We start from the raw sequence: 555,620 nt of genomic DNA on the forward strand, positions 1-555,620 counted from the left end.
CCAAGCATCCTCAGAGCGAGTGGGGGCAGGCATCGACGATCTGATGCATTTTTCTGGTTTGGAGTTCAGATGTCCCTGGTGATCCTTTTGAGTGGTCCATAGAGCGACAGGCACGAAAACTGTCGTCACAGTTTCTCTGAAGTTTATGTCAAGCTTCAGCTTTCAGGAAAATGGGCAATGACTCCGAGACGAGAGAATGGGAGTAGGTTGGAGAGACATTGCCAGAGATTCGAGGAAACCAAAAGAATTCAGGATGCAGCCCGGTTTTATAGGCAAACAACAAACACTCAAAGATGATCAGCCAGAACCAGAATCTAACATCCCCGGTGTTATTGAAACATAATCTTTTACTAATATTTTGCTAATACGTTTGTAAAATAAGTCCAGTTTTAACACACTTGGTTTAATTATCTACATAAGCACAGCAAGAATAGTGATTGACTCTAGGGGGTTGTTTTTTTTTTTTTTTTTTTCCTTTTAATCTGCTCTGCTGAACTTTTTATAAAGAATTTCAGATTGAGCCTTTAACAACGTTAAGGCCAAGAGCCGAGCCAAATATTTGCCGTCCAATTCACCTGTAACACTGGTAGATTTAGGTGAATTCCTCTCTCTGTGAGGTCCTCCAAAATTTCCTGAGGTTCCTGTATCCACGAGGAAGTGACATCCTTTACGCACCTGGTAAGGCTGTTGACAACTCTGGAAGCAAGGTACGAGGCTAACACTTCCAAGGGGCTCCATTGGCCCCAAGTGGACCTTTGTTCCTTAAAACTGTCTGGCCATATCTGAGTCTGTGCACATCTCTCTCAAATAGGACATTCCGGTCAAAGCCTCATGCTTGTCATGGAAGAAAGAACGCTCGTTGAGAGTTTCCGACTTCGGGAAGGTTCAGGCAGGGAGAAAAGATAAATGTTTCCATTTCTTTACAAAAGAATATTTTGTCAAATTTCTGGAAGTCCTGGCTATCTTAGGAGAAAAGGTTTCCTTAAATCTGGAAGTGCAAATGAATAGGGGAAAAGGTCAACATCAGGCAGGGCGAGATCAGGGACCCCCCTGGGCGGCAGGCTGCAGGGTTTGGGGGAAGAAAAAAAAGGATAAACATATTCCGGACCCGCCTGGGCTAGATGCCATGAGTGGAGTCTCACAAACTTTCTGATGAGGTCCCAGTAAAAAGTCAGGGGCAGAAATCCTCAGTGGCTACCCCGTCGGGACCTCCCGCGCTCTTGAGAGCTTCACCCTTTCTCTCAAACTCCGTCGCTGTCGTGCTGGAGATTCATTCTTCCACTCCGTGAGACAAGGACCGGCGTCTCGCCCACCCTCCCGTGACACAAACATTAGAGAACCAGCAATGTTTCAAACAAGAATCGTAAGAAACTCTAGTCCTCTACCTCCATGCAGTCAGTCCCGTGTTGTTCATTCTTGTTCTGAGTGGAGCTTTTCTATTAGTTCTAGAAATGCTTAGTTTAGTTTTCTGACCTTAAGGATATCGGACGCCTGTATGTGTTAAAAGTTGTGTTCGTGAATTTCCTTGAAGCTGCAACATAGTTTGCAAGAGCGTCAGGACAATAACTGTAAATGGCAGAAGACTCAAAAAATGGCCCTGGTTATGTGGTAGGGTCCCCTCCCTAAGGAAAGGGGAAAATTAAAAACAAAACAAAACCAACCTCAAGGTAACCTGGCTATACGTGAACGTGACAACATCCCTCATGACCTTGCAACGTCATGACCACTTAATCAGACTACGTGTTTCTGTGTTATCCTATATGGGAGACAAGGAAGCAGAAAATATACTTTAAAAACTACCCCACGTGGCATCCGGGGCTGAGGTCTCTGGGTACGAACCCAACCGAGCAGGGCCGGCAAGAATAAAGTTGCTTCCTGGAAAGAAAAGCCTCGGTGTCACAACTCCCCGTGCGAGAATCCTGCTACAGTTAAAAATCTGATGAGAGTTTATTCTGATGCAGTTGACAAGGAAATTTGGTTATTTTTGTGACACACAACACTTTCATAATTAGAACTTTAAGTGGTGACATCATGCCAGGACATATTAAAATTTTAGGAATTTTGGGGTGCCTGGTTGGCTCAGTCGGATGAGCATCCGACTTCGGCTCAGGTCACGATCTCGCGGTCCGTGAGTTCGAGCCCCGCATCGGGCTCTGTGCTGACGGCTCAGAGCCTGGAGCCTGTTTCAGATTCTGTGTTTCCCTCTCTCTCTTCCCCTCCCCTACTCGTGCTTTGTCTCTCTCTGTCTCAAAAACAAAGAAACATTAAAAAAAATTTTTTTTTATTTTTAGGAATTTTATCTAATTTCTGAAACAGTCATGACTTTTGCCCATGTAATGTAACCAAAAAGGTTTACCAGTGTTTGTTTGACATTGCTTCCCATGTGCCTCACAAATCCAATGAACAACCCTAATTAGTTAAAAAGACTTTATTTAGAACTTGAATTTGGGGGAAATTTGTTACAAATATCAAAAGGTTTGAAAGCACGGGCCTAAGTAGGATTACAGACTACTATAAAACTTAATATTTAAATATTTATTTAACCAAGGCAGCAACGAGAGATTTGAAAGGCAAATAACAAGGGTATATAGTTGTGGGCAAAACTTAGCTCCTTTAATATTGATAAGATTCAGTTTTATTAAGTAATCAAGGGCTCAGTAGAAACAAATACAGAAACCTTGTTTTTCTGGGAAGGTTAAAAAAAAAGCTTTAGAGTTTCTCATCAAGGGCAGACCAACAATCCAAAAAAATCCTGTATTTTTAACAGAGAGAGAAAAAGCAAAATTTAATTTTAGACCAGTGTATTTTTAAAGCTAATTTTTTCCAGTCTTAGTGTGAGTGGGGGAGGGGCAGAGGGAGAGGGAGAGGGGGAGAATCCCAAGCAGGCTCCTCACTGTCAGCTCAGAGCTGGACATCAGGCTCCATCCCCTGAACCATGAGATCATGACCTGAGCCGAAGTCAGACGCTCAACCGACTGAGCCACCCAGGCGCCCCTGGACCCAAGTACCTTTAGTTCCCCTACAGTAAGAAGCTAAAAGCAGAAAAACAGACATTCAGTAATTGATGTTTCGGTCTTTTATCTTATCTGGAAAAGACTTAGATATCCAGTGAATTCCATCCAATTTATCATTTTTTAAAAAACTTTTTTTTAACGTTTATTTATTATCGAGAGACAGAGAGAGACAGAGCATGAGCAGGGGAGGGGCAGAGAGAGGGGGAGACACAGAATCCGAAACAGGCTCCAGGCTCTGAGCTGTCAGCACAGAGCCTGACGCGGGGCTCGAACCCACAAACCGCAAGATCGATCATGACCTTAGCTGAAGTCGGTCACTCAACCGACTGAGCCCCCCGGGCACCCCAATCCAATTTACCATTTACCCTGGCAAAACTGTAAAGTTTTAGATAGATTTTGGAAGCTATTTAGAAGTTTATAGATAGGGGCCCCTGGCTGGCTCAGTAGATGGAACATGTGACTCTTGATCTCAGGGCTATGAGTTTGAGCCCCAAGTTGGGGGTAGAGATTACTTAAAACCAAAATCTCTTTTAAAAAATGTTTAGCTATAAACTCTTTTTTAAAACTTTGTTTATGGGGCGTCGGGGTGGCTCATTTGGTTAAGCGTCCTTGACTCTTGATTTCGGCTCAGGTTATGATCTCACGGTCTTGAGACCAAGCCCCTTGATGGGCTCTGTGCTGAGTGTGGAGCCTACTTGGGATTCTCTCTCTGCCCCTCCCCTGCTTGTGTTCTCTCTCTCTCTCTCTCTGCCCCTCCCCTGCTTGTGTTCTCTCTCTCTCTCTCTCTCTCTCTGCCCCTCCCCTGCTTGTGTTCTCTCTCTCTCTCTCTCTGCCCCTCCCCTGCTTATGTTCTCTCTCTCTCTCTCTCTCTGCCCCTCCCCTGCTTGTGTTCTCTCTCTCTCTCTCTGCCCCTCCCTTGCTTATGTTCTCTCTCTCTCTGCCCCTCCCCTGCTTGTGTTCTCTCTCTCTCTCTCTCTCTGCCCCTCCCCTGCTTGTGTTCTCTCTCTCTCTGTCTCTCTGCCCCTCCCCTGCTTGTGTTCTCTCTCTCTCTGTCTCTCTCTCTGCCCCTCCCCTGCTTGTGTTCTCTCTGTCTCTCTCTCTGCCCCTCCCCTGCTTGTGTTCTCTCTCTCTCTCTCTCTCTCTGCCCCTCCCCTGCTTGTGTTCTCTCTCTCTCTCTCTCTCTCTGCCCCTCCCTTGCTTATGTTCTCTCTCTCTCTCTCTCTCTGCCCCTCCCCTGCTTGTGTTCTCTCTCTCTCTCTGCCCCTCCCTTGCTTATGTTCTCTCTCTCTCTCTGCCCCTCCCCTGCTTGTGTTCTCTCTCTCTCTCTCTCTCTGCCCCTCCCCTGCTTGTGTTCTCTCTCTCTCTCTCTCTCTCTCTGCCCCTCCCCTGCTTGTGTTCTCTCTCTCTCTCTGCCCCTCCCCTGCTTGTGTTCTCTCTCTCTCTCTCTCTCTCTCTCTGCCCCTCCCCTGCTTGTGTTCTCTCTCTCTCTCTACCCCTCCCTTGCTTATGTTCTCTCTCTCTCTCTCTGCCCCTCCCCTGCTTGTGTTCTCTCTCTCTCTCTCTGCCCCTCCCCTGCTTGTGTTCTCTCTCTCTCTCTCTCTCTGCCCCTCCCCTGCTTGTGTTCTCTCTCTCTCTCTCTCTCTGCCCCTCCCCTGCTTGTGTTCTCTCTCTCTCTCTGCCCCTCCCTTGCTTATGTTCTCTCTCTCTCTCTCTCTCTCTCTCTCTGCCCCTCCCCTGCTTGTGTTCTCTCTCTCTCTCTCTCTCTCTCTCTCTGCCCCTCTCCTGCTTGTGTTCTCTCTCTCTCTGTCTCTCTCTCTGCCCCTCCCCTGCTTGTGTTCTCTCTCTCTCTCTTTCTCTCTGCCCCTCCCCTGCTTGTGTTCTCTCTCTCTCTGCCCCTCCCCTGCTTGTGTTCTCTCTCTCTCTCTGCCCCTCCCTTGCTTATGTTCTCTCTCTCTCTCTCTGCCCCTCCCCTGCTTTTGTTCTCTCTCTCTCTCTCTCTCTGCCCCTCCCCTGCTTGTGTTCTCTCTCTCTCTCTGCCCCTCCCCTGCTTGGGTTCTCTCTCTCTCTCTCTCTCTCTCTCTGCCCCTCTTCTGCTTGTGTTCTCTCTCTCTCTCTCTCTCTCTCTCTGCCCCTCCCCTGCTTGGGTTCTCTCTCTCTCTGTCTCTCTCTCTGCCCCTCTTCTGCTTGTGTTCTCTCTCTCTCTGTCTCTCTCTCTGCTCCTCCCCTGCTTGTGTTCTCTCTCTCTCTGTCTCTCTCTCTGCCCCTCTTCTGCTTGTGTTCTCTCTCTCTCTGTCTCTCTCTCTGCTCCTCCCCTGCTTGTGTTCTCTCTCTCTCTGTCTCTCTCTCTGCCCCTCTTCTGCTTGTGTTCTCTCTCTCTCTCTCTCTCTCTCTCTCTCTGCCCCTCCCCTGCTTGTGTTCTCTCTCTCTCTGTCTCTCTCTCTGCCCCTCTTCTGCTTGTGTTCTCTCTCTCTCTGTCTCTCTCTCTGCCCCTCCCCTGCTTGTGTTCTCTCTCTCTCTCTCTCTCTCTCTCTCTCTGCCCCTCCCCTGCTTGTGTTCTCTCTCTCTCTCTCTCTCTCTCTCTCTGCCCCTCCCCTGCTTGTGTTCTCTCTCTCTCTCTCTCTCTCTGCCCCTCCCCTGCTTGTGTTCTCTCTCTCTCTCTCCCTCTCTCTCTGCCCCTCCCTTGCTTATGTTCTCTCTCTCTCTCTCTGCCCCTCCCCTGCTTGTGTTCTCTCTCTCTCTCTCAAAATAAATAAGTAAACATTAAAAAAACCTTAATGTACTCGTTCTTAACAATTACCCGGGAGAACTTCCCGAGACAGACAAAACTCAACCATCCTTTTAAGTGCTTTTTGCTGGTAAGTTGTAACAGAATCAACATGAATTTAATAAATTCGGGCCGAATGAAGGCTGATTATCTGAATTATATTTGATGCCGATACCTCCAAAAACATGTCTGTTTTAATTATACCAACAACCTTGAATTAGCTCGGATACCTCATATGTTGCACCTGCGTCCACTCAAAAGTCCATCCGTGTACTCCTGTCAGGTTCCCCGGGGCCCCTTGTGGGCCAATCTGAGGTTGGAGCTTTAAGTCCAGGGGAGCCCTAGGCCCCCTAAAGCTGATCTGGGAGGTGCTTCAGTTTGAGCCTCATAAGGAGGTGGCCCAGCAGCGTGGGGTGCTTTTTCCTCCCAGAGAGTGAGGGGTCCCGCTGGGTCGGCTAGCCACCAGCAGCTGGCTCCCACTGTGACAGCCACCAGCTCAGGAAACGCACAGGTGGGCCTCCTCCTCGTCTCGGGGAGTCCCCGGGAGGCTGGAGAGTCAGAAACACAGCTCCTGGCCGTTCGCCGCAATCTGTTACTGGACAGAGAATCGGTTTTGCACTCGGGTTCGGCGGCTCATTGCTCAAAAATCGATACTCAGGAGACCCATCATGGGGGGAAAGGGAGGGTTGTGTTATTCAGGGAGCCGGCAACCCGGGAAGGTGGTAGACTGATGTCTCGAAGACCATCTTCCCTGTCCAGGCCAAGCCAGAGGTTTTTAAAGGGGAAGGCAGGGGAAGAGGGAGGGGGGCTGTGGGCAGGAAAAGCAGGTGTCCGGGCCGTGACTTGTACTCCGACACGCCCCTGAGCAGAACTGCTGGCGTCCGCGACAGCTGTTTTTGGTCAGCCTCATGCCTGGGAAAGTTCTGTCCTTCTCTCCTCGAGCCTGGTGGTCTGCAAGTTTCAGGGAAACTGAGTTCTGCCACAGACCAAGGGACTTAGGTCAGCAAGCGAGCAGCGCAGAAGCTTGAAGAAGCAAGTTGTCCCTTAAGGCCGGTCGGATCGCTGTTTCAGGAGCTTTTTCTGCTCAAGTTTTCTGTAAACCCGAAACCACTGCAAGAAATTCAGCCTATTAGTCCAAAGGAAAAATGTATATAGCGTGATGCCTTAAAAAAAAAAAAAAAAGAGTTGGGGGAGGCATCCAGGTCAGTCAGTTAAGCCTCCGACTTCTGGCTCAGGTCATGATCTCACAGTTCATGAGTGTGAGCCCTATTTCTGGCTCTGTGCTGACAGCTCAGAACCTGGAGCCTGCCTCACATTCTGTGTCTCCCTCTCTCTCTGCCCCTCCCCCATTCGTTCTCTCTCCCTCTCTCTCTCTCTAATATCTCTCTCTCTCCGCCTCAAAAATAAATAAACATTAAAAAAAAAGACAGAACTGTAACTGTGTGTGTGTGTGTGTGTGTGTGTGTGTGTACCTAGAAAAATCTCTGAAAAGATCTATGCCAAAGCCTTTATAGTGGACATTTTTGAGTTTTAGGGTCCCGGATGGTCTGTATGCTTCCTGATTTCTCTGACTTCTTTTCCATTTTATAATGTGCATATACTGCCGTGAAGCTCACAAGAGACTGTAAAACAACTTTGTCAGCAGCCAAAAAAGACGAAGCAGGAAACCACACATCAGTTTTTTAATTATGATTTATCCCAGGCGAGGTACTAATGTGGGTTGAAGTGCAGGAGTTTAAGAGCACAGTCTGAAGAAAGGTCTGACGTCCCTTAAAGGACCCGAGGGGAGGTTTCCCGGTGGGAGGCGGGTTCGCTAGGCTAAGCCCCTCCCTTCCCAGGAAACGAAACTAACTGGCTCAGACAGCGGGCGGGACGGAGGTTAGCAGCTTCCAGAAGCCAGCTCCACCGCCACAGGCTCTGCTGTGCCTGCCCTGAGTATCATGTCGGGGTGGAACCTCAAAGATATCCCTGCCTGGAATCTGGACAAGTTCATCGAAGACTATCTCTTACCAGACACACGTTTCCGCAGGCAGGTCAGACAAGCCGTCCACATCATCTCCACTTTCCTGAAGGAGAGGTGTTTCCAGGATGCGCCACACCCCGTGCGGGTGTCCAAAGTGGTCAAGGTGAGCCCAAGCCTGCTGGACTGGGGAAGGGGTGGCTGAGTGGGCAAGAGTTCCCACAGAGACAGAGACAGAGCAAAAGGTTCGGGTCTTCAGGGCAGGTGGTTTCTGACTTAGCCATAGCGAGCACATATGACCATAGCCTGTCAGAATAGGTTCTGGGGTGAGACCCTCCATCTATGATTTTTTTTTAATGTTTATTTTTAAAAGAGCACAGCGCGGGAGGGGCAGAGAAGGGGAGGGGACAGAGGATCTGAGGCAGGCTCTGCGCTGACGGCAGCTAACCCGATGCGGGGCTGGAACCCATGAAGCCGTGAGATCGTGACCTAAGCCGAAGCCGAGAGTCAGGTGCTCAACTGCCTGAGCCACCCAGGCTCCCCCCCCTCCACCCAGGCTCCCCCCCTCCACCTGTAGCTTTTAAACAAATGCCCTGACTGAAGCTTAGGAACCCTCATCCTCGGCCGCATCCGTTTCAGAGATAGGGAAACTGAGGCCCAGCTCTAGTAAACAATTTGCTAATTAGTGGCCAGGCCGGGGACTCACCATTTCTGCTTTGTGTTTGTTTGTTTTTTCCTGACAAAATGACTTCCAGAGCCCCTCTCCAGCCAACAACAGCTAAATGTTCCGATGACTTTGTGTGGCTGAAAAGTTGTTGGTATTGCCCCCTGTAAAGTCTATACTGTGCAAAAACAGAGCTGGACACCGCTCAGGGGTCCATAAAGGGGGTCCAGGCACCAGCTGTCTCCACAGATGCTCAGCTTTTCAATGTCCGTGATAAACTAGCATTCTTTTTTTTTAAATTTCTTTAAGTTTATTCTTTTTTTTTAAAGTCTTTTTTTTTTAACGTTTATTTATTTTTGAGGCAGAGAGAGGCAGAGCATGAACGGGGGAAAGTCAGAGAGAGAGAGGGAGACACAGAATCAGAAACAGGCTCTAGGCTCTGAGCTGTCAGCACAGAGCCCGATGCGGGGCTCGAACTCACGGACCGCGAGATCATGACCTGAACGGAAGTCGGACGCTTCACCGACTGAGCCACCCAGGGCGCCCCTAAGTTTATTTATTCTTGAGAGATAAGGAGAGACAGAGCATGAGCAGGGGAGGAGCAGAGAGAGAGGAGGAGACACAGAATCAGAAGCAGGCTCCAGGCTCTGAGCGGTCAGCACAGAACCCAACGCGGGGCTCGAACTCACAAACCGTGAGATGATGATCTGAGCCGAAGCCGGACGCTCAACTGACTGAGCCACCCAATTTACATTCCCACCAACAGTGTGGGAGGGTTCCCTTTTTTCCCCCATCCACAATGGGGACTCACCATTTCTACAGTATCATGAGCTGGTTAAGAGTATGAGTTTTGAGGGGCACCCGGGTGGCTCAGTCGGCTGAGCATCTGACGCTCGATTTCGGCTCAGATCATGATCTCGGGCCCCGCATCGGGCTCTGCACTGACACCACGGAGCCTGCTTGGGATTCTCTCTCTCTCTCTCTCTCTCTCTCTCTCTCTCTGCCTCTCCCCAGCTTGCACACGTGTGCACACAGGTGCGTGCAGATAGCACCTACTGGCTTTGAGCAAGTCATTTCACCTCTCTGTGCCTCAGTTTCCTCATCCATCATGCCCAGTGCCCTATCGGGCCATATACAGATTAAGTAAAATAATGCATGTAGACCACCCAGCGAGGGCTGGTCTGCAGTCTATAATCAGATAGTAAAGGACAGGATGTAAAGAACACAGACTGGAGAACGAGACAGCCGGGGTTTGAATTGTATCTGTGCCACCTACAAGCTGTGCCCCCCGGGCCGCTGTGTCACCTCTCTGAGCACCTGTTTCCCCATCTGTAAAGTGGGAGCTGGTAACAAGAGCGTGTAGGTCAGCCATAAGGCTGAGGGCATTATGGGAGTTAAGACCGGCGATGCCCTCAGATGAGTGGCTAATGCTCTAGAATGTTAGTGGCCGCTCTCATCATTTTCGATCGGGAGGCCCTCCCTTCTCGGTAAATGTCCGTTCTCGTTCTCCTCATCTGTCGTAGGGTGGCTCTTCGGGCAAGGGCACGACCCTCAGAGGCCGATCCGACGCCGACCTCGTGGTCTTCCTGAGTAACCTCACAAGTTTTCAGGAGCAGCTTGACCGCCGGGGAACATTCATCCGGGAAATTAAGAGGCAGCTGGAAGCCTGTCAAGAAGAGGAAACGTTTGCAGTACAGTTTGAAGTTCAGAGTCTGCATTGGGAGAGGCCCCGGGCTCTGAGCTTCGTGCTCAGGTCCCCCCAGCTCCAGGAGGGGGTGGAGTTTGATGTCCTGCCTGCCTTTGACGTCCTGGGTGAGCGCTCACAGACGCACGGGCTTTCCCCTCTGTCCCCCCACAGGGCGGCTTTCTTTTTTCATATCTCTGAGCAGAACTTTCCCACAGCCGGAGAGTCTTACCGAGACGGGGCATCCCTTCGAAGGGGGTGGGTCAAGATCTTAGAACGGATCAGGTCACGACCGGCCACAGGAGCGACATTAAGTAGCAAATTGGCACAACTTGGGGGCAAGACGTCCCTTACGGAACACCTCCGGGGCTGGCCGGCTCTACTTGTGGCAAAGCGTGTAAATTGTAGCTTTCTGAAAGGGAGGCAGCGTAGATCCAGCCTGCGGTCCGTGTGTGAATTTCATCTATTGCCCCAAACGTGAGGAAATCTTGCCAGACTTGTGCTGAGGGCTGGAGTCTATATCGACGCCCCACAGCCGCATTTGGACAGGAAGCAGAACCTCTCAGGGGCTCAGTTTCCGCATTCGGAAAGCTGGCAAAAACGTTGCCACCTGTGTCATACTCTTAAGTATTGAACGAGCATCCACGTTCAGCTGTCACACGGGGCCTAGCGCATAGTAGGTGTTCAAGAGTGTGAGCTCCCCAACCGTAGGCCGAGGCACCCCAGGACGCCACCGTGAAAACACTCACGGGGAGCACAGGGAGTAGGTTAGATTTTAAGTTTTTGAGGGAAACACAATGCCGTCTGTGGGACACCGCATGAACCCCCACTGTTCAGTTGTAGACTGAACCCCGTGCATGGAACTCCTCTTGGGCGGAGGGGACCCTTGAGAAAAATACCGAAACTCTAAAGGCACCGGGAAATGAGAAAGTTTGGGAAGCTCTCCTTGTTGCCATGTCCGGTGTTGGGCGCTGGCATGTGATGGTTACAAAAGAGATAAGAGGGGGAGAGAGAAGGGGAGGAAGGACATGCCCGGCAGAGGGAACAGCACAAGCAAAGGACTGGAGATGAGAAAGGGGGAGGATGTGTTGGGGGAACGGCTGGACACTGAAGAGAGTGTGAAAGGAGGGAGTAGGGAGGGTGTGGAGGGCAGGGAAGGAGGGGGGAGGATGGGGGGCAGGAAGGGAGTAGGGAGGGTGTGGAGGGCAGGGAAGGAGGGGGGAGGATGGGGGGCAGGAAGGGAGTAGGGAGGGTGTGGAGGGCAGGGAAGGAGGGGGGAGGATGGGGGACAGGAAGGGAGTGGGGAGGGCATGGAGGGCAGAGAAGGAGGGGGAAGGCAAGGAGGGAGTAGGGAGGGTGTGGAGGGCAGGGAAGGAGGGGGGAGGATGGGGGGCAGGAAGGGAGTAGGGAGGGTGTGGAGGGCAGGGAAGGAGGGGGGAGGATGGGGGGCAGGAAGGGAGTGGGGAGGGCATGGAGGGCAAGGAAGGAGGGGGAGGGCAGGGAGGGAGTAGGGAGGATGTGGAGGGCAGGGAAGGAGGGGGGAGGATGGGGGGCAGGAAGGGAGTGGGGAGGGCATGGAGGGCAGGGAAGGAGGGGGAGGGCAGGGAGGGAGTAGGGAGGGTGTGGAGGGCAGGGAAGGAGGGGGGAGGATGGGGGGCAGGGAGGGAGTGGGGAGGGTAGAGGGGGCAGGGGGGGAGCGGAGAGGGCAGGGAAGGAGTGAGCGGGAACTGAGCCAGGAGAGCTGATCCTGCAGAAACCTGCCTCCTTGGTCAAGGGTTTCTTCTGAACACAACAGAACAGCTGTGGGAGGGTTTCAAGTAGGGGAGTAACCTGGTCAGATTTGTGTTTTAGAAACCTAGTCCAACGGTAGCCTGGAGAGTAGATGGGAAGAGAGGTACGACCGGAGTTTGGGAGACATTCAGTCAACAAGGATAAACACAGATTATCCCCTGAGTGCCTACTGTGTACCAGGCACTGCTCCCTGGCCATGAATGAGCCAGACAAGGAACCTCTATCCTGGAGCCTGACATTAAGTATAGAAGCAAGATACATGGAATGATACCTGCGGAGCGATACGATGGGGAGCGACCGGGAGGTGGCAGGGGGAGGGCTTTTTCAGACAGTGTGATGAGGGAAGGTTTCTGGGGAGGTGACCTCGGAGCTGAGGGATGAGAAGGAGCCAACCATGGGAAGATCCAGGAAGAAGAAACAGCAAGTGCAAAGGTCCCGAGACAGGAGTGAGCTTGGCGTGTTTGAGGAAGAGAAAAAAGGCCCCAGGTATGAGCGGCAGGGGAGCAAGGTAGGAGGTGAGATCCCCGCAAATCTCCTAGGCCACGGTGCAGATACTGGGTTTTATTCTAGATGTGGGAAGCAAGAAGCGGTGTGAGCTGGTTTTGAAAGTCCTCTCTGGGTCGAGAGTGGGCTGTGGAGGGACCAGTGAGGAGGCTCCCCTCCGGGTGAGGTGGGTTGGCAGAAGAGATGGGAGAAGGGAAGGCTGGGGACGGGCTTCAGGCCCCCTGGCTCGGCCCGTCGCCCTTTCTGCTGCACCCCACGGCCAGTGAGCCCCAGAGTGGCCGGACGAACCTCAGAGATGCTAACATCGTAGAGTTATGTATGGATTTGTCCCTAACAGGGCAGTGGACCAATGCCCACAGACCCGACCCCAGAGTCTACATCAAGCTAATCCAGGAGTGCCGGGACCTGGACCGAGAGGGAGAGTTCTCCACCTGCTTCACAGAGCTGCAGCGAGACTTCCTGAGGCAGCGTCCGACCAAGGTGAAGAGCCTCATCCGCCTGGTGAAGCACTGGTACCAACTGGTAAGTTCCTTCTGCCTGGGGAGCTGAGGAGGAGGAGGAGGGAGAGAAGGAAGGGGGGCATGGAATAGAGGGAGGGGTGGAGGAGAGAGAGGTGTGGGGAGGGGAGAAGGAGGAGGACCAGGAGAGGAGGGGGGGGTGGGGAGGGAGGGGAGAAGGAGGAGGACCAGGAGAGGGAGGGGGGTGGGGAGGGAGGGGAGAGTGGGAAGGGAGGGCGGGGAGGAGGGAGAGAAGGAAGGGGGGCATGGAATAGAGGGAGGGGTGGAGGAGAGAGAGGTGTGGGGAGGGGAGAAGGAGGAGGACCAGGAGAGGGAGGGGAGAAGAGAGAGGAGATGAGGGAGAGAGGGGAGGGAGGAGAGGAGGGGGGAAGGGGAGGTGTCTCAGATCAGGAATCTGGAGCTCTCTCTCGTCCAGTGAGAGAGCAGACACAGAAACGAAGACGAGAGAGGCTAATGTCTGGGGAGAGACCAGGGCCCCGAGCAGGGATTTCGTGTCCGCGTTTGTTGAGCTCTCAAGATCGTACACACGTGGTGAATGTGCAGAAAACAGATAGTAAAGCATGAACTCGTGTGTGTAAGAATCAAGAGTCTGGGGGGGCGAGGGGCGTTTGACGTTGTGGTCAGAGCACAATAGTGTGTCGGCGGCAGATGGAGAGTAGCTCCCTGTAGCAAGTCACTCGTGATCCTGCGACAATATCTCGCTAACTAACCTCGGGCCCTTTCACCCTGTGGCGCGGGGCTTTCTGCCCTCAGCTTCGTTAGGTAAGTGTAAGGAATCCTTGAACCTATTTCCCACAGGGAGGGAGGGATGGGGCGAGGGAGAGGAGGGGCTGCGTGGGGAAGGAGAGAAGGAGGAGGACGGGGTTGGATAGGAAGGGGAGAGACAGGTGCCAGGGGCCCCAGGGTGTCACACTCCTCCCAGTCTTTCCCATCCCAACACGTGACAACCCCATTCTGCCAGTTACTCTGGCCTAAACCATACATCTTCCTTGACCTCTTCACATGCACACCTCCATCCAACCTGTCAACAAGCGGTGTTGGTCCTATTTTTGAAATATACCCACAATTCATTTATTGTCACCACTTCTAACGCTGTCGCCTGGGTCCCAGGCACCTCGCGAGGCTCCCGGGATCTGCCCTTGACCTCACTGAACCCCCATGTCTGCCCTTCAGGCCATGCCGCCTCCCTTGTCGTTCCTCCAACAGCAAGACTCTGCTCCAGCCTTTGGACCTTTGCAGTTGCTTACGTGTTTGTTTAGTGTCTGTCTCTCCCGCTAAAAATGTACACGAAGGAAGGGGTTTGTGTGTTTTATTTACTGCTGCGTCTCCGGAACCTAGAACAGTGTGCCTGGCACATAATAGGTGCTCAGTAAGTAATTGTTGAATAAATTAATGAATGCTATCACCACACACACACACACACAGAGACACTTCTGTCTGCTCCCTGGCTGTCTGACCTTGAGCCATCAACTTAACCTCTCTGTGCTTCTTATTTTCTCATTTGCGAAGGGCGACGTGGCCTAACATGACACGGTGCCTGGCACAGCCGATCCTCATGGATGTGGTTCCTTTGAGCCACTACAGGAGCGCACATAATAAAAGTTAGCATGTAGTGTGTGTTCATCTTGTCCAGGCTCATCATATTTAATCTTTTGTGGATGTGATACGCATTTCCATTTCCTTTAAGACATCCTATATCTCACTTAATCTTCATGGTCATTCTGTGAGCTGAGCGAGGGGAGGTGTCATTATCAAGCCTGTATTACTGGAGGAGTAAGAGTCAGATCGCTCTTTCAGCTAATAAGGAGCAGACGAAGCCTTGAACTTGGGTCTTCCGACTGAAGACTTTGCCTGATATGTAATATACATCTTATAATAGACGTGTATATTTTTGGATGAGTAATTGGGTGAAAGAAAGCAATTAAGGAGAACCTTCCTACTTGAAAGATTATCTTCAAGGCAAAGCAAGAAATCACGTATTTGCTAGACACCTGAAGTTTGCTGATCTAGGAAATTTGATCATGGAGCCTGAGCATTTTAGAACTTACAAAAGTGGGGCGCCTGGGTGGCTCAGTCAGTTAAGCGTCCGACTTCGGCTCAGGTCACGATCTCGCGGTCCGTGAGTTCGAGCCCCGCGTCGGGCTCTGTGCTGACCGCTCAGAGCCTGGAGCCTGTTTCAGATTCTGTGTCTCCCTCTCTCTCTGACCCTCCCCCGTTCATGCTCTGTCTCTGTCTCAAAAATAAATAAACGTTAAAAAAAAAAAAAGAACTTACAAAAGTGGTTCTTGACAAGTGTAACACTGGCCCCAAGGACATTGGAAATTCATGAGGATGCTTTTTGGTAACCATGGTGATCGGGGGCAAGGGTGCTACTGACAATTAGTGGGAAGAAGCCAGGGATACTGTTTTACGATGAACAAGATGGTCCTGCAAAAAATTGTCTCTTCCTCCCTCCCTGTCCTTCTTCCCCTTCCCCTCTCTCCCTCTCTCCCTCCCTCCCTCCCTTATTCTCCTCCCTCCTTCCTCTCCCTCTCTACCCTTCTTCCCCTTCCCCTCTCCCTCCCTCTCCTTTCCTGGAAAGCAATGCAGGAACCTGACCGTCCTTTAACCCCACTTACTACCACCATCACCGTCCCCAACTCACATGCTACTTGTGTTGTATATTTCAAGTCTCTATATTTTCAAGGGCCTCAAAGCATTACTATTATTTTACAACATCAGTGCTCATTTTATCTACCCACGTATTTACTACGCTCTTTACTGTCAGCTCTTTCCTACGTCTCTAACTGTCCCCCGGGGATCACGTTCCGTCTTCCTGAAGTATGTCCCCTTGAGGATTTTTTTGGTGACTGTCTTGTGATAATGAACTCTTAGTTTTTGTTTGCTTGAAAATGTCTTGATTTTACCTTCGTTGCCGATGGGTATTTTTGCCATATATTTGGCGGTCATTTCAGTACATGGAATACGTCACTCCTCTGTCTTCTGGTGTCACTAGTGACGAGTCAGTTGTCAGCCTAACCGTGGCTCCTTATACTCTCCAACTCACTAATTTTCCCCTAACTGTCTCTAATTTGCTGTTGAGTTATTAATTACAGTTATTGTCATTTTTTATACTATGATTTCTATTTTATTTATTTTCAAGTATGCCATGCTACTTGTTACGGCTTCTAATTTTCTCTATTTCAAGCTCTTCATTTCTTTAAACACAATATTCCTAGTTATTTCAAAGTCTATATCTGATCCTTCAATATTTACAGTTCTGTGGACTGGGACACCTGGGTGGCTCAGTCGGTTAAGCGTCCAACTCTCATTTTCGGCTTGGGTCGCGATCTCACAGTTTTGTGAGTTCGAGCCTCACGTCGGGCTCTGCGCTGGCAGTGCAGATCCTGCTTGGGATTCTCTCTCCCTCTCTCCCTCTCTCTCTGCCCCTCCCCTGCTCACACTGTCTCTGTCTCTCTCAAAATAAATAAACTTTAAAAAAAATTTTTTTTAAACTACTTTCCCTAAAAAAAAAAAAAAAAAGTTCTGTGAACTTATTACTATTTTCCTCTTCCTTCTGGTTATTACTCTTGGTGTCTCGTTTCCTTGTGTACATGGTTATTTACGTGCAGGTCATGATACTTATAAATTCTTTGTGAAATCATTTGACGCTCTGGGTTAGCGATCTTACTCCAAAGGGACTTTTGTTTGGCTCTTAGGAACACTTCAAGTTCTTCCTCTCAGTTAATTGTCACGGTATCCTTTTGGGGTTGGTGGTGTTATTACCCCTCACCTGGCAGGTAAGAATAACGAGGCTCCAAGAGTCTAAGTTGTCTTCTCGGAATTGGACACTGGTGGATGCAGGACTCGAACCCACCTCATGCATAATCCAGAGCTCAAGCTCTTAACCAGGAGTCAGTAAAATTTTTCCGAAATGCCTTAGGTAGTGACCATTTCAGACTCTGGGGGCTATGTACGTGGTCTCTGCCACAACCAGCCAGCTCTGTCTTTGTAGCGCGAGAGCAGCCACAGGCTACACACAGATGAATGGGCGTGGCTTTGGCTTCAAGGAAATGTTATTGACAAAAGCAGATGGCAGGCCGGATTTGGCCCTTGGGAGATGTGCTTTGTGCCACGACGGGACAAGTGCATGTTTCTGATGGTCTTTCCCCCCTCCTCAGTGCAAGGAGAAGCTTGGGAAGCCACTCCCACCCCAGTACGCCCTGGAGCTCCTGACCATCTACGCCTGGGAGCGCGGGAACAAGCAGACAGATTTCAGCACCGCTCGGGGGTTCCAGACCGTCTTGGTATTAGTCCTGAACTACCGGGAGCTTTGCATCTACTGGACAAATTATTACGACTTTGAAAACCCTACCATTAAACAGTACCTGAAGAGACAGCTTAATAAATCCAGGTACCCTACACCTCCACGTGGGTCGGCTCCCCACAGAAAGGAACCCCTGGTGCCCTGTGGCACCTTGGAACTGGGGGGAGGGGGAGGGCTCCGTGCTCACGGCTCATCTTCTCTGGCCAGTCATCGTGCTGAGCATTTTCCTACTGCCCATCTGATTGAACCTACAGCCTCCCGCCCTGTGAGGCAGGCAGTATGTAGCCACTTTACAGGTGGACAAACTGAGGTTCTGAGAAGTAAGGAGCTTGCCTAAACCTTAACAAAAACACGAGTAAAATACCAACAGCTACAGCAACAATGCTCGTTGCTCCGAGGGATTAAGAGCTTGCGGCAAGACGAACGCATTCTGATATAGTAAGCAAAAAATTACGGTCCTTACAGCTAACGTGTACCGACCTCTTGCTACGTTCCGAGTCCTGTGCGGAACATTTCCCACGTTCTGTCTCCACCCTCACATCATGTCCTATGAGACAGGTGTCCTCTGCTCTCCCCATTTCACAGATGAGCAAATCGGCTTAAAGAGGTCAACTGACCTGCCCAAGAGCGAACGACTAATAAAGGGCAGAAGGGAGATTCAAACCCAGGCCTGTCAGACCCAAGGGCCAGGCTTTTTCTCCCCTTGCCCACCACCCGCCACGGGGGCAGGGCAGTCAGGACACGCCCCCGGGGGAACAGCGCCCCCCGGCTCCCGCCCTGAGTCCCAGCCTGGGCCAGGAGGCTCTCATCCCCCGGACACAGCCCTAACTCCTCACCTGTCCCTCTCTAACTGTTCCTCTCCAGGCCTGTGATTCTGGACCCGGCCGACCCTACAGGAAACGTGGCCGGTAAAGACCGGTACAGCTGGCAGCGGCTGGCAGAAGAGGCCAGAGTCTGGCTGGGTTACCCATGCTTTACCAACAGGGATGGGTCTCCGGTGGTCTCGTGGAACGTGCAGGTGATTTGCGGCTTCCCCTCTGCTGTCCTTCCCCCCCCCCCTCCCCCACCTCCTCCGCACCGTGTGTCGCATGCTGCTGGAGAACGTTCTCTCCAAAGAAGTGACCTCTTGCTACCAGGGTCCCCTAGTCATAGAGTTTCAGGATACGCCCCATTTTCTCCGTCATCTTAGCCCCGTTTCGCCGGGCTCCTGGGATTTGCATATCCCTTGTCCAGAGTTCATTCTTTAGCTACCACTACCCAGGCCGGAGGCAACTCTTCCAACAGCCCCCGTGGGCTCCTTCCTCTGCGAATAATAATAAACAATAACAGCCACCGCTTAGTGAATATTTGCTCTGGGCTCAGGTTCTGTCCCAAACGGATGGCTACATTATTTCATGAAAACAACACCCTTTGAGGCGTGTTTCCTACTCCCATCTTACCTGTGAGAAGAGGGGCTCAGAGAGTCACCTGCTCAAGGACATGTAGCGCGGGAGCTCCCGCGGTGGAGCGGAGATCCAAAGTCCGTGGCTTCCGGTGCCAGCGCTCAGCCCGCCGTGCACTGCAGCGTCCCCACGCGTATCGTCCCACACACGGGAGACTGCGCACTGCTGAGGGACGTGGGCGTGCCACACAGCCGGGAAGAGGCAGAAGGGCCTGAACTTGGATCTCTGCCCCACCCCCCACACCAGGGCCGTAGTCTTTTGCACAGCAGGTGACGGTGATGACGTTGTAGGTGGGTTCCCCGGGGAAGGAATGTTTTCGGGGAAGGAGTGTTTTCGGGGAGAACCATCGGAGCCAACAACTGTGGAAAGGAGGGGGAGGAAGCAGGTGTGGGCGCAGGGAGAAGTCCAGCTGGGGGTGTGCCCGTATGTGAGTCTCGGCCAGCCCCTCCGAGGGGGAGTCCTGGGGCTCCGTGGCCTTCAGAGTTGCCCTGCCGCAGTCTGGGGTGGTCAGCCCTTTAGACACCCCCCCCCCCCCCCCCGTGGACCAGTCACTGAATGTGGGCAACTCAGGAATGGGCATCGCCTTGGACATGGGGCTTTCTGCAGCCGAGGCGGCCCTGAAGGCCAGGGGTCTGTCTGCTGCCCGCCTCCCCAGCAGCTGGGACTTGTTTGTCCGTCCTCCAGGGGGATCCGGGTGGCCTGTGACACTGTAAATGCTCACTGAGACCCAGTGCCAAGGGGGAAGGATCAGCTCTGCAATGTGATCATGTGCTTTACCCTTTTAGCCTGAAGAAAACTATCCAAACGATTGGTTTACCTGTGAACACAGGACATATCAGCACCATGATTATGGATGGCGTCCTGCACCCTCTGTGAACCTCAGCACGAGCCTGGCAGCATCCGTTCCCCAGAAGGAAGATGACTGGACGTGTGCCATCCTCTGAATGCCAGCCCATCTTCGGAGGAAGGGCTCCAGAATCATCCAGATCAGCCCCCTCATTTTGGAGGTAGGGGGGGGTCCCTTGATCCAGATAGCAGAAGACCGCCCCCAAAGCAGCGGTGAATGGGTGTCAGACTTCAGACCCGAATCCAGGTTTCCTGGCCCCCACTGTTCCCCCACTCGGTGGTCTTTCAACCCATCATAGATGACGTTCCCTGCAGCCCCACCCTACCCCAGCCTGATCTCTGACAATGTTCTCTGAGAGACAACCAGAGAGCCTTAACTGTATTCTGTCTTCCTAGTAGGAGAGTTCTAGTCCAATTTCTCGTCAGTAACAATAAAAAGAAGAGCAAATACCGTGTGTTGGATGTTTAGTCACTGCAAATCACACCATCGAGAAGTGTATCTGCGTATTACATGTGTGTATACATGAACCGATTCAACTGGAAACGTGTATTGGGTGCCTGCTGTGTGCCAAGCATTGTTCTGCATGCTGGGAACACGGCAATGAACAGAGCAGACGAAAAATCCTTGCCTCATAGACCAACATTTGCATGGAACCTGGTAATAATTAGATCACTTTGGGTCCTTCTAATTTTCAATTACAAATAATCCTAGGACCAGCAGTTTTGATTCACCCTCTGTCTACACTTCTGATCATCTAGGAAAGTTTTTAGAACTGCCCTGTCCGATGCGGTAGCTTCCAGACACATGTGGCTGTTATGCCCTTGAACCGCAGCTGGTCCAAATCGAGGTGTGCTGCGAGTGAGTGTGTAATTCACATACCTGGTCTCAGAGACTTCGCACACACACACGAACAGAAGAACGTCACATGCCTGACAACTGATAATTTTTAAAATTTGTTTAAATGTTTATTTATTTTGAGAGAGAGAGAGAGAGCATGAGTGAGGGAGGGCAGAGAGAGAGGGAGACACAGAATACGAAGCAGGCTCCAGGCTCCAAGCTGTCAGCACAGAGCCCAATGTGGGGCTTGAACCCACAAACGTCATTTCTTTTTCATGACATTATTTGGTTATTGTCTTTAACATTAGCGAAGTAAAGAAATCATTAGAACGAATGGAAGGAAGGAAGGAAGGGAAGAAAGGAGGGAGGGGAGGGGGAAGGAAGAAAGAAAGAAAAACACTCCGTGGTCCCTTCCGCCAACCTGTGAACACTTGGGACCTGTCTCTTCAGCCTTGTCTCTGACTCTCCCTGTCTCCCTGTGTATGTGGTGTTTTTATAAAAATGGGATTCTACTCCCTACCTGGTTTTGTTACCTGCTTTGTCACATGTATCATAATTATCACTATGCTGAGTAGGAAATTTGGGCTATCACATACAATGGCTGCATTGCACTATACCATAATTAAGTGGATAATCCACTTGTGTCACCTTTTTTTTTTGGAGAGAAAACAGTAAAACCATCTTTATTCACAGACTGTGTGATTGCTTATGTAGAGAGCTGGTGGAATCTTCAGAAAGCTACTAAAATTAACACATGAACTTCGCAAGGTTGCAAGATACAAGCCAATATACAAAATTATTTGATTGGGTTTTTACATACTGGCAAAAAGATCGGAAATTGGACATATGTAAATTAGGGATAAAGTTGACAAAAGTGTGCATGATCTATACCCTGAAAAGTACACAAGATTTCCACAATAAATTGAAGAAGACCTAAATAAATGGAGAGATATACCGTATGATGGAATGCAAGACTTAATATGGTTCAGATGTCAATTCTTTCCAAACTGATCTATAGATTCAAAGCAACTCTTATCAGAATCCTAGGAGGCTTTTTTTTTTTTTTTTTGCTGATTCTTTTTAAAAAAAAATGTTTCTTTTATTTATTTATTTTTTAATTTTGTTTTTTAAAATTTACATCCAAATTAGTTAGCATGTAGTGCAACAATGACTTCAGGAGTAGATTCCTTACTGCCCCTTCCCCATTTAGCCCATCCCCCCTCCCACAGCCCCTCCAGTAACCCTCAGTTTGTTCTCTATATTTAAGAGTCTCTTCTGTTTTGTCCCCCTCCCTGTTTTTATATTTTTGTTTCCCTTCCCTTATGTGCATCTGTTTTGTCTCTTTAAGTCCTCATATGAGTGAAGTCATAGGATTTTTGTCTTTCTCTGACTAATTTCACTTAGTATGCTACCCTCCAGTTCCATCCACGTAGTTGCAAATGGCAGGATTTCATTCTTTTTGATTGCCAAGTAATACTCCATTGTGTGTGTGTGTGTGTGTGTGTGTGTGTGTGTGTGTGTGTCTGTCTGTCCCATCTTTATCCATTCATCCATCGATGGACATTTGGGCTCTTTCCATCCTGTGGCTCTTGTCGATAGTGCTGCTATAAACATGGGGGTGCACGTGTCCCTTCGAAACAGCCCATCTGTATCCTGTGGATAAATGCCTAGTCGTTCAGTTGCTGGGTCGTAGGGGAGTTCTACCTTTAGCTTTTTTGAGGAGCCTCCATACTGTTTTCCAGAGTGGCTGCACCAGCTTGCATTCCCAACTTGTGTCATCTTCTGAAAGTGTTTCATGACTATAAACAATGTTACAGTCATCAGTAGATTAATTGAAAAGCCACATCAATCGTACAGTAGTACTATTTTTTATTCATTTTAATGTTTATTTCTGAGAGAGAGCGAGCATGAGCAGGGGAGGGGCAGAGACAGAGGGAGACAGAGGATCTGAAGCAGGCTCTGCACTGCCAGCACGGAGCCCCGACGCAGGGCTCGAACCCACGAACTGTGAGATCATGACCTGAGCTGGAGTCAGACACTTCACCGACTGAGCCGCCCAGGCGCCCCTGTTTTTTATTTTTCGAGGAACTCCCATACTTTCCTGTAATGGCTGTGCCATCTTGACTTCCTACCAACAGTGCACAAAGGTTCTGTGTTCTCCACCTCCTCACCAACACTCGCGTCTCTCGTTTGCTCGGGAACAGCCATTCTAATTGGTGTGAAGTCATAGCTCTACGGTGTTGATTTACAATTCCCTGATGATTAGCGATGGTGAGCATCTTTTCATACACCTGTTGGCCATTTGTGGTCTTCTTCGGAAAAAAGTCTTCTCGAGTCCTTGGCCCATTTTTAAATTGGGCTATTAGTGTCTTTGCTACTGAGTGGTAGGAGCACCTTATGATTTTGCAGAGGAAGCCCTTATCAGAGTCACGGTTTGCTAATATTTTCTCCTTTTCCATAGGTTGCATTATTCCTCCGTTGACGGTTTCATTTGCTGCACAGAAGCTTTTCAGTTTGATGTCGTCCCTCTTGTCCAGTTTTGTTTGTCTTGCCTGTACTTCACATACAGTCAACTGACCTTCAGCAATTTGCCAAGAATACACAATGGGGAAAGGCTAAGCCTTCAACAAATGGCAATGGGAAAATGGGACACCCACACGCAAAAGAATGACCTAGACCCTTATCTTACACTATACACGAAAAGCCACTCAAAATGGATTAAAGACTAAATCTTCTATTACAGGAGGGGCACCTGGATGCCTCAGTCGGGTAAGCGTCTGACTTTGGCTCAGGTCATGATCTCACGGTCCGTGAGTTCGAGCCCCGCGTCGGGCTCTGTGCTGACGGCTCAGAGCCTGGAGCCTGCTTCGGATTCTGCGTCTCCCTCTCTCTCTGCCCCTCCCCTGCTCACGCTCTGACTCCGTCTCTCTCAAAAATAAACATTTGTTAAAAAATCTTATATTAGGGGGGAAACCCACAAAAGCCTTCTCCTGACCTTTTCTATGTTAATTTATACTCGAGGTGTGAAGTCCCACCCAAATATGGGGAGGCATTTGATTGGAATTACATAAATTAGTTTAGGAAGAAAGACGCTGTTGTTCTATTGAGAATCCCCATCCATGAACTTGGAGTGTCTCCTTATTAATTTTAATCGTCCTTTTTATTTTAATCGTCTTTGATGATGCTGTAACCATTGTAATATGCCACTGCGTGGGTCTTTCACATCCTCTGTCATATTATTCCTACATATTTGTTTCTATTTTACTGTCCTCAGTACGTTCTCTTTAATTGCACTTTGTAGCATTTGGTTCCTGGAAGACCTAAATGTTGCAGAGAGTGTATTTGATTATAACATTTCAAGCGATCTTTATACTCTTCTGAATTCTCTGACTTTATCAATTCTTTTTGCAATAAACTGATTGATGCTGGATTGATGCTCAGAATTGATGCTGAGGTCCACCCCTCTATGCTCCCAGCCCCTCCCACCTCACCCCTGGCTCAAAAGAAGGTGATTTGGTTGGGGGCGGCGGGGGGACAGGGCACCTGAGTGGCTCAGTTGGTTGAGCGTCTGACTTCAGCTCAGATCATGATCGCAACAGTTCATGAGTTCGAGCCCCATGTCAGACTCTGTGCTGACAGCTAGGAGCCCGGAGCCTGCTTCGGATTCCCTCTCTTCTCTCTCTCTCTCTCAAAAATAAACAGTAAAAAAAAAAATTTTTAATTTAAAAAATTTGAAAAAAGGAAGGTGAATTTTAACCTCATGCCACCTTTGAAGCCCCGAGTGAGCGCTCCCAAACACCCCCACCCCCCCCACACGAAGCCCTCCCTGCACACCCCTGTGTCTGTGACACATCGGGGCCCCTCCCCGGAGCTCCTCAGAGCCCTTCCTGCCCTGCAGAAGCACTTTCTCCCTCCCGTGTTTCAGGCCAACACGGCCTACTTCCTCCAGCCCCCATGTGTCTCGGGCGTCCCACAAGACCCCAGTTCCCCCGCGGGGCCTCTACTTAGCATCCGGCAGCATGATCCAATGTGTTCACCTCTTCCCTGTGATTTCCAGAGTCTAGGGCGACAGTTGACAGCTTGTGTACGAGATGGGTCCCCCGTCTTCATCCAGTCTTGACCCTTCCCTTTCTCCCTCCTCAACATACCTCAGCTGTCCTGGTCCCTTGACGGTGATCTTTCTTGATTTCCCACCTGTTGAGTTGCAGGACACTTTTAACATATCTTTGCTGTCACTTTGGTGGGATCGCAAATGTGCGTTCAGCATACTATCTCAAATGGAGGATTTCTTTCTTTTTTAAATGAATATTTATTTATTGAGAGAGAGAGAGAGAGAGAGCGCGCGCGCACAGGGAAGGGGCAGAGGGAGAGGGACACACAGAATCCGAAGCAGGCTCCAGGCTCTGAGCCGTCAGCACAGAGCCCAGCAGGGGGCTCGAACCCACGAACCATGAGATCGTGACCTGAGCTGAAGTCGGACACTCAACCGACTGAGCCACTCAGGCGCCCTGACAAATGGAGGATTTCTCAAGTGACCTGTGAGTCAGGGAGACGACTGATTAATAGGAGAGCTTGAAAGCATGACCGGATGGCTGAGGGCACCCGGCTTGAATCCCCTCCACAATATCAAACCTACAAAATGGGCATCTTCCTGCAACTGAATACCTCCCAGGGATGTGGCGCTCGCTACCCGAAGTAGAAAACCAGGTGTCCACCCCAGTAGCCTGCCCTCTCTTCCTCTGGTTCGCTATGAGCTCTGCAGTTCACCCTCCGACCCCATCTATTTCCTAGAGGTTAAGGCAGACTTCAGAAAGTCCTTGTTCACATTCATTGCTACCCCAGACAGAGTGACTGCTGGATCCCTGAGCGTATGGGACAGAGGACTAAAGAATTTTTGAGTGGGATAGGGAGGGGGGGTTGGACGGTGGCATGGGCGGAGCCTGGGAAAGAGCTCACCTTCTGGTCCTCTGGATAGAGGAGCCACAGCGAACCCGCCAGAAAGGTCGAGGACAGATGTGAAGATAGAAACCCCCGGTAGCTTCAGGTCTCCACTCTGCTGCTTACTCTCCGCCTAGTTTTGCGCGGTCCCAAAGGGATCTAACTCTGGGAGCTTTATAACACCTTGCTATGCAACGTTGCGTGAGATGCCATGGTATACTGAACTTCCTTGCCCGTTTCTCCTTTTTAAAAGAATTCTTCTTCCAGGCAGGACTTCAGAGTATGTCTGAAGTTTTAAAAATTGGGATTCTAAACATTTTGGAATTGCATTAAACGTGTAAATTATTTGTATACTCCTGTAAGAACAGGCGTTCCTGTAAGAACACAGCGCAGTACTGACAGCGTGTGCTGGGTTCGAATCCAGTCTGACAATTTTCCAGCTACGTATATGTGACCGTGGCCGAGGTGCCTAGATTCTCTGTACCTTAACTCCGTCCATCAAACGGGTGTGGTAATAATAGCGCCTGGCTGTCGGGAGGATGGAACGCGATGGGTGGACGTGTAAAGCAGCGAGGGACAAGCGTTGTGCAAAGGGTCCTCCATTACTAGCGGTGTTCAGAACGCCCCCTTCAGGCAGAGAGCTAGCGGGGTGCTCTCTCGGTGAACCTCCTCCAGGCCACCAGGCGTGACCGTGTCCTCGCGTGTAAATCCTGCACGTTTCTTCAATGCTTCCAGGGTACGCGACGGTGCTCTGTGGACCCCCTGCTGCCGAGGCTTTTTGTTCGGGTGTGTTCAGTGCATCGGAGCTGGGGGGGGGGGGGGGGGGTGCAGGGAAGGCGGACCCAGTGCTGGGAGCCGGGAGGCCGACAAACGAAACTCGGCTGGGAAGGGAACCCGGAAACGGGTGCGAGAGCCCAGAGCTGCTGGAGAGAAACGAAACCGAAACCGAAAGCGGGAGAGGGGCGGAACGCTTGCGAGGCTGGGGAGCAGGGACGCGGGGCGCGGCGGCGGCGGGGAGGCTGGGGCGGCAGCCCCACCCCCTGCCCTCCCGCCCCGCGCAGAGCCCAGGTCGGGGCGCCGCGGGCAGCGGGGAGCGCGCGCGGACGGCGCGGGAAGGCAGCCGGCCGTGGACATGGACGTGTACCGCACCCCCGCCGCCGCGCTGGACAACCTGGTGGCCCGCAGACTGCAGCCGTCCGCCGAATTCGTGGCGGCTGCGCGGCGCGCCCTGGGCGCCCTGGGGGCCTTCCTGCGGGAGCGCGGGGGCCGCGCCGCTGCCCAGCCTTGGAGGGTGCTGAAAACCGCCAAGGTAGGCGCCGCGCAGGGGGCAGGGGCAGGGGCAGGGGCAGGGGCAGGGGGGAGAGCTCACCTGTAAACGGGAACAACCCATTGCCGCGGGCCATGTGACCCCGGACGGTTTGTATCAGCTCTTTCCATTCGTTTCTTTGACACTTTGGAGGCACGCTTGCGGTGCGCCAGCGCTGATCTAAGCGCCCTGAAAATACACTGCACGCCACAGCCCGGCCAAGTGGGTACTATTAACCCCACCCGGCGCATGGGAAACTGAGGCACGGAGCGACGAAATGATGTGTCCAAAGCTTGTAAGAGGCCCGGCAAGATTCAAGGCCAGGTCGTCTGATTCTTGCATCTGTGCTCTTACAGGCTGCCTCCATTCAGTCATTCATTCGTTCACTCGCTCACTCACTCAGTCGTTTACCCAGTCCAAACGGACTCCAGTCCTCACACTATGCCTGACCCTAAAGATGCAGAAACCCTAGTATTTCTCCAATAGCCACGGAGCCTAATTTACTGCAAAACCGCCCAGTAACAATGAACATTGTCTCATTAAATGAGTCATCCCGCTGAATCCTCACATTCAACGAGGTAGGGATTATTACCCCTGTTTTACGACTGGGGAAACTGGGACTGGGGGTGGGTGAGCCACTGCCCCAGGCCACGTTTTGTCACTTAAATGCCTTCCTGCTGCTGTGACCTCAGGATGCCCACAGGCTCAGGCAGGGGACAGGCATCAGCTTCTGTGTCCTCAGCACAAACTCAGGGGCTCTAGGGCTGAGGAACTTGGCTGGGGTAGAGGGGACTTGGAGCTTCTCAGGGACGGGATGGAGACACAGGGCAAGGGACGGCCCCAGAGCAGCTGGTGGTTTCCTGGGGCTGAGTCTTAGCTTGGGAGGTGGGAAAGAAGGAGAGGCTTGCAGCCTGGGAAACGTGGAGGCAGATTTCTGCCTTTGAGGTGGAAAGGACGAATTTCTTTGGAACAATAGTTTAAGAGTCTCTAAAGCTCTGGCAATCCTCAGCTTTCTTGGAAAGCCTGGGACAGTTCTTGTGGTTGACTTTAGCTTATGGCTTCGGATCATTCAAAGCTTTGAAGAGGCAGTGATAAGGTGGGTATAGGGCCATGAGCTACCTTTCCAGTCTTCCGATGCTGCTCCCTGCGGAAAAGACTCCTTGGAGAACGGCCAATTCCAGGGCTGGAATAATGTGCAAGATGAGCCTGGGGCTTCTAGTTGGACCAGAACGCAAAGAAGGGGTGGCTGACCTCTGTAGTCCTGTCAGAAGGACCGCCCTCTCCCGTCTCCACCCCTGCCCAGGGCCAACAGGAAGGGGCTCTCCTGCCCCAGCTGTGACCACCAAAAACGTCTCCCGGTGGCGTGGCCAAAGGCTGAAATTTCTTTACAAATCCCAGAAGGAGATGGGGCGCCTGGGTGGCTCTGGTTAAATGTCTCAGGTCATGATCTCACAGTTTGTGGGTTCAAGTCCCACATCGGGCTCCGTGCTGACGGCTCAGAGCCTGGAGCCTGCTTTGGATCCTGTGTCTTCCTCTCTCTCTCTGCCCCTCCCCTGCTCATGCTCTTTCTCTCTCTCTCTCAAAAATAAGTAAACATCAAAAATTTTCTAAAATAAAAACATACATGGAGCACATGTGGCAACAGACTTCCTTAAAAACCCCGCTCTTCTTTTGTGTAGGTTTAGAAACATGCACAATAAAATAAGTATTTTTAAGGGAATTCATCGATGGGGAGGGGTGCAGGAAGAATGGAGGCTTGGAGCCCAGTCTTCTGAGCTGACCTCCCAGGTTCCAGTACGGTGCCTTCTCTGAGTCAGGTGTCGGTGAGCAACCTCTCTGGACTTTCGTTTCCTCATCTCCTCGTTTGTAAAGTGGGAGCGGTAACAGTACCTTCCTCTCAGGCTTGTTAGGGAGCTTCCATGAGATGATCAACTGCAAAACAGGCAGGAAATGCTCGGTTTACAATATTCCTCCGTGCTCTGCCCTGTTCCCCCTTTGTTGGCACCCCCCCCCCCATGTGAGGAGCTGGCAGTAAAAAAAAAAAAAAAAAAAAACCTGGGATGCCATTGGGATAATTCGCCATCCCAGCTTGGTGGGGGAGATGCCCTCTGGAAGACTAATCTGGTTCTTGGCTTTTCCAGGCCGTGTTAACTCACTTCACAGCCCCGAGGCTCATGTAACCGCATGTAACCACATCACAGGGACTGCCTGGAAGTGAGATTACAGGTGTCAGACATTTGACAGAGCTCCAGGCACAGGGTAGAGACTCTCACCATGGGAGTTTCCTTCGCAGGTCCTTCGCTGACGGCTTTGCAGAAACACCCGTCAGAAAGGTCCCGGACATTCAGCAAGTCATATCATGGTTTTGAACTGATCCCAGGCAAAAGCCGAGAACATGTGTTCTGCAAAGCAGAATTTGTTTCACCAGCATTTTTAATTAAAGCTTTTGTTCAATGTGTGTTTATGTTTGAGAGGGAAAGAGAGGGGCGGAGGGGCAGAGAGAGAGGGAGACGGGGGATCCGAAGCAGGTTCTGTGCTGACAGCGGAGAGCCTGATGCGGGGCTTGAACCCACAAACCGTGAGATCATGACCTGAGCTGAAGGCGGACACTTAACCTACTGAACCACCTAGGCGCCCCTAAAAAAACTTTTTTTTTTTAAATTATAAATTAACAAAACCTTTTTGAAGTTAGTGGCCAACACTTATTGATATATGGATTTACAAATAAAACATGCCTTTCTTGAAAACTCAGGCCTGGCTTTCCTCGGCCTGCATTTCTGCATGGCTTCAAATGCCAGGGGCTGTGTGGCCACCGTCTCCCCCCACAGCCCGCGTGGTTCGCTCAGGTTGCCTACCAGCCCACTCGGTCACCAGAATCGAAGAGTGCAGAATTCTGAATTGTTTTTTGCTTCACAGGGAGGCTCCTCTGGCCGGGGCACAGCTCTGAGGGGTGGCTGTGATTCCGAACTTGTCCTCTTCCTCAACTGCTTCAAGAGCTACGAGGACCAGGGCGTTCGCTGTGCAGAGATCCTCAACGAGATGCGGGTCCTGCTAGAATCCTGGTGGCAGAAACCCATCGCCGGTCTGAGCTTTGAGTTTCCCGAGCAGGACGCGGCCAGGGTCCTACGGTTCCGACTGGCATCCACGGACCTCGAAAACTGGATGGATGTCAGCCTGGTGCCCGCCTTCGACGCTCTGGGTGAGGGGTGCCTGACCCATTCCAGGGTCGGGGGCAAGATCCTTAGGAGTAGGACCGGACTTCCAGTCCTAACCCTGCCACCAGCCTGCTGTGTGGCCTGAGCATCCCTCTCTGGGCTCTCGTTTCCTGACTACACGCATTGAGTGTGGGCCAAGAAAGCCCGGTTCCTCCTGGATCACCCGGGGAGACGTTCCTTCAGCTACTGCCGAGAACAGTGCTGCTCGGCCCTTCCAGAAATACCCCAGGGGGAAGGCACAGCCGCCTGGCCTCAGGGGGCTTGGGGACAAGGCCAGCATTCTGCAAAATCTTGTATTTCATCTGAAAAGCATTAATATGATTTTTGCGCTCCCCTTGATAGTATATCCATGCTTGATTTATGATATAGTATATATAATGTGCCCCTGTGCCCACATCTGTAAAATGAGGTTAAATATAATGGGACCGTAGCAATCCATCTTGCAGAGTGTTTGGAAAGACCGTGTGCGTGAATACCTGTGATGAACTTGACACATGATGGGGCTGTATGAGTGCTTGCTGTCCTTCTTTCTATTATTATTATTATTATTATTATTATTATTACTATTTCCCATTATCAGTGTTCTTCTTATTAACCATGATGTCCTGGGAGACAGCTCTCTTGAACTTATCCAGGTTACAACGTCCTGACGGACAGCCACACTCTCCCACGCTCGGTACACGTATATTAATCATAACGGCTACTGCTTACTCAATGCTCGACTCCAACAAGCACTTGACCTGTTTCATCTCATTAATTCCTCAGAACAAACCTATGAGGTCTGTACTGTCTTGTCTTCCCTTTTCCTAAGAGGGGCACTGAGGCACAGAGATGGACGGTAACTCACCCAAAGCCGCACAGCAAGTAAGCGATGTCGGGGGAACCTGGGAAATTATGGAGCGCGTTTCCTTTTCCCAGGCCAGGCCCACAGGAAGCGGTGGCGGGAAAGGCCCACGCCGCAAAGGCAGCCAGCTTTAACTTCCAGTCCTGTGTCTGTCACTTGCCAGCTCTGTGACCGGGGGCAGAGCCCTGAATTTCTCTGTGCCTCAGTGTCCACAGCTGTAAGATGAAGTGAAGGCAAGTTGCCCGATGGGGTTTCGGTGGGGAGACGCGGCACTCGGTGTGAAACGTTAGTGTCGCAAGCACTAAAAAAATATTAACAATCATTGCCAAGGGCTCAGAATCCTTTGCCTTACAGTTTCCCCAGCACCGTGCCTTTCCCCTCTGGCACCAATTAAAGGTGTGTGCAGTGGCATTTTTGTACTGCCTGAGGGAACCTCAGGGAGGGAAGAACTACCAGGTTCTAGGTACTCCTGATTCAGCTGGAAGCATCCTTCCTATGTAGCCGGCTTGGAATGCAGCCGGACCCTGGGGGCTGCCTGGCCATTTGGAAGGAAGGGGCTCTTCCTTCGGGTCTAGAGCTTTCCTCCCTGCCCCCTGAGAAGCTCCAGGCTCTCTTCCTCATCCTCCAGCCCCCATGCTCATGGATACCCGCCTCCACCAAACTACCCTCCTCCCCCCGACCCCGGCTCTCCATCCTGTGCCTCGGAACCCTTCCTGACGCACAGCGCTTCACTCCCACAGGACAGCTCAGTTCCGATGTCAAACCCAAGCCCCAGATCTACTCCAGCCTCCTCGACAGCGGCTGCCAGGGGGGCGAGCACGCGGCCTGCTTCGCGGAGCTGCGGAGGAACTTCGTGAACGTTCGCCCGGCCAAGCTGAAGAACCTGATCCTGCTGGTGAAGCACTGGTTCCGCCAGGTAAGGTGGCTTCGGAGGGTCCTCCCCCCAGGCATAGGACTGTTGGAATTTGTGATTTCGCGATGGCGAGAATATTTTCTTATGTTTCGTGGCCACTCGTGTTTGTCTTTAGGGAGATATGCCTGTTCATATCATTGGTTTATTATTTTCTTCTGGGCTAGCTGTTTTCTCCTTGTTGGCTTGTTGGAGCTCTTTACATATTCTGGGTGCTAATTCTTACTGAGTTAACATAATGCAATCTGTTCTCCCAGGACGAGGCTGGGACTTCCGTTTTGTTCTTAGGTCTTTTGTCACGGAAAATGTCGGGATTTTAATGTAATCAGGTGTGTTCATCTTTTTCGTGTGTGATTTGTACTTGGTGCGTCTTGTGTAAGTAGGCTTTGCCTATCCTGACTTTTTTTTTTTTTAAATTTTTTTTAATGTTTATTTATTTTTGAGAGAGACAGAGACAGAGCGTGAGCGGGGGAGGGGCAGAGAGAGAGGGAGACCCAGAATCCGAAGCAGGCTCCGGGCTCCGAGCTGTCAGCCCTGAGCCCCTGACGCGGGGCTCGAACTCACGAACTGCGAGATCGTGACCTGGGCTGAAGTCGGGCGCTTCACCGACTGAGCCACCCAGACGCCCCTATCCTGACTTTCTAAAATTCTTCTCCCATATTTCCTTCCTGGAGGTTCTAAAGTTTTCTTTTCATGTGGGTTCAGGGCTTTGAACTCTCTGGAATATTTTATCTATGGTATGAAGTAACGCGGAGTTTGTACGCTTCCCGCCTCAGCCTCAGGAATGACCCCCACCCCCGAAACATTCATGTCTGTCGACAGACTGTTGTGTATTGAAGAAGGGGTGCCCAGCCTGTGCCTGGAGATGAGGGAACAGGCCCCCTCCCCCCCAAGATCTTTGGGCACACGGCTTGGTCTTTCTGGTGGACCACTCATCATAAAGCAAGTCTGGGGGGAGGAGATCCTGGATTCCGGATCTCGTTCAGCCAACGACTCGCTGTGTGGCCCTGGAAAGTTCTGCCATTCGCTCATTTGGAGGATGAGCAGCAGCCTCGGACTGCCCACCCGCCGGCCTCTCTCTGACTGCTCCCCAATCCCAGAGGCTCGCATCGCATACGCCCGAGGCTTGGCCGAAGCCCCAGGAGCGAGGGCAGCTGAGACGCGGCAGGTTGTTCCTGGAACACGGCATCTCGTCTCAGCCTTCGCCTGCGTCCCGGTGGGCGGGCTCTGCACCCCCCAGACTGAGAGCTCCGGCGAAGTTCTCCAGGGAGCGCTCTCTTTCCCCTCCCCTTCCCCTCTTACAGGTGTGCCAGGGGGAGGTGAGGAGGGAGGAGCTGCCTCCAGCCTATGCCCTGGAGCTGCTGACCATCTTCGCCTGGGAGCAGGGCTGTGGGAAGGAGACCTTCAGCCTGGCCCAAGGCCTCCGCACCGTCCTGGGCCTGATCGGTCAGTATCAGCACCTGTGTGTTTTCTGGACCCTCAACTACGGCTTCGAGGACCCTGCGGTCAGGTGGTTCTTGCGGTACCAGCTCAAGAGACCCAGGTACCTCCCATCACCCCCCTGTCCCCACTCTCCTGGGCTTGGGCCGCAGGAGATAATTAACAATGATCAATGATCCAACAGGTCTCCTCTCCTGGAGGCCTGCGTGGGGGCCAAAGCCACACGCTGTGCGCTTACTAATTCAGTGGATTCAGCCCCAGAGGGAAATGACAGTCACTAGGGGGCGTTTTTAAAAAGATTTTTCTAGGGGCACCTGGGTGGCTCAGTCCGTTAAGCGACACCTTCGGCTCAGGTCATGATCTCTCCGTTTGTGAGCTGGAAACCCATGTCGCGGGCTCTGTGCGGACAGCTCGGAGCCTGGAGCCTGCTTGGGATTCTGTGTCTCCCCCTCTCTCTCTGCCCCTCCCCCTGCTAGCGCTCCCCCCCCCACCCCTCCGCCCTCTCTCTCTCTCTCAAAAATAAGTAAACCTTTAAAAAAAAAAAGATTTTTGCGTGAACATATTTTACACGTGAACATTTTATGCGACACGTAGCATACAGGTACCAAGGGCACATTTTGATGCCGTTCTATAAAGTGAACCCATCTGTGAAAAGACTGCCAACCGTGGGGCGTTCTTACTGTTGCTTACTGCGTTCTGTTGCCGAGCAGAGTACTTGCATTGTGTGAATTTATCACAATATGCTTTCCGTCCTGTTCCTCATGGATGGTTTGGTGGTTTCCACTCCGGGGCTGTTACCATGAGGCTGTTCTAAACAGCCTTGCACGCGCATTTCGGTGTGCCCGCACTGTTAGACACATGGGAATGAAACTGCTTGGTCGCGGGGGTAACTCTGAGTCCCCGGGGGTGGATGCTCCTGTCTGATGATTCTAATGTGCGGAGTGGAGGCTCATGACTCTGACGTAATCTCCACGGCAGCCCCCCCACAAGGTAACTGAGGCTCAGAGAAGGTAAGTCATCCGCCCTAGGTCACACAGCTGGAAAGGAGAAGAGCTGGAATTGGAGCCAGGCCTGCTTGACCTCGGAGCCCCTGATCCTGACCATCTCGCTAACCAGAACCTTCTTGTCCCTCTGGATTTGCAGGCCCGTGATCCTGGACCCGGCTGACCCCACGTGGGACGTGGGGAACGGAGCAGCGTGGCACTGGGATCTCCTGGCCCGAGAGGCAGAGTCTTGCTATGAGCACCCGTGTTTTCTGCAGGCGGCGGGGGGCGCTGTGCAGCCCTGGGAGGGGCCTGTGAGTGAGGGGCTCCCAGGATCCTTGTTACGCACGCAATTCGTGTACTCGGTGTTTCCTGAGCATCTGCTGTGTGCTGGGGCCCTGGGGTGTGGGACAGGCTTGAAAAGTGGGGGCTGCAGGCATGTAACACAAGCTGATCACCAAGCTGAGCCTGCTTGGAGGAACCTTTCCGGTGACGCTGTTATCGTCTGCTTACTGCGCTGTGTCCGCCCAGCACCAGGGACCTTTTTGTAATTTATCCCGTCTGGAAGGGCGCCTCTATCTAATCTGCACGAAGGTGCCTTAGGGACTAGCGGTGACCCTCTCGCTTTCTCTCTCTGAGTCTCAGTCACCCTGACCGTACAATGGGAGGGGGCTGGCGAGAGAAGGGAGGGAGAAGCCTCTTTGCTTGTAAGACAGCTCCTTCAACAAACTTCCAGGGCCTTCCACGTCCTGGGTGCTCAGGTTTGGATCACCCCATCCAGCGAGACTCTGCCCAGAGGACCCCGCAGGAGAGTAGCAGTCTCGATGCCGTGGACCCAAGTGCAGGGAGCAGGCAGCCTTCACGCCCAGCTCCCGGCCCCTCAGGGACAGCCAGCACCATCCCCTGTACTCTGGGGACGGCCTTGGATCTGTCTCGCATCAGCACCAAGGACCTGGACCGCTTCATCCAGGACCACCTGAAACCGAACCCCCAGTTCCAGAAGCAGGTCAGCAAGGCCATCGATGTCATCTTGCGTTGCCTCTGCGAGAAGCGTTTCTACAGGGCGTCCACAGTGAGCAAGGTAAGTCGGTGGGTGGGGACACCGATGGGACCCTCCTGGGGCACCACAGCGAGGAGGGGGAGGAGCCACAGCGCGGCTGAGGGCGGGCAGGGCAAGTGGGCATCCGTGGAGGGGTAGTTTGCTGGCCGGAGGTATGTATCTAAGTACCAGCTTTTTGGGGGGATCTTTTTTAATGAAAGTTTTTTAAACCACTAACAGAGCACGTCTCCTCTCTGCTCAAAACCCTCCCCGGGTTCACAGAGCACAGTGGCTTCGAGGCCCATAGAATCTGGCCCTGGTCTTTCTCGGAACTTCACTTACTCCACACTGGCCGCCTGGCTGCTTCTTGAACTCACCGGCCAGAGTCTGCACTGGCTGGTTTCTCTTTCTGGAATCCCTCACCACCCCACCCCCCCGCCCCATCCACTTGGCTTCCCCCACTCTCCTTTAAGTCTAGGGTCCCAGCCCTCTAGAGTCTCACGGAGGCCTGATTGCTCAGTTCACAACTGCAACCTCCCTTCCACAGCCCCACCCCGTCCCCTTACTGCTTTATTTGCCTGCACACAGCCCTTAGTGCTTCTGGGAGCTGTTGTTTGCTGACTGTCCCTCCCTCCTCTCCCCCTGCTAGAATGTAAGTTCCAGGAGAACAGGTAACTTTTATGTACTCCCATACCTTGCCACATGTGAGTGCCCAATAAGCGGATGGATGGATGGAAGTAGGCCAGCAGAGCACATCCACAGGCCCCATTTGGCCCCGGGACCTCAACGTGCCATGTGTGGTCCAGATGGGCAGTCAATGGGTGCTGCGGATGTTCGGCTAAAATCATTAATCCCTGCCCCCTTCACCGCACCCCCCGTTTTCTGTTGCTACATGTTGGTCTGACTTTGCGCAGGCCCCGAGGGTCAGAAGGCAGGTGCAGGCGGACATAATCTGACTCTGCCAGGCTTCTAAGAGTCAGAGGTCACGGGGCTTGTGCAGCCCGCCTCTGTCACGGTGTCCCCAGACCCGACACCAGCGACAGGGTAGTGTTGGGACTGCAGTGGGGGTACAGCGGGTGGGGTCATAGTCTGACTCCTGAGCTCAGGGACAGTCACGGGTCTCAGATGGCCCATCCTCTGCAGGGGGGCTCATTTGGCCGGGGCACAGACCTGAGGGGCTACGGTGATGCCGAACTCGTCATCTTCCTCAACTGCTTCGAGGACTACGGGGACCAAAGGGCCCGCCGCCTGGAGATCCTTGATGAGATGCGGGCACAGTTGGAATCCTGGTGGCAAGACCCAGTCCCCGGCCTGAGCTTCCGTTTTCCTGAGCAGACCGTGCCCGAGGCTTTACAGTTCCAGCTGGTGTCCCGGGCCCCAGGAAGCTGGATGGACGTGAGCCTGCTGCCCGTCTTTGATGCCGCGGGTGAGGGCTGCCTCCAGCCTATGCCTTGGAGACCAATTCCCTCGCCCGCTATGCTACACAGCTTGCCTGGGGTCGAGATCACCCACCTTGCGGAGTTACTGGGTGGATGAGCGAAAATTACTGAAAAGCACCCAGCACGTATTTGGTGCTTAAAAAAAAAAAAAAAAAAAAAAAAAGTTCTGATTGCTATTCCGTGTCGTAGACCGTGTATTATGGGTTGCAGTGCTGTGCTATGTAATTAACGTTAAAATATTAATAAAGGCTGGGGAGTGGCTGGGCGGGGACATGCTGCTGTCTGCGTCAGAGCTAGGCACTCAGAGTACTTCACATTTCGCAGGGCAGCTCTGTGCGGGCGCCAGACCTGAGCCCCAGATCTACTCCAGCCTCCTCGACAGCGGCTGCCAGGGGGGCGAGCACGTGGCCTGCTTCGCAGAGCTGAGGAGGAGCTTCGTGAACACTCGCCCACCCAAGCTGAAGAACCTGATCCTGCTCGTGAAGCACTGGTATTACCAGGTGAGGCCTCCATACCCGCCTCCCTCCTCCCAGGAAGTAGCTGCTGTCATGGCAACTGCCTCAGCCAATCAGCGCCACCCCCAGGCAGCCCTCTCCCTTCCTTCACTTCTTATTGGCCATCCCAAGTAGAAGGTCCACCTCCTCCATCCTCCATTTCCGGTACAGACCGGAAGTCCCTGGCTGAAAGAAAGTCTCTTTGTCCGTCAAGCTCCGAATGCCCGTGTCTTGTAGTTGGGGTTCACCATCCACCTCTAGCTCATCTGTTTCCCTCCACTCCCCACGCTGCTAATGGATTCCCTGTTCTTGCCCACCCCCAAGCCCTAGCTTATGCTGTGCCACCATCACTGTCTTGTGTGCAAGGCGTACTAAATAAACCCCGAGCTTCCTCCAGAGCTCCTTCACCAAAAACACTCATCTGAATGCACTCGCATTCGTGTACTCATTCAGCAAACATACTGAGCACCCGCTGCCACTAACGTCACGATCGTGCCAGATGTTGGGATAGCAAGCTGAATATATCGCAGCCCCCATTCCTGTACAACTGTCCCGTACACCCTTGATGGAGAGACTCTGGGCAAAGACCCAAGTCTGAGATTCTTAGCCTCGCTGTGTGACCTTGGACAAGTCACTACCCACGCCCGTTCCCAGACCTCTGTGTGTCCACCTGTGAAATAAGAAGGGTTTCATTTTGTCCTGCAAAATGAAAAGGGCTTTATTTTTTTATATTCCCCTGCCTCTCCGAGTGCCTAGGGCCATGCTTGGCACACCTTGGGTGCTCAACTCCACTCATTCTTTGCCTGGCCTTGGGTGACCTAGGTCGCAGCTCGGAACAGAGGACAGCAGCCAGCCTGTGCCTCCCTGCCCCCAGTCTATGCCCTGGAGCTCCTGACCATCTTCGCCTGGGAGCAGGGCTGCGGGAACGAGTCTTTCAACACGGCCGAAGGCCTCAAGACGGTCCTAGGGCTCGTCCAGCAGCACCAGCAGCTTTGTGTCTACTGGACGGTCAACTACAGCTTTGAGGACCCAGCTATCAGAACATACCTTCTTGGCCAGCTTCAGAAACCCAGGTGCGGACCCACGATGCACTGCATCATCCTTTCTCCTCCCCCCACGGTCACCCTGGAGTCACTGCACCCAGGAGGGATCCAGGCTGGGATCTGGGTGCCTCAACCCCACTCCTCGCTCTGGACTCTTTGCTGAAGAAGCACGGACACAGGGAGCCCCCAAAGAAGCCAGAGCCAGGTTCATTAACACAATAAAATATCATTTCTGAAATGAAGGGCTCACCCAATCCCTGACTGAGGCAGCCAGGTGGGAACCCTACTGTGCCTGGGACAGACTGGTCCAGCCCTAAGGTGCTGACACTCTTCTCCTTCTCCCCAGCCCCCACACCCTTTCCCGGTCCCTCCCAGCCCCCTGCTCTTCACTGATTCTCACCTTCCCCACCCGCCTGCCCATCCACTCTGCCCCCCAGGCCCCTGCTCCTGGATCCTGCTGACCCCACCTGGAATGTGGGCCAGGGCAGCTGGGAGCTGTTGGCCCAGGAAGCAGCAGCTCTGGAGACACAGGCCTGCTTTAGGAATAGACAGGGGACGTCTGTGCAGCCCTGGGATGTGATGGTAAGAGGGGAGCCCCTGGGGCGGCGGATGCCGTTGGTGCCCCCTTCCAGACCCCCTTTCCCTGCCGGTGCGCGCATTCCCCAGCTGCCAGGAGTGTGTGTTTCTGCCGGCTTACAGCTGAGACACCTGCTGTTCTGTCCCAGCCAGCGCTTCAGTGACACGGGGGACAAAAAGCCCACCCTCGTTTTTAAGGCGAGACCGGCTCAGTGATGCAAGTCCGAGTCCAGAGTTCCCCGTGGGATCGAGAGAAAGCTTTCTCGAGCTGGAGCCTTGCTTAGCTCCTTCTCCTGCTTCCCCCACTCCCCTTTTCCTGCAAGCACTGCCCCCCGTTAATCCACGCACGAGAACCCCCATCGCAGGCTCTGCTTCTAGGGGACCCCCGCTTAGGGCGATAGCCAGCCCCCGAAGGGATATGAGTTTATTGCCCTTGCTTTTGTCAGCCGGATCTCATAACCAGGGCTTAAAACTCACGACAATCCAGTGAGGCACGGGCCTTGTTATTGCCCCCATTTAAAGATGGCGAAACCAAGAATGCGTGTTGGCGGTGGAACCAGAACGTGAACTCGGGTCCTTCTGATGCTCCCACACAGACCTGCCAACCAGCTGAGAAAGAAAAGGGCTGTGGGAGGTAGCGGGAGTCTCATCCTCATAGACTGGCAAGAGGCAGGGCCTGCGTGCTCCTAGGGAATCCTGGCTCGAGCCGGCGTACCTGGGTTCTTTCTGTAGCCTGCTCTCCTTTACCAAACACCAGCTGGGGACCTTGACAAGTTCATCAGTGAATTTCTCCAGCCCAGCCGCCAGTTCTTGGCTCAGGTGAACAAGGCCGTCAATGCCATCTGCTCATTCCTGAGGGAAAACTGCTTCCGGAATTCTCCCATCAAAGTGCTCAAGGTGGTCAAGGTAAGTCCCCAGAGGGCCCTGGGCAAGGAGGGCCCTGCAGGCTGGGGATCTCTCCCAGGCCAGGGCCAGGCCTGACCCACCTCTGTGGTCCTTACAACAATCAGCACAAGGCCAAACACAGAAGGGAAACCAGAACGCAGTTGTTGTAGGTGGGTGGCGGCAGGAGGGCTCAGAGGTGTCCAACAAATCTCTTCTGGTCGCTTGTGACAGCCAACTCAAAAGGAGGAACGAAAGGAGTATATTGGCTGATGTAAATGGAAAGCCCTGGAGTAGATCTACCATCAGGTACAGCTAGATCCAGGAGCCCATGCGGGGTCATCAGGACTCAGCTTTTCATCCCAGCTCTTGGCTCTGCTGTCTTCTGTTTCGGACAAGCCCTTTCCATGTGATGGTTCTTAGCATCTCTAAGCTTCCAGAAAGGGGGATTCTTTTTTCTCAAAATTCAAATAAGTCTTGGAATTGAGCCTTATTGTCCTGACTCGGGTTATATACCCCTCCCCAAACTCATCACTGGGGCTAGGGAGACACCATGCTCTGACTGGCCAAGCCTGGTTCATCTTATTGAGTCAGTCCCACGTGGACCCGAATTGTGGGGGAGGAGCGATTCCCCCAAAGAAAACCAGGGTGCTGGTCATCGAAGTAGAAGGGATGCTGGGGGTGTATAAAAAGTCACATTATCCACTGCACCAGATACAACCTCGGTCCACAACTGAAGTCACGAGTGAGACCCAGGTTAGCCCTGGAAGATTATCAGCATAGAATCAGCCAATGAAAAGTCCCAGGCCTGATGATTTGCTGTGTGGCCCCAGGCAAATACCTTCCCCTCTCTGATCCTTACCTTCTTTGTCCATAACACTTAAAGATGATAACCTGGCTCACTGGTTGTCAACCGTGGCTTCACTTAGAATCACGAGGTGACTTTTATTTATTTTTTTTTTTTCAACGTTTTTTTTTTTTTAATTTTTGGGACAGAGAGAGACAGAGCATGAACGGGGGAGGGGCAGAGAAAGAGGGAGACACAGAATCGGAAACAGGCTTCAGGCTCCGAGCCATCAGCCCAGAGCCTGACGCGGGGCTCGAACTCACGGACCGTGAGATCGTGACCTGGCTGAAGTCGGACGCTCAACCGACTGCGCCACCCAGGCGCCCCACGAGGTGACTTTTAAAAATTAGACTGATCCCCTGTCCGCCTCCCAGGCCAATTAAATCACAGTCACAGGGGCATAGGAGCCATACGTACATCAGTCAGTTTTTAAAGCTCTCCTGGTACAAGCAGGCTTGAGAACCACAGGTCAAAAAAATAAATAAATCTCTCAAATCCCTCCCAGCCCCCAAACTTGATGGAATGAGAACGTTTGCATTTGTTGAAGGGTTTAAACTTAACATCTCGCACATTTCTTTTTCTTGCAACCATACTACGTCTTAACCGCATATTAAAGAGGTAAGACAGAGAGGTTAGGTGACTTGCCCAAGGTCACACAGCAAGTTCCTGACCCACAGGCTCCAGCAGGAGGACGTCATGCAGTCCTGCAAGGGTCAAGCCGCCTCCGTGTCCTCCCCAGGGTGGCTCTTTAGCCAAAGGCACAGCTCTGCGAGGCCGCTCAGATGCTGATATAGTGGTGTTCCTCAGCTGCTTCAGCCAGTTCACGGAACAAGGGAACAAGCGGGCTGAGATCATCTCAGAGATCCGAGCCCAGCTGGAGGCATGTCAGCAGGAGATGCAGTTCGAGGTGAAGTTCGAGATCCCCAAGTGGGAGAATCCCCGCGTTTTGAGCTTCTCTCTGATGTCCCAGACGATGCTGGATCAGAGCGTGGACTTTGACGTGCTGCCAGCCTTTAACGCCTTAGGTGAGGTACCCAAGCATACTCCCGAGAAGGGGGAAAGCAGAGGCAGGGCTGCCAGGGACAGCAGTCGAGGTTGTGCACTGCACAACCAGACCACACATGTTCACAGGGCAGGCATTGTACACATGGGTGTTTCTCGCCACTTTCCTGCAAGGTGTCTGGAGAAAAGGACACGTTTTTCTAATTCACACAACAGTTCTATCCGATCTAACAGTGGCCCTGGGCTGGGCCCCAGTCTCAGCATGACAGATGACCTTGAGCAAGGGAATTCCCTGCCTTGAGCCGCAGTGTCTTCCCCTGACACTGTATTCGAGTGTCTCCGTGCACTCCCAGCTTCGAGGATCTGTGTGCTACCTTCTCCACCTTCCACGGACCCAGAGGACCCGTTCGTTCAACACATGCACCGAGTACGTGTCCAGCATTCTCCGTGGCACCAAGGGTACATCCCTGCACAAAACAAACACAAATCCTCTCTATCTATTCAGTTCTGAGCTTGCACTGGAAAGTTCGCAGAGCGAGGACGTCCCATGTATTGGAATGTACTTGGCTCCTGAGGTTTGGGAAACAAGCCACAAGGGAGGGACTCATCCAGAAATGTGTCTGAATCTACACAGTTCCTCAGTTCGGAAAGCAGGAACGCTTGAATGTCAAGGAATGCCTTTAAGGGCGGTGAAGCCAGAGAGTGATACGGTCCTGTTCCTTACAGGAGGCTCTAAGACTGAGGCTCTGCCTTTGTTAGAGAGGGCTGAACAAGTGTCCAGGAGCCGCTAAACATGTGTCAGCTCCCAGCTGAGACTTCTTGCTGACAGCCAACCGGAGGGGCTGAAAGGGGGCAGGAAGGGCCGCGAGATTCTCACCGGGGATTTAAGGCTGGGTCACGCCACGTCCGTGTTCCGTCTAAGATCCCCTGTGCCCCCTCCCCGCCGCCGCCGTGGGTCCAGACCACCGGCGGTGAGGGAGGTGCCCGAGTAGGAGATCCTGGAAGGCCCGTCTCCGTTGGCCCCAGGGGGGTTCTGGGAAACGAGCCGACGGTGGCCTCCTCCCTGTCTCCAGGCCAGCTGAGCTCCGGCAGGAGGCCCACGTCTCAAGTCTACGTCGACCTCATCCACAGCTACAACAACGCGGGCGAGTACTCCACCTGTTTCACGGAGCTGCAGAGGGACTTCATCGTCTCTCGCCCCACCAAGCTGAAGAGTCTGATCCGACTGGTCAAGCACTGGTACCGGCAGGTTCGGCCCGAGGACGCCCCCCGCCCGGGCCCCTGAGCGCTGTCCTGGGAGGAGGCGGGGCGCGACCCTGGGTTGGCCGAGTGGCCGGAGAGAGATTTCGTAGCTGTGGGACCTTGGTTTGCTTATCGGTGACCTGGGGCTGGTGTCGCCACATCGCAGCATTTGAGGGCATGGTGCATGGCCGGGCATCTGACACATGAAAGTGCCCAGTAAAGGTTTGGGGTGGTCTTGCCAGCTCTGGAAGCGTCCCTCCTGTGCCTCTTCGTTGCCAGTGTGAACCCACACTTTCCCTTTATTCCCCAGTGCAACAAGATGCCCAAGGGGAAAGGCTCCCTGCCCCCCCAGCACGGGCTAGAGCTCCTGACGGTGCATGCCTGGGAGCAGGGCGGCCGGGACCCCCAGTTCAACATGGCGCAAGGCTTCCGCACCGTCCTGGAGCTGGTCAGCCGGTACCGTGAGCTCTGTGTCTACTGGACCGTCAACTACGACAACCGGGACAAGACCGTCAGGGACTTCCTGAGCCAGCAGCTTCAGAAGCCCAGGTTCTGGCCCACCCTCAGCGTTGCAGTGTCTCAGATCCGGGGTCCCTCGCCCTTCCCACTTCTGCAGGGCACAGAGCAGGGACAGCAAACTCCTCTTCCTGGAACGGAGCTCCTTTCTAACAGGGACAGCCTTAGCACCTGAGGGACAGGCACTCCGTTTCCTGGTCCCCTGGTTGCCAGGTGAAATGTAAGACTGCAAGTCAAGTTTGAATTTCAGAAAAAAGAATGAGTGGCTTTTTAGTATGTGTGTGCCCCCACGCGGTCCTTGGGACATACTGACGGTTTTCCAGAGCTCAAATTTCACTGGGCATCCTCTGTTTATATTTGTTAAATGCGCCAACCCTACCTGGGAACCCACCGGGTAACAGGAGCAGGTCTGCTTCTTTGGGATTTTGCCTCCCTCTGAAATGGTGCAAAGATAACAGAGACTCTTGCGCAAACTCACGATGCATCTCCAGTCAGTGGGTGATGGCAACTTAGAACAATGTGTTGAAAAAGACTCTGACGTGGTGACATCTACCACAGATGTAGGAAGGGAGAGTGGTAGAACGAGTCCCGAGATTACTTAACAATGCCCGCTACATGCTGAAGGGGTAAGAGTGGCCCAAACGAACGTGGTGATTGATTAGTAATGTCTGCCCGGGGCACAGAAGGGAGAAGTGGCCTGTGCAGAGTGTTGGGTGATGGAGACTAGTCCAACCAGTCCCACAGAAGGGCACCCAGATGTTGCCAGGGATCGGACTGACCCTGATGGGAATTGCAGGCCCATCATCCTGGATCCAGCTGACCCGACGGGCAACCTGGGCCACAACGCCCGCTGGGACCTGCTGGCCGAGGAAGCCGTGGCCTGCATGTCTGCCCTGTGCTGTGTGGGCAGGGACGGCACCCCCATCCAGCCATGGCCAGCGAAGGTAAGAGAGCTGTATGGCGCAGCAGGGCGCACCCTTCCCTGGGGACAGTGTGTTCGGGGGAGGGGCCTGACTCCTGCCAAAGGGGCCCCCGTGCCTCCACGTCCCGGCTGTCCCTTGGTCTCTGCTTCTCCAGGAAGGTTAGGACAAACCAACTTCTCCTGTCACCTTCCGCCAGGCTGCCGTGTGAAGGCCGGAATTTGTACCAGATGGAGGGATGGACACCAGCTGTTGGCGTGGAGAGACTTCGGGTCACCTACCAGATGTGCGTGTGCGTGTGTGTGTGTGTGTGCTTGTGAGAGACAGAGAGACCTCGATTCAGTGAATCCACTCCTCCTCTGTCCAGCCTCCTGACTCCTATCCCTGCCTTCCCACTCTCTGCCCTCCTCCTGCTCTGCGTACCCAGCCCAGCTGAGTTTTATCAAATACCCCCTTGCGTCAGACGGGCACTGGCCACCACAAGGCTCCCCTGCTCCCCTGCCCCCTGAGGTCGCACACCAGACTCGGTGGGCTGGCAGCGGCCTGTCGCCGCCATGACTCCACTCTCAGACAGCCACTGTCGCGTACCACACTGCATCCCGCCCCTGCCGAGAATGTCCTCCTCCTTCCTGCCTTCTCTGCCCGTCCGCACCGGTTCACATCTTCCGCTGAAGCCCATCCCTGTCTGCCCAGTGGCCTCTCCTCCTTCCCCAGCCCAGAGACTTTCGCAGAGATGGCAGTCTTCGTGCCATTTGTCAACCACAGGCCATTGGCAGTGGCCGCCTGGAGTCCTGGGTTCTGGAGGATTCTAAAGAATGGATGCATATCTGGGAAGAGTGATGTAATCAACTAGTGATGTCTGCCATGGATGCGGTAGGGGAACGTGGTGGCACGAGTGCTGTGATTGATTAGCAATGTCTGGCCCCAAGGCAGGAATATGGGCTCACAGGCTAACGGTGTTATTGAGCAGCTCTCTGAGCTCGGCCACCGGCAGGAAGAGCCTTCCCAGATGGGCCGGTCTTGTCTGCCACAGACAGAAGGTGTGGGGACGTGTGTACCATGCAGTCCCTCTCATGGGACCCCCTGACTGAATGCCTTTTCGCTGGAGCCTTGTTTTCTACCTCCTTTGCACATCTTGAGACCACGGCCTGTTTGCCTTCTTGAATTTTTTTCTGGGCTCCTGTCTTCTCTCCTGATGTGCTGGAACGTCGCCGGTGGGATTCTCCATCCCCAGAGCGAGCCAGTGCCCAAACAACAGTGCTCAGCCTGCTTCCCTCCGCCCTCCAGGGCAAATCCACTGTGTGATTTGCAGGCGGGGCTCCTGCCCTCCAGGCCAACAGCTGTGTCCCTCTTAGTCAAGGCTCAGCACAGAAAATAGGAAGTAGTCCAGGAATCGTTAGCAGGAAGGGATTCCATCCAAAGTCCCTGGACAGTCGGGAGGAGCGGAAGGCAAGGACCGTGGTGGGACTGGTGGTCTCAAGGTTAGACCCCCGTGGCCGAATCAGAGGTCAGGAAGCTGCCCCTGCCTGTCACCAGGCCACTGCCTCACACCCACCTAGCTGGGGCCGGACCCGGGATGTGGGCTCCAGCAGTCACAGGGGTCGCTCGGGACTTGCCAGCCACCAGCTCTGCAGGAAGATGCCTTCTGTCTCCCTCCTGGAGCACAGTCGAAATTACGGCCAGAAGTCTGGCGACAGGGCCATCGGAAGTGAATGGTTCACCTCCCACTCCGTGCAGCGCAGGGAAGGAGGGATGCCCAGCGCTGACAGCCGGCGTCCGGGACGGCATCCCCAGCAGATGCGCTGTGAACTGCGAATGTCTGTTGGGCGGGTGAGGGGGTGGTGAGGTCCTCCCAGAGGGAGGACCAGGAGGAGACAGAGGGGAAGGAGCCACCATGCATCCCCTCCCTGCCCCCCCACCCCCACCCCGAGTGTCTCAGATGGCCTGGCTCTCCATGGCCCACTGCTGGGTACTGCCGGTCGGGCGCTGAGTCCGTTCGGGCTGCTGTAACGAAGCACCACAGACCGGTGGCTCATCAACAACGGCAATGTATTTCCGGCAGCTCTGGAGGCTGGAAGTCAGCACCGTCGGGTTCTGGGAAGAGCCCCTTCCAGGCTGCAAACCTCTTGTGTCCTCACATGGCAGAGAGCCGGCCAGCTCTCCAGACTCTTCTAACAAGGGCACTGATCCCATTCGTGAGGGCTCCCCCTCGAGACCTCACCACCTCCCACAGACCCCCACCTTCTCATACCATCCCATCGGGATTGGGGTTTCGACATAGGAACCGGGGGGACATACACCCTGGCGGGGATGCAGACCGGAGGTGGGGAAGAGCCTTCCCCTGTCCGTGCCATTCTTAGAAAGTGCCAGAGAGGAGGCCCTCTGCTCCCCCTGGGGCCACAGCGGCCGAGGCTCGGGGGCAGAGCCCCCGGATTCCGGGGCCGCGTGGGTGCCTCCCATCCCTGTGCCACTCGCTCTGGCAGCTGGGACTGCTACTGAGGGCACGTGGTGTTAATAAAGCCTTCTTAAACTCACTTCACTGACTGTGAAGCTGGGGCTGGGGTTCGCAGGACCCCAAGGTACACCTTTTGCGTTGGTGAGGCTCCAGGAGCTCAGAGCTGACACCGGTGGGCAGCAGAGACCCGTCCCACCACGTGTCCAGCAGCAGGTGGGGACCTGGCCTGGGCGTTGCAAGCTGGTGGTTCTTGGCCCAGGTGGGACCAGCAGCAGGGTCTCAATTCGATAACTCCCATCGTCATGACGCGGACTCTATGCACCCCACACCCCCCAAAATGGCTCTTGAATTAGGGTAATTGTGAGATGGTGAGAAATGGGGTAGCTCCAGTAGGTTGGAGGTGAGAAGGACCTGTCAGCTGGTCCGGGCTGACCTGAGTGGGGGGGGGGGGGGGGCACGGATTTATTCTATTCTGGCTCCTGCGCCCTTGACAATGGCCACTCTGGTATTGGCATCACAGCCCACTGTCCCGTTTGAGGGCTTCCTGATCTAGCCACACCCTTAATAGGTGGCGATTTTAAGTTGATTTCTTACATGCAGTGACCCTAAGGATGTAAGGGTTAAATTGTGGTGTAGGGCTAACCTATAGCTTGAGAAACAACAGCTTTGTTTTGACCTGAAGGTTAAGAGATAGCAGCCTTGCTTTACTCTCGTAAATTAGGCCTCACCAATTAAGGAAACAAAAGTTCAAAGAAAAGAGCATCGGAGGCAGGGTCAAGGAGATCAACTGGACTTAACGGTAGAAAGTCTAGAATAATCACCCCATCCGGGAACTGTTTCCACCTCATCTGGGAACTATTTCCTTGTTCTGTTCCCAGGTGATGATAAAATGATGTGGTCGGCTATAAAAACTCTGTACCCCGGCTGTTCAAGGCCGCACTCTGATCAAAAGTGTTGGTCCCGATCGGTCGGCCTTGCCTCTCGTTGCAATAAACCTTGTGGTGACTGTCACTGGTGCCCGTCGCATTCTGTTTCAGGAGTCGTGTGGATGCAACAAGGATAACCACAAAAATGTCCACGTGCACTTTTCTCTGGAAGAGACGAATTGATACTAAAGTTCTATGGACACACATGTGTGCAAGGAAAGCTTGGAAAATGCAGAAAAAAAGAGCTCGGAGGAGGGATTAGCCCCAACCAACATTAGAACTTACTAGGGTCAGTTAAGCATCTGACTTCAGCTCAGGTCATGACCTCACAGGTTCCTGAGTTCCAGCCCTGCATGGGGCACTCGGCTGTGGCTGTCGCAATGAGCCCGCTTCTGATCCTCTGTGCCCCTCTCTCTCTGCCCCTCCCCCACTGGCATGCTTTCAGAAATAAACATGAAAAAAAAACAAACAAACTTACTAGGAAACCACAGCCTAAGGGGACGAAAATAACAAAAAGCTAAATGTGATCAGTCAGCAATTAAAAGCTAAACCAAGAGCCAGAGGGCCTCCTGGGTAACACACAAAGGGGTTCCATCTCCTGGAGGCAGAGGAAAATGAGGACCCAGTCAAGAAATGGGCCCCATCCAATGCAGGAGTCCAAAGAAAGTGGGGGGGGGGGAAGGCTATATTTTCAATTTAACTTAACTTTTTTAAGTTAAAAATATGAGATATAATTCACATGCCATGAATTATAACTTTTAAAGTGTATAATTCAGGGGCGTCTGGGTGGCTCAGTTGGTTAAGTGTCCAACTTTGGCTCAGGTCAGGATCTCACGGTTCATGGGTTCGAGCCCCGCATCGGGCTCTGTGCTGACAGCTCGGAGCCTGGAGCCTGCTTTGGATTCTGTGTCTCCCTCTCTCTCTGCCCCTCCCCCGCTCATGCTCTGTCTTTCAAAATAAATAAACGTTAAAAAAAAATTTAAAAATCTGAATATAAGAATCTATTCATTATATGTGCTATAAGAAATGATAGCATTATATCAATGTGAAAATTCTAAATCACGTTATTGCTTTGTGTTTATGTAACAAGACATCCGTGTTCTTAGAGGATACATATTGGAGTATTTAAGAGGAAAGGGGTCTGGATGATTAGGTCATGTCAACGTAGGATCATCAGTTCCAACAAATGCTACAGTCTTGGAGGCAGGGGTGGGGGAGGGGAATGTTGCTAATGGAGGAGGCTGTGCATGGGAGGGCAGGGGGTATCTGGGAAATCTCTGGGCTTTCTGCTTAATTCTGCTTTAAAATATAAAGTCTATTTAAAAAAAAAAAAAAGGAGTAAAGGAGACTAATGTCTTCAACATGACCTCAAATGGCAATACCGTACTAATTATACGATGGGATGCCCATGCAGAGAATAAAGAACCAATGTGGTAAAATACTCTGGGGGAAGGGTATGGGGATTCCTTTGTCCTCATCTCGCACATTTTCTCCGAGTTATTGCAAATGCAATGAGTTCCTTTGTCCTCATCTCGCACATTTTCTCCGAGTTATTGCAAATGCAAAGTGTTCCGAGTTATTGCAAAATGCAATGTTTTAAAAACAATCCTAAAGCAGGGACTTTGGAATCAGGTCATTCGGAGGTAGAACCGATCCAGACAAACTACGAGCTGTGTGAACCTTCGCACTGAGCCCTCGTGTTCTCATCTAGAGAAGGAGCCTTCTGACCCCAGGCCAGCCTACCTCTAGATGTGGTAGGAACAGTCATAAGGACGAGGAAAGACCCTTATTGGGCAGGTGTAGTAGTTAAGATTCTCCAGAGAAACAGAACCCATAGGATAGATAGATCCAAGTAGGGAATTGGCTCATGCTATTTGTGGAGGCTAGCAGGTCCAAAGTCTGTAGGGTAAGCTGAGAGGCTGGAGACCCGGAAAAAAAAGCTGATGTTGGAGCTTGAGTCTGAAGGCCTTCTGCTGGTGGTATTCTTTCTTCCTAAGGAAAGGTCGGCCTTTTTTCCTATTAAGACCTTCAACTGATTGGATGAGGCCCACCCGTGCTAGGAAGAGTATTCTGCTTTACTGAGAGTCTACTAATTGAAATGTTAATCTCATCTTAAAAAAAAAAAAAAAAAAAGCCTTCACAGAAAGATCTAGAATAACGTTTGACCGAGTATCTGTGTACCATGGCCCAGCCAGGTTGACCTACGAAGCTAATCATCACAGCAGAGAAGGGCCCCATTCTTTCCCCATCTCAGGGACTTTTTTTTTTTTTTTGCCTTCTGTATGATTTATTATTGCTAGACAGAGGCAGCCAGTGGGAGCCCTCTGGGGTTTTCATTTTGCACAGCTCTGGATGGAGTTGTGCGTCTGTCTTCCCCCTGGCCTCTGCACTCCTGGGCCGGTGTCCCATCCTTGCTCGGCCGGGGACGTACCTGCTGAGGACCTACAGGTATCCACATGCATATGCCTGCTGAACACTCTGGAATGTGCCCAGTGCTAGAACTAAAACCTGACTCTGGCTCAGCCCTTGCCTTGCTGTGTGTCCCTGAGCAAATAAATCCCCTCTCTGGGTCTCTTTCTCCTTGCTGCCCTCGTTGACTCTGACTTCCCAGGCCATGGAGACAAAGGTGTTAAAAAGGAAAACCCAAGCCCCAGGTGGAGTCACTTGCCCCCCCCTCCCCCCCCCCCCCGTGACAGCAAACCAAGACTGAATTAAACTTTTAACCTTTGCTACGAATGTGACCTTTGAAAAGTCAGTCTGAAATTTCCCGATCAGCACTAGTGACATCATCTGCAGGATAAACACCCTGCCAGCCCGGTCTCTTTGCCCGAAGCAGATGTCCTGGCCTGAGACAGTCCTTTCGTTTCCTGCTCAAGCTTCTTGCCCCGCCCTCCTTCCTAGAAAAACCTTCCATTGAGCACAACCCCGGGAGCTCTTTCTACTTGCTAGGTGGGATACTGCCCAATGTGTGAATCACTTCATAAAGCCAATTCGCTCTTCAAATTTACAAGCATTGAATTTTGTTTTTTAACAAGGGGAAAAGGAAAAGAGCCTCCAAGGATGACCTCTATCACCTGTAAAGTAGTATTTCCTTAACAGCTTCTCAAACAGCATTTGCCAAGTGGCCACCCATTCTAACACGAACCCTACCGGAGAGGTACCGTTGTCATCGCCATTTCACAGATGGGGAAACTGAGGCACAAATCGGGCAGATGACGTAGCACGTATCAGTCTGCCTGTTTGACCACAGGGTTGCCTCCCGAGGAGCCCGCCGGCCGACGTCCACGCCGTGGGGGTGGGCAGAAATCTGGATTGAGGAAGTCAGCTGGAAACTCACCCTGTGAGTTTCGGTTTCTAGACTCTCTTCCGGTGTTTTGCCGTTTCCTGGCTCTAGGCAAGGGAGTGGCGCATTCTCCTCTCTGCTGATCTGAGATCTACGGTTAGCAGCCGAAGGGGAGCGATGGGCATCTGGGGGTCGCATCTGTACTTCGTGGAGCCGGAGAAGCTGGAGGAGTTGATTCAGAACTCCCTGAGGCCCTATGGAGAATGTCAGAAACAGATCGATGACACGGTGAACGCCATCTGTGCCTTCTTAGAGGACACCAGGCAGATCCCCGAAGTGATACGTGTGGCTAAAGTGAGTGGAAGGCTGGGGTCAGGGCTTCTGGGAGCCAGGAGGTGCCGTGGCCACCGGAAGGAAGAGAGACATGGGGCTGAGCACCTTCTGGGTGACAGGCCTTGGGTGAGGCGGGCTTCGCCTTGTCCTCTGCGCCCTCGAGTGGGGGTGATGGATAAGGTGTGGCACCTAGGGGCACAGCTTTACGGTCCAGCTCTGCCTTTACTCCTGCGCGCCCCGCAGCAGGTTGCTTAACCTCTCTGTTTCAGTCTCTGAATCTGTAAAATGGGAGAGGAATAATACGCACCTCAAACTGTAATGAGGCTTAAGTATATAATGTTCTTAGTACAGGGTCTGGTACATAGTTGGTGGTCAATAAACGAGCTGTGATTACCCACTGTTATCGTTTCTATCCTCCCCATGTTACAGAGGAGTAAACAGAGGCCGGTTGAGTTCGGTAAAGCTACCCGAAGGTGGCTCTGTGGTTTCTCAAGGGCAACAGGGGGCGTCTCTCAGAGGGTAGAAATGTTTGGTGCTATGGGCGTAAATCCCAGGGCTGAGGCTGGAGATTCCGGGCCTCTGGGGAGGAAAAGGTGCTGGGAAGGTGCTGGGACCCTAGGGTGGGAGGGAGTTAGAGATCCCCCAGCAAGCCCCTCACGCTCACTAGCCCTGGAGCCCCGCTTCTCTTCAGTCACAGTGATTTCTGGCCTCTGCCTTACGCATGCCCAACAGCCCCAGCAGGAAAGATACCTGGACACTCGGTGTCCTTTCGCCCTGGCCCAGATGAGGAAACTGAGGCACAAGGAAGTTATTTACTAGCTGGAGGCAAAGCTGGACTTTAAGCCCAGATAGTGTTGGGAGCATGAACCTTTTTTTTTTTTAAACTCAGTCTGTTTTTCAACTTTCTTTTAATGTTTAGTTTTGAGAGAGAGACTCTGAGACTTTGAGAGAGAGACAGAGTATGAGAGGGGGAGGGGCAGAGAGAGAGAGAGAGTGAGGGAGACACAGAATCTGAAGCAGGCCCCAGGCTCTGAGCGGTCAGCACAGAGCCCGACGCGGGGCTCAAACCCACAAGCCATGAGATCATGACCTGAGCCGAAGTTGGACGCTTAACCGACTGAGCCACCCAGGCGCCCCGGGAGCATGCCCCCTGAACTGCTGTGCATCCTGCCTCTCGGTGTTGTTAACTTTTTTTCTAATTAACATAAAATGTAAGAAAACCAAAGTGCACAGAGCTGAGTGCCCAGTCCGGTGGATTGCCACAAACAACATAACCTGTGTAACCTACACCTACCCCCCGACCCTCCTCTGTATCAGGTTGCCTGATATAAATGAAATCACGCATGGTGGGGCTTTAGCGTGTGGCTTCTTTGACCCATCCTGTTTAGAAAACTGATGTTGTATGTAGGCATGTGTTTATCATTTCGTTGCTGAACAGTATTCCAAGGTGCAAATACATCACATTGGTTCGTTCTATCGTCAATGGCCGTTTGAATGGCCTCCAGTCAGAGGCTCGTGTGAAAAGTGCCGCTGTGAGCATCCTATTCAGGTCTTCGGGTGGTCAGATGGTGGCCAGCCACTCAATTTTAGGACTATGGTGACATTTGTGGCTTTTGCCTGATTTGAGAAGTGTCATCGCCTACGGGGGCGCCCTGCGACGCCAAAGGGTCCAGATTCTCACGTCTGCTTCTCCATCACTGGCAGGGTGGTTCCTATGGCAGGAAAACGGTGTTGAGGGGCAACTCCGATGGTACGATTGTCATCTTTGTGAGTGACCTTGAGCGGTTTCAGGATCAGAAAAAAAGCCAAGATGAAATCCTCAGCAAGATCTGGCAGGGGCTGAAAACCTGTCAGCTCACAACGAAGCTGGAGGCCAGAATGGAGATCCAGAAGCTCCATGGTAGGCTCATCTTCCAGCTGTCCACACAATGGCAGAGCATCACTTTTAAGGTGCTCCCTGCTTACAACGCTCTGGGTGAGTGCTCCTGGGTATGGAGGGCACTGGTCGGGAGGGGTGTGCTGAGAAAGCGAAGCCAAAGAAAGGGGTGGCAGACAGCCATGTGGGTCCTCCAGGCTGGGGATGAGATAGATACCACTGGTATGCTCCAAAGCGGGGGACCACATACCTTCAAGAGAGGAGGTCCCTCCTGCCCTAGGCTTCCTCTCTTCTCTAGAACGTCCCCCCCCCCCCGCCCCCACCTCCTAATTGAGTTTGGAGAGAATGTCCTGGACTCTAGAATCTAGAGCAGAGTTTCTCAAACCGTGACAAGCGCACAAATCAGCAGGGAACCTTGTGAAAAATGCAGGTTCTGATTCGAGAGATTGGGGCAGGACCCAGGACTCTGGATTTCTAACCAGGGCCATGCTGCTGGTCTGCACAACCATGCTTGGGGATTTGGGTGGAGTAAATGTTGGTTAGAGGAGAGGACGGGGCAAACATCTGGGAAAAGTTCAGCTGGGGCAGCATTTGGAGTCTGCTTTCTGACCAGGTCAACATCGAGGCAAAGGCAACTGGTTGGATGAATGGATGGTTGGTTGGTTGGATGGATGGATGGATGGATGGATGGATGGGTGAATAGAGGTACAGGCATATGGATGGATGGATGGATGGATGGATGGATGAACAGATGGACGTACGGATGGATGGATGATAGATTGGATGGATGGATGGATGGATGGATGGGTGAATGGATGGATGAATGGGTGAATAGATGTACAGGCATATGGACAGATGGACAGACAGATGGATGGATAATAGATGGGATGGATGGATGGATGGATGAATGGATGGATAGATGTACAGGCAGATGGACAGATGGACAGATGGATGGATAATAGATGGGATGGATGGATGGATGGATGGATGGATGGATAGATGTACAGGCAGATGGACAGATGGACAGATGGATGGATAATAGATGGGATGGATGGATGGATGGATGGATGGATGGATGGATAGATGTACAGGCAGATGGACAGATGGACAGACAGATGGATAATAGATGGGATGGATGAATGGATGGATAGATGTACAGGCAGATGGACGGATGGATGGACAGATGGACAAATGGATGGATGATAGATTGGATGGATGAATGGAAGGAAAGAAGGGAAAGAAGGAAGGAAAGAAAAAGCTCAGCATGGTTTCCACTTAGTCTCAAGCACAGGTACGTATAATCACAAACTTAAATGCCACAGCTGAAATTAAACCCTCCTTAAGCAAATAGGAAAACCGAAGGAAAGGAATGTCCCAGGGACACACAGCCAGTTACTGACAGAACTAGAATAAATGCCCAGATCTTCTAAACCCCAAGCCAGGATGCTTTTAGGATGGACACACACACACACACACACACACACACTTCGGTGACTCATATTCACAGAAAGGCAACCAAGTTAGAGAAAAATATTTGGAAGGTAGGCAGCTCTCAGTTCCTATCCAGGTCCCACCCCTTACCCATTTTTGCCAACTATAAGATCAGACTAGAAATGGCTAGTTTACGGGGCCTTTATAGGATGGCAAGAGTTGAGAGGACGTGCCTACCTCAAACAAGGGCTGCAGTCGTGAAGAGACCCAGTGTAACTCAGAATTCTTAGGAAATCCTCTGCTCTCCTCTTGTTCAGAGCATGGTGGCTGGGGACTGGGCCAGAGCGCCCTCTGCTGGGTTCACCCCAACCTGCAAGGATGGTGTGAAAACGAGAAATACGCTCTTCCTTGTATGTGGTGTCCAGAGGCTGCCACCAGATGGCGCTAGACTTACATCTTGCAAACCGAGATCCTTTTGGGAAAGGAAACCATGATTGCTTTCTGAGAAAAGTAACTTAGGGGTGAATTCTTAAATTCCTTTCTTTGCTAAATAGTTGCCCAACTAACGTGGCCTGTTCTGCACACCAGCTCCAGGCCAACTTCCACTGCTGTCCGGCTCCACGGCTGTCTCCCCAGGGTTTCGAACCCAAAGGCGGACTCTTCCTCTTACGTGCCTTCCTAGTGTTTGCGTTTCCTCACCTGTTAAGTTAGTGGTTAATCGCGCCAACCACGTGGACTTTTGTGGCCCTGGCATATTTCCCGCTACCTGAAAGGGCTTAAACTGTGTCTGGCCTAGAGTAGGCGCTCAGCGAGTGTCAGCTACATTATTGCCATCATCGAGGAGCGTAGAACGCTCTCTCCCTTGACCCCCTCGGGTGCCAAGAGCCCCGAACCACGTGTGGCTAAAAGTAGGAAGTCAGTAACTATCTGTCAGAGCGAATGAAAGGAACAAGCTGGCTACTGGCTCCCCTTGTTTACATGTTTGTACAAAGTGCTTGTAAACAGTAGGGCTCGATGTAGCAAGAGTGGAGACCCTGAGGAAATCCTGGCACCTACTGACATTCCCCTCCCACTGCATTTCCTTCCTCACCCCACACCAGTGGTTCTCAAACTTCAGTGGGTGTCAGAATCGCCTGAAACTTAGTTAAAAACAAAAAAACCCAGAGTCTGGAGCTGTCTCTACTGCAGACCTCCCGCAGAGCTAATTGGGGATCGAGAGACCCATATTCATTGACTCAGGAGGCTCCTGGGCCCTATTCCAGAGAAGCTGTGCGGCAGAATTCCGGCTGATTTGAGAGCCACCCTCTGGCATCATGGGATCTGCTTCTGAGGGGAGTGTGCCTGCCTGTTGGCCTCTGACCCCGGCCTCCAGTACCCTGCCTTCACCTCGCCTGCCTCCTCAGAGTCCCCGCACGCTTGGCTCTCTGAAACAGAACATTCCCTGGCCGGGCTCAACAGCAGAATATATTGTCTGCGATACAGGAAGCCTCTTTTCTTCCAGGTGAATGCCAGCGGCTCCAAGAGCACTTGTTAAAGAAGCCGTCGTTCCCTGCTAGTTTGGAATTCTCCCTTCCTCACTTATAACCGTGCTTTCGATCCCTCTGTTTCTGCTGACCTTGTCTTGGGCCAGCGGTTTTCACGACGGTGAATGCTAGACCACGTTTTGTTACCTAGCGAGGCAAGCCGCCCCTCGCCTTTTGGGGGGAACACACCAGTTCCCTTACAGATGAGGTGACGGACGTGTGCTGTCGATTCACGACAGACCCCGCGGTTGGCTCCCTGAACACCGGAAGGTCTGTGCTTCTCTGTCGCTCCAGGCTTAAGTGAGAAGCCCAGCCCCCAGATCTACCGAGAGCTCAAAAGAGCCCTGGATATGACAAAAGCCCTCCCCGGCGAATTCTCCTTCTGCTTCACAGAACTCCAGCAGAACTTTTTTCACAACCGTCCCAGAAAACTGACAGATTTGATCCTCTTGGTAAAGTACTGGTACCAACAGGTAACTTTCCAATTACATCATCTACTGCCGGCATCCGTTTCCTTTCAAGCGAGAGCACTCCCGTCCAGCGAAGTAGGACCCCCAGGTATACAGCCCACTGCGTCTTTATGTCCCCGTAAGCAGCATCCAGATCGACATAGGACGCGTTCCCTGCGTCCCAGCAGACGCTTGAAGCCCTCTCCCAGTGAATGCCCCCCCCCCCCACGGCCACCGTCCTGACGTCCGTCCCCACAAATCAGTTGGGCTCTTTTTTGAGCTTGCTATCAACGGAATGGCACCACGGGCGCTCTGTGTCTGCCACTTTGGGGTCGACGTGATGCCCGAGAGGTTCGTCTCCGTGGTTGCCTATACTCGCGCTCGCTCGCCGTCTCGTGGGATTCTGTTCTCTTGGTCCACAGCGCTTGTATCCGCCCAGCTAGTGGGCGTTTGGGCCGCGTCCACATCGGGGCTATTACGAATCAGGTTGCCACAGATGGTCCCTTGCACGTCTTTTCATGAGTTTCAGCACTCATTTCTCTTGAATAAACACACAGGGTATAAGCTATATGTATGGATACGTATGTGTAGATAGATACACGTACACACGACGTATTTGTAGATGTACGTGTGTATATAATAAACACATACATAGGCTATATTATATATTATTACATAGTATATAAAACACATAGCATTACATAAGTATATCATATGCAATACGTAACGTTATATAATATTAAATACGTATGTAATAACATATACATTTCACTTTAGTAAGCATGGCCAACGTGAGTTTTCCCAAATGGCTGTACCTAATGACACCCCCATCGGCAACGTATGACAGCTTCAGGTGTCCCTTATCCTTGCCAGGACGTGACACTGTCCCTCCACCACATTTTAGGCATGGCGTCATGTTCGTCACTGGGGGGGATGGCGACTTCCCATAGATGTTCGACTCCTTGATTTCAGGCCCCCAGCATGGGGGGCCTGGATCCCCAGATGAGCCACTGCCCCCTCTCTTCTCCCACAGTGCCAGGCGAAGCTGAAAGAGTCACCCCCGCTGCCCATGTATGCTTTGGAGTTGCTGACAGTCTACGCCTGGGAACAGGGGTGCGGAGCAGAAAACTTTGACATCGTGGAAGGCCTCAGAACCGTCCTGGGGCTAATCAAACAGCAGGAGCAGCTGTGTGTCTACTGGATCGTCAACTACAACTTTGAGAATGACACGGTCCGGAACATTCTGCTGAGCCAGCTCCGGTCATCAAGGTACCAAGCGTGCCTCCACCCTCTCTCTCTGCCTGTTGGCCTGCACGTCAGGCTGTGCCCTTTAGAGTGAGGGCTCAGCCCCATTCTTCCCGGCCAAAGATGCACCAGAAGAATGCCGGCGGCTGTGGGTAGGGAGGCAAAGCGGGGTCTGTCCGAAAGGGGGAGCCTGACCAACGTTTTTTCGCATTCCAAACCATCGTCCTATTTTGTCTTGTCCCCAAAACAAATGCTCAAGAGGGGGTTCCCGTATAGAAGGAAGGGACTAACCCCTTTATTATGTTATTTTTTAAAGTTTATTTGTTTATTGAGAGACAGTGTGTGTGTGTGGGCATGAGCAGGGGAGGGGCAGAGAGAGGGAGAGAGAGAATCCCAAGCAGGCTCCCTCGCTGTCGGCACAGAGCCCAACACGGGGCTCGATCTCACGAACCGTGAGATCGATCGTGACCTGAGCTGAAGTTGAGAGTCGGACGCTTAACGGACTTAGCCACCCGGGCGCCCCCGTTTTACTATGTTATTCGTAGAACATCTCTGCCAAGCAGAGACGGCAGGAGCTGAGGGTCGAAACTCTCAGACGAAGCACGTCAGGAGACGAGAGGAAACTTGACTACTTGAGTCCAGGTTCCCGGACGCCCCGTCCAGGACTCGTTCCCCAACACGGGTTTCTTCTTCTGCGTGCAGCCCAACTGATTTTTTTTTTTCATCTAACGGAATTTCTAGGCCGGTCATCTTGGACCCAGCCGACCCGACCAACAACGTGGGCAAAGATAAGGCGTGCTGGCAAATGCTGCAACAGGAAGCTCACATCTGGTTGTCGTGTCTCAGCCCGAACGAGCCACCTGGGCCGTCGTGGAATGTTCTGGTGAGGGGGCTTCGCAAAGGCAGCTCGCGTCGCGCCGCAGGGCGGGCGGCCCGACACCCAGACTGGAGTCGGACCCCAAGAGCACCACATGTGGATGTCCTCGTGCTGCTGTGACAAAGGGGCTTACAGCGGCAGAAATTCATTCTCTCACAGATCTGGAGGCTAGAAGTCCAAGGTCAAGGTGGGGGCAGGGCTGTGCTCCCTCCGAAGGGCTCCAGAGGAGGGTCCTTCCTTGCCTCTTCCAGCTCCTGGTGGCTGCTGGTGCTCCTGGGCCTGTGGCCCTATGCCTCCCGTCCCCGCCTTCATTTTCACACGGCCTCCTCTGCTGTGTCTTCACAGCCTGTCTCTGCGTCTCCCTCCTTGTCTTCTTCTTTTTCCTTTGATGTGTATTCACTTTTGAAAGAGAGAGAGACAGAGCGTGAGCCAGGGAGGGGCAGAGAGAGACACAGACACAGAATCCAAAGCAGGCTCCAGGCTCCGAGCGGTCAGCACAGAGCCCGACGCGGGGCTCGAACTCACGAACCGTGAGATCGTGACCCGAGCCGAAGTCAGATGCTTAACCAACGGAGCCCCCCTGGGCCCCCCTGCAGGTTAGAGATCTCAATCGATGGCTGCAGGTGAGAGAGCAGGTGCTTAGGTCGTTTAGGACGTAACGGAGCGGAGCCCCAGGCAGATATACGGCAGCCGCCCCGGCAGAAACTGGAGAGCTGGTCAAGCGGCCGACTGTGGGGCAGACACACTGGCTTCCCCTCCCATCCCCCAAAGGGAAGCACATCTACCAACACGGGATGCCCCTGCGCTCTCAGAGCTCGTCGGAGAAGGACAGTCCAACGAGAACGTTGTCAGTCTAGGCCACGGAATCCACTCAGTTTTCTGGGGGTCACGGGGTGCCCATGAGGCCGGCTAGAGGCCAACCAAATTCCACATTTCACAGACGCGGGACTGATTTACACCCAAAGTCCGGTAGGCGTGAACCTACCACTGCGTTTGGCACAGGAAGTTGAGAGCCACCTGAGCAAGGAACTGGGATATAAGTGAGATTCCCAAATTCCAGGGCCCCTGGACAGGAAGGACCCGGCGGACGGGGAGCTCCCTGCCTGGATCCAGAAGGGATGTCGTACGCCCAGTCCTTGTCCCGACGTTCACTGGACTCTGGTCTTTGCTCTCCGACCTCGATTTTCCCGGCTTCCTAAAACAGCTTTTAAAAAACTATCCCCCCCCCCCCCAGCTTTTATTCTGAAAACTTTCAAACATATAGAAAGTTGCAGAAATGGTTCAGGGAACCCCTGTGTCTATGTAGACGCCCAAATGTTTAACTTTTTACCCCTTTAGCTACATCCCAGTGATCCCCATCATCGGTGTTGTATTTGTTGTTTCCACTGAGCCCTCTGAGTTTGCTGCCAGAGAAGGACGTGCTCTTAGCTCACCGCACGCAGCTCCCCGGGGGCTGGGGTCTGGCTGCCACCCCAAACTCTCCAGAACGTTCTTGGGGTGTGTGGATGCAAGCACTGAGCGTTCTTCCCCATTCCCAGCCAGCACCACTGTATGCGACACCGGGCCACCTTCTGGATAAGTTCATCAAGGACTTTCTCCAGCCCAACAGAAATTTCCTGGACCAGATTGCGACAGCTGTTGACATCATCTGTAGATTCCTTCAAAAAAATTGCTTTCCACATTCAGCTACAAGAGTTCAGAAAACTGTCAAGGTGAGTACTGGCCTCTTTCCCACGGGGTCTGACCGGCAGGGAGCGAAGCGGTTCCGGAGCCGGGCGGGCCCGCCCTGCCAGCGGCTGGAGGGCAAGGGACGCGGGAGGCAAGCCGTGGAGGTGGGCACCTAGGACGCTGGCTGTCAGTAGGGGGCGCCCGTGCGCTGCATACGTCATTGACAGCACTCCGTTGGGCGTCCTGGGCCGCCCCTGCTCTTGGGTACCTGCCCGTCTCCTGCCCCTGCCTCCCCATCACCTTCTCCGTGGGTCTCCTCTTCTGTCACGTTCTCACCTTCCCAGCGCAGGGGCTACAATTCAAACCCTGGCAGGTCCCAAGCTCCGTGTACGCTGAACGGAAGAGTAACCTCTTTCTTGCCTTGACCACCCGAGTCTGATTCATCCTGTCAACTGAGCTAGAGATTCAGCAGACTGGGTCATTCTTGTCCATGGCTCGAAGGCCACGGGCTAACACGCTTCCCTCCGTCTGTGCGTCAGCGACCAGATAACCAGCCGAGCCACCCAGGCGCCCCCTCCGTCCCACCCGAAGGGAGCGGGGAAGCGCCCATATGCTGCCAGACAGACCTGGGTGCTTGCTGCCCCGAGACAGGTCCAATATCCCATAAGCCAAACGTGGAGTCAGTCAGATGTCTCACAGAGGCTCATCGGGGTGAAAACAGGCTGAGTTCATGGGCAACGTTAGAATTGTCAAGGCCTGTTCTTCCCTTCCTTCCCGAGATCCCCATTAACACAATGGCAGAAAATAAGAAAAGGTACGATGGCACATTGAAGGAGAAGAAGATAGGAGGGCGCCTGGGTGGCTCGGTCGGTTAAGCGTCTGACTTCAGCTCAGGTCACGATCTCGCGGTCTGTGAGTTCGAGCCCCGCGTCGGGCTCTGGGCTGATGGCTCGGAGCCTGGGCCCTGCTTCAGATTCTGTGTCTACCCCTCTCTCTGCCCCTCCCCTGCATGCACTCTGTCTCTCAAAAATAAACTTTAAAAAAGAAGAAGAGAGAACCACGGGCACACAGGAAGGTGCTTTCCTTCTTCCTGAAGCTGGTTGCGAGCTGGAAAGTGTTGTCTGCCGGGTGACAGGGAAGGAAGGTGTCACCTGGAGAAGGTGAGGAGGGGGCTGTGACCCGGGAGAGGCCGGCCAAGGCCAACACCTGCAGACCAGTTGCGTGAATGAAGCAGGCTCGAGCATCTGATACAGGAAACCGAACACCCTCCCCTCACCCCTAACCCGCTGCCGAGCATTTACTAATCGTGGGTAAAACAAACGTTTTTCCTGCAAATGTCGGGTGAACTTTCTGGGGACAACCAGGGCAGCAAGTGTGGAGGTTGGTGCCCTGAGCAGACCCCACCACACGTGCACTGGGATGGTTGTCCGTGAGGCAGCTGGCTTCTCTCCAACTCGCCCTCAAAGATGCCGATAAGCTAAAGAGCTGTGCCTACAGGCTGAGCCCTTCCAAATAGGCTGAGCCGGCATATTGCCTAGGCTGCCTCGTGCAGGGGTGGCCAAACCAGGGCCAGGGAGCTAAAAAATGAACTGACAGTTTTACAGAGTTGTTAGAGTAGAAAGGGAAGGAGGAAGAGGAGGAGGGGGAGGGAGGGAGGGAGGGAGGGAAGGAGAAGGAGTGAGGAGGAGGGAGGAGGAGGAAGGGAGAGGAGGGAGGGGAGGAGGAAGAGGAGGAGGAGGGAGGAGGAGGAAGGGAGAGGAGGGAGGGGGGAAGGAGGAGGAAGAAAAAGAGGAGGAAGGAGGGAGGAAGAGGAGGAGGGAGGGGAGGAGGAAGAAGAGGACGAGGGAGGAGGAGGAAGTGAGAGGAGGGAGGGGGGAAGGAGGAGGAAGAAAGAGAGGAGGGAGGAGGAGGAGAAAGGAGGGAGGACGAGGAGGAGGAAGAGGAGGAGGAGGAAGGGAGAGGAGGGAGGAGGGAAGGAGGAGGAAGAAAAAGAGGAGGAAGGAGGAGGAGGAAGGAGGGAGGAAGAGGAGGAGGGAGGGGAGGAGGAAGAGGAGGAGGAGGGAGGAGGAAGTGGAGAAGCTTGTGTGGCAGGGACATACATACCCCACACTTAACTATCTGACCCCGTACAGAAAGTTTGCAGACCCTTGTACCTAAATCATGAATATTCATCCCGGGATCCCCAGATCCCCAGAGGAAACACGAATGAGGGAACAAACGAGAACTTTTAGCGTACTGATTGCATCCAGTTTGATTTCTCTCAGGTCACAGGAATCCAGACAAAGCTAAATACCCTTTAGGAGGCATCTCTAGAAAGTTGACTTGAGCAGCAGGTAATTTGCAACTAGCCCATCTGTTGTTTGTGTGCAAATAAGTATATCGAAGGGCATGAGAAAACCTTTGGAGCCAAACTATCCCAGGAAAAGGTGAACATCCTGCTTTGAACTCAGCCCTGACTGGACCCTAACCTGGAACCTTGGCAACCTCACTGGCACCGGCCCACGGGGGCAAGGGGCTCAGGGTCTAGAAAATGCTCTAACTCAGCTTGCCTTTCTTCACTAGGGAGGGTCGGCCGGCAAAGGCACGGCTCTGAAGACGGGCTCCGATGCCGACCTCGTGGTGTTCCCAGACTCGCTTAAAAGCTACACCTCCCAAAAAAGTGAGAGGTGCAGTATCATCAAGGAAATCCATAAACAGCTAGAAGCCTGTCAGCAGGAGAAAAAGCTCGAAGTGAAGTTTGAGATTTCAAAATGGAAGGCTCCCAGGGTGCTGAGCTTCTCTCTAAAATCCAGAGTGCTCAACGAAAGGGTTGACTTTGATGTGCTGCCTGCATTTAATGCGCTAGGTGAGACCCCCCAGATCTCAGCTTCTGGAGGAGGACGATGGGGTCTGGGGTGATGGGGCCAGGCGGGTGGAGGGAAAGCCAGGTGACTTAGTGATGATGACTCACGGGTCTAGTGCCCCCAGCAGGTAGCAGGAGTCATAGCAACAACACCTTACCCCTGTGGACATCGTTTTTTTTTTTTTTCTTTTCTTTTTAAAAAAAATTTTTAATGTTTATTTTGAGAGAGAAAGAGAGAGAGCGCAGGCTCCAGGCTCTGAGCTGTCAGCACAGAGCCCGACGCGGGGCCCGAACCCACAAACTGTGAGATTGTGACCTGAGCCGAAGTTGGACGCTTAACTGACTGAGCCACTCAAGCACCCCCCTCCCCACCATGGACATTTTCATTCTCCTTGGTCACTTAAGTATCCCGAGGATGTCCAGCACCCGCATCTTATATGGGTCCTGCGGTATGACTCATAATACCTATCAAAGAATGGGGTACAGAGGCGTTCTGTACACATTTATAGATAAAACGCTTCAGGTATTAGTGAAGGAAATTAACAAACAGACTGTGGGAAGAATTCTGAAGCAAAGGCAAGAAATCTGAGTGCCATCAATCTTAGGAAAAAAATCTACTTTGGAAATCCAATTCATGAATGACAGATACATCACTTTGTATTAACAGAAACCAAGGTGAGGCGCCTGGGTGGCTCAGTCGGTTGAACGTCCAACTTCGGCTCAGGTCACGATCTCACAGTTCGCGAGTTTGAGCTCCACATCGGGCTCGCTGTTGTCAGCATAGAGCCTGCTTTGGATCCTCTGTCCCCCTCTCTCTGCCCCTCTCCAGCTTGCGTATGCTCTCTCTCTCAAAAATAAATAAATCTCAAAAAAAAATTTTTAAGAAAAAAAAAGAAAGGCTATTTCAGACATTCTTCAAATCAGAATCAAGAAGACTCTGGTACCTTCCCTCCGAATGGTTCTTATCGTCTCTAGAGAGGAAATAACAATATAGATTAGGGTTTGGCTAAATTTTTTTTTTTTGTTTTAGTGAAAGCAAGGTGGCAAGTATTTTCAGCTTTGAGGACCATACAGTATCTGTCACAATTACTCAACTCTGCCACTGTACCCTGAGAGCAGTCAGGGACAAGACGTTAACAAAGTGCATGGCAGCATTCCAATAAAACTTTATTTTCAAAAACAAGAAGTGGGCCAGATTTGGCCTACAGGCCATAGCTAGCAAACTGCCCATCGGCTCAGTCTGGAAGATCTTTCTGGGGTGATGAGAATGTTATATACCTACTGAGAGCTTGAAATGTGGCCAGTAGGACTGAGGAACTAAATTTTTAGTTTTGTTTCCCCTTAATTAATTTGGATGCACATAACCACATTGGACAGTGCAATTCTAGATAATACTTTAGTAATAGCAGCTGCATTCATATAGACTGTATAATTTTTAAAAATATCTCATTACTCTGGAGATGCTCCCAGTATCTTAGACATCAGTCATTCAAATATACTAATAGAGTTCCAAGTCATTTCCCAGGATTAATTATATTGGTGAAAAATGTTTGAAAATGGTTACTTTTTAAAACTTAAATTCAAGTTAGTTAACATACAGTATAGTCTTGGCTTCGGGAATAGAACCCACTGATTCATCTCTTACAAAGGACACCCGGTGCTCATCCCAAAACGTGTCCTCCTTAATGCCCGTCACCCATTTAACCCACTCCCCCACTCTACCCCCCTCCAGCAACCCTCAGTTTGTTCTCTGTATTTAAGAGTCTCTTATGGTTTGCCTCCCTCTCTGTCTTTATCTTATTTTTCCTTCCCTTGCCCTATGTTCTTCTGTTAAGTTTCTCACATTCCACATAGGAGTGAAATCATAGGATATCTGTCTTTCTTTGACGTATTTCACTCAGCATAATACCCTCCAGTTCCATCCATGTTGTGGCAAATGGCAAGATTTCGTTCTTGTTCATGGCCGAGTAGAATATATATATCCTGTCTTCTTTATCCATTCATCAGTCGATGGGTATTTGGGGTCTTTTCATACTTTGGCTATTGTCGATAGGACTGCGATAAATATGGGGGTGCACGCGTCCCTTCGAAACAGCACACCTGTATCCCTTGGATAAATTACTACTCGTGCAATTGCTGGGTCGTAGGGGAGTTCTATTTTTAACTTTTTGAGGAACCTCCCCACTGTTTTCCAGAGCGGCTGCACCCGTTTGCACTCCCACCCGCAACGCATAAGCGTTCCCCCTTTCTCCGCATCCTCGCCAACATCGGTCGTTTCCTGAGTTAATTTTAGCCATCGGACAGGTGTGAGGTGGTATCTCATTGTGGTTTTGATTTGTGTTTCCCTGATGACGAGTGATGTTGTGCATCCACATGGGAAGGCACAATCTCAATATCTCCCCCGTGCTAGGTCAGCTGAACTCCGGCTCTATACCCAGCCCCAAGGTCTACGCGGAGCTCATTGACCTGTATAAATCCTCAGACGCCGAGGGGGGAGAATTTTCCACCTGTTTCACGGAGCTGCAGTGCAACTTCGTGGCCTTCCGACCCACCAAGCTGAAGGATTTAATTCGTCTGGTGAAGCATTGGTACAAACAGGTACGACTGCTCGTATTCCAGCGATCCGGTTATCGTTTTCATCATGCTCTGTGACCTTCACATCAGTACGTAACCAGTGCTCTGTGGGCCCACGCTCTCCCACGCTGGGGGGCTGAGCCACTTTCGGGAATCTGTCCACTGATCCTGACTGTCTCTGTGCGTCCCGTCACCAACCCCCATTAAGTGGGGCGAGGTAGGGAGCACCCCCTCCCATCAACACTGCCGCGGGTGGTTTATGTTACCTTTGCTTTGACACCCAGAGAGCTCCGCAGGACCCCAGGTTACTCTGTGTACAAAGGGCGGATGAAGTTGGGATTTGCGTGCCTACAGGTCAGCGGCACGGCTGACCTTCTGCTCCGCGCCCATAAGAGGCACAGCTGCCATCCTTGGAAGACAGGCGGGACCAGGGGCTGCATTTTCTCTAACCGTTAGCCTGCCTTCGCTTCCGTCACCTGTCTCGCACACAAGGGAGTGTCTGAGATTTTCCATGACAGCAGACCTCCGGCACAGTGCCGGCTCTTTCCTGAGACGCCTCCTGCCTGCGTCCAGCTCCCTGAAGCCTGAGGCGGACACTGGGCCCCGTGGTTTCCATCCCAGAAGCTCAGAGAAATGGCCACACCCCCAGCCCCGGGGTGCTCAGAGGGCTTGAAGCTGCGCTGTGACCTTGAGCAAGTCCCTTCCCCTCCCTCACCTGCTTGTCTTCATCAGAAACGTCCATCTGTGCCTGCTTGGTGGGGTGGCCAGAGGGTTAGGGATGACCCGTAGAATGTCCGGCCCCACAGCCAGCACACGGCAGGGGTTTTCTCAACGGTAGCTGTATTACAACTCCAGGGAGTTCTAGATGGTCGGAGCACAAGGCGGAAACCTGCATGTGCTGCTGAGGGAGCCCCTGCAAAGCTACCCTGCTCAGACCTCCCCCAGACCATCCCGTGGGCCCTGCGGCTCCTGACCCAGTTGCCCTGCTGGGGCCCCAGCGGTCATCAGCGTGCGGTCTCCGGCAGGCTGGCTGAGCTCACTGCACCTCCCTGCTCTCGCCAGTATCGTCTGACGTCCCCCTCTTCCCTCAGTGTGAAAGGAAACTGAAGCAAAAGGGGTCTCTGCCCCCGAAGTACGCCTTGGAGCTGCTCACCATCTACGCCTGGGAGCACGGGAGCGGGGCAGAGAATTTCGACACCGCCGAGGGATTCCGGACGGTCCTGGAATTGGTCACAAAATACCAGCAGCTCTGTGTCTTCTGGACGGTCAATTACAACTTTGAGGATGAGACCGTGAGGAACTTCCTACTGACCCAGATCCAGAGAACCAGGTGCTCCAAACCCTGCCCCTTCCTTTTTTTTTTTTTAAATCTTTATTTTTGAGAGAAAGAGAGAGAGAGAGAGACAAAGCATGAGCAGGGGAGGGGAAGAGAGAGAGGGAGGCACAGAATCTGAAGCAGGCTCCGGGCTCTGTGCTGTCAGCACAGAACCTGACGCGGGGCTCGAACTCACAAACCGTGAGATCATGACCTGAGCCGAAGTCGGTCGCTCAACTAAGCCACCCAGGCGCCCCCTGCCCCTTCCTTTTCTTAACCTGACTCCCTCCAATGCTATTTCAGCGACCCGGATTCTCCTCCCTGGGGTCATGATTCGTGATTCCCCATGTTTGAAGCAGAAGAGGGAGTTTGGTGGGGGTTGGAAAGGCGCCGACCAACAGAACTTGCCATAGTCTCTGGGGAGAAACTCCTCGGGGCTTGGGGATGGGAGAAAATGTCATCCAGGAGGAGCAGAGAAGGAAGGACCAAGGTACCAGGAGCCTGGGATGCGTCCATCTTTCCAGGTCGAAGGGAAAGTATGGATTCGTTAGCAGATCTTAGAGGTGTGGAAGTAGAAAAGCGTCCCTGAGAAATAATGCTGTCATTCCTTCATGGCCGATTCATCCTACCAGAGGGAGTTTTATTACATCAGATTCTACCTACCCTTTCAGATCTGTACCCCACAAGACCGCTATCCTTCAAGAATAGCGGGGAACCTTAGTGTATCCATTCAGTGCCCCCAGCAGAGCACAAAAACAGAGGACGCAAAAAGAAAGAAAAGAAAAAAAAGCTTTGAGAAGGAATAGAGGGGAAGAAGGAGAGAGCAAGATACCATGGGCTGCCTCCTGTGGGTGTGGCCCACATGACATTATAATTGATTCAATTCCGCGTCATTTTTCAACTGCCCTAACGTGAAGGAAATGTGTATATTATGCCATCCTGTGTATACTGTGTATACTAAGCGACACCTTTCAAAACACTTCCGACAAATGTAGTTGAATTCTAGAAAATTACTTTGAGCTATTTCAGAATATTTGAGTTACTGGCGTCTAAAACATAGGACACATTATTTTACAGCTAAGAGTAGAATGGGGCCCCCGTTCTGAGGCCACTGGTTTAAAAACATTTTTTAAATATTTATTTAGTTTTGGGAGAGAGAGAGAGAGAGAAAGAGGGCAAGCAGGAGAGGGGCAGTGAGAGAGGGAGACACAGAATCCCAAGCAGGCTCCAGGCTCTGAGCTGTCAATACAGAGCCTTGAACAGAGTGGGGCTTGAACTCATGAACCGTGAGATAACGTCCTGAGCCAAAGTCAGACGCTTGGGCCACTGAGCCACCCAGGCGCCCCTGAGGCCACTGGTTTTAAAAAGTATGCGTGTAATGCTCCTGCGTCTTCTTCAGGCCCGTGATCTTGGACCCGGCTGACCCCACTGGTGATGTAGGTGGAGGGGACCGATGGTGTTGGCATCTTCTGGCAAAAGAAGCTACTGAATGGCTGTCCTCTTTCTGCTTCAAAGATGGGACTGGATATCCTGTACGATCGTGGAAAGTGCCAGTAAGAATAATCTAAAGGGAGTGTCATCCAGAGATTACCCTGTGACAAGCTTAAATCAAAGAGCTTCTCCTGCCATAGCAACTTGGAATTCATTCGGCCACAAGTAACAGAGAGCCCAACACAGGAGCTGACACAGTTTGGCTTTTTCCTTCCCGTTACAAGAAATCCTAAGGCAGGGCATCCAGGGCTCATGCAGCAGCCCCACGGTGCTTTCCTACGAGCGGGTCTCCTCCCTACGGCACTGTTGGCATTTAAGGGTCCAATGGTTCTTGGCACTGGGACTTGTCCTGGGCTGTGTAAGGTGCTGAGCAGAATTCCTGATCTCTACCCACTAGAGGCCAGTAGCCTCACCCGCCATTGCGACCACCAAAAATGTCTCCAGACATTGCCAAATGTCCCCTGGGGCATCACCAGCTCTTTCAGGCTCCACCCTCTTTGTTTGTCGAGTTTAATTCTGTTAGTGCCGCACCGGCAGGTGGCAGGTCCCATCCCAACAGGAAGAACAGCCAAAGGGAAGATAATAACCACTCAGGGTATCTTATTAGAAGCCTCATCCAGTAAATCCTCTCACATCTCATGGCTGTATATTGTAGGACAGTGAGCTACATGCCAGATCTCTACCCACTCGACGCCACAATTAAAAATGTCTCTGGACATTTGCCTCATGCCGTGCGGGGAGCAAAATGCCCACCCCCCGGGTGAGAACCCAGCTTTAGAAGCTAACTCTGGAGTTTGCTTCAGTGATCAAGATCCCCACTACGGCCAGTCCGCAAAAATTGTCCCTGGGCATACTGACCTTCTCAGATACACTTCCTTCTTTTTTTTCTGACTCTTTTAACCAACGCTTGTAACGGCTTAGCCTATGTGTTATTCTCGCACGTGTATTTCTTTCTTTCTAGACAGTGCAGACTCCAGGAAGTTGTGGATATTCTCACTCAGAAGTCCTAGGATCCTGGAATGCTAATGCTAGAAGAAACTTCTAGAGGTCATCTGGCAGCTGCTTTTCAAAGAACCAGTTCGCTGCGTAGAATCGCAATCCTTGGCAATCTCCACCACTCCGTCTCTCGCTTCTTCGGCTCCTCTTGAAATCAAGACCACTCAGTCCTTCATAGCGTCACCCTGCTGAACTCTTGCTCTGTAAGTGACCCGCCTTAACAAAAATACCTGCTCTCATCCAGCTTCGTGGGCGCCATATTTCTCTCAGCCATTGTGTTTCATGGGCGCCATATTTCTGTCAACCGTTGTATGTTTTCCAAGTCGCTCCTTCCTTTTCTTTCAGGCCTTAGCACAGGGATCTCTCCGTGTTCCCAAAAGGAAGCCCTTCACCGGCCGCTCGGTTCCTATAATTCCATGACCGTGCTCTCACGCTCCTCCCCATTGCCCGCCTCTTGTCTGTTTCCCTCCACCCCTGCTGCACCTGCTGAATTGAAGGTCTCCCCAGCCAGTAGTGAGCCAATGTCTTCTCTGGCCCTTTAAATCCTCCAAAGGCTTGGATTATAACTGTTGCGTTACATATATAATACATATATATAATATAATAATGCGTTACATGTATAATATAATACATGTTGTCTTTTCCTTCTGAGCCTACATTTCCCCCCATCCATGAGTGCCTTCTTGCCAAATCTAAAGGCTTTATGCTCTGGCTTTAGCTTCAGAGATACTTGAATGTCTAAGCGTTTTAACCTCATCCATCCACTTAAAGTTTTATTACTACCACATATACTAACTGTCATATAATAAGGAATGTATCTAGTCTTTGTCCCCAGATCCTGGCACAGAGCTTCAGAACCCCTTGGAATTATCTGATAGGAGAGTCTTTTCCATTCATAAGGAGCCCCTTCCAACCATCCCTGAGTTTATGCTAACTAGGTTTGGGCCCTTAGGTAACAGCTTCATGGGGAGGACTGGCCATGCCCCAGAAATGCCAGGCATGTGATTAGAGGGTTGCAACCCCCAGCCGCGTCCCCCCCCCCCAACCTCCCAAGAGGAGAGGGGGCTGGAGATTGAGTTCAAGCACACGGCGAACGATTTAATTAATCGTGGCTCTGTAATGAAACTTCCAGTCCAGACTCTGGACAACAAGGCTTGGAAAGCTTCCTGGTTGGTGAACATATCAGGGTGTGGTGAAGACGGTGCATCCTGACTCCGTGGGGAAGGGAGTTTCTGCACTGGGGACCCTTCCAGCCCTCACTTCCTGTGGCTGTCCGTCTGTATCCTTTATAATAAGATGGTGATTTAAGTCTGGCGTTCCCCCTGAGTCCTGTGAGTCATTCTAGCAGGTTATTGAACCTACAGGGGGTCATGGGAAAGCCCTGAGTTTGTGGCCAAGTCCGACAGGAGCGCGAGTAGTCTGAGGCCGCCTCTTGCAGCTGGCATCTGAGGAGGGGGCGGTCTTGCCGGGAGCTGGCCCTCTACCCCATGGGGTCTGCACCAGCTCCAGGTAACGTCAGAGTTGGACCGACCCGCAGGACGGTCATGCCAGTGAGCCGGTGTCGGGATATACCACCGTTCTTGTCCCAGGACAAGGGCAAAGGAGCGAGCGATGACCGAGGTTGAAGAAAGAACGACCGCTGAGTTCCCATCTACGCAGTCTACAGCTAGTTACCAGACCCTTCTAGACGCCCGACCTTGCACTGGAGACATAGACAGGAGACCATAAGACCCTGCTGCATTCCTCACAGAGCTTATGACGTAGCTAGAGGTACATCACGTAAATCCCTCAAATAAAGATGAAGAACTATTGACAACCTCGGGCTAAGCGGTCGGCATGGAGCGGATTGAGGTCTGTAACCATAAGGCAAGCGACTCGCAGAGTCCCAAAGGAAGGAACCACCCTGGTCCTTTTCTGCCAATGTCTTCTCAGCATTCAGCAGACATTTAAGTTCATTAAGAGCAAAGAGAGCATTCATTCGTCACCATCAAGAAATCGACGGCCATGGGTCAGCACTGGGAGGAACGAGGGCACCAAGTCTTTTTTCAGAAATTGGCAACTAACGGGGACGCCTGGGTGGCTCAGTAGGTGAAGCGCCCGACTTCGGCCCAGGTCACGATCTCACGGTTCGTGAGTTCGAGCCCTGTGTCAGGGGCTCTGGGCTGACGGCTCGGAGCCTGGAACCTGCTTCAGATTCTGTGTCTCCCTCTCTCTCTGCCCCTCCCCCGCTCGTGCTCGGTCTCTCTGTCTCTCTCTCTCTTAAAAAATAAACATTAAAAATTAAAAAAAAACAAGTGAAAGGGAAATGAGCCAAGAACATAGCAAGAATCCAGTGCAAGGTCAAGATCCCAGGCCCGTCATCCGCTCTCAGTTTCCCGGGCAACGAGGCCCCCCACTTACCCCAAAGGAAGTAAGCGATGTTGACAAGCAGGGCAAATGGCCAAAGGCCCAGGAAGCGTTTGGGAAGAGTGTGAAAGGCAGACCACAAGTCAGGCCACCAATGGGGAGAATTTGCGGATGAAAAGGACTGTCTGGGGCCTTGTCTGCCGGAGGGTTTCAGCTGCTCTGAACCGAGGCTTCTCCGGCTAAGCTTGGTCGGGTCGGAGTAGGTAAAACTTATCACTCTCGTTCTGTTTCTTGATATCAGTGCCCGCGGTGAATCTCATACAAGGAGAAGATGAAGAAAACTTACTCTCTGTCTTTGCTGGGGCTGCCCTGGGGGAGCTGGCCTAGATCCACCCAGAGTGGGGTGTAGACCCGTGAGAGCTAGCCTGGGTCCGCCCAGAGTGGGGTGTAGACCGGGAGAGAAGCCCTGGGAGCAGAATAGGAGGACTCCAGTAACCCAACCCGGCACGCGTGCCTCGGAGGGAGTTCCTCAGAGATGTGCTGGATCCGAGGCCTCTCTCTTCCCTTTCCCTTCGCTGTGGGACCGGGATGGGGCTTCCAGGGGAGAACCTCTCGTGTTCTGAGGGACAAGGTCCCAGCTGCCAGAGCAGGGAGTCATGGCCAGGAGGAGGGGGAAGGGCTCAGTTGTTGTGAGAGCGTATGCGGGCTGGGGGGGGGCAGGGTCAGGCAAGGGGACCCTTCCCCAAGGCCTGGCCACGGCGATGGCCAGAATAATGGGAGAGCCAGCGGGGGCCACTGTGAGCTCTGACAGAGGGAAGAGCAGACCCCACCCAAACCACGGGAGGCCTGGGAAAGCCAGCATGCGTGTGGCAGGCAGAACACGAGCCCCCCCAAGATGTCCGCACCCTCCTTCCTGGAGCCTGTGAATACATAACCTGGCCTGCCAAAAGGGCCCCCGCAGATGTGCCTGAGTAAAGGGTCTTGAGAGGAGGAGAGGTTTCTGGGTGCTCCGGTGGGCCCAGTCTCATCACGGGAGCCCCTACAAGCAGAGCCTTGAGGCGCCCGTAGTGTCTGACTCTTGATTTCCGTTCAGGTCATGATCTCACGGTTCGCGGGTTCCAGCCTCGGGTCAGGCTTGCACTGAGAGCACGGAGCCTGCTTGGGAGTCTCTCTCTCCCTGCCCTTCCCCTGCCCAATCTCTCTCTCTCCAAATCAAAAGATAAAAGGCAGAGCACCTTTCCCACCCAAGTTGGAGCGATTCGGCTAAAGCAGCAGCAGCAGGACAGGAGTGACTGTGGCCGGTTTGGAGCTGCAGAATCCTGAGTCAGCGAAGGCGGATGGCCTCTAGATGCCGCCAGTGAGCCCCGCTGACAGCCGGCAAGGAAACGGGGACCTCAGTCCTGCAAGCAGGCAACCTGAGGGCGTCTGGAAGCGGGTTCTCCGGCAGGTAGGGACACGGCCTTAGGAGACCCAGTGCAGAGACCAGCCAGGCCTGCTGGCCTTCTGACCTACAGACGGTGAGATAATGAACTCGCATGGCTTTAAGCCACTGAATCTGCGGGAATTTGTTTTGGTCGAAGCCATCTCAGGTGGCGGACAGGTAAGCAGCCGGGGACCGGGCGCCCTGGGGGCTGTACCTGCCCAGCCTGCAGCCCCGGAAGGCAGGTCACGTGGGAGAGGCACCCCTCTGGTTTCCTCCTCCGCCCTCCACACCAGATGTGGGGGAGCTCCCGCACCAGGGCGGGGAGGGAGAGCGGCTTGCTCTGTGCGCCTCATTTCTTCGTGCTCCCTCCGCTCCCCCTGCGAAAGGAAAATACTGGTTTTCTTACAGTTGTCTGTGTGATCTCACTTGGAGCGTGTCAACCCACTTGCACGGGGCGGTTTCACACTCCCGGTCAATATCGCAGGCCTGCAGGGTGTGGGACTCGGGGCGGGGGCGGGGGGCGCCATCCGCCCTGAGCGGCGTCCGGGGTCCCGCTCACACCCTCACCCCTCCTTCTCCTTCCTCTCGCGCCTTTTCTTTCGCGGCTCCCGCACCCTTTGCTCTTTGCTGCCATCGTGTGGTGATCGGGAGAATTAACCTCGCGCGGGCGGGAAGCAGGAAAGTCCCAGAAACCGGTTAGGTGTGCTTTACGTAAAGTCAGTGAAAGTGCCTGGGGAGGGAGGTTCGTTTTGAACCGCGATCCAGGCAATAAGGCCTCTTTAAACAATCTGTTATTTCCACATCCCGTTCGTTAACTACTCACTAGGAGCAGAGAAGGGAAAGGCGACCAATGGCTCCGAAACAGGCCTGGGGACACTGGACGGACGCTACTGAATGAATCCGCTGAGGTATTTCTGCAATCATTCTGTGCAGTACATTCGAGCGAGAAACTCGCCTTTCCCATTGACCTCGAGTGTGACCAACAGGGATGCAAGTCTTTGAGGCTGGTCGGCTTTCCCACTTTTAAGAATTCCCTATTAAAAGGTTAATGCAGGAGATCCTAAAACACTGCTGGAACTGTATTCATGGATTGGGAGGCTGAATGCTGTTCAGATGACAGGGGCGCCTGGGTGGTGCCATCAGTTAAGCGTCCGACTCTTGATTTTGGCTCAGGTCAGGATCTCACAGTTTACCAGTTTGAGCCCGGTGAAGGGGGGCTCTGTGTTGATAGCGTGGAGCCTGCATGGGATTCTCTCCCTCTCTCTCTGCCCCTCCCCCATTCATGCACCCTCTCTCTCTCTCTCTCTCCCTCTGTCCCTCCCTTGCTCACACTCTCTCTCTCTCAAAAAATAGACAGGGGAGCCTGGGTGGCTCAGTCGGTTAAGCATCCTACTTTGGCTCAGGTCATGATCTCACAGTCTGTGGGTTCGAGCCCCCCATCGGGCTCTCTGCTGTCGGCACAGAGCCTGCTTTGGATCCTTTGTCCCCACCTCTCTCTGCTCCTCCCCTGTTTGTGCTCTCTTGCCGTCTCTCTCAAAAATAAATAAATAAACTTAAAAAAAAAAAAAAAAGACAGGCCACCTTTTAAAATATATATACATTGTTCAGATGACAATACTACCCGAGGCAGTATACAGATTCAAAGCACTCGCTATCAAAATCCTCATGGTACGTTTTACGGAAATGGGAAAAACTCATCCTAAGCTTCACACGGCATTTCAAGGGACCCAGAATAGCCCAAAGAATCTTTAAAAATAAGAACAAAGTTGGAGGATTCGTATTTCCCGATTTCAAAACTTGACACAAAGCTACGGTAATCAGAACAGTGTGGTATTTGCCTAAGAATAGACATTCAGACCAATAGAATAGAATTGAGAGCCCAGAAATAAGCCCTCAGGTCCCTGGTCCAGTGGTTTCAAGAAGGGTGCCAAGGTCATTCTGTCCCTTCAGCACAGGGTGCTGAGCAAACCAGATGTATGCACCACGAGGAAGCTGGGCCCTTATCTTATACCATCGACGAAAATTAACAGAACTGGTCCAAGACCCAGATTTTAGGAGCTAAAACTATAAAGCTGTCAGATGAAAGCATGCACGATCTCGTATTTTGCAATGGTTTTCTTTAAATGTGACACCCAAACAGAGGCAACCGAAGAAAAAATAGATACGTCGGACTTCAGTACGTTTAAAAATTTTCGTGCATCAAAGGACGCTATCAGAGAGTGGAAGGGCTGCCCACAGAACGGAAGCAAACATTCGCAAATCCTATCAGTGAGGGTTGCATACCCACAATATATAAAGAACTTCAACAACTCAACAACAAAATACAAAAACCCAATTGCACTTTTTCAATTTATTTTTATTAAAAGTTTTCGTTTATTTTTGAGAGAGAGAGAGACAAAGCACGGGTGGGGGAGGGGCAGAGGGAGACAGAGACGCAGCATCCGAAGCGGGCTCCAGGCTCTGAGCTGTCAGCGCAGAGTCAGACGTGGGGCTTGAACCTACGTACTGTGAGATCATGACCCGAGCCAAAGTTGGACGTTCAACCGACGGAGCCACCGAGGCGCCCCCCCAAAAAACAATTTTAAGACAAACAAAAACAAACAAAACAAAAAAAAAACCCAAGGAAACAAACAAAAACAAAACACACGCGTAGGGGAGGATGTGGAGAACCGGAAACCATGCACCGGCTGGCAGGATTGTAACGTGGCCCGGCCGCTGGGGAAACCGTTTGACACGTTCTCCAAAAAGCGACACACAGAATCACCCCATGACCCAGCGATTCCGCCCCTCGGCATACACCCCAAAGGATCGGCAACGGGCATCCAGACAGATGCTTCACGCACAGAAATATCCCCAGCAGCGTGGTTCCCGGCAGCCCAAAGGTGGAAACGAGCCACGTGTCCACCAACAGACAAACGGATGAGCGCACCGTGGGCTCGCCAAGCAGAGGAATCGTCGTCAGCCAGAAGAGGAAGGAAGCGCGGGGCCGTGCGACGTCGGCAGGCGGACCTCGAAAACAGTCCGCCAGGTGGGAGAAGCCAGAATAGGCCAGAAGGCCGACCGTGGCGCGGTTTCACTTACGCGCAATACCTACAAAAGGCAAGTTCGGAGACAGGGAGTAGATACGGGGTTGGCAGGAGCTGGGGGGAAGCCACAGATGAGGGTTATAACTTGAGGGGGCCAGAGCGTACGTCCGGGACGACGAGAACGTTTTGGAAATCAAGGCGATGGTTGCAGAGGATGGTGTGAGCCCCGACGAGTAGCTGTGCACTTGAAAGCGGCCGAAATGTCTGTTTTCCCCGCACTGAGAACATAATAAATAGATGCAAACACAACTGGGAAAAAGACCGTTTCGACGGAGCCCCTTGAAACAAGAACCCAAACTCTCATACTGATTGGGGAGGAGAGGACAGGCCTGATTGTGAGGCTCTCTTGAAAAACAAGAATGAAGACGAGCTTACGTGACATTTAACGCGCCCCACGTTGTGTCCCAGTTCACCGCTAACTCTTAAAGAGAGGCAGGATCAAGTGTTCTTTCCTCCACGTTCCCAATAAAATTCTCTCCCACTTAGAGACAGGTAAGCCTGGGGGCGCCCGGGTGGCTCAGTCGGTTGAGCGTCCGACTTCGGCTCAGGTCATGATCTCGCGGTCCGTGAGTTCGAGCCCCGTGTCGGGCTCTGGGCTGACAGCTCAGAGCCTGGAGCCTGCTTCGGATTCTGTGTCTCTCTCTCTCTCTCTGCCCCTCTCCCACTTGCCACCCCCCTGCCCCCGTCTCTCAAAAATGAATAAACATTTTAAAAAATGATAAAAAAAAAAAAATAGAGAGAGAGAGAGAGAGAGACATGTAAGCCTGAACACACGGTTACATCCTAGTGTTAGGCCTGGGGGCATATTTGAATACAGACTAATTCCTTAAGACTCCAGTCACTGGCGAATGCTCTTCCATCTAGAAGCTTCTGCTCCGAAAAGATCGTAAATACACGGAGAGCGGAAGAAGCCGTGGACTCAAAGGAACGGTCACCTTAGCTCTGCTCGTGGTGAGCGGTCACCTTAGCCTCACCTTAGCCTCATGATCTGCAGAGGCCGGCGCAAAATAAAAATGCAAGACCCCTTGCCCAAAACACGTGAAGAGTTTCAAGACTAGGACATCAGAGCATTGAACCACGTACAGTTCCGAGCGAGGGGCCCCCGCGGCCGGCCCCGTCTGTAGCTGGGAACTAGCAGGTGGCCAACAGCTGCTGAGAATCTCGGGTTGCGGCCAGAAGTACAGAAGAGAGAAGAAGACGCAGGTGGGTGGCCCCCAGGTGCCAGCGGGGGCGGCCTAGCCAAGGCAGGCCAAATGGACCAAACGCACCGCACCGCACCCCCGTCCCCAGTCTGCATTCGGCCGAGGCCACGCGGGGCTCAGCTCTGTGCATCCTGTCTGCTAAGGAAGCTGCCCAACGTTCCTGTGTTCTGTGTGCCTGGCACGGAGCTCTTCCTTGGCCATTTCATTGGACTCTTGCCTACTTTCCCTCCGTCCGACAGAGGGGGAAACCGAGGCTCAGAACCGCTCTCTTGCCGGAGGCCCCCGCCCAGGTCGTGGCCAGGAGGCATTCTCAGGCTCACACCCAGGGCCCCACAGGTGGGGACTCTCTACTCCCGGAGCCCTGCTGTCCTCCCCTTGCCTTTGCGGGGCTCCTGAAGGCAACAGAAGGCTCCATGTCCTTCTCCCCGCTCCCTGCTCACATCCTCCAGGCGTCCTGCAGTAAACAGCCGAGACAGGCCCAGTGCCCAAGCAGAAACGCCATGGGCAAACCCCGCTATCTCAAAGCTGCTCCGAGTGGAAATGTCCCTGCTGATGGGCCAGACTCGCTTCACCGCTCAGCTTGATTTAGGAGCCTGGAGAAGGAGGCTCTGTTGCTGCAGTATGAAGCCTGAGCAAAGAGGGCAGGAGGGGAAGGGACCCTGCTGCTGGCTCTGTCTGGCCCCCGGGGAAAAGGACATTCTCAACCACCGGCCACCATGTACCGAGCACCGCTCCCCTCGGGCCAAGAAATGAGGTAAGCGCCTTGTCACCCTAAGGCCTCAGCACTGCCTTCTGGGCTGGATACCGCCGTTCCCATTTTACAAACAAGGAAACTGAGGCCCGGGGCGCCTGGGTAGCTCAGTCGGCTGAGCGTCCGGCTTCGGCTCAGGTCATGATCTCACGGTTTGGGAGTTCGAGCCCCGCGTCGGGCTCTGTGCTGACAGCTCGGAGCCTGGAGCCTGTTTCGGATTCTGTGTCTCTCTCTCTGCTCCCCTGCTCATGCTCTGTCTCTGTCTCTCAAAATAAATAAATAAACATTTAAAAAATTAAAAAAAAATAAAATAAAACAAGGAAACTGAGGCCCGGGGAAGTCACTTCCCTGGCCCAAGGGCCTGCAGCCAGTAGGTGGGCTGGTGGGATGTTACCCCGGGGCCAGTCTGCCTCCAGATGTTAAGCTTTTAACCCCTTGATCACAGGAACTCCTGAAAACCCCGCTTTGGGGGGCTAGCGAACCACTGTGGATCTCCGCTCGCACAGAGCAAAGGTTCCAACGGCCACGGGTGATCAAAAGCCAAAGATTCTCCTCGAGTGGTAACAAACTCACTTCCCAGCTGAGCTTTGAACCCAGGCTGCAGCCCCCACTCGACCTGGGCCGGGTGGCCGCCTCCACAGCTACAATGACCCAGGTCCCGGGGAAAGACGCCCACCCACAGGGGTCACCAATGCCACCCAAGAGCCCGGCAGATTCCCTCAGCTGCAGCTCCCAGGGCCCCCCGCCGATTCACCCCACCATCGGGCGTTGTTGGCTAAAGTGAAGATTCTAGCCTCATGACTCTCATGATTTGAACGTAGTGATGAGTAAACGCGATATTTTTTTGACGTGGCTCCGACAGGCGAAATGTGCTATAAACCATCTGCGATCTCCCCTGATGCCACAGTCTTAACCCGCTATACTTACGTCTGTGCTATGTCGCCCGTAGCGGACAGAAACGCCACACTGCAGTTAGCGGTAAATGAGAGTAAAGATGTGTTTTCCGATCCAAGTTCAAGGGGTCAGTGGACCCGGTCGCCAGGGTCTCCAGGTCGACCAAACCTCAACGAATCGCCCCACTTCTGCCCCATCCTTCTTTCTCCAGACGAAACCTCGATTCCATATCCCAGCCTGAAAGTTGAAGAAACCTGGGCGCCCTACAAGGTTTCTCCCTGGCCACGCCCGGGATCATCACAGACGCGTCTCTGTCCGAGGCTGAGGTTGCTAGTCCCCCCCTCCCTGAAGCCTCCTGTCCCCTCGGGCTGCATCAGGTGCCTCCTCTGTCCCTCCCCAGGCTCCACCCCCCCCTCCCCCCCGCCACGTGTCGCTTCCAAGATGAGAGCCGGTCACGATGGAGGAAAGCTGTCCGGTGTCTCTCTTCCCCGCACCGCGCCCAGCACGGAGGACGCGTGCTGTCCACGGAGGGAGGAGGGGTGCGCGCCCTCAGAAGCCTTCAGGTGAGCGAGAGGCAAGCCGTGAGTGTGTTCAGCCCCCGTGATTCCAGGTTTGTCTGTTGTGGCAGCTGGGGTTGAATACCCTGACACTTGCCCACCCCAGAGGCAGACGGGGAGTGACAGGAGGTCATGCTTTCGTGACTGAATGAGTAAGTGCCCGCGTGCATAAAGCTGGCCAACGCCTACGGCAGTTACTGTGAACCAGACATTGTCCCGAGAACCCTGCATTCATTCAGCCACCTGGTCCTCACGCGCCCCACCGATGGGACAGGTGTTTTCACTTTACGGGTGAGAAGACAGAGGCACAGAGAGGTGCAGTAACTTGCCCCGGGTCACACAGCGAGGAAGGGTGGAAGCCAGGACTTCAACGCAGACCCCAGACTGTGAGACCCGCGGGCCCATCCCTCCCCTAAAGATGGCAAGTGCGGGATCCACGGACACGCTGCCGCTGGCGTGAGCAAGGCCACTTGGGATCCGTCAGTGACAGAAACTGCGGTGGCCCTGCTGGGAAGGAAAAGGGGGCAGCGTGGGGGCTCAGAGGTCTCCGCCACTCCTCACCGGGTGACGGTGATAGGCTGAATAGTGGGGCCAAGTTGTCCGCATCCTGATCCCCACGATCTATGAATTTGCAACCTTACACAGTGGAAGGGACCCTGTGATGCGGTCAGGGCTCTTGAGAAGGGGCGGCGGGGGGGACACCTAAAGGAGAGTGTCCTGTAAATGAGAATCGGATTTTTCACCCCATTTCGGTGTATCCTCGACCTCTCTCTCTCTGGCTGGTAGCTTTGGGGTCAAAACCCCCTTCTCCTCTCCCCTTCCACCCCCACTTCCGTGCTGGGAAAGTCTCCCGATCTGTCTTCCATGGTCTCCCCCTGCAGACTCAGCTTCTAGATGAATAGCAGGTGGCCGGCCAGGTGCCAGCGGGTTGGCCAGAGCCCAGGCGGGGCGGCCGTGGGTCAGAATCAGATTGTCACGCCAGAGAGGACGACAGCCGGTGGCGGCCACTTCCTTGTCTGCAGCTGGGCCGCCCCGCCTCCCCGACCAGGTGGAGACCTCCAGATATCCTGGTAACCACCAAGGGCACTGGGCAAGCCAGGAAAACTAATCCCGCTGAGGAGACCCAAGCCAGCCCTCTCCATGCTTGTCTTCCTCTGTGGGACCCTTGCCTCTACCAAGTTCAGCCATCATCCGTTGTTCGCCCCCCAAGTACGTGATGAAGTTCACAGCATTAAGTACCCGCCAACACTGTTGGTTGCCCACCCGGCAGTCACTTCCCCCTTCTTCCTTGCTCCCCAAACCATCCACCCAGTCCCAGGGGATGCGTCTTGATTGGTCTAAGCCAGTGCCCTCTTGCCAGTGACTGGTCTGGAGGTGGGCATGTGACCCAGGCTTGGCCAATTAAACAGCAAGGGAAGTCTGCTGAGGGACTCTGGGAAGACTGTCTTCCTCTTATTAAGAGAGAGACGGGCCGGGAAAAGAGTTTTTTAATCCTCTTTCTCCCCTCCTGCTCTGGACACTGTTGTCTGAGGTTGTGATTTCTGGAGCTACGATGCCCAGATGTTTGGATCCCCCAGTCTAGACGTGGCTGTGAAGGCGTTTTTAGATGTGATTAGCATTGACATAAGTAGACTGACTAAGCAGATTGCCCTCCATAATGAGGGTGGGCCTGATCCAATCAGCTGAAGGTGTGGGGGGAGAGAGGGGGGGAAGGCAAATATGGTAAAAATGTTAACATTTGAAGAATCTGGGTGAAGGGTATACAAGAATTTATTACATCGTTCACAATTTCTCTGTATGCCCCAAATGAATTTAAAATAAAAAGTTAAACCCCCCCGAAAAGGGGGGGGGGGTGGGGTGGGGTAGACAGACAGGTTCAAATCTGGTTTATCTCATGTAATGCCTGGGCTTTCCTTGGGAACCCAGGACCAGAGTGCCAGCTCCTGGAAGCCCAGAAGCCACCTCGGGTCAATTACAGTCCCTCTCGTACTCAACATCGGAGCCTCCCTCGTGTTTCCTTCGGGAAAATCTGGATTTTCATAGGTGAGACTCGCGAAGCTCTGGGCGCTCATGTCACCGCAAGAGGGGCCACTAGATTCAAACCCCGGCTGGACCAGTTAGTGGCCATGTGGCCCTGAGGCAGCCCTTGAGTTTTCTGCGCCTCAGTTTCCTTAGCTGGAAGACGAGGCTAATGATAGCACCTCTCTCGTAGGAACGTCTGTGAGGAGCAGAGGGCGGTGCCCACACAGGGGTGATGCTCTGTGACCTCCAGCTGTCCTCGTGACCCTGCGCTGTAGAGTCACACGGACCCAAGTTCGAACCGTCAACGTGCCTAGCATTTGCTGGCTGATAGCACTCAGTCACTTGTCCCTTCCAACCGCGGTGTCCTCATCCGTAAATGTGGACAAGCGCTAACACTTTCACCAGCAGGGTCCGGTGAGGATTGGATCGTGACAAGAATGACATAGGCACTTAGCCCGGTGCTGGGCACACAGTAGGCCCTCACTGAAGGGTCGGGAGAAACAATTCCCTGGAATACCCACCAGGATGGCTACTATCAAAAAAAAAAACAAAACCCCTGGGACGCCTGGGTGGCTCAGTCGGTTAAGTGTCCGATTCTTGATTTTGGCTCAGGTCATGATCTCGCGGTTTGTGGGTTCCAGCCCCACATCGGGCTCGGTGCTGACCGCAGGGAGCCTGCTTGGGATTCTCTCTCTCTCTCCCTCTCTCTCTCTGCCCCTCCCCTGTTCTCTCTCTCCATAAATAAATAAGCATTTTTACAAAGTTATTTTTTTAAAAAGGAAAAAACCGAAAGACAGAAAATAGCAAGCATTGTTGGTGAGAGTGTCGAGAAATGGGAACCTTTGTGCTCTGTTGGTGGGGATGTGAAATGGGTGTAGCTGCAGCTCCCCGAAAAATTAAAGACAGAACCCCCATATCGTATCGGTCAGCCCAGGCCGCCAGAAGAAAATACCACAGGCTGGGTGGTTTAAACGACAGACGTTGATCTCGCCATCCTGGAGGCTGGAAGTCTGAGACTGGGGTGCCGGCGTGGCTGGGTTCTGGCGAGGGGTCTCCCCCTGGCTTGTAGATGGCCCCCTTCTCGCGGGGTACGCTCGTGTTCTTTCCTCCACTTGAAGGCAGGGGAGGAAACAGAACCCTGTTTCTTCCTCTGTTTTGGAATGTTCCTATTTATTTTTGAGAAAGAGAGAGAGAGACAGAGGGCGAGCAGGGGAGGGGCAGAGAGAGAGGGAGACACAGAATCCAAAGCAGGCTTCAGGCTCCCAGCTGTCAGCACAGAGCCCGACGCAGGGCTCGAACCCGTGAACTGTGAGATCAGGACCTGAGCCGGTCTTGACGACTAACCGACTGAGCCCCCCCAGGCGCCCCTGTTCCTTCCTCTTTTTATATAAACGTCCACCAGTCCTGTCTGATGAGGATCCCACCCCCATGGCCCCATTTAACCTTGAGTACCCCCTTTTTAGGTATGCCACGTCTCAAATACGTTCTCCTGGGGGGTGAGAGATTCAACACATGACCTGGGAGGGGGGTGAGCACAGTTCAGTCGTAGCACAAATGATCCAACAAGTTCACTTGTGGGTGTATATTGGAAAGAACTGAAAGCAGGTCTCAGGGATAGTGGCTCACCTGCCCTCGGGGCAGCTTTATTCACAACGGCCCAGAGGTAGAAGCTGCCCCAGGATCCCTCCACGGCCCAACCGATACATCAAAGGCGACGTATACACACGATGGAATCTTCTTCCGCCCTGAGAGGGAAGGAAGCTTGACATAGGCTACGATGGGGATGAACCTTGAGGACATCATGCCAAGTGATAAAAAGCCAGTCTTGAAAGGACAAATAGCCTAGAACAGTCACAATCGTGGAGACAGGAAGTACAGTGGGGGTTGCCAGGGCCCGAACCGACTTCGGTTCAGGTCATGATCTCGGGGTTCGTGGGTTCGAGCCCCACGCCCGGCTCTGTGCTGACAGCTGGGAGCCTGGAGCCTGCTTCGGATTCTGTATCTTCCTCTCTCTCTCTCTCTCTGCCCCTCTCCCGCTCATGCTTGCTCTCTCTCTCTCTCTCCCTCAGAAATAAACATTTAAAAAATTTAGAAATGATTGATTATAAATGTTATGGTGTGCATTTTTACCGCAATAATAATACATTAAAAACAGGTAAAATGAATTCCCTGGGAGTCCTTCCAGCAGGAGAGCAACGGCCCAAAACGGGCCACCAGGGGGCGCTGTGTAGCCATTCCCCTTCTCTCCTCCACAGAAGGAGCTGGCAGTTTCTAGAGGGGTAAAAAAAAAAAAAAAAAAAAAAAAAACCAAGAACACCAGAGTCTTGGAGAAAGTTAGAGCTCTTTCTTCCCTGCTCCCTTCCCCGATGGACCAGCCCCAGATCTGCACCGCCCTCCCACCACAAACTGCTCACCCTTGACTCTGACCTCGTTCTTCCTCTGGGTCCCTTCCTTCTGTGCTGGGGACACAGTGACTGGTGGATGGAGTGTGCCCGCCCTGCCTCCAGACTGCCCAGGGGCTGGAGAAGAGGGAAAGGTGGCCAGGAGTCACCTGCCCCAGGTTATCCAAAGACGAGAGGACACCACAACGGAAATGGGTCGAGACCCCGTATCCCAGACCAACGGCCTCAAGGTCAACCAGACCTGGGCTTTCTCTGGCTCAGCTGCTCACTGTGTATGTGGTACCACCCGAGGGAGACTGGAGTGTTTCACGACATCCAAGAAGACCTCATAACCCACTGTCCTCAGCTTTTAATGATCCTTTTTAACAATGCAACAAACACCCATGAACTCACCACCCAAAACAAAAACTAGAATCTCGATGGTGACCCACATCTGACCACACGTCCCCCATCCCAGCGTCCTATCCCGCCACCCAAATCCTCACCCTGAATCCCATATTTATTCTTCCCGCGTTTCCTTTTCATAATGTAGTATTGCAAATACGCGTGGAGAACTTGAGTTGCTTTTAACTTTGTGAAAAGGAAACCACGTTTATGTGATGGGACATTTTTCACCGGCTGTTCTGTTTCAGAGATCCGTTCATATCGTGATGTGGGGCGATGGTCCCTTCGTTTTGACTGCCGTGTGATAGTTCAATGTGAGAATTTATTCGTCTGCTCTCCCATACACGGGCGCTTGGAGGTTTCTCCGTTTGGGCCACCGTGAACAGAGGCCTTAGAAATATTCTGCCGTGTGTCTCCTGTTGAAGACGGGCAAGAATTTCCCCGGGGTGCATACTTTGCGGGAGGAGGCTGGGTCATAATTATGATTTGCACACGCTCAACTCTGAAAGATAAAAGCAGACTGCTTTCACACTCACTCACATCCCCACCAGCGGTGTTAAGAGGGGTTTCTCTTTCCCCATAGTAGTTACACTTCATGATATACTATGTATTTTACTTGCGTGTTTGTTCCCTAGCTCTCTCCACCTGCAACCCCATGTCAGCAGGGATTTTTGTCTCTTTTTTCACTATTCTTTCCCCAGTGCCTAGAACGGTGTCTGGCACATAGGAGGTGCTCAATAAATATTTTCTGATTGAACAAATGGATGGCCCAAAACCAGATCTGAGGACTAATATTAGATATTATTGGAATATTATTATTATTATTATTATTAATTTCCTGGAGATAGGCTGATTCATCTCTCTGCTTCAATCCCTTGAGTCCAGGGAAAAGACCATTGGCCAAAACTACTGATGCCTGGGCCACCAGGCCACCTAAGTCAGAGCTTCTGAGGGTGGGGCTTCCCCTCCCATAATTCCCCATGCTGGGGCTTACAAGGCCCTACATCATGGCCCTGCCACTTCCTCTTGCCTCCCGCTCACCCTTGTTGGTCTAAAATAACATCACAACCCACCCACACTAAGCTCTTTCTCACCTCTGGGCCTTTGCACAACCGTGTCCCCTCTGCTCCCCCTCCCACCCCACTTAACCACATTAAGACTCTGAATCCTTCAGGGAGTAGCTGAAAATGTCACCTCCTTTGAGAAGCCCTCCCTGGCTCCTGAGACCTGGTAGAACCCCTGTGAGAGACCCTCATGATATCCTGAACTTGTCCTTCGTGGCTCTTGCAAAATTTTGTGATCACACTTTGTATGATTCTCTGCTTCATGTCTCAGTCTTGCCCTAGACTCCGAGATGCAAGAGAGCAGGAACCAATTCTGTTTTGGTTATTCCTGTGTCTTAGCACATAGCCCAGTGTCTGCCCCATACAGGGGCGAATATTTTTGGACAGATGGATGGACAGATAGATGAGTGGATAGATGGATAGAGTTACAGGGGATAGGAGGAAGGAAGGAAGGAAGGAAGGAAAGAAGGAAGGAAGGAAAGAAAGAAGGGAGGAAAGAAGGGAGGGAGGGAGGGAGGGAGGGAGGAAGGGAGTAAGGAAGAAAAGATGGGAGGAAAGAAGGAAGGGAGGAAGGAAGGAAGGGAGGAAAGAAAGATGGGAGGAAGGAAGGAAGGAAGGGAGGGAGGGAGGAAAGATTGGAGGAAAGAAAGAAAGAAAGAAAGGAGGGAGGGAGGGAGGAAGGAAGAGAGGAAGGTAGGAAAGAAAGATGGGAGGAAGGAAGAAAAGATGGGAGGGAGGAAGGAAGGAAGGACGGAACGAAGGAAAGGAAGGGAGGAAGGAAAGAAAGAAAGGAAGGGAAGGAGGAAGGAAGGGAAGGAGGAAGGAAGGGAGGGAGGAAAGAAAGATGGGAGGAAGGAAGGGAGGGAGGGAGGGAGGGAGGAAAGATTGGAGGAAAGAAAAAGAAAGAAAGAAAGAAAGAAAGAAAGAAAGAAAGGAGGAAGGAAGGGAAGGAGGAAGGAAAGAAAGAAAGAAAGAAAGAAAGAAAGAAAGAAAGAAAGAAAAAAAAGAAAGAGGGAGGGAGGAAGGAAGGAAGAGAAGAAGGAAGGAAGGGAGGAGGGGAGGAAAGAAAGATGGGAGGAAGGAAGGAAGACTTGCAGGGACGAATGTACAAATGATGGATGAATAGGATGCATGGAGGGATAGATAAGTAGATAGATGATAGATAGATAGAGTGATGGGTGAATGGACGAACAGATGACGGGAAGAACAAAAACTGAGTTCAGCTCCAGCTGCCACCCTCCCGTGCCACCATAATGGCGTACAAGAACGTCCTGGATGGTGCTCTCAAGAGTGCCAACAAGGCGAAGAAGAAAGGCAAAGCACAAGTTCCTGCCTGCCATGCTCCAGAGTCATCGTCTGGTTCCCAACCGTGAGGGTGAAGCACGGTTGTGTCGGAGAACTTGAAATCCTAGTTGTCACAGAAGGAGGAAATCGTGGTGAACCTCGTGCGCAGGTTAAACTAAGTGCGATTGGCCTGAAACTTGATGTACAACTCGGAGATCTAGAAAAGTGGCAGAATAACGTCCTCCAACTCATCAGTTTGATCCCATTGTGCTGACAACCTCGGCTAGGATCGTGGCCGTGAGCATGCGAGACAAAAACACACAGAAGAGAAAACGCTGGAATGCTTTTTCGAGGGATATAATACATACATACAAATTTTTTTTTTTTTTTTTCTGAAAGAGCTTGTGATTAATTGCTTTTGTCCTATTGGCTTCTCCACTGGTGTCTGAGGCACCTCCCCAGTGGATGGTGGCTCCTGGAAGGCCAAATTCCTTTCCCCTCCTTGAAATCCCTTTCTCCCAGGGTTCCCTGGGAGCAGGGCTTTTGCACCTTCGGGTTTTCCACAGCCCAGTGGAGAGGGGCCTGTAGGGCGGTGCCGCACCGGATCCTTAGCCGGATGCCATTCATTAGTCACTCAACAAACACAGAGGCAGCGCGGTGCTGTGGGAGTTGCAAAAGGATTTGGGGTTCAAACCCCAGCTCTGCCACTTCTTCCCTGTGGGAACCTGGGCAGATCACTTAACCTCTTTGAGCTTCAGGGTTTTTTTTTTTCCCCATCTGTAACAGGAGGACAATATTCCCTACCTTGTGGGGCAATTATGAAGACTAGCATTATGTAAGTGCCGGACACATAATAGGCACTCAATAAATGCTAACCATTATGTAATGGGCACCAGCCACACCACACACGACGAATCAGACACGGCCCCTGATCTCATGGATGGCTCCCTGACAGCACTGAAGTGGCTGACTGCGATAGAGACTGGTCACATCAAGGCAGGGGCAAAGGAACACAGAGGAAGACAGGATGAGTTCAGGAGAGGCTTCCCGGAGGACGTGGCATCCAATCAGATCTTAAAGAGCATTGTACAGTCCCAGAGTCATGCGACTGACTTGCTGCTAAATTTCCATATGACCTTGAATTAGCTGCTTCCCCACCCTGGGGTCCCCAGATCCCCTTCTGTAACAGAAAGGTTGTTGAGCACTGGCTCGGAATCTTTTGGGTCACAGTCTCTTTTGAGAAAACTCGCTGAAAGCCAGAGCCCTGCTTCCCAGAAAAAGGCACAGACACATCGGTCGGTCTGTGACGGGGGAGGGGGGCCCTCATGGACCCCCATAAAGCCACCCTAGACTAAATCCCAGAGCCCAGTCATCCTCCTGGATCATCAGCACCTCACAGAGAGCTTTTTCCCTTTAGTCTATGGCAGGCCCAAGCAGACAGTCACTGACTCGATCTGGGAAAGTCCATAGACACTGGGCTGCAGGACAGAGCAGGGGCCTGGGGAGGGGAGGTCACTCCAGCTGGCTGGGGAAGCGGCCTTTGATTCTGGGAAAGCGCCCCTGAGCAGCCGGCCCCTGACCTCACCTAGTTTATCGCCATCAGCCCTGGGGAGGAAGAGGAGTGTGGGCCGCTCTGGGCAGGCTCCCAAACAGGCCGCTGACACCCCCCCCCCCCCCCCACGGTCTGCCGCCCCCGGCTGGAGTTCCCGGACACATCCATTATCTTCCCTAATCTAAACACCCGCAGGCCACAGGGGTGGTCCACCCCCTTCGCCGCTAATGCGTGTCCTTAGCTGCATCCAGCCTGCCAGAGGAAGGAGAGCTGGCCTTCCTTTCCAGCCGGCCAACCTTCACCCAGCATTTATGAAGCACCTATTGTTTGCAGACATCTGTGAAGGAGATGGTGGAGGGCCCCATCTTACCTCCCTCCAAGGTCTCTGCCTCCCGGCCTGGGGCCCCTAAACCCCCCTTGGGGGCAAGATGCTGTTGCTATCCCACTCACCAGGAGCAGGTGGGTGTTTTGGGGAAGTGAGCTCTGAACCAGCTAATGGGTGCGGAAAGAAGAGTCAGTTCCGGGTTGGTGTCTGGGCACTGCTTGAACCCGCTGTGTGATCCTGGCCGTGTTCCTTGTCCTCTCTGGCCCTCAGTCTTCCCACATCTACACTTCCCATTCCACAAAGATTCCATTCGGCTCTGAAATGGGCCTTGTTAGCCCTCCCCGCTCCCCTCCCCCAGAATAATGGAAGGAGAAGAGAAAGCTATGCCCTAGAATGTGCAAAGATCTTCCTTCAGGCAGACCGCATTCATTAATTCAAGCATTTATTGAGCACCTACTGGGTGCCAGGCCCTGGACTGGGCAGTTGGAATGTGAAGGCGACTAGGATTCAAGCAGGCGACCCACAGACACCTCCCTCTCCCAGCCTGGCTTCGCGCATGGGGTCAGGAGACCCCCTGGGGTCCCAAAGTGAGGGGGGGCTAGCCAAGGATTTGGGGCCCCCCCCCCCCCGGGTTGCGCTTGTCAGCGCCCTCGGCGCTTCGGCCCGGCCTGTCTCCTCCCCTTCCTCCTTCTCCGCCCCCTCCCCGCCCCTCCCCGGAGCTCCGCCGCGGCCACCTCCCACCCGCGGGATCCCGGCGTCCAGAGCCGGCGCGTGCGTCCGTCGGTCGGCCGGGTAGTCTGTCCGCGCGGAAAGCCCAGCGCCCCGGCGTGCGGCGGCCGCGGGGCCTGGGAGGGAAAGGGCGCGGAGGCGGGACCGCGGCTCCCTCCCACTCCGGGGGGAGCCCAGGAGGCGGCGGTGCTGAAGCGCCAGCGGAGAAGGAGGCAGCACAGCGGAGAGGCGGTGAGAGCGCGGGGCGCTTATGGACCCCACCCCCGGCTCCTGCGGGGGGCCGGCCGCGCGCTCGGGGGAGGGCTGGGCTGGGGAAGGGGGGCGCTGGTACCCCCAGGGCGGGAAGCCGCGACCATCCGGCTCCCGGGCTTCGCCTGCGAGGCGACGCGACCCCCGAGGGGCCCTGGGCCGCGCCTGCATCCCCGCGCATCCCCGCGCGCCCTGCATCCCGGCCCCGGCGCGGGCCCCGGGGGAGGGGCGCGCTCGGGGAGCTGAGGAGGGGGCGCCGCAGGCGTGGAGCCTCGGAAAATCGCGCCCGCGGCCCGTGCCCTCCCTTCGGGCCGACCCCGAGGGAACGCGGGCGGTGACCCCTCGAGCCCCCCTTGCCAGCCCCCCCATCGGTTCCCCATTGTTCTCAGCCGATCGCTCTCCCGGGAAGGGGGAGGGGGTGCTGCGCTCTCCTCTTAAAGGGCCCTCTCCCCTTCTTGTCTCCCGGCAGGTCGCGAGCACGAGTGGGGTGGGGCGTGCCCACGGGCCCCCGCCCCCCTCGTCCCCCCCGCCCAGCTCCGGAGCCGCAGCCGGGCCGGCGGGCCAGGGGTCCGCGGCGCACCCTCTCCGGTGCGTTCTTCAGCCAGCCAGGCCTACCAGGACGCCGTGTGAAGCAGGAACAGGGGGGACAGGGACGCCCCCTTCAGCAGGAGCCGTCGGAGGGGCGGACCCGAGACCAGGCGAGCAGCCCCGCAGGAGCCAGGCTCAGGGTCTGGGACGCAGTCGGGAGCGCAGAGGGCCGGCTGGGCGCCGCAGAGCCAGCAGGCTGGCCCGGGCCTCCTGGGTGACAGGCCCTGCGTGGCTGGCTGGGAAGAAGTGACTGGAGACCTGCAGGAAAGAGACTGGACCTAGAGGAGGGGCGGCTGCCTCGCTGTCTTTGCTGAGCCCCGGGGACCAAGGAATTTAGAGCAGCGTTTCCCCATCCTGAAAAAGACGATTGCTGTCCAGAGCAGCACCCTTTATCTGAGACAGCGCTGGGGGCGGGGGTCCTTGGGGCCTGGAACCCCACCCCACGCTCCTTTAACTGGGGCCTCTGGGCCTCACAGAGGACCCCGGGTTCGCAAGGAGGCCTTCGGGGTCCTGGCCCCTGCGGCTGCAGCAGTGGCCATGTCAAGGCCAGGCCAGGGTGTGATGATGCCCGTGAACGGGCTGGGCTTCCCACCGCAGAATGTGGCCCGGGTGGTGGTGTGGGAGTGGCTAAATGAGCACAGCCGCTGGCGGCCTTACACGGCCACCGTGTGCCACCACATCGAGAACGTGCTCAAGGAGGACGCCCGTGGTTCTGTGGTCCTGGGGCAGGTGGACACCCAGCTGGTGCCCTACATCATCGACCTGCAGTCCATGCACCAGTTTCGCCAGGACACAGGTGAGCAACCCCACCCCACCCCGCCCCACCCACCGGGCCGGCCAGGCCGAGACCGACAGTGTCACCATCACTGTTGCGAAACACCGCCTTTCGTGGTGGTGGGATGCTAAAATCCCCGCGGCATCCCCGAGGAGGGAGCCTGGGAGACTGCTCTGCTGACCCAGCCTTGCTCACCTGCCCCCAAAAAGGGATAGCCTCGCCTAGTCCAGCTCAAGACTTGGGTTCCAGTCCAGCCTCTTCTATGCGTGGTAGGGCCTTGGCTGAGCTCCAGCTCCTCTCTTAGCCTTGGTTTCCTCGCCTGTAAAATTGGTGGGTCAGTGTCTCCCACAGCTGTGTGAGGATCGAGTAAAATCGCGCTCACTGAGCCCAGAACCTAGAAAACCTTAGCACTCCGGGAAAGGGCTTTCCATGCGCTTCCTCATTGGATTCTCTCCCAACAATCACAGATCCTACTACGATTGAATTATTATTATTATTATTATTATTAGTCCCATTTTACAGATGAAGAAACTGAGTCTCACAGAAACCAAGTGATTTAAAAATTTAGAGCGGGGATTTAAGCCCAGGCAATTGAGTTCCAGAGCCAACACTCTTGGCTGGTTTCCTGTACTGGCTGCAGGTGTTGGTGGTGTTGGGATGGGTGTGAGGGCGGTTGGTAATGATGGAGGGAGGGGGTGAGGTGGGCGTGATGGAGACAGCGTCGGTGGCGATGTCAATGATAGTATTGACTGTGGACTTGGTGGTTGTCTTGGGGGGGGGTAGCGTGATGGGGCAATAATGATGGAGAGAATGAGGTTGGTGGCCGTCTTGGTGGTCGTGTGATAGGTAATGATAGTGACAAAAATGGTGAGGTCCACGCTCAGCATTCATGTTCTGGAAGCACGCCATCCCTGTGGAGGTCTCTGGGAGTCGTCGCTCGCTGGTCTCCGACAAGCTTGGTGGGCAGTGGGGGGTGGTGAGTGCCTGCCTCAAGGAAGCTGCCAGAGACTCCTTGGCACCTTTGACCCCAGGGACCGGCTGAGGGAGGTTTGGGGGAGTTCCTGCGAATCCCTGCGCGACAGAACCCCACGTAACAGCCGTGGAGATAGTAGGACACTTCCCTGCCCTCCAGAGCTGTTCAAGACGGTAGCCGCTAACTACATGCGGCTATTTAAATGTATGCTAATTAAAATTAAACTTTAAAATTCAGTTCCTCAGTCCCACCAGCCGCATTTCAAGTGCTCCGTGGCCACGTGTGTCTCAGAACTACCATATTGGACAGACAGCATAGGTCCAGAGCACCGTCATTGTCACAGAAAGTTCTAGTGGGTAGCTACGCACTAGAACATCGCTTGGTGCTAACCGAGTGTGGGGACGCAGATGAATTCATAATACGTGGTTTCGGCACATCTGTGATTCCACAGTTCCAAGCATTGAGTGTGGTCACTGGTGGTGCCAGGCATTCATTCATGCTGTCGTACAATCACTTATTGATCTCGCTGGGCGTCAGACCCTGTGCTAAGCACTAGAAAAACGCATGGCGCAAGACAGACCGGGTCCCGGGCAGAGGTTCACTGGAGGACCCACACTGGAGGTCCCAGGGAGCGAGCAGTCACGTAACGCACAGATGAGCGGTTGCAGGTCTGAGAGCATGAGATGAACCCCGTGTACGGGGGGTGACAGAAGATTAACCTCAGGAAGTGATGTTTGAACGGAAATATGAAGAATGAGTGAGTGGGGCAGTGTTCCAGGCAGAGGGAGCCGTGCGTGCAAAGGCCCTGTGGCAGGAAGGAGCTGAGTACATTCAAGTCCGCTGTGTTAAGAGTGCAGTAAGTGAGGGAGAAGTGGTGCAAGCCGAGGTTGGAGCAGAGCCTGGACGGCCGTGAAAAGGGCTTTGAATTTTCTCCTGACGGTAGAGAAAATCACCATTAACCCTCACGCCCATTCTTCCAGAGAGGCGCCGAGCCCCAGATGGAGAAGTGAGAAATGCTAGGCGTTCCCTGCCCTATTCATCTGGTTTATCCTCTAACCTTCTCTGCTGGAGGGCAGGGGTCTGACATCAGGAGGAAGTGGGTTTTCTCCTTGGCTTGGTGTTTGGCTTTCTGCAGGTTCAGAGCCAGCTCCGGGTGTGGAAATTTTCCAGGGCCTGGCTGGGGGTGGAGACGGGCACTTGGAGGCAGGGATAACCCCACCCAAGGCTGCCACTTTGGCCCCCTGGTCCTTGGCCCGCTGTTTCGGGCCCCTTTCCTTTCCTAATCCCAGCACCCCCACTTGGGCCCCTAGCTCCCCAAACTCCCTCCATTCCCCCTTTCAGCAGGCCCCTTAGTCTCAGTGGCAGCCCGTTTATGGTTCAGCTTTGCTGAATCCCCCAGAAGTGCAGCTTCAGCTACTTCCCTACGCCTCCTCCCCAGGGCTGTTCACCCACACCTACCCCCTGTTTGCCGGAAAAGGGAAAAAACCACTCGTCCCTCAGCAGGCTCCTGGGAGCCTGCCAAGACCCCCCAGTAAGGGAGGAAGGCCTGGAAACCTGTGGGGTGGAGGGGGGCACCTTGGTTGTGGAAAGCTGCTGGAGGGAGGGGCAAAATGCCTCCCCAGCAGACACATTATTCTGTGTTCCCCACTTCTCCCAGAAGTAAAACAAGTCAAGAAAGGACATCTTGTCCTCACTGTTGATGGCCCAGGAAAGAGCCCCAAGCAGGTGTCCTCAGCTCTCTAGGCCTCAGTTTCCATCTTGGAAAAGATTATGATTCTCCCTCGCATGCACTTTCTCTCTCTCTCTCTCTCTCTCTCTCTCTCTCTCTTTTCCCCACCCCACTCCCACCATCACACACGCACAAAACAGTATAAAGCTATAAAACCAAAAGCTCACGTACATGTACTGAAATGAACACAGCTTCTATCTAGATTTTCTAATTGTAAAATTCTTGATAAGCTCCCTGAAGCCGAACTTTAATTTTGGGGGGAGGGAAGGGGCAGTGTGCCTCAGCTTTGCCAGTGCCCTAACACTGGAGCCGATGGGCTTTCTGACAAGGTCAGACAGTAAATATCTTAGCCTTTGCGGGCCATACTGTCTCTGTTGTAGGCGCCACCCTCTCCCTTGGCGAGAGAAAAGCAGTCACAGACAGTCAGCAAATGAACAACTGTGGCCGCGTTCTAATGAAACTCGTTATGGACCCTAACGCTGGAATTTGTATAATGTTCACAAGTCATGAAATATTCTTTCGTTCCCCCCCCCCCCCCCAACTATTGAAAAGTGTAAAAACCACTCTTAGCTCGCGGGCTGTGCAAACGCAGGCCATGGGCGGATTTGGCCCACGGGCTACCGTTCACCAACCCCACCGACCCCTGCCCTGTTGTGCTCTCAACCTGCCCATGGGGTAACACAGCCCTGCCACACCCGTCAGAGCCTCTACTGAAGTACACGCCTCGCGGTGTGGGCCAAGGTGCGTACGCGTGTGCACACCCACCCACACGGCACCAACCCGCTTGTATACCACCGACGCCCAAACGCCCTGTCTCTGTGCCTGTCGCGCAGCCGGCGGAAGGAAGCCCAGGTGTGAGGCTTGGACCACAGGAGAGAGGCCAGGCCCGGTCCCGTGGGGGCTGCTGTTTGTTCAGCCGGTGCCCCCTCACCTCTTTCCTGCCGGGCTGTTTTCATCACTCCCCGCGGGAGGTGAGGTTCCCTTTGAAGCCCTGCAGGTCCAAGCCCACGTGTGGGGGGGGATGCTGTGACCCTGGGCCACGTGATGTTCGAGCAGTCACCGTGGCGTCCCAGGCACAAGGCTGGAAGGGAGAGCCAGAGTCAGGCAAAGCACAAGGCGGGCGCCCTCTTCATAGGTGTGTGCTCTGCAGTATGTTGACCTTCTTGCTGTATCACGTGCTGTGTCCCCCAGCTTTCCTCATCTTCCTCTGTGTTGAGCTGCCCCCTGCCACAGGCAAACCAGGCGTTCACAAATGTGAAGCCAAGGTCAGTGGGCTCGCCCGGGGGGTTGCAGCATCCGGTGGCAGAGCTGGACCCGGGAGCCATCCGGGGTCGGCTCCCGCCGGCAGCCGGGAGATAATTCGGGAACCGCTTGCTGCCCCCCTGGCAAGGCCACAGCTTCCCTGAAGGTTCGTTGGCCCCCATCCTGCTGTCGGGGTGACAGCTCACCCAGACCCCAGAGTTTCCACCCAGTCCCCACAGCTGGACAGAGATATGACTTAGCCACTTCCCAGATAACTTCCAGATTCCTCCCTGGACCTCCATGGCTGGGGATAGAGGGACAGGCCAGCTTTCTGGCTGATTGGTACCAAGCCCACATCATTCCTTCTCTGGGTAGCTTGGGCTCCACTCAGCCCTGCTCACTGCCCTCATGTGGATGTCCTATCTGAGGACAGGCTTAGGCTGTGGGAAACCAGTGGGTCCGCCCAGAGAGGGAAGCAGCCATCACCAGGGCAAGCACCGCCAGAAATCAGACTCTTAGGCAGGCTATTGTCAATGGAGAGACTGAGGCCCAGAGAAGGCGGGCCGGAGGTCACACAGCCAGCCAGCCCCAGCATGGAACCCAGGCCTCTCGGACGGGTCTCAGGGATGGAGAACAAGGTGACCTTCAGTGCCGGGATGACAGAGTCCCCTCCCCCTTCTCCCTCCAGAGCTCTGCTGGGACTTGTTGTCTGGGAACGGCCTATGTAACCCCAGAGGCCTCCAGCACCAGCTCCCTAGTCACAGGACCCCTGGGGACCCTCTCCCAGCCAATATGGGGGGGGGGGGGGGCTCCTATGGCTGGGCCTGACAGCAGAGGCCAGAAGGATGATGTATGTTTGGGCGGGGGGGGGGGGGAGGGGTCCATCCCATGGCAGCAGCAGGTCCAACTAATCTGTTCATGGGTGTCTGTCATTACCACCTGTCACACTGCCCACATTCACACCGCTACGGACCCACCCCCTGGCCCCTGGCTGCTTTTCTGGCTTCAGGAGCTGCTGATTCTTTTTTTTTTCTTTTTATTTCTTTATTTCGAGAGAGAGCATGCACACACGTGCACGTGAGTGAGCAGGAGAGGGGCAGAGAGAGAGAAAGAGAGAGAAACAGGACCCTTGCCAGAGTGGTTTCAGAGCTTTGCGAAGGCAGAGGCAGACACATAGCATGGGAATAGCGGTCGAACCCTCTGACTCGGATATATAGAGTTGAACTGCAGGCTGGCCCCTTGCTAGCTTGGTGACCCTGGGCAAACCTCTTAACCTCTGGGAGCCTCAGTTCCCTCCTCTGTAAGGGGGGGGAGTAACAATAGTGCCTACCTGAGAGGGCTGGCGTGAGGATTAAATGGGATAATATAGGTAAGAGCAGGAAGAATATTACTTTGGACGCAGTTATCACTCAAGTAGGACAGAGGGTTACATGCTTCATAGGAGAGGTGCCGGTTGCCTTGGGCCAGTGACGCGGGCAGCGTGTGCCTGGGGGCTCTGAGAGCGAGGACTTCCTCGAGGAGGAGTCCTGCAAGAGTCTGTATTGTTTGAGGAGCACTTCCAGGTGGAGGAAGCTGCATCAGGAAGGTCCCGGAGGAAGCCTCAGGCCTGGGGGGAGGAGGGAGGCTGTGCTGGAAGAGGGGAGGGGTAAAGGAGGCCTCTTGGGTCCCACTGGGCATCGCCAGGCTGCCAGCTGCTGCCCTTTAGCGGGCGGGCCCCAGGGGACCCAGAGCCATGCTGAAGGACCAGCCTCGTTAATCATGGGCCCTTGGAGGCCAGAGCTGAAGCATGCTGGGGCTGGGGCGGGGAGGGTGGCTGATGCAAGCATATCCTTACAGTCCATCGGGCTCCCTCCACCCAGCCAGGGGGCGTCACCCCATTTTACACACAGCAAAGCTGAGGCTCAGAGGGTGGGGAGCCTCCTGCCAGAGCTCGGAAGAGACGGAGGGACATTCAGATCCAGGCCTGCGGCACCCACCCCATGCGAGGCCGGGCGGCCCTAGCACCTTGGACAGCGCCAGCAGCGCCTTGCCCAGGCCTGTGGGGGGTTGTCCCCGGGATCCTGAGTCGGATCCCGCTCACGGCCAGCCCCCTTCTCTCTCTTCTCCTGTCCCCTGCGCCTCCTTCACCCCTCTCCATCCTTCCCTGCTTTCTCCCAACCCCCCAGCCTCCTCTTTCCAAGGGAGCTGTGGAGTCTAACCCAGAGGTGAGGGAGGTGATGAGCGCTGTGGCGGGGGAGGGGATGAGACCGATTGGCGCTATTCTATTACCAGTAAGGTGGGGCGGGGCTTTGATGAAGCCCTCCGGGAGGGTAACGGTGGCCGTCCTGGGTCCTGGGGAGGGGAGGGGGTGGGGTGACAGGGGCTCCGTCGGCCGTGATGGAGGGTGGGAAGAAGCTGATAAGCAGTGAGGGGGGAGGCATGGGAGTTCTAGTGGGGAGGTGATAGAACACGCGATTGGAAGGTAATAAGGAAGGGTCAGGGTGGGGAGGTGATGGGGTAGGACTGGTCACAGCAGCGGTGCCCACTCAGGCCGTGGATGGTGGGGTCCCTAGTTCCCCTCCCCAGGGTGGAGTTCTCAGGGTGTGGAGCGTGCCCGGGGCCCTCCCAGCCTCCCCTCCCCCAACGTCTGTGTCTCCCAGGGCCTCCCCTCCCACTACTCCCGCATCACACCCCAGGTAGCCCCTCCCAGGACAGCCTCCAGCCCCACGCGGCCTCCTGATTGACACAGATACCCCCACCAGCCCCTGGCTGCCCCTGGCTGATGCCGGCTGAGGACGTGGGGCCCCAAACCTGGAACTGGCTGCCTCAGGGAGCCTTGCGGGTGAGGCCCGGGCTCCAGGTTCCCTTCCCAGCAGCTCTCTGATATTGGGAGTGGGGGTGGGGTGCAGGCTTGTGACTTTGGGTAAGCTGCACTTTCTCCCTGAGCCTCCCTTTCTCCTCTGGAATGTGGGGCCCGACACCAGTACCTACACATGGGATTGCGGTCAGTATTAATTCCTTCATTCATGCAGTAGGAATGTCATGAGCACCTACTATGTGCCAGGCACTGTCCTAGGCCCTAAGGATGCAGCAGTAAACAGGACAGACAAACCCTCTTCCTCAAGGCCCTTCTCTGTCTGGTGTGACGCAGGAGGCCAGGCACCACGGAGGTCCCAGGATGTGGGGCTGTTCCTGACCTTGGGCCCCCAGGAGCTACCAGGCTGGGGGCTCAGTCTCCTCTGGATCCTTTGTGGCTGTGTCCTTGCTCTGCTCCCCTGGCCAAGCTCCTCTCCCTCTCTGGGCTCTGGAGTGGCTCCAGGCTGCCACCTCCACCTGCCCAGGCAGTAATAGCAGGCCGATGACGGGGTATGGGAGGGAGTCTGGCACCCGGCCCCGGAGCTGAATGCCCTGAAATGCAGAACAAAGGACAAGGCAATCAAAGGAGGCAGCGCTGGCGGCCAGGGCAGTCCTGCCAGCAGCTGCAGCACGGCCACCTCTTCTCCCGGTGACAGGCCTTTGTCCCCTCTCCCTCCAGCTGTAAGCAGAACTCGCCAGAGGAAGCATACAGCTTACCTGGAACCACACCATTATGGGGCCCTCCTAGGCACCTCTGTTCTAGGGAACGAAGGTTCATTCATGCCAACGCGTGAGTCACCCGGTCCCGTGGAAGTAAGAGAAGGGTCTGGGCTCTGATTTCTAGGTGATATGGGCCAAGTCCCTGTCTCTCTCTGGGACCCAGTTCCCCCTTCTTGACAGTGGCTGAAAATTCAGATGCTTACAGAGTCCAGGCAGCTAGTAAAAGTGTGTGCGGTGGCTGGGAAGGCAAAGGTTTCCAACCGCTGTTCTCTAGTGCTTGGTACACAATAGGTGTTCAATAAATACTACAAAGCATGAATGCGGTGACTGTGACTCGGTTTCTGCTAACGGTTGCCAAGGAGGCCAGTCCCTCTGGCCACATCTTTGGATATTTTGGGATGTTTGAAACCCAGACTTGAGTGAGTCTACCCCAGTTTTCAAAGGCGGGTCATTTTTGTCTTTCTTTTTTTCTTTTTTTTTTTTTCAATGTAAATAGCATGCTGACCACAACAAACACATCCACCACTAACTTGCAATCTTCAGGCTAGTCGTTTCTAGCATTCAGTTAGGTTCACTCGTGTGTATTTATTCGGTCCTTCCTTCCTTCCCTCAGCTAGCATTTTCCAAGGGCCTATGCGTGTGTTCCCGGCTATCAGGGGATGCTAAGGTGGCTGAAAGCCAGCCCAGCTTCTGAGAGGCGCCCAGGCTGGAGGGAACGCAGTCTCAAAATCTCAGCGAGCTACGTGCTTTAATGGGGGCACTGCAGTTGCAAGGTGCCGTGGGAGCCCCAAGAAGGGTGTGATTCTCCCTCAGTATGGCAGGGAAGATCCCAGGAGGACAGTGCTTGCGCTGAACCGGCAGGGAGGAAAATGGGCTGGGGGAATCGAAGGACATTCCAGACAGAGGAAATGGCACGTGCAAATACTCGGAGGCACAGCCACGCACAACGTGTTCAGAAAAGAACTAGAAGTTGGGTGTGGCGAGAGCGTGAGACGGCACAGACAGCTTGTGATGGGTCAGAGATGAGCTGAAGAGCTTAGACTGATTCCTAAGGGCACTAGGGAGCTATTGATGGGTACTGAGCAGAAGAGTGATGCGGTCAGACTTGAGTTTGGCTCTGGCTGCCACGTGAGAATGCGTTGCAGGGTGCAGGGGGCGGAAGCTGGGACACGGGGCAGAGGTTACTGCCGTAGTAACCTCTACGAGGTTAGGAAGGAGAGCCTCAGAGCAGTCCGGTCAGTCCCCCGGGGCCACACAGCGGTCTGGGAGATGCAGACTGCTCCTTCCCGTTCCCTGTCCCCTCGTTTCCCCGCATGCAGCTCTTACTGCTGTATCAGGGGGTCTGAACCCCAGTGTGCTAGAAGCCGGGTGACCGAGAGGCCCCGCACGCGGCCCATAACGTGGGCACATCCAGCTGCCGGCAGCCTCTGGGACAAGGGCCTTTCGAAATCGATTCGCAGGCAGTAGCCTGAGTGCCACGCGGCCCCTCGGCCTTCCTCACCCCTCCCCTCTCCTCTCCATTGCCCTGGCCTGGCTGCCGGCCCACCCTGGGGAGCCTGGGCCAGCTTCAAACGTGCCGAAACCGCTAATGGGCCACGGCTGAGCCTGACGAGTCCCCTGGGAGAGTTTGAAGGGAAACAGAACACGGCGAGATTATCGATCACAGCGTGGGAGGGGAGGGGCGGGGCGCCCTGGGGCCCCTGCCTGCCGGGGGTTCAAATCCCAGCCAGGCCTCTGCCCCAGCCACGCCTCCTCGTCTTCCCAGGGAGCCTGAGTCTCCCCATCTTCCAAGGGGGGGCTAATGGGAGTGCTCGAAAGCCCTAGGGCTGCCGTGGAGACGGGTGGTGCACAGACAGAAACCGCCAGCACAGGAGCTGGATAAATCGGGCCGCCTGTAGCTGCCTGCTCTTGCTGCTCCCTGTCAGAGGGAGTTGGCCAGCCGTGCGGACAGTCGGGGAGGGCCAAGGGAGAGGACCTCTATCCTGGAAGGTCAAACGGCAGGCTGGAGCCTCCGCCGTGTGCCGTGCCCAGCCTCCGTGCGTCAGTCTCCTCCTCTGGAAAATGGGCTGGTGGGAGCAGGGCAGTAAAGGCGGCAGCGATGGGAGTCAGGGTGTGGGTCTGGCTAGACCACTCGCTTGCATGGAATATCGGGCATGTTCCTAAGCCACTGGGTGCCTCTGCTTCCTCACCCCTAACGTGGGGTAATAAAATCCCTACCCCATGGGGCCGTCATGAGGATTACCCAAGTTGACGTGAACCTGGGCCATGCGAGTGTGTTCTCTGACTGGGTCCTAGGGGTGTTAGGATTACTTCTGGGTTGGTGGAGGGGTCAGTAAAGTCCCTCACTGGGGCGTGGCAGCCAGTGGGTGCTCAACTCAGGCTCAACCCGCTGCCCAACCCCTGATCTCAGGTCTCAGCCTGGGGCAGGACTCCCTCCCCGGACAAGAAGTCCCATGGCTACCTCCCTCTCCCACCGAGCCCTCCTTCCCGTGGGGGTCTGGGTGCCCCCACCCTGAGATCACTTCCCTCCGGGAAGCCACCTCCACCACCACCCCCGCCCCCGGCCCCTGGGGCTGGCCCAGTCCAGGGAGGAACCCTCTGGAGTCTGAGGGGCAGGCAGGAGGGCATGGGGCCCTCCCTTCTCTCCAGAGTCAGCTGCCTCTTAATGCCAAACGCTGGGTGCTGAGATGCCCACACGGCCCACCCCCAAGAAGGGGGTCAGATCAGTACCACGTTCTCGGGGCAGAAACCTCGCACAGCTAAACACAGTGAGTGAAGCTGAGGTAAGGTAGTGAGTTCCCCATCGCGGGAGGTATCCTAGGCCGGGGCTACCACTTAGCTGAGTTGAACCCCTGAGAACCGGTGCAACCTGGTCATTCCATTACTTCACGAATGGAACATCAGTCCCGGCCCTCCGGAGGTTTCAGTGCTCTGGGCCTCCGTTGCCTCATCTGTAAAACAGGAATAATTCTGGTCCCTCCCTGGAAGGAGGGATAAAATGAGTTAGTGAAGGAAAGTGCTGGGCACGGCATCCGGCATACAGTGGGTGCTCAATAAATGCTACCTCTGTCGTTCTGGCTGTAGCTACCGTCTGCCCCCATCCTCTCCGCTCCCTGCTCTCCCCTGTCTCTTGTCTCCCCTGACTCTCCCTGACTGTCTCAGTGTCTAGGTTTGGCGTTTTGTTTCTTTACGCCTCTCACCCTCGGCCTCCCTCTCTGCCCCCACCCCCCACCCCCGGCCTCTCGTCGCACCCGCCTCAGCATTTCCCGTTTCGATCTTGGTCTCCCTACGGCAGTCTCTCTGGGCATGTGTCTCTCTCTCTCTCTGTCTCTCTGTGTCTCTTTCCCCCTTGTCTCTCGCTCTGCTCTGTGTTTCCATCTCTTTCGTGGCCTCTGTCCCAGGCATGAGCTGCTTATGGGCCGCAGTGGCCATGGCCGCCCCCACGCCCGGCCTCAGTGCATGGCCAAGGCCCCTTTCCCCTCAGTTCAGCTGGAACAAGACAGCAATTTTTCAACCAGACATTCTTTTTTTAATTTCTTTTTTTTAATGTTTATTCATTTTTTTTTTTTTTTTTTTTGAGAGAGAGAGACAGAGCGTGAGCAGGGGAGGGGCAGAGAGAGAGAGACACAGAATCCGAAGCAGGCTCCAGGCTCTGAGCCGTCAGCCCAGAGCCCGAAGCCGGGCTCAAACCCACGGATGCGAGATCATGACCTGAGCCGAAATCGGACGCTCAACCGACTGAGCCCCCCAGGCGCCCCTCAATCGAACATTCTTAAGAAACAAAGCGGAGTTTGGGGGACAGGTAACCAAAGCAGACACACAGAAACAGGCCTAGAAATGGTCCAAGCTTGACACAGTTTCCTAAGTTGCCACGGGGGCACAGACCCTCATGGCCGGCACAGCTGGGTGCCCTGGAGACCCAAGAGGGGAGCGGTCTGCTCGAGAAGGCCCAGCTATGCCTCCAGGCCCCCGGTTTCCCAGGCTGAAGAACCTCAGGCCCCATCTTAGACCCATGGTTCTGGCCAAAAATCTAGGCCAAAGCCGCTGGGCAGGAGAAGCGCTCCGGCTCCCTTGGAAATCTAAAGATCGCGGCCCAGACGGGTCACTGGGGAACCAGCCGGCCCCCCTCGGCCTGGTCCACGGCCAGCCGGAGCCCGAGGTGGACGGATGGGCGGGCGGGCTGCAGCAGGGAGGACAGCAGCTGCCCTAATTACTCCCGCTCTCCAGGTTCCAATCTCGTTTGAAAAGGACTCCAGGGACGCAGCCTTTAATAACTACCAGTAAACAGGCAGGAAAATCGATACCTGGTAAATAGAGCCCTGGAGAGAGGGACGCCTGGGCTGGCTGGTCCTGACCTGCTGGGAGGGGCTGTCGGAGTCCTTTGTTGCAGAGCTGGCCAACACTGGCCTCTGGAACCCTGTCCCCCCCGCCTTCCCCGGGGACCCCGGGTGCGCTTTGGCTCCTGAAGCCTCCGCTCCCCCTCCATTAAAAGCAGCCTGCCTCTCTCCTCCTCTTTCCCTGACTTGTGCCAAGTAGGTTGCCTGTTTCTGTTGCAGACGCCTCCTTTGCACCAGGCTTTGTGCCTGGCGCTGGGAACGCAGGCGTGGGTCCGACCTGGTTCTTGTCCTCCTGAGGGTCATCAACCGGCGAGGGAGATTAAGCACAAAAACGAATTAATGACAGCGCAAGGACAGGTGTGCAATATACAGCTGCATGTCCCAGTCGCAGCGGCAGGAACACAAAAGCGCTTCCGGGAGGAGGTAGACGCATGGAGGGTTTTGTTGGGTGAATAGGAGTTCACCGAGGGAACAAGGGCCGGGAGAGGGGGAATGGGGGTAATGTGTGATGTAATAATAACAGCCGTCTCGGTTAACATTCACCGAGCACTTACTGTGGCCGAGCATCCTGCTGAGCCCCTATGACAGGCATTGTCTTGTTCTGTCCTACGGTGATTCTTTGGCGTATGTATTAATACGCCCATTTCACAGATGAGGACACTGAGGCTATGTGTGGAGCCAGGATCTGCAATGGCCTGTGAGACTTCTGAGTTGTTTCTCTCAACCACTTAATTCTACACCTCCCACCTCTGCCCCTGCCCTGCCCCGCCCAAGTCACGGATGCACAGGGGTGGTTAAATAAAGCAAGTTCCCATCCTTTCCTTTACCATCCCAGGGGTTACAGCACGGTGCCTCAACCCTCCCAGGAGGCTAACGGTGGTGCCTCAGGCCCATCAGACCCGAAGATCATCTGTCGTGAGCCCTCACTCAGGAGCAGAGCAGGAGCAGGATCCAGAAAGGTTTCCTATAACCCCTCTCAGGCCTGTCCTAGAGGAACACCATTGTCCGGGAAAAAAATCAATATGCACGCACTCGATTACGATGATAAATCAGACATCAGAGTGAGGCAGCCCGAGAGGCCCCGGGGGGGAGGTTTGCCTATGATTGGCTTGACCAATATAGGCGTCCAGGGACATCACCCTCACGTCAGTGGCTACAACTCTGTGCCTCGATTTCCCCAGCTCTCAGGGTCTGACCGGGCAGGGGTAGTCAGTCCATAGCCCTTGGGTTCTGATAGAGGATCCCTCGGAGAGCTCAGGAGAGAGAAGCCTGAACAAGGCAGGGGGACGTGGGGGTCCTCAGGAAGGTCCACGGGGGATCCCCACCCATCTGGTTGTAGATCCCTGGGCCAGGCACCTTGGAATTGCGCCCGTTAACAGTGGAAATGCCCTCCATGTTGTGAGGGCCTACTGCCTGCCAGGCTCAGTGCTTGCCAGGGATACAGCAGTGAGCAAAGCAGTCGACTAAGATCCCCGACCTCTTGGGCTGACAGCCTAGTGGGAAGAGACAAGGAAAAAAGAAAGTATGCAGATTAACCTATCATATCAGGCAGTGCCGAGTACTGGGAAGAAAAAGAAAGCAACAAGACGTGTTCGAAAGGTGGTCTGGGAAAGCCTTCCTGAAGAGGTGGCATCCGAGCAGAGACCTGGAAGGAAGGAAACTATGAGAACATCTGGGACCCACTGAGTCAGATTCCAGGTGGAGGGAACAGCAGACACAAAGGCCCGAGGCTGGATAGTGCTTGGGGCGCTGGAGGAATGACAAGGAGGCCAGGGTAGCTGGAGTGGAGTGAGAGAGAGGGAGGCGGTAGGTGATACGTCAGAGAGGAAGACGGGACGTTGTGGCCTCACGGGGCTTGGTAGGAGCTTTGTAGACAACGTGGGACTTTGCGGGTCATGGCGATGACTTTGGCTTTTACTCCAAGCGAGGGGGGAGCCCTGAGAGGATTTTGAGCAGGAGGGAGATGTAATCCGATTTGCATTGAACAAGATCCCGCTGGCTGCCATGTGGGGAACAGACTGCAGATGGCAAAGGGAGAAGCAGAGACCAGCCGTGAGTCTACTGCACCAGTCCAGGCAGGAGAGACCCAACGGTCTAGACCTGGTAGAATCAAAGCAGGGAGGAGAAGTGGTCGGGTGTGGGGTTTGTCTGAAGGCGGAGGAGGTGACTGGCGTTACTAACAGACTGGATGTGAGGTGTGAGATAAGTCAGGGATGAGTCCGCGTTTGGGGGCAGCCGGGAGCACAGGGCTGTCAGCAACTGCCAGGGGGAGCACTTCGTGGGGAGCAGATGCAGGGCGGGGAGGGATCAGAGCCCTGCTCTTAGCAGAGCTGAGTTTGAGATGCCTGTTGGACCGCCACAGGAAGGGGCCAAGGAATCAGCTGGGCTTTGCTGGTGCCCATTTTGGAGATGAGAAAGCCGAAGCCAGGGCTGTTGAGTCACCTGGCCACAGTCACAGAGCTGGCAAGCTGGGCAGCCGGGCCTTGAAATGAAGTCTGTCTGCCTCCCGGCCCTGGAGCCCAACCCAGACCCTGGGCTCTGTGGCTGTTCTCGCCGAATCCTCCCTGCAGCTCTGTGTGAGGGGGCGGGTGGGTCATGGGTTAGCGGCACCTTCGTTTTCGAGATGGGCCCCCCCCCCCCCGGGGACGTAGGGAGGCTGAAGGGACCTGCCCACAGTTGAGGAGCAGTCGAGCGCACAGCCTTCCCACAGGTGTGCCAAGTGAACCCAGCAAAACGATCCCTCCACTGTAGTCCCGAGGCGCAGAGCAGGCTAAAGCCTCTGAGAAGTCCTGCAGCCCGGACCTTGCCTTCTCTGTGTTTCGCGCAGGGTCCCGTGGAGCCTGGCTCTCGGGGATCGCCTAGAGCTTTGGGAGACATGAAGCAGTGACTGGGAGCAAAACCTCAGTGCCCTCCTTTTTAAAATGGGGGCACGAATGCTCACCTGGCTGGGGTTATCACGCGGGCATGTGCATTCTGAATGAGCACTCAGCGCGGAGCCCTCGAAAGCGCAGTGGGCCAATGCGCGTTAAGGGAAGGCACAAATGAACAAACAGATGAGTGGAAAACAAAAGGATTGGTGGGCGAAGGGATGGACAGATGCAGGAATTAGCAAAAGGCGTGGAGGAGTGCACGGGGGAGTAACCAACCCCCACCCGGATCGCTGTCTGGACCAGTGAATGCGCTCATGCATCCGGCAGATATCTGCCAAGTACCTACAGCAGGGAGTAAAACCGAGTCCCTGCCTTGGTGACATTCTAGCGAGAGGAGACAGAAGACAAGATAAATAGGTAAAATATAACTTACGCCAGATGGAGAAAGCCAAGCGGGGATGGAGAGAGAGAGAAGGAAGGATGTGGAGGGGTGGCACATTTTTAAATAGGGTGGCGGTAAATGAGGGGATGACTGAATGCTTGCATTACATTACCAAGAAAAAAAAGTATCAATGAGGAGCATCCGGGATGGCTGCAGGCTTGGGAGAAGGATCTAACGAAAGAAGGAGCGAGTGAACGAGCCCAGGAGGATAGGAGTGCAGGAACTAAGGCATGAATGAATGGAGGAGCCAATGGAAGAATGATGGAGAGGAATTAGCGCTGGCATTCGAGCGCCGATGAGGGGGATGGGTGAAGGCAGTCTGGGATGGGTGAGCTCGCGGAGGCCGGGGGGGGGGGGGGGGGGGGGGGGCCGGCACGCCCCCCACTGGCCCGAACAGTCCCCACCCCACCCCCACCACGCCCTGGCCCTTCCCGTCCCCGGGGCAGCGGGGGTGCCTGCCCGTCCCGTCCCGTCGCGCCCGCCCGGCCCGGCCCTCCCCCCCCCGCTGTTCCGCCCCCGGGGTGGGGGTGGGGGTGGGGGTGGGGGGAGGGCCCCCCCCCCCCCCGCTCTGACCGCCCCTCCCCCTTGTGAGCGCAGGCACCATGCGGCCGGTGCGGCGCAACTTCTACGACCCGTCGTCCGCGCCGGGCAAGGGCATCGTGTGGGAGTGGGAGAACGACGGCGGCGCGTGGACGGCCTACGACATGGACATCTGCATCACCATCCAGAACGCCTACGAGAAGCAGCACCCGTGGCTCGACCTCTCGTCGCTCGGCTTCTGCTACCTCATCTACTTCAACAGCATGTCGCAGATGAACCGCCAGACGCGCCGGCGCCGCCGCCTGCGCCGCCGCCTGGACCTGGCCTACCCGCTCACCGTGGGCTCCATCCCCAAGTCGCAGTCGTGGCCCGTGGGCGCCAGCTCGGGCCAGCCCTGCTCGTGCCAGCAGTGCCTGCTGGTCAACAGCACGCGCGCCGCCTCCAACGCCATCCTGGCCTCGCAGCGCCGCAAGGCGCCCCCCGCGGCCCCGCCGCCGCCGCCGCCGCCGCCGCCGCCTCCCGGAGGGCCGCCCGGCGCGCTCGCCGTGCGCCCCAGCGCCACCTTCGCGGGCGCCGCGCTCTGGGCCGCGCCCGCCGCCGGCCCCGCCGAGCCCGCGCAGCCCCCCGGGGCGTCCCCGCGGAGCCCGAGCGCCCCCGGCGGCGGAGGCGGCGGCGGCGGCGGCGGCGGCGGCGCGCCCACCCCGGGGCAGAACAACCTCAACCGGCCCGGGCCCCAGCGCGCCACCGGCGTGAGCGCACGCGCCTCCATCCCGCCCGGGTAAGACGGGCCCCGGGCGCAGGGTGGCTGCCCTCCGGGGCTACGAGCGCACGGTCACAGTCCTTAGAACAGTCGTAAGCGATTTCTAGCGTCTAGTGAATAATTCGCTTGGTGCCAGGCAGTGATTAAAGCACCTTAGCGCGTTCCCGCTGGTGTACGTCCACGCGCAGGGGCGCTACGTACGAGGTAGGTACCGCCCTCAGCCCCGATTCGCAGCCGAGGGAACCGAAGCGCAGGGAGGACTCGTAACAACTCTGGTTGTAACCAGAATTTTCTTGCGACGGGATGGAATGGAAGGGGATAGGATAGGATAGGATAACTCGTAACAGTTCACGAGCCCTGGGGCTGCAGCAGCAAGAGCGGTGTGCGTTCCTTGTGCCTCGCTTGCTAACCTGTCTGCCTCGCCTCGTCTGCTACCCCCAGACAACTCCACCAGGCCCGTGTTGCAGCTGGGGAGGCTGAGGCTGGGAGCGGTCTGCTCCCTTCTGACAGTCCCCCAGCTGGAGAGCGGGGCGTGGAATTCAGAGCCGGAGGATTCCAGAGTCTGTGTCGTGTTGTCTTGGAGTTTTTAGAGGGCTTCAGCCCCTCCCCTAGACGAGGCCCCAGCAAGCATTAGCCACTGGCTCAGAATATCTTCCCCATAGGCCGCGCCTGAAATGGCACCGTTAACTTTGGGCGAATGTGGTGTTTCGCAACTCGGGAGAGGCCCAGGTGACCCGGGGCGGTGGCGGCAGGGGGGGTGGCGGATCCGGGAGAAGTCAGGGGCACCAGAGCCAGCCTCTCTGCTCTTGTTTCAGCCAGAGCAACCCTTTTTGGAATCTGCTGGCTTTCCCAGCAGGATTTCACTGAGGAAAGGAACCCCCATCATACCAAATATGGAAACCCTCCGGGGAAGGCAGCCCAGGCCCCCAGACCCAGCGGGTCAGCTCCCGGCCCCGGAGCCCCGTCTCCATCAGCCTGAGAGAGTGGGGATGAGAAGGAAGAGTAAAGACCAGACCAGAAGACCAGGTTGGGGTGTGGGTCGTGGTGCCCCAGACGTGCCAGCTCTGCTTAGACCCCTGTGGGGTGGCCCAGGCAAGACCAGCCAAGGTCGGATCTGGACACGACCTTTGAGGTCACCACATCCAGGCTTCCTTTTTCACCAAGGGAAACTGAGGCCTGGAGAAGGGAAGAGACCCTAAAGCTGTCTGCCTTGTCCGCCTTCTGTCCCTTTGAAAGTGACTGCTCACGTTCAGACCCCCTGTCAGCCACTTGAGTTGTGAGGTCTGGGGCGTGGCCTTCATGGAGATTCAGCCTCCCCATCTGGCAAATGCGAACGGAATCTCCACTGCGTGGGGACACCGTGTACCTGGACACAGCGCCTGCTCATCGCAGTGGTGCGGCAATGGCAGTTAGGACCCTGGTCATCCAGGGAGAGGGTCGGTGCGGGGGCCAGAGGAGCCGAGAATGCCTCCTAATTCTTCAGGCAGACTGCAGCAGGGGCCGCCTGCCTCCCTGCCCCCTCCACTCGGGTCATGCCTCTGGGGGGAGGGCGTGAGCCATGGGGACAGGCAGAGGGGCACCCTGTGCGGCCCCAGCCTCAGGCAGGCCCGGTGCCAACAGGGAGGAGCCCCGAGGAGTTCAAGAAGTCCTCTTGGGGAGGCACTGCAGGAGGGACTCACCCACCAGGGGTCGTGGGACTGGAGCGTTCCTTGTGGCTCTGTTATGAGAAGGGAGGGGCAGGACCAGGAAGGTTCAGGGACCTCTGCAGCAAGAATTTGAGAACCTTCTCTTGGGGGCTGTATTGTCATAACCCAGTAGTGGGTTATGAAATCTAAAGGTTGCAACCAGAATTGTCTTGCGACGGGATGGAATGGAATGGGATAGGATAGGATAGGGTAGGATACAAAGAAAAGAAAAGAAAATAGTGGCACGTGTCCTACACAGTGACCATAAGAACTGGTCCGGGAACCCTGTGCAACTCTCCTACACGTGTTCAGCGGGTTTCCAGGTGAAGTGAACGTCTTAGCTGCTGATGAAATTCGTACCATCCACGGTTCCAGAGCAGGCTGGGAATCACTCAGCTTTGATGGCCCGATATTAATTCTCCAAATATGTACCGAGGGTGTGTGTTCACAGAACTGAGCAAGACACATGGGGCCCAGACTGGTGGGGAGACAGGCATATGCAGCAAGCAAATAAATGAGTAAATGAACACAGTGGCTGGAGAGAGAGGGAAGTGCCGGGGAGATAGTGGGACAGGGCGGTAGGGTGGCGAGGGAACGGGGCGGGGGGGGGGGGGGGGTCAGGGAAGACCCCTCTGAGGAGGGAGCCAGATCCGAGGAAGGCTATTCCAGGTAGAGGGAACAGCATAGGCGATTTCAGCGGGGCTTGGAGAACACGGCACATGCCGGGAAGGGCTGGAGGTGCGAGGGGCCGGTCAGAAGGAGCAGGACATCTCAGGCAGATGCAGGTGCAAAGGAGTGGAGGTATGAATGAATCCAGCAGGTTCTGGAGACCATACGAGGATGGGGGTTTCGTGCTGGAACAGTAGGGGGTGAGATGTTTCCCAAGTGGGGGGGGGGTTACAGAGCCAGGTTGTGGGGGCCTTAGGGGAGCCTGGGCTTGGTGCTGCCTAAGTGGGGAGGAATAGAGTGTGCTTGAGCTCAAGAGGGCTGTGGGGACAAGAAGAATTTCTCCCTGGGGGTGTTGTGCTGATCATTAAACATGTCCTCCGGTCTCCCCAGCCACGTGCCCCCCTCCTCCTCCGCCTGGAACGGTCGTTACCCTCTCTGAGAACAGACATTGGCTGAGAAAGGGGGGGGTGTGTGCGAACTGTCGAGGGGTTTCTCATCTGTCCCCAGCCACACAGACCCTGCCCAGCCAGACAAGCCTGTGTCAAGGCCCCCAGGCCTCCTCTCCGAGGAACCCCAGCTAAAAACACTCTGGCTCCGAGTGGAGTCTGCCTGGGAATGAGGGGGAACGAGGGGCGTGTGAACAGGGGAGCAGAGCCTGGCTCCCCCAGGCTGAGGCCTCCGTTGCCGGGGCAAGAGAGGCCCAGGCATAGCCTACGAGGGGAGAGATGGGGGTCTCTGAGGAGCCAGGCAGCCAGCACCCCCCCAGCCCCGCCCTGGTCCCCCACACCCCAGAGCCCTCACGGCCCTCTGCACGATATGTGTCCGGCTTCCTCTTTGTGAGGACACCAGTCCTTGGTTAGGGTCCAACCTAACATTGTTGGACCTCGTTCTTGTCCCCTCTCCAAGGACCCCGTCTCCAAAGTGTCTGAGGGCCTGGGGGGGGCATCAACATAGATGTTCTAGGAGGACACGGTTCAACTGGTAACAGTGTTTCTGTGCCTCCCTGTGTCTCTGCATCCATCTGTCTGTCTGTCGTTCCTTCTCTCTGCCTTTCTTGTTCCTCTCCGCTCTCTCCTCTGCACCTCCTTCTGTCCCTCAGGACTGAGAGGAACCCAGAGTCTAGTCCTTTCCCGGTTGAGTGACCTTGGGGGCATGGCTTCCCTCCCCTAGCCTCAGTTTTCCCATCTGACAAACGGAGCTAAAAACTGCCACCACTCATGCGTGCTGGCTGGCTCCGGAGGGCCCGTGACATGCAAAGCTTTGAAGTCGCCCACCCCGTAGGATCATTTCACACCCGCATCTCGGCCCTGGGTGGGGAACAGGGCAAGAGGCCCAGAGAGGGGCACCGACTTGCCCAGTGGGGCCAGAGTGTCCCTCTGGCCTGGGTATTTTTCCACTGCCCCTGTGACGGGGCGGGGAGCCAGCTGGCAGCCTGGGCCTGGGGGACACACAGGGGTGGGGACGATCCGCCCTGTCTCCTGAGAGGGCAGCGTCCAGCACTTTGGAACACAGCTGTGGGGCAGACTCAGAGTTTCCACCCCACGTGGTGGAGGGGAGAGGGGACAGCTGCAGGCCTGTTTCCATTTACTGGGCACTTGCTTTGTCCCAGGCCTCATTTCTCGCCTTTGACACACAGGCATTGCCTGTCTTCATGCCCACAGAAACCCAACCTGGCAAGTCCGATTTCCCCCGTTCTTCGGGTGAGGAAACGAGGCTCCAAAAGGCTGACACTCGCTCCGGGTCCCCCAGTCAGGACTGTGATTCAAAATCCCCAGTTGGCCAGGGTATCGGGGTGCCTGACCCCTCCCCGTCTGTCCACCCCAGAATTCCTGCCAGGGCCCCAGAGACCCGGTCCTGATTCCACAGGGTGTCGGGGAACCCCGGGGTTCAGACGGGCCCGGCTCGGCACCTCCTCTCCCTGTGGGACCCCAGGGGGACTCACTGTCCCCTCTGGTCCTCAAGTGTCTGCACCTGTGAAGCGGGGCCGGCAACCCAGGCCGCTGTCCAGCATGAGGCCGGGTGTCAAAGTGCCTGCGTTTTCAAGTCGTCACCGTCTACACCACCCGCCAGTGGTGGGGAGCCGTGCTGCTCCCTTCCATGCCTGTCAGACTTGTACATCACGTCAACCTGAGCTGTGCCACAGAGGTGCCGCCCGAGTGGCATTTTCCTCCCTCTGGTTCTCGGTAAGCCTGAGAACCTCTCCCTGTTTTCTGGCCACCAGTGGCTCCTTCTTTTGCCAATTACATGTGTATTCCCTTTGCTTCCCCTCCTCTTGGGCTATTTGCTGCTTCCTTATTGACTTGCACACGCTCCTTCTGCATGAAGCCGATTAACCCTTTATCCGTCATGTTTTTACCTGTCACAGTTTGCTGTTTCTTTTTACCTTCCTTATACCCTACGTTCATCTGTTTGTTTGTTTTTTTAATGAATTAACCCCTATGTATTGAACAACTCCTGTGTGCCAGGCATTGTTTGGGGCCCTGGGGAGGCAAGGGTGAATAAGGCAGATAATCCCGACCCTCCCGGAACCACAGTCTAGTGACTGGCAAACAATAAACTAAGTAAATAAATTCTAGAACATGGTCCAGGGAGAAGTAACTGCTGCAGAGGAAAAATAGCAGAAGACACATAAGCACGGATGACAGGGATATAATTTTAAAGAAAGAGGTCAGAAGAGGCCTCACTGAGAATGTAACATTTGAGCAAAGACCAAAGGAGGTTAAAAAGCAAGCCACGCGGAGAACTGGGGGAAGAGCATTCCAGACAGAGAAGCAGCTTGTACAAAGGCCCTGAGGCAGGAGCAGGCCCCGTATGTTTGAGGAGGTCAGTGTGGCTAGAGACGCTGCAGAGGGCGAGTGGTGATAGAAGAGGTCAGAGATGAAAATGGGGCCAGTCCTATAGGGCCCTGAGGCCGGGGCGGGGGGGGGGGACACTTTGGCTTTTATTCTGTGTGAAATGGAAGCCAGCAGGCTGTGACTTTGTTGTAACAGGTTTCCTCTGGGGTGACAGGAGACGGTCTGGACGATATACGTGTATTTGGGTGTTTTCCTCCTGTTTTGTTTTTTTTTTACTTGCAGCAGTGACTTTACGTTTTCATTTTGCTTATTTATTTGTTTGTTAGTGTTTATTTCTTTTGAGAGAGAGACAGAATGTAAGCGGGGGAGGGGCAGAGAGCGAGGGAGACACAGAATCCGAAGCAGGGTCAGCCCGGAGCCCCGACGCGGGGCTCGAACTCAGGGACCGTGAGCTCATGACCTGAGCCGAAGTCCGATGCTTACTGAGCCATCCGGGCGCCCCTGTGTTTTCATTTTAAAGAATTCGTATTTCGTTCTCCGGCTCTTTCATAGGCATTACATTTCGGTGCTTCAAAAACACCAAAGGACTGAAAGATACAACATGAAAAGTCTCACCCTCACCGTGTCCCCGTGTCCCCGTTAGGCCTCTGGCCTGCCCACCCTCCCCCCTTTCCTGGCCTCGCTGGTGTGCAGTCTCCGCTCCCTCCCTCCCGGCGGGCGCCTCACCACAAGGTCAAACCCAACACCCCCAAGCCCCAGACCTGAAGCACTTCCTGCCCCGCTCCCTGGGAGGCCAAACCACATACTCCTGTCTGCAAGCGGCAGCCCCAGGCCGTGGGAACCGCCAGCCCTCCCCTCCCCGTCCCCCTCCCCCTGCCTGGGTTCCCCTGACAGAGCACTGCTCTGGGGGCCTGAGGGGACCCGGGGTTTGAAGGAGGGTGGTGCTGAGCCCCCAGGCCCCTGGATAAATCTGGCCCTAAATGGCGGCCACCCCTCATAAGGTCTCTCTAGGGGACTTCTGCACCGTTTTCTCCCCTAGGAGTGGACAGGGGCAGGGATGAGGGGTTCCATTTGACAGAGGGGAAACTGAGGCCCGTAGAAGCTCAGAGGCTTGTCCAGGCAGAAAGGGGAAGTGAGCAAGGCCTCCACACAGCAGCCGTTGATGGCCTGTGGGTTTTGCTGGGCCCATGGGGCCCCCGGAGCTCACTGTGATGTCCTCGATGTCTGAAGCCCTGCAGAGGGGGTGAGAGTGGGGACGTGGCTGGCCCCAGGACTGTGGGCATCAGGGGGTCGGGTGCAGGTGGAGTGGGCCACTGAATGGGGGCAGGCGAGGGGAGCAGGCCCAAGGAACGTGGGCGATCCCCGCGTGCTGCTCAACTTCCCTCTCCCGTGACATGGCACTCTCACTTCTGCCCCCTCGTCACCCACTTGGACCCGAATGACTGAGGCTGGAGCCTCCCAAGGGACTCCAGCACGAGTGCCAGGTGTCCTGAGGGCACCTGAGGCCAGTCATGGGACCTGGAAACCATCATCAGAGAATGTGACGTGCCTGGGGCCTGCCCTGGCCATGGGGGCAGGGGGAGGACAGGAGCCAGATGTGGGCAGAGAGATGGAAACTCGGCAACGCTAAAGGGCGTGTCCATGTGGTTTCCTGCCTCCCGGGGGTCCTGAGCCCCTTTATTCCTGGGACAGGGAGGAGTGGCCAGAGCAAGCAGATGGGTCCACTTGTGCAGCTGATGGAGCCTCCCTGGGCCTGAGCCAGCTCCAGGGCCCCGGTCAAAAACTTCAACCCGCCTGTAGGGCACAGTGGGCTCAGAAAGCCCACTCAACTCCAGATGGCCCCGCAGACCAGCCCGGAGGGGTCGGCCCTGGCCGCTGACTCAGAAATTCCAGGAACTGGTGCCAGGTGCACCACTAACCAGCTGGGTGACCTTAGTGAAGTCACTTCCCCTCTCTTGGCCTCGGTCCCTCAAAACAGATGACAAACAGATTTCATCTCATGCACCATCTCCGCTTGAATGGTAACTAACGTCTTCCTGGAGCACTCCTGAGGAGGAGTCTGGAGTGGCGTTTTGGCTCAGTGGAAGGGAGTGCCGGGATTGATTGGTGATGCCTGCCGTGGGTGCGGAAGTGTAGCACTCACGTCATGCGTTTGCCGCCCCTGTGTCCACCTTGTGTCCGGGGGGACATTTGGTATTAGAACTGCTGTTTCTAAGGGCACCGCCCCCCCCCCCCCCGCCCCACCGAAGGGGCCACAGAGCTAGTAGACCAATTTCTTCCTCTATTCAGTACTTCCTGAGAACCCATGTGCGCGGAGTTTCATCTGCCATCCCAGGGTCACAGGGCTGGTTCAGACACGTTTCTAGAAGCTCACAATCTGGCGGAGGAGGTAGGCGTGGAACCACACAACTAGAAAGCGAGATAGAAAATGTCTGTATCCTTAAAAAAAAGAAAAAAAGGTAAGCATCATCCATGGTCTCTAGGGAATTAAAAGAAGGGGTAGATGGGAATCCACTTGAGGTAGATTAAAAAAAGCCTCCTGAAGAAAGACAGTGGCCTTTGGACCTGTCTTCAAAGGACAGATGTGAATTGGGAATAGACAGTATGGACAGGCAGGAGGAACAGTGTGGCAGAGGTACCCAGGCAGGAAAAGGGCAGGGAACAGTGCGAGGAACAGTGTGAGCAGCTAGGAAAATGTCACATTATCTCCTCCTGTCTTTGAACATCGCCTCCCAGCCAGTGCAGATATGAAGCATCTCTGCTTGTCCTTTCTTGGCAAGGAGGAAAGCCACGTCCTCCATCCCTTGTATCTCAGGCGAATTCTGGTTGCTTCTTTTTTCTTTTCTTTTCTTTTCTTTTCTTTTCTTTTCTTTTCTCTTCTCTTCCCTTCCCTTCCCTTCCCTTTTCTTTTCTTTTTTTTCTTTTTCCTCTTTTCTTCTTTTCTTTTCTCTTTTCTTTTCTTTTTTCTTTTTTCTTTCCTTCCCTTCCCTTTTCTTTTTTTTCTTTTTCCTCTTTTCTTCTTTTCTTTTCTTTTTTCTTCCCTTCCCTTCCCTTTTCTTTTTTTTCTTTTTCCTCTTTTCTTCTTTTCTTTTCTCTTTTCTTTCCTTCCCTTCCCTTCCCTTTTCTTTTCTTTTTTTTCTTTTTGCTCTTTTCTTCTTTTCTTTTCTTTTTTCTTTCCTTCCCTTCCCTTCCCTTTTCTTTTCTTTTTTTTCTTTTTCCTCTTTTCTTCTTTTCTTTTCTCTTTTCTTTTTTCTTTCCTTCCCTTCCCTTTTCTTTTTTTTCTTTTTGCTCTTTTCTTTTCTTCTTTTCTTTTCTTTTTTCTTTCCTTCCCTTCCCTTCCCTTTTCTTTTCTTTTTTTTTATTTTTCCTCTTTTCTTCTTTTCTTTTTTCTTTCCTTCCCTTCCCTTTTCTTTTTTTTTCTTTTTGCTCTTTTCTTCTTTTCTTTTCTTTTTTCTTTCCTTCCTTTCCCTTTTCTTTTTTTTCTTTTTCCTCTTTTCTTCTTTTCTTTCCTCTTTTCTTTTTTCTTTCCTTCCCTTCCCTTTTCTTTTTTTTCTTTTTGCTCTTTTCTTTTCTTCTTTTCTTTTCTTTTTTCTTTCCTTCCCTTCCCTTCCCTTTTCTTTTCTTTTTTTTTATTTTTCCTCTTTTCTTCTTTTCTTTTTTCTTTCCTTCCCTTCCCTTTTCTTTTTTTTTCTTTTTGCTCTTTTCTTCTTTTCTTTTCTTTTTTCTTTCCTTCCTTTCCCTTTTCTTTTTTTTCTTTTTCCTCTTTTCTTCTTTTCTCTTTTCTTTTCTTTTTTCTTTCCTTCCTTTCCCTTTTCTTTTTTTCTTTTTGCTCTTTTCTTTTCTTTTTTCTTTCCTTCCCTTCCCTTCCCTTCCCTTTTCTTTTTCCTCTTTTCTTCTTTTCTTTTCTTTCCTTTTCTTTTCTCTTCTTTTCTTTTCTTTCTCAGACAGAGCCTCCTGCTTAGGCCCCTAAGCCATGGAGAGAGAACTTGGGTTAGTGTGGCATGGCTAAGAGCACAGACCCTGGAGTCTGACAGCCTGGGCTGGAATCCTGGTCCCACCCCTGACAAGTTACTTCACCTCTCTGTGCCTCAGTTTCCCTCTCTCTAGATGGGATGTCACAGACGTTGGGGGATGATTAGATGAGGAAGTGAAGTGTGACAATGATGCCAGGCACATAGTGAGTACCTGGAATTCTTGACCATGGAGAACACCCCCCCCCCCCCGCCCGCCTGTCCGTGGCACATTCAGGAAGACGGTTCCGTGTAATGCCCGGGTTCCCAGGAACCGCGCCAGGGAACCTCTGCACTCGGGCGGGACGCGGAGCATTTCTGGGACTCTGTCGGTTTGCTTGTGCTGTCGTGCAGGGTGCCCACTGAGCACGCTCACTCTAAAAGGAGCGCTGGCAGAGAGCCTCCAGGGGACTGGAGGCCACAGAGGGTGTCTCTCTGGGACGTGGGCTTCCAGGCTCACTTCACCCGTGGGCACAGAACACACAGGGAGGAGGTGCCTGAGCGCGTACACGTGAGTCGTCCGCGCAGGACGTTCCCACAAAATCCAGCCCGCCCTCCTCCCTTCGTGCAACAGGGCTCTATGGAGCATCTGCTATGTGCCGTATACTGGGGTTGAAGTCAGGTGGCCTAGGAAGGTCTCTCTCGTGAGGTGGCATTGCGGCAGGGACCTAGGTGAGCCATTCAGCATCGGGGTGGGGGGGCCTTTGGGCAGACAGCACAGCAAGTGCCAAGGCCTTGACAGAAGCCTCAGACTATGTTAGAGCCACGGCAGATGTGTCCGGGGGAGAGAGATGGAGGGGGTAGGAGACGAGGTCACAGAGGCAGGGAAGGCCTGGTCAGACCAGACTTTATAATCAGGTCATGGTTAGCGCTAAGTCAATCAATCAATAAGGTAATGGCCGAGACAGAGGTTTCTCTGGAGTAAAATGGGAGGGCATGTCTCTGACAAGGTGACATCCGAGCAGAAACCTGTGTCAAGCAAGGGATCAAGGCTTGAGGACATCCAGGGAAGAGCACTCTGGGAGAGAGTGCTCAGCAGGTGCAAAGGCCCTGGGGTGGGAATATGGCCGGCGTGTTCGAGGAACAGCAAGGAGACCAGGGGGGCTGGGGGAGAAGGAGCGGGGGGTGAGCCCAGGGCAAAGGGCTAGGTACCGGCTATCTCACATAGGGCAAAGGGGTCGGATTCTTCTCTGAGCAAGGTAGGAGCCAAACGAGGTTGAGGGCAGAGGAGGAACAGGCCTTGAGGCAGAGGTAGGTGCGACAGCAGGGAAACCAGCGTGGCAGCGGGACCCTTCTCCACACTGGGGTGGCCAGGCCTGGCTCCTGGTCAGAGCAGATCTCAAGGGGGTGCTGACGGCTTCCTCCTACCCTTTGCCAGGCTGGGCCCCGAGAGGGTGGAGCGCAGCGTGCGGGCCGACCCCCCTTCCGGGAGGCCTGCGGGCAGCAGACTCTTGTCCAGGACAGAAGGATGTTCTTGCTGACTGGGAGGAAACAGCGCATCCCACATCAAAAGGAGGCCCCGGGTGGCTCCCACGCTCGGGCATCGTGGGAACCCTGCTACCCTGGGTTCTCTCAGGGGGGCCTGCACATCAAGAGAGGCTGGGGGCTGCCTTGAGACTGTTCCCCAGCTCTTGATGAGTAAATAAAAAAACAGCCCCCCCCCCCCCCCCCGTCACAGCCTACTCACAACCTTCTTCTTGGGAACAAGTCTCATTTTTGTAAATCGAGCCCTGTGGTTTTTAAGGGGTGTCAGGAATTGTAGGGCAGCTGAGATTTTTAAAACCTTCCCTTTCTGAGCACTCCCCCACCCCCCCGCTCCCTAACTCCCAGGCCAAAGACTCAGCAAGACCAGGGGCATGAGCTGGACCAGACATTGGGCGTGAGGTAAACCTCGGGTAGCGAACTGTCCTCACTGATCGGTAGGGGCCGTCCTGACCTGAAGGATTCTGCTCAGCTTGAGAGCATGCAGTGATGGATTAGTGATGTCTGCTGCAGGTGGGCGATAAGGAGTAGTGCTTTGCACGCTACATATTGTCCGCGCCCCCCGTTTTACGGATAGCCCTGGAGAAAAGGATTTTTTTCCATGAGATGGAAGGGGAAGGAAGGAGGTCGGGGAGACCTAAATATATCGAGGACCTTAACAGAGTGTCTACACTAGAACTCTTTTGAAGGACAGGGCAGGGAAGAGAAGAAGCTTGAGGTACGTGCCTCTTTGCTTTCCTGGAAGAGTATGGGGAGGTGTAAGATTAGGTGATACCCTTTAGGCAGGTCCTGGAGGATTATGACAGACCCCGAGAGGGTCGGATGGAAACTCAGCCCCATCTCTGGGCTCCCAGCAGGCTGCTAGAAGGAGAAAGTCGTCCTCCACTCACAGCCCTGCCCCCAAACTACGAGCTTTGCGTGTTTCACCTCACTGGACCCTCACAAGGCTTTATGCCCATTACAGGTGGGGAAACGGAGGCACAGCACCTTTCCCCACACACACCTCGATTGGCCAGGCGCTGGGGGTCCCGCGGTGCCCGCCTACCAGTAGCACCCGTGCAGGAGCGGTGTTCGGTGGCCTTGGGTCACCATAGTGTTCAAGGACCCTGACATCTGCTCCCCATGCCCGTGTTCCCTAGCGTGTGGATGTGTCCGCGTGCTTGTGTGTCTGCGTGGAGGTGTGTGTGTGCATGCCTCTGGGGTGGTCTGTGTGTGTGTGTGTGTGTGCGTTTCTGGATCCACTGCGGGTGCACCCAAGCCTGCCAAGCATACCATTTGCTAAAAGATGCTTCCCAGCCAGCTCCCTAGTATCCTCTGTGCCTGCCAGGGGCAGGTGACCAGGCAGCCCCGGCCAGGCTCAGACCTGAGCAGCCAGGCAGAGGGGGTTGTCGCAGCAATTTCCCAGCTGTCGCGGCCCCCGTCCCTTCCTGGCACACCCCCCCCAGGCCCCTCTGGCGTCCCTGCCTTTGAGAACACTCCTGTCCATCAAGACATCCATCCAGCGTTTTGTGCCCGTCGACAGCAAGACAGTAGTTCACCTGCGTGTCCAAGCACTGAAGTCACGAAGACGCAGGCAGGCACACTGTCCAGGTCACCGTGGATCTTCTCAGTCAGCCCTCCCAACAGCCCTGGGGGTGAGGTATCGTTATCCCCATTTTACAGGTAGGGAGACCAGGGGCCACAGAGGTTAAGTGACTCGCCCAGGCTCGTCACTGCAACACTTGCACGGCTTCCTCTCCCAGGTGAAGAGAAGACACTCCGTGACTCAGTGGGCCGAGGTGCGGGGAGGTGGAACTCTTCAGCCAGGCCTGCACGTCAACGGGGCGATGATGGTGGTTAACGCCATTAGAGTCTTTATTAGGTGCCAGGAATTCTGCTGGACCCTTGACAGGCAGAATGTCATTGACTCCTCAGGGCAAACACGAGGTGCTGCTTTATAGATGGGAAACGGGCTTATGAGAGGTGCCTGATGGGCTGCGTGTCACCCAGACGGTTAGTGCTTATTAAGCTGAGATATGAGAGCAGCTCTGGCTGATTTCAAAAGCCAGAGAGCTCTTTGGTGGGGGAAGGCGAAGAGGGGAGGCAGGCTATGTTTTCTTGGGGCCTTTTCATCTGAGGAGGGGACAGTGCCTTAGTTACAGGAACTGCCATCAGTAGATCTTCGAGAGGGGGGACGAAAGTGTTCCGTGTGAAATGTCTTTGGAAAACCTGGATTCATCTTTGCTAATCATAGTTCCTTATGCAGGACTTATCAGAGCCTTTAAGATGCTCATATATGTTGTGAATTTCCAAGGAGGCAGTGAAGTGTTTCATAACTCATTTGCTCCCTGAATCCTTCTTTCCCAGAACCTTTTATAGGCACTAGTGCTCCATATAAGAAACTTGGAGAAATGCTAGAATGGCTACATCACTAGGAGTTGGGTTTCAGGCACAGCGGCCAGTGGGAGGGAACTGTTGGCCCCCAAGCTCTCACAAGGGAGTAGGGAAGAGTCAGTACTCATTCCACTGTAACTGGGGCAGCGGTCCCAATGACACCCCACCCCGTAAGAGAAGGATGTCTATGTCCCTGGCGGTCATATTCTAAATGACACAGAGGTGCAGGTATGTCCAGAAGCCAAACCAGAGCCCTCGGATCTTCCGGTGTGTGGGGCTGAAGTCCAGCTGCGGCCTCTTTTCTCCCCTCAGGGTCCCCGCGCTCCCGGTGAAGAACTTGAATGGTACGGGGCCCGTCCATCCGGCCCTGGCAGGTGAGATCCAGCCCCGGTGGGGCAGAAGGGCGGGGCCCACGAGGAGGCAGCCCCACCTGTCTGCCCTGTGGCCACGCCCCTTGGCGAGGCTGGTGGGCGGGGCCCAGAGGAAACGCCCCCTACCGTTGGACCGCGACGCCGGGGTAGGCGGGGCCCGCAGAAGGCGCTCCACTCGGCTTCCAGCTGGGGTGGGGCCCAGGGCCACCCCGCCCGCCCACCCGGGGGCCCCCACGTTCGGGGGAGGGGCAGATGGGCGGGGCCTGGGGGAAGGCCTGCGGCCTCCTCCCGCCGGCGGGAGGGCTGGGTGGGCGGGGCCGGGAGAGCGCTCCGCCCCCTGACCGTCCCCGGCCGCGTCCCCAGGGATGACCGGGATCCTGCTGTGTGCCGCCGGCCTGCCCGTGTGCCTGACGCGGGCCCCCAAGCCCATCCTGCACCCGCCGCCCGTGAGCAAGAGCGACGTCAAGCCCGTGCCCGGCGTGCCCGGGGTGTGCCGCAAGACCAAGAAGAAGCACCTCAAGAAGAGTACGCCTTCCGCGCCGACCCTGGCCCCACTAACTAACCCTTGACCCTGACCCCTCAACTCCCATCTGTTCTTAGGACTTAGGCCTCCACCTCCGTCTCCTGATCTCCGCTCCCTTGCCCCTGACCCCCTCCGCCGCCAACTCTGATTACATCAGCCGCTGGCATGTGACTCCTGCCAACCCCTCTGTGCACCCCCCCCCCCAGCCAAGCCCTCAGGGCGGAGACCCTGGGCACCCTCCAGCCCACCCGCTGTGTCCTTGCAGGTAAGAACCCCGAGGATGTGGTTCGAAGGTACATGCAGAAGGTGAAGAACCCGCCCGATGAGGTGAGCCCCCAGCGGAGGGTACTGGCCTGGGCAGACCGAGGGCCCAGCCCCTGAGCTCCCTTCTCCTCCCGTGGCCCCGTGTGTTACAGTCTGTCCCCCCCAGTTCGGGCTTGGCCTTCTCCCTTTTTCACAGTGTCTTCTGATGGACAGAAACGCTTAGGTTTAATAGAATCACATTCACCGATCTTTGGATGGTTGACGGCTTTCGAATCTTATTTGCACCCATATTTTCCACCCAACGTTCTAAGTTTTGCCTTCATCCCCCCTGGAGAGGGGTGGGGGGGTCATCTCTACCTCTGCCGTGTGCCGCCAGTGTATGGGGGTGTCCTCTCTCTCTCCCTCCCTTTGACAAGGGGGCACCGGAGAGGGGGCCGTCCGCCACCCTTGGTGGCCTGGGGCCTGGCTCCCGCCAAGGGGCAGCGCTGGCCCGAGGGTGTCGTGCCCGGGGCCCGTCGTCAGTGTCCCCTCTGCGCCCCCTCCGTCAGGACTGCACCATCTGCATGGAGCGGCTGGTCACAGCATCCGGCTACGAAGGCGTGCTTCGGCACAAGGGCGTGCGACCCGAGCTCGTGGGCCGCCTGGGCCGCTGCGGCCACATGTACCACCTGCTGTGCCTCGTGGCCATGTACTCCAATGGCAACAAGGTGGGCGGCGTGGGGGCAGGGGGCGGGGCCGGGACGCCGCGGGGTGGGGCCTCACCGCCGGCCTCCCCTGCCCCAGGACGGCAGCCTGCAGTGCCCCACGTGCAAGGCCATCTACGGAGAGAAGACGGGCACCCAGCCGCCTGGGAAGATGCGGTTCCACCTCATCCCGCACTCGCTGCCCGGCTTCGCCGACACCCAGACCATCCGCATCGTCTACGACATCCCCACAGGCATCCAGGTGAGGCCCCCGTGCCCCTGCCCCCCCCCCCCCGGAACCCTGCACAGGTCCCCCACACCTGTCCGTGGCTCAAGCCTCTGCTGCCCGCCCCCCACAGGGCCCTGAGCACCCCAACCCAGGCAAGAAGTTCACCGCAAGAGGCTTCCCGCGTCACTGCTATCTGCCCAACAACGAGAAGGGCCGGAAGGTGGGTGCTGTGAGGGTGCGGGGGTGTGGGAGCAGGCCGGGGACCCCCCTCACCCCCAGTCCCTGTTTCCTGCCCTCACCGACACTGACCGTCACCTCCTAGTGCGTGTCCAGCCCCGCCAGGTGGCTTCACACACCTGGGCTCGTTTCCAGCTTGAGGAGGTCAAGGTCTTGACCCCATTTTACAGATAAAGAAACTTAGCCTCAGAGAGGGCAAGTGACTTGCCCAAGATCACACAGCTGGTACACTACGGATCGTCTGCCTCCCTTGTTTTTCAAGAGAAGCAAGAAATTCTGATTTTCACGTGAAATCCCCAGGCCTTTGAATATTGCCAAAGAAGTCACAAGATGGCTGTGTAGTCAACCGAACACAGCCGAGGGCCTTCAGTTGGAGACCCAGATGAAACGGGCAGATAGCCTGGAAAGAGCTCTCACTGCAGGCGGGAGGGGAGGGGGGTCCCTCTAGGGAGGGAAGCGGCCAGGCTGGGCGCCCGCGGGCATGCCGCAGGGCTTAGCAGGTAGTGAGAGGGCCGCAGCTCGGCCAAGGAAGGAGGGGGGCTGGGCGGGAGGGGCTCCAGCCACAGGGGCGGGGCTGCCCGCGCCCTCCGCTCAGCCCCCCCTCCTGTCCCCACTCCTGTCCCCCAGGTGTTGAGGCTGCTCATCACCGCCTGGGAGCGGAGACTCATCTTCACCATCGGCACGTCCAACACCACAGGCGAGTCGGACACCGTGGTGTGGAACGAGATCCACCACAAGACCGAGTTTGGATCCAACCTCACGGGCCACGGCTACCCGGACGCTAGCTACCTAGACAATGTGCTGGCCGAGCTCACAGCCCAGGGCGTGTCCGAGGCTGCAGCCAAGGCCTGAGGCCCGGGGGCGGCCCACCTTCCCTCCTGCTTTGCCCCTGGTCCGGCACTTGCCTCCCTCTGCCAGGCGCGTCCTGGTGGCCCGGGTTCAGGAGCCCGCGGAAGGAGCCAAAAGCATCCTGGGGGTTTGGCTGATGGCGGTTGGAATGATGGGAGGAGGATGGCAGGCCAGCCGGCTCCGACCCGTAGCTCCCTGAGAGGGTGGCGGAGAGAACACCGGAACCACAGTAACCTCCCTACGGAAAAGACAGAGCCCCACCCCCTCGCGCAAACACACGTGTCCTGTTGAACACACGCACGCGCACCCACGTGCCTCTACTTACCCCCGGGCTGGGGGGAAAGAGACGGAAGACCCCTGTGATCCTCCACGTGGACTCCCACCCGCGTCTCGATTCAGCTCAAGCGCCTGGGGGAAAGGGGCCCCCCTCTGCCACCCACTGATGGGCACTTGTGGGCCCAGGGGTAGAACCCGAAGTTAGTCAGCAGTTTTGCAAAGGGGCAGAGGCCAGAGAGAGGGGGGACTAGAGGGACCTTGTTTTGTGCTTGTGTCTCTTCATCCTTCTGGGACTCTCGCCTCCTTCTTCTCCCCTCCCGTCCCCAGGCCTTATGTCTGTCCCAGATAAAGGCACTGTTTCTCCTTTCCTCCCCATCCTGTCCTCTCCGCCAAATCGCTCCCAACGCCGAGATCCAAAGGCTGGATGAGGCCGAGCTTAGGCCAGCGGGTCTAAAAAAGCAGACCGGACAGCAAAGAGTCCATTTCCCTTTCTTGGGAGTGGGCAGTGGGGTGGCTGATGGTCTTGGCCAACCAGGGGCCTGTTGCCCAGGCAACTCACCAGCTCCGCCTCTGTTGATTGGCTGCCACGGTGGAAGTCAGCCAAGATTTAAAGGGACGCCAGCGACTGCTCTTTTGAAAACCTACCAGTCCCACTGTGGGTGGAGAAATAAATGGTCTTTCTCCTCCTCACTCAGTTTTCTTTCCTGCCGAGACGGGGGCTGGGTGGGTGGCTCTGTTCCTGGGGGGGGGGGGGCCTCTGGCCCACCCTCCCGGGGAGCTTGCAACAGAACGATGACCCCAGGACCATTGCCTCTCTCAGTCTTGGGCAGCTGGGGTTGGAGGGGCTCCATAATTCTCTTGTCCCCGGGTACGCAGCGGGTGTGAAGGTGGCCGAGGCAGAGGGTACCCAAGAGGACAGGGCTGAACGTGCTCTTCTCGAGCAGAGCCCAAGGCAATGCCCACAGCAGCTGCCTGGTACAATACTAGGAATGAGGGACTTGGGCTGGGGGGCTGAGAGCCTCGGAGAAAACACGGAGGAGCTGGGCGACATCGTGATCGGCTCCTGCTGCGGCTCCAGGCGACACCTGCTGGCCACTCTCGGGATAGCGCTGCATCTTTCCTGGTCCCCCTTATCCCTACATACATACTTTGGTTTCTGTCCCACCCTCTAGTCACACAAAACCAGAAAGGAGTCCTTGGAAGCCTTTCCGGTTTTCCCAGAGTGGGTGTTCTCATTTTACCCTGCGTGATTCATTCTCAAAATCTCACTTCAAACCCTACTATGCAAAATCTCCCGGCCCCATGATCTTCCAATCTTGTGTTCATCCGTATCACCTGGGAAACTTGTTAAAAATCCTGCTCCCTGCTCCCACACTCCCTCAGATCCTCATTCAGCAGATGCTGGTGGGGTCCAAGCAGCTGCATCGCTAGCAGACAACCTAGGGGCTGAGCTTTGGACCACAGTCTGAGAAACCCCTCCCTGGCTCCCGAGCCACCTCCGTGGAACCCAGTTTGACAGCCACACATCTAGACACTCCCTCCTTATTTTATACAGCATGAACTGAGGCTCAAAGAGGGGACAAGAGCCTAGCCCAAGGTATCCCAGGCTCCAGGGGTCTGAGTCTGGCGCACTGGGCTCCCAGCCCCCATTATTCCTAAGGGAACCCGATTCCGGAAGCTTGCGGTTAGGACTCTCGGCCAAGGCAGGGCTCAGGAGGGTCCGTGAGGTGACGCAGATCGGCAGACGTGAAAACAGGAAGGGCTGAGCCTCTTTCGTGCCTGTCTGGGCAACAAGGCCACGTGGGCATCAGGGATTCATGTACGGCTGTATGCAGCAGCTCGGGGCCACGGCCTTGTCGGTGTGAGCGGAGGCCGGTCCGGTTTAGCAGAGACTTTCAGCTGAACCGGATGAGTCAGGCTCCTTCTCTCCCGTCCACTCCCAGCTGCCTCAGCCCAGAGACTGAGACTCATTCAGTACAAGGCCAGCCCCCTGCCAGAGGGCTTCCGTGCCTGGGGTTCTGGACTCGGGGCACAGAGACTGGGAGGTCTCCAGAAGCGTCCGCGCCGCGGCATCGACGAGGTACAGGGCAGCCGAGAGGGGCCGGGGTGCCCTGAGAGGGGCCCGATGGCTCCTTCCTCCTCCTTCCAGGCTGGCTCTGGCATCTCCTCAGTGCCCCAGGGGACCCAGGGCCGCTCTCTGCTGCTCCCGCTGCTGGAGCTCCTCGTGGGCTCTGTCCAGATCTGCCAGCACCTCCAGAAGGCGGCCAGCTGCCTCTCTCTGCCGGGCCAGGGCTTCAGGACAGGCCCCTGGGAGGGAGACAAGGGGCCACGGGGGCTCAGCCGGGCCAGGGCAGGCTCCCGGAGCCCAGTCCCCGTGGCTTTTCAGGCTCCAGACCGGCCTTGTGCCCCCAAGAACCCACACACTCACCCTCCCCACTCACCGCACCTGCTGGTGGACCGGCAAAGGGGGAGTCGGCGGGGGTGGGGGGAGGAAATAGGGGCGTGCTTGACAAGTTGTAGGAGGCAGCCGAGAAGGCAAAGAAAAGGGAGCCCCTTGACCCCTTACCTTCCTTGGCCCCCGAGGCCCTCACTGTATCTGCCTCCGGGCTTGTATCTATGTTGAAATCCTCCTGGAATTTCATCCTGGAAGTTGCAAGAGAGAAAAGACAAGGTTGGTCCCCGATCCCCAATGTCGTTCTCTACCCCAGAGGTTCTCTGCTGGTTGCAGGGGGCGTTAAGGATTCCCGGTCGTCACCACCACCGCGACCATTGTCGTCATCACAGCAAAGACAGAGTGCAGACACTACTATCAGCCCTTCCCGTGTATTAACTCACCTCACGATCCCAACAAATGTATCTGAGGTAGGTACTTACTATTGGGTCCATTATACAGTCCACTGAGACACAGAGAGGTCAAGCACTCGCCTAAGGCTGCACAGCATAGTAACTGTTACCATTTACCGAAAGCTAACTGCGACCAGGCATCGACAAAAAGACTTCACCTGTATTAGCTCATTTGACCCTCGGGACAAGTCCAAGAGGCAGGCGCTGTGACTGTCCCTATCTCCCAGATGAAAAGACACAAGTACAGAGAGGGTAAGCCACGGGCGCGGGATCACACAGCCAGTAAGCGACTGGCTCAGACTTCGAACCCAGGTCAGGCCAGCTTCAGAACCCGCTCTCTAAGGACTTGGAGCAGATCTCTGCCACTGACCGGTGGTGATGCCACCCAGGGGGGAATAGGAGCACATCCACGGTCTGTGCCCGTGTCCCAGGAGCCCGGGATGGTAAAAGATCCGGGACCCACTTCTGCACTAGGGCCAGCCTGAGGACGCCTCCCCGCCTCACCTGGGGCCCGCACGCCCTGCCCGGCCAGGAAGTCAGCTGATGCACAGGGAAAGAATGAATAAATGAGCCGGGGAGGCCGTGGGAGGGTTGGGGGGCGGGGGGGGGGGGGGGGGGGGCGCGGAGCTGGCCTGGCTGGTCACCGCGGGGGAAGCGGAATGGGTGGGGGCGCCCACCTGAGCTGGTCCCGCCCCAGGAGCAGCTGCCGGTACACCATCTGGATCTCAGCGTCGGGATCCAGCGGGTCACTCCAGTCCCCCAGGGTGACGGCCGAGTGCGTGCGGCTGCAGCCGGCAGCTGAGGGGAACACGGTGCCGTCAGCACTGCCTCCCGCCGCCCCTCCGGGAGCCCCCGGGGCAGAGGGTCGCCAGGCCCAGACCCTTCTGCGTCTAAAATCACTCTTCCCGCCTCCTACTTCCTTCAAGCCCCGCTGCCTCCCCCCCCCCGCCCCCCCCCCACCGCCCTGGCTCAGCAGAGCAGGAGCGTCCCCTCCCTCCAGCCTCCTCCCACAGGCCCTTCTCGACCCTTCAGCCCTCCCCGCGCCCCCTCCAGGCCTTTGCTCGGGCGCTTTGCTCTGCCTACGACACTTCGTGACCCCATCCCAGTCTCTCACTGCTTATCGCCTACTCTTCTCAGGTCATGTCTCAACAGCACCTCCTCCAGGAAGCCCTCCTTGATCTCCAACCCTGCGGCCGGCTCAGAGGCAGTCTCTGGAGCCCCAAAAGCCTAATTTTGGTACTTATAAGACCGTGGGACACTTGTCTGGTTATCCACCGGTCTTCATTGAGAGCGAGCCTTGACCACCGGATGCTGGGCCCATAGAAGGTGCTTTACAAAATCTCTCACACGCAATGCGCCCTAGGTGCCGGTCGGCGTTCTGAGTGCTGAGAACACACACTTAGTCCGCACAACAACCCTAGGAGGCAGCCACTGTTCCCCGCTTGAGGAGAGCGAGGCGCACAGAAAGGTTAAGTAACCCGCCGTAGGGGGGTGTGGGCGGGGCACCCGCTGATTGACGGCTGGGGAGGGCGGAACCTGAGCCCGCCCCGCCCCCTCACCTGAGCGCTCGGCCTGCAGGCAGCAGGTCCAGCGCGAGCTGCGAAAGGCACCCGGGTGGCAGGCGGCCAGCTTGTCCGGGTTGGGGGCGCTGGCCTTGCGCAGGGCCGACAGCCACTGGTTGAGCTCGTTCACATTCTGCAGGGAGTCGGGGTGGGGGGGGCGGTCAGGGGTGGAGGGGGCCCCAAGGGACGCCCTCCGTCCCCATCCTTGCGGTGCCTCACCTTGCACTGGAGGTAGGTGGTCCGCAGTGCCCCGGCGCCGTCCTGCGCCATCACCTGCATCACGTGCGGCAGCTGAAAGGCGCTCTCGTCCACGCGCTCCACGGCGCGGATGTGCGACACCGGGATGGAGAAGCGCATCTGGGAGACAGGGCTGTGGCTGCAGGGTGGGCCGGGGTGCGGGGGGCCCAGGGGCAGCTTTCCTTTGGGGGCGTGCATCAGGGAATGGGGACGGGGACGGGGGGGGGGGGGGGACACTCAAGCCTGCGTCTCTGTGATCTGCGATCTGTGCGTGTGTGTCCGCGCTCTTGTGCCGCGAGTCCCCCCCCAGCCCTGCCCCATCACTCTCTAGGTAAGCCACCACCTCGCTGGGCATCAGTTCCCATCATCACCAGACGTCAGAGCAACCACCCGCGCAGCAGCTGGGGCGTGCCTCCCGCACTCCAGCCTGTCAACGGCCACCAATGTCTGAGGCTGAGCCTGTGTGCAGATGAGGTCACTTGGCCCTCCCGAGGCCACTCAGCCAGTGGAGGCAGAATTGGGAACCAGGCATTTGAACTCTGGAATCCATGCTTTGCGGACAAAGTAGGAAGGATACGCTTGCGCACCCTCTCCAGCGTTCGCCATCATTTATGGGCGTGGGGACAAGAAACGCGTCCCAGCACCGGCTCCAGCTGGTGCTGGACTTGAACGGCAACCCCGTGAGACCAGGGACGTTGGGCCTTGTGTACTGCTGTACTTCAGTGCCTGGAACGCTGTGTGGTATACAGTAGGCGCTCAGCAAATGTTTGATGAGTGGCTGAGTGAACGAATGTCGGCCCGTGCGTGCCTACACGGCCAGGCACGTGCCTCTGGGCGGGAACATCTCAGGGCGGTTAAGCATGGTCCGTGTCCCGTGCGTGCCCACGTCTGATGGGGAGCGTGTGCGGGTACAGGGCCTGTGCCTGTCCTGGGCCCACGCCGGCCCAAAGGCGTGAGCAGAGCCTGGCCTGAGAGCTTGACTTGCTAAGTCTTTGCCCCGTTCCTGGGCCTCAGTTTCCCCCTGCCTACAAAGAGGCAGCTCTGTGAGGGAGACCCCTCCACTGCGGGCTGGGGCCCCACCTGCCACTCAGGACTCCTGGAGTAGGAGAGAGTCTCCCCGCTGAGCCAGAAGTAACGCTTCTTGAAGGCAAAGCGTGGGGCCAGGCTGGCGGGCTCCTCCTTGCGCTTCAGCAGGTAACCTTCACGAACAATCACCGAGGGGGCCACCAGGGCCCTGGCTGGGCCCCCAGCCTCTGGGAAACGGGGAGGGGGGACAGTGAACCCCTCATATCCTGCCCTGCCAGTGCGCCCAGGAGCAGGAGGCAGGGGGATGAACAGGAGGAGGGGTGTCACTGAAGGTGGGGCGGGGAGCACAAAGTCGACCTGGAGAAGCCCTCCCCTGGAGCCCCACAGACAGTGGGGCAGGCAGCCAGCGGGGGTGGGGGTGGGGGTGGGGGTGGGGTGGGAGGGTGGGGGGCATATCTTATGAAGTCAGTCCAGGGAGGGCCCAGGATCTAGCCGCCTGGGGAGCCCAGACACAAGGACCCTGCTATGTCACAACCAGGGCCCCGCCTTCTGACGCGGTGCACCTGTGTGACTCACACCCAACTGTCTCTTGACGTGGGCCCCACGTCGTGATACAGACTTCACCCCAACTCTTGTGCCGAAACGTGTCCCATGCCCCATTTCACCCCACATCGAGGCCCAAATCCTTCCAGCTGCTTCCGAAGCCACACACAATCCGGCCCCCACCTCTCCTTTGCTCCCCCTCGTTCATTCCTCTACGTTGGCGCCTCACTGTTGCTCTCTGTCCCCCACCTCAGGGCCTTTGCACATGCGGTTCCCAGCCTGGAATACTCTTCCCGGGGATCTTCATGGCTTGCCCTCGGTCTCCCTTCGGCTCTTTGCTCTAATAGTACCCTAGTGGGGCCGCTTCTGGTCATCCTACCTAAAAGTTCACCCTGCCACCCCCCACCCCAACATTTCCCTCCCTCCTTTGTTTTTTCTACTTACTCCCCAACACACTAGGTTATTTGCTAACTCAAATTCTGTGGTCCCCGTGAGAATAAAACTTCCACGAGAGCAGGAATTTCTTGTCTCGTTCACTGCCGTTTCCCCGGCACCTGGAACGGTGTCCAGTAAGCCCTTAATAGATATTTTTTGGTCGCGCGACACCACGTGATGGTATCCACCCACCGCACTGGCCGCGGTGGCCTGGAGGACGGGGCCTGAGCTCTGTTCATCTCTGGGACCCGGCACAGAAGGGGCCAGGGAGTGTTAGCTGACTGACGAGCTGACCCGCAGGTCCACAGTCTCAGTGCCGGGGCCGGCAGGGGTAGAGCAAGGGCGGGTCCCAAGGGCCAAGTAGAGTGACAGGCCAGATGTGGCAGAAACACAGGGACTCACCCTCCCCGTCCACATCCACCAGCCGGTCCAGGAAGTCTCTCACACGTGAGATGCTCTGCAGCAGGAAGGGGTGCAGGGGGGCCATCCACAGTTCCTTGCCCTGGCCCAGCTGCTGGCCCAGGTTTCCGATGCTCTGCACAGCCTGGCACAGAGAAGCAGGGGACGCCAGGGCCAAGGTCACTTCAGGCGGAAGGGCCTTCCGTGGCCCCAGAACGGAGCGCGCAAGTCCTAACTCCCAAATCAGTGCTCAGTGAAAGGAGACTCATAGCAGCACCTGCTTGGAGTCATATCTACCCCTCCCTGGGGACAGATACGCACCCCCAGCACCCATACACTGTTCCCTCCGGAGCTCAGTTCCCCCGCCCAGGACCGCCTGACCCCTCTCATGCACACTCTGGAGCCCATCAGAACCTCAAAATATGGGGCTCCTGGCTCGCTCAGTCAGAAAAGCGTGAGATCAAGCCCTGCATCAGGCTCTGCACGGGGCGTGGAGACTGTTTGAGATTCTCCCTCTCCCTTTCCCTTTGCCCCTCCCCCACTTGTGCTTTCTCCCTCTCTCTCTAAGGACAAAAAAAAAAAGGGCACGACTCTTCATCTTGGGGTTGTGAGTTCGAGCCCCCTGTTGGCTGTGGAGATTGCTTAAATGAATAACGACTTTCAAAAAACCTAAAAAGGAAAAGAACTTCAAAATATGGCCACTTCGCAAATGATGGCCTAATTCATACTAAGGCGCACAGGACGACTAGCCTGCTTCCCACTTTCCTCCTGAAAGGGCAGAATTTTCGTTCCAAGAGAAGAAGTTGGATAATGGGATGAACGCCTTCACACTCAGGAGGGAAGGCTAATGGGTGTTTCAGACGGGTTTCTCTGGGTCTCAAACCATTTCGGCAGGTTTGGCCTTCCGGCTCCGTTCCTGTGCTTTTCCCTGGCGAAGAACACCCAGGCTGTGGGACTCCCTTTCCAGCACCTTGGCAAGAAGAAGCAGGGAGCGGCTGGTCTGGGGATCCGCATGCTGGTCCCGGAGGTCAAACAGCTTCGGGGTGAGGATGGCAGGGGCAAAGAATCGCAGGAAGAGAAAGCCACTTATGGCCAGGTACTTCGCATCCTGCCGAGAGGAGCCGCAGGTGAGAAGAGCCCCCCAGAACCCACATCCCAGATGGGGAAACTGAGGCAAGGGCAAGTGGGATGGGAGATGGGCCGGGAGATCACACTGGTCCGCCAAGACGGCTTTTTCTCTCTGGACCTCAGCTTCCTCCCCTGGAAAGCAGAGGAACAATACCGACCCTCCACTGCAAGCCCCGTGCTAAGGGCCCAGCCCCGTGGAGGAAGCACCATCATCATTCCCCGCTCACGGATGAGGAAGCAGACATTCAGAGACTCCAAGTGACTTGCCCAAGGCCACACAGCTGGGAGTGGCAGGGCCGAGATTTGAACCCAGGCAGGATCTGAACACGCAGCTCTCCATCACACCCTCCAGCATTCGACCCCCGGTACTGTGTTGAGCGTCGGGACTGATCCGAACCAGCGACAGTCCTAGGGGGTAGGTGCTATTATCCCCATTTTGTGGATGAGGAAGCGGAGGCTCAGGAGAGAACCCGGTCTGGCTGGCCCCTCTGTGTGAGTCCCGGGCCTGGCCCACCCGCAGACAAGGCTGGTTCCTCCAGCTCCAGCAGAGAGAGGGCGTGCCTTTATCCTGGGTGCCTCTGGCTCTCCCCAGATCACTCCCCACCCACCTTTCACACTTGCCCAGCTGTATTTAGCCCAAAAATGTGCTCCGGTATTTATTTAGGGGTTGTATTCACACATGAGACAATACTCTCCCCGTCTCCTCTGCGCTGACGGTGAACCCTGCCTAAAGCTGGATGCCTGACACCGCCCGGAAGGGGGGTCTCTGCCCCCAGCCCCGCTCCTCTGGACCCCTGAGCTGCCCCCGAGGCCACCACCCCCTCAACTGCCATATTCCAGGGTAAGTTTAGTCTTCGAGATCAGCTCTTTGACTTCCTCCTTTCTTAAGGTGGAACGGGTGTCAGGGTGGCAGAGAAAGGGGTTCCCTGGGTTTCCATGACCCCATCCACCCTCATGGGCCTGAGGAAGTCCCTGCTCCGTGCCATGGCCTCCGCCCCTCCGTGGGAGCTAAGGACCGGGGGACACTTGGGTGTCACCGATACTGGGTTCCCCACAAGGGCCAGGCTGTCTGGCCTCCCGCTCCCCTTCCCTCCCCCCGTCACAGCTCTGTCCCACTTAGCACCTCCAGTCCAGGCGACAGCCTGGCAAAGTGGGGCGTAAATCAAGCGACGTCCCAGTTTGGAGGCCGAGAGCTCACTCCTCAGCAGAGGCTGAGAGGAGAAGGAAGGGACCCCCGCTGGGAGACCAGAGGCCTAACTTTGAGTCCACCACCCTCGGCCAAGGCTCTTTAACCTCTCTGGGCCTCAGTTTCCCCATCTGTAAGCAGAGAGTGGGGAGAAGTATGGCATAATCAAGGGCTCTTAACTCAAGCTCTAGGGACTGGGCCGTTACCTCTCCAACATTTAGCAGGTCTTAGATTATTCGGCAGAGTGAACCCCCCGCCCCGCCCACATTTCCGTTACATCAGCGCTCCATTAAGAGCTGGCCTGATTTGATGTCATTTGTAAGTGAGGCCAACAGCCACCTTGGGAGGCACGCTGACCATTAAACCAGGGGAGCTCAAACTGGTAACCCACAGGCCAGGCCAGCCGCCAACGTGTAGTAACTGGCTCAAAGTTTTGTCATGTTGTTCTTGTTTTTAGGTGAACTGGAGTCAACCTTTTATTTTTTTGGGGGGGGGGGTATCTTTTTATTTATTTATTTTTTAACGTTTATTTATTTTTGAGACAGGGAGAGACAGAGCATGAACAGGGGAGGGTCAGAGAGAGGGAGACACAGAATCGGAAGCAGGCTTCAGGCTCCGAGCCGTCAGCCCAGAGCCCGACGCGGGGCTCGAACTCTCGGACCGCGAGATCGTGACCTGAGCCGAAGTCGGCCGCTTAACCGGCTGAGCCACCCAGGCGCCCCGGAGTCAACGTTTTAAAAATGAGCGACCTCACATAAAATCCAGAATGTTGGCTTTAGAAAATAACCCCTGGGGCGCCTGGGTGGCTCAGTCGGTTGAGCGCTCACTTTGGCTCAGGTCACGATCTCACGATCCAGGGGTTCGAGCCCCGCATCGGGCTCTGTGCTGACAGCTCGGAGCCTGGAGCCTGCTTTGGATCCTGGGTCTCCCTCTCGCTCTCTGCCCCTCCCCTGCTCGTGTTCTGTCTCTCTCTGTCTCAAAAATAAGATAGACATTTAAAAAAAAAAGAAAAAAGGAAAGAAAGCAAACTCTGAAGAGCTGGCCATGCCGGGTCCCCATTCCCGCCTGGCAATAAGTGATTGAATTCTGCAGCTGCCCCCTTAAGACAAGCTGTGGGGGCTCCAGTTTGCCACAGTCCCTACGACGCCCTAGTGCCTGCCCCACACCTTGACTGCTTCGTTCATTGATCTCACCTTCCTGAGGCCTGCAGCGCTCGCAACTTTTATATTAACATTGGCAAAGCAGTAACACATGCAGGGATTTATCTCTAGACCACTTGGGGCGTCTGCTACGAAGCGCCTACTGTGTGCCGACATGCCCTCTCTCTCTGTCTCTCTGACCGCTGAAGTTAAGAAGCACTTACTTTGTGCCAGATTCTATTATTTGGTGGTTTCGAGCAGATTCAGCAGCCAGGTGCCTGGATGGGGGTCTATCCCAGCAACACCCCTTCCTAGCCATTTGACTTAATCTCTCTGGGCCTCTGCTTCCTCCTCTGTAAAATGGGAGAATACTGGTACCCACCCCATAGGGTGGATGGGAAGGCGAGGTAAGGTAATGCGAGAGGAAGAGGAGGTCCCACCCAGGGTAAGGAGTAGATATAGCATTCGCTGCTGCCATTGTTATTATTATTATTATTATCATTTTCATTATTACTGCCCCTGGATCCCAGACCCACAGACCCAGATTCTGTCCCACCTCTGCCCCGCCTCTCTGTACGCCCCTGGACAAGCTACTGCCCCTCGCCAGCCTCAGTCTCCCCATCTGCTCCTTGGGAACGTGTGGCCCACCTCGTGCTCCGCCTGGGGGAAACGCTCTCGCACGCGCTGGTGCAGCTGCTTGAAGGCGAGGCGCATGGCAGGCGGGCAGCGCCCCACGGAGCCCACAATGGCATCCACGATGGGCCCCAGGTAGCCCGTCAGCAGCCCCAGGCTGGCCTCCCTCACATGCTCCTCGGAGGGTGCGCCCTTGAAGGAGATTCTCCTGGGGAAACAGAGTGGCCGTGCCTCAGAGCCCAGCATCTGTCTGCTCAAAACCCTCCGCCAGCCCCCACCGAGCTCAGAGCACCCACCTTCCCCTCCCACCCCCATAACCTCCCCTCGCACCATTCGCACCCGGCTTCTTGTTGCTGCTTAAAAAACACGCTGAGCTCATTCCTGCCTCGGAGCCTTTGTACATGCTGTCCCCTCTGCCTGGGACACTCTTGTGCACACGTTTAGCTTCAGCGTGCCCACCTCAAAGAGGCCATCCGTTCCCCGTCACACGCCATCACACACCCCGGTTCGGTGCCTTGTCAGTGTGGACATGCCGGACACCCGCTCCCACCTCAGGGCCTTTGCACGTGCTGTTCCCCCTGCCTGGGATACTCCCCCTCCGGATCTGTGCACGCCTCCCTCCCTCACCTCCTGCCAGTCTTTGCTGAAACAGTCCCCTTCTCTGTGAGGCTTTCCCTGTGACCACCCTAGGGAATATTGCAAGCCTCTCCCCTGCTCCCGGCACTTCCCACGACGCTCCCCTGCTCTGTCTTCCTCCACTCCACCGATCACCTTCAATAACCTTCTTTAGTTGATTATGCACCTCCCCCTAGAAGACGGACTGGCATCCACTTCTTCCCCGCAGGGCATCAGCGTTCAGCCAGGGTCTGGCGCCTAGTAGGTTCTCGCCAGCTGTTTTTGCCGAGGGGGCGATGGGACAGCACTTATCCCCTTCCTTCTCGTCCCCACACAGGTGTAGGGTCCGTCTCGCCCACCTCAGAGCCGGGATCTGAACCCGGGGGCTCAGCTTCGGAGGCCCGCCCGCGACCACTACCCCTTCCAGCCGGAGGAGCTCGGTGCTCACGGCTGAGGCTCTCGGCCCGAATGCAGGGCTCCCCAGCGGCCGGGCCAGAGGGAGGGGGAGGCGGTCGGCACAGACCCAGGCGGACAAGGGGGCTGTCAGAGGGTCGCGGTTCACCCCTCGGGCTTCGCTCACCTGGTGCGACCCAGGTCTATCTTGCAAGGGTCCAGCTCGATGTATCTCTTCTCCTCGAAGACGCGGTTAATCACGGGCTTCAAGACCTCGTGCAGGTAAGGCATGCCCACGAGCTGAGGGCAGGGGGCGCCGCGTGGGGCAGGGGCTGAGGATGAGGCTAAGCCGTGCCCATGAGCCAGGGGCGGGGGGCAGCACGTGGGGAGAGGCTCAGAGGGAGACTGAGGCAGGCCCAAGAGCGCGGGTGGGGGGCGCTCTCCAGGTACGACTCAGGGCAGGGCCAGGCACCAGCCACCAGCACCCCAGCTCGGCCACCCCAGCTCCGGGGTCCCGGGAGTCCCCTCGAAGGAGCCACCTCTGGGCCCCGCCAGGCCTCTTGCTCACCTTCATAAACTGTTCCATTGACTTGGATGCCAGGGAGTTGGAGCGGAAGAGGGTGTTGGGGTCGGCTGGGAGGGCAGAGGGAAGTGTCCGCTGGGATCGGGGGCTGGATCCACCCCACCCCGCCCACCCAAGGAGGGAGTCATGATGTTCCCGCCTCAGGAACCAAGGAGAGCTGTACTATCAACTTCATGCACAGTAGAGGAGCCCAGAGTGGTTAGATGAGCTGCCCAAGGTCACACAGCTCAAGAGCGGCAAAACCGGGGCCCGAACTGGGGACTGCGTCCCCACTGGCTGGCGGTGCACAGCGTAGGGACCCTCCCCATCCACACACATAGGAGCCCCTGACCTCGGCCTGAGGCTCCCCGTCTCTCCCTCAGAGACCTTGCGCCGGCCCCATCCTTGAGGAGTGACGTCTGGGGCTCATGCAGGCAACTCACTGGTCCGGGTCACCTCGCGCCGAGTGAGATAGTCCAGAAAGGGCCCGGCCAGGCCCTGGCCAAGAAAGAGCTTCACCAGGTTGGTGGCAAGGTCCTGGCGGCAGTCCCCTGAGGTCAGCTCCTCCAGCACGGCCAGGGGACTAGCGGCATCCTCCTGGGCAGGGACAGGAGGCAGGAGAGGTGGCCCAGGGCCCCGAGGGCAAAAGAGCCCAGGTAGGGATCTCCGAAGCAGGGAGAGGCCTCGGTGCCGGGCCCCGGGGGGGACTGAGGCACCCACCTCTGCCGGGCCCCGCACGGCCTCCGTGAGCAGCTCCGTGAGCGGCCGGTAGTTGTGGGAGGGCAGGATGCGGTCCTCGATGAGGCGTACCTTCAGCCGCAGGGCACCCAGCTGCCCCCTGACCGGGGTCAGGCCCCAGGGGTAAGAGCATCAGGCGGGTGTGCACAGGGGCAGATGGCCAGGATAGGCAGGGGCAAACACAGATATAAGGAGCATGGACGTTAGCCAAACAAGGCAGATGTGGGCGGGTGCGAACGGATAGTGACACGGAGAGAGAGGAAGGGACGGGTACAGTCAACGAAAACAGTGAGGCCACGGGGCGCCTGGTGGCTCAGTGGGTTGAGCACCTGACCCTTGCGTTCGGCTCAGGTCATGAGCTCACGGGTTCGTGAGTTTGGACCAGCCCCACCCCCGTTTCAGGCTCTGCGCTGACCAGCCTGCTGGGGACTCTCCCTCTCCCCCTGCCCCTCCTCTCCCCGCCTCCCCGCCTCAAAATAAATAAATACACTTAAAAAAATTTTTTAAATAAAAACGGCGTGGCCAGCCCACAGTGTACAAGAACAGAAGATGTGGACAGGTGTGGAGGGACCCAGGGCTCCGAGCACACACCGACTGGTGGGGACTGACACGTTCACACGCAAACACGTGGATGGGTATACGGCGAACCCATCTGCACATACGAAACGCACGTCGCGAGACAGACACTTGTCAAATGGGTGAACGAAGGGACGTGGTGGCGGCTTGTGGGCGGACCGGGGCACCCGTGAGGACGTGCCCGCAAGCTGAAGACAGCACTCAACACGAGCTCAGCCTACATTTACCCAGAATCCTCCTCGGCTCTGGGGAAGGGCAGGAGACGGAACCAGCCACGGGGAGGGTTCTGCTGCAGGACCGGTGGGGGAAACTCCACCTGCAGGGGGGACACACAGACCTTCAGCTGAGCCCTGCCCGCCGAGGCCCAGGCCCCACCCAGCCCTAGAAGGGCTCGGGCTGCCCACCCAAGGAGCGGAGGCACAGCCTGGCAGGGGCCACCGCCTCTCCCCCACCATACCCTATCAGCGCAACGGCAGCCACGCTCCCTCCCCCAGTCCCAAATCATCAGCTCCTGCCAGGACCCTGAGGGCTTCCACGGGACCCTTAATTTACAGTTGGGGAAACTGAGGCTTGGAGAGACGGGGCGACTCGCCCGAGGTCACACAGCTGCCGGGGGCAACATACCTGGACCGAGAGCCTTTTCCGCTCTGTCTGGGGACACAAATCACATCTGCCAAGAGGCTTAAAGACAGCCCGGGAGGCCCCCCGAGCCCCACCCCCTCTCTCTTAAAATATTATAAAGATATAATTTGCACCCCATACAAGTTTTCGGTCCACTCACGGAGCTGTGCAACCGTCATCGCTAATTTCAGAACTTTTTCTATCAGCCGCCCCCCCCCCCGAAAGCCTGTACCCATAGGCTTAGATGTCCCTCCCCAGCTCCCACCCCAGCCCCAGCTCCTGTAACCAGTGATCTACTTTCTTCTACGTCTCCTCCTCTGGACAGCTCACAGAAATGAAATCATAGAATCTGTGGGTTTATTGGCCTGGCTTCTTCCCCTTAGCATGTTTTCAAGATTCATCGACGAGGTCGCAGGGGCCAGTGTGCCCTTCCTTTTTATGGCTGGGCCCCAGTCCCTCGTAAGATACACCACGTTTGATTTATTCATTCACCTGGGGATGGACATTTGGGTTTTGCTTCCACACTTGCTTGTCACTAGCAAGCTTTTGTGTGGACAAATGCGTGCATTTCCCTTTGGTGCGTACCTAGAAGTGGAACCGCCGGGGCATGTGACAACTGTCTTTAACCGTTTGAGGAACGGCCAGACTCTTTTCCAAAGCAGCTGCACCGTTGACATTCCCCCCTCCATGGCTGTGGGCAACCAAGCCTCCCTGTAACTTGCTCTAATCTCGTCTCCTTTGAAAAACTGTCAGCCCGGACTATATCCGCACTACCACCGAGAGGCAGGGACAATCGCGCTCATTTTACAGATGCGCAAACTGAGGCTCCAAGAGAAAGACCTTGAGCCCAGGGCTTCCAGGGGTAGAGGTTAAGGGCTGAGAGTGTGGTGTCAGAGAAACCTGAACTCAGGTCCCGGCTCTGCCATTTCTTACTCATGTGGCCTGGGGAAAGCCACTCAACTTCTCTGAATGACCCTCGGTTTCCCCATCTATGAAATGGAGACAATAGTCCCCACCTCATAGGGTGGCCGCTACCGGTACGGAAATTAGATTATGCTGGGGAAGTACTTACTTAGCACGCGGTCATCCTGGGTACTCTCACCCTAGAATGAGAATCTGGGCCTGCCCCGTGACCTTGGGCAGGTTCCTGCCCCTCGGAGAGCCTCAGTCTCCTCACCTGTACGATGGGGCGCTGGGACTCCATCGCTCAGGCCTGGCCAAGGAGCCAGTCGAGACAGCTTTCACATCTATCCTTCCAGATCCCAGGATGCGCGGCCCCTTCCCCTCCCCTTCCCTCTTGGAGGCGGAGGGAAGCCAGGGTGTCGGGGGGGGGGGGGGGGGGTTGCTTACCATGCCCAAGAAGTCGTTCTTGCCCACCATGTCCCAGTCCCAGAGCTCCACCCGCAGCGGGGCCGGGGCACCTGGCATCTCCTGAAGTTCCAGCACCTCATCCCAGTGTGGGAAGCGGGTCTTCTTAATGGTCTGGGGGAGGGGGAGTGAGGGAGGGCTGAGGAGGGCCCATCTTGAGGCCCGCCCCTCCCTGGACCCACACCACCACTCACTGAAGTCTCCAAGCTCTGACTGCCCCAGAACACACGTGCAAACGGGTCAGAGGTGCCGGTGATATCTCGGGGGGCCAGGTCCCTGGAGACAGATGAGGAAAGGGGTGAGGGCCGCAGGACCCCCAAGGGCAAACACCCAGGCTGGACCTTGGAAAAGGGGCTCAGGGCAGACCATTCAGATGCCTCTGGCTTGCAAGGCGATGAACTGCCCCCTTGTAGGGACCCAGCAAGGAACACCCCCCCCATCCTGCCCTTCCAAACCCTTCCTGTTGACCAGGGCTACCCTGCGCCCCTATTTTCCAGATGAGGAAATGGAGGCGCCAAAAGGTCGAGTCCCGAACCACAAAGCCCAGGAGGTGAAGACGTCGTGGGAAGTGGGAAGGGAGCCTCAGTTTCCCTGGAGCCCCTGGATAGGAGACTGGATGCCAGGGTTCAAAGCCTGGCTCCGCCATTCATTGGCTGGGTGACACTGAGAAAAGTCACTTCGCCTCCCTGAGCCTCACAGTCTCTTCATCTAGAAAATGGAAATAATGATAGACCAACCTCAGAGGGCCAAGGTCTAAACGACCTGAGTATATAAAAGGCTTAGCATAGCAGCTGGCAGGACGTGAGTGCTCTGCCCATTCATTCATTCACTCATTCATTCATTCATTCAACAAATACTCATACCCACGCCTTGCCTAGGACCCAAGAAAAGGCATGGGGCAAGGATCGCCAGCCTCTGGTTGCCATGACAACCCCAAAGTCTCACCTCCGTCAGCTGCCCCAACCCCTCCTTACTGAGGCCCCCCAAATCCCGTGACAGCCCCCACCAGGGGCTGCTTGTTTCTTCCTGCTGCTCCTTTCCCACCCCTGCTTGGCATCCAGAGCCTTCCTTGGTCTCCTAGGAGCCGGCCCAGTTGCTAAGCGACAGCAATCAGTCCCTCTCCTGCTCGCAAGGATCCTGCACAGCCTTGTGGCTGGGGAGGAGGCCACTAGCACAAAGCAGATGAGGAGCCCCTGTCCCATGTCCAGCCCTCTTGTCTGTCCTCCGCCACCCTGGTACTCCATCCAGACCCAGGGAGCCCCAGCTGGAGACAGAAATCTGGAGGTGGTGGGAGAGGCACAGAGAGGGCAAGAAGAGGCTTCAAGGTCACACAGCAAACTAGAAATAGAGATCGTCCCCGACCTGAGCGAGGAGCGGTCCAAGAGGGAGGGTTGTGGGAGTAAGATGTGAAAACAAGGCAGAAAGGCAAGACGGGAGATGAGAGGGGAAAGGGGATGGCAGTATTTAAGGAAGCAAATGATGGGGGAGCTGAGGGAGAGAGAAGGGGATTGCAGGGTGACAAACAGGCAGCAAGGAAGATGGACATCCCATGAGCTGGCGCCCCTGGACAGTCATCTGTGGGTTTCGCCGGTCCCGCATCCGTCTTCTTTCTCCTGTTTCTTTGCGACAGGACCTCCCCTCTCTCGCTCCCAGCTCACATCAGTTAGGTAGGCTGACCTCTCCACTCCAGGGATGGGTGCGGGACTCAGGCCTGACCAATCCGAGTCCACGCCCTTGGTTCAGAGATAGGTACGTGCCCCAGATTTGGGCCAATAAACATCAGCCCCAGGACATCGGCTGGAAATGACAGGAGAAAGTCAGTTGGACCTGCCAAACTGGTAGGAGGCCCTGGGACTTGCTGGCCTCACCTTTGCTCGCCCACACCTGGAGAGAGACTCCCTGAGAACGAAGCTAACACAAAAGGTAGCCGAGAAATCGATGTCCGTAGACTCCTGTTGTCACTGTTTGAGCACCTGGATCCAGACATGCCTGAAGCCGCTCGTCATTAATATAAACCAACCTGCTTAAGCTGGCGTGAATTGGGTATGTATCACTTACAATCCTATTCACGCACACCCTGGCCAGCCTGAGTGCCTGGCCTTTGGTTGCTAGTCGCTGGGGACCCAGCAAGGATTTTGCCTGTGCTCTGACCCCAGGAACTGGCCAACCTGGCGACCCTGGGGCTGTCTGCCCACAAGGGATCCTGGTCGTGAGCCCTGGGGTCGTCACCCCAGGAGTGAGGTGGTCTCAAAAGCCAAGACGGCTGGGGGGACTCTCCGGCAAATTCTTGCTCATTCTCAGACCAGTCCCACCCCATCCCCTATCGCGACCGTACCTGGCCTGAAGCACGTGACATCGAAGACAACGGCCCCGCGCGTTCTCCAGCATCTGAACATCCAAGCAGACCTCACCCTGCACCTCTGCGTCTGGGTCCACACGGCTCAGGTTGATCCAGCTGTCAATTCCTGGAGGGCACAGGCGCTAACGTTTATTAAGCACCTGCCAGGTTCTGGCATTGTATTAACTTAAAAATTCAATTAACATGAAACATGGGGAGGGGCGCCTGGGTGGCTCTGTCGGTTAAGCGTCCGACTTTGGCTCAGGTCATGATCTCGCGGTTCATGAGTTCGAGCCCCACACGTCGGGCTCTGTGCTGACAGCTCGGAGCCTAGAGCCTGCTTTGCATTCTGTGTCTCCCTCTCTCTCTCTGTTGCCCCCCATCTTGCTCTCTGTCTCTGTCTCTCAAAAATAAACATTAAAAAAACCCTCATGAAATATATATTAAGCCATGGGCTTCTCATGTTCGCCTTCTGATGTAGGTACTGTAATTATCCACACTTCCAGAGAAGGAAAGTGAGGCACAGCGGACGAAGAGCTTTGCCCATGATCTCACAACTGGTAAGGGACAGAGCTAGGATTTGAATGCGAGCAGTAAAGTTCAATGCCATTAACCATGTACTATCACACTGTTCACCCTGGTGTACGAAAGCCTCCGTCATTTAATCCCAACATACTCTCCCCTCCAAAAAATCTTGGGCATTCCTACCTCTCAGCCCCCGTCCAGGCAACTCCCTGCCAGAGTCAGTCAAGTCAATTTCAACCTCCCTCCCTGTCTCTCTTGTCTCTCAACGCTTTGAAGAGATCAGCTACCGACTTCTAGCTTCCCTTGTACTTATTGGGAAGTCATTTCAGCCTGATAACTGATTTTGTGTAAATGGGCTACCTTTTCTCTTTGGTTTTAAGGACTATGTATTTGATGGTCTGCAATTTCACCACATATGTACGTAAGGACGGTTTTGTGTGTGTGTGTGTGTGTGTGTGTGTGTGTGTGTTGTTGTTGTTTTTCGTCCTGCTTAGTGCAGGTCATGCCATTGCTACGTACAGAATCATGTCCTTCCTTGCATTCTGGAAAATTCCAGGTCATCATTTTCTTTTAATCGCTTCCGCTCCCCAACTTTTTCCATTCTTTCCTCATAGGACTTCAATTAAAATGGACGTCAGACCTTGTCCACAATTTTCTAGGTCTCTGAGCTTCTCTTTTGTATTTTCCTCCTTGTTTCCCTGGGCTAAAGTCTCAATCATTTCTTCAGATCTCTCTTCCAGCTCACTAATTCTCCCTTCAGCTCTGGCTCTGTTGTTGAACTCGGGCCACTCAGTTTTAAATTTCAATGACTACTCCTTATCTCCAAAACTTTGATCTAGTTCTTTTCCAATCAACTTTTAAAAATGTTTATTTTATTTATTTTGAGAGAGAGAGAGCACAAGCAGGCAAGGGGCAGAGAGAGAGAGAATGAGAATCCCAAGCAGGCTCTGCAGAAGCAGCACAGAGCCCAACGTGGGGCTCAATCTCACAAACAGCGAGATCGTGACCTGAGCCAAAATCAAGAGCCAGACAGTCAACCGACTGAGCCACCCAGGTGTCCCTATCTTTTTAATGTATTGCTTTCATTTAATATGATTATTGCTGGCCCTTTCTGGTGGTTGCCTTTTTTCATTTATTTAAATATTTTATTCCTTTTCGTTGTTGCTATTGTGTTTTTATTTTATTTTAGAGCAAAAGAGAGAGAGAGAGAGCACAAGTGGGGGAGAAGGACAGAGGGAGAGAGAGAGAGAGAGAGAGGGAGAGAGAGAGAGAGAGAGAGAGAGAGAGAGAGAGAGAGAGAATCCCAAGCAAGCTCCACACTCAGCTTGGAGCTTAACACAGGACTCAATCCCACAACCCTGGGATCATGACCTGAGCAGAAATCCAGAGTTGGACATTCAACCAGCCGAGGCACCCAGGTGCCCCTAAATATCTTACTCCTTTAAAAATTTTGTGTATCATAATTGCAAAATCTAAAGCCCTTGTGGGTTCAAATCCGGTAGTTACTGTTTCTGCTGACATTTGCTCATGGTGGCCCACTGCCTTGTGTGTGTGGTGACCTCTGACTGCAAAGTCATGTCTGTTGGAGCTCACTCTGGGACACTTTAAGGGCCTCAATCAAATGGGAACATTTCAGGGTCGGTCACATCTGCCGCATCCCCGGTCCAAGATTCAGTCTCTCTGTTGACTCTAGATGTGATGCCGACATTCACTTCCAGAGGAATCTTTCCTTACCACCTCCCTGCTTGTTGTTCCCCACTCCCTGTCAGGTTTTAGCTCCTGGTTGGGGTGGGGGAGAGTGGAGAATGGTGAGACTTTTTCCTTCTTTCAGGACGTCCCTATTATGCTGCAGGAGGATCCAATGCCCCATGCTGCTAGAAATGGAAGTTCCACCTCACCTCTCTCTAGCTTCACTGCTACCCCCAAATCCAGGATGCCATCAACTTCCTCTCGCTGGAGTACTGCAACAGACTCCTAATTGATCTCCCACATGTACTCCTGTCCCACTGGGATCCAATATCCACAAAGCAGCACAGAGATCTTGTGAAAATGTATCTAATCTCTCCCGTCACTCCGCCCTCTGATAATACGGCTCCAGTCTCCTCACTGTCTTGCTCAAGGACCATCCGTGGCTCCCCAGTGCCGCCAGAAGAAAGTCTAGACTCTGGCCTGGCACCTTCAGCCCCCTCCAGTCAAGACCCACCAAGTACTCCGTCTGGCCCGGCCCCAGGAGAGAATCTATAGACACACCTTAGTGCCTTTGCCAAAGCACCTTTAAGCAATAACTCATTCCCGGGGTGCCCGGGTGGCTCAGTCGGTTAAATGTCTGACCTTCGGCTCAGGTCGTGATCTCACAGTTCATGGGTTCCAGCCCCGTGTGGGGCTCTGTGCTGACAGCTGGGAGCCTGCTTTGGATTCTGTGTCTCCCTCTCTCTCTGCTCCTCCCCCACTCATGCTCTGTCTCTCTCTCGAAAATAAATAAACATTAAAAACAAGAAATAACTCATTCCCCTTCATCCAGGAAAGCTTCCTTGACTACACTAGCCTTCACTGCCCTCTTATCCTCATCCACGGTCAAGCCGGTGATGTTCCACATGCCTCCACCCCTACATTTCTGTCCTGTTTAAAAAAAATAAAAAGCACCCACATGCAGACGCATGGCCCGTTTCCCTTGCTTTTCTTGCCCCTTGTTCTGCGTGAATGTGTTTTGTGTTTCTATCTGGCCCATAAGCTCCTTGAAGCTTGGCCTTGTACTTCGATCATCTAACGCCACCCTCTTGGGTGGATGTTTGGGGCACAGTGGGTACGGCTCAGCAGACAGGTTGAAAACACAGACTTTGGAAGCAGGCACAGCCTGGACTCAACTCCCACCGCTGCAACTTCTAGGAGGGGCAAGGGCCCTCCTCACCTCTCCAAACCTAATTTCCCAGCAGCCATATATTCGAGATCATTCTAGTGCACACTTCACTTGGTTTTGTGAGGACTAAATACAATGTTCTTAGCATCATGCCTGGCACAGAGTACACCCTCAATTAATAGGAGCCGTGATCAGCACATAGGTTTTCAACGAATCCCCACTGATGAAAAAAAGACATTATTCAATTATTGATATTGAGACAACTAGTAGTCGCCTAGATAAAAAGTAATAAAGCTCAATCCCTCTCCATACCTTGAATCTGGGTAAGTTCCAAATAGATCAAAGACTTGAATGTAAAAAAGGAAAACACATTACTGCTAGAAGGGATCATGTAAAAAATATTATCTAACCTTAGATTTGGGAAGGCCTTTTTAGGGGTCACAGAAAATCAAGGGCCAAAAAAAAAAAAAAGACGAAGTTAACTAGAGAAAAAGAAACACATTTTATAGATAGATAGAAATGATAAGCAAAAAGATAAGTGACAAAGGGAGAAACACATGTTTGCAGCTACTATGGCAAAGAGTTAAATTTGCCTAATGTGTAAAGAGCTCCTAGACATCAATAAGAAAAACCAAACAACCCAGTGTGGGGCAGGGGGGAAATGCACATACAATATAAATAAATGACAAACAAAAAAGGAAATAAAGTGACTCTTAAATATGTAAAGAGGCTTTCAGTCTCAATCACAGAGAACTACAAAATAACCTACATGAAGAGGAAATTTTTTTACCTATCAGATACAAGACCAGAAGTTTGGTAATCGTTGGCAAAGGTACAGGGCGGGCAACTTGTTACCTCCTCCATAGACGGTAACTTAGCAATAACTCTCAGATGTGCTCATGGGGGTACTCTATGACCCAGCAAATGCACTTCTGGGAATTTATCAGACTGATCGATACAACTCGCGCATGGGTGAAGTCGTCTTTGTACAAGGCTGTTCGTTGCGGCATCGTTTGAACTAGGGAGAGATACTGAACAACCCAAGTGCCACCCAACAAGGAACCAGCCAAAGAAATGATGGTGCGTCCACACAGCAGAGTGCCGTGAAGTCAAAGACCAAAGAATGTGGAGGCTCTTAGGGCACCGATACGGAAAGGTCTCCCAGGTACGTGGTGAATGAAAGGCAAAATACGGTACAGTGAAAATAACAGGACACCACCCCTGAGCAGAGAACAAAACACACACAGTGCGGGCTCAGGAGCACAAGACTGGCCAGTCTCGGTTCAAATCCTGGACGTCCCACTGAATAACTCTGTGATCCTGGGCAAGCCCCATAACCCATCCCCTGTGCCTCAGTATGTCCACCTACGGAGTGGGCACAATGAGAGTACCTACCTCACGGGGTTATTGCAATAATTAAATGAGCTGATTCCTGTAAGAGCACTTGAAAAGTGTTCAGCACATAGCACTCAATAAATAAACTAAATTAAATTTAAAAAGAAATCATCAACTGAAATAACTCTCCACTGAAGGCCCCGGGCCTCCCTGCGCCTCTGGCTACGCGCTTGCAAATACCCCCCCACCCCCGCCCCGCCAAGGCGCGACCATCCCTAGGCCCTCCGCCCAGCTGAAGCCTGCTGCCCTCGCCCACCTCGGGGGTCAGCCGCAATCGCGTCCCTGCTCAGCGAGATCTTGCCGATGACGTCATCATGCCTGTGGCAAGGTAGGCAAGGTGAGGGTCCACGTCACCAAGTCGCGGGCCCAGGCATCGAGGGCTGGCGGGTGGGTACGTTGCTTCGGGGCAGCCCACCCTCCCTCCGGTACCCGAGCCGCGGTCCCCAGCACACACACCCCACCGTGTCCTCGTCCAGCACATAGAAGGCCAGATGGTGGAAATCCAGGGGCAGGTGGATGGTGTATTCTTCTCCCCAGAAGGGGCTCAGGCTCCTCCACACGGTCGCTGTCCTGCAACAGAGGGCACAGGGGCTGGGGACCCGTGGGCCACATAGGTGCAGACGCCTGGGGACCCAAACACACACACACACACACACACACTCCCACAAGGGTACACACTAAAAGAGACACTCACGGATCACCAAGGAAGCCTGAGACACATCCCCACATACACAGATACACATGTGCATCCTCAAGATTTTCTAGAAAGACACATCTTTGTGTTCCTACCTACAGACACATGCAGATACACACGCAGGAACACAGACACGTTCACACAGATGCCCAGACACACACTCACACACGGGCGGTGAGAGAGGGCAGAGACACGCACGCGGAACCCCACAAACGCGACGACACGCGCAATTCCACTCATTCACTCGTGCGTTCACTCCACGAACACCCTGTGTGTCAAGCCTCGTGGGCTGCGGAGAATCAGAGGGAGAGGTGCCAAGGTTGCTGCCCCCACAGAGCCCCCTTCAGTGGACGGGTGCTCTCTCCTGAGCTCTTATGACACAGTGAGAGGAGTCCCGTGATCGGGGTTGGCTCAGGGGCGCCTGGCTGGGTCTGGGGGGTGTGGACACAAGAGCCAGAAAGGGCTTCCTGCAGGAGCTAGTCAGGCAAAAAGGGGGAAGAGAAGAGGAGGACAAGATGGCTGAGACAGCACGTGCAAAAGCCCTGAGGCAGGAATGAGCTCGGTGAGACCGAGGAACAGGAAGGTGCTGGACGGGAAACGGGGAAGAGTGAGGGGCCAAGAGACCACGAAGTCAGCAGGGGCCAGAGCACTCAGGGAGCAAGAGGGGAGCCCCAGGAGGGTTAGGGACCAAGACAAGCCCAGAAACAGACAGGCACGTGGAGCATCTTGACCCTGACCCCCCTGCAGAAGCACTTCCCTTTACCCAGCAGGGAACAGGGAGCCTACTTTGCCCAGTGAAGACACATCCGAATCGACGGCTGCGAGAGTTGGTCACACGCCTGCCGCTCCTTCCTTCCCTTTCCCCACACCCTTCCCCAGCAAAGAGCGTGGACACGCACACACGCACGCACACGCAGATGCACGCTCTGCCCTCGGCTCCAGGCCAGGGCACCGCCACCAGAGGGACCCTTCTTCCCAAACACCCTCGTCCCCCTGCCCGGGCCTTTTCCCGGCTGGAAGTCCCTCTTCAGAGCCCAGGGACGGGGAGACAGCACAGAAAATCTGCGTGTGGGTCTGGGGGCAGCATCACAGCATGTGGTGAGGGGGCAGCACGAGCAGAGAGAGAACAATGTGGGGGGGTCAGCTGGGGTGCCGCAGGCTGACCCTCCTCCGCGCGGGCTCCCCGCCCCCAGCCCATCTGGACCGTAACTGACATCAGAAGCATCCTGAATCCTGCCGTCTCCATAGGAACCCCGGCCTCAGCCACCCACCCGGGCCTGCAGGGGCTGAGAGATGTCCCTCGGCCTGTGGGGGTGGGAGCCAACCATGGCCCAGCCCCCATGTCCCTCCACCCCCACCCAAAACTCACCCGCATCCAACACCCTCACATCCTCACAAATGTTCACAACGGCGCCCGTGTACCCAAACAGACGGGCACCGGTGCTCACGGGTATATGCAGGGCAGCCCCCCAACCCCCCCCACACCCCCGGGGACATGTACGTGTGGCCACAGGCATTCACGTCCAGCCCTCCAACACCCCCATGCACACTCACAAGCAGGCCCAGCTGGGCATGCACACACACACACGCGCACACACACACACACACACACACACACACACACACCGGTGCCCGCAGCACCCAGCAGGCCTGGAACCAGCCAGCCCGGCCAAGCGTGAGATGCCCGCCTCCGGGGAGGACACAATGGGAGGCACAGGCCGCCAGCCGCTGAGTCAGCCCCGGGACGCCGGCATGGACATCGTCAGGTCCAGGGGGAAGGTGTCGGCCCGTCGGTGGGGCAGGACGGGGAGGGGAGCTGTCTGTCCCCAGAGGGGCCCAAGCACAAAGCACCCTCCGTCAGCCCCGCGGGTCCACCCTCGGGGTAAGCACTGCCCTCCCCCAGCTCCTGTTCAACGTGACCTCTTGTGCCTGGACTCCCCAGGTCTAGAAGGAGTTCCTCCTCCGTCCCCTGCCCTGTGGCTCCCTCCCCGGGTCTGGCCCCTCCACTCCTCACCTGGCCACCACCTCGTCATCCACCTTCACGAGGCAGTAGGGGTCACTGCTCCCAGACCTGCAGGAGAAGGGGGTTCGGGAAGGAGGTTGAGAGGGCAGCCATGAGCAGGGGTCCCGATCCACCTTCATTATACATACAGAGGGCAGCAACTGCCGGCCGGAGAGGGGAGGGGACTGGCCCAGGGTCACACGGCAGGTCCAGCTAAGAGGCAGGGGCCCGGCAGGCGATGTCCTGGGTGCACAGCCTACCCGCTGCCTGCCTGAGTCACCATGCACGGGCTCTCTGGGCTTCCACTCACAGAAATAGAACACTGAGGCATGAGGCCAGAAAGTTCCCAGGGCTGATCTCAGGAGGCCCGGAGCTGTGGCTGGGCTGGCGGGGGGGGGGGGGGCATCCGGGCTTACCACCCACTAGCTGCGGAACCCCATGGGTGCCGCTTTTTCCACTCTCTAATGTTAACACACACCTCCTGGGGCAGTTGGAGGGACTAAAGGAGATAATGCGCGGTGAGATGCATCACGGGCTGACCCCCGAGCTCTCCCCCAGGAGCCTTAACGCCACCCTCTGGGGGAGGCACTGCCCTCCCCAGCTTTTCATTTCCACGAGGCTTACGCCGGGGAGAGGACTCCCAACACTCAGCCTTCAGTGGGGATGGGCCTCTGCTGGCATAGACCAGGGCACCCAGATCTCAAAGCTCAACCAATAGCACAGATATGCTGCAGCCCCTTGAGTTGCCATGAGCCAACCAACACCCGCTCTATCCCCCCTTCATAATAAGAGTTAGCAGCCACATCCCAAGCTGTCCACTAGGGCCCTCATCTCCCCTCTGTCTCATTGCACAGGCCTCCTTTGCCTTCCACCAAGCTCAGTCTGACCTCAGGGCCTTTGCACTTGCTGTCGATGTCTGCTTAAGACACTCTGTCCCCGATCTGGTCATGGCTGGCTCTGTCCTGTCATTCAAACCTCCACCCCAAAGTCCCTGATCACCTCTGTCCTTTGTAAAATTGATCTCCGATCCCTCTGAGCCCCTGAAGGCATCTTGCTCCCCCGTTTCTCTATTTAGTATCTGTCCCCCGCCAAACTTCTGAACTGTGAGCTCTTTGGAGGAGGACCTGTATCCTCTTTCCCACTATCCTCCGCCTGAGTCAGGATTCAAACCCGGGTCGATGGGGCTCAGCACACATGCTCTTAACCGATGACACCTCCACCCCACCTCACAATCCTTTCCCCAGGTGGCCCCCTCTCTTGATGTCCCAGCCCCCACCCTCTCTCCCTGCCACCCCCAACCAGCTCAGCACGTCGCTAATCCACAAATACCACAGGGTTTCAGAGAAGGGGATGTTGGCCACCAGGAGCCAGCCTGAGCCTTATCTGCTGGATGAATCCTTCCCTGTGCCTCAGTTTCCTCTCTGGACTCCTTCTCTTAACTCCCTCTGTGTGGGTGCTCCAGTGCCTGCATTTCCCTATCTGGCCTCTATCCCTGAACACCTCAGATTGGGTGGTGGCCTGTGTCCCGGCATTCTTTCCTGGGTTCTACTTCCGAACCCCCTTCCGAGCAGCGCCCCGGGCCTCAGTCTCCCCTTCTGAATCTATCTCAAAGGCACTGGGTTCGAGCCTCAGTTTCCCGACCTGGTTCTACCGCCCTGGATGCCTGTGGCTGGGTTAACCCCTGTATCTCAGTTCTCTCCCTGGGTTCTCTATCCTCGAGCTGCTTTTAAGTGGAGTCCCCTTCCTCAGTTTCCCCAACCGCAGACTCGGAGGAAGATTGGCTGGGATCCCAGGAGCAAAGAGCCGGGAGACACGCCCCCTTCTGTCAACCAGACATGACCCTGGGGCCCCTCCTGGGAGCCAGGCTCGCACGTCAGCTCCACAGCTCTGACGCACAAGGGCCTTATCAGGCTCCCATCAGGTAGGAGGCGGCAGTGGCAGGAGGCTGCCCCTCGACCCTCAATCTCTCCAGACCCTTGGCCTCTCCCGTGGCCCCTGCCCCGACCCAAGTGTGGGAAAGAAGTCCTCTCAGCCATTGCCTGCCCAGTTTGGTTTATACGTGGGAGCGGTCAGGGCTCAGATCCCAGCTGTGTGACCTTGGGCAAGAGACTTTGCCTCTCTGGACCTCAGTTTCCCCATTTATAAATGGAATTGCTAACAGGACCTACAGAAAATGTTAAGTGCAGAACCTGGCCCGGAGGAAGCCTCATAGTTGCTATCAGTAATAATGGTAACACCCAAGGGCGCCTCGCGGCTCAGTCCGTTGGGCGGTTGAGCGTCCGATTTCGGCTCAGGTCACGATCTCGCGGTTCGTGGGTTCGAGCCCCGCGTCGGGATCTGTGCTGACAGCTCGGAGCCGGGAGCCCGCTTCGGATTCTGTGTCTCCCTCTCCCTCTGCCCCTCCCCCACTTGTGCTCGCTGTCTCTCTCCAAAATAAGTAAACTTAAAAAAATAATAGTAATACTCAAGAATTATCAGTTGAGGCCTCTCCAGAGTCAGGTTGCACGCTGCCCTCAAACCTGACGAGGCTTCAGGAAGAGTCTGGGCCCTTTCTCTTAGAGACGAGAGAGAACACATCCCACCTAAGCGTCTCCGTGGGCTTGGAGATCCCAGCATGCTCTGAAGAGAACCTCTCTGATGAAGGGAGTCAACGGCCAGGGAAACTGAGGCAGGGTGGCTGGATCCCCAATGAGGGCTTAGTGACTCCTTCCCCCCCTTGCTCTGGGGCTCACCTTGGCCCGGGAACTTGGGGAAGGAGGCGTGGCCGAGAGATGTAGGAACCAGGTATGAGTCAACTTCCTCCGCAGGAAAGGCAGAAGGAGCCCCACGAGGCACGTCCAGGGGCCAGGGCGGTGCCCCCCACTCCCTCATGGCCCTCGTTCAGGACTGTGAGATGGACGCCTGGTTTCTGGAGGGGCCCCCCTCAGCCCTCCAGCAGTTTCCAGGCCCCCACTCTAGCCCCGCTGCCCCCACAGTTCCAGAATCTCATTCTCGGAGGCTCTGAGAGCGTGTCCCAGAAAGAGGGAAGCAGGGGCTTGTCCAGATGCTGCGTTCACACAGCGAGCGCTCTGCTTCTATGTCAGGTGCATGTTTATTTGGGGTGGCTGATGAGGATGAGGGGAAGTTACAACTGTTCTAAGCAGCCCAGGGTTGGGGAGGGGCGAGGTTCGCGAAATCAAAGGCAGGATACTCCTCACTGGGGACCCACAGCTGGGGGAGTCAGGGCATAGCTAAGCCCCAACCTCAACTTGGGCAAAGCCTCGGAATCCAGATCTCCGCTCACCTTGGCCACGGGAGACATCCTAACAGGTCCCCCACCCCCACGGCTGCATGGGGCTGGGCGCCTCCTGGCCAGAGCTCCTATGCCCTGGTGGGAAATGGAGACCCAACAGGAACAAGGTTCAAGGTCACACAGTTGATATCCTGCCAAGGATCCCACACCTGTCCAGGTGCTGACACCTCAGAGCCCCTTCTGGGCTCCAGGCCAAGCAGGAGGGGGACCCCTCCTGCCGTTCTGCTGATTTGGCAACTGCTGACTCAGCCCTGGGGGAAGCGTAGCCAAGGACCGGACCGGTACTAAGGGGAGCCCAAGGGTCTTCCTGCCCCATCACACCTGGCTGGGGAGGGGGCTCCCGGGAGGGGGTGCCCCCTCCAGCCGCTCAGCATCCAGGGAACTCCTAGCTGGGGAGCTCAGGGCTCTGGGTTAAGAGGACCCCAGCTTCCCTCAGGCCTGATTGATGGGCCACCTGATACCACCAGATGCGAACAGAAGAATGCTGAGGCCACCCAGCCCTCTGGGCCTCCTTCCCAGGTTTCCTTTGATAGGCACCCACCCAGGCCTGGAGAAGCCCCACCTCCCGCACCTGCCGGCACTAAGGAAGAGACCCTCCCCCAACCCCCCCGCTCCAATAGCACATCCCAGGAACAAAGACATCCCTCTTCCTGGGGGCAGGGTGGGGCGTCTGCTAAGTCTGGTCACCCCCTCCCACTAGGACAGCGCTGGCCATGGGGCCTCTCGCCCCGTGAAGGCGGATCTGCCCCAACACTGTGTCTTAGACAAGAAGCCCCTGCCCACGTCACCGACCCTCCCTGGCATGCGGAACGGGTGCTCCCCCGCCCCATCCCATGTCCGGTGCGCCCCTCACCCGTGACCCGCCCCAGGGTACTCACACGTCCTTGGCAGGCAGCGCCCGGCCCTCCACCACGCGGACGTTCAGGGAGCTGCTCTTGGCCATGGCGCCCAGCCCCAAACTTTACGGGCAGAAGGGTGCCCAGGCGCCGAGGCTGGACCGCGGAGGGGGCGTCTACATGTCAGCAGCTGCGAGCCTGGCGCCCTGTCTCGGGGACCCAGCGCCGCCTGTCCGAGACGCGGGTAGCTGGGGGGGGGAGGTTTCCGAGGGAGAAGAATAGGTGTCCGGGGAGGGGGCGCCCCTCGGACTCTACAGGTAGGAGCTGTGCGCGGAGGAGACAGAGCGCGCAGGGGCCACCGGCGGCTCTCGCCTCCTAGGCTGGAGCTCCGGGAGGGCGGGCAGGGGGCGGAGGGGCAGCCCAGGGCCCTCCCCCCAATCCCGCCTCCCGCGTGTCCCCCGCCCGTCCCCGGGCCCCCTCGCGCGCCCTCTGCCGGAGCCCCAGCCAAGCGCGCCTGAGCGCACCGGCGGCGGAGACCAGGGCGCGCGGAGGCTGGGACCGCCAGGTGGGGGGCGGCCCACGGCCACGGCGGGCGTGGCCGCTGGCTCGCGGTGAGTTGGCATGGGGCCCAGAAGACACAGTAGGTCCCCTGCCTGTCCTCCCTCCGACACACTCGCACCTCCCCGGCCCTTCCTTGCCGACCATCCCGGCGCCACCTCCTGGATCGCACCTCCGTGTCCTGTCCGGGAGCAGTACCCGCGGTCGGCGGGAGGCGTCGCTAGAGAGGGAGTCGCACATTCCCGGGGGGGGGGGGGGGGGCTCCGTTCAGAGTCAAGGGAGGGGCTTCGAACATCCCCTTCCCTGTCGTTTAGTTTCCAATTAAACCCAGGCTGTGCGAGCGGCAGCTCCCACGTCACGGGCTGGCACTGCGGGGGAGGCAGCCGCGGCCGGAGGGGGAGGGGAGGCCTGAAGATAACAACCACGACAGCGGTGACAAGTCGTCCCCAATCGTTGGAACACTTACTGTGCGCCAGGCGCTGTTCTAAGCGGTTTGCAGGCAGTCTGTCGTCGTCGTCCGTCCCCGTGATGATTCCACGCACTGAGTACCGTTGCCCCGTTGCCCCCATTTTATGGATAAAGAAACAGGTTAGAGGGATGAGACGGCCCATGAAGGCGTCGGTCAGTAATTGGTTTGCCTTCCTGGGTTTGAAGCCTGACTCAACCACTTGGTAGCCGTGACGCTGAGCAAGTCACTTAGCCTCTCTGCGCCTCGGTCTGGTTTCCTCATCTGCTCCATGGGAATAACATAGAACTTGGCTCCCAGAGCCTTGCGAGAATTAGGTGAGATAAAGCACCTGTGGAAGCAGCAGACACAGGTCTCAGAACAGTAAGGGGCGCATCCAGAAGGGGCTTGCTGTCGTTATTCTTGTCCTCCGAGGCATGACTCAAAACATCAGCCCTCCTAGGAAGACTTCCAAGATGCCCTACCACCCCAGACACAGGCTTTCTTCTTTTCTCCGCTCCTCAGCTTCAGGTTGGTACATTTTTCAAGTCTTAAAACTTGCAGTTTGAAAAGCACATTTGAAACAATGTGACAGGAAGAGCCTGTCCCGGGGCAGCGCCTGACACACACCGTTTCTCACCCCCCCCCCCAATTCTCCCCCCGCCTCCCCCCCCCCCGCCAGGAGTTTGTTGTTTACCCGCCTAAGGGTTCTTGGAAGAGCTGGCACCAGGCCTGACTCACTTGGGTCAGCCCAGGGCTGGGCACCAATGGGAAGGCCCCCACCGAATGACTGCAGCAGCCAACGCCCAGACCGGTGGGACCAGGGGAGCCCTGCCCGGCCACCGGAGTAGCCATCCGCCTCCCAAGCTCCCTCCTTGACTTCCCACCCACAACTCCAGCCGGGCTGGTAAGGGATTCAGATCCCTGGAGTTCTCCCCCCACCAGCTGGCCACGATCTGCTGAGTCCTGCAACCTCCAAAGACAGGTCCTCAGTTACCCCATCTGGGATGTGGGTCTAGCCGGGCTTAGAAGTATTGCAACATCCTACAGCGGGGTACGAGAGGTGATCCAGGGTTGGATCCAGAGCAGTAGTAGCCCCAGGGGAGTGTTAAACACCCACCCTCCCCACTCTTGAGCCTTACCGGTCACCCCCGATCCTCACCAGGGGAAACCGGTACGTGCTTCGTGAGACCTACTTCAAGACAGGCTCTTTTCCCACCCCCACCTAGGGGGGGAGCTTTTGGCTAATGCTTTTTCTTCTGAGACCCTGCAGAGATCTCAAACAGGCTATCCAGCCCCCAGGGACCCCTGATGGAACCTGAGGGACCTAGTCCTGGGCCACCTGGGATGCCAGCCAAACTGCCACCAGCCATCTCGGCCAGTCTTCCGGAGCCGAGCAGGAAGTCACATTCCCGAACACCCCTCCCCAGGCCCCCAGGGGGGTTATGAAGGTTACGGACTATGCCAGCCAGGCCGCCAGGGAGCTAACTCTGTCACCTGTCCAGTATCCGGCATTGGACCCTGAAATGCGCCTGGGGCTGTGGCCACAGACCTCAAACTTTCCGAATGGCTTGGCCACTTCCTGTTGTGAGAAGCTTTGACTTGAAACTGGCATAGGGTTTGGGGTCCCCCAGGGCAGCTCCTATCAAGGGGCCAGCGGGTGACGGTGGCCGAGAGGAGTGTGGGACCTACTGGTGGCTACCCAGCTAGGAGAGGGGAGCGTGGGTCATGAGCACCCAAGCCTGGGCTGTCATGTGCAAGGGGCTCACCTTTCTCACGGGCTGTTGTGAGAGGTAATCAAGAGGCGGTGGAGGGCACCTGGCATCATTCCTGGCACAGAGTAGGTGCTTGAGAAATGGTTAGCCTCCTCCCCTTCCCCTTTCCTCTAAGCCCATGATCATCTCCTTGCTCACTGTCTACATGGTCTAGCACCCATGGGATGCATGCCACAGCCATCAGCGGGAAGAAATGCTGAGCTCAGGAGGTAAGAGCAGAGGTGTTAGCATCCAGCCAAGCCAACCCGGGACTGCGTCCTGGCACCTACACTTCTGAGCTGGGTGTTCTTGGTGGGTTACCCTTTGGGGGCCTTAGTTTCCTCATCTGTAAAGTGGGGATAATAATGGCACCCACCTGATAGCCTGGGTGTGAGGACTGGATGGAAAAAACATCAGGTGTTTAGCACAGCCTGGCATACAGCAAGGGCTCAGTAAGTGCCCATGGGACCTCCTGACCCCCTGCTGTGCCTGACATTGAGCCCCACTGGGTGGCTGAGTTCTGAGGCTGGATCTTGAGGATGTGGCCCGTGGGACACCAGGCCCCACCCCGAATTCCAGGGAGGGATGGAACAGCCACACTTGCGGGCGGCTGCAGGTTGCTGAGCAGGGGGAATCTGGAAGTTTGCATCTCAGCGGAGAAAATCTGATAAGAGAAGTCCCAAGGTCAGGTTCTTGGACCCTGATGGGCCCTACCGCCCAGAACTGGCTGAGTCCCCCCCCCCCCCGCCCCCCACTGCATCCGAAAGGCTGAGCCTGGAGCCCAGGGAGAGCTCATAAACACAGCAGAGAGAGCTTCTCATGTCAGAGGAGGGACCGGGCCTGGGCACTGGTGACCGCTCCTGAGGGCTGGCTGTGCCCATGGCTTTCCGACTCCTTGTTCAGCCATGCCACATTGGGAACTTGAGATCGTCCACGGTGGGAGAATTTATACCATGCAGGTTGGCAAATGCTACAATGGGGGGGGGGGGGGGGAGGGGTCAGTTTAACAACACACCGCTCCCGAACTCAACACTCTTAAGATTTCAGTCACGTCCCCTCACCCCACCCCACACTGCCCCTGCCCTGTCTGTTCCTTCCACCAGGAAAGCCCTTCCACTCCCTTTTCTACCTGTTTCCTTGTCTATGTCCTACTGATTCAACTGAATCAAGATTAAGGGGGGTGGGGGGTGCGGTGAACAAAGGATAGACAATGTCAGGTCAATGTCATAGACTACTACAAAGCTGTTAAAACGGATGTTCTCAAAGACGGGAAAAAGGCTGAAAAAGAAAACGTAGGTAATGGGGACAACACAGTAAACATGACCATCTATACAGCATGATTCTGATGCCACAAAATATTATATGTATATATATATATATATATATATATATATAATATTCTTTTTACTCCACGGATCCGTATCGAGTGCCTGCCGTGTCCCAGGCAGTGGGGATACAGCGAGGTATAAAACAGCCCAGCCCTGCTCTCCTGGGGCTCTCGGTGGAGTGGGGAACTGACAAAAGTAGCAGGCGGCTAACGAAATCACTCCTGGGAGGAGGTAGGAAGTGGTCCGCAGATGTTTATCAGGCATCGGAGCGGGGCAGGAGCTCCAGGGCTTTCCTAGACATGATGACATGCGCTGCTTTCATAATCAGAAAAATAATGCGTGCGCCCTCCAGTTTCTGAAGGCACTGCTGGCCTTTGTGGCTGGCGCACGGCCTCCGGGTAGCCCTGGAAGACAGCTGGGAAGACAGCCACGACCACCCCCCTCCACTCCCCTCACCCCTGCCTGTTGGCACCGTTCGGTGACCTTGGTCTCTTGTTCGCTTGTTTGGTGGTATTTTACACACTCGTCTTATCTCTTAAATGTCAGGGACAATGTCTGATTCATGCCGCGCCTCCCACACCGCGTGGCACATTAAGAAAGACTCAGAACGCACTCGCTGGGTTAAACAGAATTCTGTTCCCCTCCAGGGCTGGAATCTGGCCTCTCTCGTCGTGATAATAGTCATATTATTTTTTTACTTCCTTTCTCCCCGCGGCGCCCAGGGTGGCAGCTTAATCAGTGCTGACTTACCCCCTCTCCGCTACACCTCCGCCCCCAAACCGGGGACAGACCCCTCCTCTGGCTCCACAGACCTGTCTGCCCCTCCAGACCTCAGTTTCCCCTCCTGGAAGTGGCACCATCCCTTCTGAGGCCAAGGCTGGGGGCAAGGCGGACAAACCCGGGCCCAGGTTGGGGGTGAGGAGTGCGTTCTTTGTCTCGGGAGCACAAAGCCCCATTTGTGATCGCGGGGCACGATTCTGGGCAGAGAGCCACGTGGGACAGGAGGCAGCGGTGGGAGGAGTGGGCAGGATTCCCAAACCCCTCCTGTGGGCTGGCTGCCGAGGAAGCAGTAGGTCCCCTCCCCCCACAGCCTGAAACACGGTGTCCGGCTGCCAGTCTGACGCCCTGCTTCCTCCTTCCTCGGCCCTTCTCCCTAAGGTGGCCTCCCCACCCCTGCCTTGGAATGGAGAAGTAGGCAGGGGGAGGCCACCCAGGCATGAGATCTGGGGGCGGGGAGAGTGGATATTTCCAGAGCTACGGGTTGTGGCCAAGGGCAAGGCCAGCCTAGAAGTTGTGTCCTGCTGTCACTCAGCAGCCCGACCCAACCCATCTCCCAGGCCAAGGGGACAGAGAGGTGGGGGGAGGGGGGCTGGGACCTCTGCCTCAGCAGCGTGGCAGGGGAGCCCCAAGAGGACCTGGAAGCAACGCTCCATTTAAAGCAGAAATGCAAAGGCCTGGGGCATGGAGGGGTTTAGCCTGACCCATCCCATCATCCTTGAATTCTGCACACCGACAGACAGACCTTTGTTCTCTTGTAGGAAGAAGCCACATCCTCCTGCCTCGGGGCCTTTGCGCATGCTGTTCTGTCTCCTTGGAATACTTTTCCTTTCTTCTTCTCACCCCTCTTTATCCTTCAGGTCTGGGTTCACATGATACTTTCTCAGAGAGGCTTCCCTCCCTGCTCCTTACACCCTGGGCTTCTTCCCCTAGGCCTTCCAGAGCAGAATGACATATTTGCAGTCATTTGAGGCCTCTGACCTCCCCATCAGCCTGTATGTCCCACGTGGGCAGGATTTGCCTTAACCACTGTTGTGTCCTCACACGGTGCCTGCTACAGAGTAAGTGCTCAATAAACATCTGTCCTCCCGCCCCTCCCCCCCCCGACACACCCAAACAAACCGCCTCTAAGGGAATAGAGATTAAAAAGGGAAGGACGCCTAGCAGCTTCAAGATGAGGACACCCTCCGAACAGGAAAGGAAGGGAATGGAGCCTGAGGAGGGAGAGATCCAAGACGGGCTCGAGGGTATCTGAAGTGCTGTAGTTGAGAAGGTGGGCTCCACGTCCAGATGGCCGAGTTCAAGTCCCGCCTTGGGCGTGACACGTCGCACGAAGGAAAAAGCAGCAGATCGGACCGTCAACGTTTACAACTGTTCTTTGCGAGAGACCACGTGAAGAGACTGAAAAGACAAGCTACAGCCTGGGAGAAAATACCCAACAGAGGTCTATCTGGCACATCCAGACGTGTATCTAGAATATATATAAAGAAGTTCCCCAAACCCAGCGGCTAAAAACAATTCATTAGAACACAGGCGACAGATGCGGAACGGATATTTGGCCGAAGCGGAGACACAGATGGCAAAGAAGTACGCAAAAAGATGTTCCTCATCATTACAGCCAGTAGAGAAGTGCAAAGACCACAAGGAGACATCACTGCACCTATCAGAATGGCTAAAACAAAAGTGGCGAGAATAGCGAGGATGAAGAAAAAACAAAACAAAACACCGGATCACTCGTGCATTGTCGGTGGGAATATGGTACCGCCACTCTGGAAAAGACTATGGCGGTTTCCTTAACAGTTACGCTCACGGGCATCGATCCCAGAGGAGTGAGAGCTTCCGTTCACGCAAAAACCGGGACGTGAATCCTCACGGCGGCTTTATTCGGGAGAGCCCCAAACTGCCAAGAACCCAAATGTCCTTCTACCTGAATGGTTGCACTGTGGCCATCCATCCCGCCGCAGGCTACTCAGCGATCAAAAAGAATAAACGCTGATGCATGTAGCAAGTAGGAAGGGTCTCCAGAGAACAAAGCGGAGTGAAAAAGCCAGCCTCAAAGGTTACATACTGTACAATTCCACCTAGGTAACATCCTTGACGTGACAAAACTATGCAGATGGAGAACAGATAAATAGTCTCCAGGGGTTAGGGAGGCAGGAGGGAGGGAAGGGGTCCTGGCTATCAAAGGGCGGCATGAAGGATCCCAGCGAGGAACGTTCTGCAGCTTGACGGTGACCGTCACTGGGGTCCACATGTGATAACTTTGCATAGGACTAAATACACACACGCATGAGTGCATGTAAAACTGGGAGATCTGATTAAGGCTTGTGGATTGTATCGATGCCAATTTCTTGGTTGTGATACTGTGCGGTCAGGTTCAAGATGGAACCATCGGGGGAAACCGGGTGGAGGGATATGGGATCTGTCTGTATTACTTCTTAAAATTTTTTTTCAATTTTTTTATTTATTTAATTTTTTTTATTTTTGAGGGAGGGAGAGAGAGAGAGAGAGAGAGAGACGGAGCGTGAGCTGGGAAGGGGCAGAAAGAGGGAGACACAGAAGCCGAAGCACGCTCCAGGCCCTGAGCTGTCAGCACACAGCCCGACGCGGGGCTCGAACTCACAAACCATGAGATCATGACCTGAGCCGAAGTCGGTCTCTCAACCAACCCGAGCCACCCAGGCACCCCCAAATAAATACACTTTAAAAAAAGCAACTTATTTTTTTAAAACTGGTACAGCCACTTTGAAAAAAGTTTGCAGTTTTTCAGTTAGACACATACTTACCATATGAGTCAGCAATCCTGCTCCTACATATTTATACAGAGCAGAATGAAAGCTTATGTTCACACAAAAATCTGTCCACGAATACACAGGCTCTCTATTTGTCATTGCCCAGAACCAGAAATGACCCAGCGGGAGGCTGAATAAACAAACCATGGTATACAATCAAATACTACTCGGCAATGAAGAAGAATGAATTATGGATACACCCATCAACAGGAATGAATTTCAAATGAACACTTCTGTGTTAAAGAAGCCAGACTCAAAAGGCTACAAAGAATAGAATTCCATTTCTGATATTCTGGAAAAGGCAAAACTATCAGGATAGAGAGCAGGTCAGCGGTTGCCAGGGGCTAGGGTGGGGACAAGGGTTAATTATGAAGAAGCATGGGGACTTTTGGGGGTGATGGAAACATTTTGTACCTTGACTGTGGCGGTGATGACCCATGACTTTCTGCATTTGCCAAACCCATAGAACTGTACGTGAAAAAAAAAATGAATTTTACATTATGTAAATTATACCTCAATATTTTTAAACCAAGAAAAAAATTAGGTCGTGTAGCTTATAACTTCACGTCAACGTATGCAGAAAGATACATGTGCAATTTAATGCAAAATGATTCAAGAGAAAATGTACATTATTTTAGCTCCTTTCTAAAAATATACCCTCAGGGGCGCCTGGGTGGCTCAGACGGTTAAACGTCCGACTCCGGCTCAGGTCATGATCCTGCTGTTTGTGAGTTCGAGCCCCGTGTGGGGCTCTGTGCTGACAGCTCGGAGCCTGGAGCCTGCTTCCGATTCTGTGTCCCCCAGTCATGCTCTGTCTCTATCTCAAATATAGATAAACATTTAAATAAACAATAAATAAATAAACAAACAAACAAACAAATAAATAAATAAAAATGTGCTCAGACAAAATGCTTAGGAGTTGCTTTAAGCAATGTAGGCATTATAAGCATGGTTTTTCCTAACAGTGTTATTCTGCAATGAGAAAATATATTTCTTTACATGAAAAAAATTACTTAAAATAGAAAAATAAAACGATCGAAAGCACAGACGATGAGATGCTAGCGTGTATTATTTCTGGGTGGAGGACCCATGGGTATCTGCAGTTTTGGTCTGGGCGCTTTTCTCTAATACCGTCCCCCAGGGTGCCGTTTTTAGGAATTAACTTAGACATTGCATAGAAAGCGCTTAGCACAGTGCCTGAACAACAGTAATCGCTCAAGGTATGTCAGCTCCTCCCCATCCCCCAAATCTGGGGCTCCTCCAGCCCGGCCTCCCCTGGGTGGTGCTGATCTCCCTTAACCACACTGGGAGCTCCACGAGACTGGGCCAGGGTAGCCCCATCCCCAGCAAAAGGTGTTGACCCTCGGAGGGATGGAACGTAGTAGGCCCTCGGCACTTTGCCAGGGAGTGAATAGCCCTGCCCAGGACCTGGCAAACAGTGGGTGCCCAATAATTACTCTTTGAACAGACAACTAACCGTTACAACCATGATCGAGGCGTCCCGTCCCATCCCACCCGGCCGGGAAGAGGCTTGACCAGACATGCGGCACCAAATGGGTAAATTTTTGGCTGAAGGACCCACCTCCTCTCCACTGCACCCCAGTTTACATTGGGACTTAAAGCCGTCTCTGGAATAGGCAGAGTCTGCTCTCCGCCCTACCGGCCTTGGGCGGCCCCCCGCCCTCTCCCCTCCCAGGAGGGACTCCTGAGGCCTCAGGCCGGCCGTGGAATGTTGTGTGGTTGGTTGCCCCGGCAACCAAGGCCGGCTAGGTGGCCGCCTTCTCGGAGCACAGAGCCCGCTGCCACACAGCCCTCCATCAGAACATCAGAAGCCCCCAGGGCCCCCTGGGCTGGTGCAAAACTCCATCCGTGGAAAGAAAGCCCGGGGTGAATGCCGGCACAATGGCGGTGCCCTGGGAGGAATATTTCCGACTGGCCTTGCAAGAGAAACTGCCTGCGTGAGTGTCTTGGAATGGCAGGGAGGGCTGGAAGGAGGGCAGAAGCGGGCGGGATGACCCGTGCCTTCCTCTCGCCCACCGTCTGGTGGTGAAGCGTCTGGCTTCCTTGGGCAACTCCTGCTGGGGTATCACCATCCCCACTTCACAGAGGAAGAAACTGAGGCTCAGAGGAAACCGGTCTCTGGGCTAGTTAGGGCAGAGCTGGGTTAACAGCCTCTGCTCCGGATCCCCACCCCTGGCTGCCATCCGGCTGCGATTCGATCCTTTGCACTGAGATGGGAATCCCTGCAAAGCTCTGCGCTTTAAAGGAGGAGTAGAGGAAGCTTGCCGGGTGCCTGCTTTGGGCTCAGCAGTGACCGAGGGGCCCAAGCTCAGTGTCGGTCTGGACCGGACCGGTGCCGGGAAGGCCCTCCGGCACATTCTGTTGGAGCCTCCCTTCTGCTCTCTACACAGCACCGTGGAGGGCTGTGTGCAGCACTGTGCCCCCCCCCCCCGCTCCCCCCCAGAGCATGCCTCCAGATCCCAGCCTCCTCCTGGAGCCCTCCCAGGGACGTCTGAGGGAGGCCGAACAGCCTTCCCAACGCAGCTTGGCCGCAGCAAGGAGCTGGTCTCCCCTGCGCCCCATCCAGACTTCCACCAGCACCCGCCTTCCGGCTCTGAGTTCATCCTTCTCTCCTTTCCCCCCACCTCCAATCACGGCAGCAGCTCTGCTCTCACGCTGTAGCCGGAACCTACCCTCCTCGCCTCTCCCCTACAACCACCTGACCAGCACCACACTATCTCTGTGTTATCCCGGAACCCCGTCACCGGTCCCCCGGCGGCTGCCCTGCCTCTCTTACGGCCCTTGCCCCCCAACAGCAGCCTCCAGCTCTTCCACAAACCAAGATCCTCCTCTCAGGGCCTTCGCACTGGCTGTTCCCTGCAGGTGTCCACATGCTAACTCCCCCTTGCCCTTCGCGTCTCTGCCCAGACGACCTCAGAGTCTCCTCTGAGACACTTTTTCATCTCCCTATTGAAAGATTTCCTTTTGGGGCGCTTAGATGGCTCAGTCGGTTGAGCCTCCTTAACCGACTTGATTTTCGCTCAGGTTCGTGATATTGAGCCCCGTGTCAGGCTCTGCGCTGATAGCTTGAAGCCTACTTCGGATTCTCCCCCTCTCTCTACCCATCCCCAATTCGTATGCACGCTCTTTCTCTCTCTCAAAATAAGTAAATAAACTTAAAAAAAAAATTCTTCCTCCCTCCCGCTGCCCCTCCGCTTGTGTGCACACTTTCTCTCTTTCAAAAAAAAAAAGGGGGACACCTGGGTGGCTCAGGTGCTTAAGCGACTGCCTTCGGCTCAGGTCATGATCTCACGGTTTGTGGGTTCGGGCCCCGCATCAGGCTCTCTGCTGTCAGCTCGGAGCCCGCTTCGGATGCTCTGACACCTGCACCCCTCAGTGCCTGGAAAGATGCCTGGCACAGAGTAGGCGCTCGGTACAATTTATTGAATGAATTCAATAAATTCAGCAGCTAGCGTGGGGCCAATGGGGGTATTTCAGGCACTAGTGGGGGGGGGGGGTTGGGGGCCCCACCCTCTGCCTCCTTCATCCCTGCCTCCTCCTGGAGCTCCTCCAGGAAGATCCCGGAGCAAAGCGTGGACCACTTCCCGCCGGTGCTGCGTCTCCTGGAGAAGAGGCAGGAGCTGGTAGACGCGGACCGAGGCCTGCAGGCCCAGAAGGAGGTGAGCCTCCACTGCAGTCCCCGAGACGTTTTGGGACCCCGGACCAAAAGAACCGCAAGTGTCCAGGTGGGGAAGCACTGAGAAGACGCTGCGGGAGCCCAGAGGAAGCCTCTATCTCCACGAAGGGGTGGTCAAGGAGGGCTTCCTGGAGGAAGTAATGTCTTGGGATTGGGAAAGGGCAAGCGAGTCGGCTTGGCCAGTAAAGGAGGGTGGGGTGAGGAAGGAGAAGCAGGCAGAGGGAACAGCACATGCAAAACTGGAAGGCAAGGACAAAACACAGGTGGATGAACGTCTGGAAGGCAGAGTGTCAGAGGAAGTAGGTGAGACGAGGCCAGAAGGACGCACAGGGAAGCTGGCTGCGGGGGGCATTTGGGCTTCATCGGGGGTGGTGGGAACCATGGGTGGGTTCGAGCAGGGGTGTGCGGACAAGCTCAGGAACAACAGATAAGTGGGATCCTGGAAGTTCTGGATAACCTGGACCCCCAAACACACAGACACCCACTCCTCCCCTCCCCCAGGTGTTCCAGACCACGAGAGCAGCGCTGAAAGAACGCTGGGAACAGTTGGAACAGAAGGAGCAGGAGCTACAGGGGTCCTTTGTCCGCTTTGACAAGTTCTTGAAGGTGGGTGGAGACTGCTGGTGGGGAGGCAGGTCAGCGGGTCACCGAGTCTCTCTCCTGCAGGCGCAGCCTCGCTCGGGAAGTTTATAAGTGTGCTGACTAATACAAGAGGTTGTAGAGTAGGAAATACACACGCACCGCCTGTCGTATTCGAGTTTTCAAAACGCGTGGGGGGAGAGGAGAGGGACCAAAATCAGAGCTACTGCTCACTCTGCCCACGGGCCACCTGGCTGCTACCACGCTGGGCGCGCCAAGGGTTGGGGCGGTGGAAGCAGCGAGCCCCGCGGGCTCCCGGGTCCCGAGGGCGGTCGCCCCCGCTCCGTCCGCCTCCTCAGGACACCGAGGCCCGGCGCAGCCGCGCCCTGCGGAGGGCGGCCCAGGAGCGGCTCCGGGCGGACCGCCGGGAGGCGGAGGCCCGACGGCTTCGCGCCCAGTTCGAGGAGCTGCAGAGGGAGCGCGCGCGGCTGCGGTGCCGGCTGGTGCGCCTGGAGCCCTGCGCGCGCCTGCTGGGGCGAGTGCGGGAGCAGCTGCCCGAGGTGAGTACCCTGCGGAGGCTTTGGGGCTCGGCGCCCCCAGGCAGCCTGGCTACCGGGTCGGGAGGCCTCTGGAAAGGCTTTGGGTGTGCACTACTGGAGCGCTGACTGTATGCCAGGAATCACCACTTATTGAGCACTGACTGTATGCCAGCGACAAGGTTTGCTCTGAATTCTCCCCAACGCCCGGTGATGTAAGTCCTGTTCTTGTCAACCGCATGGGGGGAACCCGGGTCCCCCCGCCCATTTTTACAAACGGGGAAACTGAGGCTCAGAATGGTAACTCTCACTCAGGGGCACACAGGAGAAGGAGGGGGTGTGCCCGGGCACTCAATAGATACCGGTTGAACGGAACCATAAATTAATACTAATCACAGGCGGTGAAGTTGGCTAGGCTTTATGCTGGAGTGGGGAGGGGCGACAGTAGTCCTCGTTTCTGGGGTAGGGGCCGTGCGACACCCTCATTTTGCACGTGGGCTAACCGAGGAGGCGCCGCAGGGCCGGAGGGCGAGGGGAGGGGAGGGGGCTGCGGGCCGGCTGAGTCCCCATCTTGACCGCACCCTAGTTCCAAGAGGTCCCCGAGCTGGTGGCGCGCTTCGACGGCCTGGTCGATATGCAGGCGGCGCTGAGGCTCACGGAGCGCCAGCGGCTGGCCGAGCTGGAGGAGGCGCGCGCTCGGCTGCAGCGGCTGCGGGACGCGGGGCAGGGCGAGCTGCTCGGGCAGGGCCAGCGGCGAGCGCAGCTGCTGCAGCGCCTGGAGGCCGCGAGGGAGCGCACGCTGCGCTGGGTACGGCCGGGAGGGGGGAGGTGGGCGCCCGGGACCCCAGCCTCCCACCTCCGGAGAGGAGTGCCACGAGTGCTAAGAGCAGAAGGCAGTGGTTACCCCGGAGGGGAGCTGCGCTAACGCGCTTCCGGACACAGGAGGCCAGTCCTAGCCCAACCTGCCGCCCAATTCCTGCACTCCTCTCCCGGAGGCGCCCGGCGCGCCGGACTGGAGGGAAGGGAGGGGGCTCCCCCCACCCTCCTCAGCAGGCCCAAACCTTGATCGGGGAAGGGGGCGGGGTGTTCTGCAGGAATCCAAGTGGATTCAGATCCAGAACACGGGGGCAGAGAAGACCCTTCTCCTGGGACGCACTAGGATAGCAGCGCTCAACCTGTTCCAGCTAGTGTGCCGGCACAAGACGCACCCCCCTGCCCTGGACATCGAGGACACTGAGGGGCAGCTGGAGCAGGTGCGCTCCCTCCTTACGTGCCCTCCAACCCCCAGATCCAGAACTTCACAGGGCCTGAAGTCTCCGGGTTCAGTATGACCCTCTGTGATCAGGGCACACGCTTCCAGCCCCCCCACACCCTGGGGTGGGGGGGACGTGGGCTCTGTGGCCACCTGGGAACCCTGCCTAGGCGGCTAGATTGGTCTTGGCTCAGCGGGGCATCTGCTCTGTGGCCAGAAGCAAGCCGCCAGGCCCCTCTCCGGGTCCCAGGCCTCTCACTTGCGCCCAAGGGCCGAGGTGTGTGACGATATTGTACTTTAGGCCAAGAGTCTGTCTTTCGTCCTAGGCTCAGACAGCATTAACAAGTGTGACGTCAATAAGAAACCAGGTTGAGACTCACCCTTGCTCCTGGCAGGGACAGGCCTCTGCTTCCCCAGGGAGAGGGAGGGCGGGGCCGTGCCCTCGTCTTTCTGCACAAGGGCACCAGCAATGGCACTGTGGCCCAAGTCGTTCAGGTTTGCAAGGTTGCAGAATATGTGACATGGTTTACAGAGGGAGGGGGTTTCGGACCCCTCTGTTGTTCCTAATGGGGACCCAGAGCATGGTTCCTTTAAGCGGAAGAAACACAAAAGGAGGCACCCCAGCCCCTGCCACTCCTGTCCTGCGCCCAGCACCCTCGACCCCAACCAAACGCCAGGAACTGGGGCCCCGGGAGCCTACCTTTGTTCCACACCCGGAGAGGGATGGATGTCTCCGCTTCTCCCAAGTGTGGCCCAGCACCCTGCGGTGCACGACTCCAGAAGGGACAGAGGCTCAGTTATGACGTAGCAGGCAAATGCCCGTCCCTTTTCAACCAACCCCGATTCTACCAAAGAGAAAGGCTCATTGTGGGGCGACTCTACCTTTAACCCCTGTAGTGCTCTCTGGTCTCTGGGCCTGGGCCTCACACCCCGTGGAGGCGACAGCGGCCGACCAGAATGCAGAGACTGGGTTTTGTGTTCATTGTAGCATTTTTCCAGTTGTCCTCCACTTACGACAAGGGGTAACCTCTCTCCTATTTTTGTTAGAAATATAGTTTCCCTCTCTGTGACAAATGCTAAGGGAGAACCCAAAGATAAGTTCATTCAAGCTCTAGCTCTTGGCAGTGGACCCATGGGCGTTCATGAAGTTCATATCAATAAATAAGTTTAATTAGGACAAAATCTGGGAGTGTTTGGAGAGGAGAGCAGACCAGACACCGGTGAATATGCCCGATCTGTTTAAAAGGGGGGAAACGAATCGTTGCAAATAAAAATACTTTTAATTGTAACGCAAGTGATAGCCAGCTAGGAAACTATGAGGGTACCTGCCGACAACCACAAATCATTTAGGGGGTTGGGACGGAGACCCGAAGAACCAAGAACAGTTTAGGGCAGGTTCGCCGGCTGCTGGTAACCAGCACGTTGCTGGCTTTTAATAGGGGTCTCCACCCCCAAACCCTGTGTTGCAGCATCCTGGGGTGGAGGGTGGGGACGGGATACGCGGGGGCTGGGATGGGACTCTGGCTGTGCTGGGGACCCCCAGGTGAAGCTGTTCATTCTGGACCTCTCTGCCATGCTGGCCAGTCTTGGGCAGGCCAAGCCCACACCTGCCTGCTAGCCCTGACCCAGGTAAGCAGGGGGACAGGGGGGCCCCCTGGAAAGGAAGTGCACACTTCCTGCGGGGTATGTGCTGAGTGGCTCTCACCGGAAAGTTGGGACGGCCGTGCCCGCTGGGGCTGCCGTGGGAAGTGCATGAGAGGTATACAGCAAGAACTAAATAAATGTGGGCTAGCTGGGGGGCACCAGTCCCTCATCCACCACATGGCCTGGCACCGGGTCCTGCCTCCCAGGACAGTCACGGCATTAAACAAGCTGATGTCTGTCAGGTGTTTGGAACGAAGCCTGGTGCAAATTCTGGCAAATTCTAGGCGGGTGTTTGGTGAGTAAAACAGCCTCGGCAAGAGAGCCACACAGCAAACACCCGTTCGCGGGGCGCCTGCTCACAAAGGCTCTCTTGCGGACAGGCACAGGTGAGAACCCAGCTGCTGGGGGCTGCCTTGACCGTCCCAGGACCCCAAGGCTTGGAGGGCAGAGGCCAGTACAGCTTCTGACCTCTGCCGAGCGGTGGGGACGTGTTAACCCCTTCACAGCCGGAGGGGAACAGCTGAGCCCTCTGCCCCCCACCCACTTCCCCTCCCCTCCCCCAGCCCATGCCCTCACAGCTCGTCAGGCCCCTGTCCCTTCCAGCTCCTTGGGCCGACTGCGCTCCTGCTCCACGGGGGGTGCTTGATAAAGATTTATTACATTAAAAATACATCACCGGGCCTTAGGCACTCAGGGCTCGGACCCGTGTGGCCGCCACCTCCGGGCTCAGGAACCACCCAGAACGCGGGGAAGTGGCAGCGGCGGGGTCGCCAACTCGGGCTTTGGCCGTCCCGACCTAGCTGGCAAACTCCCGTGCGCCCTCAAAGACCGTTTAAATGTCTCGTCTTGGGCAGAGGCTGCTGGCGCTCCGTGGCCGCACGACACTCCTCACGGATGACGGCGCCCGGTGTAGACAGGGGACGTCTGCCGATGTCCGCGCTTGGGCCCGGGGGGCCGGGCCACCTTCCTTACATGCTCTTCCTCATCTTGCCCTTCTTGGAGCGCGCGCCCCGGCCGAAGGCGCCCTGCCGCAGCTCCTGGGCGCGGCGCCGGTTGCGGGCGGAGAGCTGCTTGAGGCCCCCACGCTGCAGGAAGCGCAACTTCTGGGCTCGGCGCCGCTGTTTCAGAATCTGCTGCTTGGTCTTGAGCTCTGAGCGCACGCGGCCTGCAGGGCCAGCTGGGGTGCGGGGCTGGGACGCGCCTGCCAAGACAGGGATCCAAGGAGCTCAGCCTCCGGGATGGCTCCCGGCTCCTCCCCTTCCGGGGGCCTCCAGACCGCCCCTCGGGGGGGCCCCACTCCCGTGCTGTGCTCACTGCTGTGGCCCCAGGGTCTGGCACGTCGTAGGTGCTCAATAAAGCTTACACAGTCTGCTGCTGTGGTCAATAGCACGGAACCCCAAGCCAACCCTGCCAGGGTTCAAATCCCAGCTGGGACCTCTTGGACCTCGGGCAAGTCACTTAACTTCTCTGAGCCTCAGTTCCCCACTCTGAATGACAGATAATAGCACCTGCCTACTGGGTCCCAATGAGGAGCAGACGAGTTACTATGTGGACAGTGCTCAGAACAAGGCCTAGCCCAGAGGAAGAGCCTCCTGAGGTTAATTATCACGACTACAGATCATCCAACAAAGATTTCTTGAGCATGTGCTCTATGGCAAGCAACTGGGGACCCAGCACTGGCGGACAAAGACTCCAATCCTTGTCTCCCTGGATTGCATGCCTTAGGCTTGTTAGCTTAACCTTCCTTTGGTAGCAGAGCAGTCACAGAAGGCCAGAGAGGGGAAGGGACTTGCCCAAGGTCACGCAGCAAAGTGGCAGCAGCCCAGGTCAATGGCCTCACCTGGGCTGCTTTCCCAGGTCTCCAGAAGGGCACTTAGCCCCTGCCTCCTGGCTCCCCACGAAGCTCTGGGTCCCCCTCCTCTACCATGTTCCCTCTCCCTGCCTGGCTCCTCCCTTCCCACGAGAGTGACCTTTTCAGGGCTCCCACACGGATGATCATTAAGGCGGCCCCAGATGTCTCCACTGGGGCCGGGGCGCCTGACAGGGGCCCATCACCTCCTATGGGGACAAAGCTTGGAGGGAGAACAGCTGCTCCTTCCCAAGGCCCCCAGGCCATATTCCCCTCCCCACAAGCCGCCCGCCCGCAAGCCCAGAACAGCGGTCTGCTCCATCCCAGGTGGGCAGGGGCTGGGCAGCGAGGGGTGAGAGAGCCCAGCGGAGGCAGGGCCACATCACAGAGGCGCAGGGAGATGGAGACACAGACAGAGACACAGAGAGGGAAAAGAGAGACATAGAGACACAGGGAGGGGGAGAGACCAACACTGGGAGATGTGTGTGTAGAGAGAAGAACAGAAACAATGAGGGAGACAGCAGGAGACAGAGAGGACAGAGAACAACCGAGAGATGCGAAGAAAGAAGACAGAGAAAGAATGAAGAGAGAGACAGGATCAGGGACAGGGATCTAGAGTCACAGACGCAAAGACAGAAACTGAGACCCAGAGAGAGGACGCTTCTGAGAAAACTACAGACAGACCGAGAGGGATGGACAGGGGAGGCCCAGCCCAGGAGGAGGAGTGCCGACAGAGAGGGAGCACGGCCTCCAGGAGGCCCGGAGTGAGGATGGGGACGAGTCTAGCAGCTGGGACATGGAACAGGGCCCGGATGCAGAGGCACCCAAGAGGCAGTGACCAGCCCTGCAGGGTTGCGGGGAGGCCTTGGATGGGAGCACCCAGGCTGGGTCGCTGCCCTCACCTAGAAGACGTTGTATCTTCTCGCCCTCAGGTCACGTGTGGCGTGCCCAGCATAGAGGCCGTTCCCCCAGAGCAAGGGGGAGCCCTCTGACAGACAGCAAGCTCACTCCCAGAGGTGAGGGCAGCACGGGGGCCATCGCCCCTCAGGCCATGGCAGGGGTCCTGACTGCTGCCACCAGGTGGCCTTTCTGCCCCACAGGGCCGACCCGGCCCTGGCGTGCAGGGCAGCTGACCACGCCGTGCCTGGGGAGCGCAGGCCCTGCCGACACAGCCCGTTCAAATCCCACTGCAGCCTGGCGCCGGCCCAAGGGCTCAGGCCCCGATCAAAGAGAATCAAATGCCCAGATGATCTAATGGGCCACTTGCCAGTCTGTTCTGAGGACCGTCCTACCTTGGCCTCTGCCCCGCTTCCCCCCTCTTCGCTCTGGGCCTCGCTGCTGGGATGTCCCTTCGTCCTCTGAGTCACGATCATCGACTTTCTGCTTCTGTTTCCACTTCCGGTAGCTGGGAAACGGTGTTAAGGAGGCTGCGTGCTGGACCCTGGTGCCCTAGACACCTACGTAGCAGGTCCTGCCCCGCTGGCAAACACAGGTCCCACCTCTGGGGGGCGGGGGCAGCAGGAGCCGCTTGGCCCCACCCCCTGGGCCCCACCCCCCCACCCAGCTCCCACCTCCAGGGGATGCCGGATAGAAGCCGCTTGGCCCCACCCCCCGGCCCCACCCCCCGGATACAGGTCCCGTTTGTAGGAGCTGCTGATGTAGTGGCCGCTCTCCGTCTTGATCTTCTTCTTGTCTTCCTGGCCTGACTGTCCCACAAAGCGCTTCTTCTTACGGTCCCTGCGGGAGAGGGACTTGGGAGGGCTGCCATGGAGGGAGGGGGCCGGGGCGGCCCGCTTGCCCTCGGCGCCTGTTTCCACCCCGGCCCTCTCACTGCCTGGCTGAGAGGACTCAAGGGAGGCAGCGTGCCTGTGCCTAGCACGCAAATGCTCAGTAAAGGCCTGTTCCCTGCCCCTCCTCGTCTCTTCCTGGCAGCCCAGGTGTGGGGTCACCGGGAACTGGGGGGCCTGGAACAGTGTTAGGGGCCCCTCTGGGAGGGTCCCAATCCTACTCTGCCACCTCCTGGCCCTGCGACCCTGGGTAGGGTCCTATCACTCCTCTGGAACCAGAGTCCAAATAGGAGGAATGGGTCACGGGCTCTGTCTAGAAAGACGAGCTGGCAAAAAGGACAGATGGGTCAAGATGGATCATACCCTGTTGTGTATGATGAAATTCAGGGGGCGGGAGGTGGGGGCGGGGGTGGGGTCACTGTCCTCTCTGTGTGTGATCACGTGGGACAACACGGGGGGGGGGTCACCATCTAGGCTGTGCACAAACGGGGGGGGGGGATTTCCCGCTCTAGAGGATCAAACAGGAGTCAGGATGGGCAGGGGGCCACGGGCCTGTTGTGTGGGACCACGTGGCAGACGGGGGCACGGAGGGCGCTCGCTCGCTCGCTTACCACTTGAGCTGCTGCCGGCCCCTGGTCAGGTTCTGGGCTTCATCCCCCATCAGGTCCAGGACAGCACAAGCCACCTGCTGCTCGAATGCCCCCGCAGCCCCACTGATGCTCAGGCTGCAGGGGGCGGGGGGGGGGGGGGGGGGGGGAAACAGGTCACAGGGTCAACGGCCAGCCCATCAGGCCCGACCTGCCGCACCCCAGGACCAGCCAGCCACTGACCCCCGCTCGCTGTCAAAATCCTTGGGCCGGTAGTGGATATAAAACTCCCGGTCCCGGTGCCGGGCCTCCTCCCTCCGCCTCTTGGCTCCCCGCTCAGGTCCCGGCTGCTGCCGCTTCCGGCCTATGACCTCTGTGAAGACATCCTGGCGGACAGAGGCCCCGGTCACACCGGCAGCCCCCGGGGAGCCCAGCTGGCCTCTCCACCCTCCAGTCCAGCCGGAGTCGAGAGCCAGGGGCTAAAAGTTTGGTACTGCCAGTTCCGCCCTCAGTTTCCTCGTCCGCGTTCCGGCACCGCCTCAGCACCGGCAGAGCAGACCGGGTGGGGGAGAGGGGGGCTGTGGTGCCAAGCGGGGCAAGACCCACCCTCCAGCCCCAGGCTGGTCCCTCAGACTGCGTGACCAAGGCAAGGCCCTGCCCCTCTCTGGGCCTGGCCTGGCTCTACACAGTATGGACTAGTCCCAGGGTTTTCACCTGTAGTTTCTGGCTGCTGAGCCCTCTGTCCAAATCAAATAGAAAAGGGGCATGCTGGTGGACGAGCAGATCCAGGACCTCGCCCACCAGGTGGACAGGCTGTCCGTGTCCCCCCCGGCCTGCCTTCCGGCACGAAGGTCCCACGTCTGAAGCTGCCTGCGTCATGCCCCACTGCTCCCAAGAGTCCCCTCTGCCCCTTTCCTCCTGCCCCGGGCCTCAGGCTGAGACGGTCACGGTGACCATGACAATGATACAGCCAGCACTAGGGACCCTTGGGTGCCGCCGTGAATCTGCCCTGCGGGCCCAAGACCAGGGACCGTTGTCAACTGGCTGCTGTGCCCTGGTCCACAAGGTTCTGAAAATGAGCTTCCCTGAAATGCACTTGGTGGCAAAGGCCGAGCTGAGCCACCAAGAGGCTGCCCGTCACCTCGGCGTGGGGGCCGCACGTCACGTCCTGTTGCAGGACCTCCGATGCCTCCGACAGCAGTGACCCCCCAGACCTCCGTGGGGTGTTAGGTCTACACAGGGCACCCACCCTGAAGATCCTGGATCCTGAGACACCTCCGGCACCGGGCTTTTGGGCGAGGCACAGGGACCACTTGGCGACGGGGAGGCTGAGGCTCCGAGTTACCGATTTGCACGTGTCAGGGGTGGGACCCGGCATCCACCCGCAGCGACTGCTCAGAGCCCTGAGAACAGCCCCCACTCTGCCCTTACCCCCCAGGCCCAGAATCTAGGGTCCCCAGGGTGGGGCCCATACCTCCAAACTCTCTCCCGCTGCCTCTTCCTCCTCCTCAGGCCTCTCTTCCCGGGGTGCCGGGCAGCCTGGGCCTGGGCCACCTGGGCCCTCCTGCCGCCCCTGCCGCCCCTGCCGGAAGGTGGCGATGGCCTTGCGGTCCTTCTGCCGCTTGGCGCGCATCACCTGGCTGCTGAGGTCCCGGCTGGAGGCGTTGATCTCAAAGATGGTCTGCGGAGGGGACACAGGAGTCCTTCACCCACGGGCCGCCTCCTCCCCAGCCCTGCCCTCACCAGTCTGGGGGGCTCCCTATGGCATTTCTCTCCAAGTCCTTTCAACGAGGTGGTTATTCTCATTACCTGCGTTTCGCCACTAGAAATGGGAGGCCCAGAGAGGGCAAGTAACCAACCCAAGGTCACACAGCTGAGACAAGCCAGGGTGGGATCTCAAGCCTAGTTCACGTGGCTCTGAAACCAGTGCTCGTAACGATGACACTCTCCAGCTCTCCTCCCCTGATACCGGCTGCCTGGCTTGCCCACTCCCGGGAAGGTCTCTCTGTGTTTCCACGCGTGCCCCGCACAGGCACCAGGTGGGGTGCTCAGGGGGCATCAAGAGGGGATGACAGGCTACTGAAAGCCAGCTCCGGGCCTCTGACATGTCACTCCCCGCTGTGAGCCTCAGTCTACCCCTCTGGAAGTGGCAGGAGATGGCTACCACATGGTGAACCTACTGCAGACCAGCCGGGAGGGTTCTAGAACGGGAGGCGTGTCTAGAGATACCGATGAACCAGAGCTGAGAACAAAGAACCTGCAAACTCCGAAGGAAAAGCCCCCCCCGGGGTCCCGCTGGGGGCGGGGGGCTCGGCCGGAGTCCCGGCTCCACGGCGGCCACCACGTGACCCCAGGCCGCAGAGGGCCTCGCCCCGCCCCCCGTGTGCTCTCACCCCCTTACTCACCGCCCGCGAGCGGTAGTGCTTGACGGTGTCCACCAACCTCAGCCGCTGCAGCTCCTCCTCCTCGAAGCGCGAGCCTGGTGGGCGTGGGGAGGAGGCGTGAGGCCAGGGGCAGGCTCAGCGGGGCCCACCCACCGCCCCCCCCCCCCCCCCGGTCCCGTGCCCCAAGCGGGGACTCACTGAAGAGGGGGTGGAGGCCCAGCCCCGCGACGTCCAGCTCCTTGGCCCTCTTGATGGACTCGGGCGAGGGCGCGGGCCGGGAGCGCACGTACTGCTGCTGGGCGTTGTCGGCCACCCGGCCCAGGCCCCGCAGCTCCAGCGACGCCGACAGGGTGCTCCGGAGGCCGCCCTCCTCGTCGTCCACCACGCTCTGTGGCACCCGGCCCAGCACCCCGTCCCCACCGACCGCACCTGCCGGCACACACGCAGAGCCTGTCCGGCCCGGCCCCGGCCTGCGGCCGGCCCTCCCCTCACCGGCCCCAGAATCACGAAATGAGCCGCAGGTACGGAGCAGCTCCCACCGCCAGCCGCGCGGATGTGCCCAACCGGGCGCCCACGGTTAACGGCCCCAGGGCCGCCGCCTGTGTTTACGAATATAGTCGTACTGGAACTCGGCCCCACGGATCCGTTTTCTCACTGCCCCTGGCTAACTTGTGCTCCAAGGGCAGGGTTGAGCAGGTGCCACGGACCGTATGCCCTGCAAAGCCCAAGCTGTTGGCTACTGCCTTCTGCCGACTCGCCCACAAGACCACCGAACCGCCACGACACTCCCCTGTTACAGAGGAGGAAACTGAGGCTCAGCAGGGGTCGGGAGTCTTGCCCAGCAGCTCTTCGGCCCCCACGCTGAGTCAGGAGCCTGCCGGCCGGCCTTCCTCTGCACGCAGTGGGCCCCGGGCCAGGCCACCCACCCTGGCTGGCGCTCAGGCAGACGCAGGATGGTCTCCACTGAAGGCCAACCACTCTGTGGGTGGCGTCATGCTGGGACGCTGCTGTGGGGGCTCCTTCCCTCTCCCTGCCCCTCCCACCCCCGCCGCCCGGTGTCGATCCGGGCCTGCCACAGGCTCCAGAATGGCATTTGGGTGCCGGGCCCAGGGGCTCGGCCGCAGGGGCTCCTGACGCTCCGAGGCACAGAGGCGGCGCACGGTGGGTGCCCGGCGAGCACGTGCAGGGCTGTATGCCGTGTCCAGGCCCCGAGCACAGGGTCCGTTTACACAGGGCCTCCCGCCTCCCTGCTCGGTAACAAGGAACGCGGGATGCGTGGCTTGGCCTCACAAATTCTCCGACGAACGCACGAGAACGTGTGCGTTGAGGGCTCGACGGGTGGCAGGCCCATAGGTGGAGGCTGCCGTGACTGCCGTTTTCTGCCCTACGTGATCCCACCCCACAGAGAGCGAAGGAAAGTTCTGTGAGCTCGGCCTAAACCCGAGTCTCCCTCTACCTGCCTGAGACTGCCCCAGAAACTCAGTTAAGTGCAGGGTTTCAAACATATACCTCCAGCGGCTGGGCACACACGAGAAGTGGGGGGTGAAGGCTGCGGTGAACCGGGGGCGGGGGGGGGCGGAGAGGAGGGGGGCATCTATCCAGGCATGTGGCCTAGCACTGCCTATACAGCAACCCCAGGAAAAGGCAGACTCAGCACAGGCAGACCTGACTGTTTTCCGAAAGACATCAGAAACCTGGATTTTTATGTGAAATCCTGAATTTAAAATACGGGGATCTCGCCCCGGGGCCAAATCGAGGCCTACCTCCTCCCCAAGCCAGGACAGCGTCACCCCGGGCTGCACCAGCAACCCACAGGGGACCCACAGGGAACTCCTGTCCCGGTGCCCCGGCCTCTGCTCACCTGAGGGCCCTTCATGGGGGCGGGCAAGGGTGAGGGCACGGCCGAGGAACAGGTGCAGGTCCAGCAGATAGGGGACCTCGTCTGGAGCCACCAAAGAGTAGGCTGTGCCACTTCGGCCCGCCCGGGCCACGCGGCCTGTGGGAAGAAAAGGTCAACTTGAAGCAAAGACAAGGGACTCCACGGCCCAGCATGAGTCCCACTGGCCCCACTCTAAAGCAGCAAGCCAGGCCAAGGCCGCACCTCACCGAGCCGCTGTCCCCAACTACAAAAGGAGAAGGGGCACCAACGATCACCGGGGTTCCCTGCACGAGCGCACGAGTCAACACCGCGCTCTGGGAAGTCGGCAGAAACAAAGATAAGGCACCTCGCTCGTCGTCACTATCAGAAGTGTGCAGTGTCCCCACTTTGGGAGATCTTCCCCCAAAGACCTGACAGAGAACTGGCTAAATGAACGAGCTGGAAACCCCAGGGTGGGACTTACACAGGCGAGGAAAGGGGCCAGCACACTGTGGCCGGTGACCAAAGCCGGACCCCTGCCTGTTTGTATAAATAAAGTTCCACAGGCACACAGCCACGCTCCTTCATTTACGTATTTTCAAGGGCTGCTTTCACGCTACAACGGCAGAGATCACTGAGACTCTGAGCCCCCAGAGCCTCAAATCTTTACTTTCTGGTCCTTTACAAACACAACTTGCCCACCCATCATAGAATGACGCTTAATGGTGAGCGAAAAACACGCACGACGTACACTGATGGAAGAAACAGGTTACAGGAAGGAATATCCGGCGACTCTCGTTCTGTGATAAGCGAACCCCAGTGTGACCCTACTTTGGGCTTGTTTCTGCCTCTCGTAAAAACAAAGTGTCTCCATATTCAGGAGGTTCATCTGGGGTGGTCTGACTCATAGTTGGTCACAGAGCACAGGAGAAAGTCCCCTTGGGGGTTCTGTGGACCCCACAAGGAACCTGCAAGCCACCCCTCCCCAGAGCCATGGGAACCAGGGCACCACAAGCAGCAACCAAAGGGAGACCAGGCCCCCTGTCCCGCAGCAGGGGACCCAGATGGCGCCTCCCACACACCCCGAGTGGAGGTGGAGGCGGTTCTCCCGGGGCCCACCACGGGTGGCCACCGTTTACTCATTCAACGACGTTGAATACACGGAACCTGCCGGCCAGATTCTTCTCTCACGGACGCGTGGTTTCCTTACCGGCATTTACAAATGCAACTCGCACGTTCGTGAGTGAAAAGGAGACAGAGAAAGCAGAATGGTGGTGGCCAGGGCTGGGGGAGGGAGGATGGGGAGCTCGTGTTTCATGGGAACGGAACTTCAGTTTGGAAAGAAGGAAAGGTTCTGGACGTGGCGGGTGGTGATGAGTGCACAGCCATACGAACATACTCCCTGCCCCTGAACTCACCCCTAAAAACGGTAACTGTGTGTTATGTATGTTTTACCGCTGTTTTTAAAAAGACAGCAGTGACAAGGGACACAGCAAAGTGACAGCCATGTCACCAGGGAGGCAAGAAGGGATGGCGGTGAAGAAGGGGTTCCAGCCCCAGCTGCCCCACTTTGCTACCTGTATGACCCCTGGCCAGTTATTAACCTCCCTGGCCTCAGCTTCCTCATCTGTGAAACAAGAGCCGATGCCGTCGACACCCGCTACGTAAGGCTGTCACAAAGACAAAAAGAGCGAGTAAAACATTGGCACCTGGCCCCGCAGGAGCGCTGGGGGACCATCGAGTGGCCATCACATCACTAACGAGAGGCACGTGACTTACTGCCTTCCGTTGCTCTGTTTCGTTTTGTAGTTTTCCTGCTATGCGCGTGCCTTACTTTTATCACTGGAGATTGAAGAGTGCTTGGCCGGGAGGGCTGAGAGGAAGGGGGGCCCCACGCGCGGACTCGACAAAGTCAGGAGCTCCTGTCCGCCGTGGGTGAACAGGAGGCAGAGGGGTCTGCGGGTGTTTAAATTGTGTGAAGGTTTAAAGGAGAGGAGCTGACCAGACAAAGTGACAGAGTTGCAGGGAGGGGGCTGTGAGGAGGAGGGGCTCAGGGGACGTGTCATCGGGGACCATGACAGCAAAGGGAGGCAGCGAGCCCAGGACGGGGAGTCGAAGTGGGAGGGGGATCGGCGCTCAGAGCCGTGGGAATCGTGCCCGCGCCCTGCCCCGGAGATGCGAACGCACGGGCCCTTCCCCGTGGGCCCTCGAGTTCTCCAGCTGTGGCTCCAAGCCCCGCGGTCGCGGCCCCCGCCCGGGGCCCAGATCCAGCTCCCGACTCCTCACCCACGCGGTGCAGGAAAAGCTTGCCCTTGGCAGGAAAGCTGTAGTTGATGACGTTGTCCAGCAGCGGGATGTCCAGGCCGCGGGCCGCCAGGTCCGTCACGATGAGGGTGGAGCACTTGCCGTGGGTGAACTTGGCGAGGTTGATCTTGCGGGCCGTCTGGTCCAGGGCGCTGTAGATGTGCGCGCAACTCACCCCCTGCGTCGTCAGCAGCTGCGCGCGGAGTGAAGACGAGAGGGAGGGAGAGGGGTAAGGAGGCTTGCGGGAGGTGGGAGGCGGGAGAGCAGGCCAGGCCATGGCGGGGGTGCCACGGTGTGGTGGTAGGACCAAGGGTTCTGGGGTCGGGTCCCTGTGGTCCGAGTCCCAGCTCTGGGGGTAGGTCCAGCCCGGTGTCTTCATCAGCACCAAGGGGACTTCACCCCACGTCTCTGCAGGGCTGTTTTGAGTACCGAAGCAGAGGACAGGTGCTGAGGTGTCCCCTAGAGAAGTACCGGCCCAGGACACAAACTCTGCCGCTAAGAAGCTGTGTGACCTTGGGCAAGTTACCTAACCTCTCTGTGCTTTAACTCTCCTTATCTGTAGGATGAGGAGACTAAGAGTTCCCTCTTTGTAGCCTTGCTGTGAAGATTAAATGAGCCAATACGCACACAGGGCTGAGCGCAGGGCCTGGAACGCAAGAAGGGCCGTGACGGTGTGAACTGCTCTTCAACAACTACTACTTTGGTTTTACTCATCAGTGATTCCAGCAGCTGCACAGAGGAACCACCGTTAAAAGCGCGTCAGCCAAGTGAAACCCAGTGAGCTGCGTCCTCAGAACACAGACCCCAGGTGGGGCCGACCCGGGGTAGGTGGTGACGACTGGCAAGGGGCCCCGGCAGCCTCCGGGGCACGCAGACTGCCCCACGCCAAGGGTCACAGGTATGTATGTATGGAAAACTCATTAGGCTACTCCCGTAACGGGTGCCCGGGTGGCTCAGATGGTTAAACATCCGACTTCGGCTCAGGTCACGATCTCATGCTCCGTGGGTTCGAGCCCCGCGTCGGGCCCTGTCCTGACGGCTCAGAGCCTGGAGCCTGCTTCGGATCCTGTGTCTCCCTCTGTCTTTGCCCCTCCCCTGCTTGCTCTCTGTCTCTTATCTCTCTCTCTCTCAAAAATAAACACTAAAAAAAAAAAAAAAAAGCTGCTCTCGTGAGCTTAGGACGCCTTCCTTACACAGCTTCCAGCTTGCAGGGTACGTCTCCACTTTAAAATGTGAGATCTGGGGGACACTGAAAACGTACAAGAAACGGTAGGATTGTGGGGGATTTACTTCCAAATAACCTGGCTGCGGGGGAGGGTCAGAGAACTCAAGACCGGCTGCGAGCTGATACCCGAGTACTTGGGAGCCAGTCACGCCACCTGCCGATGTTAGTGTGCGTTCAGAATTCTTCACGATAAAAGGTTAAAGAACAAAAGGGCTCCGGCCCTGGCCTGCGTCCAGCTCTGGTGCTGCCCTCTGGTGGCCGCACACGGAGCTGCAGCTCCGGGGGGAGGGGGGCCTCGGAGGAGGCGCTGGCCCCCCGGGAAGGGCGGCCCTGGGCAACCCCGTCGCGGCTCCCTCAGGGCCCCTCTCACCTCGCTGAGGTACTCCGCGTGGTGCTTCGTGGCCACAAACACCACCGTCTGGTCCTGGGGCCGCACGACGGTGCGCAGCAGGTAGAGCAGCACGGCGGCCTTGGTGTCCTCACGCACGAGGAAGAAGGAGGTCTGCGGGGAGAGGGGCGGCGGAGGGTGGGCTCCCGGGGCCTCGGCCGCAGGCCCAGGAAGGGGCACGGGCGGAGCCTCACCTTGAGCTGCTCGTTGAGTTTGGCATCCACGTCGAGCCGGATGAGCACGGGCTCCGTGAGGCCTGCGGTCGGTCGGCACAGGGAAGGGGGGGTGGGGGGAGGGAGTCACAAAGCCAAGCCCCCCCCCCCCCACGGCCAGCCCCCACCCCCAGCGGCGGCCTGGCTCACTCACCGGCCCGGGCGAACTCCACCAGCAGCCTGGGCAGCGTGGCAGAGAACAGGACCGTCTGGTGGCCCCCGGGGAGGCGGCAGAGGATTTCCTGCAGCTGCTCGGCAAACCCCATCTCGAAGAGCCTGGGGGACAGAGGGCGGGGGTCGGGAGACGGGCTTCGGTTCCCGCGAGCCCCCAACCCGCGCCCCGGCCCCCACCGCACTCTGGCGTGCGGCCCACGTGCTCGACGCGCTCTCCGGCTCCCCTTTTCTCCGCGTGACCTCCTCAGCCCCAGCAGCACCGACCTAAAAACTGTGTCTGTTCTCAGGAATGCGCAGGGTCCCGCTGAAGCCAGTGCGGGCAGCCCCCGCCCCCGTCTCGTGTCCTCGGGTACCCACTCTCCCAGCACCTGCCCGCGCAGGCCGCTGGGTCCCCAGCCCGTGGATGAGCCCGCCAAGGCCCACGGACCCTCAGATTCACCCGAGTTCACGGGGCTGCTATGTGATCCCACCCCTGTCTGCGCTCCCAGCCGTGTGCTGCTCCTTTCTAGTTCTCTGACACCGCCTGTTGGTTGTTTTGCTGTTGTCTTTGGTGCCCCTAAAAGCGAATACCGGAGGCAAACGCAAAATAAAAACCAGAAGGCCGTGTCAGCTCCGGTGCCGCCTCGGGTCTGTGGCCCACGTTTGGGAAAGCACTGCTCTGGGCAGGCCACGCTCGTCTCTCCCGGCAAAGTCCTTCCTCCCGGCCCTGGAGCCAGCCTTGACGCGGGTGCACGGCGGGGCACCCGCGGCCTCACCTGTCTGCCTCATCGAACACCACGTACTCCACGCTCTGCAGCTTCAGGTTCATCTCCACAGCCACGTGCACCAAGCGCCCGGGGGTGGCAATGATTCTGCAAGGGGGGGTGCGGGCTGGGTCACCCGGGGCCAGGGCCGCCGGCAGAGCCCTCCCCGCACGCCCCAGCAGTCGGCCATCGGGGAAGGGGCCCCAGACCGCCATCCTCAACCCAAACTCACACGTCGGGATTTTCGTGCAGGGCTGCAAACTGGTCTTCTATCCTAGGGGGGAGAGGAGGTGCGAGCGAGACGGAACGGGTCACTTTAGTCCCTCTCCATAACCAGGCACCCAGGCGAGGCCCACACCCCAACCCGAGGCTCAGACGCCGGGGAAAGGCTATTGCTGTCGTACTAGGCAGAGGCACTGCCCTGACAAGACTTACAAGTTCAAACATACAGAAGGACCGATACCACAAAGAACTCCCACTGGGTTCCCGTCCTTGGCCTCAGACCCCTGGGCACACAGCCCTAACTTGAGTCCTCCTCTGAAACATCCTCGGGACCCCTGGGGGAGCCAGAATTTTGAGTGTGGCCTAGCACAGCCCAGGGAGGCGTTTCTGGCGATCACAAGCCCCCACTTTCCCAGGGTGCTCATCTGTGGGACAAGTGTGCTGACTGCGCGCGCGCGCACACACACACACACACACACACACACACACACACACACACACACATCCGCCAGAAGGTGGTACCAGCACATTTTCCCACTGGGGCGATTACAGACCTTCCTGATGTCTGGGCAACAGCTCACAAGTACGTGCACGTATTAAAACACGTACAACCGAGCTACCCATTTAGTTGACCCTGCGCACTGGTGGCTCCTTCGGGAGCCCCGGATCCTCGGTCCGAGTTCCGGAACCTCGGTCGGAGTTGTGTGGGAAATTCCTGGTGTTTTACTGCACGTTTCCCTCCTTTGAGGAGTGTGCAGGGACACTGTTCGTGAGCAACCCAGGCTCAATCTGATACCCTGGAGACACGGGGTATGGTTTCATGGTGGTGACCGTGGCACGGGGCAAGGGCACACTTACTTGTCCCCGCCCAGGATCAGGGCGGTCCTGAGGCCTGTGAACTTGCCCAACTGGAGAGAGAGAGAGAGAGAGAGACGACTCAGCCCGCGCAGGCCTCCCTGACCGGCCCCAGCTCAGCCCCGCGGCCCCGGCCCCAACACACCTCCTTGGTGAACTTCATGGTCTGCAGGGCCAGCTCGCGGGTGGGCGAGAGGATGAGGGCACGGGCCCCAGTCTGGGCGCTGCGGGTCTTGAGCCGCTCAAACATGGGGATGAGGAAGCAGGCCGTCTTGCCGCTCCCCGTCCGGGCCATGGCCACCACGTCCTTGCCATCCAGGATCATCGGGATGGTCTGGAGAGGCATGAGCAGGGGAAGGGTAGGGTCAGCCCCACGCGATCCAGAGTGTCGAGTCCCCCGGGGTGTGGGCGAACTGGGTTCTTGTTAAGTGGGAAGGGGCTTGTTGCCCAGTCCTGAGCCCATTCCTGCCAAGGCTTATTTGTACACTTGCAGGGACAGGCAGCTCAGTACCCCCACCTCTTTCCAGGGCTGAAACACCGTTCTTTAGGTCAAGCCAGACTCTACCTCCCTGTCTCCTCCTCCTCCTCCTCCTCGGGACCCCAGAGAATCGTTGTCTACATCTTGGCTAAATGTCCGAGGACAACACCCACAAGCAGGGGGTGACAATGGGGTGCCTGTGAGCTGCCCGGGCGGGGGCTCAGCGGTAGGCAGCCAGGGGGAGGCTCAAATGGCAAAGAGGCCCGACTTTCTCCACCTGTGAAACGGACCAGCTGTGTGGGGCTTCAGCCAGACTAAGAGGGGATCAACGTGACAGCCGGGACAAGGGGTGGCTGTCAAGAGGCTGGACAGGAGGACCAAGTCGGTCATCCCCTCCTCCCCAACTCCATTAACTTGCCCCATCTCGTACCTTCCTCTGGATGGGTGTTGGCACCTTGTAGCCCTTCTTCATGATGCCCTTGAACACTGGGTAGCTCAAGCCTGGGAAAGACACAGGGATGGTCAGGGGGAGGGGAGACCCTAGGGCCCATTACAGAAAACTACACGGGACAAATGACTGTGTCATCAACAAATTAACAGCCAGAAGAAAAGAAAAGCGACAGGATAAAACTGAGAGAGACTCGGGAGACGTGCCTGCTGACTGGGGGGGGGGGACATGAACCTCCTGGGGATTGCTTTGAACACACTTAGTGCCACCACACAACTGGGGTCTGAGAGTGGCGGGGGCTCGCAGGGTGCTGGGGAGCTGTGCCTGTTCAGGCGTGGTAAGCTCCTGCGTCTCCTGGAGGCATGTGGGAATTATTCAGGGATACCAGAGCGGAGGTCTGCGATTCGCTTTAGAATCCTCCGGGAAGACGGGGACAGAGGACACAGGACTAACCGTTGAAACTGCCAATGGGTACTGGGAGCTCACTGTTTTCTAGTTTTTGATACGTTTGAAATTTTCTATAGATAAAAGAAAGGGTGGTAAGTTGCCAGGGCCCGTGATGGGCACGGGCGTGGGTGCTGACAAATGAAGCACGTGGTCCCGTGTGGGGGAGGTGGCCTTTAGAGACTGAATGGGACGGGCCTTGTGGCCATGGGACGGCAAAAGGAGGCCTGGGGACAGGGAAGTACCATGGTTGTAGCTGGTTTTTGGTCAATCCTTCATTTTTACAATTCAGAAAGGCAGAAAGTAGCCACGTGTAAATGTTTTTATTTGCTTTTTCTCTAATTATTGATGAAATTTAGCACAGTTTTAGTACATGAACCTGCTGTCTAAATTCCTTTTGCGAGCCGACTATTCATTTCCTTCACCCAATTTTCTATCAGGGTATCTTTTTCTTATTGATTCGTAAAAGCTCTTTGTATATCAAGGATATCAACCCCGTATCTGTCCGAAAGGTTGCAAGTACATCCCTGAGACAGCATTTACTTTAACTCAGTTCACAGCGTTTTTCGGCATACACATGTCTGACTGAAAACAAGTCAAATTGGACAATGTTCAGATCATACTTACAAAGGGCTTCTTTTTTTTAGAATTACAAAAATATTCACCTTGACATTTAAATCTTTGTGCCGGGTGCTACTGATTTGTAAAGAGCAAGAAAGAGGGTTTAGCGTTATTTCCGGTGAGCCAGTCCACCTTCCCTCCCTCTGCTCTGAAACGCATCCTGTCACGCAGGAAATCCCCGAATGTCCTGGCCCGTTCTGTCGCCAGCACTGCTTTAACCGCTCTCTCGCTGGGCCAGGCCTCAGTGCACCGAACAGTTGCCACGGTGCTGGGCCCAGAGCAGACATCAGTCGCGCACCGCAGAGGGCACGACGAGCCCCTGCTCCTACTGCCCCACTGTCCCCGGATGCCTGGCTCACCCACCCATGGACTGGAAGCCTCCGGATTTCTTCTTCTTCTTGTTCTGGGCTCGTACCATGTCCCGGGTGTCGGGCTCCACATCGGAGGTGCATTCCGAGGTGGGGAAGGTGGGCAGGGGTCTGCCAGGTCCCAGCTGGGAGGGAGAAACGGAGAGGCGGTGTCACTCCAGGCACAAACAGACCACGGGGGACAGGGAATGTCTTGCTGCGGACGTCCCCCCCACATTCAGGCCGATGTCGCCCCTGCCAGATCACGTGACTTCTCTGCGAAAGGGCTCTCCTACAACCGGGCCAGGGCAGGGCAGGGGGTCAGAGAGTGGGCTGTGTAGACGGACTGCCTAGCTTTCAATCCCCACTGTCACTTACCAGTTGTGAGACCTCAGACCAGAGACTTTATCTCCCCGAGTCTGTGTTTCCCCATCTGGGAAACGTGGAAGACGGACCACGGCACACGCCTCCCTTGGTGTTGTAAAGACTAAATGGGTTAAGTAGAAAGCCTAGAACAGCACCCAACACATGCCTGGGGTGTCACCATCATTGTCATTCTGGCCTGTCATTCAAAGCCCGAATGAAAAACTCTAGGGGCGCCTGGGTGGCTCCGTCGGTTAAGCGTCCGACTTTGACTCAGGTCGTGATCTCGTGGTCCGTGAGTTCGAGCCCCGCGTCGGGCTCTGTGCTGACGGCTCAGAGCCTGGAGCCTGTTTCAGATTCTGTGTCTCCCTCTCTCTGACCCTCCCCCGTTCATGCTCTGTCTCTCTCTGTCTCAAAAATAAATAAACATTAAAAAAAAATCAAAAACTCTAGAGGGTCAACCAAAGCATGCAGTGTGTGTGTGGTACTAGACTTTCCAAGCTGCTCTGTTCTGGTCCATCACTTGTCCCCACTCTGCTCTCTCTCTCCTGCTGGCCTTCTTCCCGCTTATCTAGAACCTTCTCACTTGTGCTGGCACAGCTATACCCAACCCAGACACCTCCTCTGGGGAGCCTTCTCAGACCACAGGACTGTCCCCCTGGCTCTCAGAAATAACATTTCTGGGGGCGCCTGGGCGGCTCAGTCGGTTAGGCGTCCGACTTCAGCACAGGTCACGATCTCACGGTTCGTGAGTTCGAGCCCCACATAGGGCTCTGTGCTGACAGCTCAGAGCCTGGAGCCTGGAGCCTGCTTCGGATTCTGTGTCTCCCTCTCTCTCTGCTCCTCCCCTGCTCATGCTCTATCTCTCTCTCCTTCAAAAATAAATAAAAAGCATTAAAAAATTTTTAAAGAAATTAAAAAAAAAATTTCTGGAGCACTAATTCATGAAAATGGTTAAAATTTCCGTGGTGCTCCCTCTAAGCCAGGTGCTGCTCTGAGCATTCATATAAATTAGCTCCCTTAATCCTCACAGCGACTCTGGGAAGTAGGTACTATTAGTCTGTCCATTTTAGAGAGAAGGAAACTGAGGCACGGAGCCATGAAGTGACCTGCCCAGGCTCACACGGTCAGCAGGGATTTGAACCCTGGCTTCAGAGTCTATGTTCTTTCCTCTGTGACCCTCTATCGTCCCTACAACTGTCTGGGCCAGAGCTGTGAGCTAAGAATGGATTTTACACATTTAAAGATTAAAAAAAAAAAAAAATCAAACAAAGCAGACAGTGCCCTTACGTGGCCCCATGAAGCCTAAAATATTTACCATCTGGTCCTGAATAGGAAAAGTTTGTCGGCCTGTGAAAACAAAGTGCTTGGAACACACTGGGGCCCCCGAAATGTTTACTGAATGAGCCGAATGCACGAACACTGTAATTTCATCCTTGCAACAGTCTTTGGGCAGCACATAATCATCTGCTTCCTATGCATGTGGAAACTTCTGCCCTCTCCAGATGTGGCACAGAGCGGTGAAGCAATTTCTCTAAAGTTCCACAGCCAGTACAGGGTTGGGCCACATTTGAACACAGGGCGAAGCTCTTTGTCTGAACCAGAACCATGGGCTCTTCTTTGGCACCTGCTCTCTGTGCCCTCCTGTGCCTTAGTAATTTCTCCACATTTATAGAGCACCTACTGAATGCCAAGCACTGGGTTCACTGGGGTGAGGCAACACGGTAAGATCCTGTCTGCTCCCTGACCTGGAGGAGCATAGATCCCTCTCTTCATATAAACATCCACTCTTTCATCTACTTATCCAGACCCTGCTCCGTGTCAGACACCGTCTGGTCACACGGCTGTGGGAAATAATGGGCTCTAGCTCTTTCGCATTAGTGGTGCTCACACCCGCCCCCCCCCCATTTGCATACAGTTGGCACTCAGTAGCGGAAACAGTACAAGCCCTGGAACCGGAGGTCTGAATCCTGACTCTCCCGCTCACAAGCTGCGAAGTCTTGGTCAAGCTCCTGAACCCCTCTAGGCCTCAGGGTCCGCCTCTGGAAAATGGGGAAAGCCCCACTTGGCTCAAGGGGCTGGGGTGCGGATTAAATAAATAAGGCATGTAAAGTTCTCAGCAAGGAGCCCGGCACACGGAGCCTGGCCAGCAAACGCATGTTTAATTTACTATTGGTTACCCAGGGCGGTGTCAATGCCTCAAACCACGCGGCCCAGCCTCCCCTTAATTTAACCTCACAAGAATCCCGCAAACTCTCCAAGTCGGAGCTTCGGCACCCGCACTTTTCATTGGACCAAAAGGAGCGAGGACCCGCCCCCTGGGCGAGAAGTAGCCAATGAGGCGCGCGCGACCAAAAGCCGGCCAGGAAGGCCCCGCAGGCCCCGGACCCCGGAACGCAGAGGCTCTGGGCCATCGCGAGCCGCGGCGTGACGGGCACGGGCGCACGTGCTCACGCCGGCGGCCCTGCCCCCGACCCCCGGCCAGCCGACCTCTCCCCACCCTCAGCTGTGACCACTTCCCCAGCTGGGGAAACCCAAGCGCGGGGCGATGCGGGGGGCTGGGGCTCGGGCTCCAAAGTGTGTCCCGGCCCCGCGCTCCTACCTTCTGGGCCCGGGCGTCATCTTCCGCCTGAATCTCAAACTCGCCGTCCTCTGAGTCGCTGCTGCGAGCCTGGGAGGCCGCGCCTCGGCGCTTCCGCAGCCCCTTCTTTTTCCTCCACTGGGCCATGGCAGCACGGGACCGAGGTCCGGCCGCCGGGCGCGTGCCGGCCGCCATGCGGGCCCCGGCGCAGGGAACCGGGGAAGGGGGCGGGGCCCGCGGGGACGTACTAACGGCGCAGCCGAGGAGGGGGCGCCGCGTCTACGTGGCCCCGCCTGCGCTGCCTCCCCTTTTGCAGTCCCGGGAGCCTTGGGGCGCACACACGGACCCACCCCTGACTGGCGCGAGAGATCCCTCTCTAGGTTTTGGAGAACTCTGGGGGCGTCATAAACGGGGTGCCTCACCCCCGGTGCTAATGGTTCCGGCCGCGCCGCCCCGCCCCTCTCTGGTTGCCGCGGGTTGCGCGCGCCGAGCCCACGTCGCTAGGGCCTGGCTGCGGCGGCGCGTCCGTTCGCGCTGTACCCGGGGCTGCCCGAGCAGCTTGGGGTCCCGGGGTCCAGGCGGCAGATAAACTGGGGTGTCGGAAGCACCCGCGGAGGAATCCACACCAGGTGGGGAAGAGGCATGAGGTTGCAGCCGACAGCCGCGAGCCGAGATGCTCAGGTGGGAAAACAAGAATGCAGGGGTCTCGGACATCAACTGGGACACTGACTTGGGGGTCGGGGCATATGGTGTAGTTGGAGGGGTGGGTGTGATCTGTCAGTAGTATAATGGTTAAATGCATAAGCTCTGGGCTCTTATCAGGTTCAAACTTCTCTTCCACTGCTTTAGCTTTACTTATTAGGTGTGGCTTACATATGTGACTTCAGCTTTTGAAGCTTCAGTTTTGTCATCTGTAGAATGGACATAACCGAAGCCACTTCGCAGGACTGTTAAGAGGATTAAATGAAACAATGTTTGTAAAGCTCTTTGCACAAGGTAAGCATGAGATGATACTGGGTATTATAGCCACCCCGTAAATATTTACAGCATGTAAAGACCGACCCTGTCTCCCCCGTCCCATCATGCCAAGTTTTCTTGTTGGTGCCAAAATAGACACAGACCCCATCTCTTTTTCATCCCTCTAGCATTCTATATTGAGCACTGTATGCTGAGAATGCATATTTATTCATTAAATATTTGCCAGGAGCACCTCTCTCCCTATTGTGATATAGCCAAAAGACAGTTGAACGAATTTCTGGAAATGTCTCCTGGGGTTGGAAGCTCCGTTTGAGGAGGACTGGTTGAGGGAGGACCTGGTCCTTGGGATGGGAACTTAAGAGATGGCCCATCTTCCCCTGCTGGCACTGCCCGTGACAGGGGTGCCTGCCTGATCCCCTTTCACAGGGAGTCCTGGAGGCAGGGCCTGGCAGGCAGAGCATGCCCAGTATCACTGGGGACCATGGGCAGCATGAAAACCCCCGTGGAGCTGGCCGTCAGTGGGATGCAGACCCTCCACCTTCAGCACTGTTGCCGGGGTGGCTACCGGGTCAAGGCCAGGGCGTCCTATGTGGATGAGACTTTGTTTGGCAGCCCTGCGGGTACCCGGCCCACACCACCAGACTTTGACCCACCTTGGGTGGAGAAGGCCAACAGAACCAGTCGAGTGGGCACAGGGACATCACAGGCCTTGGGGGCCAACGGGAGCTGTGAGAACACCTCCTCCAGGGTCAGCACCCCGACCCTCACACCGAGGAAGAAGAACAAATACAGGTAACCGAATGGGGAGGTGCATTCCTGTACTCGTGAAGCCACTTGGGTTCCTGTTAGAGCCCTTCTGTTCACATGCTGTGTGACCTTGGGTAAACACCTTGACCTCTCAGAGCTGCAGTTTCCATATGTGGAAGATGGGACCAAGCGGGATTATTGAGAGTAAACCAAGTGAGGTGTGTACAGTGTGACAGTGGTGACGGTGGAACACCTGTTCCCAAATTGCCACAGACCAGGCAAGTGAGACCCAGAAGGGTCCGGTGATTTGCACAGAGTCACAGAGCAATTTGCGTGTGGTAGATCCCCGAAAGGACAAGTCATTTGGAAATGGTTCTTGCTTGAACAAGTTAGAAAAACAGGAGTTGATGCTAACATTGTTGTAAGTTAGCTAGACGTTTATTATTGTAAATTGATTAGATTATAACTAGATTGTTTGGATTATTTCAGGTTAATATCAGCCTGGAGGGAGGTGTCTCGTGGTAGGCCACAGGGCTCTATCTTGTTTATTTTATCACGGGTTTGGACAAAAACAGAGAAGAGACTGGCATAGTAGTCATTTACTGCTGCCATAACAAAATACCATAGACCGGGGAGCTTAAACAACAAATTAATTTGAGTGCTGGAGGCTCAGAGTCCAAGGTCAAGACTGCCACCTTCTTGCCGTGTTCTCGCATGGCCTTATCTCTGTGAGCATGTACATTCGCGGAGTCTCCCCACTTCTTATGAAGGCACTAGTCCTATTCGATTAGAGCCCACCCTTATGATCTTATTTAAGCCTAATCATCTCTTTAAAATTCCGTGTGAAATTTTGGGAGGGCATCGTTCAATCCATAACAACTAGCCAATCGTATTTAAGGGTCTGTTCTGAGCCAGGAGGACACAGGTTGGTGGAAAGACGTGAAAATGGGAATAGTGCCTATTTAAGGAGATAAGATTCAGTGAGATAGAACCAAGATTCATTATTATTATTATTATTATTATTATTATTATTATTATTATGCCGGGTTGAGCGCCATGCATCTGACATAGGAGCCTTAAGGTAGGGTCGGGTGACATTAGCCGCACTGACACCTAACATAGCTGAGAACGCTGATGTAAATGTAGGCCACATTAACAGAGGTATGGTGTCCAGGACAGGGGAGGTCAACCCCACGCTCTCCTGGAGGATAGAATTTTGTTCAGGATGCTGACAAGTAGAGGGTGTCAGGTGAAAAGGTGCATAAGACAGAGAGATGCTATTGAGTAAAACCTTTGACGCTGGACAGACAGAGGCAACAAGCAGATATGGTTTGAGCAGTGAACTCAGGCAGCAAAAAGTTGCCTGGCCAAAAACCATGGAGCTGCCACCTCATAGGTGTGCCATGAATATTTGTGAGACTAATAAAAAAAGAAAATTGCTAAGTGAATCTAATTAAAGCTGAGAAGTCACTTATATTTGATACACTGATCCCAGAGCTTGGCCCTTGAGCCGGGCTGCATTTGAATCTTGTCTCTACCCTCCTCCTTGCCATGGGGCCTTACCCTCCCTAGCCTCCGTTTTCTTGTTTGTAAAATGAGATGATCACATCTCCCTCCTGTGGATGTTTGTGAGAAATAATGGGTTAATGCACATGACTTACTGCGTCCTGGGCCTGCACATGAAAAGCCCTCAGTAAACATCCAACATTTTAAAAAGTGTCTCTGGTAGTAAGGCCAGGCCAGCTTTATAACATAAGTTCAGACTGAGCGCCCTCTGTCTGCCAGGCACTGGGCCGTGTCACTTCAAATACAGTGGGACGGGCCACAGGGCTGCAGAGGGCTCAGCTGACAAGGCCCACTAGGAAAAAGGAGAATGGGGGGGGGGGGGGGAGCAAAAAGGTCATATTAACTGGGACTCTTTTGGATACAAGTGACAAAACTTAACACAAACTGGTTTCAGCAGAAGAGTAATGCTTGGGGCTTGTTTATCAGGGGCTGGGACTCTTGTGGGATTCTGTCTCTATCTTAGCGCACCTCCCCCCCCCCCCCCCCCCCCCATGTTCCAGCTGAGCCAGCGACCAGCTGCTTGGCCCTTTCGTCCTGCCGGCCTATCGGGTTGGCAGACAAACATCCTTCCCAGTAGTTTCAACAAGGGTCCTACGGCAGCTCTGGTTGGATAGGATGGGTCATGTGGCCAAGCCCAAGCCAATCAGTGTGGCGGGGAAGATGGAATATGCAAATTGGCCGGGCCTGGAAAAGCTGGGGTCAGGATTCTCTGCAGGGGAAAAAACGACAGAGATGGGAGTGGTGGGACATGAGAGGGCTGTGGCCTCCCTGTGGGTGCCAGGCTGGGAGACAGGGACTTCGACATCTACAGGCAGCCCTCTGTGCTACTGCAGGTGTCCGGGGGGTGGGGGGGGGGGGTAGGGGCTTACGGGTTTCAGGCTTTGTTCACTCCCCCAGCTCACTGCATTTCTCTCCCCTCTGCCAGACTGATCAGCCACACTCCTTCTTACTGCGATGAGTCGCTGTTTGGCTCCCGACCCGAGGGCACCAGCTGGGAGGGCCCGTGGATGGCAAAGGGGGATGCTGCAAAACTCCATGCCCTCTTCTGGACACCCCCAGCCACCCCCAGGGGCAGCCAGTCGCCCCGCCCCAGGGACACCCCACTGCGAGCCGTTCACCCAGCTGGTCCCTCGAAGCCAGAGCCCAAGGTGGCGGCAGATACCCAGAAGTTGTCCGTGGACGGGTTAGACTCTCCACGCCCTCCGAGGCGAGAACGTTCCCATTCCCTCACACACCTGACCGTCCCCGGCACGGGTCGCCCACACACCAGTGCCTCCCACGCCAGTGGGCCTCGGGATCCCAGGCCTTCCCCGTCGGGGGTGACCTTCCAGAGCCCCCTCGTGACTCCCAGGGCTCGCTCGGTCCGTGTTTCAGTGCCAGCCGCCCCCCAGCGAGGTGGGGCCACCCAGAAACCAAAGCCCCCTTGGAAATGAGTTTCTTGGTTCTCAGGTTTGCTCGTGGGTCACAGTGAGGGGCACGGTTTCAGAGGAGGGCACTGGTTGGGGGCGCCTCTGGAGAACCAGGGTCTCCTAGGTAACCGCGAGGCATTGGAGAAGCGCTCGTGGGGGCAGACGCAGCGAGGGCGGGCCAGGCCTCTGTGCTGACAATCGCCAGTTCCTACCTTTTACCCCGTCGTGTGGATTTGACGGCCGCCCCTTAAGATTCCTGTACTGGTGTTGCCATGGCCACAGGCCATATGAGTGCCAACCCAGGGGTGCCCCGGGGAGGGGCCCGCCGCTCCCCCATCACTCCTACAACGTGTTGCCACCAAGTGTGACTAAGTAGCACGATCGCCAACCTAGAAGGTCCCTTCTTCTTCAAGCCAAGCTTCCTGCTCAGGATGAGTTTCCAGCTGAGTCTGGAGTTTTCCCAGGCACAGCGTGTGGACCGTGGGAAACAGGATCTGGGTGACATGTGGGTGGGCATTTTTTAACTTTAATAATCATGTATTTGTTTCCATGTATTAAATATATCAGTAGCGTATCAAAGCCACGACTTTGACTAATTTGATTTTCCTTAGGGGAAAGGCCACCACAGGCCCGGGTTGAATTAAGTAACAAAGTTAAATAATGTAACAAGGAAGTGGCAGAAATCACGACAGTGGCGAGTTGGCCACTTGAAGTTTGGGAACATGGGCCTCGTGCATTTTCCACATTTGCCGAAAGAACAGTGACGAGGACCTTGCCGGGTAGAGGGGTCCAGGAAGGCCAGAAAGTTAGACGTGCGACTGGAGAGCCCTCGGGACAGAGAGGCGGAAGCCGGCCGGGAGCCCCTTCCTCTCCGGCCCTGCTGCTTGTCATTGGCCACCCTGGGCCGGAGCACTGATGAGAAATGGTAAAGCCTTTGCTCGATGGAGTTGCACCCGGAATCCCACGATCCTGCCGGATTGGGGTGGGGGCTGGGCTCTGGCCTCTCTGTGGCCTCTCCTCCCGGGTGCACTGAAGACGGTGACCGCCCACGTGGGAGGATACTGGGAAGCCGACAGCGAGGCCGTGTGTCTGGAGGGCAGCTGGGAGTGGCGGGGACGGGGCAGCCTGCGGTGTCTGCCATCTCAAAGGTGCCGCTGCTTGGCTCGGAGGACAGGTGGCCCCAGGCTATCCGGATGAGATTTTTCCAGGAAAAGCCAGATTTCTCTATGATAGCCCCTGATTTTTTAAATGCCAGTAGTGAATAAAAATACATACGAATATTCGACTACCTGGGCACCAAATAAAGCCGGCGTAAGGCTGGAGGCCCTCGAGCTTTCACGGTGCTGGATGAGGGAGAAATTGGGGGCAAATGGATAGCCCCAGAGCGGGGTCTGAGGGCAGCCTGAAACCCTGATCCTCCCGGAGCCAGGGTCCGGCTTGCCGCTGAGGCTAAAGGAAGGAATGGTTGTGTGCTGGCCCCCAGCGCGTGTGCCCTCCCCACGCAAAGGGCATCTACGAGCAGGACACAGACGCGGCCAGCAGCCCTGGGCAAAGTGACGTTTATTCGTAGGATGGGACTTGAGATGGTTTTTAACTTTGAAAAATCCCTCCAGCCAGGAATGGCCGGGCTCCCCCTCCTCGTGGCCCCCCGGCCTGCTCTCCGAGAAGTGAGGAGCGCGGCGACACGGGTCGGGAGTGGGGCGCCCGGGGGGAGACTCACTTCCTGCCCTTGCCCTTGCCCTTGCCCTTGCCCTTCTCCTTGCCCCTGCCCTTCTTGCCCCTCCGTTTGCTCTTGCTTCGCTTTTTCCTGGACCTGAGCACGGAACGGACCAGGTAGCCCTTCCACACGGCCTGGATGAGCGTGGCGGCCCGCACCATGCGCAGCATCTCCTGCTCGGCCTCCATTTTCTTCTTGGCATTGACCTCCCGCTCGGCCCGGATCTGGGCGAACTCCTCCACGAGCACCTTGTACCTCTGCCTCAGCTCCTCCAGCTGGACCTTCTCCTCCTTGTGGATGATGTCGAGCTCCTCGTACTCGTCCTGGGGTGGGGGGGCAGGGGGTGGGGGTCACCGAGCACGGGGCGCCGCCTGCCACCCTCCCCTGCGTGCACCCCCGGCCTTCCCAGAGGGGCTTCCGCCCTGGCAGTGGCGCCTACGGTCCCAGAGCTGTGGGGAGGCGGGCCTGAGGGCACCCTGTTTTCTAGGTCTCTGTTTGCTAAGCGCTTCCTCCAGGCCACGTCCTGTGCCGGGTGCTAGCATTTGTGACCGTGGTGCCTCACCGTATCCCTTTCATGGCCCCAGCGCAGGGATGACTCGATCACATGCAGAGTCAGGCTCAGAAAGGTCAAGCCCCTTGCTTCAGGTCACACAGCGGGTAAGGGACACTGGAGTAGAAGCTCCAAATGATAACAGGGACCAGCTTCACTGCGCTGTCCCAGCAGGCGGCACATCTCAGGAGAAACCTGGCGCGACTGAGGGAAGCAGGGGAGGCAAGCCCGCGCCTGAGTCTGCCCAGGAGGAGCCCTGGCTCATGAGGCTGCTGGCAGGAGCCGCGTGCGGAAGGGACAGAGAGTATGGGATGTGGACACTAGATGGAGCCAAGATCGTTGGGCCCGGTGACAAGCGCTTAGTGGCTTCCGGCTTCCGGCTCCTTCCTCTCCCACCTCTCCCCACGCTGTGCGAGGCCAGACAAACCCTTGGGCCTAAGGTAGGGGGGCAGGGAAGCCTGTCTGGGGAGGCCCAGAGCTTGGCACAGACCATGGGCCTTTCCTAGAGGACCACGGGAAACGCACTCGAGAGACTACAGCACAAATACCTGCTTCTCGCCCATCTCCATATCGTATTTCTGGATCCAGTTCTCAATTTCCGTCTCCACTTTGTATTTCTTCTAAAAAAAAGTCAACAAGTCATTGTTTGATGGATTCATAGGAACAACAAACCGTGCCGAGCTCACTCTGCAGCAAGCTTTAACGTGCCTCGCCCACAAGGTAGCTTCTCCATTTCACAGATGAGGAAACTGGAGATCAGACGTGCTAACTCACTTGCCCGAGATCACAGAGCGAATGAGAGGTAGAGCCTGAATTTGAAGCCACAGGTGTCTGACTCCAGAACACTCTAGGCAGAGGGAGCAGCCAGTGCAAAGGCCCTGAGGTAGGAACAGGCTTGCGGTGTTGAGCAGAAATTGAGCCAGCGTGGCCGGAAATGGAGTGGCTGAGGAGGAGCGGGGTCCCAGGGAGGTCAGAGTGAGAAGCTGCATCACCGAAGGGAATGTCAGCAGTGGAAGCAATTCGGATCCTAGCGTCAAGGAGACGGAAAGCCATTGGGTGGATTTTGATGCAGGAGAGGGACATAATCTGTTTTTTAAAGATCAGCTCCCCTACCTACAACGGAATGTTATTCAGCCATAAAAAGGAACGAAGTATTGACAAATGCTACGTGGATGAACCTTGAAAACGTGAGCTAAGGGAAAGAAGCCAGACACAAAAGGCCACATATTCTATGATTGCATTTATATGAAGTGTCTAGAACAGGAAAATCCATAGAAGCAGAAAGCAGATTAGTGGTTGCCAGGGGCTGGAGGGAAGGGGGAATGGGGAGTGACTGCTTAACGGGTACGGGGTTTTATTTGGGGGGATTGAAACGTTCTGGAACGAGATCGGGGGGTGGCTGCACAACACTGTGAATGTACTAAATGCCACCGAACTGTTCACTTTAAAATGGTTAAGTTTAGGGGCGCCTGGGTGGCTCGGTCGCTTAAGCGTCCGACTTCGGCTCAGGTCACGATCTCGCGGTCCGTGAGTTCAAGCCCCGCGTCGGGCTCTGGGCTGACAGCTCAGAGCCTGGAGCCTGCTTCTGATTCTGTGTCTCCCTCTCTCTGCCCCTCCCCCGTTCATGCTCTGTCTCTCGCTGTCTCAAAAATAAATAAACGTTAAAAAAAGAAATGGTTAAGTTTAGGGGCGCCTGGGTGGCTCAGTCATTTAAGGGTCCGACTTTGGCTCAGGTCACGATCTCACGGTTCGTGGGTTCGATCCCCGCGTCGGGCTCTGTGCTGACCGCTCAGAGCCTGGAGCCTGCTTTGGATTCTGTCTCCCTCTCTCTCTCTCTCTCTCTCTCTCTCTCTGCCCCTCCCAGGCTCACGCTCTGTCTCTCTGTCTCTCTCAAAAATAAACATTAAAAATTTCTTTTGGTGGTTAAGTTTATGTTATGTGAATTTCAGTGAAGAACAAATAAACCAACTCCCTAATCCTACAGGGTAAGGGCTCTTGACTTGGGCACCATGGACGGGCTGGCTGCAGAGGGCCTGTGCCCCCCAGAACCGCCCCCCGGACGTGCAGGTGTATCTGTGCCTTCCTACGGAGCAGAGGCCCACGGCTTCCATCAGACGCTCAGGAGTCATGACACTAAGATGAAAACTGGGAACAAGTATTAGAGAATTCCTTTATGAGGAAAGAGATCCGGAAGCAAGCTGGGTGTGTGCAGGCCCAGGGCCCAGAGGAGATGCTGGAGAAGGCAAGAGAAGTGATGTGTCCCGAGCACTTAATGCACTCACTTTCCCCTACTGTCTCATTCGATTCTCCCAATGACCCATTAGACCGATCTGCTCGCTTTCGTCTTAAAGATGGCAACACGGGCTGGAGGGAATTACGAAATTCGCCTGAGGTTTAGGAGCTCCTTCAGGTCCTTTGCACGGCAAGGTGGGTATTATCATCCCTCTGGGGCTCAGAGTAGTTAAGGCACTCGCCCAGGGTCACACAGCCAGCGTGCAGGAGGATAGGACCAGTGTCTCCGCCCCAGCCCCCAGGCCCATGGGTAGCACAGGGGGTGGGGGGTAGACACTGGCTCATTCCTGCACTTCCCCTGTTCCCAAGCCCTCCTCCTCAGGGGAGCTGTTCCCTGTCCGGCTGGGGGAGGCCTACCCTGCCCCGCCCTCCTGCTAGACCACCCCTCCCCTGCCCCCGGGGGGCCTCCGTTGTCCCCTCCCTGCTGTCCCCCCGTACCTTCCTCAGCGCCTGCTCTGCCTCCCGGTTTTCCACGACCAGGTTGTGGTGTTGTGACCTCAGCAGCAGTATCTCCTGCTGGATCTTGGCCACCCTGGCCCGCGAGGCCCGGAAGTCTGCCTTCTGCTGCTTCTCGGCCTCCTGCTTGGTGCGAAGGAGGTTGTTCTCGGAGAGCCTGAGCACCTGGTGCAGGTGGTTTTTCAGTTCTTGGATCACGAAGTTCTCTTTCTCCACCTGGGCCAGGAAGACGAGAGGCTCCATCATTACCTACGTGATGCCCGATAGTCGCAGGAGAACTGGTACCACACGCTCCCTTGCGGGGGGGAGCCGGCAACCTGCGCCGTTACCTGGCGGAACCCTGCCCCCAGTGCCCAAGGGGGACGGAGACCGCCTGATCACAGCCAAGGCAATTGAGGCTCAAGGGCATCGGCTCATCTGTCTGGGGCTGTACAGCTGAGCCGGGGAGGGGTGGGGGTACTTGAAGCCAGGTCTGTCTGATCCGGACCCCATGTGCTTGGCCACCCCCTCTGTCTCCTGGCTTGAGTGATGGGCACGGGCAAGCTGGGGCGAGGCCTCTGGGCAGGTCTGGACAGTGGCACAGAACAGGAGTATTCCGTTGGCAGAGACACTAGGAGTGTTTCATGAGAGCACGAGACACACGTACTGTGGGGATTGCCCCCCGCTAATGCTTGAGGGACAAAACCGCCCTCAGAAGGTTCTAGAACAGGAATGGGGGTGGAGGATGGGGCCATTCTGTAAATAAGCTCCAAAGGCTGGTCACAAGCCCCGGAGTCTCCCTGTGAGCACAGCAGTGCTGTGACTGGCTCCCGCCAGCAGCCTGGGGGGCTGGGGTCAACTGGCAGGGGGGACCCCTGGGGGTCTGAGCTTCTCTTGACCCCGCGGCAGCCCAAGGGTGTCACCCTCTCATTTCACACTGAGATCCAAGTGACACGATGACACTTGTCAACCCGGAGAAATGGAATTTGAGCCCAGATCCGTCCAACTTGGAAGCCCAAGCCGTCTCCACCACCCGGATGGGACCCACTAAGCTGTTTGGGGCCCCTCTCCCTGTCCCTCGCCGGCGCTCTTCCAACCTGTGCGTGGTCTCCCCTGACCGAGCGCCCCGGGCCGAAAGAGACAAGGCCCCCGTCCTCTTACGGGGTGCCAGACCCGAATCAAATCACCAGATAAATAATCGCATAAACATTCATCAACAAACTCTGCTTTCAAGGACAAATTCAGTGAGAACCTAAGGAGGTTCAGCCTGAGCTAGGGCGTGGGGGAGGCCGGGTGGCAAACAGTTTTGCAGGGCCTCGTGCTCTGTGTATCACAGGGGGCTGGAAATGGCAGTGCCAAGGCTGTGGAGCAGAATACTCCTGGGAAACGTGGCCCCAGGCACGGACGACCCTTCCCAGCAAAGCCAGCCACAGGGTGTGGCTAAGATCCGTGACCATGGGCTACTTCCAGGTTGCATCCCCAAAGGGCCAGGGTCAAGGCCCTCCTCCCCTTTCTGCCTCCTGTTGGCTGGACCAGTGGTGACATGATGGGGGTCTTCTGGGTCCATGGTTAGAAGCCCTGTGTGTGTGTGGGGGGGGGGGGGGCAGGGAAGGGTTGGGGGAGGGGCAGCAGAAAGGCCGGACGGAAGGAGCCTGGAGCCCTGACGAATTTACAAGGCAGAGCTTCTGTGACTGCTCCAGCTTTCCCACTAGAGAGAAACACATTTCCATCTTGACTAAGCCGCTGTCATCTTGGGTCTGTCTTGGGAGCCAAACCTATACTTGGATACCACCTCATGGGGACTCTGTAAGGCTCTACTGAGCAAACGTATGCACAGCATCATACATACGTGTGCATCCCGGATGGTTATTAGGCTGGAATCATGTTATCGTTCCCCCTTCTTCAAAATCCTTCTAGAGCTTCCACCTGTGCCATCTGCCCCTCGCCCTCCGAACAGAGATCACATTTGTCGATGAGGCCTCAAAGGTACCGTGTGGTCTTCTGGCAAACCCTAAAGTACTCGCTCCCCAGCCCTTTGTAGAAAGAGCTCGCCTGTTGCTGGCCTGGCCTGTTCCTCCTCCCTCTCTTGCCTGGTTCACTCCCTTTCGTTCTTCAGGCGTTGGCTCTGATGTCTCTGACCCTTTGGGTCTCTTGTCACACTGTCCTATGGCACCCTGCGCTTACCCTCCGTCCTATTTCTCAAAACCGTAACGAAATCAGGTCTTTAAGACCTACCTTCCCCCACACTGCATGAGGCAGGGACAATGGGGACTCATTTATGAGACCCAGCACCTAGTAAGTGCTCCTAACAGTACGCGTGGGGTGAGTGAATGACAGCAGGCGTTTAAGTCACCGAGACAAAAACCCTGCCGCCGAAAGGGTTGGCTTCTCCGTGTGGCCCCTTCCACGGTCTGACCGATACCTCTGCGTCCCTGTTCTTCATGCTCGCCGCCAACTCATTCTCCAGCGCATCAATGATGTCCTGGTTCCTCCTGTTCTGTCTACTGACATCCTGTATGAACTGAGTCTTCTCCCTGGCTTCCATGGGGCTGGTGAGTAGCTTCTCGAACAGGAAGCCCCGCAGTTCCATCAGGCAGTCAATAAAACGCTGGGCTTCTGCGCTTCGGCCCAGCGCGTGCGTCTCCGAGAGCTTTGCCGCCTGCGGGTTATCGAGCAAGAGTCTCAGGACGTCCTTGGTGGACTCTCTGACGTGCTCCATGAGCGGCAGTAGGTTGGATTTCTGCAGCTGCACGGAGAGGAGGCGGTCTCTGAGCCATCCCTCGTCCTCAGACTCTTCCTCCTCCTGCAGCCGCCTCTCCTTATCCTGCAGGTAAGCGACACTGTCCAGGAGGCTGCGACACAGGTCCTCGTGCTCTCTCACCGCCCTCCTGACGTCCCCTCCCAGAATCCCCTCCAGAGCCTCGTCCTTGGAAGCCAAGTGTGAGAGCAGGGTCACCAGCTCCACCTTGTGGATGGTCTCGTCCAGTACGGACATGACCCTCTTGGTCTCGATGGTGGTGAGTTTGGACTTCGAGGGGACCAAGGGTTTTAGCGGGGAGGCCGGCTTTTTGGACAGCTCTGCCGTCAGCCTCATTCTGTTGATGTCAGGGCCCTGGTAGAGAGGGGCCACGGCGAGGACATCGAGAGCCATTTTCCGAGCGGTCTCCCTTGCCCCTGTGCGCCCTGGGAGGCGCAGACGTTGGCAGACTACGTAGGTCTCCTGCCGTTAGTGGCTCTGGCGACCCTGCGAAGGAAGGAGTAAGCGGTTAGTGGCGCGGTGCTGCACGAATGTGGCTGCTGTGGCCGCAGCGGCCACAGACCGTCAACGCCGAGAGCTCGTCCCGGGTGCCCCGCAGCTTTTACGCAGAACCTCTCACTGAAGGCGGTTTCTAGCGTTGTGAGGGCATCGGACACGAGGGAAGGAGGACCAAGCGTAGAGGTGGGTCTCAGGCACAGATGTCAGGCAGGGCGCAGCCGGGAGTGCAGACGCCATTCTGTTGAAGCGACTTAACTAGGTAGGATATTAAGTGTCCCCGGAAATGGGTTTGTTCAGCCATTTACATTAATGAGCATTTAATCGCAACAGACATCGTTTCGGGTGACTTAACATGAATGAATAAAAGTCAATGCTATTGAATTTTTTTTTTTTTAAAGCATCTAAATATAGAAAGCCAGTTACACGGGTGATGGAAAGAGTTGAGAGGCTAACCAGGGAAGGGGAAGCCACCCAGCCACAGTCAACGGCAGGAGGCCACCACAGAAGGAGCTGGTGGTGAGCTTGGAGGACGAGGGTCACCCAGGGGAAGCTGGAACCACACCCACTTCCTGTCCAGGCGGAGCTATAGCCCCCCCAGGAGCTGTGGCCACCGCTGGAAACGCAGCCCAAAGCAGAGAGAAGAGGAAATACTGTGGTTTCTTCTTCCTCCCACCCTCCAATCCGACACCAGCGCCTCCCATCGGCCAAACCCAGGGGGAAGCCAGAGGACAAGACGAGTGGGCACAGCAGCCTGCAGGTGTCAGCAGCCCGAGACAGAGCAGCACAGGGACAGAGGGAACAATGTGGCTGCGAGCAAATGGGACTGGGACCAGCACAGCACATCTGCGCTGGTTTTTAAGTATGGATTTTAAAAGTCGGGGGGGCGGCGCGAACAGTGACTTTGAAACACAGTCTTTCGAACCTGCTTCGCTACGTGTGATGTTGTATCTCGGACTGGATCCTGGAATGGGAAACGGACATTAGTAGGAAAATGTAAAATCAAACCAAGCCGATGGTGTCGTTAACAGCATTGTACCAACGTTAGTTTCTTGGTGTTGACGGACAGACCCATCACGGTTATTGAAGATATTAACGTTGGGAGAGCTGAGTACAGGGCATTTGGGAATCCTGAACTATCTTTGCAACTTTTCCGTAAATCTACGGTCATTACAAAATAAAAAGTTGAAAAGACTCTCTGAGAAATTTGTGGCAGCGATCAGACATCGATCAGACATCGATCATGGATGTTGTGTACCTGGCACAATGGCTGAGTACTAGCTTCGCAATAGCCCCACTTGGGTTTAGACCCTTGCTGGGGGGACCCTGGGCTACTTGTCCAATCCTCCTAAGCCGGGGCTTCCTCAGCCATAAAACAGAGATCTTAAGAACCGGTGAGAAGTTACTGGCACAGGGCCTGTACGTGGTAAGTGCTCAATAAATAATAACTAGCATTATTAACCCAGGGAACCCCGATCCCAGGTCCAGGACTGTGGTGATTTCCTGGTCTGAGTGTCTGGGCTTGGCCGGAGATCCAGATGTACCATCGGACTTGCCTCCTGCCTCCTGCCCAGGATTGGCTGGGCCTCCCAACATACCATGTCTAAGAGGGACCTCACCGCGTCCCCAGCCCTTACCCCGCACCTTCCTTATCCTTTGTCCTGGCAATTGGCAATTCTGCCATCCGACTTGCTCGAGCTGGAAACCTGAGTGCCACCCCACACTCTCCTCCCCCCCCCCCATCCCAGTCTCTTCGTTCTTTCTCTGACAGCGCCCCCTCCTTTCCTTTCCTTCCGGGCAGCCTTTGTGCCACCGAGTGAGGGCCTTATCATCTCTCACTCGGATGATGAAAGAGCTTCTTAACTGGTCTGCTTACGTCTCCTCCTGCTCCCTGCAGTAAGGGTCATCTATCTGGGTATTTATTGAGCTCCTGGGGATATAAAAGAGATGCAAGGAATGGTTCCTGTCCTGCCAGAGTTTATAACCTAGTTTGGAATATGAAACACGCACGCGTGAAAGTTCAACAACTCTAGGAGGAAGGGCATAAAGCTGTAATCACAGAATAGGTTGAGATCATGCCCAGCTTTCAACATAGAGTGGGGACTTTGGAGTTTATCTTGTAGGAGATTGGGATCCATTTTGATTTTGGGAAACAGGTAACAGGATCGACTCAGATTTTCGAGAAAGATTGGTCGTAATGGATGATTTGTAGGGAAAGGGTTGTGGCAAGTAGAGAGCTTGGGGTATTATAAACCTTCCACCTCAGGGCCTTTGCACATGCTCTTTTCATCTTCTTGAAACATTCTTCTCCCTCCTCATTACTAATTATTTGCACTCAGATCTCAGTTCACATTGTCACTTCTTCAGGGAAGACTTGCCTGGGCTTCCAGGCTGGGTCGAATTCTTGTAGTTGATTCTTATAAGGCCAGCCTCTTTGTGGCAGCCACCATCCCCATCCCAACCTCCTTCCTTCTTGCTTGCCTGTAATATAGTGGCTGGAAATATTCAGTCCTCAACTTCTCAACCTCCTTTACAGTTCTGAGTGGCTATAGACACTGTTAAAGCCAATGAGATAGAGAAGTTTTCTAGGGGCTTCTAGGAAACCTTTTACCTTCCCCATACAAAAGAAAGACATTGTTGGCTTCACCTCCGTTCCTTGAACTTGGGCTTTAATGCTGGAGCAGTGGCAGCCACTTTGTGAATGAGAAGGAAACTGCAGGAATGCTATTCCTGATGTCATTCAGCCACTGGACCTTCCAAGGGTCCATCATCTCTTACCCAGATGACTGTGAGAACCTCTTCACTGGTAACCCTGCTTCCGCCCACGTCCTCCACGGTCTCATCACAGCAGCCAGAGGGAGCCTTTTAAAACGTCAGATTCTTTTACTCCTCTGTTCAAAATCCAGCTCACGAGGACCGGTTATTAAAATTTCAGGGTATTTGTGAGGTTCCTGTTAAGCCATTGGTAACTTGACTTTTTTTTTTTAAGTTTGTTTCATTTATTTTGAGAGAAAGAGAGAGAGAGAGGTAGAGAGAGGGAATCTCAAGCAGACTCCGCACTGTCCGTGCAGTGCCCGATGTGGGGCTCGAACTCAGGAACCGTGAGATCGGTGACCTGAGCCGAAACCAAGAGTCAGGTGCTCAACCAACTGAGCCACCCAGGTGCCCCGAGCCATCAGTAGTTTGAAATCAGCCATGGTGGGAGTATTTACACACGGAAACTGGCAAATACTACAGATCAGTGCCCCCTCCCACCAAACTGGTTGTTGGACATTTACCAGAACCCCCCGCTACCAACAGCTCCCCATCTCACTCGGGATAAAAGCCAAAGTCCTTACAACGACCTAGAAGGCCCTACGTAATCTGGCTGCTGCGACCACTTGCTCTTCTGCACTCAGACCGACCCTTTTGCTGTTCCCTGAACGTGTCAAATGTGCTCCAGCCTCTGACAGGGCCTTTGCACTTGCTGTCTGTGCACCACGACCCTTGCCCCCCGCCAAGCCCCAGGGCTGGAGCATTCATCTAAATATCTGCAAAGCTCGTTCCCGCACTTCCTCCTCTGCTCAAATCCTGGTGTAGTAGTGAGTGCTCTCCGGATTTCCTTCATAAAACGTAAACCCTCTCCTCCTCCTTGCCCTCCCTGCCCTCCCTTTCCCCCTATCCTGTTTGCTTTTCTCCCAGCTAGGTTCTCACCGTCTGACATCCGTATATGGGCCTGTTTGTTTATTGTCTGTCTTTCCCCCTCCCCTAAAAGGTGAGCTCCAATGAAGGCAGGGGCTTTATCTATTTTGATCACGGCTATATACCCGGCACTGAAAAAAACATCTCAACATCGTTTTGGGGTGGGCCTGCCACCTCCAGGTTCCCTGTGCCCTTCTCCTTGTCATATGCTGTGGATGCAAGAAATGTTTTGTTTTTTTTTTTACAATATATTTTTTTATTTTTTTAATATATGAAATTTACTGTCAAATTGGTTTCCATACAACACCCAGTGCTCATCCCAAAAGCAAGAAATGTTTTGAAGACGGAGTCATCAAGGGGCGCCTGGGTGGCTCAGTCGGTTAAGCGTCCGACTTCGGCTCAGGTCATGATGTCTCGGTCCGTGAGTTCAAGCCCCGCGTGGGGCTCTGTGCTGACAGCTCAGAGCCTGGAGCATGTTTCAGATTCCATGTCTCCCTCTCTCTTCTGACCCCCCCCCCCCATTCATGCTCTGTCTCTCTCTGTCTCAAAAATAAATAAACTTTAAAAAAAAAAAAGAAGGAGTCATCAGGACTTGATGAGTGAGACCGTTTTGCGTTTGGGGGACTGGGAGAGAAAGATTGGGCCCTTTTGAGGGACTAGACAAATTGGGGGGAAGGAGGTGTGGAAGGGAGGACAAAGAGCTCGTTTTTTTTTAAATATACTTTTAAGATTTATTCATTTTTCAGAGACAGAGCATGAGCGGGGGAGGGGCAGAGCGAGAGGGAGACACAGAATCCGAAGCAGGCTCCAGGCTCTGAGCTGTCAGCACAGAGCCCGACGTGGGGCCCGAACTCACAGACGGTGAGATCACGACCTGAGCTGAAGTCTGTCGCCCAACGGACTGAGCCACCCAGGCGCCCCTCGGTTTTGTTTTTTTGTGTGTGTTTTTTTATTTTTTATTTTTTAACGTTTATTTATTTTTGAGACAGAGAGAGAGACAGAGCATGAACGGGGGAGGGGCAGAGAGAGAGGGAGACACAGAATCGGAAACAGGCTCCAGGCTCCGAGCCATCAGCCCAGAGCCCGACGCGGGGCTCGAACTCACGGACCGCGAGATCGTGACCTGAGCTGAAGTCGGATGCTCAACCGACGGAGCCACCCAGGCGCCCCTTTTTGTGTGTTTTTTTAGTCTATTTATTTTTGAGAGCAAGAGAGAGAGTGCTTAGCCACGGTCGGTGTCTGTTGCTTACAATCAAAGAAGCCTAGCTGAGCGTGCTCTAGGCATCTGACAACACACATCCAGGGGGTCCTGGGAGGCCTTGGGGACAGAGACATAAATGCAGAGGGAGGAGTCGCGGACGCTTGAAGCCCCGAGAGATATTCAGTTCCCCGAACCGGAGGACACGAACAGAAAAGCGGGAATCCGAGGAACATCTCGAGTGACCACGAGCAAGGAAGAAAGGCAGCCAGATGAGATGCTAAGGACCCTTGCTTCCTCGGCCAGGCAAAATGGGTCCCAAAGTCAGAAGGCTCTGGGAGTGGAGGCGAGGAGGGCCCTACCTGGCATCTCTTTGTTTCTCCGCCCCCACTTTCTGCCCCCCCCCCCGTCAATCTCGTGAATCCCCTTAAGGCTTTTCCCCCCCGAAGATCATGTTTCAGGGACAGCCAGGGAGCTTACTCGGCCCCTCTGAAGATCTTTGCTCTGTGGCCACGGGATGAACGTGAACAAAGTGCTTCACGAAGCTCTCCCATTGTCCCCCAAAGCTCTCAGGCGTAAATCAGAAAACGCCTGAACTCTTCAGAGACTGCAGCTGGAAATGCAACGTTCTATGAAATGTTTCCAATTTGCTTTCAGCCAAATTACCTCTTTTGCTTTAAAGGGCAAACTTGTTTTCTTTGATTATGATGACGCCCATCAGTGTTTGACAGCTCATTTGGGTGAACACAGAGAAGCCAGCGGAACGACGATTCGGGGGGGGGGGAAATGCATCTCGCTCTGATGACAAAAGTCACTGGAGAATCTCTTTCCCTTGAATCCTAATATGATCATTTCATGTCCTTTTTAATGCCACCAACCTTAATATTTAAATCATTTCCAACTTAAGCCTCTCCTTTTAAAATTCCTGCCCTGAGAGTGAAGCAAGGTTGTTAATGGATGGGGAACTTTAATTGGGTCTTCCCTTTATTTGTCATTAATTCTGCTGATGAACTTTATAAATGGAAATATATCTTTATCATGCAAATTATACCTCGTCTTCATTCAAATGGGCTTGTTGGATATTTTATTACTTTTCGCTCTCAGAACATTTTGAGAAAAGAAAAAAAAGGGTTTGAGCGAAATTACATTTTCTTCCCCTTGGGGAGAAAAAGAGGAAGAAAACCCGACCCTTGCAACTACCCCGCACATCTCACAATGGTACGTGGAGGCAGAGAGGGTTAAACAAAACTGGAGTGTGGTCGGGGGGGGGGGGGGGGCGGGAATCTCATTGCAAAGAACGACATTTTGATATTAGCTAACTCTTGGCAACTGATTCCATACCCAACACTGTTCTAAATGCCTTGGGTGTGGGGCGCCTGGGTGACTTGGTAGGTTGAGCGTCCGACTTCGGCTCAGGTCATGATCTCACGGTCTGTGAGTTCGAGCCCCGCGTCGGGCTCTGTGCTGACAGCTCAGAGCCTGGAGCCTGTTTCAGATTCTGTGTCTCCCTCTCTCTCTGCCCCTCCCCTGTTCATGCTCTGTCTCTCCCTGTCTCAAAAATAAATAAACGTTAAAAAAAAAAATTTTAAATGCCTTGGGTGTATTAACTCCTTCATTCCTTACAACAACCTTACGAGGTAGGTGTTTTCATTAGTTCTACTCACAGCCAGGGAAAGGGAGGCAGAGAGGAAGGTGAGATGTTTCCATGAATTTATAGCTACTAAGCGGCCACGCTGGGGTCTCAGCCCAGGCAACCTTTCTGGAGAGCCTGCCCCCCCGCCGTAACTCCAACTGTCCGGTCTTACCATTTTCAGATCGACTTTTCTAGTGGCCCAAGCACAGTGATACTTTGCCAGCCCAGTTTCATTGGATCCCGTCAAGCAGAGACCCAGTGGACAGACGGGTCCCAGATCCGGTTCCCACAGCATTCAATCGACTTAGCGGCTACAATATGAATGCTCATACTTGTCGTTATAGGTATATGTACACGTCCCACCGGCAGTGTTCTTGCTGGTGTCGCATTCCCGTGGGCACACCTGGGATTAGACACAGTTTGCGACAACAGAGCTGTCGCCCCATCGCGCTCTCCCCGCTCGAGAGAGAGCGCATCAGGATGCAAATGAGTGAGTGGCTGAATTATTTTAGGGTGAGCTTTGGATCATCTCTCATTGACTTTTATGTTTTCGAGTCAATCATTCACCTACTTTGGAGCTTATTATAAACTAATTACCGAGACACCCGTCGTAACTGATCACGACACAGGACTGTCGAGCAGCATGAGGCCGTCGTGTGGGAAGCAGAACGTGGGGTCTGGGTCAGGAGAGCAGCCTTCGTGAGGGTTAGTTCTGATTCAGGGTTGTCCAAATCTCTCTCACTAACATGCCACCTTTGTGATTTCTGCCAAGTCTATAGACCAGAGCGTACTATTACCAACTCAACTTTTTTTTTTTTTTCCTGAAGTGTAAGTATACTTTCATTCTTAAGTACTTTCATGAAAAAGGAAGCTTTCTAACTAGAAAATCTGTATCACTGTCCTCACAGAGAACACAAGAATGTCTACATCCTGATATCAATTCACTCTAGCTGGATGCTATTGCTCGGGGACGATGAGCATGAGCCCAGATCTCTGTTGTTAAAAAGCGAGATTAGCAACTGGCAGGGAGATGTTACAGACATACGAAAAAAAAGAGAGAAGAGATAAATTACAAATGTCAGGAAGGAAAGAGAGGCCATCACTACTGATCCCATGGATGTTAAAATGATAATAAAGGAATGTAATGAACTCCTCTATGGCCATAAATTTGATAACCTAGATGAAATGGACCAATTCCTTGAAGATACAATCACAAAAACTCTCACGAGGAGAGATAGATAATCTCAATGGGCCTTTATATATTAAAGAAATTGATCAATAATTAATAACTTTCCCAAACAGAAAACTCCTAGATGATTTCACCGGTGAATTCTACCAACTATTTGAGGAAGAAATTATACCAGTTCTTTAACATTTCTTCCAGAAAACAGAAGCAGAAAGAATATTTCCTAACAGGTTCTATGAGGCTAGCCTTATTGTAATGCCAAAACAGACAAATACCCTATAATAAAAGAAAGCTACAGACCAATATCTCTCAGAAACATAGATGCAACAATCCTTGACAAAATATTCACAAATTGAAGTATATATATTCACAAATATATATAATATATAATATATATTCACAAATTGAAGTATAAAAAGATAATATATATAATATATAATATAATATATATTCACAAATTGAAGTATAAAAAGAATTATATCCCACAACCAAGTGGGCTTTCTCCTGTGCCTGCAAGGTCCATTCAACATTCAAAAATCAATTCACGTAATCCATCACATCAATAAAAAGGAAAACCATGTCAATAGATGCAAAAAAGCATTTGACAAAACCCCACACGATTCAACGATGACACTAAACTTCTCAGCAAATGAGGAATATCATGGAATTACCACAACTGGATGTAGAACATCTGCAAAAGCCCTACAGCTGGCATCATACTCGATTGCGAGGAACTAGAAGTTTTTTTCCCTAAGATTAGGAACAAGGCGAGAATATCCCCCCTTACGCTCCCTGTTTAACACCATATTGGAAGTCCTGGCTAATGCAATAAGACAAGAAAAGGAATTAAGTGTATACAGATTGGGAAGGAAGAAATAAAGCCATCTTTGTCTGTAAATAACATGATTACGTATGTAGAAAATCCCAAAGAATCTCTATACACGCTCCTGGAATCGCACAATTATAGCCAAGTTGCCGGATGTAAGGCTAACATACAAAAGACTTATTAACACCAAACTCAGATTTTCTCATTGATGTAATTGGAAAGGATCTTCAGCATAGGCTTCTCACCATGAGAATCAATGTAAGTGGTGTTAGTGCCACGTGTATACATCTCTTCCAAAAAGTATTGTTGAACCAACAAAACGAACTGAACGCACCCTCTCTTATAGTACCAGCCTACTGTTTAAAATTCCTAGTACGTGTATTCCTAGACAACTAAATATTTCCTCAGTGATTTGTAGCTTCGACAGATTTTTTTTTTTTTTTTTTTGCTTTCCTGGCTCCATTCCTGCTACTTCCCATGACTAGACAAAAAAGGCTGCTTGTGGTTTAGATGGGAGAGAGCTAAGGAGGAATGGTTTGGGGTGGGAAATATGGTTGGAGGTGGAGATGACAAAGGGAAGTTTTCACAAGAGATGCTATTTGTTTTTACTTCCTACCCTAGCGGAGAATTTGCAGTTCCCGCCCAATTTCAGATCGAATAAAACCATGTTGTGGATTTCACGATTTGTGTAGTTGATTTCAAGTACTTAAAAAAAATTTTTTTTTTAATGTTTATTTTTGAGTGAGAGTGAGAGTGAGCCGCGGAGGGGCAGAGAGAGAGGGAGACACAGAATCTGAAGCGGGTTCCAGGCTCTGAGCTGTTAGGAGAGCCTGATGTGGGTGTCGAACTCACGGACCACGAGTTCGTGACCTGAGCTAACGTTAGAAGCTTAACCAACTGAGCCATCCAGGCGCCCCTGATTTGATGTACTTTTGACAGCTCTGTCCCGTTTCTGAGCTTTACAATTGCCACCCACCCCAGGCCCTTAGGACCTAACACTCTCTGCTTCATTCTTAACCTGAGCTCCTTCTTGGAATTCAAAGAAATCTTTGATGGCTGAGGGATTCCTGGCCACTTAGTTCTGATTTTACCACCTACTTGCTGGGGTAATAGGCAGAGGTTTTGCCTTTGAAACAGCAGGAATTTCCCTTTTAGTCTCAGGAGATCCCACTGGTCTGGCAACCATGCAAATAGCTTTCTTCAGAACTCTGTATGCTTTATCTGAGCCTTCTAAGTCTAGAGCGGAGAGAGTGAGCGGCTGGAAAGGGGTAGAGAATCCATGATGGAGACTGCTGTCCCAAGCCAAGATCACGTAGTGGACACTCAACAAATCACTGTGGAATAAGTGAAGAGACGGCAAATCCAGCCCATTTCCTCACAAGGAACTGTTGGCATCATATGATAATGTTACTTCACGAAATACGTTATGTCCTGAATTAGAACCAGAAGATAGCGTCATATTTTAAGAATGAAAACTGTGGGCCAGCATTTGGCCTATTTGTTTCCCATCCCTGTACTCGGGGCTTGGAATTTTAAAATAAAAAGATTTAAATCCAATTTGTTTTTTTCTTTTTCGTAGTTTTTTTTTTTTTTTTTTCTATCACCACTTTTGAAATATTACCCAATCCTCTCATGTCCTTTCGGAGAACCTGTGTTTTGGGGGTTATATTTGGTTTGCAAAAGATTCCCAGGCTGGAGCTGTTAGCAGCGAACGCTGGAGGTATTAACGGATAACAGACGGAATCTCATCTGCCGTGATGACTTCATGGCTGTGGGCTCCAACGTTACCCTGTGCTTTGGAGACAGAGGGCACTGAGTGGTGACGGAGGCTGGGAGGCAATGTGCTCCTGGGGACAGATTTCTAAACTGTTGGTTTTAATGAACGCTCTCTACTGGACATTGGCCATAGCTACAGCCCTGGGCAAGTTCACTTGACCTTCTGGGCCCTTATCTCCTCATTGGTGAAGGAGAAAAGAAAAACATGAGCCTACCACACACAGTGATTAAGTTTGTGGGTTCTAGATCCTTGCTGTGTGGCTTTGGGCAAGTCGATCAAACCCTCTAAGCTTTGGCTTCCTCATCTGTAAAATGGGGATAGTAAGGGAACCCATACTCAATAGAACTGTCATGAGTACGACATGAAATCCTGGCTCAATAATGTTCAGCTTGGGCGCCCGGGGGGCTCAATCGGTTAAGTGTCCGACTTCGGCTCAGGTCATGATCTCACGATTCATGGGTTCAAGCCCTGTGTCGGGCTCTGGGCTGACAGCTCGGAGACTGGAGCCTGCTTTGGATTCTGTGTCTCCCTCTCTCTCTCTCTCTCGCTGCCCCATCCCTGCTTGTGCGTGCTCTCTCTCTGTGTTTCTCAAAAATAAATAGACGTTAAAAAAATAATGTCTAGCTTTTATTACTTCTATTATGATTTCAAAAATAATATAATTTAGTATTTTTTAATGTTTATTTATTTTTTTGAGAAAGGGAGAGAAGGCGAGCAGGGGAAGGGCAGAGAGAGAGGGAGACACAGAATCGGAAGCAGGCTCCAGGCTCTGAGCTGTCAGCATAAAGTCTGACATGTGGCTTGAACTCACAAACTGTGAGATCACGACCTGAACCGAAGTCACATGCTTAACCAACTGAGCCACCCAGGCGCCCCTATGGTTTAGTATTAATATTTGAATACTTCTTAAAATAGAAGATGTATTTTTCCTCAGTATGCAGAAGGGTTTATAAAGTGCCAAAATGGAACGACTTTTGACTCTTTTTTACTGTTTTAAAAAATTGTTTTAATGTTTATTTATTTATTTTAAGGAGGGGGGGCACAAGCAGGAGAGGGGCAGAGAAAGAGGGAGAGACAGAATCCCAAGCGGGTGCCACATCGCCAGCACAGAGCCCGATGTGGGGCTTGAACTCTTGGAATGTGAGATCAGGACCCATGATGAAACCAAGAGTTGGCTGCTTAACGGACTGAATCACCCAGGCACCCCTACTGTTTGTTTTTAATTTGACTGATTTCTACATTATTTTCATTTTGCTGTTGGTGATGAAGGAGGACTGGAGTCCCGTTTCCTGTCTCCTCCTCCTTACAAATTAATTCATCATGATTTTTAATTCCTCCTTTGGTTAAATGTCATTTTAGACGTGTTTATTTCTGGTTATATTCAACTGTGGGTAGTATCACTGTGGCTGTTTGAGACAAAAGGAAGAATTTCCTAGTGGTGCATTTAGATTCTTCTAAAATAAACTTCCTCCACCTAAGAAAATATTTAAATCCTAATCTTATCAAATGCGAAACACTGGTTTTTCCTCACTGCTTGATTACGTTCAAGAAGTGTCTTTTTTAAACCAAGGATTACGACCCTTCGGTGAGTAGTGAAATCAATTCGCCAGTTGGGACTGGCGTTAAAAATAAATGAAATAGAATGGGAACTATTAGAGTGCGTGGCGTGTAGTTAAGTATTCATGTGTTATTAACACGTGTGTGCTGAGCAGAGAAGGAAAATGTATTTCTTTGGTTTGTGGTTAAAGGGAAAAAAAATCTGTGTTCGAAAGCCACCCCCCCACCCCCTCGCTAAAGGCATTTGATTGGTTGTAGAATATAACGTGCTGCTATTATTTGAAAGCTAAGGTCAAAGAGATACTTTCCCCTGATTTCAAATCATCTTGATTTGCAATCACGTTTCCTTTCAGTTCCACTAACCAGGGCCTGAAGGGAGAAGTAGGGTTATGTGCACATGTACCTGTTCGCATGCAATACCATTTGCCTTGTATGGAAATATCAGTCTGGGACAAGGTTTCTTTCTTTCTTTCTTTCTTTCTTTCTTTCTTTCTTTCTTTTTCTTTCTTTCTTTTTCTTTCTTTCTTTTCTTTCTTTTTTTCCTTTCTTTCCTTCTTCCTTCCTCCCTCTTTCTTTCTTTTTTTCCTTTCTTTCTTTCTATGTTTATCTTTGAGAGAGAGATAGAGAGAGACAGACAGACAGACAGAGCGTGAGTGGGGGAGGTGCAGTGAGAGGGAGACAGAGAATCCAAGCCGGCTCCAGGCTCTGAGCTGTCAGCCCAGAACCCCGACGTGGGCCTCCAACCCATGAACTGTGAGATCATGACCGGAGCCAAAGTCCGATGCCTAACGGACGGAGTGACCCAGGCGCCCCCTGTAGCAGCGTCCCTGGCCTCTACCCATTCGATGCAGGTAGCACATTTTTCTCATCACCGATTCTGACCAGTTGGAGACAAAATGTCTCTAGACATTGCCAAATGTCCCCACATGGTGAGGGTGGCAGGTCGGGGGATGCCCCTGGTGGAGAATCACTGGCCTAGACCACAGTGGCCTTGCTCTTCTATAAAATTCCTGCCTCCCCCCACCCCCACCCCCAAGTCCAGCGCTCCATCCAGGTTCGAAGGAAGGCCTGTCCCTGGCCAGCTCAGCTCTGTCTGACGAGCTGACATCCGTGCCATCGAAAGCTGCCATCGGTTACGAAATCAAGATCAGGTTCACGAGCCGAGTGTCAGGAGACCCAGCTGCATGAGTCTCCCTGTTGGAGCTCTTGGAATAAGTCTGAGCATGTCCCTTATCTCTCTGGCATCTGGGGATACAGTACTTGTCCAAACCACATCAAAAGGCAACTGGGTGGAGGGGCGCTGATCTACTAGATGAGAAAGCCCTGTTGAGGGTTAAAAGTCCTCTTCAAAGGGGAGTGATAATTATTATATGTTGAAGCATAAATCAGGTGGTGCCTCATTGCTCTGAGTTCTTGTCTCCTAGGGAAAAGGTGTGTGTGTGTGGGGGGGGAGGAATTTAGCACAGAGCAAGGAAGACTCAGCCTTTTCCATTTTTCACTGTAAATGAAGTGAAAACCCAAGGTAAAACCATGGCATTTACATCTGACCACGTGCGCCTAGAATGTTCCGGAGGGATGCCTTGCTCAGGGGTAGGGCAAATGCCCTGGACAGCCTATCCAGCCCGTAGGCAGGGAAACTGATGCTGGGGCTCTATCGCCCCACTGCTTCCAATCTAAGGCTGTCTGGGGCTTTCTGGGTGGAGGGTGCAGTCTGGGAGAGGGAATGGTGGGGCAGATTCTTGCCTTCTAGCAACAACTTGTGTATGTCCAGACGAGGCATGAACAGTGACTTCAGACCTCACCCCTTCTCAAGTCTGCCTTTCCTGCCATTTTCAGTACTTTTTTGTCATGTCCCAGCCTGGTCATCTGGCTATCCTTCTATTTTCATTTCCCGTCGACAACCTTACGGGGGGCGGCGGGGGGGGGGGGGGCCAGGGAATAAGAAAGTCATCCTAACTTGATTGGTTAGAAAATCCAACCGTGGCATCTTCCCTCATTGCTCAAGAGGAGACATGAAAGGCTGGGGGAGGAGTTTTAAGCAGGGAGTGAGCGATGAGACGAGATCTACTGCCTGGATAATTGTGGTGAAAGGGTTGGCAGGGGCAAGGAGACAGAAGGATCAGGTTTGGAAGGCTGTCACAGTGTCTAGGGAAGAGACGTGGGTGGCCTCAACCAGAGACAAAGCAGTGGATGGGCCCTAGGAACACCGAGCAGGCGAATCAGTGGATGAGATGAAGGAGTGGCTGTGGGGGCTGGGGGAGAAGGAAGTGGGGGATGGTGTTTAGAGTCCTGGCTCAGGTTGCCTGACGGATTGTTTCCGTGTTTACCCAAAGGGTGAACACTGGAAGAGAAGCAGGCGTTGAGGGGTTGGGGTGTTTACTGATGGCAGAACGTGCTATCCATTTACCAACTGTGGGGCTGTGTGTGCCTGGAGGGGGCGCCTCTTTCTAGGCACGATATATGTGTAGACTAGCAGCCACCTGGGTGGGACATCTGTGAAATGTGGCGGAGTGGTTGATATCTGGAGTAGATTTTGTGTTTTATTGTTATTGTTTTTAATTATTCAATGTAATTAATTAATTTTAATTTAATTTGTTTTGGTGAGAGAGAAAGAGAGAGAGAGCGAGCGAGCACACAAGCAGGGTAGGGGCAGAGAGAAGCAGAGAGAAGGAGAGACAGAGTCCCAAGCAGGCCCTACACCATCAGCGCAGAGCCCGATATGGGGCTTGAACTTACGAACTGCGAGCTCATGACCCGAGCTGAGACCAAGGGTTGGATGCTTAACTGATTGTGGCACCCCAGGCGCCCCTGGAGTAGATTTTAAGAAAGACCCAGAAAGACCCAGAAATGTGAGAGCTGTTACTGCACCGATGGTGACTGAAGCCGTGGCAGGGACAGAGGGCAAGCAGAGCGAGAAGGTTGAAGCTCCTTCACTCTTTTAATGAGATTTGTTCTGATTGGCTTCAATCTCCCCGACCAGCCATCCCTCAAAGCCCTCCTGCCCTCACTCTGTGCTGCAGCCACACTGGTCTCTAAAGTGTTCAGGGGCGCCTGGGGGGCTCAGTCGGTTGAGCGTCCGACTTCGGCTCAGGTCACGATCTCGCGGTCCGTGAGTTCGAGCCCCGCGTCGGGCTCTGGGCTGATGGCTCAGAGCCTGGAGCCTGTTTCAGATTCTGTGTCTCCCTCTCTCTCTGCCCCTCCCCCATTCATGCTCTGTCTCTCTCTGTCTCAAAAATAAATAAACTTAAAAAAAAAATAAAAAAAATAAAAAATAAAGTGTTGAAAGCAGCAGGATCTTCACACACGATGTTCCTTTTCCCAGAAACCATTTCCCAACCCCTAGATTAGCTCTTTCTCAACCTTCAAGTCTCAGCTCAATGGCTACCTCTCCCCAGACTGGAACAGAGAGGGCACTGTGATCTGTGGAAACCCTCTGTACCTTTTCTGCATGGTACTTATCATGGGTGTAAATTTTTTTTTAAACTCTATTGAGGTATAATTTACATCCCCTAAGATTTGCCCATTGTAATTGTACCACTCCATGACTTGTTTGTAAATGTCCAAAGTTATGCCGCATCACCACAAAATTTCTATCACTTCCCCCCAACTTCCCATGAGCTAATTTGCAAACAATTTCTATTCCCACATTTAACTTTTCTGGATATATCATACAAATGAAATCATATAAATGGAATCATACAGTATGAAATCGTTCGTATCTGACTTTGTGCTTAGCTCAGTAATTTTGTTTTCAATTTGAGGGAGAGAGAGTGTGTGAGCGGAAGAGGGGAGCAGAGGGAGAGGAAAAAAGAGAGAGAGAGAGAGAGAGAGAGGATCTTAAGTAGGTTCCACGCTCAATGCAGAGCTCCACTCGGGACTCAATCCCACGACCCTGGGATCATGACCTGAGCTGAAATCAAGAGTCGGATGCTCAGCTGACTGAGCCCCGCCCGCCCCCACCAGCCGCCCCAGCGCAGTAGTTTTTTTTTTTTTTTTTTATAACGTTTATTTATTTTTGGGACAGAGAGAGACAGAGCATGAATGGGGGAGGGGCAGAGAGAGAGGGAGACACAGAATCGGAAACAGGCTCCAGGCTCTGAGCCATCAGCCCAGAGCCCGACGCGGGGCTCGAACTCACGGACCGCGAGATGGTGACCCGAGCTGAAGTCGGACGCTTAACCGACTGCGCCCCCCAGGCGCCCCCCCCCAGCGCAGTAGTTTTTAAGGAGGGATGACTCTGGCCTCCAGGAGACATTTGACAATAATTTGGATATATATTTGGTTGTCACAGCTGGGAGAGGGCGCTACGGGCATATACAGTGGGTAGAGGCTGGGGATAAAGCTAAAACATCCTGCCCTGCACAGAATGGCCCTCTACGACAAAGAATCGTCTATCCCGAAGTGTCAGTGGTGCCAATGGACCTGACTTGGTATAGTGGTTTTGAGGTTCAACCATGTTGTAGCATGTATCATTATTTCGTTCTGCTATTCTTTCTGTCTGTATGAATTCGATTATTCTAGGTATCTTATATAAGTGGAATCATACATAGTGGTCCTTTTGTGCTTGGCTTATATTCACCTAGCATTAGATCTCCATGGTCCTTGTAGCATTTATCAGAATTTCATCCCTCTTACGGGCTGAATCATATTCCATTGTGCGTGTTTTTTTTTTTTTTTTTTAATCCATTTATCCATTGATGGGCTACAGTTGCTCTTTGAGGAAAGGATTTGTCGTCCTCCATGCTCCACCGTTCTAGAAATGCACCTGCACAGGTGTACTTTTACATTCATCTGTATATTACTAGATTAATGACTATCTCCCACATTAGACAAGCTCCATGAATGCAGGAATTAGTTTCCGTTGTTGTTGTTGTTGTTGCTGTTTTCTCTACCCCAGCACTCAGTAGTAGGCATTTGGTGAACACTTATGAATATTTGAGATATGGAACAAAACGACTCCCTGTGATCCATTTGAAGCAGGAAGACAAATGGACAAATGTGCTTTCGGAAGAAAAGAAATTGCCACTGTTTGCTGAGCACTTACTACGTTGCTCAGCTCCATGCCAAGCTTTTCGTTGCCTCAATTCATTTAATCCTTAACAACTAACCCTTTGAATGAAGTATGCACAACGAAATCACATTTTAAGGACAAGAATGGGAATTAAGTTATGTCGTTAGCACAACAGGAAAACAATAATATAATCGAAAGGGCCTAATCTGAACACACCCAAGTGAGATGATTTGCATGCTCCTCCTGGAATGCATGGCCTTTGGGCGAAATGGTAGGGAACTTGTAAACTACCCTCTCATCCCCATCACCTATGTTTGACTTGAACTTAGTTAACCAGGATGTGACTCCACTTGACTAGTATCATCCACATATTAAGGATGGGGAAGCGGGGATGTGAAGATGGTGAGCGGGGAGGCAGAGTAGAAGCAAGGACACAGAAGATGCCCAGTACTCCTTGAAGGCAGTGGAGAGGGAGGCCCGGACAGAGGCAGGGGCTGGACAGCAGGGTTCTGGGGCAGGGACAGCATCGCGGCGCGGGCTACTGATTCCTCAGGCACCAAATGATAGCGGACTGGATCCTATTCCCCATCTCCCGCTCATTCCCGGCCCTTCCCCACCGGGGTCACTCACCTGCTCCTAGCGCCCTGGTTTCTCAACGCAGTTACTTAACTCCGTTGTACCTGCGTTGCTAGGTTACCCGCCAATCACTGAAGGAGGGACTCGGCGTCTGACTGACTTTCTTTTTCACCATTCCATTCCTTGTTTCGCTCAATCCGCCCCACCTCCTGAGGCCTGACCAATGAGGAGTACCGCCTCTCTGACCCTCCGCCAATGAAAAGGCCCGCGACTCTCCCTGGGTTGGGCTGAATGAGGAAGGCGGGGGTGGGGTGGGTGGGGAAAGGGGCGGAGCTTCTTTGTCCCACCTCTTCCCAAGGAGGTGGGCAGGGGATCCTGCATCAGCAGCGGGCGAGAACTGGGGAAGGACGTGAAGCTTGCCCAATCAGAGCTCATCATGCTGCCTGGGTAGCCAATAGGCCGCGGCAAAGAGGTGGAATGGGGCGGGGCCGGGGGGTTGAAGGGACGGTAAGCGGCGGAGGAGAGAGCTGGCGCAGCTGCCGTGGTGGCAGCGGCTGAAGTGGCGGCGCCTGCGGCGGCTGCAACAGCTCCAGGCTCGGGGCTTTGGCGGCGGCGGCGGCGGCGGCGCCGGCGGGCTGGGCTGCGCGGTGCGGACCCCGGCGCGCGGTCCGGGTTGCTGGGGCGGCGCGTGTAAGAATCTGAGGGGTGCGAGCGATGGCCTGACGGAGAGGGCAGGGGCCAGGGGTCAGAGGGCATGGAGTAAGGGGTTGCGCCGCGCTCTGGGCTGTGGGAGGCGGGCAGGGCGGGCCCAGAGGGACTTCGGGAAGTCATCGCCGCGCTTTTCTCCCTCCAGCCCAGGCCGGTGCTTGGCGCGCCCTCTCCTCGCTCCCGGCTTCCTGGGGCGACCCCCAAGTTGGGGCCCGGACCAGAGCCGGGAGCACGTGGAGCTGGAGCCCGCATTCCTCGTCCCCCACCCGACCCCGCCATCTGCTCGGCTCCCTGGCGCCCTCAGGCGCCCCACCCGCAGGGTCTCGTGCCTGAGTCTGGATGGCTGCTGGCCCGGTGTCCTGGGACCTGTCCCCACGGATGACCCTTACTGGGTCCTCTATAGAGGGAGGAGCAGAGCCCGCCGAAGGAGCACTGGGCTGGGACTCAGGAGCCCTGCACTGTGTGACCTTGGGCCAGTCCCTGCTCCCCTGTGGGCCTCACTTTTCCCCTCTCTGCAAAATGATGGGCTGGAGTTCAAATTGCTGGTCTGGTTCTGGCAGGAGGTAGATGGTAATGGTTGAGTGGGGAGGGCCCCCGCATTCAGACAGCCTGAGATCGAGCTGTTGAAATCTGGGCTCTTACCACCTCCCTGCTTATAAAAGGCAGGGTAATTTAGCCCCTCTGAGCCCCAGTTTTCCCCATCTGTGAAGTGGGGATATTAGCTAAGTAGGATTTCTCAACAGCAGCACTGTTGACATTGGAGCCACATATTTCGACGTTGTGGCAGGTCTCGCCTGTGCGTTGCAGGGTGGCTGCTTAGGAGCACCCCTGGCCTCTACCTACTAGCACCCCTCCCCCCTAGTTATGATAATCAAAAATGTCTCCGTATGTTACTGGTGTCCCCCGAGGGCCCAAATCACCCTGGTAGAGACCCACAGAACTCACATACCGCATGCATTGTTAGCAAGCAGTCCTATATTAAACAGTTAAAATAAAAACCTCTAGCCATTATGATAGCAATGATAAAAAAAAAAAAATTTAGAAACCTCTTCTTGATGAGTTGAGAAGGTTGGTAGATCCTCTCACCTACAAAGTAAATGGCAGGGAGAGAATGAGAAGACGTTGATCACTGTCAAAGCTGCGTGAGGGATGCAAGGAAGTTCATTTACATACTCGGTCTATTTTCGAATATGTTTGAAAATACCTGTGGTGAAAAGTTAAACGGAAGAGAAAACAAATAAAACACACGCTGCTGCGCAAGACTGCCCGAGTGGCGGCGTCTCAGTTGGGATTTCCTCCCTTGCATTCTCCACTGTTGAGGTTTCCAAGCAAAAATAATCCCCGGATTTGGGGGACACTTAAAAAAGTCGCACAGGAAGTTGGCTGGGCAGAGCGCTCCGGGCTTAACCAATAGAATGGCGCTCACTTTCACTGCCTACTTTTAAGAAGATGTTGACGCGCAGGAACTTGCCCAGGGTTTTGCTGGTGGCGTGTGGAAGAAGCAAATGGCCGGCTTGCCCTTTAGTGGTTTAGTTTGGAGACAGACTTGATGGGGCCCAGAAGGCCTCGGCTTGAGGAAGGAACCTGCTGCCGTCTTTAAGTTCAAAGGTCTGCCGTCAGATCTGCTGAGTCTTCGCTTTTGGTCCCACTCAGCGGAAGCGGGAATGTGTATAAATAGGAACCGCAACAGGCTAGTTCTGCGGGTTCTAAATGGGGAGTCCAGGATGAGTGCCGTTTGCTGTGTGACGCCGCGATGTCATTTAAAAAAATGCTCGTCTCCTTCCTCCCGAAACACCTAAATCTAGGAGAATAATGCTTATATAAGAATGATATGGGCAAGTGTGGGTGATCTGGCACGCTGACTCTGCACGTCTTTGAAGCTGGGTGCTGTGTAAACCCCGAGGCTGGGTCTGGGAGAAATTGTAGTGCGGTGGCTGGGATAACCGGTCCGGAGCCAGACCGTGTAGTTCAAAGTTTGGCTTTCGAGCTGTGGGTTCTTGGTCAAGTCACTTAATGTCTCTGAGCCGGAAGTCTCTCGTTCTGTAATGGGGGCTAGTACGGGGGTTAATAACTTGCGGGGTTCCTGGGTGGCTCAGTCGGTTAAGCGTCCGGCTCTTGGTTTCGGCTCGGGACACGCTCTCACCCTCTGTGAGTTCAAGCCAGCACTGCACTGACAGTGGGGAGCCTGCTTGGGATTCTCTCTCCCCTACCTGCCTGCCCCCACCCCTACCCCGCTTGCCCTGTCTCTCTCTCAAAATAAATAAACTTAAAAAGAAAATCCTACTTACTATTAATGAAGTTTCAATCAGCTTTACCTAAAAATTGCTAGAAAACCCCTGCTACATAGTAAATGCTCAATGAGTATTAACTAATATTATTTTAATGGGTTTTTTTTTTTTAAGTCGAAAATCTTCACAAAACACATAAACAAGGGTCAAGAGGGATGGAGGTGGTGGAACATATTAGCCATAATCTCAATCTCCAAACATAATTATGCTTAAATTTTCAGTATTTGTTCTTACACAGTTCCCTGCCATACTTTAATGCTATTACTGTAATACTCTATTTATTTTTTATTTAAAAAAAGTTTTTTTTAATGTTTATTTATTTTTGAGAGAGAGAGAGGGAGCGGGGGAGGGACAGAGAGAGAGACACACACACACAGAATCTGAAGCAGGCTCCAGGCTCTGAGCTGTTAGCACAGAGCCTGACGTGGGGCTCAAACCCATGAACCATGAGATCATGACCTGAGCTGAAGTCGGTCACTTAACCGACTGAGCCACCCGGGCACCCCTGTAATACCCTTTATTGAGATAGAATTCACATACCATAAAAAAATCCACCATTTTAAAGGGTACAATTCCGTACTTTTTAGTACATTTGCATGGTTATGCAACCATTGCCACTGTCTGATTCTAGAATGTTTTCATCAGTGGTTGTATTTTAATAATTGTTTTTCTCTTTTTACCCCCCCTCCCCCCCGAAACCTAGAAGATGCCTCTGATGGAGGAGTTTCTGGGAAGTACCTCTGGGCCAGTGGCTTTGAACGAGAGCTCAAAGCAGAGACTATTCAAAGTTCTGGACATCGCATCCTGAGGGCTGCAGGAGAAGAGAACATGGCTGTGAGTTTAGATGACGACGTTCCCCTCATCCTGACCTTGGATGAGGGTGGCGGTGCCCCACTAGCTCCCTCCAACGGCCTGGGCCAAGAGGAGCTGCCTCGCAGAAGTAAGACTGGGCGGGGGGGGGGGGGGGGGGGGGGGGGGTGCCGGGGGAGGGGCACAGCTCTTCTGTTTCAGGGGGTGAGTTGTGGGCTTGGTGGTCTGGTAATAGATGCACCTATGCCAATGCCTGACCTTGCATTTGACCCCTGAGTTCTGACACAGAAAGTACTAGGAGACTGTGGGGTCCTAATCTTGCACCCCCAGCTTAGGGATTCTTCCAGGGAGGAGCCTCCCCTCCCGGGGCTCTCCGTTCCCTCAGTGCCTTACCCCCCTTGCACTAGAGGTACCCTGGCTTTGTTTGTGGATGCTCGGTGGGGACCTCAGGCAAATTGGCCCTTTGGCTAACTTCCCTGCCCCATTCCTTGTTAAAAAAAGAAACAGGGGCACCTGGATGGCTCAGTTGGTGAGGCATCCGACTCTTGATCTCAGCTCAGGTTTTGATCTCAGGGTTGTGAGTTCAAGCCCCGTATTGGGCTCCGTGCTGGGCGTGAAGCCTACTTAAAAAAAAAAAAAAAAAAAAAAAAGGAAAAAGAAAAGCGAAAGACACCGATTTCAACCCTGGCCTCCTCTGTCCAACCCGAAACCTTTGGCAGGAAAGCAGAGTTGAGTGCTTCTCCACGTGGGTGCTCAGGCCCTTGCTCCTGCCCAGGACAAGCAGGCGGGGGGGGGGGGGGGGGGCGAGCATTTGTCGTGATCCATTGATTTGAGGGTTTGGGGTTTTGCTCTGTGTCTTCCTCTAAACCAGAGCCTGGCATGAAGTGAGCCCAAGAGAGGCGAGCTTTAAATTTTTTACATTTTAATTGTGTTTCTGGCAGAACGGGAGACCTTAAAAAGCTTCCTGGTCCTTGTCCCGGAGCCATTTCCCTCGCATGCTCAGGCCTGGTGTCCGGGAGAGCTTAAAATAAACTTTTGTTTTGTGGAGGATCCTGAGATGTCAGGGGTCAGTGCTTTAGGAGCTCCTTACCAAATGGACGTGCCGCCCGCTGGCCATGCTCCTGAGCCAGGACAGAGGGCTATTGCTATCCTCCAGATCACATGGGAACACACTTGGGCCCCGGGAAAGACGAGCCTGGCCCTTCCGTCTCCTTTGTCCAGAGAGAACACAGTCAGGTTGCAGGGAGCTCAGCAGCGTCCCCTTGGAAATGATGAAGGACAACATTGTTCCTGTGGCTGAGACTATGACGGGAGGCCTGGCTCCCTGTAAACTGGCCTCTCCTTGCTTGGCAAATTCAGTCCGCCGCCCCCACCCCCACCCCCCATCTCCATGGTAGATCTGGGTGGTCTAGGAAGGTTAGACTATCAATCTCTTCCCTAAGCACCTTTCAGGGCTGAGAAATCAGTGGCTCTGATTTCAGGCTCACTTCTTAGATGCCCTAGAGCTAGCAAGCTGAGTGTGAAAGCTCCTCTTATCTGTTATCTTAACTAAGATCCTTTGGTAGCGAAGGCACTATTCCTATTTTAAGGAGGAGGAGACCATGAGTCCGAGAGGTGAAATAACATGCCCAGGGTCACACAGCCAAGCAAGTGGCTGAGGTCACATTTGAACCCAGGACTGTCTGACTCCCTTCCTCCTCCTTCTCCCTTTTTTCCTCTCCATCACAAGCCCTTGATAAATGCGAGTGCTGGCCCTTAGCATTTGTATATATTAATGTCATCAAGATGAGCGTGTTGTCACTTTCCAGATTTACAGAGGAAGAAACAGCCTCACAGAGGTTAAGTGACTTGTCCCAAGTCAGACAGCTAGTAAGCGGTAACGCCCCTCTGATACCTGCCCCTACACCCTGTGTGAGGTGCTTTGAAGAAAGTGATGTAAATGAACGTGACCTCGTCTCAGCTTGAAAGTAGGATCCTCCCTAGCGAAGGGGTGGTCACGTCCATGGCCAACAAGGGAATGGACCACAAGGGAGGGTGGTTGACATGCTAAGGGTGTGGATCATTCTGGAAATAGTCCAGCTCAGGATTCTAAATTGGAATCCTGGTCATTGTCGTGAGTGCCGCTTTTAAGTCCTTGCATAGTGTCAGCTGATGGCCGGGGTGTTCAGCTCTCCTGCGGATCAGCGGGAAGAGCAACCTAGTTCTGTGTCAAGATCAGGTTTGGAACCAGTGACGGAGCTTGAGTGGGAAATAGGCCAAGTAGACAATAAAACCAACCTTGGATGGGCCACTGGCGAGGCTATTCTTTTTTTTTTTTTTTTAATGTTTATTTATATTTGAGAGAGAGAGAGAGAGCGAGAGCGACAGTGCTCCAGCAGGAGAGGGGCAGAGAGAGAGGGAGACACAGAATCGGAAGCGGGCTCCAGGCTCCGAGCGGTCAGCACAGAGCCTGTCGCGGGGCCTGAACCCAGGAGCTTCGAGATCATGACCTGAGCTGAAGTCGGACTGCCGACCGATGTAGCCATGCAGGTGCCCCCTGGTGAGGCTATTCTTACCTTGGTGAAGTTGGTGGCTCCTTTAGGCTGTATAAGAAGAATGAAATATAGGGGCACCTGGGTGGCTTAGTTGGTCAAGCACCTGACTTTAGCTCAGGTCATGATCTCGCGGTTTGTGGGTTCCAGCCCCGTGTCAGGCTCTGTGCTGACAGCTGGGAGCCTGGAGCCTGCTTTGGATTCTGTGTCTTCCTCTCTTTCCGCCCCTCCCCACCCCCCCTTTCAAAAACAAATAATAAAACATTAAAAAAAAAAAAAGGGAAGGTCCAGGGAAAGTGTACTTTCCGTGCAGTGTGTTGGTGCCTCAGTTTCCCCTCTCACCCTCTTACTAGATCATTTGCTCAAACCTCCGAGAGCTGGTGGGTGTAACCCACCAAGCCTTGCTGGCAAATCGGTCGGGCCTCTCTGAGGAAAGAAGAGATTTCAGAGGAGACCTACTGCGCCTCAGTTCACGCCTTTGTTATTTCATGCTTGGATTTTGGCATTGGCCTTCTCCCCAAAGCCCCCCGTCCCCGTGGTCTTGAACAGTCTGTCTGAACCACAAATCGGACCTGGTACTTTCCCGAGCTCGCAGCCCCCCAGGACCTTGCCGACCCCTACGGGATGCGGGCCAAACTCTTTAGCCAGCGCCCTCGGCCTTGTGTGCCCCGGTGCCTTCTTGCCTGAATGGTCCCATTTTCCTGCCTTTGCCACAGTGTCAGGCCGCTTCGGGCTCTGTGAAAGGCCCATGCGTTCTTCAGCCGCTCTGCCTTGCTGGTGACCCTGCCCAGCCTCTGGTTTGCTGCCATTGTTGCTTGCTTCCAGTTCTGTCTTGGAGATCCTGCTGATACTCCCGTCTCTTCGAAGCCTTCTCCGGACCTCCCCTTCCTGACAGGGCTAATCACTCACTGCCCTTTCCTGCTTTGGCGTCTAGATGAGGCTCCCACTATTGCAAGTAGCTTACTGCGTGGTAATGACTTGTTTAGCCGTCTGATCACCTGCTGGGCCCTGCGTTCCATTCATCTTGGCATCACCCAGCTCGATGCCTGCGGTACATAGACACTCAAGAGCTCATGGTGGAAATAAAACCTAATTGGGTTTTCTGGGGCCTTATCGCTAGCTCGTGGGAGTGGTGTCAGGGACCTGGTCAGAGGCGGGCGGTATCTCCCCCTGCCTTTTCTCCTAACCCGCACTCAGAGTCTCATTTTCCCCAGTACAGCCGATTGTCCTAGAGGCTCCCACCATCGACACCCAGTCCGTGGCTGATGTAAACCCTTTCGGTGTTAAGGAGTTGGCAGGATTTAGACGGAGGCCTTCAGCGGAGTTGGCAGCTACGTGGGCATGAGCCACTGAGAACCAAGCCAGCTTTCTAAGGCCGTGAACCTTGTTCTGGAGGCCGGAAGGAAGTCCAACATCACGTCCGCGGCAGGATCAGCTTTTCTCTGAGGCCCTTCTCCTTTACCTGCAGACAGCTGCCTTCTGACTGTGTCCTCACATGTTTGTCCCCGAGTCTGTGTGTCTGTGTCCTAATCTACTCTTACAAGGACACCAGTCAGATTGGCTTAAGGCCCAGCCATATGACCTCATTTTACCTTAATTACTGCTTTCAAAGCTCCGTCTCCAAACACAGCCACATTCTGGGGTCCTGGGGGTTAGTACTTCAACATAGGAATTTTAGGGGCACCTGGGTGGCTCAGTCAGTTGAGCGTCCGGCTTCGGCTCGGGTCATGATCTCGCGTTTTGTGGGTTCGAGCCCCGCTTCGGGCTCTGCGCTGCCAGCTCGGAGCCTGGAGCCGGCTTCGGATTCTGTGTCTCCTTCTCTCTCTGCCCCTCCGCCGCTTGTGCTCTGTCTCTCTCTGTCAAAAATAAATAAATAAATAAATGTAAAAAAACAAAAGACAACAAAAAAAAAATAGGAATTTTAGAGGGACACAGTTCAGCCTGTAACACTCCTTTCCTTTTCCTTTCCTCCTCCCATGCAGGAGCCTGGCTGTGCTGCCTGTGACCTTTGACCCTGTGCTAGGGATGGCCTATGCTGGAATATTATCCTTGCAGGGAATTGAAGGGTTGGGATTTTTTTCTTCCCTTTGTGGGCAAGAATGGATTTTATCCAAGATTCAGACATCTCTCTGGGCTATAAGAGCGGCTGCCGAAATGCTAACGGATGACTCACAGGCAGAAGATGTCAGGTTGATAAAGGAGGCAGGTATAAGCAGAGGTATTTAAAGCCTGGAAATTAGGAATAACCTTGAACATGGTCAGTGGGGCTGACGTGTGACAGCGTGGTTTAGAAATCGCTCGTGGCCTGCATTGTGTATCAGGCAGCGGTCTAGGCCGCCATTAGACCGTAGAGGGTGAACGCCGTGGGCAATACAAAGGATTTTCCAAGGGAATTCTGGTCACACTCACCTTTTGCCTTCTCATTGCCTTTTAACCCAACAGCTGCCTAAGATGGGCCTGTACTCGCTGCTTTCTCTGGGTTGTAAGAAGGATTAGGGTCGAGGGGAGGGGCTGACACACTTAGTCTCATGAGCTACTTTGGGGTTTGTTTGTTTGTTTTTAAGTTTATTTATTTTAGCAATCTCTACACCCAACGTGGGGCTCGAACTCACGACCCTGAGATCAAGAGCCGCATGCTCTACTGACTGAGCCAGCCAGGCGCTCCTTCCTAGGCTACTTCGGTGCTGGTGGCCCATGGTTTCCAGGTGACAGGCCATGCAGGGATAAGGCGTAAGGTGACAGAGCAGAGGAGCCCCGTCTTCCTCCTTCACCCTGTTGCCTGGCATGCCATCAGGAGTTGCCTAACTCGGTGTGAGGTCTAGCAGCGTAGAGGACCACTGCTCCCCTGTCTCCAGGTGCACCCCCTTCCCCCCACCCACCACAGGGGCCGACATGTGGCACCCTTGGCTCCTTTTCCACAGTCTTCGTTCAGGCAAGGTGGGCCAGAGCTGTTGGCCTGGGGGCAGGTGTAGCCAGGATGAGCTGGGAAAGAGCAGTGGGGGCTGTCCGCCCGAGGATGATCACCCCCAAGGTGGGCTCTCCATCAACAGAAATCTGTGCCCACGGTTCTTTCCCTGACTGAGCGTCTCCAGCATGCTTGCCAAAAAGAGTGAATGCAGCCCAGGGGACCCGTGTAGCTTTCGTCACCCGTGATACCCCGGATGGTGGCCTGGTTAAGCACGTGGGCTCCGGAGAGTCAAGCTCCAGGGTTCCACTCCTACCTGAATAGGGATCTCAGCCTCTCTGAGCCTCAGTGTCCTCATCTGTGGAGTGGGCTCATGCTAGCATCTCCCAGGAGGGTTGCTGGGGGGCATTTGGTGAGATCACACGTGTGCCGCCCGTGGTGAGTGTTCGGCTAGTCATAGGCAGGCGTTACTGTCGTGGCCAGAGACGGGGCTTCTTCGGTGGAATATAGGGGTCCTGAACCCAGGCCAGGATCTGAATCCTGTTTGCCTCGCTCCTGGCACAGCGGGTGGCCGCCGGCAAGCCAGGAAGCGGAGGCAGCATGGCAGCTGGAGACCAAGCAGCAATTAGATTTTCACGGCCTCCCAGGGAGCCTGGGCATTTGGCTTTCTTGGGGCCTCGCCGAGGCAGAATGCCGGGTGTCACCGGGCCGGCAGAGGCACCAATTAAAATGAGCAAGCGCCCGGCATGCTGGGTTGCAGCCATCTAACCCAGACTTGAAGCCTTTTACTTCCTCAGCCCTCCCGGTCTTCGTGGGGGATCCTGTCTGTTGCCTCGGGCCCCCCTGCCATGAGATGCCATCTCTCCCCTCCGCCCGCAGAGAGCAGCCGCGTCGAAACGGCGCGGTGGCAGCTGGGTGCGAGCTGGAGAGCCCCGCTCTGTACCCATTGCCTTGGGGAGGTCTGAGTTCACGTTTGCTCCGGAGCTCCGTGAGCCAGAACCGTCAGCTTCTCAGCCTCCGAGTCGGGGAGGGCACCCGGGAGGGCTTAGATGGCTCACAGCAGCATGTCTCTGGTGGTTTCCGGGTGCGGTGCTCTCCCTGGGGCCACCTTCGAAGGGAACCCGGGCCCTTGAGAGGAAGCGCTGAGAGGGATGCCAGTCCCCAGACCGCCCCCATCCCATTTTTGCGTTCGGGGAGCCCACAAGGCAGCTCTCCGTTCTCCCTTTGCTGGGGTAAACTCCTTGATTTGGACATTTCTTAACTCCTTCCCTTCTGGTAACGGCTCTCGGGTACTGAGCCCCTCCCATGTGCCAGGCAGTGTCCAGGAGCACTCCGCTTGTGCCGGCCGTCACTGGGTGCTCCCAGCGCTTGCAGGATCCTCGTCAGCAGGAGAGCAAACTGATGCTCTTGGAGGTTGAAACGTACCCGAGGTCACGCAGCCAAGAAGTGCCGGCGGCATCGAACGCAGGTCTTCTGACTCCGGACTCAGGCTCTTAACTGATGTGCCACATGCCACGAAGTGAACTCTGTGCACGAGGCAGCATTTTAGGCTGAATTCTCTTTCCCAAAAGGAAGCTGGTTTCTGTCTTTATCTTGTTTTTTGTTTTTTAACTTTTATTTCCTATGAGACATGGTATTCTAAATTGGAGTTTCGTACCTGGAGCTCCTTCTCATAGCTGGGGCGCCTGGGTGGCTCAGTCGGTTAAGCGTCCGACTTCGGCTCAGGTCATGATCTCGTGGTTCGTGGGTTCGAGCCCCGCGTCGGGCTCTGTGCTGACAGTTCAGAGCCTGGAGCCTGCTTCGGATTCTGTGTCTCCCTTTCTCTCTCTGACCCTCTCCCGCTCACAGTGTCTCTCCCTGCCTCTCAAACATGAATAAAAAAATTAAAAGAAAATAGCCCAGCCGATGGGGTTTCATCGTACAAGTTGTATTGGATCATCACAGGGGACCGGAAAATGTGGGCAAGTGAAAAACCAGACCACAAAGGACACCCACGACTCTACCCCGTAGAAAACTGTGGCTTTCTCTTCCACATTTGCTGTTCCTCCGCTCTTCCTGTGCCCAGGCATTGGGCTCAATTTTACATCCTGGTGGTTGGGCTGAAATTGAGAACTTAGGAGTCAATATTGGGGAAGTAGACAGGAAGGACAAAGGAAAGTCAGCTTTGGAGCATGAGACTTAATGAGACTCAGTGAGGAGGGCAATCCCCTTAGGTCACGGTTCCAGGGGCAGGGGACCCCACATCCGGCCCTCCCTGGAGAATGTTCCTTGGACTGGATAACTGAGTTAGGTCATTGGAATTTGGGCTCTCTTTGGCACTGGGGTCCCTCTTGCCTTGTTTGCTCTTTGTGGGAAGGACTTATCTAGCTGTAAAAACGTGTGGTTCTTCCTCCTGGGGCACGCTGGGGAGCGTGTGTGCTGCTGTGTAAGGGGCGGCTGCCCCTTTGGTCACTCACTGCCACGCAGGATCACAGGCAGGTTGTTACCACATTTTCCAGTGTTGCAGGAGAAGTCCAAACCTACATTTTTAATCAGAAGTCTTATGATTTCTATTTTTATTATTTAAAAAAACCTTTTTTTAGTGTTCATTTTTGTGAGAGAGAAACAGAGTGAGCACGGGAGAGGGGCAGAGAGAGAGGGAGACGCAGAATCCGAAGCAAGGCTCCAGGCTCTGAGCCGTCAGCACAGAGCCCGACGCGGGGCTTGAACTCACGAGCCATGAGATCGTGCCGAGCTGAAGTCAGATGCGTAACTGACTGAACCACCCAGGCGCCCTGGAAGTCTTCTGATTTTTAAATATTGGTAACTCGTTCTTATTTCTTAAACACAGCCGGCCGAATACAATCTGGTCACTGGGCTGCTGCTCTATGACCTCTGAGCCGGAACACACGAATTCAGCCTTGGCTTTGTGTTCAGAACAAAGTACTTCAAAATAAGGAAACAGTATAAAACCGACCAAGGAACTACGGCCCATGAAGTATTCTTGACCTTTGGGTGGCATTCAGTGGGAATTGGAACGGCCCTGGGGATTTCGCTCTCTGCTTCCATGTGATTTGCCTAAAGAAAGCCCAGATTTCATCCATCTGTGGAATGGAGGCCGGAGCTCGGGGGCGGACGTGCCAGGCCGGGCACATATGGATGAGAGGGCAGAGCAGGTGGGCGCATCTCCTACAAACCCCTTTGTCTTCCTCTTCTGTTTATACTTTCCTCCCTCTGGGTTGTAGTTCTTGCAACTCTCGGCTGGGGGGCCCATTTTCCTTTCTTTCTCTTCATTTGCATTCTGTCCAACTTTAAGACCATCTTCTCTGTTCTTAGCTATTTGATCCAAACTGGGGCTGGGAATTTTTTTTTTTTTTTTTGGCTTTGACTTTGAGATGTATAATAAAGATTCAGGCCGGTGTTAGAAATTAGAAAAAAAAAAAAAAAAAAGTAACAGTGAAGGGGCGTCTGGGTGGCTCAGTTGTTTTAAGTTTCCAACTTCAGCTCAGGTCACGATCTTACGGTTCGTGGGTTCGAGCCCCGCGTCGGGCTCTGGGCTGACCGCTCGGAGCCCAGCGCCTGCTTCGGATTCTGTGTCTCCCTGTCTCTCTCTGCCCCTTCCCCCGCTCATGCTCTGTCTTTCTCTTCTCTCTCAAAAGTAAATATTAAAAAATACAGTACCAACTGAATAGCTAGTGTAAGAGCGGCGGGGGGGGGAAGACCGTTCCAGAGGAAGGAAACAGGGGGCAGAGGCCCGGAGGTGTCGGAGTGGGTGCGTATGGGAGGTGCTTGGGCTGGAGGGTGGGGAGGACAGACTGTCTCCAGATCTTACAGTGTCTCTCCCCGTCCACCTCAGGAGCTGGGGCCTCATCCTGGGTGATGGAGAAGCCCGAGAGGGTGCTTCTGGCGGGGGAGCGACGCGGTCACGTTTCAGGGGCGTTGTCGGAGAATTCGCTCAGGCCGCCCTGTGGAGAGTGGCTGGAGCTGGGCGTGGAGACTGGCTAACATGGTGGCAGCCCAGGGACACGGTGGGACCTGTTTTGTTCGGCCTGAACGGTTTCCAGGGGTGGCGTGATCAAGCAGCCATTATGCTTGGTCACAGAATGAGCACACAGCCCCTGTGGCCTCACACACCCCGGCTTCCTGGGTTTGTTACCCGCCTGGGGCCTGTAGGTGTTTGGGTTTGTTGCCTTTGGAGTAAATTTCGGTGGTAGGTTACCGCGGCAGCGACGACACCGTGGCAGGAGTCAAGAGAGCAAATGACAGCGGAGGGTCATCTAAGGGAGTAGCAGACGGGCCTGTGGCCAGGTGGCATTTGGGGACAGGTGGCATCGGGGATGCCGGGGAGACGGGCAGGGGCAGTGGCGCGGGCAGAGGGAAGGACGTGTGCAGGCCAGAGGCCAGCACGCTAGGGGCGCGTCGGATGTGGGCCGTAGTTAAGCGTATAGGCTCTCGGGGGCACCTGGGTGGCTCAGTCGGTTGAGCGTCCGACTTAAGGTCAGGTCATGACCTCACTGTTCGTGGGTTCGAGCCCCGCGTCAGGGTCTGTGCTGACAGCTTGCTCAGAGCCTGGAGGCTGCTTCGGATTCTGTGTCTCGTTCTCTCTCTGCCCCTCTCCGGCTCGTGCTGTCTCTTTCTGTCTCTCAAAGATAAATAAATGTTAAAAAAAAAAAAGAGTATAGGCTCTCAAACCGCCTGAGTTTGAATGGGCTCTGCTGTTTACGGCCGTGGGTTAAACGAGATGGCATATAGCAGGCGATTAGCACAGTGCCTTACGCCAGATTGAGCGTTTGCTGGATGTTGGCCATTATTATTTGGGTCAGAGCAGGCAGACCCATGTTATGGAGAGCCTAGAATGCCAACAGCAGGAGTTTGTGAACTTGGGCACAGGAGCTACTATGTGTGTTTGGTGACATGATGACAAAACCTCTTCCCTCTGACCTCTTGCCAACTCTGGATGCCTTCTCCAGCCACCGTGGTATCCTTCCTTAGAAACCCTGAGGTGGGTGAGCCCCGGATAGCAGTGACTTTTGTCCCTGGAGATTGGGCGGTGGATGGAGAGGAGACGGACTCCTAGGATATTCTGTAGCGGCAGGAGCCAGGTTTGGCATTTTTTTTCTGGACTTCCCCGGGGCTGGGTCATCCGCAGTCCTGAGGCTCAGCGCTGTGCCTGCCTCGTGCTAGGCACTCAGGAAACATCTGGACAAAATAGAACTGAGGAGTACTCGCCCAGGGTCCCCTGCCCTGGGGCATAGGTGAGGGCCTTCTAGAAACATCAGGGACGAGGTCTGACAAAAGGGCAAGGAGTTAGTGAAGGAAGAGTGAGATCGGGGTGAGTATATTCTGCTGTGCCCTGCCCCCCCCCCCCATGCCTTTCCTAGCCCCACCACGCCAAGCCCTTACGATCAGAAAAGACCTACTCTCCTGATTGAAAAAGGCATGGTGTCCAGCTGTATCCGGCAGATAAGTTTCTGCTTTGTTCCATAGCACTGACAGGACCCCCTCAACAATCCATTGTAGTCGAGGGTTGATCAGGAAGTTCTCAGTCGGCTCAGCCAGGAAGCTAGATCTAACTCTGTCCCCCTTCACGAGAAAGCTTTTATGTGAAAAGAAAGCTTTTTCCCCTCCGTGGAGAAAAGGAGGGTCGGATTCTGTCCTCATAACCACCCTTCGTGTACTGAGGAAGTGATATCTTGGCATACAACTGGGGTATTTGGATTGCAAATTTAAAAAATACATGTGTATATATATATATATACACACACATTTTTAAAAATTTTTTCAATGTTTATCTTTGAAAGAGACAGTGTGAGTGGGGGAGGGGCAGAGAGAGGAGACACAGCATCCGAAGCAGGCTCCAGGCTCTGAGCTGTCGGCACAGAGCCCAACGTGGGGCTCAAACTCACGAACCACGAGATCGAGACCTGAGCCAGAGATGGAGGCCTAACCGACTGAGCCACCCAGGTGCCCCTATGTATGTGTGTGTGTATATATATATATATATATATCTTTTTTATCTCTGTGTATTTTAGCTATAAAAGCAAGCATGGAACATAATATTGTAGAAGCAGTGTCTTTTTTTTTTTTTTTTTTTTTTTTTTAGGCATGATTTAGGGGTTTATATTTCTTTTTTTTTTCTTTAAAAAAATTTTTTTTTTTTAATGTTTATTTATTTTTGAGACAGAAAGAGACAGAGCATGAACGGGGGAGGGTCAGAGAGAGAGGGAGACACAGAATCTGAAACAGGCTCCAGGCTCCGAGCTGTCAGCACAGAGCCCGACGCGGGGCTCGAACTCACGGACCGCGAGATCGTGACCTGAGCCTAAGTCGGACGCCCAACCGACTGAGCCACCCGGGCGCCCCTAGGGGTTTGTATTTCCACGAAAGACTCCGTTATGTCTGGGGATTCTCCGAAGTGAAGGTTTGGTGGCTTCAGCCGGCCTATGGAGCCGCACTTGCAAACCTCTCCCTCCGTGCGCGCTCTGGGTTCCACCCCCTGCTCCCTGGCCCCATGGTGGATCCACTAGCTGCAAATCAGGGTCCTTTATGCTGCCATGAAGAGTGTCTCCCCCCGCCCCAGCCGGTGTTGACGCTCTCTCATTAGAGGCAGCAAGTGCTGTGATAGTGGATTGTGGTTGGAAAGGTCGTGTGTAATGTTTCTAACTGGTTTAGCCTAGTGGCCCGTGGGCATCGATGGTATGCATCCCCGTTTTGCAGACGTGCAGTTGGAGGCATGAAGGAGTGGGGCCCGTTCGTTCTGCCGGGTGGGCGCTCGGGCAGGCGGGTCTGCCCTCATCGCAGACCCCTGCCGCCTCTGCTCTCTCACCTTGCCCCGCGTGTGCTTCTCTGCCCAGGCCCTAGCGGCCTTGAAAGTTTCCCTCGCCTCCCAGTGTAGAGAAGGAAACCGTAAACTTACGCCCGCCCACTCCGTGAAGGGTAGGCCAAGTTCTCGGGTCAAGTGAAAGACGAAGCCCTTGAAAAGCAGATGCTCCGACCCACCTTCCCCGCCTGCCGCCAGCCTCTGGCAGCTGCCCCAGCGCTTTCCAGGCCATGAGAAATTTCGTCTCGGTGACACTTCTGGCTGACTGGCCTCCGTTCTTTTTCCTCCACCCCGGAAATCAGAACCAATGATCAGAAGTCTTAAAGCATGGCGCCACTCATATCGTCTCATTCATTTTGTTGTTTGAACCACTTTTCACTCCCCAACCTCCCATGGGCTGCTGTCTCTTGCTTCTGACCTCTCCCCACTCCAGCTTTCCATCGGCTGAAGACCTTTGTCCCATTCTTCCACACGGCCTTCCGCAAGCCTCCCTAATCGGTTAGGGTAGTGGCCGCCTGTCCACACCCTCTCATTCTCTGAATATGCTGTGTGCACCTCATTCTCTGCTCCCTGCGCCCAGAGGCCCGCTCCCTCCCCGGCACCTGCATGTGATAGATTTGATTAATGTCTTATGTACTGAGTCGCGGTTTGCTTTGTGCCATGATGGATTCCTAAAGATTGTGAGAAAATGGGATTTTGGTGAAGTAGATAATTTAAAATATGGGCAAGAGGGCCGAGTTTGGCAAAGCTTCCTTTCGTAGTATGATTAATACCCCTTAGGTCATCCAGTGCCGAGCCGGGTTTTATAAACCACGTTCCTTCCAATCAGGGATTAACCTGTTAGTGGATTTCTTTCGAGTGTCTCCGGATGCCCGTTTGAGGTGGCTGGGCTGGACCGGGCAGGAAGGCGGAGTGCCCGACTCAGTGTAACGTCTGGGCGGGTGCTGTTGTTGTGGGTGCTGATGTACACAACTGTGCCTCTTTCTAGTAGTACAAGTTTTGCAAAGGCAAAGACCGTGTCTTTTCTGCACATACTCTGGGCGCTTCATAAACAGATGTCAAGTAGCCTATCTGGGAGTGACTCACCAGGTTCGGAGAACACCCAAGGCCCCAGGTGACTCCGTGGGTCACAGCGTAACCGGCTCCTGGAGCCATCTGGGGTGACAAGGAGACGCAAACACATGCGACAGGCCAGAAATAGTCTAGGCAGGGCCCGACCCCCGCCGCCCCTGAGAATAGCCAGTTTTTTGGACGGTTAGGTCTCTGCTTCTTTTTTTTTTTTTTTTTTTAATTTTTTTAATGTGTATTTATTTCTGAGACAGAGACAGAGCATGAACGGGGGAGGGGCAGATAGAGAGGGAGACACAGAATCGGAAGCAGGCTCCAGGCTCTGAGCCGTCAGCCCAGAGCCCGACGCGGGGCTCGAACTCACGGACCGTGAGATCGTGACCTGAGCTGAAGTCGGACGCTTAACCGACTGAGCCACCCAGGCGCCCCAGGTCTCTGCTTCTTAACACCTTCCCAGTTCTCCAGGAGCCCACGCGTCCCATAATTGTTGCGGAGGCCCGGGGTGCTCAGCTCCCACCTTCCCACACCTCGCCCCACCACCCCACCTTTAGCAAGAGGAAAAGGCTGCTTTTTTCTCTTGCTAATCTCTCTTTTTGTTAGATTGGGTTTTTATTTAAAAAAAGATTTTTTTTTTCAATCCTTTAGCTCTTGCTGAAAATCAGCTCGGGCAGAGTGGTTGTGCTCAGTGCAGGCTAATGGCTTGGCGCCCCTCCAAGCAGCCGGGTGTGTTGGCTTTCACTTGTGGGTGGTCGTCGACAAGCGTGATGTCTTCTCTCTGTGACTCTCGAGGGTGCCCTCTTCTCGCGGGCTCGGCTGTTCGCACTTGGCTGGCTTGCCTTGTCGTCTGCAATCACAGCTTTTATGGTGCACCCCGGGGCCAGTCTGGTGGCCTCGACAGGGCTCAGATCCGATCGATACCAAAGTCCACTCCGCCTCCAGGCCAGTTGCCCCGTTTGGTGTTATTGTAGGTTATTTTGTGCTGTTTCGGTTTAGAGATCAAACACTGGCCCAAGGTCCACGGAGACTCACCAGTCTGGAGACGGGGGTGGCCTGGAGAACTCTCAGGTCGCTAGAAATGTGTGTGTGTTGGGTGGGCGATCTTATCTGCTGGCACATGTCCCATCTACTGTTTCTTCAGAGCGTCTCAGTCTACAGCAAAGGATGGGGTTGAAATTCCGGCATCACCTGCTGGTGGCCTTGGAGACTCCGATGAGGAACTTCACTTTCTCCCTCACTTTCTCCTCCTCCTGTAGAAGGGGGGATAAGAGTAACTGCATTCAGGGTGGACGTAAAGATTGAGTGGGAAATTCCACACAACATCTCCTAGGACCAACTCGGTGAGTGGAAGCTCTAAGTCATAATAAAGTATCAGGGTTCCATTTTCAACACAGTAGCCATGTTGCCCCTTCCTGAGCCCTGAGTAGGCAGCTGAAGGACTCTGGACTGAGAGCTTGAACGTGGTCTTCTCTTATTAAAATCTCTGCCTTCCTCTTAAGGAACGTTAGCTGGTTTGTTTGCGCTTTCTTACCCATGGTACCCATGGTAAACGGGGGAATAATACGTTTACTCCCTTGACCACCATCCTGGGCGCGCTGCAGGGATCATTTAGTTCAAGCAGCTCTGTCCCTTGCTACTTGTTAGCTTGGCTTCTTGGTTGCCCTTGTATGTTTCTTCCTTTTTCTAATATATACTTTTAAAGTTTATTTATTTGTTTTGAGAGAGAGAGTGACAGAGAGGGAGGACATGAGCAGGGGAGGGGCAGAGAGAGAGAGAGGGAGAGAGAGAGAGAGAGAGAGAGAGAGAGAGAGAGATCCCAAGCAGGCTTCGCGCTGTCGGCGCAGAGCCCGACATGGGGCTCGAACTCGTGAACAGTGAGATCGTGACCTGAGCCAAAACCAAGAGCCGGACGCTTGACTGACTTTGTCATGCACGTGCCCCGCCATTGTATGTTTGTCTGTGATGCTTCTTTTTGGCTGCTTCCCCACGTGGCAGGAAGGGAGACTGAGGAAAACAGGAAGCAGAGGCTGAGCACAGGGGCTGGCCACGGACCGTGCAGGCTCCCACAGTCCTCTGGGAGCAGCAGTAGCCAGACAAGCCCGGGCCCCTGGACAGTGGCACGCCTCAGGGCTCAAGCTCTCTGCAGGCTGTCGCCTTCCAACCGCTGTCACCTCCCCAACGGGCCTGTGCCTCCGGCCGCCTCACTCTTCTGAGCGGAACCGCCGGCAGCCACAGATGATCCAGATGCTGGGGTGAGGCCAGGGTTCGTGCCGGCCGGGTCCAGCCAGCCCCCTGGGTGCTCCCGGGCAGGGGCTGGTGCAGACCTCTGATCTGTGCTGAGCGGACCGTCAGCTGACGCGGAGAGTGGGTCTCCCAGCCAGACTCGTCCCCTGCGCGCCACTTGTCTGTTGGCCTCTTGCAGGGGCTCCGGGGGTGCCAGCGTGCAGTGAAAAATGCCTCTCATCCCCATTTGTTCTTCCACAGCTCCTTCCCTGTCCCTGTGCAGTTCACAATTAGCATTTCTGATGCTTCCGAGTGAATGCAGGACAGATGTTCGCACAGGTGCTGCACTCCTCGTTGGGTAAACAGTGGGGCTTGCAGACTGTGTGTGTGTGTGTGTGTGTGTGTGTGTGTGTGAAGCGAGGGGCCTTTGACGTGTGCACAGACCTTACAACATTTCTTTTCAAGGCACCTGAAGCACTTTGTGCATGGTGGGTGCTCAGTAAGTACTTTTCGGTGAGTGATCCGTTCCGGTGAAAGCCCTTCGTTTCAATGAAGCCAGTGACACAGGGGCAGGGAGTAGAATTGCAAGCCGAGTCTTGAAGTTCACGGACGGAGGAAGGAGAAATGCCATCCCGCCTCACCAAGAGATTACCTGCGGGCGTCCGGCAGCCACAGTTCTCTCTCTGCCTTGGCAGGAGCGGTGGCGGGGGATGTGCAGGAGTCGCGAGACCAGGGTGGTGAGGAGCCTTGGACGGTGGAAGTGAGCTTGGTGCCTCCTGGCCAGGCACCTGCCCGACACAGGTGCGCTCACTGTGCTCCCCTGGGAGAGCGAACTTGCAATTTCGCCGTGCACTGGTTTGTAGACGGGGTTATGATGCTGCCCAAGACAACCGCTTCCCCGCGGACTTCTGGTTGGTGCACCTGGTCAGAGTGCTTCCCTTTGGAACCCGGGGGCTCGGGTCCCGTCTCCCTAATGTGGCGGACAGCCCTCCCGCGGCTCCCGCCTTGTCTCTGCCTGTGTCAGCCTCAGGATCCCTGAACCCTCTGCGGTCTCCCAGACACGCCCTGCTGTTTGCTTCTCTGAGCTTTATGCATGACCTTTCCTGTTTCTGGAGTGTTCCCCTCACCACACCCCCATCCGCCTTGGGAACCTCCTTCATCCTTCATCCTTCAGAAGTGGCCCAGACATCACCCCTGAATCCCCCCGCCCCCGCCTCTGCCCACTAGCCCCCGTGGAAGGTAGCTGTGACATCCTTTTCTAGGCTGTTGTAAGTAAGAAATGGCTTTATTGCACAGGATCACTTTCCTTCTTTTGCCTCCTGATTGTGGGCCTCGTGAGGACAAAGTACAGGGTTTGACTTTTTCGAATCCAACGCCTGGCACCATGCCTGGTATACAGTAGGTGCTGCATAAATGTGTCCTTCGATTAAACCATAGTCGTTTGTATCAAGAAGGCCAGCCTTTTAAGGTTTCACCCTCCCTCGTTCTCCCCCAAATCACGACATGAAGTATTAAGCCTGGAGAGTTGCGGTCAAGGTCGTGTTTGCAACCTCAGGATGCCAGGGGCCCTGTGTAGCCAGTTGAGTGAGGGTGGGCACCTGGGGCGGTGATCACTACCCTAAAGTATTAAGAGGCACTCAGTTTCCCAGCCACTGCTCTCAACCCTCTAGCCACTTCCCCTGCCAGTTCAAGGCCCTTCTGTGCTGAGCTCATGTATTACAGGGAATCCCTTAGGTCCCTGTCAGCTGGCCAGAAACAAAGTTAGAGGTGGCACAGGGCATTGCCCTGGCCTCTTCCAAACCAGGGTCTCTCCTTCTAGAACAGTGCATGACCCTTAGTACTGGCCTAGTTGAGCCTTTTGTTTTTTTCCCTTTCCTCCTCTGGCCTGAGCCTTTGGCAGGACGGGTTTCGGGCTTGAGGCCAGTGATTCAACTAGGCTGGCTCTGTGCCAGCTCTTGCCTTTCCGGAGTCGGTCTATCTGCCCGGGGCCCTGCCCAGGTTTGCAGTCCCGACTAGCGTGCGCTGCAACACGGGTCTGCCTCCCCACGCCATCTTGGAGCCAGTCAGCAGAAAGGGAAGGCCTGAGCAAAGGAGATGTGCACTCTGCTTTCTTGCAGCATCGGGCCTTTTGCTCGATTTTTATCTGGGGGGCTTTGAAGAGCCAGCCAGCGCAGAAGCCGGGTGGCAGCGCTGCGCCCGGAAAACTCATCAGTGTCACTCTGGTTTATTTTCCTCTTCGAGCTTTTTCCCATGGAGTGGGGCTCTCAGCGACAACTGGCGAACGGTCGGGCGATTGCTCGTTGTTCATTCTGGCGGGCACCGGTTTCCGGAGGGCTCCGGGTGCTCTGTGGGTATTCACATTTGTCTCTGTGATGCCCGGAGCTCGGTTGGCCCCAGTTCCAGCTAATGGCTGAAGAAACTGAGGCTCCGGGGACTCCGATGGTGAACCGAGGGAGGGGAGGGGCACCGTTGGGAGTGAACCTGGGTGTTTTATCTCGAAGAGGATGCGGGCGGTGTGTGTGTTTGAGAATGGGCGAGGTTGTGGACATGTAAGAGGAGGGGGGACAGGAGCAAGGATTGAATGGGGCTGGAGTCCCTCCCCCGTATAAACCTGCCCGGAAGCGGTCACGGCCTGGCATCCTCTCCCGTCCAGGAGCTCAGAGGCGACCGCTTTGTCTAGGCCCCAGAGGAAGGTCGCAGTGGCTTTACCCCGCCTGTGCCGACCCTGCCCTTGCTGGGTGGGGGTTGGGACATAGAAGCCCTCCCCTCCTGCGGGCTCCTTCCGTCTCCTCCCTGGTGCAGCTTTATGGCGGCATATGGAAACTGTTTCTATTTACCCGGCACCACCAGGATGCTGCCGCACGCTGTGCTCCAGCGAACGGAAACCTTGGATTCCCCGCAGGGTCATTTCAGAGGCTGCATGCAAAGCAGCCAGCTGTTTTGCAGGGAGCGTCTGGGCCCTGTTACATCAGCGTGGAGGAAGCGTTACCATCTGTGCAAACAGGTCATATCCTCGCTTGTCGGCCTGTCCTCTGTATGGGGAACTTCTCTCCTACTTGGAGTCAGTTTTTTGTTACTGGTGTTTCGTATCCTAATGCCTGCCCGTTGGGCCTTTTCTTTCAGCTCCTTCCCCTCCTCCTGCCAGTGATTTTCTGTTCACCTCCCTGGGGCTGATTGCCAGGGTTCGGGGAGGGTAGTTAAGGGTCAGGTGTTGCATAAATCTTCCGTGGCTGAGGTCTGCTGGCCTGAAGAGGCTGCCGCCCGCCCGCCCGCCTGGTTTCCGCATGAGAGCTCTCTGCCCAGGGCAGCAGAAGTGTGGGACGAAATGTTTCCCTTCGGGGAACTTTCCCCGGAGGCACAGAATGGGACCTTCTTGGTTTTGCCAAGAATGTTCCTGGCCAGCTTCCTCCGGCCCTTCTAAAAACCTCCTGGGGGCCAACGGAGAAGCTGGCTTGCTGGGAGGGCCTGGGCAGGGTGGAGGCTCCTCCCATCCTCCTGCACCTGCTGCGTGTCTTTCCCCTTCTTCCCTCCCGCTTCCAGCCCAGCCGCCTCCCAGGAAAGCAGACATGCAGAGGCGAGGGCCAGCCACCGCCTTCCTGGAGGAGGTGGTAGAGGGCCAGATCCCCGACAGCCCCGTGGTGAGGTCATCTCGTCTCCACCAGCTGGGCCCTTTCGGTATGCTTTGACCTTGCCTTTCCAGCTCCCCTGGAAGAGCCCACCGTGCTCCGGGTGAGGCCAGTGCCCAAGACTGAGGTCTCACGTGTTGATTCTCGTGAGGTCTCTAATAATCCTCTGTGTGAGAGGCCATCCCGGCCCCCGGGATTGGGCTGGACCTGGGGTGTTGTGGTGAGAGGCCCCCTGACTGCTTTGTTATCCAGGACTCTCCTCGTGCAGAGGGCGCTCACGGGAGCACCAGCCATTCACCTGGAGGCCTGGGGGGCAGATTCGGCCCGGGTGGGCAGGAGTAGGTGGCCAGGGCAGCTGGCTGCTTACAGCCACGGGGGCCTGAGGCTCCCCAGGGAGGCGATCCGCGGCAGACCCAGCGGGCACGATGCGTAGGCTTTAACCAGGACGTGGGAACACGTTATCCCTGGCACTTCGTGCCCCGGTGACTAGTCAGGGCAACTAGGAGTCCCTGTACTACCTCTCACTTCCCTGTTTCCTAAGGAAGCCCACTGGGGTGTCTGTTCCCCAGCAAGCAGGGCCTTGTGCCCCCAGATACCCCACTGTCGGAACTATAGGCCCACAGTCTGTGTCCCCGGGCTTGGCTGCCTCCTCGACTCTGTCGCTGGTCACCTGCCCCCTGCACCCCTGCCTTCCTCTCCTTTATGGACTATAATTGTCCTGCCGCTCTCGGAAGCTGCTAAGCCTTTGAGCATGCCTTATGCTGCAGCAATAAAGCACTTGGGATTTGGAGCATTTCCATCGCCCCTGTGTGGCCACTTTTCCAACCTAGGAAGTGGGAAGCAGCATTTGGAGGCAGGGAATTAGGACCCACGTGGTGCCCCAGCACCCCGCCCCCGCCCCCCCCCCCCCTCATTTGCTGTGCGGTGCACTGAAAATCCCTCTGGACTTGGCCTCAGGGCCGCCCCCTCTGCGTGAGGGCTGCTTATAAACTGAACAGGAGAAGCCAGAGGCTCCCTGCCTTCCATTTGCGCCCTTTCTGTAATCTCTAGTATAATCTCTAAATGTGCTGCCCAGCCCTTGGAGCCAGGTGTGAAGGGGGCTCCGTGAAATCCCCCATGGCTTTCTTGAAAAGCCCTGCAGCCCCGAGGGCCTTTCAGCCCTCCCCGAGTATAAGCGCCACAAACAAGCTGTGGGGCTTTGCCTTTGGGGACCTAGTAAGCAAGCCAAGTTCTCTGTGTTGCGCAAGCACCAGGTTGAATGGTTAGAACAAAGTCCGCCCTGGAGGGGAGACTTCTTTCTTGGCTCTGCTAGTCCCATTTTTCCCTTTCTTTCTAAGGTTTTGCCCTGAATTACTCATACAAAATAGTGACTCTCCAGCAAAGTCTTAAAAGAATGATTTTTAGAAAACACGAGAGATCAAGTTGGTGCCCCTTAACACCCTCAGGCACCCCCAGTGCCCTCCTGAGGGAGCCTACTCTGTGCATTCCTCCTGGGCCCTGCCCTCCAGCCACTGGCCTGGGACCCCGCTTCCTGGAATCTTCAAGGAAAAGCATCATTTCACTTCGGATATGTTTGTTGAGCACTCATACATCATGCCCAGCACTGTCCTGGGTTCTGGGGACACCACAAGACAAAAGTCCCTGTCTTCGTGGAGCTGCCATTCCAGGCAGGGAAACAGGCACTAAGCAGGCCAACAAGTAAATAAATGCCCTGCCGGGTGGCGATGCAGCCCCAGGAGGAAGCCCAGAGCAGCATGAGGACGGGGGGTGCCGGTGATGTGACTTCCAAAGATGCGAGAAGCCCGGGGAGTCCAGAGGGAACAGGAAGTGCAAAGGTCCTTAGGAGCGAGAGGGTGGGTGGGGTGAGAGATCTCGGTCTCGTAGGCCATTTTCCTTCATTTATTTATGTTTTTAAGTTTATTTTTTGAGAGACAGAAGCGTGAGCAAGGGGCAGAGGGGGAGAGAGAATCCCAAGCAGGCTCCGCACTGTCAGCACAGGGCTCACCTCGGGGTTCGAACCCACAAACCAGGAGATCGTGACTTGAGCCAAAATCCAGGGTCAGATGCTTAACTAACTGAGCCACCCATGGCCTCATAGGCCGTTTTAATCCAGGGAAGGACTTCAACGTTTTCTCGGGAGCTGGCTGCTGTGGTCTATTTGGGGCAGAGAAGGGATACCATCTGGTTTAGGTTTTTAAAGGATTATTGTTATACTGAACTATAAAGTTTACTTAAAATACACACACACACACACACACACACACACACACACACAGAGGACTTCTTCGGTGTAGAGACTAGACAGGGGCAGGGTGGGAAGTAGGGAGCCCAGTCAGCAGAAGAGGTTGTGCTTCCCCGGGAAAGAGGTGGTTCGGGCCATGGCAGGGGGTGGCAGGGGGTAAGCTGGGGGATCTCATGGTCCAGGCACAGCCAGTGTCTGGGGGTCATTCAGCAGAATGAATGAAGGGCATATGAGGGGTGAACCTCCTGACTCCCGAGGGGCCTCCTGCCCTGGGATTCTTATGGGTGTGGCTGCTCCGTTCAGCATGTTAGGTCCAGGAAAATATTCTCCTGTCACCCCCTACCAAGACCCTCTGCCTGTCCGTCAGTCACTCCCGGCCCCCCTGGGCATCCTAAGAGCTCCGGCCCACGGGAATGGCGGTCTGTGCGAGGCCCAGCGCTTCTCTTTGATGGGCCTCACAGCCGTGTGCCCAGTGGGCACGGAGCCACCTGCCACTTGTCTCTGGTGAAGGATGAGTGACCAGTGTTTGTGTTGAGGAAGGCTCTAGATGAGCCGGGAAGCCCAAGTGCTCGACTTGGCTCTCCCACCCCGTCCCTGGCTCCCCAGTTGCCCACCTCTGAAAGGTGGGCATTGAATTAAGTGGTCTCTGCCATCCATTCCAGACCTGACAGTCATTCTTTCTGAGATTAGCAACAGAAAGTATCCAAAAATCTGTGCTGGGAAACCCCACAGCAATCCTCCTCAAACTCACTTCCGTTCGTTGCCTTGTCCGTAAAATGGGGACAGTAATGGCAGGTCGTGAGGATGAAGTTAATATGTATGTGAGGTGTTCAGAAGGGCGCCTGGCACAGGGAACCCGCTCTGGATGTGCCTAAGTTTGTTATTTGGGCAGAAGCGGAGTTGCTGAGCCCTGGGCTATGTAGGTCCGTGGGGCTGCGGTTCATCAGGGGAGGGGCAGGAATCTGGGTGCTAAGAGACGCTGTGACCCCATCCGTGCAGCCAGGCGGTATTTGTGGAAGGCTGCTGGTAACCAGCCAGGTCCAGGCGGCTGGGCTCTGCCTCACGGGAAGCTCATGAATTTGAGTTGTTTTTAAGGCCGCCTGCCCCTACCTGCCTGTCCCCTCGGAGTGTCTATGTACCTGTGAATACATAGATGCTGGGAATCGCGAGGGCAGCTAGTCCAAATCTCCACTCACCGGCGGAACCTCCTTTCTGTTGAAACATCCCCACGTTTGGGGTGGGATGGCTGTGGAACCTCTTGTCGGGGCCCCGTGGTGATGGGGCACTTGCTGCCTCCGGGGCCATCCAGGTACCTCCAGTCCCCGCCCAGCGCCCAGCACCGCCCTCCGCCCCTGGGGACGCCCATCAAACAGACGGGTGGATGAACCACGCAGTTGTTGATTTAAAATAATTTTACTCAAGGGGGCGCTCAGTTGGTTGGGCATCCGACTCTTGATTTCCACTCAGGTCACGATCTCACAGTTCGTGGGAGTCGAGCCCCGAGTCGGGCTCCGCGCTGGCACCCCAGAGCCTGCCGGGCTCTCTCTCTGCCCCTCCCCACTGGCACGCCAGTGCACGCACGCACATGCTCTCTCTCTCTCTCTCTCTCTCTCTCTCAAAAAACCATTTTTTTTTTTTTTTTTGCTAAACTATTTCCAAGTTACAGATCCTATTTGGGATAAAATAACAGCGATGTACCCAGCTGCAATAGAGCCTAGCATTTATTAACTTACTTTAGCAAATCAAGCGTGACGGTTAAAGACCCCCCCTGCCCAGGGCGTGGGAGGCACGTGAGCACGTCCGGGAGGGCGGTTTGACCTCCTTGCGTCTCCGCCTCGGGCTTAGTTCTTTCAGAAACAGACACTGGGATCGGAGGCGGGGAATGTCGGCACTGGGTAGAAGGACCAGAATGGTCAAGTGCACGCTGCGGCCAGATGTCCTACCTCCTGCTTGTACCTCCATCTAGTGAGGGAGCCTGCTGCTGTAGTTTTCATCCTCGAGCGGCGTGAAGGGTACCGATTAGGAGCCAGTCACCTAGCTTGGCATCCCAGCCCTGCCCGCCACCCGCTGCTTGACCTCAGGAAGGTACCGAGCCTTCCTGCACCTTAGTTTCCTCAAGTCTGAAGTAGAACAGTAGTACCTCCTTCGTAGGATGGTTGTGAGAGTTAAACAGCTTAGTTGGCATAAAGTACTCAGACGTGCGTCGGTTATCTATCGCTGGAACCTAGTGCCTTAAGAGCAGATATTCTCTTAAGATCTTCTGTGCAGCAGTCTGCAGCTTGGGCAGGGCCCGATGGAGGGGCTTATGTCTGAGCCACACAGTGTCACTTTGGGCACTTGTCCGGGGCTCGGGGGTCTGGTTTTGAGGTGGCTCATTCGTCTGACTGGCAAGGTGGTGCAGGCTGTTGGCTGCGGGGGGGCTCAGCTGGGCTGGGGACAGGGGGCCTTGCTTCTCCTCCACGGGCCTCTCCACCAGCTGCATGGGCTTCCACACAACGTGGTGTTTGGGTTCCAGGAGCAAGGGTCTGGCCTCAGAAGCCACCAGCACTCTGTCCTCCATTGTACACTGGTCAAGGCAGTCACAGAGGCTCACCTGGTTTCAGGACAGACACAGGGGCGCCGCCCGTCTGGGGAAGTGGCAAAGGTTCTGGAAGGGCACGTAGGATGAAAGATCGTGCTGTGGCTATATTTGGAGAATAAAACCTGCCACGGCATAGGTTCTGGCACGCAGTAAGCCTCAACAAATGCGTGCTGTCACTAGTTCAAAACCATTGGCAGCTGTCCTTCCTCCCAGACTCCTGTTTCTTAGAAGGCGGTAGTATAGCACAGTGGTTAAATGCACCTGCTTTGCAGCCAGGCTACCCCGGGTCAAATCCCGACTCGGCCCCTTAGAGCTGTGGGACCTTGGGTGAGTTGCTTCACCTCCTCAGGCTGTAGAATTTATGATGATGAGATTGGGATTGTGTAAATTACATCAGCATGGGGCACGGAGCCTGCAATAGTGGTCACTCATTACTTAGATGCCTCATTGGTGCAGTTCCTTCCAGAAAGATTGTCCTATTTACACGTCCTAGCGATGGAGAGGAAGCTGGATCCAGAGTAAGTTTGTGAACTGGAAGTCCCTTGCGCTTCCAGAAGCCTGAAGGTTGGGAGGGGAGAGGGAAGTGTCCCGTTAAAGGTTTGCGCACTGTACATGAAGTGGCATATGATCACCTGAAAGTAGATTGCGGTAAATTAAAAATGTGTACTCTAAACCCTCAAGTGACCTCTGAGTGACAAAAGAAAGTCTTGCAGCTAAGCCAACAAAGGAGATAAAACGGAATCATAATAAATACTCAGTGATCCAAAAGAAGGCAGAAAAAGAGAACAAAGAACAGATGGGAGAACTATGAAAATAAATAGCAAAGATGATATATTTAAACCTAACTATATCGATAGTTACATTAAATGTGAGTAACCTAAATTCTCCAATTAAAAGGCAGAGATTTTCAGATGGGGGCGGGGGGTGGTGAAGCAAGACCAAACTGTATGCTGCCTACAAGAAACACAGTTTAGGAGCTCCTGGGTGGCTCAGTCGGTTAAGCTGCCGACTTTGGCTCAGGTCATGATCTCACAGTTCATGGGTTTGAGCCCCACGTCAGGTTCTGCACTGTCAGCAAGAGCCTGCTTCAGATCCTCAGTCTCCCTCTCTCTCTGCCCCTCCCCTGCTGTCCCCCCCTCTCTCTCAAAAATAAATGAGCATTTTTAAAAGTTAAAAAAAAAAGAAACATGGTTTAAATATAAAGATGCTAAGAGATTAAAAGTAAACGAGTGGAGAAAGCCACACTAATCAGTCGTCAAAAGAAATAATCAAAAGCTGGAGTGAGTATATTAATAATAGATAAAGACTTGTGTATATTTAGAGAAGATGTATGCGTATATACAAAAGAACTCTCAAAATTCAAAGATAGGAAAATAACCCAGTGAAGAAACAAGTAAAAGATTTGAAGATACTTCAGTGAAGACGTACATGTGGCCAACAGGCATATGGAAAGACGCTCAATAATATTAGTCCTAATGCAAAGTAAAAGCATTGAGATTAAGACCGTGCAATGCCATCACACAGTTTTTAGAATGGTCAGAAGTAAGAATGACTGAGCGTGTCAGGTGCGGGTGAGGGCGTGGAGAGATCGGGACCCCCCTGCACTGCAGGTGGGAGTGTAAAATGGTACAGTCATTTTGGAAAGCAGGTTGGCAGTTTCTTAAAAAGTTAAACATACGACCTAGCTATTTCACCCCTAGGTGTTTACCCACAAGAAATGAAAACATGTGTCCCTACGAAGTCCTGCACATGAATGTTCATAGCAACTTCATTTGAAACAGCCCCAAACTGGAAGCAAGCTCAGTGCCCATCAACAGGTGTATGGATCAACCGCGATAGGTCCATACAAGGGAGTACCGCTCAGCAAAAAAAAAAAAAAAATGGCATGAGCCATCCACACACCATACAACACGGATGAGTTTTGAATAATTATGCTGAGAGAGAGAAGCCAAACAAAAAAAGAATACGTGCTCCATGATTCCGTCGGTGTAAAATTCTAAGAGACGCAGATTCATCCAATAGTGACAGAACAGATCAGTGGTTGCCTGGGGATGATGGGCGGGGGCGGGCACAAAGGGGTGATGGGTGTATAGTCTTGATGAAAGTGATGGTTCCACAAGTGTGTGCATGTATCCGAACATGTCAAATTGTGCATTTTTACTGTGTGTCCAACATATCTAAATAAAATGGTTTCTGAAAGTGCGTGGAGAAGAGCTTTGTTGGATCCAGCTGACCTTGGCTGGCAGTGCAAGGTCAGAAAGGACCAGTTATGACCCTGCAGCCCTAGGAACCCTACCGGTTTCCCGCCCTTTCCGATTGGCTTGTGAGTTTTACATATCTGCTTCCTGTCATCTCTGCCTATCTCCTTATCCAAACATATTTCATTCTTTATTTTCCTGTAGGTGGATCAGTTTGAGTGTGAATTGTGGGCAACCGAACTCTTATCCTAGATGATAGTAAATCTCCCCCATTGGTGCCTTTGCTTACCATGTATCAGTAGACACACTTGAGGGTTTTGACAAACCCAATTCAGACAGGCTTAAATACAAAAGGATCTTTATGGGCTCAGATTTTGGAAACGCTAAGAGGTGGATATCAGGCACAGCTTGATCCCAGGGGTGCAGCTGATGTTATCCTTGTGATTCTTTTGTTCTCTCTCTCGGCTTCCTTTCTCAGGCAGGCTTTCCTCAGCCACCTCCAGCAACAGAGAAAGAGCCCCTCCTTCCTGGGTGGTCCAGGAAAAGATCCCAAGTTCAGCCCTCACTGGCTGGGCCTGGGACAGCACCCTCCCTGTACCAGTCCCTGGCCAGGGAGATGAGGCGCTTTTTATGTCATCTGCCCGGGAGCCAGGGGTGGAGTCGGCCAGACGCAAAGAATGGGTGGAAAGTAGGGAGAGGATGTTCTCCAAAGGCAGGTGGGGATCAGTGTTACTGGAAGCAAAGAGGGCATGGGTGTCAGCAGGGAAAAGCAACAGAGGACCCGGCACCGGGGAACAAATCCGATTATTTTTATTTTTCAACGAAGTGGAACGTTAACATGCTTCCAAAAGTCAAAAGTGTACAAAAAGATCACTCACGCAAAGGGAGCGAACACTTCTACGCTGTTCCCCACTCCCCTTGTAAGTCACTGATTTCTGGGAGTCCTAATTTATCCTTCCTGTTTTCTTTATTTTGTAAAGAGAGATATCTGTATGTTTTCTTGTTTCCTCCCTTCTTTACACAAAAGATAGCATACTATATGTGCTCGTTTGCACTTGCCTTTTTCATTTAACAAGAGAATGAAAAACATTTCTAACTAGCCACGCTAATTCTTGCTATTATCACACGGGATCCAGCGTTGACTTGTAGATAATGGGATATACGTGTGAGCGTACGAGCCTTTTCTTCTGGTGAATGGTGTCTTTATCCTTTTGAGCCTGGGTCGTGAGTGAATCACTCTCTTCTTCCCACGCAGATGGAGGCAGCTATGCCGTCCACGACTCCCGGGCCCCCAGCCTAGGCTCAGGGGGTGAGAGTCCCCCATTGAGTCCCACCGGACACAACTGGGAGATCAACTATCAAGAGGCAGCAATCTACCTCCAGGTGAGCGTCTCCGATCAGGATCTGTTCTCGGTGCCTGTTGGTCGAGTAGGGTACCCGGGCCTCTGCTACGTGCCCAGAAATTCAGTTCTGGCTCCCGTTCCTGTCCCTGCTCCTGTCTCAACTTTCAGTGAGGAGAGCCAACCCGATCGTGCCCAGACAGGGAGGGCAATGTGCATGGGCTTTCCTGTGACTCCCAGCATGTGGCCCTGCCTGTCCCCAAGGTTCCCTGAGTCTGTCCGCTTGGCCTTCCCTGCCTCGCTCCCCATTCTCAGGCACTGACGGTCCGTTCTCGAGGGGGAGTTCTTGAAATAACATAATACTGTAGCAGGGGTTGGTCGGCCTGGTATGGGAACTTAGAGATAGACCTTTATTCCTTTCCTGCCTAATTTGCTGTTGCTTTCACATTTGCTATTTCTTTCTTGGTTCTTGTTTTTGTTTTTGTTTTTCCTCTTTTTTTCAATAAAAACAATACTTTCTTTATGGAAGTAATACATGCCCACTGCAGTAAGTTTAGGTACAAAGGGGATGTGGCAAAAACATTCACCTGAGTCACTGTCAACATTATTTAGGAATAAGGGGTGCCTGGGTGCCTCGGTCGGTTAAGCGTCCGACTCTGGATTTTGGCCCAGGTCATGATCTCACGTTTTGTGAGTTCGAGCCCTGTGTCGGGCTCTGTGCTGACAGCATGGAGCCTGCTTGGGATTCTCTATCCTTCTCTCTCTCTGCCCCATCCCACTCATGCTGTCTCTCTCTTTCAAAATAAATAAACTTAAAAAATTTTCTTGAAAAAGAATAATACAGGGGTTTTCTGTGTTTTGTAAAGTAATTTTAAAGTCACGTGATATGTACAGTTGTATAATCTGCTTTTTTTATAGTGTGTGACAGAAGCTTTTTTCTTGTTTATTAAAATTCCTAGAAACAAATTTTAATGACTTTATATCTGATAAATGGATCCTAATTTATGTAAACTGTCCTGAAAAGGCTGGCTATTTTCCCATCTTTTATACTTCCCTTATTATATATTATGCATTTCCCTATTATAAATTATAATCCGAGGACAATCCATGCATCGAGCTATTTCTCTCTCTCTCTCTCTCTTTAAGATCCAGGATTATTTTATTAGGAAAGCCTCTAAGAAGTGGAATTTACCAGATGGAAGGAAGCAACATTTTTAGGGCCCTTGATGTACAGCGATCAAATATTGTCCAAAGGGGAGACTGCCTCTTAACCGCCTGTCTCACCGTCTGTAGCATTAGTCACTATAATCTTGCCATTCTTGTCACCGTAAAATGTCAGTTTCCTGTGTGCGTTGAGTAAGCGTGTAGATGGGGAAGTGGAATTTTTCTTAAATTCATTTGAATAATAATTTTCCCTAATCTTTTTTCTTTGAAGCAGCTCTCACATTGCAAGTATGCATGTGTGTGTGTGTGTGTGTGTGTGTGTGTGTGTGTGTGTGTGTGCGTTTTAAAGATTTCATTAAATTCGGATAGTCATTTCATAGTTGCTCAGCTCCCTTTATGCTTCTCTTGTTTTATGCAGCATCACATAAGCTGTGTTCCTCACCAGATACATTTTGGTTCAGGTGAAAACAATAGAAATGCTTCCGGGACATTTTGGCAAGCTCGGACATGCCTGTCGGTGATCTGGAAGGGTGCCGCAGGGTCACTCTGTGCACTGTCACCTTAAGGTTGAATAGACGCTATCTAAGCACAGGATGGATCAAAACACAGAGTTAGGATGGCTTGGGGGACTTGAGAAGTCTGGTAATTCCTTCACTCCTTAAGCAGGTGAGAACATCAGTAATGAAAATATCTGCCTTGAAGTGGGCACCTGCTGGTCAGTCTGACAACCCTCCAAGGTGGTCTGATCATCTCCCGTTCACTGACAAGCAGACAACACTCAGAGGGGCTAACGGAGCCCAAGGCCACCCAGCTAATAAGTTACAGAGCGTGGATGTAAACCGCGTCCAGCTCATCTCAAACAGTGCTTCTCTTCTGTACATTGTTGCTTTATTTCTTTACCTGGCCACGTGTATCCACTTGAAAATGGGCCCCCGTTGTGGAAAAAGAGGCCACAGAACTGCAAGTATAGTATGATAATTTTTATGTAACGTTTATGCATCCAGACACACACACACACACACACACACACACACACACACACACGGGTTCATATACGTATCTAGCAGCATACACCTGTGTGTGCACGCACATGTGCATAGATCCCCATTCCCATCTGGAAAGTTGTTCATCCAACTCGTAAAGGTGATTATCTTTGGCTGACGGAATTTTTACTGCCTTGTAATCCCGTGTATTATTTGAATTATGTTTACCAACAACGCGTCATTTTTTTTTTTTTTTTAATAAAAATCCAAGCATAACTCAGACGCCTCTGAACGGTAGTTCACGGCTGTTTCACGTGGGGTGGGTTTAGCTGGTGTCAGATGGTCTTTTTTTCCTGCTTTGCCGCTGAGCTGCGGCATGGCCCCTGAACCAGGCTGTGGGTACGCTCGGATAGTTGGCCCCTTGCTCCTCTGAAGATACCTGGGGCCTGTGGTTTCCTCTCTTCCCAAATTTTACCTGTTAACTCACTCACCCTCGGGAGCCGGGTGCTCTGTGGTCCTGGCACCTCGCAGTGAGGAAATAAGGCCAGTGTTCTCCTTGGGGTTTGGATCAGAATCCAGTGATGTGAGTAGTATTTTCCTCTATCCTTGTTGGTGGAGACCTCATCTGCTCTCCTGGCAATTCCAAGTCCTGGAGGTAAAGCCTGAGCAACCCCCCCCCCACCCCCCCTTGTTGGTGGTTCCCTCTAGCCAGACCTGGCTACTTATTGGAAGATGTTACCCAAGAATTGCATTTTTTAGTAATTCGAACCAGAAGCTTCCCGGGCCACACTGTGTGCCCCCCCCCCCCCCCCCACCTCCCCGGCCATGGCGGTGGTGGTAAAAACCACAGCCCTGCACAGATCACAAGGCTACGAGTGAGGCTTGCCGGCTTGCCCTCTGTCTGCCTGCTGGGATGTTTGTTCCCTTTGTCTGGCCTGCCCCTGTCGAGTCTGTGGTTTGCCTTTATTTTTTGGTAATGAAGCTAGTGATGTCTCTGGCTTCAGGGAAGTGACTTGTTCAAAGCCACCCTGCAAACCGCAGCCGAGGTCAGAGCTCCTCACCTCCCAGCTACTGGGAAGTCCCAGGACGGGCTGGGGTCTGGAGAGGTGATCTCTTACAGGCGTGGATCATCCTCCCAAACATCCATTAAACACCTCCTGTGTGTGCCAGGCATCGTGCTGGGTGAACCCTGGACCGTATCCCCGGCCTTTCCTGCTGTCCTGACACAGGCTTGGTGAGCTGAAGCGGCCTCGGGGTGGCACGGAAGCCCACCAGGCCAGAGTGCTTTCCACGCTTTCCACGCACAGCGTGCCCCTCCGGGCCCAGAGCCGCTCTTCCTCCAGCCTGGCTGCCTCTTCCGCAGGAATCACTGTGGTGTGTTAGTTTCACCTCCCCGGAATAAGGGTTGTGAGGACAGAGAGGGTGGTCTCGTCCCAGAGGAGCCGAATAGCTGGAATAGTTGAAGGTCTGACCTCATTCCAAGACAGCTGGAGAGCTTCCAGAAGGGCTCTGGGTCAGGGGGCCTGGGTGTCCCTTCCTGCTCCACGACTTTCCCCTCCAGGAAGTGAAGCCCGTGGGAAGAGTCTATGCTGAGTGTTCGTGCTGGAAGTGAAAGAGGCAGGTGCCCTCAACTCAGCACTGCTGACGTTTGGGGCTGGGTAACTCTTCGGCACGGGGGCCTCTCCTGTGCATCTTAGGATGTTTGGTGGCATCCTTGGAATTTGCACGCTGGTTGCCAGCAGCACCCCCAGGTGTGATGAACAAACGTCTCCAGGCCAGGATGGGGTGGAGGAAGCAGGGGGCGGGGCAGCGTTGCCCCTAGTTCAGAAGCACTAAAGACGACGCGTGCGGAACATTACCGGCTTTGGCTGCTGGATGGGGTGCTGATGGGGGAGAGCTGATGGGGTGGGGTGACCCTTATCGCTGTGCCCACCAATTACAGGGGGGCAGCGAAGACTCCTCCCCGCAGCCACCAGAAGGCTGACCCTAACAGGGAGGGTCAGCACTGGCCCTAGGGTGTCATCTGCTTGTCACAAGTGGACCGTTCCCAGGGCCCTGCCATCAGCAGGAGGCTCATCACAATCTGGTGATTGTGCGGCTCTGTGAGCTCAGGGGCCACTGAAGCTTCTGTGCCGCGATTTTCTCGTCTGTCAAATGGGACAATGAAAGCCCCTGCCAGAGAGGGATGTGGTCAGGAGTAAAGGAGTGTCCAGGGCTCAGGTAAGGGGCTGAGCCTGGTGCCTGGCCGGGTGGGCACCTTGGTCAAGGTCAGCCCCTGTCCCATTACTGTCGGAGCTCAGGAATGAGGGCAAGGCCTGTCATTGTGGAGGAGTTAGGAAAGGAGATGAGTCAAGAAGTGAAAGAGGCATCTTTCACTCAACTCAGCACTATACTTACTATATGTATATGTGTATATATAGAGGTAGTTTCAGGCTCCTTTTTTTCTCAATGTTAGTATCATTTATAATCATAATAACAGGTAATATCAACAGGGAGCCTATTGTATGCCAGACATCCTAAGTGCCCTACAGGAGCCCTGTGAGTAAGGACGCATGTTATAGCCCACTGGTAGTTGAAGAAGGGGAAGAAACGTTCTCCGCATCGTCCAGGGAGGAGCAGGGAAGCCAGGACTCAGCTGTATTTGCTTGCCCGCCCCCCCCCCCCCCTCCGCCGGCCCTTTACAACCCACGGGAGCTTCTGAGAGCCGGAATTTGGCCACTAAGGGGCTCACATGTGCCGCCTCTGTTCTCGTTCTCTCGGGGACTCTTTCTTCTTTGATTCTTCCAGGCGGTCCTGAGGAAGAAGCCAGTCTCTTGAGGGACCTGACCAGGGTGCAGTCTGGTGAAGACAATACTTTTGGTCTCCCATCGGCTTCCATCCCTGGCTCGACACTTCGCTCGTTCGCCAAGGGCCCTCCTTCTCCCCCAGCCCCTGGTACCTCTTTGGTGCTGTGTCTCCTCGAGGCCCGTTTGCCCACACTGCTCTCGTTCCTTCAGGAAGGCGAGAATAATGACAAGTTCTTCACCCACCCCAAGAACGCCAAAGCGCTGGCAGCCTACCTCTTCGCACACAACCACCTCTTCTACCTGATGGAGCTGTCCACGGCCCTGCTCCTGCTGCTGCTCTCCCTGTGTGAGGCCCCCGCCGTCCCCGCGCTCCGGCTCGGCATTTACGTGAGTGTCCGCTTGGCCAGCCCGGAAGGGAACATTCTGGTAGAGCAGATGCCCCAGGTGGATTTGGAACAGAGAGGCCCGGGTGTGTGCCGGGGGCATCACAGAGGCCTCGGGAGCAGCACTGGATTGCCAGTCTTGCATGGGATCCCTGCTGGAGTGAATGCTGTCTGTGATTGGGCTTACTGGTACCTTCCGGGGGGGGGGGGGGGGGCGCCATCTGATTGGCTCATGGAGGGCTGTGGGCCACACCTTGGTTCCAGGGGAGCAGTGCACCTGGCTGCGGTCCCGCCCACCGTCTGCAACCTCAGGGGAAAAGGTAGCCGGGTGTGACCGCCGGGAGGCCAGGGGGCTGGTGGGGCTACACCTCCTCCTGCCATCTGGTTGCAGGTCCACGCGACCCTGGAGCTGTTCGCCCTGATGGTGGTTGTCTTTGAGCTCTGCATGAAGTTGCGGTGGCTGGGCCTCCACACCTTCATCCGACACAGACGGACCATGGTCAAGGTGATGTGTCCGTGTCCGAGCGGCGTTTTCTCCCACGTCAGCTTCCGGCCTGTATCTTCAGTTCAATTCCAAATCCCCCGTGGGCCGAGCCCTGCACTCGGCACTGCAGCCCTGGGGCCCTGTCCTTGCCAAGCCTTGCCGAGCCTCGCCCCGGATGTCGTGGGGATGCTAACGGGAGCCACTGTGATTTGGCACCTAGCGTGTGCCCGGCACTGGCACAACAGCCTTTGCGGGAGATGTGTTACTCTTCCTAATTTACACCCTGCCGGCCAGACGAGAATGGGATCTAAATCCCAAAGGCTTGGGGTTCAAACCCAGGTCTGTCTGGCCTCCAAGCCCACGCGGATCAGTAACCAGTAACATACCCCTCTCTTCCGGGCAGCGAGTAGGCATGAGTCAGAGTGCGCTTTGCCGTGTAAAAAGCATGCACGCTTGTCCAGGAGAACGTGCCCAAGGAATGGCACATCAGGATGCCCTGCAGACGTCAGGGGCCTTCCCGGTGGGAACGGGGAGGGCTGAAGGCAGAGGGTGGGCAGATGTGGCCAGGCAGAGTGGCCGATGAGCTGCTGGGAGCAGGGCTTCATTCCCCCCGGGGCCATACATCTGTGCCAGCAGCCAGAGGGCTTGTGTCCAGGGGCTGCTCGATGTCGGGGGTCTGGGGTGGGGGGGTGCTGAGAGAGAGCTGGAGAGAAGGGAAGGGCCTCTTGAGGCCAGAGTGGGCAGGATCTTGCCAGCCCTCTGTTCGTGGTGTGCAGGTGGGGGCTGGGGAAGGAGCTGATGGAGCTCTGTGCCCGTCCACCCCCAGACCTCCGTGCTGGTGGTGCAGTTCATCGAGGCCATCGTGGTGCTGGTACGGCAGACATCCCACGTGCGTGTGACCCGGGCTCTGCGCTGCATTTTCCTCGTGGACTGTCGGTACTGCGGCGGCGTCCGGCGGTAAGGCCCGGGGGACGAGACGGTTGCTATCCTGGCCTGGCCCGGACCTCTGGGCCTGTGGAGCAGGACCCAGCGAGTCAAGTAGCGATGGGATCAGTTCTGCACGCTGGGAGAACACACGCCCGCTCACTTCCTTCCAAGTGGACCCGCACAGGGCAGAAGGCGGTCCTCCACTAGGGTTTCGGTTTCCTGGCTCTGGGTCCGGGGCTCTTTCCCATCTTATTTGCAGCCTCCTGGGGCTGGCTCCTCTCTCGGACACATTATTTGCCCAAACACAGCGGCAGTGACCTCTCAAAGCAGGCAACTGCACAAAGTCTGAGTGACTCAGCAGGCTGACCCCCTCCCCGAGCCGGGGGGCTGGACTCAAACCTGCCCACTAGCCTGGAGTTGAGCTTAGTGCTGCAGACCCCATCTGGAAAGTCTCTTGGCTGGAGTGCTGAGAGAGAGCAGGCTGGGCAGTTCGTTCTTCGGGCCTGTGCTTGTTTCCAAAGCTGGAAACGAGTGTCCCAGGACTAGGTGGCCCTGAAATGTCTTTGCGCATCCTGCTCCTGGAAGCTCGGTGCCCAAGGCCATGCGCTTGGCCTTCTGCTGTTCCCCCCACTACTCACCAGGGCCCTTGCCTGCTTGGGCTCCGCAAGCAGGAGGAAGGGGCTGTGTGTGGCGTACCTGGCCCGGTTTTTCCCCGTCGCCCCCGGGCGGAAGTCCCCTGGGAAAACGCCGAGCGTGACGTCACAAACCAGGGTGCCGCGGGCCTTAGTGTGGTGTGAGTCGGGAGCCCCGGCCCCCGCCTCGCCCGTGGAGTCCCAGACAGCCCCCCACTTGGGCCCGCACCCCCTCCCCGCCTCACCCCTCCGGCCCTGCTGTCTCCCCAGCAACCTGCGACAGATCTTCCAATCTCTGCCGCCCTTCATGGACATTCTCCTGCTGCTGCTCCTCTTCATGCTTATCTTCGCCATCCTTGGTGAGTTCCCCGCGCCCCGAGGCCCTGACGCCCCCCCCCCCCCACCCCCGGAGCAAATTCGTGGTTGAAGATGAACTCACTCTGACAGTTGGAGAAGTTCAGGAAGCTTTTACACGTGTGCAACACGCGCGACCTTCGGCTTAGGAAATGAAGTCTTAGGAGTAAAATGCAAAGCCCCTCTGTATCTTTTCATGACCCCCGGTCCCTTCCCCTCAGAGGTACCCCCCCGACCTAAGCCTACTACTGCCACACGTATCTTTCTAGCTATGCTTTATATTTCCTGAAACAGCAAGTAAGTGGTATTGCTGTGCATATCAAAATATGTTATGGGGCGCCTGGACGGCTCAGCCGGTTGGGCGGCCGACTTCGGCGCAGGTCGTGATCTCGCGGTCTGTGAGTTCGAGCCCCTCGTCGGGCTCTGGGCCGACCGCTCGGGGCCTGGAGCCCACTTCCGATTCTGTGTCTCCCTCTCTATCTGCCCCTCCCCCACTCTCCCTCTCCTCCCCACCCCCCCCACCCGCCGTCTCTCAAAATAAATGAACATTAAAAAAAAATTTAAACAAATAAACATTTTATAGAAATGGTTACATGATGTGTGTGGGGCCCCTCCTGCAAGTTGCTCTTTGGTGGTTTCTTCCGTTGTTGGGCGTTTTCACCATTACACGTCACACTGTAGTGAACGCTCACGCATCGGCCACTGGCTCCCTCTTCGCCTCCGACCCTCCACCCGACCACCCCACTCTCTGTAGAACTTCCTTTGTGCTCCAAGGGGGCTAATTACCTTGAGGGCAGAACTTTTCCCTTTTCCCACTGGGGATTTCAAGGACTCAGGGCAATAGCCCATTCCAGGAGGGAGGAAACCGAGGGTGTTCGCACCCCAGGACCCTGGGCTATATCAAGGGGGAATCTCTTTGGAATTGTCAGTTGGAATTGTCCAGCCTGTGGATGAGTTTCATTTGGTCTGAAAATGTTGAGCCGACATTTGAAAATTAGATTTCTTACATGAAAATACAGATTTCTAGCCTTGAAAAAAATGGGTTTTTTAATTTAAAAAATGGAGGTATAGGGGCGCCTGGGTGGCTCAGTCGGTTAACCGGCCGACTTCGGCTCAGGTCATGATCTTGCGGTCCGTGGGTTCGAGCCCCGCGTCGGGCTCTGTGCTGACAGCACAGAGCCTGGAGCCTGTTTCGGATTCTGTGTCTCCCTCTCTCTGACCCTCCCCTGTTCATGCTCTGTCTCTCCCTGTCTCAAAAATAAATAAAACGTTAAAAAAAAATTTAAAAAAAAATGGAGGTATAATTGACATACAACATCGTATTTGTTGTAGGCGCACAACAGAACGATTTAATATTTGTGTCTATTGTGAAAGGACCACCACAGTAAATCTAGTTACCGCCTGTCACCACACACAGTTGCAAATTTTTTTTTCTCTTCTGATGAGAACTTTCAAGACCTCCCTGAGCAACTTTCAAATATACAACAGAGTGTTGTTAACTCCTCAACATGCTGGACGTCCAGTCTTTTTTTTTTTTTTAAGGTTATTTATTTATTAAAAAAATTTTTTTTAATGTTTATTTATTTTGAGGGAGAGAGAGACAGAGCACAAGCAGGGGAGGGGCAGAGAGAGGGAGACACAGAATCCAAAGCAGGCCCCAGGCTCCGAGCTGTCAGCCCAGAGCCCGAAGTGGGGCTCAAACTCACAAGCCGTGAGATCGTGACCTGAGCCAAAGTCAGACGCTCAACCGACTGAGCCACCCAGGCGCCCCCATCCAGCCTCTTTAAACAGCAGACTTGATTCTTGGGCCACATGTCACACCTGTTCCTTTGGACAGAGCGCGTGTTCTCCAGAGTGCTGCTGTCCCCACCACTCCCTGATGCTTTCCCTCTGCCCCCAGCACTCGTTTACATTTATTTGTGCAGTCCTTTGATGTCGGGTTTGGGACCTCTGCTCTAACCCTTTTTATCTGTGTGTCTTCTGCCCCCGTGTAGGTTTCTACTTGTTCTCCTCTAATCCTTCGGACCCCGTAAGTAGTCACCGTGTTTATCTGTTTCTTCTTCTATTTGGGGCCTATCCCCGCAGACAAGGGGGCCGACCTGACTCCCCGGCCACATGAGGAAGGTTTCTCAGCACGGCTTACGGCTCCTTGAGGGACGACACTTGAGCTGGTCCCTTCCTTAAGCCCTGAAAGGGAATCCCCTTTCCTTGCCTTGAGAGGCATGCTTCCAGGATCAGATCTGGAACAGATTTGGTGAAGGGACAGTGGAGGGGCGCCAAACGGATGGCGCAGACATGTGATTCTCTAGGAAAACAGTCCCACCGGTTGTCTGCTTCTGCCAGAAGCGCAGAGTTCGAGGAGGCTGGAGGCGGCTGGACTCCGCATTCGCTCACCCCCCCGCCATCCGTTAGGACTCCTTGGGAGGAGGGAGAGTGGATGGCGAGGGGAGGGGAAGGGAAGGGCGGGCACTCCAGGTGGCCCATCACAGCCTGCCTTCTCTCCCTCCAGTACTTCAACACCCTGGAGAACAGCATCGTCAGTCTCTTTGTCCTTCTGACCACAGCCAAGTGAGTCTGGGCTCTGCGTTGGCTTGGGCCCTCTGCCGGTGCCCCAGGGTCTTCTCTTTTCAGCAAGAATATCCCACACCTGAGGGCAGACAGGCGCTCGGGACACTGTGAGGGATGGGGGTGGCCCAATGAGCTCAAAGCTCGTGGACGTGGACGAGAGGAGGGGCGGGTGGGGGTGGGGCTGGCAAGGCAGAGAGGAGAGATGTCCTCCGTGAGGATAGAGAAAGGGAGAAGGCAGCCGCGGGGCCCTGCGGTGATGCTCTGCAAATCCAGTTTCCCAGATGTGATGATGCCCTCCTACTCCCGGAACCCCTGGTCCTGTGTCTTCTTCATTGTCTACCTCTCCATCGAGCTGTACTTCATCATGAACCTGGTGAGTGAGCGTGCGTCGTGCCACCGGAGCAGCCGTCCCAGCCGGCACAGCGCCGGGCACTGCGGGAACGGAGAAGTCCGGCCCGTTGTCGGCCTCCGTCCGGGATGGGGTCCCAGGCTGTGGTCAAGTGTGGTGCGGTGGCGGACGCCCTGGCGGGACTTGAGTTCAGCTGGTTCCCGGTGGGTACCCCTGGGATGATACTGCCATGGCTCTCAGCCCTGGAGCTAGCCCTTAGGTCAGGGTGCCCTGGGGCCGTTCGTTCTCCAGCAGATGTGTGTCACAACAACTCTAAAAGCTGGCACTAACGAAGCCTTTGCCAGGCACCGGGCAGAGTGCTCCGTACGTGAGGATTAAATGATTCTCCACAAAAATTCTGGAGGTTCTGTTATGATCCTCAGCTTGTAACTGAGGAGACTGAGGGCCAGACTGACGAAGCAACTTGCTCACAGCTGCACAGCTCGGGGTGGCCAGGTGAGCTGGTCCGATCCCAGAGATCTGCCCTTAACCGCTCCCCCTTACTGCACCCACGTGTCTGTTTCCACCCCATTGATCGGGAACCATTAGCAAAGCAATCCAGGACGCATTCTGCTAAGGAGAACGTCCAGTCCCCGCGCACCCTGGGAACTTTAGAGGTGTTTGCGGAGGCCCAGCTGGCCACCAGAAAGCCTCTTCCCATCAGCAGATGGCCCCTAGGATGAGGCCGTTAGGTCCGTGTCGAGACCACACGTCAATGCCAGACTGTCGGCAGAGGCTTTTGTCAAAGCTTGTATTTATTGGTATCCTTCTGAAGAGCATTCCTCCACTGGCCCAGGGTAGAAATGGAGAGCACCTCCCCTGGGGCAGACTTAGGAAGTCTCCTAAAAACTTGAAATCCTATCTATCTTTATATGTGGTATAGTTCTTATATCCTGTTGTCGGTTTAGAATCATAAAAAGATATTCTGTGTAACTGACTTGTTTTCATTTGTAATATATTTCGAGCTGTGAGAATCTAGGGCACAGGTCAGCAAACTGCAGCCTCCTGGCCAAAGCCAGCCCACCACCGATTTCTATAAATAAAGTTTTATTGGCACACAGCCATGTCCATTTGTTTGCGCATCATCTGCGGCTGATTTCGTGCCACGGCTACAGGGTTGAGTACTTTCAACAGACACCATCTGGCCTTCAGAGCCTAGAACATTTGCTATATGTCCCTCTCCAGGAAAAGTTTGCTGCCCCTCCCTTGATCTAAAGGAAGAAAAAATGGGGGACCAGTGCGAAGGGATGGAAAAGACCAGGGAGTGTCCCTCAAGATATTTTCGAGAGAAAAAGAAAGCGTTTCCAAAAAAGCTTTCTTTCAGATATGATCCCGCCCTCCCGCTGCCCTGTGATAGTACAGACTGTGTCGTAAACATTCCAGCCCTGGAATTGGGCAGCCCGGCACTGTTGTGCCCTGGAGGGCAGGCCACCTCACTGCCCTGATTTCTGGGGCTGTGCACGAAGCCGTGACTCACCGGGACTGGGAGGGAACAAGGGGGCGAGTGAGGACCGTCCTGTGCCGTGACGCTCCTTCTTGCTCCGAGGTTGGGGCGGACAGCGGCTCCCCGGCCATCAGGCTGGGTATAGAATCCAGGGCGCCCCTCTAGCTGTTTTCCCTTAGAACACTGCCCAGCCAGGCGTGAGCTCAGGTGGAGAGAGGCAACCAGGGAAAATACAATGACGTCTTCACGTATCCCAAGAGAGGAGACTCACAAGTGGCCGCGGGTGGCTTCCTCTGCAGATGCCTGGAGACTAACTTCCCGTATCCCCGAGGGGCAGGTGGGAGGGTCCTCTCAAGCCCCCCTTCTGGGGTGGCTGGGAGAGCACCCTCTGGAGGCAGAGGACGAACTCCCCGACTCCTTCAGGCCCCGCCATGCAGGGGAGCCAGGTCCTGTGTTCTTCCCTCACAGCTTCTGGCCGTGGTGTTCGACACCTTCAATGACATTGAGAAACGCAAGTTCAAGTCCCTGCTGCTGCATAAGCGAACCGCCATCCAGCATGCCTACCGCCTGCTCATCAGCCAACGGGTACGGAGGAGTGGGGGGTGGGGCCGGGGAGGGGACCAGTCCCTGTTCTCTCTCGCTGGCCCAGAGTAGCGCCTAAGCACGGCCAGGCCGGCAGCTTTAGAAACCAAGAGTTCTGCCCCTGGGAAAACCCGAAAGAGCCAGATGCCCTGGGATCCCTCGTTGTCCTGGGCGTCCGGAGTGGCGGCCCCCAAGGGAAGGGCAGTCTGGGCTCTGTGTTTCCCTGTGTTCGCATGGCCCTCTGTCCTCTCCCTGCAGAGGCCCGCCGGCGTCTCCTACAGGCAATTTGAAGGCCTGATGCGCTTCTACAGGCCCCGGATGAGTGCCAGGGAGCGCTACCTGACTTTCAAGGCCCTGGATCAGAGCAACACATCTCTGCTCAGGTAAGAGTGGGCGCCAGGTGGGGCGGGGTGTCTGGACAAGGTGTTCACACGAGGGAGCTGGGGCGGGCAAGGGCCCCAGGAGGTGGGTGGGCAAAGAAGCTTCTGAGAGACTAGTTTTCGCCACAGAGATTCTTACACACGTAGATGGCATCGTTCACCCGGTTTCTTTTCACAAGTAACGGCAGTCCAACCCAAACCCAGTTCCAGCTGGCGTGACAAAAAAGGGAGTGTATCGTCTCGTGAAATGGTCCGGCTCTGCCACTCACTCTCAAGTCCTGAGTGAGGTGGGGTAATCCCATGCGAGCGGAGCCACAGAGCCAGGCGAGCACGCATACACACACACACACACACACACACACACACACACACACACACACACACACACACACACACACCTTCTGACCATGGTTCCTGGCAGAACCTCCAGAACTGGCCCTGAGATGTGTGTGGGCAGTCCTGGTCTTCCAGAATGCTGATGATCCGAACCCTTGTTTCCGGGGAAGGAAGAGGGCCAGCTGTAGAAACGCGAGCAGCTGAGCTCTGTTTGGGCTGAACGCAGTCCCAGCTGTTCCATTCAGTCCTCCGCCAGAGGAGGCTCTGTCCCTGGCTATCTAAGAATCCTAGTGACTAAAGCCATCAGTAGTCAGTATAGACCAATCAGATTCAGTGGGCATGGCACCCAGAGGAAGGAAATCAGCTGCCTGCAGGTAAGGGTCCCTGGGGCACTGAGGTGCTGAAGGTCGCAGGTGTCCCGCCCCTTTAAAGGTGACCACGGGTGGACGAGGGAGTCCTGAAACTCAGTGGCAGTGGGTTCTGAATTTTTTTTTTTTTTTTTTTTTTTTACTTTTCCATGTGGCTTACAACAGCCTGAAGGACTTTTATGATATCTACGAGGTTGCTGCCTTGAAGTGGAAGGTGAGTGTTCGTGCAAGACAGAAGACCAGAGAGGGAGCGGGGCTGATTGCTGGGGGGGGGAAGGGGGAGGGTGCGCGTTGGGCGCACTGGCGGCCCGACTCCTTCCCACTGGAGCAGCTCGGCTCTCAGCCTGCCTCCCCACCCCCCAACTGCAGGGCTACAGGTGGCCATCCGTGTGCCCTTACACTTGCCCTGTAGCCTCCCGATTAAGAGCACCGAATCTCAGGTAGACCGCATTAGTTACTGTGTGACATCAGGCAAGTGTTGGAACCTTTCCAAGCCTTGTCCCACCTGGGAAATGGGATAACGATGATCCCTGCAGTTATTTCCAGCATCATATAAAAGGAAGGCATGTGCATGGTTCCATTTAAATGCTCAGTAAACTGGCTGTCTTTGTTGTCATTTAGATCCCCGAGTGTTTTCGTTCTTCCCCAAGTTAGCTGGGGAAGCAGGGAAGGAAAGCGGCGTCCTGGTCCCCCAGGGCTGGGTTCTGGTCGCCGGTCCTAACACCCTCTCTCCATGGCCCTGTCTCCTGGCCAGGCAAAGAGAAACAGGGAACACTGGTTCGATGAGCTTCCCAGGACAGCGTTCCTCATCTTCAAAGGTAGGGTTGGCCTGAATGTGACATCTCGGCAGCTGGGGACAGATGGAGGTTTCCAGAGACCACAGACGAGCATCTTAAGAGCATATTCATAAGCTGTATGTGTGTGCGTACGCGTCTGAATGTGTGTGTGTGTGTACAAGAGACAGTGTGGCTACCCCAGCAGGCAAATAAGTGTTGGACTAGGAAGGAAATCAGCAACTTAAAAACCAGACCAAAAGACCTTTGTGGAATAGTCACTGAAGAACATTTACAAAGTCAGACAAAATGAAAAATTTCCACCTAGAGGTAACCACTGTTCATTTTCTGATGTGTTTCCTTCTGTGTTTGGTTATTTTTCTGTGCACTTTTTAAAAAAGATATTTTTATTTAGTTATTTTGAGATCGAGGGAGCGCCTGTGGGGACAGGGGCAGAGAGAAAGGGAGAGAGAATCCCAAGCAGGCTCTGCACTGTTAGCACAGAGCCCAATGCGGGGCTCGAACTCATGAACCTGTGAGATCATGACCTGAGCCGAAGTTGGACACGTAACCGCCTGAGCCACCCAGGCGCCCCTCTGTCTACTTTTTAAAAGGTAGTAGGATTCCATTATAGACTCGGTTCCCAACCCTGCCTTTTTACCAAATAATGTATTATGACCATCCTCCTGACAGGATACGTAACTGGTGATCCCTTACATCGTGCTTGCATAGCATAAAATTCAAAATTTGAACATCAAAGCGCCCATATTATTGTTGCCCCTTAGTTGAGTGCCACTTTCAAAGATCCAGTGAGCTCATGGGGCATTTCTCGTGCAGAAAGGCTGAGGCCTGGGTATGGGCCATTATGAATGAGAGTAAAGAGGGTATGTTCTATTTTGTGACTTCTCCCACAGCTAGGGCTTGGGGCACAGCTGTTATCCCATATCCTGTAGAGGGTTTTCCATCCCGTGGGATGATAACCACTCAAGTGGATGAATAAATGGTCCGGGGTCAAGGCCAGCAGCAGTGAAGGCTCCGCCCTGGCTCCGGGTTGCCCGGGCTCTCCCCAGAGCAGCCGTTGCCGGTGTGGTCTTGCCTGAGCACTAGCGTGGGGTCACTGTGACAGCACCCGTTCCTTCCTCGCCCCTGGGCCTAAACACCCTGGTTGCTCATGTGTGTGAAGTGTGTGGTAGGGGAATGTGTACTTGCACGTGAAGATTTCGCTATTAACATTTATTCTCTTCAAATAGGAATTAACATCCTTGTGAAGTCCAAGGCCTTCCAGTATTTCATGTGTAAGTGTGAAATACCACAGCTCCGGGCCCCTTTCTGCCTGAGTCTTTTACTGTTCCAGAAGGTGGAGAGGCAAGAGATTAGGCCTGCTGCCATGTTGTTGACTTTTTATTATAGCAAATTCCAAGCATGTATAAAAGTGGGGAGATGACCGTGAGCATCCACGGTCACCTGGCTTCAACAGCGGTCCCCCACGGCCAGTCTTTCTGTCCGTCTGTACCCTCCCTGTGGCTCTTCGACTCCTCCCCAGAGCTGGAGATTTCGGACACAGATTTCAGGACCACAGGATGTGGTCAGTGGCTCTGCCACTTAAGTCTGTTTCAGTCTGTAGGTTTCTCTTCCATCCCTTTTTTCCCTCTTGCGACATTTAGTTGAAGAGACAGGATTGTTTGGCCCTCGGTCTTGTTTTTGTGTATTCCCCCCGTTGCTTGGTTCCTGTAACTCAGTGGTTCTATCTGGATTTGTGTTGTCCAATGTGGTGGCAACTAGCCATGTGTGGCTATTTGTATTTAAGCAACTAAAATGAAAAATTCAGTTCCCCAGCCACTTTAGCCACATTTCAAGTGCTCAGCACCACATACAGCTAATGACTACCAATTAGACAGCACAGAGAAGGAAATTTCTGTTGTCACAGGAAGTTCTCTTAGGCAGTACTAGTTGGGAGGTTTGCTTGAACTGAGACTTTCTTTTTTTTTTTTTTTTTAATTTTTTTTTTTAACGTTTACTTATTTTTGAGACAGGGAGAGACAGAGCATGAACGGGGGAGGGTCAGAGAGAGAGGGAGACACAGAATCTGAAACAGGCTCCAGGCTCTGAGCAGTCAGCACAGAGCCCGACGCGGGGCTTGAACTCACAGACCGCGAGATCATGACCTGAGCCAAAGTCGGACGCTTAACTGACTGAGCCACCCAGGCGCCCCTGAACTGAGACTTTCTAAGGAGCTCTGGTTCCATTTAGTGGGAAAGGGTGTTTAGAGACCACAGTTTGAAATGCTAGAAGTGCTTACTGCTTGGAGTTGGTTATCATTTCTAGGCCTTTCCATGGACAGAGGTGGGATTTTGTCTTTGAAGATAAACTGTATCCGGAGTTCCGGAGTTTCTGCTGACACTTCTTTCTTTCTTTCTTTCTTTCTTTCTTTCTTTCTTTCTTTCTTTCTTTCTTTTTAACTTTTTAACTTTTTAATATTAATTTTTTTATTTTTTATTTTTTAAAATTTACATCCAAATTAGTTAGCATATAGTGTAACAATGATTTCAGGAGTAGATTCCTTAATGCCCCTTACCCATTTAGCCCATCCCCCCTCCCACAGCCCCTCCAGTAACCCTCAGTTTGTTCTCCATATTAAATTTTTTTTTAATGTTTATTTTTTTGAAAGAGAGAGACAGAGCACCAGTGAGGGAGGGGCAGAGAGAGAGGGAGACACAGGATCTGAAGCAGGCTCCAGGCTCTGAGCTGTCAGCACAGAGCCCGACGCGGGGCTCGAACCCACAAGCCGTGAGATCATGACCTGGGCTGGAGTCGGACACTTAACCGACTGAGCCACCCAGGCGCCCCCTGACATTTCTAATTCAAATTCAGGACTACCGTGTTTTTACTTAACTTCCTCATTCTTTCAAATCCAGATTTCCAGTCTTAAAATCTTGCTTCCCGGCACCATTCACACAATTACTCATTTGCTGTACCCCACGGTAGACTCATAACTATCTCCAGAAAATGATATCAACACTGTCCCAACAACACAGACCCTAGTACGTCACTCCAGGGATAGACATTCAGATTATTGTGCGTCAAGGTCACAGTAGTTCCCCGCCTCCGCCCATGTGGGTATGTCACCAACTGGAGACACATTTAGGTTTCTTTATTTCGTTTTATTTTTCATTTTCAAGGATTGCTTTTTTAAAAATACTTACTTTTGTTTTATACTTATGTAAAATATCTATGCGTTTCCAAGTCGGACCTATGAAACAAAGTATATTTAAGGACGTCTCATTTATATCCTGTCAACCCCCCCCTCAAATGGGTAACTTTTATTTTGGTTTATTCTTCCAGTTTTTAAAAACTCTAAGTAGATGCATATACGTGCCTCTCCCCATGTCTTAAATAAACAGTCACATACTTGATACACTTTCTTCCCCACCTTTTCGGCTTTTTTAAAAATATATTCGGGAGACTGCTTCCCATTGTAATATACAGAGACGTTCCTCATTTCTTTTTAGAGTTGCTACTTCACCATTTCACGAACACGTCATAGTTGATCCCACCAGTTCCCTGTTGGTCATTTAGGTCATTTCTAGATTTTTGCCCTCACAGATAGGTCTCCCGCAAATGGCTTGCGGTAACATTGTTTTGGGTTTCGCTAGTGTCTCGCTAGAGTGGATCCCTTGAAGTGGGATTGCTATGTGAAAGATCAAATGAACGCGTAATTTTGCTAACTGGTTCCTGTAGCCTTTCTTTTATTTAAAAATTTTTTCATGTCTATTTTTGAGAGGGAGAGACAGAGAATGAGTGGGGGAGGGGCAGAGAGAGGGGGAGACCCAGAATCCGAAGCAGGCTCCAGGCTGTCAGCACAGAGCCCCCTGCGGGGCTCGAACCCAGAACCGTGAGATCCTGACCTGAGCCGAAGTCGGACGCTTAATCGACTGAGCCCCCCAGGCGCCCCTCACGCAGCCTTTCTTAAAATCTAGGGAAGAGCAAACATTTTAATACTCAAACACCTCTTACACGGACTTGGCAACAGCAGTGACCTCGAGGGTGTTTTTCGGAATCCATGGCAATTTCCTGCGCAAAACCCCTGGCTGGTGTAGCTCATGTGGTAAAAGCACGAAGCGGAGAGAAGCCCTTGTCACACGGGCGTGTGGGGCGCCGCCCGGGGCTGCCGGGGAACGGGGCCGGGGTCTGGGGTGGGGGGAGCCTACGGCTGTGAGCTAGAGATTCGCACACCCGCCTGTGCTTCCTCTGTCTGTCACGAGCCTGTCTGTTTGCAGACTTGGTGGTGGCCGTCAACGGGGTGTGGATCCTCGTGGAGACCTTCACACTGAAAGGTGAGCCCTGGCTGGGCGGCCGGCCCTCGGGTGGGCGCACCTGGTGCCTTTGAGCTTGAGCTCCCGCCTCCTGTCTTACAGGCGGGAACTTCTTCTCCAAGCACGTGCCCTGGAGTTACGTCGTCTTCCTGACGAGTAGGTTTCTGGCGGTGGCTGTGCCGAACGGCCGGGCCGGGAGGACCCTCATTTGCTTTGGGACCTCGCGGCTCTCCTCGAAAACAGGGAAGCCTGGGGAGAATGGAGCAGGAGTTGAGTCTGATCCCGTCCCACCCCCGTCCAAAGCTCTTTTGAGCTTCTCCGCCGCCCTCCCGATCCCGTCCCCATCCTGGGCGTGACTCACACTGCCTGGCCACCCGGGGCCCGCTCAGCTTCCGCCCTCGCCCCGGCCTGCGCCCCCCCCCCCCCCCCCCGAACAGCGACCCGCTCCCCAGCCCCTCCGTGCCCGGGGCCCCTTCTTACCCGGGGCCTCTGCCAAGGTTGTTTTGTCCACCGGGTGCCCCCCCCCCCCCCCCCCCCGCCTGACATTCCCCCTCCTCCTCTTACGCCTGAACGTCCCTGAGCGCACTGCACCGCCCTGCCCCATTCACCTGCCCCATTCTGGGGGTTGTCTGGAGGTGGCCCCAGTTGACCAGCCTCTGGGCTGGGCCTCTCCCGGGGGGAGGGGCGGAGTGGGTGTGACATGGCCTGTCGCAGAGGCTGGAGACCTCCAGAAGAGCCTCAGAGGGCGGGACGGAGCCAAGGCAGGTGTGGGAGTCCAGGCTGTGGTCGGGGCCGCTGCTAACTGCCTCCTTCTGTTCGCAGTCTACGGGGTGGAGCTGTTCCTGAAGGTTGCTGGCCTGGGCCCCGTTGAGTACCTGTCCTCCGGGTGGAATCTGTGAGTGCAGAGTGTGTGTCTTACCCACGTCCGCGACCAAGAGAGGCCCTCTCCACACACACCCGCGGCACACCTTTCTGCGGTGGCAGGAGGAGGGGGCGGGGACAGGACGAGGCCTTTGTCTCCGGGTACAGCTCCGTCTGTGGCTCCGGGACACGCCAGGGTCAGGCTCTTGTCTTACTCTCTCAGGTCCCTTGGCCCGTTCCTCCGGGACGTGGCGTCTTAAGGGGCCTTAGGCTGGCTCTTCCTGAGCCACTCAGCCCCTACACCCACCCCTGACGACGAAGCTCCTGCCTCCCCCATGGAAACCACGATACCGACAGAGAAGGAGCAGCAGCCGGTTGGGGGTGGTGACGAGACCCGAGTGGCCCTTGTCCCTGTCCCCAGGGAGACCTCAGAGGCCACCTCCCGCCCACTTAAGTTGACTCGCCCGTGATATCAGGCTATCCTCACAAGGTCTCAGTCTTGACAGAGGAGTCGAGGAGGAACAGTGGTAGCGTGTGCACCATGCTGTTTTCAGGGCCTTAACACACGTATGCAGAGGACAGAGGCCCTGTCTGGGGCAGGGCTGGCCGGGCTCTAGGTGGGAATCCCGCCCTTTTCCTCCATAGCCTCACCGGGGTCAGCGGTCACCCATAGAACCCGACGTACGGCGTTAGACCAGTGCAGGACCTTGGTGGGGAGAGGGGGTGGTTCTGGGCATTTCTGATCCCTGCTGTATGTGCTATGCCTGGAGGGCTGGCCAGGCCGGCCTCAGAAACCCCCAGGCGGCAGGAAGCTGCTTCCTGAGCTGTGCGGCTGCGGGCCACTGCTGGGCACACTCTGCTCTTGCTGAGGTTGGCGGGTGGGCTCCTTGGAAGGGAGCGTTGAGAATGGGGCTGGGGAGCGGGGAGCCGTGGGAGGGAGGCAGGCTCCGGGCAGGACAGGCCCAATGGCCCGTGGCTCCTTCCTCTCCCTCCCAGGTTCGACTTCTCTGTGACCGTGTTTGCCTTCCTGGGACTGCTGGCTCTGGCCTTCAACATGGAGCCCTTTTATTTCATAGTGGTCCTGCGTCCCCTCCAGCTGCTGAGGTGACAGGGACAGGGCTGGGGCTGGGGAGAGGCGGGCAGGGGGAGGGTGGGAAAACCTTGGGACTGATCTGGGAAGTGGCCGGAAGGAGCCAGAAGGTTCGCAAGCCTGGTGTCAGACCCTCCTATGACGGCACCCGGCCCCTGTCGCCTTCCTGTGGGGACGTGCGGCCCGCCCGTCTCCTCCCGTCACCGGGACCAGTAGCCTCTGACTGTGGAGGAGAAATGTGGCCCGCGGCTTGGGTGAACCCGGCCTGCGGTGAAATCTGCTGTAGCCACGGAAACAGACATGCTCAGAGTCATAAACCAGAAGGCCATGGCCTCTGATGGTGTGAGGGGCATGACCCCATACATGGCCTTCCTGGGAGGAGAGGTGGAGGTGTGGGGGCAGCCAGGGCAGTGTCTCTAGAAGACCCTGTGGCCATGCCCCGGGGGTGGTGGCCGGGGTCAGGCGAACGTCCGTGTCCTCCCCACGCAGGGCGTCCTTCCTTTACCGATGACCCGTCCCTCGCCAGGCTCCTCTGTGGGCGTGGCTTCCGGTCCCTTCTTTCCGAGGTTTGCCACCCCGTCCCGAGCCAGGCCTTGCCCCTCACAGAGCCCCCCGGCTCCAACAGAAAACCGCGGCAAATCGCCGTTAGCGAGAGACTGGGGGGACACGGCGGGTTCCGGGTCCCTCCGGGGAGGGCCATCCAGCCTTGGTGTCCCGGCCCCACCGCTGCCCCTTCCCAGGGCCCCGAGGGCCACCGGGCCTGGGGCAGAGAGGCCCCGGTCGAGGAGTGGGGCTGCGGCCGTGCCGGCCCCTGAGCACCACCTGCTCTCGTCCCTCAGGTTGTTCAAGCTGAAAAAGAGGTACCGCAACGTGCTGGACACCATGTTTGAGCTGCTGCCGCGCATGGCCAGGTACTGCCCCGCCTCTGGGCTCCAGGGCCAGGCGCCGTGAGGCTTGTGCCCCCGAGGGGGCGGCTGGGCGGCCGTCCGGGGGGGGAGGGGGGGCCGGGCGGGGCGGGGGGAGGCCCGGAAAGGACGGACATGCAGAGTCTGACGGGTCTCCAAGGAGCTGAGATGTTGGCCACCACGCGTCTCCCTGGCGCCACTTCTCTCCTCTGACCTGTCTGAAATATCTAGTAGGGAGGGCAGGGAGCTGTCAACTCACTTACCGCCTGTGTCTACATTCACAGGTAAGGGGTCACCTGTGAGTCTACCTTCACAGGTAAGGGGTGAATCTCTGGTGAAGGGGCATCTGTTCCTAGAGTCCTGATTCGAGCCGTTTTTGACCCCAGACCTGAATCACGAGGCCCCTTCCCTGCAGGCACTTTCCAGCTGGTGAACCTGGCTAGGGGCATGCCTGTCTGTCAGTCAGCTCAGTGGGTCTGAGGACGCCGGGGCCGCCGGAGGCGCTGGGCTCTCCTGCCTGGCCCTAAGTCGCCCTGTCCCTTCTGACCCTCCTCCCCAGCCTGGGCCTCACCCTGCTCATCTTCTACTACTCCTTCGCCATCGTGGGCATGGAATTCTTCTGCGGGATCCTCTACCCCAACTGCTGCAAGTGAGTACTCGGCGGGGCCCGGCCCTGCCCGCCCCGCAGGGAGCCTGTGTCTCTGCCGGGGGCGGGGGGGGGGGGGGGGGGCGCCGAGCCAGCCCCACTGAGCAGGTTGCCCCCAGCTCAGGGGCCTCGGGCACACCTCTCCCAGCCGCGACACCCTTTCGAGGCCTGGGAATCCTTTGGCCTTGCTTTCACTGGCTCTGTTCAGCGCAGTAGCTAAGTGAGGGACCTGGGATCAGAGAGGGCTGTCTCTGAAGCAGTGACATGTGAGCAGGTGTCCCTGTCCCCAAGCAGGCTTCTGTCACCTCGCCCTTGGGGCTGAGACGGTTTTCAGGCTGCTGCAGAACCAGGAGCGGCCTGGGGCTTGGGGCCTGAGTCCCGTGGCTTCCTCCCACTTGTCTGGGGGCGGGGGGGCCTGGGCAGACACGTCATCTCCGGCAGCCTGTTGGCATGAGACAAGTGGACACCCGCAGGAAGGCCTCTGGGGACAGGGGTGGAGCGCACAGCCTCCACGACCTCTCCCTTTCTGCAAGCCACCACCTTGAAAGCATTAACTCTGGATTCGCAGTGTTCTCTTTAAAATCTGGCCCGGGAGGCCTTAAGCACAAACTCCTTCCTAAGACGCTGGCAGCCCTTCTGAGCGTCAGGCTGGGCCCAGAACCACAGGCCGATAGCAGGGGGCCCAAACTTTTTTTTTTTTTTTTTTAATGTTTTTATTTAGTTTTGAGACAGAGAGAGACAGAGCACGAGCAGGGGAGGGGCAGACAGAGAGGGAGACACAGAATCCAAAGCAGGCTCTAGGCTCTGAACTGTCAGTGCAGAGCCCGATGCGGGGCTTGAACCCACGGACCGTGAGATCGTGACCTGAGTGAGCCAGAGTCGGACGCTCAACCGACTGAGCCACGCAGGCACCCCGGGGCCCCACACTTTATGGTGCCCCCGTCACCAGGGCACTGCCTGCTGAACAAGTTCCCCGGGGGCCCCGGGACCAGACGTGTAGAATTTCTGGCATGAATGTTAACCGATCAGCCATAAAGGACCGGAAGGAAGGCAGAGAATAAGCTCTCAGACAGGGACGACCTTTCGGAGCACTCCAGCCAGGCGAGGAGCTCCCGCTCCGGGCGCACTACCCCGCACACAGGCTCTAGAGCAGATCCCAGCCTGGGGAGAACCCTTCCCAGCTTCTCCCTCTGGTAGCTGGGAGGGAGAAGGCTGCTGGTAGCAGAGAAATGCCAAGTGGACACAGAAAAGCAGGGGGCAGGCCTAGGGGTTCCCACCAGCACCCAACAGGTGAGAGGAGCCGAGGGCTTCCCTTGAGCCAGGAACATGGGCGAGGATGCGGGGGGCTGGGCCAGGACAGATGCTCCCTGCCCGGACCTTGGACTTTTGTCCTCTGTCGAGGCGGCCCATTTCCTTGAGACTTTCCCTCTGCTTCCCTGGCCAGTACCAGCACAGTGGCCGACGCCTACCGCTGGCTCAATCACACCGTGGGCAACAGGACTGTTGTGGACGCAGGCTACTATTATCTCAATAACTTTGACAACATCCTGAACAGCTTTGGTGAGTGCAGGGGCCCCAAGGAGGACAGCCCCCGGGGCACACCGCCTCTGTCACCGCAGGCCCCAGACACGGCGGAGCAGAGCTGTCTGAGGCCTCCCCTCCCCCAGCCGTTTGCCACACTCTCCCGAGTCCCCTCGAGCCTCAGTGGAGCCTGTGGTTTGCCCGGTCCCAGGGGTGCAGTCCAGGCCAGACGCCAGCCCTCACTCACCGCCAGGTTTCACTCCTGGGAGCAGAAGAGCCCCGCGCTTTGCCAGAAGGGGTACAGCCCGATGCTGGGGAGCCCACCCCCCGTCACAACCCCACACCGCAGGGCGGGGCGCAGCCACACCCACCTGCCACGGTGCCTGCACTGACCCAGGCTCAGGCCCACACAGCTCTGCTCCTGGGTTCCGTGGAGAGGCCGGGGCAGGAGCAGGGCATATGTCAAGAGGAAGGGGAGCCCCTCGGGGCATCCCAGATCTCTACCGAGCAAGGTCTGCCTGCTCTTTCCCCACCATCCACCCCCAGCCCTGGTTGGTCACAGGCAGCTGAGGCAGGAGGCACGCCCTTTTGGGGACAGGCCAAGTTTGCCGCGCTTCCTGTGGGGTGGGAGTCGGGGGGTGGGGGGTGGCGCTCACTTCTGGAACTCACAGCCCAAGCTGGCAGGTGGGATGACATCAGTTAGGTGCACGGTACCCAGGAGAGGCGGAGAGAGGCCACCTGAAACGGACTTTGAAAAAGCGAGCCTGATCAAAACACTCCTCCTCCTCCCTTCCCTTTGGCAGTGACCTTGTTCGAGCTCACAGTTGTCAACAACTGGTACATCATCATGGTAAGGACCTCGGTCCGCTCCTGGGGGGCATCTTCCCACCAGCCTCTGAGACCACCTGTGGTCTTGCCCGGCCCTGGATGGGATGCGTCGCTCTTGTGTTCCCCGATGGGGTCCTGGGTCACACAGGGTTGGGGTTCTGCCGAGAGCCCACTGTCGGGGCTGGGCCCCAGGAGCCACCCCTCTGCATCTGCTAGACATAGGTTCCATCCCTGCCCCCCCGTACAGCCCTGGCGGCCAGGAGATGCCCATTAGCCCGTGGGTTTCCGTCCTCCCCCCACCGTGGCAGGGGCTCTTCGGTCAAGGGGTGGTGTGGCAAGGGTGGTTGGCTTTTGTTTCCCGTTCCCTAAACCCTTCTGAGTGCCACTGCCTCTTAGAGCACAGACCACCCGCGTTAGTCTCGAACCCCACGGTCCTGGGGAGCGTCCGGGCCTCATGCAGCACAGAGGAGTTCTGAGACCCGGGCAGTGAGGTCCCCCTCCTGTGTCTCCCACAACCCCAGGCCAATCAGGCAGGGTCTGTGTAGAGCCGGCCGTGTGGGGGACCACGGAGGGGCCCGGGGTACACGGCGACCCGGCCCCACCCAGGCGCCTGCTCACTGGCTGCCTCCCTGTGTCCCCAGGAAGGTGTCACCTCTCAGACCTCCCACTGGAGCCGCCTGTACTTCATGACTTTCTACATCGTGACCATGGTAGGTCCCCGGCCCCAGCACGCCCCTCGCCCCTCGCCCTTCGCTTCTGAGTCTCCGGCTGCCCCTGCAGGGTGGTGGCAGCCCGGGGAGGAGGGGCCCGGCCGGGCAACGGGCCTCGACGGGCTCTGCTGAGTGCAGGCCCCACAGCAGCTCACACCCACTGCCCCCCGCCAGGTGGTGATGACGATCATCGTTGCCTTCATCCTCGAGGCCTTCGTCTTCCGAATGAACTACAGCCGCAAGAACCAGGACTCAGAAGGTCTGTGCGGGCAGCCGCGGCCCACGCGTCCCCCACTGCCCACCCGGCTGGCTGCCCCGCTGTCCGCTTCTTGGCCGTCCGCTTCGGCTGTCTGGTCGTCCGGGCCTCTGGCAGTTCAGCCGATACCTGTCTGGCTGACCTGTGACATCCCTCATTCACGCTGATTTTCACGCACGTCACGACCGAAGAACGCCCTTGATCTCATTTTTAGAATAAAAACGTTACGTGTCTGAGATTAGAAACATCACCCAGCAGGGACAGGCTTCCTGTGAGCACAGCCGCCCTCTGCCCCGCCTCCCTGCGCCTCCCAGACACTCGTCACCCTCTTTGTTATCACCTGCGTCCACAGTGTTGTTCTAGACTTGAGGGGCGTAAATGTCGCGCCGGTGGCTCCTCCTACAGCTTCGGTGCTCGCAGCCCTGGTCACCGGCTCGCCTGTTCCAGGGTGCAGGCCTGACGCGTACTGATCATTCTTGCCCCATCCTCCAGAGCCACCACATACCGATTACTCGTCTCCAAATCGCTGTCCCCTCAGGCCACGGGATCATTTGCTGTTTGCCCAGACTCCCTGCCATAACCTCTGTCCCCTAGAAGCTGCTGGCCCAACCAGCGGTCCTGCCAGCCACAGCAAAGGGAAGGGAAGGGGCGGGACGAGAGTGCCACGCGGCAGGGGGTGGGGGGTGCGGTTTCGCTCAGAGAGGGAACCTCGGGACCCCACCCCCCTCCCCCGGGCAGCAGGGAGGATGGCTGAAGCGGACCAAGGCAGACCGGGGGCTCTGAGCCCCAGGCTCCTTCCCAGCGCCGGCTCCCCTCCCACAGTTGACGGAGGCATCACCCTGGAGAAGGAGATCTCCAAAGAGGAGCTGGTTGCCGTCCTGGAGCTCTACCGGGAGGTGCGAGGAGCCACCTCGGACGTCAGCCGGCTGCTGAAGGTCCTCTCTCAGATGGAGAGACACGAGGTGAGGAGCCTCAGGGCCGCTTCCAGCGGAGGGGGCGGGTTTGAGCTTTGCATAGGCCCTCCCCCACCGTGCTCCCTTCCAGCCAGCTCGGGCAGTCCCTAAGCCTCCGCCCTTCTTTAGCAAAACTCCGTGGTGTTTCTGGGACGGAGATCGAGGACCAAAAGTGACCTGAGCCTAAAGATGTACCAAGAGGAGATTCAGGTAGGAGCGCCCCTGCCCACGCTGCCTCGGCCCTCTCCCTGGCCGGCTCCTGCCTGGGGGTGGGCCTCCCGGCTGCCGGGCGGGGCCGCCCTCCCAGCCCCGTCCCGAGTGTGGAGCGGCGCTGGCTAAGGGGGGAAGGATCTGGGCCGTCCGTTGGGGCCGCCGCCAGTGGCCTCTGGGACTCAGGGTCGGGCGGGATGTGGGCTCAACCGCGAACCCTCAGTCCTCCCCCAGCACAAGCAGCTGTGGTGTGCTGTTTCCCTACGGCACGGCCACCAGGACGTCACCTCCCATCCTCGCTCTGAGCCAGAACTGCAGGTGCAGCGTGTCCCGCAGGAGACAGATGGGCACGAGGGGGTGCGGGGGCCGTGCTGCGCAGGCCAGGGCGCCTCTCCTCAGGTCCATCGGGTTCTGCCGTGTCCTTGGGTCTCTTGGCTCTTTTGGCTGTTTGGGTTTTTGTTTTTTGGTAATGTTTATCTATTTTGAGAGAGAGAGAGTGAGCACAAGCAGGGGAGGGGCAGAGAGTGAGAGAGACAATCCCAAGCAGGCTCCACACTCAGCACAGAACCCGACGCGAGGCTCGAACCCACAAACCACGAGATCATGACCTGAGCTGAAATCAAGCATTGGATGCTTAGCTGACTGAGCCACCAGGTGCCCGTTTGGGGTCTTATTTTTGTTCTCATTTAAGAGAAGGGAGAAGTTTTATTATATATATATAAAGCCTTCTGTTCGATCTCCGGGGCCCAGGGCTCGGGGGAGAGTCTCCCGTGCCGCTTGCTGGCATTCCGGCGGCTGAAAATCCTGTTTTCACGGGGACGGTGATGACCAGTGTCCACGCCCAAAAGGCAGGGAGGCTGCAGTCCCCGGAGCGGAGTCACACGCTCCCTGTGAAAACGCCAGGGGCAAACAGACACATGGCGGCTCAGGAAGCAGGAGTCACGGGGGCGCGAAACCAACAGGGGCTTTGGCTTCGTGAAATCCGGGGGGAGAGTGCCGGTCCGTTCCCACCTGTGGAAGGGGGGCCATCTCCGGCCCAAAGCAGAGGAGACGGCTTCACGGGGGCACGCACTCAGCTGCAGGCCTTGTCCTTTGTCCTCGGCCCGTCTGTCCACTCCCAGCCTCAGTTCCCCCCCCCCCCCTCCCGCCCCCTGTCCAGTGCTGGGCCACAGAAGAAGCCCATCTCAGTCTTTTTTTAAGCCGTCAAGTTCTGTGGTTCAGACTCTTTAAAAACGTTAAGGGAGGTTTTTTAATTCCTTGATTACTTGAATGCCCATCCCTGCAAACCGTGGGTGACGTGACAACGGTCTTAGGCAGGTGGCATTTTTTTTTTTTTTTTTTCCAAAATGCTTTCACAGCCTTATTGGAGGGCACGCAGGCAACGTGGGAGTTAGGGGAGGTGCTTCACCCAGTTCACCTGGCTTTTCTGCAACTTCTGAGCCTCGCTTTTCTCAGGTGTTTCACGAGGACACCGTTCCTGCCAAGCCCAAAAGGGGCGACAGCGGGGAATCCCTTTGTGAAGGACAAAAGATTGCGTTCACAGAGGATGATTACTAACTGCCTGGGCTTCTCTTAAAGAGTTGATATGTGCCAAGGAGAATGTTTCTAAGGAGGTCTGCAAGCCTCTAATTAATAAGGGAAAGATTTCTTTCTTTCTTTGTTTTGAGAGGGAGGGAGAGAGAGAATCCCAAGCAGGCTCCACACCATCCACGCAGAGCCCGACACGGGGCTCGAACTCGTGAACTGCGAGATCACGACCTGAGCCGAAATCGAGAGTCGGGCGCTAAACTGACTGAGCCACCCAGGCGCCTCAATAGGGAAAGATTTCACTGTAATTTTTCTGTTTGGGCCATATTCCGGATTCCCAGTAGGTCCAGGGCTCAGGGGACCCTGCGGTCACTGTTGGGTGACTTGCAGCCCCGCCCCCTCCGTCCTGAGGCCCCTGTTGCCCACTGTGTGCCGGGGTGGGGGGGGGGGGCCCGCAGGGCTGGCGGGGAGGAGTGCAGCCGGCTCAGCGCCCTGTCTGCGCTCTGCTCTAGGAGTGGTTCGAGGAACATGCCCGTAAGCAAGAGGAACAGCGGCGACAGCTCAGCGGCAGCCGCCAGGCCCCCTCCACCCCGCAGCTCCCAGGCAGCCGCCAGCGCTCCCAGACCGTCACCTAACCCCAGCCTGCGGCAGCCATCCCTTCTATGCAATAACACAATAGTATTATTTTACTACGATGTATTGAAGAAAAAAAAAAAGGTGTTTGTGTGCACGCGTGGGTGCACACACACACGCGCGCACACACACACACCCATATATATGCACATATTTATATATAGGAAGAGAAAAAGACAAGACGGGGTTTGGTGTGCAACCACCTTGCCCTGTCTTCCTTAACCCCAGAAGTCACTTTGGTTTGGAGGGGGGTCAGGCCACCGTGAGCTCTTCCTAATGTGGAAAGTTCCAGAAGGCCTCTTCAGAAGAAGAGCACTTGGATAGATCCTGCCGATCTCTGCAGGGCTCGCCTTCAAAGTGGGCCAGCCCCTCCCCAGGCCAGAGCCAGACCGTCTTCCCGATGCTGCTCTCACACTCACGTCCCAGCTGACAGCTTCCCCAGTAACTTTCCCTGTGGCCCGCGTCACGGGGTTTCTGTGCCCCGCTTTAGGGACGAAACCACTTAGGATGGAAAGAACCTACATCCTCGGGGTTAGTATTTCTATATATATGATAATGTAATAGAACATTCCTTTGGGGGAGCAGTGCCTAGGTCCTAATGGAAAGAGTAATCAAGGGGTGTGATTATACCCGTGTGGTCAGATCCCAATTAGCCGGCGCTGGGCAGCGCGAGATTGTGCGAATTTCACATCCTGGCTCTGTAAGCCTTCTCTCCCACATCCCACGCTTCCTTCGGTTTAACCCTTGTTGCTGCAAATCCTGAAATGGCCTCCTTGAGAACCTCGGCCCAGCGGGAGGAGGAAAGCGAGAAGAGGCCAGGCTGACAGCTACCACCCCGGACCCGTTCCCGAGATGGGCTTTCTCCAAGTCCCTTTTCCTTGCGATCGTCTTGTTCAAGCAGAGACACATCTTGGGTAACACGGGATTCTGCTAAAGACAGCGGCAGCCCCTTCACATCGTGCATTAGGTTCTGCTGCTGGGAAGGGGCCTACAGGGACGTCCACAGCAGCCCTGTGGCTGGGCCCCTGCCAGTCCACGTGGACCGCTCCCCCCCCCCCCCCTCCCCGCGCCTTGAGCAGTCACCTCCGTGGACTCGACCGAGGCCAGAACGGGGGCGGGGCGGGGGGGGGGGGGGGTTGGTGCACAAGTAGGTCGGGTTGAGCGCTCGGTTAACCGAGCTCCCCCGTGTCTCGTGGGAGTGCTCGCCGAGGTCGGCATGGCTGGGGCAAGGCCGGTGCTCGTATCCAGAGAAGGCAGTTGGGGGGCCGCTTCAGTGGGCGCGGCAGAGGCGGGGTCAGAGCACAGGGAGCTCCAAGGTCAGCTCTCCTGGGCTGCCCACCCAGCCTGGGCTTCCTGCCCCTCCCCCGGCTTCCCAGCTGCCTCCACTGCCTCCCAGAACTTAGGAAGGTGGGTGGGCAGAAGGTCCTCGGCCTGATCCCAGGGGTGCCATACTGGCTCGCCCCCTTCCCCCCGTCTCTCCCCGGCCATCTGCAAGGCCAAGCCTTCTCGGGACGGCCCTGATGACGCTGCACAGCTGTGCCCCTCCCGGGGGGGTGGCTTTGTTTTTAAAGCACAGCCCTTTGGGGGAAACAATGAACCAGTGAGACCTCCACGGGGCATCAGGAGACTGGCATCGTCCTCTCCGGCTCTGGAGGGCCACCAGCCAATCCAGGCAGCCCTGCACCAGGCCGTAACCCTTTGCCCTCTCCAGAGAAGGAACTTTATTTATTTGCACAATTGGGTGCCTTTTAGCATTTGTGTATTGAAATGGGTATTTTGGAAGCAGGAGTCGAGGGACAGCTTACACAGGAGGATAGGTCCCCTGCCCTCAGTGCCTGGGCCTCATTCTAGTCCCTTCCCCCCGGGAACCGGGGAGGGGCGCCAGGGTCATTGAGGCCCCCGGTGTGGGGGATGGGATGGATGCCGTGGGCCAGACTCCCGTTGGTAGTGGGCGCCCTTGTCATTGAGGCTAAGGACGGCTGGCCCCTGGGGGTCACCCAGGACTGTGAGCTCTGAGGGGCCTGGGACATCATCCAGCTCACATGCCCTCACCTCCCACGTCATAGCTGAATGAAACCGAGGTCCGCCTCGCCAACCCGCCCTGGGTCCCGCAACCTGCCAGCAGCCGCGATGGCACTGTGCCCTGCCCCGCTTTGGGGGGACGCCATCTGGTCCCTCCTCCTTGCTTCCCTCCCCCCACCCAGCCTTACTCCACACCATGTGACAATCATTTTGTATGGATAGCGGGAGCGACGCTGCAAGGTTTTGTACATCGGTGTTTTGTTACCTAGAAAACCCACCGTGTCTCCGGATTTCTGGCACATTAATAAAGGCCTCTGCTTTGTAAACGTGGCTGCCGCCTCGTGACTTCCGTCAGGTGCCATCCCGTGGCTTCCCGTATTGTGGGGAAAGAGGAGGGGGGCTCGTCCATGGTTGCCCCTGACCCCCCACCCCAGCCCCACCCCTGGACGTGCCACAGATCCATCAGGCCCAAGAGCCTTTGGCCCTGGAACCAGCCGCTCGTCACCTGGCCCAGGGAAGGAAGAACCGGTAAGAGCTGGGTGTGTCCCTTTCTGTACACTTGAAATATTTAATGACTTTTTCACTGGAAAAAAGACAGTTGGACCCCTTTGCCACCGCCGGCATAAGGCGGCCGGGCAAACTGAGAAGGTAGGTGCTCCTTGGAAAGTCAGGTCAGCGGCGGACAGCGGGAAGGCACTGGGGAGCACTCATTCTGTCCCCGGAGCTTTCGGGCACTGTGACCCCGGCCCGGGGCTCCCCCTGAGGTAGGCACAGGGCCACGGTCAATTGACTCCTGTTTCACGGCTGGGGAAACCCAAGCTCAGGGCACAGAGGCGCTTGCGACAGTCGGCAGACAGTCCCGGAGGTAGAGTCGAGGGCTGTGCCGTCCAGGACGGTGGCCGCTGAGGGGGCCAGAGCCACGTGCTGCTAGTTTGGGGCCACTGAGCCATAAGTATGGTAGCACGAATTCCCCCCTCCCCTCCCCCCCGTTTGCTTTGGCTTTTATTAACGTGGCGACTAGAAATCTCAAAGTCCGGTGTCTCCTATTCCATTTCTGTCCGACGGTGCAGCTCTAGAACTCAGCCCCGATGGCCTGAGGCCCGTGGTGTTGTGCCCGCCCTCTGAGTCACTCTGGCTAAGCCCGGGCTCGGCAGCGGTCTGAGTGAGCCCTGAGAAGATGCGGGAAGGCAGCAGGGCGTGACTCCAGGCCCCGGACACGCCGGTGGTCTTCCAGTAACAGCTTGGAAGGCACTCCGTCATCCCCTTCACCCCCAACCCCAGCCTCCGAGAGGCTCCGCCGATCATCCAAGGACGTCTGCCTTCTGTCTGCAACTCTGTCCACAGCGAGGCCCGGTCTCCGACGTCCCGGAAACAAGGCTTAGCTGGTCGCCCCGCCCAGGGCGGGGGCCCCATTCACGGCCCCCCCCCCCACCGGGGCCCGACTTCCATCTTTCTGCCTGCAGTGACACCTCCCGGCCACCAGGCGGCGCCGGCCACGCGGCGTCACTCACACGCTCTTCAGGTGAATCACCCCAAATTCGGTAAGCAGGGCCACCACGAGGAAGGTCACGTAGAAGAGGAGCAGGCAGAAGCCGTAGACTTTGCTCAGCTGGAAGCACTGCAGTGGGACCGAGACCAGGGAGCAGACGAGGCTGAGGCCCAGGGCGCCCGCCAAGACCCACACCAGCAGTCCGTCTGGCTCCAGCTGTGGGGGGATCGGGGGGAGAGGCGGGGTCACCGCGGCCACCAGTCCGTCACCCACCCCTCGCCAGGTGCGGGAGCTCTGGCCCCGTGGGATGGCACGCCCCGCCCTCAAGTTCCACGCTCTGAGCCACCTAACTGGTCGTCACTTGCCATGGTAACCCTAGGAAACTAACACGGTCTGTTACATACGCACCTTCCGTGCAGGTGGTGGAAAGTTCTCGAGCGATACAGAAGAGCGAAAAGAAGTGAAATGACCCTCTCCCTGCTTCCCTGCCTCCTGGACTTAGCATTCGCCTAACATCCACGGGGGACTCGACAACTGGGTGCTGTGCTGGGTGTTTTCACCCACTCCACGTAGCGTCTCATCTGTGCGTCGGGGGTAAGGACCTCCCCCGACGACCTGTGAGGGGAGCGTCTTCACCCCAAGGCACAGGCGAGGAAACTAATTGGTGCCAGAGCCCACGTCCCCGTCCAAGCTCTTAACGACACCCTATCCTGCCTCCCCGCCCAGGGACGAACATGCACACACGCGTGGGATCCACACACGGAGACCCGCACGTCCGTCCTGAAACCAGAAACGGAATCGTAGGCGAAGAAGTACTTAAGAGCAGCTGCGTTTTCCACCCAACACCAGCCCTTGGCCATCCGTCCATGATGCCTTCCATCCCTAAACTCCGCACAAAGGCAGTGGAATGCACACACACACACACACACACACCCCACAAAGAGCAAGAGAAAGGAAGAAATCGGCCCCTTGGGGAGCCAACCCTAAATCCTCATTAACTGGAACTGCCCGGGAATGGATCATGAAAGAAACCTATTAAACCGTGAAGCGTCTAAACAAAATGTGCAGCCCGTGTTTACCTTTTAGAAAAGCAAACTTTCCAAGCAGTCGGTAGCTGTTTGCTTGTGGGCGTGGCTACCTCGAAGGCTGGCCCTGCCGCCAGCTAATTCCAGGCCATTGGCCGCAAGAGTCACCGCCAAGCACAGCCCCTCAGGGAAAGCATGGGTGACGGTTCCCATTGATAACGCCACCTTTCAGCCCCACAGCACCCCAGCTGCTCTCGCGTGGGGGGCCGGGGCGGTGGGTCCTTAAGAACAGAGATGCCCGAGGCACGATGCGAACTGGTGGCCGGGGCGGGGTCGAATCTGCCTCGGGCCGGCTTCCCGTTTGCCCTGAGCAACGTTTGAGACTCGAGAAAGTTCCCCTGGGAATCCTGATTTCTTCTCTAGAAAATGTGGACTATCTGGCCACATGAGGCCCACGTGAATCGCCCACACGATTTGGTTGCCTCCCTGGTCCTGGTAAGGGCTGACCTTTTCCACCTTGTTTGGAATAGGGTTTCTCAAGCCACCTACCTTCATCCGTCCCCAGGGAGCTGCTTTTAAAACGCAGTTTCCAGCCCCCACCCGCTGGAAAGCCCCCAGCCGCTGGAACGCCTGCGACAGGAGGTCTCACGCACCCCTCGGGCATCCTTGAAGCGTTAAGAACCTCCACTCTGCGTCTCAGAATCTTCTCCAAATTTCCCAGGCTCCCTGCTGGGGCTGATTTAATAATCCTCCCTCCTGGCCTGTCCTCTGTGGGCAGTTTGGGCAAAGGGGTTCGGCCTGGCCCTTGCCTCACGCATGCTATCCAGGAAGCTTGTGGGGGTGCCATCTCACCCAGTTCCCAGGTGAGGAGACTGAGGCCCAGGGATGTCCTAACTCACCCAGAGTCACACGGCAGGAGACTTAAAGTGATTGACCGGGACATAAATCCAAGGGCCTTCCTGACCCCCTACTCCCACCCACCCCCACCCCCGCCGCAAAGCTATAGCCTAATTACCCTGGGAACTTGCAAGGAATACATTTTTTTTCAACCCTGCATTCAGGCTGTTTTAAAAATATTCTACACATTCCGACTTGTCACGAGTTCAGGTAACACCTCTTCCCAGCAAGCATATGCTGCTGAGACGGGAATGTTCTCGCACTGGGGGACAGGAGAAAGATGAGGAGAGAGAAACTCCAATCTTGACCTCAGGGCCGTGAGTTCAAGTCCCGCGTGGGACTCCGCACTGGGTGTGAAGGCTGCTTAAAAAAAAAAAAAAAAAAAAAAAAGGAAGAAAGAAAGAAAAATCCCAGAAGGGGCCCCTTGCACAGGGGTCTGGCCACTCACCTTCACCTCCGCGTGGCTCCTGGAGATCTGGAGCAGGCAGCCCAGCCCTACTCCCACTAGGATATCTGCGGCCCGGCTCAGGAAGTTTGCTGGAACAACGCCCCACAACCCCAACCCCACGCCCCCCGGCTTCCCTTGTGGTCTATGCACCCCCAGCCCCCCCAAACCCTGAGGGGACCCTTTCCAGTTTTAGCCCCTTTTAATGTACATTTCTCAAACTGCAAGGAGGAAATGAGTTTGCAGAAGTGCTTGGTCCCTGGTAAGCAATGGGCTTCCCTGCGGCTAGGGGAGGCGACCTGTGACGGAGCACAGGTCAAGGCCATCTACAGGTGTCGTTCAAGGGACGCCACTCCGGGCAGGGCTCCTTCCTTCCCACTCCAACCTGAGGGCTCAGGGGAGGCCACAGCGAGAAAGCCAGGACCAGGTCTCAAAGGGCCACCCCCCGGAAGGCCCTGGCCGGCCAAGGAGTGACAAACGGCCAGTCCCCGCCCACGTTTGCTGGGCACACGTTATGTGCCGGGGCACCGCCCTGGGTGCTTTACCCCGTCATCAGTCTCCACGCCAACCCATTCTGAATTTACAGACTGCTGAGGTTCGGAGAGTAAGATGTGTGCAAAGCCCCGAGGTCACACGGCTGGCGAGTGTTGGCACTGCAGCCGGAACCCGAGTCCGTCTACTTTTAAAGCCCTTTCTTCTCAGCCCCGGGGTGGGGGTGGGGGGGCTCATCCTTGTCTTTCCTGCACAGACCGGGGCGTGGCAAGTTACAGCCCCCAGGCCAAGCGGCCCGTGGGCCGCTGTTATAAATAAAGTTTTATTGGGACAGAGCCACACCCATTCATATCCGTGTTGCCGATGGCTGTTTCCACACGACCACAGCAGAGTCAAGTGGTGGCAAAAGAGGTTGGCAGGGCGCACAAAGTCTAAACTATTTACTCTCCTGCCCTTTAAGAGAAAGCTGGCCACCCCTAACATCTACAGACCACGATGTCCATAAGAAAGGGAAGAGGGTCTTCCAAAGGGCCCGCATAAGCTCGGCATGGGGGCATCTACGAAAAAGAGTATCTGCCGTCCACTGGGGGCTCACCAGGCACCAAGCATTTCTGTCGCCTCATTCAATCCTTACAACAGCCCTTCTGAGGTCAGTCCTCTCAGCACGCCCATTTTACAGATGAGGAAACTAAGGCTCGGGCAGCTCCGTCACCTGCCCAGGGGGTACAGCAAGGGCCAATCGCAGGGGTGGGGCGCCGAGCACGCCCGCGGCCCTCGGAGGCCGGGCCACCAGAGCCGAGGGGAGGGCGGCCCCATGAAGGATACTCAAGATGATGCCCCCGAAACAGGCTGCGAAGGCCATCCGCGGGTAGCCCTGGCGGGCCAGCGTGAAATCTGAGAAGGCGTCTGCGTGGAAACGAGAGACCCCCTTGAGGGGCGGGGAGTGGCTCCCCCTGGCCCTCTGGTCATTCGCTCCCTAATTCTTAACCACAGTCGTTCGGTCAACAAACACCCACGAATGCCCATCTGGGCCTTGCGGTAGCTGGCCGGGCCCTCGGCCACGGCCTCCCACGACATGATTCCCTCCTTCATTCTTTCTGTCCCATTCCCTCCCACCCGGGGTGTGACATGCCATTACGGCCAGCACACATAGCACCTTTATGCAAATTAGAAAAAGGTACCCCGAAAGGTGAATGGAAGATGTGCATTTTAGCCCCCCTGACTCCTTATCTGAATGCTCTTGTGCAGTGCACAACCTGGCCAACCCTACCCGGCGGCAGCAGTTAGAGAAGGGTATATGGGTGCGTGTGTGAATGCCCGCGTAGGTGGCGTACCCCACGTACACGTTCAGCGTGGTTGGCTGTAACGGGGAGCCCCATGTCTACCCATCGGACAAGGGGGAAGAGGCGAGGGCTTCTACAGTCTCCTGGCCCAGATACGGTCCAGGCCATCTCACCCCTATGACCAGTTATGGTCACTCCAGAGCAACAGTGGGCCCGAGCACATGCCCACAGGCACTCTGGCCAGGGGAGCAAAGGACAGTGAAATGCGGGCACTCATCCCAGAAGCCCACCCGGCCCTGCGTCACCTCCGATGCTGTTCCCCCAGGCCAGCAGCGTGAGCCCCAGGACGGTGTTGCTCAGCCGGAACACGACGCCCAGGGACCGCAAGATGTTCACCACCTCTGTGGCGGCTGCGTTGATCCACAGGGCGCTGGTCAGGAAGCCCAGGAAAGCAAAGAGCTGGGGAGGGAACGGTGCGCTGATGGCCCAAGGCCGGTCCCCAGCAGGGATTCGGCCTCAGCTCCCCCATCAGGAAAATGGGATGATCACAGTACCTACCCCCCGAGATTGTCACGAGCATAAATGAGTTAATGCATTCAAAGCAGGGAGCGCCTGGCACACAGTAAGTGCTCAGTAAAATGCTAGCTCAGTGTTACTCTTTAGTCATAGCTCTCTTCAGCTATGGGATGGAAACTCCATCCCCGTTAGCGGGGACTCCCCAGCGCACCCCACCTCCCTCCGGTGCCCAGCAGCTGCTACTCTGCTCCCTGCCTGCTCTAGACACGCCATATACACGGCTGCACACAACACGTGGTCCTTTGTCACTGGTCTCATTCACTCCGCATCACGTCTTTCAAGGTACGCTCCCTGCTGGAGCGTGTGCTGATGCCTTAAAATCCGCAGTTTTTAAAAATCGATAAATAGTAAAAAAAAAAAAAAAAAAAAAAAAAAAAAAGAACATTTTAAGTGAACGCTTAAGAGTAAACTCTGGACAAACTGCCTAAAAGTTCCTCAGGGTGTTGCAGGGTGGAGCGAATGGGAAAAAAACCCACCCACGAACACCGGACAATTCTATCCCTGGAACCTGGCTATTGGAGACACAGGGGTTTCCTGCAGCGGGAAAGAGTCTGGCAATCCCTCGAAAAGTGACCCCACCGTTTCGCCTAGGAATACACCCAGGAGAAACAAAACCTCCCAGCCACGCGTTTTTACACGCAAGTTCACAGCGGTGTTACTCGTAACATCCCCAAAGCAGAAAGAACGTCCGTGAATGATGCACGGATAAGCTAAATGTGCTGCATCGCCATTCGATGGATGGCACTGAGCCACGAAAAGGAGAGATTCACTAATCCCGGCTCATGCCCGGAACGACCTTGAAAACACGACGCAAAGTCACAAAAGGCCACATATTGTGTACGTATGTGTCTGCGAAAAGTCCAGAGCAGGCGAATCCACAGGCACCGGAAGCAGACTGGCAGTGGCCAGGGGGTGGGGGACAGGCGTGGGGTGTCTTTTTTGGTGTTGAAACGCTCCCCAACTGATAATGGTGATGGCTGCACAACTCCGTGAATATGATAATAACCACCGAATCCCATATTTTACAGGGGTGAGTTGCATCAGGATATGTGAATTACATCTCAATAAAATAAAGCTGCTCCAAAAAAGAGAAAGAAAAAAAGAACCTTCAACAGGTACAAAACTGTCCAAAGTGTGGGGCACCTGGGCGGCTCACTTAAGGGGTCTGACTCTTGATTTTGGCTCAATGTTGGTGAGTTCAAGCCTCGCTGGGATTCTCTCTCTCCCCCCTCTTCTCTCTGCGCCCCCCCCCCCCACTCGTGCTCTCTCTCTCTCTCTCTCTCAAAATAAACTTAAAAAAAAAACAAACAAACCCAAAAGTCTCAAAGGTGGCTTTAAAGACCTGTCATCACGGAAAGTGATTACTGGCCTAACTGCCCCGGGAGCACGGACAGACATCTTTCTGGAAGATTCCAGCGTCCCCTCATCCCACCCCGGAGCACCGGAGATTCTTACCCAGTGAAACCTGGGAGGCTCACTGTTGGATGTGGCAAAAAAGGTCACCGCAGCCAGGGCTGTGCCCACAATCACCACCACGGCCCAGACAGGAAAGAGGCCACCGATCTCGTAGATGCCGTCTGCAGAGAGGCAAGAGAGGGACTTGGGACCGCTGCTTCCGCGTGGCCGTGCCTCCTGGAGGGCACACGTCTTCCCCAGAGTGAGTGAGAGGGCTGGCAGAGAGACCCAGGGATAAAAGTCACTTGCACTCCGTCGTTGGACACGCAATGTGCCCAGTGCTGTCCCGGGCACTGCAAGGGGACAGAGAAATTAAAGACAGAGCCCCTGCCTCTTACCCACTGACCCCGGGGCCCCCCGCGTCTGCTCTCTCGACAAACCCGCTCCCCAAAGGAGCCCAGTGAGAGTTATGTGAGCTCCGGGGGCTTCGTAGCAAAACACGAAAAGGAGAAAGCCCCACCTACGGGCAGGCAGCACACGCTGGAATTCTCCGCACGTGACCCTTTCCACCACTCGAAGGCAGTGGAGGGTTGGGCGACCCAGACTCTCCTCCTGTTCTTTTTCAGTCTAGCTCACGGGCTCTCCAGCGTCAGCTGGCGACAGAATTACACGAGGGAGCTGATACACAGAATCGTGTCCCCAGCACACTGTGCCAGAATCTCAGGAGGCGATTCTGACAGAACGTGGTCTGGGCTTTGGAACCTGACGCCTGGGTCAGGGGCCCCTTCCCCTGTATTGGCTAAGCCTGTCCTAGGGGAATTTTAGGAGGTGGCTGGATGTGGGGTGGTCAGGAAGGGCTTCTTCGGGCGCCGAGGATATGAGTCATAAGCAGAGAGAGGGCACGAGGGCCACAGGAGGAGAGGGGAGAGCTGGACCGGGGAGGAACCAAGCAGGTGGTTGGTACGGCATGAGCAGAAGAGGCTGGGGAAGGCGGCGGGCTTGAAGGATGGCCGGCGGGGGTGTGGACTTGTACCAAGAGGCACTGGGGAGCCACGGAGGTCTCGGAGCGGAGAGGCGACCACCACATATGAAAAGTGGCCCTTCAGGAAGAGGGTTCTGGGGGTGGTCTAGAGAGGGAGGCTGGGAGACTCTGACGACAGACACAACACCCCCTCCGGCAGGGAGCCGAGTCCGGGGGCCCCGCTATGCGGTGCTCAGCCCAGCAGGGGGGTCACAAACGCGTTAGCCTGAACCAGAATTTCCCCGGGATGGACCTGCTATCACCGGATGGTGTCGGTACGTGGACAAGACGCTGTCGTGCCACAATCACATCTCAGGCGAGGGATTCCTCCTTCAGAGAAAGTCTCCCTTGGTGCTAATGGGTCTGTGACGTCTCTGACACCTGCTGAACGCCCTCTGGAACAAAGGGCTCTCCAGCCTCTGGAACAAAGGGTTCTCCAGCTTAATTTTTGCTGTGCCTTTACCTTGCACGTATCGGCAATGAAGCCAGTTTCCTACTGGTGAGGCTGATACAGTTTCCTTTGCAGCAAATGTAAGTTTAAGGACAGCTGATTCAAGAAAAATGTCAGACTTAACGGTACACAGAGGGAGAAAAATCAAGAAGATGGCTCATGAGTGACCGACACCTGGGAACTACTCTTTTAAGAAGTCACAGAGATCATGAGAGCAAGGCCCCTGACCCGAGACGAGACCCTCCCGCTCAGTAGGGAATGAAAGGCTGAGGGACGAGACGGCTGGCACCCCCAGGGGGCGCCCTTCTCGGCTCTGGGATCACACCTTGCCCTGCTGGACAGTCTCTGTGCCTCCTCCCCCCCCTCCCCCCCCCGCACCCAAATCAGAGAGGAAACCCCCAGGGAACTTGGGAGCTGTCTCATGCTGACACCCGGCCATGCATTTACATTTGTCACCAGAGTCCCCCCCCCACCTCCACGTGATGCCCAGGGGACAGAGGGATGGGCAGCACGTAATAGAAAGAAGCCTGCACAGCAGGAGTTGGGAAACACCTGATAACACTGGGCATTTCTTTAGCCAGAACAGGTCGGAAAAGGCGAGGGCAGCCTGGCACAGATGGGAGAAAACTCGAATTCCCCAGCCAGGTGCCCCAGCAGGCAACAGGGGGGACGGCCGTGATTCGGACAGCAGGCACCCCCCACCGGGGACGCCCTTCTGCCATCCAGGCAACTCTGCCTTCAGAAACGTGGCCCGGAATGGGGGGCGGGGGGGAGGGGGGCCGGCCCGGGACCATACTCACAGGCGCCCGACTGCAGGGTCAGGGCCAAGACCAGCGGGCTGATCACCAGGTGCAGGCAGTTGAGGGGCCGTTTCCAGTTGCCATCGTCCTTGTCGGGGTCCACAACTGGGACGGTGAGCAGCAGCAGGAACTCCACGGGCAGCTGTCAAGTGGGCGAAGGCAGACGGAGGTCACGAGGGAGGCCCGCGTCCCAGCGGGCTGCGCGAAGGCTTGGGCAGGCCCAGGCTAACTGCCTGTATTAGTGCCGCTGGGACACCTTTGCCAGGACGGAGTGCCTTCCGGCAAGTTCTGGGGAACAGGCTCCTAAAATCAAGGGGCTGGCAGGGCCGCAGCTCTTTCCGGAGACTCTGCGGGAGAATTCGTTTCTTTGCCTTTTCCAGCTTCCAAGGCCGCCCGCATTCCTTGGCTTGCGGCCCCCACCCGGGTCACGCCAAGCTGTGCTTCCTTATCACATCTCCTCCGACTCCGTCCCTGCCCCCCCGCCCCCCTCCTTCCCTAGAAAGAGCCTGGTGATGACACCAGGCCCACCTGGATAATCCAAGAAAATCTCTGCATCTCAAGATCCTTAATCACAGCCGCAAATCCCTTTTTCCATGAGGGTAACATAGTCATGTTTCCAGGGAGCAGGACGCAGGCATGGGGCGGGGGGCAGGGGGCCGTTCTTCGGCTGACCACAGCACCTCGCCCGCTGATCCTGACGACAACCCCGTGCATGGGAACTAATCTTTTCCCACCTTCCAGACGAAGAAACTGAGGCTCAGAGAGGTTACGGAACTTCTCCAAACACACACGGAAGGGTACGGGAAGTTGGGATACGGGGCCAGCTCTGACCGACTCCACACCTTGTGTTTTCAGCCAGTAACTAAATTAGGTAATAACACGGACAGAGTGCTGCCGACTTGCAAACCTCAGAGACATCGTGGGTTTCGTTCCCAACCACCTCACTAGAGCGAATGTCGCAACGAGGCGAGTCAAATGAACGTTCTGGTGTCCCAGTGCACATAGAAGTTATGTTTCCCCTACACCGTCGCCTATTAAGTGCACAGTAGCCCTGTGTCTACAAAAATGTACATCTCTTACTTAAGGAAATACTTTGTTGCTATAAAATGCTAACTGTCATCTGAGATTTCAGCGAGTCGTAAGCACCGACTGCTAAGCACTGACCACAGATCACGACAAATATAATAATAACGAGAAGTATGAAATATCGCAACAATTACCGGAACGTAACGCGGGGCCACAGAATAAGCAAATGCTGTTGGAAAAGTGGTGCCCACAGGGGCGCCTGGGTGGCTCAGTCGGTTGGGCGTCCGACTTAAGCTCAGGTCATGATCTCGCGGTTCTTGAGTTCGAGCCCCGCGTTGGGCTGTGTGCTGACAGCTCAGAGCCTGGAGCCTGCTTCGGATTCTGTGTCTCCCTCTCTCTCTCTGCCCCTCCCCTGCTCATGCTCTGTCTCTCTCTCAAAAATAAATAAACATTAAAAAATTAGGGGCGCCTGAGTGGCTCAGTCGGTTAAGCGTCCGACTTCAGCTCAGGTCACGATCTCACGGTCCGTGAGTTCGAGCCCCGCGTCGGGCTCTGGGCTGACAGCTCAGAGCCTGGAGCCTGCTTCAGATTCTGTGTCTCCCTCTCTTTCTGACCTTCCCCTGCTCACACTCTGTCTCTCACATTGTCTCAAAAATAAATATACATTAAAAAAAATTAAAAAAAAAAAAAGGAAAAGAAAAGGGTGCCCACAGACCTGCTAAACACAGCCTGGCCGCGAACCTTCAACTTGTAAAAGATACGGTGTCTGTGAAGCTTAATAAAGCAAGGTGCAATGAAATGGAGCGTGCCTGTTAAGACAGCGGACCCAGCCCTCCACGTATTACTTTTTATTAAATTGTCACAGCGACCGTGATAGGCTCGATACTGTTCACGATGCTCCGATCCCTTCCCGCGACAGAATTCAACACCCACACGCTTTGCCAAGTGATAGGAGTCTGCAGGATACGTCGCCCTGCCCCACTGAACTTGGCCGTGTGACGAGCTTTGGAACAACGGGCTGTCGGCAAAGGTGATGGGAGTAGAGACTTGAACCGTGCTTGCGAAGTTGGCCTTGGCCTCTTCTGCCGAGACCAGGGCGCATCCCCAGCACCCACGGGCCCCAGAATGAGACGCTGGGTGGACCTACACCTCCGAACACAGCCTGAAGTCCCCCCAGACAGCCCTCAGGCCTTTGAATGAGAAAAAAAGACGGTCATCGTAAGTCGGTGAGATTTGGGGGGCTGTTTCCTGAAGGGCATTGCTGTAGGGCACTGTATCATTGTCCCCATTTTGCTGCGGAGGCAACTGAGGCTCAGAGAGGCCCCAGGTCGCGATGCCACAGGAGCCACCGTGGAGGACGGGTAAGTGTGTGGTACGTGCCTCCTGGAACAGAGGGGCCGAAAATGTCTCCGCGTTGGCGGCCTCCAGGTTCTCTCCGGGAGGAGATAGGGCTGGGAGGTGAGACCCCGCCCCTTTTGCTCTGGGTGGTGAAAGGCAGCTGCAAACCAGCCTGGGCACCCCGCTCAGGTCTACACCTCAGGACACGTTAGCCCGGGGAAGCAGCAAATGGTCAGAACGGCTCAATCTCATTCTCATTGGAGCTCACCTTGACCCAGCCCCAGACCCCCGTTGCCCAGTCAGGAGGGGTCCCCTCCCCTTCTCCCTCTGTCCCAGAGGCTCTCCTTCCTCCACGGTGGGGGCCGAGCCCCAGGTCAGGCCCCCAGCCAAGCTCTATGACTCAGTTTCCCCATCAAGTCCCAGGTAACCTATTCTGAGAGGGTCTCAGCAGACTCCAGCCCCTCCCTTCTCATTTAGCTGGAGAAGGTTGAGCGGCCACTGCCCTGCCGCTGTCGTGGAGCCGTGAGCCTGGCTCCAGGGGCCCCCCTCCTACCTTGAGCACCTTGAGGGCCCTCCAGTACACGGACTTGTTCCTCCACTTCCTGTAATCCAGGGGGTTGAGGGCCCGGGCCAGGATCTGAGCCGTGGTCTCCTGATAGAAGAGAAGCGGCCGGTACTCTTCGCCTGGGTGTGCAAGGGGGAGTGTGCGGCTGGCTCAGCTTCCAGGAACCCCGCTCCCCTCCCCACTTCTTTACCCCCAGCCCTGCCCTGGTACCCCCACCCCCGCCGGGCACGGAGACCAGACTCACTGTAGTCGTAGCTGTTGGAAGACACTGGTTCCACCTCAGAGTCTGAGAGCATCTCTGTAGGAGAGAGGGGTGTTTCGCACGAGCCGGCCAGGGAGCCCGGACGCTCTCCACCACCATTCCAGCGCGGGACAGCCCCGGGACAGGGCAGTGTCCAGGGCCCAAGCGTCCAGGCCCTCTGGAGCTCGGATTGCTCAGAATCCCTTCGCACGCCCAGGATTCTTACCGAGTGAGAAAGTCTAACTCAAAAAACATCTTCAAATGTAACGTAAGGGCGTTGGAAGAGGTAATTCAAACATTTGCTGACTTCAGTTTGGGACCTTCCAGAATTTGGAACCCATCCCATGTTTCTCTGTCAGTCTGGAACTTTCCTTGGAAGTCCTCTGGAACGCTTACAGCCTGAGCCCGGCAAAGAGGGGCCTAAAATCAAAATGGTCTTTCTCAAGTGAGGAGTCACGGCCAGCCCTAGTTCTGCCTCCGTGTGACCTTAAGGGCCCTCTCCGGGGGGCGCCTGGGTGGCTCAGTCGGTTGGGCGTCCGACTTCGGCTCAGGTCACGATCTCGCGGTCCGTGAGTTCGAGCCCCGTGTCGGGCTCTGTGCTGACAGCTCAGAGCCTGGAGCCTGTTTCAGATTCTGTGTCTCCCTCTCTCTCTGACCCTCACCCGTTCATGCTGTCTCTCCCTGTCTCAAAAATAAATAAACGTTAAAAATAAAAAAAATTAAAAAAAAGGGCCCTCTCCAGGCTTCATTTCTCCCTCTTCCTCCAGCCTGATGGGCTATGATGGGTCTGGAAGACGGCACAGGGGTGATGTGTGCTGAAATCGGAAGGCTCAGTTCCCACCGGGGAGGAGAGGAAAAATCATGGCAGACTTCCTGTAGGGGGAGTCACCGGCACCCGCGTGTTGTTCAAGGGTCGGCTGCGCGTGCGTGTATGCACGTGTGTTGGGCATGTATTTGCGTACGTGGGTGTTACGCGCGTATTTGTGTATGTGGCAGCGTCACTGGATGTGAGCCGTGACGGCTCTTGGATGTCGCCCTGGAAGGAGCACGGAGCAGGAGGGACTCGAGAACCTGGACAGGCAGCTGGGGGAGAGGCCTCACCAGCACCGGCGAAAGTGTGGAGGCGGGACCTTGGTGAGAACGGGTAGAAAAAGTACACAGAGGAGCTGGACGATGACATTGGCCTCCAGAGATCTAAGGGAGCAGCGAAGGGCACAGAGGGGGCCAGCCCCCGCCGGCCTCTCTCGGGAGCTCGACCCAGACCCTTACCTGGGGTGCCTGGCATGGAATAGACCAGGGACCTCCTCCGCTGCCATCGGTACAGCCAGGTGCAGACAACCACGGTAAGCACATAGAACACGTACAAGCCTAGGTAGCCTGCGGACAAGGGCGCGGGCTGTCACCAAGCGGCATCCTGGCCACGGGCCCAGAGCAAAGGGCTGTCAGCTCCCCTGGTGCCTGGTGCCGCTGGTCTGTGCCAACCTAGCCCCGCGCCCGCAGGGAAATGGCAATTTCCTGGAGCCCCCACCCCACCACTCTGCTCTCCTTGGCCCACCTCCCCTCCCTGCCCCCCACGGTCTGGAAATCAAAGAGGAGACGCCCGACACAGACAGTGGCCTTCGGGACCTGAGTCGAGCGCTGAGGGCGGGTGTCCTGCTCTGCGCCCTGGGAAGCGGGAGCCCCAAGACCGCAGCCCCCGAGCTCTGGCTGTGCCGGGTTTGGCCAGCAGGGGGCCCGCCAGCAAATCAGCAGGTGGCAGGAGAGGGTCTGCCACCCTCTCTTCCAGGCTCCCTCCCCGGCGTGGTGCCCGGTCTCGGGCGGGGCGGGACCCTCTGTGACTTGTCGCTCTCGCCCTTGGTGGCACCAGGTCTAGACCTCCAGTCCTCACTAGGCTCCGGCTAGCATGCCCTGCCCTTTCCGGGGCTCCTACTGTGCTGATCCCCAGATGTCTCTGCATCTCAGTGCCCCTCGTGGGTGTCCGTAACCCTTTATAAATTGTGCCTCCACCCGCGTCACCTGAGTCAGGAGTGGAATGCGTGCGCAGCAAGGACCCCGACGGCCACCGTCAGCACCCTGGCTCTACTGCTTGTTAAAATGTGACATCGTGAAGGTCTGCAACACCACCCCAGTCTCCGCCCTGCCCCCTTTGGTTATCTGAACTGTAGGTTCCTTTTTTTTTTTTTTTTTTTTTTTTGCTCAGACCAGCTTGAGTAGGGTTACCCCTCACTTGGGAACCCAGAGGGACCTGTGCCCCACTGGCCTGCCACCCGCCAGCCCTGGGTGATGGATGACCCACCCAGCCCCGCGGCTGCTCACCCAGGGCCCATGCGAGCGTGACTCTGCCCAGGTAGAGCGCGGTGAAGGTCAGGAACACGGCCACCATGTAGAAAACGATGTCCCGGAGGAAGGGCCTGGAGGCGGCCGTGAAGGGGCGCAAGATGGCAATGCCACCGGCCACCACGGTGGTCACCAGCACACCCGCACCTGGGGGAGAGGACGGCGTGCTCAGCCCGCCCTGCACCCACTCCCGCTGCCCCACCCCCCCAGCCGGGCCACTCTTACCGAACAGAGCCCCCAGGGCCAGGCCGGCGGTGCGCGGATCCGAGAAAGCCACCAGGGCGCTGAAGATATCAGGTGCACCGTTCCCAAAGGCCAGGAAGGTGACGCCATGGGGGGGGTTGTCAAGGGGACATAGACCAGGGCCCCCGGCCCGGCCGGGCCTTTCCTGGGCCACGAGCCACACCGCCCTGTCTCCCAGCCACCCCTCGGACTGCCCTCCCTCCCTCCCCCCGGGGTGCAGGCCCCGGACAAAAGGATACTGCCACATTGTGAGAAAGCTTGAGCAAGGTGCAAATGGCTGACAGGTTCGGGCAGAAACTGCGGAGAGAAAGGCACCAGTGTGGGCCTCCCCGGCGGGTGGTCCCTGCCCACCTCCTTCTCCTAAACACGGGGTCACCCGAATGCCAACCCCCCGGGGGCTCTGTTCCCATCTAGAAGCAGGTCCGAGAGCCCAAGGCCAAACTCACAACTTTGCGGCGGTGACTCCCAGAATCAGAAACAGGTAGAGCAGCCAAAAAGCCTGGAGGGGCGGCCGGAGAGGGGAGGGAGGGTTAAGTCCGGCCCGGGCCACTGGCCCCTCTCACCAGCTCCCCGGGGCAGGGCCTCACATAGAGGGTGATGGCCAGAGGGAGCAGGTTGGGCGGGAGGTGACAGAAGATGCCCTCGAGGTAGTTGAGGTAACCCCCTTCGCTGCGGCAGTCAGGGTTGGTCCTGATGAAGTCACAGCGGTCAGAGACATTCAGGCCGCACACCTCACGACACTGCAGGGGTGGGGGGGGGACATGTCAGGGGTAGACGCCCTGAGGGCAGCCGGACCGGGACCATCCAAGCAGCTGAAGACAAGCTCCTTCGGCCCGACCCCTAACCGCCACCCCCCCCAAGTGCCAACCGCATACTTTAATTTTTTCAAATAAACTCGTGTTTGAAATTAACACAAGTAAGTCACGAATACATATTGGTTTCCAAACACAAATATGTACGGATTTCTAAATCCCCCATTCTCTTCCCTACCCGCCACAATCCCACCTCTTCCCAAAGGCCCCACCCACCGATGGTTTCCTGAGTAACCTGACAGGCATAATGACCTTGTATATACATCCTAGTACACAGTTTGTCTTGTTTTACAGAAACGGATCCGTCTTCAATCTCTTCTTCTTACAATGTGCTATTATCACTTCACATACACGCCGTGTGTTAATATATCGGTACACATTACGAGGAAGAAGCTGACAGAAGTCAAAGCGTTCTGAGTAGGCCAGGAGCTTAAAATGTATCTCAATTAACCTGCCCCACAATCTTTCAAGGAAAGCCCTATTATCGTGCCCGGTGCACAGATAAGGACACGAAGGCAGTGTCCTGGGGTCCACTCAGTGGTAGACAGGGTGGGAATCCAGTCGGTTTGAGCCTCTAGAACCCTGTCCTTAACCATCACACTCCCCCTAGACTCCCCGCCGATATATTTCAGTTCTTTAATTTTCAAGTAGGCTTCATGCCCAGGGCAGAGCCCAACGCAGGGCTTGAACTCACCACCCTGCGATCGAGAGTCAGCACGCTTAATCGACTGCACCACCCAGGTGCCTCTCCCTGCCGATCTGTTTAACAACAACGGAGGAGTATTTTATACTCTGAAGGATGCACAGGGGAGGTAACATTTCCCTACTGGCAGGCCTATGGGTGTGTCTGATTTTTCAATATTGCCAACAATAAACTTCCTTGCATGTGACTGAGTACATGTGAAACGATTTTGAAAGAGAGAATTCTAGAAGTAAAAGGGCTGAGTCAGAGTGTATCATAGTCTGGGTTCCTCCAGAAGCAACTGGGACACAAGGATTTATAAGTAAGTATTTGGAAGAAAAAAAAATTTTTTTATGAAAAAAAAAAAAGTATTTGGGAGCTGTATTGAATACAACTCCCAAAATGAGGCGGTGGGGAAGGAAAAGAAAGCTACCAGTGAGCCTGGGCTGGGACCACGCCCACCTTGGACTAGTAATCCCGCCGGCAAGGGAGCTGGGGTATTTATACACTGACTCCTACCGGTCACTAGCTGGCTCCCCAGCACTTCTTCTCTCCATGCTTAGGGGCAGTTCCAGAAAAAGATGCTGGCAACTGGAAGTCAAGAGCAGCCCAGCAAAAAACGGTAATGCCCAAAGGATAGGGGCGGGGCCCTGCCCACGTCTCTCGCAGAGACAAATACCTTAAAGGTTCCGTGGGTTTGGCCAAAATCCCCGCCCCCGACCCTACTTATTATACACAGTACTTCTCACTAAGTCCTGTCCAGGCCAGCGCGGTAGGAATCTCCTTGTCGCTAAATCGCAAGTCCCTGATTACTTGCCAAGTGCCCTTCTCGTGCGCGAACGGTCATGTGTGTTCCTTCTTCAAACTGCCAGAGTTTTCAGTTGGAAGCTCTCTGTATGATGGATGTTTGCCCTTTGTCGGGTCTGCAGCCTAGGATTTCCCTCCCCTTTCTCAAACTTTTAAAAGCTCTGAGGGGCACCTGGGTGGCTCAGTGGGTTAAGTGTCGGACTCCGGCCCAGGTCATGAAGTCGCAGTCCGTGAGTTCGAGCCCCGCGTCCGGCTCTGTGCCGACCGCTCGGAGCCCGGAGCTTGCTTGCTTGGGATTCTGGGTCTCTCTGGCTCTCAAAGAGGAATAAATGTTACCCCCAAGAATTAAAAAAAAAAAAAAAAGCTTTGTAAATACCGCCTTACCCCCATTAGGAGGGCTGCTATTAGGAGGGCTGCTATATAAAGCAAACAAACCTGGAAAATATCAAGTATTGGCAAGGATGGGGAGAAATCAGAACCCACACGCACTGTTGGTGGGAATGGAAAACAACGGTGGGGCAGATCCCCCCCAAAATTAAGAGAATTACCAGTCCAGGGAGGAAAGGCACCACGTGGTGACGAGTGATCGCTGCTGTTTGGGACGTATGAAAGCTGTCAGGACAATAAATCCTAAGAGTTCTCATCATGAGGGGGAAAAATATATATATCTCTTTTTCTTTCTTTCATCTATATGAGACGAGAGATGTTAACTAAGCTTCCTGTCCTCGCTTCACATAACTCGTGATGCCGGACGCCTTCAACGGCGGCAGTGCCGGATGTCCGTTCTATCTCAATAAAACTGGGAAAAAACCAGATCGGGTAAATCCACTTCCGGGTATATGCCGAAAAGAACAGAAACCCAGGTCTCAGAGAGAGACGAGCACACCCACGTTCCTCGGCACTATTCACAAACCGCCCAAAGGTGTAGAAGCGACCCCCAGGGTCCCGGAGGGATGAACGGACGACGAGGTGTGGCATATCCATGCGGTGGCCTAGGACTCTGCCTTCAGAAGGAGGGAAATGCCGCCGCCACCACACGACGGACGGGCCGCATGGGGACCCTAACGGATGGCGCTGTGCTCGGTGCAACGAAGCTAGTCACCGAAAGGACAAACGCTCCTCAGCTCTGTTTATCGGAGGTGCGTGGACCAGTCCAATTCGTAGAGACAGAAAGCAGACAGCGGAGGGGGGGGGATGGGGGAGGGGGAGATGGGGAGGGGACAGATGGGGGTGCGGCGGCCGCATTACAGTGAAAAGACGGTGACCTTGAGGTTATGTATGTTGCACCGTAATTTAAAGAGAAACCACGTAGTCAAATCGCGCCTCCACCCCCTCCAGCCCTCTCCGAACTCCCACCGACCTCAGACTGGGGGAGGGGAGATGTTGGGTCTCTGAGCCCTCTGGCCACGGCCCCACCCCTGCTGGCTGGCTCTCAGGCGAGGCAACTGCTGTATCTACTGCGCATGTCTTCCCTGGGGGCCGCTGCACCGCGGCCTTCTTCCTCCATGTTCATCCACATTCATCCTCCAATTCTTGGGTTCCCCAGATGCTTCCTCCAGGAAGCCTTCCCCGACTACCTGCAGCCTAGGGTGGATCCCCCCCCACTTATAAATTCTCATCACCCCAGGTGCCCCCCCTGCCAAGCACCTATGTGTTCTGAAGTCCCCAGCGATTCGTACGTAGGCTCACACGCTTGTTAAGTGCCCACCTCGCCACCAAAGCCTTGCACAGTGCCCAGCACACAGTAGGTCCTCAGCAACTGTTTTGCCACACGCTGTGCCGGGCACCATCGCACTCGGTCTTCGTGACAGACCTGGGAGGTTGGTACAATTGTCTCCATTTGATAGATGAGAAAACGGAGGCACAGAGAGGCAAAGTGATTGCCCAAGGGCGGTTTCGAACTCAGCTCTTTCCAAAAGTGACGAGCTGAAGCTCCTGGGGAACCAGCCCGGTGGGGCAGGGGTAGCCTCCCCTTCCAGCCCGCACCCCCTCCCCCCTCCTTGTCCTCAGGGTCAGCCAGGGAGACAGGCCCAGCCCCGGCTTGTCTTCATTTCCCTGACATCAGAGCGAGCCAGCAAGGCGGGTCCCCCACATCAGCCTCCGGAATCACATTCTTCTACAGCGTGCCTGCCCCCCATCCCAAGGAAGTCATGCCCTCCCCTAAAGCCCAGCAGCACCCGTCCCCAGCTCTCTGCCCTGGGGTGGCAAATTCACGGTGGCACTGCCCTGAGTCTGGGGTGGACTTTTCGGTTCCTCCCCATTCCCTGAGTCACTAAGGACACCCAGGGGAGTATTTGGCCCTCTCCTGGCTCTGGCTTCCCCTCCCGGACCCTCAGCACTCTCATCTATGGCAGAGATGTGTCCCTAAATGGGGGGGACGGGGGGAGTTGGGGGAGAATTTGTTGAGCGTGCCTCCGTGCTGGCCTAAGTGCTCAATAACTCAGAGATTGTCTGGCACAAGCCACAAGTTATTCCGGTTTTCCTGCCCCCGAGGAGCATGCCCTGAGAGGCTGCGGTGAATTTTATAACCACACGAACCACAAACCACTTTCCCATCTGTAAAATGGGTATAATTACCCGTTCACCTGCCTCCGAGGGTGGGCACGAACGTACTCTGCGGCCCTACAACACTGGCGTGGGCACTGAACACCCCCAGCTCTTCGGTGCAAGAGGGAGGAGTTTGTAATTCATTCTCCCGAGGGGGAATGGCGGGGACTCCAGGGGTCACGGTGACCAGTCCCCTGCCTTCAGTCTTTCACTTGGGATCTACTGTGATCTCTCCCCTGCTCGCAGACATCGGAATGGCGTGATGCAAGTTCCCGCAGCCTGTCTCAATGGCCCCCACCCTCCCTGTCTTGGAGAAGGACTTCCTGCCTCTCACTGAGACATCTGCCTTTCTCCTCCCTCCATGCATCCGAGTCAACAGCACCACCGTCCCCCCCTGGAGATCTCTCTTTCTCCCACCACCTCATCTGTTGGTAGATCCCACGCAGTGTGCCCCCAACATTTATGCCAGATCCCCACCCCCCCGCTGCTCTCCCTGCTGCCACCCTCACTCCTCTCAATCTACTCACCCCAGAGAAGCCAGAGAGCTCTTTTGAAGAAATAAATCAGATTCTGACAACACTCCGCTTACAACTCTCCACGGACTCCCAACTATTGTAAACAAATATCACCTCCTAGCCTCAGCCTGTAAGGCCTTTTCTAACCTGGCCACGGCTACCTCTCCATCCTCATCTCTTAACATTCTCCCCCTCGCTCGCCCTGTACCAGCCACTCTGGCCTCCTCACTGCTCCAGGAACATGCCAGGCTTGCTGCTGCCCCAGGGCCTTTGCACTTGCTGTCCTCTCTGTCTGGAATGCTCTTTCTTCCCCAGATGTCTGTATAAGTGACTTCCTTTTTCCATTCGGGGCTTGGTTCAGAGGTCAGTGTCTCACAGAAGCCACCTGTGACCACCCCTTCGGAACTCACTGAAAATACACCCTCCTCATCACAGCTCCCGCTAACGTCTTACCACCTGAAATGTACATGTTTTACTCCTTGATCTGTCCTCCCAGAAGACTGTTCGCTCCATGAGGGCAGGGAATTTTGTCTTTATCATTCCCTGGTATGTCCCAGGGTTCAGCTGGGTACCTGCCACATAGCAGAGACCCAACAAATATTCGTTGATTGGGGGAATATACCCCCGCCTGATGCCAGCTTCCTACCTGGATGTACACGTCTGCTGTGGGGGTCTGCTTCACATCTGAGGCTGAAAACGGGGAGCTCATGTGGGTCCCTGTAAATGGGCCCCTGGCCCCGGACACGGTCTCCACCATCCGCAGCACAAGGAACAAACTCAGCACCCGGTGCAGATCCTTCTGTCTGCGGGTCATCGGCCCCCACGGAGCCTGGCCCGCGCTCTCCCCTTCCCCTTCTGCAGCGTTTCACTTCCAAACAGCTGCTAGCTCCAGTGGCCTGCAGGGTGAGGTGAGAACGAGGGACAGTGTCACCAAAGAGCCCAGGCCCCAGCAGGAGGGGACTGAAAACGTTTTCAGCTGAGGAGCTGCCCTCCGTCCTGCCCCCCCGCCAAAGGAAAGCCAAATGTAGAAACCCACCCCCTGGATGGAGGCTCTCTGGAGGGACCCAACTCACCCAGCGGGCAGGTTAGTTACGCCCTTCTTCCTAAGCCCCCAGGTAGCGTCTCCATGGAGACGCAGGCCTCTCCCACCTACGCCCACCCCCTAGCCTGAGCCGGGACCCTCAGGGCTGCAAGGAGGAATCCTGGGACTCCAAGGGGATTCTAGCTCCAGGGACCAGGGGGGTGAAACAAATATGGGAAGTGGGCAGTGTGGGGGGGGGGGCAGCTTGGCAAGCCCTCAAAACAACGGAAACATACTCGTGGGGGTGCACTTGGCCTTTGGGCCACCGATTTGAGGACGGCGAAGCAGTGCGGTTGCAGGTCCCGCAGTGAGCTAAGCACTTATCACAGATGACCTCACTGAATTCCCAGAACTGGCCAAGAAAAGGCACTGTTATTATTTCCATTCTACAGATGAGCAAACCTGGGCACAGAGCCAGGTCTGTTTCCCCAGCCGCCGTGCCTCACCTCTCTCATCCAGCCCTCAGGACAGCGGTGGAGAGGTCACCGTCCCGCCCCTTGCACAGAGGAGGGAGCGGGGCTCCGAGGAGTTCCCTAACCTGCCCAAAGTCACATGGCAGGGAGGTCCCAGAGCCCACAGCTCCTGGGATGGGGAAATCAAGGCCCAGAGGGAAGTGCGTTGCTCAAAATCACACAGCCTGTTAGCAGCCGAGCTGAGCTGGGTCCTAGCATCTGCCTTTTACCTCGACACCAGGGCAAAGCCAGCTTTCTTTCCTCCCAAGGAAATCAAACTGGAAACAAAACAAAACAAAACAAAAACAGGTCCTGGGCACACCGATGTCCTTCTTCTGGCTCTCTCACATGTTATATACACGAGCATGCTTTGTTTTTGCCCTCACGAGAAGCGAAGTCCAGAAAACCACACTGGGCTTTTTTGTTTGTTTGTTTTTGTAATTCTTTACACAGATGTTTCTCAAGGACCTGACCAGGCAGGAGGGGGAGGGGGAGACCCCAGAAGAAAAGAAGGGAAGAGGAGGGGGCAGAAGGGGCCCGTCCCTGCGCTCTTTTCTTACCTGGTGACTTTCCCCCTCTTCTCTTGTTTTCTGGAACTTCACTTGGCACCTACTTGGAACCGGACACCGCAAGTTTCCAATCCGGTAACGGCCACTTACAGAGCCGAGCGGCCTTGGGGAGGTCACTTCGCCTCTCTGAGCTTCTGATCCGGTATCTGCAAAATGAAGCCACATGCTGGCCCATCGGAGCACATAGTAAAAGCTCAATAAGTGTCTGAATCTCTGGCGTCCCCAGCTTGAGGGTCAGGACCTCCCTCTCTGTGGACGACGGATTGCTTGTACTCATTCACAAAGAGAGCATGTATCGAGCGCCTTCTGTACGCCTGTCCGAAGCCCAACGCTCATTAGATGTGCAGTCCTGATAGGAAGAGGCGGGCACAGGAAGTTGGGCTTCAACCCCATCTGCGGCTGCACTTTCTGGGTGCGAGACCCCGGGAACATCAAAGTGTTTCCTAATCTCTGAGAAAATTGAGAAGTTGAAGTCCGGGTGCCCGGCCCTCAGGCGGCGCCCCGGCGGGCGAGGAGGCTCCGCTTACCTCTGGCCGGGCCTCGGACCCGCAAACTCCGAACCTCGATCCCGCCGGGCCTCGCGGCCTTCCCGGTCCCCGGCCGCCGGCCCGCGCAGCCGGACCTTTCGCCCCCGTCGCCGCCGACCTGGGCGCCCGGCCCGCTGCAGAGTCCTGGGCACTTCCCCGGTTCGTCCCCGCCCCGCCCCACCTTGGCCCCGCCCCCGCTGGCCCCGCCCAAGGACACGCCCCGAAAGTTGGTCCCGCCCCCTCCCTTAAAGGCACAGGCTCCCGCGAGGTCCCGGGGAGGTCTCGGGGCTCCTCCCCGCCAGCCGCCCTCCTTTCTCAGTCTCCAGTCTGTAGGTTTCGCCGTAGAGGATCCGGCGGAAGCTGAGATAAAACCTGAAGGGTAAAGAGAGCAGGAGGCCGGAGAGGGGCAGTTAGAGAATGAAATGAGGAGGCTTACTCCTAGATGCTTCTGGTAAAATCAGCGGTGATAAGGGGCGCTCGAGAGGGTCCCAGGAGAGGCGGGTCCCGCAAATATTCCGGCTGCCCTGCCTGAAATGCCTCCGTTCTCGAGACCTCCTGATTGGGGTCAGCACTCTCTCTAGTAGCATCGCTTTTAAAAGAGGAATAAGGCAAATAAGTCAAGACAGGGGAGTCGGCGCTCTACTCGTACCCCTCCCCGATTCCCAGCCCCTGGGGAGGTTCGCGTCTTCGGCGTCTTTCCGAGGGCTGGGCGGCAGGACAGCAGGTTGGAGCTGGGGCCGACGTCCCCTCCACGGCGGCTCCGCAGGCTCGCTCCGCCCCCCGCCCTGGCACGTCCCTGACTCTCCCGGTGCCCCGCTTCACCATCACCTGCCGGAGGCGTTTGGGGCCCCTCAGCGTCCAGCCCTCGCGCCCCTTTCTGATCTCATCTTGTACCCGCCCCCCCCCCCCCCCGCCGCCACCCCCTCCCGCTCTGTCCCGGGGAGGGTTCCCCATTCCCTGAACACCCTGCTGTTTACACGCGGCCAGCACCTCTGTTCCTTCTGAGCTCCCTTCCCCGGATGCCACGCTTCCCTTTTCCACCTGACAAAAATCTTCCTCATGCGCCTGGCCCACCCTCCCCCCAGCCTCCGTTGCCCCCACCCTCCCGGGTTCCTCACCGTCAGAAAGAGCATACCCCTGGGTCCCCACTCTGGGACACGGATGACACGGTGGCCCAGTGCATGATATATTTGGACTCTCAGAGCGTCTGGTTTCTTTGCAACCTTTGGTAAACACACTCTAAGAGCCTCACTTTCCTTCCCTGGCAAATGAGGTTGATAACAGTACCTACCACGTGGAGTCCTTGCAAAATGATTCCAACACTGTGTGTAAAGGCCTGGGCCTTATGCCTGGGGGCTGAGTGAGTACTCCCTCCATGGAAGGCATCGTGGCAACCATTATTTCGTGAATCCTGCAATATAGGGGCTTACACGCCTGATCCCTCACCAGCTGGGAGTCCATCCGAGCAGGGAGCAGGCCAGGGGTGCCCACAGCTAGTGTCTGTGCAGGGGAATGACTGCGCCCCCTCTGTGGTCAGCTGTTCCCGGGGCACCCGCTGCTTGGAGAAGTAGCTCTGAAATTGCTGAGTTTGGAACCAAAGTCCTCCTTCCCTAAGGGGCCCTAACTGGTACTTGGTGTCCCAGCCAGCAGAAGAAACTCAGTGTCACCATCTAGGTCAGCTGTGCAAGCAGATCACTATCTCCTGGTCTCCCAGGGCTGCGGGGGTGGGGAGGGGGGGTGGGGAGGAGGGAGGGTATGTGTTGAGAGACCCCAGGAAAGAGCCAAGGGAGGGAAAGACTCATGGGGGACAGAGAGGGGAGACAAATGGGGCCTGGGACACAGCCCGTGGTTTGCCCTTGCCCTGGTGGACAGTGTTCAGGGTTAAGGCCTGTTTCCCAGTCTGGGAAAGGCCATTTTTTAAAAATCTTTATTTATTTTTAAGAAAGAGAGAGAGAGAGAGAGAGAGAGAGAGAGAGAGAGAGAGACAGCAAGAGTGCACGCACTTGCACAAGTAGGGGAGGGGCAGAGAGAGAAGGAGACACAGAATCCAAAGCAGGCTCCAGGCTCTGAGCTGTCGGCACACAGCCCGACGCGGGGCTTGAACTCACAAACCGTGAGCTCGTGACCGGAGCTGAAGTCAGATGCTCAACCAAGCCACCCAGGCGCCCCTGGGAAAGGCCATTTGGATATCATGAGTCATCATAGGAGTAGCCTCAGGAATCACCCAATCCAAGTTCAAGTTCTAACTCTGCCATTTACTGGCTACCTGACCTCGGACAAATCATTTCATCTTTTTGAGACTGACTTTCCCCATCTGGAAAATGGGTTGGTAACAGCACCTAACGGCACTCACGGGACTGTCGTGAGATTATATATGTAAAACCCATAACCCACTGCCCGGTACTGGTAAGAGCTGAACACACGGAGGTTGCTGTTATTATCATCATTATCACCGTCATTACTATTGCTGAGGGTGGAAGAGCCTGACCCAGGGTCTGACACCCAGCGGGTGAAAACGTCGATGTTGAATGAAGGATTTCACGCTTGCATCGGGTGCCTATAGCCGCCCTCCGCAAACAAGCACGTTTTATTATATGTCGGAGTTTCTACGGGTCGAGAATTCGGGAAGGGCCCCCTCGGGTGGTACAGGAGCAGGGCTCTTCTGTGCTTGCGCAGGTGCGGTGGCTGGGCAGGGGCGGCTGGGGGCCGCCTGGACATTCCTCTTTCTTCGTGGAGTCTCGGGGCATCTCTGTGTAGATTTCTCTGCAGGAGCCGCTCTCTGGGCTTCCTTAGATAGAGCACGGCAGCCTCGGGCAGCCGGACTCCATGGATGGCACAGCCAGGGGCTGGGGCGGCTCAGGGTATGCACGTCAAGGCTCCGGGGGTCGGGGCAGCGGCCACATTGCCTTTTATGGCTGGTTGTGGAAGTGATGCCGTGTCACGGACCCCCCCAGATTCAAGAAGAAACAGATTCTACCTCTCGGTGGGAGATACGTCAGACTCCTCTCATAGGAAGACGGTGGGACACGTGAGCTCTCAATGTGGACTCTGCTGGGAAAGCACAATCCGCCACCGTGCCTGACTCCACGGAGGGAGGAGTCAAATGGTGTGTATTTAGGTGGCGGGCCGAGCAGCGGGAGGGGAATTGTATTTTGGGGATAGGAGGAGAAAAGACCCTCAGATCCCATTGCGTGGACAGCTGCCTGCAGCAACACGGGCAGGCTGGCCCGGGGCTCGGCGTAAACCAGATAAATAACGACAGTTTATCGAAGACTTAATTTGTACTGAGTGTTCACGTGCTTGTCACCTTTAACAGTCCTAGGGGTCGAGGCCCACAGCGATCCCCATCGCACAGAGCAGGGAAACTGAGGTTCAGGAAATGAAGTGACCCGGGCCCAAGGCACTCCCCGGGAAGCGTCAGAGTTGGGATTTGCGCCTAGGTCTGGGGGACCTCGAATGAGTCCCCTTCACCACCCTGGGCCTGGCGTCCCCCATCACGCCAAAGGTCAGGCCAGCTCTGCCCAGCACTCCGCACCCCTGTTCAGGGGGCCCGGGGCATACGGCGGGAGCTCCACAAACAGGGCAAGTACCTGGGGACCGCGAGCAGAAGCGGTGAGGCTGAAAGCCGAACATCGGAGGGGAACAAGAGAATCAGAGATTTCAGTCTCAGGCCCAGAGACCTGGAAGGTCCCGTCGGGGTGCCTGAGTCTCACCTGCAACCAATCCACGTGGCTTCCTGATCCTAGCAGCCCTGAGCAAACGGTCACATCACACCTACTTAACTTCCCCCACGGATGTGGCGCTCACTACCTCTCACAGCAGCCCAATTACCAGAGGAAGTGTTTTCACTGGCTTTCTGTGTGTGTGTGTGTGGGGGGGTCTCCATTGGAATAATCTTTCTAGAAAGTGACTTGGCAATGGGTACACGTCAATTCCAAGAGCCTCAAAATCACGTGTGCCTTTTGTGCCGCCAGAGATGCTCCAGAGGTATCGGTGGTGAAAAAGAGAAGATATGGGCAATGCACTAAGCGCAAGAGTGTTCTCAGCAGCAATCTTTACAGTTGGGCAACAATTAGAAACCCCTAACGGTCCCACCACAGCCGGTTGGGTGGACCACTTATGGGATCTCCTGAGAAATGTTGCCACAAAGCCATTTAACGTTCTGTTTTTCTTTCTTCCCTTCCCTTTCCCCCTCCCCCTTCTCCTCCTTCTTCAGAGAGATAAAATCTGCCTTTCGACCCACTAACAACTGCCTCAGGGAAGCAATTTAGATCATATGTGGTGTGCTGAGCTTGGAACTCTGAACTGAGAGAGGGGCTGAGGCCGGAGAGCAGCGCACGCTGGCTCTGTGATGTTCTACCTGGTGCCTCCCCACCCTCGTGTTCTAGAACGCGTGCCTGTTCCTGGAGAACATCTGGTCAACCTCCACCAAGCTACTCCATACACGCTTGGCTTCCTCTTCCAATGGAGGCTTGCCGTTTATTTGCTTGCTGGCCTTGTTTTTTAAAATGTTTTATTGTGGACTATATTTTATGTGCAAAATGGGGCAAAAATAGTTACTTATTTGCAGTCAAAATAATAAAATCAACACCCAAATACTCTCCATTCAGATTAAAAAACAGAACCTTATCAGTACATTCAGAGTCCCTGAAATCACCATCAACTTGATGATTGTTTAAATCATTCTCCCATCATAGGGGCGCCTGGGTGGCTCAGTGGGCTAAGCGTCTGACTCTGGATTTGGGCTCAGGTCATGATTTCATGGTTCATGAGATCAAGCCCCGGATGGGGATCTACGCCCACAGCATGGAGCCTGCTTGGGAGTTGCTCTCTCCCTCTCTTTCTGCCCCTCCCCCACTCACTCTCTCTCTCTCTCTCTCTCTCCCCTCAAAAATAAATAAACTTAAAAAAATCATTCTCCCATCGTGTGTATAAAACTTTGTTTCGTATATATATATGAAACATAAAATGTGTGTATATATTATTTCTAATGCATTTGCTTTGATGCTCATAATATAAGAGATTGTTATATATTGTGGTAGATTATAATGTATATTATATCTACGTCACATATACATGTATACATTTATCACTACATACGTTTGCCTAAGCAGCGGCTTATTTTCTTCTGCCTGTCTTTGAACTCTATGGAAATGGAGCAGTATTTTACATATTCCTCTGCAACTTTTTTCGTTTGCCTTCCTGCTCGCGGGCTTCGTGCGTGTTGCCCTGTGTGGCCACAGCTGCTGTGTGCCCAGTGCTGTGTCATAGTCGTTGCATGACTGTACCAGGGTTTGTGGGCCATTTTTCCGTTGATGGATGTACGTGGGCTGTCCCCGGGGTTATTGCTACCCAATGACATCTTTTTTACACGTCTCCTGGTGCGTTTGCGAAAAACTTTTCCTAGGGCATTGTGTCAGCTGGGGTTCAACCAGGAACAACCAGGAGGAGATCGGGGTTCAGAGATGCACTGCAAGGAGGGATTTACAAGACCGTGGGAGCTAGTTGGGTGAGTCTGAAATCCAGAGGGCCGCTGGAAAGTCCTAGGCATGAGCCATCACAAGTGGAGTTTCTTGGGGGACGGTCGGGTCTGCTCTTAAGGCTTTTCGACAGATTGGATCAGACCCACCCAGATGATCCAGGATAGCCTCCTTTGCTTGAAGGCAACTGATTATGGACTTTAATCACATCTACAAAATTCCTTCACAGCAGCAGCTAGCTCAATGCTTGATGAACAGCCAACTGGGGACTATGGTCCAGCCAAGCGGACCTACAACCTTGACCTTCACAGTCATAAACCAAGAAGTGAGATTGCTTGGGCCAGAGCAAGGATCCAGGTGTGAAGGAGGCGTAAGTGTGTGTTTTTACACACAATAGCATTCCATTTGTTTTTTTTGTTATCGGAAGGGCGGGAAGGATAGTGACTAAGGTCTGAAAGCCAATACAATAAATCATGAAATTCGTTCTGCCCTCCTCCCCCTTTCTGTGGACTGCCACCCCTTTACCCTGCCCCTGTCCTGCCCCAGACAACCAGTTGAGAGCAGGTGTGTGCAAATATACGCCATGCAGGGATCCCAACTTTGACTTCATTAAATTTTTATGAAAGACTCCTGAGATTGATGTTATCTTATAACTTGCATTTTTATTTTTTTTTTATTTTATTTTATTTTAAAAAAAATTTTTTTTAATGTTTATTTATTTTTGAGACAGAGAGAGACACAGCATGAGCAGGGAAGGGGCAGAGAGAGCAAGGGAGACACAGAATGTGAAGCAGGCTCCAGGCTCTGAGCTGTCAGCACAGAGCCCGACGCGGGGCTCGAACTCACGAACCGTGAGATCATGACCTGAGCCGAAGTCGGACGCTTAACCGACTGAGCCACCCAGGCGCCCCATAACTTGCATTTTTAAAGATTGATAACATTTTATGAGTGTCCCTCACGCCGGGACATTTAAGTCTAAAATCATTAAATCATTCTTTTTCTTAAAAAAAATTTTTTTTAATGTTTATTTATTTTGGGGAGAGAGAGAGAGAGAGAGACAGAGAGCAAGTGGGGGAGGGGCAGACAGAGAGGGAGACACAGAATCCGAAGCTGGCTCCAGGCTCCAAGCTGTCCGCACCGAGCCCAACACGGGGCTCGAACCCACGAACCATGAGATCGTGACCTGGGCCGAAGTTTGACACTTAACTGACTGAGCCGCCCAGGCGCCCCTTTCTTTCTTTCTTTCTTTCTTTTTTTTTTTAACTGGACTTCACGTCCAGTGCAGAGGCCAATGTGGGGCTTGAACTCATGACTCTGAGATCCAGACCTGAGCTGAGATCAAGAGTTGGATGCTTAATCAACTGAGCCACCCACGTGCCCCAAAATTATTCTTTATAATAGTTGCTTAATATTCTGGTGGGCAGAGGAAAGCACTGTAACTTTGCAAACACCCCCCTGTTGCTGGGTGCTTGCTAAGCTTCCGGGTTTTGCCCCCTATAAACAATGCTCCATAAACATCCTTGCACACATTTCCTTGGGTGCACGTGCTTTTATTTCCGTAGGACAGATTCCCAAAAGCAGAAGGCAGGTCAACAGGCATGTGTGTTTTAAATGCCAAGAGAGGGGCGCCTGGGTGGCTCAGTCGGTTAAGCGTCGGACTTCGGCTCAACTCGTGATCTCACGGTTCCTGGGTTCGAGCCCCGCGTCGGGCTCTGGGCTGACGGCTCAGAGCCTGGAACCTGCTTCCGATTCTGTGTCTCCCTCTCTCTCTGCCCCTCCCCCGCTCGTGCTCTGTCTTTCTCTCGCTCTCTCAAAAATAAGTCAAACATTACAAAAATGATAAAATAATAGGGGCGCCTGGGTGGCGCAGTCGGTTAAGCGTCCGACTTCAGCCAGGTCACGATCTCGCAGTCTGTGAGTTCGAGCCCCGCGTCGGGCTCTGGGCTGATGGCTCGGAGCCTGGAGCCTGTTTCCGATTCTGTGTCTCCCTCTCTCTCTGCCCCTCCCCCGTTCATGCTCTGTCTCTCTCTGTCCCAAAAATAAATAAAAAAAAAAAAAAAAAAAAAATGATAAAATAATAATAAACGTTGAGAGACTCCAGCAGATACTTCCCTAGGAAACCGTAGCAGTCCACGCTCCCACCGGCAATGGCAGAGCAGGGAATAATCATTCCCTGCATGCTCACCAGACTGATTTTCAACAATTTTGCTAACTCTTGCCAATGGGTAAAAAAAAAAAAAAAAAAAAAAAAAAAAAAAAAAAAAGCTTTCTCATCGCTGCTTTAATTTGTATTTTTTTTTTCCCTGTTGGCAAAACTGGCGAATTTTCACAACCCTGGTGGCTACTTGCATTCTTCTTTTCATGCTCTGCTAGCTCACATCCTTTGAGTATTTTTCTTTTATTTTTTTATTTTTTATTTTTTATTTTTTATTTTATTTTTTTATTTTTCAATATATGAAATTTATTGTCAAATTGGTTTCCATACAACACCCAGTGCTCATCCCAAAAGGTGCCCTCCTCAATACACATCCCCCACCCTCCCCTCCCTCCCACCCCCCATCAACCCTCAGGTTGTTCTCAGTTTTTAAGAGTCTCTTATGCTTTGGCTCTCTCCCACTCTAACCTCTTTTTTTTTTTTCCTTCCCCTCCCCCATGGGTTTCTGTTAAGTTTCTCAGGATCCACATAAGAGTGAAACCATATGGTATCTGTCTTTCTCTCTATGGCTTATTTCACTTAGCATCACACTCTCCAGTTCCATCCACGTTGCTACAAAGGGCCATATTTCATTCTTTCTCATTGCTCTGTAGTACTCCATTGTGTATATAAACCACAATTTCTTTATCCACTCATCAGTTGATGGACATTTAGGCTCTTTCCATAATTTGGCTATTGTTGAGAGTGCTGCTCTAAACATTGGGGTACAAGTGCCCCTGTGCATCAGCACTCCTGTATCCCTTGGGTAAATTCCTAGCAGTGCTATTGCTGGCTCATAGGGTAGGTCTATTTTGAATTTTCTGAGGAACCTCCACAGTGTTTTCCAGAGCGGCTGCACCGATTTGCATTCCCACCAACAGTGCAAGAGGGTTCCCGTTTCTCCACGTCCTCTCCAGCATCTATAGTCTCCTGGTTTGTTCATTTCGGCCACTCTGACTGGCGTGAGGTGATATCTGAGTGTGGTTTTGATTTGTATTTCCCTGATGAGGAGCGACGTTGAGCACCTTTGAGTATTTTTCTATGGGGGTCTTGTCTTGCCATTGTTACCTCTACAAAATGACATTGTTAAACCAGTTTTGGGGAGACTCTGCACATTGGAAGGCTGCCCACCTTGAGGTCCCCTGTTATGTCCTGGATAAGAATTAGGTCCTGGCTCAGCCAGACTCAGGAACGCTACTCACTTGAAACTGTCCCTGGGGGAAGTCACCTCTCCTCTCGGACTCTGGTTTTTTCCTACTTTTAAAACGGGCTGAAGGGCTCTTGGATCTCTTAGGCTTGTTGAAAAGATTGAAGGAGAAAACGCACATCAGATGCTTGGGATTTGTTAGCGCTCAGCAGGTGGATGGCAGATGTTATCAGGGGTCGAGTCTCCAGGAACACAGAATTGCTCCGCGGTCACATGCAGCTCATCCAGAGTGACTGGTCACAGCAGAGCCGCAGCAGTGGCCATGGAGGGCGGGGGGGTCATATGACCCATGGGGAGGATCAGAGGCCCTGCGCTGGGGCAATGCTCTCACAGCAGGGGCCTGCCAGGCACTGCCTGGGCCATCCCTGAGCCCGAGCAGTGCCCTCTCTTCCCCGGGGAGCCTGTTTTCTTGGCATAGATGGCCGCTTTGGATGGTGGAGACCTCAAACCCTGGCTGTGGTGCGGGTAGCACCTGCTAGGTGTGGGGGACAGGCCAGGATCCTGACTCATGAGGTCTGCCCCTTTGCGTGGGGCCCGGAGCAAGCTGGGGGGGCACCACGGGGGGTCATTAGGAGGCAGAGGGAGAGGGTCCCATTACTTCAAGGCTTCTGTAGTGCCCAGCCCTACACAAACCTCTGGACAGGCCTCCACGGTGTAAATGATTATTATCCCCTTTTCACTGGGGCTCAGAGAGGTGAGTTCACTTTCTCAAGATCACACAGCCGGCACATGACGGAACTGGGATTTGAACCAAGTCTGTCTGAATCCCCAACCCCATGGTGCTATTCACCCCACGCTGTCTGGCTAGTGAGAATGCCACTGCCCTTGCTTCCACGTGGTCAGTCCACAGTGGGGACCCGGACCAGATGTCACACAGAATTCTCCGTGGAGCAGCTTTAGGTAAGTACGGTATACTTGGAAGGCACCGGGGCTGACGAGCAACAGTTACCGAGTCCCCTCTGACTGAATCCTGGTAGGTCGCCTGATGAAAGAGGTCCCGCTCTTGCCCCTTTTTTAGAGATGACTAAACTGAGGCACAGCATGGTGACATCACTTTAACCAAAGAACCCCCCCCCTCCCCCCCCCCCCCCCCCCAGCGAATGAGGATTGGAGTGGGGGACACGGAGCCCAGTCTGTCTCTAGCCAGTGCCCCTGGCACCTTTAGGAGGGAGGCGGGAAATGCTCTCAAACGGGGAAGCGGTTGGGAATCGGTGGCGTGCGCCCTCTGCTGGCGGACACCACGGGCAGCGCCCACAGCGCCGCGGAGCTGAATTCTAATCCCGGTTCTCACGTTTCCCGGTTGGGTGACCTGGGAGAGTCACTTCACCCGCTACAGCCTCAGTTTCCCCACCTGCACAATAGGAATAGTAGTAGTGGGGGCTTCTCGGGTCGCTGCGAGGCTTCTGTCACAGAAAGGGTTCACAGGTTATGACTGACCCATGATAGTGCGGAGGGAGGGACTCGTTTCTTCCCAGGATGGGAAGGGAGCTGGAGTGCCCCCTCGCGGCCAGCTCACCAAGGGCGTGAAGAGCGGGAGGAGGGCACCTCGAAGCTTTAGAGAGTTACTTTGGGGAAATCAAGGACCATCCCTTTATCTCATGCAACCTTCTCCCCTCCTTCACTGGCCTCCTTTCTGTTCTTCCAAGGCCACACAGTCAGGACGTGTCAGAGCAGTGCGCCCCCCACCTCGTGACGGTGACCACTTAGCAACCTCTTGGCCAAGCTCCCCCAAGCCCTCCCTTTCTCACTGCCTTCACTCCCCGGCTCTGAAACCAGCCATGGCTCCCCATAGTTCCCAAAGTTCACCGTCCAGCATCTGCCTTCAACCTACCCTTCCACACTGCCTCTCTGTCCTCGTTGGGCGGGCAGAAAGCTAAAGATGGGGCCGGTCGTTGGATCCCACCAAGGTGGTTTATTCACTGCCCCAGAATCAGCCTTGTGGGGTCGCCTCTGGGCCTCTGCCCAGGCTGGACCCCCTGCCAGGAATGTCCTTTCCCCCCTCTTTGGCTCTAACCCTAACTCTATCCAAAGTTAGGAATGGCAGTAACCAGCTGCAGGAAACCAGAATTTGATCGCTCTCACCACCTCTACTCAAAGATGCAGATAACGACACGGATGTATGGATCGCATTGGGCTGTAGATAGACATATAGATACAGACATACAGACACAGAGTAACACGGGTAGACAAATGGATACACTTACAGACTTGTAAATGGGCATGCCCATACACATGTGGGCATGCACATTTTTTTTTTTTTAAATTTTTTCAACGTTTTTTATTTATTTTTGGGACAGAGAGAGACAGAGCATGAATTGGGGAGGGGCAGAGAGAGAGGGAGACACAGAATCGGAAACAGGCTCCAGGCTCCGAGCCATCAGCCCAGAGCCTGACGCGGGGCTCGAACTCACAGACCGCGAGATCGTGACCTGGCTGAAGTCGGACACTTAACCGACTGCGCCACCCAGGCGCCCCTGGGCATGCACATTTACACAGACCTACAGGGTTTTTTTTTTTTTTTTTTTTTAATATTAAAGGAGGAGAGGCCACACAGCAAATAATAGCACAGAACGTCGGGAGGGCCAGTTATGATGATGCCATAGGCAAGTTCATTTATACACAATAACTCGCCCCGAGGTTTTTCTCCAAGGGCCAGCTCTGCAAAATTTGTCCCAAGCAAATTTAGAATCAAATAAGAAAATAATTTAAGTCTCAATTGCCACTCTTGGGGACAGGGCTGTTCTTGACCACCAGTGGGGCTGAGGACCCTTGGGTGTCCCTTGTCTGGGAGAATCTGGTTTCCTTTCCCTCCAGGAAAGGCCTTGGAAGGTGTGTTTGCTTTTCCTTTCCTTTCCTTTCCTTTCCTTTCCTTTCCTTTCGTTTCCTTTCCTTTCCTTTCCTTTCCTTTCCTTTCCTTTCTTCTTTCCTCTTTCCTCTTTCTTCTTTCCTTTCTTTTCTTTTCTTTCTCCCTTTCTCTTTCTTTCTTCCTTCCTTCCTTCCTTTCCTTCCTTCTTCCTTCCTTCCTTCTTTCTTTCTTTCTTTCTTTCTTTCTTTCTTTCTTTTCTTTCTTTCTTTCCTTCCTTCCTCCCTTCTTTCTTTCTTTTTTCTTTCTTTTCTTTCTTTCTTTCTTTCTTTCTTTCTTTCTTTCTTTCTTTCTTTCTCTTTCTTTCTTTCTTTCTTACCAGCTCTATTGAAGTATATGTGACAAATAAAAATGGTCTGTATTGAAGATGTACAACATGATGCTTTGATATGTGTACACATTGTGGAATGATCACCACATCAAGCTAACTTACCTGCCTGTCACCTCACATACTTACCACTGTGTGTGTGTGTGTGTGACCTCTCCCTGCCCCGCACCTGCCCTGTGCATGATGAAGGCGTGTGGGTGGAGGCTGGGGGAGGAATGGCCTCACGCAGACATGCTTTCGCATGCTCAGAAAACATCTGACAGACACATTTGCCACAGCTCTGGATTCTCACAAGGAGCTCCCCTCCACCCCGTCCTGCTACCCCAACAATCGTCCCCCTCCCTGCGGCCGCTCCATTCTCCAGGCGTTTTGGCCAGGGAAAACGCGAGTCGTCCTGGATTCCTTCTCAGCCCACGCCGGCCCTTCCCTCGGCAAATCCTTTCCTGAGAATGACAAAACCACACCCCGAGAGTGACAAAAACCACACGTCGCCGATATGGCCGTCGCCCCCGGTCAGAGTGCTGGGTCAGCTGCAGGACCTTCCTCACTGTGTCCCTGTTTCTGTGTCCCTGTGATAAGGGTGTCCCTTATCACCCTCTGCTGTCAGAGGGACTCTGCCAAAATACGAAATCAGATCACGTTTTCCTCTGCTCCAAACCTCCCCCCTGAGGAGAACAGTTTTGCAAATCATTTCTCTGATAAGGGACTTGGACGTGGCATGTGTAAAAAACGAAGACTCCACCCGAAAAGGGCAAATAACCCGCCAAAAACTAGGCAAAGGGTCTGATCGACATCTCTCCGAATAGACACACAAGGGGCCAATGGGCATGGGAGATGTGCCCCATGTCAGTTGCAGAAATGCGAATCAACACTCAGATATGTCTTCACAGCCCCGAGGGTGGCTGTGACTTAAAAAGAGAGACAACAGGTGCCGGTGAGGATGTGGAGACGATGCCACCACCCCCCCCCCCCCCCCGGCCAGTGGTGAGAATGCAAAATGGCACAGGTGCTTTGGAAAACGGGTTGGCAGATCTTCCAAATGCTAAATCCAGAATCGCCACGTGAGTCCGCGCGTGGGTCAACTCTGGCGCCACATCAAAATACCACAGATTGCGTGGCTTAGACCACACACATTTTACTTCCCACAGTTCTGAAGCCTGGGAAGTCCAAGATCAAGGTGCCAGTGTTCTTAGCTTTGGCCCCGTGAATTTTATTTAATTCAGTGTTGCTGAACACATCGCTGTCATTATCAAGGATGCTCAAACTGTCCCGGTTTTCACCAGTGGGAATCTCTCTGCCAGCCGGGGTCCTGCCCCGTGGACACAGTTCCCTCCTTCTTTGTGTACTTTCGTGGTTTCGGGCACAAGATGTTCCAGGCTCGTCTTGTACTTTCCCTGGCCCAGCCCTGGAGTTAGCCTTTTCTTCACGGAGCCCTGACTCTCTTTGGTGCCCCCAGGGTGGCATGGCCCCTGGGACATCTTAATTGGACAGAGCAAGGACATATGTATGTGGATTTCTAGGTATAGTGACAAACCAGGAGTTCATGCTAATACCTCCAATCCAGCCCAATGCCACGATAATCTTCTGAGGCCTCTTTCTAGCTTTCCATATTTGTATTTCTCTCCTCCCGCAGTGACAAACCCGGATCCCGAACCGGCATTATATTTATTCATTTGCTCAGTCCTACAATACCCGGAGAAGAGTTTCAGAATACCTCTTTGGAAAACCAAATTTGTGACACAGAGTTCGAGACTCATTCAGTGCAGTTATGTGATTTATTTGAAATAAGTCAGGTGTGGGGGCACCTGGGTGGCTCAGTCGGTTAAGGGTCCAGCTTCGGCTCAGGTCACGATCTCACCGTTCATGGGTTCGAGCCCCGCGTCGGGCTCTGTGCTGACGGCTCGGAGCCTGGAGCCGGCTTCGGATTCTGTGTCTCCCTCTCTCTCTGCCCCTCCCCTGCTCATGCTCTGTCTCTCTCTGTCTCTCAAAAATAACTAAACATTGAAAAAAATTTAAAAAAATAAGTCAGGTTTGTTTGTTTCTGCTTGTATTCATTTTTATGGATTTTCCCCATATTGCTGACGTGGATTTCTAAAAAAATATTTTTTTTTATTTTTGAGAGAGACAGAGCATGATTGGGAAGGGGCAGAGAGAGAGGGAGACACAGAATCCGAAGCAGGCTCCAGGCTCCGAGCCGTCAGCACGGAGCCCGACGTGGGGCTCGAACTCACGAACTGTGAGATCATGACCCGAGCCGAAGTTGGTGCTCAACCAACTGAGCCACCCAGGAGCCCCAGACTTGGATTTTTTTTAAAGTACACAAAATATCAACACACTTCCCAAAGTCAAAACTATGCAAAAAGAGAACACTGTATTTTCGTTTTATTGGAATTAAAAAAAAAGAAAACTACAAAAAGTTGTCTTCACGGACATGTCATTCTCTCTCCTAACCCTTCCACCCGTTTCTCACCTACCTCCTTGGGAAACTAATTTCATTGGTTTTCGGTTTATCCCTCCTGTGTTTCTTTTGCAAGAATTAGAAGCTTCAAGTAAATGTTATTTGCCCTTCTTTCTTACACAAAACACCGCATATTACATACACTTTTTCACACTTTGTTTTTTCAATGAACACTATGTGTTAGTAATCTATAGAAAATTTCCTTATTCTTTTTTTTTTTTTTTTTACAGCTGCATAGTACTTCATCTTGGAGCTGATCCAGTTACTAAATGAATTTCATGTGTATGGGCGTTAGGGTGTTTCCAATATTTTTTTAAGTTTACTATTTATTTTGAGAGAGAAGGGGCCTGCATGCATGGCGGGGGCAGGGGTGGGGGTGGGGGTGGTAGGGGTAGAGGCGGAGAGAGAGAGAGTGAGAATCCCAGGCAAGCTCCCTACAGTCAGCGCAGAGCTTGATGTGGTGCTCGATCTAATGAAACTTGACATCACGACCTGAGCCAAAATCAAGAGTCAGATGCCTAAGTGACTGAGCCACCCAGGAGTCCCAGGTGTTTCCAATATTTTAAAATTATGAACCAGGCTGCAGTGAAAGACCTTATGCATAGATATTTAGAAGTGGAATTGCTGGGTCAGGAGGTAAACGCAAGTGAAGTTTTTTGAGACATTACCTATTTCTCCTCCATTTAACACATCTACCAGCAAAGTAGGCATGTCTATTTCCCCAGAGTCATCAAGAGCGTAAGCTGTCAAGCTTCTTCATGTGTTTCTAATCTGAAGGGTGAGAAGTAGTTTTTTTTTAAAGTTTTTTTGAAAAGTAGTACAGCTTATCCGGCTTCTCCCAAGGATAACGTGCCACTTAACCAAAGTGCAATGATCAGCGCCAGGAATTTGACATGAACACATCACTTTTCACTAAATCACAGACCTTATTCTGATCTCCCCAGTTTTTACATGCACTCAAAACTTCTGGTGTATATTTCATTGAAATTTTATCCTCAATGTAGCTATAATTTGGGTGTCTCTTATGGCCAATGAAGTGAGCATTTTTCATAAGTTTAAGGATCATTTTTACATCTTTTTTCATCAATTGTTCACATTTTTGTCTATTTTTCTATCTGGTTTCCACATTTTCCCCCTTTCACATTTAAAGAGTTCTTCATACATTAATGGTATTAGCCTTTATCTATAACATATGTTGCACGTATTTTCTCTTTGTCAGTTAGCTGTCTTTTGACTTTGCTTATGGCGTTTTCCACGTGTAAAAGTTACAGAAGATTTTATGTAGTCAAATATATTGATCTTTTTTCACATCTGGATTTTAAGTCATAGTTGGAAGGCCTTCTCCCCGCCCCCCCCCCCCCCCCCCGCCTCCACACACAAGCTATGGAGGAATTCACCCATATTTTTTTCACCACTTCTGGTTTTGTCATTTACATCACGTTCTCATCATTTAGTTGTTTGTGTTTGTGTATGGTGGGAGGAGTGGATCCTGGGTCAGATAAGTACATAGAAGAAAATATTAGCCATAGATGGCAGGCACACGCTTGCACCTTTTCTCAAGGTTTGACAATTTGAAAGATAAACAGGGGGCAAAGCGAGCGAGGCAGTTGGCTTAGGTGGACAGGGGCGCCGGGGCCCTTTAAGACGGGCCCCGCCCACCCCGGAAGAGCTCGTCCAAGCCCCGCCTCCCGCCGCGCTCCGCCTTCTCCCCGCCTGCGCCGGCCTAGCCCTCCGCCGCCGAGTGCAGTCACGTGAGCCGGGCTGCGGTGCCCCGGTCCGCGCCGTCATGGTGGCCCCGATGTACGGCTCCCCCGGCGGCCGCCTGGCCCGGGCGCTGACGCGGGCCCTGGCGCTGGCCCTGGTGCTGGCCCTGCTGGTCGGGCTGTTCCTGAGCGGCCTGACGGGCGCGATCCCGATCTCGGGGCGCCAGTGGGGGCCCGACGGGCCGGTCCCACCCGCCTCCCGCAGCCGCTCGGTGCTCCTGGACGCCGAGACCGGCCAGCTCCGACTGGTGGATGGCCGCCACCCTGACGCCGTGGCCTGGGCCAACCTCACCAACGCCATCCGCGAGACCGGGTGAGGGTTGGTCCGACTCCGCGCGGGACCCGCTGAGGGAGGGGGTTGCATGGACACCGGGCCTCTCGCCTGCCCCTAGAACGGGGCCCCTGTCTCCCCGAGGGTCACTTTTCCCGCCCCTGAGACTGCAGCACAGCCATCCGGACCGGATCCCTGGGGCTAATGCAGCATCTCTCAGCTCATGGGGACCAGTCCCTGGCCTTGAGCCAAAGGTGACAGTACCTCTGTTACTCTAGAGACCAGATCCCTGCCACCCAGGCCCCAGTGACTCCATCTGGATCAGGTCCGCGGAGCGCCGCCCCCCTCCCCCCATCTTGGGCCCGAAGGCTGGTGATAGCTCTTCAAGAGAGAAACTCTCATCTCACTTCCTTGGTTGTGGTGGCTTACCCCATGGGTGCCAGCTTCCTGCCTCTGTTCTAGAACCAGGGCAGCGGGACTGAGCCTAGATTGTAGGCCAGTGGGAAAAGCGCGAGGTCCCTAAATTCACATAGACCCAGATAGTGTGTTTGCTTGGGCTCTTCTCCTTTCTCTCCTCTCTCCCGGTCCTCTCTCCTGATCCTCTCTCCTCTCTCCTGGTCCTCTCTTGCTTGGCCAGATAGTATGGAGCCAAGTGCTCGGTCCTTGGTAGTCACGATTGCTGTCCTTATCACTGGGCCCCCGGCTGTCGTTCTGACTCCCTTGCTTGTCTGGGCTCCCATTTCTGTGATTCAGATTTTGGATGTGCTCCACCAGGAGGTTGAGTGGTACCCTCTCAGGCCCTGTACCAGGGCTTGTGCCCATTCATTCATTCATTCACTCACCTGATGTACTTGGCTTTGGGGACACAGAGCTGAGCAAGGTGAGGGTCCCGATTCAGTGGGGAGGCAGACAGTGCCAGGAGGGAAACCTGAGCCCGTGGGCGTGGGGAGAATTGCCTAAAAGCCTTGTCAGCAGGGCTCAGGCCCTGGATCAAGGCTGTGTTGGGGATCCTAGTGAACCCTAAGTTCCCCTCTACTGCCCTCCCACTGCCTCCATCCACTTTGCTGGCATGCATTAATTCCTGCAGGTGTTGGGGAGATACAGAACGTGGGAGACACCCCCATTCTGGTGCTTTGTGGGACTTGGGAGGGTATCAGGTAGACAGAGGGGACATTGTGAGGAAGGGTTTGCTGCAGACACAGCGGGTGGGGCTAATCTGGGAAGGCTCCCAGGGAGAGGAGGCCACAGGGTGGGCTAGAGTCTATGGCAGGAACTAGGGCTCTGTGGCTCTGTGACTCTGGAATCTGGTTACCCTTTCTCTGCTGACTCATACGTGTTTTGGGCCCTAACAAAGCCAAGAGGGCCTGACAAATCTCTGCCTGAATGCTGGCTAGGAAGGAGGCACAGAGGTGAGGCCCCGCATAGGGCGGGGGCTTTGTCTTCAGGAGGCCCCCACTGGGCTGTGTTGCTCTGAATTCTGGAAAACAGAGGTGGAGAGAGGACTTCCTTGATTGTGCCGGATGGAAAGGTCTTTCAGGCCCAGCTCCTTTGCTCTGCGACCTTTGCTCTGTGAAGGGTAAATCCCTTCACCTCTCTGAACCCATTCCCTCCTCTGAAAGGAAGGGGGGGGGGAATTCAGTGGGGTCACAGAAAGCACCTCTGTTTCCTGAAAGAAGGAATGAGTGAAAGAAAGGAGCAGGTTCCCTCTGCCCCATTTTACAGTTGGGGAAACTGAGGCCTAAGGCAAGAGGCCAGGTCTCTTCTGTACTTCTCGCTCTCACCTCCCCTTTCCAGCATCCTTTCGGTCCAGTCTTCCCATTTAGCACTTGGGACCATGATGTAGGGAGAACTGTACCAGAAGCAGGGAAACTGAGGCCCTTCAGAACAACCTCTTAGAACTCAGAGGTAAGACGAACTACATGTGGGGTTTCCTGGTCCCCGATCAGCAGAACCGCCGAACTGTGGGTGACTGTCTCATTTTTCCAAGGATGGAGGCCAGGAATTTGACTCGTCTTTTGTTTACCTGGACTCGGGATCTCTCCTCCTTCTGTCCCCCAGATTTCGCCACAGGATTGTCTGGCTAAATTCCATTTCCTCTTCCCACATAGTCTGCTCTCTCTCAGTTGTGCTGTATCTGACCTTGGACCGATACTCCCCGTGAAGTCTGAAACAGTTAGGATTGGGTGGGTGCGTGGGCATCTGAGCTGCCCCAGGAGGCAGAGCCTTCGCCAGTTTGGCTCTGACCTTGGTGCTGGGGAGGCTGAACCCTCCAGCCTTACCTTTTCCCCCTTCCTTGACGCCCCCCTCCGTCAACCAGCTGCTTGATACAAATCACAGATCACCTTGGAGTCAGGAAAGGAAGAGAATACCAATGAGAGGGAATTCACCTGTTAAGAGGCAGAGAACCAGCCCAAGTCCACCAGCCAACAAGCAGAAGCTTGTGAAGTGGATAAATACCATCCAACTGTTCTTGGGAGTCAGAAAAGATAATCATATTCCATTGAGAATGAGGAAGGAGTGATAGCCCCAGATGAGGTAGGGTGGCCTACATACCGAGGGTGCCCAGGGTACCCTATACCCCGAAGCAGGGCACGGTGGCCAGGGGAGATTTGTGACCCCCAGCTCATCTCACAGGAATGGGCTGGTTTTTCTCAAACGTGGCCTCTTTAGACCCTGGAATCGTCAGGCATTAGGCACCGACAGCGTAAAATCACAGTGTGGCCCATAGACTTTACAGAAAAAACAAAAAAAAAAACCGGAGGGAACAGATCAGTGTGCCAACTTTTTATTTTTGTCGAAGGAGTGCATTAAGAACAAAACAGAGAAGCATTTATTGACCTCTGTCAGTTTTATCTCCTAACAGATCAGCTCTTTTAGAGCCAAATAAGCAGAAAGGATGTGTTCTTTAATAGAGAGCAGTCTAATGGGTACATTAAGCTTCAGAAATGCTGTTATCAGTGGTTTTCTCTTGACCGGGGACCGGGGTAGAGTTTGGCAAAGTGGTCAGCACAACAGGGAACCTAGAGGCCGTTTGCCCAAATTCAAGCTTCCCCGTTTTACAGATGGGGAAGCTGGGGCTGGAAGGGCAAGGACGTGTGGTATGAGGCCGAGTGTCTGCTTTACTGTCAGAGACATTTGGGGCCCTTCGCCTGCCTCATCTCTGTGGTGACAACCTTGGAAAAGAAATCATTTGATGGGTGCCCGGGTGGCCCAGTCGGTTAAGAGGCTGACCCTCTATTTCCGCTTAGGTCCTAGTCTCACAGTCCGTGAGGTGGAGCCTGCATTGGGCTCGGGCTGACATCGCTGAGCCTGCTGGAGATTCTCTGTCTCCTTTTCTCCCTGACAGCCACCCCCCCCCCCCATAAACAAATACATATTTAAAAAAAAATCATTTGATTAGGCCCAGGGCCTGTGGCAACAGAGGGATCCTCAGAGATCAGCCTCAGGGGCTCCAGCCCTGAAATCTGGTGACTTAGAACAAAGCCCCTTGAATGGGAACTCCCTCCAAGCAAAGTGTTCTGGAAATAGGCGGAAACCCATCAACCTGGGTTTTCTGAGGGCAAAGTGAATACAACCCACCTAAATGGAGTCACCTCAGTTGCCCTTTGGAAGGAGGCCGCACACCAGGAGATGGGGCCGGGGGGAGGGTGGTGGGGCTATCGCTTCCTGCTGCTTCTTCCTCGTTTCCGTTCTCTTTTAAGTTTTTGGAATTATTATGCAAGTAGTGAATTGTATTAGACAGGTAATTAATTATTATACAAGCAATTCTTGTGGTAAAAATCCCAGCAGTCTAGAAAGTTAAGACAGGATGCATGAAGTAAATATATAGCCCCATAGATAACCAGTGTTAGCTCTTTCTTCCAGAACTTTCTGTGCATAAATAGGCCTAAGTATGTATGCCTATGTATAAGCATAGGTATGTGCATGCGCCCGTGTGTGTGTGTGTGTGTGTGTGTGTGTGTGTGTGTGTAAAACGCTTTCACACAGACCAATTGCGCTTCTCTAATTAAAAAAAATCTTTTTTAAGGTTTATTTGTTTAGTTTGAGAGAGACAGAGACAGCATGAGCGGGGGAGGGGTAGGGAGAGAGAGAGAGAGAGAGAGAGAGAGAGAGAGAATCCCAAGCAGACCCCGCACTGTCAGCACAGAGCCCAACGCCGGGCTTGAACTCACGAAGCCATGAGATCATGTCCTGAGCCGAAACCGACAGTCAGACGCTTAACCGACTGAGCCACCCAGGCTCCCCTAACTTTTTTTTTTTTTTTTAAAGGAAATTCTTTTTTTAAAATGTTTATTTATTTTTGAGACAGAGAGAGACAGAGTGCAAGTGGGGGAGGGGCAGAGAGAGAGGGAGACACAGAATCCAAAACAGGCTCAGGGCTCTGAGCTGTCAGCACAGAGCCCGATGCGGGGCTCAAACCCACGGACCGCGAGATCATGACCTGAGCCGAAGTCGGACGCTCAACCGACTGAGCCACCCAGGCGCCCCAGCTAATTTTTTTTTTTTTTTTTTAACGTTGCCTCTGAAATCTCGTCAGCACACGGCACTCTCTTCCCTTCAGAGCAGTCTCCCTGTTATGTCATTACCTGTTTACATGCCGACCCCTCCCCCCCTCCCCTGCATTGGCCTTTGGAAGGCCGAGCCTGCTTGTCATTCATTTCTTGGCGCCTGGTACCCAGTAGGCTCTCAACGAGGCTTGCTTGCCCAAAGTATCAGGCGTGCACATTTTGATCGTCTTTTCGTCTCCAGAGCCCTCTCTGGGGCTGAGCTGTTCCGGGCCTGGACCCCTTCCGGGGGGGGCTTTTTAGCCGCCTCCCCATGAGGCTGTCCTGGCTGAGCCTGGCTGTGCCCTGTTTTGCCTCACACTCTCATTAGTGCCTTCCCGTAGCCCTCATTTTCTTCGCAGGAATTGCCTTAACCAGCGTTTCTCCCCTAGGTACAGAAGTCACCTGGGTGAATAGTTTGGTGTCCTTGGAGCGAGGATGAAATCCGGAACCACACGGGAAAAGATGGATAGACTTGGCCGCACACACACGAAAACCTCTGTGTGGCAAAAACAAAAGCGAAAAATCAATGAAAACGCAAACATATTTTCAGCGTTAGTGACAAGCGGAGGGCTAATGTGGACGTAGAGAATTTCGCAGATCAATAAGCAAAGATAAACACAAGGGAGAAAAGAGTAAAGCGCGTGAACCAAAGAGCTACAAATGACCAATAAAAATGTAAAGGCGAGTGCAATTTAACCGAGGAAAGGATTACAATGAAAACAACACAATGGAATTTTTCCACCATTGCCCGAGCAAAGGTGGGAAAGATTGATAGGAATCTTTCCCAGCCAGGAGTGTGTACCTTGCGACGAGGCAGCCTGTTAGTTAGAAACACGGGGCCTCGGGCCCTGCCCCAGACCTCCTGATCAGAATCTGCTTCTGAACAAGGCCTTTTAGCGACACGGATGCACATCAGAGTTTGGAAATGCTGCTTCCCAGGGGGAATGGGAGCCAGCCTGCCTGGAATTGAATTTCGGTTCTGCCCTTTGCCGGCTCTGTTTCACGCTGTGGGTCTGCGGACCTGGTCCGCTCCATGTTTCTGGGAGCAGCGGGCTGGCTGGGGCATGTTCTCAAGTCAATAGCAGAGGCATTTTTTTTTAATGTTATTTATTTTTGAGAAAGAGAACCAGAGTATGAGCTGAGGAGGGGGAGAGAGAGAGAGGGAGACGCAGAATCCGAAGCAGGCCCCAGGCTCTGAGCTGTCAGCAACAGAGCCCGACGTGGGGCTCGAACTCATGAACCGCGACATCATGACCTGAGCCGAAGTCGGACGCTCAACCGACTGAGCCACCCGGGCGCCCCAAAGGAGGCCTCTTGAGGGCTGATCTTATAACTGGCACAGGGTCATTTCCACCCATGTTCTGTTGGCCAGAGCAAGTCCTGTGATGTGACCGGGCCCAAATCAATGGGGCGAGGAAGCGCTTGGCCGTTGGTGGGAGGGACCACAAAGTCGCACAGCAGAGGGCACAGATACGGGGGGGCGAGGGCAGTAGCACAGGCTCCTGCAGCAGTGACATAACTCTGTGCCTTAATTTCCTCCTCTTGTGTGATGGGGGGTGGGGGTAACCATGCCGACCTGGTAGGGTTGTAGGAGGGTCGCAAGGATAAATGAGTCCGTACCTAAGAAGTGACTAGAACAGCGTCTGGCACAGCGGAAGCCCTCACCGGACGCTGGCTGACGTGATTGTGGGGGGTGGGACGTGGATTGGTACGGCTTTGTGGGGGACGGATGTTTGTCAGTGTTTATTGAAGTGACAAAAACATGTGCCCTTTGACCCAGCACTCCTCTTGATGGACATTCGCGCGAATGGCCGTTCCTCACTATGTTTTTCAGGGTTTCCCGCTAGAGATGGCCGTGTGCCCAGCCGGGGGCTGGCTTTGCATCTGTCCCCGCGCTGACCAGGTGTCCCCTCTCCTCCCCGTCTAGATGGGCCTTTCTGGAGCTGCGCACGAACGGCCGCTATAACGACAGCCTGCAGGCCTACGCGGCGGGCGTGGTGGAGGCCGCCGTGTCTGAGGAGGTAAGACCGGACCGGGGGGCGGGGAGGGGGGGACCCGGGGCTCCTGCCTCCCGTCCCACCCAGCGTGTCCCCCAGGGAGCTTTGAAGGGCTCTGGTGGTGAGGCGTGTGCCCCTACCTCCCTTCTCTCCCTCACCCCAGCCCCGGGCAACCCTCCTGTGTAGATTCGCGTATTGTTAGCAAGGTTTCATATGAACGAGTGGTCGCCTGTGTCTGGCTCCTTTTACGCGGTGTCATGTTTTCAAGACGCATCCACGTTCTAAAGTATATCGAGCCTCGCTCCTTCTCGTGGCCACGTGATTCTGTATCGTGTGGATAGAGCCCATTTCATTCATTCGGTCGCCCGTGGACGGACACCCGAATTATCTCCCCTCTCTTACTTCTGGTGACCTACTTGTACTTCATGTGATGAATCCCCAGGCAACATACCTACTAATCTGCTTTACTTGATTTGGGGCGCTGTGAAAGGGATCTCATAAATTTCGGAAGTCAGCCCGGGTCACAAGTAGGTGAGGCTGTGGAGTGACAGCCATTCTCCCCGCCCCCCGCGTGGGTGGAGGTGTGAAGCCCGCTTTGGAAAATCATTGGGCAGTAAAGAGCGGAGGCTGCCCACGCCCGGGGTTCCAGCGGCCCCAGTCGTCGGGTGTGCCCGGGGCGACCCTAGGACGCGCTCGAGGGGCTCAGAACTGCCTTAAGGTGGCAACAGCCGAACGCCCCTGGCGCGTGAGTGCCCAGATGGTGCTACGGTGGCAGGGAGCCGATGACAGGGCCTTGACAAGGAGTGAGCAGCCGAGCTGCGTCCAGGTGCTTGGGGGCGAGAGGGAAGAGCATGTGACAGACGGCTGCACGCAGTGGGACACTCCTTTATGAAACTCACGCTCCTCGTCGCGATACCCCAGCAGCACTTTGGGACGCCCTCCTGGGATCCCGATGTCCGGGGAGCTGCTCAGACGCTGGGTCGGGCCTGTGCTGCTTGGGGCGCTCGGTGGTGAACGAGACCTGATTCCATCTCTCGGGGGGCCCGTAGCCTGCCAGGAGCAGCGGGGCAGGGCCACAGGGCTCCCCTGTAAGGAATCCCCAACGCGTGTGCCCGGGGCTTTGCCTGCGTTCTCTCCCTGATCCTGCTCACCCCACCGAGGCCCAGAGAGGGGAGATTACTCACCCAGGGTCACACAGCCCATCAGCAGGGAAGCCAGCACTCAGACCCGCCTCTGTCCGCCCAGAGGTTCTGGTGCCTCCCCTATTGGCCCCGGGGGGCTTCCCGTGACTGGCCACTGCGTCCTATCCCAGGCTGTGTCCCCTGCGCCCAGGCCGGAGACTGGTGTAGGCCAGGCACTTGGCAAATGCTTCTGGAAGTAGGGGAAGGCTGCATGGTCGAGGTGGCATCTTACCGAGGCCTCGAGGGCTGAGTAGAATGTGAGGGTGTTTCAGGGAGGTGAAGGCAGAGTGGGGGTCCCTAAGCGATCAGTCTCGGGGGACTGGGTGCCGCCACGGTCCCCTCACCGACCTGTCTGTCTTGGGAATATTTCCGGTGTGAGGGGCGTGGCCCAGTGAGGTCCGTGCTTTGGGAAATGACACATCTACACCTTCCCACGGTTCGAGTCTTGACTCTTTGATTCATTACCTAGAGGACCTCGGGTAAGGTCCTCGCACGCCTGTGCCTCAGTTTCTGCAGCTATGAAGTAGGGATGCTGACAGAGTGCTGTTAATGCTGGCTACGGGCAACCGGCCACTTGTCCGTCGCGCTGCAAGTTAGGGGACTTCCCTCCCCCGGCTGGAATGTCACTGGGTGCATTTGGGATTCCAGGTCAGGTCTGGCTGATCTTGGCCGGCCTCCCCCGGGCTTCTGCAGTCAGCTGACAGGTCAGCCGGGGCGGCCGGGTGACCTAGAATGGCCTCATTCCTGTGCCTGGGGATGGGCTGTCTGCCAGCTGGGGTGATGGGGCGGTGTGGTCTTTAACCTCCCAGGAAGGTGGTCCAGGCTTGCTCGTGTGACATCAGAGCAGCGGGGGTGTGGAGGGCCTCTGAGGGCCGGTTGAACGGGCACGCGTTCTCTTGCCCCCATGTCGGTTGTGAGTTCCTTGCTGTGTCCTCGGGGCTTAGGATGGGGACACAGTAGGTGCGTGAACGCACCAGCTGACTGAATGGGGACGTAGACTGGGCGTCTCCGGTAACGGAGGAGGCCCAGTCTGAACAGACTTTGAACGGTGAAGGCTTTCAAAGGAGGGAGGCAGCCAGAGGCTCTGGGCCCCCGAAGGGACGAGAGCGGGGTGGGGGGAGGAGAGCAAAGGTGCGGAGGGGGCCTCCCAGGGCGCCTGGGCTCTTTGGCGGCTCGGGTGGGGGCGAGGCATCGGAGCCCGAGTGGGGGGCCGGCTGGGTCCTCCGCGAGGGGAGCAGCCCGGCTGCGCCACCCCTGCCCCCGCCCACCTCGTCCGCCCCGCAGCTCATCTATATGCACTGGGTGAACACGGTGGTGAATTACTGTGGCCCCTTCGAGTACGAAGTCGGTTACTGCGAGAAGCTCAAGAACTTCCTGGAGACCAACCTGGAGTGGATGCAGGAGCAGATGCAGCGGAACAAGGGCTCTGCTTATTGGCATCAGGTGGGCGTGGCCCCCGTGCCCATTGGGCGGGGCGGTGGGCGGGGCTGCTTTGGGGACCTGACTCTGCCGTGGGTGCTGTTGCTCTGACCGCCGCCTCCCACCCCTCTTCGCCGGCCCTTTCCCCTCACTCTCTCCTTCATCCTTCCCTCCATCAGTCAGGCCTTCCTCTTTCCTTCCCTCCCTCTCCAGCCACCCGTCCATTCCTCCATTTGTCTGTCCATCCATCCAGTCTTCCCTCCTTCCCTCTCTTCTTCCCTTTCCCTCTAACCCTCCCTCCCATCTGTCCTTCCAGCCATCTCCCCACCCACCCACCCACCCATCCATTTATCCATCCACCTACCCATCCATCCATCCACCCACCCATCCATCCATCCACCCATCTACCCACCCACCCACCCACTTCTCCATCCAGCCATCCAGTCTTCCCTCCCGCCATACTTCCCTCCCTCCCTTCTGTCTTCCTTTTCCCTCAATCCTTCCTTCTCTCCCTTTCACCTGTCTACCCATCTGTCCATCTTCCATTCATCCTTCCCTCCCTGTCCATCCTTCCCTCCCACCCCGCCCTCTGTATGTCTGGTTTGTCCACACATTTACCACCCACAAGCTTCTCCCATCTTTCACTCTCTTCCTCTCACCCATCTGTTACCCCCACCCATTATAGCCCCACCCTTCCCGCCATTGATGTGCCCCATTGGGTTGTCTGTGTCCCTGTGCACCGTCTACCCATCTGCACACTTCCCCCCTACACCCCCTCCCATTCACTTGCCCAGCTGTCTGTCTGACCAACCACCTTGTCTGCTTTATTCCTCACCTTCTTCCTGGCCATCGGTCCTTGAAGCACCTGTCAGTGTGAGTCTGTCCATCTGTAGCTCCGTCATGCCTGCCCTCTCTCCCCATCTTAAATCTTGCCAGGGGCTGCCCTGTTCCCTGGGGATCATGCCCACACACCTTGCTGACCACGCTCTGTGCTCCAGCCTCCCTGACCTCCTGGTTCCTTGAACCCTCCTCTTCCCTCAGGACTTGTGGCCCGCTGCTCCTTCTGCCAAGAGCACTTCCTCTGCCTGGCTCGCCCCCCACCCCTCACCTCTGTCCGGTCCTCACACTTCCCTGTGGTGCTCTAGTGAGGGACTCAGAGTCTGTCTTCCACTGCCCTTGAGGACAGGCAGGGATCACATCTACTTTGTTCACCAAAATACTCCCAGTGCCCAGCACAAGGGCCGGCACATAGTGGGTGCTTTATATGTAAGGGATTGCTGAATATTTATAGATGAAGGAATGGGTCTGTCTTGTCCTGTCTGCCCATCCAGTCTATGCACCTGATTAGACATCTGTCCTTCTGTCCACCCTGCCATCCATCTGGACGATTGCTTCTCTTTCCTTTCCTTCTACATAACTTAGTGGCCACCCATCCATCTTTCAGTCCTGCCTGCCTGTCTGTCTGTGTAGCTTAGCCTTTTGCCCATCTGTCCATCCATCTTACAGATGCTAGGTGCATGGTCAAGGCCCTACGGGGGACACAGTGATGATCTCCCTGGTTATAGAACAGTGACAGTGACAATGGGGAGAAGTCAATTACAAGACACATGCCCTGAGGCAGCAGCGCAGCCAGTAGCTAAACTCAGAATTGGGAGCAGTTCACAATGGGTCAGGGCTGGCTGGGAGGCTTCCTGGAGGAGGTGGCTTTGAACTGGGCTCTTAAGTGGGAGTGATTTAGGTTGGAGCAGGGAAGAGACATATAATTAAATAAGTAATGGCAGGAAGGGTGGGTGCTGGGTAAGAGGGGGGTCAGGGCTGGCTGGAGCCATGAGGGTGCACCTGGGCCGCTCCTGCTCTGTCTGGATCCCCAGACCAGAGCCCCTCCCACCGCCTCACCCTCCCTCTGCCCCTCCCTCAGGTGCGGCTGACCCTCCTGCAGCTGAAGGGTCTGGAGGACAGCTATGAAAGCAGTGTGACCTTTCCGACTGGGAGGTTCACCATCAAACCCTTGGGGTTCCTGTAAGTGCCACCCCCGGAGTGGACAGGGTAGGGGAAAGGGCCCCGCGCCTTATAGTCCGACAGACCTGGGTTCCAGTGCCCATTCTGCCGCTGCCTGGCCCGGCCTCGCACCGCTCGGCTCACCTTCCAGAGCCTCAGCTTCCTCCTCTGGGAAAGGGGTGTGTAAGTGCACTCCCGGCAGGCACGGTGACCCTCTGGTGCCCGGCCCTGCCCAGCCTGTTGCAGCTTGCTGGGGACCTGGGAGACCTAGAGCCAGCCCTGAACAAGACCAAGAGCAAGCACGTCATGGGCTCTGGTTCGTGCTCCGCCCTCATCAAGCTGTTGCCTGGCCAGAGTGACCTCCTGATCGCCCACAACACCTGGAGCTCCTACCAGAACATGCTGCGCATCATCAAGAAGTATTGGTTCCAGTTCCGGGAAGACCCCCAAGGTGGGTGGATGCGGGTGTATCTGCGCGCGTGGGCGCGTGTGGGCGCGCGGGGCGGGCTGGAGGGTGGGCGGAAGGTGCAGGCCTCGCACGCCGCGGGGCCGCCCTCAGAGTTCGTCTCATTTTTAACACGTCTGTTTCCTTTTGGTTCGTACTTTACAAGGTGTGTCAGTCACCCGCTGCTGCGTAACAAGTCAACCCCAGTGTAAAACAACCAAAGCTTGAGACCCAGCCATTCACTTGTGCTCGCGTGTCTGTGGGTCGGCCGGGTGGTTTTGTCATCCGGGGCCAGGCAGGCCCGGCCCGGCTGATGGTGGCCGGGTCCCTGACGCTTCTGCGGTCAGCGGAGGTGGGACGGCCGCATTTGCCCGTCTGGGGCTTGGCCGTCAGCTGGGTGTTGGGGCGGCCGGGCCGGCCCAGGCTCCTTCGTGTGACATCTGGGCAGGGAAGCGTGGGAGGCCTCTCGAAGGCTGATTGAAACCGTTGCTCAAAGCAAGTCAGGTGACCCGCTCAGATTTGAGAGGTGGGGAAGCAGAGCCTGCTGTTTGAGGTGAGGAATTGGAGGGTCCCACTGCAGACGGTATGGGTGCGAGATCGGGAAGAATGACGGCCATTTGTGCAAATGCTCAGCCGCGTGAGGAGCGTGCGAGTACGTTCTTCCTGTCCGATGTGAAAACTTTGCAACTAAGGCCCAAGTGCCCCAGAGTGGCTCCCCGCCCACCGGTCCCCGGCCCCAGCGCCGCAACCCCCACCCCCCCGCCCCGGCCCGAGGTAGCCACTGTCACATGTTCGCAGTGCCTCCCTCTTGGCGACCCTTAAAAATCAAATGTTGCCAGGAGGAGGCGAGGCGGTGGGGAAACATACACCCTCCTCCTCTGCTTACGGGACTGGGGCTTGGTGCTGCCTCTTTGAAGACGAGCCCAGCCGGCCTCTAATAAGATTCAAAACCTGTCTCTCCCATGGTCCAACAGTTCTTGGCTCGGGTCTGTCCCTAGAGAAACATTGCGACTTCCTGCACAGAGCCCGGGTACAAGGATGTCAACTACCATAATGGTTTGGAAACAACCTAATGCCCGTTAATTTCAAGTAAATGTCTGAATTGACTGACACGTATACAGAGAAGTGTGCGCATCATTCGTGTGGAGATGGGATGTTTGCGGCTTGAACGGCCCTGGGTGCAGCACCCACATTTGGCCTCACACCAGCATGAGCTCCCTCTGACTTCTTACAGCACAGACGAGGTTTGCCTGATCTCGAACGTCACGCGAGTGGAAACACGCGGCATGTGCTCGCCTGTGTCTGAATTCTCCCGCTTAGCGTGATGCCTGTCGGGCTCGTCCATATTGTCACCTACAGCCATAGGTCTCTCCTTTCCGTTGCTGTAGATCCGTGAACACTGTAATGTCTTTTTTTTTTTTTTTAATTTTTTTTTTTTTAACGTTTATTTATTTTTGAGACAGAGAGAGACAGAGCATGAACGGGGAGGGGCAGAGAGAGAGGGAGACACAGAATCCGAAACAGTCTCCAGGCTCCGAGCTGTCAGCGCAGAGCCCGACGCGGGGCTCGAACTCACGGACCGCGAGATCGTGACCTGAGCTGAAGTCGGCCGCTTGACCGACTGAGCCACCCAGGCGCCCCTGTAATGTCTTTTTAAAAAACCTACGTAAGGGGACGCCTGGCTGGCGTAGTCAGGAGAACCTGTGACGCTTGATCTCAGGGTCGTGAGTTCGAGCCCCACGCTGGGAGCAGAGTTTACTTAAACAAAAACCTACATAAGTTATACACATGTTACAGAAAATTGGAAAATACAATAAAACATTCACATAGAATCACAATCACTTTGAATGCCGCACGACCCCTGAGAGATCATTTCGGAGACTATTTGGTTATGTTTTTTCCGAGACTGAAATATACTTTATTTTTCCATTTGCTTTAACTGATTTGTATTATGCTAGTAACATGTGAATACATTCGTGCGGACACAAATTCTAGCGATGTAGATGAAGAAATACATCTCTCCCGTGAAACCCTTCTCCCAAATTCCAGACCCCTCCTAAAAGGACACCTGTTGCCACTTCGGGTTTGGAGCGTCTAGATTTTTTTGGATGCCTTTATAATGTGTATGTATGAACCTTTTTTTTTTTTTTTTGGTTAAGTCTTTATTTTTTATTTTTATTTTTATTTTATTTAATTAATTTGTTTATTTATTTATATTAAATATAATTTATTGAGGATGGCACCCGTTGGGAAGTCTTTATTTTTTAGAAAAGCTTTAGGTTTACCGACAAATTGAGTGGCTGTCACAGAGAATTCCAATATACCTTCCCACTCCTTTCTCCTATTATAAACATGTTGCATTGGTGTGGTGCACTGGTTAACAGTTGATCTACCAACATCCGTATGTTACTATCAACCGAAGTCCTTAGCCTACATTCAAGTTCAGTCTGAAAAGTATGGTCATACGGATTTTGGTGAATGCACGATGATGCGTATCCGCCTTTATAGTATTATACAGAAGAGTTTCACTGCCCTAAAAAGTTTGTTTTCTGTCTGTTTTTTTTTTTTTTTTAAACTTAAATGAGATCATACCGTATGGATTGTCTGCAGCTTGCTCCCTTTGCGCAACAGCTGGCCTTGGAGAATTTTTTTCTTAATTTTTTTTTAATGTTTATTTTTTTGGGGGGGGGGAGGGGCAGAATGAGGGAGACACAGAATCGGAAGCAGGTTCCAGGCTCTGAGCTGTCAGCACGAAGCCTGCGAGATCGTGACCTGAGCTGAAGTCGGACGTTTAACTGACTGAGCCACCCAGACGCCCCTGGCCTTGGAGAAGTTTTGATAATTGCCATGTTCAGTCCACCTTCTAACTGCTGGATGTGAAACTTTAAACTAGGTCTTAGTTGAGGACTTGGGCCATTTCCAGGTCTTTGGTGTTTGTAAGACAAGTGGGCCCCCAGGTAGAAACACTAGGTTAAAAGACGGGATAATTAAACATTTTAGTCTCAAGATGCACACAGCCAAACTGCCTCCAAAAGTGGCTGGGCCAGTTTACACTTGTCCACAAGGCTGGGAGGTATCAGCTTTCCCCTCAACCTTGCCAGCACTGGGTGTTATGGTTTTTTTCCATTTTTGACATTCTGATGGGTCATAAATGACATCCTGGACTAAGCTTTTTTTTTTTTTTTTTTTGTATTAACTTTACTGATGGTTAGTTTAAACACACGTGTAGGATGTATATATTGATGGGTTTGGACAAACACAGGCCGTCATGTAACCGCCATTCAGTAAAAGCAGAGAACACTTCCGTCCCCTGGGAAGGTCCTTGTGCCCTTTGTAGTTATCCTTCCAGCAACCACGCCCCTGATCGCCTTTCCATTACATTAGTTTTGCCTGTTCTAGAACTTCATATACACGCCCCCCCCCCCCGATTGGAGGCCTACTGTGTACCGCTGTGGGCTAGACGCTCTTCACCTTGGCACTCTTGGAAGTTAAATCCTTAAAGAAAAGGGAATCCCTGCCACTTTCGACAACATGGACGAACCTGGAGGGCATTGTGTGAAGTAAAATACGTCGGACACAGAGAGACAAATACAGAGAGAGGCGGGGGGAGGGTGAAGCAGGGGGACGTTGGCCGAGGGCACAAAGTTTCCGTTCTGAGATGAGTAAGTTCTGGGGATTCGAGGTTAACAACTGGGTCGTGACACTTGAAATTTGGTAGGAGAATAGACCGTAAGTACTTTAGCCCACATGAGATGGTAACTATGTGAGGTGATGGGCGCCCTCGAGAGCTTGACCGTGGGCATCACTTCGCAGTGTGTGTGTGTGTGTGTGTGTGTGTGCGTGCCGGGTGCCTGGGTGGCTCAGTCAGTCAAGCGTCGGACTCGATTTCGGCTCAGGTCATGATGTCACGATGGTGAGATCGGGCCCTGTGCTGAGCGTGGGGCTTGCTTGGGATTCTCTCTCTCCCTCCCCCTCTGCGCCTCCCTTGCTCTCCCTCTCTCTCTCTCAAAACTAAACTGTTACTAAAAAAATTTAAAAAGGAAAGCCAAAGTGTTCTAGTAAACGAAATATATTTTTAAAGAAATGTGTGTGTATATATATCTCTTTTTCTTTTTTTTTTTTTGCTACTGGCTTTCCTTTTTACACATGCACACACAGACGTGCACACACACACGGCAAAGGCATGGTTTGCTACACATCAGAACGGATGGAGGCCCCCCCTGAGGCCTGCTGCTCCCCACCTGGAGGCTCTGTGTCTTGGGCGGGGGCGCAGGGGTCCCCGGATGGGCTTATCTGACCTGCACCCCTATCCCCCGCTGGGCTTACTCTCCCCCCACCCCCCCCACAGTGAACTCTCCACTGGCTCCTGGCAACAAGCTGGTCTTCTCATCCTACCCTGGCACCCTCTTCTCCTGTGACGACTTCTACATCGTGGGCAGCGGGCTGGTGAGTGTCCCTCTCGTGTCGCCTTTCTCCCCGGGGCTGCCGATCCCCAGTCCCTGCCGGGGCTCCACATTGTCTGCTCCGCGATCACCCCCTCAGCGATCCGTCGCTGGTTTGGGGGCCCGTTTGCGGTTTTGTTCGTGTGTCTTTAGCATACGCCGTCCCTCCCTCCACCGTGACCTTGCTGTTTCTTGTGCTGCCTCCCCTCTTGCCTTCCGCACACTCTCTCTAGCCCGGCCAGGTTTTCTGAATAAATGTTGTTTCCAATGTGTTGTTTTTAATCGGTTTTCCTGGCCGGGGTCCAGACTCGTTCAGAAATCTGTTCCTGGCATCCCCGAGCCGGGGCATTGAGCCCTGAGATTGCAACATGCGGAGGAGAAAAAACATTGCTTTAAAATAATACCCTCCTCGCAGAAGGTGCCAGTTCCCGGGGTGGGGTGGGGGGCGGCGGGGAGGGGCTCCTTCCTTCCCTGTTGCTTTCTGAGAGAAGCGTGGGGCTTAGCTCCCTTAAATGTGGAAGGAAGCGCGAGAGGGCCAGGTCGTGGGGGCGGGGACCCCCTCGCTGCAGTCCTGGTGGGGAAAGGAGGGTACAGTCTGGGGAAGGACAACTGAGAAGGTTTCATCCAGTTCCCTGGCAGGTGCCCCGGCAGGAAATTAACCTTCCAGCAGGGTCCTTAACTGTTTCTGTGCCACAGATGCCTTTGGCAGGCGAGGGGGTTGTGGACCCCCTTCTCAGAGTAACGTTTTTAAATGCATAAGCCAGAATATAAGGGATCATAAAGGGAACCAATTATACTGAAACGCGTTGATCGCAATACCACGTAAGGAACCTTTGCATGTTGTACACGTGCTGCTTACTGAACGCACTGAAGGCCTGACCACCGTGACGTAGGAGGAACGGGGAGCAGAAATGATATCCTGAGCGAGGTGCCGCCCTGTCGCATGCTGGGCAGACGTCTGTGACCTCTCTTGGTGACGGCCTCCGGTGCCACTCGTGCCACGGGGAGCTGCCAGTGGAAGGAGATGCCGAGTTTCAGTTCGGTGGAGGTGGGAACAGAGATGCACTGTTTTCCCCTCCCAGTCTGCGGGCTCCCCTTGTCCCGCCCCCGGCTCAGAGCCCCCCTGCCCCGAGAGGGGAAACCGCCCTCCGGGGCTTTCCGGGCCACGCCGGTCTGAGTTCTGGCAGTGGCTTTGGGTGCTAAGAGCGGTAGAGCGAGGGACAAGGAAGGGACGGGGTGGAAGGAGTGGAAGAAGGTGTTCCCACCCGGGCGTTGCTATCACGGATTGGTGTGAGAGCCGCAAGTTCGGTGATCGAATCTCGGCCCATCCGCTTACCAGCCATGACCTTTGGCGCGTCCCCTGGCTGTTTCGGGCCTCACTTTACCTTTCAGTAAAGAGGGGCATCAGAGGTCCTGCCGCGTTTTCCTCAAGCCCCCCGACTTGCCCTGCAGAACTGCAAGGCAGGTGTAGAAATGGGATGCCGTCTCTCTGGGGAAAGATTTGACCGACTTGGTCGGGAGAACGGGTCCGGAGGAGCAGCACCGTGGGCTCTGTCGGGGGCTGTTCTCTGGGACAAAGCTGGATGGGTGATCGTGAAGCCCCCTCGGCGCTCAGCCAAGGAACCAGTGAGGAACGCGCACCCAAACCAGGACCCGGCTGTGAATAACCAGTGTGCGGACCACGACTGGGGCAGCGTTGCCACTTGGTGGCAGCGTGCCCCGGTCGTAAGTCAGGTGGCCCTTCAGTGCAGCGTCCCTTCTGCTCTCCCACAGGTGACACTGGAGACCACCATCGGCAACAGGAACCCGGCCCTGTGGAAGTACGTGCAGCCCAAGGACTCTGTGCTGGAGTGGGTCCGCAATGTCGTGGCCAACCGCTTGGCCCTGGACGGGGACGCCTGGGCGGACATCTTCCAGAAGTTCAACAGTGGCACGTGAGTGGGCTTCTGGCACTGTGGCCTCCTCATCCCCGAAATGGACCAACCCCCCCTCTAACAGTCACGCCCCCGGGGACCTGACGTGGCACCAGGGCCACATACCCCACACCCTCCGCAGAGCCCTCATGGTTCTTGCTGGAGTTGGAAAGTGCCTTAAAGTCTTCTCCCTTGTCTTATATTTAGGGAAACTGAGGCTCAGGAAAGGAAGGGCTTTGCCCCTCTCCTGCAGGCTCTTCTATCCAGGGACAGGCTCGAAGAGGGAGGCCAGGAAGAGAACCTGGAATGTGAGAGCTCTGGGGACAGGGGACGGCTGTGTGAGGAAGGGGGCATGCGTGGATGAGGGCCCGTGAGCCAGAGACACTGGAGTGGACATTGCAGGGCCTTGGAAGGTTGGGCAGAAAAATTGACTTCTGTTCCAATAAGCACTGGGGAGCCACAGACTCCTCTGGAGCAGGCAGACAGTATGATGAGAGCTGACGACACCTGTTCAAGCTGCAACGTCAGGGTGACAATCTGACGGCCGGACATCCCCCTCCCCACCCCCACCCCATGAGTCCTGACTCCGCGGGCCACTGGGGCAGTGTCCCCAGGGTGTGTTCAGTCCCCCTTCCTTGGGCACGGCAGGTACAACAACCAGTGGATGATTGTGGACTACAAGGCGTTTGTCCCCGGCGGGCCCAGCCCTCGGAGCAGGGTGCTCACCGTCCTGGAGCAGATCCCGTGAGTACTGTGGGAAGGACAGAAGGGTGTTCCAGGCAGAGGGAACTGCCTAGGCAAAGGTCTGGAGGCATGCCGGAATGTGTGTGGGAAGGCGAGCGTCTGAGGAAGGCCAGGTGGGAGAGGGGAAGATTCAGGACGCAATCTACCCTGGGGCAGTGGGGAGCCATCAGGGGTTCTGGAGCAGGGCAGCGCCCACAGGTGCTCCTTTTCTCACCGGTCTTGCCCCGTCTGTCTTCTCGGTCCCAGGGGCATGGTGGTGGTGGCCGATAAGACCTCGGAACTCTACCAGAAGACCTACTGGGCCAGCTACAACATCCCGTATGTCCCCACCCCTGCCCCATACCCGCCTCACCCTTGCTCAGCTCTCCGGGCTGGCCAGGGGTCCTTCCGTGCGTGATCTTTTCAACCCGTGGAGCAGAGAAACCGCTCTGCCCTTTCTTTGGCCAGAAAAGCCCTGCCGGTCTGGGGGCTTAGGTCTGCACCCACGGCAGGGTGGTGGGGGTTGGCCCGGCTCAGGTGCCCACCCCTGCCGTGGCTCCCTCGCCGTGTGTCCTGTAACTAGGCTGCGCAGCCGCAACCTCTTGGCCCTCTGTCCTCTGCCAGACGAGAGATTTGACACTTACGACTCCCTCCCGGCAGCCACGGCCACTGTTCCCATGTCACAGATGAGGAAACTGAGGCCTTGCGTGAATGCCTGCCTTCCCTGAGGTGCCTTCCACAGCTGTTCAGTGGCGAAGTCAGCATCTGAACCCATGTCTCTGGGACTGCAGAGCCTAAGCTTGGTCACCTCACCAAGCCGCCCCCCCCCCCCGCCGGCCTCAACGGAAGACGTTGTTGCTGTCCTGTCGTGGTTGTTAGTGATCATGTTCTGGAGTGACCCGCCCCCCCCCCGCCCCCCGCCCCCCGGGCCACAGCCAGCGCGGTCAGAGGCTGGGAGTGACCCTCCTTGTGCCCCGTAGGTACTTTGAGAGCGTGTTCAACGCCAGCGGGATGCAGGCCCTCGTGGCCCAGTACGGGGACTGGTTCTCCTATGACAGGAGCCCCCGGGCCCAGATCTTCGGGCGGAACCAGTCGCTGGTGCACGACTTGGACTCCATGATCCGGCTTATGCGGTGCGTGGGGCAGCGGGAGCCCCGAGTCCCGTGGGGGCTTTCTGTGCGCTTTCCTGGCCCTCGTGTGACCCTCACGGCGAGCCCGGGGGCCGCGGGGCGGCGGCCAGCTGTAGCCGCGGGTGCGGGAGCCCCGTGGCGCTGTCCTCCTGTTCCGGGCGAGGGTGCCGGGCAGCTGTGGGGTGGGCCACCCCGTGCCAGGCACCGTGCCCGGTGCCAGAGAACCCGCACCCAGCAGGGGCGCCCTGGCCGTGGGAGGCGCGGAGCCCGTCAGGCGCGCGCACCGATGTGGGCATGAGCTCAGGCTGGCGGAGCCCCGAGAGATGCCAGAAGGGGGCAGGATGGGGCATCTAGCCCGGCTTGGGGTTGGGGGCGGCCTGAGCAGAGACCAGACGCTGAGCAAGGCACGGGCAGGTGCAGGGGTGAGGGAGGCCCGGGCGGCGGGGTTGGGGGGCGGGAGCGGGCACCTGAGGGCGGGTGGCTTGTCCCGGGCCTCTGCCGCCACGGGGAGCCCAGCCCCCTCCTCGGCCCCCTCTTCCCGGCGCAACTGATGCCCCCTCCCCTCATCCAGGTACAACGACTTCCTGCACGACCCACTGTCACTGTGCAAAGCGTGCAGCCCGCAGGCCAACGCAGAGAACGCCATCTCGGCCCGCTCCGACCTGAACCCGGCCAACGGCTCCTACCCTTTCCAGGCCCTGCAGCAGCGCTCCCACGGGGGCATAGATGTGAAGGTACGGCCCCGCCCTGGGCCTGGGGGCTGGGGGTGGGCTTGGGGAGGAAGGGGGGGGCGGTGACGGCTCAGGTCAAAGCGGATGGCAGGACAGGAGGCAGGGTCGGCGCTGGGCTGCGGTCGGGGTCAGAGATAGGGCTGGGGGTCGGGGCCCTCCGGATTGGGGCGGCTCGGGGCCCGGCCTGGGCTGGTGCTCAGCGGCCTCTGCCCTGGCCCCCAGGTGACCAGCATGGCCCTGGCCAAGGCCTTTCAGCTTGTGGCGGCCAGTGGCCCCACGTGGGACCAGCTGCCCCCGTTCCAGTGGAGCTCCTCGCCCTTCAGCGGCCTGCTGCACATGGGCCAGCCCGACCTCTGGAAGTTCTCGCCCATCGAGGTGCGGTGGGACTGAGCCTCCGTCTCGGCCCCACTGACCCCTGCGGGGCCACCACGGGCCACTGCCCCTACCTCCCACCCGCCCGCTCCGTGGGCTTTGTCACCTGCTGTGCCCAGATCTGGGACCCGGGTCTGCCAGGGTTACTCTCATCTGGGTCGTCTCCTAGGTGGGACACGGGGCCCGCCAGGGCCCAGCACTGACTCGTTCGCTCCCCGTAAGTGGGCGAGTGCCGCCCTTGTCCCCTGCCTCTGCACCTCTCTCTCTGCCCCGTCTGCTTCTCTCTCTCCCCCGGCCTGGGGCCCTGTCCTCATGCTGCCCTCTCCTGAGGGCTTGGGAGGGGTCCTCGGATGGGGTTCGGGGCCCCTGCTGGGGCAGCAGGGGACTGTCTGGGTCCCTGCCTCCCAGTGTCATTCCTGCCGGTGGCTCTGGAGCTTGTGGGGTTTCGGCCCCGAGACCTGGGCATTGCCTCTGGTTGGCATCCGTCCTGCCACCTCCCGCCCCTGCCCCCCTCGGGAAGCAGCCCCCTGGTTTCCCTCCTGGGCGGCTTCCCTGAGGACAGAAACTTGAAAACAAACAAAAACCAAAGTTTCTGGTGACTTGTGGCTGCAGGGGTGTGTGTCCTTCTCTTGAGGGGCAGACGAGAGTGTTGGCCTCATTGGCCTCATTGGCTGCAGCCTCGTGCCCCTTGCCCCCCGACTTGGGCCTGCCCTTGGCCTCTGGGCCGTGCCCACAGCTCCCCTGCTGTAGGAACCAAATCGCAGGCTGTGCTGCCATTAAATGAGAGGCCGTGGCCCCTGTGCTGTGCTTTTTGGGGCAGTGGGGAAGGCTGGGTTGCTGCCTTTTCTCCTCTCTGGTTTGGGTTCTAGACCATCCACTCTTGCATTCTCTTGTCCATTCTTCTGTCTATCCACCTATCCATTTATTCATTTGCCAACCCTCCTATCTGTATCTACTCACCACCCATCCAGCCATCCATAGATCCATCCATCCAGCCAGCCAGCCAGCCAGATGTTCACTGAGCGCCTACTTTGTTCTGGGTCCTGTCCTGGGGCCTTCTGAGCCAACAAGACTTTCCCAAGTTCCACTGTGGGGTACTACACAAGACGAAACAGAGCCTGTCACTGTCTGACCTTAGCCGGCTGGTCGACCCCAGCCTTCAGCTCCTGTAGTGGGCAGAGGGGTCTGCCTCGCCTCTTTTGGGGGCTTTGTGCCGACACAGGCGGGACAGTGGAGGCTGGAAGCAATCCGATGTTCTGGGCAAGTTTTCTTAAACTGAGCGCTATTTTAGTCGCGGTCTGGCCCCGGGGAAGAATTTTGGGGCCCAGGGGCTGCTGCTATGCTGTTCCTTCCAGCCCTTCCTTGGTATTCCGTCCCCTGTAAGATACATGTGTGCCCCTCCTGGCTGGAAATCGGGGGATGGGCCTGTGTTCCTGGCGGGCTTGGGGTAGGGTCCCCGCTCTCCCCTGAATCTCACAGCCCCTGCTGTTTGCTCGGCTGGGTGGGACTCTGTGGAGGGAGCCGCATCGTGTCCTGAGGGGCTCCGCGGGGGTCTCAAGCTTCACCCTGACCTTGGGGATTCAATGAATTGCCTGAGGCTGCTGCCGAAGGCGCAGGGATGCCCGTGAGCAGCGTGGGTGCCCCTCTCGGACCTCGGGGAGCCCTGGCAGGCCTTCCTCGGTCTGTTTTCGTTCGCTGGCTTCCGCCCACGCTTTCCTCGGAAGACGGGTGTCGTGGTTTGAGTGACCTTCTCTTCAAGTCCGCCCCTTCCCCTACCCCCGAGATGGGTGTCCAGTCGGTGTAGCTTTGCCCACCCCCACCGGTAGGGGGCTCGCTGCTCTGCTCCCAGCGGTTCTGTGCTAAGTCATTCGGCTCCCAGGAGGCCTTCCTGGCCTCGTCCGCCTCTCCGGCTGGTTCCGCCTCCAGTGGAGGCAGCCCTTGCCCCAGCTCTGGTTCGGCGCCCTTCCTTGCTTCCTGCTCGCTGTCTCCCGGCGCGCGAGCCCAGCTGCGCGCAGGGTCCTGGCCTCCGTGTCCTCGGGGCCCGAGGTTACAGGGGTGAGGGTGCAGGGAGCTCGCTGTTGAGAGTCGGGGCCGCGAGCGGGCGGGTGGGGTGGGGGAGGGGAGGGAGGCCGACTGCGATGGAGGAGGAGCCCAAAGGACCTTCAGTCCATAAATATATTGTTTTCTTTTTCAACGAAAAAGTCTGCAATTAGAAAAACGCCTGAGGGCGGGGCTGGGCGGGGCTTAGGGGAGGGGGGAGGGCAGCTGGTTCTCAGTTCTGGCCCCTGGCCCCGACCATGGCCCCTTCCAGGGAGGGGGCCCACCCCGCCCTGGGGACCTGGTAGGGGACACGCGGGCAGCCGTCGCCTAGCAGGGGTGGCCAGGATAGTCGCGCGGAGACGCCGGAGAGGTTCAGATCCAGCCTCGCTGGCGGCCGACCCGCCCCCCACCTTGGGGCTTCGGCCCCTCAGCCCAGAAGGAACCGAAGGAACCGCCGGTCACCGGCAGACGCAAGAATAATATTTACAGTGAGACGCTGGATAAAACTCCAGCTCCCCCGGGGGTACCTACCCCCCACCCCCGCCCCGGGTAGGGGAGGCCGGCCGCCGAGAAAGGCCCTCACTCGGGCAGCCCGTTCTTCATGCCCAGCTGTTCCTTGAGGGCCCGCAGCTGGCCCAGACTGATGTTGCTGCCGCCACAGACGATGACCACGAGGGAGGACAGCGGGGCACGGAGCTTCCCCTCCGCTTGCAGCTTCTGAACCACGCGGCTGTACACGGCGGCCAGGGCCGCCCCGCAGGCGGGCTCCACCAGGATCTTCTCGTCATCTGCCAGAGGAGGGGGTGCTGAGGGTGGGGCCTGGCTTCCGCGGGGGGGGGGGGGGGGGGGGGGAAGGGGACTGTTGGGTCCCTGGGAAAGACTCGGGGCTAGGAGTCTGGGCACCAAACCTCCCATCGCTATCCTAGTTGACCTTCGGAGCCCTGAGGCAGGGCTAGGTCTCACCCGGACCGCTCCCACGGATGAATGTTAACTGACCGAGCACTGTGTTGAGAAGGCTTGGGTCGTCACTTGAGCAAGACCGCCATGGTTGATTAGCCAAACTGACGGCTGGTACAGGAGGATTAAGTGCTCCCTTTCGTGTGTGTGTGTGTGTGTGTGTGTGTGTGCGGGCGCGTGGTCCCTGTCCTAGGCTGAATCCAGAAAGAGCCCAACCGCATCACAGACCCACGTCTGAAGCCAACCCTGGGGTTGGCTTTCCTTTTTCACCCTGGCTACCAGGAAGCTCCCTGCTATCATGGTTATCAGTCCTCTTCACTTGTGGCTTTGGCCTTTCTAGTTATACTGCTGCCTTGTATTATCTTTCATTAACGGGAAGTTCTAGCAAGGGGTGGGAGACAGAACTGTGAGGAAAATTTGTCGTGAATGGGATCTGTTAGGGCACGTTAGTCCCTGAGCCAGCAGGGCTTGGAAGGACTTGGCACATACCCACAAACTTCTCAATGGCGGCCACAGCCTCCTGGTCCGAGATCACCTCAGAGAAAATGGGGTGCTCCTGAAACAGCTTCAGGGCCTGAGCCCCCACGGTCTTCACGCACAGGGCCTTGGCCACGCTGGGAGAGGTGGTGATGGAGAAGAAGGCCGGAACGGGGGAAAACAGGAGGGAGGAAGGCGGCAGAGATCGGGACGAGGAGGGATAGAAAGAGAAAAATGGATTTGAGAGGGAGGAGGGAAGTGGGGTCCACGGGCAGGGGCGCGGGGCATGCCCTCTGTGGCTGTAAAGCACTGAAAGGCCCCAGAGGCTCCCCGCCAGAGTGAGGTCTCCTCATAAGACGCGGAGGCGTGAGTGGGGCGAATAGCCTATCCTGATCCACGCGGACGGAAAAGCCCCCTTGCGGTTCCCTGAAAGGACGCCACCCGCTCGACCCTCCCTAAGCTGGGCACCACTCTGCCCGTCCAAGTCCCGTCCCGCCCTTCAAGGCTCAGGATTCAGGCCACCTCCTCCAAGGAGTCCCCCAGGGACTCCAGTGCCTGTGTCTCCGGACGGAACTCTCGAACGGTCGGTCCTCCCCCCCTAAACAGACAGAGCGACCCCTTCTGGAGGGAGTATGAGGTACCACCCGTTTTACGCGCGTTTTTAAATCCTCACGGCTGTGTTTGCCGTTCCACTGGTTCGATTCCGTGGAAGAGGAAACCCAGGCAGAGAGCACGCGGGTCACTGGCCCACGGTTACGTGTTCAGGGAGTCGGTGGTGTGGGCACCCAGAGCAGGATCCACGTAACCCTGGGACCTGCACGCGTAATCGGTGCCTTGTCTTTCTCCCCGCCCTCCCTGGAGTCATCGTCGGCTTCATTCCCAGCTCACCTCGCCCATGAGCACCTGCAGCCTGAACCACCTGAGCCCTGAGCCCTGGCACGTGACTCGGGGTAGGCACTCCACCCTTATTTCAATGCCCACGGCGCAGGATCAGAGGCCAACATGGTGGCTGCTGGGTACCAGGCTCAGGAATCCACAAGGAGGTCTCACCTGGACTCAGTCTTCCCTATCTGAGATAGGGACCTGTCTACCCAATATCTATTCTAGCTGCACACGTGGAGACCCGATAGGAAGACATTCCCTGCAGTAGTTGTGGCCATGTGACTAAATGCTGGCCAGGGAGAGGTCAGTGGAAGTACTGTGTCTTTAAAGGCAGGGGGCATGGCTCTTTCTGGCCAGATGGACTGTGGGTGTGACAGTTGGCACTTAGGCAGCCCTTCTGGGCCGTAAGGCTACATGATGAGGATGATGGAGAACAAACTCGAGGAACCTGGACCCCTGGCTTCAGGGAGCTCCCTGCCCCGAGACCGTGTACCTCTAGACATGTTTTTCACTTTACAGAGAGGAAGTAAAGCTCCATCTTGTTTAAGTCACTGTTACGTGGGCCTCCTGTATAACGTGCCAAACCTAATCCTAATTACATACCATCTGTCAAAGGTTCGGGGCTGGAATATGAACTCCTTAGGAGCAGGGGCTGTGTTTGTTCACCACCCTGTCCCCGGGATCAGCAATGCTTGCACCTGTTAGGGGCTCAGGAAATGGTTGGCAGATTAACGAGGGGTGTAAAACCCCGTGGCAGGGGCCTCGATCAGTGATTAACAGTGAACTCTTCATGTGAGGAAACGTGACGTTCCTCCTACAGAGTCACACAGACCTGGGCTCGGTCCCAGCAGACCCACTCTCTGGCCGTGGGACTCTGGGCAAGTGGAAAGCCTCAGTTTCCCCATCTGTAAAATGGGACGGGTAGCGGGGATCTGCCTCGCAGCGGGCACCGAGGTGGGCTTCCCAAGGCCTGCTGAACATCCGCCGGAGGGGGCCCCGCTGCTCACCTGGTAACCTGGGGCAGGGAGACGAGCTTGCCCGCGGTGGTGGCGGCGTGGAAGCTGTGGGCTCCGGCGGTCTCCATGGCGATGACGGGCACGTCCGCCCAGCCCACCTCCTGCAGCCCCTGGACCACTCCGCACAGCAGGCCCCCGCCACCCACCGACAGCGCGATGGCCCCCGGCTTTGCACTCAGCGTCTCCTTCAGTTCTTTCACGATGGAAGTGTGGCCTTCCCTGGAGAGTTAGGGACGGGGGGGGGGGGGGTCAGGGCTGGGCTCCCTGGAGACCCCACAGGGGCTGGGGGCGATCCTGGAGACGCTCGTCCTCAACCCAGGCGGCTGACGGGCTCTGGGCCAGTCGCCTCCTCCCCACCTCCACCTGGGTTTCCGGCTGCCCGCATCAGTCACCTGCCCACGAGAGCCCTCTGTCGCCCCCTGCACCGGGTGCCTCTGGGCTCCACATACCAGATGAGGGGGTCGTCAAAGGGAGGAATGTAGACCCAGCCCGGGTTGTTCTTTGCCAGGGCCTTGGCCAGCTCAAAGGCCTCATCCAACATCTGCAAGACCACAGGGGAGGTTGGAGAGGGTGAGGGGCTGGGGGGACCCTGCCCTGCCACCAGGTGCCCCCCCTCCGTGGTCCCTGCCCCCGGGTTGGTGCTCACCTCACCCACCACCTTGACCACGGCGCCCTCATTCTTGAGCCGCTCGATGGTGAGGGCAGGTGTGGTGCTGGGCACGACGATGGTAGCAGGGATGCCCAGCTTCCTGGCGGCATAGGCGGCTGCCATGCCTGCGTTGCCCGCTGCCGGGGATGGGGTGGAGAGCGTGTCAGTGAAGGATGGCCTGGGAGCCCAGCTGGGACTGTCGTCCCCAGCCTCGGGGCTCCGAACACCCCCCCCCCCCACGAGTGACTTCCCGCCTCCCCCCCTGGAATTCCGAACGGGGGCTGCCGCGGGCGTTTGTAATGGCTCGTCCCTCGCTGGGGAAACCAGGGCCCAGAGAGGTAGAGCGCCCAGCCCTGGGACACACAGGAGGAGGCACGCCGCCACTGACCCGAGGAGCAGACGAAGTGTTCACAGCCTTGCTCAGCCCACTGTGGAGACAAGGGGAGAGGGTCAGGCCCACGTCCCAGGCTTTCCCCGGGCTCTCCCCTCCCCCAGGGAGTAGGACTTCGTATTGGCCTTGCCTCTCCGCGGATATCGCCCCTCCCCAAAGGGCCTGGCTCAGGGAAGGGTGCGGGGAGAAAGGCAAGCAAATGACGGCTCTGGGACGAGTCCACGGGCAGACCCTCCCGCGCGGGCACCGCCTCTTTGGGGGGAGTGCTAACCGCGGCTGCGTCGTGGGACTTCACACAGCTCTGGCCTCGCCCTGTCGAGGGGAGAGGGCCTGCCCCCCTCCCTCAGACGACGCGGAGCCCATCCCATACCATCCTGCAGAGATGTCCGATGCCCCGGATCTTGAAGGAGCCTGAAGGTTGGACGCTGTCCATCTTGAGATAGACGCTGGTGCCCGCCACTTTGGACAGGGACATGCTGTCACGGACGGGGGTCCGCACGTGCAGGGGCTCTCCAGACGTCATTGCTGGGAGGCGGGAAGGAGACCCAGGTGGTCGGGAGAGCCGGCCCCGGGACCCTCGGCGTGCCTGCCAGCGGGCCCTGCCCTCCCCTCCCACGAGGCCGAGGGAAACGCCCACATGAGAAGCATCCCGGACGCCTGGATTCCCATCTCAACTGAGCCACCTACTCACCAGGTGACATCAGACGAGCGAGGCCCCCTCAGCTCCAGCTGCCTCGTCTGTAAACCGGGGGGGAAGCCCCCCCCCCCCCCCCGACCAGGGCACACTGTGCTGGGAAGCTGTGAACTCAGAAATAGCATTGGGACCAGATGGATTCGCAGGGGCGGATGCAGAGCGAGCTGCGAGACGGTTACGTGCTAAAGAAGGGGCAGGACGGCGGGTGTGTACAGTCTGTGCGAGGACATGGGGACACACACACACACACACACACACACACACACACAATCCATAGGCTTCTGCGGGCATAGAACATCGCAGGAAACACACAAGAAACTCGCTAGGGTGAGAAACTCTCTCTGGGGAGAGCGGGCACTCGGCATCCCCTTTTGTGCTATTTAACTATTTTGCTACAAAGAGGTATTGCCTCTTTATTTAAACACGTGTATTTTTTTATACTAACCTTTGGAAAGCCCTGTACCCAACTAGGGAAAGCTTTTTATTATTATTATTTTATAATAATTACTATATTGTTTATTAATTGCGTATGAAGCGATTACCATGTGCCAGGCACTATTTTAAACTTGACAGATATATATAGTTTAAGTTTACCTATTTATTTTGAGAGAGAGAGAGAACATGAGCAGGAGAGGGGCAGGGAGAGAGAAGGAGAGAGAGAATCCCAAGCAGGCTCTGGGCTGTCAGCACAGAGCCCGATGCGGGGCTCAGTCTCATGAGCGGTGAGATCATGACCTGAGCCAAAACCAAGAGTCAGATGCTTAACCGACTGAGCCATCCGGGCGCCCCTAAGCTTTGCCAATATCAATTCACTTATTCCTTTGACCAATCCTGGGAGGTGCCATCATTATCCCATTCTCCTGATGAGGACAAAGGCTCGGATTGTGTTTCCCAGGATGGCCCCTGCAAGCCCTTCCCATCCCTTCATGATGGGACACAGATGCTTTTCTCAGTGAGAGGCGGGCTCTGTGTTTCCTCCCCTTGAACCCTGGAGGAGGGGGGTGGTCTGTGGCCGCAGTTGGAAAAGACACGATGCGATTTCCAAGCGGTGGTGTGCTTGTAAATGTTCAGCAATGGACTCTCCCAAGACAAAGCCCCGATTTGTAGCGGGCGCACTTCTGTACTGTACGTAACCTTCTGCAAGGCCACTCTCGAGCTACCAACATGACGTCATTGCCTGTGGAGCTGGGAAGAGACGGCACAATCTGCTGGCTCCAGTGCAGCCCTGCTCCCCAGGCTAAGTCACAGAAGGGGACACAGTCTTCGCCTGGCTGTCTCTCTGGGGCAGCTCCCCTGTCGAAACCCAGCTGCCAGGATGGGAGTAAGCCCAGGCCTCATGCAGAGGCCACATGTAGGTGCCCCAGACATGGCCAGCTGATGGCCAGACATGGCGGGGTGACCTTGAGATGTCACCCTGCAGCCATCTGAGAGACCCCAGTGCGAACTGCCCCAATAAGCCCCAGGGCCATGACAGACAACAATACGATGAACGCTGTTGACCTTGGGGCAGTTGGTCACACAGCAACAGGGACCGGAATATTAATGTGACTTGCCCAAGGCCACACAGCTAGTTAGTGGGGGAGGCAGGACTGGATGAGACAGTCTAGCACCTGGGCTGCAGGCTGTGGGCGTGGCTCAGGGCTCCCCTTCTGCACGGGCTCTGGGTGATCGAGAAGCTGAAGTGGCCCAGAGTCTGGCCACCACACACGTCCCTTCTCCTCCCGGAGTCTCCCCAACTCGGGCTGAGCCAGAACTGATCAGCGGGTGGTTGCGCGGGCAGCCTGTCTGGCCCTCCCCATGTCCTTCTCCGTCCCACACACGGCTGGCTGCCTCTCCCCACCCACCCCTGCCCCATTTCCAGTGACCCACCCGGTGCAGCCCGCTCTGGCCACGGCCTCCAGCTCAGGCCTCTGGCTCCCAGAGAGGGCCATATATGCCTGGCTCAGAAGAAAAGCGAGGGATGGGGTTCCTGACCACCTCCCCAGCCTTAGCTCCCCCACATACGGACAACTGATGTCTGTGTGAATTAACTAACATCCAGGGCCTGGGAGCGGGAGGCCCTGAACGGATATCACTTCTCCCCTAGGTCTCCTGAACAAAAGCCGGAGACTAGATGCACCCCATTACAGAAGCGTCCCCATATCTATTTGATTATTACCCTCCTGGGGGTTACTCCTGAAACAACGGCACCCCCCTTCTGGCTGACAGGACCCCTTGTGCGTGTCGCCAAGCTCTGGCCTCAGGGAGCTCTTCGGGTTGGCAGTGGGGGGCATCCCCCCAAGACTGCTTTCGGGCGGATTTGGGAAGCCTCTGCCCCCACCTGGGTCTGGTTGCACCACGGATGCCTTCAGATGAGGGGCAGGGACCCCCTATGGGCACTGCTCCCGCCAGCACAACATCCTGGGGGGGGTTGCCAAACACGGAGGAGGGAGGGGGCTGGAAGCTGCTGTCTATGTGTCCCCTCTCGCTCAGAAGTCACTCCCCCTCGGGGCGCCTGGGCGGCTCAGTCGGCTGAGCATCACGACTTCGGCTCAGGTCATGATCTCCCAGTTCGTGGGTTCAAGCCCCGCGTCGGGCTCTGTGCTGACAGCTCAGAGCCTGGACCCCGCTTCGGATTCTGTGTCTCCCTCTCTCTCTGCCCGTAACCCACTCGCATTCCGTCTCTCAAAAATAAATTAAGAAGGAGAAGAAGAAGAAGTCACTCCCCCTCTCATAGCAAGAGCTCAATAAAAACGAACTCTCATTTTGAGCGCATGATCTCATCTCACCCTTCCCACTGCCTGATGAGGAAGGGTCCGTCATGACCCCCATTTTGGAGAAGAGACCACCGAGGCCCAGAGCTAGATGCCAACGCAGCCGGTCTGGCTTCAGAGCATGGGTTTTTACGCTCCACGGACTCTACCTCCTCGCCTTGGCCTGGAACCTGCCCCCTCGCTGGGCCGCAGGCACTCCAGTCTGGGGTGGGGCTGAGGAGGGGTACTTACCTGGCCAAGGCGGCTGGACAGAGCGAGCAAGCCGGGAAGGGACGGCCAGGAGGTGATCTAGATGGATGGACTGGGTAGATGGGCCTCGGACAGATGGAGGGTAGCGGGGCAGGTAGAGGGTCTCCCGATTTGTCCCAGGGACTACCGGTCTGGGCCTTCGGTCCCAGGCTTTATTCCCCGGGCGCCTCCCGGCAGCCAATGGAGCCCCGGGGCTGGCCACGCCCCCCGCCAGGCCCCGCCCCTGGCCGCTGGCCCGGGGGCTTCCGGGAGGGGAGGGGGAAGCTGGCCGGGCTTGTCCTGCCTGCGGCTCCCTCGGGTCTCTGTCCTCGGTGGCCACCTCCCTTCCCCACCCCCACCCTCCCCCAGGGCCTGCGGGAGGATGGCGTGAGACGGTGCACTTAGTCACTAGCAGGTGCTTGGCACCTAGTGGGCCCCCCCGGGGAAAGTGGGTACTGTCACTACCCTCATTTGACGACAAGGGAAGCGGAGACCCACGTGGTGACAGAGATGAGCGGGCCCGGGACCCCAGTGGGCTACAGTGTGAGCACAGGTCTCCGTTGCGTTCGTTCCTCTGGCGTTCTCGGTGACGCTTTCGTCTCGAAGGGGCAGATGGCCTTCTGGGGACCACCCTGGCAGGTGGGGGTTCAAGTCCTGGCTCTGCCGGTTTACTCGCTGTGTTGCCCCGGGCAGGTCCGTTTGCCTCCTGGAGCCTCCCTCTGCTCATCCGGAAGATGGGGGTGGGGGGGGGGGTGGGGGGGTGAAAATGGAACCTCCCTCCGCGGATTAGATGACCCAATAACGTGTCGACCTGCGGGGCCCCGACCGGAGTGGGTGTGCCCACTCCCTGCCCCGTGCCGAGCCTCCTGTCTGTCTGTCTCTGGCCGTGGGCAGGGGTCCGTAGGCCCCCAGGGGTGCTGCGCGCACACACGTCCGGCTCGTCTTTTCCGGCCCCTTCAACAAAGCCCTCTTGTCCCGCTGGCCAGGACGAGAATAGCAATGAGGCCCGCCCAGCCGTCCCTCTCACGGGGTGCAGCAGGACTGAAGACGCGTGGGCATCGCCAAGCTCCCACGCGGTAGGCACAGCCTCCCTGTGTGCATCTGAGCGTATACAGCCGGCGCTCACGACGCCCAAGCCGCTGCCTGCGGCCCATCCCGTTCCGAGTGCGGCCGTGTGGGGTCTCGCTTAACTCTGGAACCGCCAGGCGACTGGGCATGTTGAGCCCCCTGTCACAGGTGAGCAGACGGGCTCAGGAAGTCGGAGTTCTCGGCAGACGCAGGACTGCGGGGTGGGGGAGGGCGGCCGGGAGCTGCCAGGGGTGGGGCAAGTCGAGTCTGTCTTTCCGGAGACTTCTGCCCGTTGTTTCATTCGCTTCAGCGAGAATGTGTCACTGCTGTGATTTGAAAACCACCCCGTTAAGACAGCCAACCGTGTGAGCGTCCGAAAGAGGAACAAAGGCCACAGGTACGCCCCTGTTGTGGACATCCGCCACTTGCTCCCCTGTGCCCCCTCCCTGGAAGGCCTGGGGGGAGGAGGGGCAGCCATCCCTGTGCAGACCTCAGCGGGATCAGTTCGGGCCTGTGACTCTCCCGTCCCGGGGTGTGGCAGCTTTCATACAGCAAGTGAGTCACTTTTCTGACGGGCCCATGTTCAAATCCAACTTTGGTCATCGACTTGCTGTGTGACCTTGGACGAGTTACTTAACCTCTCTGTGCCTCGGTTTTTTTTTTTTTTTTTTTTTTTTAACTGATAGTAGTGTCCGCTTTGTAGATTTGTTACGAGGATTGAAACCGAACTGGCGTAAAGTTATAAGGATCGTGTCCGGCGAGTGGTGGACCCTTGAGAGGTGATGGTCATCCTTATTTTCTGGTACCCAAGAAGGCGTTTGAGTTCTTAGCTCTGGGTGATGGGGAACAAGGGCTCTTCTCTTCCATCTAGTCCTCCTTTGAAAGGGCTTCAGAAGTAGGGGGCAGAAAGTGCAACTCACCCTCTCCCATTTAGCAGATGGGCAAACTGAGGCCTGGATCTATCCAACGTCGGAAGGCGAGGGGGCAGCGCAGTCCCCGTCCCGGGACGAGGGATGGGAGTCTGGCTGGGGAACCTTGGGCAAGCTGCCTCCCTCTCCCGGGCCTGCTGCTTCTATTACATCACACCTTTTCCAGAAGCCTCCCCGAGGATGGCCAAATCAGCGTGTCCTTGGCCGCGGGAGGCGGGGGTTCTGACGATTGTTTTCACAGCTCAGAGAGGAACGGGCAGCTCCCCTCTCTGTTTGCCCGCCCTGGCTGGAGCCGCCAGCCCTGCAGTCTGCTGATTGGTTAAGGTCTCCCGAGCCCGTCAGACCTGGGTTGAAACTGACACCCGGGTGTGACCTCAGAGAAGTCACTTAACTTCCCTGAGCCTCAGTTTCTTGCCCCCAGAAATGGGGACGATGATACCTCCCGGGTCTGGGTATTGCAGCCTCGGGCCGGGCACAGAGGAAGGGATCCATGAATGGTAGCTGCCGTTCTGATCGTCTTCGATCTCATTGTCGTAATCCAGCACCTTCCCACTCTTGCTGGTCCCCTGGCCCTGAATCTCCCTTCCTCATTCATGTTCCCTCCCCAGCCAGTCGTGGCTTAGTGCCTCTTTGGGATTCTGCAGCCTGGCGGCCCCTGGAGTCTCTCCCTGGGAGCTCAGAAGCAGCCTTAGGGCAGGTCTGTACGGACCCCTTCCCTGATGGATTCCCCTCTATCCGCCCAACATCCTGTCGGGCACAGGACAGCCCCCCACCAAAGAAACACAAAGGGTTATCTGGCCCCAAATATCAGTAGTGCCAAGGTTAAGGAAACCTGCGTAAGGGTAATATGGAATGAGACCCATACCTCCCTCATTCTCCCTTCTCTACTTCTATTAATATGACCAGGAGAAATGAATTAACCCACCCGGGTGACATGTGCTTTATCTAAAAAGCTGTTGTTCTGTATCCAGCTACTTCCCAACCGACCTCCAGAGAAGTTAAAAGATTTTTTTTTTTTCTTGGTGAAATTAACCCAATCAGATAAGGCCTATCTTGTTTTGGACGTGATGCACTTAACCTCTGTGATTTCTACTGTGGGGCTTGGCATTCAGTCCTCTTCGTGTTCACTCGCCTGGCTTCAGTTCATCATTTGATTCGATTGAGACTTTGTGACCCCTCCTTCGGTCATTGGGCAGAGCCGTCTGTAGGGACGCCTCCCGGCTTTGCGTCATCCGAAAATGTGACAACAGTCTCTTTGTGGGCCTTTATGGCTAAAACTGGCCACGGCCAAGGTCAGGACCCCAGGGCCACACTGGGCCTCCCCCTTGGGCTTATCATCACCCATCAATCAACATGTGATGGGTGGAGTTGGCTAGGTCCAGATGGCTTCTGAGGGATTTTGTCCAAAGTTCATAGAAAAATCAAGATATTCGCAGCAGGATTAAGTCTCAGACCACAAACTCCATGTGCAACAAATGGAGACTTCTTTATTTTCCCCTAACCCTGCTTAATTTTTTATTTTAATTATTTTTTTGAATGTTTATTTTATTTATTTTTGAGAGAGAGAGAGAGACAGAGACAGAGTGCGAGCGGGGAAGGGGCAGAGAGAGAGCGGGAGACACAGAATCCGAAGGGAGCTCCAGGCTCTGAGCTGTCAGCACAGAGCCCGACGCGGGGCTCGAACTCACGGACCGCGAGATCATGACCCGGGCCCAAGTCGGACGCTTAACCGACTGAGCCACCCAGGCGCCCCCAAGGCTAATTTTTATTTATTTCATGCAGATAATTAGCTGGAGGCAGTGAGGGTTTTCTCCTGCTCACCAGAGATGACAGGGACATTCAGGGGCCAAGGCGGTACAAGGTGGGGTGCCGGGTGGTTCTCAGCTGTCTGCCCCCTGACCCCAGCTCGCCTGGGGGCCCTTCCTCCTTCCCAGCCACGTGCGTCCTTGTCCTATAGTCTGGGGCCTGTGGCAACTGTTCCAGAGAACGCTTGGAAATTCAAGGTGTCTTCCCCGAGTTGTGGCCACTGCCACAAACCCTTTCTCTTGTTGTTCCCTCCTTTCCCAGAGGCAAAGAGCACCCCCTGCTTGTAGAACGCCCCCCCCCCCCGCCTCCCCCAGCAGTGGAACTGGGGAGTAGGTTCCTTCCAACTCTCAACTTTGCAGGACATTCGTGAGCCAAGCTTTGGCAGCTTGCAACTGTCCACCGAGGGAGTGGTGACACCACGGACATCAGCCGATGCCGTCAGTCAGGACTCTTCTTCCCTTGCTTGCTTGCTTGCTTGCTTGCTTTCTCCATGTGTCTTTGTCTCTGTCTCTCTCTCCTCCCCGGGGAGGGAAGTAAGGGGGAGGGAGTGATAAGTTCATAAGCTCCAAAGATTATTCCTCCCTCACACACGCCTCACCGCATGCATTTTCCCGGCCACGCAGACGAATAACCGGCAGAAGGGAAAAACTGTGCTGATGATCCCGGATAGCTCCCGTTCGCTGCCCCTTCTTTATCTGAGGCTTGCAACCGATCTCTTTTCCAGCTTCTTCTCTGTCATCCGCTAGCTTCTCGACATCTCTGTCCCAGGGCTGGGCCTGTTTCTGTCTTCGCTGTGAAACACAGGACTTCTGTGACAGAAGCTCTATGTTAACGGGAGTAAAAACAGCCCCATTATGTAAGTCCTCTCGGAGGAGAAGCTTTCTGCACAGAATCTGCTTGTAAGGGGTATTGTTTATTTCCCGCTACTTTTGTAGGTCTGGGGGTAGGGACTTTGAAAAGCCCCTTTTTACATTTTAGAACAGGGTTAGACGGACCGAAAAGGAACTCTAAAACTGTGTAGACAGTGCAGGGACTTCCCGGATACCCGGCTTCCAGTGTCCCCTGTTATTGTGGTACATGTGTCACAGTTACGGATCCAGGACGGGCGCGTGGGGGGCTCAGTCGGTTGGGCGTCTGACTTCGGCTCGGGTCATGACCCCGCGGTTCGCGAGTTCGAGCCCCGCGTCGGGCTCTGTGCTGACAGCTCGGAGCCTGGAGCCTGCTTCGGATTCTGTGTCTCCCTCTCTCTCTGACCCTCCCCTGTTCATGCGCTGTCTCTCTCTGTCTCAAAAATAAATAAAAACATTAAAAAAATTTTTTTAAATAAAAAAAAAAAAGATTATTGATCCGATATCGATACCCTGTTACTCCCTGAAGTCTGTGCTCTATTCAGACCTCCTGGTTCTTCCCTAACGTCCTTCCTTTGCCCCGCAGTCCCATCCAGGGGCGTGCACTACATTTTGTCCTTATGTCTCCTTAAGTCCCTCTTGGCTGTGACATTCCCCAGACTTTTCCTTGCTTTCCATGCCCTTGGCAGTTTCAAATAGTACGGGTCGTGGATTTTGTGTTGTGCTTTGTTTTGTTCTCATGAGTAGGATGGGGTTCGGGGATCCGGGGAGGAAGACCGTGGAGGTGACGCGGTCCTCTCAGCGTTCTCGCATCACGAGAAGGCCATGTCAAACACCGACGTGACTTATCGCTGCTGATACTAACCTTCACTGCCCGGTTGAACTGGTCTTTGTCAGGTGTCTTCGTGTAAAGTTCCCTCTTTTTTCCGGGTGTGGGTTTTTTTTTTTTTTTTTTTTTTTTAGGAGAGTCAGAGAGCGAATGGGAGAGGGAGAGAGAAAATCTTAGGCAGACTCCGTGCCCAGTACAGGGCCTGACACCGGGCTCGATCCCACGACCCTGGGATCATGACCTGAGCCGAAGTCAAGAGCTGGGCGCTCACCAACTGAGCCACCCAGGCGCCCCAGGTGTGGGATTTTTAAAAGTTGTGTCCGTCTGAAAAAAAAAAAAAAGTTGCATCCATCTGTATGCCACACGGACCGAGTGTTTGTTTTGGGGACTTACGTCCCTGTTGGGTCGTTGTCTTTCTGCAGGCCACTCAAATCTGTCTGGCTTGGGGCGAGGGCATCGTTACGCAAAGCCTAAGGATTTCCCGATGCTCCTTGCTTTCCTGGTGACAGTGATATGTCTCCTGTTGGGTCTGCACTGTCTCTTAGATTCTTCAGAATTTTGCTGCCCAATCCAGTCGCCGGGGGCCACTCGCAGTATTTAGGTTTAACGAAGATCGAACAAGACTTACAGTTCAGCTCCCGAGTTGTGCAGACACATCTCACGCGGGCAGCAGCCGTAGGTGGTGATGAGGGGCTAACACATTGGACAGTGCAGGTGAGGGGACATTTCCATCCCCGGTTTCATTACGGCCCCCGTGTCTCCTCACCCCTCTCCTCCCTCGTCCCCAGTTCCCAGGTCCCCCAAGGACAACCAACGTGATCGGCATTGTTCTCCACGAGCCTACAGGTATTTATACAACCGCAGGCTGGTATATGACGCACTGTGGGTCACGGTTCTTCGTAAAAAGAAAAGAAGCTCTTATCCACCGTACGTATATATGTTCTCCTCTTCTCACTTACAATGCGTTGTGACTGTCTCTTTGGGCCAATAGAGTTAGAGCTAATTTATTCTCTGCGATGACTGCACAAAATTGCGTGCTGAGAGCGTATTACGACTTAACAACCATTTCCGGATTCAAGGGCGTCCAAGCTTCCAGCTTTTTGTTTCTTTGTTTGCTGTTCCGAACAGGATTCTAAGAAACCTTCTCATACTCATATCCCTACCCTCTGGCACTTTTTACTTTGGAGAGTAAACCTCTTAAATTAATGTTTCTTGGTCAAAGGAATGGGTACGGATTAAATGGTAATCAGTATCGACAGATCTATTTTCCGAAAGGCTGTGGTAATTTCTGGTCGCCCCAGCCACGTACGAGAGAGCCCATTTTCCCTCATGCTCACCAGCCCTGGTTGTTGTCGTTTTCATGCTTTTCAAGAGTTTTTGCCAAACCCATTGTTTTTTTTTTTCCCCCTAAGTTTATTCATTTTTGAGAGAGAGGGGGAGGGAGGGAGAGAGAGAGAGTGTGGGAAAGGGTCAGAGTGAGAGGGAGAGAGAGGGAATCCCAAGCAGGCTCCACGCTGCCAGCCTAAGCCAGTCAGGACCCCCCCCCCCCACACACACACCCAAAGCTTTTTTTAATGGCATTTTATGGTTGCTCCGATTTTCATCCCTAACACTTTATGGCATCTCTGCACTGATATGTCGACTCTAAGCCCCTTGAGGGCCAGGAATGTCTATTTGTTTTCATCTCTCCTTCCCTAGGGTCTAGGTTTTGGTGGTTTGGGGTGATGTTTGCTGAATGCCTAAAGGAAAGGCTTGATTCTGAAAGTCTGGCAAGAATTTCCCTTGGTCTTGCTTGAGGGCAGATGTTAAGCTGTTCCCTTCCTCCCCCCCCCCCCCCCACCACCGCCGCTGGCTTCAGATTCTCCATCCAGAAAGAGGTTGGATTAGGCCCACATAGATTCTTTCAGCTCAGACATGATGGCTGTGGGTTTGTAAGTCTCTGAGGACAAGAGCATCCAGGTTGGATGTGGGCTCCCTTGAAGACTGGCCCTGTGGCCTGTTTGCTGGGCAACTTGGGCCGAGTCGCTCGACCTTTCTGTGCCCTCTGCTTCTCCCTTGATAACTGACTCCTTCTTTTCAAGGGCGAGAGAGAGAGGGAGAGTTCCGGTGTCCAAGGCTCTCAAACTCAGAAATCTCAGGGGCCGGGCGGGGGCCTGTTGGGTGTTGAGGATGCCACAGGGAGGGGTGGGGACGTTGGCGGGTGGAGAGCCACATATACTGTGTTAGAGGACATGGTGGGTTAGCTCCAGTCAGCGGAAATGCGGCCCCCGGGTTTGAGACCCTCTCTGCGCTAGAAGGATTTAGCGTCTTGGCGAGAGTCGAGGGATCCGAGACCTCAGCTGAGATGCCGTGTTGCCTCGGACATCAGAAGACCCGGCTCCACATCCCAGCTGGGTTACTCGCGGGCTAGGCTAGCCCCGGTCGGTGCAATGCTGCCCCCGTGGCCCGGAAAGTGAATGACACAGAGTCCGGGGTTAAACGGGGGAATCGGGAGGGCCAGTCTCCTGTGTCCGAGGTTCCATCCCTCCTCGCCCTGGCGACAGCAGGGGTGAAGCTGGTAAGAGGAAGCTTAATGAATAACCCGGGGGACTGGCCAGCGTGAGTGTTTGGCGGCTGTGGGCGTCAGGGACAGCGGCTGGCTGACGAACGTAGCTCTGGGCTCCGGGAGGGCACGGGTCAGTGACCCGGGCCACCCCTCCAGTCTTATCTGCCCTCTGATGCAGCCATCCTGGCGTCCCCACTTGGTGCGCTTCTAAGACAGGTGCTCTGGAGCCTGGCCCCTCGGCTTCTGAGCTCTGGCTCTGCCAGTGCTGTGTGACCTCGGGACAGCGGCTTGACCTTTCTGAGCTCGGCCTGGATGCTGACACGCAACGAGTATTCCGTGATCCGACGACGTCGTGTCGCCACACTTCCCACCCTCGCATGCCGCCACTGTCTGCTGTTCTAGATGTTCTACACGTCTTAACTCACGTGGTCCTCCCTGTAACTCCACCAGAGAGGTTGTGTTCTAGCCCCCTCTTACAGTTGAAGGAACAAAGCACAGAGAGGCGGAGGGACTGACCCGAGTTTGCACAGCGAGGAAGTGGCAGAGCTGGTGTTTGTGCCAGAGGCTGGTTCCGTGGTCTGCGTTCCAGAAACCGCTGCCGTGGCTCCCACTTACTATTCAAACAAACAAAACACAAAACAAAACCTTAAGAACATCGTAAAGAAGAGAAAAGACGTGTATAGTATTAAAAAACCCACATATAAGTGGACCTGTGCAGTTCACATCCGTGTGGTTCGAGGGCTATCATGCTTCTTGTTCAAGTCTAAGCTGTTTGCCAAGGCCCCACTCCTCCAGGAAGCCCTCCCTGATTCTCCCCCACCCCCAGCTGCCCTATGCGGACCTTCTGCTCTCTGAATTGGATGTCTTCCTCTCCCCTCCAGGCCAGAGGCCACCTCGGGGCACGAACTGGGTTTTGCCACCTCTGCGTCCCCAGTGCCCCGTCCAGGACAGGACATTTGACGAGGACGGGTACATGTTTCGTGGGAGGATGGCAAGGAAGCTGCCAGAACCCTCATCAAGGGTCATGGCCAAGCAGCTCAACTTGACCGCGAGCAGCCAGGAGTTAATCATCAAGCCTGGGGAGGTCACACGTAGTCCTAGGAGGGCAAAGGACATCTCGGCTGCCAGGTCCTTCCTGGAGCTCACCTCCCGTTTTGTATATAGGGAAACTGAGGCTCAGAGATGGATATGACTAGCTCAGTTTCACCCAGCGAGATGGTGACAAGATATAAATTTGCTCGTGTTATTCCTCCGCCTATAGTCTTCTATGGGTCCCCAGTACCCCTGGGTAAGTTCCAGATTCTGGAGTGGCATAGGCATCCTGCAGACTGTGGTTCCTTGCCCACATCTCCAGCCCCAAACCTGCCGTCCTCCAAGAAATTTCCCAGCCCCCCCGGGGCCAGGTGAGGTGCCTGCTCTGGGCGTCCACAGCCCTCCCCCACCTCTGCCTGATAACATCTGATAGCACACCGATGGTAACTGCTCTCTGGTGGCCCCTTGGGGCTTCATGAGGGCAGGGGACTTGCTGTGTCCTTTGAGGCTAAAGTCCCAGCGCTCGACACATAGTAGGCGTTCAGTACATATTTGTTGACTGAATCCATGGTCAGAGTCATTCATTTGAACCATAATAATTATTTGGGTGCCTGTGTTGGGTGTGAAATATTAGAGGTGAGGAGGGGCTTCAGAAAAAAATTATGCCTTCTCGTGTGACAGATAACAATTGTCTCTTTGTCCTTTGACCTAAGCTGACCTGACAGTGGCCCAGGGATGGTGGCTTGGCACACAGAGCAGATACTGGACCCTGGGTAAGAGGATTTGGAGATGTCGGTGTCACAGGAGAGCTGGTCCTTGGCCAAGGAGAGTCTAGCTGGGTGGCCTTGGCCAAGAGAGTCTCCCTCTCTGAGCCTCAATTTCTTCATCTGTCCAATGGGACCCTGGACAGCGCACAGCCAGGCAGTGAAGGTTGAATTGAATCTTGTCCCCTTTCTTCCTCCGGCGGGGAGGTGTCCCTTTAACGGGGGAGGAGGGGCCAAGGCTACAGGAAGTTGCAGGAAACTGTGCAGAGCTGGTGCTCCGGCTGGGCTGGCCGCCCGGGCCGCAGACTGGAGCCAAGCTGGGTCTGAGGACTGTTCGGCTGAGAGGTAATGGGGCCTGGGGCCCGAATGCTGCCCCTGGGGCTGTGTGTGCATGTGCGCGTAGGATAGTCTGGAAGGTTCTGGAGCAAAGTCCATGATGAGTGGACACAAACTGAGAGGGTAGGGGTGCGAAACCTTCCCAGGAATGCTCACTTAACTCGGGGTGCTCTGTGGTCTGGACTGCCTTGGAAAAGAAGGCGGGGTGCCGGGGACTCTGATGGCTGGGGAGCAGGCCCTTCTTGCCAGAGGGGCTTCCTGCCAGGCAAAGCTTCCCGGCGCTCGTCCCAGGGATTTGGCTATGCCACCCAGGTGGCCTCTGGGAAAGCCTGAGGGACAAAGGAGGCAGAAACAGCAGATGACTGTTACCCTAATTCATAGATGCGGCAGGTGAGGCCCGGTGAGGAAGAGGGACGTGGCCAAAGTCGTGCTTGCTGGGACCTGAACCCAAGCCCCGGGCTTCCCACTGCATTGCCCCACAGCCAAGAGGGCCCGGGGCTCCCACCTCAGCCCCAGTGGTTGCCACATATGGTCAGAGCCATGCGTCCCTAGGCCGAGGTCTCACCTTGGCCCCAGACCTCAGTCTGGGAGGCCTGCGTCCTTATGGGCATCTGGGCCTGATAAGGCTGTTGACGGTTTGAGGCTTGTCCATTTGACTGATGCCTGCCGTCCTTCGGTGGGCCGATAGTGTAACTGACAGCACTAGGCGGGCCTGGGAACTGAGCCAGGAGCATTTGGCGCCTAAGGACAACTGGCGATTAGTATGAAATGCTCACAACCCTAACCGTCCCCATCGTCGCCATCTAATAGAGAAAGCATGGCACCGTGTTAAGAACACAGATGCCCAAGTGCCCTGCCCGAGTCTGAAGCCTGGCCTTGCCATTTCCAGCTGTGTGACTTTGGGTCGATAACCTAACCTCTCTGGGCCTCAGTCTCGTTGTCTGTACCGCGGAGCTAGTGGGTGAACCTACCTCGGGGTTGTTGCGATGATTATATACGACGGCATATAAGGTTCCCGGCACGGTGCCTGGCTGGCAATGGGTTCTTCTCTTTCAGACTCCCTAGGTGTGTGTCTTCCTCCTAGCGACTTTCACCATTTCCGATTATTTTGTTTGTCTATACAGTTATTTGTTGATCGCCGATCTCCCCCATCAGCTCCAAGAGTAGATGTCTGTCCTGCTCACCGTGGTCTCCCCAGTTCCTAGGTCAGGGCCTGCACCTCGTGGGTGCCCTACAGACATGCTACAGTGAGGGTAAGCACGCCCGCCCTGTGACAAGGCCCCAGTGAGGAAATGCCTCTAGAGGACTCCCCTGATGTCTGGCATATACTGGGGACTCAACAAAGGGGGCTATTATTATTGTGAATGCACAGCATACGCTGCGAGTCTGGGGACTGTTATTAGTCTCTTTTTACAAAAGAGAATACGGCACAGAGAAGTTGAGACACTTGTTGGAGTCACACAGCTAGGAAGGCAGAGCTGGTTTCTAACTTTGGTCTCTGATTCAGCCCAGAGCCCGGGGCCAAGGTGAGGCCCAGGCTGAGGTATGCTGAGCTTGGGTGACCCACGGGGCCGTCTTCGTCAATGCCATGCTCAGTTTGAGAAGTGCCCCTGATGGAACTGGGTGGAGGTGCCTCAGACTCTGCTCTAACCAGGGAATCCCAGGGCCATCCCAGCAAGGGCCCCGGGTCAACTTCAGGGGCAGGAGCCCTGGAACTCTGGTGGGGCAGGGGCGCAATGTGACCAAGTACGGGTGGACAAGAGCCCCTTCCTCCCCCCACCCCCCCCCCGGGCGGTGAAAGCTGCAGCGCTCCTCCTACTGGCCAACAGCGGAACTGCAGGGGTTGGCCCAATGCTTTTTCTGCCCCCAGTGAAAAAAGAGGGGTTGCTTTTGCACTAACGGGGCCTTTGCTCAAAACCTCCCGATGGCTTCCCGCTGCAAGCAGAATTAGAAGAACATTCCAGTTCCTCCCCGTGGTCTGGTAGGCCCTTCCAGAAGTCCCTGCCCAGCCCTCCTTGCTCGCCTCCTGCGCCCAACCCCCTTATCCCTGCACTGGAATCTCCCCAAGTTCATTTCTCTCTCAAGGGGTTTCCACCCCTGTTCCCTCTGCAGGAATGCTTTTCCCTGGGCTCCCTGTTGTCCCTCATCTCCAACATCCCCGTTGGAGAACCTGCAGATCGAAAGAGAATTCAAAGACCTCTCAACCAACGCACACGCGCAGATCCGATCTGCATCCTGGTTCAAACTGTTAGAAACCCCAAATCACTGACAGCAAAACCGGCCATTTATCCAGCTTAATGAGAGGGAGGGAAAGGTGAACATTCACCAGGTATTTGATGATAATAAGAGATGATTAATAATATTTTTGGAAGTGATAATGGTATTTGACGATTAAAAAAAACCTTAGCATCCTTGAGGTGTAATTTCCATAAAATAAAATGAGCCCACTTTGAGTTAGAATTCAGTGAGTTTGCCCAAACGTATACAGTTATGAAACCATGTGGCTACCTTGTTGGAAAAGAGTTCTTCACTTTCAGAGATGTGTGCTGAAGTATTTGCAGATGAAATAATACAGGAGGGAAATGTAATAATAATAATAATGATAAATAGGGGCGCCCGGGTGGCTCAGTCAGATAAGCCTCTGACTCTTGATTTCCGCTCCGGTCATGATCTCACGGTTCATGGATTCAAGCCCCACGTCCGGCCACCGCTGGCAGTGGGGAGCCTGCTTGGGATTCTCGGTTTCTCCTCTCTCTCTGCCCCTCCCCTGCTCACATTCTGTCTGTCTGTCTCTCTCTCTCTCAAAAATAAATAGATTTTAAAAAATTTAAAATACTGCCTCCTGCCCCTGTCACCCCTGTTTGACATTTTGCGATCCTGTCTCCGCAGCTAGAATGTGAGCTCTGGCCAAGCAGGGGCTGCTTCTGACTTGGGCACTCCTGGGTCGCCAAACCTGGAACTGCCTGGCACATAGTAGGTGCTCAAGAAAAGGGTTGTTTTTTTTTTTTGCAGCCTGCTTGAATGAATGAATGATGAGTGAATGAATGAATGAATTCTACTCTCATTCATTCATCCCCAGGTACTGGCCACGTTCTACATCCCCAGCACTGTGGGCAACGCCCGTTACAGAGTGAAACCTGGTGGTCCAGACGGGGACACTGAGCAGCTAGGTGCCTGGAGTGTCACAGCTCCGCAGCCAGATAGGGCTGAGGGGCCTAGTCGAGGCTCTTCTCCCTCTTTCCCTCCTCTGTCCCGGTTAAGGGGTCTCCTGCTGGAGCAGCCTGGGCTATGACCGTCGCGTTCTTCTGCAGGCTGCTGGAATGGAGAGCCCCCTGGCAGACTGTGCTCAGGGTGGGCATTTCCATGTGGTCACTCCTCTGCTGGAGAGCCGGGCACTATCCCAGGTGGCAGGCACGACCGTCTTCCTCAAGTGTGAGAACGTGCAGCCGGCCGGCTCCTTCAAGATCCGGGGCATTGGGCATTTCTGCCAGGAGGTGAGGTGTTGGCAGGAGAGGAGAAGTGAGGGCGGAGGGGAAGGAGGAGGAGGCGGGGGATGGATGCCGGCTGGATGGGGGGCAAGGGCAGGAGGGGAGAAGCAGACTTGTACAGATGGGAGGGGCAGGACGAGGGGTGAGGAGAGGGCTGGGGACGGTCTGAGTCCATCCCGCACAGGCTCTGTGACATCTGCTTGGGTCAGCCCCTAAGCTCATTCCTTCTCTTCCCAGGCGGTCAAGAAGGGATGCAGACACTTGGTGTGCTCCTCAGGTGACCCTCAGGGCTGGGTCCTCAGCTCTGGGTGTGGGGGAGGAAGAGCTGGAGCAGCAGCAGTAGATGTCCGGGGATCAGCCTCCTCCCGAAGGTCCCGCCTCATCAAGGTCATGGTCAGGTGGCCACTGTCCTCTGCCCACCCTCTTCCCGTCATTCAGGACTCGTGGCAGAAGTGACCAAAACCCAATTTATACAGGCTTAAGCTACAGGTTCCAAGAATGGAAAATTCTTGGGATAAGTGGCTTTCAGGTACAGCTGGATCCAGGAGCTCCCCTTTGTATTTCTCCTTCTCTTGGCTTGTCTTTCCTCTGTACTAGCTTTAATCTCACGCAGACCTCAGAGCAGCAAGATGGCCATCAGGAGTTCCAGGCTTGCCTCCTGTCATCCTATCAGCCCTAGTGAAAAGGGAGCACCCCTTCTGGCTGGTTCTCCTCAATCCATGAATTGGTCTTTTGCACCCGTCTTGGGTCATGTTCTCATCCCTGAAAGTCACAGGTTAGGGGACTGAGTTCTCTGATTGACTCATTCTAGGTCACATATCCACCTCTGGGACCAGAAAGAGCACAGAAGGTGGGGCATATGAGCGTGGGGAAGGAGTGGCTCACAAAGGGAAGTAGCGGGGAGGGGGGAGAGTGTGTTAATGAGCCAAAACCACGCTGACCACCCTTCCAATTCTTCCACAGGGGGCAACGCAGGCTTTGCTGCTGCTTATGCCGCTCGGAAGCTGGGCATCCCTGCCACCATTGTGCTCCCTGAGGGCACCTCCCCTCACGTGGTGAGGAGGCTGCAGGGGGAGGGGGCTGAAGTCCAGCTGGCTGGAAAGGTAAGGACCCCAGGAAGGAGAAGCCGGATGGAGTGGGCTGTCCCCCTTTACCCTCCACTCACCCCTAAGAGATGGTATCTGCCCCCCGCCCCACCGCCATCCACACACATTTTTAAAATGAACTATGCCTGGAGCCCAGCCTTCTCTTAGGATGGCTGAGCCGAGGGGCAGGAGCGAGGCATGATGTATATTGAGGCCTAGCGCTTCCCGCCTCTACCTACCCCTCCTTGCCCTGCGTGGGCCCAGGAGAAACAGGAAGCTAATGGGCCAGGAGTGTGCCCGTGTCCTCACATCCTCACTAACACTTGGCCTTATTCGTCTGAAAATTGTTGGCATTTGATGAGACAAAAAGCGTAGAGAAAGATCACGGTGGCATCATTTCTCATTCTGAGACCACCCCAGTGAGAAAGGGGCCCGCCATCAAGGATATCGCTGGCTCATCTCGTTACTGAGGAAACAGAGATGCAACTATGTAATCCTTCTACCTTCCTGGAAAGAAGGAAAAAAAGCATCCTTGGAAAAGAGAATTTTTTAAAGCATCAGAATTAAAACTAAAAACCATACCATGGTACCTGAGACCTGGTGTCCAAATATTCAGTGCCCAGTTTCCTTCCTTCCTTTCTTCCTCCTTTCTTCTAGTTATTCATCCGTTCAACCATCCTCCCATCCATTACCCTCTTTCCCTCCCTCCCATCCATCCATCCATCCATCCATCCATCCATCCATCCATCCATTTATCCATCCATCCCTCATCACCTTTCCTCCCTTTGTCCCTTCCTTTCTCCCTCCTTTCTACTCCTTCCTTCCTTCCTTCCTCTCTTTCTCCCTCCCTCCCTCCCATCCATCCATCCATCCATCCATCCATCCATCCATTTATCCATCCATCCCTCATCACCTTTCCTCCCTTTGTCCCTTCCTTTCTCCCTCCTTTCTACTCCTTCCTTCCTTCCTTCCTCTCTCCCTCCCTCCCTCCCTCCCTCCCTCCCATCCATCCATCCATCCATTTATCCATCCATCCCTCATCACCTTCCTTCCCTTTGTCCCTTCCTTTCTCCCTCCTTCCTACTCCTTCCTTCCTTCCTTCCCCCCTCCCATCCATCCATCCATCCATTTATCCATCCATCCCTCATCACCTTCCCTTCCTTTGTCCCTTCCTTTCTCCCTCCTTTCTACTCCTTCCTTCCTTCCTTCCTTCCTCTCTCCCTCCCTCCCATCCATCCATCCATCCATCCATCCCTCATCACCTTTCCTCCCTTTGTCCCTTCCTTTCTCCCTCCTTTCTACTCCTTCCTTCCTTCCTTCCTTCCTCTCTCCCTCCCTCCCTCCCATCCATCCATCCATCCATCCATCCATCCATTTATCCATCCATCCCTCATCACCTTCCCTCCCTTTGTCCCTTCCTTTCTCCCTCCTTCCTACTCCTTCCTTCCTTCCTTCCTTCCTTCCTTCCTTCCTTCCTCCCTCCCTCCCTCCCTCCCATCCATCCATCCATCCATCCATCCATTTATCCATCCATCTCTCATCACCTTCCCTCCCTTTGTCCCTTCCTTTCTCCCTCCTTTCTACTCCTTCCTTCCTTCCTCCCTCCCTCCCTCCCTCCCTCCCTCCCTCCCATCCATCCATCCATCCAATATTCATTGAACTTCTACTATGTGCCTGTAGTATGTTAGAGCCAGCGATATAGAGATAGTAAGCCATGGTCTCTACTCTTGCAAAACTCCCCGATGTTGGGGAGACACACAGATAAGCAGATGGTGACAAGAGAATGTGGTAAGTGTTGTGATGGGAAGCACAGGGCCCTGAGGAAGAACAGAGAAGGTATACTGTTTTAATCAGTGATTGCTGCTAGATAATGCTGCATAACAAACAGCCCCCACATATCAGGGGCTTATGAGAAACATGATCTGTCTTGCTCATGGGCCTGTGCGTGGGCCAGGGTGGCTCTGCTTCAGGCTGCAGACGGGATTAAGCTGTGCACGCGTGCCCCTCATCCGTCTTGACCAGTGGCCACCTGGGACTTGTTCTTCTCAAGGTGAATGTCAGGAAGAGTGAGAGCAGAGTGCCTCTCAAGGCCGTGGCTCAGAACTGTTGTGCTGTCGCTTCTGTCACATGGCATTGGCCAAAGCAAGTTCCACACTGGGACCTACATCAATTGGTGGTGGAGAATGTCCTCTGCCCTCTCTAGTGGGAAGAACAGTGGTCACGTGGCAAAAGGCATGGTGTGTGAATGTAATGGAGGGAAGGAACTGGGCAGTGGTCCAAACTACCACCCGGCTGTGCCTCAGATTTGGGGAGATGACCCAGGAAAGTCTCCCCAAGAAGGGTCCCCTGGGTTGGGTCTTGAGAGGGGAATACAAGTCCTCCCATTGGAGAAAGGGCAGAGGGGGTCATGGGCAGAAGAAAGAGCGAGGGAAAGGCATGGATGGGGATGAGCATTGGTGCATTCCATTCCCCTGGGGGGGGGGGGATGACAGGTGAGGCCCGAGAGTGGGGGTGGGGATGGCCACCTCAGCAGCAGGGCGGCTTGCGGGTCAGGCTGGCACAGGTTTTCATCTGAGGGCAATGGGGAGCCATGACAGGATTTTGAGCAGGGGAGGGACACGATGGGACCCTTACTCGGGCAACGGACAGGAGGCAGGAAAGCCTGTGAGGAGGCAGCTGGTCCAGGTGAGTCAAGGGCCACATGGTTTTGAATCTCATTTTTGTTTCAATGACTCAAGAGAATGAGGCCCATCTCTGCGGTTAGATTAGAAATTCCTTGTGGACAGAGACCATTTCTTTGCTTTCTCTGCGTCCCCCGGCACGGGACTGGGGCCATCCAGGAGACCTCAGGCTCTGCTCCAGCCTCCGAGTGGTCTGATGCCTGGGGCTTCTGAGACCCTCGGTTTCTCTTTAGGTCTGGGACGAGGCCAGTCTGAAGGCGCAAGAGTTGGCCAAGAGGGACGGTTGGGTGAATGTCCCTCCGTTTGACCACCCCCTGATCTGGTAAGGTTGCTGTCCCTCCCTCATAGAGCTGAGAGCCCAGACCCTCGTTGCGTTGGCGTCCTCCCAATGTACAGAAGGGAAAACTGAGGCCTAGAAAGGAGAAGATGCTTGGAAGCCAGGCACACTGGGGTTCAGGCCCTGCTTCTGTCACTTGTGAGTTGTGGGACTCGGCAAAGTATCTCACCACCCCATGCCTCAGTTTCCACATGTATAAAATGGAAATGTTAATAACAAATCCTGTTTATGGCATGCACTTTGGGATGCATTTAATCCATTTGATCCTCCCCAAAGCCCTAGAGGTGAGTGTTTTATGCCCATTTCACAGGCACAGAGGGGTCAAGGAACTTGCCTGAGATCACACAGCTAGTACGTGGCCAAGACATCGGGTCCCAGGCCCAGAACTTGAGTCAGCTGGTTCCAAGTGACATGCTGGTCTCCTCTTAAGCACACACTAACTACCCATTTCCAAGGTTGTGGAGGGGATTAAACGGGACAGTGTCTGAGAACGTGCCTGGAAAGAATGAGTGAATGAATACATTGAATGAATGAAAGCTGAGTGAACTAAGTGTTCCTGGGTCTCCTCTCCCCTTGATGCGGGTGGGGATTGGGGTGGTGATGAGGAGAGTTTGTGTATATGTGAGCCTTTGGGAATGGAGGAGAGTTTGTGTATATGTGGGGAGACCTTGCTCAACCTGCTTCCTCCTTCCCCCAGGGAAGGCCATGCCAGCCTGGTGCGAGAGCTGAAGGCAGCACTGGGGACCCCACCAGGGGCCCTGGTGCTGGCAGTAGGTGGTGGAGGGCTCCTAGCTGGCGTGGCAGCTGGCCTCATAGAGGTGGGCTGGAAGCATGTGCCCATCATCACAGCAGAGACCCAAGGGGCATGCTGTTTCAATGCAGCCATCAAGGCAGGCAAGCTAGTCACACTGCCAGACATCACCAGGTAGGTGTGGGCTGGGGGCATTTGTGGGGGGCTGGAGGATGGGGGTGTTAGTGTCACTGGGCTTCTCAGTCCCAACTGGTGGAGGCAGGGTGTACACAAGAGGTTCTACTTCACCTGGGGACCCCGACCATGGAAATGTGGATCTCACTTAGAAGGTGATGCCAAACAAGTAGATGAAGGATATGATCTGTTTAAGTTTCATGAATTAATAAAACAAGTTTCATTGGTATGTACCGTTAAAAAGGAAGTTAAGTGTGTTGCAGGTAAGGTAGAAAATGTAGGCAAGCAATAAGCAACAGAAAACAAAATGGCACCTTCAATCCCACCATCCAAAGATGAACAATGGGCTACATTTTCCTAGTCTTTGTTTTCCCCTTGTGCATGCATAGTTACACACAAGTAAAATGTGCCTGGCATATACAGTAGGTGCTCAACAAATGTTTGTGAAATGAATGAGTGAATTTGTATATGTATATGTATTTGTACATATATATGTATATATATATAATTTATTTATATATAAAATTTATTTATTTTGAGAGGAAGAGTGAGAGAGAGAGAGAGCGAGAGCGAGCACAAGCTGGGGAAGGTCAGAGAGAAGGAGAGAGAGAGAATCCCAAACAGGCTCTGCACCTCAGCATAGAGCCCGATGCAGGGCTTGAATTCATGAACTGTGAGATCATGACCTGAGCTGGGATCAAGAGTCAGACACTTAACTGACTGAGCCACCCAGGCGCCCCCTAAGTCATCTATATTAAGCACCTATTGTGTAAGGTTCTGGGTGACCAGTTAGAGAAACAACTCAGTCCTTACCTCAAGAACTCTATCTGGGGGCACCTACGTGGCTCGGTCAGTTAAACATCTGACTTTGGCTCAGGTCATGATCTCATGGTCCGTGAGTTCGAGCCTCACTTCAGGATCTGAGCTGTTGGCACAGCATGGAGCCTGCTTCTCTCTCTCTCTTTCTCTCAAAAATAAATAAACATAAAAAATATTAAAAAAAAATAAATTAGGAATGCCTGGGTGGGTCAGTCAGTTAAATGTCCGACTTCAGCTCAGGTCAGGATCTCGCAGTTCATGAGTTCGAGTCCTGCATTGGGCTCTGTGTTGACTGACAGCTCGGAGCCTGGAGCCCGCTTCAGATTCTGTGTCTCCCTCTCCCTCTGTCCCTCCCTGGCTTGTGATCTCTCTCTCAAGAATAAATAAACATTAAAAAAATTTGAAAAAATTAAATTAAATTAAAAAAAAAAAGAGAGAGAATTCTATCCGGATATATGAGTCTCCTTCTTGTCTTTCTGGTTACCATCTCTCCTCCTTTCTGGCCCCACCCACCCTCCAGCATCTCTGTACTGCTTTTTTCCTGGAAATTATTTGTGCCTCTAATCTCTGAGCCTTTCTTGTCCTTTCCACCTGAAATACCAGCCCTTCTTGCATTGATGAAATCCTCCGTGGCTCAGCCAGGCAGTTGCCACCCAGTATATAGTTGACCTATAATACTCTATTCATTTCCGGTGTACCTCATAGCGACCCGGGAAGCCTATACATTACGCTGCGCTGGCCGCCTTGAGTGTTGTTGCCATCTGTCACCACACAAAGCTATTACCGTATCGTTGACTCGGTTCCCCATGCTGTCCTTTTCATCCCCTTGGCTGGTTAATTTCATAACTGGAAGTCTGTACCTCTTCCTCTTCTTCACCTGTATCGCCCATCCCCCCAGCCCCCTCCCCTCTGGCAACCACTAGTGGGTCTTTGTAGTTGTGAGACCATTTCTCTCTTGTTGCTGTTGGCTTTATTCTTGGCGATGGCGATGATAATAACCACCACTAAGCCTTCTGTAGAACTCACATCTAGTGAAATGCCAGGCTCTCAAATCTTTTAGGCCCTTGAAATGTTCGAAGTCCGTCTCCAGGACAATCTCATGATTATCTGCATTTTTCAGATTGAGGATACTGAGGCTCAGAGAGGTGAAGTGACTTTCCCAAGGTCACACTGCTTAGCTCAGAGCCAAGGTTTCAAACCAGGCAGCCTGGCTCCCGAATCTATGCTCTGGGCCCCTCGGGACGCAGAGCCAGCTGTGATGGACTCGGCAAAGTCTCTCCTGGGCCTGAGGCAAACTGCCCAGCTCCGGAAAGTGCCAGCAGGTAGGTGATCCCAAGCACAGAGATAAGAAGCAAGGACCTTGGAGCCAGACTGCCTGGATTTGATTCCACGTTCTACTACTGACTCACTACGTGTCCTGGAATCAGTTACTTATTCCCCCCGAGCCTCAATTTCCTCTCTGTAAAAGGCAGTTCATAAATTTCTTTCTTTAAAAAAAACTTTTTTTTTTTTTAATTTTTTTTTTTTTTTTCAACGTTTTTTTATTTATTTTTGGGACAGAGAGAGACAGAGCATGAACGGGGGAGGGGCAGAGAGAGAGGGAGACACAGAATCGGAAACAGGCTCCAGGCTCCGAGCCGTCAGCACAGAGCCTGACGCGGGGCTCGAACTCACGGACCGCGAGATCGTGACCTGGCTGAAGTCGGACGCTTAACCGACTGCGCCACCCAGGTGCCCCTAAAAAAAACTTTTTTTAATGTTTATTTATTTTTGCGAGCAAGAGACTGAGTGCAAGAGGGGAAGGGGCAGAGAGAGTGGGAGACACGGAATCCGAAGCGGGCTCCAGGCTCCGAGCTGGCAGCACAGAGCCCGACGCGGGGCTCGAACTCACAAGCCGTGAGATCATGACCCGAGCCGAAGGCGGACGCTCAACCGACTGAGCCCCCCGGGCGCCCCAAGAGTTCATAAATTTCTAACTCAAGGGGGGATCATGAGAATTGAAAGAGAAAATGCATCTATCACCCTGCAGATACTCAGCAAGTATTAGTTATCGTGCAGACGTGATAAATAGTTATTAACGAATAAGATGCAAAAAAAAAAACCAACCCATTTCTGTGCTTGGGTTTCTGGGGTCCATGCAAAGGAAGGGCACACTCATGGTTATCGAGTGGGAGGGAGTGAGGTGCATTTGTCCGCCATTCGTGGGACACCCGATCGTTGAGCACGTCCTCTGGGCCAGTGCTGTGCTAGCCTCTTACAGGGCTGAGCCGCGGCTCATGGCTGGATGGGAGGGGGCCCTGGGGCTTGGAGGGCTGGGTCCGCGAAGGCGGAGGTCCGAGGATTCACCAGCTCTTCCCCACACCCCTGCGCTCCCTGTCCTGCCTGCCCCCTCCTACAGTGTGGCCAAGAGCCTGGGTGCCAAGACTGTGGCCAGGAGGGCCCTGGAGTGCACGAAGGAGCTGGAGATCTTCTCTGAGGTAGTGGACGATGCCCAGGCCGTGAGTGCTGTGCAGAAGTTCCTGGGTGAGTGAGCCTTGCCCTCCCTCCCCAGGCTCGGAGACTCATGAGGTCCCTGGGCCCCTAGAGGTAGCGTGTTCTCTCTTGTCTGTATCCTCAGTGCCTGCCACGGGGCTGGGCGTGCGGTGCTTACCAAATAACTGCACGTTGAGTGCACAGAAGGGGCGTGTGCCGGGCCGTCTCTAGCCTCCAGGCTTCCATGTGTACCTTCTTCCTTCCGGCCGCCCATCCCTGGCCCCTGTCGATTTCGTGTGACTCAGGGCTACTCAGTCATCACGGCACCTGCTCCGGGCAGCCTCCTCCGGTCTCCCACCCACATCCTGCCGGGGTTAGAGACGTCCCAGGCATCAGTTTGTCTGTTCATACCTGCCTGGTCCTTATTCATCCATGGCACTAGATGTAGCCCCCGTGAGGGTGGGGCCTGCTGTGTCCTGTGTACTGTTGTGTCCCCAGAGCCTTCCTAGCATAGGGCCTGGCAGGGAGTGGGCACTCAATAAATATTTGTTGAATGAATGGGTGAATGTATGAGTGAGTGGAAAGGTAGATAATGGATGGATGGGTGGGTGGGTGGATAGATGGATGGATGGACACGTTGATTAATGGACACATTGACGGATGGACAGACAGTCCAATGATGGATAGGGGATGGATGGATGAATGCATGGATGGATAGATGGACGGACGGATGGATGGATGGATACATTGATTGATAGATACACTAATGGATGGACAGACAGACAGTCCCGTGATGGATAGGGGATGATGGATGAATGGATGGATAGATAGATGGATCCGTTGATTGATGGACACGCTGATGGATGGACAGACAGACAGTCCCATGATGGATAGAGGGATGGATGGATGGATAGATAGATGAAAGGTGGATGGATGGATGGATAGATGGTCAGATTGATGGATGGAGAGGGGGTCAGCCAAATGATGGATTGCGAGATGGCTGGCTGGCTGGCTTCATGGATTTGCAGTGCCCAGAGCCTACTGAGCACTGACTGGTTCCTCCTCCCTTTCTCTCTTCTCATCCACCCCCGTCCCCTCCTCCGGGCAGACGACGAGCGCATGTTGGTGGAGCCTGCCTGCGGGGCAGCTCTGGCTGTCATCTACTCAGGCCTCCTGGGGAGGCTCCAGGCTGAGGGCCGCCTGAGCCCCTCCCTGGCCTCGGTCGTGGTCATTGTGTGTGGAGGCAACAACATCAACAGTCAAGGGCTGCAGGCCCTGAAAGCCCAGCTGGGTCAGAGCTGAGGGCCCCTCCTCCGGACGGACACACCCGCAGGTGGCCGAGGGGCCTCTGGGCTCGTGGATGGCGCAGCCGCCTCCTACAGGAAGCCCTCCTGCTCCCTGTGACTCCCCGCAGCCCTGGCCAATAAACCCTTTCTGAGTTGAATTTGTGATTCCAGCTGGTCCGGTCTCTCCTCGAGGCTGGCTCTGCGGTGAGGCGCCTCTTTCTACATCACATGGTGATGATAGCAAGGAAGCAAAACTTGGGTCTCTAAGGGAATCCCGTCATGCGGAACCCCCTCAGGGCTTTCCTCCCTGGGGGACCCGCTCGGGAGGAGGGGGACCTCAGGCCTGGGTAGGCAAGGACAATATCACCAGTCTTTACCGAGCGCTTTTTGTTAAAAAAAAAAAAAAAAAAGTTTTAACCTTTATTCATTTTTGAGGGACAGAGACAGAGTGTGAGTGAGTGAGAGGCAGAGAGAGAGAGGGAGACCCAGAATCCGAAGGGAGCTCCAGGCCCTGAGCTGTCAGCACAGAGCCCGACGCGGGGCTCGAGCCCACGGATTGTGAGACCATGACCTGAGCCGAAGGCGGACGCTCAGCTGACTGAGCCACCCAGACGTCCCTTTACCAAGCGCTCTCTATGCATTTGCTTCTTTAATGTTCACAAAGGTCCTTATGAAGCAGAAACCATTATTATCACCCCCGTTCTAAAGATGGGGAAACTGAGGCACAGGAAGGTGACCGAACCCACTCAGGGTCATAGCTGGAGTGCGGCCCAGCCAGGCTCAAACCCTGTGATTTTCAATATGACACCTTTGTGTGCAGGTCGGTGGTGGCGGGACATCGGGGAAGGAGGGAGGACCTCCAGGTTGGTTCGGATACACCTGCGGGTCACAAGGAGGGTGGGTGCTGATCTGACCTGTGGGAAGCATCCCTTAGGAAGGGAAATTAGAATCTTTTGGAGCCACCAGGGGGCAGCAAAGCGTCTCTGATGGGGAAGCCGGGCTCTGGGCTGGGAAGGCCGGGACCCGCCCCTCCAGCCTCCCTGGGCTCTGCCCCTCAGGGGCCTTCACCCCAGCTAGGGGTGCTGAGGTCCCAGAGATGGCCGGAGCCCATGAGGTCTTGGAATCGGGAAGCCCTATCCCACCCTCACGACCCTGCTGGAAACAAGGCTCCGAGGGTGTGGGGTCCAGCTGGCAACAGCCCCTGGCTCCCCTCCCACGGAGTCCCCCCTGCTGCCTCAGGAGGGCTGTGTGTGCTTGGGCAAGTGCCCTCCCTTCTCTGGGCTTCAAAGCCTGCGCCAGTGTGCTGGCTTCCCGCCTCTTTTCCTTTGCCCAAGCGCCTCCCCCTCCCAGGAACCTCCTCCTTCCCGCAAGAGAATTTGAGACCTGCCGTGACCTCCCTCTGCCTGGGTCCCATTCTCTCTTTGACCCTGACGTTGGCCTCGATTGCCAGAGTTGCCCCTCCAGAAGCCACTGGGCCCTGCGGTGTTTCCTGGGAACCCTACGGTGTGAGCTCCCCGGAACAGAGGGGGCGCGGAGAGCCCCGGCTGTGGATTCAGCCAGAACCGAGCCCGGCCCTGTTCCTCCTCACTGAGCAAGCACTGCCCGGCTTCAGAGCCTCAGCGTCCTAATCTGTAAAATGGGTGGTTTGCGGATTCTTGCTATGGGCCTGGCCTATTTCAATCAATGTTGGTTCTTACTACCTCCTGAGCGTGCTCCCCAGCAACGAGGGTGCGCGGGGGCCAGAGTTTATTCGTGTCCTGAGTACTTACTGTGTGCAAATGGGCCTTAGCAGTCATTGAATCCCGCGATCACCCACGTGGGTAGATACCATTACCTTCATTTTTGCGAACGAGGAAACTGAGGCACAGAGGAGTTGAGCGCTTCCTCCAGGCCACACAGCCCGACCAGAACCCCGCTGCGTAACCCCCCGAGGCGCATGTGTGTGACTGCTCCTGCTCCCACGCTTCTCCGTGCTTCTAAATCCTATGTGCTTTCAAAGCGCATCGGCAGGGCAGCCTCCTCCCAGAAGCCCCATGGGATTGCTTCAGCCAGCTATGCTCTCCCCCTCCGCCCGGTGCTGGTCCAGGCGAGGGGCAGGGCGCACCTCAGTCCCAGGTGCCCCGTCTCCCAGTCAGGCCTGGGCCGCGGCCGCACCCCTGGGAGACTTGTCAGCTGCTGTTTGCTCACCTACCGGTCCTGGCGAGCCAGAGATAAGACGCCGAGGGGCCCGTGGCCCCGCTCAGATAACGCCCGGCAGCGACCTTACTTTAGCCCTTCCTGGTTGACACCCCAGGAATGCCAAGGGCAGGGCGGAGGCGCAGGGAGGGGGTGTAGCAGGACGGGCACCGGGCACGGGGACTCTCACCATCTGTCTGTGCCCTCGCGGACCGCTGCGGGGGGGAGACGGGGAGCCTGGAGGAGGGTCCTGGCAGCGGGAGCTTCTCTGTGTTTTGTTTGTCCAGGGCTGTGCAGAGAGCGCAGCAAACGGGGCCGCCGCCAGGTGCGCGTACCTGCCCTGGGTACACGCAGCCTCCCCGCCGCCACCGGGGCCCCCGCGCGGGGCACAGGGCCCCTTTGGCCCCCTACGTGTTCTAGTAGCTGAGGCTTCCTCTGCCCCCTGGCCGGCCTGACCCAGGCACCCTGCTTCCCGATGCCTCCCCTCCATCCGGTCCTTTGTTCCAGCCTTAATCCGGGGTGACACAGGGGCTTGGAACCCAGACGAGGCGGGATGTGAGGAGGGGGGGACCAGAGTCATACATGCAGACACACATCCCCCTCCTCCAGCCCCAGCGGGAGCCCATGCAGGGCGGGGCACATGCCCCAGCACCTGCAGGGCAAGACCTGACCCCCGTGCTGGGGACGTGACGGCTCAGGCTGGCTCTGTGTCCCGGGTCGTCTGCGTGCCCCTGCGTGTGCCCCTGCGTGTTTGGGTCCACGTGTGTGTGCACGTGGGCGAGGGCGCACACTCAGGTATTTATGAGGGAGTGTTGCCGTTAGTTGAAGGCCATTTGAGGGCCACCTGGGTGGCTCAGTGGGTTGTTGAGCGGCCGACTTCGGCTCAGGTCACGATCTTGCGGTCCGTGAGTTCGAGCCCCGCGTCAGGCTCTGTGCCGACAGCTCGGAGCCTGGAGCCTGCTTCCCATTCTGTGTCTCCCCCTCTCTCTGCCCCCACCCCACTCACGCGCGCTCTCTCTCTCTCTCTCTCAAAAATAAACATTAAAAAAATGTTTGAAGGCTATTTGATTTCTCTCATAGTGTGCTTCACATCTTTGCATTTGGGACTTATCCAACCACAAGCAGATTTCAAACTTCAGTGTCTACAGGGAGGCTGGCTGGGGGCTACACATTAGGGAATGGTGGGGATTGGAGCAAACTGAGAACTTGTGGTCTGTCTCAGGGAGGCAGCCGCTGCTCAAGCCCATCTAACCACACTCCCGGTATAACAGATCTCCTGATGGTTCGGCCAGATTCAAAGCAATTTAGGAAACACCACGTGTCTTTGCCCACGTCTTCATGGAAAGTCTCTGATGAGTCCTGCAGGAAAGTGACTGCTCTGAGTCCGGAGGAGCCCGTGACCCCAGCCTGAGCCAGTTGGAGGCTTGTTTGTCCCCTGGCCACAGTGATTGGTTCCCGTTGGGCCCAGGAGCCACGCTGTCCAGTCAGAGTGTCTGGTCAGGACTTTAGGAGGGAACTGGGAGCCATCCATGGACTGTTCATTTACGCAAGGGCCCTGACTGGTGGCCTACACAGTCAGCACACGTCTCACGAGTTGCACTCACTTGCTTCGAGCTGCCTGGGTTTGAGCCCGACCTGCGGTTGGCCCTCGGCAAAAATGAGGCCAGTCTGGGCAGTTTGTCTTTCGTTCTCCGCCTGTCTTTGGGTGCACTTTTCATTCTCCCTCCTGGGCGTGGGGGTTCGTCCCGCCTGCCTTTACGGGAAGAGCAAAGCCTAACCCACTGTGATATTGATGACGTTGGGGGGCAGTGTTTGATGAGGCTGGGAGGGTGTTTTAAATCAGAGGGTAGGAGTTTCTTTTGGAAGTAGCAGGTGTGAGTGGTGTTGGGGCTGGTGGAACCCAGAGACGCCGCCAGCCTGTAAGAAGACGGTTGCCTAATTTTCCATACGCCCCCGGGGCCTGCGACCAGCATCACTCTGACTTAGAGCCTCATGCCCACCTTTCCTGGAAGGCCCGGCAGGACTGTTAGCTGCCGGGAGAACCAGGAGGTTGGCGAGGCCCGGAGAGGGGCAGCCACTCCCTCCAGGACACCTGGGCCTTCACAGAGCTCTCGTAGGGCGCCTGTCCTCACGAGGATGTAGACCCCACTTATTCCTAATCTCAAAGTCCGGCTCCTCTCGGGCTTTCTGGGGCAGACTGGCCACTCGGCGTCCCGTGCAGAAGGGTAAGGAGGATCCAACCCGGAATTACACACTCAGTTCCATTCTTTTGTTGTTGCTGGTTCATTTCAGAATGAATAAACGCACGCGAGCGTATCAGTTAGGATTAGGTTCCGCGTCGCGATTCAGAAAACACAGAAATAAGCGGCTTAACCAAAATAGAAGTTTATTTCTCTTTCACTTAAAAGGGCTGGTGTAGTGTCTCAGTGGTGTCAGAGACCCAGGCTCCTTTGCTTTTGGTTCAGCTGTGAATGGATCCCGTTGCCGTGGTCACCTCACAGTCCCACATGGATGCTGGGGGGCCGGCCATTACATCCTCATTCCAGGCAGTAGGAAGGCAGAGAGGATGAGGAGAAGCACATTTCTTCTCTTTAGGGACGCTCCCTGTAATCAATGCACACTGTTTTCTACTCATAGCCCATTGGTCAGAACTTAGTCCCATGGCACAGCTAGCTGCAAGGGCAGCTGGGAAATGTAGTCTTTATTCCAGACAGCCATACGCCCAGCTAAGACCAAAGGTTCTGCTACAGACAAAGAAGAATAAATGAATATGGAGGGATGACAAGAAGTCTTTGGCACACAGACTAAACGTGTACGGGTACAGGTTAAGTTGGTAGAATGAAGAGACCCCACGCTACGGTGTTAGTTCAGAGAAGGGAGGCGGCTCTGTTCCACGAGGTTATAGAGGGACCCAGGTTCCTTCTGTCCTGTTGCTTCACCACCGCTGAAAATATTGTCCTTGTCCACATGCTCAACATTGGTCCGTAATAACCAAGGCTGCCGTGGGGAAAGGAGAAAGCAGAGGGCAAGACGTTTCCTTTTTAAGGGCTTCCCCTGGATGTGACACCCTTTGCGCCTGCTGGTGGCCCGTCGGCCAAGACTTAATCACATGGGTCACCTGGCTGCACAGGAACATGGGAAATGTAGTCTGTAGCTAGGGAGGCACTCTCCAGGCTGAAGCTCAGGGTTCGACTTCCAAAGAGGAGAAGTGGGACCAAAGGGCAATTTGCAGTTGTCGCCATGACGAGGAACGAAGGGACGGGTGATTGGGTGACGGTGGATGAGGGCGTGGGAGGTGCCCCGACTGGGCTGAAGTCTGTGCTGGGGTTAGATGCTCAGATGCCCAACCCCAGACTCACCTCTGCTTGGCCGGGTGACGCTGGGCCGGGCCCCGGCGGCTTTGACCGTGTGGTCTGGCCGTGTGGTTTGCTTGGAGAAGAGGTGACGAGTTTGGGGAAATAAGGAATGTGTCGAGTGGGACCGACACGACCTAGTGATTGACTTGGCGTGGTGAGGGGCCCACCAGGCTTGGTGACCGTCTGGGAAGACGACTGAGAGGGGAGATCCGAACAGAGGGAGCATGTGGGAAGAAAAGATCCATCCATTCACCCGCCATTCATTTAGTCACTCAATAATTCGCTTAGCAAATATTTATTAAGCACCTACTCTGTGTTGGGCGTTTTTACAGGTGATGGGAATACAGCAAAAGCCCTGGCCTCGTAGCGCTTACATTCTAATGGAGACAGACAGACAATCACAAATCCCCAAATAAAAATATGACGCGTCAGGGGCGCCTGTGTGGCTCAGGTGAGTAAGCGTCTAACTTCGGCTCAGGTCGTGATCTCACGGTTCTAGGGTTCGAGCCCCGCATCGGGCTCTGGGCAGACAGCCCAGAGCCTGGGGCCGGCTCTCTCTCGCCTGCTGCCCCTCCCCTGCCTGTACTCCGTTTCTCTCTCTCTCTCAAAAGGAAAAATAAACATTACAAAAAAGGAATTAGAAAACTGTGTGACACGTCAGATGGTGATGGATGGTGTGAGGAAAGATGAGGCGGGAGAAAAGGAGAGAGAATGCCTCGCAAGAGGTGGGGGGCTAGTTTGTCCCGCTGGAGTCTGCCAAAGCGATCCCAGGCATCATATGGTTTGACTTATAAAGTATATCAGCATGGCCCCTAATAGATAAGGAAAAAAATGTTTTAATGCACGCATGATACCCTTACCAGGTCCATCGCCATTAACAAGTTACTGCTTAATGGGATCCGCTACTCAGTCTGTATTCAGCTTTTCCAAGACGGTCTCAAAGCTGTCTTGTTGGCGTGGGTTTGTTGGAATCAGGGGCCAACGTGTTCACATCGCATTCGGTTGTGAAAGGGGTCTCTCGGGTCTCTTACTCTGTCGGTAGGTTGAGGTAGGATGGTCCGAGAAGGCCTCTCAGAAAGGGGAAGACCTGAGCTGAGGCCTGAAGGAAATGAAGGAACGAGTCATGTGCGGCACGTGGGGGGAAGAGCAGAGGGGAGAGCATGTGCAAAGGTCCTGAGGTGGGAACCTGTGAGGAGGCCAGTAAGGCTGCAGGGGAGCGGGCGAGGGAGAGAATGGCAGAAGATGGTAGAAGGTGGACAGAGAGGTGAGAGTGTCTGTGGGGGGGGGGGGGGAGGGGAACAGGACATCCGATCATGGAGGGTCTTCTGGGCTGGGGTTAGGACTTTGGTTCTTACTCTGTGCCTGAGCGAGAGCCCTGGGACAGTGGAGGATGAGACCACCCACCCCCCCTGCATCCCCTAGCCCCATCCCCCGCTTTGAGTTCCGTCTCCTGTCCAGGGACCCCTTTGTCTCCACAAGGGACCCTACTGCTGCCTCTCTCCCTGACTCAAGTCCCCTTTATCAGGCAGGTGCACCATTCCGCAGCTGCTGGGGGTATCGGCTGCTAATAGCCCCCAGCTGCACCCACCCTTCTCCGGAGAAAGGTCAAGGGGAACCGCTGTGTCCAGGGACGCGCGAGAGGCCACGCCACCCCCCGCCCCCCTCCCCCCTGGGGTAGCCCGCAGCCGATGACCCCGATGGAGGGAAGTAAAAGGAGACCCCTTTGCGAGCCCCAGGCGGGGCGCTTCCGTGGTGCCATCCCCAGAGCAGGGCCCCTTGGGTGGCATCAGGCCAAGGGCAGGCTCCCCCTGAGCCCTCCCCGCCCTCCGTCCAGCCACTGCCCTCCTGCTCTGCTGGCGGAGGAGCCAGCCGAATGGGACCCTCCCTCTCGGCTCCCCGTCCCATCGGCCTCTCCCTTCTCCAGTGTTTGCGCTTTTTAAACTCCACCAAAAATGTCATGGGCCGGTTTCTCTCACTGTTTCCAAACTCCCTGATAAATTCCACCGGCCGGGCAACCCCAGGAGAGGTTTTCTGGAGCAAGGAACCCCATAAATCACCTCGCTGCCACTCCGGCGTGGGCAATATCTTATGTAAAAAGGTGTTTCCTGGGAGCGCCATAGGCAGGAGAATCCTATTACAAGCCGCCCCATTAATTATAAAGAGTCAAGCCGACCCTTTGCTGCGATTTTTTATCTTAAGTCCGAAAACTGATTACCTTCACCAAGCCTTCCTCTTCCAAAAAAAAAAAAAACAAAAAAACAAAACAAAACAAAAAAACCTAAAGAATAAAATAAATGTTTGAAGAACAAATACCAAAGTTTCTCCATTTAGGGGAGAACCAGCAGAGAGAGAAGTGGGTGGGGAAGGGCTTTTTTTCCCTTCCTTTTAAGGGAAAAGGTACTGTGTGCTTCGCCGGGGCATGGCTTATTTAATTCCCTCGACCCTTCAAGTCTAGGAAGTGGGTACTACAATTCGTCCCACATTGCAGCTGAGGGAAACTGAGGCTTGTTTATTTGAAGTCACGTGAGGCAGCCCTTTCTTCTGAGCTGGTAAGGTGGGCAGAAAGTGGGCCAGACCCCACTGGTCTCCCTGCCCGGTGTTGGGGCTGCCCTCACCCCCTGATCTGGAGTCTAGAACGAGGCTAAGGCAGATCTTTGCCCCCTCTCCCCACCCTGCTTACACCCTCCCATGCCCCCACCGCATTTAGCATAAAGGGCCCCCCCTTCGCCTTGGCCTATAGAACCCTGTATCATTTGATCTCTGCTGACCTTTCAGACAGACCTTAGCTCCTGCCTTTCCCCGGCCCCTCCTCACCTCTCCCCAAATTGCAGCCACACCAGCCTCTTTCTCTTCCTAGGATTCACCAAGCTTGACCCGGCCTCAGGGCCATCGTCAGTGCTGTTCCCTTTGCCTGTCACACTTTTCCCCCACATCTCAGCTGACTCGGCACTTAGAGGGGCCCTCCCTCTGAGGGCTCGCAGCCTGCCTCTCAGGGCCGGGTCTAGGCTGAGGCCAGCGTGGCCCTCGGCTGGGGAGCAAAAAGTAAGGGGTACCCCCAACTCAGAAATCAGAAGAAATTACATAGCAATGAAACATTGTTTCAATTAAAATTAACGTGGAAGAAATTCGTGAAAAGTAAAATAGTGACATTTTAAATAAAGACAGGGCCTCACTTGGACGTGCGTGCCTCTCCTCACCAAATCCCAGGCCTGTCAGATCCGGTCTTTATCGGAAAGGTTGCCATTTGGCTCATTATGGGTTCTTGTGCACTCATTTCGATTTTTCAAAATATTGTATGAAAATGCGATTGATCGCGATTACAGTGCTTGGGGCGCCTCTCCCCTGCCCCGCCCCTTACATTTTGTGCCCGGAGGCGGCGGGAGCTATTGTCTCTCCCAGGGAAATATCAGCTCTATGAGGGCTGGGATCAAATCTATTCTATTCACATCCGTAACCCAGAGCCCAGAAGAGTGCCCAGCGCATACGAGGCAATTCAACAGATACCTGCTAAGTGAATGAATGAAGAGGAAGTGTAGGAGGTCAGGCAGGTGCCTGTACAACTTGGCTTCAAGGTCTTTGGTCCACCTCCCAGCCCCATTTTTCAGATGAGGAGGCTGAGGCCCAGAGGGGGTGAGTAACGCAGTCAGTCACACAGCACAGCCACGGCCGAGCAAGCCGCACGCGTGAGAATCCCACGGGGCTGCGTGTTCACCGCAGGAAAGCCTCTGGTGACCCCGAGCCGGCCGGGTGGGGGCCAGCCCTCCTACAGTGCGCATGTACCTGCAATATCGTCCCGGAACCCCCCGCTGCCACCTAGGGTTGTGCTTCTTGAAATCTTAAATGCCTTCTAGAAAGAAAACGTTATCACCACTCTAAATGGAGACACGGTATCACTTCCCAGGATTAGGCAATGAATGTAGCAATGAATACAGGGAAAAGCAAAGCGATGCCTGTGCGTGGGGGTGGGCTTCCGGGTCTCCGAGCCTGCCTGCAGTGTGTTTGAGAAGCAAGCGCGAGAGGGGCGTTGAAGACCCGCAAACACCCAGCGGGGACTGGCCCTGAGACGGTCAGGAGAGCGGGAGAAGCAGGGGAAAGAGAGTGACTTCCTGCTTCCTCCAGAGGCCCCTGCCCCTCACCCTGGGAAACCCTGCCTCGGTTAAGTAACGGCCCGGTAGAACCCCACAATGATGCCGATTTTATTTCAGGGACCCCCCCCACCCCCCAAAGTCTGCCAGGAGGAGCTGGAGCCCGAACATCCACCGTGGGCAGGAACAGAGGCCCCAAGAGACTCTTCATTCTCCAGCAGGGATTGATTTATTTTTTAAGTGTTTTTATTTTAATTTTTGAGAGGAAGAGAGACAGAGGATGAGTGGGGGAGGGGCAGAGAGAGAGGGAGACACCGAATCCGAAGCAGGCCCCGGGCTCCGAGCTGTCCAGACCGAGCCCGACGTGGGGCTCGAACCCACGAACCGTGAGATCATGACCTGAGCGAAGTCGGACGCTTAACCGATTGAGCCACCCAGGCGCCCCTCTTTTCATGTGGAAAAAATGAGGTGAAACACAGCATAAAATGAATCACGTTAAAGCGAACGATTCAGAGGCAGTGAGCACACTCATAATGCTGTGCAACCACCTTCTGTGTCCGGTTTCGGGACGTTTCTGTCATCACAGAAGGAAACTCTGTGTACCCATTGAGCAGCCACTGTTCATCCTCGCCCCCCTCAGTCCCCAGCAACGGTCGATCGGCTTGCTGTGTCTGGATGTGTCTGTTCTGGATATTTCACGGAGACGGTAAGACCAGCAACGTGTGATTTCCTTGCACCTGTCTGGCTTCTTTCGCTTAGCGTCGTGTTTTCGAGGTTCTCCTATGTCTTAGCGGGTATCAGTATACTTCATCCCTTTGCATGGCTGAGTAATAATAGCCCACTGAATGGACATACCACAATATCCTTTCGTTGTTGACAGTGCAACTGTTGGGCGCCTGGGTGGCTCAGTTGGTTGAGCGTCTGACTTCGGCTCAGGTCATGATCTCACCGTTCATGAGTTCGAGCCCCGCATCGGGTTCTCTGGTGTCAGCATGGAACCCGCTTCGGATCCTCTGTCCCCCCTGTCTTGGCCTCCTACCGCATGCGGGCACGTTCTTGTCTTTACAGGCCCTATAATTTTCCATCTAGCAAGTGTTCCATCTATTAGTACGTTCTGGAAAGTAATACATTGCATATCTATCCAGATAGGCTGTGAAGTTAGTCTTTGTCTTAAAAAAATGCTTGGGGCCCCTGGGTGGCTCAGTCGGTTAAGTGTCCGACTTCGGCTCAGGTCATGGTCTTGCGGTTCTCGGGTTCGAGCCCCGCGTCGGGCTCTGTGCTGACAGCTCAGAGCCTGGATCCTGCTTCCAACTCCGTGTCTCTCTCTCTCTCTCTCTTTCTCCCCCTCAAAAATAAACACTAAAAAAAATTTTTTTAAATGCTTTAAGCCCCTTCTTCAAAGAAGAAAACAGGGTAATGGTAATAATCACGACATCAAGCAGTAAGTGGCCATTGCTATCTTACTAAACTATTATCATTTCATTCAGGGTCTATCACTCTGTGGCCCGCTCTATGCCAGGCACCGCGCTTAGACTCTGATCGATGTGGCCTTACTTAACGCTGACAATGACACTCGAAGTTGGTATTGTCGTACCCTTTTTACAGCTGGCAAGCCTCAGAGAGGTTGAGCGGCCGATGTGAAGTCACACAGTCCCTGGTTTCAAGTTGCTCGCAGCCTGAGGACGGGGACGGGCACGCAGCGTGGGTCGGGATGTCGCTTCACAGTGCTGCAGTCTCCCTGGCTCGGCCGGCTTCCTCGTCTTCACTCAGGTTGACCGTGAAGTTGGGGTCCCTGCTGACCTTTTTTTTTTTTTTTTTTTTTTTTGCGTGCCTGCCAGAGAGCCACGGGCACCTGCTGGGGTGAGGATTTCCTTCCAGAGCCCTCAGGAGCCCATCGGCACGTGCTAGGGGGAAGCGGGGGGCGGTGGGGGGGAGGGGGCGGTGGTCTTGAGCCCGGGCACAAAATGCAGAAAGAGGAGGCCAGAGGCGGCAAGGCCCCAGAGAAGTGGCGGGAGAGATTTCCGTTCATCACAGAAATGGCCCATTTGCAATGATCGGTTGCCCAGGTGTTAATAACACTAATGGCATAGGAAGGGTAAACTCAGTCACTTGGCTCAACAGAAGAAATATGCAGAGAAGTGCTCAGGTTTCCATAAATCAGCCGTGTGCGGCACTACGAGGGAGACAGGACTTAAAATTCCGGTCAGGAGATGGGTATTCTCATAATCCGAGCTGGAGAGGTAATTTATTCTGTTTATATCTTTTTACTGCACGACAAGGCTTGGGAACCGGAGCCCTCCACAGCCATTCTGCATTTTAAATATTAGTCCTAAGCACAGTGGGTCAGCTTTCGTGCTCTGTGGGGGGTTCATTGCCGGGCAGGGGGACAGGGCTGGGGCTGGGGAGAGCAGGCAGGAGGGGGGGTGCCGGAATACATGTGGTTTCACTGCTCAGGGTTGCCAGAATCACAGCTGGGGGCAGCGAGGGAGAGGAGCCGGCCCCTTTCTCCCAGAGCTGGAGGGCACCGCTTGTAGGGGGGGAAGGGCCTGGCTAGCTTCCTTACGGGCACAGCTCAGAGCATTTTCTCTTCCCCCTCTCGGAAATCTTTTATTTTTAAATGATAATAAATACAGGTGATGAAGAGATAGAAGAGGAGAGGAACAGTTTCATTAATGGAGGTGGAGATGGCAGCGGGGAGGGAGAGTGAAAGAAACAAAGGTGAGCCTGGAGAAGCCGGAAGTCCTTGTGTCTTTTGACCTTGGCGATTTTCCTTACGCCCTTTGCCCTCGGGCTAGCTTTGTTTGACCCCTGAACAAAATCCAAATCCGGTGAGGTCGCTACCCGTGAGAGTTAGCACCCGTTAGAGTCTCTCTTAAAGAAATCTCTTTTGGTGGCAGCTGCACTGCATTCATTCATTCATTCATTCATTCATTCCTGTAGTTATTCCACAGAGAATGAGGCGTTACCTGGGCCAGGCTCTGTCCTGGGTCCAGGGGCAACATGGGCTCTGGAAGCAGGAGTCCTGCTTTCGAAGCCTGGGTCTGCCACTCCCTGGCTGTGTGACCCCGGGGCAGCTCACGTCACCTCTCGGGGCTCAGTCTTCTCGTCTGCAAAGTGGGGATAACAACACTCACGCTGAAGGCATCTGAGGGTCTACGTGGACCCCAGATGGACAAGACTTCATCGGGCAGTGGTCCTGAATGTTTGGGGGACAGCGGAATCAGCTTGGGAGCTTGAGTGGGTGGAGCATCTGGGGTGCGGGCCTGGGAGCAATGCCAGCCAGGGGCCAGGAGGCCCCGGGGGGATATGTACTCGTAGCAAGCACCGTCCCCTGATCACACTTTGAGAAAATGGTTGTGGGTCTCTAGGGACCGGCAATCACGCCCAGCCCTCCCCCTTCCTCCGACGGCCTTCCTCAGGAGCAGTCTCCCTAACTTAGCACACCTAACTTAGCCACTGCACCGCGAGTCCCCTGCAGGGGCACTGAGATGAGGTGGGTGGGGGTGGGATCTCTCCTCTCAGAGTCCCTGGGTCCATGTAGGCACTTGGGCCGTTGAGATGAGCTCACAGCAGTGGGCGTGGGCTTGAGCAGATGTCGACGACAACACCCCCCGGCCCCCTGCTTGTCCCCTTTCGAGGAAGATGGTGTGCGTGGAGGTGGGGGGAGATGGGGGTGGGGATTGAACCCAGGTCCTAGATTTCCTGAACCTTGGCCACAGGTTGGATGAATGACATCTCTCCGATGTGCATGAAATGCCATTGTGAGCCCATTTTGCAGCGGGACCAAAAAAAAGCCTCAGAAGGGTGATACGGTGACCAACCAGATTACCTCCGGGACCCCAGGACCCTTGCTGTGTTCTGCCCTCATCCTGGTCCCAGGAGACCTCTGCTCTCATCCTTCCTCACTCAGGCACGCTCAGAGGGAGTGCCCTGGGAGTCAGCCCCCAGTACTGGTCACGACCCCACAGATGTCCCTCCCTCCTGGATTCTGGTTTCTGGAACCACGTCAGAGATCTTGACGGACCACCCCAGGGCCATTCAAGCACTCCCTGGTGCGCGAGTGGGCTCCTTCCACTCCCGGTTCTCTCAGGCCGAAACTGTGGGCATGCGAAGGGCGGGTATATGCTCTGAATCCATGTGCGTGAGCACACGTTCACAAGGATATGAGGTTTGGGTTTGCGGGCGTCCGTGGGGGCTGGGCGTGTGGGCTCGAAGCATGGATGTGTGGGCATGCGTGTGTGTGCTTGTCTGCGCTTGCGTATCTGTGCAAATCACACTGGACACAAGCACGTGGGGTGTGCACATTAATGTGCCTGTGCTGGCACGCACCCGTGTGTGCCCGACGATCATCACGCACGTGCCTGTGTGTGCATCGGCAGGAGTGCGTCCGTGTGCCTGTGCCCGTGTCTGTGTCTGTGTGGGTGTTCTGTTTGTGCACATGTTTTTGTATGTGTGAATGTGCATTTGTGTGAGGACATACGTGTTTGGTGCGTGTGCGTGTGTGCATGTGTGTGTGTGTGTGCGCATGTGTGTGTGTGTAGCTGGATGGGGGGCTGGGAGGGATGGTGCTACCGAGAATTCTCACCCTGTAGGTCCACTCTGCTGTCCCCAGGAAGGACCTGATACCTCTGCTCAGTCTTTCCACCTGTCGGCAGCTGGAGGGGGGGTGGGGTGAGGTTGGGGGGGCGGGGCTGAGCGGCAGGTCACGTGACCTGGCACAGCTGGGGTGGGGGGAGTCCTCCTCTCTCTTGTAAATCCCTTCCCCTCCTCCTCCCCTGCCTCCGTGACCCTGTCACAGGCCTGTCTGCAGGGGAGTGACGGTGAGTCTGTGCCTCTGAACTTCACTTGCCCAGGTTTCTCTCTGGTGAAAAGTTCTGAGCGAGCCTAAGCTTGCAAAATTCACATGTGCCCAGAAAACACTTGGGGGCCTGACAGAGATGGGACCCAGAATCTTGCAAATTGTCTCTGGGGCTCGGAGACCCATTACAATCAGGGCACCCTTGTGGCGTAGAAACACAACCTGATACATACATGGGCCTGAATCCCTACTCTGCCACTCCCCAGCCGTGTGACCTTCCGCAAGTCCCTTGACCTCTCCGAGCATCCTAAGGGGGCAAATAACACCTCCCCTGATACCAGTTGAAAGATTTAGCGACGAGGATGTCTATTGCAGCCTGGTTTACAGCGGCAAAAAGTTGGAAACAGACCCAAATGTCCAACAACAGAATAGGTTAAAGAGAAAACAAAACCCAGGGCACCTGGGTGGCTCAGCTGGTTGAGCATCACATCTGGGCTCAGGTCACGATCTCGAGGTTCACGAGTTCAAGCCCCACATCGGGCTTACTGCTGTCAGCGATGAGCCCGCTTCAGATCCTCTGTCCTCATCGCCCCCCCGCACCGCCTCTCTCTGCCCCTCCCCCACTTTCACTCTCTCAAAAATAAATAAAACACTTAAAACCGTAAAAGGGTGGTTCGCCCATCGCCAGGAAGTTTTCGCCAGTCACTCCAGAGGATGACATCGCTCTGTGATCAGTTTATTAACCTGGGGATCTTGCTGAGTGAAACAGAGCAGGTAACCATATAGTGTGGGGAGAATGATCTCTAGTTTCAAAATGAAGACAAAAACGAAAGTCTGGAAGGAAATGCGCCAGATACATCACCAAGGCGCTTGAGATTCTGGGTGATTCCGTTCTCCTCCCTTTGTTTAGCTGAAGTTTCTAAATTTTCCTCAACGAGCGCGGAGCATTGGTCTGATAAAGACAAACGCATGTCAGGGGAAGGAAAGAAAAAGCCAAGCCACCTTGAGTTGCTGCGCCACAGTCCACATAAAAGGGCTCTTAGTGTGTGCCCGTTCCTTGGTCTCCCTCGTCCCCTCCTGGCCCCTCTGCCCCTGAAGTGGGCAACCCCCTCCCCCCAGGCTTAGGTGAAAAGGGACCCCGTGCAGAACACTCTTCCATTTACTGGTATCTCCCCCATCTGCTTCTCTAACCCTACAGTGTCTGAGCCGGAAGGGAAGGTAGCAAGCCCTCCCTCCAATCCCCGCTTTTGGAAGTCAGGAAACTGAGGCAACGGGAAGGAGGGACTTGTCTTCAGGTAGTGGCCTCAGGCCTCCCGAATCTCTAGCACTTTCTATCATGCTGCTGCGGATTTACCTGGGGGCACGCCTCGCATCAGAAAGGCAGAGGACCTCAGCCTCAGCTGCTCACTCTCCCTGGGGCACTTCTGTCCTAACAGGGCCTCGGAAGATAACTAGCTTACCAGCCCGCCCATTGTTCTTGCCCGAGGGGGCCTCGTTAGGAGCCAGGCTGGAATTCTTCTGACCCACACTGAGGACGAACAAATGACACAGTCATGCATTCGTCAACGGCTTTGAAGGCCTACTGTGCGCCCGATGTGAGAGGCGGGATATTAAGTATAGCAGCAGAGTATTAAAGCATCTGGGCTATACTGTGCCCGGCACATAGTAGCTGTGGGGGGGGGGGGGAGGGAAGATGGCAGCCATTGTCATTACCTCCTGGTTCTTAAAAGCACCCCCCCCCAGATGCAGAGAGGGCTGTGCACCCATCGAGTCCGTGTTATGTGGGACACGTGGACCAGAGAAAAGAATGGCTCCCTTCACTCTGAGCGGCTGAAGGCAGGCACACACACAAAAGAAAACCACACACACAGCAGTGAGGGAAAAAAAAGCATTTTTTTTTTATTAATCTTTCTTTTTAAAAAAAGTTGATTTTTTGTGTTTTTGTGGTTTTTTGTTTTTTTTTTTTTAGGTAAACCTCTTTCTGCCTCCCCTCCCTCACTCTGCCCCACCCTCCTCTTAAAAATATAAAAATGTCCAACCCCGGATAACTAGAGTACAATAAATAAACAGTAAACACAAAAACATACTTTATTTGTTTCTTCTTTATACAAAATAAGGAAACTAGAAGCGTTCGACTTCCAAAAAAGTATAATACTGTACATCCTGACGACCCAGCCTCCAGGCCCCGGGCAGGGAGGGTGGTCTGTGGGCCGGAGCCCGGAGATCTTGGCGCCTTGCCCTTGCCAGGGCGGGGAGAGCAGGGTGGGCGAATGTTCCAGTCTGGCCTGGACCCCCGGGCTCACAATAAATGTCCAAGGAAGGAAGAGTGGAGAGACGGTGGGGGGTGGAGCGGGCGGGGGGGGGGGTGGATGGGGGGGGTGTGCCCGGCCCGGGGCCGCGAGGTCCGGACCGCCCCCTTCCTAGAAAGCTGACCTTGATCCTCCAGTTTGGCCACCAGGGGGCACCCACGCGCAGGCGGATCCTTCGTCCTCCCGGCGACACCCCCCCACCCCTCGAGCGCGCTCCTCTCTCGCGCTCTCTCTCCATCTTCTCTTCCTCATTTTGCTCCCTTCCCTCGCCCTCCCTTCCATCTCTCTCTTTTTCTGATCCTCTTGTTTTAAAGACGGGGGGAAGCAGAGTGAGAAATAAGGTTACCAAATGCCACTCGGATGGCGGAGAGGGGGGAACGTCAGCCTCGCCGCTGGGCCTCAACCCTCTCTCGGTCCGAAGAGGCGGTGGTGGCGGGGGTCGGGGGAAGTCTAGGGCGTTGCTCGAAATCTCTCGACCCTCCGCAGGATTGACTTTGGTCCCGAGCACCGCTCGCGCCGCCGGGACGGCCCCGCGGGGTGGACACCGGGGCGCCCCCGCGCGCCCCGCCGAGGAGCAGCTGCCGCTGCGCGCGGACGCGAGAGGGAACCCCTGAGGGCGGCGTGGCGGTTCGGGCGGCTGCGTCCGGGGGCGGCCGGGCCCCGCGGCCTTACCACACGGCGGCCTCGTTGAGCTCGGGGTTGGGATGCGACAGGGGTCCGCTGTAGCCGCTGGCGCCGCTCATGGGGAAGGGCGGGCTGGGCCCGCCGCTGAACACCTCGCCGGGCAGGGGGTGCAGCGCGCCGGGCAGGCCCGGCTCGGGGCTCGGCGTGTCCGGGTGCGAGATCATGTCGGTGAACCTGGGGTTGTCGGCGGCGTGCGGGCCGGCGAGCGGCGGCTCCAGCGCGCCCAGCGGCGTCGAGCCGGGCGCCGACGCCGCCAGGAAGCTCGAGTCGGCCGGGGACTGCGCCTGCGACGGCGGGCCGTGCGCGAAGAAGTCGTAGTTGCCTCCGGGCGCGTAGTAGTCGCCTTGGTAGTCTGCGGGAGGGGGCGGGGAGGAGACAGGGACAGGTCAGAGGCGGCCGGGCCGGGAGGAACGCGGACGGACGGACGGACGCGGGGGGAGGGGGGGGCGCACACCGACTCAGGTTGGCGAGCCCCGCGGGGAGGCCTGAGGAGACCAAGGGAGAGGGCGGCTGGCAGACGAGGACACAGACACCTCCCCCCGCCCCCCCCACACCCGGGACAAGCGTCCCCGAGAGATACCATGAGAGCTGCCTGAAGGCCCAGGGACCCAGGCTGAGAGACACAAGGACCAGAGCCAGAAGCACAGACAGAAAAATATCGTGACTTCAAAGTCAGAGGTTCCCCGACAGAGACAGAGAACAGTGGACACAGAGTCAGTGAACCATCCGAGACGGTGCCTTTGAAGTGGGGAGATCCACCAAGAGCCGGAGACACGGAAATAGCCAGAGACAGGGTCACTGGGAGATGGGCAGTGAACAGTGTGGCAGGGGGGCGAAGAGGGGACCCAGGAGGGAGTCCCCAGACTCAGGTCGGAAAAGAGACCCAGAGGCACCAAGCCCAAGGCAGAGACAGAGACCAGGGCGATCGCCTAGGATAAGCACAGAGAAAGGGATGAGATGGACCGTTGGTTAGAGATACACCGTGAAAAACCCATCGAGAGCCGGGGAGGGGGGGAGGCCAGGAGAGACAGAGGCGCCCACAGACCCGGCAGATGAGTCAGAGAGACCGGAGAAGAGCTGGGTGGGGGATGCTGGGGTGGCCAGAGACCAGAGCACCAAATGGTTGAGAGGGGACGGCGACCTGGGGAGGGGGGGGGGGGGAAGAAGCCGGACCTGGTCCCCTGCCCCCTGCCTGAGCAGCAGAGCAGGGCTGAGGAGTTGGCCTGGGGACCTGGCAACCAGAACTCTGACAGCCCCCGGAACCCCACGGCCCTGGCCGGTCCTTCGCCCCCTCAAACACAGCCCTTGGACCTTCCGGGTGAATGTGGGGGTCCCACCATTTGTGCCGGCCTCACTAGAAGCCGGAACTTGAAGGAGGGAGGGTATTCGCCTGGTCACGTCCAACGCTTCGTGGGTACTTCAGCGGGAAGGCTGGGGCCTTCAGTCTCACCCGGGGGGGGGGGCGGTTTGCCAGGACACCCAGCTTCGGAAACATTTGGGGACACTGAGTGCTTCTGAGAATCTGGTGATAGCTATGGGCTTTCTCCAGAAAAATGCACACATCGCATTTCCCCCCCAAAACCAGGGGGCGCAGGGGCTCCCGGTGACAAGCCCCCCTGGTTCTCAAGAAAATTGTTTCCGCATCACCTCTCTCACCTCCTTCCAGAACCCCTTCGCTTGGGTCTTTCCAGGCAGCCTCCTCCCCTCCTCCGCCCGTGAAGGTTTGAGGTGTGGGACCCCACGGAAGGAGCACCTTGTAGCGGCCACCGGTGACAATAACCCGCTTTGTGCGGCGGGAAAACCAGCGCGCCCCCAAGCCGGGGTTTCCTCTGCACGCCCCCCCACCCTCGCACTCCGTCTTGGGGGGTCTCCGTCGCCGGGGCGAATTCGGGACGTCCCCTGCCGCCGGCTCCCTTCCCTCTCCAAACCCCGAAATCAGTCCAAATGGGGGTGCCCGGAGGCGCGCGGCTTGTCGACGGTTTCGGCAACAGCTAAAGCGTTGGCCAATTAACTTTTTTAAAACCACTCGTCCCCGAAAGCGAAGAGAAAGGTTGGAAGCGGCGAACTTGGGGCCCCTGAGGGACGGGGATGGGGGCCGGCCGCGGCTCGGGGCGAGCCGGCAAGCCAGCCAGGGCCGCGGCCCCGGCGCGCAGCGCGCCGCCTCCGCCCATATGGCGGCCGGGCCGGAGGTAATTGGAACAAACGCCGTCTGAAAAGGGCACAAAAGCCGCAGCTGGGGCTTTGTCCGCGCTCCCACGGGGAGCCGCCGGCCCCGCCGCCCAGCCCCTTTCTCGCCCGCTGCCGGCCGCCGCCGCCGCCGGGATCTCCCAGCGCGGATTAGGCGGGGCTGCCTCCCTGGGGCTGGGGGGGCGGGGGTCCTGCCCCCCATTCCTGGAGAAAGAGGGGCCCGCGTGTCCAGGCCCCCGCCCCATCCAGCAGACGCGCGGGGAGAGGAGGCAGCGGGACCGGTGGGGGCACACGAGTCCTCGGGGAGACCTCGCTTAATTACCCAGGCGGGGAGAAATTCCGGACGGCGCCGCCCCACCATCTCCCCGCGCCGGGCGGAGATCGTGAGCCGAAGGACGCAAAGATAGGTAGAGAGAGTTGGTGACTGAAGACCCCGGGACACGTCCACCATCCGAGCCGTCCTGGGCGTCTGCAGCCTCCCAGTCAGGGCCCTGCCACCGCAGAGTCTCTCCCCAGAACACAGCGGCCCCATATGCCCACAATTTCTGGCGGCCCTGGCCGGAGGTGAGATCTAACCTCCTAGACGCACAATGTGCGGAAGCCTTCCTTCCTGGGTCGGCCCGCGTGCCAGGCGCCCACCCGCGGGCCTCGGCATTGCCTCCGAACCCACGTTTCTAAGAAAAGTCACCTCTCCCCAATCCGGGACACCAGCCCCCCACAGGCCTGTGGCACTGAGCAACTCAGCAGAGATGTGTCTGAGGCATAGGCACTCCTGGGGGCTCTCCAAATTCAAAGGCTCAGAAACAAACAGAAGCGGGAGGTGTTTTCCTTGAGCCCAAAGGTTGGGGAAGCGCAGGACCTGGTGAGGGAGTTGGGAGGGCAGTGGGGGGTTGGAATGGGTCGCCAGGCAAATGCCAAGGAAATGGAAGGGGGGGTGGTGGTGAGGACACTAGGGAGGAAGGAGAAGAGGAGGGAAGGAAGAAAAGGGGTGACCAGGAGGAGAGTTCACCCAGGCCTTGAACCCGGTAACAGCAACAGCAGAATTCTGTCTGCAGAGTCCAGCTCCTGGCCCCCTGCAGCTCCAAAGACCCGGAGTGGGGAACCGGGTTCGTCCAATTCTATCTAGTCACTCCAACCCTAATGACCACTGGCGTGCCTGGAGCTGGAGAGCGCGCGGGAGTCCTTCCCAGAGCGCCCGGCCGGCATCCTGGCGGACAGTTCCAGACGCCCAGGGGGCACAGCACAGCCATGGATGGATCCCGACCCCTCCATCCCTACCGCCCGCGCTGCCCTCCAGTGCCTGTGTTCCCGCTGGGGCCAGGGACACCAGGCCACGGGGCAAGGGCAGCACGAAGGCTGTGTGTCCGGCTGGCGCAGGGGGCAGGTGGATTTGCCAGCGCTCGCCTTGGCATGACGCTTGGGAGTGTGTGAGCCTGTGCGTTTCTTTGGGTATATTTGTCATTGAATGTAACTGGGGAGTGGCACCCACCTGTGTGTTGTTGTGTGGGATCATGTGTCTAGATTTGTGTCCACGAGGTCTCTGAACTCCAGTGTGTGTGCAAGGGAGTGTGTACGCATGAGTCCTGCGTGGGTGCGTGGGTGTTCATCTGTGTGTGTCGCTGTATGGGTGTCTGATTTGGGGTCCAGGAGTAGGAGAGTGCACACGCCTACGTTGCTGTGCGTCTGTTAAGGTGTGTTCGTGATTGTGTATGTACGTCCCGCGTGAGTAGAAGGGAGGGAGGGCGTCCCTGGCGGCCAACGGCGCCCGGGATCCGGACCTGCGTCCTCAACCCCCAGAACGGCACGGGCCTGGGTGTAGGGCAGCGCGCTCCGAGGTAGGGGGGGGGCCCTTACCTCCGTAGTAGGTGTACGGAGTGGACCCCAACATCTCAGACTCGTCCAAGCGGCCGCCCAGCGGACGCATGCGCCGCGGACTCCGGAAGAAGGCGTGTCTCCGGGCGCCCAGCGCGCTCAGTTGTTTCATCCTGCGTTCTTTGGACCGTCGGTTCTGGAACCACACCTGGGACAGAGCAGGGACTGTGAGCTCCGATCCGGGGTGCCCTCTCCTTCCTGCCCAGGCCGCTCCTTCTGGGTTCTATAGCCTCCTCACCAAGACTGCCCAGGGGCGGGGGCGGGCGGATTAGGCCAGGAGAGGTGGAGAGGGGCTTCGGGGAACCAGCCAAGGGTGAAGGATTTCGCGGACCCGTGGGGCGACTCATAAAGACCTGGGCTTCCTGGTCCTCGGCCCGCCCTCGGCCTGACGGCTTTATAAAGGCCTCCCGCCCTGCACGGCCCTGGTCCCGGCCCCTCGGCTCCCCAGCCGGGCTCGGGCCGTTTGTCCGTCCGCCCGCGCACCGGCGCAGGGAGAGGGCACGTGGAGAACCTTGCCTTCTTCTCCGCTCCGAAATAGGAGAGGAAGGGAGGGGGTACCCCAGCGAGGCTTAAAACTCCTTGAACGGGGAGGGGGCGGGATTCCGAGGGGTGAAGTGACCCGCCCAAGATCGCGCCGTCAGGAGGTCAGCGGGGCTTTGCAGAATCTTTCGGTTAGGAGTTTGACCAGCCGGCCCTGACCTCGGGCACAGAGTCTGCCCTTCGGCAGACCCCAGCTCGGCGCACTCTTGGCCAAGGAGGCTGGGTGGGAGGCTCCCGTGGGCCTCCTGGCTCCGGGGCTCCTCTGGGCTGGGAAAGGGCGACCCGGGCCCAGCCGCACCTGGATGACGCGCATGTTGAGGCCGGTCTCCTGCGCCAACTGTTCGCGGATGTGGCGCGTGGGCTTGGGCGTGGCGGCAAAGGCAGCCTTGAGCGTCTCCAGCTGCTTGGCTTTGATGGTGGTGCGCGGGCCGCGCCGCTTCGTGCCCGAGTTCTGCTCCTCGTTCTCGTTGTTGGCCGTCTCCTTGTCCGACGACGTCGAGTTGTCCGTCTCCTTGGGGTCGTCCTGGAGAGGGTCCTGGAGGTCCGGGGACAAACTGCGGTCCGTACAGGATGACACTGCGGGGCGCACAGAGCGGGAAGAGGACCCCGGCGTCAGCGGCGGCCCAAGGTCTCTGCAACCGGGTAGCGGGTTCCCGCCGACCCCGGCGCGCCGCTACCCGCGCCGGGTTCCTCCCCAAGCCTTGCGACAGCCCCTCCCCCAGGGGCCCGGCGCCCGCCCACTCCCTCCAGGCGGGGCCCGGCCTTCGGAGAGACCCTTCTCCAGCCCTCTCCAGCGCTTTTCGGCTATGGCCTGGGTGAGGGGCAGGCACGCCCTCTGGGGGAGCCTGGCCTTCGCGGAGAGGGGACCGGGAGGAGGCCACAGACGCCTTCTCCCCTCTCTCCTTCCTCCAGACCCCACTGACCGTCCTCCCAGAGCGGCCTGAAGTTACCAGGAGCTGAAAAGATTCGGAAAGTGGGGGGAGTCGTGTGGTTCCAAACTGGGGGAGGAGGGCAGCTCGGAAAAGGTCCCTCCAGGGAAGGAGAGCGGGAAAGAGCCAGGAGTCCGTATCCGGGGGGGACAGACTCCAGATGCTGTCCCCCTTCACCGCCCCTTCCATTTGCCCCAGAAATGCCTGGTGGGAGCGGAGAGCGCCGAGCCTGGCACAGAACGCACACGGGGGTGGGGGTGGGGGTGGGGGGGTGGCGGGGGGTGGGGTGCAAAGTAGAGAGGGCCGGGCTGGCTGCGCTGCAGGGTCTCAGGGCCCCCGGCTGGGCAGGGGAGGAGGGCTCCTACCTGAGTTGAGGCTGCCCTCCTTGAGGCTGGAGGAGCTCAGGTAGTCATCCTTGCACACGAACTTGTTCTCGTCAATGACGTAGAGCTCCTCGCCCGTGGACAGCTGCTTGTTGCACACCATGCAGGTGAAGCAGTTGAGATGGAACACTTTGCCGCGGGCCTTGCGCACCAGGTCGCTGGGCGAGATGCCTTGCGCACAGCCTGCACACTTAGTGCCAAAGCGCCTGCGGAACGCAACGTGGCCTGTCACCTCGGAGCAGCCCGGCGTCCCATTCCCTCGAGCCCCTGACCTCTTCCCACGCGCCCTAGCTTCTCAGAAGCCCCCCCGCCCCATCCACATCTGTCAAACGAGACCCCAATCCTATGCTGTCCGACTAGCGCAAGAGAGATGAGACAAATGTCCCGGGCTGTGCTTGGGGCTGCGACTGTCGCGTGCCTTGTTCAGGTTTGTCCACACACAGCTTGGAGCCTTGAGCCAAACACAGGCCAGAGCACCCCAAGATGCCAGCCGCGTCCCTGCCAGATCCGCCCCGGCTGCTCTCCTGAGGCAAACTTGGATCTCCAAGTTAGGAGGCGTTTTAAGCCCGGCAAGCCAGGTTTGGACCACCCCTTCCTTTGCCTCCTGGATGCTTTTCCAGCCTGCTGGGGCCCGGGTAAGGCCAGACGGGCCCGGATGGCAGGTCCTATCAACGGGGTGGGGAGCTCTTCGGAGCTGGACCCGAGCAAGGAGGAAGGGACCTTTAGCTGACTCCCAGTGCCACGGGCGCTGGAGGCCTTCCAGTCCGGGACCACTCTGGGACCCGCTGGAGCTAGTTGGGAGCCTGTGGACAGCAGGGCCTCAGAGCGATGGTCTCCGGAAAGCAGGGATCGGGTCTCCCCCGCCCCTCCCTGTCCCCAATCTCTGGCCCTGGCAGGAACTGGGAGAATGTAACCAGAAGGCAATCCTCAACCTGCACGGCCAGTACACAGGATCTCTCAAATCCCCCTTTCCCGCGTTCCTGATCTAAATCCTTTTCTTTCTTCCTTGAGCGCTTGGAGAAGGCCAGCCTCCCCCCGAAATGGGTGGTGCAGGCCAGCACTGGGAGGGGGGAGGTGTGGGTCGAGGGGGAGAGTGAGGACCCAGGACTTTGGGGCCCCCCATCGACTCATACCCATGTCTCTAAACAGGGCGAATTTGGGTGACGTTGATGTAGTGAGGGCATTAGAAGCCATACGTCACTTTTGGCCTTATCCGGCAGCGTAATTGGCCATATGCACCTTATCAAAAATCATTAGGCACTTTGCAAAGCAGCACCACATTAGGGGCCTCAGGCCTCCGGAGCCAGGGAGTTTACACGTGTAAAGCCGAGGCTGACATTTTCTCCCGTTCAAATTCCCTGGTGCCTGGCTGCTGGGGCCGGAGAACAGCCTTTCTCCGCGGCGTTAATCACGCCCCCCTTCCCTTGGTGCCCGGGAATTCGCACGCACAAAGCCGGCTCTGGGCGCCTGGCGGAAGCAGGCAGGGCTGAGCTGCCGAAAACCCCACAGCCTTTCAGGTCATCCCCTGGCATTTCCCAGCTGGGGAAACTGAGGCCCAGAAAAGTGATCCGTGGGTGGCAAAGGGAGGTGACACATCGCAGACTGGACCCTGGAGGTCCTGATTCTCAGCTTCGATTTCGTTTGGACATTTCAACGCGGGAGAAAATGTTTAAGGAGTTGGGGGTGGGGTGGGGGCAAGGAGGAGAAGGTTCCCTCCCTCCGTCATCAGAGGAGATCTTCCTGACCGAGTCCCCTCGGAGTTGGGAAGTTTCGGCTTGTCCAGGAGGGCTCTGGGGCCCTGGCCTGCGGGAGGTCAGCCCCTGGGCTCCCGCACTCTGCCGGCCGGGAGAAGCCTCCAGCAGTCCCTAACTTAGGCAAAAATTCTTCCTCTCTCAGAACCGGGCCTGAACTTCCACCATGGGGTCGCAGCTGCGGGGAAGGGGCAGAGATGGGTGGCGAGCAAGTTTCTCAGGGCTTCTCCGCCCCTGCCCCACCGCGGCTCCAGGCCGGGCTGGAGGAGCGAACTAGAGACAGCGAAGCAGCGTTCTTCTGACTCCGCCCGGGCTCGGGCGCCTTCCCGGACCAAGGGCAGGAGGAGAGCAGTGGGCTGCCCCGCTTCCCGTTTAAGGTTGGGAGCCCAAGGAGGCTGCTTTGGCGGTGTCCCCCTGCCCGGGCGCCCCAGAGGAGCGCGCGCAGGGCGGGCGCGCAGGCAGCAGGGCGGCGCGGCCTCTTACCTGAAGAAGTCATTTTTGCAGTAGAGCTTGCCCTCGCGCGAGAAGCACTTCTCCGAGAGGTTGGTCTTGCACTCGCAGCACTGAACGCATTTGATGTGCCACGCGCGGTCCAGCACGTTCAGCAGAAAGCGGTCGAGGATGGGCCGTTCGCAACCGGCACAGTGCACCATCATAGCGCCCCGGCGGCTCGGGCCGCCCTGCCCTCCCTTTGGGCCCCCGGCCCTCGGGCCCCCGGGCCCCGCTGCTGCGCTCCGCCTCTTATCTCGGCCGCCGCCGGGCGAGTCCGGTCAGGACCAAGACTCAGCCGGTCAAGTCCTTGGACGATCGCTGGCCTGGCGCTGGGCTGCCGGGGGTGGGGTGGGGAGGGGTGGCCTTCACAGCCTCATGCCCCGGGCCGCGCGCCCCAGCGCTGGCTCCCGGCTCCCCCAGCTGTCTTGGGTGGCGAATGGCCTCGGCGCTGCGGAGCGGCTTTCCCCGGTGGCGGAGGCGCCGGCACTTTCCCCCACTTTCAAGCGGTCCCGATCCTCATCTTTGTCTGGCCGCCGCCTAATTCGCGCATCCTTATTCAGATTTGGTGACGTGGCGCGGCACGTAGGGGGCCCGGCGGCCAATGGGCGCGCGGTGGCCATGGCAACCTCTTAAATTTATAGCATATCTAAATTGGCTACAGCGTTGCGGTCCGGACAGAGCAAAAAAAACAAGGCATCAGTATTGTTGAGTATTAGCTTGTACCTGGTTCGGAGGCTAAGTAAGTATTACCTTCCAGTTTGGGGCTGGGGGCGCGGGCCGCGCGATCTCAGAACTGCATCTCCCTTCCTCTGTCTTCTCATAAATATTTGGGGGCCAGGATTCCAAGGCCTGGCGGGAGAGGGACCCCTGCCCCATTCGCCATCCCCGGAACTTGCAGAAGTTGCCCGAGGCCCGGAGCGCGCTCTGCGTCCACCCCTCCTCGTTCCCAGTCCAGCACGCCCAGATTGGACTCCCTCGTCCCGGCGTCCCTGGGGTCTGCGCCCTGGAGCTGCGACAGCGCGGTTCACGGGGCTCCCCGAGCCGGGCGGCTTCTTTTGTCACACACGGAGCTGGGGCCCAGCCCGGCCTTTCTCATGGGCCGAGAGACCGAGAGAGAGAGAGAGAGAGAGAGAGCGAGAGAGAGAGCGCGAACGTGCGAGCGGGAGAGCAAGCGGGAGCGCCAGCCGCGCCGCGCCGTTTGGGTATCTTTCCCCGCGCAGGCCCCAAACCTAGGTGGAGCGGGGCGGGGGGGAGGGGGAGTGGGTCATCTGGCCTGGTCCGAGACCCTGGCGTTTCAGGCCTGAGCGCGCCGCCCACGGGACTCTGGGGGAGAGGTGGGGAGCAGACGACCCAGGGCGGACGGGTCTTTCTGAAGCCAGCTCAGAGGTGGCGTTCACCACGTCTCTTCTCTCCTCCATGCACCTTCCAGATCCCGGCTCAGCCAGTCGGGGCACCGTGGTGAGTGGGTCACGCTTTCGAGGGGTGGGGGCGGAACGCTAGAGGTTGTGTGGGCGCTGCTTGTACTTGGCGGCGCGTGCGGGCTGTGTGTACAAGTTCCATCCAAAGTCGAGCGAAGGAAGAGCGGCTCGGCGGGGAGCCGAGGGTCTGGGGCGTGTGGGGGGGCGGGGGGCGCTTGCAGGTGTGTGTGTGTGTGTGAAGAGGGAGGGGTGGGTCTGGGGGGTGGAGGGAGAGGCCCGGCCACCTCTCCCAAGGGGCCGACCTGGCGACCCGACTCACCAAGGCCGGGAAGCCTCCGCAGGATTTTTTTTTCCGCCCTGCTCGCCGAAAGTCGCCGTTGGCCGACCGGGTAGGTAGGCCCTGGGCTGGGGCCAGAGAAGTGTGTTTGTGCCAAGACTTGGCTGTGAACGTGTGTTTGGCGCATCTACGGAGTTTGTTAGTGTCTGTTTGCTGTTTGAGAATTGCATTTTTGCCTCTATTTATAGTTAGCCATTAATCACGTGAATACATTTGGGCATGTGTCTTTTTTGGTGCAAATCTGTGTGTTTGCATTTGTTAATAGTTCTGCGCTGTGTTTTAGTCTGTGTGGTCTTGTTTCTGTCGGGGTGTGCGTGTGTGTGTAGGCTTACTTTCAGACACTCAAGCGGGAGGGTGTTTGCACGTGTGAGTGTGCGTGTGGATACTATTATCGTGTGTGTGTGCTAACATTGACGTGTAAGTGGACTTAAAGAAACCTGGAGGTGTGTGTTTGTGCGTGGGTGAGCGTGTGCGTGCCTGAGACACCGTGTGTGTGTGTGTGTGTGTGTGTGTGTGTGTGTGTGAGACTGAGCTAGGTTGTGCACGCAGAATTTTGTGGGTCTGTGCTTGTATGCCAGTCACTGTGTGTGTGTGTGTGTGTGTGTGTGTGTGTGTGTGTGTGGATGGCCTGTTTTTGTTTATGTGACTCCTGTAGGCTTTGGGGGCCCTGCTGTGTGTGTGCGGCTCATATTACCTTTGTGGATTTGATGGGGGCAGGATTTCTGGATGCCCGTGTTGGGGCATTTGGTGGAGGCACAGAGATGCTTACTTCTCTCTCTGTTCCTGTCTAGGCTTAGCGCTGTCCCCCCCCCCCCCCCCCCCCGTCTCTAGGGGAGGCGATCTGGCTGGGGACAGGAGATTGACAGATGCTGGTCGCCAGGTGGGACACTGACCCACAGCTGGGTCTCTGAAAAGAAGTCCCCACATCGGGTAGCTTCTGCCTGATGGTGCTGTCACTCCAGCCTCTGGCTTGCCCAGGGACAGGTGTCCACACGAGGTAGCAGCGTGGCTGGTTAGAGCCGGGCTCGGCCAGTGGCCGGTGCTCGCCCGGTCCCCTAGGCCCAGCTGGGAGAGCTCCCAGAGCCCCGAACGAAAACCACAGTTTCTGGCAGCCTGGCTTTGCCCTCCCGGGGCATGAGGGGCCCCAGCCTCCAGCGGGGCAGGCTCCGGGAGGACCGAGAACGCAGGAGGAGAGAGGCGCCAGGCTGGGAGGGGAGGCCAACTGGGTTGCCTACCCCGCCTTTGTTTCGCTGGGGTTTCTCTCTCCCGCGTTCTCTGCACATCTGCTTTCCTTTCTGTCTCCTTTTCTTTCTTATGTTCAGCCTCTGTTCTCTTTCTGTTTTCCCTTCATCTCTGTTTCTCCATCACTTTCTCGATGTCACTCCGTTTTTATTTTCTCCCCCCTTCTTCTCTGCTGGGCGCCCAAACCCAGCACCGTGCTCAATGCTTCAGTGAACAATTCTCACCGCGCACCGCACAGCTCTTGGGGTGCTGGGAGACTCACATACAGTCATTAAAAGCCCCATCTGACAGCCTTCTGCCCTGTTCTGGTCTAAGCACCCCAAACTCACTGTCCTCCAACGCCCCCCCCCCCCCCCCCGCCTGACTGGGTCCTTGAGAGCCAGGTTACTGTGTCTTCCCAGCCCTGGCTTTGCCAACCCTGCCGGCTGCTGGGTGCTGGGTGCCGGGTTCCATCTGGGACAGATCCACCTGCCCTCACCTCCTGGATGTGCTTAAACGCCAGCGCACAGCCAGGCCCCAGCGGCTGTGATACCAGGCTGGGGAGGTAGCAGGAATCGGGGACGGTCTCAGAGAGCAGTTCTGAGTCTTCCGGAGCCTGGATGTGGTGAGTCACGAGGGCCCGAGTGCCCGTTTGCAGGAGAAGAGAGCTCTGCTTCCAGAAGCCCTGCTCTGGCCTCTGCCTCCTGTAGCTGGGTTTACCCATCCCGTGCAGGACAGAGCCCCCCTGGGTCCAGAGCCCCAGGAAGTCACCCTGGGGGCCTCAGCCCAGCCCAGCCCAGCCCCAGTCCAGAACCTCCGTGCCCCAGCCCCACCGCAGGAAAGCCTGCTTGGCCTTTACCAGCCTTCCACCTTCCAGGGCGCACAGCATCCGAAAAACGCCGGCAGACCAACTATTAGACGAATTATCCCGCCCTAACAGCGCTAACAGATGGCGACCAGGCAGCGAAATCCGCTCCTATATGTAACTAATAAACCGCTTGTGTCTTAACAGGGTAATGCATGGAGACGCAGTGTCACTTATACAAGATGTTGATGGAATTTACTATATAAAAATCTTCCTCCTAGACTAAAGAGTATCAACATTACAACTCGACAGACGGCGGCGGGATAAGTAAAACAGACAAAAGACAAACAAGATAATAATCTGTTTCCAATCACTTAAGCCCTGTAGAGTTAGTAATATGTGGTTTGCATATTCCCCCTTGAGTTCGGTAATTAATTACCGGCGAAGAGGCACACACCCGCCCGGGGTGGGAGTTTGGAGGCGCGCTGAGCTGGGGCTTGGGGTGCTTCGCCCTTGTCTTCTCCAGCCGGGGACTCGGGGCGGCGGCCGGAACGGGGACTCTTCGCGAATTTGGAGCTGGCCTCCCCGCAGGCTAAGGAGGATTTTCGGTCGCGCCTCCCTAACTCCCTGGAAGTTCTCTTGCCTGGGGTGGGGCGGGTGGGTGGTTCCGCAGGCCAGCAGGAACCTGGAGCTTTTGTGGCGGCCGGAATATCTCCTTTCGCTCCTCCGAAGGCATCCCCTCCCCTTGAGTGGTCCGGAGCGGCTTGCTTTCTTGGGGGACGCGCGCTCTGAGGGAACCCGAGGGGTGCGCCCTTCGTTGGCTTCTCCGCGCGGCATCTTGGGCGGCGCTGCCGGTCCGCTCGCGACTTCGTTCATTACCTCCCCCCAACCCCCCCCCCCCCAGCCAAACGCATTCTCCGCATCCACCCCCCCCACCCCTCCCCCAAGAGCCGGCGCGGGCTTTAACATTAAACAAACGCAGCGAGCGCCTCAGAGCTGCGCTCTCGGCCGGGTCTGCGCGGCGGCGGCGGCGGCGTTACAAATTGTAAATTTAAATTGCTCGCCGGATTCATTACTTCCCCTCTTTGATTTCAGCCAGCCGTGAAAAATTATACTGGTGTACCACTGAGAAACTGTTTTGCCGCAAAGAGCCCGCGCCTAATCACTGGCTTTCTCCCTCCGACAAAAGTGTAATTATTTTGTTTGGGGTGTAAATATAGGCCGCGCCGCGCACACACACTCAGCGTCCCGCCGCGCCGCCTCGCTCTGCCCGCCGCTGCGCGCAATCGGCCCCCGAGTAAGAGCGGGCGTGGAGGCTGGGCCCTGACGCCCGGAGGCCTGAGAAGAGCGCCTGGTTTGGCGCTCCGGAGAGACCCAGAGAGTCGAGCTGGCCGGCCGGGCCTCCAACCTCTATCCTCGGGAGTTCGAGTTTGCCCGAGGACGCCCGGAACGTGTGCGCCCTGGCTGGCCCGGGTGGACGCTGGTGGAGTGCGATGAGTAGGTCAGGGCTCCGGCGCAGGCCTGGATATCCGCACAGGGATGCAGAATGTGGGGGTGGACGAACCTTCCGGGAGCCCCAGGGGGTGGCCACCTGGGGGCAGCCCCGAGTCCAGGCAGGGAAAGTATCTGGGCCTGGGCCTCGCCGAGAGTGCCGGGACATAGGCGGAACCCTGGAGGACAGGGGCGATGAGGCTGGTGTGCCCCTAACGCTCTGCCTTGGACTGCTTGGTTTCCAGAACATCTCTGCGGGGTGCGGGGCCTTCCTGTCAGTTGAATTGCGCATGGCTTAATTAACGGTCTCGTTAACTGGGCAGGCCCGACCTGGAACGTTTAATCAAAAAGGCAGGGAATCCCTCTGTTTCCTTCCTTCCTCCCTCCCTTCCTCCCTTTCTCCCTCCCTCCCTCCCTCCCTTCCTCCCTTCCTTCCTCCCTTCCTTCCTCCCTCCCTCCCTTCCTTCCTCCCTCCCTCCCTCCCTTCCTCCCTTCCTCCCTCCCTCCCTTCCTTCCTTCCTCCCTTCCTCCCTCCCTCCCTTCCTTCCTTCCTTCCTCCCTTCCTCCCTCCCTCCCTTCTTTTCTCCCTCCCTTCCTTCCTCCCCCCTTCCTCCCTTTCTCCCTCCCTCCCTTCCTCCCTCCCTTCCTCCCTTCCTTCCTCCCTTCCTCCCTCCCTCCCTCCCTCCCTTCCTTCCTCCCTTCCTCCCTCCCTCCCTCCCTTCCTTCCTCCCTCCCTCCCTTCTTTTCTCCCTCCCTTCCTTCCTCCCCCCTTCCTCCCTTTCTCCCTCCCTCCCTTCCTCCCTCCCTTCCTCCCTTCCTCCCTTCCTTCCTTCCTTCCTTCCTTCCTCCCTCCCCTCTATCCATTCAACAATGGCACTCTTCCTCAAGCCCCCTCCCTCCCCTGAGTTCCCTTGCCAGAGCCTGCAAGGGTGGCTCTTGAGTCTGAACTCAACCCCAGTCTAGTATCTGCTTGGGACTTTGAGGGGCCCGAGAGGGGCAAGCCAGCAGGGGTTGGGCAACACTGTCACGTTGGGTAGCTTTGGGACGGACTCGGGGGCCAGAAGACTGTGATCAGCTTCACGGGGTGGAGAGTCGGGTGGCCGGTGCAGGTCAGTTCTGCAGCCTTACCAGGCACTGGGGAGCAGGCCTGGCAACTCTGGGAGGGAGCAGGTGGGGAGGACAGCGGCTGAGCACCGCTTCGGGTTCTGGGAGATCCAGTCCCAAAGCGCGAGTGCAAGTGCTTGTGAGTGCTGGCCAGCTTAGAGACCCTGACAGTAGTGCGGTGGGGGCAGGGAATGGTGGCCCCTCTCTCCTTCCTGCAAGCCCCTCTCCTGGAACGCACCCTTCGGGAGCCTCTACTTGCCCAGCAAGCTCCTGCAGCCTGTATTCTGAGATTGGGCGCTGCGATACAGGGCGGGACTCAGGCTCCATTCGTTGGGAGGCCACCGGCTGGGGCTGATTCCCCGGAACCAGAAGGGGGCCCAAGGAAGACAGAAAAAAAAGGTGCAAGCCAGCCCCCCAACCCTTGAGGAAAACACTGAAGCTTTTGTTCAGAGAGGGGAAACGCTGCCCTTCGCACTTGGTGCTGAGCTTCGGGCTGCCCGCCGAAGCGCATCTCCCGGGCGGCCAGATAAGACGACGGTCGGAGCTGAGAACGGCTGGGATCCTCCTCAGCCTCGCCCTGGCGGTTAGGCCTGGAGGCCAGCCCCAGCCGTGTGGCGACGGAGGGCCGGCAGCGCTGAGGGATCGGGCTGTGGCCACGGCTTCCCTGGCCCCATTGAGCGATTCTGAAGGTGGAGACCAGCTGCGGGACTGAGGGAGCCGTTTGGAAGGAGGTGCCTGCAACCCTACGCCATCTCTGGAGCACAAACGAGAGAGCTTTCTGGGGCCTCTAACCTTCCGATTTAGGACCCCCTACACTTTCTGGTACCCTTGAACCAGCGAGTCTGCGTTTGAGCCCGGATCTTGCTGCCTCTTTCTTTCCTCTTGGTCTTTTTCGCGGTCTCCATAACATCCCTCCCGCCCTTCTCTCCCCGTTCTATCCCACCTCCTCTCCCCGCCCCTCCCTACCCCACCTCCTTTTTGTTAGCCTCATATGGGTTCCTTTAGAATCCGCCCGACTTTGGCAGCCTCGCGCTGTGTGTGTGCGTGCGTGCGCGCGTGTATTTCTCGGCTGCTAATGATTGTGTGTTGATAGAGTAAAGCAGTGGCCTCATTAGCCTTTGTTTAGAAGGTGTTAAAAGGGAAATCTGCATCGGAAAGCGGCGGTTTACACCGCAGCGGGGCTGAACGACGCGCGGGAGCGGGCGGGGTGGGGGGGCGTCCTCTCCCCACCCCCCGCCCCAGGCGTCGGACCTCGGGAGGGGGGAGGGGCCCAGGGAAAGCGACCCCCCGCTCCTTCCTCCCAAGGCGAGTATGTTTACCCCGCTGAGCGCCCTTCTGCTCCACGGGGACCTCAGCGGGGATGCGCTTTCTCTAAAACTCCTTTGAGCTGCCCAACGGTGCACGGTGGCCTTTCTCCTCCAGGTTTCTTGGGGGGAGGAGGAGGGGAGGGACAGAATGCTGTTTAAAAAAAAAAAATCCAGGGATGTTTTTCCCCCCTGAAGGGGATGGTGAAGCATCTTATTTTGGAGGGGAATACCAATCCGTCTACAGTGGCTGGACTGGGCTCCGGGTCTTCTGGCTGGTTGGTTTGTGGTGATATCTTTGTGCTCCAGACGCTGGTGTGGGGGCCCTAAGCTTCAGATCTGCAAGGGTCCGCTTTCTTTCCTCCTAACATATTTGCGGACTGCCAAAGGAAGTCCTCCTTGTGCAGGAGGCTCATTCTTAAACTTTCCTCGTCTATACCCCCACCCTAGGGCTCCACTTGGGGAACAAATTCTATGAGAACAAATGGTGGCTTGGCTGGTCGACTTCTCTGAAGCTTGGCAAAAGCGCAGAACTTTAGTGACCCTAGGCTACATTCTGTGTGTGTGTGTGTGTGTGTGTGTGTGTGTGTGTTAAGATTTGGAGAATGAGTTTCACATGCACGGCATCTCCTACTCCCTCGGGGAAGCAAGGTTTGAGGCAGAGGAGAACATGAGACTTTCTTTTTATCCTGGATCCTACGAAAGGGCCCAGAAAAAAAAAGCATTTTGAGCAGCCTCTGTGGGTGATGCTTGTTGAACTCAGAGCCAGATGCTTTCTTTGGCGAAAGGGAGAAAAACGAAGCTGATTTCGTGTGGTGGGATGTATAGTTTCTGAACACAACATAATCCATTGCTTTCTGCCAGGCTTAGGTTGAATCAGAAGAAACCCTTTCTCATCTTTCTGGCTCCTGTCTCCCAGTGGTGGTTTTCCTGGATTTGATGCTGTGGGTCTTGGGCCAAGCTCAGCTGGTCTGGGCGTCCTTGTGTGTCCACAGCTCGGGACGCGCATCAGCGAACCGTTCGACATCGCCGCCTTTTTTTTTTTTTTTTTTTTTTGTCAAAGGCTAGGCGTTGTCTGGGGACAGATGTGGGGGTCTAGGATCTGGGACAGTGACAGCAAAACGAATTCCAAACCCAATTTGAACTCACCACGGAGACACCCCAGCCCCCAACACCATGTAGACAGAAGCGAGGTTCCTGGCGACGCCAAGTTAATATCAGCCGCCGTGCTATGGTGGGATGGCATCAGGGCCGAATTCGGAAGATACGGGGAGGGGATAGGAAAATCCCTCCCTCTCCTCCACGCTCCCTCTCTCTCTCCGAAGCAGGTTTGGTGGAGAAGGCAGCAGGTGCACCGGCGGTCGCTACCTCGCTAAGCGCGGGCCCGGAGTTTGGACCAAGACAAAGACGGGAGCTGTCCGCGGTGCTGAACCTGCCGCGCCGCCAAGGGGGCAAACGGGCTCCTGTAACCTGCCCTCTCCTCCTTCACTCCCTCCTTCCACCTTCCCTTTACCCTGTGATTTTCGCTCTCTCCTGCGTTTGTTTCCCCCGCTTTGTCTTTCCTTAGCACCCGCGTCCTGTACACAGGTATATATATCAAAGAACAAAACAACTGACTAAATACGGTGTCCTCTCCTTTCTTCCCAAATAAATGATGTAAGAAAGGTGCATTTTAAGTGTACTCTTAAATAGATACAAGTAGGTATCGCTAACCCCAACGAAGTGGAAACTCATGCTTAAAACAATAGAACTGGGCAATAGCGGATGCCATGAATCTGCCTTTTGATTTATTCTAAAGAAGAGGCGAGGGGTTTAGACATCTTAGTTTCAGGAAAATCATATCATTGGCATCTTAACTTTTGGGTTCAAAAATATAAGAGCTGGAGAGGATTGGCAGTCAAATATGAAAGTGAACAGACTAAGACGTTTGCCTACAAGTCAATAGATGGCTTGTGAGGGTCACAGCATGGACATTAAGTTGACTTAACCCTTTGAGGCTGAGATGAGATCTGAAAAGGTAACGATCTCTAGGATTATCAAGATGGAAATGATTCCTTTCGAAAGTTTGGGTACAAAAGGGTTAATCTTGTGTTTCATTTTCTAAATGTGCACTGTGTTATCTAGATGCCTGGCATGGTGTATAACCAAGCATCGATTCCTCTGCTCAAATTTGTATGCAGTACTTGTCTAAAGAAGTTTGGGCAGGGGAGAAAAAAAATCACATACTTCCTCTGGAAGAGAAGCGCCCACCCATTTTTAATGCACACAGATCCGTACACGTTCCTTCTGGCATCTCATAGATACACTGCTTCCCAGAGAGCCCAGATACCCTGGGGCCACTTCTTATGGTCTTCTCTGAACCCTCCAATCCTCCCCACCACAGGGGTGTCAGCTAAGCCCAGTTGTTAGCATTGTCAATACATCTGGAGAGAGGTCCCTGTGAATTCAATGGAATAGATTCACTCTGGCTCCCCACCTGGGCATTCTAGAGCTAATTTGCCCCTAAAGGCAGGGGAACCAGAATTCTTAAACGGGGGGGGGATTTGTAATAGGAGGCTGAATCTTTGGGTTGAGGTAACGAACCCCCATTCCGCCAAACCCGCACTGTTAAAACAACCTGAGATATTTCATTAAGGCGAAAGCCATCATCCTTCTGGATCATATACCTTTCAACCTCTTAGAAGAATGCAGGACAGAAACCCTGACCTTGAGTGAGTAAAGGAGAAATGAAAAAAAAAAAAGCCATTTATTGAGTGACCATTATGTGCATTTGATTCCTAATCTTCACTGAGATTCTGAAAAATGGTAGATATTTATCATGGCTCCATGTTACAGATGAGGAAATTGAGGCTCAGGGATGTTCATGAAGTTCCTTATGGTTATACAATGATTCTAACCTAGGTTTGATTGGTTCTGGGGCCTGTCCTTACTCTCATACCCCATGCTTTTCTGGGGATCACACTGATGGTTATACTGGTGGTTATATCAGTGGCCACACTGCCACAATCCCTTTGGGTTGCCCAGCCATCATGGCCTTTGGTCTGTATTTGGGAGTTGGCTTAAACTCTAAATCTGAAAGCGAGAAATAAGAATGGAGAGGACGGAGGAGCCTCCATTCATGTGGGTTAGGTGGGTATTTTCAGAATGTGAAAAGGGTCCTGGGCCATCTCACAGGAGTCACACCTAAGAGTCATCCTTACCTCCCCCTTTCTCTCCTGCCATGTATCCAATCCATCAGCAAATGCAGTTAGCTCTGCCTCCAAAATATATTCCAACCCATCTACTTCTCATCTTCTTCTCCATTATTACCCTAGTCTAAGCCGCCATCATCTCATCTATTTTATAAAAGTAGCCTCCTGACTGGTCTCCCTATTTCTCCTATCTTTGCCCTCCTCTGCAATCTATTCTCTACACGATAACTCAAATTATATTTTAAAATCATAAATCAGATCTTGTCATTCTTCTGTTTTTAACCCTCCCACGGCTCCCCAGCACACTTGGAATAAAATCCATACTTCCCACCCTGCTCTGCGGGGCCCTTTGTGATTGGCCCCCGCCCATCTCTGTAACATGCTCCCCCTTCATTGGCCCCTCTGCTGTGCCTCACACACTTCTAGGTTTTCTCACCTCCAGACCTTTTGCACTTGGCTTGCCCCTCTGCCCTCAGATCCTTAGGAGACTGTCTCCCTTCTGTCCCTTAGGTCTCAGCTCAAACGTCAAGTCCTCAGAGAAGTCTTTCCTGGCCACCTTCTCTAAGCACTCTGTCCTCGGTCACTCTCCAGTCTACCCCTCTGTCAATTTTCTTTGTAGCCCTTTACCAATATCTAGAATTATCCTACTTGTCTGTTTAGGTGCACGTTGTCTGTGTTTCTTCATAAAATAAAAGCTCCTTGAGGGCAGAGACTGTGTTTGTCTCGTTCACTGTTGAATCCCCAGTGCTTAGCCCAGTACCTGGAACAGAGCTGTTCAGTATGCGTGTGTCGACTGAATGAAAAGTAACTGATGAACCACGTGGTACAGAAGTGAATGGAGATGGGCTCAAAGCCGAGGAGAGACTGAACTGCATTTGCCTATCTTCTGGGCTCCACAAATGGAGCAGCCGCCTGGTGGGTTCCCAGTATGGAGAAGGGAAGAAAGAAAAGTTTTCCAAAGACCCCAAGAGGGCACAGTCTTTAGGTGGATTCTGAAAACCAGATGCAGAAATCACATTGGGGTGGCAAAGCAGGCTTATGCCTCAGAGAGTGATTTTTATTTGTTCTTGTCGGACCTGGAACCTTCTCTTGGTTACGAACAAAAGGGTGGCAATGGAAAAACACAGCAAATCGGGAAGATATCTAAATTACAAAATCTTTCTTGAAAAAATCTAGCCAGTCTTACTTGTGAGAGAAGTAATACAGTGTGGTGTTAGTTAACAGTTTCAAACTCTGGAGCCCAATTCTCCTGGCCTGGAATCTGGCTCCATTGTTCACCGAATGGAGTTGCGTGACGGGGGGCAAGTCACTGGGCCTCCCTGTTCCTCAGTTTCCTCATCTGTGGACTAGAGATAAAAATAGTATACCTATCTTGTAGAGTGGCCATGAGGGATTGCTCTAGTCTGTTTTATTTGTGTTGGAGTTTGGTATAGGAGTGGAAAAGGGGAGCAGGGTTGAGAGTGGGAGAGACATAGATGCAAGCAGACTGAGTGCCAAGGGAAAAAGATGAGAGTCACCTTTTTAAGAGCTCCTTTTCTCCTTCAAGAGCTCTTCTCTTATCTGTCAAGGTAGAAGAGGGCTCGGAAATTAGAGGGCCTGGCTTGGAGTCTTAGCTGCAGCGCTGACCAGCTCAGTCACAGCAGGAAGGAACTCTCAGCCTCTCCAAGTCTCAGTCTTCTTATCTATAAAATGGGCAGTATTGTAAGCCTGCCTCATTTGGCATTTGGGGAGATGATGTTTGGGAACCTGACCAGCATGTGGGACAGCATCTCTAGTAGTTAGCTGCTGTCAATGGGTCTTATTTGGAGCTTTTTTTTTTTTCTCTTTATAAACAAACGTGTCTCTTTGAGCATTATTCTTGGGCCCTAGAATGGATCAGAGTAGGAAGGCGACCTGCTTGGAGTCATTAAAGGGCCTTCTTATAGCCAATCCTGTTGCTGGGGCTGACCCGGTTTCAGATGGCGCTGGTTCCCAGAGACCTTATCTGGGCCACTGTGGTCAGTTTCACCCTTCAGGGGAACCATCCTTTACGTAACAGTATGTTCTACAGAGACATCTCTCCAACCCACGATGGTCGATGCCCTACTGGAATGTGCCGTTAAGATAATTCTCCTGGTGAATCCCTTTGTTAGGTTAATGAGCACTCCCTAATCTGTACGCCTTAAAAAAAAAGTCATCAAGTCTTTTCAGGGGTCAGATACTGTGCTCTGCAGTGCGGTGATCCTGATGATCCACGTAAGCACATCATGTTGTCGAATGCTCCGAATGGCACTAGGAGGCAGACCCCGTTTCGCAGGCGGAGACACTAAGGGAAGGGAAGTCACACGGCTGGTGTCAGAGCCCATCGCCCAGATTTGTACCTGGATCTGAAGACTCAGACTGAATTTCTGGCCCCAGTGCTAACGGGCTTTCTTTGTGTGTGTGTGTGTGTGTGTGTGTGTGTGTAAAATATAAACAAACTTCACAATGTAATATGAGCTGTCCAAGAAAATCCTCTGTAAAGTAAACACACAGATGTGACTTGGGACGAGAGGAGACATTTCTCTCCACGTGGTTCCCCCCGTTGGTGCATCTCGTCGACACACAGTTGGAAAGATCGCGGGATGAAATTGAAGTGGGGCAGAGCCTCCCTCCCCCTGAGCAACGCCAAGGTGGTGTGCCTCCTCCCTCTCCTTGAGTTCTCCTCTCTTTGGCTCACTCACCACTCATTTCCTATCCAGCACTCCGGTGTTGCTTGTCGTTAGCAGAAACCCCAGGAGCTGGTAAGCTTGGCAGAGCGCGACTGAGCCGTATTTATCTGTCTCTTCCTCACCCACCCCTTCTTGCGATTTCCTTACGTCAGATGGTTTGGGTACAGGTGTTCTGGATGAGTGAACGAACAGCTAGGTGACCCCAGAGTGTCTGTCCCTAGATATCTGTAACAATCCCCGATTACAATTCATCTGCTAATATGTCCACGTAGAGCGGGCTTGATTATAATAGAGGAGGCTCTATTGACATCTTGGGCTGGATACGTCTTTGTCGTGGGGGCTGTCCTGTGCATAGAAGGATGCTAGGCGGCCTCCTCTGCCTTTCCTCCTAAATGCCAGGAGTATGACAGCCCCAAGGGTCTCTAGATATCGCCAACTGTGCCCTGGGGTGCAAAATCACTGCCACTTAAGAACTACTGACCTAGAAGGGCGCCTGTGTGGCTCAGTTGGTTAGGCGTCCGACTTCGGCTCTGGTCATGATCTTGCAGTCTGTGGGTTCGAGCCCCATGTCGGGCTCTGTGCTGACAGCCTGGAGCCTGCTCTGGATTCTGTGTCTCCCTTTCTCTCTGCACCACCCCCACCCTCCGTTCGCACTCTGTGCTTCTGTCTCTCTCAAAAACAGATAAAACATTGGGGAAAAAACCCACAGGTCTGCCAGACTTGCCTCAAGCCCTGGGAAGCCTCAGGATTCCAGAACCCGTCCTGTCCTCTTTGAACAAAATACAGTCATACTGAGAGATCCTACGATGGGACAGAGCCCATGCTGGGTTTGGGAGGTGGTGTTTATGAGGGTAAATTAGACGTGCGCAAAGTGCCTCCTTTCGTTGGCTCACTCGGTAAACCTGTATTGGTCACCTACTGTGTGCCAACCCCTGTGCCAGAGGCTGAAGTTGCCTCTGTGAATGAGGAGCACCCCACCCCCACCCCAGTTCCCAAACTGCCTCACAGCCTGGCAAGGGAGACCCACCATCAACTCGAATTTGCACACAGCGTCTACATATTACTACCGAACATCAAAGGAAGAAGAGGTATGGACTGTTGGGCTGTCCTTCCTTCCTTCCTTCCTTCCTTCCTTCCTTCCTTCCCTCCTTCCTCCCTCCCTCCCTTCTTCCTTCCTTCCCCTTCCTTCCTTCCTTCCTTCCTTCCTTCCTTTCCCCTTCCCTCCTTCCTCCCTCCCTCTCTTCCTTCCTCCCTCCCTCACTCCCTTCTTCCTTCCTTCCTTCTTTCTTCCTTCCTTCCTTCTTTCTTCCTTCCTTCCTTCCTTCCTTCCTTCCTTCCTTCCTTCCTTCTTCCCTTCCTTCCCTCCCCCAAGCTATACCAGCTTGAGTGCTTTTGCTTTTGACAGCTCACTGTCCTCATTTGCAAACCGGGAGAAAGAACACTGATAAAAGCAACGACTCAGCTCCAGGAGTTGTGGGGATTAAATGAGATGATAAATGTAAAGTGCTTACTACAGTGCCTGGTCCAAGGTAAGTGCCCAATTAACGACGGCTGCTATTCATGATCAGGGATGAAATATGTAGTAATAATACGAGCAGCACAAATTTCTTGAATCATTTTTGAAAGGCATGCGTGGAAGTGCCTTGTCTCCAAAAAGCGATCAATAAATATTTACATAATAGAATCATGCCCTTAAGAAAAATAAGAAGGAGGGATCCCTCAGAATAAAGGGGCAGAGTGTGAGCTCTGTTACCTGGACAAGATTCCGTTCTAAGGCCGGTGGGCGTGTCTACGCTTCTTCCCCTTTCTCTCCCCTTCTACCCACCACTGTTAACCTGGGGCTCTGTTCCTCCCTCCCCTTCTGGGAAGCCCCCTTTACATCGGTGGTTCTCGGTCAGGGGTGATTTTGTCTCCCAAGGGACATATGGCAATATCTGGGGACATGTCGGCTGACCCAACCAAGTGCAGCGTGCTACGGGCATGGGACAGGTAGGCCAGGGATGCTGTTAAACGTCCTCCCATGCACAGGACCATTTCTTCCAACCCCAGAATTACTCCAAATCTCAGTAGTGTAAAAGGGGAGAAACCCTGCCTTACGTCCTATGGTTGGGAGAAAGCCCCCATTCCGGTGCCTGGGATTAAGGCCCTGAGACCCAAGCCCCTGCACTAGAGGCCCCTACTGTGGTGTTTGTGTGTGTGTGTGTGTGTGCACCCACACCCGGGCAGGCCCAGCCCGCTCCCTCCTGAGCCAATCGGTAGCCCCAGCTGGTCAGATCCCTGGGGTCCAGTAGCCACATGGGCTTCTCTGGAGGTCTCTCCTGGCAGGCTAGTGTTGTGGAAATGTCTTGGGGTCTCTTTGCCTCTCTCCTTCTCTCTGGGAAGCTTCAGGATTTTTGAGGCCTCATGAAACCAGATCCGAGAAGGTCTCCGTTCTTAAAGATGCCGTCGGGGCTCTCTCTGGAAGGAGGTGACCCAGCTGTTGCACACAGGTCTCTACGGACCATGTCCCTGTGGAATCTGCAGGTGGGGCGGGGCACGGGTGACCAGGTGGTCTGGCACCGGATCGGGAGCTCTGAGGGCATCAGAAGTTCTGTGGTCCGAAAGGTCTCCCAGCCAGCTCTGATTCAATGCGAGTCATTTCTACCTCTTGGGGGTCTTTTGGAAAGTAAACAGCAGCCACGACAGCTCAGCTGATGATGGCGTGTCCCGGGGCCTCCGCGTCTTTGAGGCAGGTGCTACCATTCCACCCACTGCACAGATGAGGAAACTGAGGTGCGGAGAGGTTGGGCCACTTTTCCTGGATGTTACAACGTCTCACTTGCAAAGCCAGGATGGAATCTGGAGCTGTCTGATGCTACCTCAGCAAGACACTCTCCCAGCAGGGACGCTTTTGTCTGGTGGACCTCATGTTGCCAAACGCTGCCACTCTCTTGCTGTGTGAGCTTGAGGGAGTCCCTCTACCTCTCTGGGCACCGGTCTGTGAGGTGGACCCAGTGGGTCGGCTACCCCAGCCCTGCATGGACTTGACCGGGGTGTGTTTCTTTGAGCCTGCCATTCTCCACGGTGGATAGCAGCGGCCCTTTTCTGGTCTCTGATCCCCACGAAGTTCGAGAGGAGAGAGGACAAGGGAGCAGCGTGCCCCACCCCCTTCCTCAATGAGATGCGATGCTTTCCGTGTGAATTCTGATTGCCTAGGCCTCAAGTCCTTCCTTATATCATCACTACCACTTTATAGACATCTGAGGCCTGGAACAGATGGCTGTTTTGGTAACTGCCACGTGGTAGCAAAAAGGTTCGGGGTAGAAATCCAGAGTTCCAGAGGGCCTCCCGGGCCATGGGCATTATTCAGTCAACGGTTTGTGTCTCCCCTCCGCCAGCGATGTCTCGTCTCTGCCTCGTCAAAGGGTCAGACGCTTACTGTCGAGCCTCCTCCCCCATCAGGGCACTTTGTGAGGGGTTGGGGAGCAGGAAGATGAATCAGACCCAGTTCTGGCCCCAGGAGTTCAGTTGGAAAAGATTAAATATGAAACCAGTAAAAGATACGAAATGCCCCCCGGAAGGAAGGGTTTGCCGTGACCGAGCTCATCAGTGTAGATAAATAGAGTGACTGCTGATTGTACGCGTTCCCTGGAGAAGTTTGGAAGTGGAGGAGAGGAGGGTTCCAGTTTCCGCTCCAGTGAAAAAGCTCCCCGCCCCTCCCTAGCTGTGAGGCTGTGGGCAAGTCCCTTTACCCTTCTGCAGTCCTCACGGCTTTTCTAATCTGAGCCCCTCAGGGTCCTCAGAGGCCAACTTTGGAGAGTGTAGACAGGGAAGATGAGCCCGTGTTGGGGACAAGACACCCTCTGCATCCGGAGGCCTGGTTCTGCCTTTGGATTTGCTGTGTGGCCTTGGGAGAGTTCCTGAACTTCTCTGTTGCGTGTCTCAATCTTTGAATTGGGAATTATGCGTCCCCAGCCTTGGGGACGTTGGCCAGAGCTTCCTGGAGCACAATGTCGGGGCTCTCCGAGATGCAATGATTAATATATGGCAGGCATTGGGGCGCCTGGGTGGCTCAGTCGGTTGAGCGTCCGACTTCGGCTGAGGTCATGATCTCACAGCTCGTGGGTTCAAGCCCCGCGTCGGGCTCTGTGCTGACAGCTTGGAGCCTGGAGCCTGCTTCGGATTCTGGGTCTCCCTCTCTCTCTGCCCCTCCCCCGCTCATGCTCTGTTTCTCTCTCTCTCTCTCTTTGTCAAAAATAAAGAAACATTAAAAACATAGTAAATATATGGCAGGAGTTCTGTTCCCTCCTGAGGACAAAGTGACCATGAAGAGGGTTGGCCAACCAGAGGCCGCCTCTTCTCCAGGAATGGAGCCCAGTGGGGGAGTCATGGGAGGGCTTGGCGGAATGGGCCCATGGGAATTTAGCGCTGCTTTCCATACACCGTTCGCACCTGAGGCTTGGATGGAGGCGATGATACCCCACCACCAAAGAAGTAGATGTCCCTTGAGACTGAGCTTCCGCCTGGAGAGAGAAATCAGCAATGGGCCAATCGACAAACATCCGTTAAGAGACAAAGATCTGTGAGGCCTTGCGGGTGGCTTGCTGGGGACGATGCAAAGATCCTCAGGGATCTCATAGTCTCTTCAAGGGTCTCGCAGCTCGAGGAGAAGGGCTCGGAGACCTGGCTCCTGGGCGTCAGCTTCGTCTACTCAGCTGCCCGCTGAACAGACTCCCTGCGGTGGGGGTGGCTACAGACCCCTCAGCGTGATCGGTACTAACCGGTCACCTTCTCCCTCCCTTACCTGCTGCCCCTTCCGGGTACCGCTGTCCTCCCAGCCGCCCAAGCCAGAAACCACACGGGCTCCTTCTCTCCTGCTCCCCGCAACCCCTCCCGAATCCCGCCCAGTCTCCCACCTGCCTGTGACCTGCCTGGACACAAGGCTCCCACCCCTCCTCTTCCAATTCATTCCCACGCCCCCCACCCCCACCCCAACCCCTGCCAGAGTGATTTTGCTGTAGAACAAAACGGACCAGGTGACTCCCATGCTTGAAAGCTTCCGGGTGCTTCCCCATTGCTGCCAGAACAAAATGCAGTGTCTTAGCTGGTTTCCAACCCCCTGTCTCCCTGCCCCCCCTCCAGCCACCCCCCCACCCCCCACTTACTCCCTCTCTTGCCTCCTCCCTCCCTACAGTCCAGCCATCCTGAGCTTTGACTGGATTCGCCAACACACTCTGTCCCTTTCTGAGCCTGTTTCTTTCATCTTAACTGTTTTTCCTCCCCGGCTTCCCCCTGCTTCTCTTGCCTTTCAGGTCGGCTCTCAGACACGTGTCCTCCAGGAAACCTTCCTACTCCCCAGACCCCCTGTGGATTTCCCCACAGGGCTCTGAGCTCTTTGAGGGCTGGGGCTGGTCTCAGCATCCAGCCCCACTGCGTGGCTCCTAGTGGATGCTCAGTAAATAGCTGGGGAATGAATGCATGCCGAGCAGAGAGAGCCAGGGACCAGGCATCATCAGGAGGTGGGGAATCTGAAGATTTTGGCAGCGGGGGGGGCGGGGCGGATTTTTTTGGGTCTAGTTTTATTTAAATACAATTGGTGTGTAATGAGCTGCACATATTTAAAGCGTACGATCTGATGCGTTTGGACACATGCACGCACCTGTATTCACCGTCACCGCGATCAAGAGACTGAGCACGGCCATCGGCCTTTAAAGTGACCACACGTCCTTTTATGACGCTTCTTACCAAGCCGCCCCTCCCCGACTGCCCCCCCCCCCCCAACCACTGCTCTGCTTTCTGTCCCTACGGATGAGTTTGCGTTTTCTAAAATTGTATGCAGACAGAGCCATGCAGTATGTAGTGTTTTGTGTCTGGCTTCTTTCAGTGGGCCTACAGGGTCTCAGCTGAGTCTGAGCTGGGCTGGGAAGGACGGGGTCTGAGTCAGAGAGGAAGCAGAAGGCATTTTAGGGGAAGAGACTAGCGTGCACAAAAATCCAAAGGCGGAGAAATGCAAGGTAACGAGGTGAGGCTACGCCAAGCATCACTCGCTCGCTCACTCACTCACTCACTCATCGAACGTCTGTTGGGCTCCAGCCAGATGGTAGGCACTGTGCTGGGGACGGGGCGAGAATGGTGTGGGGGGTCTTCTGTCTGCTCCAGAGAGAGAGAATCCCAAGCAGGTCCCACGTCCAGCACAGAGCCCAGCACAATGCGGGGCTCGATCCCATGACGGTGAGATCCACGATCTGAACCGAAATCAAGAATCAGATGCCTAACGGACTGAGCCGCCCAGGCGTCTCTCTCCCCCCTGGCTTCTGCTTGGGTTTGCCCAAAGGGGATCCCCAGAGGGAGGCCAGAGGGGTGTTGGGCAGCTGTTCCCACAGGGGTCACAGCTCCTGCTGAGAGACGGTGTCTCCTGCCTGACAAGCCATCATTCCAGTTGCTTCTCTGGGTATGTTGACCCAAAGCTGATGCTTGCTGCTTGAAAACTTTCTAAAAAGCACCAGAAGATGGCCTGGGTGGGGACGGGTTGTTTTCCAGAGTCCTTTCCCATTGCCACCCTAGGAGACTCCTTGGATGATCCTAGAGGCTCGCGGCTCCCCCGGGAGGATCATTGTACAACCTTCAAACCTGACTCACCCCAAGGTCTTTGCACAGAGGCCCCGGGCCTTCAGGCTTTCTGGGAACTGAGGTCTTAGTCCCATGTGTGGGAACAATTTCCACATGATCAGAAAGAGATTTTTGAATTTATACCCGGTCCTGTTCTTTTTTTTTAAGTTTATTTATTTATTTTGAGAGAGAGAGAGAGAGAGAGAGAGAGAGCAAGCTTGAGGGAGGGCAGAGAGAGGAGAGAGAGACAATCCCAAGCAGGCTTTGCTCTGTCAGCGTAGAACCCAATGTGGGGCTCAAACTCACAGACCTTGAGATCATGACCTGACCTGAGCCGAAACCAAGAGTCAGACGCTTAACCCAGTGAGCCGCCCAGGCGCCCCTACCCAACCCTCTTCTGATCAATATGCTTCTCTCAACAGCACATCCAGGACTTCGTGCTGAAAATTCCAAAATTGAAGGCACCCCCATTGGAAGTTCTGTCTCTTCCTGAAGCATGGGTCCGACCGTTTGGGCTGGCTCAGGTTTGTCACAAAATAGGTCCCCCAAGGCCTGTGAACCCCCCCCCAAGTGGCCCTCACGAATGAGGACATACATTTGCTTTTCTCCACAAGCATCGTGAAGAGAGCTCTCTGCCTTTTTGGTGACTTCCACTCCTCAGTACCGACTCTCTTTCTAGACCTCAAAGACATTTGTTTTTATTTGGGGGGCGGGGAGGTGGTGCAGGAGGAGGGAGCGTTCTCCTAAGTGACTGTCGCTTTGAATAGCGTGTCTTCTTAAATGCTTTTCTCTCTGATTATGGAAGGAATCCAAGTTCATGGTGGAACGTTTTGGAGAAGAAGCCGATGTCAAAAGTAATAAATGGGAGATATGGGAGGTATCTACTCCAGAAGAGGGATCTACTTAGATTAAATCCTGGTCCTCTCTAAGCGGAAGTGAAACTACGAAATGGGGCTTGTTGAAGGGCCAGGAGAGGTGCAGCCTGAATGAAGTCCTGAAGCTTTTGAGGGGCCGTGGTTTGATGGAGGAATTAGGGCCGTTCGGAGGGGTTTGTGGGTCGAATAAGGGCCAATCGCTGGAAGCTATGGGGATGCAGGTTCAGCATCTCAAGAAGGTCAGTCTTGCCAACTGTTAGGGCTGTCGCAAAAGGGGATGAGCCTCCCCAACGCCGGGGGTGCGCAAGCAAAAGCTGATGGGATGCAGAGAGCACTCCAGCAGGGACCCATCCAGGTCTCTGATGCCCAGACACCTGCAAATCACCAAGGCACTTGTGGAAAACACAGACTCGTTCGTTCGTACATGCAGCTGATGTTTACTGAGCAACTACCATGTGCCAGGCCCCAGGCGAGGCAGCCAAGGCCCCCACAGTGGCAGGACACTGAAGTCTTGGCTGTCACGTGGCTCCCGTCCTAGTCGGGAAGACAGACGGGGTAACCTAAATAAGGGAGCTGTGTGTTGGGATCAGCGGGGCGAAGTTAACCAACTCGGGTGATGGAGAGGGATGGGGGCTAGGGACCTGCTTTAGATGTGGGCCTCAGGAGGTGACATTTAAGCTAAAGATCCAGGGAGAGAGCATTCCTGGGAGAAGAAAATGGAGGTGCCCAGGCCCTGGGGTGGGGAGGGGGTGGCAGAAGAGAAGGGTGTGGGCCGGCCAGACGGCACTTGGCCCCGTGGGGACCTGGATATTCTCTCCCTGCACCAGAATCATCAGGAACCCTGGGAATGGTGGGGCGACAGAGGCCACTCTTCAATCCATTTTCCTGGCGAGTCTGAGATGTAGCCAACTTTGAGAGTCTTCAGACTTCTGGCCCCCCACCCCCCCTTTGCTATTCCCTAGAGGGAGGACGGTTAAAATAGGAGGCGGGTCATTAAAATAATATTGAAGGCTCCTGGTGAGCTAGCGGGCACAGCCCCTTCTGGCCTGGAGTTCTAGAAACGCCTTCCTGAAGACCAGAGATGGGCACAGTGGTTCTCTTTGTGGAGGAGGGTCTGGACGAGGGGGTGGCAGGACCCCAGGCGCAAAACGAAAACGAGAGGCCCTTAACAATTCTTAAGAACTTTTGAGAATCTCAAGATGGCGACCGCAGGCCATTAAAGCAAGTGGGAGGCCCCCGTGGGACTTCACAGTTTGTGTGGCCACGAAACCCATCCTGGAGAGAAGAGAGAGGTGGGGGAAAAAAAGAAAAGAAGGGGAAAGGAGAGGGAGGGAGGAGCAGAGAGTAAGAGGGAGGAGAAGGGAGGGCCCCTGGGACTGGGAATCCATGGTGTCCCACAGTGACCTCAGCTGAGTACTGAGTGCTCAGTCCTTTGTGCTGCCAGGCCCCCGGGGAAGCCCTTTCCACCTACGCCGACAAATCCTCCCTCCAGGCCCCGGGGGCGGGCGCTATCATGGCTCCCACTCAGCAGATGAGGGAACTGGGGCCCAGAGAGGGGAGGTCATCGACCCAACGTCACAGAGCTGGGAGGGCAGCCCTGGAATCTGAACTCTCAGCTGCGAGTCTATTCCGAAAGCCCCCAAAGCCGGACGTTTCTGCCCCAGGAAAGGGTGTGGGGGCCACAGTCCTGGGTTGGAGCCCCAGTATTAACCGTACCCCCGGGACACCTCGGGTAGAAGTGTTCTCTCGCCTGGACCAAGGCCGTGGCCCTCACGCTGGTCTCCCCGCTGCTGTCCCTGCCTCTACCATTCTCTACCCGGCGGTGGGTTTTTTCCTTCTTTTTCTTTACCGCGACGAAATAAATCCAACGTAAAACTTGCCGTCTTAACCATTTTTTCATCAGGGACATTCACCGTGCTGTGCCACCATCACCATGGTCTGTTTGCAAACGTCCTCACCCCCGACTTGCCCCCTTAAGGACTAAGTCCTGCTCCCCCCGTCCCAGTTCCTGATCACCCCCGATCTGCTCTCTGTCTCTCTGGGGTTGACTGTTCTAGGTGTTTCACGGTAAGCGGGGCCGCGCAGCATTTGTCCTTCCGTGCCTGGCTTCTTCCGCTCAGCGTCACGTTTTCGAGGTGGCAGATATCAGGGCTTTGCTCCTTTTTCTGGCCGCAGAGTATCCCGTTGTACGGATCGGCCACATCCGTTTAAGCGTCTGTGGGTGGACTTTTAGGTGGTGTCTGCTTCCTGCCTGCTGTGAATAGTGCTGCAGTGAACATTTACCATCCAGTGTCTGAACGAACGAACGAACGAATGAATGAAATGAAAGCGTTTCTCCTCCCTGAGCCTCCGCCTTCTCATCCGTGGGGTGGGGGCAGTAATCGCTGAGCAGGGGGAGGGATTTGGAGCCAGCCCCCCAGAGAGGTTGCGGCGGCCCCCCGTGTGGGAGGGGCCGCGTCGGGACATCCGTGGAGGGGCCCTGCGGCTGGAGGTGCGGGGCATGATGAATGGATCGCGGAATAGGTCCTAGGACGAGACAGAAAGGACGGGCATGACACTATTTAGCTGAGGAATGACCTCCTGACTCTCTTCAAATAAATGCAGGCTTGTTCTAGAGATGGGGAGGCCGCTCCTGCCAGTGGTCGCTGCCCCTGAGCTTGTTGGTGTAAGAGGACGGAACAGACTGGCATTGTGTGTGTGTGTGTGTGCACGCGTGTGCATGTGTGAGAATCTGTGTGCGTGGGAATGTGCATGTGGGCATCTGGGTGAGCCTTCGTATGTGTGCGAACGCCTGTCTATATTTGTGGGCGTCTGATCGCGTCTGTCTTTATGTGTTTCTGTCTTTGTGTGTCTGTGTGTCTGAATGCGTCCTTCTCTATGCCTGTCTGTCTGTGCGTGTCTGTGTGTGTGTGTGTGTGTGTGAATGTGAGAAGTGCCTGGATGCATAAAAGGAGCTTGTCTGGGGCGTCTGGGGGGCTCAGTCGGTTGAGCGTCCGACTTCGGCTCAGGTCACGATCTCGCAGTTCGTGAGGTCGAGCCCCGAGTCCGGCCCTCTGCTGTCAGCACAGAGCCTGCTTCAGGTCCTCTGTCCTCCCTCGTCTCTGCCCCTGCCCCGCTCACGCTCTCTCGCACACCCAAACCCGAACCCTTGGTTGGCAGAAAGCTCTCAGCACCCCTTGGATTGCGACCAGCAGGCAAACGGGGCATTAACCACACCGGCAGTGACCGGCCACGGTCCGGGCATCTCCGCTAGTCCTGTGGATGTTGTAAAATCTCGTGTCCACTCCTATGAAGCGGATGCTACCATCATTCACACTTTGCTTACAGGGGGGCCGAGGCACAGAGAGGGGAGGACACTTGCCCAGCGTCACACAGCCAGCTGGTGGCAAGATGAGGCAGTCGGTAGAACCCAGGAGGCTGGACTCTAGAATTCACGTTCTTTCTTATTCACACTCAAGATCTTTATTGATCGACGGTAAGAGCTACCATTTGGGAGAATTATTATTATTTTTGCCCCCCCAAATTTCCAAATAGATCTTGGTTTGGAAGGACAGTTAAAAAAATAACCTTGAACCGGACTCTAAAGTAACACGCGACTGCCCCAGGGGCTGCATGGGTGCCCACTGCCCACAGACAGAAGATCCCCCCTTCTGCGGGCACCTGTGGGGCTGGAGCATTCAGGGAAAGGCCCCCCACTCACTACAGTCCAGGCAGCAGCCCTGACGGGAGACCCCAGGCGGGAGCACCAGGTGGGAGGAGTCAAGGTGGCCTTTGTAGAAGGAGGGCCAGTCCTGAGCAGGTGCTTAGGCCGGGTGGGTTTAATCAGGTGGAGGCAAAAGGGAATTTCAACTCACAAGACTGCCTCGCAGAGCCGTCTGAGGACCCAGTTACCTGGGTTACTGGTTAAAGCTGCAGATTCCTGGGCCCGCCTCAGGCCTCCCGAAACAATCTCTGAAGGCGGCAGCAGGAATCTGTATTATAACAAAGGCTCCAGGGGGTTCTCACACTCCCTGGTATTTCGGAACCACAGATATTTGGGGTGCCGAGAAAACCCGGGGGAGGTTACGTGGTGCCAGATCACAGGCGGCCTTAATGTCGTGCTACATTTAGACTTTGTCCTGAGATCCATAGGGAGCCATCGAAGGTGTTTGAGCAAGGGAGGGACCGGGCTTATTTCTCTGGCGGAGCAGGGGAGGCTGGTTGGAAGGAGGGAAGACAGGAGGCAGGGAGAAGTGATATAGGACCAGGGTGCAACTGTTCATGGGAGAAACAGTAGGGCCTGAACTTGCACAGAGAAGAATAGAGAAGGGGCAGAGAGTCAGTGTGCAGGGCATCTGTGGCATTGGAGAAATTGCCAAAGGTCTTGCCTTATGTGAGGTCAGGGACGGGGGAAGAAATGTCTTCAACTTCCACCACATACATTGAATTTCAGCAAACCAGAGAGGGCTTCCCGGAGGAGGTGATGCTCCCCCACCCCAGACCTCAGTGAGGGGCCAACCCAGAGAGAAAAGAAAAGGGGTTTAAGGAGAAATGGTCCGGTGTTCAAAGCCACTCCCTCCCGAGGCGCCTCCTGCCTCCAAGGCATTGGGAACTTCTCCACCGAGTTTCAGAGACCCCTCCAGGGTGTGTGTCTTCCGTCAAGCCGCGGAGAAAGTTGATTAGTGTGGGCGTCAGCCAGGACTGGCGTTTCTAATTAACACGCAGGCAGGGAGAATGCCTCTTCTTCCAGAGTCTGTATTCAGCTGATTGAATATCAGGGCTCGGGCTAAACTATGAATCGTGTGTCAAAAATAAAGCCTGCGCGCTCCACTTGTTAAAGGAGCAGCGTCCCATTTCCAGCCCTCTGCCTCCCGATCAGCTTGCCTGCTGCTTTGAGCCGGGTGCGGGGCGGGGGGTGGGGGGGTGGGGCTGGGAGTGGGGGGCGGGGGAGGAGCACTGGGGGCTCCAGGCAGGGATGAGGAAGGCCAGGCGCTCGGGGTGTCGGGGCCACCAGGCTCGGAGTGGGAAACCCCGGAGGAAGGTGGAGAAGAGCCCCAGGTGGGCTTTCGGGGGGCTACGGGGTTCAGGAGGGGAAGGAAAGGAAACGGGCCATAAAAAGAGAAAGGCGGCTTGCTGTGGCTGGGGAGAGAGAGAGGGGCGAGCAAACACAGGTTCATTAATCTGTAGTTCGTCTGCCTTTTCTGTTAGGAGGATGAACTTGATGAGTTAATTAAGTCGCAGTCTGTAAAACCAGTTTATTTGCATAGCAAACTCCTGGGCCAGTGTGCTGTGAGTTGAGTGTGTACGAGCAGACAATTCGGGGGAAATTACAGCCTCATTAATATGCTAATCTGGTTGCAGGCCTGGAACGGAGTTTTGGGTTGGTGGTGCTCCGGGGTGGTGGGTGTTTGGTTGCTTAGCAACCTTTTTCTCCAGGTAACCCTTCTCTGGCTTGCCCTTGATATCCCCCAAAGGATTGCAATGTGGAAGAGGAGGTAAGCGGGGGAAAGCATTCTGTTGTCACAGAACAGTGAGCAAAATAAAAGGGAAACACACACACACATCCACACACACATCCACATTATGCCGGGTGTCTTTACAAACAGGCTTGGGGAGGGGGTAGGGGACACCACTGTGCAAATGCAGTGTGTGGTCTGTGGAAATAGACACAGGGGTAACACCCGCCCACCCACACCCACCCACCCACCCCCACACCCACACACACACCCACACACACACACATGCTCATGCAAGCCAGCCAGAAAGCAAACCAGAGCTATGCATGGCCACATGGTGGCCATGAAAATATTTGATGTGAAAAAGTAAGAAACGGGGTAAGATGTGCAAAACGGTATCGCTTACGTAAATGAAGAAAAATACTACAGCCCCTCCACGGTTGAATGGATTCGTAGACTATGGCACATTCACGCAGAGGAACACTACTCAGCAATAAAAAGGAATGCGCTCCTGATTCAGGCCACAGTACAGATGACTCTCCAAAGCATCCTGTTAGGTAGGAGCCAGACCCGAAAGGCGACATGTCGTGGGGGCTCCTTTGACATGAAAGTCAAGAACAAGTAAAACTAATCTCTAAGGGCAGAAGGCTGGGGCTAGGGGAGGTAGAGTTACTGCAAGGAGGCACAAGGGAACTTTCTCTAGGGTGATGGCAATGTGCTCGTCTTGATGGAAGAGGTTACATGAATGTATACATTCATCGAAATTTACCAAATTCGATACTTAAAATGGGTGCGTGACTTTAGCTTCAATAAGGTTTATTTAAAACAGCATTTTATTGTAAATAAGAAAATATAAAACAAAAATAATACTTAAAAATTATTTTAACAGATTTTATTTTTAAGTGATCTCTACACCCCGTGTAGGTCTCAAACTCACAGCCCCAAGATCAAGAGTCACATGCTCCACTGACTGAGCCAGCCAGGCACCCAACACTTAAGATTTTTTTGGGGGACGCCTGGGTGGCTCAGTCGGTTAAGCATCTGACCTCAGCTCAGGTCATCATCTCACGGTTTGTGAGTTCGAGCCCTGCGTCAGGGTCTGTGCTGGCAGCTCAGAGCCTGGAGCTCCCTTCGGATTCTGTGTCTCCCTCTCACTCTGTCCCTCCCTGCTTACACCGTGTCTCTCTGTCTCTCAAAAAGAAATAGGCATTAAAAAATGTTTTTAAAAGATTTTTTTAGTGGCTGTATATGTATATATGCCTCTATGTCTCTGTGTGTGTGTGTATGTATGTATGTGTGTGTGTATGCACGTACGTATGTACGTATGTGTCTTCTGCTCGTTGGACATGGATAAGCGTAGGTGCCCGCGGTGGGGAGGAAGAGGAAATTGTGAATGGGGGATGGTGATAGATTGGATCATTGCTCCCAATTCCTCACTCCGTCATGTTATAAAATTATACTTCTCCACCTTTGCTGTGTCTTCAGTGTGGTGGGGTGAACTTCCTTGCCCCTTGACTTTGAACTTGGCCATGTGACTTGACCAATGGAATGTTAAAGGATGTGATACCAGCACAGGCTTTAAATGTGCATATGGGGTTGACCCTCTCCTCTTGCACTTTCATGATCTGCCTTGATAAGTTCATGCCCTGGGCAGCTACTGGTCTCCATGGAGCATAGTCATGCCCTTCACGGAGCCTGGAGCCAACCTGACCCAGGAGGGCTCGGCCTGGATCAGCCAAACCACAGCCAACCTGCAGACCCACGTGTGTGAAAAAAAAATTGTAAATTTGTTGTCAGAAGCCTCTGGGATTCTGAGTTTTTGTTTGTGTTTTTTGGGTTTTTTTGTTACGCGGCATTATTGCAGCAGTAGCTGGCTAACACAGGGACAAAGGGAAACATAATAATAAAAAGCAAAAGGGGAGGCTTGCCTGAATAAACGGTGATAATGTACCCTGTGCATTGAGAAGGGTCAACTTGATTTCAGCCCTTGAGGTTAAGAACAAACCAACCCACTCATCACAGGGCATCGCCTTCCCTTCTTGGCAGAGTGACCAGCCCCAGATTCTGTCTTTCCTCAGCCCAAACTGGGGAAGTCTGACCTTCCTGCTTACATCCTCGGGTACCTAATCTTATTGTCTCTGGTGCCAGGGGAGGAATTAATTTGCCTACATCTGTCTCATCTCCCACCAGGCCCTACACGGCTCCTCAAATCTACATTCCTTCAACCCTCAGGGCCTTTGCCCAGGCTCTTCCTCTCCTGCTTGATATGCCGTTTCGATCAAGACTCAGATCAAATAGGCGCACCCAGGAAATGTTTCTTACGGTGACTCTCCCCATGTGCCACACACTATGTTCAGTGCTTCATGTACATCACCTCCATTTATCTTGTTCCCACTTTACAGATGGGAAACTGAGGCCAGAGAGGTGAAACAATTTGCCCTTTGTCACACATCTAGGAGCCCATGGAAATCTATGAATCTGCCCTCCCTCCAAGTCGAGGTCCAAAATTAAAGAAGTTTTCTTCTAGATGGCTTCTAGGATTTTCTTTTCTGTTGGGTGTTTCTGCCCTACCAAGATGGCAGCAGGAGTCAGGGAGACCGTTCGGTGATGGAAACCTTAATGCGCTTGAACCTGAGAACATCACCTTGGGGAAGGGCTTTGTCCCTTAAGAAATTATAAATATTTCATTTTCCCCTCTTCCCTCCTGCCTTGTCAGTCCCGAGATGGAGTTATCGACGGGAACCCGGGTGATGGACAGATTGGCGGGGTTCTGTATTGATGAGTTAATAGATTGTTGGCTTTTTTTTTCATTCTCTGAAAAAAAGAAGTCTTGACAGCTGTTTTCACTGTTGTGGGGGTGGGTGGGGGCTGCTGCAGAAGGTGATGGAAAGCGAGGCCTGGGTCGGGCGGGTCGGGGGTGGGGGCGCCCATCAGACAGTCACGTCAGCTCGACCTTCAGCGTTTATCCTGAATCCCATCAGCTCCCGCCCTCTGCATTGCTGCCCCGGGCCGGACACCCCATCATGTGTTGGCCGTCCACTGTTGCAGTCCCCTGCCTGGGCTCCTTCCTTCTGCACCCAGCAGCCAGAGCTGTCCCAGAGCGCAAGCTAGGTCCTGTCATTCCCCTGCCCCAAACCCTCAGATCACCCCCGTTGTAGCCAAATCCTTAAGTCCTAACTGTGGGCCCCGGTTCCCTCTGTGCCCTCCATCACTCTGTTCCCGCCGCAGCCTCCTTGCTGTTCCTCAGACTCCCCGAGCACGGTCCCATCTTGGCGTGTCTGCACCTGCTGGTCCCTGCCCGGCTCACTCTTCCTGCAGCCGCCTACCTTCAGGTAAAGGTGACCTACACAGCCCTTCCTTGACTGCTCTGCCCAGACCTCCCTGTTTTCCGTCCAGTCTTTACTTTTCTCCATGGCACTTAGCACTTCTTGACTGTTATTCATACAGCTATTTATTTCTTTGTGGTCCCTTTCTGTCCATAGAATGGAAGCTCCATGAGGGCAGAGACTTTGAAAGACATGTTCGCGGCTGTATTGTTATTAGCTGGGCAGGCATCAATAAATTACAGCCCACGGACAAAGCCAGCTTGCAGTCTGCTTTTGTAAATAAAGTTTTGTTGGAACACGGCCATGCCCATTCATCTCTGACTGTCAACGGCTGCTTTCACCCAACAGCTGCAGAGTTCAACAGAGACAGGGAGGTGCAAAGTCAAAAGTGTTTACTACCTGGCCCTTTGCAGAAACACGTTGCCATCTCCTGACCTGGGACACTGCCTGACGCACAGCGAGTGTTCAAAATTTATCTGTGGAATGAATGAATGGATACGAGACCCAACTTTTTTAAGAATCAGACTCTGACAGCAGACTCTTAAGTCACTGGGCATTATCGCCATGTATAATCCTTGCCCTGGAGGAAACAGATCCCCTGTATACTCTTCCTAAAGGACTCCCATGTCCCGCAGAACTCTCTTGGTTGCAAGTGACAGGAGATCCAACTTGATCGACTTGATCCAGAAAAGGTAATTTGTTAGCTTATTCACTGAAAAGTTGAAGGTAGACTCCTTCAGGCACAGTTGGATCTGGGGGCTCATCCTCCTAGGTTCTAGGCCAGAGAAAGGGAGGGTCTCTGCTTTTCCTGGGAGCATGATCTTGGATAGGCAGATTCCCTTTCAGAGCCTCAGTTTTCTCATCTGTAAAATGGAGGGACTAACGGTCCCTCCCTCAGAAGGTGAAATGAGTCGATCCAAGTCAGGTAGGCTGAAGAGAAAATTGTTCCTGGACCCTAATCCCTGGAGCCTGTAAATATGTTCATTTACATGGCCACCGGGACCTTGCAGATGGGATTAAGGATCTTGAAATGGAGAAATTATCCTGGATTATCTAGGTGAGCCCAGTGTAACCCTAAGGGTCTTTATAAGAGGGAGGTTGGAGGATCACAATCAGAGAAGGAGACGTGAGAAAGGAAGAGAGAGAGAGACAGGAGGGAAAGCGGTTGGCTTTCTACGAGGAGGAGGAGGCTATAAGCCAAGGAAAGCAGGTGGCCTTGAGAAGCTAGAGAAGGTAAAGAACAGATTCTGCCCTAAAACCTCCAGACTAAATGCCACCCAGCCAACACCTTGATTTCGCCCAGGGAGACCCATGACATATTTCTGACCTACGGAATGAGAAGACAGTCATTTTTTGTGTGTTGTTTTAAACCACAATCTGTTTACAGCGGCCCTAGGAAACTCACATGCCAGGTAAAGCCCTTATTGTGCCTGGCACGTAGTAAGAGCTTGGTCAGCGTGAGCTGCTATAATTAACTGGTTGAATATTACAATTCTTCCTGCTTTCACCATTTGGGCTCCTCGTGGATCAGCCCAGCTATTTTAGACAAAGCCCCCAGGGTAATTCACAGTCCCTGAAACTGTGTGGTGTCCGTGGCAGGTGCTAGGCTTGGGGTTGGCTTCCAAGAGGCTTATCGAGGACCCACAGCTGACCCAGATCTGCCCGGGGTCTGAAAGCTACCTCCTGCCTCCCCAGCCAGCGAGCCCTCCTTCCACCAAGCTCTGGTATCTCCGTGCCCTTCCCCGCTGTCCCCTGGAATCCCCTCCCCACTAAGCTATTTTTAAGCCACGCCCCTTCTGGCTCCCTGTTGATTTTCAACCTGGTATACCCTGAAAGCGCTTTGTGGCCGGGGCCCAATAAACTCATCAGGTCTTTTGTAACCATCTGTCCCTTTGCTCATTGAGGTCAGCAGCAGGATCCCAGGCTGGTGAACGAATGATCTCTGGCTCCTTCAAGCAAAACCTTTCAGTGTTTCTATTTGCTGATGGTGGAATGTTCTCTCACATCCGTGTGTGTGTGTGGGGGGGGGGGGGGGCGACTGTCCTTCCCCAGCTACTGCTGAAGGCTGGGGGTCTGCTGGCAGGGGCTGCCTGAACGGGATGCGGTTTCTATATATGTTTATTTATTTCGCGCTTTTGCTCATGTGATGTTTCCTTTGTGCCAAAAGCACTGTTTTCAGCGATATCCACGTGTTAACAATTTTCACGGCAACCTTGTGAGATTGGTGTGATTATGCTCTCCGTTTTTCAGACGGGGGAAGGGAGGCACAGAGAGATTAGGTAACTCGCCCAAGGTCACACAGCGGGTCAGGGTTGGAGCTGGCATTTGAACCCAGGCAGGTTGTGTGTTTAACTATTACCTTCCGTGCCTTGAATTCCATAGTAATACGGATTCTCCTGCCGTCTCCTTCTCTCTCCTTATGTCTACCCTGCCTGGTACTTTCTGCATTTCCATAATCCCCCCAGTCTGGGCCCAGCTGCCCAGAATGTCCCTGATGCTCTCCAGCCTCCTCCCTATTCCCGTCACCGGCCTTTTACAACCTGCCACCAATGAGCCGGTTTTGCCAACGACCCCAGGAAGCAGGTGCTGTGATCATCGTTTCCTGGCCACAGAGGAGGAAACCGAGGTTCAGAGAGGCCACCGTTTACCCAAGGTCATCCAGCTGGGAAGCGACCAAGACAGGACTTGAAGGCGGGCTCTTTATATTTCCAGGCTCTGAAGCCTGGACCTGCTTGGGGGCAGGGAGAAGTTTGCCAAGGACCCTCTATCTCAGGATTTTCCCTTCTCAGGAAAGGGTTCGATGGAGCCCAATCACTGGGATTTTCTATTCCTTTGTCTGACAGCTTCTTTCGCATGGTGCAGCCTCACAAGACTGTGCACGCTATGAGGGCAGGGGTTACACCTCCCCGGCGCCTGGCGCGGTGCCCGGCATTCAGCAGATGTCACAAACACTGGGACGAATGAGAGAACGTGAACCAAGGGCCACCGCCCAACCCCAGCCAGTACCTCAGCCTTCCTAGGACCGGAAGGTGAACTGATTTGTCACGAGTCCCGAACCTGTAGCTGAGCTGTTCACACTTCGGTGTGTGCCCAGCTGCTGGCCCTGCAGTGGGGAAATTATTAAAAACCCCATTACGAATTGGATTTTAATCTCTGTAAATGATCCTGCCACTATAGTGTCGCAAGAAGCGAGACACCACCCCCCCCTTCCTTCTTTCTTCCCTCCTTCCGGATACAGAGACTTTCTGGTTTTCCCAACTCCCCCCAAGTTAGGGGGTGGGGATTGATGCTTAAGGGGATCAGCCAGTTCTGGCAGAGCGCCTTCCCCCCTGCCCACCCACCCATCTAGTCAGAGGGAGGAGCCTGGGGCAGGGCTGGAGGCTCCAATGGAGGGAGACAGAGTTGCCTTGTGGCATCACAACGGAGCTTCTAAGTCGGGGTTTCTTAGGCTCCACGCCAGGGCTCTGGAAAGGCACAACTCAGGTGCAGTGTCCCAGTGGGGTGCTGTGTGTAGATCTCTCAAGATGTCTACGGTAGTTCTGCGCACAGAAGCCAAACGGTGGCAGAGGGGGAAACCGAGGCAGCGGGTAATTCTGTATCTTTGCAGAGAGTAAGGAACATTTGGGGACGTCAAGAGAAGCGGCACCAACTCCCCCTTCTGGATCCCTTTTGCCCAAGCTCCTCTCCCCGAAACCCTCGCCCCTGAAGGTGAGATGCCTTCCCTTGCTCTGCCTGCTAAGGATGGGTAGGGGGTCTGCAGGGCTGCGGTGGGCTGGGGGCAACAGCAGAATGGGTCCTTGGACAGTGGGGACTTTGCACAGGAGAGAAGGCAAGACCTTGGCAGTGAACTCAGGAGGTGCAATCTCAGCTCTCCCCTCTGACCGGCTGGTGAGCTCAGGTTTTTCTCCCACTGGGCCTCAGTTTCCCTGTTTGCAAACAGGGAGGCTGAATAGGTGCCCTGGGAGGTAGAGGGAGGAGAGTTGCAGGTCAGCGCCCCCCTCCTGTCTCTGCGGCTGGCGGGCTCTCCCTCCAAGGACAAAGCAGAACTACCTTTTTATATTTCCTGAGGTGCTGGGGGCCCAGGAGCCCCAGGGAGGGCCCCACCCCCCACCTGGAGCTGGCATGGGGTCTTCCCAAACCACAGAAAGGAGGAACATCCCTCCTTCACCAGGAACCACCTCGATTTGCATCCCAAAGCCCAGCCCTCCCTGGACGGAGCTGGGCAGGGGTGAAGGGGTTAATAGACCCAACTGGCCCCCTTTCCCCAGAGCCCCTCCCCCCCCCTCCAGGTGGGGGTCCCCTGACAAGCCGAATGAGTTAGGAGGGCTCCATCTGGTCTCCAGTGGGCCTTGCCTGCAGGACTTAGAGTGACTGACAGGTCACAACAGGCCTGGCTGAGGGACACAGCGTGGAAGGAGGCAGGCTGTGGGTGGGGGCTGGGCACGGGGACGGCCTTCTTGAGCAGGGTCCAGGCTGGGTTCCAGCAGGGGCAGAGATCTCCAGAAGCAGACTTTTAGAATTGAGTCTTGGGACATGTTTCTTGAGGGCTTTTGCTCATTCACTCAACAAACGCATAGCGAGCACCTACTACGCGCCAGGTGCCGCGGGAGGCGCTGGGACCGCATCGGGGACAACAGAGATGAAAACCAATCCTGGCGGTAGTTGCTGAGTGATCTTTCTCAGTGCCGCGTCATATTTCATGGTATGACTACGCCCTGTTTGATTTACCTGTTCTACTGTTGATGGGTATTGGCGGAGTTTCCAGTGATGGGCTGTTCGTCCATCCTGGGCCATGTTGTCCTCCTGACCCCCACCGCCACCTTTCCCGAACACAGGGATGGGCCAACCTGCCAGTGGACGGTTATCCGTTGGCCAGAGCGCAAGAATGGCGCCCCTTCGGGCTGGGCGGTCTTCTCCATTTTGCCCACGTCTCCCCCTTCCCCTGTGGCTTCCCAATCTCCAGCATGGCCCACGTGCCTTACCTGCATGGCATCCGAGTGTGCAAGGGGGCTCTGATCCCTGGCCGGGGCAGCTAGCTGGTATGGGAACCTTCCAGAGCAGTGCCATCCCCTCCCCCCCGCCCCGCCCCAGGGTGCCCAGCTCGGAGCCCAGCCCGGGAAGGCAGGTCCTGGTCAGCGGTGTTGGCCCGCATGGACCTCCCCGAGGCCCGTCTCTACCAACGTGGGTGCCCGGGGAGGAGGATGAGAAGGGGGGTTGGGGTTGAAACAACAGAAAAGTGGGGGGTGGTGATGGTGGGAAGCAGAGCTCCGTAATTATAGAGGAAGAGGCAGTGATAAAATGATAATGGGCGCGTTTTGACCCGGGCTAACCAGTTCCCGAGCCGTGAACTAACTCTGAGGCTTGTGAGGAGGCCAAGGGGCCGCCGCCTGGGCTGCGGCTGAAACGGCGCTTTCACAAACAAGACATAAATTGGATGCAAACATCTAATTAACCTTCTCCCTCAGTTCCCTCTGCAGAGAGGGAGGCGGCCCTCCCAGGGCTCCTAGCCTTCCCTCAGGGGATGGATTTGGGGGATGGGACGAGGAGGGGAGGCCTTAGGGAGGGAGAGGAAGCCAGGCTTTTTTTTTTTTTTTTTTTTTTTTTTTTTTTTTTGCCAGCTCCCCTCCAGGCAGGGGCTGAGCTAAAACTCCAGCGGGTTGGTTTTCTCAGCAGCCTCAGGCTTGATCTGAGATCTGCATTCCAGTTTAATAAGCCCCAATGCACAAGGCAAGCCCACGTTATTTGCTAGGGCCAGGGATGTGGCCCTCGTGGCCCTCAGGGAAAAGGGAGGCTTTGGTTTCCGGTTTTTCTCTTGGGTTGGGGAGGTGGCAAAGCCTGTTCCCTGCGAGAGTCCCCCAGACCCTGGAGTCCCCAGGACACAGACCCTGGGGGCCATGGGATGCAGCAGGTGTGAGGGTGTGCCTGTGGAGTTACCCAAACCTGGCCAAGGCCAAACTCCATCCCTGGCAGCTGCATGATGGGGGGGGGGGGGGGGGAGGGGTGGGGGGAGGGGGCCCTCAACGCCTCTGCCTGAACTTCATGCATTCACTCAACAAACATTTATTAAGTTCCCACTGTGTGCCAGGCGTTGCTCTAGGCTTGGGGAATATAGCAGTTGATAAAACAGAATACAAAAACCCAAACCCAAACCCAAACCGTTCTGTCTTCCTGGGACTTTGAGGGCTGTGTGGGCGGTAGGCAGGAAGACGGACGAAGAGGGGCAAACTGGCATCTATGTATCTTTTGAGATGATGCTACTCCTCAGATTCGCACTGACTGGTTTTAGCATTCTTTGATGATTCTTGCCTGCATCGATTATTTTTTTTAATGTTTTTATTTACTTTCGAGAGAGACAGAGCATGAGCAAGAGAGGGGCAGAGAGAGAGGGAGACACAGGATCTGAAGCAGGCTCCAGCCTCCGAGCTGTCAGCACAGAGCCCGACGCGGGGATGGAACCCGTGAACTGTTAGCTCATGACCTGAGCTGAAGTCGGATGCTCAACTGACCGAGCCACACAGATGCCCCTTATGATGCTTCCCAGATGCAAATTTTCTAACTCTGGTCTTCCTTCTATACTTATTAGTTGGCTTTCTACTGTAAACAAGAGGATTCCTTATTTACTTATTTGCTTGTTTGTTTATATATATATTTATTTATCCATCCGTTCATTTGTTTATTCATTTATGTATTTACTATGTCAGGATGGACTTAGGACTCTTACTTTATTCACTGGCCAATAATCTTTTACCATCACCTATGTATTTTGATGTTCAAGTTGTCCTAGCTTTGGCCAATGGGAGTCTTTCAAGTGGGCTCCTGTGCCCTTTGGACAGGCCCCCATCATTCTTTGGGCATTTCCAGGTGTCTCAGACTCACTTTGCCCTTTCTCTGCTCCAGACCTGGAATCAGCCATTTCTTTGAGGAACCCTAGCTCCTTTTAGTGGGGGAATGGGATGTAGAAGCCACAGTCTGGGCTCCGGGTGTGCTCACGGCTACTGGGGTGTCACTTCACGTAGGAGTTCTCAGAACACCTAGCTGGGTGCTTCAGTTTCTCCCCGTGTTAGCAGGAAACAATAATCCCTACCTCCTAGATTGATATGAGGATTAAATGAGCCGGTATCTGAAATGTGCTCAGAACCATGCCTGGCCCCTAGCTCATGCTATGCAAATGTTTGTTTAAACAAAAAATACACATAGGGTATTAGATAGATAGGTGCTCCACAGAAAAAGAAACTGTGGGAGGTGTTCCAGGATGATGTAGAATGATCTAGAAAGACCTCGCTCGGGGAATGACTTTTGAGTAGAGACCTGAAGAGGTGAAAGGGTGATATCTGATGAAAGAAGGCAGAAGGGACAGCCGGGGCAAAGGCCCTGAGCACACTTGGGCCTGAAAATAGATGCTTCCTCCCCAGACTCCAGGAAAACCAAGTTTCTAAGTAGAGAGACCGTGTTTTTGGAAGGGAGGGGGGTAATGTGGGGGGAGATCTGAAACCTAGTATCTGGGGAACATAGCTATCATGGATCAAATGCCCACTCTGTGCTGGGGACCGGACCACGCGTTTCCCCTGAATTATCTCCCTCGGTTCCCGCAGCACCCTTAGGAGGGAGGTGAGAAGTTTGGAGGCTTAGGCTGAAGGGCTCACGGGGCCTCGGTGCAGCTAGTAAGTGGGCACCCGGCAGAACTGGAAAGCCTGCCTCCCTGGCCCCAAAGACTTTGCCAGAAGTGGCAAAGCGGCTTGAGCCGCCCTCCCATCTCGGCTCTGGTACTTCCTCCCTGTCAGACCACTGGCTAGGTGGGCCTCAGTTTCCCCATTTGCCAAGATAGCAGCACCTCCTGCCCTGCGTGGTGTTGGTTGGACTCAAACCACGCTGGGAGGCGAGGTGGGTGGGTGGGGGGGGCAGGGGAGGGAGGGGGAGGTGGGGGGGTGGGCATCCCCCTCGGAGAGGCGGCCGGCTTCTTCTCCGCATGGCTTCCCTGCAGCTGCCCCTCCCCCACGGCCCTTCCGACGGCGCCCCCCCCCTTCCTCTCTTTCACCCCATCTTCCCCAGGGGCAGCCAGCCAGCAAAAAGAGTCCCTCAGCAGCAATGATGAAGACGGATGTGTGATTGATTCAGCCCCCCTCCCCTCTGCCCTTCTGGTAGAAAATTAAAAGACCATTTGTTAAGGGGCGAAAGTCCTCAGGTGCATCCTGAGGCCGGACAATTTGTCTCTGTGAAAAGGACGCTATTATGAGAGGCTGGATGCAGGCGGAGGGCGGGCCGGAGGGGCGGCTGGGGAGGGGGAGGCCCCGAGGAGGGAGGGGGCTCGGGCCGGGCAGGGGGGAGGCCGAGACAATGGGGGGAAAAATAATAAATACATCGGAGCGTGCCAGCCGCGGGGCTCCCGGCTGGAGAGGAGTGGGGGGGCGGGAGCGGCTGGGGCTGCGCGAGCTCATGTGCGCGGGCCTCCGAAGCCAATTCCTTTTTCATGACCCTTGTCCGGGACCAGAAGGGTGTCACCCGGGAGCTCTGCCGCCCTCCATTAAGGAGGGTTTGTAAATGACCCTCTTTAAGGAGCCAGTTTCTCTTTATAGACCTGGTGCAGAGAGGGGAAGGCGGAGGGGGGCCTTGAGTGAGCCCCCTCCGCCCTCTTGGGGGTCATTAAGTGATTAGAAAGAAGGGGCCGGTTCTCCAGCCGCCATTCACATGGGGGATGCATTTATCACCGGGCGCTATTATTTATTGGTTTTTAAAAGGTTGCATTAGGCTCCCCCTGCTGTCTCCTGGCTCCCTTTGTGTGGTCGACTTCCTTCTGGGGGTGGCCTCCTCAAGGGTCCCAATGGCAAGGTGCCCCGTTCCCCTAGCGCCCACCCTGAGTCGGCTCCCCACCCTCTCCAGGCCTTGCTGTCCACCCCCCGCCGTGCCCGCTGCGCCCTCTCCTGTGGCCCGCTGCCTTCCCGGTGGCCCCTGGCTGCCCCACCTCAGCCTCGGAGGGGCCGGAAGGCAGATGTCCCCGTGAGGACCCCGCCACACCCGCCTGGTCCCAGCCCCCTTCTCGTTACAAGATATCTGTGAATGTCTTCATGGTCTACACTAGCCTTTGAGTTTCTTGAGGGCAGGGTCTGCGGCCTGTCCACGGCTCTGCCCCCACTTTCCCGCGCAGCGCCGGGCCCACGAGCACCGTGTTTTCAAGCACCCCTCAGGAGATCTCATTTGCTTCTCCTGCGAATCCGGAAAACATTTGCCCTGATGGATGGATGGATGGATGGGGGAAACCGAGGCTCAGAGATGTTGCAGACTGGCACAGATTGCTGGGGGCAGGGCTAGGATTTGAAGCTGGGTCTTAACACGAGGAGGAAAAGGCGTCTGAAGGAAAGAAGGTCTGTCCAGCCCTCTGACTCTAGGAAGCTCTCTGATTTGGGGGAAAAGTAATCTGCACCCAGCCAGCCCCAGAGGCAAGCTCTTTCCAGCTCCTGGGCTTTGGTTCAGGCCGATCGCTTTGACTGGCGAGCTCTCCCCTCTCTCTTTGTGCCGCCTGCCTTTCCCCACATGGCCTGCGTCCCCCAGTCAGGTGCCTGAAGGTCACCAACCTTCGAACCCCGCTCAGACCAATCCACGCGGCTTCTCTCCGGGTGACTCCCGGGCTTGGGTATTTTTCAAGTCCCGTCAGGTGATTTTGAAGCCCTGGGAGGGTTGAGAAGCTCTAAGCTCGCCGGTTGTGGCTCTTATGTCTAATCAGAGCCCAAAGGCCACCTCCTGCCAGCCCGGGCAGAGTAAGGTGGCCTCGTATTGTCTCACAGCCTGTTCAGGCTCCTCCCCTCACGGCTTTGTGATCACAGGCTCGTTCCAAGGAACATCTGACTTCCACGCACCTTCGACGTTGGCCGGTCTGTTTGGTGCTCGGCTGTGTGCTCAGTGGCCGGCACGTCACGGAGAAGGTGTTCGTGAAGATTCTGTGGACTGAAGGAATAAACCCAGAGGGAATGCCTGGCTTTGAAAAGCAGGCTTGGAAAAGAATCTACACGGATCTTTTATGCGTTTCACTGATGTGCCCTTTCACAGTCCAGAGATGGGCCATGGGTGGGGTAATGACATAGATGCCCGCTGCCCCCTCCTGACCTCCCCGCCTCCCGCCGCCACTCACCCCTCCTCTCCCCGCATCTGCCCTGCCTCCCCATCTCTCTGGTCTGTCCCTGTCATCATTGACACCCCCAGGCTTTTGCCCCAGCCGCTCCTCTCTCCAGAACGTCCCCTCCAGCTCTCTCTGCCCGGGCGCGGGGCTGGCCACCCAGTGCCCAGTAAAGAACCTTTCACGCGGTAGGTGTCCAGTGCCTTTCGGCTGAATAAATAAATAGGACTTGGATCTGAGTCTTGGGGGGGGGGGGGATGGGTGGGGCACGTGCAGTTTGATAAAGCGGAGTCAGTATTAGAGTGTAATTTTATGTTTGGAAAGCAAAGGAGAAAAACCGAAGTGGCCAGTGGAAAACCTGAAGTCCCGGGCACAGGAGTCCGGCCGCACCGGTTTGCCAGGTCTCGCCTTATTCCGGGCAAGTTATGGCTTCTCATCATAGAACTGTGGTACCTGCCCTATAGGACTGTTATAATGATGTAATACTACAGACAGTACAGGTACTGCTTAATAATCGTATGTGCATATTGTATATAATACATTACAATTACTAGATTATCATCGCTAAATGGCTTAGTGTTTATTTTTTTACTTTAAATGTTTATTTTTGAGGGGGGGAGGGGCAGAGAGAAAGGGAGGCAGAGGATCTGAAGCGGGCTCTGTGATACAGCACGGAGCCTGACTCGGGGCTCGAACTCGTGAACCGTGAGATCATGACCTGGGCCGAAGTCGGAGGCTCAACCGACTGAGCCACCCAGGCGCCCTTGATTAATATTTATAAAGCTCTTGGAATAGTGCTGGGGACACATAGGAGTGCTCAATAAATACTATCTGTATATATATATATGGTATAACCTAAGGCTCGGTGTTATCTTCTGAGCTCCCAGGAAGGACTTCTGCCTTTTTAAAAGTTTATTTATTTATTTTGAGAGAGAGAGAGCGAGCGAGCATGTGTACACCTGAGCTAGGGAGGGGCAGAAAGAGAGAATCCTGAGCAGGCTCCACACTGTCAGTGCAGAGCCCCACATGGGGTTCGATCTCACGAACCATGAGCTATTAAGTTGAGCTGAGATCAAGAGTCAGATGCTTAACCCAATGAGCCACCCAGGTGCCCCAGGACTTCTGCCTTTGATGGCTCAATGATTCTCACACTTGACACGGGGCAGGGGTGTCCTAGGGTAGGAGGAGAAGGGAACCAGATCCTGATTTCTCTCTGTGGAGGATTTTAGGTTTGTCAAAAGGGCTCTGGATGAAAAAGGACTTCATCACAGCACCTCCTGGAGGACCTGAGCTCTATCCCACGCCTGGCTGCTCCTCTGACCTCCTGGCCAGCCCTGGGGGTCAAGGGCACACTGGGGCGTGATGAAATGGCCACCATCCTCAGAGAAAATGAGCAAAGGCAGGATGAAGGAGGGAGCCTTGCACAAAGTCAACTCTATTGAATACAAAGCATTGTCCTTTATTCTGAGATTATGTCCTTCCTCCTTTCTCCTTGTTTTCTGGTGCTGAGATGTCCTCTCTATTATAAAAGTATGTTGATGGGGATCCAGTAGGTTTTTTTTTTTTTTCTTTTTGGGCATTTGCAGTCTTGGTGAGATGAAAGCTTGACAACCTCATATAATGGTCCCCCATTTTTGAGGTCAGGATGGGAGAGAATTTACTAGTCGGTAAAATCTAAGGGAATCAATGACAGCCTGATTCATTTCTTCAACCTGGTGCATGTTGCCACACAGAGCCAGGGTGCAAACCCAGGAACCAGGTCATGTCGCAACACTACCTAAAGCTCTCCTATCCCTTTTAAGCCAATTTATGACGCTGGCCTCAGTCATTCTTCAGACCCACCAAGTGCACCCTACCTCAGGGCCTTTGCACTGGCTGTCCCTTCTGCCTGGGATGCCCTTCCTGCACCACGCTGCAGGGCTGCTCCCTTTACCTCACTCAGGATTTGGCTTAAACATCTCAGAGAGTCTTCTGTTGACCTCCCGATCGAAAATAGCTCCTCCCCCATCTTCCTGATGACTTTTGATTACATCATCTGGTTTGTCCTCCACCCCCCCCCCCCCGCACTTGAAATCACCTGGGATTATTTAAGGTGGTTGTTTACTCTCTTGCTGTCTGTCTCCCATGCCAGTTGCCTGTCTCGTTCACTGTGTTTTGTTGGGCTTCTGAGCCCCTAAAGCTCACAGCGTTGGGAACGGTATATAACAGGTGCTCAAAGCATTGTCTATGGATTGATTGCAGCCAGGATGTGACAGGGAAGTCCCGAGGTTGGCTTGACCACGGATCCCTCTGAAACTATTCCAGACTGGAGGCAGAAAGGAGCAGGGTGGTGTGCCCAACCTAAATGCACCCTAGACCCTGTGCATTGTCAGGCACAGACAGTCACCTCTTCACTGCCAGCCCCCCGTGGGGCTTAGTGGGCTGATCTTTTCTTTTTTTAAATTTTTAAAATTTATTTTTGAGACAGAGACAGAGCATGAGCAGGGGAGGAGCAGAGAGAGAGGGAGACACAGAATCCGAAGCAGGATCCAGGTTCTGAGCCATCAGCACAGAGCCCGACGCAGGGCTTGAACTCTCGGACCGTGAGATCATGACCTGAGCCGAAGTCGGACGCTCAACCGACTGAGCCACCCAGGCGCCCCTTAGTGGGCTGATCTTAAGCTCCTTTGCTCTCAGATCTATTTCCTGCTCTTGCTCTGCCACTGGAGGGCTGGCACCTACCGGCTGCATTTCTAGGCTCCTGGCCAGTTGAGTTTGGCAGTGGGAGACACCATCAGGGCACTGGAAGGCGGGAGGGAGGGAGAAGCTAGGGTATTTCCCCTGCCGTCTCTTCTGCGGGTGGCTTCCGTGGTATCCCCTCCGTGGCTCCAGCTCCTTCTGGAGAGCCCCTGACTGTGGTTCTGGTTTCTTCTGAGGACCTCCAGTGCCTGGCTCCAGTGATATCGCCTTCTTCCTCTGTCCCTCCCGACTAGGGTGGAGGCGGCTCCCACCTCTTGCTAACCTCCGGTGCCTCCGTCCTCTCCCCTGTGGGATATCAGCTTCCTCAGCACTAGAATCGCCAGGTCCTTGCATGATTCTTGCCCTTGTGAACACTTCACGCGGCTTCTGATGTCCTCCCTGGACCCTGATGGATGCGCACCGCTGCTGTGGGGGCTCCAGGGGAGGGGCACCTCCCACATGTGCTGGGAGCCTGGAGTGGCTCCCCAGAGGAACTCGTACCCCAGCCGAGGGCTGCCGAACCTTTGCCAGCCTTCCTCGACCTTGGCCCCGTGGCTACTTTGTTTGGGGGCTGTCCTGTGCAGTGTGGTGTGTTCGGCATCCTTGGCCTCTGCCCACTGGATATGCCAGTACCCCTAACACTTTAGCCGTGTTATCTACACGACCGTGTCATCTACATGACCAAAAAAAGGGCATTTTTAAAGCGTACCAATAGCCAAGCCCTGCCCTCCCCCGATTGATTCAGAATCTCTGGGGAGGAGCCCTGGGCACTGGGTGGCAGGGCTGGAGGAGGGTTTAAAATTCCCAGGTGATGGGGCGCCTGGATGGCTCAGTCGGTTAGGCATCCGACTTGGGCTCAGGTCACCATCTCACAGTTGGTGGGTTCGAGCCCCGCACCGGGCTCTGTGCTGACAGCTCAGAGCCCGGAGGCTGCTTCAGATTCTGTGTCTCCCTCTCTCTCTCTGCCCCTCCCCTGCTCGCACTCTGTCTCTCTCTGTCTCTCAGAAATAAATAAAAATGTTAAAAAAAATTCAAAAAAAAAAAATTCCCGGGTGGTTCTGATGCACCGGCAAGGTTGAGAGGCACTGGCCTAGTCCCATGAGATGCCATTTCTACCTCGATGGTTTCCTGCCTCATAAAGAAGGAAACTGAAGCTCAGCTCGAGTGGTGGTTGCAGTTAAAGTCTCCCACCAAGTGACAGGAGCCGCACGAACCAGGTATGGCCGAGGCGCCTTTGCTGAACCAAATACCAAATCTAAAGGAAAAAAAGAAATGCATGCCTTCCCAACAGACACATGCGTAAACACACATCAAACGAAACAGCAACCATCACTTTTCAGGCAGCACACCGGCCCTTTCTTAATACGATGACAGGGACCCCGGTGGGGGAGGGGGGGAGCTTCCCCCCACCCCCCTCCCCCCGGGCAATGTCTCCATTTCCTCCAACCCATTTCATGCTCTGGAATAGCATCTGTGTCCTGCTTTCTCTCCTGGGACGATCGCTGAGCGCCAGCGGTCTGGAGGTATCGCCAGCCCACACAGCTGAGACATTGATGGCGCGGGGGGTCCCCACCTCCCCAGGTCTTGTCATCAGACGGACAGATACCTCTGAGCGGGGACTCCTGCTCAGCGCTTCCTCCCTGGGGGCTTGAAGCAAGCCTTCTTAGTGGAGGTGGAGGTTTTCGGGCTTTGAGTCAAATGCTAACTGTTTCTTTGCAATGGGTGTGTTCATCTTCTCAAGGCGCAGACGTTCTGTCCCATTCACCTCAATCAGGTAAGAAGGTTTCGTTAAGTGATTTCTCTTCACTCCCCTCTTCTGAAAGTCTTCCTGGGCCGCGTTTGGCTCCTGGGCAGGCCACCCGTTTTTGTAAATAAAGTTTTATTGGCACCCGGCCACGCCCATTTGTTGACACACTGCCCGTGACTGTTTTCAGCGACGAGAGCAGAGCTGAGCGTTTGCAATCGAGACCATTTGTTTCTTTGCCGCAAAAGCTGTATGGACTGCTGTTTTAAGATGACGACTCGGGGTGCAGGGGAGGGCTTTGCTTGGGAATCCCGGGTACTGGTCCCAGGCCCATCAGTTCACTGGGAAGACTTGGGCAAGTTGTGCCTACTCTATGAGCCCCCGTTTGCATGCTTGTGAACGGAGAGGACTGGTTCTCGTTGGTTCCGGCTCCAAATTGCATCCCAGGTCAGATACGTCTCTCCATCCCACGGCTGCTGCCTGGGCCTCCCTGCTCCCACCTCTGGGCCCTACAGTCCTCCCCACCACCCCCCCACCCTTCCAGAGGGATTTCTGTACATTATCAACCAGATGACACGACTCCCAGCTCAAACCCTCCACGTCCTACCTGCTCCCCATGGCTTCCAAGGGCCTGCCTGGTTGACTTCCTGCTGCCTCCCAGTCCTTACCTCCTACCAAGCCCTTTTGCTCGCTACGTGCCAGCCATACTGGTCCATGGGCTGCCACTCAAACCCATAGGCTTCGTCCCACCCCAGGGCTTTTGCATCTGTGGTTCCCTCTGCCTGGATTGGTCTTCTCCCATTCGCTTGTGTCCTGAATTCATTCAAGCCTCTGCTCGAATGTTGCCTGCTTCCGGGGCGCCTGGGTGGCTCGGTTGGTTGAGTGTCCAGCTTTGGCTCACGCCATGATCTCGCGGTCCGTGGACTTGAGCTCCACGTCAAGCTCTGTGCTGACAGCTCGGAGCTTGGAGCCTGCCTCGGACCCTGCTCACACTCTGTCTCTCCTGCTGCGTGTCCTTGGTGACCCCTCCACACCTCCCCTCCAAAGCGAGCAGGTCTGGGGGATTTTCAGGTCCTCTGCTTTCCTCTCTCCCTGGATCTCTGCTTCCCAGAGGCACGGCTGGAGGGGTTCCCATCCCTGCTTCTCTCCATCTCGCCTCCTCCTCTCCCTGTCAGGTGTTTTGCTCATCTTGGGCCCTAATTGAGATGGCAAATTCCAGGGACAGGGCTCGCGGCCAACTCTGCCAGCCTCCCCTGCCAGGAGCAGGGGGAAGAAAACAAAACCCCAGCAACGTGGCGAGCGAACCCCTCTCCATCCAACAGGACAGGAGCCTCCCGCCTGGCCCGGTTGGTCCATCCCGCGGAGGCGGGAGCCCAGGTTGGCCAAAAGCTCGAATCCCAGCCTTCTCTCCGCTCCCAGCCAAGAAGCACCTGACGCCCCTCTGCCACCCCACTGCCGCTGTGCCAAGCTAAGGGGGCAGTTTCCTGCTAAATGGAGACCAGGTGGTTCCTAAGGCAATTAAAAGCCCCTGAGCTGGCAGTGGGCATTGATGTGTGGGAGTGCTTGCCTCCCGGTCCTCTCTTCCCTGGCTTTATTTGTTTGCTTTGGATTAGAAAGGCTTGTGCAAAACCGAGCCCTCGTTTCCGTCCTATTTCCACTGCCCCCGGGCTGGGAAAAGACCTGGTGTTTGCAGACGCCATCCCTCGCGCACTTGAGAGGGTCCCTACCCCCAAGCAGCTCATCCGTAAAATGGGGGACCAATTCCTGCTTTTTTGCGATCGTCATGGACACATTTCACAAAGGTGACTTCTTAAGGGACTTGCATTTGAGTTACTTATGCAACAGGGATCTGGGGGTGGGCTATTCTTGGGGGGGAGGGGAGCAGCGGAGGCTGAGATGACCCTGCATCTGAAGTAGGAGTGTCCACGCTGTGTCTGAGGCTTGGGGGATGCGGCCCCAACCCGCGATTTTATGGCGAGAGACCTCCAGTCTTGCATTTGGGAAGAAACGAAGGATCCCGGGGGGTAGAATTTTTCTCAAGACTCAAGGGCAACTTGCTTCGATGGCTCACTTCGAAGTGTTGGCCTGGGGGCAGGACCTATGGAAAAATCGACACCTACTTCCTGCCTCCACAGCCTACTTGGGGGAAGCAGGGCCAACCAGGCGCAGAAAGAATAGAGGGAACCGGTTCCCCATGTCGTCAACTGCACAAGTGTTAGAGAGAGGCTCCAACTTGCGTTCCAGTCCCAGCCCTGCCACTCAGTGGCTGTGCAACCTCATGCACGTTACTTAACCTCCCTGAGCTATCTTTTCTCATCTATAGACCGAGGGTTGCAGGGCTCTTGTGAAGATTCAGTCAATGTAGCACTCAAAGGAGCTTAGTACAGTGCCTGGCACACTGTGACCCCAGAAGCTTGGATATTACGATATCCACGTGTTTCCCCCCCCCCCCCCCACCCCAGATTGCCAAGTACTTTTCAAGTACATGCTCTCATTTAAAACCCAAACAAGCTCGTGTTATACTCCCTGGACCGGTCCAGCCAGAACCGGGAAGGCGCTTCGTGTCACCTGGTCCGGGTGGCCTTGAATCCGGCCAGAGGATGGGTTGGATTTGGATGTGTAGGGGGCAGAGAGGGTATTCCGGGCGACAGGGGACCGTGTGAGTAAGGGCACAGTGGCGGGGAAGTCGCGGTGTATGCTGGGGACAGCGGGAGATGAGTCCAGTTGGAGTGGAAGGTTGTTGTCGGGGAAACTGAAAATGAAGCTGGCCCTAAGTTCTGTGTGCTAGGTCGTCTCCTTCTCACGGGTGAGACAAACCCTCAGCCATCAGAGCTTCCGCCATGTATTCGAGGTGATATATTTGAACCTCCTGAGAACTAGTTTACTGCCCAACACCCTTCTCCCTCCCTCCCTCCCTCCCTCCCTCCCTCCCTCCCTCCCTTCCTTCCTTCCATGTATCTATCCTTCTATCTGCACATTTTCTTTTATTCTTTTTTTAGTTAACCATTCATCCAAATACCTATCATCCAGCCAGCCAGCCAGCCAGCCAGCCAATCAATTCACTTCAGTCATTCATCCATTGATTCCTTCCACAAACATCCAGCTACCCACATTCCAGGCTCCGTCGAAGGTACAGAGGGAAAGTCAGAGAGGAGTTCAACAAGGCACACAGGAGGTGCTCAATAAATGTTGTCGGTGGATTTCCTGTGAGGGTCCCAAAGCCCCCGATGAACATGACTGGCCTCGTGCGGGTTTCCTGAGGCAATCCGGCGATAAACTGCACGGATTCCCTCCGAGGCACCTGGATGGGGGAGTGCGGGGACGGCAGAGGCGAGAAAGCGAACAAATACGTTAGTGCTCTTTCCCTGCTGTTTATCCTGCTCCCCGATGACTTCGCTTCTCTCCCACAGATCCTGGGAAACTGACAAACTACCAGCCCTCGCTTCCTCCTTATTACCCTGTTGGAGCTTTAACCAGCCAGCGACCCAAATCGTACTCTCTTCTTGCCAACCACGAGCTGGTTAAAGGAAACGTGCAGGGTTCACGATTTCAGTGGCCACAGGACGATCTGCTCCAGCGGGTGGAAAAAGACAGCGAGAAAGCCTGCATCAGTGGCTTTTGGTTCTTGGCCTCAGCAGCGGGCTGGGCGCACTCATCCCAAGACATGGAGGTACCAAGCAACCAAAAGTCAGGGCTGGAGTGTCCCTAGAATGACATGGCCCACTGGGTGGGGTGGGAGGTCAGCCCTGCGGCTCCAGAAGATGGTTTTCATGACTGTGTATGCCGGACTCCACCTGCCCCTGAATCTGACGGGGAGAAAGTTATTCCTTTTTGCATCTTCTTTCAATTCCACGCCTGTAAAAGTCTCAGCTAGGGACTACTTGGCCTGTAACATCACTCGAGTGCCAATGAGTACCTGGCCAGTCTCCCTTTTGCACAAGAGAGAGCAGGCTCAGGCATGAATCCTTCAGCAGACCACAGGGACTCTAATAGCAAATGTCTTCTTTCTGTGGTGTTTATTTTTCCGGTCAACTTCTCATTATGGCACGTGAGTGATTTCCCATTTGAGATCAGGATGCAAAGTTTTCTTCTTCTTCTTCTTTTGGCGGCTTTTGTGAACGACTCAAGTACGAGAGGTTCTCCAACCTCATAAATGGAAAGAGTAAAAGCTAAGACATCTTCAGCAGCCGCGACGTGTGGGGTACGCGTCTGAGGTCTTAGATACCTGAAACAGAAGCTCTCCTGACAACCCTATGAGGCAAGTAAAATCATCAGCCCCATTTAACAGATGAGGAAACTGAGCCTCAGAGCGGTTAAGCAGCTTGCCCCAAATCTCACAGCTAGCAATCGGCTGAGGCAGGACTTGAACCCAGAGATTTTGGCATTTAGGAGAGGTGTGCACGACCTCCAGGCTTTAACTCCAGAAGAGGCAGGAAAGACATAATATGCGTTCTATATAGTCCCTGCCCCATTTTCCCTAATTGGTTTGATCCAGAGTCTTGGCAATTCAGAAAACAAAATAGCCGATGAAGCTGTTGAACCCTGGCCTGACTGTCCAGCGAGATCCCATTTCGTCCCGCGGTGGGATTTTCGTATCCACCGACCCGAACTGTGGGGCCTTCTCTTCCACCTCGCCTGTTCCCTTTTGCCAACCCCTAGGCTGGACACACTCTCACCCAGGCCCCCTAAGCCTGCAAACCCTGCTTCCCGGCCAGCCTGCCCTCTGCCCCGGCCCCCCGGGAGCAGGGTGCCTGGGACGCCGCCCCGCTGCCCTTCTGCACTTCAGAGCTGCCTCTTTGTCTCTCTACCCTTGGGACAAATGTCTCATTCCCCAGGGTGTCAAGGGGAAAATTAATCACCCGGGGGAGATCAGTCAGCCTGCTGACTTGGCAGGGGAAGACAAAGAGGAATAGGGTGTCTCGCAGATTGGTTGGGTCCCCCATTAAGAGGTGGAAAAATGCTTGCTTTGCGATTACAAATGGGCAACATTCGGGCTGGCGATTCCCGTCCCCGTCACCTCGGGAAATTGCTGTTAATGCGCTTCTGGAGAAGGTGGCTGTCTCCTCTCCTGGTCGCTCAGGCTCTGTCCTCCTGCAGGTGAAATCCTGGCCCCTCCGCCCGCCTTCAGGCCCGGCGCCCGCTTTCTCTCCAGCAGGACATCTGCCCTCTCGGCCTGGCCCTGCCACTCCAGAAGGAGGGCTCCAGTCAACTCTGGCGTCATACCCCTGGCGTCTATAAAATCCCTTCCTGACCCACTGTATGGGAGGTGCCATAGCGTAGGGGTTTTCAGGAACACGGCCTCCTATCGCGTCAAGAGCAGCCCAAGCAACCCAGGCAAGTTCCTGGATTTTTCTGCGTCAGTGGGCTGACGGTAGTCCCCACTTGCGCCCGTCTTGGGCCTCCTGCCCGTCAGATCCCCTTCCTGTTTCCCCCCTCCCCCACCCCAGCTCTGTTCTAAGCCTGGGCTCCTCTGTGTCAGCTGGGTTCCACCAACAGGAGTCGGGAGGCAGGGAGAAGCCAGGGTATTTCTTCCTCTCTCTCCCCGCCTTGGAGAGCTTCCGGGGTTAACAGCCTCCTGTCCTCCTTGGAGGGTCCCCGGCTGTGATTCCAGCTTCCATCGGAAGATTCCATCCGAGGACTCCCGGCCAGGGCTTCTGGGCTCCAGAAACATCGCTTCATCCCTCTGCCCCTCCAACCAGCCTGGAGGTGGAAGTGATGCCTTGTAACCAACTCCTGGCCTCAGCAGGTAAGCAAACCGAGGCTCAGAGAGGCTCAGGGACCCGCCAGCTCACACAGCTTATGTGGGACAGAGACCGAATTTGAACCCAGGTCTGTTCCCCTGACTCGCGTCCTTAAACTCGCTTCGAGGCTGTACGACAACTCACGGAGACTTTTAGGGGCATTTAGGGTTAGCCCCAGGTTACAGATGAGGGAGCTCAGATCTAGCAAGGGTTAGGAACCCGTATGTGCTGGAACCGGCACCAGATTGGGGGTTCCCCGACTCCCCACCGCACCGTTCCCCTGCTTGGGCTTACCTTTGCTCTGCCGAAGTGTGCCTCTTCCTTCTTCCGAGATCCGGTCGAAGCCTCCTCCTCCAGGATGCCTTCCCTGGCCCACAGTGGCCAACTGTGTGCCTCCCTTCTGACATTGTTTTCAGGCTTCTGCATTTGCAAGGAGGCTCATGTCTTTGGGTTGCTTGTAGGAGCGTCCTGGGACTGTCTCCTTCAGCCTTTCTCTTGAACGTCTGGCCCTCCATATTCAGCTTCGACGTTCAAATCGCTGTGTTCCCTCTGAGCCAAATCTTGGTGGGCCCCCTTTTAAGCCTGGCCTGCATCAGACCTCTCTGATCAGCTCTCAATGCCCCATCAGCACCGGTGTGTCTGGAACCAGATGCCCGGAACAAGGGTGGGGCTGAGTCTCCAGGCTCACCAGCCATGAGCTGTGTGACTGCAGGCAAGTAGTGCACTTCTCTGTGCCTCGATCACTTCTTCAGGAATAACAGTGCCCCCTCCCAGGGTTGTCGTGAGGGGCCAATGAGTTGGCACAGGTGAAATGCTCCCTCAGGGCTGTGGGGCTGGTGTGACCCAGTAGAGCCCCGTGCGTCTGTCCTGTGTCCGGGGACCCAGAGCCCCCTTCTTGCTAGGTTAGGGTCAGCAGGGTCTGGCCTTCGTCATGGTCCCACTTGGCCTGAGTACACAGCCGACACTGGAGGCGTGAACCCTAGACTCCAGGCCCTGACGCTCTGGCTCTCGTTCTCGCTCTGCGCCCGGGCTGTGTGACCTTGGACGAGCCACTGCTCACCTGTGGGTCTCAGTAACCTCAGCTTCAAGTTGGGCTGTCTAATCTCTGTCCCCCTCTGCCTCAGAGGGCTGTGGAGACAATGAGATGAGATGACGACTTCTAGGGACTGTTGCCGTGAGCTGAAACCACACATCATGCAGAATAGCCACGAGTTGCAACGGGAACAGCTAACCCATTAGACAGACTGGCAAACCGAGGCTCAGGACGGCCAAGAACTTTGGCGGGGTTGGATGTCTAGTCACCACTGTGTGCCTGTTAAGTCGTGTCACTGCCTCCGTCAGCCCTGCCCCCCTTGCCTCTCTCCCCATCTCTCTGTTGCGCGCTCTCTCTTTTTTTCAGGTGTGAAGTCAAAAGCAGACGGTCAGTGCTCTCAAAGAGCTCACGTTCTGTGTTCTCTTTTCCTTTTCTCCTCAATCCAGTTCTAGGAAACCATCTCTAAGAATGTAAAGGATCCACCTGGTTCCAAACCGCCCTGAGCTGCTCTGTCTCGTAGGGTGTGGCTATTTAATTTTAAGTTAATTAAAGTTAAGTAAAATTCGGACTTCAGTTCCTTAGCTGCAGGAGGCACATTATAAGTGCTCAGAAGCCACCTTGTGCCTGCGGGGTCCCTCCCCCCCGCCCCCCATCGGGACAGCACAGATATAGAGCATTTCGTCATCACGGAGAGCTCATTGATAACGCTGACGTTTCGGGTTGGATGATTCTCTGCCATTCAGTCAGCATCCCTGGCCTCTATCCACTGGATGCCAGGAGCACTCCTCCCTGGTTGTGACAACCAGAAACGTCTCCTGACACTGCCACATGTCCCCCGGAGGCGGGGATGTCAAAACTGCCCCTTGTTGGGAACCCTCGGTCCAGATGATTAAAATAATACCCCTCTCTTGCCCGGAGCTGAGGGGCACGGGCATATCGATGCTGCGGTTTTGACCCAAAGAACTCTCCTGTTGCGATGGCGGTGGCCACGTGCATCCGAGCCTCAGCGCCACCTCTGTTCAAAGTCCCGCTCGCCACCTTCCTGCTGGGTTACTTTAGGTAAGTCAGTTTACCTCTCTGGGCCTCTGTTCTCAGCGGCGGGATGAGGGTAGTGGTAACAGCTCCTGCTCCACAAGGCAGTGGTGAAAAGGAAATCGGGTAACGCGTTTCCAGTGTTTGGAACACAGCGGCACCCGGGGACACGTGGCTTCCCCCTTCCCAGAGCAAGGGCTTCTCCCGCAGACTGGAAATCCGGTGCTGGGCTCCCAGGAGGCAGGGGAAGGAGAGATTGCTTTCTGGAAGGCCCCCGGAACTGGACACACTCTATCCCTAAGCTCTGGGGACCTCGCCCTCGAGTTGGGTCCGGCCGGATGGGGATGGGCCACGGGGGCATCGCTGTAGGGACGCGAGGAAGGTGGGAGGCGGGGGCCGGGGAGGGGGGGGCCCATCCATCTAGAAACATCCATCAATGCAGAGGAAGAGGCCAGGCAGCTCAATACAGGAGGGGTTTGCGGGCCGGGAGTGAGGAAAATTGACGCCTGCGGGAGACAAAAGAGAGCAGGGAGAGTGGCCCCCAGGCCAGCTCCTTCCACAGGTGATAAGATTGATGGGCAGACCAAGGAGGCAGGCTGAGTGATAGATAATTTCAAATCGGCGGTAAACACGGCTGTGGGGACGCGTAGCTTTTCTAACAAGCGTGACACCGGTGTGGAGGGGAGATGAGGTGACTGATTAGGAAACAAGACAGCCAGAGACCCTTCTGAGAGGCAGCTGGGCTTGGTGGGGCCGCCTCGAGAGGGAGGCACGCGGGAAGGAAGCCCGAGCTGGATGGAGGTGCGTGTGCGCACGCGGGGCCCTGCGACTCGGGCATCTCGGCCTTGGCTGTTTTCGTCCGTTCGCTCAGCCAACATTGACCGGCCACTTAGTACCAGCCGCGCGAGCCAGCCAGGCACTGACCCTGTCCCCACCGGGCTTCTACTCGTGGGTGGGAGGCAGTGAGCTACGAAATGAACGAACGGGACAATTTTTAGTTTTACTTTTTATTAAAAAAATTTTTTTTAATGTTTATTTAAAAAAATTTTTTTTAACATTTATTTATTTTTGAGACCGAGAGAGACAGAGCATGAACGGGGGTGGGGCAGAGAGAGAGGGAGACACAGAATCGGAAGCAGGCTCCAGGCTCCGAGCCATCAGCCCAGAGCCCGACACGGGGCTCGAACTCAGGACCGCGAGATCGTGACCTGATCGAAGTCGGACGTTTACCTGACTGAGCCACCCAGGCGCCCCTAATGTTTATTTTTGAGAGAGAGAGAGAGACAGAGCATCAGTGGGGGAAGGGCAGAGAAAGAGGGGACTGAGGATCCCAAGCGAGCTCTGCGCTGAGAGCACAGAGCCTGACGCGGGGCTCGAACCCACAAGTCGTGAGATCACCACCCTAGCCCAAGCCGGACGCTCCGCTGACTGAGCCCCCCCGGGCGCCCCAAGCAGGTCAATTTCTAGGTTGTTGTGGCTTTTCTGGTGAACATAAAGCAAGGCCCGGGAAAGCGGGGAGACTCACGGGCAGCCCCGCTGAGGGGACAGCACGGGGCCGGGGTCAGAGCTGTGGGAAGGAGCCAGTCGCTCCGAGAGCAGAAATCTGAGCACAAGCCTGGGGGCTGTGCCTCCCCTTCCTCATATCCTTCCCTCCCTCCCCTCTCCTCCAGTTCCCCTCCCCAATCCTCGTTGAGCATGCATTTTTGCGCGAGGCAAATGAAAATGAACCTTCCCCAAAACCGTGTAGATTTCTTTCATGCTCTCCATTTCACAGACAGCAAAACTGAGGTTTAGAAATGCTAAGCACTCTTTCCTCAAGCAAGAAGGAGCTGTGGGCTAAACCTGGCAGCGTGACTCCAGAGCTCAGGGAGGAGGGAGGTCAGCTGTCCAAAACTGGGGGGCCCTGGAGTCAGTTGCGGCACCAGGAGGGCAAGGATTGACCCCCCTGCCAGCAAAGAAGACACCCCCGGGGCCCTGGTGGGTCCTTTCACTCCCATTTCACAGAGGGAGAATGCGAGGCTCTTAGAAGTTAAATCCCTTGTCTGGGTCACACAGCGGGATTTTTCGGAAGAGGCTAATTTAGAGGTGGTGGGAGACTGGGATTCACCCCCAAATTTCCGACTTGATCCAACGCTCTTTCCATTGACCCCCAGCTCCAGGATGGGGGCCACTTTCCCGAACTGACCCGTGGATATTTCCTGAGCGCGGAGAAGCGAAGCCGCGTGGTCCCGTCCAAGCCCCTGCTAATGACTCTGCTGACGATACTAATGCCACCATCCAGCGGGTACCTCCTTAGATTCAAGAGCTGTGCTCTTCGGTTGGTTGTCATGACAACCCTGTGAGGCAGCTATGGTCACGCCCCCTTTACAGATGAGGACAACGAGGCCCCCGAGGTTAAGCAATTTGCCAAACTGCACACGGTGAGTCTGTGGCAGGGCTTTCGTGAGAGTCTAATGAGTCCAAAGCCCGTGCCCTTTCCAGGACTCCTGTATCAGTCAGCTAATGCTGTGTAACAAACCATCGCAAGGTGCGGTGGCTTCGACACCGATTGCCTGTTTATCTCACTTCGCTGCGGGTGGCTGGGATTTAGTTCACCCCAGCTGGGCTTGCTCGCGGTGCTGTGGGTTGGTTGACTTAAAGGGGCTAGGCTAGTTTAGGTGTCCAGGCACCTGAGCCAGGGACAGCATGCCCACGTATCTCCCACCTCCTTCGTGGACCAGCGGGCATGTCCTTCTCGTGGCAATGACAGGAATGCGAGAGAGGAGGTGGAAACAGGCGAGGCGTCTTCAGAGAGTGAAGGTCACTGAGGGGGTCGTGTGGGGACATGACCTTCCTCCTCGCTGGGGAGTTCTGGGAACGTCGCTGACTCTGTGGGCTGGCTTAGGACAGTCAGGCTGGGGGCTGGGAAAGGGACCATGTGACCTGGCAGTGTGTGTGTGTGTGTGTGTGTGTGTGTGTGTGTGTGTGTATTCTTATTGTCTGTCTCCTCTCATTAGTTTGTAAGCATCAGGGGGCAGGGATTTCTGATATTTTGTCCATCGCTGTATCCCCGGTGCCCAGAACAGTGCCTGGCTTAGGGTAGAATGTTCCGTAAATATATGTTGAATGAACGAACGCGTGAGTGAGTGAGCGAGTGAATGAAATTCTCACATACCCCACCAGGTTGGCATTATCACCAACCCCATTTCACAGATGAGGAAACCGAGGCTCAGCGAGTTCCTGGGATAATGCCCTTGGCGGAGGTCTTTCTCCTCACCTGGCTTGAGCCAAGAAGTTCGAGTTGGGTCTCCCCAGGTCGCTCTGCAGGAACAATACTTCAAGTTCTTTGCACCAGGCCCTTTATACCTGGAATCAGTGTTCGTAGATCTCTGGTGAGGAGAATCTTCGCGTCTTATCCCTTACAACATCCTGGCGGAGGGGCTGTCTCCGTTAGTGCATAAGATGAACCATTCTGGGCTCAGGTCCCTTCTCCCTGCAATGGGGATAAAAGTACCCACCTCATAGCATGGGCTGGAACTCGGGGGCGGGGGACCCAGCCACCTCAGTGCCCATCACCCTCTGTCCCGGGCACTGAGCTGTGCGTTTCCCGTTGCACCTGCCCTGCAACTTGACGGGCCATGAGCTGTCCTTCTGCAGATGACGTGTAGAGTGAGACTTTGCAGGAGAATTCTGATGCGATTAGGAGTGTTCTCCTGTGCCGGCTGTGTGGGGCTCAGCTCTGGACAGCGACGGATTCATTTTGTCCTCCGACAACCCAGGGCGGTGGGTGCCATGAGTCCCATTTTACAAATGGAGAAATGGAGGCACAGAGCGTTTCGATGGTTTGTCTAAGGCTGGGCCCAGCGCGCGTGCTCCTGGCTGTCCCTCTACGCTTTTAGGGACACAGCCCCCAGAGGGGAATGGTGGGTCCTTTGCGCGCTGCTGGGCCCCTGGAAGAGGAGGTCTAGAGAGAGCCCAGCCCGTGCTGGCCCAGCATCCTTCCCCAGGCCCCAGCCCTCTGCCCTTGATGTCCTTGACCCCGCGCAGCAAGGGGTCACCATCTCATCTGTATGACTCCCACAGAGAGCCAGGACGGCTCCCAATGCATCACCGGGTGGCAGTCACGCAGGAGCCTGTGTGTCGTTTCCATCCATCTTTCTCCAACCGCTCCCTGTCAGGAAGCAAGGGAGGCCAGGCTGGGGGGGGGGGGAAGTGGGGGGGAGGAAGGGGGAAAGATGGATGGGGTGGTGGGGGGAGGCTCAGAGGCCTGGATGGGAGCAGGGAGGGGGAGGGCAGACAGGGAGAGGAAGAGGGGAGAAAATAGGAGAGAGAAGGAAAACAGGGAGGAGAGGTCCCAGGGAGGTAACTGCGGTGGGGGGGATGGGCAGGATGGGGAAGGAAGGGGTGAGTGACAGAGAAGGCAGAGGCGCCCAAGGGGGGATTGGGGTGGGGGCAGGGCGAGGAAAGGAATGGGGAGAAAGAAGGCCAGAAAGGGTGTAAGGGAACTAGAAGCATCAGAGGGGAGTCTGGGAAGGGGAGACCCCAGAGAGTGAGAGAGTGAGATGAGAAGCAGGGAGGGAGGAGGAGGGCTGCAGGGCCGCCAGCCCTTTTGTTGACTTGTTTCCGCAATCACAGAGGCCTTGCCTCTACTCTGGGTGTGCACTGGTGCAAATGACTCCGTGGGCTGGCTGGGGGAGCACGTGGCTCCCAGCAGGTGCACCTCCAGGACCGGATTCGTCCCAGACCCGGAGGGGGCCCCTTGTGAAGGAGAGAGCCCTGCAGCCCTCACTGGTCTTGAGCCTTCAGGAGGACATTGATCCTGGGGAAGGGAGATTGAGGCCTTCGTGTGGCATGACTGACACTCTCTTCCTCCCCTTTCCAGATCCTACTCATCCCCTATCCTCTCCCTATTCAGGTCTCTTCAAGTGGAATCCCTCTTGCCTCAGGACTTAGCAATGGCTGGGGGTCTCAGACTGAAATGAATGGCGCAGCCAGGCTGGTAATAGACACGAGGTGGCCAGTCAGGTTCCTTTGGGGACAATAGGGAATGGTGGGGACTGTAGCAAACCGGAGAGTGTTTGAGAATCCCGACAAGGTCCCAACAACCCGCAGGAGGAAATAGATGGCATCCTCAAATGAGGACGATCCAACGTTGTTTCTTTACAAGGAGCGAATTATGAAGGTGTGGGAGGGTAGAGAGGGGCCAAAAGGAGAGAGGAGAAACCTAACAGGAGCAGCAGGAGAGCCACGGTCACTTCCAGGCCCAGGGGTGGGCAGGGAGACCGCAGGGAGCAGAGCTCCAGAGGAAATGTTCCACTTTTCTCATCCTCCAGTCTCCTGCTGGAGCCTCGAAAGGGAGCCCATCAGAGTCCACACAAGTCAACTTCCTGGGACCAGGACAGGATAGAAAAAAAAGTGGGGAATGGATCTGAGGGGACAAATGGAATATATCTGGGATAATGTGGCCCACCGAAGGTGTTAACATTTATTATATTTTAAATACTGCATCATCTAAGCATAATATAAAGTTCAGCCCTTGACTCAGCAGTTTGAGATTTTTTTTAAAGGGCTCTGCACTCTTCCCTAATCCCTTCAACCCCGCCCCATGAATGAGTCTCCGATCCTTGAAAGCCAAAATTGAGTGTCGTTTGCTTTTTCTTTACCCCTAGAATACCTTACAGTAATGGGCTTACTGTAAGCACTTACATCGTAGGTGCTTAAAAGACTGGAATCCCTGGAATCGGGAGATGTATTAGCAGATCCAACAGAGTGATCTGGGGCCCTTGTGCAACACAAGTAGTGACTTGTAATTTAATTGAGGCAGGGATTTAAATCTCACACGCATATAGGTGAGCATCACTCAGCTGCTGAGTGAGCCCGGCAACCACCAAGCACTCATTTCATTACCTCGATTTCCTGCTTAGAGAATCTGGTTAGGGGGTGAAAAGTTCCTTTGTGAAAAATTACTCCGAAAAAAAAAAAAGGAAAAGAAAAATCTAACCCTGGGAACTGGTGAGATGGGCGTATCAGTTAGTGCTTGCTGTGTAACAAGCTGACCCAAAACATAGTGGCTTAAAACAACACCGGTTGCATTTGGCTCTTGATTCTGTGGGTTGGCTGGGTTGGCTGGGTGGCTGCCATGGCTTTTCTGGTTTGTTCTAGCTCACCTGGGGCTGCATGGTCTAGGATGGCCTCACTCACATGTCTGGCAGGTGATAGGTTGTTTGCTACAGGGCATCTCAGCGAGGGCTGTTCATTCCTGCCCCATGTGGTCTCTCATTTTCTGGCAGGCCTGCCTAGGATCTTTTGCCTGGTGATCTGATCTCAGGATTCCCAAGAATAGCACGATACAGCAAGCCCTCGTTCACAAGCACTTTTAAAAACCTCTGCATGCGGCATATTTACTAAGGTCCCATTGGCCAAAGCAAGTCACACTGCCAAGTCTAGATGCGAGAGGGAGTGGGGAGAAATAGACTCCATCTCTTGGTGGGAGGGCAGCAAAGATTTTGTGGCCATCTTTGCAACTGATCACAGGATCTGAGCAAAGAAAAGAGGTGTAAACTTGATCGCTCCAGTTACGCTGGCCTTCTCTCAATTCCTCTAAGCGTATTAACATGTCTTCTGCCTCAGAGCCTTTGCACCTGCTGTTCCCTTGCCTGTGAATGCTCCTCCCATGGTTCTTGAAAAAGCTGAATAATTCTCAGGGAGTCCTCCCTGACCTCTCTCTCAACAAGCCTCTTTTGGGGCACCTGGGTGGCTCAGTTGGTTAAGCATCTGACTTCAGCTCAGGTCATGATCTCACGGTTTATGAGTTTGAGCCCCGTGCCAGGCTCTATTCTGACGGCTCGGAGCCTGGAGCCTGCTTCGGATTCTGTGTCTCCCCCTCTCTCTGCCCCTCCCCTCCTCACGCTTGTGCACTCTCTCTCTCTCAAATAAATAAACATTTTAAAAAACCTAAACAAGCCTCTTCTATTAGTATACGTATTCCATAATGATTTATTTCTTGGGTATGGAGACCTCCAAGGTTAAGAGCATATGGCCTGGAGATGCAGCCCCAGCTCTGCCACTTTCTAGCTGCGTGTCCTCGGGCTGTGACTTAACCTCTCTCAGCCTCACCCCCTCATCCATAAGGCAGGTGTTACAACAAACCTCTTAAGGCCAGGATGAAGCTTAAAGAGACAGTGCATGTGATGTGGGCAGAGTCCCTGCTCGCTTCCTTTTAGGAGTCTGCCTGCCCTGGTTTTGCAGCCAGGAGACGCGGCATCCTGCAGGCGGGAGAGAGGAGCCTCCCCAACATGGATGTGCTTCTGCCTCCCAAAGCTAAGGCATGTTTGGCACTGCGGAGCTGGAACAGTTGGTCTGCTTTGTCTCTGTTCAATGGATGTCCCGGAGAGAATGGAGGGAAGCGGGGACCCCAGCTTTTGTTGCCACCTTCACCTTGCCCTGTGCTGGCAGCCATTCAACAGGAGCTCATTCTTCAGAAAGTTTCCCAGCCCTCCAGAAGCACATGTGACCTTAGTCTCCGCGCAGCGGCCTTGGGAAAACATCCCGTGGACAAAGCTCTGGAATCAAAGTAAAATACGTCTCCATTCCTCTCCCAGGTCTGAGAAATCCCAGGGGGTAGGCGGGGCAAGGGACGAAGCCTCTTTCTGGAGCAGGGATGTCCAGGGGGGTGGGGGGGGGGGAGGTGTTACGTGATAGAAAAAGCACTGAATTGTGAGCTTTTCGTTTCCCATGTAAGTTTGGGGCGTTATAGATAACACCGCACAAACATCTTTGTGTATCTATCTTTTGACTTCCGAGGAATTGTTTTTCTTAGAATGAATTTGCAAAGGAGGGTGTAATGCATTGAGGGGGTGCTAGTTATTACCTGTTGACCCATTTATTCTCTATCTTTCTCTGCCATGCTCTGTGCCTCGGGAGGCTGACCCCTGCTGAATCGACTTCCTAGGCTCCCTTGGTTTGGTCTTACATCGGGTTTGGCCAACGGAAGTCTCCTGCAGGAGACTGGAGGTAGGAGAGAGGTTGGGGTACTTCTTCCCGCTTCCTCCCTGCTTCTGCACTGTGTCTTGGGCCATGATTGTCTCTCCAGACGACAGGTTCCACGGTCCCTCTTTAACCCTCCCTGAGCTTGCCTAACACCATTTCCTCCCCTTCAGCACTGGGGGAGGGACAACGCCCCACTGTTACCAGCCTCTGGGTTCCTCAACCTTTCTTGTTTGTTCTCTTTATCCTGCTTGCAGCTCCATAATCAGTTCCGCCATTAGATTTCTTTTAATTGAATGATCTTGGGAAGAATTCGATTTTTAAGACCCTGACTGATACATGGATTTACTACATGGAATGACATAAACGTTTCCACGACTGTTGCTACAAATGGATTTCCATAAGCTTATACCAACTGACCCTACTGTAAATGAAGCTTGCTTGCACCACTTATCAGCAACACTGCAAGCATTGGTGGTTATGATTTTTTAAAATAGTGATAGTTTTATATGTCATCTCAAAGTTTTAATTGCTCTTCCTTGATTATTAGTAAGACTGCACCAGTGGTTCTTAACTAGTGATAATTTGGGCCCCAGGGGACATTTGGCAATATCTGGGGACATTTTTGATTGTCTCCAAAATAGGGAGGCATGGTACTATTGAAATATAGTGGGTAGAACCCAGGGATGCTGCTAAATATCCTACAATTCATAGTATAGCCTCCCATAACAACAACAACAACAACAACAAAATGAGCTGGTCCCAAATGTGCCAAGATTGAGAAACCATGGGCTACACATTGCCCACAGACCACGTGCCAGGTCATTTGTCTTTTCTTTGTTGGAATCATCTGTTTGCATCCTTTGGCCAGTGGCTTGGGATTTGGAATCCAGACTCTGGGCCCAGCTCGGACACTCGTTCTGTGATCCCAGTTAATGTTTCTCATCAACTCAAAAAGGCCATCTCTCCATGTCCTGTGTCTCCATTGAGTTTTGGTGACAGCCAAATGGACAAATGGAGGAGTGGGTTTGAAAATTATAAAATGCCTTACAAATCAACCCAATCTATACTTTCTGAGCACCTGCCATGTGCTGGGGGTTCAGATCAAGAATTCACTGTCCTGGAAAAGTGTGACAGATATACATGTAATCCAGGAGGGACCACTGGACACATGACCAAAGGCTTCTATCCATGATAAGCATCCTCAGAGTAGGCTAGAAAGGCCTCCTGAAGGAGGAACAATTCATGCTTGGCCTTGGGGCTGTATAATATAGTGTGTTTAGATTTGTGAGAGTCGGACTTTCTGGGGTCAGACCCTGGTACCACCCCCAGTAGCTATGTTGCTTTGGTCAAGTGACCTCATTCCTCTGAGCCTCGGTTTACTCATTTGTAGAACAGAAAATAAAATTTTAGTTGCTGTTTCAGTTATGTATTGCCATAAGAGAAACCGTCCCAAGACTTACTGGCTGAAAACAACGATTTATTATTTATCATAATTCTGTAGATTAACCAGGCTCAGCGGGGCGGTTCTTCTGTCCAATGTGGCATCTGCCAGGGTCACGTATGTGGCTGTGTTTGTAGGGAAGCTGGGCCTGCAAACCTTAGAAGGTCTAAGAAGCTTTCACTTATATGTCCAGTGCCTTAGCGTCCCTTCATGTGACCTCTGGCTCACCATGGCTGGCTGGGGTTCTCTCACAACATGGTCGTCTCAGGGTGGTCAGACTTCTTACATGGAGTCTGGCTTCAAAGAGGAAAAAGTAGAAGCTCTCAGTGTTCTTAAGACCCGGGCTTGAAACTCTCAAAACAACCTTTCCATGAGTCATTCCACAAGTCAAAGCAAGTCAAGAGGCAAGACCAGGAACGAGACTCCTCACCTCCTGATGGGAGGGACAGCATGGAAGCACAGGGAGGGAAGGGAGTGGTGGCTGGCCATCTTTGGAAATAATCTGCCACAGGCCCTGTCTCTTAGGACTGTTATCAGGACTGATGCTGTGATACATACAGTGTCCATGTCTAAATCCGGAACTGTAAGTTGGTTGTTATTGGACAGTGTATCAGATGTAGTGCAGGTAGTAAGTTGTCCTATGCATTGAAGCCTGTTGGTTTGGATGGGACCTTCCCCAGGTCAACTGAGTGTCTCCCCCGTCTCCATATGCCACCTGCACTATCCGAGACTTAGGCCTTCAGAGGTAACAATATTAGTAACGCCAATCGTCATAGAATGCATTCTGTGTATCAAGTGCTTTATGTAAATTAGTATATTGAATCCTTGCAATAGCCCTCTGAGGTAGGTAATATTATGATGTCCTCTTTTTTTTTTTAAGAAATTTTTTCAGTTTATTTATTTATTTTGAGAGAGAGAAAGAGAGAGAGAGAGAGAGAGAGCGCATGGGGGAGGAACAGAGAGAGAGGGAGAGAGAGACCCGGAGCAGGCTCCATGCTGTCAACACAGACCCCAATGCAGGCTCACTCTCACAAACCGTGAGATTGTGACCTGAGCCAAAATCAAGAGTCGGATGCTTACCCATTTGAGCCACCCAGGCGCCCATGATGGCCTCTTTACAGACAAGGAAACTGAGTCACCAAGAGATTAAAAGACTTGTCTAAGTTTACACAGCAGGAAAATGGCAGAGCCAGGATCTGAACCTAGGTAGGCTGGTTCTATGGTCTATGCCCAACTACTATATTAGTTATCTCTTTCTGTATAATAGATTCCTGCAAAGTTAATGGCTTAGAATAATGAACATTTATTACCCTGCAGTTTCTGGGGGTCAGGAATCTGGGAGTAGGCTTAGCTGGGACCTCTGGCTCAGGGGCCCTTGCGAGCTGAAATCAAGGTGTTGTTCTGCACCATGGTCATTTCAAGGGTTGACTGGGGGAGACTCCACTTCTAAGCTTGCTCATGTGGCTACCGGCAGGTTCCCTCTGGCTGTTGGCTGGAGGCTTAGTTTTTTGTCACATGGGCCTCTCCATAGGGCTGCTCAAAATGTGGCAGCTTGCTTCTCCCAAAGCTAGGGATCTAAGAGGAGGAGCAGACAGAAATCATAGTCTTTTTCCAACTTAATCTTGGGAATGACATCTCTCTTGCCAATTCTATTCATTACAAGTGAGTCAGTAGATTCAGCCCACTCTTAAGAGGTGGGAAGTGCACAAACCATAAACACCAGGATGCAGGGAACATCAGGGCCATCTTGGGGGTGGCCATCTTGGGGGCGGCCATCTTGGGGGTGGCCATCTTGGGGGTGGCCATCTTGGGGGCGGCCCATCATAACCACTGTGCTCTAATCATGCAACATCCAAGTTTCCTTCAATAATAAACAATGATTGCTTACATAGTCTGGCTTTCTTTAGTATATCCGCATTTAGTATATTCACATTTAGACATTTTCAAAGGCTGGGGCAGATACCCAGAGGGTCCCCCAGAGCTCCTCTAGCCTTGGTCTCTGTGCTCCAGGACATAAGAAGCAAATATAGAGCTTGTTGATTCAGGTTGTGGGTGGATTGGTTGCTGGGGAGAATGTCCTCGAGAAGGGTGGGTGTGGTTTGAAAAACCAGTAGCAGCTGGGAAGAGAACTGGGTCTTTTGCCTTCTTGGCACAGACTACCAGATATAAGGGTGAAGAGAATCTCCTTGGTTTTTGGGGGTGCATGGGCAGCAGGGAGGCAATTCTCACCTGTTTGTGAGCAGGCTGTCACATATTCTTGGGGTGGGGAGGAAGGAGATTTTTATATTTATCAAAGAGCTGAGAAACACACGTCCAGCCCCCGGTTCTTCGAAGTGTTATTGTCGATGCCTCTTGCTTTGGGACAGGGTGATTGTTCCCAGCTCACACAGGGGCAGCCCTTTCTGTGACCACCTCCTGAGCCCCCTGAGTCCTTGCATCCTCGGAGTCTGAGCCTCCTCGTGGGACCAACTGGACAGCAATGGAGGAAAGGACCTCCATTCGGAGGGAATGTGCTGAGATGACTGGAGGAAGCCATTCCCCGGCGGCGGTGGGGGGGGGGGGGTTTCTCTAGAAGGTGGGGATGCTGGTTGTTGCAAAGGCTCAGGGGCTTCCTGATCCAAACTTTTCTTACAAATGGGAGAAGGATCTGGACATGGTACCCTCTGCCCCACTGCCTAGGACAGAGGATGGAGTTTTGTGGGCCAAGTTCCTTAACCATCCCTAACACTCTGAATTTCTCTAGCCTCAAAGGAGGACAGGATGAAGCGGGGGACGGAACACCACCAGCACGGCCTGCAGGTAATAATAATAATGTAACAACAACAGCTAATGAGTACAAACCATGTGTCGGGCATGTAATTCTCACAATCTTTCCCTGGGAGCAAGCATATGGCTTAGTATCCCCATTTATGTCTAGGGAAACTGAGCTACAGAAGAGGGCAATGATTTGCTTGGAATCACACAACTTTGAAGTGTCTGAGCAAGAATTCAAACATGGAAACGTGGCCCATCTCCTTCCAGCGCCAAGGCCGCTAACCACTGGGTGCATTTCCTGGGTCTCATTCCTCTCTTGGACCCGTTTTGGTGAGATTGGTCAGTTTGCCTACAAAGCTCTCTTATTTTGCAGAAACGTATACTCAGTCCTTGCTGTGTCTGCTAAGGGCCGGGAGCTCCCACGAAACCCCCGCTGTTCCTGCCACCGCAGCTAGAACCTTGCATCTCTGGTCTCCAGGTTCTAGGGTGTCTTCCCCATTCGGGGGTGAGGGGCCCTGTTTTGAAGTCAACATCCTCAGCACAGAACAAGGCCAGGCACAAATGCCGTGCTGTGCACAGACTCTCTATTCGGTGCTGATGAAAATATTGCTTCTGTCTTGGGATGGGGGCATTTTTGTCCTTATGTTTGAACATGGGCTTGTTTCACGCGAAGGAGTCTTGTCGTGCTGTGAGGGTGGACATCCTACATTGGTCTCCAGTTTGGGTCCAAGCTCCTGTCCCTTGCACATCACTCCCTCCTTCCCGGCCCCATCCCGGACCAGACTGCCCTCGTCCACCTGCCACGCTGCCCTCGTAGGTGAGTGGCACTGATGCCAATGACCCAAGGGTGGAAGATAGGGTCTTTCTTGGTGGCTCAGCTGAGCTCTTGGAAGGGGGCTCATACCTCTCCCTCCCCAGCTCCTTCCTGCTGGGCTGAGAAGAGACTTGGGGAAAACGACTATGGAGGTGGTGAGAATATCAACAGAGGCCAGACCCACGTGGTCTCAGTGCAACCTTTTGGTGAAATGTTGAGGTTTGCACACACACACACATACACTCACACACGCACACACGCCCGTTTTATCTCTTCTCCTAGACTGTAGGGTCCAGATATTCTCTATGGACATCTGATCGCGCATCTCATAGGGATGGCAATACAGAAACTTCGAAACCAAGATGGCCCCGGAGGATGTGGGATGTGTGGTTGCTTTTCAGACAGAACGCAGATATGTTTGCAGACGAGTTGTCCCTGTCGACGATATTTCCTTGTGGTTTCCTCATCGCTGGAAAACATCTCCTTCCTCTCTGTCACCACCTGCACGAGGGGGAAAGAAATCAGATCGAAAGTTCAGCTGGTTGACGTGCCTCAGCCCCCTGCCCAGAGATGCGCAGGCACGCCCACACAGTATCCACAGCGTAAGGACACGCGGGCACACGCGGGCACTCCTACCGACGGAGTATACACACAGGCACAGAGACTACTCTCTCTGGAAACACACACCCAAACATTTGTAAACGGTCGTGACACACAAAGGCACAAGCCTCACACACGATAGCCACACACGCGCACAGGCTACAAGTAATCCTCAGATGACTAATCACTCCGTGTGTGTGGGTGAGTGTGTGTGAGCGTGTGTATGTGTGTGTGTGTATCCCAGCATCCCCCTGGCAGGCACACGCCGGCCAGCCACCACTTGAATTAGCACCAAAGGATTATGGGACCCTGGGCCATTAATCTAGGTGACAAACAGGACTCAGAAGGCATATTTGCACCCCGAAATTGAAAAGATTAGGCCATATTTGTCAAGGATTGGTAGGGCTTTATCGCCTCCACGGCAGATGCTGTTAAATATTCATGAGCTGCATAAGTGGTAGAAACCCTAGCTAGACCTGCCGACTTTCAGCTGTAGAGGGAGAGGGGGGGGGGGAGATCTATCTGAACTCGGCAAGGGATGAAAGGTATGAGATCATGTACCCTGGCTTGCTGGGCACAAGACGCTGGCTGGCCGTCAGGGGGAGGGGGCCTCCCGGTGGCTTTGTGAGGTTGGGGGCGGTGCCAGGCGGGCCGGGCAGGGGTGGTGGGAAGGAGATGAGAAGGTTGTTCTTCTCGGGGGTCTTATCTTGCTGTGTTGTGGGTAACTGTTTACTCGCCTGCTGCCCCCCAGTAGATGGGGGTCTCCCCAAGGGGTGCCCCTGTGACCTCTGTGGCTCCCCACCTCCCTGACTATGCAGGGTCCGGTCCAATGCTCACCGCGTGGTCAGCGGGCATTTAAAAATGGTGCAGCGAGTGCCTTCTCAGCCTGGACATGCCCCCTTGGAGGAAGGAGAGGTGGAAGGATCTCACGGCTGGGCCCTCGAGCTGGTGCTGAGGGTTGTTCTAGAAGCCAGTCTGGGCTATGCAAACACCTATGGGACTTGAGACTCAGACAGACACAGGCTAAATCCGGGACCCAGGATTGCTTCTTGTTGTGGGACTTTGAGCAAATCATTGAGGGCTCCCCCGTCTCCGTTTCTTCATCTGAAAAATGGGTTTGATAACAAGAGTACCCACCTCCCTGGGTTGTTGGAGGATTAAATCGAACGATTGGTGTGATGCCTGGCACACAGTAGGCGCTCAATAAATGGAGGCAGACCATGGTTTATGGAGGGCTCCTTCTACACCAGTCACTGTGTCCAGTTGGTTCAATCTCCACAGTGAACTCAGGCATCAGGCAAAAATCAGATGGTGTAGTTAGGCTGTCCGATAAGTTAGCTACGAGCCACATGTGGATTGTTTAAGGTTAAATTAAGTAAAATGTAAAAAACCAGTTCCTTAGTGACAGTAGCCACATCCCAAGTCCTCAAAAGCTCCATGTGGCTACCATATTGGATAGGCCAGACACAGAACGTTTCCATCGCTGCGGAAAGTTCGATTGGACGGTGTCCTACGTGATCTTCCTACAGCTCAGAAGGGTTAAGATTCCAGTGACCTGCGTGGCCCAGTTTTGCTGGACTGGATTCGAACCTTGGAGGAACCCTGACAAAACCCCGGGTCAAACAAAATGAAACCAATTTCTTTCCTGCAGGACTTATCAGGCCCTTACGATGTCCTGGGTATAGTGAATCGAGTGTATCGGTATTTCCCATGTGCTCCAACCACAACATCCCGTTTCTCCCCATCAGAGCCTCTCACAGGAGTAGGGTTCCCTGGAATGCACTTTGGGAAACACAGTGATAACACTAACCCCCCACCAAGAGGTTGCGACTAAAAGTGGGTGAATGTCTCCCACAGTCAGGGTCCGGTCCAGCCCCCACTGAGCCTTTTCTTCTACTTGTGGAAGCATGTTTACTTTCTCCCTGGCCCTAGAAGGAGGCAGGCAGCCCTCAGCCAGTGGCATACAAACACTCGAGCCTCTCTCCCCTGGACTCGCCCTGAGGATTCCGCATGGTCTGCGTAGACCGGGGCGCCCCAGGTGATGAGCTCCGGTTGGACTGGGTCCGGTTGGACTGAGTCCGGTTGGACACGATGCCAGCTGCTTTGGTAATATCTTTGATTGCCTCCCGTCTCATCCCTTCTCACTTTCTCACCCTCCCAGTTGGAACCACCTCCCAAATAAGCCACCGGCATGGCATTTGAGTCCCCGAACCCCGGGGACCCACCCTGAGCCGGGTGCCTGGCATGCTTTTCCGTCATCTTTAAGGGAAGCCCTGAGGTCTCTGCTCAGATCCTGCAACGTCTCCTTGCTTCTAGCAAACCCGCATACCTGCAAGGGTCTCTCCAGACGTCCATCCAGCCGCGTCCCCCCCGCCCCGCCCCCTGCTCAGGCTGGATTATTTCCTGCTCTGAAGCAGGTCCCCCAACTTCGGATCAACACCCAAACCTCTTCGCCTGCCAAGTTGTTCTCCCTTGCCAGGGACCACGTGTAAAGGTCGCTCACGTTCCTCCCAGTGGTAGATAACAACCCCCAAACGCGTACCTATGTCTGGCCCACCGAGAGACGCAGGGTGGAGAATGTGGGGACCCGCTGGTGGCCTGGTTGTGGGGCATCGGGGATTTATTGGGAATGAAAACGTAGCCCGGAGAAGAAATTGCTGAGGTTTAATGATGAGGCCATTTCTCATCTCCAGGGTGTCGATGCTGAGCCAGCAAAGTCCTCTGCTGAGAGCCTAGAGCAGGATCGGCGCCGGAGAGGTTTTGGAGAGCCCCCGGGGAACGTTGCCCCAAAGCAAAGGTTTTGAATGGGGGTGACACCCTGGAACCTGTGCCCTCCCGTGCCTTTAATGACAGGATGTGCTACTTGTAACCTTGACCCATGACAGGGTCATCATTCCCCAAGGTATCGGGACCCATGGGACCCTGGAGGGTAAAACTGAACACGCCAGCCCCATGTCAATGACCAGAAATGGCTGGGTCGATGGAATAGGGCGGGGGAAAAAAAAAAAAACAACTCGGTCAAGCATCTGGGTGCTGGTCCGCACCAGGTGAAACCTTTGGGTCTTAGAACATTTGGATTTAGGACTGGGGTCTGGGCAGGTCCCAAGTGGAGGCAGGCAGGGATTGGAGAGCAAGAGGAGAAAAAAGCAAAAAGAAGGAAGAAAGAAACCAGCATTTATTGAGTGCCTGCTGTATGCACCCAGGGCGTACTGGTTGAGAGCTGTCCGTCTGCAACCAGTCTACTGGGTTTGAGTCCTAACCCTGCATCCTTCAGCTGCGTGACCTTGGCAAGCAGCCTTATCTTTCTGCACCTCAATTCTGGACAAACCAGATGTTACTAGCACCTTCTTCGTAGGGTTCTTGCGAAGATTAAATGAATAAACCCACATAAAAATATTCAGCACGATGGTTGGGGCACTTCAGTAAATGTTAACTATTATTATTTTCTGGGTATCTAATCTACACGATTATTCTCATTTAGCCCTCTAAGTCTTAGGGGTAGATGATCGGGTTTTACAGATGGAAAAACTGAGGCTTCAAAACCTTTCCCAAAGTCACACAGTGGGTAATTCCTCATGCTGGTGTTTATTTTTTTTTATTTTTAATTTTTAAAAAATTTTTTTTAATGTTTATTTATTTTTGAGACAGAGAGAGACAGAGCATGAACGGGGGAGGGGCAGAAAGAGAGGGAGACACAGAATCGGAAGCAGGCTCCAGGCTCCGAGCTGTCAGCCCAGAGCCCGACGCGGACCGCGGACCCACGGACCGCGAGATCGTGACCTGGCTGAAGTCGGACGCTTAACCGACTGAGCCACCCAGGTGCCCCCGCATGCTGGTGTTTAAACAGAGTGCAAAACCCTTGTTCTTTCCACTCTCTGGCTTGAGGCTGGAGGAGATGAGAGAGGGAAGGTGGTGAGAGTATCCACAGAGACCAGAGGCATGTGGCTCTTTTGGTGAAATGGAGAAGGCTTGCAAAGACAGAAATGGGCAAGGGGTGCCTGGGTGGCTCAGTCGGTTAAGCATCGGAGTCTCGATTTCGGCTCAGCTCATGCTCTCACGGTTCATGGGATTGTGGGATCGAGCCCCGTGTCAGGCTCTGCCCTGACCGCATAGAACCTGCTTGGGATTCTCTTTCTCTGCCCTTCCCCCGCTCCTGCTCTCCCTCCCTCCCTGTCTCTCTCTCTCTCTCTGTCTGTCTCTCAAAATAAATCAATCAACTTTAAAAAGAAAATAGGCAAAACAGACCATCCACTGTAGATCTGTCTACACTAAAGAAGAACCAGGGTACGAAAGACCCCCCCCCCCACCCCCATTTTATCTCCCTTCCTGGATTGTAAGCTCTAGATATTCTCTATGGACAACTGATTGTACGTCTCTTATAGGGAGACAGAAATAGAGAAACTGCGAAACCAAAATGATGCCAGAGGATGTGGGATGTGCGGTTGCTTTTCAGGCAGAACACAGGTCTCTTTCCAGAGGCGTCGTCCCTGTCGACAATATTTCCTTGTGTCCCCCTCATCTGTAGTCACCGTTCACTTCCGCTCCATCACCACGCACACGAAGGGGAAAATCAGATTAAATCTGTAACTGGTTGACCACCTCCCCCCCCTCCCCACCCCCCAGCCCAGATCTGCACAGGAGGGAGGGAAGGGGGGATGCAGGGGAGGAGAAAGGAGAGCAAGTTAAGATGTCCTCGCACCCTCTAGCCGCGGCCTCGTCAGCTCTCCTCCGTCCAGGGCCACCAGCCGCTGGCCCCCGTGAGTCCAGTCCTGCCCCCACCCCGAGGTCGGTGGAGAGGAAAAGGAGCGTGCGGGGTTGGGGGGAAAGGCAAGGCAGTGTGGCGGAGACGTGTATTCTCCTCGGTGACACAGTGAGCTCTCTTGCCGGCAAAATGTCCTTTGATCTATTTCCCCTGGTAGTGATTTCAACAACAACAATAACAGAAATCCATCATTTCCGTAGCGGGGAATCGAGGACGGTGGGGGTTTGTTTTTCTTCTAGTGTGGACAGAAAGCTCTTTATTCTCTCCTTGTTTGGGAAGACTTCACGCCAGAGGAGCCCAGCCCGGGGCCCTGGGAGCGGACCGGGGTGGACGGACAGCAAGAACCACGGAGCCCTGGCTGGACGTCTGACCCGGGGCAAGTCACTTCCTCAGTCTGCCCTTCTCAAAAGTGGGGAGAACCTCCCACCCCCCTCCCCCGGCAAGAGAGAGGGAGGCAGACAGCACGAGGCGGCCTTGGGGGTTGAAGATAATGGGCTGACCGTTACCAGTCACGAGACTAATGAGCTCATGCGTGTGCAGTCGCTTGCCTAGTGGCTGGGGGGTATTAATAGCTGTAGATTTCATGTTCTGCACCCTTGCCTTGTGCTGGATGTTTGTAGGTTCGTGGCCTTTTGGAACTTCCAGTCAGCCCTGCCAAGTAGGTCCCTCCACATCCGTCTCCCACGGAATAAGACGGAGGTTCAGAGAGGTTAGGTAACTTGCCCAAGGTCACACAGCATGCAGACAGGGATGTCAGGGTTTCAATGCACGTCTCTCCGAATCTACGCCTCGTGCCTCTGTCCATTCAGCTCGTGATTCTGAAAGCGGGTTTCCTGGACGCTCCCTTTGTTTTAGCGACCCTCCCTGCTGCAGGTGATCCCGCTAAATGCCCGAGTGCGGGAGCCCCTGCACCAGGCTAGCCCAGAAGCGGGGAGACATCACGCCCCCGGTGCAGTCGTCATGATTTTTTTGCACAGGTTATTTCCGTCCGTCTGCCGAAGATCGGGCCGACTAGGGAAGCACACCCAGCCGCCCTTGCCTTCCTTGGGCTCAGATCTCTGTCCTCGCCAAAGGAAAGGCTGTGCTCTGGGCTCCGCCCCTTACTAGCTGGGCGTCTCGAGGCAGGTTTTCTGGAAACGGACCCTGAGAGGCAGCTGAGCGAGCATGCAGGTGGTTAACTGGGGGGCCGTCTCCGGACAAGCACGTGTGACTAAGTGAGGGGAGCAGGGCGGGCAGAGGGAGAAGCCGGGCTGGGCTGCGGTTGCCACGGTGGCCTCGGCCCATCCAGGGGAGCTCTGGAGCGGAGGTGGCCTTTCAGAGGGGCCCAAATGGGGGCAAAAGGGGCTGGGCCTTTGTACCCCTGCATCGACGGGTCGTTGCCTTGCTCTGGGGGCTGGGAGGGGGGAGACGCGCTGAACCCTGGGCGAGCTGCCTCCCTTCAGCTCAGACTCTTGGTTTTGGCTCAGGTCATGATCTCACGGTTCGTGAGTTCGAGCCCCGCGTCGGGCTCCGTGCTGACCGTGCAGACCCCGCTGGAGAGTCTCTCTGTCCCCACTTCTCTTTCTGCCCCTCCCCCACTTGTGCATGCACCCCCCCCCTCAAAATAAATAAACTTAAAAAAAAAAAAAAAAGAAGCCACCACTCCAGCATCCAGGGAACGAGGGTCCATCTAGAGTCTGGGCGGCATCCGCTGCACAGGACGTATGACTCTGCCTCCGTCTCTTCGTCTGTAGAATGGGGACGATGGCACGTCTCTTTTCAGCCTGCCCCCTGGAGTGTTTTGATCGAGTGACAACGGTATGGTGACAGCACCGTCATTTGCTGGCTGTGCTACGTGCCAGGCTGAGCTTCGAGACTTCCCCACGCAGTCACCGGTGACACAGCGAGCCTTTCCGGGCCTCCTTCCAGCCCTGGGAAGTGGGAGCCACAATGCTGCCTGTCTCACAGAGGAGGAACAGAGCCTGGAGAGCTGGAATAGTCTGTCTGCGGGCTCTCGGCCACGAGGGGGTCCAGCTGGGCTGCAGAGACCGCCTCCTCAACCAGTGCACTACCCTGCACCCCTCACCCCAGCATAGACGGCTTGGGTTCAGGGGATGGTACGATGTGAGTGTGAAGGGTAGGGTTGCCCACCTCCCTTTGGGAGTGAGCGGACAATCCTGGGGATCCCTGGTGGCGAAGGCCAAGTTGGCATCCCTGTACATACGAGTCCGGAAATTAACCAAAAGGAAATCAGTAGGGCTTTGGGCCAGGAGACATCTGAGAATTAGGAAACCCCTAGACCAGGAGTCAGCAAATTCGGCCCACGGCCTGTTTTTGTAAATAAAGTTTTATTGGAACACAGCGATGCCCACTTGTTTGGGTCTTCCACATCAGGGCCGCGGAGTTGAGTAGTTGCCTCGGAGACTGTATGGGCTGCAAAGCAAAAATATCTGCCATCTGGCCCTTTGCAGAAGAAGCGTGCCGATCCCTGGTCTGGCCGGAAAGCTTTCCAAGGACAGGGTCTGCGGCAGAGGCATGAGTTGGGCTGAAACAGGGAACAAGGTGCTTCGCCACGGCTGAGGCTCGAGAACCCGAGAAGCAAGACTTGCCCTTCCCCACAGGTAGGTCTTTGCCCAAGCCAGGCTCTCTGGCTCTCGTGCCTTCTGTCCCCCAACCTGCCCTCCCTGCCTCCCCGAAGCTCTCTTGCTCACCGCGGTGTTGCCGGGGTCTAGCCAGCATCTCACAGTGTAGAGACGACCCCGTGCATCTTTGACAAATGAACGCATGATGATTCTGCCGGAGTCATCCTTCGACCTCGGGTGGGTCTCAGCCCCTCTGGGCCTCGGTTTTCACATCTGTAGAAGGACCATGGTCAAGATCCGTTTTCCGGGTCCCGTGCCTGGGAGTCCTCTGAGTGGGGAGGGGCGGGTGGGGCTCGGGGTTCAGGGTCTGATTCAGGAGCCAAGGGGAGCAGGCAGCTTGGTGCGGCCAGGGGAGTCAAGAGAGGAAAAGGAGGAGGCACCAACGAGGACCGGAGTCAAGAGGGAGTGGCGGGGAGAAGACAAAGGGGAAGGGTCCTGAGCCGGGGAGGCAGATGGGAAGGAGTGGCCCCCGGGTGGGATCGCGGGGAGGCACCGGCCACAATCACAGACCCAGCAGCAGCTCGTGATCCCACAAGCAGAAATGCAGCTTTCCGAGGAGAATGAGCCTGGGGAGCTAATGAGCTCGGGAGGTGCAAAGGACGCCTTCGCGTTAATTCCTGCTCCCTGGGAGCAGCCGGGGAAGGGAGAGGGGGCCGGGCCGGGCTGGGCAGCTGGGCCCCACTCAGGGGCTCGGCCAGCTGGTCAGCCGCCGGCTGGGGCTTCGAGCCAGGCCCGCGGCTGCTCGCCCACCTCGAGCCCCGCTGCCTCCAGCCTTGGGCAGGGGAAGGAGGGATCACCCTGTGGTCTGGTCCCTGGAGCCAACGTTACATGACAGTCGTGCGCTCACCTGGGTGGTGAATCAGTCCAGTGGCTTCCACAAACTCACGTCTTTGAGATTTTATTTTATTTTTTTATAATTTTAAAATCTGAGCATAGTTGCGCGTCTTGGAGCTTTAAAAAATATTCAGCTCCTCGTCATTGTTGGTGATTATAACACCCACCACGATGAAAATAATAGCTGTGGTAACAACAGCTTCCTGTTGCGTCCTGGGGTCCCCGAGCCGCCCTGGGAGGTGCACGGGGGCTCCCACATCAAGGGTTTTCATCCTCTTCGACAAAGACTTAATTGACTGGATGCTTCCTGGTTGTGGGGGGCAGGCTCATGGGCTACAGGATGCTGAGCAGCACCCCTGGCCTCGTGCTCCCCCGCCCCGGCCAATCGCCACAACAAAGGTCTTCGAGATCGCCAGATACCCCCTGGAGTGGGGCGGAAGTGCCCCTGGTGGAGAACCCCTGACTGTGTTCTGCTTTACAGATGGGGAAGCTGAGTTAGGCAGGACGTGTCCCTCCAGGCCTGGGTGTCAGTGCCAGCTTTTGGCTTCACTCGCCCTTCCCCACCGCCCAGCCGGGTACTAGGATTCGTTAGTTATTTTTCAGAGTTCCAGGCTTTTTCCATGCATGTATTGACAAAATTGGGATCAGGCTGAATGTGCCGTGATGTGCCTGCTCGTCTCTGTTAACAGCCTAGCACATGGAAGGTTGGGTGAGAAGAACAAGTTGCCGATCAGTATATATAGCATGACACCCTTTGTGTAAACACACACACACACACATACACGCAGGTATATTTGTGTCTGCAGAGAAACTAACTGTCCAGAAAGATACGCACAGAGTTGTGATCAACAGTCTTCTCTGAGGTTGAAGAGATGGGAGCAGGGAACGGAAGACGTTACGTTTCCACTAGACCCTTCTGGACCGTTTGGAACTTTGCATGGACCGCATTGTTCTTTCTAATTCTAAGGATTGCTAAGATGACACGAAGATCCCCTCTTTGACCGTGAACAGACACCTAGAAGTTGAACTTTTAAATACTGCAAGATGCTCCTTTGCACGGATGTGCTTTCACGAATCTCACCGTGTCTTCTGGTTGCAGGTTGGTGGTGGTTTCCAGGCATCCCAACTGTACGCAACCCTGTGATGAACACCTCAAGCCAGTGCCTCAGAACGGGAGCCTGGGGCATAGACTCCTAGGGTTTCCCCTTGACTCAGCCCCACGGGGAGCACTTGATAGCTTCATCGCATTGGATCTTCTTAGCAACACCCTCGGGGGGACATTATCATGGTTCCCATTGTGCAGTGCAGAACATGGGACACCAAGAGGCCCGGTGACCTGCTCCAGGTCCCACAGGGAGGGAGCAAGGATTAGAGAAGCATTGAAGAAACACTAGCTCTCGATGAAGACTTTCTCCCTTACGTGAGTCAAGGGCTTGGAAGTAAATAGAAGAGGCGATAACCCTCTGTGGGTTGGATTTTCGAAGTTAACGTGGCGCCAGAATCACGTGGGGATGGCGGAAGGCAGCTCCTGTGGAGGTTAGAGAGAGGCGGCAAGGAGGGAGGTGGCATTCGCTCCCACAGGACGGGACCAGGGATACTTGTGACGGGTGTTCTGTCCCTTGACAGAAAAATACACCGACAAATGAGCAGAAACGAGAAGACAGAACACGGAGGAAACAAACCTGCTGAAATCCGAATCAGGTGGGCCGATCCGTGCCCTGGCTGTGATTTGTACCATTGTTCTCCAAGACGCTGCCCCCCGGGGGGGAACCTGGATGAAGGGTGAGCGGGGTCTCCCTGTGTTCTTTCTACAACCGCGTGCGAATCTAACGTCCCTCAAGATAAGAAGTTTGAAAAAAAAGTCCCCTGTCCTGAGCTAGGAGGTCTGGGGTAAACTGAGGCCCTGCATTCCTAAGGAGTTTGCAAGGGGTGCTGCTGGCCACGACCGCACAGAGCCTGATGCTACGCCGCTCGCTATGGTGGCCCGTGGTCGTAGGTCGTTATCCAGCGCCCGAAATGTGGCCCATCTGGCTCGAGGGGCACTGTATGTTCGAAAGAGTGGGTTTCGAAGACGGTGTGAAGAAGAGGAGGTCAAATATTTCATTAGGAGCCTAAAGAATTTGTTGTATGTTGAGATAGCATTTTGGAGCCGTTGGATTGAATAGAGTGGACGATTCAATTGAGTTTTACCTGTTCCTTTTTACTTGTTAAGGATGAGACTCTTGGAAAATTTTGAATGATGTCTGTGTCTTGCATTATATTGCTCTTGGGCACAGCTCTGGGCCCGTGGGTGGGAGGAGGGTGGCATCCAGGGAAGTGGTCACGTGAGGCAGTCAACAAACACACGCTGGACGGACGCCGTGGGAGGAGGTGAGCCAAGTGGCCGTGGACCATGACCTCGTGGAGCTCGTGGCTTAGAAAGGAAAAACTGGCCGTTGTGTGAGGTCCTGAAAGCCGGGGAGAGGGGCTTTCAAGGAGGAAGCACAGGGCAACGAGGAGTCAGGAGCTGTGCCGATATTACCCCTGCCTTGGCAGCCCGGAGGCAGACGATGTGGTAGGAGGATGCGGCCGATCGTCTCCTCTGGGCTGGCCATCGGGCTGACTGCCTGTACCACTGAAGAACCAGCCAGGCGAGGCCACGGGGTAGGTAGTGACACGAGCCCCATGTTACAGCTGCAAGAGAGAGGCCCAGAGAGGTGAAGGGGGCTCCCTGAGGCTGCACGGCCACAGAGTGTCTGAACGGGGATTTGAACCCAGCTCCGCCTGCGTGGCCTCGCTGGAGAGCAGAGTTACTGCTCTGTGGCCTGCAGGCCGTGGCTGCAGGACTGTCGCCCACGCCAGCCCTCCAGCGAGCAGAAGGGGGCTCTGCTATTCCTCCTCCCCGGGGCACCTTGGCTGCCGCCCTCCCCAGCTGGTGTTGCTGGAAAATTCGATGCTTTCCCATCCTTCGTCTTCAGCCCCAATGGCGCCCTCATGGCCCCTGTGGATGCTGGTTCTTGGAGTGGGAGTGGCCCCGCCAGCACCGGGGAGGGGACTGGTCTCTGCGGCCAGAGCAAAGTTAGAGCCGAAGTCATTTCCGCCCCCCCTCCCCCTCCCCGTGGTCCCCAAGCCCCCCTCCAGCTTCGGCGCAATTTAATGTCTCACCGAGCTGTCCCTATTTGACAAACAGGTGATTTTGCTAATGAGGAATAAATGAGATCCACAGGATGAGAGAGGGTGTGCGGCAGCTGGCGTGAGGGCAAGATGTGCCGAGTTTATTAAAATAATATCTGGCCACATGCTCGGGGCTCAGGGTCCGGGCTGGAGGAGCGACTCGCTTTTCTCTCCTCCACCCTCTGCTGCTCCCCAAGCCACGCTCGCCCCTGTCCCCTCCCAGCTTCCGGAAGGCGCCTAGCCCCAATCCCGGCTGGCTGTGCCAGAGCAGACCCTGGCTAGGGTGCCGGCTCCTGCGGGAGGCGGGGGAGGGGGGCAGCGGGGCGACGGGGCTGACGGATGGCCGGGTGTGCGAGCGTGCGTGGGGGTGTGTGAGGGCGGGTGTGACTGCGTGTGGGGGGCTGAGCGGGAGAGGCTCGTCAAACGGGAGGAAGAAACGGGAGGAAGAACGGGAGGGAGAGGGCAGAAGAGCCGGCGATTGATGAGGAGGGTGGGCAGGGGAGGGGAGGGAGGGCTGGGGGTGGGAGATCGGAGGGGGAGAGACAGAGGAGTAAACACACAGGAAGGCGGAGGGGGGCCCCTCACAGAGAGAAAGAAGAGGTAGCAGCCAGACTGGAACAGGGGGGAAGAGGGGGGGGAGGAGGGGAGGGGAGGAGGGAGGGGGGGGAGGAGGTGGGGGAGGGCGGGAGAGATTTAGAATCTCAGAGATGGACACACGCAGGAGGGAGCCTAGCACTGGCAACTGTCCTGAAGGCAGGGCAAGCGGGGGAGGGGGGAAGGAATCTAGGAGGTGGGCCCAGGCGGAGGGAGGGGGGAAGGAGACACGAGGAGTGGGGAGAGTGTGTGGGGGGAGGAGGGGAGGTGGGCGGGTGGCCATCGAAGCACAGGAGCTCCGAGCTCTGGGTTCCCGGATGGCTGCTCGAGCACCTGCCACCATGTGACCTGGGCTGGGCGTCTGCCCTCTCTGGCCTTGTTTTCCCCCAGCTGCCCCATGGATGATGAGGGGTTGAACTTGACCCCTGGTACAGAGGTCCTTCCTTCGCTACTGCTGGATGAGAAGGGCTGAGGCGGGAGAGGAAGGGGTCACACGCAGGGGTGACGGTCCCTCTTCTAAGGCCGGGACCAGAAGAGAAAATGGGACGCCAGCCTCCCAGGTGCAGCCTGGCCCTGGTGGCCCCGCGTGGTGGCCCTCCAAGGACAGGAACCAGCGCGAGTGCAGGGTCTGGAGCAGAGGAAGTGGTGTTGAGGCGAGAAGGTGGATGGAGGACCGAGAGGGGGACACAGGCACATCCTGCCTTTCCCGTCTCCTTCCGTCCTCTTGTCCCCTGGTCCTGTTCCCTCTGTGGGGAACACCCTCTCGCCCGTCCCCCCACCAGCTCCAGGACACCTCCTTCTGTGCACCACCTCCCGTCCCCCCCTCCTCAGAGCCCGGGGAGCAGCCAGAGGAAAGGAAGAGGGCATCCTGGAAGGCTTCCCAGAGGAGGTGAGGTCTGGAAGTGAGTTCCCAGTGAGGTCTTCGCTCCTGTCCTTGAGTCAGGTGCCACTATGGGAGTTTGTGTCCCATGTGGCCGTGACTCCATTTACTTAACACTGTTCTTCGAATCAGCTTACTCTTTGCGTTTAAACAAGTGCATTTAGGAAAAAAAAACGTGCATCACAGTATAATCATCTTGGCACAGGACAAGAGGGACAGGAGCCCTGGGGGCCCCAGATGGGGGCCTGGGCCAAGGCAGGGAGGCGGGACACGCGGAAGGAGGCAGGCAGATCTGAGGGCTCTGTGAATGCTGGGGGAGAAGGGTGGGCTCTGTGTGGGAGGCAATAGGGAGCCAGAGAAGGCTGGGAGAGGCACACCGAAGCATGTCCGGGGTGGCAGGTCTCATGGGGGCCCGCCCTGCACACCTGTCAGTCCTCTCTACCCACTGTCACTGCCGTCACCACCCTCTCGCATTCTGTTTCTGCCACCGGCTGTGCCCTTTCCCTTTCAAAGGCCATTTCGTCTGTCTCTTTTTAAATCTGTCATTTCCCCTCTGGGTTCTAGTGCCTGCCTGGCCCCTCCCCCACCAGGCAGGCTGCACCCCGGACCCGGACTGAGTTCTGCGGCTCCCTCCCCGCCCTGCCTCTGCAGCTCCCCTCCACGGGCTGCTGGGAGCCCAGGGCACTGCACACAGTGGGTCTTCAGGAGTGGTTGGACGGGTCTGTGCCCTGGCTCTTTCCTGCTGCTGCTGCGCGGTTCCCCCTCCAAGAAGGGCGCCCTGCCCGGTGTGGACTGGAGAGAGGCAAACCACACTCTGGGCCCTCCACGCCTCCCCCCTCCCCTCCCCCCTTCCTGACAGTTTTCCTGTCGCGGGCTGTCTTCCTTCCCATCCATCATTTCCTCTTTTTCGCTCCCTCCTCCAGTCCCACACCCCCATCACTCTTGCTCAGGCGGAGCTCCCCCCCCCCCCCCCAGCTCCAACGGTCCCCAAAGCAAACGGCCCTGCTCCCGGCACTCCTGGGCGAGCCCCCCCGATGGGGAGGGAGGCCGCAGAGACCCGAGATGGGTGGCGATTGCGGGGCGTGCTTAGAGCTCAGTTAATAGCCCAGAAGCCACACAAACACCCGCTCACCTGGCCCTCATCTCCCCCACCTCCAGCCACTGGGCCCAGGATGCAGGGAGGGAGGAGCGTGTTCTCCTGAGATCGCCCGTCACAAGGGACGACCCAACACTCGCCTTTAGGAATGATGCTCGAAGTCATGCCATGATACTGCATGCTAAGGGTTTATCCATGTTAAGATCTTTACAAAGCAATTTCTAAAACTCTAACACAGAAGGATCCAGACCACAACACCCACAGGTAGAAAACAGAAGGGAAAGAAATAAACTCTGATATTAATACTGGCTGTCTTTCAGTGGTGGGCCTCTGGGTAAAACATATATTTTTGCCTCCTTTTCGGTGTTTTCCACATGTTTCTTAACGAGCATCTTTACATCAACTCGTTGTTTTCAAATGGCTGTGTTTGTCCAGGCGTCTGCATATGCATCGAACCTATCATTCGCTGATTTAATAGTGCTATTTGGAAAGTGCTGTATTTTCACATTTAAATTTTATTTAGTTTTTGAGCAGGTAATACATTCACACGGCTTAGAATTCAAAAGGTACCCCAAAAAGGTATGAAGTGCAACTGCTACCCCTGTCCCCATCGTCCCCGGCCACCTGGCTCCCCTTTTGGAGAGAAAAGGTAGCCCCTGTTCTCACGTGTGCTTCTAGACACAGCATCTTGTTAGAAAACTGGGAAACAGACACATACTAAAAAATTTTTAGTGTTTATTTATTTTTGAGACACACACACACACACACACACACACACACACACACACAGAGTGTGAGCGGGGGAGGGTCAGAGAGAGAGGGAGACAGAATCTGAAGCAGGCTCCAGGTTCCAAGCCCTCAGCACAGAGCCTGATGTGGGCCTCGAACTCACGAACGAGTGAGATCAGACCGGAGCCGAAGTCAGATGCTTAACTGACCGAACCACCCAGGTGCCCCAGGAAACAGACATATATTTTTAAGGAAAGAGATGATCAAATTTCTTTTCTGCTCCAGGCCGACTCAGTCCTCAACCGAAGGCTGGCATTTTCCCAGCCTGGGGCAGGTGGTCTCTCTTGACTCTAGAATGGAATGCTCTAGAACTTTTCCCTGGCAGCCCTCCTGACCTCTCATGCTGGCCAAGGTCTCAAGAACCCCTTTCCCTTTTCAAACAATCTATTATTCCTGACTAGCAATGCAATGCAAATGAAAACGTTATGGGAACATGTAATATAGAACATCCACTCTAATGCCCCCCTCAGACATAACCAGTGGGAATCTGTGGGTTAATATTTCTGCAGCGTTTTCTTTTTCAGGTGTCTATTTTTAAAAAGTAGGGTTGGACCGAGCAGCGTTGTGGCATTTTCCAATTTTTCACTTAATTTATCTTCACTTAATGTGTCTGCCCATGCCAGTACAGAGAGATATTCCTCAGTAAGAATATCTGTTTTGGGGAGGTGCTTTGGGGTAAGAGAAGGAAAACCCTGTGTGCTCTGATGTCCCTTATTTTCAAGGGGGCTGGGACTGGTGAAGTCTAGGTGGGGGATGTCAGCCAAGCAAGGGGACTCAAGGTACCTGACGCTTTGCCTGGAAGGAAGGAGATGCAGAGGTTCCTAGAGCGGAGCAGAAATGACGAAGGGCTGCCTTGATCTAACCCATGGCACCTGTGATCCAGGCTTGCGCTGGCTCAGTATTAGCTGGCGAGGGCCTGCGGAAACCACTTGGCTCACCTTCCTGAACTTTCTGTAGGCTCTCAAGATGTCAGAGCTGGCCGGGAGCCGGGAAGTCCCAAGATGAACACAGCCTTGGAGCCAGGAGGTCTGACCTGGTTACGGCCTGGTGGGACTCATGATGCCTCCCGTTCCCCATCAGCAGGAGTTGAGGGTGGGGTGGATGTTAGCTCAGTAGACACCGGGTGATGTGCCATATTCTTTTCATTTGGTGACCTCAACTTACCCCAGAGCAACCCTGCATGGTAAGTGCTATTACCCCCATCCTACAGAAGAAGAACCAAAACTTAACGAGAGGAGACAATGTCCCTGAGTTCACCCAAATGATGAAGGCAGGAGCCAGGATCCGAACTCAGGGCTGTCGACTCTTGACCTCACCTCTCTAAGGACCCGATGGCCTAAGATTCTATGCCTTATGCTGACTTCTCTACAAGGACAACCCCGGGGGATTGTGAGGGTGACTTCAGTGGGCTTGGGTCTGACTTTCTCTACATTTGGGCTTCTTGTCTTTCTTTATATTCCTCTGACACCCTTGAGCTGGAGGAGACTGGGTTTGAATCTTGCTCATCCTTGCGTCCCTAGCACCTGGGACATTGCTCTGCACACGGAAGCTCTCAAGAAATATTTGCTGAATGGTTTTAAATGGAAGTCATTCATCAAGCAACTTTTGAACTCCGGTTATATTTTGGGCACTGTCCTAGGTGTTAGGGACAAGGAGATAAGGAATAATACTGACTGGTATCCTCTGTCATGGGCTGGGTAGTTTGCTAAGAGTAGGGGTACATACACATATAATGTCAACTTGTTCGGTACCAACTTCAAAGCAACACTAATATAGTCCCAATTTCTATAGGAAAGAAGAGCTCAGAGAAGTCAAGAGCTCGCCTAAGGGCACACAGCTTAGAAATAGTGGCGCTGGGCTTTGAAGATGGGTCTGTCAAGTTCCAAGGTGTGTTTTGTCACTAAACTGTAGTCTTTCCCTCCAGTCTCTGACCTCAAGGTGCTCGCACAGTAGATAGGATATGTGTGCAAATAACTAGAATAAAAGGCAGGAGGGGGTAGTTACCTTTGGAGAACTACAGTGAATGAGTGGATGATACAAGTTGTGTGACCTTTAGAGGATGGAGAGAGGGCCTATTTGTGGTTGGGGGAACAAGAGGGGTTTTATAGAAACACAGTGGCACTTGCACTGGGCATTGGGAACTAGGTGGGATTTGTCTCTGCAGAAAATGCAAGAAGATCAAGGTGAGGTAAAGGTCCAGAGTCGGGAAACCACAGAGCACAGGTGCAAGGAACAGAACAGGTGAGTTTTCTTGGAACATCGGATGTAAAAGGGGAGGGGAGAAGAAGCCATCATGATTTGCACATAACGTGTCTTGTTAATTAGTTCATCGGCTGCTTCTTTTGCATTTTTAAGGGAGACAGTCATATTACGTACATACATAATGACAAACTTGTCTCTTCCTCGCCCGACATTAAACTTTAATTTTTTTTCTTGTCTTATTACGTTGGCTACACCTGAGGTCTAAGGTTGGGTAGCGGTGACGACCCTGGATAACTTTATCTCAGTCCCGAATTGAAAGGGGGGTCTTTTTAATATTTCATCAATAAGGATGTGGCTTGATGAGTTTTTTTTTTTATCAGAAATGGAAGTTGAGATCAATCGTATGTAACACTTTTAGGAACTACAGATTCTCTTGGACTCCCCTGCTTCCCAGACTTCAGCTGTTTGCTCTGCTCCAGCCACCACAGCGGCCAAGAGACTCCATGTGGGCCCGTGCGATTCTGCTGCCCAACGCCAATCAGCTACAAGCCCAGAGTCTCTGGCTTCCCTGGCCATTTCTGGACTTAGGACAAAGACCACACGATAAGGCATGGGTTCCTAAGAAGCTGCCAATGGCTTTCACGAGGCAACTGGAAATGCAGGAGAATGAATCCGGGAGGGGAACTTTGGCCAATGGGAAACGGAAGCTGAGGAGGGAGGTGGGCTGATGGATCCCATCTTTCCTCCTCTGATAGACTGCCCGGAGGCATGTCCATCTGGAGGCTCCCTGAGGGCTGAGCAGCCCCGTTGGCCAATCACTTGCTGTGCTTTTCCAAGAAACATCGAGCCGCGTGACAGCAACCCACCGCGCCTCGTCCTCGTCCTCTCCTGCCTCAGTCCCCTCTTCCCTCACGCTCCCTGCCCTGGCTTTGCACCTTCTATCTAGCTCCTTTCTCTTTTCTGGAGCCTGGGTGAGGGCATGTTTTGTACACCGTTTCAGCATTTACGGAGACACCCACGCCACGTTCCGTCAACCGGTTAATGGCATGAATCCCGTGGCTACTTTGTCTGAAACATGTTTGCATCCCTGGCATAAACCCTACTGGGCAGCTGGGTCTTTTGGCAGGTGTGTGAGGGTTTCCCCTCCACGCTGCTGTGTACCTTGCGCGTGGCTGCGTGTGCACACCTGGGTATACAGGTAACGTGGCCTCTTGCGGCCGGGCCCCGCGAAGCCGCCTCTCTCAGCCTCCAGCCGTGTCTCTCCTCCGCGGATGAAGGCAGGCAGGCTGGCAGGCAGAGATGATGGAGGTGCTGGCAGCGGGTCTGAGGGGAGCTGGGAGGGGAGAGAGTGCAGAGAGGGAGGTAATTAGGAACCAGGCGGTATCACAAATCTCCCAGCCGCGCTGACACCCAGGGAGAGTGATCACACACTCGGAGTCAGCCTAGACAAGTGTGAAAGCCCTTCACTCCATCCCTAGGAAGAAGGAGGAAAGGAGAGACGCGGACCGGGCAGCCGGATGACAGCCCCGCCCCCCAGCACACCCACCAAGACAGCCATGACGTCACCTTCACACTCCCCCTCCCTCAGCCCCGACCCGGGTCAGGGAGCTGTGATTCAAAGGTATGGAGGGGGCAGCGGAGGGCCCTGCAAGACGAGGGAGAGGTCTTGGGAGGCTGTGCCCCGGAGAAGGAAGGTGAGGAGAGCCTTCATCATGGCATCCAATCAAGGCCAGGCGGATCTTCGCAAGCCCTCAACAAGCACAGACTGCCCCCCGTCAGAGGTGGCAAGGCGTGCTTCCCACACTTGAAAAATTGGTCCCCAAGGAAAGTGGGAATTAACATCGGCGGCAAGACGCCCGCGTATGTGTTATTTCTCAACGGTCCTGCCATTTGCTTGATGAAGAAATGGAGGCTCAGAGAGGCTGAGGCCTTGGCCCAAGGACACACAGCTACCAAGCGGCGGGAGTGAGACCTGCCTACTTAGGAAGTCCTAGCCTCCACCACACCCTCCGCCTGCTCCCCTGGAATGGAAGGAGGAGCCCTGTCGATATGGGATAGGTTCTTGGAGGCATGGGGGTGTCAGAGGCAGGGAGATGGGCAAATTGCCCTTCGGGTCCCAAAAGAGATAGAGGATTATGACCTCTGTCCCCACCCCTGGCACCCCCTGGGCTAGCTTTGGCTCTGCCGAGGATGTCTGAGAGAGAAATCTTTTTGGGTCAGTGACTTTGGGTCCGTGGGAATTCCAGAACTAGGGATGTTTGCTCTTCCTCTGGTCATCGCACCTGGCAAGGTGGCCCAAGGGAGCAAACTTCACTGGCCCTGGCACACGGCCCCCGTGGGTGAATCAAGTTTGCACTATCATTTTCTCCTCAGGCCCACCTCCTCCCTGGAGTGGACGCTGGGGGTCGGTAAGGAGGTGAAAACTGGGTCGGTGGGGTCGACACCCGGAGGGCTCCCAGCCTCTCTCCGATCTCCTCTCCGAGCACTCTTCCCCCTGTTCACTCTGTTCCCAGAACATTCTAGAATGTCTCCCGACTTGGCGCCTGGGTTCCTGCTGTTCCCTCCTCCTAGAACGCTATTAGTTTTAAATCTTTCCTTGTCTGTTTTCTCTTCCACGAGTTCCCAGGTCAAATATCACCCTCTCAAAGAGCACCTCCCTGACCAAAGTAGCCTTCTATTACCCTTTCTTCCTCCACAGCATTTATTGCTAAACTCTGTAAACAAGTTGACAAAAAATAAGCACAATGATTTTCGCCTCCTCCTCCTCCCTTTCCCTGCCATTATGTGGTAGATTTCACAAGAGCTGAGACCTTGCTTGCCTTGATCATTGCCAAGGTGGGGGCTTGACACACAGCAGGTGCACAACAAAAGTATCTGTTGAATAAGTGACTCATTGAATTAACGAATGGAGACACACACGGGCTCTGGAGCCAGTAGACTCTGGAGTCAAATCCCAGCTCTGCTACGTATTAGCTACATGATCTTGGGCAAGTTACTTAACACCCCCGTGCCTCAGTTTCCCTACTTTTAAAAAGGGGGTGACAGCAGTCCCTTCTTCATGAGGCTGCTGGGCGCGTTCCACGAGACAATGTAGAGCGCCCCATACATTCCGCTGATCATCCGTTAACTACCTTACCAAGGAGGAGAGTAGGGCCCAGAGAAGGGTGGCTGGTCCTGGGTCCCAAAGTGCACCAGTGGGATTGCAACTTAAACAGCCTGACTCCTGGCATTGCTTTCTTGAGGAGTTGGAACTCGATTCAGTAGGATCTGGCAGATGGATGGGTGTGCCCCTCGAGGAACTCACGCCTGTGCTCCAGGAAGCAGGGGCAGGGATCGCTCATAGCAACTCTGTAAGACAAACAGGACACCCTCTAAAGACCCTGCAAATCTGAATGAATGAGGGCTCCGCACAGACCTAGAGGGTCACACAAACTTGGCCTACGTAAGAAGGGCAAGTTCCAGAAGGACATGTGCAGTGGTCAGTGGTTCCCCATGGGGGGGCAATTTTGCCTCTCCACCCCCCACGGGCACATTGCACAATGTCTGGGGACATTTTTGGTTGTCACCACTTGGGGGGGGGCGCTATTCGTATTTAGCGGGCAGAAGCCAGGGAAGCAATTCAACATCCTCCCATTTACAGGACAGCCGTCCTCACTCAAAGAACGATCTGGCCCCAAATGCCAGTAGAGCCAAAGCTGAGAGACCCTGCAGCGGATAATGCCACTTCTAGAAGGCTCAAGCGTACATTAAATAAACTATAGGCTGTTTAGGGATCTATACATTTTTAGCAAAAGCATAAGGAAATAAATGCATTCCACCAGATTGGATTTTCCATGAGAACAAGGTTTTGGGGGAGAGGGATCTCCACAGTGTTAGATGCTTCATAATTATGTTACATGCATGAAATAATGAGCAATGAACACTAATTTTAGGGCAGTGATATTTCAGGGTGGGATGGGGATTTTTTTTTTTACTAAGTCCTAAATATTTCATAATAAAAAAGTCCCCTGTGGGGACCCAAAGAAACAGTGCGTCCTGCCTGCCTTTAAGGACAAACTCATCTCAGATCTGGGCTCTCACACTCACTAGCTTTATGACATGGGCACGCTGCTTGTTTGGGGTCTAAATTTCCTGATCTGCAAGCTGAGGTCCTACCTCCTGTATTTACCACTCAGGGACACAGCGCAGCCCCAAGGAGATGCCAGCTGGAAAAACACTTGGCAAGGTCTGGGAAGGAGGTCTCTCTTGCACACACAATCCCCCTCCCCCACCAGCTCTAGCTCTTTGGAGAGAGTCAGCACTGAATCTTCAGCGGAGTCCTAGCAGGTGCATGGACAGACACCACACGCATGTGAATGGGCTCAAAAAACTGTTAAGGAGGAATTTTTCTGAATTTTGGACAGAAGGCAGCCAGCAGTGGGGGAGAGGGTTAGAGGCAAGCAAGGCTGAGCATTTATTTATCTATCATCTATCTATCTATCTATCTATCTATCTATCTATCTATCTATCTAAATGTTTATTTATTTTTTGAGAGAGACAGAGCCTGAGTGAGTTAGGGGCAGAGAGAGAGGGAGACACAGATCCGAAGCAGGGTCCAGGCTCGGAGCTGTCAGCACAGCTCGAACCCACAAACCACGAGATCATGACCCAAGCTGAAGTCGGACGCTTAACCAACTGAGTCACCCGGGCGCCCCAGGGCTGAGCATTTATATGTGCGTGTGAGGATGTGCGCGTGTGTATGTGTGACTATCAGGGACCACGTGTGTGTGCGCCTGGGTCTAGGCATGTGTGCGAGGGTGCATGGGAGCTTGTGTGCGGTCTATGTGCACGTAGGTGTCTGCATGATCATCTGATGACGGTGTGTGCTGTGTGTGTGTGTGTGAGTGGATGTGCACGCATCTTTGGTGTGTGATTGTGTACGCATGTGTTGTGCGTGGTTCTGTGCATGGAAATGTAAGTGGGTGGATGAGTGCATACACGTTTGTGTACAACTCCTCATCAGATACACGTGTGTGCATGTGAATGTGGACCAGTGTATACGTATTTGTGATTGTGTGCATATAAATGTCCGTATTCTTCTACAGATAGGTGTCTCAGTCTTCCTCCCTCTCTCCCTTTCTTCCACCTCTCTCCATCTCCCTTTTGCTCAGGTGTCCAGGCCTAGGAATGGCGGGGCCTCCCTGCTTCTCCGGCTTTGGGTACTCCCAGCAGGTGGGAGGCAGCTCTGGACAGACTCCTAGCAGGTGAAATATCCCTCTCCAGCCCCTACTGAGCCCCGGCCAGAAAGGAATTCCCTGCAGGCTCTTCCCTAATCCCCCACTGGGTCCCTCCCCCACTCACCTCTCCACATCTCCCAGGACAAAGGACCCTTTTGGTTCTGTATTCACGGGTGGTCACATTCCTCACAGCTTGACTCAGAATGGGGTGGGGGGAGGCAGCGACGTTTCTGGGGGGGGGACAGTTGGGCAATCTCTATTAGTCTTGGTTTCCTCCCCTGAGAAATGGGGGAAGACACTGCAGAAAAATCAGCAGGCAAACCTATATTGCCATTGTGGTTACGTTTTATCAACCTCCTCCTTTGGCCAACTCAGGATATGTTTACTGAGAACCTACTCTGTGCCAGCTTCTCCACTAGGGACTGAAAACCTGAGATGAACGAAAGGCATTTCTCCATCTCGGGGAGTCCATGAGGGCGTTGGAAGAGAGAGGGAACCACCGAGAAACAGGTCACTAGAATCCTAGATTGGACATGTTACCAGGAGGCAGGTGGAGGATTAAACACCTTGCCACAGCTCCAGCTTACCTGCCTGATTAAAGTCAACGTTTCTTAGCCTGTCATTCGAGGCCCCTTATGATGGAGGGAGGCACAACTGGGGAGGCTTTCTGGAGGCGCAGGTGTGTGAGAGAGAATCGGACCGTGACGAACAGGTATTTGGGTAAGTGGAGAGGGAAGGAGGGGCCTTCTGGAAGACAGATCGCGGCTTAAGAAAAGAGTGTGGCTGCCGGACCTTGCAGTCTGGCTGGTCCACAAGAGATGGGGTTGGCCTGGTGACAGATCCCATGTATTGATATCCGTGCCCGGGTGGGGGATGTTCCAGTTGACAACGTGACTTCACCCCTGTTACTTCACCTTTTCCTTGACCCAGTGAGGCGTGTGCCCATCTGGCGAACGAAGAGAAGGAAGAAACGGGAAAAAGTGGTAACGCAACTGGGATGAGCCCAGCCTTGGCGCCCCTGTGTGGGGAAACACTTGGTATACCTCGAGACCCCAAGGCTGGAAGGTATCTCTGGGGATGGCAGGTTCCTGCTTTGTCTATAAATGCTTATGTTTTGACTTTATCATCAAATAAATGTTACCACTAGGGACACACTTATGTTCCTGGCTCCCCCATTTATCTGGTCACCCATCCATCCACCCCACTATCCATCTTCCTATCCACCATTACTATACATCCACTCATCTATCCACTCACCTTTTCACCCACCTGCCCACCCATCCATCTACCCACCCAACCGCCCACCCACACATACCGTCACCCATTCGTCTCCCTACCTACTATCCACCCATTCATAATCTGCCTATTCATCTTCTGTCTGCCCGTCCATCCATACGCTTCTCTGTCAATGCGTTCCTATCCATTCACCTACCCGTTTATCCATTCGTCTACACATCCGTCCAATTACCAATCACCCCTGTACTATCCACCCATCTGTTTGTCCAACCAATCACCCATCCATCCAAACATTCAACTGACAACCTTGGCACTAAGTCACTCATCCACCCACCTACCCACCCACCCACTCAATATTCCTGGGTTCAGACTCGGCAAGATGATCCAAGTGGGTCTAACCCAGCCATCGCTGTGGGCTTCCGGGACTCAGGCTGGGATATTCTAAAGACCAACCCACACGCCGAGGCCCCGCGGGGATGCGAGGTGGAGACGGTGGGGGTGGCAGTAACTTAAATGCAATCTCTTCTGGGGTGTAAAGGTCACCCACGCACTCTTTCTTCTGGGCCCAGCGGTAAGAATTTGGGGACTGAAGAAAGTGGGAGAGACGGAGAGACAGAAACCTGGGGGGGGGGGGGAGAGAGAAGAGAGAGGAAAAGAAACTTGGTGAGCAAACTAGAGAGGGGGAGAGAAGGAGGGAAATTTATAGAGAAATTGGAAGTGGGATAGAGACGACACGGAGAGACCTAAGGCGGGGGGGGGGGGGGGGGGGGGAGAAGAATGAAGAGACAGCTTGGAATAGCCTATCTTACCTTTGGTGGGGGAAGGAGGGGGAAGGAGAGAGGTCGGAGGGCAGGGGAAAGCGGAGGCGAGAGGGTCCCAGTGTCACGGCCCAGGGCCCCTCGCTGGGCACCGGGCTCCCCGGAAGTCCCCGCGGCCCCGGGAAGCCACCCCCACGGGGGGAGGACGCGGCGCGGGGCGCTCGGGAACCGCGGTCGCGTGGGCTCGGCCGGCCGCGCCATCAATTAGGCGGTCGCCGGGCCTGGCGAGCGGCAGCGTCTGTGGAAATTACCTTTTAATTTCTTAATTACATTGTCCTCACCTGCAGCTCAACCCGCCTCCGAGAGGCGCGCGCAAAGCCGCTTCCCGGATCCCCTCCCCCGGTGCCATAAATTAGGACGCCGCCCGCCCGCGCGCCCTGGTGGTCCCCGTGCCCCCCGCGCCCTCCGCGCCCCCGCGCCCCGCCCACCGGCTGTTTTAACCTCGCGGGGCACCTTCGAGGAGCGTCGCCAGTGGCCTCCCCTCCCCCACCCCGCCTCATCTCCCCAACCGGGGGAGACCCGAGACCCGTCCCAGGCGCAGGGTGGGGGCGCTGGGCAGCCAGACCTGAAATCTCCAAACCAGGCCTTTGCTGGATGGAGCGCCTCCACCTCTCAGACCCTCGGTTTCCCCGTCGTCGGTCACATGGAAAGGAAAGTAGCGCCCCTTTGTCTGGACCGGGAGGCTTAACGGAGGAAAGCGGAAGCGCTTAGTCCCAGAGTGCTCTCAGACTGTTAGCTATTGTGCATTGATGCGCTTAACGAGTGGGTTTTGAGTACCTACTATGGATGAAGCGTTCCAGAAGTCTCTGCAGACACAGAGGTGAACAAAACAGTGTGTGCCTATTGATGAGGATGACGACGATGGTGATGATGATGACGAGGGTGGTAGTGTGATGGTGGTGGGTGATCCTCCCGGACGCACAGGGTTCGGTGGCTCAGTCCGTGCGACTCTTGATTTCGGCTTGGGTGACCGTCTCACGGCTCGTGAGTTCAAGCCCCCCATCAGGCTCTGCGCTGACAGTGTGGAGCCTGCTTGGGGTTCTCCTCTCTCTCTCTCTCTCTCTCTCTCTCGCTTTCTCTCTCTGCCCCTCCCCCCCCAAAAAATAAATAAATAAACTTAAAAAAAAAAAAGAAATGCGAATTTTCGGGGCCTACCCTGAGACTTACCAAATCGGAATCTCTGGGGTCAAGGCCAAGGAATCTGTATCTTCACAAGCTCCCCAGGAGATCTCTATGCTCACTAAAGTTGGAAAAGGACTGTCATCACCAAAGCAGAGTTTCTTTGTTCATTGCCTTTTAAAGACCATCCTGATGTGGGGCGCCTGGGTGGCTCAGTCGGTTAAGCGTCCTACTTGGCTCGGGTCATGATCTCGCGGTTTGTGGGTTCAAGCCCCATGTCGGGCTCTGTGCTGACAGCTCGGAGCCTGGAGCCTGCTTCGGATTCTGTGTCTCCTCTCTCTGCCCCTCCCCTGTTCATGCTCTGTCTCTCTCTGTCTCTCAATAATAAATAAAACGTTAAAAAAAAAATTTAAAGACGATCCCGATGAGAGGGGTTGAGATTGCACTTGGGCTGAGACCTCAGCATTTCAGGGTCTCAGGCCTTGGCCACTGCCTGGGTTAGAGCCCATGCCTTAGTCCAGGCTCACCCTGGAATCTTCTGGATGATGTTGAGAAGGTCCAGTGCCCAGGTCCCATCGCGGACGGATCCAATCTGAGTTTCTAGGAGAGGGTCCTGAGCATCAACCTTTTCAAAGCTGCCAGGCGATTCCGATGTTCAGGGAGGGAGGGCTGACAGCAACCACCAGTGGGAAGGAGACCAGAATGGGAAGTCAGTGGTCTTGTTTCCAAGGTCAGTCCTGCCACTAACTCACCAGTTGGGGCCAAACGTGTGACCCTACCGGTGGCCATTTTCTTTCGGTTTATCGTACGTCTGAGGCATTGGGGGAGAACATGAAGAAAAGGCAGATTCTACGTGGGACCTGAGTCCTGGCATTTGATCCCTACGTAGGGTTGAGGCAGGACCTGAGAATATGCATTAAAAAAAAAAAAAAGCCAGCACATGAACTTTACCATAAAGCCTCAAGCTTTGAGCAATCTTAAGACCCGTCAGAGCAGACAAGTTGACCTGCTTGAATCCTACATCCCAACTGTGGTTGTCTCCTTTGTGTCATATCCCCTCGCCTAACTTAGCCCTGGCCCCCTCTTTTGAGTGTTTTTTTTTTTAATTCCTCTATGTTTATGTTCCATGATAAATAATTTTTATTTGTATTGTTTTAAAGTTTATGTACTTCGAGAGAGAGAGAAAAAGTGTGAGTGGGGGAGGGGCAGAGAGAGAGAGGGAGAGCGCAAGAGTCCCTCCGTGATAAATAATTTTTAAATATTAGTTGAGGAAGATAAGTTTTGGAGGGGTGGTTTGAGGGAGAAGGCACCCACTATATATAATTACTCTTACCTAAACTCTCAGAAATGCTGGAACTAAGCTTCTGTTTCAAGGAAGGGAGACACGTTAGAGGGGCACCGGGGTGGCTCAGTTAATTAAATGTCTGACTTCGGCTCAGGTCATGATCTCGCGGCTTGTGGGTTCGAGCCCCGCGTCGGGCTCTGTGCTGACAGCTCAGAGCCTGGAGCCTGCTTCGGATTCTGTGTCTCCCTCTCTCTGCCCCTCCCCCACTCGCTCTCTGTGTCTCAAAAATAAACACTAAAAAAAGAAAAAAAAGAAAAAAGAAAAAGAAAGGGAGACTCATTAGAGACAAGAATGACTGTCCTGCCTTAAGCAACTGGCAAACCAGATAACATATAACAACAGTTTCAGATGTTGGGCACTAGGCAGCCCCGGTCTCTGCTCCCCAAGAGAAAAAAGCAACCGAGATAAGCCTGATGAGAGTTGCTGGGCCGCAGGGGAAGGCAAAGCCAAAGAATTGGGTGGTTTCTTCAGCCCAACTCAAGGCAGAGACCAGAGTTCGGGGATTCCAAGATGGCTGGCATCTGTGGGACAGAGTGCTTGAGAAGAGAGATCTTCATGGGGAGAAACTTCCAGAAACCTGCAGAGGCCTGCCCTCAGGTCTTTAGGTCTGTGCACGTGAGAGAGGAAACTTTTGGAGGCCAAGGGAAGGAAGAACCCTTAAATGGAGCAGAGAACAATGTCTGGGTCTTACGTAGGGGGAGAATAGTTCTCTTCCCTTTGGCCAGAGTGAAAAGACCCCACAATAGACAGGGCATGAGGTACGAGCCTCAGAAAGAGTATTGCCTTAAAAGTGGTGATAAATTATCCCTAGATTAAAGGCTGCTCCAGAATTGCCCTAAGGCAGCTCAAAGGTAAGATTCAAAAAGACACCTCTGACTCCCAGTGACTTAGCTCTGTGCCGGGAACCCAACTCGGCACTATTTACAGGAATTTAGCAAAACTGAGCCGCCGACAAGGAAAAGTCACGACACACAGCACCCGGTCACGAAGGTCGCGTAAGGAAAAATTCAGAATGTGGGCAAGGCTTTATGGACAAGGATGGGCCCCAAAGAATTGTTTATTGGGGTGAAAAATCAGATGCAAACAAAATGTCCAATCGCAGGATAAAAATAAACGGTGGTATATGCAATAGGATGGATTGCTGTGTCCATTATTAAAATAATTTAAAAACGTCGAAACCCCCCCGCCCCTTGATAAAATACCCACTGAAAGGCAAGGAGTGGGATGTGGGCTCCAGAGCCCAGATGCCTCGCTTGAACCCTGGCTTTGCCCACACATGGGCTGTGTGGTGTTTGGAAAGTCTTAGACTCCGTGAGCCTCAATTTTCTCATCTACACAACACAGCTGCCGATAACACGTACTGTGGAGGATGTTGCCAGGATTAGATAAAATAACACTAGTAAAATGCTTAACCTCTGGCATGTCACAAGCAGATGATAATTACTCGCTGAGGTCACTTGCTGTTCCCCAAGTCTATATACAGTGGGAGAGTTAGGTTTAAAATTCTATGTGAGAGACAAAACAGAAGTACGTGAACGTACTTGGTTATCTCGGGGTGATGGGAAGGCAATGCCGAGATTAGAAATGGAGAGTTTTGACACGGAGCGGAAAGGACAAGAGATTAGATTGACAGGCACGCGAGAGGTGTGGCAAAAGTCAGGGGGGTCCAAGGGCAGCGGACCCTCCCCAGGCTGAGCCGGGGGAAGGCAACTCCTGGGGGAGCAAAGATGGGGAGAAAGGGGTGTGGGGACCATCTTTAGAGAATGACGAATTGACTAGTGGGGATGTGCATGATGGAGAGTGGCGGGAAAGAAAGACGGGAAATGTCTTAAATGTCTTAACAAACGTAGAGCCATGAAAGCCTCAGGTAGGAACTATTTTAAGTGTCATTTTCTGAGGAGAAAACCCAGGCGCAGACATGTTGAAAGGCTTAATTAAAGTCCCCACAGCTGGTGGGTGGTGGGGCCAGGACTCGAACCCTGGGCAGCCTGGCTCCAGAGCCCATAATCCCGGCCACAACACGACACTGTGAGTATCTGGCTGGAAAATTTGGCTATTTTCTCTTTGCAATCAGAAGCCACGGCTGCTTTCATAAAAGAAATGGAGAGTGACCAGCCAAAACGCAATCCTGGCTCCACGTGAGAATAATTGTGTTTTCCTTCCCCCCTACCTCAAAAGATACTCAGGAAGAAACCAAAGGTGATCTATTGGCCACGGGACAGGAGATTGGACTTAACCCATCAACTCTGACCCTCCGGGAGAAGCAAAGCATTTCCATTGTGAGCTGTAGATTTCTTGTCTTCATAATGATGGGGGGTGTGGGGATGGGGGTATGTCGGGGGGCGGGGCGGGGAGAAGGGAGTGTTTCTAGTTGGGGGGCAAAAAAAAACCCCCAAAACTTTATCTCAGCCTCAAGTGGAGATCGGCCATGCCAAAATATCTGTATTATCGATAACAATAACGATGGCGATTATTATATTTTATTTTTCAATCGTGGTAATTATGGTACATTAAATCATTAGCATTCATTATTCCTACAATGTGTAATTAGGACAATGGTAGATAGATTGCTCTTGACTGTAATGAAGTTTTTATAATTGTCATTTATTGGCATCAAATTACCTTTCTTAAAATGAATCTGAACATCACACTCTTAATTCTGGGGAGGGGGTAGCAATTATTTTTAATTAATGTTTCTTGTTTGTGCCATGCAGGGGGAGCTGTCTGACCAATCCAATTCTCCGTGTCTGCGAGGGAGTTAACCAAGAATATCAAAGGCATTCTTGAATCGGTCATCTATCACGAAACATTCTCCTCCTCCCGTCCCCCACCCTGCTCCCATCATCCCCCTCCTCCCGAGCAGCAGCGGCCACAGGGGAGAAAAAAACCCCCAACCATTTACCAACATGATTAGCAGAGGAGACAAGGGACGGTGACGCAGATTATTTAAGCCAATTTGTTGCCAAGTGTGAGAAGAATATGTTTTTTCTCCTTCAAAAATGGCTGAATAGCCAGCCTCTGTCTTCGAGGACGTGGGCGTCGGGGTGGGGGTGGGGGGCTTGGGGTTATGTGGTCTGCAAATCGTATCGTGGGTGGGGAGTCCTTCTCCCGCTCCCCCCTCATCCGATAATTGGCCGAGGCGGCCTTTGCAAAAATACGAATCTACATCTTGTTTCTCGAAAGGCTGAGTGAGAAGTCTCAGGGCATTTACTGTTGTGGTATGAAATCACCTGTATTTGACTGCTTTTGACCTGCAAAAATGGCGATTTAATGGCTCAGATGAATCTACCCACTGCAGTGGTAATCAATGAAATGACTCCTCCCCGAAGATGATGATTGCGAGGGAGAGCAAGGCCATTAGTTTTTAGGCGACTGGATGAGGAAGAAGGGTGTCTATAGGGGCGGGTGTGAGGAAAGGAGAGGGGCTACACGGACTGACCTTTGCAGGTACCAACGAAGCATCGGCCAGGCCCCTTCCGTGCAGATGTGAAGTCACCTGCCCAAGGGGCTGAGTGATTCCACTCTGGTCTCTCAAACCACCAAACGCCTGCACTTCCTTGGGCTCCTCCTACCAGACCCGAGACCGGCCTGATCTTTTGCCTCCCAAACTTGACCTTGGCTTCCTAGTAAAGGGACGTTAGCTTGGTGAACCTCAATCCTGTGCTCCTAGAATCAGATGTAGGAGGCGGACGTCTGCTTCGTTTATACCCGGAGACTTCTTCACGCTGGTGTGAAAGGGGAGACTTTTGCCTTGTTTTGGGAGCGATCTGGTGCCCCTTCTAAGCTGGGGCCCTGGGGAACACACAGTGGCTGATGTCCTCCGTTGCCCGGGGAGCCTCGGGAAGGGGGATGGAATTCAGAGCAGACACTTCCGTGCCGATGGAGGCCGGGGCAGGGCTTGGATCTGGGACCAGGACTTGAGGAATCCTGGAAAGGTGCTACAGCCAGTACCTTGGGTCTGAATTAATTAGTTGGCAGGAGCCCTGATGAAGTTGGTGCTTTCTAAGGGATGCTGTGGGCCCTCTGGCCCCACCCCCGTCTGCTTCTGAGGATCTGGGAGGGACTTCGGATTCTCCAATAGCAAGGAGAGAGGTCAAATGGGACACCTCCCAACAGGCCAGGACAAGGAGCCCTTCTTGGGGAAATCCTAGGGTTTCTGGGGCTCTCCTGGGGTCATCCCAGCCGGCATTTCTCTTTCTTGTCTCTCGGGACAAGAACCCTGGTCCTGTTACGGTGGCTGGGATCTAGTCTCGCTCTGGGGCTGACCGGCTGGGAAAATTTGTCGAACGGATTACTAATAATCAGGTTCCGAAGTTGAAAGCAACGTCGCACAGAACTTGGCCCAGGAAACACTCGAGAAGAGACGATTGCCGCTTTCGTTCTGGAAACCGAGTTAACAGCCCTTGTTCCTAATAACGATGGGAGTGACCTGCCTTTTACTGAGTGCTCGCTACGTGCCAGGCTCTGTCTCAAATGCCAGAAATGCATCATCTCGCTCAATACTCTCGACAGCCCTGTGACGGAGGAGAAGTTGAGGCAGCGGAAGCGTACGGGATGGGCTGAGGTCCCAGGGCTGGCAAGTGACAGAGCTGTGCCACGACGTCACGTGGCTTCTCACAGCTCTGCTAGGAGCGCTGCTCCCCGCCTGGGAACAATTTTTATAATTGCAGAGGTATCGGCAAGATTTCTCTGCCGCGGTTGTTAAGTAGTTCACTGCCATCTCCGGTCCCTTCCAAGAAAGCAGTTTGATCAGAGGGGAGATGGGGCTAAGGAGGAAGGTGGGCGGAAGAAAGAAAAGGGCCCCAAGAGTGCTGGGCACCCCAGGAGGGTGTACAGATGGGTCTGTAGCTTTCGGGAGCTCCCAGACTAGTGTGTGTGTGTGTGGGGGGGGGGTGGGGTGGACAGGTGCACGAATAACCACAAGACAGATGTGGCCGGAGGTAAGACACCAACTGCATGGGAAATAGGGGACAGGAGCTATTTTCAGTTAGGGAGTAACGTTATAGAGGACTTCATGGAGGAGGGAGCCTCTGAGCCAGGCATGCTGAACTTGCAGGATTAGGGGAGTGTGCCAAAGAAGAGGGGCTTCCTTCTCCCCTCCCTCACCCCTTCTTTCTCCCCTCCGTCTCTCTCCCCTTCCCCTTACCTCCTCCCTCGCGCTCCCTTTCCCTTTCCCCTTCCTCTCCCCTCCGCCCCTCCCCATCTCCCTTCTCTTCCCAATTCTTTTTTTCTTCTTCTTTCTCTTCCTTCTGTTCATCTTTCTCCTCCTTGCTCCTCTTCCCCGTCTTCTTCCTCCCTTTCTTCTCCCCTAAATTATTTCATGATACTTGACTCACTCGCCCCGCTCCGTATCAGGGCACCGGCCAGAGACTCAGAGCCGGCCCTTTGATGTCAGATTCCACGCTTGGAGTTGGACTATGGGAACAAATTCTGTCGTGGGTGAGGCAGCGCCTTGGTGGAGGAAGGCAAGCGCGTGACACCCACCTCCAGGAAGGGCACGGGAGCGGTGACTCTGGCCAAGCGGATTTTGGATCAGACCCAGCCTTGTCCTGTGTGACCTGTGTGACCTCCAGCAAGTGGCCGGGGGTCTCTGCAAATCTTCCCCCGTGGAAGGAGAGGAAACCGGGGTTCCCCGTTCGCAGGATGCTGTGAGGGTTAAGTGAAATAATCCGTGTAATATATTTGGCATCGCTCCTGGCACATAGTAGATGCTAAAGAAAGTTCACGTCCCACCTCCTGTAATTAACGAATCTCTATATTTAAAACGGGGTCCGTGGCTTCCGCGCTGGAGCAAGTCATGCTGGGAATGTGCCCGCAGAAGGGAGGGGAGGCGGGAGAGCCGGCCTCGTTCCTGCAGGGGTGAAGGTGGGCATTGTCAATCTAATTTTGCGGCAAAAGCTGCAATTTGCCGGCCCTTTTAATTATTATTTTTTATTATGGATACAAATTAAAAATAAACTGTGTGTCTCAATCACAGCGGGGATTAAAATTGTTCCCTAATTGTTATCTTTGAATCAATCTAGCTTCCATTAGCTCTGCTTCCTGAGGTATAATTGAGGTAGGTGTGTGTGTGTGTGTGTGTGAGTGTGTGTGTCCTTGGTTTGCGGGGAGGGCACCTACCTCCGTTTCATGCGCCTGATTGTCTCTTCCAGACTCCTGTTTCATTTTTCCTTCCTCTTTACAGAAGACCTTACAGGGCAGTAGAGTTGAGGGGTCTTGGATATCAATCCCTGTCCCCATCCTCTGATCCCCAAAACATGCATTTCAAAGCCCAAGGTGCTGTGTGTTCCACGGAGGTGTGTGCTTTGATTGACCTGGGGGTGGCCGCGGTGACCTGAAGTCAACACGGTGGGAATCCTGAGCGTGGGGATGACTGGTTGCGAACTCACAACGACAGAGGGCCTCGTGTGTCTTGTTCACTGCCGTCTCCTCAGAACCCAGAGCGGTGCCTGGCACCTGGTCAGTTCTCATTAAATATTAATGGATTTAACCCAAGCACGTGCCTAGGAGGATGTGTACAAAGTGCCCAGTATACAAACACGAAGCGTGTTGTGTATCGAGGTCATGCTCGATAAAACACAGCTCCTGATATTTTTATCACAGATACCCAAGCTCAGATGGCCCTTCCTGAGACTACGTTTCCTCCTTAAATTATATTTTAACACTCACAGTCACTGGTTTATCAAGTCTTTGCTACGTATATATCGTTGCTACTTCTGGCACTCTTCCTCTGTTTTACAGACAAGTGAACAGAGGGGCTCAGAGAGAGGAGTTCACCTGGCCCAGATCACACAGCTGTTAAGGGACGGGGCTGAGATTTGAACTCACGTCTGCTAGACTCCTAAGGCTCGTGGCCTGTTTTGTTACTTTTCTTCTCTGCCTTGTGATTCGACTTATTTTTTTCCCGAGTAAGCCAAAGTAAGGATTTGGGCCCCATTTTCCAGGTGAGGAAAATGAGACCGAGAGAGAGAGAAGTCTCATGACTTGCCTGCAGGTGACAAGGCGTCACCTGTCACACGCACGGGGCCGTCATGCTCCCGTGGAGGCAGACACAGAGACCAGAAAGGCGGCACGGCGCCGTCAGTGAGAGGCTCAGCTGGGACTACAGAACGAGAGAGGGGTTAAGCACCAGGTTTGGGGGAAAGGGAGTGTTTTTTGAGCAAAATATTTGGTGCCCAAAGGCCTACGGGATGCTCTGGAATGTGGCTGGGACCAAAAAAGCCAGACTCTGCCTTTAGGAGTTTACGATGGAGCGGGGGAAGACAGATTTAATAAAATATACACACAGGTATGTAATTATGGACTCTGATAAACGTAGGCGGGGAATATACAGAGGTGGTAAATTGGGAAACAGAATACTGGTGAGGGCTGGGGTGTGTATGCACGTGTGTGTGTGTGTGTGTGTGTGTGTGTGTGTGTGTGTTCTGGAAGGCTTTGCCAGGTAACGTGGCAGCTGTGATGAGTAGAAGGAGTTCACTGGGTGACTCGCAGAGGACACAGAAAAGTGGGTGTGATGGGATTGAGAAAGCAGGGGCCGGATTCACGGGGCCTTGGGGCCAGGATGTGGTGGGGGGGGGGGGGAGCCAACGAAAATCTGCAGGCCAGGGGATGGCTTGATTGGATTTGTGTTTGAGAGGTTGATCTGGCTGCCTTGTGGAAAAGAGAGTGAGGGTGGGAGGGCAGAGTGGGGGTGGTCCGACCAGAGAGGAAGCACCTGCAACCATCCAGGTGAGCAATGGTGGCCGCTTAGCCTGGGGGGGTGGGTGGGTTCAGGGGAGGCCAGGAGAAGGTATAGAGGTAAACCCATTGGATGCTGGGTCAAGGCAAAGGATTCAGGTTTGAATAAGTTTGAAGAGAGTAACTGCATTTATATGCATAACCAGACCATTAAAGAATCTTGCAGACATTATTCTAGGGGGTGGGGGTGGGGAGCAGGGGGAAAGAAGCCAGAAACTCAAATGAGTACGTACTGCGTGAGCCCACTCGCATGAAGTTCAAGAATAGACTAGGGGTGCCTGGGCAGCTCAGTCGGCTGAGCATCCGACTTCGGCTCAGGTCATGACCTCGTGGTTCGTGGGTTCGAGCTCTGCATCGGGCTCTGTGCTGATGGCTCAGAGCCTGGAACCTGCTTTGGATTCTGTGTCTCCCTCTCTCTCTGCCCCTCCCCAGCTTGCACGCTCTCTCAAAAAATAAATAAGCATTTTTTTAAAGTTAAAAAAAAAATAGACCAAACAACTAGATGGAAACAGAAGTCAGAACAGTGGCCATATCAACCGGGGTGCCTCTGGGTGCAGGGGTATCGACAGCCAAGAAGCGCAGGAGGCCTTATGGGAACTGGAAGATTTTACATCTGCATCCGGTGGTGGTGATGTGGGTGTGTATGTATTAGAATTCATGAGCACACTTACCATGAGTGTGCTAAGTACGGACTCTGCAATAAATGTACAATAGTGACAAATGAGCGAACGCATAGAAAATATAAGTAAATGAGACTTACTATTTCTAATAGGGAAGCAGAAATGAAAAGAAATGGAAAAAAAGGAAAAAGCACTTAAAAGAAGATGCGGCTTTAATCATTAGAAATATGGAAAAGTACAAGAAATAAAAGCTGTTTGAGGATTAAGAAACCCAGTAAGAGGACACTCAGACCAGTTCTTCTGGTATTTTGATAGTTGGAGATTTTTTTTTTCAACTTTTAAAATTATTTTTGAGAGACAGAGACAGAGCATGAGTAGGGGAGGGGCAGAGAGAGAGAGAGAGGGAGACACAGAATCCGAAGCAGGCTCCAGGCTCTAAGCCATCAGCACAGAGCCCAACGCGGGGCTCGAACCCACGAACCACGAGATCATGATCTGAGCCGAAGTCGGACGCTTTGCCGACTGAGCCACCCGGGCGCCCCTACCAAGGGGAGTCTTGGGGTGTGGACTGCTTTGTTATTGTTTAGGAATCGACCCCAAGGAAATAATTTGAAATGCAGACAATACCATACATAGGAAGACTTTCATTTTATTATTCATGATATTTAAAACACCAGGAATGATCTAAACAGTTTTCAGCGGAGGTCTGGTTAGGATGGACTGCTTTACAGCCACTGAATGCAAAAGAGAAAAAGATACAGCACTTTACATATGAATAAGGATTTATAAAAATGTATATACACACACAGGCAAAACATAAGCATTACAATACATGGTCACTAATGATTCACTCTAGTGAACGGGATCGGAAGTAAATTTTTTGGTGCTTTTCTGTACTTAGAATCAGTAAAATACATCAGTACAAATTCAAAAATATCATTTAAGAAGAGTTTTGAAATAAGACAAAATAAGTTTGACATAAAGGCTTTCAAGATTTTATAAGAATAAGGTAAAACCTGGATATGTCTGCATGGAAGAAAAGACGGAAGGAAATATACCTGGCTTCTCTGGGAAGTGTGATTTAGAAAGCTTTCTAGAGACTTCCTCCCCTCCCCCATTCCCCTGGATAGTCTCGTTTTCTATAATGACCATTGGTTTTGTAATAAGAAATATAATATGTTGAAAACTGGTGCCAGGGGCGCCTGGGAGGCTCAGCTGGTTGAGCGCCCGGCTCTTCGTAATTTTTTTTAATGTTTATTATATATTTTTTAGAGAAGAGAGAGAGATCAGGAGCAGAGGAAGGCGTAGAGAGAGGGAGACAGAGAATCCGAAGCAGGATCCAGGCTCCGAGCTGTCAGCACAGAGCCCGACGTGGGGCTCGAACTCACAAACTGTGAGACCATGACCTGAGCCGAAGTCGGACGCTCAACCGACTGAGCCCCCCAGGCGTCCAGAGCGCCCAACTCTTGGTCTTGGCTCAGTTCAGGATCTCAGGGTTCATGAGACTGAGCCCCGCGTCGGGCTCTGCACTGACAGCTCAGAGCCTGTTTGGGATTCTCTCTCTCCTCACTCTCTGCCCTTGCCCAACTCCCCCAAATAAATATTTAAAACAAAAACAAAGACAAAAAAACACTGCCAGGACTGATATCCTGATACACTGTGAAGTGCCTCTTGTACCCCCCGATTTCCCACCCTCCCACCTTTCTCTCTCTCTCTCTTCTGCCCCCTCATCTATTTTATTACCATATAAACTTGCCTTTGTCATAAATTGAGTGGCTCTAAAATGGAATCCTGATTTTTAGTGGCTCTGTCTTGACTGGGTTCCGAAAAAAATGGTGCCATGCTCCCTGAAATAAATCATTAATGGGAACCATATTGTTTTCACCCAAAAAGAATTCATAACATAACACAGACACACAAACCCACTTGAACACGGAGAACGGTCACTGACCCAGCAATAATAACACATACGCATCTTCTAGGAATTAGCCAGAGCCAACCCTATTTCTTTGGCACATTTCTTTCAAAGATGCCAATTTTTCTCAGAGATGTGATCATCTGGGTGGCCTTCCTTGGCCGAGAGAGGAAGTCGAAGACGATGGGGTCTCCTTGGCTACCTTTGCTGGCCCAGCGAGGGAGGGTCCTTCAGGCACTCAGAAGGTGGCCTGGCCAACTTGTGGCCCGACCTCATGCTCCAGCCCCTGTCCTTGTCCCTGTCCCTCAACCTCTCTCTCAGGTGGCTCCCAGTCCCATCTGTGGGTCCCATTCCTTCCAATCCCAAGCCCTTCCTACATCCGTTTTCCTCCACCCTGAACAGTTTTCTCTGTCTCCTTCTGGCAAATCCCTGGGCTTCCTTTGGGTCACAGAACCTTCGGTGCACTTACCCCGGCCTGTGACTACATCTTTCTTTGTGCTCATCTGTCCAATACCTGCCCCTGTCACCAGACTATGAGCTCCGGCAGGGCATAGATACTCATCCCGTTTGCTCACTGCTGTGTCCCCAGAGCCCAGGACAGTGCCTGGGACACGGTGGACACCTAATGTTTGTTGAATAAATACATGAGTGGAAGATACCCATGTGACCTTGAACCGTCCACGCCCTCCACCACGGTGGAAAGAGGACCCCAGAGTTCCAGTGCCCTTGCCTTTGCTTCATTGGTCTCCTGTGGCCCAGAGCTGCGTTATGAACTTTCATCCATTTAAAAAAAAAAAAAAATTAAAACTACATCTTCTGACTATGTTGGTATAAAGGCATATAACCCGGGCTGGATTTTGTATCACATGCACAATATCATTACATTCGTTTTTCCTTTTGATGTAAAAAAAATTAACGTGAAGAATTGTGTGGCCCCGAGGACTGTGTCTACGGTGCCTGGTGGAGAAGTCAGGCCTGTGCTGGCCTCTTCCCTGTTCACCCATTCGTTCATTCAGTCTGTCCGTCAGTCATTCAGCGAGAACCTAAGAGCAGTTTCTCAGGGCCAAGACCCGGACCAGGCCCTGGGGTCCCACGCAGGGGGCAGAAGCGGCCACAGTTCTTAACCTTCACATGGCTGATACTCTAGTAGGGGAGACGGATGTTGATCAAACGCACCGAGAAATAAATGTGTCATTCATTACCTGGTTACAAGGTCTTTTGAGAGCCAAGGACAAAGAAACGTGAAGCGTTCTGGGAAACAGGGTGGGTCAGTTAGGGATAGTTCCCCCAGCCTGAGCCGCAAGGTGGCTCTGCCACGAGGGGAGGAAATGGCACTCCAGGTATGAGCAAAGGTCCTGGGGCGGGATCTCTGAGCAACTCTGGGGAGACCAGGGGTTCTGGGGAGAAGGAGGGGTGAGGGCAGGAACCTCAACCAGCTTCTTGAGTCTCACTAGGAAGCCTCAACTGCCCCTCGGGACTCGTGTCTCCTCACCCCCGGTTCTCATTTTCCCACCCCGTCCCAGGAGGCGTCCTGGCTCTGGGGCACAGAGCAGGAGTCAGGGAGGGCTGGTTTGATTAGATCACTGTCAGCGAGGGACAGGAGGTTAATTGCCCTTCTTTTAGCCAGGCTGGCTTGGCCTGGCGGCTGCGCTCACAGCGACGTGTGCGTGTGCGTGCGTGCGTGCGCGTGCGTGTGCGTGTGCGTGTGCGTGTGTGTACTTACGTGTGTAGCGCAGTCTGGCCTCAGGCTCAAGGGAGGCTCAAGGGAGGCCGCAGGGGCAGGGGGTGGGTTGCACAAGATTTCTCTGCGAGTTCTGAGCCTTGTCTTGTCTGGTGTGCAGCAAAGAGGAGTACTTAACAAGCATTAAGGGACACAAATAATTCCCCTTTTCTCCTCTCCGCCTATTCTTTCCTCTCTCTTTTCTTGTAAATCCTGCTCCTTGCATGTGAATAGCCGAATGGCTTCATCTGGGACCTTTAATCAGATCCCTGGTAGGCACTAGGAGGGCAAAGTGCCCGAGGGATTACCTTTTATTTTAGGGTTTTTCTCCCCTGGTTTTGCCCCCCCCCTCCCCTCCCCCCGCCGTGTTCTCCTCCTTCGGCGTTTGTTCTCGGCAGAAGCAAGGAAGGAAGGCTTAAGGGGCGGGGGAGGGGGGCTTACAAACTTAAGGGGATCGGGCCCTATTCAGCGGGGCTTGTCCGCAGGTTTTCTACTTTTGTTCCCGGGCCATTCTTCAGCTGATTTCTTCACTCCAGTAAAAGCACTTTAATTCCCTTTTAGATACGGAGAATCCGTCCTCTTCCCCTCGCTGCACACCCCCCACCCCACACACCCCATTCCACTTTCTCAGACCTTTCATGTTGCGTCCTCGTCCGCCCCAACAAAGACCTAACATCCTAGCCAACTATTTCTTTCACCATCAAGTGAGGCCTGCAGGGACCCTGGGGGAGGGGGAGGGGGAGGGGAGCGGGGGGGGGGGGGGGAAGGAGGAGGGGAAGAGGGGGACTCCTCTGGGACTAGACCCCACTCCTCCCCCCCACCCCCGAAACCAGGCCCGGGGAGCCCCCCCCCGCCCCCGGCTTCGGACTGCACCCTGGGCCTCCTCGGATGGAAAGGCCAGGCGTGGGTGCCGGCACGTGTGTCTGGAAGGAGAGAGCGTGTGCGAGCGCGTGTCTGTGTGAGCGTGACAGGGGCAATGGAGACATCTGAGGTCTGGTATGGGCTTGGTCAGCATTTCTGAAAGCAGCCGGAGGCTGCCGGGAGACGGGGAGAGGGCACCAAACCTCTGCCTCCAGCTCTGCGTCAACTCTCCAGGGCACCCCAGCGGATCCCAGCCGGGCATCCCGGCGGAGGCAGAGCCTGGGCCCTTGCTGGAGCTTTGGAGCTTTCCCGAAAAATGTTGGAGACCCGGAGGAAAAGGGCGGGCTGCAAGATAAGGAAAGGAAACACCCAATTCAAAATTGAATCAAAGCAGAATTTCAAGTCCCCACAATGGAGCTTAAGTCAGCTGTACTTAATGGCTCAGTTGGACATTCCTAAGAAATTTCATCGCATATGAAGATCGTTTGTGAGGGGGCCAGGCTTTCTAGTTCTTTCTGTGCATGACCTGCCTCTCCTACCCCGCCCCCGTGCTTCCCTCCTTTGCAGTAATATAATGAACACCTGAGGACCGCCCCAGGTCTGGAACAATACTGGCAACGCTCACTGACCTGGTGCTCCCTTCCTGATTCCAGTCCCTTTCCTCCCAGCAAGACTAACCACCCGCCCAAGTTTTGTCTTTCTCTTTCAAAAATTGTTGTGACCACGTAGTTCTGTTTTCAAACATCCCCTTCGGTTTTAGTCCAGATTCTTCTCACGTGGCAAGGTATTCCCAAACTCGAGGAGGATGGCCCCGGGCAATCCTAGCCAGCTGTCAATTGGGTGAGTTCCTTACAGCCAAACTGCAAAAGGAACATGTGAAAAATCCTTTCGAGAATTTTCACAGCAAGGGGCGCCCAGGTGGCTCGGTGGGTTGAGCAGCCAACTCTTGATTTCGGCTCAGGACTGTGATCTCACGGTTCGTGAGTTTGAGCCCCACACTGGGTTCTGCGCGGAGCCTGCTTGGGATTCTCTCCCTCTCTGCCTCGCTCTGGCACGCCCTCTTTCTCTTTCAAAAATAAATAAGCTTTATTTAAAAATTGTCTTACAATGTTCTTTTTTTTTAAAAAAAGTTTATTTTTGAGAGAGAGAGAATGAGCGGGGGAGAAGCAGAGAGAGAGAGGGGGACAGAGGATCCGAAGCAGGCTCTGTGTGACAGCAGAGAGCCCGACGGGGGGGCTCGAACTCATGCACCTTGAGATCATGACCTGAGCCGAGGTTGGACGCTTAACCTGTTGAGCCACCCAGGCACCCCATAAATAAATAAATAAACTTAAAAAAAATTTTTTTTGCAGCAAAACCAGCTCCAGCTCCAGGGGCATTTCGTTTTTGACTTGTTGTTTTGTTTTGTTTTATAACGTGGGAAGGGCTTCAGGGTCAGAGTGTCTAAGTGCCCGCTAATATCCCAACATGGTTCTGCCTCGCCTCCCACCTTTATCATGGGATTGAGCCGTGCCATCGGTTACCAGCCTTGGTTTCCGCATCCATGAAATGGGGACAACGAGGAAGCTGGGCTTTTCACTGAGGAGAAGAAAACCGGGGGCCTGGCTGAGAAGTGATCTCACCGCCTCCCCTGCTAGAGAGAGAACGTGGGCTTTCCTCTCTTCTCTTCTTTCTGTCTGAGAGGTGAGAAAGATGAGTCCCTCTTCGAAATGTCGAACATAGCGACACAGGGCCATTTAAGAGAAAGTGGGCCGGGCGTAATAGCCCAATTGGGAGTCCGAGCGGCAGAAGGACAGGCTCCCTTTCCATGCCACAGGATGGGCAATTACCGCCAGGCATTTTTCGGGCAAAATAGGGGGGCAGAGAAATAGCGAGTAGGAGTCCCAATTATCGGGAGTCATTCTCGGGACGGAAACACGCCGCCTCATTCTTGTGCTGCTGACTGCGGCCAGCGAGACAGGGCAGTTAGATGTGGTTATAGGAGAGGACATTCAGCCGGGATAATGTCTGGCCTTTCTTTGCCCAGAGGCCGCGCCGGGGGAGGAGGAAGACGGATGGATAGATGGCCTGGGAGCCGGGAGGGATCGCTTCTCCCCCCTGGTTGACATGGCACCTGAGCGAGGTGTATCATGCCCTGCCCACGTCCCCAGAGAAAGCAAGGAATCTTTGCGCTTCCTGCTGCCAGGCACGCACACAGCAAGGACCCTGTGTCTCTAGCCACCGCGTGGGTTTTAGGCAGCCCTGTGCTGGTGAACGCTTCAAGACCCGCTCTCAAACAGAAAAAAAGAAAAATTCTCCCCCTGATTTGTAGAGCCTGTCAATTTCCACGGGGGAAAGACTCCCACCGGAGTCGGGTATGTCCCCCACACAGATCCAATCCGGGTAAACAACCCCAAGATCCTACATGATAGTAAAATGTAACAAAATAACCAGGGAGCGTGAGCTTTGAGTCCACCTGACCTTTTGTTTGTAAGACCATTTCTGTAATTGTAAGTTAACTTAAAGGGCCATTCGATGGTGGCTGTGTCCAGCACCTGGCTTGCCAAATTCCCGCAAATCTGGGAACGAGGGGGAGCCAGCTGGAGCGCCCTCCTGCCTGGAGACGGTGCTCTGTTTGCCGGGAGCCCTCAGGCTCCCGTGTGCTTGCCTGTGCTTCATGGTGTCGGTCAGCAAATCGTGATCAAAGGGAATCAATAGGCAGTTTTCCATCCTCTCCCTGAAAAAACAGCCTCCCAGGGAATACCGAGAGACGATTTTCAGATTAGGAAAGTGACGGTGTCTTCATTCCCTTGTCTGGAGCTGTGCGTGCGTGTGTGTGTGTGTGTGTGTGTGTGTGTGTGTTTTAGACCACAAGCCTATGGCCTCATCACGTGTCCATGGACTCATTCAACAGCAAACCCCAAATGATACGGGCTCGATCACAGGCCTTCTTCCTTCTGCAGGCAAAGTGGAGGCCACCCCCCCCCCCCCCCCGCCCCCGCCAAGCCCAAGTGCAGATGGGGGGCAAGATGGCGATTCACACCTGCTGGGTCCCTGCACTTTTCTACTTCTGGGGGTCCTCTGGAAAGCCTCGCACCGCGCACGGTGGGCACTGGGTTCCTCTCTCCTGTAGATTTCTGCCCTTGAATCTGCCTAGATCGTTGCTTAATTCATTGATACAGTGCAATATAAAAATTCGATTGTAGAGTTTGTGCATATCACCTGCTGCACTGGCACACGAGAGAAAACTGAGGGATATAGAGCGTTGGTGAGGATGTGGGGGACCCACCTGCGGACAACCTTGGGCGTGACTTAGCCGAATTAAATGTGCAAATAGCCCACGACGCAGGGATTCCACTCCTGGGCATAGAGGCCAGGGAGACCCCGCAGAAGGTCTGGAAAGGGACACCCCGGAGGATGTTCATCCCAGCAGTGTTTATGGTGGGAGGAGTTGCACACAGGTCCATGTGGGAGACAGACTCTAGCAGGCGCCTCTGGGCCCCCACCCCGCATCCCCTTTGCACCCCTTCAATTGTCATCCCGCAGCAAGAGACCCCGCCTCCAGCATATGCTGTCTTTCTTGGCCTTGTCTGATATAGGCATGTTTGGTCCTTCTCCCAGATGGGCGCATTTCATATCCCCTGGGGACCTCTCAGCCATGGAGCCCAGTGGAGACTCGGGGAGAAATTCTCCAGCGTCCCCACTCCCCATTATTCAAGCGGACAGTCCTGGGGGGCATTCTATACATTCAGGAGGTCCTAGCAGAATTGAGGTCCAGTAGCCTATCGCAGTGACCTCCACCCCTCACCTCCTTCCTGACATCCTCCCTCCTCTTCCTGGGATCGTCCAGCCAATGACCAAAAAGTACCCCAGTCTTAGTCTCAGACTTTGTGACTCCGGGAGCGGGGCGGTGGTCGCGGGGAGACCCAGGCTAAGCAAACACCGTGGAGTGTTACCTAGTGCTGGGAAGCCGCCAGTGAGATGCCCCCAGAGCAACTCGGAGGGAACCCAGAAAAAGAGCGCCGGGTGGGGGGAGAGGGGCAGAGGAGAAGGGGGCAGAACGCGATATTCTCACGGGCGAGACAGACGCACCTGCACCAACAGCTATGCACTTTGCAAGAACACATCCCGAGCAATCATTAAAATGCTGGTAGAGAGACAGGGGGAGTGAGGTAATCGGCCAAGAGCGACAGAGAGGAAAAAGAAAGGAAGAAACAGAAGAAGAGTCTTAACGCGGATTGGAAAAAGGAACAAAGATAGTAATGCGCGATGGGCTTCTCGCTGTCTGTGAGGCAGGTCTGATCCCTGAGTGCCAGGTCGGTCTGGGGAAGGAAGCCGCGACCACAGCCCCCCGAGCGCCCTGGAAGGAAGCACCAAGGGGCCCTCCCCGGGCCGGCCTGGGGCCACCGCTGTCCTGCCTCTTTCCCTGCCCCAGAGGGGCTGCGCCTGTCAGGACCCAGTGGGTAAGGCAAGTCCTGTCCCCGGGGGACCTGCTGGCTGCTGGCACCGGCCCTGCCCCGCTCTGCCAGCACGGGACCCATACTGTCGCTTTCCTCCACGTTGCATCTAGGGGTGGGCAGGGGACAGTGCTGAAGGCCTTCTTTTCTTTCATCCCGATTCTGTGCTCCCTGAATAAAGCCCAGTCACTGGGAGAAAAAAAGTACTGTTTTAGTTCCTTTTTTGCAGACAGTGAGAGCACGAACTGAGTACTTCCTACGTGACAGGTGTTATCCTGGGGAATGTTCACAACTGCCCCAAAAGAGTGGGAGGGGGTCATATTTAAATGTGTCTGATCCCTGACACATTGTTGCTGGGGTCACCCTGGAGCCTGCTTGGAGCCCCCGTCTGTGAACCCACAGCCCACGCGGCTCTGCCTTCCCCCACGACTTGTCAGATTTAGTTACGATTCTCTGTTGGCGGGTCCGCTTCCCCGCTGGCCTGTAAAGTCCTTGAGGGCAGGGACGGACGGGGTCACTGCCTAGCTCGGGCCCGGCACCCCGTAGGGGCTCCGCGAACGTTCGTTGAGTCAGGGAAGGGTTGAGGGAGAAAGTTTTCCTTCTGTTGTTGGGGGGATGAAAAAAAAGCGTGCAAACAGAAGGCTTCACGCAGCTGCTCCACGAATGTGATTTTTTTTAACAAATGTTTTATTTATTTTTGAGGGAGGGGTGGAGGGAGCGTGAGCGGGGGAGGGGCAGAGAGCGAAAGGACAGAGGATCCGAAGCGGGCTCCGGGCTCTGCACTGACAGCAGAGAGCTGGGCTCGGGGCTCGAACTCACGTACTACGAGATCATGACTTGAGCTGAAGTCGGATGCTCAACCGACTGAGCCACCCAGGTGCCCCGAATGTGCTTTTTGTTTTTATTAGTCTGGACGAGGGCCTTGCTCCTGCGGCCTCACAAATAACCAGACTTTCTGGAAAAGTCTCAAGCCTGCAAACGGGAAGTGGCACAGGATATGGTGGGAGGAAATCTTCAGCCAGTTGTTGAGCTCAGGGGCCAACCCAAGAAGGTCAGGCCTGGGGCGATCCCAGCCCGGCCTCACATTGACAGATAGGGAAACTGAGGCTCAGGGAACAGGTCGGGTACCCGGATGTCCTGGCTGTTGGGTCACTCCCTGCCGCCACCTGGATGTCCCATGAGCCTTCTTCCTCTCCAGGGTCAGAGGCTTACTGACGAGCCTGGGCTCTGTGGGATTTTACCCTAACTTCCTTCTCTCCTTTCCTCCCAAGAGCTGGGGAGAGCCTACTGAGGCCCCCACATCGACTTGAGTGTTGTTTCATTGCCCTAAAAACATTTCCTGTGCTGACACGTATTTCACTCGCACCCAAGCCCCGAGCCCCTAACAACCACTGATCGGCTGTCTCCCCAGGAAAGAAGGGAGTCCAGAGTCCTCTGGAAACTAGCTGTCTCCGTGTGAGGGTGGGGCTCAGGGGACAGGCTGTCTTCTGCAGCTGGCCCTGCTTCCTCTGAGGTCACCTCCGGGGTGGAGAACTAGGCTCTGGGCAGAGCCCCGGAGCATGTTGGTGACGAAGGATGCACACCACAGTCACAGCCTGTCACTCACACCCAGGTCCCGCATGGCTGTGGGGCTGGTCCCTGGGGAGGGAGGCTGGGCTTGGAGCTGGTCCCCTAAGCTGGGGCCCGGAGGGGCCGGGTGGGGCCGGAGGGGGATTCGGAAAGCTGGTTCCCCTTCCTGTCTGTGCCTTCCTTCCGGTCCTGGAATGCTCTAACCTGGGAGCCTTTGCCCCGCAGGGTTCCCCGTGCCTGCAAGGCTGTTCTGACATCGTGTGGGTCATGATGCCACGATGCTCGAATGCCACGTCCTCCAAGAGCCCTTTTCTCATCAATCCCCAGCCACTCCCTAGCACGGAGCCCTTTAAATTTCCTATGTAGCTCTCAGGGCTATCCGTGAGGCCCCCGCTTTTTGCTGTGTGACCTTGGGCGAGTTCCTTACCCTCTCTGTGCCCTGTGTTACTCCTCTGTAAAGGGGGGCTAATAGTCCCCACCCCAGGGAGTTGCAGTGATGATTGAGGCAGATGTGACTGGTAAAGGGCTTGGAGCACCTCCCGGCACCGAGTAAGCACTATGGAAGTATTTGCAGCGATCCTGATTATTATGACCGTGAGGATTTACTGCTGTCCTGTTTGATCATTGGTTTTCCTCTCCCCGCCCCTCCCAATTAGAGTGTCCCCTTCATCGGGGCAGGTGCCTGGTCTGTCTGGCATCTGAATGGCGGCCACCGGGCGCGGCACACAGTAGGTGCTTGAGAAATGTTTTGTTGACGGGATGGATGAATGAATAAAGGTTCTGGAAGAAAGTAGGTCAGAGGCTTCACGGAAGTGGCCACAGGGCATTCACAAAGGTGGAGCTGGGCGCATGTGTGGGGGTGGCCACGGTGAAGGGGTACAGGGGGGGCAATTCTAGGCACCTGCCGCCCTGGGCTGGGCCCTTCTTTCGGGGGAAGGGGCTGGAGGAGGAGGAGCCCCAGGGACAGGGGTGGTTGTGATGTAGATTTAGCAGGGTTTTCGGTGGGACTGTGGAGTTCTCTGTCTAACGGGTGCTTCGTGCCTCAGGCATAGGAAGCCCCACGGACCCCGAAGAACGAAATCGTGGGCTCCTGAAATCCCCTCTCCTGGTCGGGACTCCATGTGCCAGCCCAGCCTGGCATGCTGCCCTCAGCCCCCTGGAGCCCTGACTGGGACCTAGGCCCCAGGGCACAGCAAAAAAGCTGGGGCCTGAGGGGGAGGGGTCTCTGGGCAGCCCTGTGTCACAGGAGGTGACGGCAACGACCCCTCTGCTCAAAATGACAGCAGCCACGATCGCAACCGACAAAACATCATCAGCTGAAAGATCGATGCTATTTACTGAGCACTTACTGTGTGCCTAGCCCTGTTCCAAGTGCTTACAAATATTAGCTCGGTTATTTCGCACAAACACGTACAAGGCGTGTCTGATCGCAGAACTGTGGCAGTGCCAGAGGTCTTGAATTTGATAATTATGTGGCGGCTAGGTTGTGGTCCGTGTTCTTGGAAAGTCCGTGCCGAAGTACTAAGGGGTGAAATGTTAAGTGGTTCAACAGAGAAGAGAAAGGTAGACAGGCGACGGCTGGCTGGCTGGATACAGAGAAAGCAAACATGTTAAAATGTTAACATTTGGGGGATGTAACGACTGTGTAAACGCCCATGGATTTATTAGTCTTGCAACTTTTCAGTAAGTTTGAAACTTTTTAAAAATTAAACAAAAAAACCCAATTAGGGGAACATGCTTACGGTCATTATTTTACAGATGGGGAAACTGAGGCACGGGGAAGCTAGACCTTGTAGGACCCACTCGAGAAATAATAGCTTTCGGATTATGTATGTGATGCTGTGGAGGCTCAGAGACATCATGTAACCTGTTCATCATCACACAGCACGACAATAAAGTTGAGCTGCGAAGGACCCCATCTGTATCACCCTCTGATGCCGTGTGGACCTGGCTGGAGCAGAGGCGAAGAGAGATGGCTCTCTCTCCGGTGGGTCTTCAAGGCAGGCCCTGGTGTCCTCGTGGCTCCAGGGTGAGCCTTTGTGGAGCCCCCTTTCCTCCCTCCCTCCCTGCCCCTGCAGGAGCCTCCCTGGGGACCCCTTCCGTCCCTCCTGCCCCCATTCTTTTCCCACCAGCATCCCCAGCAGAGGGGCCTGGCAGGCTGGGGATATTTGCCAGCAAATACGAGATGTGTGTTAAACACCCTGCCGGCAGCTTCTCCCCACCCGGCAATGTTTGCTCAGCAAACACCGCTAATTCCCCCATTTCTTTGCCGGGGCTGGGGCCCCCAGAGCAAAGCGTGTTCCTCACCGGCCCCACCGACAGCCCTCCTCCCAGCACCACGTAGGTCCCGAGAAGATCTGTGGCAGCATCTGCAACCGGGATCCCTCCTGCTCTGGGACCCGGGCTGTCGGGAGGGCAGTGTCATTCATTCATAGATTCACTCATCCACTCACTCAAGTATTCTCTGAGGGCCCGCGGTGTGCCGGGCAGGGCTGGGTGCTGGGGACCCCGCAGTGCCTGCGACCAACCCGACCGGCAAAGATTCTTGGCCCCTTGGGGCTGATCTGATAAAGCAGTCAGCAGATAAGTGGACAAGAAGAAAACAAAACAGGGCTTGACAGGGGGCTCCCCTAGCAAGGGTGTTCGCGAAAGACCCCCTTGAGGACAGGCTGTCTGAGCTCAGGCCTGAGGAAGGTGAAGGGACCCAGATCAGGATGCCTGGTTTTTCTTTTTGCCTCAGGCTCAGTGTGGCTCAGCGAGGCGCTGATGTGGATCCTGCATTTATTTATTGATTTATTATTAAAATTTTTTTTTAAAAATGTTGATTTATTTTTGAGAGAGAGAGAGAGAGAGCGCAAGCGGGGGAGGGACAGAGAGAGGGACACACACACACACACACACACACACACACACACTCCGAAGCAGGCTCCAGGCTCTGAGCTGTCAGCACAGAGAGCCCGACGCGGGGCTCAAACCCACGAACCGAGAGATCATGACCTGAGCCGAGGTCGGATGCTTAACCGACTGAGCCACCCGGGCACCCCAGAGCCTATGTTTAAAATGTTACTTACTGTGAGGGGCGCCCGGGTGGCTCAGTCGGTTGAGCGTCCGACTTCAGCTCAGGTCGTGATCTCGCGGTTCGTGAGTTCGAGCCCCGCGTCGGGCTCTCTGTGCTGACAGCTCAGAGATCCTGCTTCAGATCCCGTGTCCCCTCTCTTTCTGCTCCTCCCCTGCTTGTGCTCTGTCTCTAAAAAATAACCATTTACAAAAATAAGATAAAATGTTACTGTGTTTGTCATAGATTTTTAAAAATTGACACAGTTCCCTCTCTCTCTGACCCTCCCCCGTTCATGCTCTGTCTCTCTCTGTCTCAAAAATAAATAAACGTTAAAAAAAAAAATTTAAAAATTGACACAGGACTCCCATCACCTAAGACTCACCCTTTTAACCGTTCTGAACGGTAAGATTCAGTGGGTTTCGGTACATTCGAAGTCTTGTGCAACCATCGCCACTAATTCCAGAACGTTTTCCTCCCCCTCCCCCTCCCCCTCCCCCCCCCAAAAGAAACCCCATAGCCAGGAAACAGTCACAGCCACAAATTTCCTTTCTGTCTCTGTGGACTCGTGCCTGTTCTAGAGCACACAAATTCAGCATGCGGGCTTTCTGGAGCTGGCTTCTCTCACTTGGCAAAATGTTCTAGGTTCATCCACATGGTAGCAGGTGCCAGTGTTTCATCCATCCTTATGGCTAAGTCACACTCCCTGTAATTGGATACACCGCGTTCCGTTTAACCATCGCCCGTCGGTGGGCCCTTGGATCGTCATGGATTGCTGTGTTAATTTTGATTTTTCAAAATTTTATTTATCTCGGGTCCTGAGTTTCTCGGCAGCCCCCTAAATCTGCACCTGAGGCACCCACCCTTGTGTCCGATCTAGCGGGGGAGGGTTTCAGAGACAAGGAAGGCCCTGAGTTGGGAATGAGCTAGAAGCAGGACGTCAGTGGGGAGGAAACTCCCGGTGGAGGCAACAGGAAGGCCAGATACCCTGAGGCACCAATTAGCTGGACAGGTTGGGGAGCAGGGTGGGGCTCAGACTGGCTGCAGGGGAGGGAGCCGGCAGGAGGGATGGTGGCCGGTGGACGGCCACATCCCTGCCCACCCCCCACCCCCGCCCCCATGAGCCAGGGAGAGGAGTGTGGGTTTTATCCTGAGCTTGATGGAGGCCATTGGTTGGTTTGGCGTTAGTGAAGTTTTACCAGCTGGTTTCAGTTTTAAAAGCTCACTGACTGGGGCGCCTGGGTGGCTTAGTTGGTTGAGCGCCTGACTCTTAATTTCAGCTGCGGTCACGATCTCACGGTTCTTGAGATCGAGCCTGGTGTTGGGCTCCACACTGAGTGTGAAGCCTGCTTAGGATTCTCTCTCTCTCTCTCTCTCTCTCTCTCTCCCTCTCCCTCTTCTCTTCCCCTGCTCACACATGCTCTTTCTTTTTCTCAAAAACATCAGATAAAAGCTCACTGGCTGCCGTGAGGTGCGTGTGCAGGTGTTGGAAGCAAAACAGGAAGCAGGGGGTCTCTGAGGGGACGTCTTAGGCGTCCAGGGGAGACACTTTGGGGCGTGAACCACGGTGATGGCAAAAATGCACACGGAGGGAATTGCCATCGGATATTCTTCTACGGTGCAGAGAGATGACCCGTTTATTTACTCATTTGCTACAGAATTACTGAGCACCGACTGTATGCCAGGCCGTGCTAGATGGTGAGAATGCAGAGGGTGACGACGCCGGGCAAGGCCCCCGCCGTCACGGAGCTCAGAGACGTGAAACCAGGAATGACAGACGTGATCAGGTGTGAAGGAACGGGCGCGGCCATCCTGACCGCCGCTGACCTGCGGCTGCTTCCAGAAATGGAGTCCGTCGGGCAGAGGAGGTCCTGCTACCTACGCGGGAGACGGAGACGCGACAAGGAAAATTCTGCTCTCGGAGGATGACTCCAATGGAGAAGTGGTCCCCACCGCCCCGCAATATGGCACAGGGCCCTGGGGGCCGCGTGTGGCCTCCCGAGTGACTGCTTTGAAGGGAAACTCACCCTTCGGGTGGTTGAGTTCTCGGTGGGTTAAAAAAGAACCAAGACTCCAAGCTGGTGGCCTTTGGAGGGAATCGTGCGTGAGGCTTGTAGGGAAGGTCCATTAGTTCTTACCGACCCCCTTCCCTCGGCTCCCAGGCGGTGGCCGTCTCCCCCGTGACTGATGATGAGTCATGGCAGGGGGTTGATTTGGAAGAAGCGAGGCCAGAAGACCCCTCAGTTCTCACACCGGAGACACCCCATTAATCTTTAACAAACACGAAGTTCCATGAGGCGGGGCCCTCAACTAATGAGGCCTGGTTTCCCAGGACTCCCCCGGGGGGGAAAGAGGAATTAACCACCAGAGGTCCTGTGAGCAGGGGGTTGGTTCCCTGAAGGAAGTGGGCGGGGGGGGGGGGGGGCGCTGGTTCCCAGCCTCACTGTCCGGGTGGGGGCCCCCCGTCTGTTCCGCCTCAGACTCAGGCCATAAATACCATTATTCCTTTAACATGTCTCTTTAGAGACCTTCACTTAAAGAAAAAACCCACAAAACAACTTTAGCGAAGTGTAATTGAAATACAATCAATTGCATATATTTAAAATGTACAGCATAATAAGTTTTGCTATATCACACACTTGTAAAGCCGTCGCCACGAGCAAGATAATAAACAGACCCATTGGGGTGCCCGGGTGGCTCAGTCGGCTAAGCGTCCGACTTCGGCTCCCGTCACGATCTCGCGGTCTGTGGGTTCGAGCCCCGCGTCAGGCGCTGTGCTGACAGCTTGGAGCCTGGAGCCTGCTTCGGATTCTGGGTCTCCCTCCCTCTCTCTCTCTCTGTCTCTTTTAGAAAATAAACTTATGATTTTAGAAGAGGCTTAAATTTACAGGAAAATTGCAAAGGTAGTTCCCAAAGACCCCTTGCTCCGTTTCTCCTGTGACTAACATCATGCGTGAGTACGATACATCGTCACAATTCATGAGCCCATACTGATGCCTTATTATTTGTTTTTAAAGTTTTACTTATTCATTTTGAGAGAGAGCCCGAGCACGGGTGGGGGAGGGGCAGAGAGAGAGAGACAGAGACAGAGAGAGAGGATTCCAAGCAGCTTCCGTGTCGTCCGCAGAGAGCCCGATGTGGGGATCCAACTCACAAACCGTGAGATCGTGCGTGACCTGAGCCCAAATCAAGAGTCAGCGGCTTTTTTTTTTTAAATTTTTTTTTTCTTAATGTTTTTATTTATTTTGGAGACAGAGAAAGACAGAGCATGAGCAGGGAAGGGGCAGAGAGAGAGGGAGACACAGAATCGGAAGCAGGCTCCAGGCTCTGAGCCATCAGCACAGATGCCCGACGTGGGGCTCGAACTCACAGACCGTGAGATCATGACCTGAGCCGAAGTCGGACGCTCAACCGACTGAGCCACTCAGGCGCCCTGTCAGAGGCTTAACTGAGCCACCCAGAAGCCCCGCCAATCCTTTAACATGAATTAAGTCCATACTTTAAATTTCCTTAGATCACGACGCTTATCACTCTTGCCTCCTCTTCCTTATCTGAAACCTCTCACTCCCAGCGGTGAGAAGCCCGGTTCCCACCACCCGCCATCCATGTACCGAAAGGTGCAGCTCCCGTAAACGTGTATCGTGGCTTCAGAATTGTTAGCCTGTATTCCCGTGGGGAACAGCTTTATCAACGAGAGAACCGTGCTTACGTGCACTTCCTGTCGCCCTTCGTCTTACAAGACTCCATTCATTTCCAGAGTCTCTGAGGTCAGCCCCTCCTCCCACCCCCGATCTCCTACGGTGACTTTGTTCCGTGCATTTATAACATGGTGAGACTATTCTTGTCACATTCTGCATTCCACCCTGGGGTCCTCAGTTTCTTTTTTAATTTTTTTTTAACATCTGTTTATTTTTGAGAGGGAGAGAGAGAGAGAGAGACAGGGCACGAGCGGGGGAGGGGCAGAGAGAGAGGGAGACAGAATCCGAAACAGGCTCCAGGCTCCGAGCTGTCAGCACAGAGCCCGACGCGGGGCTCGAACTCATGGACCGTGAGATCGTGACCTGAGCTGAAGTCGGACGCTCAACCCACTGAGCCACCCAGGCACCCTGGGGTCCTCAGTTTCTTAAATGAGTTTAAAAAAAAAAATTGTATACATTAAGGTTCGTTCTTTGTGTTGTAAAGTTCTGAAGGTTTTGACAAATGACAGAGTCGTACATCCTCCAACAATAGTCTCGTTGCCCTAAAAACATTTCCTGTGCTGACATGTATTTAACCCGCACCCAAGCCCTGAGCACCGGCAACCACTGATCGGCTGTCCCTATGGTTTTGCCTCTTCCAGAGTGTCATGTCAATGGAATCCGATAGCATATAATCCTTCTCAGGCCGGCTTATGCGTTTAAGTAAGTCTCCTCCGCGTCTTCCTGTGGGTTGGCGGCTCATTTCTTTTGGTCGCGGAATACCGTTCCATCGCATAGCTGGGCCGCTGTTCGTCCGTTCACCTGTTGAAGAACACGTCGGTGGCCTCCAAGTTTTCGCCATTATGAGCCAAGCCGCCCGAAACATTCTCGTGCAGCTTTTGTGCGGACACGAGGCGACGCTTCTCTTTGTCGCAACCGCTGAACCGACTTCCGAGGCGGCCGTGCCATTTCGCGCCCCCGCCGGCGGTGGATGACAATTTCCGTCGCTCTGCTTTCTCGCCAGCCGTTGGCATCAGCGGTGTTTTGGATTTTAGCCGTTCTGGGAGGCGTGTCGTCGTCCCAGCTCGTTGTTCGGATTCGCACCTCCCCGATGACCTAGGGTGCCGGGCGTCTTTTCGCGTCCTTATTCGCCAGCTGTATGTCTGCTTTGCGGAGTGTCTGTTAAGGTCTTTGGCCCGTTTTTCGAAATTCCCTTGCTTGTTTTCTTCCTGTGGAGTTCCGAGCTCTTGGCACACGTTGGCTCACGGTCTTCCGCAAACGTTTTCTCTCCACACACTGTATTCGTCATCCTGAGTGTTAATGATTCTACGCAAAAGACAACATTTCGTTTGCTTCCGTGTATCGAGCGCCCGTTCTGTGCCAGGCCTCAGTGTCCCGACGGGTGGGTTGGGAGCTCCTGTCGCGGTTCCTGGAGAAGTGAGCGATACCCCTCGTACAAGGTTAGCCAGGAGGAAGGCCACATCCTGGTGACTCTGATGGCTTACGGTCCTAAATGCCTGTCATCCGAAGATTTAAAAATTCAACAATTCTCACGTCAGAGATTTTGTCCTAAGGGTCTATTTCAACGTTCTGAAACTCTGTGCTTCCCCCCATCTTACCCAATTCTAAAGCTTCAAGGATATAAGGCACCATGAAGCTAGTATTTATAAAGTTAACTAGCTTGATATTCTAGAAATTTGTAGTTCTAAGACTCTACTCATTAAATTTTCTAGAACTTTATGGTCCTAAGACTTGACAAATGGCAGACTATAAGACCTTATGGGGCTCACTTTTTAAAGATTTCTCCAACTCCAAAACTCTACAGCTCTTAAGTTCCTCTAAAGCTAGAGTTTCAGATTCTTTTGTTCTAATAGTATAGAGTCCTGCAATCCTAAGGTGCTATTACAATTCTAAAATAGCGTGGTCCTGAGTCTCTCTCGAGCCAATTTGAGGTTCTAAGACCCGAGCTCAGGCCTCTTGCAGAATATGCAGCTGGAAAGACATCTCTGAAGACGACGGCTCACTTTCCTGGCACTTGGTTCCCAGGACGGCCGGTTCCACCCCAGCCTCCTGGGACTGGCCAGTCCAGTTCTGCATTCGGGCCAGGCTCTGGCCTCTGAAAGAGCTTGAGGGTCATCGGCTCTAGAGAGTATCTCTGCCACCCTGACGCCGGGCCGTCAGAGGCCCCTCCGAAGCATCGAGGCTCGGCACTCCCGGGCTCGTGCGCCCCCACGGGCATGGAGGCAGTGACTGATTAAATGATGCGGCCAACATCTGGTAGAGGACTGGTCCTTGAGAGAATGGGGCACAGGATCCCGAGAGCCGCGTGCTGAAGGTGGCTTAGCTGGCAGGCCCTTGCCCCTGGTGGAGACAGAGAGCCGGTTCCTCGCGGCCTCTCTCACCTTCCCTATTTTGAGAGTTTGCCTGGAACTGGTCCTTGTTAAAGGCCAATTTTCTTCCCCATCTACTGACAATTTATGGCCCTTCCAGATTGCTATCTTTGCCAGGAAATAGAGATGCGAGAACAAAGTGGTTGATCACCTGAGGGCAAGGAGAGAAGGCGAAGCCGCCTCCCCCAATCCTTCTGGTTTCTGCTCGCACCCCTTATAGCCCCGGGAGGGGTTTTTCAGCTACAGTGCAGTCTGCCAGTGAGGACTGTGTTTGGTTGGATGTAACAGAAATGTAAGTGCAAGAACTTAAGCAAGCGAGGGGTTTATTTTTCACAGGTGACCAGAAATCCGATGAGGAACACTGCGTTTGCCATCCAGACAGGAAAAAGGGCGGGGGGGAGGGCCTTCTCCCAGGGCATTGCCTGTTTCTTTGGGAATGACATGTCCCCCAAGGACTGCCACTCATCTCGTCGCCTGAAACTGGGTCACTGGGCCACTTAAAGCTGCAAAAAGTCTGGACGAGTATTTCCGCTAGCTGTGCGTATGGCTGCCTCAAAAAAAAAAAAAAAAAAAGAAGAATCAGGATCCTGTTGATAAGGAAGACAGGAAAAATGGATACCCAGCGGATAAGTGACCAGCAGCGGCTGCCGAACCCAGGTGTAGCAGGCTTCAGGCATAGCTGGATCAAGGGGCTCAAAGAATGTCGTCAGAGGTGGCGGTGACTCTGTGTGGCTCCGCTCCTGGTGGTGAAATGGCTTCCGGCAACTGAGAACTGACATCCCATGAAGGGAGTACCCCCAGGAAGGGTGGACGCGTCTTTCCTGACAATCCTGACAGTGATGGGGTCATATGTCTATCTCTGGCTACTCCAATATGGCTGAGGACGGGGCTTGTGGTGGAAAATATAGTCTCACTGCCCCGCTGGGGAGTGCCCCTGTCCTGGAGCTGCGGGGCGGGTGGGGCCAGCCTCACTGGAACCACATGGATGGAGACGGTGACAGGGGGCAGGCACAAAGGTAAAGCTACCTGTTTACACTCTAGGACGGGAGTGTGCTTCCTCCATCCAGCGTCAACAGGGGGTCAGCCATGTTACTGAATCCCGAATCGTAAGTCGCAAGATTTGGGCTTCATTCATTCATTCATTCATTCATTCATCAGATTCTTTTTTTTTTTTTAACAATTCCTGTGTGATGTAAAACTAATCACATTGCTTATTTATTGATGTATTTCTTTTTTAAAGTTCATTTTGAGAGAGAGGGGGCGGGGAGAGTCGGGAGGGGCAGGGAGAGAGGGAGAGAGAGAATCCCAGGCAGGTTCCGCACTGTCCGAGTGGAGCCTGACTCGAGGCTCAGTCCCCTGCACCGTGAGATCGTGACCTGAGCCTAAATCAGGAGTCGGCCGCTTAACCAACTGAGCCACCCAGGTGCCCCCACGTGGCTTTTTGAAAGACCTCGGAATCCCTTCTGGAAAAGGGACGGACTTCCAGAAAATCCCATAATCTTTAAGAGTGGGCGCTCTGAGGCCAGACCTCCCAGGCTCTGCTGCTCAGCAGCTCTGTGACCTTGGGCAAGTCACTTCCCCATTTGGAACTTCCGTGTCTCGGGTGTGTCTACAATCCCACGTGTTCACAGAGGAAACTCGCAGAGGATGAGCCAGATCGTGCATGTAAAGTGTGTAGCTGGGTGCCTGGCTCCTGGTTAGTATTTCCTCCATGGTGACAATCCTCATCGATCTCGTTATTAATACGATTACCTGCCCTGGGACCCTGCCCCGGGAAGGGTCCCATAGACCCACAAAGCATCATAGGAGGAAAAACAACCCTCCAACGCCAAAGCTCAGTTTCCCCTGCCTGCCCCCGGTCCTGTCCCCAATAACCAGCCCCCTTTTCCGGCTTTTGCTTGGGCTAAGAGAAGGGTCCCTCCCTACTAGTAGCTTGGCGGGGGGGTGGCACACTGACCCTTTCTTTAAATCCCTCTCCCTCAGTGTTGCAGGGGGCCATCCCTGTTGGAAAAAAAAAATGACTCTCACAAAAGATCCCTCAACAGCAATTATCTAAATGGGAGGCTGGGAGGGGGAGAACCATTTAGAATCTACTTCATTGCGGGATTAGCTAATTAATTAACGGTTTCACTGACAACTCGTCGGAGACGTGTGTGTTAAACAGGAGCGCAGCGGGGCGTGATTTATAGACTCTGACACCCCCATCCCCGGCCTCTCCAGCCGCCTTCCCTCCCTCCCCGCCACCCCACGGCCCCCACCCTCCTGCTTGCCCCCAGAGCAGTGAAACCTGGCGGGAGGGGGTGGTGGGGGGGGGTGGGGGACCCTCTCCGGAGCTCCCTCTGGAGTTTGAGGTTGGGCTGCTTGGCCAAGGGGTGCCACGGAGAGATGACAGAAGGGCGGCCAAGGAGGGGGTGGGCTGGGGCGACAGGGAGACAATGAAGAGATAACAAGGCAGCTGAGGCTCCAGGGGTGGCTACATCTGCCCCTTGCCCCCAGCCCAGAGCCACTCCATCTGTGCCCGTCCCGGCACGCAGGGCCCCGTAGGCACCCGCTGGGTAAGGCTGCTCCCGGGGTCCCAGAAGGTCCGAGCTTTTCAGAGCCCATCTACCCCCCGCGTGGAAAAGAGGGAGCCCAGAGACTTGGCTTTGACTTTCTCTCGTGGAGGGGTTCTTCAGAGGACTTAAGGTAGGTGAGGGAGAAAGGGCAGCGTGCAGAAGCAGAGGCAGCAGGGAGGGGAAGGAAGAAATGGAACTGAGGACGGGGCTCAAGGCCCTCGGGGACGTCCTGGACCACTTTCTGCAAACACAGCCCGCGGGCCGCCTGTGGCAGCCTCACGCGTGGTGCCAAGTTCAAACGCGAAGGCTTGGCCAGCACAGAGCCAGTATCAACCCAACGTCAAACCCGGATGAGGGGTCCAGGCGGACGCGCTTTGAACTCCCTAATCCCGAGTCCCGCAAGAGCTCAAGGGCCTGACTTACAAATCTACTAAAGGAGAACCCCAGATGTGGTCCCCTCCACAGGCACAGGGCAAAGCTGAGCCTCGCACCCCAGCTTTGGGTCCGTTTTGCTACCACGAAGATTCTGAAGCAGGCCTCTGGGGTGCAGAGGAGGACTTGGGGGCCCCTGAGGTTGCAAGTCAAACGTTCTGCACGCAGACGGATGGACATTTTTTCTGGTGAGAGGGTCTGGGGGGTGCCCGTGGAATCTCAGCATGGTTCGTGACCCCCAAAGGAGGTTCAGCATTTCCAAATTAGCGCCTCTGAGCTTCAACTTCCTTATCCGTGATTCTAGAAAAACCATCTCAGTTCCTCACACCAGGGGCAAGTGTGAGCAAATCGCCAAATGCTCTCCAACACGCCAGGCAGGAGACCCCCCAGAGGGCTCCTTCCGTCTCCTGCACCTTTCCTCTCTCACCAGCGCCTCCATACTCGACCAGGGACCCCACTTCTCCATCCAGGAGCTCGCTGTCCAGGAGGAGGGAAGTCCAGGCTGACTCATGTCACCCTGAGGCGTCCTTTCTCCAAGGGGATGGAATACATCACGGGGGTCTTGAGGCCCCGGGGAACGTGGGGCATGGAAAGAGAAGAAAGGGATCCATGCCTGTATGCCCAGCATAGAGGCTTCCGGAAGAAGAGGCAGGGAATTCATGGTACTCTGTGCGGTAGGGACCACTGTCCCCATTTCGTAGGTGAGCAGACAGGCATTAGGACAACAAGTAACAATGCTAGTGAATAATGAGGCTCAGTAAATGTTTTACACACACACACACACACACACACACATATATATATGCATATGCACATATATATTATATGTATTTGTGTGTGTAAGGAAGTAAGGGGGGTAGTATAACGCTCCCCAGGGCCCGGGAGAAGAAATGGAGGCGCAGAGAGCAGGGGTGACTCCCCCAAGGTGGCACAGCTAATTCTGGCCGAGCTGGGCTGTCTCACGGGGTGGAGGCGGAGTGGAGATCACAGCCCGCCTCCCTGGGAACCCGGAGACCCCCTGGGCCGCTGCTAGGCCCGGGGGAGCTCAAGGCCTGCCCCCCCTGCCTCGCCTGCTCCCCGTTCCCGGCTCCTGGTCCGGCGGCGAGAGCCACCCTCTGAGGTTTTGGGCCCGGAGGCGAGGCTCAGAGAGGGATACGGGCGCGCCCCAGGATGCACAGCACGTCGGGGGCGGGGCGGGGGCGCGCCGTGACCTCCCCCGCCCCGGGCCCTCTGCAGCTCGGAGTTCAAGGATGCGGAGAGGGCGACAGGGGGTTAAACCGGAGCGGCCCGCATCTGGGGCGCGGGGACCAGATTTCCCGTTCACACAGCGCACAATGGCCGCGCTCAAAGGCGCGCCGCGGGCATTGTTCGGCCCGGCGCCCGCGCGTCCCACCTCCGCGCGCGAATTAACCCCGTCACCCCGCCATTGTCGCCGCGCACTTCGGGGCGGCCACAAAGGCGCCAGAAAACCCTGCCGTGTTGTGGGGCGGGGTGGGGGGGGGCGCGACGGGGACGGGAGGAAGGGGGGAGGGGGCGCAGGCAGGGTGGGGGGTCTGGAACTAGGGGTGGGGGCGCACAGGCAGGATGGGGGTCTGGATATAGGGTGGGGGTGCAGGGAAGGTGGGGGGTCTGGGTATGGGGGAGCACAGGCAGGGGGCTTCTGGATGTGGGGGGGGGCGCAGGCAGGGTGGGGGTTCTGGATATGGGGGAGCGCAGGCAGGGTGGGGGCTCTGGATATGGGGGGAGCACAGGCGGGGGGGGGGTTCTGGAGCAGTGAGGGGAGCACGGGCAAGAAGGAAGGGCAGCGGGAGGTGAGGAAGGGGGCAGAGGCTTCCAGGATGGGGTGCTTGGAGCCGGGGAGCTGGCTGCCCGCATGGGGCCGGGTTCCTGGTGTCCTACCCGCCCTTCTGTCTTGGTCCCTGATGAGCCTTTTTTCTGTTCTGTCTCCCTCTCAGAGTCGGTGACTCAGCTTCCTTTGTGCTGTCTCTCTTTCTCTTCGATTGTCTGTGTCTCTGTCTCCCTTTTTCCATGCCTGTCTCTGTGTCTCAGTTTCTCCCTGCCTCTCTGTTGTCCCTCTTTCTCTCTCTGCCTCCGATTCCTCGACTCTCCGTCTCTCTCCATCTCTGTGTCTATCTCTCCATTTCTTATCGCCCCTATCTCTCTGCCTCTCTGATTATCTGTCTCTGTCTCCCTCTGTCTCTCCGTCAGCTTATCTCCCTGTCTCTTTCTCTCTGTTTCTCATACTCTGACTTCCTCTCTCTTTGCCTCTTTAATTCTTTTTTTGTATGTGTGGGTGGCTGTCTGTCCATCTCTCTCCAGGGCAAAGAACAATACCCTTCGTGGGGACACAGCCCCGGCCCTTGGACTGCCTCACCTCCTTCCACAAACAGTTCTGCTGACACTTTGAGAAGAAAAGGCCACGGGGTGGGGGGGGTGGGGGGGGCGGGGATTCTTGGAACCCACTGTATAGATGGGGAAACCGAGGCTCAGAGGGGTGAATAGTGATTAGAGGCCCCACCCTGCCCTGTTCCTGGGGTCCATATTTATACAAATAACGAGGCTCTCCAGGTGTGACCTCTCTAGCACCCTGGGGACATTCTTTGCCCTGGCTGGGCCGGTGCCCTCTGCCCCCGGCCTCTAGGCTTGGGGATGGCTCTGCGGGGACCCCAGCTGGGCAGCCTCCCTGACTGGCTCTGCCCTCCTGCTGGGTTGGGTCCTTCTCTGAGGCCTCCTGCTGCCCTTGGGGGGTGGGGGTGGGGGCGGGGGCGGGCCGGGGGTGGGGGGCACGCTGGCTGGTGAGGGAGCTGCCCGGCCCCTTCCCCCTGGGGAGAGGCGGCCCCCAGCCAGGCCTGCCGCAGGTTAGATAAGGAGAAAGAGCCGCATAGCTCATCCTCTTTTCTGTAATCTCCTCCTCTCCCCGCGCCCCTCCCCAGCACCGACTCCCCCACTTTTTTTTTTTTTTTTATATCATCTTTATGGCTTTGGAATTATCTGGGCTGACACTGCATTCATTTAGCCAAGGGCAGGTGGGGTCGCGGGAGACAACTTACTCCTGTGTGTATATATTCTCCACGGCCTCCCTGTCGGGAAGAGGGAGTAAAGAAACAGGATAGAGGAGGGGTTGGGGACGCAAGTGACAGCCAGTTTAGGGCAGAAAAGAGATTTTGAGTGCTAGAGACCCTGTCGTGGCAAAGAGCACCTCCCAGACAGCCATGGCTGAAGCTCGGCCCTCCCTCTGCCCTCGCATCAGGAGACTCGTCCGAAGGTCTGGCGAGGCACTGAATGGCAAGAGAATTGGGTTTTATCTCTCAATAGTCCTTTCTTCTTTTCTGTCCCTCTCTCCCTCCCTCCCTTCCTCAAAATAGACCTTGGATTTCAGAACGTGGGTTTAACTGCCACCCGGTTTGAGTCCTGGCTTTCGGAGGCTGTGTGACACCAGGCGAGCGACTTCACCTCTCTGAGCCTCAGTTTCCTCTGCTGTAAAATGGGACGGCGATAAAGCCCACACTTCCTTCCGTTATTCGGAGGGTGAAAAAAAAAATTAATGAGAGGGCTCGGCACGGAAGTAAGGGTAGAATCATTGCTACCCTTAAAAATAAAAGGTCTTGGGGCGCCTGGGTGGCTCAGTTGGTTAAACATCTGACTTCGGCTCAGGTCACGATCTCACGGTTGGTGGGTTCGAGCCCCGTGTCGGGCCCTGTGCTGACAGCTCGGAGCCCGGAGCCTGCTTGGGATTCCGTGTCTCCCTCTCTCTCTGCCCCTCCCCTGCTTACCCTCTGTCTGTTTCTCTCTCAAAAATAAATATTAAGAAAAAAAAAGTTCTGGCTTTGATTATTTACTTGTGTGCTTCCTGTGTGCCGGTGGGACACAGGGCTGACTCGCGAAGCCTCTGTCCCCAAAGGCGCTCACTGACATGAAAGAGAGGAGCCCTCGTCAGCAACCTCATCAGCAAGTTGGGTTTTTAAAATAGGGTTTTATTTCCAGAGAGGAAGACAGATGTGCTCACGGTGCCTCAGAGCGATCTAGAACTTACGAAGCAGATAAATCCGGGGTGATTCGTTTCATCAGAAAGGGACACACCGCAAGGATTCTTTTTATTTTATTTTATTTTACTTTATTATTATTTTATTTTATTTTTTTTTTTTTCGCGAGGATTCTTTACATGGGGGAGTCCTCTAATCCTGGGAGCCGAAGCCTTAGCGTGAGCTCTCTGCTGGTTCCCCCAGGGAACGGTTCCTAACGGCGAAATGTAAGAGGCACCTGAGCCAGGCCTTCTGGGTTTGCACCTCCCCAGTGACTGGCCGGGCAGCCCGGGGCAGGTGGCTTCCCGTCTCTGTGGCTAGTGTCCCCACCTGCACGACTGGACTGGGTCGCACGCCGTAATGCCCCTCGCCCGCCCCAGGCTAGGACTCCCTCACGGTTGCCCCGGACGACAGCCTCCACCCTTGGTCTCTCTGCTTCCTGGCCTGCACTCTGCCCACCTTCCCTTCTCCGTACCCAGCCACAGGGAACTGCCGAAAACCTAAATTAGCGTCCCCTGCTTGAAACCCTCCAACGGCTTCTCCTTGCCCTCAGAACCAAGTCCTTACCTTGGCCTTCGAGGTTCTGCGCGACCTGGCCCAGTTCATCTCATCTTCTCCCACTTCCTGCCTTGCTCGTTCGGCTCCATCTGTGCCGGGCTCGTTTCTACCGCAGGGCCTTTGCACTTGCTGGTCCTTACCGGAACACGCTCCCCCGGGCCCCCCTGGATCTTTCTTGTTCCTATCTCGTGACCACCCAATCCCATAGGCCTCCGATACTTACTGTACCCTCTTTGTCTTATCTTTATCATCTTACATGTACTTAGCACTATCGGATATCATCTCATGTCTCTGCTTGTCTGGTGCGGGACTCAGTAAGTGACCTCCACATGATGCGCCCGTTCTAGGTGCATTTTAAGTGATTCACAGGTGAGTGAGGGGGTTCCTCACTTTTGAAAAATAAACTGTGGTGTGAATCCAGACGCATAGGATGGTCTCACTGAGCACCTGCTGGCAGGCTGTGTGCTGTCTTGGGCAAAGCCTGCCAACCAGCCCTGAGGTGACAGGTGACCCCCCCCACCACCGCCCCGTCCAGCCCAGGAAACATTCGCTAAGGTCCCGTTGCTGGAGATCTTGATGACAGATTCTCATTTCCCTTTGCAGGATCTGAGCCTGCCCGCCGTGAGTGCCGTGATGGCAAACGGACTCCAGCAACCGGCCTGAACCCTTCCCACAAGCCATCATGGCCACCGAGTTCCAGAAGGGACTTTAGCCAACCAATCAAGTGAAGACGCAGAATGAAATAAAGGTTCGGGGGCGGGGGTGGGGGGCTCCTGGGCAGTGCTGAGGTCGCCACGGAGGAGGCGGAGGATATTCCTTTGGGGAAAATCTGGAAGGATGAGGCTAGGGTGAGATGGGCAAGTGGAGTGCAGAGAGACTGGGGGTGTTGGTGCCTCGTCCGGGGAGGTTCGCCTGGGTCTTTGCTTTCTGAGTCCTCTTGTTTTGAATTACTTCTGAGACTCTCAGATATTCGCTTCATCACCTTGAAATGACTGTATGGAAGGCGGTGCCAGAGGGATCGATATTTACTGAGGACCTACTCTGCCCTGGACCCACAGAAAATACTGTACCTGTGTCACGTGAACCGGTCTTCACGACAGCCAGTGCCGGCCAAGTAATGGTATTCTGGTTTCAGGAACTAGGAAACAGAGAGGTTAAGCGGCTTTTCTAAGGACACACAGCTAGCAAGTGCTGAGGCTGGGATTCAAACCCATCTGTCAGATTGCAGAGCCAGTGCTCGCTTTTGTCTTTGCACGGAGGCGGGTCCTAAGCGCAGGGATGGAGGTGATAGGGAAGTGGGGAGGGGAGGCGGGGTTCAGGAGGAGTGACACGGGGCGGTGTGTTAGTTCCTAAGATTTAGGAGCAGAAGGTACACCGAAGAGGGCTGGCTGGAGGAGAGGCTTGCCCCCCCCACCCCCCAGAAGACATCCTATATCCGCGTTCCGGGCCCCACGCCATCAGTCCTGTCTGCCCCGGCCCGGAGCCTCTGGTGTGGGGCCGGGGGGGGTGGGGGGGGGTGTTAGGGAGGGGAACTAAGCATCATGTAATTGCCCTGGCTCTTCTGTGAAATTTGTTTCGGGACACATTAGTTCCAGTGAATTTAGCTGAGCAGCGGGGAGCCCTGAGAAATGATTTGCAATTAGCCGCAGCCCCGCGGCCCCCCGTTGGGATGCCAGGCTTGGGCACGAGTGGGGACGGGCCAGGGGGTGGGGCCGCCGCCCAGTGCCCGTGGAAACACACGCAGGGGTGGCTGAGCTCGAACAGCTGGGACCCCACTTGTCTCTGAGCCTGGCGGGGCGCCACCGGGGCTGAAGCAGGGGCCGGGACTTAGCCAGGCCAGAGGGGCCCTGGGGGGGATCAGATCCCACCTTCTTCTTGGCAGAGGGGGTGCCGCGCGGGACCCCCCCCACCCCCACCCCAGCCCAGGGGTCCGGCCATCACGCGCCCTGCCTCCGTGAGGACGGCAAGTGTTCCCTTCTGTGTCCTTGCTTCTGCCTCTCTGGTCATAAATCCTGATGGAGGCAGGTAAGGAAATGGGCCCTCGGAGAAGTTAGGGGATTCTCGCCAGGTCCTCAGGATGTGGCAGGAGGGAGAGTCGAACCCGGGCCGGCTGGAGCCTCGTGGTGGCTGCCTCAGGCGGCAGCCGCTAACTGGAGGCCCGGCAGCGCGGGGATCAGGGCTCTGGAGTCGGGCACGCCTGGCGGGTCACCTCTGCTCTCTGAGGCTCAGTTTCCTCATCTGGAAACTGAGACTGTGACTCCTCATGTCACCGTGGTGTTTCCAGGAGTCAGTCAGAATATGAAGCAGTATTTCAGCAGGAAGGACTCGAGGAGTGATAGACGTTATTCCCATTACTGTTACTGTTTTTGATGTGGTTATTATTGTTGTTTCCCGTCAGTCTTAACTGGAGTGGAGAAAAGAAAGTGGGGAAGTGTCCTGCGGGGCCCCGGGGGGAGGTGGGGGGCTGCCTGCCTGAAGACATGTTACCTCCCCGCCTCCGGCACATTCTGCTGGTCCCCTCTGCCTCGACCAGGCCGCCAGCGGGTGTGGAGGTACCCAAGACAGTCCTGGCCTCATACGAAGGCTCCCTAATGCTTCTGGAAGGAGCCAGGCAGGAGGAGCTGTGAACCTTCATGGCACACAGAGGTCTCTGTGAACCGGGGTGGTCAGGGAGGGCTTCTGGGAGGAGGCGGCCTTGATCTAGAATTGTCTTTTGTTGTTGCTGTTGTTTGTTTTGTTTTTTGAGAGAGAGAGCTGGGGAGGGGCAGAGAGAGAGAGAGAGAGAGAGAGAGAGAGAGAGAGAGAATCCGAAGCAGGCTCTGCACCATCAGCACAGAGCCCGACATGGGGCTTGAACTCATGAACCTGAGTGATCAGGACCTGAGCCGAAATCAAGAGTCGGTCACTCAACCGACTGAGCCACCCAGGCGCCCCTGGAGCTGTCCCTGTTGATCGGGGGTCCCACTCTGAGCGACTCCAAGGGGCTTTCCCCTCCCCCGTCACATGCCAGAGAGTTAGGTCGCTTCTCCAGCTGAAGAAACGGAGGACCAGCTGGGATCCAAAGTCATGCAGCTCTAACGAGGGACGGCCAGCCCTCCCGACCTGCCGGAGACCGCCCGATTTCAGCACGAAAATCCCTGCATCCCAGCAGACCCCTCAGGCTGGCAAACCAGGGTGGGCCGGTCACCCTCGCTTTTAGCGACGGGGCTGGGATTTGAACCCAAGACTGGCCGCGGCCACTGGTCCCCCAGCAATAACCGGCATTTTCCATCTGTTCCTGCTTCTGAATTCATCAGCTCGGTCCCCGTGGCCCCCAGAGTCCTGCCCTGTCCCACGCCTTCTGCGGATTTCCCCAATGCCCAGGGCTGTGCTTCCTCTCTCCCTCTGGCTTCTTATCTTGCCTTGTCTTCTTGTGGAAGAAGAGATAAAACTAATTCTTAGGGCCGCTTCTCCAGCGGCGCGGCCGGCCCGTCCCCCCTCCTGCTGTATTTCCCTGGCCCGGCCAGATAAAGGGTTAGGCCTAAGCACATGTCATTTTCTTTGTGTGAAATCAATATTCAGCAAAGTTTATCTGCCCGACATAGCAGGAAGTGCTAATTTCATCCGCGTCAATTATTCTGATGAATGTTCATAATGCCCAGGGTGTGAGAAGAAGATAAAAGAATTACTCGAATAACGCACACGTACCCCTCACACACGCACGCACACACGCTCACCCAGGGGTTCACGCTGGGGCACACGCGGACCTGGCCGCTGAGGCTGCAAAGCATCTTGGGAAGAGGGAGCAGGAGGGAGGCTGGACCGGGGTGTTATGTGGGTCCCTGAGTGTTTAGGATAGAACAGTGTTTCTCAACTGGGGGCGATTTTGACCCCCGGGGACATTTGTCAAGGTCTGGAGACATTTTGGGTCGCGCAGGGGAGAGGCTGCTGGCATCCGGCGGGGAGGGAGCAGGGATGCTGCTGGGCGGGGAGAGCAGGGATGCGCACAGGGCGGCCCCGCCCAAAGAATCCTGCAGCCCATGTGTCGGTGGTGCTGAGTTTGAGAACTGGAATCGGGTGATTTTTGTTTTCTTTTTGAACGTGTTTCTCTGTAAATACACGTCTCTCGTTTCTTGCAGGAATGGCGAGGAAATACGTGTGGGCTTGTACATAAATTTTTTAAAGACAGGATTGAGAAACAAAAAATCAGATGCCAAACAGAAGAAGAAAAATACATACATACAGGGGCGCCTGGGTGGCTCAGTGGGTTGAGCGTCCGACTTCGGCTCAGGTCATGATCTCGCTGTTCACGGGTTCGAGCCCCGCGTCGGGCTCTGTGCTGACAGCTCAGAGCCTGGAGCCTGCTTCGGATTCTGTGTCTCCTTCTCTCTCTGCCCCTCATCCACTCTGTCTCTCTCTCTCAAAGATAAATAAACATTAAAAATTTTTTTAAATAAAAAAATACATATATACTTAGGTAATTTCGCTTCTTGGTGATTCCCTATGAAATTTTATTTGTTTAAAGTTTATTTTGTCTAGTTTTGAGAGAGAGAGGGAGAGGGAGACACAGCACACGTGGGCGGGTGGGGCGGGGCAGAGAGAGGGAGACACGGAATCTGAAACAGGCTCCGGCTGTCAACACAGAGCCCGACTCGGGGCTCAAACTCACGAACTGTGAGATCATGACCTGAGCCCACGTCAGACCCTCGACCCACTGAGTCACCCAGGCGCCCCATCTTGAAATTTTAAAGAATAAAATAAATAAAGACAAACCGGTTTCCGAAATACCGGCCTGATTGAAATCCTCGCGGCCTATGAGCCCCCAGCCAAGCAATTGTCAACCGAGTGGAAACGCCTGGTTCTCACCAGGACCTAACTTTGGAGGTTCTGAGAATCTTCCCCGGGGTGTGTGTGAGGCTACGCCCGCGTGCGTGAGGCTACGCCCGCGTGAGCCTGTGCCTGGGTGCCCCTGCCGCTCGGGTGGGGTCATGCATTACTCTCTTGCACCTTTGCCATTGTGAGCCGGGACACCGAGTAAAGACCTGGGGACGTTCTCCCTTCCGCTTGGACGAGGCTAAACCCGACCTTGTCCTCAGCTGCAGTCTGGTTCAGCAGGACTGGGTCGAGGGTCGAGGCCCGAGCCCGCGCGTTTCTAACCGGCTGTCAGGTGAGTCAGGCTTCTGGAAGACCACGCCTTTCACGGTGAAGTCGAAGGGTACTATCAAGGTGGGTTAGCCTCGTGAGTCACCTGTTGGTGCATCTCTGGGTGTAGTAAAAGCACATGGCAGTAAATATTTCTAAATTGTGCATGATTCCAGGAGGCCATGCAGAAAAAAATGCCTGCTAGCTGGCAGGCGGCCAAACGCGTATGTCCCGAGTCAGGCAGCTTGGGCTCCGGGTACTGCGTTCTTGTTTATTTTTTTTAATTAAAGAAAAAAAAGTTTATTTAGTTTGAGAGAGAGCCTGCAACCGGTGGAGGGGCAGAGAGAGGGCGGGGGGGCGGGGGGCGGGGAGAGAATCCCAAGCAGGTTCCGCGATCTCAGCGAGCGACCCGACGAGAGGCTCGAACCCATGAACCTTGAGATCACGCCCTGAGCCAAAATCAAGAGCCAGACGTTTAACCGACTGAGCCACCCAGGTGTCCCCATGTACTGCATTCTTGAGTTACTTTGAGCGTTACTGATTTTTTTACGTTTGTTTTTTATTGTTTGCTTCTCCCCGCAAGCAGGTAATTTCCACGCAGATAGGGATCTTCGTCCGTGTTGTTCGACTGCTGTAGCCCCAGCCCCTAAGATAGTGTCTGCTGTGTGTAGGTCCTGAATACCTGTTTATTGGCTGAATCCCGGTGCCTCAGTTTTCTTTCCTATAAAATGGGAGGGATAACAACTCAATTAATATCACTGGGTCGTGTAGGCCCTCCACAAACGTTGACGATGCTGCTGCTGATTAACATCTCCATCTACGCCTCTACCCAGCTCCGGGCATATTGTTCCAGAGTTACGACTGCCGCCTCACTGAGTGGCCCCCGACGCAGGGACTTAAAACACCCCCAGATTCTGTGGGCTTGGAATTCGGATAGAGCGCAGTGAGGACGGCTCGCGTCTGCACCCTGCTGTCCGGGACCTTGGCTGGGGTCCCCGGAGAGACCACGGCGGCTGGGGGGCTGGAATCATCGGGGACCATCTTTGCTCGCATGTCGGGAACCTGGGTTGAAGGACCTTGAAGGAGAGGCCCGTCAACGGGAGCGGCTACACGTGGCCTCCACGTGTGACTCGGGCTTCAGTGCAGCAGGGTGGCCTCAGGGTCGTCACTTTTCCCCTGCTCCGCAGGGCTCAACGGCCACAGAAGAGGGAGGACGTAGACGCCCCCGCTCAGTGGAGAGACGCCAAAGAATTTTGCGGGCGCCTGGGCGGCTCAGTCGGTTAAGCGTCTGACTTCGGCTCAGGTCATGATCTCACGGTTTGTGGGTTCGAGGCCCGCGTCGGGGTCTGGGATGACAGCTCGGAGCCTGGAGCCTGCTTCGGCTTCTGTGTCTCCCTCGCTCTCTGCCCCTCCCCTGCTCCTGCTCCGTCTCTGTCTCTCTCTTTCTCAAAAATAAGTAACATTAAAAAAAATGAAAAAAAAAAGAATTTTGGGACCACGTGTGAAAACATGCACGTGAGCTAACAGATACGTACGTACATGCTGCTTAACCAGCTTCATTTCCATGGGATTTGAACACATGAAAGCGAATGCCTTTGCCATCTAACTGTCCAGCCTAAAGTACGTGTCGTAGATGAAGAATTACAGGCCACGCTGTGTTAGGGGTCTTTCTGACTCTGTCCAAGCCGGCCTCCAGGACCAGTGGAAAACTCCACACAGTCTAACAAGTGAGCAGCGCCTCGTTTTTTGTTTTTTTTTTCGTTTTCTTTGTTTTTTTTTTTTTTTTTTAAAGCAAATATATCTGAGGACGCTCCTTCTAGGAGGAAAAGCTGAGTGTCGATCACATAATATATGATGTTGTGAGCAGATGTCATGATATTATATGATAAAATATTATGAGCAGATGATATGCTATTTATTATCAGCAGGTGATATATGACGCCATATTACGGTTATGGATGATGATGTATTGTGGTATCCTGGCACACGCGGGAGATTATGTATTCACACACGCCGGCACGAAGAGCGTGATTTAAGAACTCCTCTCGACTCACCTACCTCTGGCTCTGCCAATCACAGGCTCTGTTGCTGAGCGGGACAAAGGATCAAAACTCTTCCAGGCTTGGGACGAAGCCATGTGTGGATTTGGGATTTCTGGGGACTCGGGGCCGTGGGCCGTGAGTTTTGAGCGTCTTGCCAAACCTGCCCAGGGCTTTGGGTCTGGAGAAGTCAGCTCTTGGTTCTGTTTGTAGTAAGGGTAACGTGGAGAGTGAAATTGCCGGGGGCCAATGGCCTGGTCCAAGGCGCACAGAGAAAGAGCTGGCTCTACTCGTGACCTTGAAACTAAATGATAAGCAACAGAAAGGGAATCAAGGAGGAATATGTGTGAGTGAGAACAGGAACCCTTCAGAGAGCATTGCATCAAAGCGACCACCAGGCGCCCAGCAATGCAAATGCTCGGCAGATACACAATCACTCCTGGCCCATTTGGAGCCGGGAAGGAGCCCAGAGGAACTTGACTAAGCCGCAGGCCTGAAAAGCCAAACATCCTCCAATCGATGCCAATCCATTTCCTTATATAAAATTCTAAATGAAGGTCTTGCGGTTCTAAACGCAGGGGTAACATTCACGGGTCAAGACCAGCTGTGGAGGCAGTAGGGTGCCGATGCCCAGGGGTGCAGGCCTGGAGGGAGCGGGTTAGTGAAGTTCAAATCCAGAAGCTAACGCTTCCTGGCCGGGTGACCTCAAGCCGGTTCCAGCTCGCTCTCTGTGCCTCAGTCTGCATATCTGTAAAATGCGCCTTGGGCATTCCCATCTCACATTGTGGTTATGACGATTTAAGAGATACAAAGTGCCGGGCACCTGGGTGGCTCAGTCGGTGAAGGTTAAGTGTCCCACTCTTGGTTTCATGGTCCATGGGTTCATCCCTGCATCAGGCTCTTCGCTGACAAGCGCACAGCCTGCTTCAGGCCCTCTGTCTCCCTCTCTCTCTGCCCCTCCCCTGCTTTAAAATAAACAAACATTAAAAAAAAGAAAGAGACGCAAAGTGCTCAGGGCAGTCCCTGGCGTGTGGGAAGCACTCAGCAAATGCCTAGTTTCTATATTCTCACCAAGGAACCCATTTACTCACCAATTAAAATGCTACTTTTCTCAGGGGGCGCCCGGGAGGCTCAGTCGGTTGGGACGCCCGACTTCGGCTCAGGTCATGATCTCGCGGTCGGTGAGTTCGAGCCCCGCGTTGGGCTCTGTGCTGACAGCTCAGAGCCTGGAGCCTGCTTCGGAGTCTGTGTCTCCCTCTCTCTGCCCCACCCCGCTCACACTCTGTTCTGTCTCTCAAAAATGAATAAACGTTAAAAAAAAAAAAAACTGCTTTCCTTAAAGAGAATTCCTTCTTTGAAACAGCTAAAACACGCTCCCAGAAGCTTGCCTCCCAGAAGTCCTGCCTCAACACCAGAGCTGTGCCGGGGGCACTGCTCTTGCTTCTAGAGTATAGGTGGATCTTCTGTGATCACCAATGCTAGAGTCAGTGGGGGTCTGGATCACATCAGTGTAAATGAAGCACTTAACACTTGTGGACATTAATTACACTCCCTATTTTTGAAACCTTCATCTTTTTTTTTTTTGATAACCTAAGAGCTAGACTCCTAAGCTCAGAAGAAAAGACTCTGATTCTCACTAAAGTGGACATGACTGCCTTTGGTGACCCAGAGTAAGGGCACACAAGCCTGATCGCTTTTGATCCCCAAGCTGTCGCTGTCACTGCCACCGCCCTCCCCGCCCCGGCAAGCGGCTTGTCTTTCATCTAAAACGAGATTGTTCTACCTTGGGCCACATCATTCTTTGTTGTGGGTGCTGCCTCTGCATGGCGGGATGTTCAGTGGCATCCCTGGCCTCTACCCACTAGATGCCCAGTAGCGCCATCCCCTTCGGCTGTGACAACCAAAAATGTCTCCAGACGTTGTCAAATGCCCCCTGCGGAGGCAAAATCGCCCCCAGTTGAGAACCACTGATCTAAAGACTCCTGAGATCCTCAGGGTCCCCGGCTGCCACATTTATGGGGACCAATGTGTACTCTGGGGCAGCTTTTCCTGAGTGCTATTCCAAGGAGGGGTAGATCCATAGGCCAGGTTATCACCCAAGCCACTGGAGTGGGATGCTCTTAACACAGTGCTCCCAGCCTTTGATGGATCCATTAGGGAGCAAAGAGAACACAGAGGGTCTGATGAGGCCGTTCATAAAGGCAGATGAAGGGAAGCAGAAAGTGTGGTAAAGAGAGGGTAGATTTTGGACGCAGACAGACCGGACTTGAACCCTGGCTCTGTGACCCTCCGGGGTGGGAGTTTCCCCACCATCAAGCAGGCTTACTGATGTCAGTGTGTCTCTGGCGATGGCATGAGATACCACACTTGAGCCTCTGCTGTGCCTGGTTCTTTGGAGGTGCTCGGCACTAAGGAGCTATGTTCTCTATGCTCGCGTAAACTCTGTATCCCACAGACGCTGGTGACCGTACCGCCATCTATAGATTGATAGCATCTGTATTTTATGCCCGTCTCCCCCCCCTCCCCCCCCAGAGCCATGTCGGATCTCCTGCGGTGTCCTCACTCTTCGCACAAGCCTGGCCCGTCATTGTTGTTCCGCGTCTGCTGAATGATTGCTAAAAACTGGATAAACGTTCCGATGCATCCTATGTCCCCCGGGAGCTCAGCCTCTGGAGGCAGCTGGATCCCCGCTCCCGTGGAGGGCGATGTGGAGGTGTCCCCGGTGGTGACACCCTCAGCCCCCCTTTGTGGGCTTTCGAGGGACACCAGGCTTAGAACCCACATCCCTTGACTGTGGCCGCATAACGAATTAAATTAGTGGCTTCCGTCCACACACGTGTGTATTTTCTCACGGCTCTGGGGGTCAGGGGTCTGAGCCTGGCTTAGCTGGGCAGAGTCTTCTACGAGACCAGCCAAGGGACCAGTTGGCGTTGACGTCTCCTCTGGAACCTTGACGGGGGCGGGGAGATCTGCTTCCCAGCTCACGTACAGGGCTGTTGGCTACGGGCCTGTCCGTAGGGGAGTTCACGATGTGGCTTCACCCGCACCAGCAAGGGAGAGACCGCTGGCAGGAGGGGAGACGCAATCCTATGCTCCGTAATCGTGCAGGCGACATCCACTATCTTTGCTACATCCTATTGGTTGGAGTCAAGTCACGGGTCCTGACACTCAAGGAGAGGAGATTACACAGGGTGAATCCCAGAAGGCTATGATTATTAGGGGGCATCTTATTAAACCCTATATAGGCTTTAACCCTACAGTAATAGGTCCTCTTACTGTCCCCATTTTACGGAGGAGGAAAGGCTCTAAGTTGCAGGTGCCACAATAACCCTGTGGCTCAGTTAACAATGACCGAAGGGGACAGCGTTACAACTGTGGTTTCTGTGTTCAGTTCGTGTACCTGAACGGATGTTGTACTCATCATTCTAAGTTTTACACAGACCTTTACCAAACTGTTCACAATGACAAGCGCTAGGTAGCGGATTGTGAATGATCGGGGTTTTTTTTTTTTTTTTATTCACTTCGTTACGTATTTGTTTTTATTTTTTTATTTTTTATTAAAAAAAATTTTTTTTAACGTTTATTTATTTTTGAGACAGAGAGAGACAGAGCATGAATGGGGGAGGGGCAGAGAGAGAGGGAGACACAGAATCGGAAGCAGGCTCCAGGCTCCGAGCCATCAGCCCAGAGCCCGACGCGGGGCTCGAACTCACGGACCGCGAGATCGTGACCTGAGCCGAAGTCAGATGCTCAACCGACTGAGCCACCCAGGCGCCCCACGTATTTGTTTTTAAAGTAATGCGCACAAAAACATGATTTATAAAACAATAATCTGAGATCGGTCAAGGAGAGGTCAAGACTGAGTCAGGCAGCCATGGTCAAGGCTCACTTTTCTGGAGTCTTTCCAGTTCGCGGTCAGTCTCAGCTAATAGCCGGATTCCCACGCCAGCCTCTCAAGTTCTCTATTTTGGGGAGCCAAGAACCAGCACCCAACTTCCCCACAGACCCAGGACGAGCCTGAGAAACCCAAAGACCGGAGCATTTTGAACGGTTTTGTTGTTACCATTGCCCAATTTTCGCAAATAAGGGAATGAGAAGCGTCACACAGATTACGCAATTGGTATAGAATGTAGTTTCAGGCCCCCAAACAACTCTTGAAGGCAACAGAAGAAGAAGAAGAAGAAGAAGAAGAAGAAGAAGAAGAAAGAAAGTCAACAGTCTACTGAAGACGAACCACTAATACGTCGCTGGACTGGAGCCAGATGACGGAATGGCAGGAAGGAGGAAGTTTGGCAAGAGGCTGGAATTCTCTTTTAACTCCTGGTATTGGCCGGTGAGCCGTGAGCCTGAGTTTCCCCAGTGGGTCTGCGTAAGGCACTGGATCACAGACTGGGTTTGGGCCGACGTTCTGGGGGCGCAGGAAGGTTGCTGGCTTTGGCGGGTCCTGAGCGGGGGCATTTCCTTCAGTGGTGTCCACGGAGCAGGGAGCCTAAATTCTGCTTCTATTATGCAGCCTTCGGGAAAGGGCTGGCTGGGGTGGATTAGCCAGGGTGGGCCGGCCCAGTAAGCTCATAGTTTAAAATAATGGAAGTTCGAGGGCGCCCGGGTGGCTCAGTCGGTTGAGCGTCCGACTTCGGCTCAGGTCATGATCTCACGGTTTGTGAGTTCGAGCCCCGCGTCGGGCTCCACGATGACAGTGTAGAGCCTGCTTGGGATTCCCTCCCTCTCTCTCTCTCTCAAAATAAATAAATAAACTGAAAAAAGATAATGGAGATTCGCTTCTCGCTCATCCCATTTGCCCGGTGCAGGTTATGTGGTGCATGCCTCTGCTCACGGAGGTCACCCAGGGACCCAGCTGGAGGAGGAGACACGCTGATATAAAACCGTCACAGCAACCCGAGTTTCCACCACCCACGCAGCCGAGGAAGAGAAAGGTAGAGGGCAAGTACCGGGAATTAAAATGCTTTGGCCGGGAACCAAAGCAGTTACCTTTGGTCACGTTTGCTTGGCCCAAATCGGTCACATGACCACACCTCCTTTCAAGGAACAGAGAGTTTATAGCCCCCTGAATCTGGAAGTAGGGACCTAGATATCGATGAGCACGACTGGTGTCTACCACCCGGGTCTTGGAGTTGGTGGGGGGGGGTTCCGGAATCCGAGATTTGGGGGTTCTGGGAAATTGGGTGCCCGGCAGTGGTTTCTCCCAGAATATTAAATTCATCAGTGATTGTGGGTCGCAACTTTCCCACCCCTGTCCTTACTGTTTATAGTTTTTAAAGGGTATCCACAAATATCTCGCTTAACCTTTCTTTCTTATTTTTCCTTTTTCATGTTTGTTTATTTTTGAGAAAGACAGAGAGCGTGAGCGAGGGAGGGGCAGAGAGAGGGGGACCGAGGATCCGAAGCGGGCTCCACACGGACGGCAGCAAGCCTGATGCGGGCGTCGAACTCGTGAACCCCGAGATCACAGCCTGAGCCAAAGTCGGACCCTCAACTGACTGAGCTAACCAAGCACCCCTTAATCTTTTCAGTAAGATGAATGGATATGTGTATTTTACATTTAGCCATGTACCAGGTACTTTCCATAAATTGCCTCACCGAAGCCTATAAGCGTTAGAGTAGATGAATGCCCATTTTACGGGCAGCACAACTGAGGCTCAGCGAGGCCAAGTGACTTGCCCCGAGCTGCCCAGGCACCAAGCGGATTTGAACCAGGGTAATACACGGCCATGCTTCCAACTCTGGCCATGCCTTTCTCTTCAGGAGGGGGGAAAAGGAAGGTCCAGAGGACACGGATAGGGCTGATTATGTGAAAGCGGACCCCGAAGTCAGCTGGAAAACCCCTGATTTGATCATCAAGCGGACTCAGTGACCACTCTGGGAAAAAAATCCTAATTTCTGAAACCATTTACCTGTTTCCTTTTCCCACGGGGGTGTCTCGATTTGTCTCCGGGACAGGCGTTCGTAGACAGAGCAGGGTCAGGGTGGGTGTCCCGCCCTGGCCCCGGGGGGGCAGGTCCCCTCTCCCAGGATCCCGAGGCGGGAGGGGCGAGCACCTCAAGGCCGGAGGTCGCGCCCCGCCTGCCTCATTGCAACCTCGGGCCCCATCTGTTTCTCTGCGGCCTCCGGAGACTGCTGACCTGACCCCTTTCACCAGCGCTTAGAGGAAGCAGTTTTGAAACATGCTTGTGTCACGGAGCCCCCCCCCCAAACCCCTGAATCAGAGGGCAATGCGCGCGGGCAGCGTTGTTCCATAGAACTTTCCGAAATGATGGCCGTGCTCCGCGCGGTCCAGGACGGCAGCCACCGGCCACGTGGGGCTATAGAGCACTTGGAACACGGGTAGTGAGATTTAAGAAAGGGATCCTGTGTGTTGTTAGATTTAAAGGCAAACAGCCACATGCATTGACTGAAGAACGCAGCGTGGGGACAGTGCCTTCTAAAGGGCAGGACACGCCTTGAGGTCATTTCCAGACACAGGTTTAAGTAACCCTGAATCCCACGGTGAGGAGGCACACCTCCCGTTTTCACAGAGAGAGCAGAGACGGGTCTGGAACCTTCGGCAGGCAGGCGAGAGAGCCTTTGGCTTAACCTAACAGGCTCCTTTGTTGTTGTTGTTGTTGTTCGTGTTTCTTTGTAGGGTGGCCATCAGTGCACGGCAAGAGACACTGGGCTTTCATTCATGCTCACGACGGATGGTTTCATTTTAAAAGAACGATTTACAAAGAAACGGAAAACGAGTCGAACAGCATGATGACCTGAGTTAAATAATATTGTATCGCATGCTTAAAAATCGGCACGAGAGTAGACCCTTAAATGTTCTCTCCACACCAGCAGCCACAAAATGGTCATTAGCCGGGGGTGAAAGACGTGGCAACTAACCTTATTGGGGTGAACGCTTCGCCATACACCCCCGTATGGAGCCACCCCATGGCACCTTACACCTGCACGACGTTACCTGTCAGCTGCGCGCAGAAGAGACGAAACAAACCGCAAAACGGGGAAACAAACGACGTTCGGACATTTAAATTCTATATACGGTATTGAGACTCCATGTATTCCAGCACCCACCCACCCGAAGGGATCTCAACCATTTAATCCTAAACCAAAGGAAACGGCTAGGGACCTAAAACGCACTCAGAAGGATTTCCTTCACGGAAGTGTCGAAAATAGGCAAATTGCGTCTGTTCTCCACGCACCGTGGGTGACGCGCATGGTCACGATACCAGGACAAGTAAGGGAAAGTTTTCGAAGCGTGGCGGTACGTCTACAGGAGAAGAAGCAGGGGGTATGGGTACAAGAAGGATAAAGAAGTTCTTCAGATCCGTTCATGCTCAATATTACGTTTATTGATGGGAGTTGGTGGGGAAGGTACATTATATGAAGACTTTAAAAAACTGTGCATAGATGGGGTGCCCGGGTGGCTCAGCCGGTTGAGCGTCTGACTTCAGCTCGGGTCACGATCTCTCGGTTTGGGAGTTCAAGCCCCGCGTCGGGCTCCGTGCGGACAGCTCGGAGCCTGGAACCCGCCTCCGATCCTGTGTCTCCTTCTCTCCTGCCCCTCCCCCGCTCCCGCTCTGTCTCTCCCTCTCTCTCAAAAATAAACAATACAAAAAATTAAAAAAAAAAAAAAACCTGTGCACCTATGTACGATATATTCTCATCTGTTGCATTTATATTTGGTGCGCGTAAACAGAGATTTCTTATTTGAAATGCGTTCCCTTCAATAAAAATATGAAGTCCGTGGAAAAGCAAACACGCGGGATAGAGATACGAAGAAGATTATTATGATGGAGTGCGTTAAGGGGCAGGTTTCTTCCTAAGTCAGTGCTTTTTAAAACGAGCCGCTTAATTTTGTAGTGATTTCTGATCCACAGAAAAGCCGCCAAGGCAGTAGAGACAGTTCCCAAAGACTCTTCACCCTGCTCCCCCTGATGTTAATATGTTATGGAACCACGACGTCGTTGTTGAAGCTGAAGCTACGCACGTTGGTGAATGCCATTAACTAAACTCTAGACGTCTTCTTGGATTTCACCAGCTTTCCCACTCATGCACCTTTTCTGCTCCAGGGTCCAGTCTGGGGTCTCACTCTGCATCTAAGCCAGTCTCTTTGGATCCGCTCGAGGTCCGGATGCTTCCCCATAAATTCCTCCCGCGCCACCCCTGAGGATTTCATGCTACAGCAGGCGTTCCCCACCCTCAAGCCTGCAAATGGCAACATTTTGACTGTTCCTTCCCCACAGGTGGTGGCCTATCGCCTTACCGGCCCCATTTGGACCAGGGGCTGTTGGTTTGGTTTGCTTTTCCTTCTGTTTGGGGAGTCATGTGTTTTGTCGGCTCTAAGAACAGGACTTGGCATTTATCCCTCCTTCCTCCCACTTTGGTGGGTTCAGTGTAAACACTCTAAGGGGACCCCCAGGAGTTTTTTGATTTTAGTGCAGGAGAGCTCAGCGTGCAAAAGACGAGCCAAGAAGCCCCTTGGGGGAGCGAGCTGTGCCTTGAGAGTCCGTAGGTTCTGGGCTAGAAGGGAAAGCTGACAGGGCTTTCCCTAGCGGTGAGGGAGGGTCCTGTGACGGAAGTCTCCATTTAATGCAGTATTTCATCGCCACCAGATGGTCATCATCAATTTCTGCTTGCATGCCACCAGTAATGGGGAGATCACTCCCTTTCAAGACAACTCCTCTCATCTTTGGACAGCTATGAATTGGATTCACAGGGTTCTCTCTCTCTCTGTGTCATTTGCTCATCGGCTTTCTTCCAAGTGATAGTCTCTTAATCTTTCAAGGCCATAATGCGTTCTCCAAAAGCCTTTCTTTCCCTAAGTTTAAGTATCTTTGTCTCATGGCCGCTCTTGGAAGAAAAGCTTTTTCCATTGTCTACTCCTCCTGAAGTTTGCAATCCAGAAGGAAAAGGAATATTCTGGATGTGGGGCTAACCAGTTCAGAGTAGAGCAGTGGTTCTAAGCCGGGGGTAATTTTGCCCCTGGGGGACATTTGGCAGCGTCTGGGGACATTTCTGCCGGTCACAATGGGTGCGTGTGTGCGCACGAGTGCAGGCGGCTGGCGGGTAGAGGCCAAGGATGACGCCAAAACAGCCCACGATAACCAGGGCATGCCCCGCCACCAAGGATCATCCCGCCCCAAATGCCAACTGTGCCGTGATTGGGAGGTCCTGGAGTTGAGAGCCCTCTCGTATGTTACTGTCCACGCAGCCTCACGTGGCATTAGATGACATTAGTCTTTTTAAAAAAATTTTTAACATATATTCATTTCTGAGAGGGAGAGAGAGAGACAGAGGGAGAGAGACAGAGAGCCAGTGGGGACAGGACGGAGAGAGAGGGAGACCCAGAATCCGAAGCAGGCTCCCGCTCTGAGCTGTCGGCACGGAGCCCGATGCGGGACTCGAACTCACAAACTGCGAGATCCTGACCTGAGCTGAAGTCAGATGCTTAACCGACTGAGCCCCCCAGGCGCCCCGGCATCAGTCTTGTAGTCGGGCTCTGTCATTTGGGGCAAGTATTCTGTCAGCCAAAAACCTTTTGAGCTTTTTCTCCTACAGCCCAGGTCTATGAAACAGCTGGTCTAACCCCAAAGCAGAGCAAACCAAGGCAGAAGAGAGGCCGTGGGCCAAGAGACTCTCCAAAAGCGTCCGTGCGCTCTGCTCCCTCTGCCCTGTCACTTACCCTGACACAAGCACCGTGATCCCTGACTCGAATCGCTAGAAAAATGCTAAGAGAGAATGAGCCCGGAGCACTGAAAACACGGGCGGGGTAGCGACCTAGTTGTTTGCACATGCGGACTCTCCTAAGCCTCCAAACTAACTCTGCCAGGTGGGTATTATTGTCCTCACGTCCATTTTACAGATGAAGAAACTGAGGCCCCGAGCTCACCCCAGGCCCCGTGACGGGGAAGTAGCGAGGTCTTCAGACCCGGGTCCTCTGGCTCCAGAATCTGAGCTCTTTGGCATCACACCAAGCTCTTGGGTTCTCCCAGCCTCCAGTGTGGCCTCTTTGCGACCCGTCCTCCGCCCAGCACCAGTGATCCTGTAAAAATGCCAATGTGTCCCGTGATCCTGTAAAAATGCCAATGTGTCCCGTTTCTGTCCCTTCCCTGCAGAACCCCCCCCCCCCCCCCCACCGCCAGTGGCTACTTCTGCACTTGAGATTTAATAAAGCTCTTACTACAGTCCGCTCTCCAACCTGACCTCCCGAGCTCGCCCTTTGCATCCGGTTCCCCTCTACTCTTCAAACACACCAGCTGCTTTCCTCCTGGGGGCGTCTCCGCCGTTGCCTGGCCCTCCGCCCGGAGAGCCCTCCCCGTGCCCCGCTCTTCCCCAGCTTGGCTCCTTCTCAGCCTTTGGCTTACACTTTGGGGACACTTCCTCGGGGAAGCCTGCCCTGACTGCTCCATCACTGCAAACCCCCCTCCCCAGTCTTTACCTCTTGTTAGCCTCCGTCACTTTGCCCCCTTGATCTCCGTCATTTTGCCCCCTTGATGTCCCTTATCTTGGTCCTACCATTGGCCACCGTTCTGTTTATCGGTTGATGTTCCGTGTCCCCACCAGCCTGAGAGTTCTGAGAGGGGAGAGAGGGTCCATCCCTGGTGCCCGGCACAGAGCTTGGCCCATAGCAGGTAATGAAAAAAAAAAAAAAAAACAACAACAGAAAAGAAGGAAGTCCTGAGCACGGGGTGTTGTATGGAAACCAATTTGACGATAAATTATATTTTAAAAAACAACGAAAAAGAATGAAGTCCCCGTTGCTATTTCTGGTTCCCATTTTACAGGTTAGAAAGTCGAGGTTCAGCAAGGTCAAGGAATCTCCCTAATCACACATATATAGCGTGTGGGTTGCAGGCGGTGGGCTGTGGACCTGCGAGGGGTCTCAAGTGAGCGTCCAAACTGCAACTCTCATACAGGACCGCCTCACCTAGAACATTCTGCCTTGACCTTATGTCCCTAACACGTCAGAAAAGCTACGGGTAGCAAGGGACGCGGGGGGGGGGCAAGGCAGAAAGATAGAAAGGCACAAGAGAGAATCAGTGAGGATGGGGGGGAGAGAGCGAGCGAGAGAGCGAGCGAGTGAGAGCGAGAGAGCCCAGTTTGGAGCATGGAGAGCGGATCGTGGGAGGGAGAGATTTTTCCCATCAATTAACACAGGCTTCATAGAAACGGAAAGTATTCCTGGCAGTCTTGGCCTCTTAATACATCATATCTCTAATCCGCGGCGGCCTCTGACCTTACCCATAATCCCTCCTCTTTTGTACCGCTGCCTAAAACCTTCCTACCCCGGACCCAGTGTTACATCCCTGGTGAGGCCGAGCAGAAGAAAGCCCCGGTGGCAGCGAGCGGGTGGGGGCGGGGGAGCTAGAAGAATACATTCTCCCGAGTGTTTGACCAACAAAATCTCGCTAAATTCCCCAGCCCGCGCAGTAAACTGTTCTTCTGAAAGGCTCAGGAGCCTCACCCCGTCTCTTTGGAGCCTCCCCAGCCCCCTCCCCTTCCCTTCTTGCTCCCCTGCCGTCGCCGAGACACAAAGCTGGGCCTTGGATTATCTTAATTTCCATATGGAGAGCTGTGTAAGCCAGTTCAATGCATGGCCAGTCATTTTGTTCACAACTTTGCAGCAAGCCGGAGCAAAAGCCGCTGGGAAATTAGCCATTCATCCTATCTCACCTTGTGTGTGCATGCATAGATCAGTAAATACAGAGGCACGGGGAAATCGAGGTTCCTTTGTTAATTACCGCATCGGGCCCTGGCGCGACCCGCGACTCTTGATTTTCAAGGGGGGGGGGGGACGCCCATATATACATACACACACACACACACACACACACACACTCACTCACACACGGTCTGCCCCTCCCCTCCAGCCCTCCCCAGTCAATGCAAACACCCCTTTGACGGAGAGGTCTCCCACCTCCCCCTTCCCTGTGGCCCCTGGCCTCTACCGGCCCTGGAATCCTCCCAGGACTCTGGTCCCCAAAGGCCTGTGCGGTCAGCAGGGCCCCCACTGCCTCCGGCCTGGGCTCGCAGCCCCCCCTGCTGTCCCCAAGGCTCCCTGCACCTGTGCGCCCCTCCCACTCCCTCTGAGCCGGAGGCCTCCCCAGGCCCCCCTCCTTGACCGGGTGAAGCTCCCGGGGGAGAACCGAGCCCGGGACAGCAGAGGTGGCACTTCTCACCGCTCTTCACCTTTCCCCAGGGCCACCTCACCCAGGGCCCCACCACCAAACGCAGGACCAGGAGGGTTCAAGTGCCCAGGAAGCGGAGAGAAGAGAGAGCGAATGGGGTCTCTGGGAAAAGCAGGAGAGATAAGGGAAGAAGGCTCAAGAAGTAGCCCCAAATACCCCTGGGAAGAGCTTCCGGGAGGGACAGAGAGGCCCGGACGCAGACGGACGTGGAAGCAAAGGACGGCGAGGGCTCCGGCGTTTGGGTATTTGGGGTTGGCCCCCCTCACAGTGGATGAAGCTTCAGCTCACCCACCTGGCCTCCTGCGGAGCTCAGGCTCGATCCAGGGGCTGGAGTGCAGCTGACAGCTGGCTCCAGAGGCTCCTGCATCGGTCTGAGCACCACTTACGTCGTCTGAGAAATGGGCCGAGGCCAGGACCTCCCCTGGGGATTGACGTGAGGCTCGAGAGAGCAACCAAGCAGGGCAAGTGGCTGGTGCCGCGGGCACACTCGGCGAACTGGGGAGGTAGAGGGCGCAGCCTGGAATATAGTAAGTGGTCAATAAACCGCGGCGATTGGAATCATTGTTACCGCAACGCCCGGCATCCAGCGGGGGCCTAAAAATCGAGGGTGCTTGCTCTTGTGGCTGCCAGTGTTACAGTTACTAGTCTACGCCGCTACGTGACCGCTTCTGGTATATTCCGACGCCTGGAATACACTAGGCGCTTAACACATGGTCCCAGCTCCAGCGCGCTCCACACAGTGAGAAGCGACTCAGAGAGGGGGGCAGTTCTGACCCGGCAAAAGCTTCCCGGGGATGGGCACATCCCTGCTGGAGCCTGCGGGATGAGTAGGGGCTGGCTGGCCAAAAGAGGCAGGGGGCCCCCGCTGCCGTGTGTGACTGAGGCAGGACAGGGTGAGGCCCCTGGGCAAGTGGGAGGAGCTTCCCCCGTGGCTGGGGAGGAAGAAGCTGCACCCGCTCCCTAGGGAGGCCCCCTAGGCAAGAAGGGCCTCTGCTTTTCACAGCTGCTGAGAATTTGGGCTCTAACGTCAGCCAGCCAGCCGGCAGGTGATTTTACCACTCTGAGCCTCAGTTTCCTCATCTGTGAAATGGGGGTGACGGTGCGATCTCTTAGGGGGTCCATGGAAAGAGACGGATGGAAATTGTACCCGTAAAGCATGAAGCGCAGCGTCTGAAGCCAGGAAGCGGGCGGAGAAGGGTGGGCACCGTAACTTTGAAACCGACCGGCGACCCCCCGCCCCCCAAGCTTATTGCGGTGACGTCATCACGAGGAGCTGGCCCCTCCCTCTCCTGGCTCAGGGTCCCCGTCTCCTTCCGCTCTCCGCCTGGTGAGCTCCGTCCTCTCCCCACCTCCAGCCCGTGCACACGCTGTTGCCCCTGCCAGGAACGCCCACCCCCCTCCTCTCTCTCTGGTCCGGGCTCTGCAAGCGAAGAGAGTCTGAGCCCCTCCCGGGAGCCCCTGCGGTTCCCTGTGCTCTTCACCAAGCCCCGGTACTCAGTGTGGTCACCATGCCCTGCTTGCCTGTGAGCGTGCGCGACCAGGGAGCCCACAGCAGGGGTCTGGCACGCAGTAGGTGCTCAAGAAGAAACCATCCAGCCGCACAGCTGACCCCTGGGGGACATTTCTGGGCCACCGCCTGCAGAGCCCTCAGGGTGACTTCAGAGTAAGGGGCCAAAACTGCTGGGTTCTCTCTTCCTCTGAGTCCCATCCAGCTAAATAACATCCGCCAGAGCGCCCTCCCCGACTTAGGCATCGTCTCCAGGGGCCCCAGTCAGGGCTCCCCCACCTCCAGGAAGCCTTCCCTGATAACTCTCCATGGCGTGTGCTCGAGTTCTCTGATCTGCCAGAGCCCGTTGGGATGGCCTTTGCCTTTGGGCGGTTCACACCCTAATCAGGGGCCTCCGCGGCTCACCTCCCCCTGCCATGAGTAAGTTCGGGCAAGAGCGCTCTCAGGCAGGAGTGATTTTGTGCCTCTCAGTGGTTTCTGGAGGCAGGCTGCCAGGGCACAGCCCTGGATGCCCTATTTATGGCCTCTGGAACCTTCCACCGGGTACTTAACGTCTCAGTGCCTCAGTGTTCTCACCTGTAAGATGACGATAATGGCACCCACCTCTGAGGATCGACGGGGGGATTAACCGGGTTCACGCCTTTAACGCGTGAGCAGAGAAACAGCTCCTCAGGAAGCCAGTTGCTGCCTAAAGCCACTCCTTAGAGCACTTGGGACAAAGCCGAGCGTATCGTAGGCGCTCATCGAGTGCCCAAGGAATGCGTTACTTTGACAGTTGCCCATGAACCTGGGCAAGGTTCTGAGCCTCAGCGTCTGCATCAGCAAAATGGGAATAGGATTAGACCCGCCTCGCTTGGGCTTGTGGTTGGGGTGTACGGGGTAGGGTCAATGAAACATCCGCCCCCAGCAGGACCAGGATGGACAGAAAGGTCTAATACGTGTATGATACTTCCTCAGTGCCAGGCCCTCGGATTATGCACCGAATCCTGCCAGCGATCCCAGGAGGGACGAGCTATCATTGTGGCGGATGAGAAAACCGTGGCACAGAGAGGTGGAGCTCCCCAGCCAAGGTCACACAGCTTGAGTGGCAGAGCTGGGGGGTAAACCAAGTCCGCCATACCCTCTCGTCCTTTCTCCTGCCCCATGTCTTCACATCAGCCCATCAACTGCAGGGTGGAGTGGGGGTGGGGGGATGTACACCTGGCGTATACCTCTTAGGATAACTCTGCGTGCCCAGGGTCTAGAACACGGCCCTCCCTGCACATCGGACCGCCGTCCCGTGTCCCAAACGGGCCTGGCGCCTCGCCGTCCTGCCCAAGCGGGTTCCGGGAGACAGCATCACCCGGTGTTTGAGACCCCAGGCTCCGCAGCAGACAGACCGGGGGTCGCGTCCCGGGTACGCCTCTACTGTGCTGTGTGACCTCTGGCCAATGACTTCCCCTCTCTGAGCCTGTATCAAACTGGCAAAGCAGGGGTGGGGGGGGGGTGGGGGGGAGACTCAGCCGCCCTCCTAGATAGAGCTGGAGCGTAGATTCCGTGAGCCACAGCCGTGACCGGGCGGCCAGCAGCAGCCCTGCCCTCCCGGCTGGAGGCTGCGGGTTGCCTCTTCCCGGGGCCGGTCCTGCGCGCGTGGAGGGACAGGGCGGAGATTCCGAGAGGGGCCCGGCGGGCTTTCCGGCTGCCGCCCGCGCGGTGTCAGGCGGCCGGTGATGGATCGGCTCGGACACACTCCACAATAGCTCGCAGACACTCTATTACCCGGTGATTGTCTGCCCGGCGGGCCCGCGCGGGCCGCGCTGCCACCGATAATGGCCCAGAACAAAGATGGCAGCTGCTTTGTAGGGGAACAGATTTGTGGCAAGTTGAGATAAAATAAAGAGGAAGGAGAGAGGGGAGAGGAGAGGCGGCGGGGGGCAGAAACATAAAAGGAAGACGGAGGGAGCGAGGGGGAGAGAACCAAGGGACAGAAGCCAAGATGTCTCGGGGAGAGAAGGGTGGGGGGGCTCAGGCTGGGGAAGGCAACCTGGAGGGCTGCCTTTGTCCAACAATAATGACGATAATGATGGCGATAATAGTAATGAGGATAATGCGCCGCGAGCTCATGGTGTCCGTGGAAAGCGCCCCGGCAGCCCGGGCGAGATCCTTCTCCTCCCTGTCCTTGCGCGTGGGGAGCCGGGGCCCGGCTGCTCTCCCGGAGGTGGTGGCGGGGGTGGGGGTGGGGTGACCACAAGGGTCCACCCCACCAAAAGGTCCGGTTTCCGCGTGCCATCCTGAGTCTAGGCCCGGAGCAGGTAGAGGGATGGAGGCGGAAAAGGGGCATGCGTTCAGCCAGGGCAGCTCCTGTTGAGACCTTCCTAAGACCCCCCGCCAACCCTGTGACTTGGGGGGACATCTCCTGGGCCGCAAACAAAGCCCCCAGATGCGAACCTTTGGCTGGGCCAGTGCCGCCCCAGATAAAACCCAGGCTCTTTAGCAAGGAGGGTGGGGGACACGGGTGCTGGGTAGGCAACCAGCTCTTTCTGTCACACGTGCTTCATGACGAGCATTTACTGAGCACCTATTATATACACCTTGACTCGCAGCCTGGGCAATGCCTCACCTGGAAAAGAGGCCGCGCGATCATCCATTCTGCAGATGGGACAACTGAGGTTTGGAGAGCGGGAGTGACTGCTGGAGGTCACGCACAGAAGCAGCACTCAAACCCAGGGCCGCCCCACGGCCGAGTCCACTCCCATGAACACCGCCTGGTCCAGATTTCTGCTGGATTTCTCTTCCTTCACCCAGAGAGGCTCCAAACGAGGCCACCACCTTAATATTCAGGGCTGGGGCAGAGCGGGGCAAGAAAATGGGTTTTATGATCCAAGGAGGGAGAAGGGGAAGGGCATGGACTGAGGGCAGAGGCGCCGGTGACCGTGCTTCTGAGGGTGAGGTCAGGGAACCAGCGCCGAGCGCAGCCCAGAGCTGGCACCTAGTAAGTGCTCAGTAAACGCCACCTCTGCGACAACAGGGGGACAAGGTCGCCAGACCCCTCAGGGAGCCGTGTGGCTAAACGAAGGAGGCCTCCCGAATAATGTGCTCAGAGCACAGCCTGGAAACGGAAAGTATTCCTGGCAGTCTTGGCCTCTTAATACATCATATCTCTAATCCGCCGCGCCCTCTGACCGTACCCGTAAACCCTCCTCTTTTGAACCGCTGCTGCCTAAAACCTTCCTACCCCGGACCAAGTGTCACATCCCTGGGGAGACCAGAGCAGTAGAAAGACGCTGGCAAAGGGGCGGGCGGGGGCCGCGGAGGTGGAAGAATACATTCGCCGGAGTGTTTGGCCGGCAAAATCTCTCTAAATCTGCAGCCAGAGCGGTAACCCGTGCTTCTGAGAGGCCCGGCGGCCACACCCTCCCTCTGCGGAGCTCTGAGGCCTGTTCCAGATTTGGGTCTGCGTGGAAAAGCCACAGTCCGCGGAACGTCACCTCCGCGTCCAGGCTGCACCGCGCTGGCCTTTTGCTCACCTTTGCGCCAGGCGGGCGGGCACTCAGACAAATCCCACTAATTTGCTGCCCTTTTAACCAAACAAGTGCGGGCAGCGGCTGTCCAAGCACCTAGCGCGCAGGACGCGGGGTCTCAGGCAGTAATAGGATGGGAGATAAGCTGTGCTTGCAAATGTTCCAGCGCCCAGGTTTTACAAAGGAAAAGGGAACAGGTGCCATTGCTTTAATGATACGCTTGACTCAGGGGCCCCTGGGTGGCTCAGTAGGCTAAGCGCGTGACTTCGGCTCAGGGCGCGATCTCACAGTTCGTGGGTTCGAGCCTCGCGTCGGGCTCTGTTGTCGACAGCTCAGAGCCCGGAGCCTGCTTCGGATTCTGTGTCTCTCTTGCTCTCTGCTCCACAAATATAAATAAACATAAAAATTTTTTCTTAAATGCTTGACTTAATATATCCAAAATACAGTGGTTTTTAACCTGCGATCAATATAGAGGTATTTTGAACGTGATATTTGATATTCCTTCCCGCCTTCCTCCCCCGGCTAAGTCTTCAAAACCCAGGCTGCATTTTGCATGTACGACACATCTCAACTCAGGGTCACCTCGTGTCAAGGGCTGGGCAGCCACATGGGGCACGGGAGCCACCGCATTGGGCAACGCAGTTCAAGAACACGGATATGCTTCTCCCACTGGACCATCAACCAAGTGGGTTTTTTTTTTCACATTTCTTTTTTTCATATTTCAAATATCTATAGATATTTCATATCTATACACATATTTCATATGTGTGTAGATACACATATATTGCTTCCTTAAAAAATTCTGTATATAGATCTCTCTCTTACATACATATGTGAAGAGTATATATACATCTATAGAAATTCTATATATACAGAAATTATATACAGAGAAATTATGTGTGTGTGTGTGTGTGTGTGTGTGTGTATACATATATATTATAAAGCTGTTACACCAGCACATTCTTTGATCTGACCCTGAATTGGTTGGCCGATTTCCTTGTCCAGAGGATCGGGCCGCTGGGCCACAGTCCAGAGAAACTGGGGTTTTCCTTGTCACCCCTGAGCCGGAGCACAGAGCCTGTCTCCTCTCTGGAGAAAAAGATATATAACGCCAAACGCTGTGAAATTTGCCGCTGTGAGAACAGCTAATTTTTCACACCCAGACGAACTGGCTGGGTTTGTTAAAGCCCAAGATAATCAAATAATCATTATAACTCATCTTCGCCCCTCCTGTCTTTCGCTCTTTGTACCATTAATGCCCCAGTGGGGAGCGCCTCTGGTGAGTTCAGGCCTAGCCTATTTAGATAACCTTCCGGTGGGTCTTCTGAGAGCAAAATATCCCTCCTGGAGTATCTTACAACAAATGAACCAATCCTCCCTAATCTTCTTATCGTTGTAGCCCCTGCTCCAGGCCTGGTTATCTCGCGGGCTTGCAAAAGAGAGAAAGAGAGAGATTTATACATATATATTTATGTTTCATAGAAATTTATATAAATATATATATATGTATGCATGAAATAATAAAAGGGAGACAGACGCCAGGCAAGAAGCAGAGCTCTTTCTTCCTCTCCCCTGCAAGGGAGCCCTGCCGCAGCTGGCCGCCACGACCCGCCACAAGAGAAGTTTCTAGCGGCTGCAGCTGGGGGCGCG

The 555,620-nt window shown here is 55.0% G+C and overlaps 15 protein-coding genes and 5 long non-coding RNA genes across 46 annotated transcripts; 12 read left to right on the forward strand and 8 right to left on the reverse strand.

The window, feature by feature from the left end:
- The first annotated feature begins 7,625 nt into the window (after positions 1–7,625).
- OAS1 (2'-5'-oligoadenylate synthetase 1) lies at positions 7,626–19,943 on the forward strand. Its single transcript, XM_078435777.2, has 6 exons — positions 7,626–7,904; positions 9,926–10,214; positions 12,719–12,903; positions 17,060–17,292; positions 18,070–18,223; positions 19,433–19,943. Exons 1-6 carry the CDS (start codon positions 7,719–7,721, stop codon positions 19,589–19,591), a joined length of 1,206 nt encoding a protein of 401 aa, XP_078291903.2. The 5' UTR covers positions 7,626–7,718; the 3' UTR covers positions 19,592–19,943.
- A 5,936-nt stretch (positions 19,944–25,879) lies between these two features.
- OAS3 (2'-5'-oligoadenylate synthetase 3) lies at positions 25,880–47,433 on the forward strand. 4 transcript variants are annotated; one of them, XM_081790689.1, is made up of 16 exons: positions 25,880–26,005; positions 29,492–29,774; positions 31,375–31,550; positions 32,849–33,087; positions 34,128–34,281; positions 34,704–35,048; positions 36,150–36,432; positions 36,770–36,945; positions 37,762–38,012; positions 38,420–38,564; positions 39,291–39,464; positions 41,027–41,312; positions 42,363–42,538; positions 42,842–43,080; positions 43,844–43,991; positions 44,167–47,433. In XM_081790689.1, the coding sequence occupies exons 2-16, from the start codon at positions 29,615–29,617 to the stop codon at positions 44,176–44,178; spliced, it is 2,964 nt and encodes a 987-aa protein (XP_081646815.1). In that variant the 5' UTR covers positions 25,880–26,005; positions 29,492–29,614; the 3' UTR covers positions 44,179–47,433. The 4 variants fall into 4 exon arrangements, with proteins under 4 accessions (XP_081646815.1, XP_060468334.3, XP_060468336.2 ...); XM_060612351.3 differs by lacking the exon at positions 25,880–26,005 and adding an exon at positions 26,189–26,578; XM_060612353.3 differs by lacking the exon at positions 25,880–26,005 and having other exon boundaries at positions 29,630–29,774; positions 31,380–31,550.
- Positions 47,434–50,707: 3,274 nt separating this feature from the next.
- Positions 50,708–70,570, forward strand: OAS2 (2'-5'-oligoadenylate synthetase 2). Its single transcript, XM_060612362.3, has 11 exons — positions 50,708–50,985; positions 52,669–52,939; positions 56,089–56,267; positions 57,277–57,512; positions 58,230–58,371; positions 59,904–60,077; positions 62,596–62,878; positions 65,286–65,473; positions 66,541–66,779; positions 68,164–68,317; positions 69,217–70,570. The coding sequence occupies exons 1-11, from the start codon at positions 50,809–50,811 to the stop codon at positions 69,298–69,300; spliced, it is 2,127 nt and encodes a 708-aa protein (XP_060468345.1). The 5' UTR covers positions 50,708–50,808; the 3' UTR covers positions 69,301–70,570.
- A 10,658-nt stretch (positions 70,571–81,228) lies between these two features.
- LOC132665381 (uncharacterized) lies at positions 81,229–82,085 on the forward strand. The gene is made up of 2 exons (XR_009604107.2): positions 81,229–81,553; positions 81,723–82,085. It is a non-coding gene; the product is annotated as an uncharacterized LOC132665381 (long non-coding RNA).
- Positions 82,086–89,283: 7,198 nt separating this feature from the next.
- DTX1 (deltex E3 ubiquitin ligase 1) lies at positions 89,284–124,464 on the forward strand. Of its 2 annotated transcripts, XM_060612364.2 has the most exons (10): positions 89,284–89,503; positions 89,991–90,905; positions 106,630–107,350; positions 120,659–120,720; positions 121,081–121,242; positions 121,506–121,567; positions 122,053–122,211; positions 122,288–122,449; positions 122,547–122,636; positions 123,281–124,464. In XM_060612364.2, the coding sequence occupies exons 2-10, from the start codon at positions 90,647–90,649 to the stop codon at positions 123,503–123,505; spliced, it is 1,902 nt and encodes a 633-aa protein (XP_060468347.2). In that variant the 5' UTR covers positions 89,284–89,503; positions 89,991–90,646; the 3' UTR covers positions 123,506–124,464. The 2 variants fall into 2 exon arrangements, with proteins under 2 accessions (XP_060468347.2, XP_060468348.2); XM_060612365.2 differs by lacking the exons at positions 89,284–89,503; positions 89,991–90,905 and adding an exon at positions 105,933–106,007.
- An 842-nt stretch (positions 124,465–125,306) lies between these two features.
- Positions 125,307–155,308, reverse strand: RASAL1 (RAS protein activator like 1). Of its 6 annotated transcripts, none has more exons than XM_060612357.3 (23): positions 154,747–155,308; positions 154,453–154,500; positions 153,765–153,970; positions 149,607–149,663; positions 147,355–147,468; positions 147,155–147,216; positions 142,119–142,248; positions 139,978–140,059; positions 139,766–139,897; positions 138,022–138,110; positions 137,201–137,318; positions 136,924–137,077; positions 136,487–136,551; positions 136,106–136,218; positions 134,926–135,118; positions 131,795–131,932; positions 130,828–130,969; positions 129,502–129,674; positions 128,404–128,541; positions 128,182–128,317; positions 127,300–127,420; positions 126,345–126,421; positions 125,307–126,085 (listed from the first exon to the last, which is right to left on the reverse strand). In XM_060612357.3, exons 3-23 carry the CDS (start codon positions 153,827–153,829, stop codon positions 125,946–125,948), a joined length of 2,439 nt encoding a protein of 812 aa, XP_060468340.1. In that variant the 5' UTR covers positions 153,830–153,970; positions 154,453–154,500; positions 154,747–155,308; the 3' UTR covers positions 125,307–125,945. The 6 variants fall into 6 exon arrangements, with proteins under 6 accessions (XP_060468340.1, XP_060468337.1, XP_060468339.1 ...); XM_060612354.3 differs by having other exon boundaries at positions 154,402–154,500; XM_060612356.3 differs by lacking the exon at positions 154,453–154,500.
- A 2,554-nt stretch (positions 155,309–157,862) lies between these two features.
- On the reverse strand, positions 157,863–163,088 carry LOC132665389 (uncharacterized). The gene is made up of 3 exons (XR_009604110.3): positions 162,959–163,088; positions 161,791–161,844; positions 157,863–158,100 (listed from the first exon to the last, which is right to left on the reverse strand). It is a non-coding gene; the product is annotated as an uncharacterized LOC132665389 (long non-coding RNA).
- A 38-nt stretch (positions 163,089–163,126) lies between these two features.
- On the forward strand, positions 163,127–169,991 carry CFAP73 (cilia and flagella associated protein 73). Of its 4 annotated transcripts, none has more exons than XM_078435774.2 (8): positions 163,127–163,334; positions 164,942–165,056; positions 165,575–165,679; positions 166,012–166,212; positions 166,775–166,996; positions 167,373–167,441; positions 168,984–169,069; positions 169,939–169,991. In XM_078435774.2, the coding sequence occupies exons 1-7, from the start codon at positions 163,279–163,281 to the stop codon at positions 169,056–169,058; spliced, it is 843 nt and encodes a 280-aa protein (XP_078291900.1). In that variant the 5' UTR covers positions 163,127–163,278; the 3' UTR covers positions 169,059–169,069; positions 169,939–169,991. The 4 variants fall into 4 exon arrangements, with proteins under 4 accessions (XP_078291900.1, XP_060468365.1, XP_060468367.1 ...); XM_060612384.2 differs by having other exon boundaries at positions 163,132–163,334; positions 167,283–167,441; XM_078435773.1 differs by having other exon boundaries at positions 163,134–163,334; positions 164,951–165,056; positions 167,283–167,441.
- DDX54 (DEAD-box helicase 54) lies at positions 169,989–189,194 on the reverse strand. The gene is made up of 20 exons (XM_078435770.2): positions 188,976–189,194; positions 186,027–186,156; positions 184,581–184,651; positions 183,818–184,006; positions 183,676–183,725; positions 182,828–182,869; positions 182,608–182,703; positions 181,833–181,954; positions 181,661–181,722; positions 181,449–181,580; positions 179,836–180,046; positions 177,553–177,687; positions 175,890–176,120; positions 175,713–175,786; positions 174,782–174,988; positions 173,551–173,693; positions 173,332–173,445; positions 172,566–172,670; positions 172,226–172,338; positions 169,989–170,285 (listed from the first exon to the last, which is right to left on the reverse strand). Exons 1-20 carry the CDS (start codon positions 189,147–189,149, stop codon positions 170,053–170,055), a joined length of 2,634 nt encoding a protein of 877 aa, XP_078291896.1. The 5' UTR covers positions 189,150–189,194; the 3' UTR covers positions 169,989–170,052.
- A 71-nt stretch (positions 189,195–189,265) lies between these two features.
- Positions 189,266–194,233, forward strand: RITA1 (RBPJ interacting and tubulin associated 1). The gene is made up of 4 exons (XM_060612387.3): positions 189,266–189,635; positions 189,804–189,950; positions 190,359–190,724; positions 193,171–194,233. Exons 3-4 carry the CDS (start codon positions 190,414–190,416, stop codon positions 193,676–193,678), a joined length of 819 nt encoding a protein of 272 aa, XP_060468370.2. The 5' UTR covers positions 189,266–189,635; positions 189,804–189,950; positions 190,359–190,413; the 3' UTR covers positions 193,679–194,233.
- Positions 194,234–195,197: 964 nt separating this feature from the next.
- DRC10 (dynein regulatory complex subunit 10) lies at positions 195,198–219,648 on the reverse strand. 4 transcript variants are annotated; one of them, XM_060612381.3, is made up of 5 exons: positions 219,401–219,648; positions 201,071–201,892; positions 198,652–198,885; positions 196,470–196,538; positions 195,198–195,694 (listed from the first exon to the last, which is right to left on the reverse strand). In XM_060612381.3, exons 2-5 carry the CDS (start codon positions 201,797–201,799, stop codon positions 195,371–195,373), a joined length of 1,356 nt encoding a protein of 451 aa, XP_060468364.2. In that variant the 5' UTR covers positions 201,800–201,892; positions 219,401–219,648; the 3' UTR covers positions 195,198–195,370. The 4 variants fall into 4 exon arrangements, with proteins under 4 accessions (XP_060468364.2, XP_060468363.2, XP_078291897.1 ...); XM_060612380.3 differs by having other exon boundaries at positions 196,470–196,541; positions 219,401–219,646; XM_078435771.1 differs by lacking the exon at positions 219,401–219,648 and adding an exon at positions 214,163–214,228 and having other exon boundaries at positions 196,470–196,541.
- A 200-nt stretch (positions 219,649–219,848) lies between these two features.
- On the forward strand, positions 219,849–282,015 carry TPCN1 (two pore segment channel 1). Of its 4 annotated transcripts, none has more exons than XM_060612373.3 (28): positions 219,849–220,036; positions 223,046–223,282; positions 250,578–250,705; positions 255,806–255,982; positions 256,370–256,483; positions 257,289–257,419; positions 258,292–258,380; positions 260,370–260,404; positions 260,885–260,943; positions 261,217–261,316; positions 263,244–263,360; positions 263,616–263,740; positions 264,607–264,655; positions 265,196–265,259; positions 266,465–266,509; positions 269,492–269,548; positions 269,630–269,683; positions 270,350–270,422; positions 271,385–271,492; positions 272,318–272,389; positions 272,943–273,032; positions 274,474–274,589; positions 275,354–275,400; positions 276,020–276,088; positions 276,263–276,347; positions 277,167–277,306; positions 277,427–277,507; positions 279,547–282,015. In XM_060612373.3, the coding sequence occupies exons 2-28, from the start codon at positions 223,171–223,173 to the stop codon at positions 279,667–279,669; spliced, it is 2,460 nt and encodes an 819-aa protein (XP_060468356.1). In that variant the 5' UTR covers positions 219,849–220,036; positions 223,046–223,170; the 3' UTR covers positions 279,670–282,015. The 4 variants fall into 4 exon arrangements, with proteins under 4 accessions (XP_060468356.1, XP_060468357.1, XP_060468358.1 ...); XM_060612374.3 differs by having other exon boundaries at positions 223,049–223,282; XM_060612375.3 differs by having other exon boundaries at positions 219,864–219,993.
- Positions 282,016–282,229: 214 nt separating this feature from the next.
- SLC8B1 (solute carrier family 8 member B1) lies at positions 282,230–304,869 on the reverse strand. 5 transcript variants are annotated; one of them, XR_014135853.1, is made up of 18 exons: positions 304,770–304,869; positions 303,323–303,572; positions 301,323–301,427; positions 297,901–298,053; positions 297,760–297,812; positions 297,552–297,610; positions 297,296–297,400; positions 297,050–297,217; positions 296,003–296,110; positions 294,737–294,790; positions 294,481–294,611; positions 291,564–291,705; positions 289,352–289,473; positions 287,626–287,779; positions 286,863–286,943; positions 285,549–285,613; positions 282,972–283,394; positions 282,230–282,940 (listed from the first exon to the last, which is right to left on the reverse strand). XR_014135853.1 is itself a non-coding variant. In XM_081790693.1 (18 exons), the coding sequence occupies exons 3-18, from the start codon at positions 303,488–303,490 to the stop codon at positions 283,197–283,199; spliced, it is 1,866 nt and encodes a 621-aa protein (XP_081646819.1). In that variant the 5' UTR covers positions 303,491–303,572; positions 303,994–304,109; positions 304,770–304,868; the 3' UTR covers positions 282,230–283,196. The 5 variants fall into 5 exon arrangements, 4 of the variants coding, with proteins under 4 accessions (XP_081646819.1, XP_081646818.1, XP_081646817.1 ...); XM_081790693.1 differs by adding an exon at positions 303,994–304,109 and having other exon boundaries at positions 282,230–283,394; positions 304,770–304,868; XM_081790692.1 differs by adding an exon at positions 304,440–304,487 and having other exon boundaries at positions 282,230–283,394; positions 304,770–304,868.
- LOC144613910 (uncharacterized) lies at positions 283,561–284,261 on the forward strand. Its single transcript, XR_013551370.1, has 2 exons — positions 283,561–283,772; positions 283,905–284,261. It is a non-coding gene; the product is annotated as an uncharacterized LOC144613910 (long non-coding RNA).
- A 16,690-nt stretch (positions 304,870–321,559) lies between the features above and the next one.
- On the forward strand, positions 321,560–343,560 carry PLBD2 (phospholipase B domain containing 2). Its single transcript, XM_060612389.3, has 12 exons — positions 321,560–321,911; positions 328,344–328,437; positions 330,879–331,037; positions 332,932–333,032; positions 333,248–333,462; positions 337,805–337,902; positions 339,672–339,832; positions 340,460–340,555; positions 340,802–340,873; positions 341,515–341,667; positions 342,236–342,398; positions 342,618–343,560. Exons 1-12 carry the CDS (start codon positions 321,622–321,624, stop codon positions 342,783–342,785), a joined length of 1,770 nt encoding a protein of 589 aa, XP_060468372.1. The 5' UTR covers positions 321,560–321,621; the 3' UTR covers positions 342,786–343,560.
- Positions 343,561–344,732: 1,172 nt separating this feature from the next.
- On the reverse strand, positions 344,733–353,063 carry SDS (serine dehydratase). The gene is made up of 8 exons (XM_060612390.3): positions 352,858–353,063; positions 349,550–349,704; positions 349,177–349,216; positions 348,786–348,925; positions 348,589–348,680; positions 348,131–348,358; positions 346,254–346,378; positions 344,733–345,595 (listed from the first exon to the last, which is right to left on the reverse strand). The coding sequence occupies exons 2-8, from the start codon at positions 349,700–349,702 to the stop codon at positions 345,387–345,389; spliced, it is 987 nt and encodes a 328-aa protein (XP_060468373.1). The 5' UTR covers positions 349,703–349,704; positions 352,858–353,063; the 3' UTR covers positions 344,733–345,386.
- Positions 353,064–362,896: 9,833 nt separating this feature from the next.
- Positions 362,897–376,262, forward strand: SDSL (serine dehydratase like). Of its 5 annotated transcripts, XM_078435766.1 has the most exons (10): positions 362,926–363,020; positions 365,124–365,340; positions 365,901–365,984; positions 366,323–366,505; positions 366,737–366,776; positions 367,463–367,602; positions 370,499–370,587; positions 371,300–371,527; positions 374,745–374,869; positions 375,927–376,262. In XM_078435766.1, the coding sequence occupies exons 4-10, from the start codon at positions 366,332–366,334 to the stop codon at positions 376,118–376,120; spliced, it is 990 nt and encodes a 329-aa protein (XP_078291892.1). In that variant the 5' UTR covers positions 362,926–363,020; positions 365,124–365,340; positions 365,901–365,984; positions 366,323–366,331; the 3' UTR covers positions 376,121–376,262. The 5 variants fall into 5 exon arrangements, with proteins under 5 accessions (XP_078291891.1, XP_078291892.1, XP_078291893.1 ...); XM_078435767.1 differs by lacking the exon at positions 365,901–365,984; XM_078435768.2 differs by lacking the exons at positions 362,926–363,020; positions 365,124–365,340 and adding an exon at positions 363,053–364,264.
- A 17,233-nt stretch (positions 376,263–393,495) lies between these two features.
- Positions 393,496–401,829, reverse strand: LHX5 (LIM homeobox 5). The gene is made up of 5 exons (XM_060611897.3): positions 401,657–401,829; positions 399,405–399,628; positions 398,409–398,686; positions 397,553–397,718; positions 393,496–393,863 (listed from the first exon to the last, which is right to left on the reverse strand). Exons 1-5 carry the CDS (start codon positions 401,827–401,829, stop codon positions 393,496–393,498), a joined length of 1,209 nt encoding a protein of 402 aa, XP_060467880.3.
- Positions 401,830–484,303: 82,474 nt separating this feature from the next.
- On the reverse strand, positions 484,304–491,712 carry LOC144613968 (uncharacterized). The gene is made up of 3 exons (XR_013551470.2): positions 491,596–491,712; positions 487,471–487,682; positions 484,304–485,667 (listed from the first exon to the last, which is right to left on the reverse strand). It is a non-coding gene; the product is annotated as an uncharacterized LOC144613968 (long non-coding RNA).
- A 362-nt stretch (positions 491,713–492,074) lies between these two features.
- LOC132665088 (uncharacterized) lies at positions 492,075–497,101 on the forward strand. Its single transcript, XR_009603960.3, has 3 exons — positions 492,075–492,424; positions 496,247–496,347; positions 496,783–497,101. It is a non-coding gene; the product is annotated as an uncharacterized LOC132665088 (long non-coding RNA).
- Positions 497,102–555,620: the final 58,519 nt, after the last annotated feature.

The sequence above is a fragment of the Panthera onca genome, chromosome D3, assembly GCF_046562875.1.
Source record: "Panthera onca isolate mPanOnc1 chromosome D3, mPanOnc1 haplotype 2, whole genome shotgun sequence".
Taxonomy (NCBI): domain Eukaryota; kingdom Metazoa; phylum Chordata; class Mammalia; order Carnivora; family Felidae; genus Panthera; species Panthera onca.

Bases quoted from the DNA above. Each gene is read 5' to 3' on its own strand.
- OAS1 (XM_078435777.2), top strand. From the start codon at position 7,719: ATGTCGGGGTGGAACCTCAAAGATATCCCTGCCTGGAATCTGGACAAG. The intron at 10,215-12,718 runs GTGAGCGCTCAC...TGTCCCTAACAG, and splicing joins GCCTGCCTTTGACGTCCTGG to GGCAGTGGACCAATGCCCAC. The intron at 12,904-17,059 runs GTAAGTTCCTTC...CCCCCTCCTCAG, and splicing joins TGAAGCACTGGTACCAACTG to TGCAAGGAGAAGCTTGGGAA.
- OAS3 (XM_060612351.3), top strand. From the start codon at position 26,402: ATGGACGTGTACCGCACCCCCGCCGCCGCGCTGGACAACCTGGTGGCC. The intron at 39,465-41,026 runs GTAAGTCCCCAG...TGTCCTCCCCAG, and splicing joins AAGTGCTCAAGGTGGTCAAG to GGTGGCTCTTTAGCCAAAGG. The intron at 42,539-42,841 runs GTTCGGCCCGAG...TTTATTCCCCAG, and splicing joins TCAAGCACTGGTACCGGCAG to TGCAACAAGATGCCCAAGGG.
- OAS2 (XM_060612362.3), top strand. From the start codon at position 50,809: ATGGGCATCTGGGGGTCGCATCTGTACTTCGTGGAGCCGGAGAAGCTG. The intron at 57,513-58,229 runs GTACCAAGCGTG...CGGAATTTCTAG, and splicing joins AGCCAGCTCCGGTCATCAAG to GCCGGTCATCTTGGACCCAG. The intron at 62,879-65,285 runs GTGAGACCCCCC...CCCCCGTGCTAG, and splicing joins GCCTGCATTTAATGCGCTAG to GTCAGCTGAACTCCGGCTCT.
- DTX1 (XM_060612364.2), top strand. From the start codon at position 90,647: ATGTCAAGGCCAGGCCAGGGTGTGATGATGCCCGTGAACGGGCTGGGC. The intron at 107,351-120,658 runs GTAAGACGGGCC...TTCTCCCCTCAG, and splicing joins CGCGCCTCCATCCCGCCCGG to GGTCCCCGCGCTCCCGGTGA. The intron at 122,450-122,546 runs GTGAGGCCCCCG...CGCCCCCCACAG, and splicing joins ACATCCCCACAGGCATCCAG to GGCCCTGAGCACCCCAACCC.
- RASAL1 (XM_060612356.3), bottom strand. From the start codon at position 153,829: ATGGCCAAGAGCAGCTCCCTGAACGTCCGCGTGGTGGAGGGCCGGGCG. The intron at 140,060-142,118 runs GTACGGTCGCGA...ATCTGTCTCCAG, and splicing joins TGTCACGTGCTTCAGGCCAG to GGACCTGGCCCCCCGAGATA. The intron at 131,933-134,925 runs GTGGGCCACACG...TCCTCTCGGCAG, and splicing joins TCCCCCAGGCGGAGCACGAG to GATGCGAAGTACCTGGCCAT.
- CFAP73 (XM_060612382.3), top strand. From the start codon at position 163,279: ATGGCGGTGCCCTGGGAGGAATATTTCCGACTGGCCTTGCAAGAGAAA. The intron at 163,335-164,941 runs GTGAGTGTCTTG...CTCCTCCTGGAG, and splicing joins TTGCAAGAGAAACTGCCTGC to CTCCTCCAGGAAGATCCCGG. The intron at 166,213-166,774 runs GTGAGTACCCTG...ACCGCACCCTAG, and splicing joins TGCGGGAGCAGCTGCCCGAG to TTCCAAGAGGTCCCCGAGCT.
- DDX54 (XM_078435770.2), bottom strand. From the start codon at position 189,149: ATGGCGGCCGGCACGCGCCCGGCGGCCGGACCTCGGTCCCGTGCTGCC. The intron at 181,723-181,832 runs GTGAGTGAGCCA...GACCGACCGCAG, and splicing joins GGTGGAGTTCGCCCGGGCCG to GCCTCACGGAGCCCGTGCTC. The intron at 173,694-174,781 runs GTATGGGCCCCA...TCTGTCCGCCAG, and splicing joins CAGCGGGAGAGAGTTTGGAG to GATGTCTTCACAGAGGTCAT.
- RITA1 (XM_060612387.3), top strand. From the start codon at position 190,414: ATGGGCAGCATGAAAACCCCCGTGGAGCTGGCCGTCAGTGGGATGCAG. The intron at 190,725-193,170 runs GTAACCGAATGG...CCCCTCTGCCAG, and splicing joins AGGAAGAAGAACAAATACAG to ACTGATCAGCCACACTCCTT.
- DRC10 (XM_060612380.3), bottom strand. From the start codon at position 201,799: ATGGCTCTCGATGTCCTCGCCGTGGCCCCTCTCTACCAGGGCCCTGAC. The intron at 198,886-201,070 runs GTATCGGTCAGA...TTCCTGGCCCAG, and splicing joins TGAAGAACAGGGACGCAGAG to GTGGAGAAAGAGAACTTCGT. The intron at 196,542-198,651 runs GTACGGGGGGAC...ACTTTTTTTTAG, and splicing joins CAGAGCAGGCGCTGAGGAAG to AAGAAATACAAAGTGGAGAC.
- TPCN1 (XM_060612372.3), top strand. From the start codon at position 241,960: ATGAGAGCTCTCTGCCCAGGGCAGCAGAAGTGTGGGACGAAATGTTTC. The intron at 258,381-260,369 runs GTGAGTTCCCCG...GCCCCCGTGTAG, and splicing joins GCTTATCTTCGCCATCCTTG to GTTTCTACTTGTTCTCCTCT. The intron at 263,361-263,615 runs GTACGGAGGAGT...CTCTCCCTGCAG, and splicing joins GCCTGCTCATCAGCCAACGG to AGGCCCGCCGGCGTCTCCTA.
- SLC8B1 (XM_081790691.1), bottom strand. From the start codon at position 303,490: ATGACCCGCAGACAGAAGGATCTGCACCGGGTGCTGAGTTTGTTCCTT. The intron at 298,054-301,322 runs GTGGGCACTTAA...CCACCCCTGCAG, and splicing joins TGCAAGGCTTTGGTGGCGAG to TGTCGTGAGGTGTGCGGCCT. The intron at 291,706-294,480 runs GTAGGAGGGGGG...CCCACTTGACAG, and splicing joins GGGCCCTCAAGGTGCTCAAG to CTGCCCGTGGAGTTCCTGCT.
- PLBD2 (XM_060612389.3), top strand. From the start codon at position 321,622: ATGGTGGCCCCGATGTACGGCTCCCCCGGCGGCCGCCTGGCCCGGGCG. The intron at 333,033-333,247 runs GTAAGTGCCACC...GGCCCTGCCCAG, and splicing joins ATCAAACCCTTGGGGTTCCT to CCTGTTGCAGCTTGCTGGGG. The intron at 337,903-339,671 runs GTGAGTGTCCCT...GCTCTCCCACAG, and splicing joins ACATCGTGGGCAGCGGGCTG to GTGACACTGGAGACCACCAT.
- SDS (XM_060612390.3), bottom strand. From the start codon at position 349,702: ATGACGTCTGGAGAGCCCCTGCACGTGCGGACCCCCGTCCGTGACAGC. The intron at 348,926-349,176 runs GTCAGTGGCGGC...CATCCCCGGCAG, and splicing joins ACACTTCGTCTGCTCCTCGG to CGGGCAACGCAGGCATGGCA. The intron at 348,359-348,588 runs GTATGTGGAGCC...CTAACTCTCCAG, and splicing joins TTTGACGACCCCCTCATCTG to GGAAGGCCACACTTCCATCG.
- SDSL (XM_078435765.1), top strand. From the start codon at position 366,332: ATGGAGAGCCCCCTGGCAGACTGTGCTCAGGGTGGGCATTTCCATGTG. The intron at 366,506-366,736 runs GTGAGGTGTTGG...TTCTCTTCCCAG, and splicing joins TTGGGCATTTCTGCCAGGAG to GCGGTCAAGAAGGGATGCAG. The intron at 366,777-367,462 runs GTGACCCTCAGG...ATTCTTCCACAG, and splicing joins ACACTTGGTGTGCTCCTCAG to GGGGCAACGCAGGCTTTGCT.
- LHX5 (XM_060611897.3), bottom strand. From the start codon at position 401,829: ATGATGGTGCACTGTGCCGGTTGCGAACGGCCCATCCTCGACCGCTTT. The intron at 397,719-398,408 runs GTGCGGCTGGGC...GCTCTGTCCCAG, and splicing joins TCAACATGCGCGTCATCCAG to GTGTGGTTCCAGAACCGACG. The intron at 393,864-397,552 runs GTAAGGGCCCCC...CCCCTCCCGCAG, and splicing joins TCCGTACACCTACTACGGAG to ACTACCAAGGCGACTACTAC.